This window comes from Nipponia nippon, unplaced genomic scaffold, assembly GCF_047370975.1.
Source record: "Nipponia nippon isolate SJK-2023a ecotype South Korea unplaced genomic scaffold, ASM4737097v1 scaffold_9, whole genome shotgun sequence".
NCBI lineage: Eukaryota > Metazoa > Chordata > Aves > Pelecaniformes > Threskiornithidae > Nipponia > Nipponia nippon.
In genome coordinates, this window is record NW_028262413.1 from 33732392 (window position 1) to 34265883 (window position 533492).

The 533492-nt window shown below is 38.6% G+C and overlaps 7 protein-coding genes and 2 long non-coding RNA genes across 56 annotated transcripts; 4 read left to right on the forward strand and 5 right to left on the reverse strand.

Moving 5' to 3' along the window:
- Positions 1-3089: 3089 nt before the first annotated feature.
- CGNL1 (cingulin like 1) lies at positions 3090-66767 on the reverse strand. 6 transcript variants are annotated; one of them, XM_087745097.1, is made up of 20 exons: positions 66632-66757; positions 52474-52558; positions 48200-49802; positions 47582-47676; positions 46521-46614; positions 45439-45540; positions 44567-44715; positions 43922-44057; positions 41700-41912; positions 26822-27028; positions 26395-26499; positions 19952-20104; positions 19123-19293; positions 16517-16678; positions 15600-15689; positions 9745-9828; positions 7767-7891; positions 7089-7197; positions 6000-6163; positions 3090-5361 (listed from the first exon to the last, which is right to left on the reverse strand). In XM_087745097.1, exons 3-20 carry the CDS (start codon positions 49781-49783, stop codon positions 5223-5225), a joined length of 3882 nt encoding a protein of 1293 aa, XP_087601223.1. In that variant the 5' UTR covers positions 49784-49802; positions 52474-52558; positions 66632-66757; the 3' UTR covers positions 3090-5222. The 6 variants fall into 6 exon arrangements, with proteins under 6 accessions (XP_087601223.1, XP_087601224.1, XP_087601226.1 ...); XM_087745098.1 differs by lacking the exon at positions 66632-66757 and adding an exon at positions 65458-65765; XM_087745100.1 differs by lacking the exon at positions 52474-52558 and having other exon boundaries at positions 3090-5358; positions 66632-66767.
- On the forward strand, positions 66698-114547 carry LOC148050262 (uncharacterized). 6 transcript variants are annotated; one of them, XR_015701604.1, is made up of 7 exons: positions 67141-67237; positions 69208-69331; positions 79397-79516; positions 92342-92451; positions 96572-97394; positions 100453-100585; positions 114039-114547. It is a non-coding gene; the product is annotated as an uncharacterized LOC148050262 (long non-coding RNA). The 6 variants fall into 6 exon arrangements; XR_015701603.1 differs by lacking the exon at positions 114039-114547 and adding an exon at positions 109272-109562; XR_015701606.1 differs by lacking the exon at positions 114039-114547 and having other exon boundaries at positions 96572-96722; positions 97243-97394; positions 100453-105474.
- TCF12 (transcription factor 12) lies at positions 105625-285524 on the reverse strand. Of its 18 annotated transcripts, none has more exons than XM_087745125.1 (22): positions 282342-282356; positions 279618-279717; positions 278704-278776; positions 233298-233371; positions 229473-229541; positions 218098-218200; positions 180678-180742; positions 162043-162178; positions 158901-158953; positions 136996-137101; positions 135718-135857; positions 135250-135394; positions 133673-133737; positions 129386-129464; positions 124633-124706; positions 123633-123704; positions 122703-122909; positions 115559-115673; positions 114554-114725; positions 113023-113255; positions 109577-109730; positions 105625-107901 (listed from the first exon to the last, which is right to left on the reverse strand). In XM_087745125.1, exons 2-21 carry the CDS (start codon positions 279690-279692, stop codon positions 109588-109590), a joined length of 2199 nt encoding a protein of 732 aa, XP_087601251.1. In that variant the 5' UTR covers positions 279693-279717; positions 282342-282356; the 3' UTR covers positions 105625-107901; positions 109577-109587. The 18 variants fall into 18 exon arrangements, with proteins under 18 accessions (XP_087601251.1, XP_087601253.1, XP_087601250.1 ...); XM_087745127.1 differs by lacking the exon at positions 282342-282356 and adding an exon at positions 280888-281485 and having other exon boundaries at positions 113023-113252; XM_087745124.1 differs by lacking the exon at positions 282342-282356 and adding an exon at positions 280888-281474 and having other exon boundaries at positions 279618-279714.
- A 123-nt stretch (positions 285525-285647) lies between these two features.
- On the forward strand, positions 285648-373670 carry ZNF280D (zinc finger protein 280D). 16 transcript variants are annotated; one of them, XM_087745104.1, is made up of 22 exons: positions 286908-287041; positions 287428-287663; positions 287867-288042; positions 326118-326263; positions 330097-330162; positions 330270-330640; positions 336605-336722; positions 341249-341416; positions 343793-343902; positions 345453-345682; positions 348156-348313; positions 348740-348840; positions 348937-349083; positions 349688-349822; positions 351316-351560; positions 352763-352903; positions 354596-354658; positions 355218-355336; positions 355526-355562; positions 363831-363876; positions 366504-366559; positions 371834-373670. In XM_087745104.1, the coding sequence occupies exons 3-22, from the start codon at positions 287939-287941 to the stop codon at positions 372468-372470; spliced, it is 3198 nt and encodes a 1065-aa protein (XP_087601230.1). In that variant the 5' UTR covers positions 286908-287041; positions 287428-287663; positions 287867-287938; the 3' UTR covers positions 372471-373670. The 16 variants fall into 16 exon arrangements, 15 of the variants coding, with proteins under 15 accessions (XP_087601228.1, XP_087601244.1, XP_087601239.1 ...); XR_015701600.1 differs by lacking the exons at positions 286908-287041; positions 287428-287663; positions 287867-288042 and adding exons at positions 285648-285910; positions 367871-368167 and having other exon boundaries at positions 371834-371927; XM_087745106.1 differs by lacking the exon at positions 286908-287041 and adding an exon at positions 285711-285896 and having other exon boundaries at positions 287428-288042.
- A 34887-nt stretch (positions 373671-408557) lies between these two features.
- Positions 408558-410013, reverse strand: LOC148050263 (uncharacterized). The gene is made up of 2 exons (XR_015701607.1): positions 409600-410013; positions 408558-409273 (listed from the first exon to the last, which is right to left on the reverse strand). It is a non-coding gene; the product is annotated as an uncharacterized LOC148050263 (long non-coding RNA).
- Positions 409156-423285, forward strand: MNS1 (meiosis specific nuclear structural 1). 2 transcript variants are annotated; one of them, XM_087745139.1, is made up of 11 exons: positions 409156-409280; positions 410020-410142; positions 410344-410471; positions 411373-411475; positions 412332-412561; positions 413309-413525; positions 413604-413711; positions 415222-415479; positions 416416-416541; positions 418193-418265; positions 420563-423285. In XM_087745139.1, the coding sequence occupies exons 1-10, from the start codon at positions 409197-409199 to the stop codon at positions 418262-418264; spliced, it is 1449 nt and encodes a 482-aa protein (XP_087601265.1). In that variant the 5' UTR covers positions 409156-409196; the 3' UTR covers position 418265; positions 420563-423285. The 2 variants fall into 2 exon arrangements, with proteins under 2 accessions (XP_087601265.1, XP_087601266.1); XM_087745140.1 differs by lacking the exon at positions 420563-423285 and adding an exon at positions 418824-419575.
- Positions 419720-445069, reverse strand: TEX9 (testis expressed 9). Of its 5 annotated transcripts, none has more exons than XM_087745146.1 (12): positions 444700-445069; positions 444500-444591; positions 443466-443529; positions 441821-441887; positions 438031-438075; positions 436883-436970; positions 435197-435363; positions 431235-431317; positions 428651-428824; positions 424207-424341; positions 423598-423732; positions 419720-419895 (listed from the first exon to the last, which is right to left on the reverse strand). In XM_087745146.1, the coding sequence occupies exons 1-12, from the start codon at positions 444748-444750 to the stop codon at positions 419818-419820; spliced, it is 1179 nt and encodes a 392-aa protein (XP_087601272.1). In that variant the 5' UTR covers positions 444751-445069; the 3' UTR covers positions 419720-419817. The 5 variants fall into 5 exon arrangements, with proteins under 5 accessions (XP_087601272.1, XP_087601268.1, XP_087601271.1 ...); XM_087745142.1 differs by having other exon boundaries at positions 436883-436968; positions 438027-438075; positions 441821-441891; XM_087745145.1 differs by having other exon boundaries at positions 436883-436968; positions 438027-438075; positions 441821-441891; positions 444371-444591; positions 444700-444753.
- A 20015-nt stretch (positions 445070-465084) lies between these two features.
- On the reverse strand, positions 465085-471471 carry LOC148050264 (uncharacterized). Its single transcript, XM_087745147.1, has 4 exons — positions 471315-471471; positions 468620-468663; positions 468347-468507; positions 465085-465791 (listed from the first exon to the last, which is right to left on the reverse strand). The coding sequence occupies exons 3-4, from the start codon at positions 468446-468448 to the stop codon at positions 465510-465512; spliced, it is 384 nt and encodes a 127-aa protein (XP_087601273.1). The 5' UTR covers positions 468449-468507; positions 468620-468663; positions 471315-471471; the 3' UTR covers positions 465085-465509.
- A 126-nt stretch (positions 471472-471597) lies between these two features.
- Positions 471598-525941, forward strand: RFX7 (regulatory factor X7). The gene is made up of 9 exons (XM_087744170.1): positions 471598-472034; positions 495100-495133; positions 503460-503542; positions 504375-504497; positions 510994-511120; positions 513819-513893; positions 514574-514781; positions 517364-517659; positions 518609-525941. Exons 1-9 carry the CDS (start codon positions 471889-471891, stop codon positions 521918-521920), a joined length of 4404 nt encoding a protein of 1467 aa, XP_087600296.1. The 5' UTR covers positions 471598-471888; the 3' UTR covers positions 521921-525941.
- Positions 525942-533492: the final 7551 nt, after the last annotated feature.

A 533492-nucleotide genomic window follows, 5' to 3' on the forward strand; every position in this document is an offset into this window, starting at 1 on the left:
ATCTTTCTGCAAATGCATACAGGAAATAGACATTTCCTAGCACTACTTCAATGGGCTCCCTACCATCCTGATCTTGAACCTTTACAGTCTTTCCCTGGAAATAAAATCTTATATCCATCCCAGCCCAAGTTAGGTATCTGTAGGTTTAAGATGGCTTAAGCAACATTCAGTGCCAGGCTCCTTAAGAGGAGTGAAAGGAAGGTCAAAATCAAATTAATCAGAACTGGATCCTGTGTTGATCTTTCTTACTGTCTATATTTTCTCCCTTACGTCACATTATGCCGTTGGTAGGTTTCATCCTAGCCAGACTGCATGCAACCAAAGTAAAAGGACTGCTGGAAACCAGTGAAAATAGCTTTATAACATAATATATAAAGCGTTGTTCAGAAAGCCCATTCTGCTGAAGAAGCAGAAGTACACAGAAAGCATAGAAAAAACTCAAGTTACCTGTAATGATTCCCTTCTCTGCACTCACATAGAAGTGTTCCTACAGTTTTCCTATTGGCAACTTGGAGAGCTTAAACTTTCATCATCCACCTATGCTCAGAATTTAAGTGAAATTTTTTGATTGCCTGTTCTTCTGCTAATGGCATGAAGCTTCAGGATCTGAATAAAACAGCAAATTGTTATTAGAAGTGGAGAAAAGATCAACTGTTCCCTCTTCCATAAACCATACAGTCTCTGCTGACCTCTTCCATAAACCATACAGTCTCTGCTGACCTCACATGAGGTTCACTGGTACTAATCATTAAAGGGCTGTCACACTTCTACTGAGGCAGGTGAGCCCAGTTCACTACTGCACTTGACCTCGTCTGTTGAACTTTACTCCCCTTCTTCAAGTCTTTCCTTTCTTATGTGTTAAAAGAAAAACCTATAATACAAAAAAACCTTTTTATTCATTTCTATACCTTTTTCTCAATAGTCCAGTGCTCACGAATAAATTTTGAAATAACAATGAAATTTTCCCCACTATAACATAGTAGGGTCAGAGGTTAAGCATGTGATCTAATCAGCACCTTATGCAAAAAAGAACAAATTAAATGTGTTTTAAACCCTGGCAATCTCTAAAGAATGTTGCTCTTTCAGCAAAGTCTGAACATTTTGCAATGTTACTTGGTAACTGCAGTTGGTAGAAATTAAGCAGCTGAAATGTGTAGCTCTACTCATAGGATAGGAAGCTCCAGTAAGCTAAAAGCATCAACATCTAATTACTGAAATATGCTGTGTGATCCAGAAAAGGCCTAAAAGCTGAAGCTATTGCATTGTGTGGCTCATCAGCAAAGCACACAGCTGGTCTGTAAAAAATGAGGAATGCACATGGCTTCTGGAATAGTTTAGAAAATCAGCTATAAATCAGAACAGATTATTTAATCAGGAAAAAGGAAAGAATTAAGTTGAGAATGAGTATAAATCAGAGGGATATGCAGATTAATCAACAAGTTATAGTCTCATCACCAAGAGACTACATTGTGAGGGGGAAACCTGCCTCGTGATTGAACAATAAAAAGCAACTAACAATGCTGAATTAAGAAAGTATTTGCACAGCATAGGGTTTTCCTTAAATGAAGTGCAGCGCAAGGAAGCAGGTACAAGGGACGGCAAGACGACAACAACTTTTCCTTTTTTTTTCTCCATGTACTAAAAAGAGATATGATGCCTGAAAGACCTTAATGCTTTTATGAAAAGAGATGCCTTCCAAACTCAAGGGCATTAAAATCCGTTATATGTGATTAATATCCTTAATTTTATTACTTGGACAGTGAGTGAGGAGTCTATGGAGAACAGGAGGATTTTGCTTGCTTGCTTGTTTTACATTTACATATTTTGCATTGTATAGCAATTGCCATTGAAAGATCTTGGAGCACTTGACAAATGTTAGTGACTTAAAACATCAAAACACTCTTGTAGAAGTTAACTTGTGTTCTCCAATCTACAAAAGTAGGCTCAGAAAACCAAGAGGATCTGCCAGAGTGTAACAGATCAGTGAAAACACTCAAAATAGAACTTGGATTTGATTCTCAAAACCAGGAATTATAAATCACCATGTAAGTTGTCTTAAGGCACAAGTTGTCAGGAATTGAAGATGGCCATATTAATCTTACACAGCTGTTTGAAGACATGTATATTTAGGCAGAATAGAATTTTAATGGGAAGAATTTATTTTTTTTTTTACAGAAAATCTCTTACCACATAAAAATGGTCAAAATCTCAGTGGGATATGAAAGGCCATTAATCCCAGAGAAGACAAAAAGTTCATTGTTCATCATAAGATTACTTACACTGAAAGAGAAGCCTCCACTATATAAATCATCAGGTTAGGCTTATATCAAAAGTGATTTAGCTTGGGTCTGTTTGTTTATGAGATATTATGGTATCATCAAAGAAAACTGAAATGTCTCTACAGCTCAGAATTCAAGGCATGTCTCTAATACACCAGAAACTCTGATGTTTGTACAAACTTCTAGGGACTGAATGTCTCACAACCATGTTTCTTCACATATTCTCCCTCTTGCTTCCCTTTACAGGTCAAGAGCTTCTTCTGAAATTCATTTATAAACAGATTACATGGAAATATCAGGAAAATTTTTCTAAACTAAACCTTGACTTAAGATGAATTTTGATCAAAAACTGCCATGAGACGGAGTGAACAAATCAGATGTCCTTAAACTATTATCAGTGTTCTTTTGTGGCAATCAAGACCTAGACCCCACCCTCACCATAGCTAGCATGTATTAAGAAACAGAGCTACCAACTGTTTTGTGAATGACTTGAAATACCCTTTTCAACATCTTTAGATTTTCTTCGATTTTAGCCATATCATTTGAGAATTCTAAAGAGGAAATGTCCACAACAATGCGTCTCCGTCCTTCTAACTTATTGTAAGTTCAAATGAGAAAGGAATCTTCTAGCTATTACACCTGCCACCTGCTTTGCAAGTTACAAAGAAAGTAGCTATCCAAAAAGAAGAAAATGCAAAAACTTGTTTACAGCATCAGTATTTCCCAGATAATTATTTTCTTGTTATATTTTAAACACGTGTCTTCCATATGGAATTCAATTGCCATATCAAGCTATGTGCACATACAAAGTAGAACTGAAAGAGCTGACTGACTGTTTATTTTAAGTGAATTTTTCTTTTACAGTTTAGTGTAACTGGAGGTAGATGCAATATTAAGTGATTTTCTTCCAGTGTTTTGAAATAATAGCCATCTATGAACATTAGGACAGAGTACTGGAGATTGGAATCAGTTCTTTAAAGTTAAGCCAACATAAACATGTAAATGAAACAACAAAAAATAAATCATAGCAGGTTATATGATGATTGTCAGTACAGTATAGTGCAGATCTTCTTGGAGGAAAGGCTGTTTCTGTGTTGTCAAAATAGTAAAGCTAGTACTGCAAAAAAAATTATATGATGTATGCTGCTTGAAAAGATACACAAGATTCAGAGACAGAGTATTACAACTATGCTGTTAATATTATTTCTCATGTATCTCAAACCATCAAAATCAAGTTGAAGGGAATTACATGTCAAAAGAGTCAGTAATCTGCTATGCATTAATATATTTCTGATCCTGCAGGCAGGAGTTTCATTTCATATAATCATATGAAAATGGATACTGCCATTGTCAGGAGTTTTGCCTTAACCAAGTCTATTGGCCCCACTTTCAGAGCTGTTAAATTTGTCCTCTTCAGTAGATGCCTTTGTGGGATTAATGGAAGCTCCCAGCAACTTCAGTTTAAAGTATTTTTTATAATTACATTACACTATTATTTGGTCCATTCAATGAAGAAGTGCTCACTAACCTGTAACTGGGGACAAATACTAATAATCAGACAGGACTTAGCTATGGTTTATTAACAAAATTATGTAGCAGTGCCCTTTCCTTAGAATTCTAGATTTGCAAAGGAGCAAAAATGGTCTGGTGTAATATAAATGGCAAAAAAATATTTTTAGCAATAAGTTGGAAAATGGTTTTAAAATAAAATCTGCAATGCTTTTTTTTCTTTTAAATTTCCCACAAATTTTGTTGAACAGATGGATCACCCAAAATGCAGATACTTCTGTAAACCAAAATACTAATATATATCTGCATATATGACCATACACTGCAATATACCACAAAGAGATGTTCAAGAACAGCTTAGAAAGAAAAATCAGATTACATGCTTTGTGTTTCCTTGGTGCAATTTCTTGCCAGGTGCATAAAATTTTGGGATCAATTAACAAACAGATTTAAGCATGTACTTAATTCAAAGACCACAAGGAATTTTACTGGAACAAGTGGGGCTCTCTTGGAGACTTTAAGATAAGCCTGTCCTGATGTCCTCAAATCAGCAGGCCTATAACGTTCTGCCTCTGGCAGTATGGAGTCCATTTCAGGAAATGAAAGATGCCAAGTAATACCTGACCTCATTCTCTCCCTTCCCTACTAAGAACAGAAAGCTTCCCAAATGAAGTTTACAAGAAAGCTGTAAGCAAGGCTCTCTCATCATGCAGACATGATGGTCCTTTTAAAGTCAACAGGCAGGATTAACATTTGATCTCTAATGTACAGAATACATACAATAAAACTTGCGCTGGTTTTAAAATGGGAATGTGCTTTCTCGCTCAGGAACTGTGAGTCTGCTCTGTAATGCACAAAACGTATTGATTTTCATTCGTTTTCTTCTTAGTTAAAACCCAAATATAGCATTCAGTATAAATTTAAGTACTTTACATATGAAACTGATTTATATAATATTTGAAACTTTACAAAATAGTACTAAAGTTAGTCAATAAAAAGATCAGGTTTAAAACATTTACATTTTATACATCATTTCCCCCTACTTACAATTATTAAATAATCTTCTGTGGTTTCCTTAATTTTAGGGAAAAGCTTTTAATAACTACAAACTAATTCTGTATTACTTTCAAATGGCTTTTTACTTAAACAGAATTTTAGCAAAATCACATTTCCAATGTGAAACATTATCCCAATGTTTTCAGTAGCAGTTATCTCTCTCTCTCTCCCCGTGTTTCATAGCTGTTTTATAATGCAATCCTGTTTTCTATAATAAACAGTGGAGATGTAAATAAGAAAATGGCACATTATGGATGGAAACATTATATTCCCAGCTCTTACATGACTTTATATCATTTGGCTTCTAGAATATCCAGTTTCTTAATAATTTATGTTACTCTTCCAGTACTTTCAAGGAATCACAGATTCAATACTTATTTAGATTTTTGTGTCATCATCTTTTGAAAAGTTATTTCCTGAAGATACTTCACAGAGACTATCACCATCCGTGCTGAAATCATCATCGTCATCGTCATCAGAATCAGCCAACACTTTACTTGGTGGCTTCTTCAGTCTACTAAAACAAAAATACACGTCTTTGCTATTAAAACTGCACATGCAGAACACTTAGGCAAAGCTTAAAACACTGATAGATAGGATTTACATTTTTAAAGGATGTCAAAGAAACTTGTGCTCCAATAGGGGTTGTTTATCATAGACTACACCTTACATGAAAGAAACATGCGAGAGAATGAAGACCAATCAATCATATTTTCAAGCAACTCTAACTAAAGTCAGAGAGAGGGGAAACTGTATTTGCACACTGAGATGTTCAAAGATGGCTGAGGAAAACTAACACAGGATAGCTGTACCTCTCGGTCATTAGCAGGAAATTTTTATTACTAGAAATGATAAGAGTGTCGAGCCCCACCAACTTCTTCCGTTTTTTATTCCCTGCCTCCATGACTTTATTCAGCAGGCAGATATTGGAAAGAAGGTTTGGCCACCTAGAGCACCCTGGAAAGAGCTGGAGAACATCTGTAGAGAAAGGAAATGCAGAAGAGTTGCACAGGTCTGTCTCTTAAACTCTGTCTGCTTATGACAAACTTGAAGTTTGTTAGAGGAAGCCCTCAGTTTATGGACTAAAGGGGCAAGAGATCGATCTTGTGAGTGGTGGTGTGATATGTAATTGTAAGGTCTGACAAATCATCCTACCTTAATTCCTTCTTTGCAGCGTTAAGCTGTGTTTGCAATTGTTCATTCACGTCTAGTTGTTCTTCCAGTTCTCTCTGGAGTTTCTTTTTAGCACTTTCCAGTCTGTCTATTTCTTCTTCAGCTTCTTCAACTTGACGTTTCATTGCTTTTAAACGCAAACTCAACTGAAATATTTACATGTCAGCTGATTAGAAGACTATTTTAATAAAGGAATTTTATTCTTCCAGCATCTATGAGAGGGAGAATAAAGACACAACTTTGCCAGTGTAGTGACACTGTAATCCTATGGTTCAGAAATATTCGAAAGTCAGCATTAGACTTTGAGAAAAGTGATGGGATGCAATTTTTTAAGAAGAAACAGCAACAAGCAAACATAGCTTTGGGAGAGTAACACAGTATGATGTGATAGCAAGAGCTAGTTATCAGTAAGGGAAGAGGAGCTATTAGCGTGTCTAAGCTGGGCAACTTTACCACACAGATACTATAAAATAAGTTTTAAAAACCCAGAGGATTTTAAAAGATTGTTCCCTTAACAGACATCTGCAATTTGAAAGATACTGTTCATTCTCTAGGCAGAATATTAACTATTTGACTCACAAATGAAACAAACCATGTTTTAAGCAAGGAGTCAACAAAGACCACAGGAATGGTAGAGCACATTGCTATTAGAATATCAACATATGCTTAATACTTATAGCCTATATTTAACAATAAATAGCTTCTTTCTTTAAACAAAATTTTATGGTGGCAAAACAGAATGTATTATTTGTTGGTGTATGTATTTATAGGATCATATGTTGGTGTATATATTTATAGGATCATGTATTGTCTGTTATTGGCTTTATTTCTTAAAATAATTATAGCATTGCTTCTATAATTGCTTCCTTTTCATAATTTTAGAAATTAATAACAATTTAGTACTAGACAAAAGAACATGATGACAATGGGAACTGTGAATCTCACTAAATGGGAGTTCATAAACAAGAGGGTAATCAGTATCTACCTATATTCTTCTCCTGTCTTTTATACATGATGATTTATGCTAGTAGGATTAATATCAGATATTTGCATATTAATCTTTCCCTCTACCTGGTCCTTTTGATCAGTCAATGAGAGATGTTCATCATCTACTTGCAACATTAACTCCTTCACTTTTCTCTCAAGTCTGCGGTTACTTAGTTGGAAATTCGCTCTATCCCTAGAAAAAACAAAACAAACAAAAGACAGGCTTGTAAAAGAAGGAACTGAAATACTTCCAAACCTGCTGAGATAATTCCTTAGCAATCTTCTAAGAATTAAATAAATACTAACAGCCCCTGCTTTCATTTACTGATTCCATACAACATATTAAGAAATTTGTTCAAAAGCATGAACCACTCACTAAGGGGAATTTCTTCTGTCTCCAGAGCAACATTAAAAAAACCCCAAAACATTCCTCCAAGATTAAACATGAAGTGAACATGAAAATGGAAGTGTTAAAACTACAGTTAATATTTCTAAGCCAGTTACTGATATTAGACATTAATAAAATAATGAGGTATGGAACCATGTTAGCACTGTGCCCAGTTTTAAATTTATAAGGCAACTTCTAGTGTGCTTTCAGTCAAAAAGAAAATTTGCAATACTTGTATGAAACAGTAACCATTTTAATTTGGTGCTTGTGAGGAAAAAAAATCAAGTTAATTGTATTAGGGACTTAACATTAGCAAGAGGCCATATTAACAAACATAAACATGCATGTTTTGATCTTAACATAACTAGTTTCACCTCTCTTCATTTTCAAGTCGTTCTTCTAGCTCTGTGATCCTCGCTTCCATTTGAGCAACAAGTCCCTCTTTACTGGATCGGTAAGAACCCTCCAGGTGAAGGATTCGGCTCTTCAAGTCTTTGTTCTATAGTTGGAACATACTTGATTACTACATACATACTCATATTAACAAATATCACCTTAACACAAAACAAATTTCTCCAGGCAAACATAAGGTCATCAGTATATTTTTAATTTAGCAAATATGGAAAAAGCGAGTCAGTGAGATTTTACTGTTTACTACAAACAAATCTTCTATTATTGTGCTTTATTAAAAAGAATTGTGTTAAGCTTGAGTTAAAGTTTTAGGCTTAAGTGGACCCTTGAACTTCAGATGGTTGCAAGCCCGTTCCAGCAGCATTTTTTAATATGCCAAAATTTTTCAAATAGCATTGGATCTGTCTTATTCTCCACACAATTCTTTTGTCAAATTCTGTATTCTTCCCCTTTAACTCACTGATGCATGGCTAAAACAAGTAGACAAAGAAATTACTTGCATCCAATACTGCTTTATCAAAGCTGTTACTGTGGGATTTTTTCCTCCCTTTCTTAACTATCCAATGCCACTCCTACTACATAAATAGTTTGAAAAATTTTGCAAGCTGCATGATTTGTAAAAGCAGACTTTTTGCTCAGATTTACACTTTAATTTTTATGAGGCTAGGTAATTTAGGTTTTCAATGGGGACCTAATGATAAAGTTGCCAGGAAAAAAATAATTACATGAGGAACAGAAAATAAAGCTCTTTGTTACAGAACTTCAAACCATGATCTCAGATCTCAAACACTAAAAAAGCTATGATAGAAAATTCAGAACTGAAGTATAAGGATGTACATGGGATATACCAGTAGGTGGACTTCTTTTTTCTCAAACAATTAAGGTGGGATTAATGTCACATAATTTAAGGCACTAAATTAGGTGTCTGGTATAAACATGTTCTCTAAATTCCCATTAGAATCTGTTTTATGTTCTTGAGACTATTAATAATACTATGACTTGCTAAGATAGCTTTCCTCTGGATCTCAGCTAGGGGATATGATAGTAATCTTGTTTTCAAAGACCACTGAGCTGCAGAATAAAATGTTGCAAAAAGCTAAAAAGTATTTTTAATGTACTTTCCATCACAGATATTGAAACATAAGTCATATTCCTTTCTAGACAACAGAGAGTAGCAGTTCTTTATCAAATCTGTATCTTTTCTTTCAGACATGTCATTTTTTCACTTGCTTGCTCCTACAGAAGAAAATACTCAACTAAAATCACAATTGCTTGAAATGATGATCTACCTTCAACAGTGTTCCTGAAGTACTGTTAAGACTTTGAAGAACAGCTCCTCCAAAAGTGGTCAAAGGATTTACAGCTAAACTGGGTAACAGCGTCTTTGATATTCTATAGTCTTTTCTGTATATGTCCTTTTTAAAAATTTCTATATCGGTATCTCAGTTTCATTCTAAAACAAGTGTACCATATCAACTGTCACTTTTCTTTTTTTAAATGTCTTTGATCCTCAAATGTATAGACCGAATTTTTGTGGTAGAGAGATGCCTGCACTCACTACAACAAAAATATATTATATAATGTTATATAATTATATATATTATAGAATACTATACAAACAGATGTATGCATAGTATGAGTGTTTAGTATATGAAAGATATGAACTGTGACAAACCTCAAGCTAAAACAGGGGTACAAAAAGAAAAAAATACTAAGAGAAGCCTTAATTCAAGATTATAATATTTCCTTTTGAGTATCAGTATTAAGATACTCATGGGTTTTAATCTATTCTCACTAGCACATACTTCCAGCAGCACACTATGGTGGGATAGTGCCAGCTACCAAATACTGTATTCCTTAAACGCTTATTTGAATTTCCTTATGAAGGCAGATACCCAGCCTGTTATCTTGCTAGTGTGATGATATGCCAGCCATAATTACCTGTCTTTCCAATGAAATTTTGTCACACTCCAAATCTTGCTTTATAGCTCTTTCCTGAAGTAGCTCTGTCCTCATTTGTTCAATCTATTATAGAAAGAAAAGATAGAAATTTTAATAAAATATTTAATTTACATTTATCTATATGATACTGCGTGTATGTATACACACACACACACATACATAAAGTACATATACCTACGCAATGAGAAAAAATTTGCTTTCTTAGAACTCAAGACATATGCATGCTTTTTTCAGATGAAGTTTACAATTACACTCTTGAATACAATTTTCTGCTTCAGGAAGCCCATGTTATTCCCAGTCCTTATTAGATGCATTTGCCAGCCACATTGGCTATTGTTGATGTTCAGCATATATATTCTGTAGCAGGGAACTCAACTCTAAAATGTTGTATGACAGACCTATTCTGGAACATCACATCACATCAGTCTTCAAACACCTTCTACAGTTGTTTTCTTCATACTTAAGTCTGAAGCTCTGAAATTGCTCCTTACCCTTAAGCTGCTGACTAGTCTACTTTAAAGTTTCACTTTATTAAACACAAACTGGTAACTGCAGAGAAGTGCCTAGAACTCAGCGAGACACTCTACAGACAATTCCAGTTTTCTATGTCCGTGAGAACAGTAAAAGCTCTTTTTCAACAGACTCTGATGCATACTGGATATGAACATTGCTCCCCTCCTCCAGTCAATTTTATGTCTGTCATACCAGGAGAGCAGCAACTTCTGGATTTAGGGAGGGGCTGTTTTTTGTTTGTTAAAACACAACTTTTGCTACAGTTTCTGTAAATATTTCAGTTGTATATTCAATAACCAAAAGGAAAGTATATTCTCCGTATGTAAGATGTTAAAAAACTACCTGATCAATACAGAATCAAGACAAGAATACAGGATTAGTTTGTTTTATCTTACTATTGGACTTGACTGGAAAAAAAAAATTCTGAGGATCAAAGAGAAACTTTAAACTGCCTAACACCTGCTACTGAAACTTTGGAGCTAATGGGAAAAGTTTGCAGTGCCCAAATACTTTTCTTGCCTCTCATTCTTGCTGAGACTGCCCTCAAGACTTTACAAACGCTTTTGCAGGTACAGCTAATGTTACCACAGCATTTGTGCCATTGCCTGCACAACGTTTACTATGATGAATATCACCTGGGGAACACAATGAACATCTATGCCAATTACTGTACCTTGCAAAAAAACTGACAACAGGTTTCAGTGGCCACAGCAATTCCTCCCTGCTTTACAACAGTTACATATGAACTTGCATAAACACACCATTACAGTTAAGCAGCTCTGAGTTACAGATTTATCTCACTAAAGGTCTTTCAAAAGCCACTGGGAATTCTTGCATAAAAAAATCCAAAAGCAATGCTAAGAATGTGAAGGTTAAACAAGTACGCACATGAAATTTCACCTCAGGCCTTTTTTTTTTTTTTAACCACATTATAATATTAAAATATATATTTTTAGTTAATCATATGTTTAAAAGAAGTCATTTACACTGTTTCTGTAGCTTTGAAAAGAATATATGAATACAAACAATGGTAACAACGCATGCAGTTGCATATGTTATGTCACAGTATGGTATCAGAACAGTAGAAGGCATTCCGGAAAACTAAGGTCATAACAGTTACTGGACTACAAATGTTAGCACATGGCTGTGTTCTCAACAGCTGGGTAATTTCCTAAAAGCTCTCACTGTTGCATAGAAGCCTAATAATAATATTGTTTTGTACATTATATAGTAAAATATTATCTTATATATTAAAATATTACTTTGTATATAAAAATTAGAATCACTCATGTATACAAGAGCTGCATTTATTCATGAAATACATAAAGAAAGTTATAATGTGATGGATTACATAGAACTTACTCTGCTGTAATTGCTTTAGCTATGAAGACAGACACAGAAAAAATAAAGCAAAATTTGTAGTAAGATGAATGACTAATTAAAAACACAACTGTTAACTGATGAAAGGGTTTTTGTTTTATGTAGGAACTTTCTTAATGGACCACTCTCAAGCTCTACTGTGCTCTTACTGTGCTCAAAGGCTGTGACAAATTTGTGCAACCTTCCCAAGATCTCAAATTAAGGAATTATTTACAGGACAATTACTGTATTTCCAAGATGACTGCTACTGTTGTTGGACACCTCATGGTAAAAGCAACCTCATAGAAAAACAGCGGGAGAGAGAAAAAGTACTACATCTGATTAGGATCAGAAAACTACGTGCAAATATATACAAGTGCTTGTAAAAAGAGAAGGGCAGCAGGAAGCAATTCTTGCTGGGGGAGGTGGAAACTGTTTTCACTTATCTTCTTGCACTTTTCATTAGTAAACACAAAATTAACATGCACAGAGGAAAAAAGCAGTTGTCTGCCAAAACGTGCTCAAACTTTTCACTTATTTCTCAGCAGTTAAGGTTCTGGGTATGTACCATGCAGAGCTTTGTGCTTCACAGTCTACCTTTCCTGTATATAATACATTCTAATTATGTTACAAGAATAAACTGTTTCTGCAGCTTAAGGCAACAGTTATCACAGCTGGATTTGAAGAATGCTAACAACAAAGAATTGCGAAAAGCAATAGTATCAGATTTTACAAAGCTTTATTAGACATAACAGCATTTTGTGCCAGCTTTAGTATTAGAAGCAGCTGTTGAGTTCATTATTAGTGAAAGCAATTTGATTTCTAATAATATTTTAGATGTTATCACCGTTGTTTACCATCTCGCACTAGGTTCGCAGCCTATGTTTCTTGTTAATATCTCAGTAGGGAAAAGTAATATATATATGTGTGTGTGTGTGTGTTTGTTTGTGTATGTGCGCGCGCCTATATATATTGACCTACATACACAATTGTCAAGTATGCGACCAAAAAAACCAATGTTTAACAAACAAACAAGCTAAAGTAAAACAAACCCCTTTGATCCTTCATAACTGAAAAGCAACCTTCATGTCCACATATTCATTTGTTTGCTTCCTACACCTGGTGCCAGCTAAAGAGCAGGTATACAGCTATCCACTGGGAATGCTTTACCAAAAGGAAGTGAATGATGCAGTCAATGCAATTTTATCCTTCTGTATTTATTCTAAAATTGTCACGGAAACTAACTAGTCCATTTTTCACACTTACTGGAAACAACTCTGAAGTCAACAGACTCATGTTTGCATTTTCACAGAATACAAGAATTGATGAGGGTATCTTAGGTATTTTTCAACGATGTTTGCAAAAACAAAATGGCAAGAGGTATTTCATTTCGCTTGTTTGTAGGAAAACCATCATGTACTAAAATGCGCCCTGTCCCTCCTCACTTTAGACTCAAAGGGCAGCTGAGCGCTCTTGCTTCCTATGTGTGCGTGTTTGTTGACCATTTCCAGAGTTGCTAATACCTTATAATTTAAAAACTAATAGGATATGATCCACCTTTCCCCCAAACTTTTTTATTGTTTCCACTTTGTTGTGGCACTTCTCAAGAACAAAGTAGGGAAGATGAGAACAGTGTCTCATACAGCCATTCCCAGATTCAAAAGGTGTTTAAATTAAAAAAGGGTAACGTTTCATGGTAAATGAAATACGAACTATCAGCTTTGCCAATGTTTATTCAAACATTTAGCTTTATGCAAAATTGAACCAGTTGTTTCAATTTGTTTCTACTAGAAATTTGAGTATTATAGTTCATTATCAGTATATTGAAATAGCACATTTATAATAAAAAAAAAATTTTACAGAAATACAGATATTACCAAAACAAATCCATTATAATTTCTCATGTCATTATAAATGCTTAGCAGACCCTGAAATACTCTTTAGTAATTTGACTACTTAGTCATTCTGGCCTAAAATCAAAACAAAGCAACCTTTGTAACTCATGTGTGAAATGAGAAACTCCAGACCTCAAAATAAACACGTCTTTTACCCATTATGTAACATTTTGGTTAGCTATCTGTACTTTAGGTTTCCATTCAGTTAGCAAATTAACTTACTATAGTACCCACTAGCGCAGCTATGACTAAGGTTCTTTTGTCCCAGACCTAAAAGACAGGCATAGACCCTAGTATTAAAGGCTTCCTAATTTAACAATAGCATGACCCCACATTATTATGGGTCCTTTACATTCTATTTCACCCACTGACTCAGAGTCTGTACAATATCAATGGAATAATAGCAAAAAGACTATATTGCAATCAAATAGCATCTCAGTAACCTGAGTCCCAACAAAGTAGTAATGGTGCCTTGGTGTTTCAAGGATGCATGAAAGAAAGCTGAGCTCTAACTCACTTTAGCACTCTCCAGCTGTCTCAGTGGAAAATACAATTTCATTGAAAAGACATAGAAACTAAGATTTTGCTTTCTGTTCTCCCTCTGAAATTAAAGCTATCCAAAAGTATGTCAGCAATTCTTTTTTTCTAGAGAAAGAAAGAGAAATGTAAACAGAACAGACTATTGTGGGTTGTACCTCAATGCAAATTGTCTCCTAGACTTCTAGGAAATTACTAATGAGGTATAGTACTTAATGTAAAGCTACAGTAGTAGAGATGCTGTAATGAGTTATGCATCAATTTCACATCTTTCAGAATGTAAAACTAAGGCAAAGAACATTGTCTAGGCCGTGATATTCCAAGACAGCCACATCACCATATTCCTTTCTGTGGACTAATCAAAAACTTGCATAATACTGACTAGTCGACCATGGATGCTCTGGTTACTTTTTCAGTCATCAGGCCATATTCTCTGCTTTTCCGGTTTATTATAAATCTTTGTTACAGGACCTATATGTCAGTTCTTTCAGAAATCTTGAATAATATTATTAAGGCCTCTTTCTTCAGAGCAATGAAATCCTAATTCTCTTAGACTTGGTGATTTCCAGCTCAATGGTCTCATTTCCATTAGCCCACTCCACTTCCCCTCACCTGCACATTCACTGGCCTTACTGAAGACAGAGGCAAAAGACTCATTGATTTGAGGAGGTATACTTTTTATCTTGATCGATACCTCATCCTACAGTTTCCACAACTTCTTTCTTCTACTTATACAGTCAAGAATCTTTTTGTTACTTGTTTGAATGACTATGATAGGTCTCACTTAGCTTGGCAAATCTCACTTTATCTTTACATTTTCTGCCCCATGAGACACAACCTTGTTAATAAATCCTTCTTCCCCTCTTTCTGGGCTATCTACTCATATAACACTTCTGGAACTAATGACTGATGTTTTTATGTGGAAAACGCCTTCCAGCTGCCTTATCTTTGATACACCTTCATCAGTTTTTACACTTGTAATGAAAATAAAGCTTCCTCTCTGTTGAAACTGGCCAGCATCTTCAGTTCAGCTGACTTCACTAATTAATTCCACAATTTCTTAAGCTCCTCCTTCTTTGAAATCAAGAGTCCATTATGTTGGCCTGCTTTTCACTAAGGTTAAAAAATTGCGATCTTTCAATCTAAGATATGTTCTACAACCAGGCCTTCTCTGATAGCCTCACCACCTACAACTAAGCCTAAGACAGCATCATCTATGCATGCATCACTGATTACTTGATGAAGTTCGCTGCATCAAGAATATCAGAGGATGATGCTGGTCTTCAGTCTTTATATGCAATCTGTGTCAGTTTTCCAGTTAGGAAAACAGGAAAAAATTGGTCTGTGATGACATGGAGGAGCATATTTAATCATGTTTGTGAACCTTGGTTTTTTGGATTTACATACTCTGCTGAAGTATAGTATATAAACCCTACTGCTAATCATTATTTAATCAATCAGTACTGTTTGTGATCCTAATAGCACTTTTTCCTCATCATTATACAACAGTTGGAAAACTTGTTCAAGTACCTGTTCTCTGCATCTACTGATCCTCTCAGACAACAAATCCGAATTAGTCTTTTCTTCATCAAGCTCCAGTTCCAGGTGAGATAACTTGTCCTAAGTGGAACAAAGAAAAGTAATTTCAACATACTTTCCCATCCTCTTCAGATTACTACCAGGGCATTCTTCCTTAAACTTCAAGGACTCAAACTGTCTGAAAGACTAGGCTTGAAAAGTGAAATGCCTCTGAAAACACATACAGAATCTAGAAAAAGATGGCAGGTAGATAAACCTTTAAAGTGAATTTGTTTGTCTGACAGAAGTAAAATAGAAGTTTCATTTCCTTTTTTAATCACTCCCACCAATTTCAAGAAAATAAGAGAAATTATGTAATGTTTCTAGAGACTGTTTTTAGAATGTCTAAGTTACATTATACGTTTGGAAGACAAATTTCTTTTCGTATGAGTACAATGGTATAAAAGTGTTTGTTTATGAAAGTCAAATGACAGCTTGGTTGAACTGAACAGTTATGAAGCTAAGCCTGTAACAACATAGTTAGAATAACAATATTATTTAGGCTCCTGAAATGAACTGGTATTAGATGCTAAATAGACCTTACACTTCTAAATACTTTTGAAGTTCTGAGTGATGGGTCTACGAATGAAAGTAAAACAATTTTGCCTGATAAACTCTAGAGAAATTGATTAAAAAGAAACTTAATTAAAATGGTGGAAGAACAATTGCCATTTAGAACACATCATGCTACAATAGATATGCTAACAGATCACCAATTAGAATATACCAGAATAATTACTGCAGTAGTACTACATGGATTTTCAACAACATCAAGTTATTTTATTTCTTCCCAGGCAGAATCCATGTGAAATGCTAAAATTATTTTCATCAGTTCTAATAAGACACCAACCCTCAAAAATGTCTTTTACCTCCATTAGTTTGATTTGTCTTGCCCGATCGTCTTTTAAGTGGTTTTTGGCTTCCAGTTCATACTCCAAGCCTTTCACAGTCTGTTCTAGCAGCTGAGTTTTTGTTATTGCCTCATCCTGAGCTCTTTGGTGGTCCCTCAAGTTTTCTTCCATAAGACGCATCTGAAACAATAAGATTATGGTAATACACTTTATACTGTACTTTCTACAAATAAGTGATGTCAGTAAAGGGGACTGACTACAAACATAACAGATCTGGAAGTGTGACAGGGATTGCATTGTGTTATATGCTTTTCACAGTAATGATTGTTTTATCCACAAGATGGCACCAAGAAAATAAACTTGGATTAAATATCAGGTCTAAAGAGATGCTTCACACTACAGGTTTTACAGCGACAATTATACTTAGTGGGGTTTTTTACATTTATTTCTTTTTAGCCAGTTACAGCAAGCCAAAATTTTTACAATTTTTTAAACGTTTTATCTTTGGAACTTTTGCAATATTATTCCTTTCCTTTTCAGACTACCAATACTTTAGCTTTTAAATAATTATGTAGTTTATATGTCTGAGGCACGTCGATGACAGCATTTTACCAATGACATAATTGCTAACATATATATATACATGTATATGTATTAGTATAACTTTTAGATATAGTAGGATTATCTGCTGAGGACAAAAGTTACTCAATAAAATTATCTAAAACCTTCACAGTACTTTAAAATAAGTAGTGAGAGGGGTTTTAGGTGAGACTGTGGTCACTCCTTATACTTGTAACTTAACTTGTGACACGTATATAATATATGATGAGAAGTTTTCTTCCTTCACCATACAGTCTTCCATATTCTTCCTGTTTAGTCAAGTGCTTATTTTAGTGATGAAGCTAAAATAATGTATTAGTGGCTGTTTACAGATTTTGCTACCTATTGCTAAGTCCTGACAACAAAACATTGGACATCTGCACGACTTGGTGAACAGCTAGTTAAGTGCAGAGATTTGTGTATTAATAGCATTTCATATGCATTTAACGTTTCAGAAAGACATTGGATTGACGACTTTTATGTATCCACAGAGAACTTAACAAGAGACACAGCAATGAAGAACTCCCACACTGCCTTGCAAGACTGTTTCATAATTTTTCTGGTAGAACAAGGAGATGATACTCGTGTTGCCATGATCATTACAATCCTTGGCTTTTGATGAGACTCTCAAAAAGAATGTTTTGTGCACTATGACACCTACCCAAGAGGATTTTCAGAGACAACAAACTCTTTCATGCTGAATGGAAGGACTAGCTATTTGTACTTCTTGTTAGACACAAAGGTGGAGCAGCTAATAGACTTTGAATTGTCCTGAATATTTAGCCTCTCTGGAAAGTCTGCTGATTAACCTGCCTATCCTATATTTTCAGATTTTGTTTCCTGTTTTGCAGCTAGTTGCCACACTGCATTTTTAAAGCCCTGGGATTTTAAATATCGCCTCATGGAGATGCAGAATTCCAAAACCAGTAATATTTTGTCCTTTATATAGTGTTTGGATTATCTTTTTATCAAATAATGAAGGTTTCTTTTGTTCTGAAATTTTTCTTTGTATTTGTTTTGTAGTAATAGATAACACTAGAAGTGTCTTTCGTAACTATAAACACAGTGTGTATACATATTTACATACCACACACACATACATATCTTTTATTTAAGTTGTCTATTCTCATTTATTCAACTTAAGAGCCACGTTTTCAATATCCCAGTTTTATCTTTCACATTTCATTATGAGTCTTCATCCCTTTACAAAGGCTCTCCATTCCTGAATGGAATAAACATAGAAGGAAGACAGAATAATATATAGGAACTATACTTTCTTCTATTGCTGTTCTTTTAAATTGAATTTAAAACGAGTTTGTTAAGGGGAGAGGGCAACATAAGAGAAGTTCTGAACTGGAAAAATCAAACTATTAAAATATTCTACATACAGAAAACATCTGTGACCAGTGTATTCTCATAACTCTTCCAATTACAGAACAAGAATATGCAGATCTTTAAAAGACTGGATTGCCTTTATGGCAAAATTTACATGCTAAGAAGCAGACACTTCAAGATTGTGGTTGATTCTTGGTTGCACAGACACCTTTGTCATTTAAATCTACAACTTGACTCATAAGAAGGAAGAGGAGAATGTATAACAACTCCTTTAGAGACAGAATTCGGTTTTGTGTTTTTTGGTTTTTTTTTCCTTTCTTTCCCCTAAATAACTGCTGTTTTGGGGTTTTTTTCCCTAATTCAAGAATATTTCCACATTCTCAGTTCCTTCAGTGGCAGGCATTAAAAGAGCAGCAGATCATCAATGTAATCCTTGTCATATCACTTAAGATACATTCATTTGTCAAACACCACATTTATCTGTCATAAACAGGAAACCCCATTTCCCTGGCAGAAGTAACATGCTGATCATCATCACGAAGAATGAAACTCAAAAGCATGCTGATTGAGATCAGTCTCTCATGATGAAGTACATAAGTGTGATAGCAAACATTCATTGTCTTGAAAACCATCTGAGCTGAATTCTAGGTCAAAGGTTAGAATTTGTCACTGAACTTATGAGTCATTACCTCATCTTGCATTCTCATGGTTGTCAGGCGTGATTTTTCTACCTCAAGGTTTTTCTCTTTTAATTGTCTCTGCACATCTGCAAGTTCCCTGCGATTTTTCTCCTTGTATTCATCAAGCTGGTTCTGCAGCTCCAGAGTTGATGTTCTTGAGACCTCCACCATTTCAGACATCTGGGAAAACAGTACATATAAATTTTTCCTAAAATAGTGCTACAAAAGGTTCTATCACGCTTAATATACCAAAAGGTTTTTTTCCTCCAGCTTCAATATTCAGCTCAGTATTTTCAGATGGGAAATTTATCAAACGTTCCCAAACAAATGTATTTCTATGCAGAAGTGTGAAAACACAAAACAGTAACGTTATTTTCTAATAGTACGTGTGGCAATTCTCTTTTTGTCTGTCAGCAGTTCTCCAGCTGACTGACGTTATGAGCTGCACAGTCACACTTCAGTATATCAATATTAAGTTGTATGGTTTACACAGTGATGGCAAAGTAATTCTAATGCAGTAGCGTTTTGAGAATCAGCTGTAAAACACACTGAAATATTGCTGTAGCATTCATTAGAACTGAACTCAAATCTGGGATCTTGTTTAAACAAAACAGAACTGTTTTACAACAGTATTTTGAGATAGCAGTGTTCCAACCGCTGTTCCAGCCCTGAAAGCTTTTATTGATAGCCTCTAGGTTAAAGAGACTAACAGTAAAGTTTGCATTTCACTTTCTTTTACACATTTAAAAAAAAAAAAATTCTTTACAATTTGGCAGCTCATTTGCTTCTGTCTGTTAGATATTCAGATTCCTGCAGCCTCTTTGGAGTGAACTCATACCTCCTCCTGTAACTTTTCAAGAGTCTTGTTCAGTTGCCATTGTTCATTCTCCATTTCATTCTTTATCTGCTTTAACTGTTCCTTCTGGTGAGTTTCATCTTTTAACTGCTGAGTTAAGTGTTGCCGTTCCTGCGAAATACAACGGATGTTCTCCTGTAGTAGATGAAAAAATATATATAATGAAATGTAGACCCTCTTTTCTAATGCCTTAAAGGAATGTTATATAACACTCTCTGTGCAGCAATAATACCACCAGCTGTTGTAACATTAAGACATACTTAAATAAATAAAAAAAAAAGTTTATGGAGTTAGCCATTATAGGACAAACATTATTTTAGCGATGCAGCGCTTTATCCTTCCTATAAATTCCTAAAACACTTGCACCATTCGTAGGACCAAATGATTTTCATGATTCTGTTACGTGCAAAGCGTACATTCCTCTGCAGTTGCACACGTCAGCAAATCCTACCTCCTGCACAAGGTTCAATATCCACTTCAGGATTCACATTTTCCTATATGCTCCCTTTAATGCTCCCTTAAAAGTTTTCCCAACAACAACCTTTTTTCCTAGGTAAAAAAAAAATAAAATAAAATACAAATCTGTTGCTACGATGAGTGAGAAATAACTAGCTGTGACTTTTTTTTCCCCCTGTTGGTGTGCTTCTCTAGCATGACGTCTCATTGTGACAGATGCTGTGCAAACAGAACTTTGCAGCTCCTAGCACAGAAATCTCCTTCCTGAAAGAACTTTCTCCATTCATGTTCAAACCAGCCCTTCATTATTTGAATTAAATTTTGAATGAACTGCAGAGCTACGCTGTATGCTCATCTACCAGGAGCTCCAAATGTGTCTGCTATTACATTCAGGATGTTTAAGAACTTACCACCCTCCAACTTCTAAATAGTGTCCATCAGCAGAATAACTGACTGTCACTAGTCCATTCCAATACAAGAAAAGCAGGTTATCTTCCATCTGCATGTCGGGACTTTCACCTCTTTCTTCTCCCTCCATAATAAAATACCTTAATGGCCCTACTCTAAATAGACACTACAAGACTAGAAAAAGCATTTGTTTTTATGAAGTCTGAGAGGCATCATTAAATTGATTAAAATCAGATTATGGACAGTTTAAATTGTTCCAACAGAAAAATGTAAATAATTAAAATCACCATAAATTGTAAAAAGCATTCCAAAACATTGTTTTAAATTTTAATATTGGGAATATAAAGTTTTGTTGAGTATCTAATACCTATGATGCTTACTTCATTACACTTCAAAAAACTTTAAATGTGAAAACAATAGTATTTCTGTAGGCAATACAGATCAAAATAACAAGAAGTAATTGTTCTGTTATAAAAGAAAAGAAAGAATATCATCAAACGTTAGAAGTTAGAGATTTCTTTAGATTCATTGTCTGTCTTATGTTCCTGTATAACCTGTCAACAAAAGACATCTCTGATACTAACAGGAGTTACGGTGGATGCCTAAGAAGTGCATACATAACCCTAAAACATGCTGGGGGCTAATAGAAGTTGCTGCTGAAGTCTTGGGACCCTGCTAATGTGCCATATTTGAACAGGTTATAAAAACCTCATGTGCGCCCCCCTCCTCCATCAGCCTTTCACAGATCATTTAACTTTACTGTTTGTTTACACATTCTTGAGAAATAAACTGGCAGACAGGGATCAGTGAAATACTTTGTAGCAGATTAATGGTACCAGCAGGATGCTGTTCTGCATTTCCAGTGTGCTGAAAAGGGAAGTAAACATCAGAGCAAATCTGGTCACTCTCTTTACTTCAGAGTTATCATCAACAGCAACAAAAAACAACCAACCAAACAAAAAAAAGCAATCACTAATATGAGAAGAGATTTCAGCTACTAACTAGGGCAATTGCCAAAGGTATGAATAGGTATGAATAATTACAGTGTTTAAGGAAAATAATAAATAGGGGGCTTGATGCAAGCAGTGGATCACCTCAGTTTTCATCAGGTCATGCTAACTTTTGCCTGATTTTCAGATATGTAGCAGACTGAGACACGCAAGATTGAAATTTAGCTTTTCTTCCTTTGAGTTATATTCCGGCATCCTGAAAAGAAAAACCTATACTTTCATGCATTGCATCTCCCCATTTTCATCAACCTATTTTCACTGTTTATTACTAAGAAGGATGATAAAACAAATACTAAGTACATTACTAAAAATTAGAAAGTGTTGTGAAGTTGTAATAATTATTTCAATAGAAAATGCAACTCTTAGATAACTGACCTGTTCCAAGGACAAATTTTGGTTTTGCTGAGTTTTTTTTTAGTTTGTTCAATAATAAACTGACAGGGGCAATGCTGCTTCAGGGTATCACGGGAACTGAAGTTCAGGTGCGTCATGCTCTCATTCCCCCACATCTATTAACATCTCTCCTGCCCGTGTCCCTCTTGTGATGCATCAGTATCTGTTGAGCCATCTGATGTGCCATAAGAATCACAGGACTAAGCATTTCCTGGACCCAGTAAAGATCCTATCGCTTTCCAGCCTGCCTTTCTGGTATATCACATTTATTAGTGACAGGAGAAAGCAAAGGCTTCTCCGCGTACATATGAAGGACAAGACTGAAAAAAAATTTACACCAGTATTGTTTCTTACCAAATCAACAAGTTTTTAATGCACAATCAAATGGTTCACATGCACAACCATTCTCTTTGGACAAGTGTATAAGAGCTGATTGTTCTCTGGGCTTGATGAATTCTACTTGGCTGGAAATTTCCTTAAAACACCATTTTGCATAATTTTCTTTTCAAAAAACTATTTAACAGGTGTCCATATTATGATCTATATTATTCAGCTAGTAACTATGCCATAGAATAATTTATTCTTCAAATAGTGAAATTACCAGTAAAGCATAATAAGGTCTGTGTTGTTTTGCTAAAATGTAGCCAGCAGAAAACTTCATAACATAGGTATAGGGTAAAAATATTCCTCATGAAAACTGAGCATTGCAACAGAAGTCATCCTTGTTTTACGAAAAATCCTGCATTACAACATACACTGCTTCATTCTTGTAATGTTATTCAGGGGAAATAACATGTCATATGTAGTTTCCCATCAACATTCATTTTCCTTGGGCAACGCAAATTAGGATATGGTATTTCCCTTTTCCAGATTAGCTGATAAAAGAGAAAACTACTGAAAAAAATTAGCATGCCTAGTTTAACATTCATATTTGAGATTCATTTATATCGCTTTGCTTAACTCAAGTTTTAAAAAACATGATGCAATCGAAACATTGCAACTGACTATCCAAATGCTGCAGTTTCCTCAGCGTCTAGCCTTTCAATGCACTATACTGCATTTCAATATTTGAAATTTGGGATGCCCTACAGGACAGCTTCAATAGTCAACTCAAGTATAACCTCTAATTTGAGTCCCCTTCACATACAAAAATCCTTGAGTACTTTCCACTGGAATTGGCTGGCCTGGCAGTTACAGTGTAAACACAAGTCAAGTAAACAGTTTGTCAGTTGCCATTTCAAAGCCAATCTGTAGTGGCAATTAATTACTTTGTGAAGAAGCTTAGGTGTTATTTCAGCACAAGTAAGGCTAACTCTGCAGCAGAATTTCTCAATTTCAGGTTGGTGGACAGACGGTTGTCCAGAAGACAGGGAGACATAAAATAACAATAGAACACACTCACATTTCCACATACCCAGAGAAGGAAAGAAAACAAAATGGGGGAAAACAAAAGTAGTAATTTGTTTTCATAGTAACCTATAGATTATTGTGATACTTCCTTATTTTTCTGAACAACATTAGTTGAAGCATCTCTTTACAAAATTAATAATTTCTTTCAACTGATAACTGAAAATTAAGAATGTATTTCAACTTACAGTGCTCTGTAACACTAATTCTATGTGCCTACCATTATTTACCACAATGAAAACTTCTGTTTCATATTCCTCCACCCATGGAAAGGATCCTGTATTCTGATGGTTTAATTTAACAAGCACAGAATACTTGGCAATGCCATTCATAATGTTGGTATAATTGATATTTTTTAATATATTGCAGTACCACATATGCTATGGTTAAGGTGCATAATAATTATACTAAATTATTTCCTTTCCCAAGAGAGTTCTCAAGAAACTTCCAAAAGTCTTATCGATGTTGCAAAAACGTTAATATATATTTCATTTCTTGAAACAGCAGACTACATAGAGGAGGCTACCCTAAAACAGAGGTTATAACACATCATGGGACACTACAAAAAAATACTGCCTGCCTGACTAGCCATAAAGAAAATTTCAATACATACTGAGGTTGATTTTAGACAAAAGCATTAAAACAAATTGTCTATAATAATTAAGTGTATTCCAGCTTTAACTTTTCCAAGTATAAATTTGGGATGGAGGAGGAATAGATTTGGCTATGTTTACAGTAACTGTTATAATTCTCTTCATATTGTCATTGTCTTTCTTATGCTAGTCCACCATTAAAAGTAATTCGTATTATGTAAAAAGCAAGATGGGGCAGTCAGGAATTAAGTTTCCACTGTGATAAGCATTATTACTGTGCCAAAGTTTGTAGTCTAAATTATCAAAGGTAACGGAAGGCCAAATCAGCCTACTGAACATCATGGTTCATTAAAACAAACAAAAATCTAAAGACAGAAATGTTGAATTGTTCTAAACAGAAGAGACCGCTGATTACATCCTGAAGTCCGTTAGTGCTCATATCTAGTGGAAAAGAAGTGTGTAGAATCAGAAAGAGGTTTAAACTTGGCGTGCCAGAAATTAGATATAAGTTGTGAATAAAACGACAAGACAGACTCTTCTATCTGTCACCTTTCCTAGACGAATTTGGAGACCCAGCCTGGAGGCAGCATTACTTGGCATGATGCCCTAAAGGATGTGTAAACAGAAAAGAAAGAACATACTTTGCAGGCATCTTGACCCACAGCTAATCAAGATGTAGGAGATGCATATGGTGCATTGATTCATGTTGTGCAGAAAGGTCAAACCAGACTGTGATAGAAGGGAGTTCTTAGAGAACAGTACTAAATGCAAGCCAACGATGAGCAACAGGCCATCTATCGTGACTGTGCAGACTACCAGCAATACATACAAGCAAATCTGGAGAATCAGTGAGGTAGAACAGAAAAACAGATTTAAAAAGACAAAAAAACAACTGACCAAAAACATCAGATGAAACACTTATTGATGTAGTTACAAGGAACATCAGCTTAAAAACATCATTTTGTAGAAACAAAACTTCTTTATCCGTACTGTTAAAACCTTATATTCTTGAAGCACATTCAATTTTAAAGACACAGTAGTATTTTCTTGTTGTTGTTATTTTCTTCTTTTTACTGTAATTAACTGAACCATGAGAACATGCTGGTTAATGCAATCTTTCCTTGGTTTATAATCCATTTATAGACAAGTTTCATTTTCAGATTTTCAGAACAGTAATGTAAAATTTGTCTTGAAGACAACAAGGGGAAACATCTGTTCAGTTAAAAAAGGATCGCTAGCAACGTACACGTACCTCACTTTTGAGCCTGACTTGTTCAATAGAATCACTTTAAAGCTTTGCTTCTGTAAGCAAAACTAAGAGAATTCTAAACTATGATACTGTAGAAATAAATGCTTCTTTGGTACATATAAGAGGTGAATTACAAACAGGAAAGATTAGGTTTACAACTTTTTCAGATACAGAATATGATGTCAATAAGAAGAGTTTTAAAATTTATACACATTCATCTCCTTACTAAACAGACCTGAATTTTCATTCCATCTGAATAATTCCATCTTTACTCATACACAATATTGCCAACATCCCTCTCCACTGCTCTGAAGTAGATGCATTCTCCACACGATTAATTTCTGGGCTAATCTGGGAGAAAGCATATCCTTTCCTGGATACTGAGTAGAGTAAGGAGCAAGGTGGAAAAAGGACTTCGTACAGAGTTTAAGAGGCTGCAAGTCCTAGTGGTATGTGTTAAATTTCTCTGGTTTTGTGATTAAATATACCAGTCCCATGCAACATTTGCAAATAAGACAGGTTCATAAAAAATAAAAAGAGAAGCCAATTTCCTGACATTTGCCTACTACCAATTTTTTTATTTATATCCAAGTACAGCTTTTTATTCTTTTACATGTAAATACCTACACACAACCAGAGTTGAATGATCATTCAAAATAATAAAACAGATTTATAAAACCTTAGGCAGTTTATTTTGCGATTCATCTCCCTGAAATAAAGACTTTAGCAAGAAAACAATTTTAATTAGATGATGCTACGCTTTCAGGAAACATTTGAACATTGCAGTGAGGTCTGGACTTCAAAACAAAGTCTACTTCAAAAAGAATGCATTTGCAGAAAGCAATGGTGACTCAGGTAAACAAACAGGAAATTTAAAATTTAATTATTCCAAATTGCTCTTGTTCTTACCTGCATATCTTCCAGTTGCCTTTCCAAAGACCTTTTTAACACCATCAATTCTTTTGACTCCTTTTCAGCATGTTTCAAAGCTTCTTCTAAATGTTGCTTCTCTTCCTGCAATGATATGATTTGATACATTTAGAAATAGGGGCAAGGCCTTTAATCTGACAAGTAAACTGAGCTATAAAGTATGTTCACTCTGGCCTATCACTGATCTCCCCAATTCCAAGCTGTGACTTGCTTTTACACTGGTTTTCACTGGGGAAATCTTTCCTATACATGTTAGCAAACTGCATCCTGCTTCTCGAAAACCTGCTGGTTTTGCTTAGCCTTCCCAATGACATTGCCCATCCTCCTCTTTGTCAGTTTTTGTTCTGTAAAGTATCCTTTGCAAAAAGGAAGGAGACTACTTAAGGGGCTTGTTTTCTTAACTTACCTCATAACTCTTTATTTTTTCCTTCACTGCATCTTCTTCTCCTTTCATATTATCAATTTGTTTGTGCAACTCTTCAATTATACTCTCTAGTTCACCAACTGTTCTCTTCAACTGTTCATTTTCCTCAGTCAGCTCTTTGACTTGTTTTTCTATACTATTTCGCACCTCTTGTGCAGCATTTCTTTCACTGGCAAGGACAGCAGCACTCTAGTGAAAACAAATTATATCATGTTTTTAAAAAAAAAAAAGATGCTGTTTTCTGACAGAAGTTTCATATGGCACCACAGCAAACATAGCTAGGATATAACATTAAAATGTCAACAGAATATTTAACTTAGTCTCTATGCCTTACAAACATGTATTTTTATTATTCGTATTACTGTGGGAGAACACACAAGAAGCATTTTTTTTTCTCAGGCATACCTACATGCTAAAGTAACATACAACATCTGAGCAGTCTCATGCCTGCCATGACTTATTTTCACCTTAATATTTTCCTCTTTATTACCCTAAAATATTTTCATTACCAAATCCCATTGTTAGATAATTCCAAGTAATCTAAAAAACTTAACAGACATCAAGTGTCATACAGACCTTTAAGAAAGAGCATATCGATGAAGAGTGTCTTCCACAGGAACATAAAATTTAGGCAGTCTCGCCCCACTGCTTATTCCAAGCACTAACAAACAACACTCTGCATCCATGCAACTACTTGTGGGACTGCAGAGTAAATCAACTTAGGGAACAGGATCAACTGTAATATACACACACACACATAAATATGAAGAGATCTTGACACCAAAAAAAAAAGGGGGGGGGGGAGAAGGTGTTACCAGAAAAAAAGCCCCAATCCATTTCAAAACATGGTCCCACAAAGTGCTGTGTCAGCACAAAAGAGCAGACAGTGAGCAGGCATGAACAAGTAATAGAGACTGGAAGTACCTTACAGTGGTATAATGTATACACTTCGTATTTTTTCAGAAACTGAAATCAATACACAGCACAATGAAAAACTACAATAAACTATTCATCACAATTTATCACATGGTGATAGATTTGTTTGTTTGTTTGTTTTTGGCAGGGTAACTGGCTGCAGCATGTAACTTTTCAGAGCTAATCATCACCTTAGTCTCGCCACTTGCCCTCTCTAAAACACCCTACCATTTATTGTGGAAACCATGAGTGGAAGTATGTGTCTATATTGTTATACTATCTATACTGTTATACTATAACACAGACCAGGTATGTACTTGTAAACATTTAATTCTGTGGAGTAAGGAGCTGGAAGGATTTAATCTTTGCTCTTCATTGACTTGTCAGTCAGAATCCCCTCCAAAGAACATAATCCGAGATATAATTTGTGGTTCTTGCTCTTGGGCATTCAGGGTCTGATACAAAGCAGTACTCTGTACAAAGATCTGGTTCTCACGTATAGGCTCACTGCCTTCTACATCAAGACCTTAAACAACAGTAAGACACCCGAACATACACACGAGTCAACCCAGACCAGTATTCTCTCCAGTGGCCATAGCTGATGTTTATAGACAAAAAGAGGAAGAACAACTACGGGGCGAGCCTTTCCCCATTACACACTCCCAGCTCTCACTGTTTTTCCTCCATGAATATATCATCCATTAATTTCTCTAATCCTTTTTGAATCCATTTATACCTTTGGCCTCTATATTATCTGGTGACAATAGGTAATTACACATTAATTACTGAAGCATAATGTTTTTGCATGTGAGATTGTGTTTATCTGGCTGAAAACAAAAGAAATCCTACAGAGTAGTTTGGTAAGAAACTATTTGGTGAAATATTTCATGAAAGCATGAAAATCACTTTTCAGTTATGCTATTTTTGATTGTAGCTCCCGATTTTCCCCTTCCCACCCCCAAAAGGAATATGCAAAGTTATATAAAAGGGTGTTTACAAAGTGCGCCCTCACTAGATTGTTTTCTAGCAAGCAACAGCTTTAAAATCATGCAAATTAGTTCGATAAAGCAGTAACTCAGAAAACACTCAGACTGTCTACAAGGTCAATGAACTTATTATACAAAAACTGGCAGCATAAGTAGGCTGACAAGTTTCGGTCTTTTGAAAATACTGAAACAACTTGTTCTTCTAAGTACATGACGAGTTAAAAGCTCTGAAATAAATCTCTGTTGATGCTTTACGTTCTCACACACTGAAATTTCAACAGCATTTATATATTCCTTTAATTTTTGCTTTTACCATAGAGCAAAGTTTTACTAATTAGCAGGCACTCCACCAGTGGCTCCTTTTTGTCTCATTTCCCCTTTCTGGAGCTGAGTGAAAGCAGCTGAGGCATGCTGGGGAGTTCAGGGAAAGGAATGTTGATTTGTCTGTTCTTTTTCATCCAACCGCCTACACAGGGCTGCACAGTAAGAGAGGACTGCAGCAGACCCGCACTGTACCTGAAGATCCCACTACCTCATCTACCGTGGTTTGCTCTACTTTCCCCACACAGGAAGCATTATTTACTTAGAAGTACATGCACACACACACAAGCATACAATCAAACAAAACCTCCAGATCTACATAGATAAATACACACACAAATACACACACACATATATATGTATTTAACCTAACAGATTAAAAATTAAGTTCAACCTACACTGATGCAGTCGTATCTACAGATCTGCTCCAGCCTGCCTTTTGCTGTATGTATCTTAGGATACTGTTCCAGCCACTAAAATTAAATTAAACTGGTATTCTCTCTCCTTTTTCACTATGTATTTCAGTAAGTTAACAAGATGCTAGGTGAATATATATAAAAGGTAGAGAAGCATAAAGGGCAAGTTGCAAGTATTATCTTTATTAACCTAATTTAAAATCTTGGAAATAAATTGCATATATAAGTAAAACCTGCCTAAAGTTCCAGCTGCCTGAACGACCAGCACTTAACCAGCAGATTGCCACAGGTCTCTAATGACCTTGGCATCATTACAAGGGTTACACCTTCACATGAACGAACTGTTCCCAAAAAAATTCTCTAACACGTTAAGTACAAAATTCCTTTATTTCACCTGGAAGGGGTATGTCTTAAAAAATACTAACAATAAATATATACACTCACACACACACTTTTTCAAGATGGTAGGAAAACTCTCTTAGTATATATGGGGAGCTTTACTGTATTGGAGAGTATTGGAGAGTGGGCATTTTTCTTACTTATCTTCTGGGGAGAGGAGGAGAAATTTTCTTCACAGTGCACATTTCACTGTATACTATTGTTTCAAAGTCTTTTTAACTTCTTTCATATAAGACTGAAAAGAAACACAGAAGTATCTATCCCATCAGTTCACCTTACACAACTGTACTATACACATAAGGCATGGAAGATCACCTTCAGGATATCATTCAGGATGATATTAGAAAAAATAATACCCAAGTATCTTCAATTTGATAGTGAAATTTAAACAAAGTCAAACCACACAAATACAATTTAGATGTTCTTTGAGTAGAAAATGCACACATAACATCACTTCTCCAAAAGAGTCAAATCACACAGGTGGGTTTAGATAGGAAAAAGCCTATATTCGTTTATCCCCAGTGTAATGAGAATTGCATGCAGAGCTCTTCACTGGCATAAATGAAGCTTCTGGTTTATAACAGCTTTTGGCAATACATGCCATATCCTGTAGCATATTGCCAGAGAAAGTTAAGGTATCAAAAAACTCCACACCTCTTCCCTTCTCCTATTCTCCACTGTTATTCTTATCTGGCACCCCACATCACCTTCTGCCTCCCCTCCAGGTCTTCTCTTGGGAAGACAGATGAACATGATAGAAAAAAGCCTAGGTGTCATTAGAAAGAGTACGCAAAGGAAACAAGCACCGAAAGGTAGTTCTGACAGACCTTGTAGCAACAGCATTAGGAGACAACCCGGTGGAGAGAGATCCCTATCCGTATGTTGAACAGTTACATAAGGCTCAGGCCAGCAGCTATCAAATCATACATCGACACTGCTGAAGCAGAAATAGATTGTTACATCCTTTGACTATGGAACCCTACCACATAGGCAGTGTACTCAACCAGCCCCAAGCAACTAGGAGGCAGTATTACTCACGTAGAGATCGCATGTTAAATTCACCACTCTGTTATTAGAGATGGCCCACTATATTCTGCATAAAATTCCCCTAATAAAACATGCCAATAGAAGATATGAAAACCACTGCACTGAAATTACAGAGAAATTACTATGTACATTGATAAATTCTGAATGCCAATTATTGCACTTCATAGGCTAAAACTGAAAGAGGCAACAGCATAGCCAGTTTAAACTATACAGCAGATGGTATTTGCTAACAGCCAGCGGTATAATCCTATTCTCTTTGGTTCTGTCTACATGAGCAAGAAGGCACAGCTTTCATTTAAAATTTAGTGACTGGCTCACACATTCAAAAAAGGAGTTGAAAGCTGTTGGCAAAAGCATTGAATTAGAGCAGGTTAGAGTAATGAGGATGAAAGCAGAAGGATAACTCAACACTACAGAGCTAGTAAGTACAAATGAGGAAAAAAGCAACACAGGAAGAACTCACATGTACAGATTGTGCTGTGGATCCATATCCTTCAGTCCACACATGATTTATTTGTAATGGTGCTATACATAAACAGTGTGAGTTAACAAAAGGTCCTTAAGGCTTAATGACACATCGATTAACGACTCCTGTTGGTACCCATTCATAAATCCTTTACATTGCTACATTTAATATTTGGGGATGTCGGTAAAGTTTTGGCAATCATTTTAACTAAGTTTATAAAAATTTAACCCATGGTAACAGAACTGGGTAAAGGTCACAAAGTAATGATTTAAGCTGAATATGAAACATTAACAAAGATGTTGTTAACATAACATGATGTTTAGTTCACAGAATTGTGGATCAGCCTCTTCAGAGAGTTGAAATGTTAACACATACAGAGCACATAACACATAAAACTGGTTAAACAAGATTCTTGAAGACAAAAGCTGGAATGAAATACTGTATATTCAGACATATTTGCCATACAAAAAAACCCACCCCCCCCAAAAAAAAAACCAAAAAACCAAACCAACCCAACCAACCAACAAAAAACCCCAACGCCCCCAAAAAGAGGGCAAAAAAATTCTATCAAGCATTGAAGTGGGCTCTTTGGATCTTAAAATTAACATATCTCAATTCCAAGACTGCAGCTTCTTCCCTATGATATATAAAACATGCTTATTTCTTTTTACTTCCACTTGCTAGTTGTGGCAGTATGTTTTAGTAAACCAGCTTTTTACTATATTACATTATGGAATTATATTTATGTAAGGTAAAAACCCTATAGCATTTTCCTTGTGTTTGTTTGCCTGCATTTGCTTCGTCTTTCCTTCTAATCTGTCTGTCTTCACTCTGTTTTCCAGGGCATTCAGTGCCTTCTATTCCCTACATTTAGCCTGTTTCACATTCAGATTTCCATTTCTTCAATCTCCGAAGAAATAATACCTTCCTCTTAGTACCCACATCCTTGCAGACTTCTTAAACACACTCATACCTTCTCCTCATTTATTATTTTTGAATACATGAAATATTTTACTATGCTTTCTCAAATTTTATCATGTTTAAACTCATGATTTAAGACTGAGCAAGCCTTATCAGCAGACTTAAGCTACAGAGATTAGGTAAAAGAAGCTGGAAATGGGTTGCAAATTTCTGGAAAAAGCTGAAAAAAGAAAAAGAAGCCTGTCTAAAAGAAAGAAAACATAGCTGTAATGATTAGGTCCCACAATGCAAAGTCCTCTGTGACTGCTTGAACATAAGCTTCTGCATTCTGACATTGTCATTGTGCCATACTGCACGTGCAGTAGCTTTACTTATTAGCCCAGCAGTGGACTCAAACCACCATGAATAAAACGAGTTATCAAATCCTAAAAGAAAGGTCCACTGCAAAAGATCAGTTTCTGACCACAAAAAAAGATTATACATGGAGGAAAATAATCTATGGCAGTCAATAACCACTGAAATTTTTTAATAGTTCTCATACATTTTAATTCTGAAGCTTAAAGGAGTAGTCAATCAGCTTGAGAACAAGTCAAGAGTTTACAGTGAAAGAGGCTGTTGCTGCAGAAGTAAGGAGTGCTGCAGAAACAAGTGAGGCAGTAAGAGAAAGGACAGTTTCACAGTTAAGGTACCCAAATACAGCCCTAGAGAATCTGGACTCTATTCTTGTCTCTGCCAAGAGCTCCTGAGGCAAGTCACTCAAACAAAACTTTCCAGAGGGGATCAATAACTGCATGCTCCTTAATTTCCTTGGTGCTTGATTTGAGACACTAGGGTTTGGTTTCCAAAGTCCTGAGTGTACAGTTGCAACTGAAGTCAGAAAAATTGTTCTCTGAATATATCAAGGACTATATAATGGTTAACATTATGTTAATCTAGGCACCTCAATTTGAACATGCACAACTAATGGATACTTTTGACAGTAATCTCTCTAGCTCTTACTTTCCTATACTTAAAAGGGGCAATAATGCTACTCATGAGCTTGCAGCTCTGCTGAGAAAAGAAATTAAAGTTTGTGAAATAATCAATACAATTCTTTCTTCAGAAGAAGTGTTTAATAGTATGTACTGAGTGCAGGAACAGACCAAAATCTGACAAACATTGATAACTGAAATATTCTAACATTGTGTTTAAGTGAGTACAAAGCTACTTTGAACTCATAACAGATGGATAAGAAGAAAGTGAGAGAATGCATGCACATATATATGTGTACTATTTGATTTGGTATGTACATCTGATTTATCAAGTTTTACCTAGCACAGGTCTGCTTATCTGAGCCCACATAGTCAGAGCTTCTGGAGTTCATATGCATGGGGCATTTAGTTTTCAGCTTTGGGCCTAAGGAAGTTACTCTCCATAAGGGAACTTCAGCAGTGAAATTCAATTCCCTCACTTGTCATTCTGCTCTTTTCAGGTGTTTTGCCTAATAAGAAATGAATCTAATAAAGTTTGGGTTTGTGTCCAGAAATATTTTAAAATATATTAAAATTAGTCAAGACCAAGTTTAAATAAAACAATAAATATTGTTCCGACTCCTTTGTTGCAGAAATCTTGGTAAAGCAAATATATTTATACACCATTCTACTCTCAATTTTGGTGCAAGCAGTGAACAGATTTAAAGAATCAGAGATGAAGATCAGTTAGTACAAAAGGCATTAAAATCTTTCCCACCACCCATTATTTTGTAAACCCAAAGAAACTAGACAGAACACAGAAACAGGGTCCTCGAGATGCAAATGAAATATTCTATTTCAACCTGAATACAGCAAAAAACCTCTTGGATAGGAATGCAGAAAATGTTCTGTGGCTCCACACCTTTTTTTACCACACCCTCAACACTGGCAAAGACATGAGAGTGGTTGTGTAACTGATCATTAAAAAATGGTTTGGGCTGACTTCAGTGTTTCAGCTGGTGAAATTCCCCTTTGGCAGTGACCGCACAGTACAGGACCTTTAGAGAGTCCTTTTACAAAATACAGGAAGAGCTAAAGTGAGGGGAAGCCAAGTATCTCATTCACAGCTTATTAGAATTGTTAAATTTTGGCTAAATTCAATGTTTATTAGGCACAACTCAGCCAATTTTTCTAAAAACCTTTACATTTCCTTTCAGGATCAAGTTCAACTGAGTAAAACTGAATTCAACCAATTAACTGTTTGTTCTTTAACTGCCACACTTGAAGTACAAATCTAAAGAATAAATCTCCATTCAAAATAAGCTAGAGCACAAACAGAAGTTTTTTTAATGGAAGTAACAGACTTTCAAATATTCTTTCCATATTCATACTTGTGGAATCAAAGCAAATGACACAATAATCTTCCAAAACCTTCTGAAAAAAAGGGAACAGTGTGGCTGCTCACTTCATTCTGTTCCTGATGTGGAAAACTTAAGGTATCAAGGAAGATATTGTCTGCCGAAACCAACTCTAAAGTCTCATGGGACACCTTTTTAGGTTGATGCTGGACTAGTTGTTTAACATCTTGAACTACATGTAAAAAGTTTGACATGGCTTCAGGGATTCAGATCTACCCAGCTCCCTCAGATGATCCTGAGGAGGTAGCAGCGATGGAGATATCAAATCCCTTTCTATTATCTTTTCCTCTCCTTTTTGTATAAAAACAAATCAAGTTTAAATAAAACAACTAGGCACTGATTTCCCTAGGTAACATGCAGATGATTTCCTAAGAAAGAAAAAACCAAAACCAACCTACACCCAAAGAATGACACCCAATGAAAAAAGGCAAACATACTAAGTCTCAACATAGGGACAGCCCTTTAATTGTAATCCTTATTGGCTCTTTACTAAAGAGAGCTTCTAAAATCAGTATTATTCAGGTATAGTCATCTAGTTTTTAAAGCTCATGAATGCAAATAACAGGTTTTTATTTCTGTTTGCAGTTCCGGTGTTTTTCCCCACTGTGTACCTTTAGGCAATTCTTCTAACCTCAGAACTATTTCTTAAAGCAGCTGGAACCCCTGGGATGAATGACACAGTAACATTGGGTAGCACGAATAATAAAATCTCATACCTCTAAAAAAGGAACGTGAAAGCTCCTTAAAAGCAAAATGGAGTGTTAGGCTGCGACACTCCCCCCCATCCTTACCCCCCCCCCCCAAAAAAAAACCCAACAAACAAAAACCCCCAAGCTTCTGGAAAAGAGAATAAATGGCCTAAATGGCTTTACTTACTGCTTTTCTACTTTACATTGATCATATTAATTCTTCCCATCATCTCAAAATTAGGCCTAGCCTACTTTAACACATGGCTATGCCTTTGGAAGTTAACTATCATTAGTCACCTATTAAAAGGGTCAGTGTGTTTTCATCTGTTAGTGAGGTACGCTGCAACCAACCTGAATCCTCAGCTGTACTTCAAGAGATTATTCAGTAAGCAAGTGCACAAATTTACAAGCAAGTCAGACTGTCTTTCCTTCCATTTCGGCTAGAGCCATTCTATTAACTGGTTAAAAATTGTTCACTTGTGACAGTTTAGAGATAAGGCTTGTTTTCTTGCAAGGCCATTTTCACTGATCTAAATGGTATCATATCCTGAATATTATTTCCAAAACTACTTAGGTTTTCATTTATAAGATGTAATGAAAGATTTAAATGCCCACATTTTAAAAATTGAGAATGCACCCCCTTTTTTTTTTTTTTTTTTTTTTTTTACACAGAGTATATTAATCAAAATTTCCCAATATAGGCATGACCTAACATTTACACAGTTATAAAATCCAGCGCCAGGAAAGAATTAACCTCTCAACCAGCAGCTATATCAATGTCACATTATGCTCCTAGCTATGTATCATGACATACTCAGACTGGCTTATACTAACAATTTTTTCAAGGTCAGAAGTTGTTGCAAAGACTAGAGTAAAATATTAACTAGTTCTGTGTTCACATTGTACCCTACTGAATGGACTTCCATAGTCAAACACTTCACACACATACGCAAACATACACTTTCACAGGACAAACCACCTGAACATACATATATTGTGTCTTCTGCTGATAAGGATTAGAGATCCTCCTGCTGGTATTAAAGAAGTGTCTGACTGCACAGGCTCTTGCCAACTTTCAGAAACAAAAAAACCCCACAAACAAACAATCCCCCTTCCCAACCCAGACTAACTGAAATAGTCCTGGCTGAATAAGGTTCACAATGGTGAAATGACTACTACAGATAAAACAGATTTATTTTTTTTTTTTAATGTGGTCCAATCCAACTCAAATAAAACTTTGCAGGACAGTTTTGCTCAGAGGCTTTCTTGACTCTATATACAGTTTAAAAATCACTCAGCTGTAGTTTCATGGTACTGTCTGCATCCAAACAACACATGTTCCCACTAAATAAATGGCAGAGTAAATTGCATGGAGATGAAAGACCAGAGGAGCTGGAACTTAAAAAGCTTGCTTTAGCACCAAAGACAAAGCCACCAAGTTACATCTTCAGTGCGCTTTAGAGGCACATTTATTATTCTTGTTGACAACACAGCTAATATTCCATAACTTGTTTGGTATTTCATTTAATGGGTGCCTAAAAACATACATGATGCTATTACCAAACAACTTCCTTTCCATGCACAGAACAGACACTACAGCAAAACAAATCAAATCTGTCTCCCAGATTTTCCATATACAGTTCTAAAATATGTGTTTCCAATAACGATGCCTATTTTAAGGAAAGCCTGCAGTCTTCCTTCCACCATCAAGCTTCTGTCTGTGCACCCTTCCTCTCTTTCCCCCACTCCATCTGTGTTTGTAGGACCACAATGGAAATCAATCAAAAACATACCAAGCTTTTAGAGGGCTGGTAAAGGAGGGCAGAAAATGAAATGGGGCAGGGGGGACGGGTCATGAAAGAGGAAACATTGACTTGGACCAGTCACCCCACTATTCTTCGACTCTGTATACAGTTTAGATCAGTTACCAATCAGCTTCTACCATCTAAACAAAAAAAAAGTGTTATTTCAACATGGCAAAGGTTGCCTCAGGCAAGCAGAGGAAAGAAAAAACCCACCAGTGACATCTGAAATCCTGGTTCATCATCTCTAAATCTTTTCCAATTATTGTGTATCTCTTTTGAGGTGAACACACTAGATTCAGACACAGCATTCACGATTCAGATGAGTTCTGGATGTATGTATACAAGGGCATAATGATGTTCTTAAGCACAAGTAACTCATCATATAATTTGTTTCTTTTACTGCTATCAAGATTATGTTTTTATAGAGCTATTTATTATAACCCCAAGATTTCACCTTAGAGTGGCTCAAGTTAGTTGGGATCCTATTGTTTTTTTCCATATATATAATTTTACAGTTATATAAATTAAATTTGTCTATCACTTTATGTACCAAAGTGTCTCTGCAATACTCCACAATCAGTTCCGTCTTCACTTTACTCTGACTAACTCTGGTAACCACTGCTTGGTGTTTGTACAGCATTATTCCAAAATAGGTTCTCCGAGTATACGAAATTTAGTTACATTTCATTTTACATTTAAACTATATATGCCAAGCCATTTCTACAAGAAAGGCATACACAATATATATCAGCATCATTTACAATGCTTAAGCTAGTTTTTGTTAAGCTTCTGCTCTATGTGGGAGATTTTTATTAGCTTTGAAGAAGAAACATCATATCATCAGATCAGGTAGAAAAAGATATAATATTCACTTTCATTTCAAAGTTCTTTACAGCTCTGTGCTAGACTCACCTATAAATTCACAATCACTTCATACAGCTGGGGAAAAAACAAAACCAAAGCTTCTTCTCATCTACAGTGCTCAAAATTTTATATTATTTTTTTACGTTAAAGGAGTATACTTTTAGTTCGTAACATGTGCAGAAGGTAAGCACCGTCTTTTGCTGTTCCTACCACTTGATCCGGTAAAATTCCTTCTTCTCTTTTATCATATCACATGTCTTAACACATACATGTCAGTTAAAGCTCCAATGACCACAAGCTTCATTGCATTCTTAAACGTGCTGATAAATGAATGAGCTCCTAAACTCTGAGTGTCTGTTTTATCATTTTGAGGACAAGGTTAGAAGTAGGATGAACCCTGAATAAATTGGTCTAAGTCAGGCTTAGAAAAGTCTCTTCCTAATGTGGTGATTACAGCTTTTTCTGAACAACATAATTTGTGCAGACTGCTTCTCAAAACAGACATAAATTTGACATTGCTGGGCAGTTTGCAACTGCTGAGCTGATACAATTTCAGTGGAATTTGAACAGTACTAGTTGCAATTTGCTACAACCTTTTACCTACAGTATTACATTCCAAAAGCTATTTCCAAATTTTACTGAAACAGTGGCACTTCATCTACAGTGACAGAGCACTCATGGTTAAGTAGTACAATTCTGGCCTGCTGTGTTGTAGGGTCAGCTTAAATAATACAAATTTTTGTACATTAAAACCAGGAGGGGATTCATACTCATTTCTGCTCTAGCACTTGTAGTCATGTAGTAAACCATTTTTAATTAAAGACATTGATTTTTTAATTTATTATTAAATTAAAGGTAATTATTACCCCCCAGGGGTATATTACAGAAGAGTAAAACTTTTACTATTGTTAACTGGAAATAGTCTGGTCTCAGTCTTAATAAACAAGCAATGAAGTTAACAATCACAGCCATCTCAAGACCACCACAAGCAGAAGACATAACACAAAAATGAGTTAAAAAGGTAAACTGTAGCAAAAAAGTTAACATCTTAATATCTGTGACTTTATACAACCTCTATTTAAAAAAAACCACAACAAAAAACCCCCAACCTACCACCACATCAGTGAGCATGAGAACAGAATTGCACATGACAAATAACCCCGCTCTGTTCTCCTATCAGATAACCCTGAGTATGTTTCTAACATGATTTCAAAACAGATGTATGTGGCATTCTAATCACACAGACTAAATGCACTGTACATTACTTGCCAACCTATCTGATGTCTCCAGCAGCTGAAAAATTCTGTTGATTTAACACTGGCACAAAAATTACTTCCTTTCTCCCTGCAAAAAAACTCCTTTTTGGCCTAATACGTATCACAAAACACCTTTATTCAGTGTACCAATCTGGATGATATAGAAGCAACATAAGAACTAACAACTTTGTACATACAAACTCCGATATACCCTGATCTGTCAAACATCAGTATCCATATTTTCTGTATGATAAACCACTCTTACAGCATTTACACACTGGTTTTCCTCATTAAATACAACAGAACGGCCCTTTCCACTAATCTTTGATGTAAATTTCTTGTATCCTACCATCCAATATAAATGTTTCCAGCTTACAACAATGTAAATAAATAATTTAACAGGTCGAGCAGCTTCAATTGTATAAAACATGATTTTCACACATACTGTTGGGTATTCCAGATTAATTATAAGACCAATAATTAACATCATATGTAAGATCACAGCAGATCACTCATCTAACTCCCTGTGCAGAGACTGGTTATACTTTCCTGATAGATGATATATCAAACTCAACAACTAATCTCAGCCAGCAGGCATAGAGATAATGCTGGTCTTCAAAAAAATCATTAAGGGTACTAATACTAGTGAGATTTAAAAAAAAAAAAACAACACCAAACAAAAAAACCCAACCAAAACCAACAACAAAAAAACCACCTTTCAATTAAGCGTGATAAAAGTTTTCCTTAAAATAGAAAAAACAAAAATCACTTGAAGTAAAATTGGAAGAGCAGAACTGGTGCTTAGAGCAACATTAATTAATTAAATTTCACTTTTGAACATCTTATTAAATTTACTATTAGATAGACTGTGTCATGCAAGTAAATAAATGCTATTTATAACTATCTCTAAGCTACAGCAACCCAGTCACAGAGCCATTTCCCAGACTGTGTTATTGTTATGCCAAACAGACTACTCTTTCATTTCTTGTCAGTCGTAATTACAGTTCCATAATTGAAATACAGTAAATTACCATGCAATAACTTTGAAAGATGGTTCACTGAGGTTAAGCTGTCACTACAATTACTGTATAATAAAAAAATGATAATTTAAATGTTCTACTTCTCTCAAAGAAAAAAATTAATTCAGTTCAAGCAGCTCAGATGAGTCAAATATCTTCATGATGATGTAAACATTTAAAAACAATCCTGTAAAAGAATACTCTATCAGAATTCAGTTGTACAATATCTATCCAGCATCTTCCATATGCGTTCCTATTTTGCTCATAAAGCATATAAAGCTTTGGAAACGTCTTTCAAGTTTCAAGCTTAATTTTAATTCAGTTCTACATTATGTTTTCAGCCACGACTAGTAGGACAACTGCAACTCACCTAACATGAATGAAGTGGGGGTAAAAGATATAAATTAGCATGGACATGTCTAGGCATAAAACTGGGCCTACAATTTTGACTTACATTGGTCAAGCACAGCTTGCCTTTAGAAATTTTCTCAAATATTTGACAGAAATAAAATGAGGGAAGGGCATATGGAAAAGACACAAATAACTGTCATTGTAAAATAACACTCAAAATTTTATGAGTACTGTTGCCTTACAAAAAAAATCTTTCAATAGATTCCTAGCTGCTGTCTCTACAAAGATAACTTCACAAAGGACATCTTTCAGAAAACAGTAACAGATATGCACGTATGAAAACTGTTCCTATTCTCCCCCTCACAAAGACTTCCTGCTGATGCTGGAAGAGGCAATTCCTTCAGTTCTGTTTTCCTCCTGTCTGCTTCCAGACACCCACTCCCTGCTGTTTCCCTTGTGCTGGTGCTCATTTGACCATTCAGTAAACAAGATAAGCTCAATAAATGAAAAGGACACAAAATACAACAAAAAAAAACCCTAGTAGTAAGTAGTTCAAGGCATAAGGTGGGACAATGTAACCAGGGAACAGGACATGACACAAGGAGCTGAAGGTAGGAACAGTGGGCTGCAAAGAACTGCTAGAAGCTCCAGAACTGTAACTTCAACAGCATCACTGGCAAAGCACACTGGCACCCTTCAGGGCATCCTAAAAGTTTCAGTGATTCCATTTAACCCCAGACAAGCAAATGGTCCTCTGTACTGTAGTCCCATCTATTCTCTCTCAAAGTTTACACGGAAGCAAACATAGTAAATAACTGCTTGAAGAAAGGGCCACAACTTCAGCTGTGACAAACAATCAAAACATTATATAAGTGTATGAAGTAAAACTTACTATCAGCAGCTAAGAATCTCCTAGCCCAAATCTTTACCTATTTATTTTGCTAAGAAAAAATTAGTATCTGAAAGCATCTAGTATGGGACACCTGTGAGAGGTATGATTTTTCCCTGCAGAGATTAATTGTAATCACTTATTTCACCTCTGTTGCTTTCTCCAGGCTCTGTTGTAGATTGAGCAATTCTTTATTGTGTTGGTCTTTAAGTTTATCCATTTCCATATCATGGCTAGATACTTCTTCTTTCAGTGCTCCTTTTAAAGCTGTAAGCTCTCTCTCTCTCTTTCTCAAAATCTCTTCTTGTTGATCTTTTGCTATTAATACATCTTGCAGATCCTGCTTCATTTGCATCAGCTCCTAAAGAACAAAATTAAACACAATTGCATGACAAATAGCTCCAATGGATGTTCTGTTCGTGTTTCAGAGAAGGAAAGCATCTAAGTATAAGCTCCCCAAGGCCAACTTTGTTTTGTATGACTGATGTATTTTTTTGCAGCTTTTATAGTAAGCTAAAAATTTACTAAACCCTAAGATTATTGGAAGTATAACATACAGCTGATGTTTTATATAATGGTCAACATATCTGATGCTGCAAAACTATGGAAAGATTTTGATGGTGTATGTTATGCTGTCTGTAAATAAAGCACGAGTCAAACTAAGGTTGCAATTTAACAGCTTCCTCAGTCCTACCTTCTGTAGCAAAGAGGTAGATAAGAACAAAGAAAAATCTCTGTTTCCCACACTGCAAGAGAAGTGAACCCAATGATAATTCCTTGTTGTCTTTTCTGCTGGAAAGAATAAAGAAAGTTGCTTCTGCAAGTGCTGAAGACAAAACAAGTGCTTCCCAACTGAGTCCGTGCCTTTACACCCTTCCTCCTCCCACCATGTTCCCCCTAGAAGGCATTTCCCCTCTCCAAACTGCTGGGAAGGAAGTGGGTAGCCAGTGAATCTGAAGAATAAATATGCGCATTCATGTATACAAACATAGAATAAAATAACAGCAACAATCAAAAATGTACAGCTTCAAGAATTACCTAATTCGGTATTTCTCAAGCTGTAAATAATTGCACTTTGAAAAAGAATGTAAACTTCCCCTCCACTGAAGCAGGATCGGTACATCTAAACCATTCCTGACACACATCGTCTATTCTGTCCTTAAAAGCCTACAACGAAAGGGATTCTACTACCATCCCAGATAGCTATATTCCACTGTTTAATTATCCATATTGATAGAAAATGCTTTTCTATACTTACTTACTTTAACTCTCTGCAGCTAAGTCTCTTATTTCTTACTCTATACCCACACAACATAGAAAAATTGATTGCTATCTCCTTTACAGCAACATTACATAAGACGTGCTTTTGACTCTTTCCTCACTCCTCCATTCAGATTGAAGTCCTTCTTCACAGGTAATGCTTTTTAGTACTATCACCATCATTCCAGATACTCCCCTACTTATGTACAACTTTCAATGGCAGTGCCTGAGATTTAAGAGAGTAATTTAAGGGAGTAATCAAATCTCACCTACACAAAACAAAGTAGTTATTCTACTCAGCATGTCTTGCATACAAAGATCTTTAATACTCCTGAGATCTACTGTCTATGCGTTTGGTCCCTATTTTGCATTTTAACATTCAGCTTCCACTTCTTAAGCTAGTTCTTTGCACTCGTATTAAGAGAAGTTAATTATTTTGGTACTACAAAGTATTAAGATAATTCTGAACTCTAACCTTCCTCTTGAACCATTATGCACTGACACTCTTACACACCCTTATCAACAAATTTAATAAGCAGTGTTCTCTATTTCATCATCAGCATATTACTATAGCCAGGGCTACAGCCAATTCCTCTTTCTTCCCAGGGTAACAGAATACCCATAACTCTTTTGTTCCACTTCAGACTCTATCCCTTCTCTTCTCTCCCTGGTCCCATCAATAGGGACTCAACAATTTAGAGACTGCTTTGGTGAGTTCTTTTAATTTTCTTAGTTGAATCTCATCTGGCCTTGCTAGTACGTACACCTTCTTTAAACTAATCTTCCCTGTTCTGACCCAAAATCCTATCTAATTGTTAAAACTGGCTGAAATGATTATCTGGTAATAGTAGATAACTCAGCTGTCTCTCAACCATTACGCTATTTGTTCTCCTATTCTGTAAAACAATGATACTTATACTTCGTATTCCTTTTACTGTTAATGTAGTTATTACAACATGCTGTCTTAGGTTACCTAATAATGGCATATTGTTTTGGATTGATAGAATGGGAAAAGCTAAGGCATCTATTTCTTCTACCTGCATCTTGGTTCCCACTTTTTATGCAATTCTTTTGATTTTTTCATCTTTCTTCTGGTACTTTATAACTAACCTCAATCAGAACCTCTTTCTCCCCTTCATCAGTATGTTTTGCATTATCCAGTTCATCATGCATCTCAGAGAGCTGGTCTTGAAGATCTCTGATCTCAGTCTGGTGTTGCTCCTGCTCCATCTTCACTTGAAAAAGCCTCATCAGGAAAAATCAGACAGGATTTTTTGATTTGTAGAAATACTGATTTGTTCTTTCAAGTCTTAAAAAGATAAAACTATCTATTCCCATGTTCCGCACAAGGGAATGGGATATAATGAGGCAGAAAAATGAAATGTTGGAGGGGTAAAAATGAGAACTCTTAAGTAGATATTTAAGTGAAAAGTTGTATTTTATTTTAAACCCGGTACTATATTCTTGACTAAAGCACTAGAACGTTTCCATATTTTAAAGACTTGAACCATGAAATATTAAAAGCAATTCACACTAAGAGGAAGACTGTAAATTAAGCAATCTTTCTTTTCATTCCAGATGTTCTAAAAACATGCCATTTTTAAACAGTAGACACATTTCCTACAATAACAAACATCACTCTGTCTGATGCTATTAACATATTCTGAAGACACAGGTACTTTTAGTCTAAAAGGTTTAAGAAAAGGTACAAATTATGAGTATGAATGATGAATAACTTTTCTAGAATTAACTCACTCCTCTAGGTTTTGCCTGAGTTCCTTCTCACTTTCTTCAAGCTGCTTTTTTAAGGCTTCTTTTTCACGTATACTTTCATCAAGTTGCAACTGAAGATCTTTCAGGCTTGCTCGTGTAGCATCTCTCTCTTCTTTCGAATTTTGCTGATTCTGAATTTTGTACACCAAAGGTTAAGCAAGATAATAAACTAAGCATAAATAAATAAAAGGCTCTTTTTAATTATACGAAAGACGCTATTTCAAGATGTGATATATTTCACTTGCAGAAGTGCTTATTAATTTATGAATATTGAAAGCTTGGTATGTTTATTAAAACACACGAAGCACTGCTTTTTGATTTTTATTAGAAATGTGAGAAGTGAAGTCTCCTCAGTACTATGTAATCAGTTTCAAGTATATTGATTCTTATCACAGACTCAAAATGCAAACCGAAAGAAGCCAAGCTGTCCTTCTCATGTCTTCAGAGCATGGCTGTACTTAATTACTTTGAATTCAGCAGTGCAAAAATAATACTGTAATTAATAAACAGCAGCTAGTGAGTAATAGTTTGTCTCTCACTCCATGTCTGTCTCACTGCAGTCAACAGATTACCATCTACCTTTGCAGATACCTAAGAAATTTTATGTGCACGTGCCTAACATTTTTCTTCACCGCTCCAAACTCCTGCTCAAATACAAAGAAGAAAAAGATTTCTTAAAAAGGGTAACTATGCTATGAGCAACTACACTTAAAATAGTCTTCTTTAAAAGCACAGGTGTATCTGGATTAAAAAGAATATGAAACAAAAAAAGATTCAGCTGGCTGACAGTTGTCACTTACTAAGAAAAGCATATTTGAAATAGTCAAATGCTTTACAACAACAAAGTGCCGTACCCTAATTTCTAGATCCAGTTTTTTCTCTAATTCTTCCACTTTCTTTTCAAGTTCTGCTTTTTGTTCCACCAATGCTTTTACTTCAGCTGAAGAATCCGAAACCTACAATTAAATAGAGATGTTTACTCCCACAAAGCCAAGATGTTCTTTGACAATCGTTTTTTAAAATCTAAAGTAAAGCTACAAGCAAGGCTAATAACGTGTAGCATCAACTGCCTGAGCTCACCAGGGACTTCTCATATGGGTCAAGCCAAGCTAATATTTTCAAAGGAACCATGATTTGATTTTCATAAAACCTCTTGGTAACTGCTCAAGGCATGTTGCCAACAATACAGAAAATATACAAACCTGAAGAAAAACTCAAATTGGGCAACATGTGAATTAAACCACGAGTAACTGGGGCCAAATTTGACTGAGAGATCACCAGTTACACAAAATGGACATCAAAGGGTTTCATGCTCATATGTCAAGACAGATTTTCAAACATTGGGTTTTGGTAATTTCTTAAGATGTGTTTTATATTTTCATTTTGCCTAATTATAGCCCAGGATAAAATAATCATCAGAAGTAAGCATTTAATCCTTCTTATGCCATCACTGCAACAACTGGGCATTTCTTCACTTTGCTTTAGTGAACAACAAAAACTTTTCTGTAGGCTGACTGACAAATGCTATTATTGTAATATGGCTTTTAAACAATATCCCAGATTACTGTTTTTTTAAATTGCAAATTAAAATACTCTCTTCACTTATGTATCTATTTACGCCACTATAATGAGTGAGAATGCTTTTTCTTCAATCCAACAGCCTTTTGATGTTCACGTTCAGTTTGCATCCCTCTCCTCCTTAAACGTAGAAGCAAAATAGAAGCTCTCATGGTAGACTCCTTTACATTCTTTTTTAATTGTTAACAAAAAAATTTCCCATAAGTCACCTCAGTGCATGATTATAGCAGTAGCTATACTACTGAGGGTCTACAAGAATAGTCTAATTTAAGTCAATGAGGGGATTGAAATTTTAAAGCTCTGTTTGAACACTGTATCACTATGAAAACAAGCCAAAGCAACTTAAAAAATTGTTTACCTGTGTCTTCCCAGCAGCTCTTGACTTTAAAGTCTGAATTTTCTCAAAAACTAAGTTGACTTTCCTCTTTGTTGCATCGTCATTATCAGCACTTCTAAAACACAGATAGTACAAGTAAGCAACGATATGATCAAAGGTACTATTTGTTAACATCAAAACAAATTCAGTGTCCAAACTATTGAAAATCACCACCATAAAAAAAAAAAATCTAATACGAACCAGTCAGAAATTATCTTAACTATGATTTCATTAAACCCTTTAAAGAGAGGTTGTTAAATATTTATATTCCAAATGTTTTCTTAAATAAATAAATAAATAAATAAATAAATAAATAAATAAATAAATAAATAAATAAAATCACTGAACTCTTTAATTGCAACTCTCTTCTATAAGACTATACCTGTGGAAAGACAGGTATTCAGCACGTATATTACTCAAATATGCTGAAATTAGAAGTAATTACTATTAGGTTTTTCAAGTCCTGACTACTGCACCATAAAATAACACTTCAACAGATCCCAGAAGCTGCTACATCAGGAATGCAAAGAAATTTAAGTGCATGATGTGTATTTTAATTCATTTCTCCTTCCTTCAATGTGTTCTCATTAGAAAATACCAAGTAAAAGAATTACAGGTGGACAACGGATTAAATGCACAGCAAAAAGAGAGCTTCTGTCAAACTGTAAGAGATAACACTTTTTTGTTGTCTTTTAAAAAACCCACAAGCCTAAACTCCCATGAGGTATGATTTGAATTCTTCATGAACCTCCACATCACATGACGTTTAACTCCAGAAGTATTTAAAAGATAAAACATATTCTGATTCACAAATGTCAAGTACATTTCATCAAATCCTGTACAGTACCTTATGTAAGTCCTGATTGCCTGGCTATTTTGGGATCCTATAATGCCTTAAAGGACAGCGCTGAGATACAGAATTATGAAACAGATATTTCATTTAGTTATAGCTTTGATTTTACAGTTTCACATTTTAAACAGAATAGAAAATAAACACTGAGAAAATGCAATCTCCTCTCCAAAAGTTAACTACATTTACTAACCCTTCCTTAAGGTAATTGTAAAGTATCTGTTTAGCAGTCTCTTCATTCGTTTGCTGTGCAAGATCTTGCTGCCCTTTTAAGAGATCAGGAGTTGCCTAAAAGGACAAGATAAAGTGTCAAAAAATATAATCCTATGAGGGCTGTAAATACAACCTGTACAATTGAAGTTCTCCATTCTATTCTATTATGAAAACATTTATGTACTGTGGACCTGAAGTTCACAAAGATCCACTGGAGTTTTGGCTTAGTGCAAGAAGAAAGCATACTCCACACCAAAAGAAAGAAAACATAATTTTCAGTTACATATATTTCAGCATTCTACTTTTGTGCATTTGTGCTTAAGGATCATCATAACATCATTTACAATAATCTTCTTTGACCCCACCATCTTCCTTCACCCATACTAGAATAAGCTGGTTTACAAACTATGTTTTCTATACCTTCAACTACAGGAGTAATTTTTATATTTACATTTCTCCAGAACAACTCTGCTATCCCATTTGGAAGTACTGTGCAATGGGAATTTGTTCTAATGAAGACCAGAAAAATATGCATTGTAACAATATGACAGTTTTAGTATGCTAGAGTGCAAAACACAAAGAGTAAATTCAAAATTACCTGTATATTAGGGACGGACGAAAATGTTTTTGCAGAAATCTTCTTGGCTCCCGAATCAGGTGGAATTGTGATTTGGTTTGGCAACGACAAAGTAGAAGTTACTGTTCTAACTTCCTCTCTCTTATTCTGTCCTGGGAGTGTAGACGACCTAAACATCAAGCTCTCGGTATCAGCTCCATTTTGTTTATGGTATTGCAAAGAATTGAAATTGCTCTTCTGTGTGTCTTTATTAGGCATCTGCAGTTTTCCAATACTTCGAGCAGAAATCTTGATCTCTTTGGAAGGTGACTTTTGATCTCTGAATAACTGCTTGTGAAGGCAAACTTTAGATGGTCTCAGCAAGTGCTCAGTTGACTTACCCAAGCTTTTACTGAATTCACCTAAATAATCTGAATTTACATCAAGCCCTAATGACAAGGCACTATCAACACTTCTTGATCTTTTACGATCATCTGGATGAATTCTATTCCTTTTTCCTGACCTACCTCTTCTGGGATGATCAACTTTCTTATCAAATTTTTCAATTAGCTGATCTACTCCTGGAAGTGAACCAGTGTCAATATCACGGCCAGTTCCAGGCAAAAATGGGATATACCTTCTGTTTTCATGCCGATTAACATTGTCTGCATAGATGGCATACTCTTGGTCATCAAGTAAAAATCTGTATAAGGAATTTGCAGAAGTGGGAGTAGCTGATGAGGACGATGATCTTCGTGAGTCATCCAATACTGGCCCAGCTGAATCTTGTCTGCGAAAGGGAAGAACATCTGGTCTAGGTTTTCTTGTCTCCGGATAAGCAGTGGGACTAACACATGGGGATCCTCCTGCAGATGAAAATGATTCTGAAACACACACTTCATTGGGGCTGATTGTGCTACTGGGACAATCCAACAGCTGCTTATTTTGGTCTTCTACTGATCTGTTCAAATGTATCTTTTTTGAATTTGCTTTGGTTGGCTCTGCAAGATATGTATTTGTTTTCTGTAGGGACACTACTTTAGATGAGGAAATCCGAGGCTTTGCTTCAGTTTTATCTTCATCTGCAAAAGATTTAGATTTACTGCACACAGAAGATTGGTAATTACCCAAGTTCAAGTTATTTTTTTCAGGATCATAAGGCTGTAGAAGTTCAGGATGTCTTTGAAAGTTCAACAAATTGGAGGATTTCATTGTTCCATCTTTAAAATCTGATATTCCATTTTCCTTTTCATTCAGATTGGCTATCTTTAGGCTTTTAAGCACAGAAGGTTGCATGTGCTGTGTTCCAGGAAACTCTGTGTGTTCACTGGTTTTGTCCTCCAACTTAAAAGCAGTATTGGAGTCTGTGGCTGGCTTGCTTACAGTCTGAGAAATGACCTGCTGTTCTTTTCTAGAAGGAGCGGGATTTTCTGACAAACATCCTTCTGTATTATTTAGTACTATGTAAGGATGTCCATCGATTCCTTGAACTCTAATACTGACACCATAAGACCCCGTCCTAGAATTTTGTGCATTTCTAGTTTTTTGAGTCTCCTCGCTTGCGAGTTCAAGAGTGACTTCATAGTCCTGCTGCACGTGCTTAAAACCAGCAAAATATGGCTCCATGATTGTCAGAGGATTATAGCTGAATAGAAGAAAAATTACAAAAATGTCATTGTTTTAAATACTTTAGATTATTTCATTGATTACTTTATTCCACCATTCAGTGCAACTATGAAGACTAACAGTAATATGCAGAGAAATCGATATACTAGCTATACAAAGTCCAAAGCGAGTGCATTGTGATACAAAGACAAATGTCTGACTGATTCTGGATCAATGTAACATTTACAGTCATAAAATAACATTAAGAAATAACAACGGTTAAGATTACCTACACAAAGTTGGTGCTTGACTTCAAATATAAGCAACTCTAGCACAATTTTTTGACTCAAAGCAGCTTTTATTTTGGGTATCTCCACTACATTTACTGCAGGACTGTACCCTTCTCAAATCAATGATCATTTTATAGCCAGCAGTTAGTACCAGACATATTAACGTTGAAACATAAGCCCAGGAGAACAAAACACAACCAGACAGTTTTAGGTAACTAAAGCACTGCAAGGAAGGTCAATATCCTCATGCCTTTGAGTTGCGCTTTTATGTACCTGGTTTTCAACATTTGTTTCTAAAGATACCTGAAAATAAACTTTTCATTCATTATCTCATTGTCATCCATAAGAATAAACTTTCCTACAGATTAATTTAACAATCCTCCAATTGTGGGCTTGTTCCAGAAAGCTCCAGTTGCTATTTTAAAACAGATACTTCGCTGAGCAGCAGAAATGGAAAAATACGGGTAGTATTTCCAAGGCTGATAGTACCTTTTTCAGAAGCAATAGGAATGCTAACTCCAGCCTATACGTGCCAAAACTGTTTCAGTTCCAGAAAACAATAAATTAAACCCTACCTGCACTTTTAATGTTAAATGCCATTCTCTCTTTCTGTAAGAGCTGGTTTTGTGGGTAGTTTTACTTAACTATCTGTTGCATAGTATGAGCCAACTGTCTAGTGGCAGAGGCAATGCAGTGACAGTAAGAGCCGTGTCTATAAAAGAATGGAACACAAGACTGTCAGACTGATGCAAAACCTGGAGGGAATAAACTGTTGAAGTGAGCTGGAGAGTTGAGTTATCACTGAAGCCTGACAAAACCAAGATCACTGAATGATGGTGAATAATCAAGAGGAAACAGAAACAACAGGATGTCTCATGGAAAAACAAACCTCTGCAGCCACTTTCACTCTCCTGTTTATCTCAGCATGAATCATCTCCCTCAGATATTCTAATCAGCAGCAGAATTATCATTTTTTCCTGACAGTGAATTAAAAAGCTTGGCTCAATATTCATAGTATGCTAGTTCCCACCCAATTCTGCCTTCTAGCAGGACAGGTCCCCTCAAAAACCTCTTCCGCTCCCTAAAAACCAACTCCAGCTCCTCAACAGTAGGCTTACTTCATCTGAAGGAATCAGCATATCTTTCTCTAAATACAATGCTAGATATCAAGTGATTATTTTAATGAAGAAAAAAAGCAGTCTCACTGTCAAAGTATTCCTTAGATATTAAAAAGATTTGGTGAACTAGTTAAATTCACCAAAATTAATTCAGGGGTTAAATTCACTTAGTAAAGGGAAGTAAATAGATGCTATGAATTTGATCTCCATTTAAGACTTCCTGGAGTAGGAAGAGAAACAGAACAAGCGAAAAGCAAAAATGAGCCAGAGAAGGCTAAGGGAAGCAGAAAAATGAAGGAGCAAGAACAATGGAAGGAAACAGCAAGGACCAATACACTTCGTTATCTTGGGCCTCCATTCTATGTATTTCTCCATAATTTTTTACCTTCTTTTCTTAATACTCATAACATCTCACATTAATTGCACTGTTTCAATGTACAAGCTGAGACAAAAATGACAAAGTAAAAATAGCAGCAGCTGATTCTAATCACCCAGTCAACAAAGAGATCTCCATTGATTCAGTGGGTTTTTGACCACGGCACTGAAATCACCTTCTGAGCTGCACTGATCGTGGCTGAGAAAGCAATGGAGGAAAGAGAGCGAGCACTGTACAGAGTTGTAACTTAGAATCTACACTGTAAAGGAACCAGACCACACTAATCTAATGAATGGTTGCTGGAGGTGGGAAAGAAACCAGGCTCTCCGCTCTGCCCTTTAAACTGTTGAGTGGGTCCAGCTACATTCATCAATGTCTCAAAATTGTTCTTTGTTTGCTCAAGGCAACAAAAAGGAAGTATTTTTAAAAGTTCAAAAGTTGTTTTCAAATAAAGTAAGCGTTTTGAACCTTTTATGCTTTCCATTTTTATATTACTGTTACATTATACAATGTTGATCTGAAGTTAGTACTATGGGTATGTAATGAAATAGTAATTTAAATAATTTCAAGTTTTAGCAAAATAAAAATTATGAAATAAAGTTTCTCAGACTCCTAAATCAAATCTGCATGATTGTCTAGGGAAAAAGTGTTAACAAGACATGATTTTGTAACTGAAAATTACTAACAAAGAGACTTCAAACAGCCCGTGAAAAAAGCAACATAATTCTATATCTTCCAAAGAGCAAGCGTTTAAAGTGTCTCAATTAATGTTTTCAGAAAACACAAATGATTCAGAACTTAACTTTATAAAAAGAAATCTAGTTTGCAGAACACAGTGTGCTGTTACTACTCTGAGTACGTCAAAATCACTCATGGCATATTTGCATGTGACCATGTAAGTGAAAAAAACCCATGATTTATACATACTTGGTAGAATATATCTGCAGCAGATGAATACATGAACATCTTTAAAAAGGCTCTCCGCTTAGCAATTCTAGGAAGATTAGAAATCCTGCCGATAAATTTAGACAAATTACTCAGTATATGAAACTTTACACTGCACTTTAAAGCTGTATGCATTAGCAGACCTATAAAAAGAGTAAAGTTCATCTGAGTTTGCCCATAGTGGTAAAAATTAACAAACACAAGAAAAAAGGGTCAAAAAAAATAAACCTAAAACTTAAAAAAAAAGGATTCAAATCAACCAGCATAAAAAATAGATAAGCAATAAATTACAATATGTCAAATTCAGTGTGACTGCAAAAGCTGCACTTTCAAACATGTTGCAAAGTTGCTAAAAATAGTAAATAATAAATAATCTACCTTAAATTAACCATTAGTGTATTTGATTTGTCTCTAAAACTATAAAGAAATAAGTGTATTTGTCTCCCTCATGTGCATTATACTAATAAAACACTTGATTTTACTATACAGAAGGGTACAACCTTGTAGAAATCAAAGTGCTAAACCAACAATTTTTAAAATAAAACATTTTATCTTTCTGGAACTGTGAAAAAAATTATGTGTATAAATCCCCATTACATCCACAAGAAAATAAGACAGCTGGCCCTACCATTCAAATAGTTGAAGGCTTTACTTAGAGTTTGTACTTTATAGGATGTCAAGCCACAATGGATAATACTCCCATGAACTACATAATATCAAAAAGTCATTTTACAATACATGAAAACACTGGTTTTGTAATATTGTAAACATTTTTAAATTAAAAAAAAGCATTGCTGGTTTTCCTCACACACAACCTTTCTGATGAAAACCTAAAACCTCTAATGATGTTAATTGTTTAATTACAGTTACAGTCATATTTCTACACACATATTGTGCAGTCGGCATCTCAGGGTTTGGCAGGCTTACAGCAATAGATTAAGATGAGAGGACTGAAGCTGTTCCTCTCCCATCTGTCTGCCCCACTCCGCCGATGGACGTCATCATGACAAAAATGAAAACATTTGAACACTCTGATGGCTGAGTATACACCTCTGCCATGAAAATTTGCAGACTGGCACACTCAGGTAAATGCAATCAGCCTTGTGTTCCCTACTATTAACAATTGAAATTCTGACATCCGATACAGTGGAGGAGCTGACAGCTGGGGGCACTGACAACTGTCCAGTTTTAATCTTCTTTAAGTCTTCTGAAGCCCTCAAATGTTACAACAGAACAGTTTGTTTACTCTTAAGCTTATGAAAAGAGGTTAGATATTTTAACAGTAATTAGGAAGAGATTCTCCTTGTTTCTGGGCCTGCTTGTTGTTTCCTTGTAGTTACTTATAAAAAAATAGCAGCTTTTTTTTTTTTTTTTAAATAGAGGGTGATATAAATCTTAATTCCAGGTTTTCTGCCAAACTAATACTTCTAATATTAAATAACCTAGTCTTGCTAGTAATTTTATTTGCTGTCTCAGAGGAGTTTAAAATACAGTTTTCAGAAAACAGAAGCAATGATTCTGCATAAATTCTTTATTAGGCAGAAGACTGTCATTCTATTATCTTATAAAACAATCAGTTCTTATCTCCTATTTGTGAAGCGAATATTATCCCAACAGCATATACAAATTAATCAGGACATAAGAAATAACTACTTCAATGTTATTTTCTTTTGATAATATTCTACTTGCCAAAACAACAGATAATACAGCCAAGGACATAAAACCATCAATATCTTCCACAGATTAAAAGTTCAGCTGCAGTTTAGAACAATGAAAGTATATTGACATCATCTGCTTGGTAACTTCATCTGCTGTTTATACCAAGCCAAATTGTATTGAGCAGCAAAGTTTCACCTGAAAACTTGTGAACCGTCCAGAAAAAAAAATAGGCTGATTTTCTACAGTTACACCATATAAACTTAAACAGCTGGACTTACTGATCAACAAGTTCAGTAAATCCAGTCATCATCTACAGCAAGTCCAAAAGAATACAGAATTAAAGATCCAGGAAACACAGGCAGGCACAAACAAGGCAAAATCACTCCATTAAGTAACACATGATGTTTTACAGGTATCATTGGAGTGTATCCACTGTACGCCCCAGATAAGTTATTTTCTTTGAAATATCAGCGGAAGAGTAATTTTCAATCAAGTATCTCCTTGAAAACTGCCAAGAGCTGAAAGAAACTGACTTAATGACCCTACCATAGATGCAGCCTGAGCCTGCAGGCCTAACCCTTGGCATCTACATAGGCCTTTCCTCACTCTGAAACCCCATGAAAACCACGTGCAGTCCCTGTGTGGTTACATCCAGTTTCATCAGGCTACAGGATCAAGTTCTTTAAAAATTCCTAATTTGTTGGTTTGAAAGATGCTTACTTCACTTCAATGTTGTATGTTACCAACTGACTTAAAAAATGTAGGCCATAACACACTATCTAGCACCCCACACTATCTAGCACCCCATTACCTCAGCTTGTACAATTCTCCCTGCTCCTTTTGTGAGCCAGCAACCACACAGCCACACGGCTTTACTGATCCAGCAAAAAAATGAGCAGTTTTCTATCAGATCAACAAGTAAGGCACCAGGGAATGATGGGATCACCTATTTTGGCAGCAACATGGCCTTGGACTGCTTGAGGCAATCACAAAATTCCAAACTGAATTTGTATTTTAACTCCATTTTCAGGGACAGAAACCTTTAAAAACTTTTGCGAACAAACAAAGAAAATTGGCACAAAAAGCTGTTCAGGCCTTTCACTTTTGGGGTATCTTTTAAAAATAAGCCTTCATAAAGGTGTTTAAACACTCAGATACTGGCCTCCAGTGGGTATGAAAGTCCCATATTTTATCCTTACTCAGAAGTGGTTTCATTTTTCTGAACGACTTCTTTTTGCCAAAAATAGAAACTATAACATTTTTGTTTATAAAGAGAACTTGTCAGCAGAGGTTCTCATGTCTGAAAATCCAATACTCTGCATGTACTTCTGTAGTAGTTTCTTCTTCAGTGGTGATAAGATACTTTACAAAGAACCACAGGAGAGGAATAATGAAGGTTTAACAGCTCAAAAACATTTTTTTTTTTTAAATGCCTCCAAAACAGTTCCTTTCACGGCTATTTTAGAGCTAGCTACCAGGAGCTACTGGTGACCTGCCTTACAAAAAAAGAAAACCCCTGTGATTTGGAACCCCGACTGTTCTCCCTGCCAACATGAGCAGAAAAAGTGTGCGTTTGAGAAACATACTCCTGTGCCAGACATGGCTGTTCCCTTCAGCGGCTCTGCAGCCTGCCTAACATTACAGCATCACAAAGGCATGGAATTGTGTCCACTCATCCATTTCAGTTCTTCTTTAGCCAAACCTACAAGAGAGATTTATAAAAAAAAATGCCTTCCCAACCCCGCCTATGAAGCTTGCTCTTCTGTATCCTGCCCATACACCCTCATTACTAAGCATGCCTCTAACACATCTGCAATAATGCACCTCACACTTTCTGCTTCCAGCACACGAGCCAACTAGCCGCGCTGGACAGACAGGGCTCCTGGGATATGTAACACAGGCATGTGGGGGGGACACACTATCCCACCCCCAGCAGATACACTCCCTGGCCTCCTTAAAGACCCACAGATCCTACACAGGTATTGCCTCACATTACATGTATGCTCCTTTTGCATACATCCAGTGAAGGTATATGGAAGAATAAAAAGGATCTGACTTTTCCACTTTTCCTATGGCACTAGGACTCCTCTCTGGCTCTCTTGATAGAAAAACAGGAACTTCTGCATATCCAATATCATAATCCTGAGACTCCTAAGACTAGATCAGCTGAAGATTTTTCATTAAAGGAAGGTTAGGGCATACCACACTATCTTCTCTTCAGAGGAGTGAACTTCTGGAATTCTGAAAATTTCAAGCTATTAAAGGCTAACTTATGAAATTACATTTGGTTCCATGGAAGTTATTTCCAAATTTTCTTACCACAAGAAAAAAAAAAAAAGTCACTGCCCATATTATTTAATCAGTGTCTTTTTTTTAAAAAGGGGGATGTAACAGTTTATGGATGTTTACTCCGGATTTTTCACACACACACAGCAAAATGCCAGGAAGGAACTATGAAATTTGTCCTCCAGCTTTACATAACACGGAGCTTGCTCTCCAAGCTAAATAATGGATCCTCTGTGCAGCTGACTATTCAGAAAGTACCAGCAATATCACACAAAGACAAAGTGGGTGTTAGGTCAATAATAAATGACCGTGCTACAGAAAAAAGACAGGAAATAACTTTAGGAGAGAAGAGGAAGGAAAACTTACATACTGTGAGGGTAAAGAAAAGGAAGCAGACAGGATAATTCATGGCAAGTCCGAAACTGCAATGTTTTTACACTCAGTGGAACACAATCTCACAAACATGCTTTGCGAGCACAAGGGGAAACTTCCATCACCCTCAATCCTACCTACAATCTGAGGCTTCTGCAAAGGAAAATGTGCCTGGGTCCCTTTTAGTCTATATGGAAGATAGCTCTGGGGTAGCTGAGTTTACTTGATCTACTGCTTACAAGAGAGCAGAAGGGAGGAAAGGGAAATTTTAAAGTTCTAGATATGGGACTGTAAAATGTGACAGTGAAACTCCTTTAAGAGCAAACTGACAATATCCAGGAACAGAAAGACATCTGAAACAACAAGCTTGCCGTCTTTCTAGTAGATTCCTTATCCCCATTTAACATTTTTTTCGCACTTGAGGTATATTTTTTGTCTCTATGAAATTATATTTGTAGCATATCTGGCAGTCACTCCTCACAACTATTAGAAAGAAAATTATGATAGTTACAGAACACAATAAAACTTCCACAGCAATTTCTTCTTGTCCCTGTACTGTCTATAAACTGTCACTCCCTGTCTAGTGGTCAAAATTCAAAACTTTCGAAAGGCCTATGCAGAGGATTTTCTACAATATATCATGTCATAATTCAGTTCATGCAGGCTCTCTGCAGGCAGCAGTGGGGAAAAAAAAAATACCCTGAGAGAGATTTGTTTTATTATTGGTCAGCATTTCTGATGTCAGTATCAAAGACCTACCTAAAATTTCTATAAATGAAGAATTAGAAAACAGACCACTGAGTTTTAAAATATTCATTCACATGAAAAGCAGCCCAAAAGCTTCATGTCCCACCTCTTCTTCTTACCTGTTGGAATGAGAGAAACTGAAAAATTCTGTGCTTGAAAAAAATCATGAGTTGCTGGGAACCTAAGCCATATGGCATGTATTATTCAGAACTTCATATACCAGTGTTACAGCACAAAGACTTATGCTTGGTATCACACAGACACAAGACCAAATCAAGGTATCTCTTCAGTCTCCAAGACAGGGCTGACCTATTATTATAGGCAGAATTAATCTTACATATTTCATAAAAAGTAAGCTAGCAATTTATATTCTTCCAAGAACACTACATATAAATGAACCACACAAGCTATTTCTAAACTTTGTACTAGATCCCATCCACCACCTTAGATACAGTCCCTCCTCATACAGTCCCTGCATGCACCTATACTACTAACTGGTGCAGTGCAAAGAGAAAAGAAACAGGTTTTGACCTGCTGCATTCCATTGTGGCCTCAGGACTGCCTACCCAAAATTGCATTGTTACCTGCAATGAAATTCATACCCATGGCCAGTCCAAGGTGTGCATGGTGCCCACGTAGAGAAGTAAATGCTGGAGGACCACACACCCGCACTGCAAGTGGGTCACTCAAGCCTCCCTTTGAAAGCAATAATTCCAGCCTCCACACCAGAAGCCATATAGGTCTATGCCTTCCATAAATGCAACATGTTTTGTTTTTTTTTTCCTTCAACCAAGCTGTGATTAAATATGGTAGTCATATGGCTTTGGGTGCATAATGAAAAATGAAGTCCAGCCAGGAACACTGACACACAGAGAAGTCTGTGGACAGAAGGAAGCATGCCATCACAATAATACATTTTAGTAGTGAGTATTTCAACATTTCTGAATCAATTACTTTCATTTCTATTCTGTGAAAAATAGCACTCTGTTCTGATTTCAGATGGCAGCCTAGGGATGACAAGTTAGAATTTCCTGCAGGATGAAAATTCCAAAGAACACTTTTCTTCCATAGCTGTTAGTGGAAGGAAACAGCCATGCTTAGGTTAGCATGGATTACACGTATTATTTTATCAATTTCTCCTGAAACACAGTATAGCAAAGTGGATGAGTCTTGGATCTGCTGCCTTAGACATGAGGATTTCAGTTTTGGTTCTGCCCAAGTATTAATCTTATACAGATGCTCAGCCAATAAAACAGAATACTAATAGCCACCCTTTCAAGGACAGGAAGAGAACTGTATTTAATAAAGACTGTCAGTAGAAAGAACTATTAACAGCAGTTAGAGCAAAAGATACTGTTCGCTTGCTTACAGCTTGGTTCATACTCCCTCTGGCTGAAAAACGTTGTGTGTGAGGAAGTCTCAATGTCTCAAATGTAAACATCTTGTTAGTCCTATGAAAGTATGTGACAGATCAGCCAAATGCTTGAGCTGTGTGACAACTAGCAGGTTTTGTTCGTTTATTTTTTGGGGGTTCTTGTTGTTTTTTTTTTAAAGGAGAATCTGCTTCAATGGCTGTAAGTCAACAACAAGCCATTTTGGCAGATCCTCAGGTTCATAAATTGTCAAAGCTTGACTGAAGACAAGGACATAATATATATCCCATTTTCTTAACCTGCTATGTATGAAGTCATCTAGTCATAATTTTACAGGATTTATTCCCAGAGGAAATATGGCATGACCTATTAACCTTGCTTACTGAGTGGAAATTAAAGCCTTAATTTTTGTTAATGATAAAAATATTAAGAAAACCCCAAATTTCTCATGTAATATTCTAAACTATTACCACTGCAATATATATTTTGTATCATTATTAAAAAGCGCTCTTTTTCTTTATTGAAGTAATTAGTTTCCAGATTCTCACAAATTATAAACAAAAGGAAATCAGTGACAAAAAGCACATTACAAGTATACTAAAACAGAAGTCAATCTGTATTTGAAATACAGTTCCAAGAAACTAATTCATGTCATCTGTCTTGACTAGTCCCAGGTGCTCTATACTGTGGTACTAGTTAAGTCACTGGAGGAAGATGGAGAGTTACATCTGTTTATTAATAGTTACATTGGTACAAGCTTTATGTGGCCTCAAGTACTTGCATAAGTGTACTTATACCACTGTACTGTTTCGTCTCCCGCACAGGCTCATATACACCTGTACAAGCTCTTTTTTGCAACTAACACAGCATCCAATCTACTGGGGTTATCTACTTACACTTTAAGTATCCTAGCACCATTGCAGCACAATTAATGTTTATAAACTTCAAATACAAAAAGTAAGCAAACAACAATGAAAGTTATAAATACTTATCTCCGAGTTAATTACAGACATGTGATATGACCACACTCAGTTTTTCCTCATTTTTATGACAAAATTGCAAAGGAGAAGGTTAAAAAAAAAAAGTAATAAAGTCACCAAGAGGAAATTTTATTTTATATACTCTATTCTAGTTTAGCAAATTCTAAATGTTCGTATCTGTTGAAGTATTGACAGAAACAACAGCTGAGTGACACAAGGATACTTACGGATTCTAAAAGCAGTTTGTGATTTCAAATACAATAGCTGGTTTGTATCCAAACATCTGATATGATTACACTCACTCCACAAGAGATTCTATGTTGTTTCACTACATTTTCCTCCAATTGTCAGTGTTAGAAACTTTGTTTTTTGTTCCAAAGGAAATTATCTTAATACATCCCAATGACATCATTGTTGTTTAAATAGAAGAGATTATCCTGTTCATACTTTTAGGGGCTCAGGCAAAAATCAAAAGTTAATAAAGTAAAATAATAAGTATCTTAGAAAGCCCTTCTTCAAGAAATGGAAACAGAGTTAGGGCAACCTTTGTTAAAAAGTTTTGCCAGTGCTTCAAGAACACAAAATTATTTATAATATTATTTAAAATAAACAAATTATTAAAAAAAAGTTCCCCTACTCCAAAAATTATTCCTTGGCTTTAGATGTGACGTATCACTGAACCTTCTTCTCAGTATTCCCACCCAAAAAAATATAATCTTGTCTAGAGAAATTACAGTTACAGCAACACAACAGATGCAACCAGCAAAACTTTGATTATACAAGTATAGCTTATTCCTAAATAAAATTAAGGATGAGCTGAGTACAACTGCATGCAGAGACCAAGGTCTCACCTATATGAAGACACACAGAAAAGGGTTAATCTCTATACAGATGGAAGTATTTAAGCAGAAAAACTACATGTAAAATAGACTTTAGGAGTCATATTTACACAGCCAACATAAGGCCACAGCTTCATGTGTATTCAAGCTGGTTATGGCTCCCATTTTTTCTATTGTTAAACTTTGTCTTAATTGCATTGTATTCTTTAAACACTTGGCTTCACACCCATCTAGTCTCTTTCAACTAACTCAACCATGCATTTTAAAATTCAAATAAGCAGTCAGAACTGCGGGCCCTGAGCCCAGCCACCACAAGACAACAAGATGATATCATCACACTCAATCTAAGAGGCATAAGCTGAGTAGAGAGAGGCTAGATAACTCCACAGAGGAAAGCAGCTTCATGGTGTGCTCGACTTCTCCACCAGGAGATGCATCACTTAAAAGGGCCTACAAAGCCCATGCAGCCAAAGCTTCCTGGTGTGAACCCTGCTTGTACACTGAGCACAGGTTTAACCAGCTCCCACAAGCCACCACTCTTCTTACCTTCACGCTGGAATAGCATAATTACTAGGGGGGAAATGAGGGAGGTAGGGCTGCTTCTTTATGAGGCTTGAAGTATTTGTGGAATTGTAATCTAACATTACATGCCAATTGTTCTTGTAAATAAAGGCCGCTACTGCTGAACGTTTGCTCCCTGCGTATAACAGCTAATGATGTGCAAATGACTGTATGAAGGCATATCCCAACCCATTCCCAGTTTCAACAAGGCCTAACAAAATACTCTGAGCTCGATTCACATAACTGAAAACATTCCCCCATCTCTATATAAAAACTCAAATTTTACCCACCACTTCTGTGTTATGCTGCATGTTGAAATAGATCACAAATCATTACTCACTTTTGAGTGGTTTTGTGTACATAAAATACATCTTCCATTCTAATAAACTTCAACAGCTCTTACAGATACATTTCAACAAAATTTAAAATAGGGTTGAAACATTCCTAATGGCTGGTAATTACTTATAAGGCTTCTGCAAGTGTCTGTGAGAGTTTATGTACAGAGAAATACAGAGAAATACATAGGCACATATGCATATGAACGTATAAGCATGGGCAGCCTAGCCAATAAGTCTCCTTTTCATAGTGTATTTATATAGTTTCCCCATCGACATTTTAGCTACATTAAAATTGTGTGTAATGTACATATAACTAAAGAATTATGAACTTCTGCAAATGCCTGGAGTCAAACTCCTGTGATGCTCGGACTACTGAGAGTCATGCAGCTATTTGAATGGTAATGACTCTTAGCATGCCTGGGGATTCTCACAGAAAGGGGCAGTTGTGGTAATAATTGAGGCATCTTCCAGTCTTACCAATTTCCCTGATTTTTTTTTTTTAAGTCGAAGTGCTTTCTGAGACATTTCTCCAATCACCCTTATTCCTCATTGCTCTCTGTCTTTACCAAAATCAAGTAGAATGTGAAAAGGTTATTTATTATAGAATATTCATTTTAAATCTGATACTGTCAATCTGGTTAATGCATCTCAGAAATACAAAAAATTAATCAATTTAATTTAAAACAGAGTTTATTTGGCTAAAAATTTACAGGCATTGATAGAAAAACTATACTATGTACTTAAAATGTTTGGCTATGGATTTTGTCATCCACTCTATTTCACATAAAACAAAAGGTTATAAGCCTACATTTGGATAAACTCCTTCAAGGAGGCTGCCAGCTCTGTTGGCAGAGATGGTACAAGGTCACAGCAAATACACTGAGCTCTAATCCCAAACAGCGGTGACTCCATGTCTACCACTCCACTAAAGCTTTAGCACATGCATTCCTAACCTGTTAATTTCTCAGGTTTAAACATTAATTTTCATACTTGGCTATACTGAAAAAGTATTACCATTTAGATTTAACTCCAGTCAGAAAGTCAAGGCCAAAGCAGTTTCTGAAATGTGTTAGTGTTTCCAGATAAACACACCTGGAATAAATACTCCATGAACACAATAACCTGGTAACGTAGCATTCTCAGAGAGAGGATTCTCCATTCTTTTGCCAAGTAAGGACAGAAACAATAAAACCAACCTTTCTGGGGTTTTTGAACATCCTACCAACACAGCATTCAAGACATATTAAAAACCCTGTAAACTGCCAAACCTAAGTTGAGGATGCATCAAGTCAGCACCATGTTCCTCAGTATGAAGTTTGTTGAGACGTAGCAACTGTAGAAATTCTAACATCTTCACCTCATCCTGGCCATTCAAAACACAGCTGTTAATCTCTATATTGTAAAGATGTAGTTTTTGTAAAGCCCAGCTCTGAATCATATCACTGAACTGATCAGGCAGAAGATAACCTCCTCCTACCCCTAAAAAGAAAGGAGAAGTGGACCAGACAGAAGAAAGAAGAAATACAAATTTCTTAAGCCTGCTTTATCTGAATACATGGGCAGTAGGGAGCTCCATCGTTTCTGCTGCTGTTCAGAGTTGCATAGAGACGGTGCAGAAGTGGGAGAAATGGCCCATTATTTTAGTATTCCTTGCCATTTCTAAGAAATCTATTAACATCAGTGATCTTGACCAGATTCTTGCTAGTTCCCCTCTATCAACACAGGCAGACACTGCCGTAGGCTGAACATTGTTTTGCATAACCAGGCTCACGTGCTTGATATTAATACACACATTTTCAGGTTATCAACATAGTAGAAAGGCCAGATAATAATGACATCATCATCATCATCTCTGTGACTATGACTTCAAAAAGCAGAAATGGTAAAACAGCAGGCTGCAGAATGAAACTGTGCTGGTCTACTTTTGTTTAATTTCTGACATCAGCAGAACTATTTGGCCTCAAAATACTTAAGTAGCTATTTTTAAATAATGACCTAGCCACCATGGTCCAGGCTGAACAAACTCCTTGCACATACGTTCTTCTCGCATTGCTCCATGACAAAAGACTTAAAAATTCAAGTTTGAGGTCATGCCATTTCACCTACACATTTCAGATGACATTGCAGAGCCTAGACAAACCAGTTTCACCAATACTCCCAGAAAGATCAACTTCCTATTACACAAGATAAACCAGAAGAAGGAACTGTCACTGATTTTCTTTTTCAGCTTTGTCATGCTTTTACTGATGTAATATTCCTTACACAGGATACACCACAGATCATTTTTGCAGTGAATTAAATTCCACATCTCCCATATACCCTGTGAGGGGAACCTAAGTGCATTCTCAGACATTTTACTAGTGACAGTGAGATCTAATAATGCAATTAACAGAAATTAAAATAAGCTGGTTTGCTTGGAGGCAATTCAGGCAGCCTAAGCAGTCTAATCATTTATTAGATTTAAAAGCAAAACACAACTAAGTCAGATACTGAGAACAAAAACAGTTGTGTGATACACCCATGGAGAAGACAAGCTCTTTGGAATATCACTACAAATTGTGTAATCAAAGAAGTTAGCAATGGAACTGTAATCAAAGAAGTTAGCCCTCCCTTTTCATTACTGTCATAACATTACTGACATTTGCTAAAATAATCCTTTCTAATGTGTATTTGCACTGAAGTGGGATTTAGAAACAGTTAATGTCAGTCAAGGTGTATGTAAACCAACTAGGAATTTCTTTTCCAATGATTAATACATTTCAAAAATGCCTCTAAATTGCAAACACATACATGTAAAAATATCAGTCCCTTTATAAGAGACTTCATTTGAAGCACTGCATTTTTTTGTTTAGCTCATATCCATTTTTTAAAAAATATATCTGAATATTGAACTGAAAAAAAATCTACTAATGACAATTACCTTCTCTTATGTGAAGGATTATCTTAATATCCTAAGAGAATTTTTAATAAAAATTAGAAATATTGCTTTCTAATTTTACAGTTTTCTGTTTAAAAAGTATAGCCAACTATCTCAAAAAGAGTATCATACAATAAAAAGCAGTACAATTGCCTTTCATAACATGACAGACTTCATCTCCTTTGTAAAACATGCTGCTTACTACACTACTAATGGTACATTCCAATACTGTATGAAAAGTTTTCATTTCCATTTATAACCTTTTCCTAAAAGAAAAGACCTGACTTCAAACTAACACTCTAATTACTAAAAAAAAAAACAACCCAAACCCAACAACAAACAAACAAAAAAACCCAAAAAACCTTATAGCAACTTGGTATACTTTTATATTTATCAGCAGTAACCACAGCTGGCTTAGTAGACACTGTGAGCATAAGCAAATGTATTCTGGGTCTAACATAAGAGAAAAATTAGACAATTCGATGACAATGAGATTTCCAGAAAATATAATTGCTAGCCAAACAAGTTCTTACAAAGCATCTTAAAAAAGTAATCAGTGGTTTGGTTTTGTCATTTTAATGATATTTTTATAAAAGTTTTAAAGTTATGTTAAAACCAGCTGTATAAAGAGATCCCTAACTATGAGACATGTGACAGTTGTCAGAATAAGCGTCAGACACTGAATCTATCAAATTCACATGGGTATACCACAAATCATTATATCCTAGGGGGTTTCTGATTCATCTACAGGGTTCATTTTATATGAATGCGTGTGAATTAAACACAGTGTAGATGTTCAGATAAATAAACCAGCTTTCAAGGATAGGTTTCCACTATTTCTACTTTGATAATTATTCAGAGTACATTGCAGTGATTTTTTTTAAAAATACTTACATGCTAAAGAGAAAAACAGGAGAAAGACAAAAGCTGTAACAACTATTCTTCTGTCAACTGCAGACGCTAACCCAAACTCACCACAAAAAGTTTTATCGCAGCACTGATCTCCCCATAAAGTTGTCATCGTATGGGAGGGATATAAATTATATCAGATGCAAAGTTAAATGGGAAAAAGAATAAATGGCTGAACTGCCATTCTAAGCTTTTCCCATGAAAAAGAACACACACAATGCGGACACACCCTTTCGCAAAAACACGCTAATTCCTGGAATAAAAGGGAGATGAAGAAGTCAGAATGCCCTCAGCTCAGGAATGCCAGGAATCCCCGCAGGAATGCGTGCGGACAGGCGGCCGCGGCGCCCCCGACGCACGGCGGCCTCGGCGACCCGCGGGGGGCCGCCCGCCGGCCCGCCCAGGGCTCCGGGCCCGCCCGGCCCGCGGGGGGGCGCCGGGCCCGCAGCGGCCAACGGCCCCGCCCGGCCCGGCCCGGCCGCTGCGAGTTCACCTGAAACCAGAGGCCGGCAGCGGCACTGCAATCTCCGCGCCGGGGCAGCCGCGGCCGGGACGCGCACTCGGGGAAGAGCCCCCGCTCTTTACAGCCGCGAGAGAAAACGCAGGAATATTCGGGTCTCATCGGAGTCTGTTTTCCCGGCAACTCCCCTCCGCGGCGCGGCGGCACCGATCCCCTCCCCGCCGTTTAGCACGCCGGCCCCGGGGGCGGCAGAGCCCCCGCTCGCCAGGGCAGCCCCGAGGAGCGCTCGGCGGGGGAGGCCTGCCCCGGCACGGCCGGCGCTCCGCCAGCCTCCCCGCGCGTCACCCGCTGGTCGTGCAGGGAGAGCCGTGTTGTTCTCTCCTCACGGCCGGGAGGACTCGGCGTCCTTGGCCTTTGGAAAGGAGCGTGTTTAACGGAGCGAGATGGAGGAGGAAAGCCAGCGACCCAGGGCGCCTCAGCGCGGGGAGCCACCTCCACAGCCGCGGCGTCCCGCCGCGGGCGGCAGCCCCTGCGGCACCACACGGCGACGTCCTCTCTGCCCACCGCGCTCCGGTCAGGTCGCGCCACAGCCCTGTGCCCGCCCGGCCCCGGCCATCTCGGCAGCGAGCAGGGGGCGACGCGGCGCGCCCCTCGGCTCCCAGACCTCCCGCCGCAACCGGCCGCCGCCGCTCCCCTCACCCGTCCCGAGCCGCCTCGCCCTCTGAGGGGGATCCCCGTCAACTTCGTGCCGCTCTCGCCGCCGCCCCGCCAGCTGCGCTCGCCGCCGGAGCTGAGCGCGGACTGCCCGCCCCCTCCAGCGGGGGAGGGGGTGCCGGAGCCGCCGGGGCCGGGGCCGCGCCCGGGCCCTGCCGGGGAGGAGCCAGGCGGGGGGCGCTCCCTCAGGTGAGCGAGGGGCTTCCTCGCGCGCGCGCGGCCGCTTCCCGCCCCTTGGGCTGCCTGACGGGGGAGCGGGGCGCGCGGGGTCTCCTCAGGCTGGAGCCCCCCGACAGACACCTATAAACCGCAAACAGAGGGGGAAAACACCCGACTCCTCCTGTGTTCGGGCTGCGGCAAGCGGTGCCAGGACGAGAGGGGGTGGCTAGAACAGTCCTCTGAAGAAGAAACCCAGCCCCGGGCCCAGGTACTGTCAGGTCGAGGCCACTTGACAGTCGGGTTTGTTTTCCCTCCCGAGCGCGGCCCGTCGGCGTGCGGAGGCGGCTGGCGAGGCTCCCGCCGCGGCGGGGGAAGAGCTGAGGCAGCAGAAGGACGGGGCAGGGCAGGCGCGGTTTTGAACGTGTGGTAGAGGTAAGAGGGAAGGAGTGAGGAGTCGGGCCGCGGCACGCAGTCTGGAGCAAACAGGGCAGCGTGCCCGTACTGCTCAGAGAACGACGTTACGAGCACCTCTGAGCACACCTAGGCTGTCTTCAGCGTTTTGGATGATTTTCACAACGTCTCCAGCTAGACGTGAAATATCACAACAAGGTGTTTGCAGATTTCCAGAATATTCTATGTATGTAGTGAGAACTGAAGTGCTGCCATACTGCAGCATGTCTCTCTCCCCTGACCCATGTGTGAAGGAAAGCTAGGTGTTAAGGACTTACGGTTTACAAGCATCATGCAAAAAAAATACAGCAACTATATGCATCTCACAAGAATTGGGCCTCGGTTAATTTCTTCCACCCTCAGAAATTTTTTCTCAAGATTTGAACCACCTAAACCAAGCAGCATTGTCAGAAAAAAGTTACAGTGAATGTACAGGGAAAAGAACAAAAAAAATGATAGGTCCACATCTAGAACAGAGAAATGCAGGGCAGTGAACATGAGAAGGAAAAATTCGGTATATAAGCCAAGAAAGCCACTTAGAGTTTTTCTACAGGAGTATGGATAATGACTGACAACAATAGCTTGTGATAACATACCATACTGATAGTTAATCAGAAGAAAGAACTGTAAACTGTGGGAATTGGACAAATTATAAACAGTTCTAAACAGCCAGCTAGTGAGGTGTTTGCAGATATCTAACGATGTTTTCCTTTGCTGAGAGGATGGAAGTATTGGGTGTAACAGGGGCTATAAAGACTTCTCTTGTGGAAAAATGCACCTCTACATAATGTACTAAATTCATTCTCCCTCAAAATGGTTGTTGAGAGGAAAGTCATAGATGTATGAATTTTTCTGCCCTTGGTGTTAAGTTGACTTGTCAGAAAAACGCTCATGGGACAGAACAGCCTGAACTTGTGTTGCCATCTTGATCTGTTACATATTTTGCCATGTAACATTTGCTTTTCATATAAATTTTTTTCACAGAACTAGAGGCCATGACTAATCTTGGAGCTGTTTAAGTAAAAGATTTATATAGTTTGCTTAGCTGCTTTCGCTGTAGTTTTCAGAAAGCACATGAAGTTTACCCTCCACCCCCTCTAACTGGTAAAACTGAGAAACAAGGAATGGAAAAGAAACGAAGTAATTAAACTTTTTTTTCCTCAGAGTTGCATGAGCTATGTGGCAAAGTTTTCAGTTGAACTCACAGACACATGTATATATGGTGGTATTTTATTACAATTAAAGTGTGAAGAAATATGCTGACAGTTTGTTCAGCCTTGTATTGTAGTTTTTGTAACGTGTGAAGGAATTGAACTTAACAGAAAACAAAATGCTTCATTGAAGAGGTGTATACACCTGTAATTTTCAGGTTACTGTTAGAGGTTAATTAAAATAGGTGTTAATCAATTATGTTATACAATAATACATTTCCATTGCATTTAGAAGCAAACCAGAAAAAACCCTAAAAGATTCATTTCTTGCTAAAACAACCAGGCTATGATAACTACTAGTCATTATTATATAGTCTATAATTATTTTTTTTCATGATGTATTATCTATCAGGTAATAGCTCAGGAGACAACTGAATAGCTATCTGGCATGCTCAGCATTAAACTGCTTAGAAAACTGTTCTCTTGTTCTGTATCAAGGTTCAGAAAAATTGTTTCATATGATAATTAGGCCAAGGCATTTTTCTTTCTTTCTTTTTTTTCTTTCTTTTATTTTTTGTATTAAAGGAAAAAAAAAAAAGAAGCGAGAAAAAGGTGGGACCAGCACAATTGCTAAAACTTTTATATTGGCTGTGAGCATCCCAGACTGTAAAGCAAAGCTTTTACTGGATTTTGACTCGAAGCTCTCTATCCTGCATTTTATGAGCCTTTGAGGAAAGTTTAATTCGAACCTTTAAATTTTCATGAAAAACTGTAGTTTAAATCAAACATTTTGTCAAACAGTTTCTTACAGATCTTTGGCATATTCTGAACATGACTTTTAGAAGTACTTGGTATAATAATGCTACAAAGATTAAGACTTTGTTCACTAAGAGCCATTGTCCTGCTGGAATACTGCAAAAATAAGGTAAGAATTTTTTGAAGGATTGTATACAAACACGGCAATAAGCTAAAATTGCACTGAAGAGAGAGTTAGGTCATACACAGAGTATCATCTCAGTGCAGGCTACCATTTCCTTTCCCACCCCTCATCCACCTACTTTTCTCTTCCTCTCCTTTAAATGAAGGCTTTGGTCCTTGTTTACAAAACTGGCTCGACACTATGATTAATGTCTCTCTGTCCAGGCAGCGTATTATCAGGCAGTTGTGAAATACAATACAAAATGGAGTATGCAGCTAAAGCAAAAACAAACAGTAATGCCCTAGCAGCTTGTGCTGTCGATTAATTCCAGCTGCTAGCTGCTCCAGCACACCTCGGGTACTGAATAGCACTCCCTAAATTCAGCTTGGTTTATTAATGCTGTGCTTGGCTCCTAGCAAGATGCATCTCTATCTCTTGGTATTCGACTACACGTTGAACTGAATTTTGACACTTTATTATAGTCTCCTGATTTCCTTGCAGGAAAGGATCTGATCCAATAATCCCAGTGGAAAGGAAAAAAAAGTCTTTCTCACAGCGTATAATTACTTTGAAACACTGCTTCTGACTCATCTTTTACAATATATATTGCAAATTTTCTCAAATTATTATAAAAGACTAGATGTCTGTTGCTTAAGAAATCACAAAATTATCCTTGTTATTACTGTATTTACTAAGGTACTGAATAGATGTTTTTATTTCTTATTTCAAGAAACAGTCTTCAAAATTCAGGTCTTCTTTCTAGTCTTTACCATTATTTTCACTGACTTATTTGTTTTCTCAAAACATTTTACCTTGAGCAGAATGTTTCCAGAGTTGATTCTAAAATAATATCTCTAAAATTGTACCTGTATCTCAACCATTTTAACAAACTTAACAAAGCACTTTTAAGTTATATGAGCATGAGAAAGTACCCTTTTATAAAAATCAGACCACTTTGCCTATCATAGAACACCAAGGAACAGTTCTATTTTAAATATTAAATTTACTGTGGTGTAAATTTACTTTCAGAGGAGGATTTGGGTTATTTGAAGAAATTTAATTTTACACTCTTACTAGATGCTTTTTAATGTATGACCTCTGTTTTTTCCTCAAAAGACAGCTAAGCAGAAAGGGAGGCCCTTCATTTTCTACCTTTCTTATTTTTTTCCCCTCTTTTCACAGTGGCTTTTCTTTCTTTCTTTTTCCCTCTCTCTCTCTCCTTTTTCTTTTTCGGGGTAGCCCCTGTCTTTTACATTTGTCATCTCTTGTTCTCCCATTTCTCTATTCTCCCATATACAGCTGTCAGACACACAGGGTACTGCTGATAAAACCTCGAGCACTGGGTTCCCTCTATCTCTAACCCAAGCACGCAATGTGGAGAGGTGTGTAACAATATTCTAAAAAAACCCTGAATAATCCCAGCCATTAGGGTAGCTATTCAAGAACATATTTACATTGCAGGAGAATAAGATGTGGTAAATCTATAAAAAGACAGATGAAATTGTAGAACAAGAGATTAATATTTTCAGATTAAGGTCTTCAACAGGGGAAAATACCTGGTTTTATTTTATGTTAGCTAATCCATGGTAAGGAAAAAGTTAGGAGATGAAGATTTAAACTGTAACTTGTCTTCTATAGAATTTAATTTCATTTTAGTTAGCTCAAGTTTACCAACACTCTTCCTACTGAATATAAGACTCTACAATTATTAATCTCGCTTATGTACATAGAAATCAAGAGTGAGATACAATATTCAAAGGTGCAAGGTGAGATGAAGAGAAGAATCCATTGACTTTAAAAGCTGTCGAGGGGAAAATACAACACGAAGTTTTATCACACATAATAGGATAGTTTCAATATTCATTTAAGAAATAATATATAGTCTAGTAATTAATTGAATAATTAGTACCGATATGAACTTCAGTTGAAGATTTTGGACAATGTTCTATATCTAGCCACCACAAGACGAGACTTTCTGACCTCCCATTCTTCTCCTTGGACAAGTTTTGGCTATATCTGCATTTCTTCCTTCACTTTAAGGACACAGTCTTGCTCCCACTAGCCTTATTCAAGTAATCCTAGCAATGACAAAAGAAGTTTTTCCAAGAAAAGCCTGCAGAAATCCGAGGTACTACCAAGTGCATCGACATTAAAGTTCCAGAAACTATTGTAACTGTTACCTGTTCTGCTGTGGTCTGTGTAGCTCCTCTTGGTCAAGTCCAGCGTGCTAGGATTTGCCTGTGCCCATGCTGCAGGAACAAACCGTTTTTTTGGGAGTAGCATAGGCTGAGTCTCTATTTTGCACAAATATGTAAAAGTTAGTAATTTGTCTGCATTGTCAATGTATTTATTTGAAGCAAGCCTAAAGGGTGCATTGTTTCAGTCATTGCACACATAAACATTGATTAATTTATTACAGAAATAGTAATGTAGTAAATTAAATGGCTCCTATGCTCTTTATGCATGTAGCTCTTAAGAACTATTGCTCTTATCTATTTTATAATAATGCCCTCAGTATTAGGATATCGTACTAGGCATTGTAGAGCTCCTTGCAGATATAGATCCATACCAAAAAATGCTTTACAATCTAAGCAGACAAAAGATTTAATCACAAAAAAAAAATACAGAATGTGCTACGCTGAAACCAAAAACATCTATCGTGGCAAGACAATGCAGAGACTTTGAGTAAGTTAGGAATTCTGTCTGTCATCCTGAAATAACATGCATATGTGTAATGTTAAGCAAATGTAAGCATTTTTGATGTATTTAACGTTTAACTTAATGCATAAATATTTGCAAAATTAAGATCTAAATTCTTAAGATTGGCATTCTAAGATTACATCCTGGAGACAGAATATATTCTGTCTCTCTAAGAAATATTAATTTCAAATCTTGTTTTACCTTTATTTAAGGAGCTCTCTTTTGTTTACAATGTATATCAAAGATTATCTTGGTTTAGGGTATGCAGGCAATTTAACACATATCTAGTGTATAAAGGAAGACAGCATATAAGAACAAAATCAATATTTTTGTGTTTTAAAATGTACTATTGATTAAAAATATAGCAGGACAAAGTTTTATTTAGTTTAATGTATCTATTAATAAATCCTTTTAGTCACATGAGGATTTGCAGGCATTGCATCTTATATTCAGTTTTCTTAAAAATGTGCGTGTGTCTTTGATGAGAACTAAGGCCAACACCCAGTAAAGAATTTAGGCTCCTAATTCCCACTGAAATAAAATTATTTCAGTAGAGAAGTGAAATGTTAAATATATTCTTGTGTTTAGACACAGATAGCTTTTGGAACAGATAAAATCTTCACTATCCCATGTAAAAAATAACTTCTTTTTCTTATAGGCATGCATGGATATCTTAATTATTGCCTTTTTTTTCTTTTCCTACTTTTGGGCAAAGATACAGAAACATTTCCAAGCCTATGGGAGTCTAAAGCAGTATCTGATCCAAAACCTTTCTCTGAACTGAATTTTGGTATGCTGGCTAGTACAGTTTTATGATGTTGTGTAATAGCACCACCCGGTGGCTACAATCATTTTAACCTTTCTGATCCTTCGACAAACATACATCTGAGTAGCTTGAAAATAAAGACCAGGAAAAAAGAATTATCTTTAATATTCTTAAGATTGTTTTTATCTCTAGCCACTTTTCTTTATCAGGTGAGGTAATGTGATTTAAATAGTTTTGTGAAGCAAGATTTTGGAAGAGAGATAAACGTTTCAGTAGTGTCCCATACAAGAAATTTTAGGGATCGACTTACAAAGATATTGATCCGTCTGCTTTAAAGGTAAAGCATCACTCCTGATTCACCTGTAGTATCTTAGCTACTGATGCACTGAAGACTTAAGAAAATATCTATATCTTTGCAAATCTAGGCAAGACCGAGAAAGACAGGTTTTAAGAGGACTGGAATTTCAAACCTTTATAGGTTTGTTTTGCCAGGAGTGATGCATAAAAGTGCTTAAGCATGTGCTTAACTTAAAATGCCTTCGTCTATCCTACTCATTTCAATATGACATAAACAGTTATTCAAAATTAAACATGGAAAAATATTTATATATTTATATATATTCTCTCCTTGGAGACCGAAGGAGGAAAAAGGGAGGGAAAATGAATGAGCGATCTGGAAATCCTTTGCTTTTTCTTTTTCAAGGGAAAAAAAAAAAAGGTAGCCAACAGACAGGCAACTTTTTTTACTCATTTGGAAGGGTGGAAACCATAGCAGAATAAAGTCAACTCTCTCCTAACTGAACAAATACATCCAACATGTATTTAAAAAAATAAATGAGCAGCAGAAGAAAGACTTTTAACCTATATATAAAAAAAAAAAGTTACATTGCAATAACAATAAACTATACTACCATAGCGTCAGATTCACCATGTCAGGAGCCGGTAGAAGGGTCTGTTTGAAATTAAGAGGCTGCTGAAAAGAAGTAGTATATGAAGATCTCAGAGGCACACTACCCTGCCTCTCCTCACTTAGAAGCTCCAGGAAGGAACTGTTGTGTGCTTTATGGGAACTGCTAACCAAAACCCCAAATCAAGAAAGACATAAGTGTTTGCACAGTAGAATGTACATGCATATAATAAGCATTTAATGGAGAATTAATTTTTTATTTTATTTTTCAGTTCCACTTATGAAATAAGTACTTGTTTTGCACAACTCTCTTAAAAAATATTCTGAGAACTAAACCCAAGAACAAACAGACAAATGAAATGAACTCAGGGAAATTAGTTCATCCAGGCCTTTACCATGGTTTATTCCTTGCTTTCTTTTGAAAATAACAAACACTGTCTTGGCCTGGGTTTCCATTTCAGATCCCACAACCATCCACTGTCTTAAGAGAAGCGTACAGCCTAATTATGAGTGAGGCCAGAATACTTAAGGTATTTTAAATCTTCAAATATGGAGGCTTCAGTGAAGAAATAGGTTGAATAGGTCTTTGGCACTCATGCAAAGTCTGCTCATCTTTACTGGGGCTTAAAGCACTCACAAAGATATGTTCATAGAGATCTGACACTATACTGGTACTCCAGTTTTCAGTTAATACTGTTTTCTTTAGGTAGAAGAGCTTTTCCTGGTTAGATAATGTTTTGTGACTGTAGAGGGTGCTCTTAAAGTACTGGTGATAGTAGTAATATACAGCAATCAGTTTCTCTTTCTGTAAAGCTTATCAATGTTAGGATGTTTATATTTAGCAAAGAAAGTTGTACAGCTAGTGTGTTTTATTTTGGATATGGGCAGGAGTCACTATCCACATTTGTATCCAAATACATCCCTGGAAACTTTTCTGGATTTAGTTTATGTTTGCAAGTATATTTCTGCCAAACAGTGATGGTATCTTCTGAGAAAACTATTAATGCTGTCTAAAACAAGTTGAAAGAAATACTAAATAGAGTGTATTTTTAGCTGCAAGGCCGTTCAGAGTTGGATAAGAGTTTATTGTTCCAAAGAAGTAATTTAAATATTCACAAAAATTCTTTAGTTACATGAAGTTGATGCTCCCACATTGTGCTATCTGGAATTCTCTTGGGAAGGATTTAACTTTATTTTACTTTGGTTTGTCTGTAGTTTGGTCAATTGCTTCGCGATACTTCCAAGCTATCTGGTTTTTATACTTATCTGATTTAGCAGGGGGAGAAAAATTCTAGATACAATAGACTAAATCAAACTTTATCCTGCTATATTTTTCCCTCGACCATAAAATATATATTTTTTTTTAATATAAAATTATGTGTTCCCCTCAGTACAGCCAAGAAATTATTAAGTTAATTCTGTACGCTTGAGAAATGTTACCTCTTTCCAGAGAGGGCTGAGTCTATAAACCTGAGAAAGATAAGAATTTTATTTTAATAATCAGAACTGCAGTAAGCCTGTTTTAGAGCAGTATGTGGAGAGTTAACATTCCTGAGGTCAGGACCTTTCCTGTGACACAACGACTAGGCTATGGGCTTCTGCCAGCACTGCTCTGTCAGTCCTAGATGTGATGAAGTGTGATCTTTGACTGACATGACTGTGTCAAAAAAAGCCTATACCATAACATACACTTAACAACAGCAAAACTACACTTTCTCTTGAATAGTTTGTTATGCTGGGAGGAGATGAAACATAGGCTGCAGAAGCACAGTTTTCCCAATCTAGACTTCTCCTAACAACAATTACTCTGCTTCTTATACTGGATTTGTATACTTATCTTGAGAAGGTACTCTTAGACATGAACTCAGATAATAAGACTTTCACCAGTGGTCACTCATTTGAGATCCAGACATCATATAAGATTAACCCTATTTCAGACCAGGTCTACAGAAGATATTTATTATATATTAGAGTGTCACAAAGGCTGTGACTCCTCGTTGCACTTTTGTAACAGCTCTACTGTAGGCCCAGTTTAGAGCATAGAAGTCAGTGCAGCTTGTTTTGTCTGGGGAAGTCCTCTGAGCTTTTTTGGCTAACTTCAGCAGCATCTATTCTAGGGAGACTTTGCCAAGATCACTACATTAGGAAAGCTTTTAAGCGTAGACCAAGCTTAACAGATGTTTGCTGGCTTCTAATGAGATGAACTTGGCCTGTTCCAATCTCCAGTTTCCACATCAAATTCATCACTCTATGAAGTTGCAGGTTAGAGCATGTCCCTTAACATGTTTGTACACTATATCATACAAGGAGGACTTTATGTTACCTAGGACTGTGACTGCAAGCTTGTCATGTGAATAGTCAAATGAAATTCTGTCTTCGTGAGAGCTGGCAAAATTAACTAACCCCATGCATCAGGCAAGTATCTTCAACAGAAGAAATGATACTGCCTGAAGTCCGATGATGGAAAATATTTCTGATGCGAGTCATGTAACAGGGGAACACAATGATAGGCCAAAAGCAAGGAGTTTGTCTCATAGGGCTTTCCTTCCTCAGGATTTAGTATTAAGTAGTAATTTGACCAAACAGAAATCTAGGCCTCCCCCAACCTTGTTGAGTACACTAACTGTTAAGATAAATAGTCATGCTTAATTCTTTTTCTATCACAGTATTTCTGGTGGGCAGAGTTTTCACTTCCATAGGAAAAACTAGAAATGTCTCACCTAAACATCCCTTATACTGAAGTTCTTAAAATGGGAAGTTAGAAATGCAGATCTAATATCATCAGTAAGAGTAAAGACTTGAACACAGAATTCCTCTGATCACTAATCCTCTATTCACTGAGCTATTAGATAAAACAGATAATACTTTCCCACCCCTGTTCTGTAAAAAAAGGTTGGCATAAATTTCTAACTCCAGGAGAGAGTTCAGAAATGTATTTGGGAGATTTTCGCATCTCTACAGTTCACATTAAAGGACCAGAACATCAGAAACAGATGGAACTCAAGACCCATCACCCTTTCTTCAGTCTTTAATAATGGCCAATCTGGGCGTAACCTATCAACTTTGGACATTTCTGTGGTGAACCCTCTTTCCCCCAAGTGTGGAAAGAGGCAATGCACTTCATTCTGGGTTGGAGATTCCACTACGCAGCAACACATCACAGTACCAAAGCCTGTAACCTATAGTCACTTACAAAAATTACCCAACACATTCTAAACTGAATCTGCCTTTACTGGTTCACTTTTTAAAAGCACACTCTACAATTCTAGAAAATCTTAAAAGTTCAGGAAAAACAAATTTTGCATTGTACAATACTTGCATGTTTCAAGCAGTGAAAGCTGTAAATGATGCACATGTTGGAATGACAGTAAGACAAATGGAAGCTTTCATTGGGAAAATGCAAACCAGAAGACAGATAGCTTGTTTTGCTTTAGGCAAAGCATGAATGCAAACATTTAAACTGGAGAAATTCCGCTTTCCTTCTGTGGCCCCTCTGAGCCATTACATTAATTACTTGGAACTATTTACCTACTTCCCTTCATTTAGGCCCCAGGTGCAGACACTCTGGATACTGAAAATTATTTTCATTCTTTTCACTAGAGTGAAAAAACAATATATGGGAACACTCATCTTTTCCTTTCTGAAATCCAGGAATGCGAGGAGAGATGGCATCCTAATATATATTTTGTGCTTGCCTGTTTTTTAACACCCCATAACAAAACATGAGAGTGGTAGAGGGGTCAGTGATGTTTCTTTTTCAGAGTACAATGAAAATATTTGTTTAGTTTTGTTGCAATAGCAAGGGCAGCTAGCAGTGTTTGCATTTACATGTCTTCTAGCACTTCACTGAAGAGATACCCCTAATCTTTGAAGAAAGACAAATATCTCATTTTGCAAATGTGCTGACCTGTGCTTATGCAGTGGCTCTGACAGCCTTTTGTGATCAGAATGTTAGCCTGTCTTTGAAACGTCCTTAAAGTATGACCAGCTAGATCCAGGCATGCACTTTTCCATATGTGAAGCTAGAGAATTAATGAAAGCATTAAATGTTTAGAAAATAAACAATCAATTACATTAGAAAACTAAAAAACCAAAACAAAAACCACAGCAGAGGCTCAAAACCTAAATTTCTAAATTGGCAGCAAAGAGGATCAGTCCCAATATCTACGATTCTTTTTGGCAAGATAACCACATCTCAAAGCTCTTGCTTAGAGTTTCATTTCCAACTTCCCTCTGGGGGAAAATTGAATTAAACCTGTTCTTGTGCTCTTACTGAGAGGTTCTTCTGCTCTTGATTATTTTGGAATACAAATAACAGACTGTGGGACACTGACTGCATAGATATCTTTAATGATTAACAAAATCTATGGCTATTTGCACAGTGTGTTCAACTTCTCCCTTCCCAGTAAAGAATATCAGTCAATCCCAAGGTAGCCCAGGTCATTAAGGAGTGGCTACTGAGTCTGGCTCCCCCTGTCACAGCTGCCTGGCAGTGGGCCCACCCTCAGGAACAGCCAGCTGGCTCTGCTGTGCATTTCGGCTTCCTCCAAGTTTGCATGTGGACCTGTGAAGCAGCTGAGTTTATTTTGCTTGATCGGCTTATTTGTTGTCAATCCAGAGAGTTTTCCCATTGCCATGACTGCTGATGATGCAGTCAGTTTACACTTGGAGTTTTCAGTGTGGCCTCTTTTCTCTGTCATTTCTGCTGGTCTGCACTGGCTCTTCAAAAGATCAGATCTGTTTCACAGATCTTGTTAGTTTTCAAGTCAGTTCAGCACTTCTCTGTTCTGATCCTATTGCTTGTCCAGATGCATGAGTTTCTTTTCTCAATCTGCTAGCTTCTGGCCCCTAGCAGACTCAGACTGTGAGGAAGGCAAATCCTTCCTCTACTTTCTCTTATATTCCAACTGCATACCTGTGAAACTATAGAAGCTACTATGGTGACCCTTCATTTAGAAGATCTTGTTAGAGCATAGACACCTATTTGCATCATTAATGATATATATCAAACTTTAGTCAGAAATGGAACTCCCTCATAGAACTGTGACCAATAACGATGCAAACAAACCCGACCCGTTCTATGTTCATATTCTGATATCAAAAGAATGGTATAAGTAACATCTGCCATAAAAACAAAACTTTGAATTCTAGGGCGTAAATCCATGCATTCAAGGATTTTCAGAGGCAATCTTAGGAGTAATTCACTGTTAAAAGTAGGAGAGTACCCTCAGAATAAAAAGATTATTTCCCAGGGTATTTGTCTTTCTTTAAATTAAAAATATGATGCATGCCCAAAGTATGCAGAAACTTTCTTTCTATTCCAAACCAATAATCAGGTATTTTTCTGGAAAAGAATGTTATTTGCCCTAGTGAATATAATATTCATTTAACGATTTAGTCATATTTTTAATCTCATTAGATTAATTAATATCCTGTTGCATTTAGTTACTTAGATAAGGGAAAGAGATATTTTGTAAACCCCTATTTTATTATCTGATCGTTTTTATTGTATGCTTTTTATTTAATAGGACAGCACTAAAAACATTTGTAATGATATTCATTGCTTTACATAACCTCATGATCTTAGTTATTTACAGTCTCAGCTCAGCAGCATGAGTTTTCACAAATCTGTCACATGAAAGTCTCTCCAAATTGTTTTTAATCACTCTGAACTTCTGGACTTTTTCTGTGATTGCAGTATCCTTACTGGGATTTGAATTTGAATGAGGAAAAATGGCCCATTCCCAAACTTCCATATCCAGGGGAGATGAATTTAAGACCTTATCGTGAGTGGTGGCGTCTCTAACCTGGGTTACGGGTAAGTGCAAGAAAGATTGTTACTCCAGCTTCAGCCACTCCTCTCAGATTTAAACAATAGTATTCACAGGCATAGGAAGGGACGTTCAGCTGTTTGAATAGCTGTTTCTGTTCACTTCTGAAGACTGTCAAATCAGGTGCAGTCATGCCTACTGGCTAGGTGGTATAACAACCACACAAGCCATGGCCATCATCACATCTTCACATTGCATACTTCCTTGTAAAGGCACTAACAAATTTCATTCCAATGCTCTTCCAAACCACACTATTAAAGAGAGTCTTCTTATTCAGTGTGAATTATTTTGTATTCAGCTGGACTCAAATTCCTCTGCTTCAATAGGTTCTTCATGACCTTCCCAAATCTCGTTGCAGCTTGTCAGGAACTTCTTCCATGAGCGTAGTCCCTGTCAGCAATTAGCACACTAAAATTTGCTGGCAGGTAAATTTATTATGACTGAAGCCTAGTCAGGATGGCGTCTGAGCTTGTGTCCAACTTAGGTGGGCAGAATTACTCAGATACTTGAAGCTACTGATACTGGTCCTGCATAGGTATCTTCTTGATCTATTACATTCTCCACTCAATGTCTAATACTCAACTAATTCTACCTATACTGCATTCACGTGTTCTGATTCTAATTCCTGTTAAATATGGTGTCTAAAAACTCGGTCAGGATTAGTATGGAAGTATATAAAGTAAATATATCTGGGAAAGAGAATTAATTTTAAATTGTAATGTTGTGCTGGAGAGTTAGTGATTACATTAAGCATGAAATCTGTGCGATTCATGATTATTCCTGCTATTTCTGATTTTTGCTTCAAATGGAATTGGGCTGATTGTGGAGAATGTTACTGAATTCTTCTGTTTGTTTAAAAAGGAAGTTGGAATTTTTGAGGGATGTATAGTGTTATCACTGTCATAGTATTTGAGGGCAGGGAGCTAAAGAGCCTGAGAGATGCTTTCCCAGTGTTCTCTAGGCACAAAGACTTCAGAAGGAAACAATTCCTTCTAATTAGGAAAGTAATTTTAAGCAGAAAAAGATGTAAAAGCTTAAGGACTGTTCTTGTCAGAGAGAGATGTTTCTGAGAAGAATTAGGGCAATAGAGGATTATTGTTTTGTTAAGCCTTTGATTGAGATCTCAGACTCATCAGTTCTGTAGCAATGCAAGCAAGAAATCTAAGGCTCAAACACATCTCCAGAAAAGAGATCTTGGAGAAATAAAATAAAATAAAAAAAACCAACTCAGACTGGGATTTAGATTTTGGGTATTTATAACTCCCAGTTGAGAGCCAAAGGGAAGTTTTTCTGTCATCACCCTGTTACTTTTAAAAACAGAGGGGAAAAAAATTTTGCTGTTGATTTCTCAAAAAATAGCGTTAGTTATTTGAAAAATTCCAGACCAGAACATGAAAGATCCTTTAGAGGAAAACTCCAGAGTTGTTGTTTAGAGGCTGCCCTGAGTATAATCAAGATTAAAGCCTTTAATGAAGGCAAAGCTTACTTATCTGATCAGATCCTAGCATAATGGTCTAGCATGTGATATTATTCTGTATAAGTTACATAACTTTTTGCTTAAGAGCATACTTCACCTTCAGCAGCACAAACAACATTGTTAACCTGTTCAGATCCTTGAGAAATGCAAACAGACTTGAAGAAAAAAATTGAATATTTGTTAACAAAAGAAAATCAAACCTTTCTGTGACTTGGTTAAGATGAAAGCAAGACAGGAAACTAATAAAGAGGATCAGAGAACCTGGAAATAAATGTTGACAGGCTTGTGCGCTGGCAGTTTAAAATCACATACTATTAAGCATTAGCTTTCTGCTTAAGTGTTTGCCCACAAGATTGCCTTTCCCTAGTAAAGGCTAAAGATTACGCACAACTCATTTGTGTTTGCAGGTTTTCTGTGAGTATGTGTGGGTATATCCTACCATTTGTCAGTCACAATGCGCTAAGGTCACAAGTCCCCTGCCTCATTAAAAGACAGTGAGCCAATTGAAAAACAACTCCCTTCTCCCTTGGCGCATAGGAACATATGGTGCAGGAGTAGTATACTTAATTTTGAAACGGTCAGATCTGGGAAGAAGCTAAGCAGTTAGGCAGAAAGTAGGTAATAATACTTTGGATATACAGAGTCATATAGTTTTCCTGTTTTGACAACAGAATTGGTGGACTACAGCTTCAAGCTTTTTAGGGTTTCTCACACACAGAGAAATAAAGATTAAAAGCTTTAGTGGAACAATAAAAAACAGAAGCATGACCCTACTCCAATGTGGAAATGTCTCAGAGCTTCACAAAATCATCAACTGAATATAGAGTGTTGGTGTACTCAGCATACTATGATGTAGGGGCATTGTATCATCAGGGTGTTTGTTACTGTTAGAAAACATAATGACAGAAGAAAAGGTGGTTGCTTGACTCCTTATATGTCTAATATTATGTGATCTAATATGTCATATTAAACAATTGTTTATAAGTTCCACAACACAGGCTTGTAACATTTGCCATTCCACAGCTTACAGATGTAGTCTCACTAGGGGTGGTGCTGGTTGGTGTCATGCCATCAGTCTCACTTTTTGCATTGACATGAAAACATGGTGCCAATTCCTGCAGTTCAGACTGCTTTTTGCTAAGATTTTTTTTTTTTTTAATATTTACATGCAAGAGTTAAACTTCTCAGTAATCTGTTCATCCTTTTGCACAGGGAAGCTGCTACTGTATCTTGAGAAAAATATGATTCTGTACAGCCTTTTCCAGGCTAACGAACTGCTATACTTTCATTCAGCTTTAAAAAGAAAATAGTCACTAAAACTTTTATACTTGAATGCAGACCTTAAGAGTTTTGTTCAAAATGGTCCTCCAGAGAACACAATGAAAACAGTATCTCTTAGGACAGCAATGGAGAAGATTTCATCAGCATCGAGAATGCAAATATTCATTGCTTCTGCAGCCAAGTAAATTCTCACTATTTTGTGGCACCATATAGTCAATCAAAATAAAATTACTTTTGGTTTTCTTTATTCCCCCCCCCCCCCCCCCCCCAAATGTCACATTCCCTGCTGAATATTAAATTGATTCTGGTTAACTGGAAAACAGTAAAGTTAGCAAACATGGAATGCAACTTTATTGGCAAATAAAAGGACACTGTTCCACTGCATCATGACATGGTCTCATACTGATGTAAATAACGTAGTAGAATGGATGACAGCACTTTTCTGTCTGCTTAATGCTACGAGTTCAAACTTTTGCATGAGGAAAAGGCCAAAAGAGAATGTTTAAACAATAAACTAACTGTCCTTTCTGTGTCAGATATATAAGCTAATTACTTTTTTGTTATATTCTTAACTAACAAGCTGGAATGAGGCTTCGGAAAGCTCTTCCTACCATATTTGTACAATGAAAGCATAATACCCAACAAGGAAGTGTTTCTGCAGCTGGAAGAAGGGAGGGAATAAAAAAAAAGAAAAAAGACAACATTGAGGTAGAATAAATGGAACAGATCTTTTTCTCCCTCTTCACCAGCTGTACAGAGTGCTGGCATGGAAAGAGAGTGCCACATTCAGTTACTTCCTTCCACAACGCACCAAGAAGCAGAGTGTCCAATTTTGTTGTCCAGCTCCAGAAACAGATGTGATTTGAATGTCTATGCACATGGGCATGAGAGCATATGCAGACGTAGGCATATGTGTGTGTACCCTGCTTATTTCCACATGCTCATACTTGATTGAGAAGGCCAACCTGTAACATTTTCAATCACCCCCAGCCTGTAAGCAGTTCAAGCACAGCTCCAGAGCCAGGGTTATGCTTTGTCACCAGGAGCAGGGCTGTGATAATGCATGATTAATCCAAATCCCTAAGAAGCAAGACAGCTGGGACTACTAAGCCTGGCATCACTGGATTGTAGTGATCAAGTTGTGCACTGGAGTAGGGAGACACCTGGAAGCCATTTCCTGCTTGTGAACTGATCTCCGCCCTTCCCCCCCCCCCCCTTCCTCTCAAAGATAAGTATATGCAATGTGGCTTTTGGCCACAGTGAGGTTTTTGGATTTGTAATGTCAGGAAGATTTGCTTTAAAGGCACAAATCCAGGTCTTTCCTTACATATAAAACTTCAAAAGGCCAAGTTTTTCCCTCTGATGCTTCCCCTCCCCCCCAATCTCTTCTGACTTCAAATTTTTCCAACTCTGAAAAAGTCTTTGCAACTTCACCTTGAAACTGGCAAATTAACTTTAACAGACTAGAGACTGCTTAGGTACTGGCCTGAGCTTTCACACTGCCAGTGCCAAAGCCACTGATTGTTGCTTTCTAGCCATACCTCACTAACATACAACAGGTTAAGATTTCCGCACGCCCCCACTCTTAAATACTTGACATTTCCTTGGCTGTGCAAAGTAAGCGCATATTTTGTCTATGAGAATGCCTTTGAGCAGTATCTCTTTTGTCAGTTAGGTTTCTCTTGTGCATTGTAATTCTTGCCAGGAGACATCTCCTGACTGTTTTTTTGTTTCTGGAAACATTTCATTTGGCAGAATGGTCTCTCTGTTTTAGCTATTGGGTAAGGTGTTGGTCCCCTAGAAATCAATAGGAGCCACCAAATTCTAAGATGCCAGAATTTTTCACCTCCTGTCTTTAAAACCACTTAAGACTAGAAGCATGCAATGCTTTGTCAGTTTGAAAATGCTCCAGCCTTTTCTTGATATTTTTCTATGAAACTGTTGGTCTTAGAAAAACTAATAGCAGAGGTGGAACATTCCCGTATTTCTGACACAAGTTTATAAACAACCGCCAAATAATTAATTTTCTTTTTGCTAAAAAAAAAAAAAAAAATCCGACAACTCAGTTTTCATAACTGAAGTCTAGAAATTTTTTAAAACAAATTAAAAAGAAGAGATAGCCAAATGTTAGGAGGTCAATAAAAATGTTTTTGTGAAGTCTCATACAAAATGTCACTCATAAATATTCTTCAAGGTTTTGAGAAAATTACTTTTTACCTAAAGACATTTGTTTTAATTTACAATTCATTAGTATTATGCTATCATTCTGTTGCAGTAGCTGTAAGATTCTAATAATTGATTTTAATCTCTTAACCAGCGATCTATAACTGCGAAGTCTGAATGCAGGCTTAGCCTCCAAGTCTTGCTGGGGAAGATAGGACTTTATAGGAAAGTCACACTCTCACTCTTCAGAAATATAAATGGTAACATAAAGCATAAGTGGTCGGAACGCAGCAAGGGCTCGCCTCTGCCAAAGGAGCCAAACATGGTACTACAGCCAGCGTGGCAGAGGCCTCACCAGCCAGGGCCCTGTCCCACAACACCAGAGCAAGAGAGCAGGGAAGGCTCAGGGCAGGCAGCAGGGGTTAAGCAAAAATCCAAATACCAGGCAAGTTTGCAGTGGCAAGGCAGGCCCAACATCAAGGCAGGCAGGCAGTCTGCAGGTCATAGTCAGCCCAGGACTCCATCAGGCAGGACCATAGCAACAGGCACAGCGGAGATAAAGCTGAGAAGTCAGCCCAGCTCATGATCTGATCAGCAGGGTCTGTGGCCAAGCCCAGGCACACCTAAAACATAGTTCAGGCAGGGACTGATCTTAAATGAAGCCCATGGGCAGGGGTGTGGATGGAGGCCCCAGGTGAGGCTAGTCAGGGCCATTAAATTCTATTGGTGCACGCAGACCCCCGACATAAGTCAGCAGAACATCCAATCTCATATTTTCATGCATAAGCAAGAAAAGGCAAGAGTTATGATTGTGGTTTGACCTGTGCTGCATTTTCTGACCCCTGAGTGCCTGATTTCTCAACCATGATATTACAGTAATGCTATGTCTACTCATAGTTTATATAAACACAGAGTATGTTAAACAACTGACTTATGATGTGATACTTTTGTTTCCCCTGAATTCTAGACCATCTGTGTACTAAAAAATTTCTAGACTTGGAAAGAAGATCAGATCTATTCAGTTCCTTCACTAAGTAGTTACAGATACTCATGGAGTATTCTTCTGTATGTAGTCTGACATTTGTATTTCATTCCTTTTTTATTGCAATTAAGCATCTGTTGGATCCCAAGGCTTGGTTGATACTCCTGTACTTTTGACATGTCTTCTTTACTCATGTTAAACCTTTAAAATTATCTGGCTTTGTGCTGTTCAAATTATGAAAATCAATGCAAGCTTTTTTGCCAAGACTTAGAGTTGCTATAGCAGAGTTTCAGGTCACCTGATTTCTAAGAAACAGTTTGGTCCACGTCTATTGACAAACAATGTTTTCTTTTTTGTCTTTCCTAGCTGAGGTAATACATACTGCTATCTCATATTCTGGGGCACAGAGCAGGATGTCAACAGCATCATTGCAAGATACAATTATAACAGGCACTCTGTGCTTCTTGGAATAACTCCTGATCAGCATGTGAAGTGTCCAGTTGGATAACTGTATCCCCCACTCTATAATTAACAAAATGCGTGAGTCTCCTGTTGGCAGGGAGAAGATTCAAAGCATACCAACTTCTACCAAGTTCTCACTGGGGAAGTTCAGGCAGAAAGGATCCATTTCAGTGCCTCACATCAAGGGATTTGATCCCAGCAGGTTATTTCAGTAGTTAACTGCAGCACAGTCATTTGCTTCCCTAGTTCTGGCTGGCCAGGACTAGGAGCAAAAGAGAAACAACAGGTTTTGTTCCAGGTGAAAAGAGTGAATATGTAAAAAGTTAAGAGCACCTGTGCTGGGTCAAACCGAGAGCCTATCCAGCTGAGTGTCCTATTCTGAACAGTGGTCAAGGGTGGGTGCCTTGCAAGAGGAAAATGCTTTTCAACTTTTCCTTGCAAAAATTATTTCCTTCACGCCTCTCTTCAGAGAATCACAGTGGGCAGGACAACTGCATAAAAGCTAGTAATTCATGTTTTATGCAAGACAAAAGGGATCCAGATCTTGCTGATATAAACAAACAGCATTGTTGGCTTCAGTGCCAGTTATCTCTGCTGAGGGTATTACCTAAAAATTTTACCCAGAAAGAACAGTCTAAATTTAGACCTTACTCCAGTAGCCACATCAGACTTCATAATCTGTCTACTTTTCATGTCTTCTAGCAGATCATAGCACTGCTCTGTTTCTAGTCTGACACTTTGTTTTGATTTTAATAACCTAACATGAATTAAAATAGCAGGTGCATAGCAACACCTTTTTAGAATGAGGAGTGTTTGATGCTAATAAGCATGTTTAGTCAAGACTTTGCTGAGCCATGGCTTTCATCTCAGCCAGTACAATACACATATGATAAAAAACAGTTAACCCCTTAGCTTCTGGCTAAAGGATTGTGAAAAGCATATATAAAATACCACCACAAAAAACTGTAAGTCAGTGAAGTTATGGGACATCATTAGGAAAAGAGGAAAGATTCAGTGCAGTCACTTGAATAATATTACTGTACTCTGTATTTTTAATAATAATGCTATCAACATTGGAAAAGCTGGACATGGTCTGATAATAGACTGATGCATCTAAAAGGAAGCAAACACTACAGAGAAGGATTCCTGCCCAACATAAAAATGAAAGAAAAATGTGAGCACGGACACAAGCAAACTGCAGTTGGCATCTAGTGGAAAACTGAGGGCTCATTGAATGAAAGGGTTAATGAAGGGATTACAAGAATGAACTCCAGGCAGCCAGTGGATTCAATTCCCCTAGATTGTTGGGAAAGCTGCATATCTTTGTCTCTTGTAATTGCTTTGTCATTACCCTCCTAAATCCCCAAAACAAACAACAAACAAGCCAAGCCTTCCTGTCACACAGACATAGTCTTGCTATTACAAAGGTTCCACTTGTAAAAAACACTCTTGTCTGTTTCTTTTTAACGTTTTGTACTCTTACCAGGTTGAAGGTCAACAGAACTCACAAAGAAAATATTTTAATTTGTTTCACTAGCAAACTAGTACTTTACTGAAGACACATATTGTATCAGACTGTGATAGTGCAGGCTTCATATTTAACCTACATCCAGTTTAGAATTCTGAAAAGACAGCTCGGTTGGACTCGATGATCTTAAGGGTCTTTTCCAACCTAAATGATTCTATGATTATGTTACGGGTTTCTGCTGCAACAGGTTCAATGTATCATTTAGTTTCTCTTCCAGCTGCTGGGGAAAACCCTATACACTCCGAATTTCTCTCACATGTTATCAAATAGTGCAAATCTTTTTGCATTCCTCTCCAGAAGTTCAGCAGTGCTTTTGCTTCCCCCAGGCCTGCTCTGTAACTTATTTCCCTATTCCAAAGCCAGTCATTCATCAGTCTGCATCCTCATCAAGCTGCAGCTTCAGCTGAGGGAAAGACAATAGGCTGGGTGTCATCTGAGGCCTGGTAAGCTGCCTCTCAACCCCACCTTTTCATCATTCTACTCTTTTTTTGTATGGTGTCCGAAAAGCAGCCACCCACCAGTACCAGCTATTTCAGAGATGAGTAGTCAAGTTCCTAATTTGTTCTTCAGTTTGTTCCCTTCTGCAGCCCTAAGGATCCTCCCACAGAACTATTACATTTAGACAAGCAAAGCAGACTGATGATCAGGACATGAAGTGGAGCACAAGGAAAAATGTGCTGTGTAGATTGGGTCCAGCAGTGCAGAAATGTTGCATATAGTGCCAAGACTGCAAATGGCAACTTGTCGAACTACTGCCTCAAGAGAAGTGTCCCAGGTCCTTTATGATGGAGAAATTTTCCAGAGATTAGTCAGATGTCTGTTAATTTTCATACCTCTCAGAAAACCAGATCAATAAAGGAAGGAGTGATTTAATGTCTAGGAATGGAGCAGGAAAGAGCGCTAATTATACTTGATAAAGTGTAATTCTACCACAGGAAGAATATATAGAAGTATTTTTGTTATTATCTTAAATTAACCAACACATAACATAAATTCCCTGCATCTCTGAAGTTTCTAATCGCTCCATGGCTTCAGTACTTGAACATTTCGTGTCTCTCATTCTGAATCATCAGACTCTGCACTTTCTGATAGGAAACACCAGCAAAATGGCAGAGCTTAAAGAGAAATCCAACCTACATGACAGAAAGAGAGGGATTTCTGGAAGCTGCTTATTAAATTCTATTTTTTAAAAATATTGTTGGTGTCGGATATGACTTTGTATTAGAGGTATAATTGCATTCATTCTCAGCAAGGAAACAGAATTGCTTAAGTGAACACTTCCCCCAGAGTTTTCTTCTTTGGCAATAAGATGTCTTGATTTAGTTTCAGTTTCAGGACGAAGCTGTTAATTGGCTGCATTCTGCAGAAGTATCTATTAATCTAGTAAATTCAGATACACTTCATACATATTTTACATGGGTAAACCTATGTATTTGAAGTCAGCGAGCTTGAACTGTGCAGCATAATTAGAGGAATAAACCTCAGGTTGCTTTGTGAAAACATTCTTTAATTGCTGGATTTTAGGATTATTGGATTAGAAGATTAGATGGGATGCCTGGAAATCTTAATTTGGAGCATCTAGTAAAGTAAGGCTTCTCATGAATCAGAGTTACAATGTATCTGTAAACCTCACAGTTTCTATAAGTTGCTGTAGTAAGTGTTCAAAGATATTTTCATGCTAGGACAATAGGATACTATGTTTTCTCTGACCTCCCTTCTTTTCTAACACATTTTTTAATTTTAAGGAACTTATTAACTTTCTCCATGAGATTCAGTTGCCAGCTTTCATGTAGCCATAGGTGCTATAGTCACTCTGAGCATAGTCTGTGAATCACTAAGCTTCCTTGCTCATATGTTACTGAAGGAATCCTGATACTGACCAGACATTGCATGGCATTCACCTTGCAGTGTAAGTTTATTACTTAATTACATTATGATCAGTAAGCACAGCTACATTTTTTGTGGCATTCTTACATTTACAAGGCATACACTGTTGTCAATGCATGCTGCTTTGGTTAAACAGTGTCTCTTGAGTCCCAAAGAACATAGTGGACTACAGGCTCTCCTCTTTTTTTCTCAGTGCAATAGTAGATTCACTAGCAAGTGCAGATTCTTTACACATGGCACACAGGAAGTTGTTCTGTCATTCTAGCTTATCTCACTTCCAGGGGAGACTTAGTACTTCACTCCTAAAAGTTTCTGTGATAAACATTTCTCCAGCTGCTGGTGCTTTCCCTATTTGGTCCAACATGTCACATACCGCACATATAGCTATGAAAACCACAAGAAAGACTGTCTATATACTGTATATATGCATGTGTATGAGTAGACAAGTAATGGCACAATGATAAACAGATTACCGAATAGGGAGGGAAACTTTGGGCTTTGGTTCAAATCCCTCTTAAGAAAAATGCTATGAAGTTGGTCATGTCAATATTCAGCAGAAATGTCTGGTAAATTCTGGGGGTTCTGAACCTATAGGTTTAGAGTCCAGATGTTTCAAATGGGACAGTTAACGTAATAGTACTATGTTGCTCTTTTCTGAGATGTTTTTGTAAGTATTAGGAAGATTACTTTTAATTAGTATATTAAAGAGTTTCAGAAGTTATTACTAATACTCTGTCATCAAGTTTGGCGAAGCAAACAGAAGAGGAATTCTGTTCACAAGCAATATGGACACAGCTGTGCTAGCCATATTCCCAAGCCGTTAACAGAATAGTCATCAGCACTTCAAAGCACCATATTCCCATATCACTTAGTATTTGCACTGCTAAAATGGCAGCATCCAAAATAAAAGCCAAAACACTCCAGTGTCCTGGTATTATGAAGATCACGACTGTCTAAACAGAAGGATCAATATGGGAAACTATAAATCATATTCTTATTTTCTGAGGTAAAAAAAAAAAAAACCAAACAACACTTTGGCACAATTTTGGCATCTTTTAAAATCAACTGGTGTTTTTGTCACTGATTTCCACAAGGCCAGAACTGTGCTTTTTGGGTCTGACAATCTTGTCAGGATTTAACATACCTGAATTAGTAGAATTACATGTAGTGATAGCTTTCATATTTTCAAATTGAAACTGTAGGAATAGAAAAACATAACAGTTTATCACTTCCTTCTTTGGTGACAGAACTCTATCAAAAATAAATGTTTTCACTAAATTCCCACTATTTCAAAAATTTCTGTCTGAGATAGCACAGAACTCTCCAACTTCCTTTAAAATAGTGATCTGTGTTTCTGTTTAATCCAGGGACTGATACAAAATGGTTATACTATCGGGTAGCATAAAATAAGGAAATAAATACCTTAACAGATGTTCAGTGGGATACATTTTTTTCTCTGTTGTGAGTGCCTGCTCACTACTGTTGAACTGAAAAGAAAGTACCTGCAAAAGCCCCTTGCATGCTTAAACTGAAAAGGCAGTCTGACTAAGTCTCGTCTAAGAGTCAGAAGCAGGGAAGTCTTGATCACGGACAAGAAAGGGAGCTTTAATGTCAGGCAGGCCTTTTGCCAGCATGGCCTTTCAACCTGCTAGCAGGGATTGCAATCTTCAGGTTGTATTTTCCCACATTTTACGCCAGTGTAACTATAGTAACTATACTATCTTCAAAGAATATTCCCCACATGGACCAATTTAAGTCTGATCAGCCTTTCTTGAACTACACATCGTCCTGAAGCACTTATTTCTGTGAGACATTGCAGCAAAACTCATATGCAAAAAAGCTAGAACACATAGCCGGTAAATAGGGACAGAAGTGGATATGAATCACTTCCCACCCCCATGCCCACCCTGTGCCCTTAAGTATTAGTATAAACTGGAGGCCTTGAAATCTGGAGAAATCTCTGGCCTGTTCTGAATTGCTCTCACAGGTAACATTATCCCCAAAGAGCATGATACCAACCACACTTGATTTGGGGGTCAGTAGAACCACTGCTAACTTTATGTCAATCAGTCCTTTTTGTGTGCCACTGGCTCTAAAAAGCCAGTTGGCTTTTTTGGCTTCTTTGCCTCTTAAAAGATATACAAGATATAGTTCTAAAGGTTTTTCTATTCTCAGAGATTTACAGAAAGAGAGAAAAGTGTAGAAGGTCATAGTAATTGTGTGAATCCTGCCATTTAGATTATAGAAAGATTTTTGTAATCAAAAATATCCTTGCCAGAAACAAGTTTCAGGTTTCTTTGGTATTTAGAAATCCTTTGCTAAACAAAGTAAAAATGAATGATAAACAAAATCAATTTTCCTTTGAGCCTGATGTTCTTGCAGCTGCACTCCACTTTTAAGAGTAACCCATTAGCAATTAATTTAGAATGACACTGGCAAGCAGTCCCCAGACTTTAATTAATATCTCTTTGACAAGCTCATAATCTTTCTAGTTAATAAAGTCTCCCTTAAATTAGTTTAACTCTGATTTCACTTACCGTTGTAAGCAATCGGCATCAAATCTAGGGTACTTTACAGTACTTTCTCATTTAAAATGCTTTTAGAAAGAGTATTTACAGTTACATTTTACAGAGTAGAAACAGCATTTGATGAAGGTCACCCTCAATCCAGTGGCAGAGCTGGAAAGAAAATCTAGGTTCCTGAATGCCCTTCTGTTGTTCAATTGATTAAGCAATGGTGCTGTCTCCTGTCTCAGTATCTTGCAAGGAAAGGATTAAATTCTGATTCCGAGTTACATAATTGATTCTTTTCCTTTATGCCAATATCAAGATCTTAGAAAGTTATAGTACAATATTGTAACTATAATCTAGTTAATTATGGTCTGTAAAAGTTACTTAAATAATAAGTATGGGTATAGGACAACTCGGGGGTCAACTTTTCATTTACATGTGTGTTCTTAATATATGTGTCTACTTTAGAAAACTTTGCCCTTAAAATTCTGTGTCAGTTTTACCCATATGTCTCGAATACAGAACCAATCTACGTGAGGACGTTATGCAGCCACATTATTGTGTCCTGTGGAATCGGAGATAATATTGTGAGTTGGAAAAGATGCTGAGATAAAATCTTCTTTGATGTCTTGGTAAGTCAACAACTTTTATATAAATGTTCTGAAACATGCTATATGTGTGCCTGTTGCATATGTGTATTATGAGGAAAAAAAAATATTCATTACTCACCTGAACCCATTTTGTTATGTTGATGCTGTAATGAGGTAATTTTTTATGTGTAAGATCACCTCAACCTTTCTTTCTACTTTGCCTGCAAAATAAACTAAAAGATGCACAAGTTACTGTCAGGCTTTGAGTCTGATAAGTTTTTTCAGAACTTAGAAAACTCCAACTACCAGAGTGTAAAGTCTTAAACTGATTGCACCTACAGAGAAAGGAGATCTTTTCATTTTAAAGCTCATCAGTGTTTTGTATCTAACAGACAACTGTCAGAAATATCTAAGTATTGGATGACTCTACTGTAACTTACTGCCAGGGGAGATTGAAGTAGGATCATTTTTGAAGGTAATTTTTGCCAAGTGAGGATATAACAGTTTTAATTTGGTGATTCACAGGGATGGCTTGTTTTAATTTTTACTTTTCATGTAAGATGAAGAATGAGGTGAAAATGGGGTGTGAAAAAACAAGATTTGTGTATTAGTCTCCTCCATCTTAAATAAATGTAAAAGCCTAATTTAAAAATCTGTCTCATTAACAAAAACTAAGATAATCAAGATGACTGAGAAAGGTCAGTGATGCTATACAACTTAATTGGGATCCCGAGACCAGAAGACATCCCACCATCCCCAGAAGTCATGAGCAGTCTGTCTGTGCACTCCAGAAGTATTTGTCTAGGACATGTAAAATGGAAAATAACATATCCCAAACACCCTGTAGAACAGTTTTAGTAGCAAGAGGCATCAGCTTGTACCATGACCTTAGAATACTAACTTTGCACAAAGGAGTTATTTTAGGTTTCTTCTTTGTTCTTGTTTTTTCCTCTTTTTAAGTCAACACTGGGCAAAAAAAAGACACGAGAGATATTAGCTAGTGGGGAAAAGTGAAAAAAATGTTTTCAACCAGTAGGATATTCCTCAGCTGAATTTCTACAATTTTTCCTTAAGCGCTTGCTGACTATGTCAGTATCAGCATGCTGAACTAGAGGCCTTATTGCTATGACAATTCCTGTGTTTCTGTGGCAATGCTAATTCCATTCCAGAAGCCACAAATTAGAAAATGGTTTCTTACAACGAAACACCAAATGAAACACAACACGATCTTCCTCCTTTCTCATGCGTGTTAACTGTAAAAAGTTTCTTTGTCCGGAATGTGGCTCTGATTACATTTCTCTATCCAAAAATAAACATGGTGCAAAAGAAAAGGATATCGGGAGGGGGGAAAGCCTGTCAATGGGCCACCCTCAGGAAAACCTCACAAGATCTACTGTCTGTCTGTGCAAGCCACGGAAGAGCTAAGGAAGTGATCCCAGCTTGGTGGTCTTATTTTTAATTAAAACAAATGAGGCTCACTCAGCTGCTGCAGATAAATATTTGATGAAAAGAGACAGGGACAGATGTCAAAAAACTGTAGTAAATAAAGAATAAGACCAGAAGAGCAAATGTTACAACAACATTTTATATACAAGAAAAAAAAATCACTTTACAGATTTCTGTCAAATGTCTACTTTTACTAAGATCATTCCAAAAGTGGGAAGACTAATTCTTCATATTCGTTTTGACAAAATAGAATGAAAATACAAATGCGTATAGGTAAAGAAAAAATTTTAAGTCAATTTGTTGCACATTATGTGCTTAAACAAAAGGGTTAGTTCTTGGGCCATTGATGAGACAGAAGACTTCAAAGTCATTTGTATACTTCCATGAGAGTTTATGTTGATTTTAGATTGACTAATAGAGTTTTGCTCCAAAATATACGTTAAGGATGCACAGTGAGAAGGTGCCTAGCAAAATGTAATAGCAACATCCCTATTGCAATAATCTGTCATAACATTCGTAAGGCATGTCCTTTATGAATGGTTAATTTTAAAAGGTGAATATGGTACCATTCAACCTCTTCCTGTAGCCACAGTTGTATTCATCAGTACACTTGGATCTAACTTCAAGCTTGACCTTACTCTGAGTGGGGATTTATATAAGATGACCTCCAAAGGTCCCTTCCCACTTCAATTACTCCATGACTTGATAGCATTGGGTCCAGATTTAGTTTACCTTTTAGCAAAATCATTTATACCATTCTACGAAAAAAATGGTCTAATGGAATTAACTTAAAAATAGGCCACAAAAGAAAGCCGAGTCATGAAATAGAGAAAAATGTCAATAATTGGCTCTTTCAAGATCAGTGTCTTCATTGTTAGCATTATATTGGCATTGCCTGCTAGTTTAAGGTCTGATCTTGCCATTCCTGGATAAAATGGATATATCTGAGTGTGAAAGAACTGATTTTGTAAGTAGGCCTTACGAAACTGTGGAGTGAGTGTGAACCACAGGAGTTTCAATGGAAATATTTAATGTGACACCAGCATTTAAAAATAGCATGGTGATTCAGGTCACCAGAAGCTGGATCAATAACCCAAATTCTGAAAATATAAATACTAGAGTTATGAATGAATGGAGTTCTGAAACATATACCTGGCTCTGAAGATGGTTAAGAAGAAAAAGTGAAGAGTTGATTGACTGCAGTGCGTAAGGGTCTACACAGGGATATTATAGAGCTATAGAGTCCAACAACAGGCACGGGTGAAAGCAGAGCAACATCTGGTGACATAAAACAAAAGTTAAACAAGTTCAGATGAGAGATGAGGAATGAATTTTAAACACTGAGGAAAAGTAACCTTAGATTGCAGTGAACTTTCCATAATTGAAGGTAATTAAATCAACCTAGAATTCTAATGACAATGTATTGGTTAAATTGAGAGGTATGGACCTCGATAAAAACTACAGGAGGTAACTTCGTAGCTTGCAGAAGGTCAAAATAAATGATCATAATTGTCTCTTCTGGCCACAGCACCTGCGACTTTGTAGTGTTCAGCATAACGTTGTATCCCAGGCCTCTTGAGGTTTTCTAACACTGACACAAAACTGCTAAACCGTGGGTCGTGCAAAATACCTGCCCTTTCCGTTGTTGCAAATTTCAAACAAAAACAAAGAGTGATAGTCTCAAGTGCAAAACAATCAGACAGGTAAATTTTAATTTGAGGATCAAACATAAAGAACTCAATAGCAACCTTGCTTGGCACAAATTTATTTGTGATCTGATGGAACCAATGTGAACCCAACAAGCTCCCAGAGATAACAGTTTGTCAATTTCCCATTTCAAAGGCAGCATGATAATTGAAAGCTTCCAGATATATCCCATGGAAATCAAACTTGCAGTAAACAGCAAACTTTCTGATAAAAGCCTAAGCCTAAGCCTAATTCCATTGAAGTCAATGGCAAACCCCAGCAGCTTTCAGTAGAAGTTGAGTGAGGCTCAAGGTGAAACACAACTCTGAGAACAGTTATTATCAACTCAATCCCCAGTTAGGACAGAAAAAATGTGAGAAGATTCTTTTTGACTAGTGCCTGGGTTGAGAATTCACGAAGAGTGGGTTGCAAGGATCTCTGACACTAAGCACTTTAAGGGACCCTTGCGGGGTAGCAGATATCATTTGGCAAGGTCAGCACGTCCCCAGTTAGCAGGGCATTACCATGCCCAGCTGAGAACTTACATGGAACCTGACAGCAGTTACCCTCTTTATTTAGCCTCAAGCTATCAATGGGCTGTCAACACAAGCTGCAGCCAAACTGTTGTACTGGAGTGTAAAAACACAAAGCATGGCTGATGAAGCAATAAATGAAATGAGTAGGCAGAGGCAGGGGCAACAACTTTGCCTCTGTCTTCTAAACAAGTGTAAGGACTACAAAATGTACAATGCCCAATCTATGGCATGTCCAGTGCAAGACATGACAGAGGCAGGGAACTGATATATATGCTGCCCCTGCATGTGTCTCAAGCTGGCTGCAGCTCAAATGTGATTCAGCCTCAGATCAACAAAGAGCAACTGTACTGGATTCACATGCACCATTTGCAGATAAACACTCAAAATACCTGTACACTGGTTCAATGCTACTAGAGCTATGTCCAAGCAGTATTGTCATTTACACAGGCAGAACGTGAGCAACAATTCTAAGGAACTTCCTTTCTGTTTTTCAGAGTCCGACGGAAGTGGATGGGAGACATGATTGGTGTTCCTAATCATCAGTGATGTGTTTTATAGAGATCCACTTCTATAAAGGCTTCTCTGCTGGGTGAAATACAAGCAAAGAGGAAAAAACAAATTTTCTCCAATTCCTTGTTAAAAAAGGCAAGGAGGAGGCCCCAGAATAATAATCTCTCCTTTACAGCTGAGGTTAAGGCAGACAGAAATGAAAGGACTCACCAAGGTTACGCCACACAGTCAGGATTTAAACTCAGAACTTCTGAATCCAACCCCAGTGCCTGAACCACACATTCATTTTCTTCTCTGTATTCCCCCACAGTCTTAGGCCATGTGGCCACTATTGGTGAAATGAAAAACAGGTGCAGATCCATGAACAGATGGGAGACCAGCCCTGGCTGATCTCTGGAGGATAATACAGGGTTGTTTTCCAGCAAAGAGGATTCCAAAGAACCACAGAGGCAGCACCCCTGCCCTAAAACTGAAGTTGCTCTGCCTCACACTAAATGTTATCTCCACCAGCCCAGCAAGTGGGAGTTTTGAGGCATGGTCTGTCAGCAAAGGACACTGCCTTACTGACCTCTCAGACTTGCAATATTGACGTCTTTGTTTTTCAGGCATGCCTATAAAGATCGTAGAAGACTAATTGCAATTCCATTCTTTGCAGTAACTGCAGCCAGGGTTTCTAAGTTGCTGAAACGTGAAATTTCTTCCCTTGAGTAGACAACTCTGGAATTTCTAACCCTCAAAAAATGCCATTAGTCATATGCAGAAGCTTTCTCTGGGAAAATCACTAGTGATATGGGAGAAATCAGCCAGGTAAGATGGATAATATATTTGTTCTGGGTCCGTAAGGGTAGATCTGCTTTTGATTTCCAGTTCATAGGGAGCTGATGGCTTACTCCACAATACGTGGTTAAACAAAGAACTTGGACTGCTTTTTCAGTGGTAGAGTGATAGTAGATAACTATCAGGGCAATTGCCTGGTCCTAAGCACAGGATGGAGTGCTAGGATGCAAAGTACTTCCCTGCCTTGTGTGACCCACAGATACAGTCACTGCATGGCACAAGAGGCATTTGCCCTGTGAGCGTCACCTGACACATCAGCCAAAGTATTAGAGAAGGCATGGCAGTCCTCAGTTTCCACAGAGCACATATCAAACCCAAGAGGATAGCACATGCAAGAGGTCAGGGTATGCTTCATCTTAGATACTACTGGTTCCAGCCTTCTCATAGGTTTCTTTTGCTTCTTCCAAAAACACTCTTTTAGTGCTGTGTCTGAGAGAGATTCGTTGTCCTTCCTAAAGCTGCTTTTACAGCAAAAATGTATGTCCGCTTGTGCCAAGAAATAAGACCTGACTGTCCTTAGACTCTATTTAAATTGGGTGCACAAAACCTGATTTGCAACAGTAGGCCAAAAACACACTGCTAACACGCATGTATTCTGCTTATGCTAAACTGTAAATCAAATCGGTTGGGAAAATCTATCTTATCCCAGTTTTAGTCAGATTTTGAAGGAAAACATTCTCCACAGATGACACTAATAGAATTTAACAGCAAAGACCACCCAGGACACTGGGAATCTCAAAGTGCTTGGCCTGAGGTTCTCTGATTTGTTCTTCTCAGCTTCATGCATGTTCTCTGAGAGACAAAAAAGAGCATTTCCTTCATTTTGAACTTGGATTTATCTTCCAACCGAACATTCACGAAAGCAGCTGGCCCCAGAGGTGGAATGTTCCAAAACTCCATTTGGAGCCAAGTACGCACGTTATGGAGTCAGTCGTGACACCACTTTATAGAGAACAGACAATGAGTTTTGGATCTCCTCAGTACCTTTCCTCCCTGCAAATAAGTACCCTTCCCCCATTCTTTTGGAAACATCTCAGTCTGTATTGGAAACAGAGGATGTAATTTATTTTTATCGCCTTCCCTGTCAAACTGGCCAACTGCCACAGGGTTCTGCTTTCAGATGTAGCAAGAGGCAGGAGAATCACAATGAAGAACCATTCATTTCAGTGGCTCCTCCTCTGTTTCCTTATCTTATTTTGAGGCTACCTACTGTGCTATCTTATCACTCTTTCTAATCCTCCAAAACTTCTCTGCAACCTGACCCCTCTGCAGAAACAGCTGACCTGCTTAGAACTCCCTGCTTCTCTACTCCTGCTCCCTCCCTCGCAGAGCAAGTTGCTCCTTCCTTTGTTACTTTAGGACTCCTTTTTCACTGTCTATCCTACCCCCTCACTCCTCCTTTTCCTAGCTCATTACATTGCATTACATTTCCTGCTGAATGTACATTCAGCTGTGTGGCCTCCTTGGGGTATGCTTAATTTCTCACTGTCCAGCCTGCCCTTTGATGTCTGCTGAAGGAAGATACATCTTCTTCTCCATCTCTTCACATGTGCCTATTAATTACGCTCTTCAGAGAGACTGTTTACTGACTATCACTGTTTACAGTTGAATACAGCTAAACATTTGGTCTTCACGGTTCCCCCTCTTCTACACCACCCACCCAGTTTCTTCCCAATTGTTGCAAAATAGATGTCTCCAAATCACTTTATAAAGTCACAGATGGAACATGCTTACGTTTCCACACCCAGCCTCCTGCTCTCAAACACTGTTTTTGCTTCACTTACAGAGAAATAAAGAAAGACTTTGTATTGGTATTTTTGTCTCCAGTTCTCTAAAAAAAAAGAAGCAGTGAGGCTTAACAATTTGACCTTTCTGTTGCACATATTCCTACCTTGGGTATTGTAGAAAACCCAGCAAGATCTGTAAGCATCAGACTTATGACCTGTGAAGAAATAATACCAACTCAGTATGAAGTATAGAAGTATGCCCACTGAAATGAGAAGGGCTATCCTACGCGTAAACTGTGCATATGTCTTCATGGGATCAAGGGCCCTTGGGCAGAGGGAATTTTAGTAGGCGGGGGGGGGGGGGGAATAAAAATTACTGTAGTAAATGTGTAGAAGAGAAGAATTATATGGTTATAATGCAGCAATTCAGATCTAAGATGAAAATTCCTTCAGATGTCCTTCTCATTCCATATGGAGCTTAAAATATTACAAAATAATATGAAATAAATTTAAAACAAATGTGGGCTAAATTATGTTTTTTCCAAAGAACAGATTACTGTCAATCTTTTGCCTTAGAACAGTATTTGGGAAAAGGAAGGAAGCAGATACCTCAAAGAGTTTAGGAATGGATTTCTGACAAGGTGTATGAAGCTCACTGAGTGCGAGCATGAGCAGGAAAGAGTGAGAGGAAGGCTGTCAGTAAGAGGGTCATGCACTTGCACAGTTCAACAGTGGAACAACCCAACTACCCCAAACCATATCATTTGTGTTTTGGCATGGCATCCTTTTCTGCACTGTTAGAGATGGTTACCTTTCCGAAGGGTGAGGTTGCCTGCTACTTTCCAGTTTCAGCTCCTGTTTTTAGTGCCTGTTACTTTACAGGTTTTAACCATGGGAACAAGTTTTCCATCCTGAGAATTCAGGCTGAAATCTTTTAAGATTTTCAGCAAAAATAATCCAGCCTTTCCAATAATTTGTTTCAGAAGAACTGCTGGTTTGTGCATATTCCTTTTTTGTTACTGTTACTGAAGAATTTTACTGCCCATAAATTTACTGCTCACGAATTAGAATGACAACAGAATCTGATCTGTGTTTGTAGGTCCTTGTATCGGGAATGTTCCTTTTCATTGAAAATTGCCTAAAAAAGCTACTGGTTTAATAAGCATGTGTTCAGTATAGGCTTATTAGATTTGAGCTGACTAAGACTTCCCATGCAATTACTCCTTCCAGCCCTCAAGGTGAGGGTCATGCTGCATGCCAGAACTGAGAAGAAGGACTCGCTCTCTGTTCTCCCATCCCAGGTGTTCTCTTCTGCATGCTGAGGAGGAAGAATCAGCTGCTGCTGTACCTAAAGGAGGCAGCCCCAACACTGGGCCTGGAAGGAACAGAAGCCAGCATGCATCTGGCTGGAAGGGAAGGACCAGACCTAGAGCTGTAAGCCTGAAGGGACAAATCCTCAAGGATGGGCAAGGGGCTGGGGAAGAAGTGGCACGGGTAAGGGAGGCAAAAGTGTGACACTCCGACACTAACCTGTGGATGCTGGAAGGGACCTAGCGTTGCTGAATCTTAACAGTGCTCTTCATGCTGGAGCAGTGAGCCTGCACCATACTAATCATTCCATTAGTTAATTAGCAGAGGCATGTACCTGGAAGTTTTAAGCTTGCTTATGACTGATACAATTTGGAGACGATATCTCATGCAACAGAAACTAGGGGTGGGGTGGGGCAGGGCATCGACAAGGGAGGAAGGAGGTCCAGGAAGACCTGTGGAAGCAGGTACAGACAGCTCAGTTTACCTAGCCTTCCAGTTGAAGAGTCAACAGTTACAGAAACAGTAGAATTAACCAGTGTGTGGCTGTGGTTATTTTTCATCAGCTATCCTGCGTATGCAAAATAGCCACACCAGAAAAACAGACAGCGAAGTTTAACAGACACATGTCATTTTTTGTTTCATTCACGCTCTTTTCCCTGATACCCCTGATACTCCTGTAAATGCAGAACCTGTTTTTATATCCAAAAAAACTTTATGAGAGCTATATTGACACATTTGTTATACTTTTATGTAACAGGATAATGATGACCAGCTGGCTACAGATAATGAAAGGCACTAATTTATATTGGGTTACTACCTTCCTATTCTGTAGGCTGTCACTTTTTTTTTTTTCATTTTTAGCATTCTTGCCCTCTTGTACTTGCATTCTATGATGCTCACGTTTACTATTCTTGCATGCTAGGAAAGGAATGAGCATTTAAAAAGCTTTGTTTAATTACACTTTCTGCTATTAATTAGTCATGTAAACAAATTAAATGGACATTTAATTAAATGTTACCCTTTTGAAAGGGTGAACTGGAAGCAGAGCCCATCGACTTAAAACTGATATTGCGTGCATTTATCTTAATTAGTCAGGTAGTGTTAGGGATTAACGTACTTTAGCTGTTATATTCATAATCAGATACACTAGCATTTATGCCTTTGTAGCATACAGAAGATCAGTTAAGATGTGAGCTCTCTTCTGCTAGGTACTGTACAAATAGAACTTGAAGTGTATCTGCAAGACTTACTTCCATTCTTTGTCACCTTTAAAAGAAAATCTTGTGATCCCCTCTTCAGCTTTTGCAGGTGTAAACTGACCATGCTGATGACAATTCAAAACATGACCCAAAAATTTCCCCTACCTCATCATTTTATATTTGTACATCGGAGATTTCTCTCTTATAGAGCGAGTTTTCAGTATTTTGAGATGGGGACTTTTCGTTCTAGCACATCGAGGTTGTAGTCTGAGTGAATGAGGCTGATACAGTAAATATCAAGCCCACAAATGCCCCGAAGAACTCATTTGATTTTGAAAGCAGTTATTTTGGTGGTCAGAGAAAACCATTTGGGAGTAGTCTGGAGCACCTAATCTGGTTGTGCAGCAACTAATTGGCTATTTGGTGTCTTTCCAACAAACACACAAACGAGGGCTAGTGATTAATTCTACTTCTGTGATGCTTCTGATGCTGTTCATCTCTGCTCATTTATGGGTGCTGGGGAGTAAAATGTGGAGCAATACTCTACTCCTCAGACATCTCATTCTACAGATGAGTTTATAGCCTCACGTTTGGAGAACTTATTTTTATAATGATTGCTACGGACTCATTCATGTTCATCAAATTTCTTCAGTTGTATTTGAATATAAAAGACAAACCTTCTACAACTCCACCGCAAGTATTTCTTTTTCCGTTTTGCATCCTGGATAGAGATGATGTGCATTTAATGCAACATTGTGTGTCAGAACTTCTGTGAGTGTAAGGAACCACTTAATTTACTTGTCGATAAACAAGTACTCTAGCAAACTAGTAAATCAGTATGTTCTGGCATTTCCAGGAGTCTTCCTTAGCCATTAAAATACAGTGAAGGGGGACAGAAAAAGCCTCAGCACAAAAATAAGAAAGTAGGGCCAAAAATCCACATTACCAAGTTAGCAAGACACTGTTGTGTTCATTTTGTACAAGAGTTTAATGTCCTGTCCATTTACTTTGAATGATTTCCTCCTGGATTTTTTTTTCAAAGAGCTGAATTGTTGAGTTTTCCAAAACAAATATAACAGTGTGGTATTCAGAGCTTTGATGGAAAGAGATAGCTCCAGCTATAGGATCTGCATGGCCTTCTCATGCTTTTTTGAAGTCCAGGACTAGCAGGGGTCTACGTCTAACATAGACTGAATTTTGAGTTATATTGTCAATTATTTTCTCATCTGTTCAATCACATTTGGCAGCAGTTACTGTTCTGACTGATATAATTTATATTTAATTCCTTTTGTCTATGTACATTTAGGTGACACTGTTAAAATTACAGTGAATCTCTCCTGAAAATGGTATTCTTGTTTGTCTAGTTTACCTGAAGTAACCAGAATTCCAAATATTTAGCTCAGCCACTGACTTTCTAACAGATCTGCCCTCCGGGATCAGTTATGAACATTTTGAGAGAGATTTTTATCTCACTTAGTATTTGCTATAATTTTTGTTAACACTTTTTTTTTTTTTTAAATCAGTTTTTATTTAACAGATGTTGTTAATTGCATCAAAACATTTGAAAAGTCAGGATGAGGAGAGAATTGAACGGGATTCTGTTTACACCCAGACGGTTTGCAGTTTCAGAGCCTAAGGCCTGATCTGTGCCGTTTATGACCAATACAAACAATCCCAGGTGACTGCAGCCAAACAGCTACACCAGCTGAAGTCATACTGAACATGCACATGCAGTTGCTTGCGGTATCAGTTGAACAATATATTCGTATCCTAACCAGGGAATAAACTCACAGTATTTTGCAGTGGCATCCAGGTTGACAGCGGGATTAACTTCAGTAAAACAAACTATGTTTAAACGGTACAAAACACCCGCTGCAAATGGCACCTGACTTATCTGCTCTTTGACAGCAGAGCCCTGAAGGGAAGAGAAGAAAGGATTGTAGCAGTCTCCTGTTAGCACCATTTTCCCACTTTCTGGGAAACTTTCCCTTGCTGCACTGGGCAGGCGAGCAGCAGGAAGGCAGGAGCTGGGGCTGTGCCTCTCCCCAGGGATGCGCTGGGCTGCGGCCCTCCATCCCTGGGTTAGCCATGCCCTGTCACTGAGGCAGCTGCCTTGTAGCTCTCAGCTCTGGCCACTTCTTGCCTGCGCAGAGGCAGGAAGGTGTCAGCTTGCTTATTCATTCCCGTGGGGCCTTCTTGAACCCCACTCTTGAAATGCTGCCAGGCTTTAAAACTGGGACAAATGATTTCTTCCTTTTACAGGACATTTTAGTAGCCACAGGTTAGGTATATTAGAAAGCATACGGTATTAGTGTTACAAACAAAAAGCAAAGTTTGCCATCCGGTATCTAGGTTGTCTTTTACAGACTGTTGGATTTTTTGTTCTGCCATGATTTCCAGATGCTAATGGGGAAAATGTTGATGTTGATTAATTATTGGGAAAAAACTGTTAACTTTTATATAAAGAATCCAGAATCTTCTTTTTAACAGCATCAACTTAGTGCTGGAGGAAAAAAGATGGAGTCCATTTTAAGCTCTTCCCAATGCTTACAGGACTTACAGGAAAGCTTTCCCACAGTATTTCAGATGCTCATTCTAGCAGATTGTATTTAGCAAAGGTATCCCAACATGCACCTCTTCCATACATAAAAAAAAAAAAAGGCAAATGGAAAAAAAAGGAAATGTAAAAAAATAAGAAGTTGTTGAAGGACTTGTGATGACAAAGTACATGCAAAGAGGATAGCAGAAGTGTGGTAAAGATGAAGAAGGGGAAAACGTCATTTTTACTCTCTCTGAAGGAAGTGACAAACTTGTAGTAGGTCTCATTCAGAAAAGGGGAGAGAAGCGATGATGGAAGCTCAAAGGCTTGATTTAGTATTATTATTGGAGTAAATTAAGTTGCAATTGAGAATGTGTGCTGGGGAAGGCACCAGAGCACCTCTTCCACGGCTGCTACTAGAGACATCCTAAAAGACATACTTACATGGCTGAGTCTCGCCTCCCGTATTTGGCCAGACCACATTAGAGATTTGCTGGGGGTAAGAGCGCTGGCATATTAGAAAAACTTGCCTGCATATGCACATTGACAAGTCTTTTACAATGCCAACTACATCTCAACATAATCATTAGATTTTCTAAGGTTACAAAGGACAGTATCAAGAGTTGGAAACCATGCAGTACGCACCAGCCATACTGACTGACATACACCACATTCAGTTAAACAGCCTAACTTTATATACATATATGGTATCTCTATTTGCTTTTGTCTTGGATGTGCTTTTCCTGGGGATATTTGTTTAGAGAGGAGTTGAAAAAACCTCAAAATTCTACAAAGTCTGCTTGTGACTTGAGGTTTTTGGCTTAAACCGTTGTGGACTAGGAATTGCATGAAGATCTCACCACTGTCTGCATATGCCTTGGGCAAGTGTACACTTCCATTTTCTTTTGTTTGCACTCGCAAAGAAAAATCATAGAAAACGTGAAAATTTTCATTTCAAGCTTAAGCTACAGAATTCCCCCCCCCCCCTTTCTTCATAAAACCTATGTAGATGCATCAATGAATTCAGAAGTGACTCAGCACTGAACTTCAATGCACAAAAGGGGCTTAGATCTTAGCAACCTATCTTAAGGACAGGCAAAGTAAAGGAAGAAGATGTAGCAGGGGGCACATGCCTACAGGATCAGCTTCTGCTCCCAGTTTGCTATTTGCCTGTGCAATCCCCTTTCTGCGCAGCAGCAAACGCAGGTTAAGTACTGTTCCTCCTCAGCTCGCTGGGGATTTCTGTCTTGGCTTCACAGGGAGCAGCCACACCACTTCTTGTGCCTGCAGCCTATGCTGCGTACCTTGAGAATGCGCGTTAGCTTTTATTCAGATAAAGGCAGAAGCTGGTTTTGCTGGTGTTTTTCAAGGAACTCATAACCTATGAGGAGAGAGAAATTTAAAAAACTCACTGATTTACCATGTTAAAAAAAGATGGCACATTTATTGCTACATAAATGTTATATACATAGTGTTTTCTGTTACATTGACAGAAATTTTTTTGAACTTCTTGCTGCTGGTTGGAAAGGTTTATCAGCAATACCTTGAAATTTGACACAGGGTACAAATCTGCAATAAACCAACAATGGAAACTGGAGAACAAGATGAGAAGCAATTCATCTCGGACAATTAGCTCTTACAATACTCCATAGGTACTACACGGTATGCTAGAACCCTACTATGGTCTTACAATGCTATTGTAAATTTCTGATATTAATGAACAGGTTATGGTAAATAACCCTACATTTTTACTACCTAATATAGTAAAATAAAGTAAGAAACTTTTTACTGAAAACTTTTTCGATTTCAAAAATCTAGAAAGAGTAATATTTAGAATTCAAGAAATTTTCTTACAAGATTATTGTATAAAAGACTAGCTACAGTGAAAAATAAGCCAAATGTTTTTTTCTTTCTATTTTATGAAGGAAAGCTTCTGGGCATACTGCAAAGTCTAATATAGCCAAAAAGACAACAAGCTTAGAAGGAAAAAGGCCAGGCAGTGGCACGTGATCACTTTCACACGTCATAAGCAACAAATTCGTTTAGCTGATAAACACTGAAATGAAGAACAAGGCCACAGATATAATCAGGTGTTATCTGATGATATATGCAAATTAAAGTAATAGAAATGAGTCCACTAATTCCACAAACTGTTTTGTTAGGAACCATCCAAAACGTGAGCTTCAATTCATTAGTTTATTTTAACAATCCATCTTTTGTTCTTTCAAATCAAATGACTTCATAAAAATTTTTGCTTTGTTCCTGTTTTGTGTGCGAACCAATTGCCAGTGATGAGAGATGCACTGTATAAACAACAGCTCAGACAACCTTGGCTGAGGGAATTTCCTCCCATGGTCATTGCAGTGGAAGACAGTTTCCATGGGAGTTCAAAGGGATTTTAACCATTTCAACACATCTGTGACGAAGGAATACTTATGGACACTGTTCTGGTGGAGAAACATTTAAAGGTTTAATGCTGATATGGCTTGGGAGGGGGTCGCATTTGATTCACACTATTTTTTTTCTCCACTGACAAGCCATACAAAAATGACAATTAATGTATACAGTAAGGAAAAACTGCTGACCATTGCTCTTATATTCCATTACGTAAGTAAGCCCACCTTACTGGCGGTTATATCATCACACTACCTGCCACGGTGAATTTCGGATTTTACTATTCACCACAATTACAGCCTGAAAAAAATCTCCTTTGTATTTTAATGCATTTTGTGCTTACGTACAGCTAACACTTTACATGTACTATATGTAGTACTTACTGCTCGGAAAACAAAGCAACTCTAACAAAGTAGATTCTCCCCACCCAATTTACACTTCACGTTACAAGCTTTACTATGAAGCCTAGAAGCCTAAAAAGGTTTTGTTTATAATTAGAAAAAAAAAAATGTTTGAGGAAAGTCTGAGGGAAAATAAAAATCACTTTTTAAATCCAAGAAACGTTATGGTCACAGCATCGCTCCTGCCTGCAGCCTTCAGGAGGCCTCTTACTGGCTTGAAGCACGGAGCTCGGTATGGAAGGGTGACTGTGACCATAACTGTTCAGATTACCAGAGACCAAAAATAACATAAAAAAGCTATACCAAGGAATAGTTTCCTATTGCATGGAAAACACTAGTCATATGGCAAAAGGAGAGGAAAGGACGACAAAAGACTTTTCCCTTCCTTTTTTAAGACACTAATAGGTACGCTGGGAATGCTACGGGTCGACGGTTGTCACTGCTTTGTTCTCTGAATGTGAACAGCTTTAGTAAATGCTGGCATCCAGCTGAAATTTTATCAGCTTTTAACATGTTAACTTTTCCCTTTATATGTAGACCTTTACAGTTCCATAACAATAAATAAAATTTGTAGTTACAATGCATTTGTCAATTCAGTTTAGGCACAAGGCAACTTCCACAATGAGTGGAGAGATCACAACAGTCTCTGATTGTGCAGAAGCGACACACTGCTTGCAACAGAATGATATGTTCAGAGTATTTCATGGGCTGAAGTTCTATCTGAAGATCTTGTATCTTCGATCCTGATGCAGGTGTTGACCAGTAGCTTTGATCATAAGATTGCATTTGGGTTTCTTGCTTCAAGTGTTTCCTCCTGTCAGGTTTGTGTCTTCATATAATGTTAGTTGTCTGTGTCCTTGTGAAGAAAGGTCACCTTCTGTGTATCCTACCAATAATTCTGCAATTCTAGAGAGGAAGTTGGGAGAAGACAGGGGTATTAGGAAAAGAACCCACGAGAAGCAGAATACCAACACTAGAGAACTAATTTAAACTCTATCTTAGAGCATTTTCAGTCAGTGAAGCGCAAAAGAAAATCACATGGAGAGGCCCTGAAACCCTTCTACCCAGAGATGTCCATATTGAATAGGATGTATTGAACAGTTCCCTCTCGGGAACTTCTGCTGGAACTCTCTGGAGATGGGAGAAAGAATACTCTGCAAACCTCAGACCTTTGGCTTGTGTTTGACTTTGTTGCTTAAAATAAGCAGGAGACAGTACCTAATTTAGTCGCTACTGTTGAAGGTAGGCATTGCTGTATATCTAATGAGCCGCACAGCCCTTTCATGTCAACGTCACGCTTTAGTCATCTGACAGAGTTATTGCTATTACAAAAGCAAAGATAACAGCAAACTTTTGAAAGTGTTGAAAGTTGCATTAATACGGCAAGAACAGACTATCAGTTCTGCTGTAAATCAAGAATTATCTGATGATTTAGAAGTAGCCTATTGCTCTGGTATGAAATAAAACAAACTAAAGAAATTCAAAGCACCTTGTTTTCCTAAGAAGAAAGCCCATTTTGTTTATGAAGAAAGAAGCTGCCTGTAAGGGATGGGGGGAAAGCACTGACTCAAATAAGGCTTGGTTTCAATGCCATTTTGCTGCTTTCTAAGGAACACTAGGGAATAATAAACTTCCATGGGATACATTCTGGCAAGATGCACACCGTTACCTGAAGCTAAAATGGAAGCAAAAGTCTTTATACACAGCAACAAAAAACCTTCCAAAACATAAAATTTAGTAAAGGTGCGGATTAAAATAAGGGCACTGAACCCCATCTCTTACTCTTTTTGAAAGTGGCAACAGTTCTACTGTTTTAAAAGACATGGAATACTCAATTTTTTTCTTCTCAAAATCAAGTTTTTCCCAACGATTTAAAAAAACCCAAGTAACCAACAACATGTCATAAAGCCAAAGACTCACCCTCCTGTAAGGCCTCCCCATCAGCATGTTTGAAATGAACTACTGCGTATCGGGCTACATGGGGCTTTTGGAAACACCGCTTTATCTTGCAAAGCTGGAAACATTACTTTTTAAATCTTGACTGTCTTCACTAGTACAGACTGTGAATTAAGATAGTTAGCAATTTCTGCTGGGCAAATGGTACGAGTTAGAATGACTGGCCTTAAGCCAGACAGCAAGTCGCTCTGAGATGAGAAGTCTCTCTAACTGTTTCTATCAGCACTGGGAAACAATACACGGATTTTTAAATGAACTAATGTGATATTTAGACCATTTAAAGATGTATAATTCATCTCTATTATGCTTGGCTTATCTAGCAAGCTGTTAACTATTCCTCTGATGTCATGCCAAGACGGCCACCTGAGCCAAGAGATGTAGCCATTGGCAACAGCGCATGGAAATGAAGAGACTTTAATGACAATTTCTTGGGGGTTTGTTTTGGTATAAAACTAAACAAATCTGCATGCCTTTGCTTATGCTCAGAGATACGAAAGTACTTCGCAGCGTAAAGAAGTTTGGTGCTAGCGGCAGCTCGGTAACTAAGAATAAACATATCCAGATCTCCCAAATTTTAGCCAACAAAAAACAACAAGAGCCATTCCCCTCTGGAGAAGAGACGTACCTGGCTGGTGTTCACATATGACCCATAGGGTTGGTAGTTTCACTCAGGCCAGGGTGGCTTCCTGGGTGCGGTGTTGGCGGCTCTGCCGATACGGCAGAAACTTTTTCTTCTTCCCTTCTCTTAAGGCAGGCTGCTTTAGGGTTTAGGTTTCGTTCTGTAACAGAAAAATGGTTCTTAACATCCTACACCCGGATACCAAGGGGAAGATCGATACAGTAACAACCACAGTAAAAAGAGCTACGCAGCTTCCCTCTTCCAACTCCTTACGTCCTTATGTTAAAATGCAGGTGTCTAAAGCTGCAGACAAGCACTACGCAGAATCCTACCAGGCATCTCCTAAACTGGTACTTTTTTTAAAAAAACAAAACCAAAAAAGCCCCAAGCTTTACTAGCTGCCTACATACACCTTCACAAAACCTTTCAAAAGTACCTCCCTTGTCACCAGAAGTTGCTAAAGTGCAAAATGAGACCTGGCTGTAATTTGCAATGTAATAAAAACAGAGATTTCTGTGCTTTGTTGGTACGTTGAAGTCATACCAACCTACTGACATCACACTACTACAACTATGTTACAACTATGTTACAACTACTACAACTAATGTTACTGCTGCTTTCTTCACCTTAAGCATTAGCCTGCTGTTAGAACAGGGGAGGTAGAACGTCCTAAGTCGATAGCTCTCTTCGTACCCTCAAGTCTGTGCCATCATCTCGTGCCCATCGTGCTTAAATCGAAAGAATATGACGACGCTCGCACAGAAGGATTATTTTTTTTAAACCATATTTCCTCTCACATTAAAGCCAGTGCTTTATAATGGCCAGTTGTGGACCAGCTATCAAGGTCTTTCCATCAGTATGTTTCCACTTCCCCAATCAGCTTAAACAGATGTAGATTTGGATTAGTTTTCAAATAATGACAGTTCTAAAAGTCAACTGTTTCTGTTCTTCAAAATGGCTTTTCATGAATCAAAATATAAAAGATGTAAATCGCAATGGCCAGAACGACACACAAAAAGCATGCAATATATTCTACCAGCGCACGTCGAATTTAATCAACGTTTCGAGGTATTTTTCCAGCTGTCAGTGAATTCTGTGTTGCGGTTTAAGATTGCCGATACAATTTTAACTGTCGGGAGACTGCCAAAACTGAACAGACAGCACAAGCCCTTCTCTGGCTCTGCACAGGCGCCCCTCTAGTAACTGCAGTTTGCTGACCCCTCTGCGTTTTCCACGGGGTAGAATCTAGCTAATCTGCCAGCGGCGCTTTTGGACGGACTTGCTAATTCTGCTTTCACCCAAGGCATCAACAACAGCCTCCTACTGCATTTCCTAAGGATAAGCGCTCCCAAAGAGTCTACTGGGAAAAAAAAAAAACCAACCTGCTAACTTTCCTTAATCACAGTTTTCTTTGTTTAAATGTGGCTTGCCTTCAAGTTTTAAAGGAGATTTAATTATGTGGGAACTTTGAAAGGAAGTTAATTTACAGTGATTTAGGAAACAGAGATAAAAACGCTAGCCTACAGTTAGAGCTTAAGATCTGATACGTTTCATTTTGAATAGCACCAATCACAAACTGAGAAGCTTCATCGCCAGCAGAGTGAGGAAATTGCGTATGCAATTCTGTTGCGCACCGGTGAAAGCTCCTGTGGGCGCCCACAAAGCTCGGGTCGCTCACGTTGAGGAACAGGTGCAAAGAAAGACGGGCGAGAGACGACGGGGAACACGGCCTCTCTCACAAGAGGCGCGGCGTGCTTGCGATGGGCCTCCTCAAACGCACCGAGAGTAGAAGGCGAGATGTAAAGGTGAGGAAGGAAGAGCTCTCTGTTTACCCTGCCTGTCGAATAGGCCCAATTTAACTCTAAGTACATTCAGAAAGACTTCTACCAGAGACGTAAGGTTCAGAAGCAATCTCTGACCAAGGCAGAAGCGATGTTACTAATTTTCACACAGAGCTTTCTGTGGGTTACACAATCTGTAAGAGCAGGGAGATGGACTTGATGGTTTTTAAACAGTAAAATACATGCTTGATTAACGTTATTCTGACTTCTTCATAATATTCAACCTTCCAGATAACGGCAAACGTTTTCGACCAAAACAATTCCCAAGATCAAAGTCTCAGAGATGCTAAAATAGGGCTCTACCATGGCACTAGCTGGTGTCTCGTCTGCAGAGTACCGAGGTGCTCTGCGTGCCTTGGAAGAACTCTGACTGGAGACAGCGCCTTTCTTTATTAAAACCTGGGTCAGTACAACTCCGCCAGAAAACACAGCATCTCATCCTTACTGCAAAGTACCTCAGCTTGCATTAAGTGATTCACTTCGTCACTTCCAATAAACTTTTAAAAATCGCTTTGATCTCCTGTGCAAAATGCAAGCAACAAATTAGGAAGTGGAAGTAAAAACAAGGTACACAAAAATAAAACATTGACATCATTCAGTGACATCAGTGATTCAAAAATGTAGCACATTAAGCAAATACGACCACTGACATCATCCACATCTGAAAGACTTTGCCAGTCACTTGATGCACTTCCACCAGTGAGACACCACGGAAGATGGTTCTTCACTAGGCCAAACCAGCAAAACCTGAGGACGCTCACCCGTTGAAGTGCCAGCTACGCAGAACAGAGTCCCTCAGCTGGAAGGGACGCGCAGCGAGCACCCAGTCCAACTGCCTGACCAGTTCAGGGCTCACCAAAAGTTACGGCAAGGTGCCCCAGAACTTCAACGTGTCTTTGACACAAGTTCCAAGGGAGACTAAAAGTCAACTGTAGCTTCACCACCACACGAGCATGGAACAGCTGAAGAACTAAGCATGGTTCCTAGAACTACCTTTCCTTAAGAGAGTGAAGTGCACGAAGAATTCTTCCTTCTGCACCCACCAATAGGCCTATTCTTTCTCTCCTGAGAAGATTTAAAGGAATCAGGGAAAGAAGACACATGCAAACCCAGCCCTGATTCAATTAAAGTAGAAGTAGGTTTCCTTCCTCCTCCCCGGTATATGTGTAATGCAAAAACCTAAGTAAGTGCAGTTAAATTCGCTGCATTTTAATATTTCAATTACGTGGGGTTCATCTTAAAGTAGATCTCTTATGTTTGCTAAAGCTTCTGTACTACTAAATAAGTGCTTGTTACAATTTAAAGCAAGATGTGTCAATATTTTAATTAATCAAGTTACCTTAAAAACATAGGTGAAGAGATGGCTAATTGCACAGGAAAAAACCCAGAAAGATCAAAGTATAAACCTAATTACCCTCCTCCCCCCACTCCTTTTTTTTTTTTTTTTAAAGTAATTCTTTGCTTTTCCTAAAGACCTTCAACATCGTTACAGAACAGCAGAGACACTGTTAGTGACTTGTGCTTCCAGTTGTGCAGATTTCAAGAGGCCGACGCTGTTCCGCGACCAAAGCTACCACGCACGCTGGCACAGCATGATGGCGGGCTACTGACCTCTCACTTGCTGCTCGAGACTGAGGATGACTGCCACAGCCTGGTGAAGAATAAGCAGTTTCGTCTGTGGTTTTTCACTCTTCAGATGAAGCTGACACATACGGCCAAGTTCTTTAAATGCCTCATTAATATCTCGTACACGCAAACGTTCTCTAGCATTATTTGCCATTCTCCTCTCCTTTTCTCTTTCTATCTTCTGCTCTGGGTTTAAATCCTCATCTTCATTAGTACTGCTGCAAGAAAGCATAAATAAAAGTATATTGAAGTATCATTGGTATTTCAAACAAGTGATCCTGCTGCTGGTTCAAAATTTTCAGTTGATGAAATTAAACTTCTTCCCACTTAATCTATTTCATATTGAAGTGTATTTGGATAACGAAGAAAGCGTTAGATATCAGTGCTTAAGTATTCAAGGTAATTCTTGCTGTTCCTGGCTTTTCCTGAAAATAAACGTTAAATGGTTTCTGCCTGAAGAATACCCCCAGAATACGGTCTACAGACGGCAAACACCTCTAGGAAGAGTAGTGGCAACGCGCTGCCCCTTGAAGCAAAAGATGTACCCAAACTACCACTTCACTCGGTTACTGATGAATGTTCAAATGCTTAAGGGAGAACTCGGTCATCTTGTCAGGTGAAGAATCAATAATTTTCAACAAATAGTTTTTGCTCATTTCCAATATATTAGCTTATATAAAAAGGCCTTCAAGTAATTTTCAATTTAATGTACTTATTACAAATTTTTAGTTTAAGACCTTCCTGGCCAATTTTAGAACCGTTTTTTCTTCTAACACCCAGTGCAGAGCTGAACAGTTACATTTAGAATTCTTGTATCCCTTCAAATGATCATATTAAGTTGCACAGACTTTTTTTTTAATATAGGACTGTCCAATTAAGTCTAAAACTGTGCAAAACCTCTGCTCTACTAAAATTAATACGCTAAATGCCATTAGACACGTGATAGTATAGACTCTGGTGCCTGCGAAATTCTGATTGTTTTCTGTTCTCTCAAATTTCAGCGCTTGTGTCAGGCCTATCAGGCAGATCCAGAAGCATTTTACCTGGTGTCAACGCCAGGTTTTTTGTCCGTGGCTGGGAGGGGAGGAAGCGTTTAAAAAGGATCTTGACCTACCGCATCCACCCAGCCTCCGGCTCATCGGACTGCCGCTCTCCATCACTACTGGCTCACAGAAGCGCAGCCCTGGCCCAGGTACAAAGTATCACAAATTTCCAGCTCTCTCCCATCCCCTGTGCTGGGCAGGGCCCTCTGAATCTTTTACTACTTATCTGTACAGGCAGGTATTAGGCAAGGCACTAACCTAAGGGAATGCGTAATTTTCAGGTGATTTTCCCAGAAAATCCTCTCATATTTAATTAGATACAAATACCGTAAACTATTTGTCTATTTCAGCTGCCTATTAATATACACACCGAGGTAACGCCAAAGCCTTGAAATAAATTTATCAAACTTAAGCACAACACGCTACAGAGCATTAGCAAAGCACAGATTCTCTAGGCCGTGTCAGCAACCCACCTTGTTCTGCCTCTAGATGAGACCTTGATATCCTTCTGGGAGGACTCATCATCTGATTTCATGTCATCCGATGAGGGGGGTTCATGTATATTTTCATCCTTCTCCTTATGCTCAGATTTGATTTCTGTTGGACCTATAGCCACAGACTGGCTCTGTAGGCCACCTGACAACGCTGCAAGCAACCAGAGATCAGTATGAGTATCACAGGAGCGAAACATTCCCGAGAATCTCAAGCAGATCTTGTCGATGGGAGGCCAGAGCCGAGCAGAAGTCTGGGGAGACAACAGGAGGAACTACGCTCTGGCAAGAGAAATCCTGGTAACGCTGCTGTACTTGGACATGTGTCACGGGTTGCGAAGGGACCATAATTCGTAGAGCAGCTTGATCAGTAACAGCTTAAGCTAAGAAAGACGTCGTTGAAGACCAAGGGACATTTAGCGAAGTAAGGAAATTTGCACCTCGTGTCTGGGCTGCAAATCTACGGGCAGAGCTGCACTGACATCGAGGCTTGGGCTTAGGCCACATGTGCAACACACACATCCCTAAATGGTGCAAGCTGCTAACGAATAAGCTGACTTCTGTTTTCTATAGCTTACTTCTTTAGGCTAAAAATGGAGAGAACTGTAAACACTTGTGTGGAACGACTTCCTTTTATTGGCTAGACTGAAATCTGGCCTCAGCTCAGGCTGCAGCCCTCCTGGCTGATTCGGAAACGGCTGCAGCACTGCAAACGGCTTTATGGCTCCTTAAGCTGGAAGAATGCAGCTGTAGTGCAGGGTCTTTTGCTGAAGCTATACTGGGACAAGTCTGACACAGGGATGCCCTCAAAACTGTTGCAGGAATCCCTAACAGTGGTGCTTTATAGGATTTATAATGAATTTTTATTTCTCAACACGATCTATGTCCCTATCCCCTGTGTTGATGCAAGTTTACCAAGACCTACAGCCTCATTGGCTCTGGATTATTGCAGACCCTGTTCAGCATTTAATACTGCTGGAAAGTTACCTCTGTAGCTTTCTTGTGTTTTATGATTTAGTTCTGTGCTCTGAGCAGAAACTGTACTGGGAAGAACCGAATGGTTGCTGTTGAGGCTGACACTTTCTTCCCGATGAGTCCCAACCTAAAGCAAAGCAAAGCAAACATTTCTATTAAAGATGGGATTCAAAGAAATAGTCCAAAAACAGAAGTTTAAAAGACTTAAAGTATTTGCTGGATTAGAGACGCGAGTTAAAGTTCTAGCTCAGTAAAGGGAAGATTTAGTTGAAAGATGCTGCTGCGCTAAACCACTTGATTACACCATACAGGATTAAGCTGTGTTTCAAGCAGTGACCAACACCTGTTTGCAGTAACGCAGCAACCCAGCACAAATTTTTTTCAATGTTTTCCCACAGAACGCTACAGAGTTTTCTCCTTGATTTATACCTGAAGGGGCCAAGATGTAATTAACCTTCAATTGCTTTAAACTGATACAACTATCAACTCTAGTACTTATAACGCTTTGATCCTTAAAAGAAAATCATGGGGAGTAACGGACTTCACCCCACGTGAAAGGTGTGTATACTGCCCTACACTCAGGTATGCAGATACGTACACACAGACGTTTATAAAACATACAAATACCATCTCCTTGCTTCTTGTTGGCTGAAAGAGGGTTAAGAAAGAACTGGATCGAATATCAAAATATTATTCACTTTCATCTCTCATTTTCCTCCTTTCTCAGCTAAATACATTTAGTTTAGTCCCATTACAGAATCTTATCATATGAAAATAATCCAGGCACCTAACTATTCTTACCACCTCTCTCAGTATTTTCTGATCTGCTCCTTCATAATACATCACGATTAACTTTCTAAGCAGCAAGCATTGAGACGAAGAGTCTTTAAAAAATTCTAATTTTGCATTAACTTGAATTAATGATACTTATGTAAGATAGCTACGAGTGCGCATACCTAGCTTTAAGAGGCAAATTTGTTAAAAAACTGCTGCTCGGCACAGAACACAGTTATCAATGCAAACCTCTATAAAAAAAGAATATTCTTTTGTTTGAAAAAGGAAGAGGTGAAGACGCACCGCCTGTATTTAAATCATTTGGAACGCGGACCATTTAAAGCCTTTGATTCCTAAAGACACAGAAGTCCTTTAAATATTTATAATATAACCAACGTAATACAATTAAACAGTTAAAAAACTGAACAAAGATGAGGGATTCTACTATTATTTGTATAGTTACAAAAATTGGCTACAGATGAAGCTTTTTATTGGAACAGTAGCAAACATGTCAACTAGAAGATTAAGCCTTTAATTAAATAGGTTTACTGCCTGGAGTTACACATGAGAACCACTGTTTTTCAATAAATCCTTCAATCCTAGTAAACTGCTGAGCTTTGAATCCCTCTTGAGTAATTAATGCAGCTTTTACCTTTCATGTCTTAGTACGGGTTTTACCCAGAGAGAGATAAATACCCTTATGCAAGTTTATCCTTTGTTTAATACACACTCGTTCCTGTAAGCTAAGGCACAGGCACAAGAAAGGGAAGGGGGAAACCCCCTCGACAACCCACAGCCAGTATCAGGTCACTCCGGGCTGCTGTTTGCCTCTATTGTTCTGCAGAAAATCTCCTCCTGTACGCTGCGGAATATCTGCTGCGATTTAAAGTGTATTTTATCTTCCTTTGGGTGTAACAGGCTTTGTTTGTGAGAAGTTCTACTATGGGTACAGTCATCTCGGCTCTTGCGAGCGTCGTGAATTCACTGGGAGCACGGAGCGGAGCCCGGGCCCTTCAGCCTTCGAGACAAAACTCCTCACAGCGGGAACGCGAAACTCATTCTCCACACCGAACTTCCAAAAACGAGGCTTTCCCGAATTCTGCCCCGCAGGTGGTGTGTTTTATTTTATTCTTCTGGTCATGCTTAGTCCTAACACATGAGGGTGCTTTTATTCAAGCTACGGACTATTAATCACTTCAGGGCCAGGTTTGTTCCAAAATCTACTTCTTAAAAAAGGCAAAAATGTCTTAAAGCTGGGTACAAACGTAGCAGCTGCCACAGCCCTGGCAACTTTCAAATCTCGAGCTAATCTAAAAGTGACAGATTAGCAAATCAGTTCTGATAAAGGCAGAAAATAGATTAGAAATAAAAACCGAATTTGAGTCCACGTTTTCCACTCCTTTGAAAAAGGCTTACAAATTCAAAGCATACAATTTAGATTAACAAGATTTATGCAGAACTCTTAAGAGCTGAAGTGTTACCAAACTGAGCACAACGTGAATTTTTACCTCTGATCTATGATGTACTAGAAAATCCAAACAGGCAAACAAAAAAACAAAAACCCCAAACCAAAAGACTTGCTGAAAGTCACTGTGTCCCACGCGAAGGCCAAGAGCTCCGTTTCCTATAAACACAACTTATCAGCGGCGGCTCCAAGGCACCAAATTGGATCGTTAGCAACTTCAACATCGCGTTTGGCACATTTAGTTTGCTTTTCTTTCCCTCGACTGCCCCTTCACAGAAAGGGGCTCTCCCCATCTGCATTTCAATGGAGCGCAACCTCGCGCTTCCTTTAAGCCTGCTGAAAGGCATTTGGTACCATCAGCTCCGAGGCCCTCAGAACAAACAGCCCGCGACGTGCTTTATGACTGCACGGATTCTCAGCCGGACGAGCTCCTAGCACCCGGGGCCGGGGCCTCCTGGCGGCTCCCCCCTCCCCCGGGGCTCCCCCTCGGGCGCCGGGCGCTCCTCGCCCCGCCGCTGCCGGGATCTCACCCCCGGGACACGGGCACGGGCACGGGCACGGGGGCGGCCGCAGCGCCCGCACAACGCCTGCAGCGCAGCAGCGGGGCGCGAGGCGCCCGCGCGCCGCCCGGCCCGGGCGGCTTCAGCGCAGTGACGTCAGCAGAGCGCCTCCGTAACCCGCTACCGCCCACAGCCGTCCCTCTCGCGTTTGCGGGCGAATCCCGCTCCCCCCGGGCAGCCGCCGGGGCGCGCCAGCTGCGCGCGGCGGGGCGGGGCGGGGCCGCATTAGCATACAGCTGGGCGCCCCGGCCCCGCCCCCTCGCCCGCCGCTCCCGCCTTGTCCCCAGTAAGGCCAGCACCCCGCCGGCAACGGCTGGCAGGGTTCGGCGTGGGAAGCACACGCACTGGGAGTTCCTTCTCTCTTCCAGGAGCTAACGGAGCCTTACTTGCATGGTCCCTCTTCAGCAAACGCCAACCGCTCCTGCGGCACGCAAAATGGGAGACAAACGGAAAGGCTGGACTCACACGCAGCGTAAACCCGAAGTTTTCAGTTGCAAAGGCAAAATATTTTAGAAAAGACATCTGAGAAGCAATCGCGTTTGTTACGGACGTGTCTAAGTCACCCACCTTTGCCTATGTTCTCTTTACAATGCCAACCTAATGCACGTTTAGGATTCTCAGCAAATCAAAGAAGCTACAGCTCAGTACAATCACACCTTGAGAAAAACAGTCGTCCTGTACTGTAACTTGTCGTAACTTACCAGGTGAACCGTATTTATTTTCATGCATTTCAAGAAAGACTTGCACGTAGGACAACCTGCAGCTACACTCCGACTCGTAAGTTTTAAAAAAATGAGCGCAGAACATATTTCAGTTGACTTAAGTGCTAACATTTGGGATCTGAAACTGGAAAACCAGTTAAGTATTTTTGGCAACGAAATAAAAACTAGAGGGAACACGGCAGCTGACGACACGCTCCCGCCCGGAGCAGACCGGAGCGCGGCACGTGGGGAGAGGACCACCTCTGTCCCGGTAACGCCGGCTCTCCATCGCACGCTTCGCTTTGATCACGGATTTTGAACGCTTAGCGATAAAAGCTTTTCAGAACTGGAAAAAAACAATACCAGTCTTTGCCCATATTTGCTTTAGGACTTGCCTAAGCGTAGTTAAAAATGCATGCACTTTTCAAGCCATACTAGCCGGTCGATTTGGCCATGGTCATTAACATCATTTTAACCAAGGTGAACATAATTAGGGCCACGGAAAGGGCTTTGGAGTCAAGGTTTTTACACTTCAGAGAGCTCCCAGTTGTTCAGCGGGAGCGCAGTCTCTGCGGAGGAACACCAACGCTGGAAGGGCTCCGGGCAAGAGCGACGGCTGGTGTCGGCAGAGCAGCCTCAGCTGCCCTCCCCTGCTGGTACGCTGCCCCGCACCCAGGGCAGAGAGAGGGAGAGCACCCATGTCCTTAGATTCCTGTTATACCTGGAAAAAACCCTGTGACTTAAGGATTGAGTTTCATCCTTAACTGAGTTTCCAGGCCTTTTATTTATTTATTTTTAATCAATTCAGGCTGTTCTTTTTCCATTGTATTACAATGACAAATAAAAAGCAGCTTGAATAAGAACAAAAAGAGTATTACTTCTTAACTTTTCAATAATACATGAAATAAAATACAAATCAACTTCAAAGGCCACTTAGCAAATATTTGATGAGTTTGAGATATTAAAAATCTATTTGAATAAGTCTAATGGCCAGCCCAGCTAAAAAGAAAACAAGACCATTCAGAGCCAGCAGGAAATGAAGTCAACTAGAGTTTTAAAATAAATCTGGCTCAAAAATTAAGCAAATGTTAAAATAAAACCATGTCTGCTTGCACTAATTACATAAAAAGGAGTTAAATTACTCATTTCCTAGCTCCTTCTGCCAAGATCATCTTCTTCAAGGGAAATTCAATTTAATTTTTTTCTATTTTTTTCCTAAAGGACAAAAATGTTCTGTACAAAGATCCGCCCCCCCTCGGCAAGGAAGTTTCATTTAGTGCTGAATCCCAATGAACATTTCTTGACCAAAAAACCCTCCGAGCACATCAAACAAAAATAGGCAAACACCCTTATCAATGTTGACATTTCTCACTATGTTAGCCGGTACTCATTATTTTCTTAAAATTTGTCAGAGGTCCTCTGAAGTAAAGTAGTATTTAACTCCTGAACAAAGTCTAGATCTTATAGTTCAGGTTGTCTCTCCAATTCTCTGCTCTCCTACATTTGCTATTTCAAGAAACACAAATAGTAAATAAGTACAGTTTGAAATGAATTGATTTTTGAATACCTTAAGAATTACACCTCATACCTGGGGGCATGACTGAAATGCAGCCATCACTATTAAACCACACGGCTTCCACTACAGCCAGATGTGCCAACCTCTGCTCTGTACATTTTTCAGGACTCCATCCTAAGTCACGCTGAGTTCCCGCAATTGCAAACGATGTCAGAGGGCACTCTCTGGGGACTGGGCAAGGCCACCGCAGGATGCCTTCTGTTGGAGCCAATTATTCCGATGTAACAAAACTACGGCTAATCCAAGAAAGTCTTTAGCTGACTCACTTTTCAAGCCCAAACTGATCTGCAAGCTTGTTTCACCCAGAGAGGATGAAATATAAAAGCAATTTTTTTTTTTCATTTTCCTAATCTAAGTTTATTTCTAACAGACAGCAAGCATCCTTCAATCAAAAGTGCAGGTCTATCATTCCATGATAAATCAAGTCTATATTACACTGAAGTGACACAACTACATTGAACTACAGCAGACCAAGGAACCTTTATTCATTTTGGAGCGTCATTTTCCACTCTCACCTATTTTAATCAAAACTCACTTGATAAAGTATTTATCATAGCTTAGTTTAAAAGAGAAACGGAGATTTTTACGTGCATTTCGGCACTGCTGCATTTGACTGTATCTGGCTTAGCAGCATCGGAAGGGTCCACAAGTCAGATAGAGAACAGCTTTGTTACTGCGATTTCAGTCACTCTCTTTGCCCCACATCATTAAGGCCTAGGAAAAAAAGTTTTCTTTTGTATGACTGAATTTCAGTCTACCCCAGAACACTGTAAAACTTTAACAGTGTTCTTTAACTATTAAATATGAGGCAGTATTAAAAAACATTCTCAAGTATTTCTGCATCACTTCCTTCATTACTAAAAGTAACTGCGAACTCGTATAGAAACCTAAAGTTGGATATGCGTTTGGAAAGTACCCCCCCTCCCCAAAAGGCCCCAGACACACGCAGCTTATAGAAAGTAACCAGTTCTTTTTGATGTTTACTGCAGTGGTTCTGAAATTAATATAAATGGATGTCTGACGTGCGAATGGGAGAGCCTGGAACTAATTCTGTTTTATAGAATACAAACCCTTCAGCAATTGGGGTACCTAATTATTTTGATGATAGGTGAAATTTTGCCTTGATCACACAGTACCCAGCTGTGAATCTGTTTTATAACAGAAAATTTCACAGCATGTAACTGGTCCTTAAAATTACGCTGTAAACATGCAAACACATGGCACCACTAAAATAAGCATGTTTTAAAAAGCCCTTTTTCCTTTCAGCATTTTTGAGAAGGGAGGAAGAAAAGGGAAGTGAGCAATGCTACAAATAGATTTCGTTTACTGTATAATGCTTTTAACATATTTCTGATCTATGAAAAGCTCAACTACATTTTTTCAGAACAGTTCACATTTTTCAAGAGACTAAAAGAGATGGATTGCATTATTTCACTCTTCTTGGGGATTAATCTAAAAGTTGTTTCCTCTTCATTGTTACTTACACTACAGCTGTGCTCAAACTCCTTTTCATTTAGAAAAAAGTTTAAATTTTGAGCCTGCGCACACTATGGTTCCACATTCCAACAGCTTCCTCCCAGTCCTCTGCCAGCATCTGCTATTGAAGACTAGTTCCAATTTACAATAAACAGCTTTTCCAGACCAGAACACTTGAAATTCAGTCCTTCTCGACTGCTTTTCCCATTCAGTCTCCCTATTCACCATTTCAAGGAGAAAACTGTTCTGCCAATTATTACACATCTGGAAAAAATGCATGTATAAGCTGAAATGCTCTCAGCAGAAAGTTTCAACTTTCTGCATATGGTCACAGCAGGATTTTATGGGCCACTGACCAGGCCAAAGTCTAAGTTTTCCCATCTTTCTCCCCCCCCTCATTTCTGCCCACCCCAGCCCTCTAACTGGAAACCCATAGCAGGTGCAAGCTGTCTGCCATCTTTTCCTCCACAAGAATCTCGAGTAGTTTCTTCTTGATAAATATTCACCTTACAGTCCAGTTTTAACTCACTAGCTCTATGATAATTTAAATGCATCAGCTGTAATTGCTTTGCATAAATATATACATGGTTAAAAATATCATTACCATTGATGCTTGTCTGTTGGTTGTTACAAGGCTAGCTGCTCCGTAATTTGAGTTCAGGCTTCCAATTGGCCCGTTGTGGGATGGTCCCAATAAACTGTGTATGTCTCCATGGCCACCTGACAGGCTTGTTGAAGGCCCCACAGCATGATTTCGTAGCACGTGAATGGCATCATCGAGTCTGTCCAAGCGATCCTCCATTCGAGACTGCTGTTGGGATTCAAGAGGGACAGTAACAGCCATTACTGGATAGATCTGCAGACTCATTACACCGTAACAGTTTCTACCTCGGAGATATTAAAGATAGAAGATGAAATGCAGTATCAAAAGACTCTGAAAGCACCTACCAGCACTACAAACAAACAGGAAAAAGAAAGATATCTGCAGATTTTGCTTGAGATAGCATTCGTTCCACAAATAGGTGGCAGCTTTTGAAGTGAAGCTTATTATAAGGTCAATGTTACTCAGCTTCTATTACGTGGCATGAACAAGAAAAAAGGAAGTGCTACAAAATAAGCTATCTAATACAGGACGAGAAAGAACGATCATAAAATCAGCCTCACCACGTTGGTAACAATTAAGAGAGGCAGTGGCTTTTTGAGAACCTGTATTACAAAAAAAAACTGGACAAAACTTTAAGTTATCATTTTCTAAAATGGATCTTTAAACAGATTAGATATTTCAGAAATAAAAGCGACTTCTGTATGTTACTGCAGAAAAGGCTGTCTTAAAGTTACTTGCCTTTAAAAAAAGACAAAAGAAAAAACCCAAAGCAAAACCAACTCTGACATTGCAGCTGTCTAGAAACTGAAATAGCGGAATGCTGGAGTCAAAAGATGGGTCATATGCTACACTAATTTAAGTTTTTAATGGGGAATCCGAAGGAAGCATTAATTGAAACACAAAAAGGCACCATCTAAAGTGAAATAGTACCTCACAGACATCCTTTAAGAAGGACATTGCATCTTGCAAATGCTCGTGAAGTTGCTGTTCAACTCGATTTTTCTGGCAAAGTCAAGACAGAACAGGAAGCAAAGCACAGGTTAAGATTAATTCAAAAAAGAGGTGAGGAAACAGCTGATGTGCACGTCAGCAATAAATTGTTAGTCAAGTTAATGCAACAGAGATCCGATTGTATTAAGATAAGAAAAGGCTAATATTTAACACTGCAGTTATGTTAGGATTCCAAGATGTACATATCAATTATATTTAATCGCAAAAATATTGAAGAAAAGAAAACTGATTTAGCTTAAATTTATTCTTGTTAGACAGAAAAAAAAGAAATTACATCTGTGGAAACTAGAAATATTAACAGGTTATCAGAACCTTCCCTCAAATTTTTCCCCTTTCCTTCCCAATGCTGTATCAGAAATTTAAGAAAGAAGTCAGTAACTTAAATCCTCTCCTGAATCTTCAAAAGAAGAAAATTTACAATGCTGTAGAGTATTTCTTGTGTGGTTTTCTGTAAAATGTTTCATTAATTAATAAATGAACATTCTCCAATAACAAATAATAATTACAAATAAAATACATTCATACTTTAATGACAGTGAAATGAAAGCAAGCCCAAGAGACTACCATTTCAGGGAGAGAGGGGGAAAGACAAGTAAATGCAAAGGCATGAAGTCTTTATCTTTTCTCCAGACTGAACTTTAGGTAAGAATTAGCTATGGATTTGTGAAAAGGTACCAGAATCTCATAAGAGTGCTTTAGCACCAGCTGTCCTCAGCACAGAAGCCTGATGCCCAGGGAACAGATGGTGAAAGACACACCCTGCACGTCTTATATTGTTCAACTGAACAGGCCATTTGTTAGCAAAGAATTCATTTGTAATGCTATCCTACTGTGTCCTTTAATGATATGCAGGATTTATACAAAACCAAGCCTTCAACTCTTAAGTAAAAAGTACTACGTTGCTTTCGACAATGCTTACCAAGGAGTGTAGAGAGTTTTCATAGTTTGGAGATGAGGGGGCTTGTCCTCCGCTCCTAGACCACTGACTGGCACCTGTCAAAATTGTCTAGGTTAACGCACAGATTTATGCGGCATAAGTGGGAAGCAGAGATGCAATATTTCTCAACGTAATTAAAACCAACATATTCTGCATAAAGGTAAGCTACCATATGGGTATACTAAGGAGGTCAAATTCCTTCATTCGGCATTATTGAGGGATAATTTTTATACCCTGGTATCTGTAGAGTTAGACACGTTATCGATGACAAAGCAGTGGCATCTTCAAAGTACTTCAACATTAAAAAAGTGAACTAAACACACACACACACACTCTCTGTATCTGAAATACCTGCTTTCTGCCAGTGTCACCATAAAAAGATTGCTGAATTCTTTCTTCTTCAGATTATGTTCAGTATATGTAGGCATATCTTTAATAGTGTTAAAATATACAACAAAAATATTTAAAGAAATAAAATAGACGCTGAATTAAGGATACCTGGAAAACCATTTTTATGACACCTCTCTGCTAAATAAGAAAACTTAAAACTAGATCTAAAAGCTTTCTCTACCTTGTCTAGTTCTACACTATACCATTTTAGATTATAATGCATTCCAAGATTAGAAGAGTAAAAATGCACCTAAGTTATTCCCATTTGTTATTTCAGATATATTTAAGGTAAATTGGCAGCTAAAGAATCATTGACGGCACAACAAATCGACAATTGTATCTGTATTACCTCTACACTGCAAATTCAAATACATATCCGTTCTAATCTGACAAAAATATACCTGATTACCATGTAAAATGTAGAAATAATTGGATGTGAAATGCAGTAACTAATAAAGCGGTACTCTTAAAACAAAGCCTGAAGTAGTACAACATGTATTTTTCTCACCAAGTAATAATGCATCTTTTATAAAGATACTACATGAAATTCTATGTCCATTAGAGACAGCTTCCTTTCAGCCATACAAATGTAATAATAAAGCCATTACATTAATAAATTATGGACATACAATCCAAAGCAGCTCATTAAAGGAAGAGCCTGTGGGCTTGTTCTTTCAATAACAGCCAGAGCTGTACGTCTGGAAAACTGGGAAAAGCTTTAATAACATTACTGTTCCTTTGTTCAGAGAGCTGCAAGTAGTTACCTTTTAAAGAAAGGGTTTTATTTAACAAAAAGAGTACAGCTTGCATACCTATTAAAATACCTAAATATTTCCTTTCTAATTAAAAAAAAATAAACCACCTTCAATTTCATAAAAGCCCAGAGCTGCCATAACTGTGCTGGAATTCTCTTTTAAAATATAACAGCATCAGTAAGTTTATAATTACCAATTTTCACTTCACACAGCTACTCTGGGTCTGGATCTGTAGTCTCCCTCTGCATTACTGTCATTCCTGAACTTGGGAATAATGCTTGGAGTCCCACTTATTTTTGCAAAGCATTAATGAAACAACTTTAGAATATTTTGGCTCAGTGTAACCTTCAAATTTTTATCCGGTCAAAACTCCGTTTTTAGGGACAAGACCATAGTCAAGGCTTTAATGAGTGCTCACCACTAACAGGACCGAGTGTACTGCTTCCTACAATAAAGCATCAGCTGAAAATTAAGCGGAAACGCAATCAGTTAAAAAAAGAAAGTGGACAGACTCAATGCCTGTGAATCTAGTCTGGGTTTGGGTTTTTTTTAAATGGAAAAAGGTACTATTTTCCTTAACGTAAGCCCAGAACAAAACTCTGAGTGGGACTTCTCACAAAGGAAACAAAAAGAAAAGGGGGGAGGAAATACTCAACTCCTCCTCTCAAACGAACCACCCAACTGCAACCTGCAGTTTTTAGTCACACCTCTAGTAACGCTGGTGCTCTTTCTGAGCGGTGGCATACTCCCTCTCCATGCCTGCGCAGGTTGCCAGATGGCACTGATTTCCTGCTTTCCTCATTCCACTCCCCCCCTTAGAAGTTTGTGCATGAAATCCACCAATTATGTTAAAAAGCATCCTGGCACCACAAGCCCTGCAATTAACAACTGCAGCTTTTAGCGCAGCACCAACGTAGCAGCATGGAAAAACAAATAAGCCAGGCAAGCGTTGGGATTTACAGGGGTCATCGATAGTAATCACTGTAGTATTGTTCTTCCTCCCAGAATCTCCCCAGCACTAATCCCCTGGCTCCCCTCTCAAACACAGGCTGGCATCGGAGCCGGCAGAGGGCTGGGTTTGCACCCTCAGAACCGAACCGACCCGACCCTTCTGACTGCCTCTGATCCTGGGAGAAGGAGTCTTAAAATACCAAGGCTCCCGCCATTCGGATCTGTAGATAAACTTCACATACATATACAGAGTCACTGAAACTATGCAAGAAGCTAAGCTCTGGGCACGTTTATGTAAAATTAGAAATTAAACGTGGGCAGGGAAGATGAGACGCGCGCTATTGTCTCCTAATACTTGGGGGTTTTCATCACGTTGTTCTCAAAGCTTTTACTTAAATTAATTAAAAAAAAAGTCGTTAGTCCTTATTCGGTAACATAACAGCCACACAGTCAAACATGAGCTTATATACTTAAGCGCCTCATGAAGTTACTCTCAATGCTTTAAATGGCAAATAGAGCGCTCCTACTGTAATTTACAATTAAAGGATAGGTAAATTATGACTTAGTCAAAACTATAATAATAAGAATGCTAAATAAACAAAGAACTAACTGCAAAAGAGGAAAATCATGATGAAGGCTAAAATGCTCCAAAAATATATTATTTTAGTATACATAAAACATTTGTTTTATCTGCAATAACTTTTTGGGTCAGGACAGAAAATGGCTACCAGGAGTATAAATAGCAATAAATATAGTAGTAATTACTTTACATTGTGCTTCACTGTGTTCTTAGAGACTCATCTGGGAATAAAGATAAAAGTCCAGATTCATAAATGAAGGTAATTAACTACTGGAGCAATTTACCAAAGGCTTGATAAATTCTGTATCACTGGAATTAAAGGGGGTGGGGTGGGAGGGTGTAATTGTAAAGCAGATGCTAAGTTTGCGCCTGAGAAGGATTTCAATATTATTTGCTTATATCTACTACTGTCTTAGCCATCAGAATGCAGAATAAGGAACACAAACCAAAGCGCAAATTTTGGAGTTTTACATTTGGTACAGGTTCCAACAGACAAAGGTGTCAACAGCGAAGGGAAACCCCAAATTTTAGGGACCTCAAATTTATCTTCCAAAACCAGAAATTAGCTAGCGTTTTCATGCTTACAAAATCAGTTGTGGTATCTAATCAGGGAGCTCCAATTGGGATCTTTAAAATTTTAAATACTTTGAAACGTGAGAACTTCTTTCTTCCGGCCACAGAGCTCTTTTCAATATTTCCTTTGATGTTACAAAGAAAAGAATAATAATTTTCTGGTCTGATCTGCCTTTTCAGTACAACAAGGATACAGAAAACATTTTTTGTCAACTACAATCACTAAATCAAAAAATCTCATTAATCCCATTGTTACTCAATTCAATGTTTTTTTCAGTTATAGAAACAAAATGCCCAAAGCAGCTGCTCAGGTATGCCATGTCAGATATTCGTTAATCCATTAAGCCCACAGAAAACCAGAAGAGTGTCCATTAAACATGCGTGAAGTATGAATGATGAAAGTTTTCTGAGTGACACTGCATATACAGATATCCATATTCACATACATATGTATATGACTGCATTTTACATGCAATAACTACTCATTTATTCATCTAGATTACAAAAGTGTTCAGCTGAGCTCATTCTGTACACCTTTCACTGTAAGTTAATTTTCTTTTTTTTACAAAAAGCAAAATGCTCTTGCCAAAGAGTGACCAATGGCCAGGAGTCTGCAGGGATATATTAAACAACAGAGAATGGGAAAACAGACTGTTGTATAAACGTTAAATAATTTAACAAATTGCACTATAGGAAAGAACAGGGTTAAAGTTACATCATCTTGCTTGTAATTCTAGTTCTTTGTTAAACAACAAATTTAAGTCAATGGAGCTTTCACAGTCCTCTCTATATGGAGAACAGCTGTTCAACTTTTACTAGACAGCTGAGGCCACAGTGTCTGTGAAAGCTGCACTACCCACTAATAGCTGTAGGCAGCTGCCCACAGTTCATCTCCACACTGGAATGCTTCTTCCCACATTCACACTACAAACACACAAAGCACAGGTGACAGAGGTGGCTGCAATACAGAGCATTTATTTCAAAAAATACCAGAAATTCTTCTCCCATAGAATGAAAGCATTCATGAAAGACATGAATGAAAAGCTATCCTGTGTAAAAATTGGATAGCCTCATAGCCTACTATATTTTCATTAGAGGGAACACACATCTGCTGTGTTTGTCACTGAAAGCTGCCGCAGAGTTTTAACATACAGCTTTAAATAAAAAACCAACCAAATCACTCTTATTTCTCTCCAATGGTACAGATCTGTACAGATATCTTTAGAGCTGTGACAGTATATGGTCATTCAATATTTTCAAAGATCATTTTTATAAGCTAATTTGCAAAGCCAGTTGCCAGGATTTAAGTGAATGCTCATAACAAAATATTTAAGAATCTGGATTTATAAATCTGGGTTTAGTACAATGGAAAAATAAGAAAATGTAGAAGCAATTATGCAAGGAAGCTACTGCTGATTTCGCTGTGATTCCAAACAGGGTGTTTTCACAACAACAAACAAGTTATTGACAAACGGCTAGTCTCTACCTGTAAGAGGTGATGGTGATCCAACTGGTGTTGATGGATTCGATGGAAAACTACTGCTGGTATGATCAGGAGAATAAATCTAACAACAGACGAAAGAGATCGTGTATCAGTACAAGTCATAATACACAGTAAAAAAAATAGCTATTAGGATTCCTTTTCATGCTTTTAATTGTCACTCGATGCTGGACTGATTAAAAAAAACCAATCTGATCCTTCAATCACAGCTCTGCTTTATTACACTCAAGGCTCTAAAAATGTCCAGAGAACTTCCATTTTCAAGCAGCTGTCAAAATAAGCACAGCCGATGTTTGACAGTGACACAAGTATAACTGATCTTCCTTCTACTTCAACAGCAGCAGAAATTACAGCCTTTTTATCACTGAAGGGGAACAGGAACGATATACGTGAGAGTTAACAGTACACAGATAATTATAACAAACAACACTTCAGGAAAATGCAGAGGAATTATGACTTCCCAAACTTTAGAGAGAAAACACGTTTTAGCAGTCAACACATGTTATCTTCTAAAAATTAACCCTTCACAAGAGAAAACACCAAGAAAGCATTAAGGTCCAGTTACTATTGGTACCTACCAAACGAAAACCATCTGAAATTTTGTTGCTCTTGCTATGTATTGCAGCACATACAATTTTTCTCTCTTATTTCTATATCGACTGCACCCTTAAGATACTAAGCCTCAACTTGCAGCAATTCATTCCTCGCTATTAATGTAATTAAAAATTCTTGATAAAAACAGGAGACAATGCTTAAACCTTTAATTAAGACTTAAAATGTCAAGATTCTTGGAAAATTCATTTTGTGAAGGGAACTGAATAGGTTTAGAGGCTGACTATGAACTTTAGAACATATTTTTATAAATCACCAGTTCAAACGTGTTCTACTTGAGCAGAGACCAGGATTTGTTAGTCATCAGATGGCAGTTAAAAAAATCTTCACTGGCACTGCGGTTGATGTCTCTTCACACAGAAAATATGACATTTCAGCATTTAGCTGACAATAAACTGGGACTTGGTTAGGTTGCATATTGTACTTTTTGAACTGACAAAACCAGGACCCGACAGACCACATGCTCCTTCCTGGTCTATCATACTTCTTCATTAGAAAAGACCATCAGTTCCCTAATGGAAACACCTCCTCCTTCTCATACATGCTAGAAAGGAAATATATTTAGAAGAACAAACTACCTCAGACCATTGTAGGAAATTCATGCATTGTACATCAGTATAAAAATAAATCTTGGGTGTCAGTATGGGAACTGTAGAGAGTTCCAGACAGATAAGATACAGAAAATTAAAATTATGTCAGAACAAAGGCCATGAAGTTGACTTTGAAACTGGTTTTCCACCGCTCTACCTGCCAACTTTATTTTGCTATATTTTATAAGAGGGAAACCCTACATTATACCAAAGCCACAACTGAAACACGAGGTCAGAATTCGTTCTGCATGCAGTCCCTGGCCGATGTGCTGTTAAATGACCAATGATGAACAACCCTGACACCTTCTGCCAGGCTTAAACGGTAACATGACTCATTTTACTGCAACAAATGAGACTCCTCCTCCTATCAGTCATGGTCCATTCCAGCCAGCGGGGTGCCAATATGCCAGGGTCTAATGAAAAGGCTCTTAGACAAAAGCAGCACAATTGAGAGCCTGCGGAGCCAAACCTCGGAGCTGTTAGTCCAATTTTTTAAACACTACAGTGTACATTTCAGTTAGGCTTTGTTATGTTAATGTTATTGAGTCTAAAGCAACAAAGAAACTTAATTCATGAATTACTTTTAGAAGTCAACTTCCCTACATTTTCTTTTCTTTTGTGAGGGGACCAGTGGCTATTTAACTACAGAGACCGTACAAAGGCCTTTACCCTAGTTCTGAGGTAGGAATCAAAACATAAGTTATCACAAAGAGGTCTGATATAATCAACAAAGTTAAACAGTCCTCCTGTTTGATCTCCTCTAAATTAAAGACCAAGTGTTTTGATTTGGCATTAGGCAATGAAATAAACCAGATGTTTCTCCTGCCATATAACCCTCCATGGGCACAATCTTAAAGGGTTATTGTTTGGCAAATGTTCAGGGAAACACATTAGAAATGGCACGAATACCCAGATTTTCTTTTCTTTCTATCTATACTAGTTCATTATCCAAACTAATGCATAATCCACAGGGCTTTGGGAACTTTGTGTAAATACTTTCATGTACAATTCTCTTTCTTGCCTACCCTGAGATTAAGACCACAATTATCCAGGCTTAAACCTAAAATAAAAGAACCTTTGCAAATGTATTATCTGGCCTTACATGTTTAATCACATACTATTCTGTATGGTCTTTAATACCTAAACTGAAGAACAAATGTCGTATCCTCTGATGTTTCGCACATGAAAGGGCTATTGTGAGATGTACATCAACAGAATTTTAGAACTAGAAATTCCTCTCAACAGTTGCAGCAGTAGTGTTTAAAATCCTAACAGAAAGGCATATAGCGTCATCTTAGGGGGAAAAAAAAAAGTCAGGACAATCATGGTATTCAAATAAAACTTTGTTCAAACAGAAAAATACTCTTGGTTTACTAGCCATCAAAATTCATGTGCGCTAGCTTCACCTGCAGGAGAGACCGCCTCCCTCCTCTCCACAACCGTGAGCGGTGCTCCTTGCCGAACAAGCACAAGAAGCGTGCTGGGTGCGTGCGTGTTGCGGGGTGCGGGGGAAGCAGATGGATGAGGCGAGGGATTTGAAGTGTGCAGACTATGGCATGCACTGATAGAGCAGATGGAATGCATCACCATCAGCTATGACAGAAATGATTTATGGAATGACCTGGCTGCTCCTGCCAAGCAACAACACGGGATGACAGAAACAAGTTTCTATGACAACCAGAGCCCACCCACCAGTTAGATTAAACATTTCTGCCCTGACTTCCACTTGCAATATATTTAGAGTTTTTCCTCAAAACATCAGCCTGGTTTTCTCAGCTAGTGACTTGGGCAAAAATACCTGAAAGGACGAGAAAATAATTTTAAGAAAAGGAGAGCAGTGGAAAAATGTCACAAAGTCCCACAGGTCTAACTGGCCAGCGTGTCAGACTTAACAATAGAAATTTTGGTCAGGCTGCAGAACAGCAGACATCCTAATACATTTGCAGAGTAATGAACAGCCTGAAGTATGTAAGCATTGCTATTTCTAGGAGTCGAAATGATCCCAGTTCTTTTCTGACAGGTCTCAAACAGACAAAAGGAGAGTGTTAACTGCCCTCTGGACTCTGAATTGTTATCTACTTGCTGAATCCCCAAAAGCAACAGGGACAACATTTTTCTCCTCAAAGCCAGTAGGTCAGAGTTCTCCTACCCAATATGGACATTACAGACATTATCAGATCTGGTAATCTTTTAACATACGACCCTCTGGGGGTTGCAAGGGTAACAGGATCTGCACGAATATGCACATTTGCATTCACTGGTATGAGGTGAGGGATGCAGAATCCAACCCAGGAATGGTCTTTTGTGGCTGCAAAGTAGTCATTTCTATCTTTTAAATCAGACTTAGTCTCCCTATTTGCTACGTACAAGAAATACAAAGTGCTCCCCCAGCCACCACTCCTAAGTCTGAAATTTCTGCTATACTGTATCAATTACTGTTTTATAAAAAGTACATCTGATGGTCTCAATGAAAAAATAATTGCTGTATGCATGCATATGTAAACAAAGCTTTTAACAGACTGAAGATACTTGCAACGTCTCACATTATCTACATTATTCCAACAAGAGTTAAAGAGTTTAAACTTTATGCATGTACAGCATTTTCAAGGCTGTTCCATAAATTATAGCTACACAACACGGCATTCAAAACCTCTTGGTTTTATAAGGCCACTGAGAAAACATTTTAAACCTTGAGGCATTACTCTAAGAGCAATGTTAAAAATATTTTACTTTAACTAGAACACTATAGGAAAAAAATAAAAATCAAACCCTGAACTTTTTATTATTATCTTTTACTTTGTCTAAACTACTTTCTAAGCTATATCTGCCCTAAATTTTTCCATCACCTGAAAAAAAAGGAAGCCAGAATGAGTCTTCTACAAATAAAAGCATTTTCCACTTGCTTTTTTATAGACATATGTCTAGTATGTAACATTGTATCATAGTACATTATTTTAACTTCATACATGAAAACTCCTGATTTGATATTATAAAATGAATGAACACATAAATAATGGATGCAATGATCAAAATAAGTCTTTCAGATCTGAATATTCTAACCGCTACTTACAGATGCCAATGCCTTTCCAAGTGCATCACCTGTCTGTGAGCTTCCAGCACCATTTCCTCTGTTTCCTGTAATGTGGAGAGCACACCCAACACTTATTTTTAAAGCTGAAATTTTATTTGCTCTTATTATTTTATTCATCACGTACAGTTGAGCAGCCATTTTTTAAATGGATATTCTGAGGAAGTCAGTGTCAACAGAATCAGTTCTCATTATACTTAAAAATTTAATTAAACCAATTAGATTTAAATTTAGATGCTCTTCTCTCTAAAGTCAAACACAGTATCACCATGATAGCTTAAGGACCAACAAGTGAAAGCAGTTAGAAAAAAAGACTGAAATTATTTTCTAGGATCATAGGCTAATTTTAATGAAATGCGAAAAGAAGTTCAAAATCGGAAAATTATATTATTGCAGCTTATTTCTAAACTGTTATCACTAAAGTGCTGCACGTTTCATTAATTCTTAAAGAGCCAAATTCACTGAATAGCTCCTTGTGCGTCTCCTTGCTCCCCCTGCTCTAATTCCCCGTGTTGTACTCTCATCTTTATTTTAGAAAATCCCTGAAAAGCTCTTATCCACCAAGCTTTGTCACCCCTGCTCTTAGTTGCATGTCAGCAGCTTTGTGTGCCCTTTTGCTCCACACACCGTCAAGCCAAGAGGAGGTCTGAACCCCTGCCAATTGGAAACACAGAAAGGACCTGAATCCTTTGAAATATCTGCTTTACTGTAGAAAACAGACCCTTTAAAAGTGAACCTCCTTTCTCCAATTATCAACTTCTAATGCCAAAAAAATGCATTTAATGCAAATGAAGCCATTCATATCAGAAATCCAAATCATGAAACACTTGCTGTTTCAAGTTTGTGACAAACATGAGTTTTCCAGCCTGAATTTCCCGTGCAGATCCATTAACTGGGTTCTGTTTAAAGATCTGAGTGTAAAACATGTTCCCAAATCAAAGCCAATATAGTCACTCTAACTAAATTCCACTTACCTAAAATGAAGCTAAGTGCAAATCATATTGAACTGACAAGGGGCATCTACAAGCATTTAACTTCTACAGCTGTATCTTAAGATGTGCAAAAACGTGCAAGGAACAGATGATCATCCTATGCTTCATGCTTTCTAGGTAAGCACGGAAGAGACTAAACCAGCCACCATATTGGCTACTCAGTAATCTTTAAATCAGTTAAGAGAGGAATTTACGATGCAGTTTATCAAGCTCCCCAAGGAGACAGTCTTCCTGCCTTTCTCCCGCACAGTACCTTAGCGATACAGCAGCTCTGAAAACCGCAACACCAGAACTACCTATATGAACATGTACATACACTAAACTATGGAAGGATAATTGCCGTTAAGTTAGATGGATACAATCACCTGAGCATAGGCTTGGCTGTGAAAGCAACTGACTGCAAAACAGTTTGCCTCATCTCAGCCATGCTGAGGACAGAAATGTCACAGCAGTGCGGTATCCCTGATCTACAAGCATCCCATAAATTCAATCTTACTAATTTTGTGCGTCATGCCCTAAATTTCATTTTCTTCTAAAATTAAAAAAAAGGCAGGAAGAACTTTTTACCCAGAATATTATCTGATCCATTGACAGGTGGAGTGTGTGAGGCAGCTACATAAGGTGAACTGCTGGTACTGCCACGATGGAAGCTAGACATTGGAGGAAGACTGGCATTTATATCTGTAGGTGAAACTGAATGCGGGGGATAGCTCTAGAGAGAAGAGAAACAGACACAAGACATTAAGTACTCTTTAAATAAATGTCGATATTTTAAAGATACCAAATATACAACACCCAGCTCTTCAATAAAGAAAGGGACTCATCCATCCTCTGGAACAGTCCACTATACAGCCACAGATTTTTATTTATACAACAGACATAAATAAAAGGACATAAATCTAATACAGTAAGTTTGTGATTTCTGACAACTGGGTTTTTAACTGACATACATGAGCAGCAAACAAGAAATGAATTCCTGTAAGTCAGATCTCCATATACAAGTACAAATACATCAATTTGTGCTGCGTATCTTACCAAACGGTCATGTGTGTGCAGGCTGCCGTAACTGCCGGACTGGGACATGTGGGAAGAGGAGCCTCCCAGCATCCCCCCGTAGCCAGGCTGGCTCATGCCATTGGATGAACTCCAGAGGTCAGAAGAATTGTGGGTCCCATCTTTTTTTTTTTATTATTTTTTAATAAAAAAGAAAACAAGAAAAAATACGTTTAATGAAGAAGTGTACTGAGCTCTACTTTCTTTTACAAAATTAGTTTAAAAGAATACAGAATTCAGCTACTCAGACTAACATGAGCAGGGAAACGGTGACCAGGTTATACTGCGTCTTCTATTTTCATGCCACCAGACTGTTGCTATATTTATAAAAAACCCAAAAAACCAACAGAGGCTTTATAGCTGAAATACAATCCAACCACAGCTGAGAAAATACCACGTACTTCTGCTAATTACACAGACCTTCAGTAAGGCCAGATTTATATCAAGAGGGTTGATAAAAATTCCAGACTGAAAGAAATAATAAAAAGGGGGTGGAGAAGAGGGAAGTTTGACTAAGCAGAGCTCATCATAAACATACAGTGCAAAACATCTACTAACCTAAAATAAGCAATTTATAGTCTAAAATACCTTAGTACCATAAAAATATAAAAACATTTCATAATAGCAGATTTAAGTAACTGAAATGACTACATTACATAAGCCTTAAACCCATGCGTCAATGCAGTTTTCCTTCTGTAGCGCAAACTGAAGTACTCTAAATTCCTGTACTGAGAGACTAGGCTTTCAATATGCTGCAAAACCTCATCAGACTACAGTACGAGCTAATTGTATGACGTGAGACCGAGGAAATGAATTCTGCTCTCGTTTTGTTCAATGCAAAACCCCTTTTTTATTGGCATACTGGATATACAAGCATTTGAGAACTTAAGACTGTTAGCTGATATTGTACAGTCAAATTCCAGAACAGTCAAGAAGCCCTCACCTCATTTTTCTCTATCACTCCAGTGTGCTGCTCTGAAGCCCCTACAAATCAAAGGATGGGGGATTCTGTCCATCTGGCCTGGTGTATAATCCCCTTAAATTTCAGTCAGCAATTAACGTCATGAGAAAAACTTTAAATCAACAGACAGCTCCCTTCATCTAACTGTTTTAAAAGTATATAAAACATAATCATAGGCCCTAGCACAATACGTTACCTTTATGCTTGCTCATTCATTCAAGTGCAACAGTGGCTGACTGCGGATTTCTGCCTAAAGGACAAGCGACACCTACCCATATATTTAAAGCCATTTTACCCACCTTGCATAAAGAAAGTGCTAGCAAACATACTGCTTGGTGGCTTAGGAGACGGGTAACTTGGAGATTCTCTGTTGAAATCATCAGAACTCGGGGATGGTGCATACACCTAGATATTGGAGAGCAATAAAAGCAGGTTAGTAATGTTTGGGTGTCCCGCATTAAAAACCCATAACAGCATACAGACACAGATAGAAAGCACAAGTAAAAAAAGAACAGTGTAGCAAGCTGCAGCATTTGTTGCCCTTGTTTTATTTGCTTTTTAGCAAGTTGCCACAGTACAGAGGAACTACAGTAGAATGATCCTAACAACACACTTTCTGGTGTGCCAACTCAGCCAGGTGGCCTGATAAAAGCTTGAATGCTGATTTTGCTTTCTAAGTGCATGACTTGCACAGACTTGTTGCTCAAGATAAAAAAAGCAAGATAAAACAACTGGGCCCCAAACAAATTTTATTTTAAACAACTGTATGCCTGTTTGAATATTTAATTAGCTGGCATCCCAACAATCAAAAAGAAAAAGAACATCCAGTGACAAATGGAAAGATTTTAAGGCAACCATTGTATCATCCATTCAGAAACTTGCACGCCTTTGTATAGTCATCAAAAATATATGTAATGCAAGTCCTGTAATCTTAAACCTGCAACATCAAGCAAATTATTTTCACACTGGCCTAGCATTAAAGAAAACCAGCGTCATTCTGTTTTCAGTGTAACACCACATTCTCTACTTGCAAACAACGGATTTTCTTAACAAGTTAAAAATTGTAAGGTGCCAAATAAACACAATGATTAGAAGTCTTCCACTGCAGTAACTCTAGGAAGAAATATACAGCATATTCAGGAACAAAAATGTCAAATCAACAAAGCCAGTATTCACAGACTCAGGGACTCTACCCATAACATTAGTTGTTCTAAGCGATGCTATTTCTTCATAACAGTATTTTGGTCAATATGCTGAATATTGCAATATGGCTAGTGCATGTTAAAAGACAAATCTTTAAAAAAAGGCAAATTAACAAATATGGCAGCAAAGAATATCAAAACGTAACACTGAAACCAGAGCATCTTTTTGCTACAAAGTAAAAAACGCGGTATTTTTATTTTTTGATCATTCACCTTACTTGTAAATACATCAGGCTTCATAAACACATGAATTAAATAATGATCTTAAAACTTTAAAGCTTACATAATGCAACTCACAAAGTGCACTACGCCCTAAAATTCAAAAGTTAATATCTTTATCCCTTCCTATGCAAACACAAGCACACGCATTTATCTCCAACATTCACATCCCTCCCTTGTCCTTCTAGGATGTTGTTTACCAAGCAAGAGAAGGGCCAGGAAAACCAAGCCGGCCAGCAAAAAGCGTAAGTTCCCTAAAAGAGAACCATTGTTCTCCCGGAGGGTGATTGTTCCGCTACGGATATTGAGAAAGTGAAGTGGGCAAGTCCCGCTTTCATTTGCATACCAATACCCCTCCTCCCCACTCCCAAATGCTTTCCTAGCCTGCTGTTGTCAGACCAAATGGCTGGGCATGTGCCTGCAGACAGCACTCTTTTATAAAAATCAGAGGGACTGACTTACCACTCTCTTAGACTCCTTTTACATCAACAGAATTTCAATAAAATCTATCAAACTACAGTATGATGGCATCAGGACAAGGGCAGGAGGAACGAAGCCAGGGCATAGCTGTCGATATGAGCCATGTAATGAAAACGGCAGCAGGTAAAAGCACACCTGATAAAAAGGAGTCAAGTGGAAAACTTACCACTTTTAGTTGTGTGCTTGTTTTAACTTTTTTTTTTTATCAAAATAAAGGAAAAAAAATTTAGGAAAGAAAGCTTTTTGGAGAGCTTTGTTCAATATTTTACTCACAGATTTTCAATTTGTGGAATAAATGTAAAATAGAGATGCTTACCAAACCTGAGTGACAGAATGACAATACGTTATAAGCGATGTTAACAGTACATATGTATTTACTATATATGATGAATGCATGTATATTCCACGCCTCAGACATATTTTAACAGAAATGTCACTCTGTCAAATTGTAAATACTCGCACTCATAAGACTGCAAACATATTAGGCAAAACTGGGCTTAATTTACAAGTTCTCTGTTGTGCAGAATAACGCAGCATGTGCTATAGCTGATGGATAATCTATCACTGTCACAGGACAGCAGCGGAAACAAAGCTTTATGACATTTAGCACTGCCACGGAGATGTACGCTGATTAATGCGAAATCACCTACGACGACGAATTATACTTCTTGAAAACTGTAACGTTATCACTGAGATTTGTAAATACAAGCTTCAGGCTGAAACTTCAACGTTTTACATAATTGGGTGATTTATAAAAACTGATTAAACACTATCTCAAAAGGGAAATTAAACTGAAAAACTCCTACAAACGTATCATTTACAGATACATATGTACAAGCCATTAACATAATAAAAATGTTATGAATTATATTAACGTAAAAAAGGCCCTTCCAAACAGCTACATGAAAGTCCAAGCACAGACACATAACTTTATATAGTTTCTGCTTGTTTTGGTACCTTAACTATAGCTTGCAAAAACATAGCTGCGATGTTATGAAGCTGCACTTGTGCCAGTCTAGATTTTTCAGATCAAAGGGTTCTTGCGGCAAAACACAACTGATGTGGTCTCAAAGACTTCATTAACTCCAGATGTGGGGAAACAGCCAGCCAATTCCACCAAAGGAGCGAGTCTCTTTTAGTTACAATCAGAACTACCCACAAATTAAAACCAGGCCTCTGATGTCATCTGATCACCTGCAGATGAGCGCCAGGTTTTTTGCTGGTTAATGACCTAATCATAATTTTTATGTTGTGTTACTACAAACAAAATTTAAAAGCAAAAGAGAAAATTTACTAAGATTAACCTGAAGTCCATGAGATGTGAAATACAAAGGTCTTAAATAAAAAAGTTGATAAAGATGACATTTTACTTTTAAGTCAGGAAGCGATGTATCAGGGCAACTAGTTTCTTCACTCCGAAAGCCCTGCGTGCACTAGGACGCCTATCCAGCAAAACGTAGCCTCTGTGGCTGCTGGCCCGCCGGAGGCTTGCGTGGCTGCGCAGCAGCTCCCCAGTCTGTGCCCTAGTTAAAGGGCTCTCTCTTCTGCAACAGCTGAGGAAGGCAGTTATAAATATGACGTGGCTGCTCAAGACAGCCTCTTTTAGCTATTAAACTGATAACAGTGACATCCAGGAGGCATCAAACCAGTTTTTCCTGGCTGACATTCCCACTAAGACAAGGAATACTGTTAAAAGGTCAGCCTGTCTGCAGAGTCTCCTTGAAGAGGGTTGTCTCCAGCAGGTAGAAGAGGAGCCCATCTTCTAATCCCCTTAAACGCACTGTGCCTGAAGGCATCGGATGTGTCTCCATGCTGACAAGAAAAACACCCTCCGATTATGAATGGGAAATTCCCTTCTGATAAACGCACGCCAAAACCAGGTTTTTTACATGACTTATCAAGTGGAGGACTTGACTTTTTTGGAGCTGTGCTACAATATGCATCAATCCTAACGCTGCAGTGCTTCTGAAGGGTAGACAGCCTCCGCAGAGGGAAGCGGGACAAATGAGTTGCAAAGGACATCAAGTCAGAGACCCACATAGGTCTCTTCTGCACCCTGACCTGGTTTATGTTTCTCCAGTGGGAAAGGCAGGATGACAACGAAGATATTTTTTTTGAGGGGTAGCGGTGGGAGCTGACTTCAGAACAGAGCTGAGAAGACATTATCTGTACTACATCAGGTTTAAGCAGAACAAATGCATCATCCAGTTCTGAAATCTGCCCTGGTGATTAACATATATAACAAATACTATCATGAAAGTTACACGGACCTGATATATCTAACACATATCAAAGGATTACACAGCGTGCTTCTGTTTACTAATACAAGTGCAAATAACATGAACAGAAATTTGGAGATCTGGGTTTACCAAATTTTATGCTAAGTAAAACTTGCAAGTCTCATTCTAGAAATGCATTTAATAAATATAACACTTAAGAGTCCTCCTGTTGGCATACTTCCTCTCAGGCAATTTTCCCATAATCTGTTTCAAATTCTTAAATATTTATCAACATTTAATATTAATGTTAAAAGCAGATTAAAAAATAGAAATGAAGCAACCAAGCCTTCCTTCTGATGAGCTCATGCTATCTCAAGACCAAGGCTCCCATCACGCATACTGTTTATGGAATTATGAATGTTACTCATTTAAGCCGTTATTAACAATTCTTGGAAGTTCAGGGAAATATTTATCAAGCTGTTGGAGACAGAATTTTTTGAAACCAGTAGAGATGGATAACCTATTCTGTAGCTTGTAAACTCTGCTAAGTAGCCTATCTACATTCCATCAGCATCAGTCATGCACTAAGCAAGTGTGCACTGATGAATGATTTGTACATGTGGCAAAATTTTACAGTGTATTATCTGCAGGTTTTGTGGCAAAAGCTAATTCTGCTGAAAGGCAGCTCTGGGAAAAGGAAACTTGTTTTCACGTTTATTGTATTTCTGACAAAATCATGTACTAAAACTTCAGGAATGTAGCCATGCTCCTCTTTACAGCAAGACAGAAGCTGCCAAAAAGAAAGGAAAAAAAAAAACACAAAAAAACAAACAAACAAACAAACAACCACCCTAAATTCTTGTTTAGTTGACATTTAAGCAAGATGATAAAATGAAGAGCCCTAGCATACAAGATCAGTATACCATATCCTCGATCATGCTTTTTGTTTCCAATACCAGGTGTAAAGGTTCATACATTTTAAAAACTCTTCTCACCACCCAGAATGAAAATAAAACACTCCTTTAAGAGAACAGAGCATCAGTCTTGCCTGCAAATCCAACCATAATTTTTAAGGATGGTATAAAATTCAAAGTCCTTGAAGTAGCTAAACTGAATTCCATCTTGAATAAACATTTATGCAGTTTAGGCATGCTACACATGCCTATTTGGGTATTTGTGAAATGCAGAATCCCACTGCAACAATACACAGCACAAATACTTCCTAGCTTCTTCCTCAGTAAATGACAATTTTGAAGTCATGTTAAAAAGTGACAGGTAAACTTACCAAAAATCCCAAATTCAGTATATGGAAACCTTTTGGTCTGTTCTTTTGATTTTATTTTTTAAATTGCAGTGTGAGGCAGAGAGGGGAGGAAAAACAAGGGAAGGCAGCAGGAACACCACCAGAAATAAATATACGTAATAGAGTGCTTGAAGATTCTTTTAATGTTTTATTTGCTAGGCAAAACCTCTTCCCCACACTCTTAAAACTACGCTGTCACTAAAGGATGCATACAACTAAGTCTTGAAGAATTCCTGATTAAATTCAGATTTTAAGGAAACAACAAATGGAAAAGTTGAAACTAATCAGCCTGTTTCTTAACCTGTTCCCTGTATTTCAGAAGGCTATTCTAGCTGTGGCAGGAATCCACATCACCAGCACTGACCGCAGGAAGATGCAGTAGTAGATGTAATGCTATCTTTTGCATTCGTTTCTCTCTTCTCTGAACTCACTCATACTTTCAGTTTCTGTACCTCCAACACAGACTATTATATTTCTACAAACAGACTTCAACATGCACATGATTATGAAAGCAAACGCACTGAGCAAACAGGGGTGTGCTACCCTTTGGTGCTCACATTTTGAGAAATATAGATCTATCCAATACAGCACCTGATCCCATCCCTAGCTGCTTTCATTTGCCCAAGGAAATGGACATAACCTTCACTTTAAAGCATCAATAAAGCTTGTTGCAGACAAGACACCCTTCTGGCAGGGGACCACTGCTCAGTAGATTGGCAGTTCAACCCAATGGAGTGAAGCATGGAAAACTCTCTTGGGCTGATGCATTGTAACTCATTGCTTTTTAGTGGGATGGGGAGGGGAAAGAGAAGGGCGAGGAAGAGGGGGAAAAAAAAAAAAAAAATCCAGCTGACCAGTGTTTACTATCTCTCTTTATTCAATGTCCACAGCCGTGTACCCCTAGAGATTTTCCAGATGATCTTATATTTGTCCTGACTTACAAATGTTAGCTTTGACCTTGTCTAAGTTGCTGTGGGCAGCATATGGTACAGAACAGCTTTAATTGTACTTTTCTCCCTGTATACTAACTGGCCCAATACTAATAAAAGCAGAATTGAACCGTTCTTTTTAGCACCTGGTTGCTCCAAAATTCACAAACTGAAAACATTTTACATTGATGTTAAAAGACTTAGTACATTATTTATTGCGTAACAGCTACAGAAAGGCGTGCTGTCGTGTCATTTAAGCATCGTGCAATATTATTAGTATGTTTCTGCTATAACTCGAGAGAGATGGCTGCAAGACAGGCATTTTCTCCACTAAAAAATACCCAAATATACACATATATATACTCATACCTATGTGTATTTATTCGTCTATACACACATGGCCCTACATATGTATATATGTATGCACACACAGGGACACGTTTATAAATAGCCTTTTACACTCTCAAAATTCCCAAGAACAAAACATTTTCTCAAAAAAATCCCAATATAAGCTAGTTTACAAAAAAAAAATCCCGAAGCATTACATATATGCAAAATATATATCTCTGCTGATTTTTTCTCCCTTTTTAAATAGGCATTGTAGAAATCTATTGTGAAAGTACAGTGACTCCACCTTGGAAAAGGGCTCAATGAAATCTCAGCCTATGCTGAGAAAACCAAATATTTATTTAATAACAAAAAATACTCATACATAGACTGGTCTATCAAATTAACCCATACAATGCACAGAATACAACGATAATGTGTAATATATTCACAAATTTATTCTCATATAAAATAGTCATAGGTGATATAAAATAAAATATAATCAATATTGTTCCTTAAAATGATTTATTTTGGTGATAACTGACACATTACTCTATTGCTATCTATATAAAAATAATTCTACAGTACATTTAGAAAATAACCAACTTATTTCTAAACTTGTAGGTGAACTGAAAAAAGTAGAAATCTGTCAAGTCTATATTTTATTCTTTATGCAAAGAAGATATAAAACTTCTATTACTTAAATATCATTTTGGTGCTATTGCATTTTATAAAATTTAAATGAAAAAGCCCTAGTGAATGAAGAGGTTTGCTTAATTATTTATTAGTTTAAAAACAAAGTTTAAAAAGTATAATTTAAATTTGTGCTATTATTTCTACCTAAACATTTTTGTAGCTTTTTTTTTTTTTTTAATGGGGGTTAGGTGTTTTGGGTTTTTTGGGTCTGTAGCATAGCTTTCGAATGAAAGAGAAGAAAAGGTAAAACTTTAAAGATAGATGCCATTTTTTAATTTAATTGTCATGTAATAGATAGATTAGATAGATGCCATTAGAATAGATGCCATTTTTAAATTTAATTGCCATGTAATTTAAATTTTTTTCCAAAAAGCTCTATATTAAAATTTTGTAAGCCTTCCATAAACTTGAGGATATTTTCTATACATCAACAGGTGAAGGACACAAAAAAAAAAAAGCTAAATCTTCTAGTTCACTGCAAGTGCTTTATTTTCTTTACAAAACAGATTAAGATCTTTTTTCTTTTTAATTTGGTGAGGATTATTGAAATATATATTTTTTTATAATATCTATTACATGTAATGGTAAAATTTTATTCCTTAGCAGGGGATTTGTATTAAAACACTACTTTTCATTTCATGTGACCCTCCTAAAACATACGGAAATAACAAAAATTGAACCTTTTCTAATAGTAAAAACCCTGACTTAATTTTTAAACTTTTAATTTACATGCCAGTGCACACATGACCATCTATTGGGGTGCTCAGATACTTGTTTTTTTAGCTTAATACTAAGCTTTCTTCTGGTTTACAAATTTAAGAAGTTGAAAAGAACAAAACATATTTAATAATAAGTTTAACACACACATTTTCTACATGTCATTTCTCATTTGCTTTGTGTGTAAATAAATCAGATTTTATATACATCAGCAGGTATCAAGGAATGTCAATATCCAAATTCTAATACAATAATTGAAATGAAAATCTCGAACTTAAACAATGAGGTACATACTATCGACTACTAATTGATAAAAAAATACAAATAGAAGTGGTAAGACATCAAAATTCACGTATGAACTGTTCTCTCATTACGGAAAGGTTCATACAAAGATTTGGCATACACACCAAGATGTGTGCTTCAGAAACTGCAACACAAAAACCAACCTCCCCAACTTCACATATCCTTCCGTATATTTAAATTAGTAATTTAGTCCAACTTGCAGAATTCCTAGGAGAGAAAATGCTAAAAGCTAGTGAGATGTTAAAAAAAATTAAGTAAAACCTTGGGCAACATGATATAGGATCATCATATGATTTGTCATCTATTTACTAACTCTTCAAGCTCATAAAGGTCACCTCTGACCCATAACAGGCACATGCTATCAATTTTCAAGCCATGCTCTCCTACAGTACCAGCACTTCCATCCACTATATGCCTGGAAATACTTAATAAGATCAAAGCCTTTTTTCCTGCTACAAGAACAAAGAGAAACGTTGTAATAGAGTGATCTGTGCTCTAGAAAGAATAAAATCAAAACTCCGTGCAAGTTATATTCCCTTTGCTTCAGGGGTATTGTATAGTTAATTTTACTTAAGTCTTATATATATCTTCACATAAAACTTCAAACAGATTGTTTTAGCCTAGGAGCAGACATGAAAGAAAAATAATTTCATATTTGAAAGACAGCTGGCATTTATACCAAAGGAAATGAAATAGAGACCAAGCAATGTTACTCATTCCCCTAACCTCTCCTCCAGCATCTTTTCTGTTATTCAAGAAGCTCATACACAGTATCTTTAATGAATAGAAAGATCCACAGTTGAATTATCATTGAACAAAAATCTTGGCAAAAAGTTTATTAATGAAAGCAAAGCTCACATAGGTCCATGAGAAGAGAAACAGCAGTGGAAAAAAAAAAAAAAAAGGCAACTAAACTCAAAACAGATCAATATCAGCATCTCCCTTTTTCCTATTTAATGTTATTTTCATAAGAGAAGAAAGCCAAAACCACATACAACATAAACAGACTGGAAAAAACATATTGTGTTAAATTTACCACTATATACTAATTTTTATACACAAAAATCGGAACTGTTGTCTTACGAACTTATAAATTTTAAGTATCAACCACGAAACAGAAATATCCCTTCAATTTCCAGAAAGTTAAAATACAGAGGAGATTTAATTTTTTCAGAATCTCCGCCCCCCCCCCCCAGTGGTTGTAGCAATATTTTGATTATTTCAAAATCATACAAACGAAACGACCAGCTCCGGGCAAGGCAAGGCTGAGGGCTGGCTAGCGGGTGCCGGGCCACTCCGCCCGCACAGCGCCCGGCAGCGCGGCGCTGCCCAGGGCTCGGGACCTGGCCAGCAGCCAGCCGGAGCGGCAGCCACCACTGCTCTGCAGCGCTCTGGGAGAGGAGAGGTTAAACAAAAAAAAAACAAAAAAAAAGAAGAAAAAGAAAAGAAAAGACACAACAAACCCCAAGGAAAAGCCGCAGGCGCGCAGGAGCCCAAACTTCACCGCGCTCTGCGGTGAGCGCCGCGCTGCCAGCGCCTCAGCGCGCAGCCGGCCCGAGCGGGACGGGTCCGGAGCGGGCAGCGGCGGGCGGGCGGGCGGCCCCGGCCCCGGGAGCGCCGCCTGGCTGCGGGCTGCTGCCCCCCGCACTCCCGCGGCGCCGGACTGCGTGTTTCCGCACGCAAGTGCGGAGACTTCCATCTCCCCGCGCCGCACGAGGCAGCCCGCAGCCCCGGCGCAGCCTCTCCTCGGGACCCCTCGCCCCCGCTTGCTCCGGCGCGGCGGCAGGGGAAGCGCCGCCGCCCGCAGAGCAGCCCCGCGCCGTGAACTTGCGTTTGCCCGCCGACCGGCCGCCGGCCCGGCGCTCGGCAGCTCCCGAACAAAGGCGGCCGCCCTTACCGTCTTCCCGTTGTAGTAGTACATGAGGGAGTTGCTGCCCACCCCGGGGACGGGGTACGCGCAGTACATGGCGCGGCTGGCGGCGGGCCGGGCTGAAGTGCACCGCCTCTCGCCACGACATCCACCCGCCCGGCCGCGCGCCCGCCCGCACCCAGCGCCTCAGCGGCGACTTATGCAAAGCAGGACTGAACCATCTCCGGGCGGGCGCGGGGGCCGGGCCGGGCGCGGGGCCCCGCCGCGGCCCGGGGAGGGGGCAGGCCGCCGGGGCCGCCTCCGGCCAGAGCGCCGCGTGCGCGCCGCGCGAGTCGCCAGCCGCACGGGAGCGGCGAGCGGGCACGTCCTGAGCGAGTCAATCGCACGCTTTTCGCTTTAATTAAATTAGAGCCCTTGCGGCAGCGGAGAGGCTGCGCGGTGCGGCTCCAGCCACGCGGCCATATGGCTCTGCCTGAAGTTGCTTCCAACTTGGGCGGAGGCGGCCCGCCGGCGCGGGGAGCTGCCGGCAGCCGGGCCCGCGGGAAGGCGGGGGGGCGCCGCCGGCCCCAGCCCGCCCCGGCGCCTCCACCGGGCCGCCGGCCGCCTTCCCCGCGGGGGAGCCTGTGTGATGACAGGGCCCTAACACAAAGGCAACACGCACATAAGATGCTGGGCTTGGGGGGGGGGGGGAAATATCACGTAAATATTTTCATTTTATGGAACCATCCAAAATCCACCTTTAGGATACAGTGTACAAAGTACAATGGTTCTTTGGAAACAGGAGCCCAGGCTCCCTTTCTATTGTATAATACACTGTTGTATGAGAAAAGCAACTCTGTGCCCATATAAGAAAGGGAAGAAAAGAGAAAGGGGGGGGGGGGGACAACGACCCCCAACAACTTTGGCACATGACAAAAATGGGAATTACACAATACGGCAAACAGACTGCAACTTCCAGCACAAAAATGCCTCAATATTTGCACGTTATCTATGCCTGGTAAGTCCTTCTGTGTTCTTCACTGAACAATGGCATCAACTAACATTAACTCTTAATGAGGTACACTTTTTTTTTTTATTTTCTACATAGGAATGCAGCTGGTTATTAACTTAGCTCCTGATAAGTCAGATACGGATTTCAATCCAGGAAAAAAAAGGTTAAAGCAAAACCCCATTTCTCCACCTCTAACTGTGTCAACTGCCAATGCTGTGAATTCTCCCTGCCTCCCTCCTGACAAAAGCAGGAAAATACTTCAGGATAAGGAAAAAAGAATGAGCAAAGTTCAGTCCAGCAATTTAGAGGGAAAGAAAGCAAGTTGCAGAAATTTGGTTCATTCTCCCAAGCACCTTGTGCGTCAGGGAAAACTTCTGAACTAAAAAGATGTGCAAGGGCGACAAATTGACCACACTAGAATAGTATGTTCAGATAAAAATCTTAGTGGGTCTTCTGTATCATGTCCATTATCTTGGGACCTAACTACTGTCGTGTCTAAATGTACAGAATATACACACACCGGCGAAAAAATATTCACACCTCCAGCTTCAAGCGCTTTTTCAGCAAACTCTTCCAAATCAATTAGGAGACTACCGTGCTCAGAGTATGTTGACAAATACATCCTGAAGTTTACATCAGCTGAGGAACACTTGCATTTTTACTGCAAGTCAAACTACATATCCAGAACTATTTAACTATGGAGTAAAGCTAACGATATCTGAACTGAACTCTTCTTTAATACAAAAGGCATAGCAGCAGCAGCTGCAAAAAAGAACATCACTATACTTCAGACTATTAAATCGCCAGGCCTGCAGAGTGACTTGCGGCTTCCTTCTTCCCCTAGGGACCACAAAGACCCATTTCAGTCCCCAGAGAGTCCCTAAGAAGCTTTGATATGCAGCTAACAATGCCATTCCTTAAAGCTTCTCGCTAATGTTCAGGACCCTACAGATGAGATATGCTAAAAGATCTTCAGATCTTTGCATGTGCTACTTCTCATAGCACACTAGATTAAAATCACTAATTCAGACTAACATACAACTTCGAAAACAGCCTAAACACTGGAAAAGGCACTTCTTCAACTCTTGCAAGCTGAAAGCAAGAGAAGCCTTTTTTTCCTGAAATAATTCAAGCACACAAACTTTCAAATCATTAAAAATACTTGCAGGATAACAGGAGTCGCTGCTTTGAAGTAAAGACTATCATCAACATACTTCTAATTGCTACTGCGCCTCCATGCACACATGCTCAATTTTCAAAATAGTTGTATTTGAGATGAAGAGCATGATCAAGCCCCTTCTCAAATCGTAAGCATTATCCACCCGTATTACAAGCAATTGGAAAAATGTTAAAACATAGAGCAGAAAAACCTAACTTTATCAAGTAGCATTGGGAGGGGGGCTTTACCCTCCACATTACAACTGCCCTGTACTTGTACGGAGCAATTGTAACTAAAAATATACAGGTAGTATTAGCTGGTAATATTTACCAACACAATTAACATTTATCAGTACAAGGAAATAATTGACGCTGTTCACCATCACATGGGTAAGACAACAGCAACAATATCATCTATAAAACTGACTAATGCCCCTGCAAATGCTGTCTGTTTGTAGACAAACTAGTTTAAAGACTGATACCTCCATAATGAGTCAATAAATGAATTTGCTCCTGAGTTACTTCCCCACAAATCAAAAGGATAACAATTTCATTTTACCGAAAAGGGAACTAGTTGTCCTACCCTCAAGTTACATCGGTGGGAATACAATCTTAGCCTACGATACTTGAAATTTATCACTGTATCTGCTCTACATTCACTGTACAAAAACATTGTTTCTCACAGGACATTTTCTACATCGATTCACCTTATAGGATCAAACCATAATTCCATCGAGCGTATCAGGCTTTAACCCACAGAAGTTTACTTTCACCAGAATAGATGAAAAACAAACCTAAAATGGAAGAATTTGAAAGACTGCACAAGAAATTGCAATGTTGCTACCAATAACTCTGTATTTGCAGGAACTACTACCAGATAACTATTCCAAAAGCTCCTGAAGTCCAAAGTAAGTTTTTGTTTTGTGGTTGCAATTTTTATAATCCCCATTTAAGCCAAGCAACAGCTGCTCTGAAATTTGTTTTCTTAAGAGAATCATGTTACAGTGAAATGAATCATAGCTGGATCAGTGATACTGTATGGGTACAGTTGTTTACTCCATTTTTCCTTGGTGACAAGTCAAGGGTTAATCTTATGACTCAGCCTGACAAAACAAGTCAGCTGGAGACAGGGCCAATTTTTTAAACTTGATTTCAGACAGACATGCCGTCAGCAGAGGAGCACTGAACTGACATGCACTTTGTAGCCCGAATTGTTTCCACTCATGACCCTGTACTGTGTGTCAAAAACAATAAACTGCCTGTTTCTAAAGTATGTAAAGAGATTATGAAGGCTGATGCAGAGTGAAATACTGACCTAATAATAAGCCAAGCTACCTGTAGGAGAATATTTTCAAAGATCATTTTAACACTGAGCGATTTTGTGAATGAACTACATGTTCTCCCTGAAAGCAAACTTTTATGTGAAATATATTTTTGCCCAACTTGTCAGAGCCACAAAGCAAATACACAGTAAGAGTATGTAGCCCATCATTTGAATTTATAGAAAATAAACATTATTTCTCCAGATCACTAAAAATTACACCATATGAAAGATAATTATGTAACTGTCTCAATGGATGAGAGCCGTCCTCTGGTCAAACATATTCCGCAACAAGACTGAAATATCAAAATACTTTAAAAAAGTTATTGCTTTTTATCACAGTTTTATTATTTTAAATGGGTCTACTCAAACACAACAAGTAGCAAAAACTTGTACAATGAATTACGTGCAACTAGAAATTAAGGTTCCTTTTTCACCAACAAAAGCAACTGTGATGTGTAAACCCAAGTATCATGAGTTTCCTTGTGGAGAGGTGGCTTCAAAAATGGTAACGTGCTAAGAGCCCAAACCTGCTTTTGATGGGGATACCAGTTCTATTATTCTTACTACTTTCCATTTAATTTCTTAGGAGCGAGGTTAACCTGCTATCTTTGGAAATCAGGCAAAGGCAACTGCCCTACAAGCCTCTCCTCCCCACTCTGTCCAAGGCTGGAACTTATTATCAATTTCAACCACATTCAACAGAGGAACAGAAGTTTCACAAGTGATTAAGTTCTTACCAGTTCTAAGAAAACTGGAACCTGAATAGGAGAGACAGACCCCAACTGATGCCCCATTGAAATAAAGGCAAGGGGGTAAAACACAAATTCATAGAAAATTAGTCCGGTACTGAACAATTTGTTGCTAATTAAAATATACATAGTAGCTTCAAGCTGCTTCTCTTGTAACAATTCAGAAAAAAAATTCTAGGCATCTTAGAACTCCCAATGTAACTTTAAAACCAAACATTTATGATGATTAACTATAGCAAGGCCAGAGTTAGGATCATCGATAAAGGATGCACTGAACACCATGCATAATGTAGCTGTTAGAATAGACAAGATTTCAAGGCTTAAGACACAAACCTGGCTGTTTCAAGGGGAAAACACATTGCTTATTATACAGTCCTCTATTTAATTCATCAGTTAGGTAAGCGTTAATTTATTTTAAAATCCTAGAAGTATAGCCTTCTGTTGTTAACCAACCACCAAGTATCCTGCTCAGCAGAGAGACAGCAGAGTAACTGTACAGGAGACAACGTGAAATAACCCAGTGGACCAAATTTGATAGGCAAAACCCCCGCAATATCCAAAGAAAGATGTTTTAAGCAAATTAGTTTACTCATCTATGCAAGAGCTAAAATAGTTTGGTGGTTTTCCTGTTCAAAAGGGTTGTCTTTAACTTCACATTTAACATTTATGTTACTATAACCAGGGAACAGGGGACAGTTTGAAGGGATAGAGAACAGACAACAAATACTAATGAAATTGATATTAATTGCTATCTATTACTTTTACCTAGCAACATTACAAGGTTTTGGGAGGGTTGGGGGTAGTTATTGCATTTTTTTGTTGTTGCTTGGGGGTTTTTTTTGTTGTTGTTTGTTTGCAAAACACTCCAGTTACCTATGACGGATATGGGTAAAGATTTTTTTTATTTTTTTTAATTGGAAACTACAGCTAGGAAGTTTCTCTTTCAGTAGTTTTCCAAATAATATTGAATTTCAGATGTTTAAGTTTTTAATAAAATAGTAAAATAAATATTTTCCTGGAATGGAAAGAATGAGGAAAGAAGTGCTGTATATCACATTCTTCAGAATCAAACACAAACCAGTGTATTTGAGGAGGTTTTAAAACTTGTTTCAAAATCTTTCAAATACAACTTTGATAGGATATTGCTCAAATTCAGAAAGGTTTATTATTTTGCTGAAAAAAATCAAGCACTTAAGGTTTGAAAGCCTCTATATGAAGGTCTTAACTACCCATATCTGCATTAAAAAGTAAACAAGCATGTTTATTATCCTGAGGCAATAAATTATCCCATCAGAAGCCAGATAATCATCAACCCAAAATGTGCTAAAAACCTACCCAATCTAAAAGTGTGTATAGACCTTAAAGGAATTTTAAAATCTGAAATAAATTCGCAAGGCTGTGTTACTGAAACTTGCAGAAGACTACCTGAATTACAGATCTTTTCACATCAACTCCATATGGCCAAGGACTTTTATTTGAAAAATTAAAAAGTGATTAAGGGGTCCCTCTGCTGGTCCAACCTTAGTATCATTTAACTTTTGTTTCATTACTGAAGTACAGTGCATTTTTCACTTTCTCCCCTCACCAAAACCATGCGGCTACACCTGCACTTGTGTGATCTCCCTGTAGGTGGCTCCATAGTCAAAACCTGAGCCCAGCCCAATATATCAATGCACAAACACTTTTTTGAATTTATTAAATAATTCAGTGTCAGAAAAGCTTTCGAAGATTGCATGTCAAAATGCAGAGAGCTAATTGTGCCTCAGCATATATTTCCTTGCATCTCTTCCCTTCTTCTGTACTCCAACTTGCTGCTTGGAAAAATTGTTTTGCAAATAAAGCCAAGTGAGCTATCAAAAGCCAAACGAGCAATCCTTCTGTCATCCACAGCTAGGAATCTGCCTACTACTTCCCTACAGAAAGAGAAAATGCTAACAACTAATCCTAGCTATCAGTGCAAACGGTATGAAATCCCATAACTAAATCTCCAAGACTGTACAACTCGCTTTCTTTGTAAGTCTTGACATCACAAGAAACTCTGTGGCACTACAACAAGAGGCAATTTAATTCAATTTCTTCGCTTCAGTGTGTAAATACACATCTTCATCTGAATTTTCATTTAAAGATTGTGCTGTGCTTTAATTTCAGCACCATTCTTTTGAAAAAACAATCATTTTTGTATTGCCCATTTCTGACAAATGGCACGGTCACAGGCAAAGCAACCTGCCCAGCATTCGGGCTGAGCAAGCAACCGAAAGGAAACATCTTGTTTCAACAGCAGGCAAAAGTCTAGCAACACAACGTTGCTCACTACTTTCCCAGCTGACTTCAGGGATTATAAAAGCCTTCCCACCAAAACCACAAGTATTATCAAGCAAAAGATATTAAGAAATAGTCTTCAAAAAAGCTTTTATCCTTATCTATTGTTATAAAACACCACACTAATTTATGGTAATGGACACATTAATCTTTGAGGTAAAGCAGAAGTTGCAGCAATTCCATATAACTTCTCCCTAAATTACAGAAGCTGCAATTCAGTCATGTTATTTTTTTCAGATAACAGTTTTGGAACTATGCACAGATTTAAGGTTCTTTCATGTAGATATACACTCTAATTTAAGAGCATCTAATATGCTCGTTCTGACACGTTGTGAAAACTTCAAAAATAAAGTATCTCCAGTAAATCCAAACACAGAGAAATAATTTGACATCATTATATATCACTCATATACGTACATGCAGGATTTTCACAGAGAAGATCTTTCAATTAAGCAACCTCATAATAGTTCACCACAGTTGGATGACAGGATAGTTAAGTTTGGAAAAACGATCTGATTGCAGTTTAAAAAAATACTATTAAGAGAGGGTTACTTAAGCACCTTCACTCTAATTCAGTGAGAACTCGATCTGAACTCTCACAGCAGGACTTTGCAATGGACTGCTTAGTTGTTTAATGACAGCTAAATGTTCTCGTATAGCAAAGAGCAGGTGGGATGCTATAACCTGAGGTTACTGCTGTTTTCAGATAGATTTAAAATAAAGGCCATGTTGAAAAAAAACTACAATAATCTAAGCAGAAAACCAAGTCTTTCTTAATAAACATAAAACCTCAAAGAAACACTTTTACTTGGTTTGTAACGTAACTTAGGGGATGGATATTTTATATATTTGCTTTTTGTTCAAGCTCACAGATGAACATGGTGCTTAAGAAAGAGTATAGAGCAAGTCCCTAAAAACTTTATCCCTTGAACCAGGTGACCAACGAAGGAGCATAAACCAGAAGGGAAGATGCAAGACCGAGTCACAAGGAAGAAATCGCAAGTTCTGTGTTGCATTATCCGTAAGAATTTCTTTGCTCAGTTTTGTTATTTAAAATTGCCTTCTAAAACACAGCACAGCATCAGAGGCAAGGGTCTGGTGAGTTACTGCTGTCTTTGCGAGTGTTAGGTACTAAAGACAAGTGACAGCTGAATGTATCACTTGACTGCGCAAGGCAATTCGGAGCAGCTCTGAACAAAATAAATGCTGCTTTTTACATTTTGACACCATTTCTGGCCAGTGGGAACAAATCTTACCAAAAAAAAGTTCCACTAGAAAGTTGCTTAAACACAACGTCACAGTCAGTTAACATCACACAAAGTATCTACCCAGGATGCTCCAAAGTTTTTATTTATAACCACAGACTTCATAAAAGCATTCCAAGGATGTTGCTTTACGCCAGCCTACTTCAATACCCATTGAACTTGCTAATATTGAGGATAATTCTCTAAAGAAAGTCCACTCAGTATGGTGAATGTTCTATTATTTTTAATACCATCTAAACATTAAAGTCTCAAAAACTGTGTTTCAGATAAACATTCAGAGGACTAGATCCTTTCCACTCCACCATTTCAAATTATCTCCTTTTACCCTTTGGGAGGGGTGGAGGAAGGAGGGAGCACTGAAGGGAGAAAGATCTACTATTTTTCTTCTGGTACCATTGGTATCTTTATGAGACATCTCTTGAAATATATTTCTCAAGCTCAGTCTTAAGAGACTAGCGTGATACCAAAAAGAAAAGTGCCTTAAATGTTTGGGAGGTAGTTCTAGGCATGCAAACCAAGTTTTCCCTAGCTTTGCTTCATAAAGAATTCTTGCAATAAATTAGCACCCATTGACCATATGCATACTACAGAGGGTGATATATGAGGGACCCCTATAATTAAGCTATAAATTGTCTTAGATGTATTGAAAAACATCACGAGTCTGAATTTAGAAAGAAATCTCTGGTATTAGAAAATACTCATTTGACAATCTCTTATTAAATAAGTGGCAATCTAAAGTTTAATATTAACTGATAGTCTCAGATACTGTGGAAAGGCTAAAATACTCAAAATAGTTATTAGAAATGGCACTGCACAGAAAACAATCAGATATTTGTGCCTGTGTGTCACAGCTGATTTTCCATAACAAAAATCAACAGACATGATGTATTTCATGTTATTTCTCTGATAGGAGACCAATTAAATGGCAAAAGAATGATGAATATTCACACTATTTTTCTTAGAATTATGACCTCATGATAGCTACTGATTATGGTACTAATCATAAATTTTAGTTTGAAATATTTTCTGACTATACATGTAAATAGTATGTTTCTGCTCATAGCCCATCCATGATTAGATGGCAATCTCCCTGTGCATTTCCAAGGCAGCCTTACTTTTCTTTCTTCTCCCTCTGCGGACTGAAGAGCTCTTTGAAAACCCTGACACTCTGCTCTTCCTAACTCAGCCCCGGCGATTAGTTACAACTGGTTTCAAGTCACATGATGTTATTAGTTTCTTGGCTTAGTTAAGGTAACTCCTACAATCGGAAAAATTCTCAGAAATACAACAGTTTTGAATCTCTGAGGATAATGTAAGTCACTGAACAGTACTCCCCCCCCCCATATAAACGGCACATCATAATCTTCCTGTTCACTCAAGCCTGGCTTGAGCTAACAATGAGAAAAAAATAAACCACTGATCTTTTTACTTTCTATCCTCTGCACAAGGCTTTAAATTTAGTAGTTGTAGTTCAACATAAATGCTTGCATGTCAACATTCAAAATGTTTTGGGCAATGACTCACCACTTAGCAACTTATGACAGGAAAACTTAAAAATGCATTTGCCTGATGCATTTAATTTTTACAGTAAAATGACAAATTCAGATTGAATTGCATTCCAGAAAGTAACTAAACAATTCATTAGCACTTTTCTAACTATTTTTACTTTAGGCCCTGATAAGAACACATGAAGAAAGATAAACCTCAAAGCAAGTAATTTCAGAAAATACCATACAAATCCAAGAGAAAAACAAACAAACTAGAGGACGATTTAAAAAAAAAAAAAATCATTATTTCTTAAAAGACTTATTACCTTACAGTTATCTAGGAAATTAAATTACTGTTGAGTATCTGTTGACATGGTAGCCCTATACTAACACAACAACATTGCAGAAAACAAATCTTTCAGAAACTGAAAAATTAAAAAATACAGATTTGTATAATAATATCATTTCTTGTGACTTTCTATTATAATTAAACTTCTCTGCACTACCTATTAGCAAAATCAATTTTTATCTTTCACCCAAAACATTCTGACTTCTGACCAAGGTATAGTTAAAATAAAGACAACACTTACATAGTTATCTACTCAATTTAAATTTCCTATGATGCTCAGTGAAATTTAGTTTTGTGTCATCTTCCAACCACATAATATCTCATATCACTTTTTCTTTTTAATGTCATTTTACTTCAAGGCTCTATTCAGCACTGAAATCATTGAAACACAGAGAAACAGTACTTAAAAACTGCAGCGTCGCAATCATTGATTATTCACAGTAACTGCACCTTATTGCGCAGATTGGTACAATGTTAATGCAAACAAAATTTATCAGCATTTTGTTGTCTCCACTCTTCTCACAGAAGAAGAATTACATGGAAACCATTTGAAAAATACTGCTTCTTAAAATTAAAGCCTGGTAAGAGAAATGAGAGAAATTTTTCACTTGGTAAAATGATCTCTTTACCTGGCTGACGCTACTAAATATTAAATATGTAATGTAAGCTTTATTACTCGCCTAGAATTACAGTAATAAATGACATGAAAATTGCACTGCTATGTGTTTTAGCTTCTCTGACATTTTAAATATATTTTTGTTAATCTAGCAGAAATCAGCTGCTAGACTGTAAAGCCACCCTACATAACACGCAACTGTTAAAATGTAAATTGCCAAACTATTTTTAGCTGCTGCTGAAGGGGGGAAAAAAAAAAGGGGGGGGGGAGAAGAAGAATATTCCTGGCCTCGGGAATAATGATTTGAGGCATTGTGTTCATTTTGTTTATCAAGCAGCTATTCAGCCTCTAGTGGGGCCCAAGTGCTTATGCAAGCAAAAGCTTTTAAGAGTGCCTGCAGCTGCAATCCTGGCTCCCAGGTAGGCTGCAGGTTCAGAGCACAGCTGCCCCAGGCTATCTACACTATCTCAGCTCCATCTGGAAGTGGGGTTAAAATAGGATTTCAGATCCCGGTTTCTGTATGTATCACCGCGAGCAGGGGGAGGGAGGAGGGAAAGAGAGGGAGGAGAGAGCAGGGGAGATACAAGGACCAGAAGACACCATCCGTACTTCAGACTCAATACCAAATAAAAAGATCAGACCCATTTTGCTCCCGCTCTATTGCGGTTGCCTGTGCAGTGTGTCCTATTCAGCCTATCCGGCTTTGAGTTATGACTCATCCAAGTGCACCTGCGCCCATGTGTTAAGTGCTGCCAAATAAAAGCCCAACAGCCATTTACACAACAAAGAGATGTACCCCGCAAGGCAGCCCAGCTTCCCCCTCCCCTCCGGTTTGCTCTGAGCAGGGGAAAAAATAATTCTGTCCTTCACTTCGCTGGGGATTTTTCACTTCACGTGGATTTTTAAATGCAGATTCATTTATAAACAATTTTCTTCCTTTTAAGAATAAAGCATATTTAATACCACAAAACACCCCTATAGCATTAGATTATCACAGCCATTAATGATTTTTCCACCAAAACCCTTCCAACCTTTTTCATCAAAGCCCTTTATTCTCGAAGGATAAATTTTCAAGCAAAGAGGGATCAACAAACTAGTTGCTTGAAAGCTTTCCTGATGCTAGGCTGAAGTTAGGAAAGGCTTAATGAAGGCTTTAAAATCCACCAGGGCTTCACAATGAACATCTGACTCGGTGATTTATGCATATTAATAACCTCAGTCCTACTGAGGCAAGCTGAGCTGTACATGTCCTCCGAATCTTAATGTCTTCAGCTCCACTGGGATTATTACAAATGTAAATTTCTAAGATTCTCAGCTATTAATCTCTGTCTGTCCTCCTGTTCAGCAACATAATGACTAATTAAACATCAAAAGACCTGTACAGGAGATCTTCTTTGACAGCTCCTGGCCCAGCTCTCTTCCCAAGAGAGGAATTCAAATGACAGGGACAAGTGGGTAGGAGCATATGAGCAAGCTACAAATCACTGCTACAAAACCTAAAAATTCCACATCAAATGTGTATTTAGTTCTCCAGAACCACTCCCAGTTACCTAGTCTGGCTGTTCATGTCCAGCGGATAGCCTTCCTAATGCTATAGTTAAGTAATTTGTATCTATGTCAGGTGAAGAGAGCACAATTTGAGCCCTATTTGTTTACTACAAATAAAAAATGTAGTACTTACGGAAGAAGGCAAACCAGGGGGCACCTTTCTTACTTTCTTTGTTTGTAGAGGATCTGTACACAGAAAAACAAGGTTTCATCAAGTATCTACATTACAGATGAGAAAGAATAAATAGCTGTACTATAGTTTTTTCTTTCAATGATGAATTTTTTTACTCATTTCATGCATTTTTTTCTGTGCCAATGAAATTTGTCTTTCACATCAATACAAGAATGTGCCTAAATATATAACATACCGACGTTCTCTAAAATAAAGCTTTGCTAAATAATTACTTTCGATTCTTTCCATAAGGAAAGCAGTTATTGCTGAGAACACGAACACTGAAGGGTACACTGATGCCTTTACACACTTGCTAAGAAACAAAGTAAGATTTTGAGATATATAAGGAGGAAAATGGGACTGATTAGCAGGAGAAATGCTTTCCCTTTCTGCACTTCAGAATAAAGACAGAACTATTAAAAAGGAATTTATGACATGTTAAAGTACGATTTATACTCTAAAATACTAACATGATGTAAATTTCTATCACTTTTAGACTATACCAAGGTTGTAAATAAACAGCAAATCTAATGACCTAATTACTTTTCTTAAGTAATAAAGGCAATACAACTCAAATTTGCACGTAATAGTAAAGTTGGAAGTACGGTACCTGCTTCCTTCTACCAATAATTATTGTAACATCACAAAAGTACACAGCAATTTCACTACCTAAATAAAGAATCTGAACCAGTTTAGTCAGCTGCTAATAAAATTAATCCGAACAGTATGTATGCAAATTAGAAGTTAGCTGATGTTCTGAAGATGAGTATCTGGCAGGATTACCAGTTCTGCAGTTGACCAATTGAGTCTTCAATTAAAATACAAAATGCCTATTTTTCTATTTTCATTCAGAACATTTGATCACAATTTTATTATACAATATGACAAGATAAAGGTGAGAATATCTGCTGGATATCTTTACTCTGATCATTTCCCATAGGGCGTGTTCAAAAAGAAAATAAAAGGACTTCTAGAAGAGATACTTACACTGCACTCAAAGCGTCACCTGGAACGGAACACTAGTTTGTTTCAATGAACTTTAGCAGCAAATTTAAAGAGAGTTTGTTAAAATCCTGGTCAGGCAATTCCTTCTCAGGCAAAAAATGGCCACAATTTGACTTTGCTTTAAATTCTCAGGCAGCAATTTTGTAACATTTAACTAGTCCATTTAAAAAAAAAAAAAAAAATTCAGGCGTACTTTCTCACGCCATTGGAAACAAGACTCGAGATAAAAGTGCACTTACTTTTCCTGGCATTTCTGGAAAACCATTTCCAGAAATTTGTAACTACCACCTGCCATATCCTGGGTTGTAGTCCCCCAGATTCAGCCATGATGGAAAGAGGAATATCACGCTGTTACCAGTTTGAACAGGTTTATACCCCTTGAGCTTCTCTTTCAAAGAAAAGAATAAATAGGAGTACTACTCTGAAAGCATCTAGCTTCATTTTGTTTAATTTAATAATATCTGGAACTTACCAAACTCATAGTTTGCAGAAGAAACTAACTTAATCACATATGCAAGTATATAACAGAAATCAGACGATCCTGCTTAGGACTGTCCCTCAATGACTGCTTCATACCATCACCTTTCTGCCCATGTCAGTATCACTCTCTGTCCAGCACCCAAAGTCATGTTCTAACAGCGCCCCTGTTACTCAAAACCATAGCAGGTTACTATTGTAGTAACTTCTCACTAAAAACTGATTCAATGGGGGCTAAAGCTAATAATAATAAACCCAACTTTTTTCTATTAAAGTTCAAACACCCTCCAAGCAGCAAACAGTTTCACTGAACTTTCCTCAGACCGTTCCTCTTCTGAAACAGAGCTGAAGAACTGCTATGTTTGGTTCTCATATTCTGAGGAACATGAATACTTACAAGAATATTTGTAAAGACAGACAATCCCAGATTAAACGGCAGTTATCTTGACAACAGGTTAAAAAGTTACTAAAAAATGGATTTTTAAAACACCTACATACATATATACACACACACATATACATAGGTAAAGTTCAAAAGTCATATTTTTATAATTAAAGATTTAAAAAACAATTTCAAGCATGTTCAGACTATTTTAATGCCCAAAGAGTTTGCAGTTCTCATAACTAAAGTTACTTCAAGAAACAGTTTGCATTTGATGAAATCTTATTTTGGGTAAAGTATGGTTTAAGTTATATGATTCCAACAAACAAGATTTTATTACGGAATAGAAGTGCTATATAGAATGTGGGGCATTAAAAAACCAAACATATAACTAGAGTAACCCTAATGATATAACATGCTAACATTGAAATATGGTAGCTTTTAAACTAGAATATTAGGTTACAGTCTCTCTTCTCATACCAAAAAGAATTTTTTAAAACTTGCACACCGAGTTATTCACAATAGTCTTATAGCAGAAATGATAGAACAGCTGGCTCATTCTTGATGCCCTAATTCAACAGAAAGTCTTCAGAGCTATGAAATATTACCACTAACTACGACTGAGTAGGAAAATTCCATTTATCTCTAAGTATCTCCAGAATAAAATATTAATACTGTCATAGGATTATAACAATTTTAAGCAAGTTCCCGCCTGCATATTTTGCAAGGTAGTCTGATTTTAGGATAAACTACTAGTCTCCAATTGCTAAAGAACTTTAAAGGCATGTTGAACCAATTACAATGAACTATATATTGCCCTGAATAAAGTTACTTTTAGCATATAAAAGGATAATTGTTTCCCCTTTGTGTCTTTCCCCTACTAAATAATGGTAATGACCTCAGGGTCAGGCATTTCCAGGAGTTAATGATGGCATGGGTTAAGGGCACTCAGCTGGTCATCAGCTCCTATCCATCTGTCATTATTGGTTTTGCAATTAAGGGTTTTATTGGAGCTTCTTGTTTGTTTTATAAGCAATACTGACCAGTGTTGAATCCAAACTAGCGTCTCAAAGAAAATGTTAATAATCTGGTTTATCTCTTATATAGCAGTTTGCTCTGTACTGAGCAATTCAGATTACAGCAATCTCCAGTATATAAAATGTACTGTCAAAGAAAATAATAGTCTGCAGAAATGCATCATGAACAAAAAAAGTTTAAAAACTTGTCTATATTACTCACCAAGAGCTGGTGAGTCATGAAGTGGTCTTCGGCGTTGATTTGTGCCAGAAAACGGGTAGTAGGGTGTTCCAGGTTTTCCCGAGGATGACAGCTGACCTGGACTTCCAAGCCCCATATCTGACCGAAGCAGACTAGACTGCAAAATATACAAAGAAAAGTAAAATTAAGCTGTATAATAACTCAGCTATTAATATACCAGACTAACAAACTATTAACCACACATACCGCTCTTGGCATTTATAGGAATTTACTGGGCTTTCAGTGAAGGTCTTAGAGTTAAAAAAAAAAAAAAAATGTTGATTTTTTTAAAATCAGTATTCAGAGAATATACTATAGCATAATTCAGAAAGGCAGAGCAAGTTTGGCTGTGAGCCTCCAAAAAGCCATAACTATTTTAGTTTAAAACATCTGAAAGAATCAATTCATACTTAAATTCTAAACAAAAATCATAATACTTTGTTTAGTTTGCAATGTAACACCTCTTCTGTTACACAATATAAACATAATTGATAAAAACTGCTAAGAGTTTATAGTGTGACATTAGGTTTTAGCACATACTTAGAAATCCAGACTTATATTACATTCATAAAAACATGGAATAATTGTCAAAAAAATCAAACGCAAAAGAGATCAGATTAGATTAATGCACAGAACATAAAAAATTATGACATTTTAAAAACTTCAACCGACAACGTAGTTGAACCCTACCCTTTTTGTTCCTTTTTCACGCAGTAAATACAAAAGCATTCTAAACACTTAACAAGTGCATAATATATTGTTTGGCCTCACGTTATTTGGATTTCTTCTGTGAAACCGAAATGAATGTTGGGGATTTATGAGAAGATAGTTTTTCCATGGTTGATACTATGCTTAGCCTTGTTGTAGTCTGAAAATCCCCAGACTTGGGAGTGAAACCCACAGAACTGTTTGTACAGAAAACATAATGCTACCAGGCAGTAAAAATGCATTCGCCGCCGCTTCACTCCTGGCTGTTGCATACAGCTTTCCTCATAGAGAAGCACCCATTCTGTGTTGCACATAGCTAAAGACACATTGCTTTTAATATTTGCAAAATCAGACAGTGTTTTAAGGTCACCATGGAACCAGCAGCCTTCAGAAACAAGTGATTCAATTTCTTCATACTTGGTCATTATGTAGTGCAGTCTTCCCGTTATAAAGGGGGTAAAGCACAGCTGTTGGATAGCAGGACAACAGTGATGTTTTGCCTACATTCAAACTGTGCTAGCATTTCAATTGTCAGATGACACCAAGACAGAAACTGCTGACTGGATTAACTTTTATACCGAAACAAACTTGAGGTGGCACCTAGTTAAAATTTCTCCTTCAGCCCCACCGCTCCCAGGCCAGCTTTCCTCCTCCTCTCTAACCTCTGTCAACGACTGAGTCCACGCGCACCCGCAGGTTCCAGAGGCTGTCAAACAAGCGCGCTTGCAGACTGGATCGTGGCAGGAACTGCTCTAGTGCTGTTGCCTTCTAGGGCTACAGCAGCCCACCAAAATACGTGCAGAGGCCATTGCCCCTGGTTCTCCTCACCTTTCCTTCTAAGGCCTTGTCATGGTTTTACCCCAGCTGGCAACTAAGCACCACACAGCCGCTCGCTCCTCCCCCCACAGTGGGTTGAGGGAGAGAATCGGAAGGGTAAAAGTGAGAAAACTCATGGGTTGAGATAAAGACAGTTTAACAGGTGAAAGCAAAAGCCACACATGCAAGCAAAGCAAAACAAGGAATTCATCCACTACTTCCCACCGGCAGGCAGGCGTTCAGCCACCTCCAGGAAAGCAGGGCTCCATCACACGTAACAGTTACTTGAGAGGACAAACACCATCGCTCCAAATGTCCCCCCCTTCCTTCTTTTTCCCCCAGCTTTATATGCTGAGCATGACGTCATATGGTGTGGAATAGCCCTTTGGTCAGCTGGGGTCAGCTGTCCCGGCTGCGTCCCCTCCCAACTCCTTGTGCACCCCCAGCCCACTCCCTGGTGGGGTGGGGTGAGAAGCAGAAAAGGGCTTGACCCTGTGTAAGCACTGCTCAGCAGTAACTAAAGCATCCTTGTGCTATCAACACTGTTTCCAGCACAAATCCAAAACACAGCCCCATGCTAGCTACTGTGAAGAAAATGAACTCTACCCCCGCCAAAACCAGCACAGGCCTGAATACCCTCATTCATAAACAAATGCGTTTTTTTGATTACATTATATCATTTGAGCTGTTTCTTTCAGTGTGATTACTTGTGAAAGGTGAGGCTAACTCACACGGCTCTCAGTAAGGTACTAAATCCCTTCTAACTTGCAATGCACTGGGATTAGCAGAAAATCCAGAGTTCATATAAAATTACAGACTATATATAAAAAAAAGCAATAACTTCAAGTGTCTTTTTCCAGATAAATGGTTTTGCATCATATCACTACTGAAATTTGTGTCTTTTACTTGTCTGATGACTAATTTGAGGATGAAAATCTTATATTTTAACTGAAAAGAGTGGGATGTGAAAGAGTCACCCCATTACAAACTACAGGAGGGCCTTTAGTGTTAACTATTCTTACAAATCTATCACACAGTTTGAAGAACAAAGTTAATAACGATTAAAAATGTTAAGGCATAAAAATAATGTTTCCCCTCAACTCAATTTCTTCATTCTTATTCTTACAATAAAATAGTCTTTAAATCAGAATTATAAATATATTGAAATGAGATACCCTTGTAAGGAGTGAGGTGATCTTAAAGTATACAGAAAATACGGGGCGGGGGGGGAATCTGCTTGTAGACTGTTTCAAGATTTGCTAATTTTGCCTTTGACAAACAGTTAAGAGTTTATTGTTTTGCAGAAAACGCTATGATTTTCAGAATATCTGGCTTACATAGTGTAAGTCTGAATTTAGCAAAGATGCTATTCTAAACATTTATTAGCGTTTTAGCAATGAACACTGTGCAGGAAACCTGGGCAATGTTTTGTGAAAAGCAGTTCCTCCAAACCAAGGCTGTCCAAAAGAAGAAATGAAACCAGTTCTGCACTTAGCCCAAGGCTTGACCTTCAGCCCAAGAATACCCAGGACTGAAGGAAAACTTCTTTACATAGCCCATGGGGAAGGGGAGGAAGTATTGCAAGAGTTGTCATTTCAAGTAGCTGAAGCAAGGTCCCACTCACAGAATCCCAGAACTGCGGAGGCTGGCAGGGACTTCTGGAGGTCATCTGGTCCAGCCCCTGCTCACTCAGTCCAGCTGTCAAACACAATTAGGAACTACGTCCCATTCACGTTAAAGACAACCTTCCCCACTCCCCACCAGCATCTCCTTCCGATCATTGGCAGTGATTTTGGAAGTGCAACAGGATCCATACAGACGCCTCCAAAAAAAGTGGGTGGGAGTGTTCTTAGTTCCTCTGTTCCTCTATCCATTAAAAAAAACAAACAACAAAAACCACCACCCAACAACAACAACAAAAAAAAAAATCAGTAAAAACTCTTAAATTCACTTCTACAAAGCCATTCCAAAAGGCATGTGTCTATATCTTTTCCAGACCTAACCTCCAACCTTTACCTCATGACATTTGCCACCCTTGCTTTTGTCCTAAGCATTCCAGTTCTTGACATTTTCATCGGACCCTGAATTTCAAAGCAGCATGGCTACTACAACAACATAAAGTAAGTGTGTAAGTAATATAATACATACCCAGTAAATCTCAAGCTATGCAACACACTCTAAAGAGGTTTTCTGATCTATATTGTGTTTCAGTAAGAATTTTTTATTAAGGGGGGGGGGGGGGCAGCGCAGGGAGAGACACACACCCCCAAAACACAACCCTCTTCTACCATTCCCACAATCAAATGAAGCATTTGTTTAAAATTTTATAATTGTTCCTCAGTCTTCCAAAATAAAATAAAAATAGATGTCATTAGTTCAGCTTATTGATTTTTCTGCCTGTCTGAACCAATTGAGAAGCAATATTGATTAGGACTGATCCTTTCCTAAGGGCATCTGATAAAGAAAGGAATACAAAAATACCACTGAGGATAGCAAAAAAGCTTTGTATTATCAGCACCAAGCTTCTCCTCACTAAGTGCCTGAGGTCCCTGCACAGAGGCGGATCGCTTACATACGTAGTTTGCAGCATTCTCCACAGAGAACATTCACGCTCCGTCCAAACCTCATCTGCCAAGCATGGATCCAATTACTAAAGAATAATCAATGACTGGTTATTCTCCTGAACGCTGCTGAGTCCTGTCTGCATTACCATTATAAATAAACAGACATCACCCTTAAAAATTTGCCTTTTTGGATTTTATAAGGCATATTTCCAGCTTCAAAATAAACAAGAACTATTTAAAGCAATATTTTACGTAAGGAATGTGTGTTCAATAACCAACCTAAAAAAAAAAAAAAAGAAAGAAAAGAAAACAAAATAAAAAGGGCTTTTATTACAATCAACTAAGAACATAGCAAGCCTGATTCCAAAGAGAACAGAGAAAAAGAGGTAAACATGACTGCTTTACTTTTCAAATTTATCCCTTTCAGCAAAACCAAGAAACAGTTTTGACGGCCTCAGGGGAAATGGCATGGCCTGACCCAAAAAACAAAGGCTTTTACAAGGGCCACTATGTAGACAAATGCTTTAAAGGGGTCCTTTTCCTAAAAAGTATTCTCATAAAAATGAAATGCAGGGGAGTCATCTATTCAACCATTGCAAGGGTGAGGTGAGGGGAAAAGAATCATAGCTACATGGGGGGGTGTGTGTGTGTGTATTTATGCACCTTTGTCACAGAAAACAAGTAACTTTGTACTGCAGTTGCACTTACATGCACACAAAGTTAGCTTCCATTCAAACTAACAAGCTAATCAACCATATGCTTATATCAAAATGGTATGCCCGAGACAAAAAAAGCTCATTACTCAACATATTTTAAAATGGTTTTTAAATCGACTCTTTCAAAGAATTTGAGCATAAAAGGAAGAAAGAATTTGACTACTTTGGAAGTTTTCTTGTCGCCAGCCCAACTCTATGAGTCTTTAGAATCCCGAAGATATAATTTGATGCCAAAATACTGCTCTGCCTTCAATGAACTTCTAGGACACCGGCCAGCAGAATTCTAACATGTTGGTAAGCACTTCTTTGATTTTCTTACTTTGATATAAAAAAAGAAATGTGGACAAGTAAAGGCCTACAGATGTCCTTATGTAATATTCCTTGCAGCTCTCAAACATTTAGGCTATATGCAGATAGGAAAGCCAAGGTATCCTGCAAAACACACAAACATTTTTAACAAACACACTCCGCACACTCCACTATCATATATAAGGTTTTACCTTTTCAAAAATGTATGTTATAGACAGTTAGCCTTGTGCTTCTTGGTCTAAATCTCATTCATGTTCATTTTTTAAATGCAAAAGTATTAGCAAACACTTTAAGAACTCAGATTTTCCTAGTGTAGCCATAGCCAAACTACGCAATAGTTCCATCCAAATACAACTGTGTGCCTTTACATTATTCATTATTTTCTGTCGAAAGAATAATATGGTTGAGAATAAAAGCATTAGCCCATTATATGCAACTGATTATGACGGGCCATTGTGCTGGCATAACAAGGCAGGCTGCTTTGGCAGCGAAATGAGAGCTGCAACTTACCAACTGCAAACTTAGATCTTGAGCCGCCCTCCCCAGCTAGTCAACTAGATTTTATTTTTCCTAGTTTTTTTGCATTAGCCTCCTTTTCAAAAAGCTTATGCTTTGAGTCCCAGTAGTCAGGCTGTCCCTATTTAAGGCAGGAAAAGTGTCTCAAGTTTGGTTTGGCTTTTTTTTTTTTTTTAAAAAAGTACTGAAGTGTTTAGTTAAAAATTGGGAGCTTAAATAAATTATTTTGTAAAAGTAAAGTAACGCAACAGCACTCATCTCAATCAAATCCCTCCATTATCCCACGACACAGCTGTAGACAAACTCACTTGGCATTTCTCTATTTCTCAGAATTACGTAGGGCAGATCCTAAGTGCATTCCTTGCCTTACTATAAACTTGAAATGCTGCACTGGGTAGAGCAAAAGTTTCACGTACATGTCCTTTTATTCAGTGAGCCATTTGCATGACTTAAAGCATGTATATAATGTGCCTTAATATTTCATGTCTTGCCTTATAGATAAACCTGACAATTTACATGAGCTAGTTTAAAAGAACGTAACAAAATGGAAAAGTCAAACTCTGCTAAACTTGCAAAACCCCCCAGCTAACTTGTGTATGTTGTTCCTGTGATTCCAAAGGAAAACCTAGCACAAAATTAAAACATTAACAAATAATCGCTCTGTGAGATACTAGTACAGTACAGAGGTTTGGGCTGCAAAAAGACCATTCACTCGAGTTTCACGTCATGCAGTTTAAGCCAAAAATATAACCAAGATATAAAGTGTTGAATTTCACTTTACTCGAGTCTCCAATCTTTGGAAAGCGTAATGAATATGCACTCCAAAATAGGAGCTGAATTTGGAAAAACACTGACATATGATGTAAATTCATTTTAAATTTAAATTCTAGAGATATGTTTGCAATTATCAGCATGTTGTTAAAGAATCTCATCCTGAGAATATCATCAAATAGTAATGTGAAATACAGTGTTACCATTTTGAGAACAAAGGGACCCTGAATGAGTAATCAATAGCAACTGGCAGAAAATGAGGCATTAATTATGATCCTCTCTAGTGTTTTGTCTCAAACAAGGTTTCATTAAATATATTGTGCTAACCTGTACATCTTCAAGCCATTACCAATAGATTTGATCAGATACATTTTTGGTCTGTTTCAGGAAGAGGAACATATCAGAATTAAAAAACCAAAACAACATCTAAAGTGTTATATGATAACTTGAGCATTTCTTCTTGATCAATTTAAAGGAAATCAGGGGTTGCTAATAAAACATCTCAGGAGAGGATCCTCTAACAACATGCTGATAATTGCAAACATATTCCTCATTTTAAAAAAATACTCGGATCTTATAATCTCAATGTAGTCTCTTGAAAATTTAATTATCATCTCCTATACCTAAAGTATCATGCAGGTTTGAGAAGATAATGACAGTCATCCATCAACTGCATCCTGCCAGTGTAATCAGGCTAATCTAGCTCACTGGAGTAAAAAACAGCTACCTAGGGTACTAAATACTGAAGTGATGCAACATCATAAACAAAATAACAGACACTTACTTTTACTGTCTTCCCAATTAATGTTAGCACTGAAAAATACCAAGGTATCGATATATTCTCTTTTTACACCAAAGCTTTTCTGGATCACCATGAGCTAAGCTGCTTATTCAATGTGTATACCTAAGCAGAATCTGCTACTATGGATAATTCTGTTTGTGTGTAAATATACTGAGACTGAGCACAGGGACAGAGGAGGGAGAAGAAAGAAGTCTATTCAGAATTCCCGATATGTTCTTTTAAGCAGTGGGAGGAGTAAAGATTAAACGCAAAGGGAAGGAAACATTTTGCATCCCTTCTGCATCTAAACAGCTTTAAAGCACCCGATTAATACAAATATTTTGAACGAGTCCTTTCCTTCGCTTTTGCAACAGTGGCTTCCCTGCACTGATACCGCATATTGGCAAGACTACAAATTCTGTCTTACACTTCTAAAAGCGGCACCCTGCTGATGATGGTGTCCAATCCCCGAGGTTATGCTGGCTCAGCTTGTCTTTGCTCATCGCCCCGGGCAAGGTATTTTTGCGTTGCTGACTGAATTCTAGGAAGGCATTACTAAGCATTGTGATTACAGGTCAGGCTCCTCTCCCTTTGCCTTTGAATCTTTTTGCTACATTATGAAAACAGTAATTTGAACAGCTTCCTTACTGTGATTATACAAAAGCGGAAGGTTTGTGGAGAACTGCAAAATGTCAGAAGAGAAGCAGCTGAGGGGCTATTCATCTAGTTTTTAATTTCTTGGTACCAGCCTTCCTGCTTTTCTGTATGATTACAAGATACGAGCATGATAAGTCAACATTATAATAAAAGATTTTATGCTGAATCTTATTTACAGAAGTCAGACTATAAAGGATATTATAAAGCTCAAACTATCCTTGCATCCGTTTCTCCCTCTGCATCTTCAGCAAAATGATTCCAAAAGATTTCAGACCATTAGTAGAATGTTTCATGTATATGGTATGGAAGCTGTCCACCTCCTCTCCCACACAACCAAGAGAAAAATCTCACTCACTCTAAGCATCAAGTCAGAAAATGCGTAACATAATGAGGGTTCAAAAACTATCATTAAATATAGCAACCAGATAATTGTTAGGACTTCACACGGAGGACTCGGATGTTTTCACACACGATCAAGTGAAAGCTAAGTCCAATACTAGGGTGCTAGTAAATGGATAGACAAGCCCAGTAAATATCTTAGGCTACAATCCTCTCCCCTTAATAAATGTCATCCTTCTCTCCCTGCTCTTTAGAAACCTGGGCCATCAGGAGCACTACCATCTTGAAAAGCACTCCACAACACAACTGAAACCAGTGCAAGCTGGATGGCTTATTCCCACTGAAGAGGAATCAAAATTGCAAATCTGACTTGTGCTTCTTTCCATTCACTGACTATCTGCTCAAGCCACAGTGTCTCCTAGCTCATCCCAGGCAGCAAATGCTAAGTAACAGGTTGATTACACCACTCTTATCTCCCCCTTCCCAATTCTACTCAGGGCCTGTATTCATCTTGAGAGCAGCAATCTGCGCAGATGCAAAGTTTGGGAAGGGACTTTATCTCCCTGTGGAGTAAGAAAGGAAGGTAAATGGGGGCTCAACATAATAGAGCAGTTATAGACAAAAGCAATAAACACTTCAAGAAAATCCAAAGGGCAATCCAGCTCATTCAAACAGACAAGTATGGCTGGGAAAAGATAACTGAGCTAATCTTTTCCCCATCCTCCAATAATACCATAAATTTGTAATTGAGAAGCACCCAACTCTAAGGCAGCAAGATTAGCTGGAGACAAATAGTAATTGGCCAAAGAAACTGTATCTGCGCTCCATGGTGTAACATGCTTTTTACTTCCTTACGCAGCAATGTGTAAGATACTATATGTATATTGATTTACAGGATATTCATTACCTTAAATACAATAAAATACAGTCAAATATTAAAAGGAGGCAAGAAAATTTGCCAACCCTAAATAGTGTGAGAAAGAGAAGGGCAAAGACAAGTAACAGTTTGTCTGCTCAAGACATTCAAAATGATTCCTTGCAGAACTGCTCCCCTTTTATAAATAGCATCCCGCCCCCAACTATAACTAATTCCTAACACCTGCTACCCACTGCATTCCAGGGGGGATGTCTTCCCTGATTAACCTCAGGTGGTCACCTCCAGCTCTGGAAAAAGAAAGCTAGCCTGTGCCCAGTACATTTTTACTTTCTAAAAAGATTCTGCAGGCTCCTTATCTGCTGAGAGACAGGACATATTTTCCCAATAGCACAATAAGTAATTCACTTCTAATAAATCATAATCAAGAGAAAGTTAATATTGCTTGATTTTACTTGAGAAATAAAATGAAGCAAAATAAACTCAAGTTTGGACATTCTATCTGCCCTTAAACTATATATGCCTCTCCCCATCCCAGCCTTTTAAGACAGTATCAGCTGGCAGAATCCAGAGTCGCTGCTTCAGTTAACATTGTGTCAGCCTTTCCTTCAAAAGCCACATTTCTTAGAGATTGATAGCTCAGCTGTAAAAATCTGCTTTGGGGAGACACCTGATATCAAAGGTGTCAGAAAAGAGAAGATTAAAAAGAGAAAATTTACAAAACAAAATGAGTTTGTCAGTTTTAAAATTATATTGGTATTGAAAAACCCCATACATGTACAAGCCTTAACATTTTTTATAATTCCATAACTCAGTATTACTTGGATTTAAATAGAATTATTTTCTCTATACTGTTTCTAAAACTATGTGAGGAAGGAAGAAAAGCAACTGGTGCCACTGCTTGTAGTCTTTCTAAGGCCCCACAGATAAGAAAGGTCCAAATATCATGTACTTTTCTGCCTCATTGGAAAGATCCATCTAAAGCATCTTCAAACACTGCCAGCAGCGAGCAGGAAGAGCTTTCTTCTTTTTGTTTAAAAGATACATTAGTTTAAAAAACAAACAAACAAACAAACAAACAAGACCCCAATCATTGGGGGTTGGGACTATGGGACTTGTGGGTCCATAGCTGATGCAATCTGATAGCTTTTATTAGCACCAAAGTAAATTCTAACTTTTTTTTTTTTTAAACTACAGAATGGTTGTCCCTCTATAGCACCTATGCTTTTTTATAATTAGCATGCTTAAAGTATGCATATTTTTTCCTTATTGTGCACAATTACATTGAAGTGTATATTCTATATATATGTATTTTTTATTATTGTTGTCCAAAAGATCTGATTTCAAAACCTGGAAGTTTTTGGTTTTTTTTTTTTTTTTAAAAAAAAAAAAAAAAGAGGCAGCAGCCTGGAGGGATCCGAGATGCACTAGCTACAAGGTTTAGCCTAACATTCTCCGGAGAGAATTATCCACACTCTAGCATCCCTTTTGCTACTATATTACTTCCTCTGCTGTCTACCATCTAGGTGGGGTCCAAATATGCCAGTTTCTGAGACAAGCTATTTACATTTTCCTATTAATTTAAACCCCTTCGTTAATTCTCCTCTTCTTTTTTTTTTTTTAATCTTTTCAATAACACTACAATATCACAGGAGCAGATGGCACGTCCTCAACACAGAATAACAGTCTAATTATTTCTCTCAAGGAAGCCAAGTAGGGATAGAAGTCTTAGAGACAAGCAATAAAAACAGTTTCAGGAGATTTCAGAATTCAACAGAATCCCTACAGGAAGAAATGAAAACTGCAGAACTCTTGAATGTGTGCGAGAGGGCTTGCATATGCAAGCTTCAGACATACATCAGGTTACCCAGGAAGAAACTACGAAGTACTCACTGGCCCTGCAAAGAGACACCCAATATATTTGTTCTACATAGCTGTCCATTACTTCTTTCATCTTCCAGCAAGACATCTAGTGCTCACTATTCTTTGACATATAATGCCACAGTAAAGCATGTTAGTAGTGGTCTAGTACAGTGGCCCTTGTATTAAAGCAATGAATTGTTAAAAACTTAGCAAACATCCTAGGAGCAACCGCAGAGACATGCTGCTGTTTGGGGGCTACACCTGCAGATCGAGAAAGACTTGTCTGGAAGCTTTCATACACATTTAATGAACAACGACGTTTTAAAATGCGATGTGCTACAAATATCTTTTTCTTCTTTGACTCACACATTTTAAGTAACATCTCAGCTGTCAGATACCACTAAAACACTACTCCATCCCACTATTCACACTCACTCATTTTTCTCCCTCTTGCCACTTCCAAGTTTTTTGTTCTAACAAAACATGTATTTCAAATTACATTTTTCATACTGCTCTTTGCTTTTCCATTTTTGTCAGTAAATCTCATTTCTGCCTCCCACATACATTTATACACTCTTACCTCCTAACATTCACATTTTTGTCTGTATGCTTCTTCTTCCAGCTGTTTAATGTTACCTGATGCTTTACTAAAAAAATAAAATCAGTTAATCTTCTCCATTATACTATACACACATCTTACAATTATACAGTTTATGGACATACTAAAAATACTTTTAAGTTGGTGCTATTCGGTTCTATTAATTTTCCTCTACGCAGCAAGCTGGTAGCTACATCCTACTATGGATACCTGTTTTCACTCTTGCTTGCATATTCCTCGCCACCTCACCAGCAACACAAAAATGTTGCCATTTTTGCCTATGCCCAATATGAGCTATCTTTTATGTTCTCCCTAAACAACTCCAAGTGAGATAGCTGTTAGAGAGGGTGTGCTCCGAGATACTTTCCTCAGCATAGCAGGATTGTTCTTTAGATTTGCACACTGCTCAAACTGCTTTAAAGTCTTTTTAAATTTGAAAGCAACAAGTTACTGAGTATGCAAAGGCGAAGTAACGTACACTTGCAAACATTTCTTTTGCCAAAGTGATCATCTGCTAAATTGCCCCAAAAAATCAGCGCTAAAGGCATTTTTGGGGGTTATTTCAAAGTTCTTATAGTGTGTTTGTTAAGAAGTGACTTAGGGTTTTTTTTGCACAAAAATGAAACAAACGTTTTAGTCTGCGAAGGATGTAACAGCTAATAAATACAGTTTTTCATGCTTTTAAATGTATTCTTTAATACATTGCTAAACTTCCAGACAACAAGATGCAAACCTTTGAAGTTCCACATTAAATTGTGAAGAAAGTTGTTCTTAAGTCAATAAACAAAGAAAGGCCACAAATTTTTTCTAAAAAGCCAACAGTATGAATTCCAGTTGTTCAATACCTATACCGTATTAAATTCTGTAATATTTTTCAGCAGAAGTGAATCAGGCGTATACAAATCTAGCTTTCTCTGACTGGCACCCAGATGAGGAGAATGTTTCTATGTTGAATCATAGCCAAGGTGGAAGATGGAGAAGTTTTTTCCAACTTACTTTAACAATCAGTGAGAAGTCAGCTGATTTTTTTATCCAAGGTACTACCCAAGTAACAGCATACATTTAAAGTAATTTAAGAAACACAAAACATGCTCTGAAGATGCACAAAGGCCACTACATCTATTTTAATACTCCAGTGAAGCATATTTTTTTTTCCTGATAAAGAAGAAATTGGTAAATCCTGAAAAGTTGTCTGAAATTATGTCTTAATATGTTTACTTGGAAGTATATTCCCATAAGGAGCACTAAGTATGGTACTAATGTACATAAAACGTTACTGTCATACTGCAAAATTCAGGGTAATTTAATAATGCCTGATGTGCCTTACATCATGTTGCAATGATGCAGTAATATGCTGCTAAATGAGTCACCTCACATTAGCTTCACAGCAATAGCAGAGCTGATGGCTATTGAAGGGAAAATGGTGTAGCAATATTACTGGAAACATTGATGGACCAGCTTTCTATTGCATTATTTTTTTCTTCACCCAAAAAGTAAAGATTCTGAAGCAGCCTTATTTATTACCAATACGCACAAAACTTGTATAATAGTAGCAGCAGAAATGAGTTAAAAATCCATCTGCCACTACTAAATAAAATACATACAGTATACACAGTATTACATAAATTCTTCATACGCTCTCTATGTCATACTGCATGAAATATATAATAGCGTGTATATATATCATGTACTACATAGAGTAGTATACATTATGCAGTATTAGATATATAATTTTTACATAGACTTATACTGGATTTAGTAAATATAATCCACAGCTCCTTCCAGCATTCATCTATTTATCTGACTGATTTATCATCAATTAAACTTCTTTCTAAATGGTTTTTGTAACATTTGAAGTGTCCTGTCATCATATAGAACATATAGATTAGAGATTTAGAAAAATAAATTAAGATACATCTCTTTCTACAAAGCTTACACTTTAAACAAAAAACGGTGAATGCCTCTTCAGTTCTTGCCTAACATCCATTACATTTAGCACTCAATTTTGTCTTCTTTCTTGCACATGGGATAGTATGCGGACTTGAAAGTATTATGAAGGGAGGGTAAATGTGTTGTCTCCACGTGTCAAAAAATCAATAATGTCTATTTTTCATGCATGATTGTTTAGAATTGAAACAGAACGTTAAGGGGATAGTCACAAATAATTTACTATCTTCGGCATAGTGATGCCAGTGGGGAGAAACAGACTTTACCAGGCACATGAGAACAGGCACTGTTAGGCTAAAGGAGCAGCCCCCCCCCCCCCCCGCCAATTAGCTGGGGCACTTGCAGGCTCATGGGGATGAAGTTAGCTTCTGTGAAGACCCACAGAAACAATTAGAAGAATTAGTCTAACAGCTACACATGTATTGCACATTTATCTCAATTTCACTTTGAAAACAGTGCCGATTCCTGGCTTTCTTAGAGCTCAGACCTGTCAAAGCAATGTGCAGTGACAGCTGGGTACCTTTCTGATGATATTGGAAATGGGAGTCATACATTCAATATCTGAAGTCTAATCTCGTTTCTTTTACATAAGCTACAGTTTTCAGCATTAAATTACACAAATGTAAAGAAAACCCTTTTTATTATAAGAAGCTTTCTGAAAACTTAATCTGTATCTGGTAAGATTTGTGAAAAGATGCCCTTCCCAAATCTCCAATTACACAGCGAACAGAAATGGTGGAATCCCACACACACACAAAAAAAATAAAAATCACAAACACCCCTACCCCAATTCAAAGACACAAATAGAGACATTGTGTCAAGCCACGTTGCACTGCATTTCATTCTGATAGCAAAATACAGTTTTTACATTTCTCCTAAAAGCTGTCAATTCTTTGTCCAGGAAAAAGTTTTTGACGTTCATCTAAACCAGCTCTGCATAAGGCTCGATTTGTCATCTTACCCATCCACTTAGAGTCTATATACTCTATGAAACATTGGAGAGAAAAAAAAGGCTGTTAGAGTTGGAAAGGTGCAGAATATAGCAAAGACCTGTCAGACGAAGAAAGAGTATGCAGTAAAATATAAAGTCAAAAAAGGAAGAGGATTCAGAACTTGATTGCAACGCACTAGACAAGCACGGGTTTTAATGTAGCACACAAACATACACCATTAACCTTATTAACACTGAACCACATAAAAAGCACAGCTTAAGACAAATGCGACTGCCTTATTCAACACTGTTTTTTGCATGAACGGGCCCAGTGAGAAGTGCTATACTTTAGGCTGCTCCTTTTTGGCTTGCTTAAAACACCTGATGGAAATAAAAGCTGAAAGTACGCACTTCGTTTGGTAAAATATTTGTAAATTAGCCATATTTACATTCTTGTGACTGTTATACCTGAATCACATTATTTTACTTAAGTTGTTTAGATTTTTAAGCTACATTGAAAATCAATCACACTTAAACTCCTACAGCCTAAATATAAAGCCTGTAGGTAGCTAACAGTCCATACAAATCACTGCTTAGATCCTTTTCAGTAAAGGGTAAGAAGCGACAGTAAGTTTTAAGCATTTCAGTTTACAGTGGTCTTGAAAATTTTAATTCCAGCCCTCTGTAAATGTAATAGGAAGTAAAAATTAAAACTCATCACACATTCACACCAGGTTATTAATACCATTTACACCAATGACACACGGAAAGAACTTTGGTAAGAGAAGAACAGGTTAGAGAGTATTTGGAGAAGTTAGGTATTTTCAATTCATCTGTACCCAGCAAGATACTCAGACGACTGGCTCTTGCCATTCTTGCAATTTCAGAAACCTTAGCCACTGTCTTTGAAAACTCATGGTTGAGAGAGAGAGCACAGAGATTTAAAAAAAAAAAAAAAATGGGGTTGGTTGGTTTGTTTCATGGAGGAACAAAAGCAGTGGCTTGTAATTCCTCAACAATATAAATTTCAATTTTTGGAGGAATACTGGATGAATTAGACCACAAATGCCAGAAGATGACAAAGAAGTGATATGGATTCAGCTGAAATAAACTATGTAAAACCAATCTCACTTCCTTCTCAGATAGCATAAGAGGTGTTTTAATAAGGCTTTTACTACTTCCACGTTTCACAGGTGAACTAAGGAATCCAGGACAACTAAAACTACTGCTGAATACAGAGCGTAGCTTTTTGAAAACAGTAGCTGGGAGTTCACGATCAGCACTGGGTGAATGCATTAACTGAGACTTTGCAGGCATCTGTTTTGGGCATCAGTCCACCTCTGAATTAGTGACTTGGATGAAAAATGAAGACCACATTTACTAAATTCACAGAGCAAATAACCCTGAAGGATCTACAAAGGCAGTGCAAGCCTGGAATTCAAAACTGCACTGACAAATTTAGAGAAGGTAGAAGCATGTGTTAAGAAGTAAATAAATTTTTACATATGGAACCTGTAAACTGAAAAATATAGGCTGAGGAATAACAAGCTGGCCAGCATTACCATAAGAAGGTATTGGGAAATTTTAGACCATCACCAGTCAAACAAGTATCAAAGACTGGATATTTGTTATGAAAAAAGCAGATACCACATGGCAAAAAATTAACAGTATTGTCAGAAAGATCCAGGAAATTTCTTTTTGCCATAATGGTAAGGCCTTAGATGAGATACTTTACGTAGTTTAAAACACTGGAATTCCCTAGGGTTGTGAACCTACTGGAAAACATCTAGAACAGAGCATAAGCTTTTCTACCAATATTTCAATCTGAGATAGACCCTCTTACATATCCGCTATTAAAAATATACCTGCACTCTATTCTGCACTATACACACCAATGTAAAAATTAACTCCGTTTAGGTCTTATCTTTTCTAAGGACTCCTTATCATCTTAATCATCTACTGTATTTACAGCCTCTACAGACTTAAGAAAGAGTATAGATTCTTCTCCATGTCCACTATCCATAAGACAAGAGTTAGATGCTTTAACTACAATATTTACATAAGTCATATGGGAAACTTTTTAAGAGTAAGTACATTTAAGTAATGGAAAACAAAACCCAGCATGGTCATGCAGTCTCCTCCATCTCTAGAAATTTTTAAGAACCGACTATATGAGCATCTGTCAGGGACAACACAGCTGATTCTTCATTCGGATTGTCAAAATGACCTCTCAGGATTGCTTTCGACCTTCTTCTCTATGACTGCTTTCAAAATTGTAGCTACAACGAGAGCTGTGTTTCAGGCACTGCCATGGATTTATGAAAAATAGAAAAAACCCAAGAAGATTCAGAAATCCCTCCACATTCCAAGATAGTAAATGATTTCAAACACTGTCAGATTTAACTGATAAGACCAAATTAAAGTACAAACTGTACCTTATCATATAAATTTAAATTGAATTAAAATTTAATTGAAAGTTAACTCTATGATCATTTTCTATTATGCTGAACATAAAAACAAAACAGATTTACCTACAGTAACATTTTTTTACATATACTAAAAATGTTTAAGAAAGAAGAAACTGTGGGAGAGGAAATAGTAGGAAGCATATCAAAGGAATAAACAGAATTAGAAGTTATGTTAATAGAAACAAATATGTATAAGATTTTGGCTTTAAAACAGCTACATGTAAAAAATTAATATTAAATGGTACTAGATATAAACAATTAGGAGATATAAAAGCGTTTTCCTCAGTGAGAAGCCAAACAACAGAAATTGCACTCATTACCACAAAGCGAAACAGAATTTTATGCAAAGTTAACATAAACCCATTTTCCAATACAGAACATTAACTTAATGAAAGAGTAACGTAGAAATTAATTTGCTTCCAAACTAATGTCAAATTTAAGTTATTATATTTAAATACAGTACATACAGAGTTATTTGAACAACAGTAATAACACTAATACAATGTTTTACTGTCTAGACTGGCAATAATGTGAAGCCCATAACTTGAACTTAAAGAGGTATACTGCTTTTTCTGAGAATGTTACCGAAAGGTCACCCATACAGTTACAAATGGGTCTTTGTTCGTCACATCTGTGTTGCAGAGAAGTAGTAAAGGCTGTGAGAACGATCCTTTCTTAATAGGGGAAGGGATGTTAGGACTGCATTGCCACATGGTGCTGCCCATTCACACTTCCCAAACTACTAGTTAAGAGACTCAAAACCAAGATGTCAAACTCGTATGCTAAGTTTTATCCTCCAGAAGAAAGACGTTCCTGAAAGCATCAGTTCAAAGCAAATAATCTACTTACAGTAAAATTAAAAAAGATTCCTCTTTGAGAAAACAAGCCTAACTAATTAATTTCTTAGAATTAAAAACATAATATATTAGTTATTTAAATCTTTGTCAACAAATACTGAGTGCAATCAAATGCTAATTATACTTTTTAAACATTCAAACTTCCTGTACGTTCAAAACAGACTTTTAAACAATGATCAGAGTATTCTTAATGTGGCTCATTAGAAATAACATGGAAGAAATCTTCATTCTAAAATGAAGATTTAGAGACATAAAAAGAAAGTTTTCTCAATTAAAAAACACATCATCAAAACCACAAAACAATACAGTACTACATTGGATAACCTAATTGTTAAAAATTGAAAGCCTAGTAACACTCTTTTCCTTAAAATTGCACATGATCTCCACTAGGAGTAACAGTTATCTAATGAACAATATTCAGCAATTACTGGGAGGGGTTTGACAAACTATACGCGAAAAATCCAAGTATTACAGACTCATCATGATGTGCAATCAGCACTGGTCTGCAATTCTGTTTGCAGACTTAGAGAGGAACAAATAACTGCAGAGGGTAAGAAAACTCATTTTGCAATGATCTGTAGGAAAGACGTGATACACACAGCTGAAGCACATTGCTCAGTATGATCAGACTAGTAACAATCTCCCTTTTACTAAAAACATAGGACTTCATTCTCATGAACTACAGAACTAGTTCCACTTGCACATAGCAAAAGTATCTATCTCCTCTAAGTGGATGTATGTAAGTACAAGGCAATATGACCACACAGAACCCAGAAAATTTATTCTTCAAATTGTGGAACACATTCTTGTTTATTATGTTTGGTAGACTGACACATTCAAGTAACTTAAACTGAATTTTAATTCAGATTATTCCATCTGCTTACAATCATCACTATACTTACTTGACAGGCTGGTAACCCCGTATCTCTACCGTACAATGGAAATGGACCTCTATCTGAGGTTTTTCCTATAAAAGAAAGACATTTGAAATTAGGTTATTTTTAAAATCTGCTAGGTATCTGCATCAGTTGCCTTTATATATGCAATTCAGAAAATCTGTTAGCATCATAGCAAATTTACAAAAATTAAGCTGCATGAATAAAAGTAGGCTTTTATACATCTGCATTTAACACACTGAAACACTACTGTAATAGATGACATACTTACCTAATTCCATTTCTTATGTACCCGATCAGTAAAAAAGAACTACTGCAATTTTTTATTGTTATAAAATATCCCTATCAGCATGTTTAAATAAATGGGGCAAAGGCCCAGCTTCACTTCCATTACCAATGAGCAAAGGTAGAGACACTTTTAGACATTTCTCCTTCCTACATGATACTAACACATAGCTGGTATCATCTGAGGTGATGAATGTACTAAGCAGTAAAATAAAACCAACAAAACCACATGAAAAGTGAACAAAAACTGCAATTCAGAACAACAAGAAAACCCACACCAAACTTAAACCATGGCTGAATCATTCAGCTCTTGACACTCATCCCTTAAATCCTTAAAAATCCTTTCATTTCACGTACATTCCAGTCGGGTACAAAACCCAAGCAATACAACTGGTCAAGACAGCAAAACAGACTCGACTCTTCTGCCATATACACAATATTTGCCTGTAGGCAGCACCTACTGAACATAGTGCCTTGTGCAGAGCGGCTGCCCTCTGATGTTGCTATCTGAGGTCGCAAGACATCACCAATATATTTGTTAATTCCAAAAAAACTGCTTCCTACTGTATTTGTTGGTTATGCCACGAAACTGGCGTGCTTGTGTATCAAAACTGAGTGTGAAAGTTCTCCAGTAGGGCTCAGAAGTTTATCCAGCAACGCTTTTTAAAAAAATCTTGAAGTCTCTGCTGAACAACGTCAAGAATCAGTCGTCAACTACGCGTGTAACAGAAAACACCAAGTGCACATGCCTGCCCTAATTATGACACAGAACCAAGAAACACCCCATAACACCACGCAGAGTCTTATCCAAAGGTAAGCATTAATAAACCATGATACCTATCCATTTGAAAATGAAAGTCATCTTACCCAACTAGGCATTCCCTTTTCTAAACAATGCGTGTGTCATCCAGTCCTCCTAAGAAGAAAAAGCAGCCTTTCTTACACAATCCCATTTCAGTGATAAATAGCTCCATGCTATTGCAATTGCACTGCTAGAACAGGACTTCCCTTGCTTTTTCTGATTTTCTCTCTTACTACCAAAAATCCCTAAATGTTGTTTCATAAGAGGAAAAACTAAAGTATGCTTATTGTTCATTTTAAAAGTGCATCTTGTGTAAGCAGAGAGGAAGTTTGAATGTCTTGGAACAACATCTTTGCAAGACTATCGTCTTGATAACTACAGGTAGTCTGGTCAACAATAGTTTGCTTGAAAAATGGCAGCTCTGCTGTAACAAAGGGAGGAAAAAAGTTAACATTTTTCTGCAGAAGCAATTTGCCTCTAACAACTATCAGACACCAAGCAAATAAAATACCTAGCATGCAAAATTATATGAAGTAGGATGAATCATACTGTTCATATTAAACCAGACTCAGCATTTTCTTTCCAGAAAATGAGGATCTTATACCACATGATAAACAACTTCGACTGAAGTATGCAGTATTCCAGGCAGGCTTTAAAACAAATATTTGTACAAGAGTCAATTACAGAGGCTAGAAAAATTATTATTTAAATTATGGTTTGTGTAGCGAGCAAGAAATTGTTAGATAAGAATACATAAAACCATGTTGTTTAAATGCTATCCCTTAAAAAGTTTGTCAGGTTCATACTAAAGGAAAAAAAGCTGACTAGTATAGCCCAATCTATACTAAATTTGGTTCTATGAAATGATAGAGAAAAGTCAAGACTGCCTGATGCTGCACTGCCTAAGTATTTATAAAAAATTAGAGCTGGAGCAAATTAACATTTAACCTGCGTTCAAATGGCTAAGCTTTGGAAAGCGACCTAGGATCAAGTACAAGATGGTGCCTTTTTTAGAGAGAGTCTCCCAAAGACATTCCCCGTGCAAGCACTTAGATACAACTCTCAAACCTGCAACAGTGTCACAATGTTAAAGGTATACATTTTTAAGCCACAACAAAGATCAACAGGCACACTCTACAGAAACGCATGTCGAGCCCACACTCAAGTCCTGTCACTGGCTCTCTCTTGTACTGTGGAACCGCGCCCTATGGCCCCTTCTGCAGGACTGGAGCACGGTGCTAGCGGCACAATCTTCACATTCGCATAGCAGAAGGACGGGAGGGAGAAGGTGAGCTGTCCCAGGCACCGCTACAGCACATCTGTTGCACTGTTCATGAGAGAAGAGGAAGGACTCCATCAACAGCCCCCGAAGCTTCACTGATACTACATCGAAAAGGTTTCCCAGCATCGTGCTGTCTGGCAGCATCACAGGATGGTTCCACTATCAACACTATGGAAAAGTGAAGGAGCATTGACTACAAATTGCTTGTTGTCCTTTCAACACACTTCAGCTGCTCTAGTCTAGGCACAACGCTATTCTCACTATTTAAAGCCCTGTAAGCAAACGTCACAGGTATTGTTTACTGATCAATAGAAAGAGAAAATACTTAGCAGCTACTCCACGTAGTGAGTCAGTCAAGTACTTAAACGGTGGGTAATGTCAAGTTTGAGAAGATGACGCTTCCTCATTGGTTTGACAAACAGGTAGGTCCCATACATAATGTCTGATCAACGCATGGGCAGTCTCTGGCATCCAATTAAGTTCAAACACATAGCCAAATATATGAAAGCAGAATCCCTTTTGGTGGTTTTTAGCTTATCAAATACCTTTTGTAATTATTCAGATTCTCTACAGATTGACAGAAGAGCCTAAAAATGTAGAGGTTACCGTAAAAACCAAACTTACTGGAGTACCAGTGTTCATAAGCATGCAAACTTTAAAAATACAGCGACACTGAAAGCCAAAGCAGGTCCTGAAATATCTTGCAGGTGTACCCCACGAGATTCACTGTTGAGTATGTTATACCCTCTGGCAGATCGTATCATCTCCACCCTCTCTCAAGAGGGTCTTGCCTCAGTCAGTGCTCACTACAAAGATGACAACAGTATCTTTTTTATTATAGCTGGAAATTCAGAAACATTAATGCTCAGCATTAAGGGGACATGAGGAAACTCACTACAGCACATGACGTTAATTGGAAGAAGGAGAGGAATATGTAAAAACACTATTAAATGACAAAATCCTCATTGAATGTTTTCATTTGCACGGGTTTGTGTAAGCATGGCTGTAAGGTAGCGTGCCGACATACCAGCTGGGAAGGTAAAGCAATGCCCAAATGAAATTTATTTCCTCTTCAGATCCCATTTTATTTTCACAAAATATTCATGAGATGTAAAGCAACTTTGGCCAGTTTTCTCAACCCCAACACTTGCCATCAGACCTGTGCAGTAGGGCTTCCTACGCAAGGTTATTCTAAATCATCAGCTCCTTGATCACCTTTATCACTTACCTCCTAACTCACACGTTTCAAAAGTTATGTGCTGTTATTTTTGAGGCAAAAAATCTATGCCTTGCTTACAAAGTAGCATTGTGGTAAACTTTTCTTCAGGTTACATATCGGTGGCTCTATATCCCAGAGTTTTGTCTTCCAACCAGATTCAAACTAAAGCAGCAGACATTTAAAAAATCATTGAGTTAGTTATATACAGAAATTTTAAATCTGCACAGATCAACTCACAAGGCATTTGAATTTTTTAATAACTTGGAATGAGTTTGATTTTTGTTTGGGATTTTTTTGTCATTGTTTTTTTTTTTTAAGTAAGTTTCATGTGTTTTCATCAACAAAAACTTCAATGGCCTAATCACTACCTAACAGGCTTAAAGCCCAAGGACTATGGAGTTAAAAGAAACCCAACCAAGAAAATCCCACTAAGCATTTTGAACCACAAGTATTTCCTAACTTCGTGAACTTAAAACCTTGACAAATTCTGTACCAATTCAAACATTAATAGGCATTTAGTAAATAATTATTTTTCTCTTGCAATCGCTTGTCTAAATATGATATGCTCACAACTTAATATAGCTTTTGAATACCGCACAAGGAATTGTATTCCATAATAAATCTATCTGTATAACAGCTGTGCAGCCTAAATACTCTTAACACAGAATGAACTGAAACAGCAAGATGCAAAGTGATAGTGAGCTGAAAACAGCACTACATTAACTCAGTGGAGGACTACTTCAGTGAATGTGCTATAAATGCCTGCCAGTAGTAAAACAGCCTTTTCCCACTGCTTCTAGATAATGCTTGGTTTATGAGAGAATGACAGAACATAACTCTGCAAAAAATTACTTCAATTCCCATGGAATTAACCCTTTACAGACTAAAGATTTTCCTATGCGTTGCTACGAATTTATTTGGTTGGCAATATGGAAAGCACCAACATTTTTTAATGAAGCAATGTTTATCATCCGGTATGAATACCAAAGTGACCACAGCTGGCAGCTGCTCTGTTTGTCAGACATGAAGTATGTCTGCCCTACTTGTACAGAGAATCATCTTTCAGTGAATCTTGAAGCATGTTTTTACAGTTCCTAATCATAATTTCATCACTGATAACACTGCTAACCAGTCACAACAGATAGCCTACCCAAAAGTCAGTTTATAACAAAACATTGTTGATACCCTTGAGGATTTTTTTTTTTTTAAAGTTATTAAACAGTGTTGGTAGATTTGGCTAGAAATCAATTTTCATACTGCTTTCTCCCCCTCCACATCTAGTAACAAAGCATCCAGCAACAAAGTACGTGTCTGTTACCCACAGAATCAATACATTAAAATAACTTCATATGCAGATCCAATATAACAAGGAATGAGCTGCAAAAGCTCTACTGACAGGTGCATAGGGATGATGCAAGAAAAATACTCAACAAAGCAAACATTTTTCTACAATTCTTAATATCACTTTCCAGCTTATCACAAAGTAGAAAGAAAGTGTGCAAAGTTTATAGAATAACATCCTTGCCGCCTCCAGTACAGGTCCCTTCTTTATTTTTTTAAATTTTGTTGGTGTTAAAAATTATTTTTCAGCAATTATTCAGTATGGTGAAAAAAATTTACGTTTGATTAAAACACAAAACCAGTCCTGCTCCTAGGATTTGGTCTGCTGCCTTCTTCTTAGGGGCAAGACCGAATGACACATGCAGCCATAAAAGTTTTAATACACATCTAGACATTTCCCACAGCACCGGCGGAATCATTTCTTCCTCTTCTACTGCTATATAGGCCTACTCATTGATAGAGGCTATCACAGTTTTAATATCTGTCTTATACCTACAATCTTACCTCTAATATTTTAAAGGTACATAATACATGTGTGTATAATTGTGAAGGCATATAAAAATATTACACACATTTTTCCTTGTAATACTTGTGACCAAAACTCATGGAAATGAAACAGAGATCTGAAGCAGCACAATTTGAAGAAAGTGCTTAAAACAAATGACCTCCTATTCTCTTCACAACAATTTGTTTAAGTGTTATTGGCTAACGTGTGCCAAGCACGCTGCTGGCTACACTGAGGATGTTTAACAAGCCAGTGCCAACAAGTGCAGCTGCTGGACTTGCAGCACCCTCCTCCTCTTCATCCCAAGCCAAATTACTCACTCGGCTATGAACAATGAGGCAGCAACACAGGAAAATGCCACGTGCAAGTGAGATTAGTGATAAACTACAGGATCCCTACAGAGGTCAGTGATTAGCAGGTCCCCAGTCGTAATCACTTTCCTAACCTAGCCTTTATCTCATCAGACGCTCCATCTTAGCTCAGTCTTCTACTGCCTGCAAGCAACTTCCCAATCAATAACGCCTGAAGTCTTGCAAACTCACCCACACTGTCTTACCCTTTTCATAAAGCAGTCAAACCTACATAATATGAATTGTCTGCAAACTCCTAATAAAAATTTTGAACCTTAAGATTAGTAATTCATACATAACAAAATCACATTACCGGAAAATTTTGTAATAAAGTAACAGAATAGAAATAAAAACATAAACATATTTAAGCAGGAACACCATGCCCAAGTGATGATCAGCAATGCAGTCCATACAGGTAATCATAAGAATGTTAGCCTATGTGTTCCTAAAGAATGGATAAGGAAATGGTATGTACAGACTGTGACTAGTGAAAAAAAAAAAGACATTATTTTAGATTCCTCCCCCCCCATACTGTGACATCTTCTAAAACAAATTTTTCCAGATGGGAGAAGAAAAGTTTTAGCAAAGCTTGGTTTTAATACTACAGATTTGTCCCCTACTCCTTTCTTTGGTCAAAATTTTGAAAGACCATGATCCTACAGAACAACTCTAATAATCTGCAAGAAGTAAACAATTATGATTTTGAATGAGATTTATGGGATTTAACTATCCAGTCTCAGGTCTGCCAGAAATCTCCTAGGATTCCTCATGCCATAAATTCTCATTTTTAAGATAGCATTATACTTCTGCTATCCAGTTCTATTACTTATTTATCTTATCTGGAGCAAGAACTGGTTTTCATATCTAAATGATTCAAAATGTGGAAATTCTGAAGCTGGAATTACCTGGAATCAATTTCCCATTATAACTGTTGCAATTTAGGAACAATGCTTTAGACAGCAAATACTAAATTATTGCTTTTGTTGACATTTGGACAAGATCACCTGGAAAAAAAAATTTTTTCATTGTGCTTTCCAAAGATTGGAAAAGCTCAGAAGTTCTTTTCTATACTTATAGTTGTGTGGGCATTTGCAGATGTCTTTTGCTATAAGAATTCTACTGATTGAACTGACCAGGCAATAAATCTCAGAATACACTCAAGGCGTTAAACACAGAAGTCAGTGGATTTCTCACAACCACAATATTTTAAAAAGAAATAACGTCAGTGTGTGAAGTGGTATTAAAGAACCTGCTTCCCAAAGACATGCCTTTGACGCTTTCATCCCATTGATTTGTAAGCACTACTAAGAAAAGATGGAATATTTTGTCAGTTTGCAGAGCGCTGCACAGATCTTGTGCTATAAAAACAATTTATTAATGCTCTTGTGTACTTTAGATACACAGGAGGTAAGGGTGGACTAAATTCCACATTATATTTGGATTGACCCTATGAACTTGTAATTTATATGCTCGTGTCAAACTGAGAACATTTCTATTCCATCAGTGGCTGATCCATGAAGGCTCCTTCCTCAGTACTATTCCTGTCCCTCCACTTACCAGGCTTATACTGTGCTAAGTAACAAATCAGATGTTTGCAGGGCTAAAAGGGACTGAAGTCTCTGGCAGGAAGATGCACATGAGTAACTGAAGGCAAGCGGAAAAGAGGGAGTACAAACCTCTTAAATGAAGAAAGAACTTTCTTCTCCTCCCCCAAGCATACGCGGGAAGTATCCGCAAACCAAATAATTCTTGAATAGCTGTTTAGTGTATTTAGTTTCAATTCTCCACTACTATGTCTACCCTCGGCTAACCTTACCATAAATAATGTTACCCCTCTATTAACCCATTAATGTGCCCTACGCATAGCCAGAACATCCAGTGGGAGAAACACACTAAAAATTACTACACTAAAAATATACTAAAAATGAGGAAAATCGGGGATGTACAATATCCAGAAGACAATCATCAAATTGAGTATGCATATGAATATACACACACTCCACACTGGTGTCAAGAAGGCATTTTATCACAGGCACTTACCCACCTCACCTATCTACCCCACTTATTTCTAGAGTATCCAAGTGTCTTCAAAATATTTCTCCCTTTGCCATCTTCTTCATCTCATCCCCAAGGGATTTAGTTAACATTTTCAAGCAACTAACAAAGTTGCTACTTACAACTAACTTGAAAAGCATCCCTTGCTCTCCTGGTGTGGAATCTGTCCCAGATCTAAGGACAAAAATTACTCAGCTTTTATCAGGGACTTTGAACATCAAGTACATTCTTAAGTCTAAAGTCAAGAGGATTTTATAATTGGAAATGAACAGAGAATCCACACTTTACAACAAAATGCTACACCTGTTTCCGATTAAAAGATTATCTTGGTGACACTACTGACTACAAATTGCTAAGTTAGACATATATATATAAAATTATATAAAAATTTAAAAATAGTTACTTCTGTAGATATCTACAGCTCCTCTCACCATCCAAGATCTATTAATTCTCATTAAACTTGAAAAGCCAGCTTTGTCAACGTTTCCCCTCTTGCCCATTCTCTGTATAAACACAGGTGCAAACATGACAAGCATTTATAACCATCTTCCATAAGGCAACTGGCAAATGCATACAATAGTACTCTGTTGTACAAAAGTTTTGACAGTTCTTATTTGGATGACTTGCATAACTTATTCAAGCTTCACCCTTCACAGGCAATACAGCCATGCCAATCGCACAGAGATAGAAGTTTGTAAATCAGGTATTCCCAAACTGTGGTCTCCAGACCAGCAGTAGCTGTTTGACTGGGGGGAAAACAAAAACAAAACCAAAACAACAGAAAAAAACCAACAGAAAACCCACCCACACACAAAAAAAACCAACAAACACCACCACCACAAACAAACACCAAAAACCTAAAACACCCACACCAAAATAAAGAAAATCAAACTCAAAACACCCATCAGATGCTAAAAGGGATTTCAGAAGAAAACAAAACAACATGTTAAGTGTTTTCCCAGTATTACTGCTTCAAAGGAACAATTTCTGCAGGGACCACAGAGTAACCAAATTATCTGTTAAAACAGGAGGGGAAATCCTCACAAGACAGTGCCTGAAAGGAGCCATCTCCTGCTTGGGGGCTGAAAACTCCTAACTGTTCACATGCACTATATGCAAGCACACTGAGACAAAAGAAGGTGAAACAAAAAACCCATAAAGAATAGTTAGATAGTCTAAATTAATACAAAGCACCTAAAATGATAAGAGCTTAAAATACGTGCTCTTATTTCAGTACAAAACCAGTATTTACAGTAAGGGACTTTGTCCAGAAATTGAAAGCAATCCTACCAAGCCCCAAAACATTGAAGATAACTGCACAAGAGAACATCACTGCGTTGCAGAAAGGCAAACTGGTATTGGAGCTACACAAGGAATGAACTTTTAACTATCTACTAAAAAACATCCAAAAAATATAGATCTCTCTAAACCATCCCCTCATCTGTAGGCACCCCATGTCTCCATATATTTATGAAAATCCTGATACCTTACTGCCAAGGCACCTGAAGGATGAATACTGTTTAAGTCATATCCAAAAAAAAACCCCAAACAAACAAAAAAAAAACCAAACAAAAAACCCAAACCCAGTTACAAAGGAAAACGTGTTCACTGTTTATTTTGGGAGGTGAGAGAAGTGACATTCTTGATACAGAAAGGAAAAAAAAGACTGCGTAAGAGATTGTAATAGTCATGGGAACGTGACTGAAGAAATATTAATAATAATATCCCAGGTCCAGACATAGTCAAGGTGAACATAAGTCTCGAATTTAAGAACACCAAGGAGCATGGTGTGCTGTTCAATGAGCTAAAGAATAAAACTTCATATATCAATAAATACTACCTATCTGCTTGGCTACCCACGCTTTCCAGATGTATCACCATGCTGCTTTAAATGACCTAAAGTAGATAAGGAAAACGCTTTTCCTCAGCATGTTAAGAACAAAAGGAATACTCATGGCAATATTGGTAATTATTTTATAGAAATGATAACGTGAATAAGAATGATGAAATATTTTCTATTTCAGCAGTGAGGAAGATGTAGAAGCAATTGCTAACATTCTGTGCTTTTATATCAGCAGGTCTAGATAACCTGACTCCAAAAGGATTTTAAAAAAAAAAATTTTAATATATATAAACGAAGGAGTTCTCTCAAATATTAACACTGGTTTTTACTTAGTCTTACAATACTTAGGAAGTGCAAGATCTCTGGAAGAAAGTTCATTTTGTACAATATTTAAAATAAGCAAATAGGATTACCCAAATAATTTATTCATCTGATAGCGAATCATAAATAATGAAATCACCAAAATAGAATTTTATCAATAAAGGATTAGGTGGGTTAATGATAATGCTAGTCAACCTCAATTTGTGGGAAAGGTGTCTTTTTATACTGTAAGTTGGCAGAGTACACTGTCAATGTAGCTGATTTTTGTAAGCTAGATGCCTTGATACGATAAAATATTTTGACAAAAAAACTGGATGACTTTTAAAAGAATAATTTAAAGGAATAATCTAATTACTCTTTTAAAATAATAATGCATTAAGGGAGTAAAAGCCAGGCAGCAGACAAAGTTTTAAAATGCAACTGTAAACAGAGGATCATCACTGCATATTTTTCAGTCACATCAACGTGACTCAAACCTTGCCCCTAGATTTAGTCTTTTTTTTTTTTTTTTTTTTCCTTTTAAATCATCAATTGACAATCTAAATGTGTTACTGGAAATTCAGAGCTTGTTGACAGATTGAAACAACTGAAGATGGGTCACTGATCTGGAGCACTCTGAACTACACGTAAGGAAGCAAGCAGCCTTTTTATTCAGCCAAGTGCAAAAAGATGCCTGCAGGATTGAGACAAGGCCCCGCAGCCTCCTGTTCTTTAACTAGATTTATCCTGAGGAACAGGGTGGCGGCTATGGAAACTTTCCGTGGTCCACCATCATCCTAACCTTTCCTGTTGGCCAGCCTCAGCAGCTCTGCAAGAGGTGCACTGACCTTTGCAAATCCCACAGGGAATCTCCCCAGGCGTTGAATAGGAAAGCCCAAATGTCTACCCTGGGGTTAAGAATATGTGGTTATGGTACCTGAAAGTGCTGCAAAGTGAAAATCTTCCTTCTAAGCCTAAATGATATTAAAGAGTGAAAGTAAAAACCACGTGGGTTTTGTATCTTTTTATCTATTTAGTAGATAATATCTATATACCTATGTTTTTTATCTGCTTGTGTTTCAATTCCCTGCACTACAGAATGGGAACTGTGGAGTTTGCACGTTATTATAGAAGCCTTTTACACACAAACTAGGATTAATTTCAAAGACAATTTCCCATTTCGTATCTAGCCCTTATCTCTGCTGTAAGCTCTCAACTACACATTACTCCTTGATATTAAAGTCATTAACACTTATAAAAAAAGGCTTTTCTTGATCCTGCTCTCTTGAGTTACTCATCTAAGTCTCAGCATCTCAAGCACCTCTTTTACTTCTCATGCAGTTGCTTTTCAACCTAAATTTATGTTTTTATCAATCTCCCTGCATCTATAATTTTGTCATTACCAACTATACAGTGTATATGGAACCTCTCCTGCTTTATCAGTAGCCTGGAGGAGAAGACAGGGCGCACCCTAAAAAAGTTTGCAAAAGACACCAATTTGGGAAATGCAGTTAGTACGCTTGGAGGCAGGAACACCATTCAGAGGAATGTAGACAATCTAGAGGATGGGGCCAACAGGACCTTCATAAAATTCAATCATAACAAATGTAAAGTCCTGCACCTGGGATAGACTAAACCCTTGCAGCAGCTGCAGGTTGGGGACCAGGTCTGCGGAGAAGGTCTTGAAAGGCAAGCTGCATAGGAGACAGCAGGTAGAGGGGAGTGATAATCCACCTCTACCCAGCACTCGCTACACCGTATCTAAAATAACGCATCCAATTTTGGATTCCCCAATTAAAATAAACAAACAAACAAACAGCCACAAACAAACAAAACCCAACCAACACTAAGCTAGAGAGCAATACAATCAACAGGAAGATTCTGACTGCTTTCACTGGACACTGAAGGAGGCCTCACAACAATGCATCCCTTCTTTTAATTGGTATGACATCCATTCCAGAATCCTGGATTCCGAAATCCCGCAACTGGCAATTTTCCCTCCAACTTCCTATCACTCAGGTCAAATCACTTCTGCTCCTCCAATTTCTTTTCTCAGCTTCCTTTTTTTCCACAGCAGGGCAATGCCTTTATATATCTATTTCTGTAGTGGTTTCCCTTTACCTCTTCCACTCAGATCTCATTTTTTCCCCCAACACCAAAATTTAAGCAAAACAAACAAATTTAAGCTTTCCAATTCAACTGAATTAACTCCCTTAATTAATTATTCTTTACATACTGATTCTGCAAAAATATTCACGCATTTAAAAAAAAACCCCACACGCTACTTATTCCATACCGTCTTTCCTTCTCTTCCTGTGAGAGCACTCTCTTGGATACCTGGTCTCTGCAGTTAAGTTTTATGATTTTCGCTATGCTGTATGAAACAGTAAATGATACTGAATGATGACCAAAACTATTCTGCTTTGAGTAAACCATTTGAAGAAAGGTAATCAAAAGGATTAAGTGAGCTATTGAAATGTCTGGACCTCTCCATTTTTAGATTAAAAATTGCACAGTAAAGTAAAACATCGAATCATTGTAGGAGTTCCATGCTACAGTTGTATCTTAAAACTCCCACTACTTCTATGTTAATTTAATTCACACATATATTCTAACAGAAAAACAAAGTAGTACTGAGGTGATTTAAATTGTTGCACTTTTACTTTTAGGGTTATATTCACAAAGTCTATTTTAAGAACGGCTTTGGAAGCAACTGATGTTTTATGCAGTGAACTACTATTTTCCCAGATGAATAGAATATCCATTCTTTGGCTCACAGTTTCCATGACACTAAAAACAAAACATTCATCCGCACCAACTCGGTGTTTGATGGTAAATGCAGCTGCAGCTCACAACAGCTCGCAGTGTACCTCAGCCTGCCTCAGTTGAACAGAGGCACTGTATTTCCCCAACGCAATTTCATTGTTTTACAGACAAGCCCTTTCTTGCCAAACTCAAACATTTCAAACCCTGCTGGTGTTCTGTCTCGAAATGAAAAGTTATTCAATTCTGCAAGTAACGATACTAATGCAAAGTCTTCCAAATTACTGCATAAAACAAGACTTCAGTAACAGTAGCATTTGCTCCCACAGTTGTGAAGAAATTTTTGGCCAAAGGATTTCAAACTTTGCTCCTTGTTACAATTCCAACTCACGTGCTTCAAGTGAGTTGCTGAAGAAAAATATTATGGGGACCATTTTAAAACTGGTAAATGGGGAAAGTCACACGGCAATTCAGAGACAAGGAACAGCACTCAGCTTTCAGTGCTGCTTCTCTCCCCAAAAGGGGCATTAAAGCACACACCTCTCTTTAGAACGAAAGGTATCACGAGAAACAGTCTTCTGCTTCAGGGGAAGATACAAGACTTCTATTAGCTAATAATTTAATCCTGCCCCATATTAGCTAGCTTTTCATCTGTTTGAGATTCAGTTTAAGTACATGGTCAGTCACCTTTTCACACTGGTCAGCACCCCGCTGTTACACCTTGACTTAATCACATTGGTCTGATTCCAAAAGCCACATTGAAAACAGGACCTAAACAGTACTCCGCATTTATTAGAAGCATTTTTAGGCACCAATTCAGTAAAGCAACTAAGCACATATGTACTTACAAGTATATGAATGAACTAAATTCAGCAGGGACTGCTCATATAATTCAAACTATACACTTACGAGAATACTGGTGGACTACAGACTGATTACAGAGAAATCTGACAAAGAAGGATGTGTCATCTCAGTCTACTCAATGTAGTTTTTAAGAAATTCAGTCAAAATTTCTGAAAATATTGAAAATGTAACATGTCAATAATAACAAATTTGCAACTTAAAGGAAGTGCTATTTTAAGCTGGAAACTAATTTCTTCAAATTATACAGACTGAAATCCATTTTTGTTTTTGCCATAGAATACAGTAACAATACACCCTGGCTTACAGCACGCACCTGTTTAAGGACAAGAAAGGAGACGCAAACATCCACATTTAACTACTGAAATATTATGAAAGTAACTTTCCAGGAAGAGTCTGAAATGGAGGGGAGTTGGTGGCACATGTTCAGCTCTCTCAGGGTGCTGCTCTCACTCTGCAGCTATTGCAGCCTCTCCTGCCTCTGCTGTTACGGCGCACCGCGCTGCTCCCCACTCTGCCCAGCTGCTGCTGTGCTGAGAGCTCCCCCTCCTGTTTTGATGTACTCTAATCACGCTGAAGATTGAGCTACCCACATGTATAGCAATCCAACGTATCTGTGGTGTTGTACGAAACGTCTACATCGTTACAAAAATAATCAGATTGGAAATATAACCTAAAGGCATTTCCTTACACCGAAATGGAACAAGACTCCCCTTCCAGCCAAGTTCCTTTAAAATACAGCTCAATAAAGAAAAACAGTAATCCAAAGACTACAGCAATATTTATTAATACATCATTTGCAAAACAAAAATAAAAAATTCATTGCTTTTTACACCCAAACCACTGACTTCAATTTGAGATTCAGCAGACCCTTCGGATCAAAGAGTGTTACAGCAGCTTACTCTCAGAGGCCAGTGGAATTCGCTTTCAAGCATTACTCTTAATAAATTTCTATTGATGGCCTTTCTACTGACAACCTACTGGACTTTTATAACATCCTTACACTAAGCCATTAACAAGACTGGATCATCAGTGCGTTCCCCACAGGCCACTACAGATTACAAGATCAGAAAAAAGTGAAGCCTGCTTTTGTAGCTTTTCTAGGAGCTGAATAAAACCCACACACGCACACAAAAAGAAGCTTTCTTATTGCCAACGCAGCATTTACACATTCACAGAACGCTATAAACTGGAGGGTAATCTGTGTTGCAGGTCGTCATCGCTGTAACCTAGGGAGAACATTCATGTTATTTTGCAAATACAGTCCTGCAGAAGTTCCTTGGCGGGTCAGTAAATGCTGATACAGGACACAAATGCTACCTTCAAAATTTAATTTTTTTAAGCGTTTGCTGAGGTTTTGACTCTTATTTTCCTTCTGAAGCCAAAAGGAGACAAGAAGTCCAGAAGCTGGTAGAAATAGTCAACTCCCCTTACAGTTCCTGGAAAGAATTTTCTTATCTACAGATTTAAATTCTTCAAGTTTATTGCAACACTGGTGGACACTTCCCTATCCTAGTATTTCCCAAACAGTGGATAATAAATTAGAGAGATCCACCAGCTGACTGGCATACTAGATATGATGTTGTTCTTCCCCTACTTCAAATACAGAGCAGGTTTTACTAGAAACATTAAAGATACATCATGTGTTTTCCTGAGACTGTCTTTTTGCAACTGCAGTGGCAGTAGCAACTAGGGGACTTCATAGCAGGAACACAAGCAATAACGTCCTTCAGTCCATAGTAAATTCCCGCCTGGCTGTGATTATCACACATACAGCCTGGTATGCAGGGGGAAGATGAATGAACCCAGAGAAGCTTTTTAAAGTATAATTTGCAGCATGAAAACATGAAAGAAACCCCATATCTTAAGCTAACGCAGATTCTTCATAGGGCAATAGTTAGTGATCCTTTTTACTGCCCCCTTCTCAAAAGCAGATTCTTTCTAGCTGTTTACTTTCTGAAACTTTGGACAATGATTAGAGATGCTAAATTGGGATGTCAACCCATGAAGTCAGCAATGAGGGAGGGAGACTGGACAGACAAACAGTATCTATTATAATCACAACCAGTATCCCTCTTCCCCAACCATGAACCATATCTTCTCCATCTGCTCAGGTACTTACTTCAAGAGCTAATTAAAAAAATTAACAAAATTCATATCCATGTGATAACGGTTCAAAGAAAAAAAAAATTACGGCAGCTATTTTGGCTAAGGAAGGTCAAGATTTCCAGAGTCTCAAAAAACTAGTGTTTTAAAAGAATCTCCAAAACTGATATCTAAAAGATGTCCGCTTTTCAGATAAGCACCCAATTTTATTTGGAATATAACTCAATCACAAGTGCACAGGAATGCTGAAGCCATCTCACGTAGCTCTATTTGAAATCCTAAATATGGATTTATGGCCCTGATCCTTCAAACAGCTACATATGTGCTTAACGGGATTACGCGTGCTTAAAGTCTCTTAGATGTAGAAGTATTTGTAAAATTAGGACTTACCTTGGGCACGCAGATCATTCAGTAGGACGCATTAGATTTATACTAACTTTTGTTACACTCTAAGACATTTGGACACCTCCCATTATATCAGACAACCACTGAAGTAAACATATTAAACTATTTCAGCAGTATTTTACTTCCTTACCTTACAAAAAGCTTACATGGACTACTTTTTTCCCCAGAAGAAAACAGGGTACCATCAGAGCATTACCAAAGTATCAGAATGCTAATTAAGTGGTCATTTTGCTTATGATTAAAAAAAGTCATTATAATTAAGTAAAAATCAGAGACTTGTTTCAAATAGCTTTTTCCACACTATCCTAGAACATTATGTATTTCTAGAACTGGAGCTATACTGAAATATGTTGAAAAGTAAAACCACTTGAGACACTATTTGAAAAATCTTCCATGTGTGTGTATGCGTATAAGTAACAACGCTTCACCTATATTTCCATGTATCCAAAACAGTTCAGCCACATATATACACAGTTTCACTGAGATTTTTCTTCTTTGAATAAGACCCATTCTTTGTTTACTACTTTTTAATTCTTTTTTTAAGTCTTTTTTTTTTTTTCCAATTACAGGCAGGAAATAAAAAGAAATGCAACTCTTTTATGTAAAGTAAATCCATCTGGATGTTTGCTGCATCCTATATTATAAACTTGTGATCCCCAACCAGAATGAGTTATAGTGAAGCTGCAGGCAAAATTGTCTCCATATACCACAATCCATTATCCCTGTCAAGTTAATGTTCCATGTTGAGCCATATGGCGTGGGTACACACTCAACAAAGGAAATTCCTTAAACTTGTTATAATCAGCACTTACAGTCATCCAAAAAAAACTGACATAAACAGCTTTATTGTGTTTTGTGCATTTCAGTTCATATCCATGACAAAAAGAGGAAGGGGGGGGGGGGGAAGAGGGAGGGGGGAGTAAAGTTGCAATAATAAAAAGGGAGGGGGGGAGACAGAGAGAGAGACTGTACATTTCATAATTACACAACATTTTCCTTAGCAAGTGATTTTCAATTACAATAAGGCTCAAGCCTCCTGACACTGATATACTGTGCCAGATTAACAAGAAACAAAAAAAACCCACCAAAAACCCCTACATCAATACCTCATTTTCAATGCAAATAAGAAATCCTATAGTTTCAAAGTGCCTGACTCATGTAGAAGATTCTCAATTAAAAAAAGAAAAAAAAATTGAATCATTTTTAGTTTTCCTGACTTTGGAGAGAAGGTTTGCCTTCAGTTGTTGTATAATTACCAAGAATTTAACAGTCCTTCATTAACAATATGGTAATTTAAGTAAAATATCTTTCTATGCATTAAGTGTAGGTCACAGATGAATTAAGGACTCCCAGAAGCCTCTGCTACCTGGCACAACCCATCACATCAAGCCTAAGTCAAGGTACAAGTAGAGCAGAACTTCATTCCAGCCCCCGCAGTGACAACAATAAAACGCTGAGAAAACACACTATCAAATACTGAACTCAGCATCAATTTCTGTTAATTACAGCCTTGTCAGCAACGTGATTATTCAAACAGCTCATGCAAATGTTAATGAGTCCTTATTTGCATATTTATTTTTTCCTTTGTTGAAATGTCATTGATTATTACATTCTACAATGATGAATGCTGCTGATGATGTGCTCTGATATGTAATTAGTCATTAAGTGGAATGAATAGATCAATTATGAAAAAGGAGTGAGATTAAGAAATATCAAACAAGACCGCCCAATGTAACTATAGAATTTTTTTAAAAGGAACTAAAATAATTTCTTGGCATTTAAAGTGCAACATCAGTAGTTTTCAATAAATAAACTACTACTTTTCTGAGGTTAAATAAGATCTTCCACATGCACTGCTACTTGGGTAATCTAATTACAATAGCGGAGCGCTTTTGTAAAAACAGTAAGAAATCTGCAGAGTAACACGTAGGTTTTGGGGTTTGGTTGTCGTATCCCGTCCCTTCCCCAGTTTTTTCAAAAAATTATAGATGTCCCAAAGCTGCTCATGAGCACACCGCAGACTATCTGATCTTTTAGCAGAAATGAAAACAGCGCTTGCTGCACTTGCAGCAGCCCCACTTTGTTCTCCAGGCAAAGACTCGCGCTGCCTTTTGCAACTGCCTGCTCTAACTACCCAGCCAGCGCTCTCTCTATTTGCAGATGAAGGGGAAACGGGAGAGAAGAGGAAGGAAGGAAAAAAAAAACCCAGCAAAAAAAAAAAAAAAAAAAAACACATTACTGCAGACCAGATGGGAACATTCCACATGACCAAACCAATCAATCACCTCGGTGGGGCGCAGGTGCAACACAGCCGTGTAGCAACACACCATTTCACAGTCTATCGGGCACAAACACATGGTCACCAATCAATGGCACCCCCAGGACCTGGGGGGGAGGCTCTCTCGAGCCTTACTGGTCCATGCCTGATGACTTCATAATCACACATCATTTCATTCACTGGAGGATACAAACCAGCATTCTAATAACCTTCCCCCGAAACCGGTCATGTTGTGCATATTAATAGAGTGCCGGGTAGAGCTGAACCACCGGCTCCACGCTGCAATCTGAGCAGAGCCTGCAAGAAGGAAACAACCTGAAGCTAAGAACTTTGGCCCCAGGAAGGACAGTCGGCTCAGACCCAGATCAATGGCAACATTATTCATTTTGCCAAAATAAACTGTGCACGACGCTCGCACCTTTCACAAAGCAACCCTTGAACAATAGCAAGCAAGCAGAGATAAAGGACAAAGCGGGATGAAAATCAATGGAAGAATGTACTTCTGTACTCAGTGATATATTAGACAAAATTCCGAAACAAACAGGACCACCGGTAACAAAAAAACCCCAAAAGTTAAAACTATAAAAAAATTATCTACATGCTTGCCAATGGTCTCTGTGAAATTATTTTATTTCTTTTAAAGCAAGTATCACAGATTAGTTTTAAAACAAGCAGATAAAAAAATTACACAATGTGACGTGATCACACCACAGCAAGACTTGAATCAGAGCCCTAGCTGCTTTTGACTACAGTTTGCAAAAAAGGCCAATTACGGCTGTTAATTTATGTTTGTGTTATTGACAACTTAGGGTAATAATAAACATTACGGACATAAGGATATGGCGACATTTTGGCCAGAGCTTATCACACTATACTGTTAAGTATTTGCACGGTTAAGAAGATACTCAGGAAACAAATGTGACAAGGAGTGCATCTTCTCTTGAAATTATATTATGCCTTGGGGCTAGAAGTCAAATGAGTTGCAATTGAAACATAAAAGACTAAACAAACTATTAATACGCACTTTTCACATTTAGAATGCTGGAAGTGCCCAGGTAGGTAGGACTCTACCATTTGGTACCTAAGCAGAGAGCTTCGTTTTACTTTTGTTTTTCTTAAATTGATTATACGAAGAGCAGACACCTCTGAATTATACAGTTAAATCAGGCAAGTCTAGCATCTACTGAACCACCTCAGCTTTGCTTTCGGACATAAATTGCTGAGAACTACTTGGAGAAATAAGTATAGTAGGCATGATAAGAATAAAGTTGTTAGGTTGCCCTCTACAGCACTACGTGTTGCTTTAGGTCAATGGCAATTCCTCCTTCCCCATCCAGGGGGCTACACAACGGGACTACAGCATACTTTAAATCATTAACACAAAGAGGGGAAAAAAAAATCATGTCAGAAGCAGAAGGCACATTTTTTTATAGTTAGAATCCAGATCATTTGGTGATTTGTATTGCTGCAGGCCCTTTTATCTTCTTTGCTTGGCCTCCTCCCTTCCCTATCTCAAAGATCGCAGAGAAATGCACAAAAGCATTTGCATTTTGCTCTCAGTTGAGTGTCTTGGTAGGATTCGCCTTTTCACAGGGCCAAATCCGAGTCCTGAATCCAAAAACTCCACACCGTAGAAAGGTGGCAGAGTTGGTGGTGTTAGACAGAGCAGCACAGAAGGGTTAAAGAACAAACGTGAGTAATATCAAAGGAATATTCACATCCTTTTGCAGAATTATGTTGACCAGCAGCAGATGAGGAAGTGTTCTCCCTCACTAGAATACAAAAAACATTAATCAATAAATCATTAAATTAAGGGCCTGACGACCAGTTCTATTCTGGACACTTGCAGAATGCTAATTACTGAGTATCTGGGGAACCTACAGTGTTAAAAATCAGACTATCTTCTTTATTAAGATCAGGTTTTTAGATTAAATTCAGCTTCTTTCATTTTGAAAGCTCTTGAAAAGAAATGAAAAATGTCATATAATGAATTAAGTACTAATATTAGTCACACTTCATATGCAACACAGGGCAAGCTGATGGCTACGCTACAGCCTTGACATCCCTTAAGAGGCAAAAAACTAACAGCTGGCGACATTCACAATGAAAGGGCTGGAAGGAGTTTGACAAAGAATCTCATTCAAAATGAGAAAGCCTCAGTAAAGCTTACCCTCACCTGGAAACATTAAGCAAGAGGGAGAACAAGGGGACAGTTAGCACAAGTGTCCAGGCCAGTCTGAGCACCTCACCTGCCTTCCCTGTGCTAAAAGGCTACACGCATGAAGCTAAGGACACACGTGTCTCTGGTGGGAGGCATGCCCCAGACACTAAACCTCGTCTGGTCCTCAGACAAAACTGAGCCTCTCTCCTCATTGACTAAGGTGGGAAAGGAGTGGGGTTTTGCTTGCTTGTGACATACCTAATAAAAAGACGACATAGAAAGTGAGGGTCCAGCTCAACACATGGAAACTAGAGCACAAAAGGATAAGATTTATCAGAGAAACTTCAAAGGAAAGAGTATTCCAAGATGGCAAAAGGTGGTTACTGCTTGTGAGCAAGGGAATTTCTACAGACAGCATGAAATGCACCAGAGCCAAATTTTAGTGAACTTCTGAAAACAATTTTTAAAAAGTAGGTATAGGCTTAGGTATCAGGGATCCATTTGTTATATAAATTATACAGGCTATAAGGACATCAAGAGAACAGTAACAGATTTTAATCAGTTTGTTCAAATCAGTGAAGGAGTAATGAAAACAGTAACATGAATTTTAATCCATAAACAAAACAACACATAACTCCTGAGACATTCCCTATAGCAAAGAACTCCAGTGAGGAGTTGCTTACACTATGATTCTTACCCCTAAAATATACAGAAGCAAAGTTATCAATAAAACATCATATATAATTCACAAGTACATAGTGTATAAATTCGTAAAATTTATCTCGTAAGAAGTAGCTTTGATTTATTCATTCACTAAAAATTAGACAAGCACCACTGTTTGGAAAGAGGGAGCTAGAAGTTAATGAACAAAACCGTTATAAAAAAACAAAACTCATCTTGTCAGCGCAATGGTAACGGGTTATAAGGTTAACCTGAAATGGAGTTCTGCAAGAAGTACTCACACTATCACAAATACAGCAAAATTAGTATTTACAATAAACAGAGGTAAAAATGTGTCGGAACTTATGACAGTTGATAGCTAAGACTGAAGGGGTGATTTCTTGAGTAAAAATGGTTAAATGAGACGCAGTCAATGCAAATGTTACCCTAACAAGCAAGAGACATGCATTTGCTCAATTTTTTAAAAAGTTTTACAGAATTCATTCAACAAATAAAACTGCAAACTGAAAACATAACTAAAATTAGATATATACTTCCCTTAGTAAATGCAATTCTTTTAAGCATTCAAATCCAAAGAACCTCTGTAATACTACTACGAATGTTCTTTAACTACTATAGAAACTTACAAACCCAGCTAAATTGAATGCTTTGAAATTTAGATACAAGCTACTGCTTAACTGGTGCCTTTTATCTAATCATCTAAACTACTGTTACTCAGCTTTATCCAGGGTCAACAAAAACTCTTCGTTTTACCTTTTGCCTAACTGGATTCCTTATGATCAGCTGTTAGCATCAAGCCATCTGATTTCCATTCAGGCTTCACAGCTAGATTCATTATAAAAAAGGAATATTAAACCTTGGGCAGGCATAACTGGCTTTGACTTCAAAATAAGCATTTCTATAACTAATCATGCTATACTTTCAAGCATTAAATAAAATTTTCATTCCAATACAATTTTTTCAACGTGACACAAACCGCATGTATTTAAGAATTTCCAGTAGCTGTCAAAGTTGCAAATGCAAAAAAGCTAACAAAACCAAAAATTTTAATGAGAAATAAATAAAAAATTTAAAAAAAAATTCAGGAAAAGGACCAAGAATTTATCTTCTATCAGTAAGTCTCATTGCAAAGAAGAGTTGGAATTACACGGAGGCTGAGGGGTTTTTGTTATTTTTTAAAAAGCTATGAGGCATGTTTTGGGTTTTGTTTTTACCGAGTTGGTTCTTAAGGAGTTGATAACTTTTACATTCTCAACAAAAAGAAGGATTTTTAAGTTATGACAGAGAAAATGCCTACACTACTTAGAGCTATTTTATATTTTAAGGCTGTTCTTGATAATGAAAATATTTTGTGCAAGATGGATAGTTATTCTAAAAAAAGAAAAAAGAAAATCAATATCCTTGGGGGAAAAAGGGAAGTCTGTGGAAAATTTTTTATTTAGATTTGTCTTCCAAAACAGAAAATAGATGAGCAGGTCTCCCAACAATGCTTATTTAAGCAAATATTTGAAAAGGGTCAACAGGACAGAAAGGAGAAAGGCATCATAAGTTAGAAAAGGTGGTTCTGTGCACAAATGCAAAAGATTAATTATGACTATCTAGTAATCCGCAGTTATATTTCCACCCTCTTTTTAAATCACTGCAATAAGTCTGCTCGTGAAGAACAGGTGGATTTTCTCAGGAGGAGGCAGTAGAGAAGGTGAAGGGCCACCTCCTCCTCCTCACCACAACAGACCTTGAACAGGCTACAAAGGGAGTTAGGGACTCCACTGATCACACAGGAATACATAATTGTCAAAAAGACAGTCAAAAGCAAAAAGGCAGAAAGGGTAAGAATATAAATAATAAAGAAGGGGGGAAAAAAAAAAAAGAAAGCTCAAAATGACATTTACTCGCTGTAGTTTGTCACTTTGTATGTCTCATTGTTGACATACTGCTTCTATAAGTTTGCAAAAATGGGAAAGATGCATCTTGCCACAACAAAATGGTCAATGCATATCGTTTTAGACTACTGAATTTGAACCACCGGATATGAATTTAAGTTTACCTGTTACAAATTTTGAACTATTTAAAAAGCATTAATTGCATTAAATCCTAAAAACATTAAGATACATTTTTAAAATGTTCTTCATAAGGTGGTCCCCCAGGCTCCCCATAGCAAATTTACGGACCCCTGAAAAGAGACAGCTGACCAGATATCTATTCAGTATATTGAAACTTCAGGTTTTATTACCAGCTGCCACTAATCCTCTCTTACAGGCCAATACAACCGAAGAATGTATCCAAAGAGAGAGACAATCAGGAAAGCTATGAAACTCATTACACACATTGGTTTACTAGCAATAAAGAAAAAAAAATAAGGAAAAAACAAAACAGGAAAACACATTTTGGACAGTATCCTGCAGTGACAATCACTTGACATGATTCTCGTAACAAATTAAATTAAAAAAAAAAAAACAAAACAACAAACTTCAAACAAAAGAAGTTTAAAGTGATGATGTCTTTTTAAAGCCCAACTAGTTCTTTTGGTGCCTTATTTCAGATTTTGGTCAGCAGTGTCCTCTGCATATGTATTTAAACAATATGACCCCTGTTGTTATTTGCAAGCAGAAATGAAATATGAAGAAGTTTGGATTTAGTACTTTCTAAACTGGTCACAGCAGAGTAAGCTCAGATGGCTAGTCGAACAGAACATCCTTAGGGAGACAGAGCCACCCCAGAGGCTTTGTGGGCAGAAAATCTTTAGGCAAAGTGATTCATCATGTGTAGCAAGATGACTGTGACATCTAAAGATTCTTGCCTTGAGCAGCATGGTACATGCTACAAGGGATCAAGCGTTCTGAAAAGCATCCACACACATCTCAGAAGCTTCAGTAAAAAGGACATGTTTTAAATAACAAAATACCGGACACTAAAAATGTGTATGTGAATTTGCTTTTTGCAGTGGAAAACTACAAAGTTCCCCTTCAGCATGTCTGAACCCATGCTGTTGACCTAACAGAGAAATAAGCAAATTTTTACTAATTTTGCATTTGAACTCACTCTTTCAGAGTCTAACTGAAGGATGTTTTAACATCTGGCTCATATTCCTTCCTCCAGTGTAACTAAGCCATAGCCTTGCAGGTTTATTTTAGAAGTTGGCCATCAATAAATGATTATTTTTCCACTTTAAAACATATTTTCCTATAGTGGCTTTTATTACCCTCTTGTCCATTCACCACAGCTTCTAGCTCTTCTAACAGAGGATCAGAGAATGCATTACTACACCTCCACTGCAATATGAGAACAAACAGTTTTGATCTTCCAAATCCAGCGCACAGTAATCTGTCCTGTGAAAGAATACTTACTGCACTACACAGCACCCCTGTTCAGAATCTGCACTTAAAGACCACTTAGAAGATACCAGTTTTGGATGTACAAATGTCTCACAAACAAGCAAAAAGACCCACAGTGGAACAGAAGAAAGGCTCCTCTACCATGATATCCCACCGATAGCACCGGCCAGTAACGGGTGCACAGAGGAAGAACCACAAACAACCAGAGCAAACATGAAGAATGACATGCTCTAAATTTCAGCAGTCAGGTGTTATAGCCAAGTAAGTACCATGCTGTAAGTAACAACAGAGCATAATCAGATTTAAAACTGCAGTTCCTTTATATTTAAGATGAAGGAAACAAAAGAAAATATATTTACAAAGATTAACACATCTGCACAAAACCACAAAAAATGGCCTTTCTTAAAACAGTCAAAAAAGTCAACAGACCGAGGAAGACAGACAAGCCAGGTAAAGACAGGAAAAATCCCAGAGTGCAGCTGAGTGTGAGCCTGATGGAAGTGCTCAGGTGGAACAGTGTACTGATCCAGATGGGTGCATTCAAGGGACAAAAATACTGGTTTAACCGCACAGTAAAACTACAGTAAAGTTATACTCTATAGATTTGAGGACAGGTGATTCTGTTGATGATTTCAGTGCAAATTAAAGTTTACATTATTTTTGAACTCCGATGTTTTGGCATTTTTTGAAGGAAATAAAGTGGACCAATGACACATAATCGTGTTGCATTAACAAACAAGAAAGCAACATAAAATACCATCAAGAAAACGGGAGAGATCAGATAGAAGGGCAGCGGCAACTTTAAAAACATAGCTTTCAGTTCAATAGCGGCGCTGAAATTGATTATCAAGGGAATAATGATGCTTTAGAGCACAGGTTAAATGAAGGAAAAAAGTTATGGGGGCCCGGATAACATTTCCTCCTGATGAATCACTGCCTTTCAATTTGGTGTTTTATTTCACTTTGGTTTACTGGCATTTGCACTATGTCTCTATCATGAGACTAAGCTGTGTCTGTGCCGGGGGAAGAGGGGGAGGCACACAAAACAGAAACTCGAAGGAGTACAATCAACAGGGAAGCTTGCCTCCTTCATATTGCAGAATGTCAACCAAGCACTGAAGAGCAAGCTAAAGCCAGTATCTTGAGTTCAAGACATTTGTGCTCCAAATTTTCTTCTATGTAGGTAAAATGAGATAAATCAATACAGAAAATCCTCTATACTTTAAAAAAAAAAAAAAATCATTCTTTACCTTTACTCTACTCTAAATATATTGCCGAAAGCCCACTGGTTATTGTGCATACGTAAGCAAACTACCCTACATAAAATGGTTACCAACTGGAGAAACACAGGGGCTTTTTCCTTCTGCCAACAAACCATATTCCTTTTCATAGTTTGCAACCATGCCCCTGAACCAATGAAAACCAGCAGTATTTCTCTTCTGGCCCCTCTCCCTTTACCCTCTGCTCCAAAATACTGAAAGAACAGGTTTATATTCAATTCATTTAACAGCTTTACAAAGTTCTTGGGTTTTTTTACCATGTACCTTTTGAACTACATTTCTAAGAAGATACATTCCTAATATAATAGCAAAAATATAAATGAAATGAAGAATATACACATATACTGGACAAAAATATTCATTACAATTGCGCACAGGGCTTAGTGCCAGATAGCTGTCTGGCTATATAAGGAACAAAATCATACAGTTGTTTGGCACTCAAGGCTGAAATCATTGTGAAACATGCACTGTTTATAAATTGTCATTGATGACTAAAAGCAGTGAACAAAAAAATTAAAGGAAATGCAGCCAAGCACCAGAAAGACAAGCCAATCATCGCTCCTCCTCCCACCACTGTCGGTAATCAAACAAAACAAAATAACCCCCAAGCCCCCAGTATGCTGGGCAAGAACAACAGAGCGGCACAAGGTAAACTGAGCACTGCATGAACGAGTGGCTTCAGATTGTGCTCTCGTAGCTCAACCCAAAGTACCCAGAAAAGTGACAGATTCAGACACCTGAGAAAATATGGCATGTGGATTTCTCAGCTTTGTTATTTATAAAGTAATGTTTTAAACACTAGTAATACTAGTTACATTTATCTTAAGCTTCAAAATATCAATCCCAGAAGATATTAAAAAAAAAAAATTGTTTTGGTGATGGTAAAATATATTAGCAGATCTTTTGCCACAGAACATAGCACTGCTGAAAAAAAATATCACCTCACCTATCATTGAGAAGAAAGATTTAATTCACGTCAGGTGAAAGGATGACATTTCTCTAAGTACAAAGTAAGACAGAATTGTATCCTGGAAAATAAGCAAGAGCTCAGTTTCTGATCTTGCATATCTATAGCAATTTCCATATCTTTCAAACTTGAAGCTGTATAATAATGCAACACATCTATATGGAAACAAAACGTCCTCTGAAATTAAAGAAAAAAGAACTTATAAATACGCTAAAAAAATCTCATTTTTTGAGTGACAGGTAGACCACTAAGGTGTGCTAAATGCTTTCTATAGTATAACACACAGAAGAGCGTCTGCAAACTCCTTTGAAGTTAGGGTGACGTGATCAGAAGATTCTCTACAATATTTCCTAACGCAATGCAACTTTTAAGATAGGTAAGGAATATTTAAGAAATATGGTTCTGTAAGGAATTTATTTTTGTAAATCTCTATTCAAGCATGTCAATCAGCCTGTAGTTTAAGTTGGAAAATACCTCAAGACTCCAAATAAATACATACATAAATTAAATCTGAGGTGACAGCTTGTAATGGGCTAGCAATATGTTAAACAAATACGTGATATCATAGGAAAGAAATTAATCCAGTCAGAAACAGAAGTGTTATTTATCACAGCAAAATAGTAAGGCAAACTTCGCTTTGCTCCTATGATGCAGAAAACGTACTTAAAACTGCAGTACCCTGATAAAGAGTGTATAAGTACACTCTTCTGAATCTCTGTAGAACTTTTTTTAAACATGATACGAATTTATTTATGATACAGTCATGCATTCAGGTATTCAATGCGGACCCCAGGGATCAGCCTTGAAGCTTACAAGACTGCTAACAAGTCACACATTACTCTCAAGACTTCTGCTTTCTATGTCCCACTGTATGAGAGGAAGAAATTGCAAGATGCCTTATTTGTATTGCATTTGTGCCTGAAGTGCCAGGGTTATTTTAGAAGTCCCTATTACACTGGGAATTAAACTAAAATTTTGTTAAGAGTTATTGTGACAATAGTACTGGTTTTGCACGGTCTCTACAATCCCAATTTGAATTTACACATTTTACATTTACACACTACATATTTTAGTGTGCTTGGTTCCCAACTACCTTTAAGGTTCATGGCCAGACCTCAGCAGTTTTAGGAAAAACTAAAATCAGTCTCAGCTTATTTCAATCGTAATTGCTGTGTCTCTTCCCCATTCCCATTTCAATGAACCTTTTTTATTTCATCACTGAACGTAAGGCTACTGCTTTATTTAAGGGAATCAGTAGCAGTAATCCCAAATACTGTCAGTTTCTTTAATCCTGTATATAACACACCACCACATAAAATGATGTATCAACTCTCTATCCTATTTCATCTTCAGATGGGGGACTCGTGTGAGCGTCTTCCAAATAAACCCCCAACGAAACAGCACCCTCCCTCCACCAAATGCCATCCTGGTGAAGCTTCCACACATAAGGATAACAAGGTTCCTATTTCTCAAAGTGACCCTCCATCTGGATGCCTAAGAAATAACTCCACAGAATTTTCAGCTGACTTCCCAATATACATATATGCGTTAGAGTGACAGAAGCTGAACACCCATCTAAAAGCCACAGTGCTGTTAGCCTTCAGAAAAGCATAAGAGACAGCAACCAAGAAAGCCTCCCAAATAAAGCAAGATATTACCATCACTTAACAGAATGAGTTGCAGTTTCTCTGGTCTTCTGCACATTTTGTTACATGAAAAATCTTTCACCCACTTTTCAGAAGCAAAACTTTGGTGCAACATTGGACTGAAGTGAAAGTGTCCAGACATTCTTTCCAAAATCAAATTAAGAAATTTTGTTTTCTTTTGATGATACTTGTTCCATTAATCCACTACATAGCTGAAGCACTGCACACCTACAGCAGCTTACAACTCTAAGGAAAATGCATTGGCCACTCAGGCAACTCACAAAACCAACAGTATTAGCAGTCCAACATCTTCATGCACCTAAAAAATAAAATTACATCATTTATCGGCTTGCTCATTCAATTTCATCTGTTTTGCTTTCACCTCTGAGGTGTCTGTGTATCTAAACAAAGTCAGGTTTCCAGCAGCAACAAACATTTGACCCACTAAAATCCAGCCTCTGAAGAAAACTATTAACAACTTCAAATCATATTAATGCAAATACTATAATGCCCCAAATCACAAAAGCCACTTGTTTTGGCACGAGCAGCCTAGTTACAACATTTTGGTTGATCAGTTCGGAATTTAATCACTGGATACAGGCTGCTGCATTTATTAAAAACTGGACTGCTAGCAACTGACAGGCTGCAGCTACATGCACGCAAGAATGAAAAAAAATTAATGGAATGAAATAGAGATTAAGTAAATGATTTTTATGCACCTGGTGATAAGCAAACATCTTTATTGCAAAACAAAGACAAGCCATGAAAAATTACAAAATTATCTTTTAATCACCAGTGAGCTTTCTACAGACTCCTATTTGAACAGGATAATAGTTATTATGTAGATCCCTAAGCAACTGCCTCATGGGGAAGTTACATCACCAGTATGGGAAAGAATCACCCCCCTCCTCCCTTCTCCCTGGAAAGGGGCTTGGCGCCTTCAGACAGACTGAAATTTAAAATCCTACAGCTTCACCCAGCTGATCCCATCCACTGGAACACATCTAGAAGTGCCCAGGGATGGCAGGAACCACAGGAGAGAAATATGCCCTTTCAGCATTTCATGCACTGATGAGCCTTGTAACAGATAAACATACCCTACAGCAGCTAAACTGACATGTTATAACAAAGAGGAAATGCAAGACTTAAAAATTACATCAGATTACTATTTACTCCCCTTTTCAGAGGCAGAGTACACTGCGAATAAATCAACACTCAAATGTATCAGACTGCATTAACTGAAAACCAAGCTTTGCAGAACAAGTTTTACCAGAACTAAAATATTTCACAATTTAAAAGCCATAGACTCGCATGTTTAAATTCCCAGACTGGTAATTCAGAAGTACTCAGTATGACAAAAATTTGGGGTTTAAGTGTGAGACCTTTTTGAAGAAGGCAATATTTCATCTTCAACACAATTAGCGCTAGTTCCCATTTTTTCCTCCTGTTAGCGCACAGTGCAAGCAACACTACTGCCCACAGGCCACCAGAACTGCAAGTTCTGCTCGTGGGACACGCTGTGGATTAGCAGAGACTCCTATATAGGAGTCCTGCAAAGGTACCTGTGGCACCAGTAGTGTCCAGTGAAAAGGTATCAGCAGCTCTTCCTAGGACAATGTTAAATCCTACAGTTTGATGGATTTTCAAGGACAGATTTATTCACTTTCTTATTTGCCAGAAGGAAAAAAAAAAAAAAAACACCTTTCTGTTTTTTTCGTTGAACCACAGCACTGCAGACCAAGTCTGAAAACAACTCCAACACTGATTTGGAGATTATAAAAATCTTCTAAACTTGCACAATCCTCCCGGTACTCGCTAGGGATAAACTGCCTCAACGCTCCGGCACAGTCAGGTAGCGAGCAGCTCCGTGACGGGGAGGGGGGAAGGCCGACCACCGTGCACCTGCTCTCCCCGCTCCTCACCTTCCTGCGCTGGGAGCCGCCGCAGGCAGGGAGCCGCCGCAGGCACCAGGCCTCCTGCCAGCAGCGGCAGCGAGGGGAGGCGGAGGAGCGGGCAGGGAGGCAGCTGCGGCCACGCACCTACCTGGCAGACCCACACCTGAGCACCACCTGAGGAGGGTTGTTAGGGCCCCTGTGCCACAGCTGCTAACGAGGAAGAAGATGAGAGTCTCAAGGGGGAGAGAGCACAAGCGGACACCTGCTACAGCATAACATTACAAAGGAGACGAGCTCCCCGCTACATCTCTAGAAAGCCTTGAGGTATTACTGTATTTAAAGAAATGTTAGGAAAGCTATTTGATTGAAACATTACTGTAAACATAAGGAAAAACCAAGCTTAACACACACTCTTGTGAGCAAAAACCCAAGGGTAGAAATGCCCTGCACTTAGCACTGTCACTAAATGACTGTGTAATTTAATTTCCCAGAAACCCATTAGCTTTCACAAAAGGAAAATGAAGAGCAGATGAGAGCAATTCTTCGGTGTGAGTGGAATTTATTTAATGTAATACCTGGGGGAAAAAAAAAAAAGTTAAATCTGAACCTGTACCAACAGATACAAAACATCGCAACCCTAGAAAGCTTCAGCCTGCAGATCAGCGGCTCTGTGCCGGCAGTAACCGGCGTGTCAGGTCCGAGGTTTTACAGGTACAACTGACAAGAGCCTGCCTCTGCCCAACACACCACGCCAGAGCTGGGACACAGCCAGATGCAGAAGCACCCCAGAACAAACGAACGCACGCATTGCTAGCATTTAAAAAAATTGGGGGGGGGGAATGATACCCCTCAATTTATTATGGAGATTTTACATATTTATATATGAAGCAAATGATACATATAATTATATGGAAGACAGGAAGAAATCATTGAAATTTAACTTAAAACATTACTCCAAGTTTGAAATTTTCTTTATAAACAACGAAATACTACAAAATTCACATTAGGCTTTTAGCCAATCTATAATATCATATAAAAACCTGTGCCAATCAAGCAATTAAGCACAGTGACATGCCCCAAAAGGAGAACAAACATTCTTAGAAGGAAATTTCAATGTAAAATTTCCATTTGCCAGATTCATTATATGCAATGATTTGGAAAAAACTGATTTTTTTACAAAACATAAGCCTATCTGAAGCAAAAAAACATGAAGCTTTACTGGGGTGAAGCAATGGCAATGCTGACTTTGAGAAAAGTAGCCATGCTGTATTACATATAGATGAGTCGGCACCTTGATATTTTTAGCTCCAATGATCACAACAATAAGTGACTTGATAAAAAGTACACATAATGCTGTGAAACTGTATGATGCCAGTTACTGTAAAGTACATTTCAAGGAACTTTTCCAGCATGGGAAGTTTACAATCTGTGGCTTGTGGTGGACCCGTGTCTTAGAGCAGGAGACTTGTACCCCTAAGTATTGTAACTGTGGATGATCTTACACTTGCGTCTTTTTTACTAAGAAAAGTTTTTCTGAACTCTTAGCCTACAATAATATTTGACAGATAATTATGCACTATGTGAAGCTTATTAGCTCTCTTTTTACAGTTTTCTTTCAACTTACTGCCCTACTCCTGTAAAATGAGATGAACTGAAGCACTTGTCATAATCTTTATTGTGCCCCTATTTTGTCATTTTCTTCTTTTCACATTTTCCTTTTTCTTCCTAATGAATTCTCTGAGGGATTCAAAATATTCTGTCCCCACCATTCTCCAAGTTAATACTGATGTAACCGTGTATAAATTATTTCAGATCAATCTTGCCATTACTCATGTCTCCGGAGATCATTTCCCTTGTGATGCCTACTTTATTCCATGTGTTAAATTAGTAATGACTACAGAAGGCAATTCAAGGAAATTTAACTATTATTTTGGACAAATACAAGGTCTGCCAACTCACTACTTGCATCTGCCCTCTCCCTTCCTAAAAGGTAATTAAAGCAAGAGTCCTAGAAAAAAATAATGGCATCATTCTTAACATTTGCCATTTTAATAACTATTTACCCTAGCTTGCTTCCTACTATTGCCTTCACCATCAAATCATTTGATAACTAAGCTCTATCTCTTTGATTTCAAAATTCTTTTACTGAAGTGCTACTGAGGAAGAAAACTAGCAGTTTTCCTGAAGATTAGTTAGATTCTTAACTGACAAAGAATTCAGATGCGTGCCTTCTTTTAATTGTATTTTAAAGTTCAAAAGCCTCTCCTTTTACTGAGAATAACCTTTCCCAAATTAAGGTTTAAAAGGCTTATATCACCTGTTCAAGAACAATATCAATACTGGGAAGCTTAGAGGCTTCAACTGTTTACCACATTGCTTCAAAAAATGCCCCTAATGTTCATCTTTAAAAATACTTACCACTCTATCCAAGCCAACTGGAGTGCTTAACTTACAAGTCAAACAATAGATTTTACAATGAAAATTAGACATAGTAATTTCACTAGTTTGAAAGACGCACTGGCAGAAGCACAGCCATTCTTACAAACCTACACAATCAGGCAATCAAGTCAATTAAGTGAATAGTAACTCTAAAATCAGAAGGCATCCCAATCCAGGTATTGATCACTCATTTGTATGATTTATGCAGAAAATGAGTCTTTAGTTTCACAGTAACTCAAGACTACCTTTGAAAATTCATGGAATTCGGCCTCAACGCATCAAGCACCTCTCCACTCCTGCTGCCCTTAGCTCCGCACGGCAGCTTCTACCCAGCATACACCTATTAACCACCTGCTACATTGGTACAAGACAGTTAAACACTAGTAGAGGGTAAAATAAGTGGGGGGGTGGGTGTCTCTCTCTCTCTTTCTCTCTCTCTCTCTCTCAAATTTACAAACCACCCAAGTAATTCAAGCGCATCAAGTACAACCAACACTAAAGGAAGTCTCACTGCAAAAAAACCAAAATGTATCATTCTGCTTCCATTACAGAGTACTATGTTTGGTTCTTTCACCTACATGTTTCAATCAGGGCAAGAAGCAGGCTTACCCGTTATATTTACAGTATAAATAGCTACAATATAAGAAACTGTATTTTGATTAACAATCTGAATCATTTTTAGTTCTAATTACTGTAACAAGCTTCTACTCCCTCCCATGTAAATACTGCCTGATCTGTCTTGACTTCCCTGCATTGTCAGGTCCTCCATACTCTTAATGCTGGCCATACGGAAATATCATGGCCATACCTGGCATAAAGCAGAAGTTAGTTTGCAAGGAGAAGGAGCACAGTCACCACCTCACTAAGATACTAACAGAGGTGAGCGTTACAACATCAACAGATGCTATGAAATAAACTAGTAACTACAACCCCGCAGCTGGTCTACTGGAGTCAGTGAGTAGGTGAGGTCGGGAAGATGCAAATGATCTGAAATCCTCCGTTCCCACACATGCAGAGTTTCTGATTATGACAGTTTCCAGTTGTCTTGGTTGACAGGTCTTCAAACCCTGTGGCTAGCCCAGGAACACCCAGAGCTCTAAAATTTAACCCAATTAAACTCTAAACCAACTAGTTAAAGAAATAATGAGAAAACAAGGAAGTATACTTGAAAGAAAACTTGGAAGAATGATCTCTTTCTACTTTAAGGAACCGATTTCAACATGGCAAGCTTATACTTAACCACCACCTTTTCACTCACTATTGACTGAATTTTTTAATGACTTTTTATCAAGTACAAGCTTGTGGAACTGTAGTACACAGACTACGAACACGGAGCACAAGAGTTTTGTCTTCATCCTTTCTACGTCTTGTGGAAAGACAGACACATAAAAGAAATGCAGTTGCTTCAAATTTTCAGGAAGGACCAACAAAAACCCCTTTAACCTATAGGCAAGAATAATCTGCTTGCTTTCTAAGCAGCAGTAGAAAAGCTCAGTAGAATAAAGTCCAGGGAGCAGTACAACAGAAGATACAATACCACATGCTTAAAGGGTCCTAGCAAAAACTGACCTCTACTTGCAAGTGTAAAGTACTAAAAGGCAGCATAATTACAGAGAAAAGAATCTTGTATCCTTGTGAATAGTTTTCTAGAATGTAATTAAAACAGAAAGTGTTGAATAAGCAAGATTATCAAGTCCAAATGGAGCTACAATACCACCAATATATCTTAGCCTGATTTTCTACATATCTCTATGGATACTAACAGACTATGCTGGTGCCAAAAGGATTCGGTGGTTTTACTTAAAATACAAGCAACGGCCCTTCTTTTTTTATACTAACAAATCAACAGGATAATTCTGGAATTCATTAGTGAAGAACACTAACCAATCCAACATAATAGCTTTACTTCCTCTGCAAAACACTTCAAAAAATATCTAAATGAATATGGAAATGCATCTTTCTGTGGCAAATTGTTCATTATTGAATCATTATCAACTCTTGTTAGACAAAATTTCTCTCTTTTGCAATGTACAAGATCATTAAAATGTTTGAGAGCTCCATCATGAAAGACAGGGGCACTTTATAATCCGCTATCTCTTCAGGCAAATATGCTTACGGCTGAACATAATACACAAAATAACAACATCCCCTTGACACACAATTCTTTCTTTTAATGGTGCTCTTAAGTGTTGACAGCAATGGTGAAATATGTTGTTGCTCTATTTTTTTTTTTTAAATAGTTTTTAACTATTTCAAAGATGTATTTCAGTCATGATAAAACGTTGGGAAGGGATTGTTTCTTAGATCTTCAGTGCGGAACCCCAGACACTCCATCACTCCTCTAAGCCCAGTGAGATACTTCCTATAAGCCTCTGAAGATCACAGAATAATCAACTGATGCGTTAAATATCATCTACAGTAACTAATAAAATGGATGTTTTAATTCTGTTTATGGGAACGTGCCCACGATTTGATACTAACAAACTAAGAATAAATCTCCTTTTTCTTGTCAATAATAGAAAAAAAAAAAACAAACAAAACAAACACAGATAGTGGTACTACACAGAAAACTACTACTCAATGTTTTTATGTAGCTTTTATCATTCCACTCTCCAAACTTTCAGCATCAACTTAAGATATGCTGCAAAAATTCATGATGTGAAAGTATGATCTACAAAGCTGCATCCTGTACTGTAACATAAGTAAAATGAATATAATTTTTTGTTATGACAAGCCAAAAACCACAGGTTGAACACTTTTAAAAGCATACTTTTAGAGTTTTGAGGTGTACATTTCTTAAAGATATATGTGGAAAGCTTTCTGTAATTCTTTGCTGCATATAGAAGGAAATGAAGTACTATTGCTCCAACAAAATAAAATCCATAAGAACTGTTAGGCATAACACATTACAAAACTATTTCAGTTCACAGCTGCTTTGGGTAACTGACTGACACATACGCATCTTGCAGTTCATTAATTCTCTACAAAATAATCTCAATGCAGGAGTCTTCTCAAATCTGTATTAATGATATAATTCTATTATGTCTAATGGAATCACCTAGCCATCTCTTCAATAAAACTGAAAAACTAAGAAGATATGGTTGCACCAATTATTTTCTTCATATATTTAAAGGCATATATTGTTCAGAAATTGGATGGCTCAAAAGCATGAGCTAATAGTTTGCCTTTGGTAATAAAAATTAAAAGAAAAAAAAAATCAAAACTTTGCTATGTATTTTTGTAAAATAAAATCAGTATCAGCTACAAAACCTAGAGTCATTCCATACATCCTACTGACCAAAATACTGGAGAAGCAATTGAAGTAACTTGTCTTTTTAGTCTCCTGTATTTAAAAAAAGACAATGTATTTGAAACAGTACTGGGGGGAAGCTCTACTCTGCTTTATCAAAATAACTAAGGGAAACTACATTTTAGCTTTACTGTCTTCAGATATAAGTATCATTGACCAATCGACATGTATTCTCTCTAAACAAAGACTACAGAGACAGTCATTTTAAAATTACATATTTCCAGGTTCACACATGAAGGTTTAAACAAAATTCTGTTTTCAGCAATAGCTGTGCTTTGTTTGACAATTACAGTAAACAAAGACTGAGCAAAGTAGAAAGATTTCCAAAAGAAATTGCAGACCATCAGGATTTAGATTTAGGTAATCCACTTAGATTACCATGGCTGTGTCTTAAAAGGACAATACTGAGATCACAAAATAGGTCATGTCTACAAGACACAGAATATGTAAGTGAAACAATATCAGATGTACAAATTCAGAACAAACATTCAGAGTCAACCCTAAGTTTAAGATACAAGAAAAAAATATGTCCCAAGACCATGCATTGCCAAACAATAAATACTTTGAAATCAACATTTTTATGCTCCAAACTGGAATAGGGAGAAGAAGAGTTTCAAACAATGCCATCAATACATTAACATGTTTCAGGTAACACAAAAGCACAGGCAATGAAGAAAAAGCTTTCAGTACCTAAGCTCACGATATAATACACATCTTGCTTGCTTGTTTTTCCAGTTGCAAAAGCAGAAAACGTTGGACACCCACAGGCCTGGAAGCATTAACAACATTTGCCTAGCAAAATAGGAGTTTACATCTATTTCTTAGAAGTGACAACATTTCTAATATAAAAGAAATTAGAAAATTAAAAGTAAGAGTCAAGCCCTCAAATTATTAACTGAAATAAATTGGTAAGTAGTTAAGGAATCAGTAGTGTTAGAAAAATAATACTTTTAAAAAAAAAAAAACACACAAATTAAAAATTGCTATAGATGTCTTCTCAGCCAAAGTTAAGAAAAATTCAGCTTTAAAATAATTTAAAATTTACACAAGAAATGTAAAAGTCAAAATCAAAATATATCAGCTTTCTAGATCAACTTGAGAAAATCTAGGTGGTTCCTCCTTCTAAAAAGTCCTGGACAATGGCCTTTATGAGGAATTTGCCCAACAAAAAGATTTCAATAGGAAAGTCAGCGTTGCTATGAGAAACAGAGCAACTTCCAGATGCTTGACATGTCAGGCCTAGACAAGGGAATGAAAAATGTCTCTTTCTGACCAAAGAGGCTTTGAGGGGATACTCGTAAAGAATTACCTACTTACCCATCAGATTTGAGTTCATGAAAGGTGTCGGGGACAATCCTTCATGGGGCCCTAATCGACTGTCATTCAAGTGATCACTGTAATGAGGACTGTCTGCAAAACCCTAGAGAAAAAAAGACCAGAGTATTAAACAGATTATTTGGCAGCCCTGCTAATTGAGTGTAATGACACTTTCCTAATTAAATGTGCAGAGTCACAATTGGTCATTAATCACAAAAGTTGGCTTTCGGGTCTGTCTCTCACAGAAATTACTCCCTGCCCACATTTTACTTTCTCTCCCTCTTTTCTTTCTCCCCCATCGAAAGGAAACCACATAATTTCTTAATAAGCTATGTCCTCGTGGACAATATTTCTAAAAACTGAATAATACTGAGATATTTTGATATCCGAATCCTCTTAGTGTTAAGTCGCTAACCACTGAAAGAGTAAAATTAGTCTGAAGAAGTTTTTTGCCTAAGGTTTCTGTTTGCATTAATAAAACAACACAGTAAAAAGGTCAGGAAGAGTCACTGACATTAGGAAAAAATGTTAGTGCAAATGAGAAGAAGAAATTCCATTTCCCCTTGCAGCCTGCTATTAATGTTACAGATTAATAGGCATTTTGACACTATCACATTACTGAACAGCATAGCTCACTGACAAAAGGTTTACTTCCAAATAGCAATTAAATAAACAACTTTGTCACCTGACTTGCAAACAAGCACTCAAACTGAAATACTGCTTTGTGCTTTTCTAGCATTAGTATAGCCAACTTCGCGGGCTTGGAGTGACCCTTATGCAGTCAGGAAACACTGGCTTATTGAAAGCTGGCGCCAAAGGTATAGAGACAGAAAACACAGAAGCCCTAGGATGCACATATTATTTAATCAACCCAATTACTTAAAATTCTCTTTTGTACATTTCAAAATGCTTTCAGCTTTTCCATATAAAGGTATGAATATGGTATTTGCCTTTCAGATTGATCAGATGTGCACTGAATCACTTATTCTGTACCAAAACACAACAGACCTGGCACTCAAAATTGCACCTCCTTTGTAGCCAAATATTTGAAAAACATTGTGTAAACGTTATCTTACAATTCCCACTTACTCACTTCTCCAAGTCTGGTAGAGAGAAACCTAAGCTCAGGTCTAATTAACGGAGATGGGAAAATTGTTCACAGCTACCAGAAACCATCCTAAGTGCCCTGGGACTATAAAATCATCAATCACTGAACATTTATCATTTTTTCAGACTGCAGGCTCACATTCAAGACAACATTAATGGGGCTGAAACAGGCCTCACTATCTTTGCAGGCATGCTGTCAGTTCTACCAAAGGGCTAGTAACTGAGGGCTAAATAACTGTCAAATCACTGCCGCTGCTTATGGATGCATGTCACAACTCTTGCTGCTGTTCGGCTTTAAAAGTAATCTTCTGGGAGTCCCAACTCCCAAATGAATCTTTGGCTGACTTTATCTACTTCAGAATCAGCGATACACATGTGATAGGCATTCAGAAACAATCTTAGTGACATTTACAACTTGGTTATGACCACAAGGGTGTCCTCTGGTAAGCATGACCTAGCCCTGTCTGTCAGACAAGCAGCATGTAGCAGCAGCTGCCGAGGAAATGGAGTGGCTCCTAGCTAAGGTCACCACATGTGGTTTATTTTTATGCTGAAATGAAACAAAAAAGAAATTAAATCTGCTGAATAAAGAAACAAAAATTTGCAAATAGAGCACCAAAAAAAATAAAGCTCCTAAGTAGGTAGCTTCCTATTTGGCACTCTGCTTGTACTTGTTATTGTGGGGTTTTTTAAAAACCTTTATCCCTAAGACAATATTTCAACTATATTTTATTTTTAAAAGAAAGTAGGAAGGACACTAGCAGGGATAAAAGAGAATCCGTATCTCAGACATTCAGAAAGCGGTGCCTAGATGAACCCCAGAAACTGAAATCTTTAAGAGATCTTTATTTACAAAATAAAACTACTGAAAATATAACAGGAGTAAGACTCACTTCATACACGGTTACACATCATGTAACACAATCTACCTAATGCACAGGATTAATAATGCTCCTCCCCAAGTTAATATTGTCCCAAAATAGAGGAATTGGAGAACTGGGGGGGTAGTTTACACAGAAAGGAATGTTCTCCCTTCTTCCGTCAGAATTCCTTCAAGTAATCCTTTACATCACGTTCTTTTCATTTCAAGTTTCCCAGAGCGCACTTGCACCCAATTACCATAGCATCAAAGTTATATTTCTACCCCACTAGACAAATCAACTACTTTATCTACCTGGAAAATGCTCCAAGAAGTCCTTCACAACACTAAAGCCATAGAAAACAGAACATTTACTATACGAGGGGAAAACGTACTAAGGCATATGCAAGCACTTTAAGTAGAGTTGTTTTTTCTGTACTTGAATTCAATTCCTAACTAAAATTAATTGTGTCAGGCATTTCATTCTTTGCCAAGCATTACAGAATTTACACTTGTGCGAAGTGTAACCTCTCTCAGCCTTCATCTACAGCAGACCTATGTAAAGAGGTCTTAACTCAGCCACCATCCTTGACACCAGTTATTCAGAGTCTTAGTAATGAGTTATGGATTATCAGCTCAAGCAGCAGAGTTTTGTTTGGGATTAGAAACCCTGGGCTGATTCCCACATATAACTCACCCACACTAAATGAATACAAAATAACCACAAACGCATGCAGTTTTGATTTAACTTCTTTTGCACTTCACAAAAGCAAATTAAGCAAAATCAGAAGAGCTCTAAGGACAATGATTTAAATTACACAGAGTTATTTCAGAGCATTCTTCACATTTAAGCTGTACTTCAAATAAAATTGCATTCCTGATACCGTTCCTTGCTTTTACATCTGTATTGTTCACTTACGTAATAAACAGCATAAAGGTCTACTGGGAAAAGCTGTAATCAATCATAGATGGAAACTTTAGAAGCTTCCAATAGCTTCTGAAAAGCTACCGGAAGCTTCTAGTTGTACAATCAAGGCGTAAAAAAATGTGTTTAACAAATATGATAGTGCAAATTGACAACATATGTTTACTGCTTAAAGAAGAATGCAGTCGAGAGCCTTAAAAAGTCTGTCTGCAACACCAGTAAAGGATAGTGGTTTATTAAAAGGAACATCCCACCTCTGTGACTGAGTAACAAAGAGAAAACACCGTCAGCTGGCATCTGAACTCATCCCTCATGGCAAAAGCAACACAAGGTGGGGGGATATATATAAATTTCTATCAGAGCCCCTTGTTCAAATCTATGTTTTAAAGAAGACTCAATAATATATACTGCCAAATTTCTTTCATGCTTTCTGAGAAAGGAAGGGAATTTCAGTTCACGGCAATTTTGAGGACTACTCTCTGGAAGGGGACTCACTTGACAGTAGCTAGATTGATGCAGGCTCCAAGCAGAAACAGGAGCTAATTAGTTATGCCAAAAGCTATTCTCCCTCTTGGGAAGAACTATTCAATGATACGTACTCTGACCTGACTCTACTGGAACAGGCTGGTGATAGCATTCTTTGGACCACAGGTGGGCTTCCAAAGCCCTTTGGAGGATTGCTACCTACTGTTACCTACAAGGCAGGTTTGACATAGAAAGGCTGGAAGGAGACACGCCATGCTGGAGTACACATCCCCCTTTCTGCCACCTTTGCTCCCGAGCAAACATACCAGTGGATTAGCATGCATCCGAGTGCACATTTTGAGTATTTAGCAAATAACTGGCAAAAAAAAGTCTGCAAAACAGGAGTTACTGGACAAATCTATTTTCTGTTCTGAGCACCCTATTCTGAAGGGACTGCAGATCGCTCAGGGCATTTTTCTGTTTACAGAAAGAAAACTGTTTTTGAGTATGATTAGATGCCGTAGCTGTAAACTCAAAACCATCTTGTTTGTTCCAGCGTCTTACATAGCTACTACAAAAGCAAGCTTTAACCTTCCCAAAGGAAGACAAAACTTTTCTTTCTGTATTGTTATAGCCCAATAAGGTCTAATGGGGGCTAACTGTTCCCTTACAGCATTTTGTAATGTTGTCACTGTTCATTTTGCAATGGGGCTCTCCCTGGATTTCAGTCTCACTGCATGTTTGTGATCAGGAAGACAAAGTCAGATAGTCTACAAATAAAAGCAACAAGTATTGTCTACTAATAACACCTGTCATGAAATGCAGCTGGAAGACTACTGCTAATTAGCACTGCAATTTAACTGAGTAGCAAAGGCACTCTCAACATCGAATGCTCTGACATTTTATTCATATTTCAGGTATTTCATTGGATTAGAGTGATGATCCCTACTCATTCCAATAAATTAAGTCCATCCATTAAAACAATCAACAGTTGCAACAGTCTTCATTCCCACCTCTTCTGGGCAAGATGCCCCAAGTGTCCAAGTGATTTAGGCTTTGTCTGTATCAGGAGGATTTTCCATGCACAGGTATGCTAACACAGCCAAACCAATTAAAAATCTGAGACTATTTACAAAATCATAAATAGTAGTATAGAGGACACCTGAAAATTATCTTACAGAATGTATTGTTCAAGAAGACCTAGAAGAGGAAATGGAAAAAAATCAGAGAAAACACACTCCTTACTAGGCACATTTATCGTACTAAACCATAAAGGAAGATCTGACACAATAAGTCTATGCCCCATTTTTACAAAATGAAATGGTAATTAACCTCCTAAAACTCAATGTCATTCAACGACCATTGAAGTTCTGACAATTTGGTTTAAGTCAATCACAGAACTCGCCTAAGAACAAGCCAAAGAGAGCCTCCCTGGCTCACTGTTCCTACCCCTTTTCATTGCACTGGTTCCAGGGCTTCCGTAGGATTCACCCTCTCCCTTTTGCTTGCACTCCAAAAACATAAAACTGTTGTCCCTTAGTAATTATTTTCTGAAGTCACACCAGGATTTGTCCACGCATAAGCAAAACTATACTCCTGACCCTAACTCAAGTTGTGGGTTGTTTGGTTTTGTTTTTAAATAAGCACAACATCCTATTTCTACTTCAGGGTAAAATTTGACAAATGAAGGAGACACTAACTACACGGCACACGATTTTCCCATGCATTTATTGACTTAATGAAATAACTTCTTCCTGTACTGTTAACTACTCCACAGCATTTTATTTGCTCAAGTCCACTAAACTAGAGAAAACAGACTTTTTTTCTTTGTTTGTCCTCCCTTATCCCCAAGCCCTCTCCTACACAAGTCCCTGGGAAGAGACCAAAATCAGACCCAGTTGTGGCTCATAACCAAGCTGCCAGATCAATAAGTGGGTATTTGCATTTTAGCAACTTACAGTATAGCTCATCGCCTTTAAACTTAAGACATTAAAACTCCACTAAAATGAATGGTTGACTTTGCAGTTTGATGTGGCTACTGACCAAAAGATTAAGTTTAATATATGCTGCTTTCAATTCCTTGAGTTTTAATAGTTTGGCTGACCTTAACTAAGAAATACTAATTGTTTAAAACTCAGGAATAATGAGGTCCCTTCCAAGCTAAACTTGGCTATGATCATATGAATCAGGCAACAGTCATCTAAATGACTAATGTGTAAATGAACGACAGTGAATCTGCTGCTGAAATCCACTTTATTTTGGATTATCTGCCTCTCCAAACTAATCTGAGAGTTCTAAAGACAAACAAGATGGAAAAAACACAAGGAGGGAGAAGTGGGGAGAGAAAGCAAGATGCAGAGACAGTGAGACAGACAAATCGGCTGACCGACCCAGAGAGACTCACTACACCCAGGAACATTATGGTGAGTCACTGACTGAAGATTAGACAAGAGGCTCTGGACAATAGCCATACCAAGGTGTCCTAGCTAATTTAGAAGATTATGGATTATGTGATCATGTATGTTTCCAGAAATAAACAACCATTTTGGTTTGGAAAGAGTATTTTCAGACATTGCATCTACATATTTGTCAATGGCTCCTAGAGGAAAGACTACAAAGCCAAAACCTGGCTGGGTCTATTGAGCACACAGATCAGGAAGAACCTTGCAAAAATGAAGGTAAGCTAAAAATAAATCCAGACAAGGGTACTCTTCCTTTTTGCCTTGAGGATCACCTGCACTATATTCATTTATCTTAACTGAACACCAAGAAACATCACATTGTCACAGGTCATAGTACAACTCCATTTAAATCACTGTCTTGCAGCAAACTATTAATTGGGAACAATGTTGTTTCGAAACCACGACCAAAATGATTTTACAAAGTATTCACCTGAGAAGAACAGGGAAAGGCACAGCAAGAGAGCAAAAAGTATACGTTCCCAAGTACACTTCTGAAAGAAAAGTACTAAAGAAGCAAAGAGATCCACACGGCTGTATTTTATAATTCAGTCTATCATTTTTAAATAAAGTACTTCATACGATTTGAATAATTTTAAGTCTGAAAATACAGAACTTCCCATCAACTCTACAAGAACAAAACAAGTTAAGTCTGAAAACTTATTTTCAGGTTATTTATACATAGACTATTAGCTCAGATGTTGCAATTGCAACTATACTTGAGCATATTTTGTAGTTCTATGGACCAGAGGAATGTGCATAGAAACTTTTCTGTGAGGGAATGGAGAATTACATGATAAGTCAGTTTGTGGCTGAACATAATTAATCAACAATGTATAAACCTCCTATGTAACCAAAAAAAAAAAAAACCAACCAACCAACTGGCATTATGATTAAAAACTAAAATGAAAAACAGTTTCTTCAATAACCAACTATTTTCTAACACAACCAACAACAAATGCACCAGCAACCTGCTTTTCTCTGGTGCAACAGTACCAACATCCTCCATAAGGACAGCATGCAGATCTGTCAGAGGTCAAACAGAAAATTACCTTAACTTTCTAAACAAGGAAAAATGCCAGAGAAGGGGGGAGCGGAGCAGACGGACGATGACGGGAGACTCCCCACACTCCTTCGACCACCTTATCCGTACTCCTGTCAGTTGCCTGCTACAATCCAAATGCTAAGAGACCAAGCTGAAGACCCGTCTGATATGCCAGGAAACAAATACCTCTCCCCTCCGCAGGGTCCGTGCGTGCCATCTCCCAGCCCACTGAGAACAGGCAGTACTTCAACCCCATCTTGCTTTATTGTGCAAGAAACTTGTATCATACTTATTAAACAGAGGAATGAACGCAGTTAGCTGATTGAGATCACCCAACTGCACCAGAAACAAGGAGCTGTACACTTTCTAGTTTCAATTCTGATTCCCTTTCACTATCAGCAAGTTTTAACCTTCCACTACAATATCCTGAAGACAGAAATGTAGCTTTATACACAGGGGGGAAAAAAACAGATATCACTACCCCAGATTTCAGGTATTATTGGGAGAAGTCAAGAGAGCTTTCACAGGTACCCTCCAAGTGTCACTGTAAGTTACATGTTTTGTAACAGAGCTCTACAAATATTCTTTAGCTTATTTCCACATATCAAGTTGAAATAGATGAAAGCTACGTGTGCAGGAATGGAATAGGAGTACAACTGAAAACATGGTTTGTTTATATTTAACCTGGTAGAGCTTTGGAAGGGGAAGGGGGACATAACACATTGAACAAGGAATCTATTTTGAAATAATCACCATTTTCTCCAGTTCTCAATCCATTTCAAGGAAGTTAACTTAGTGAACGATGAATCTGATTTTAAACAGCTAAACCCAATGGCCAATTACACCTCTCTAAACTCCTGAGACACAAATATCAACATGATATGTAATGGGACAATTCCTTGGCCACATGGAAAACTGTTGTGAACGGATATAACTCATATGAATGAAACGATGTGTTTCTAGCTCTTATCTAAGCTATAAACCAGGAAATAAAATACAAGTATAGCCCACATACTAACAATAAATGCTTAAAGACAATACTTAAAAAACCTAACTAAAGCATTCAGAACTTAAATATCAGAACTTGCTTTGAAAAGTGCTGCCCATAAATCAAATTATAAAACTTTCGCAAATGCAGCTTACGTGTCCTGTGCACTGAATATGGGATATTTAATTTTGGCTTTGATTTCACACTGAATCAATCATCTGCTTACTTATAGAATACATCAGGAAAAGCAAATAACCAGCAGCAGAACCACCAAACAACCTCCCTCCCCCGCAAAAAAAAACAACAGAGGACAAAAAGGACACAAATACAACAGACTTGATAACACTTACTGTATTTCTGTGTCCCTCTTGTCTTGTTTTGCTATTTAACAGCTTCCTTTCTTGTTATGTACCTGAGATTAAGAGGTATAAAATACTATTTCAAAACCTGCTATCTCAGTACTATTTTTTGATGACTTTGCAAATTAAAAGTACTACTGGTGGTAGGGGGGGAAGGAATAGTTTGGGCATACAGTATTTCAGGTTCCAGTTCGTGTCTGAGTATTTTACATACAATAGAGGGCATAACCTGTTGACAACCTGTTGACTGATGCTACAAAACCATCTAAATCTAGCAGTGGTATTTTGATCCATTCAACTCTGGCTTCAAGTAGATACATAGCAGAGTTATGTAAATGAAAAAGGATGATAAACTGCATACTCAGTACTGAAGCTAAATTTATGTTGAATCTGGTCAAAATGTACACTCGCAGCTTTTAATGCAACATACATGCTGGAAGATACTTGAAATACCCACAGTTCAGATCTTGGAAGAAAAATACCTCAGGTAATTTATGCTAAATTTTTAACAGTTAAAATTATGTGTGTATACATAAAAAGGCTATCCAGCAAGGAAACGTCTTATGAAAAATATTTTTAGATTTGCTTGATTTGGAGACAGCAATCTAAACAGATGAAAAACTAACTTGCTCCTTTTATTGCAAAGGTACATTACAACAAAATCAAAACAGTGAAAGAAAACCTCACGGAGCATTATTCTTCACAAAATAAGAGCAACCATTACCCACACCGCAATAAAAAACTATGGTAGAAAAATGTTTAATTAAAAGACAATGTTTATCCCAAAAAAGTGATTATACCAAGTTGTTGCTAGGTTATGAGCATAAATTACAACTCCGAAATAAAACGGGAAAGCTAAAAAGTTCAGAAGTATCTCACAACAGAAGACAAAACTTTCAAGTGCTATAGGGCAATATATTGTGCAGCAAACATGCTACTTGGTTCAAGTACCTCAGAACTTGCTTCAAAGAGCTCAGTAGAGCAAGGCTTTCAAAAAGCAGCTTTACAGTCCTCTGCAACATACACTAAGAGCCAGCTACCCTTCTACTGCAAGGGATTATGAACATATGCAAAAATATCTCTAGCTCTGTATCACTCAGACAAGGGAGGGACTTGCATGCATTAACAAGAAGATATTCACTGAAAAACCACCACTGTTGCACATATAGAAGTAAAAGCAAGATTGGAGAGTTGGAAGAAAAACAAGCATCACCAGAGACAGAAAATTTTGACACAGTATTGCATATGGACTTCAGTATAACCACTCAAGAATAAGGGAGACCACCAGCACTTCATAGAATTCCACTGACTTGCTAATTACCATTCCTGGATTATTCCTCTAAAAAATAAAGCTTTCCTATTTGTTTCTCCCCTCCCCCCCCCCCGATATATTTTCAAATTATTCATTTTTCTAACAAAACATTTGGTCTATGCAAAAGACATTTTCCACACAGAAGTCACTAATGTCTCCATTTGTACCTTTTCACAAATTTAAGATCATGACAGTCAATTCGAATACAAATACCCACTGCTCTTTCAGTGTCAGAACACTATTTAACATTATTAGGTAATGAAAAAAAAAGGCTCATACATAAGGTTTTCTCAAGCCTGCAGTGATTCTCAGCCTTCAATGTTAGATCAAAACACTATTAAAATAAGAATATTCCAGCTTTTAATAAGGTATTACCAGAGACTCTTAAAATAAATTGAACTGCTATGGGGTATGAGAGAAGGATCTTTTGTGAATTAATTATTGATCAAAAGATTAAAATACATAAACAAACACCCTGCCCCAAGCACAGGAATATACGTCCAGTTTTCACAGTGAAAACAAGTTACCAATGCCTTTTCCCCACTCCCCCAAAAAACAGTACTCAGACCAAAATTCTTCAAGAATTCCATGAATAAATCAAAAATAGTGGGTGAACAAAGACACAGTAAAATTTGCTGATAACAAAAAACATTTTAAAATAATCCTAACTAAATGTTAGTGCAGAGTTGCAAAGAAAGTCCTCCATGAAATTGGCAATAAAACAGCAGATAAAATTTGGTGTAAATAAATACAAAAGAAACGTGGAAAAAATAACTCGATGTCATAACAATGTGGTAACTACTGTACAATGTAAGAAAAAATATCTTATTTTTCTGCATAGTTTTTGAAGCAATATCACTTCAGAGCTCAGTGACAGTCAAAAAATGCAAGACTTAGTAATAAGTAAGAAAGGAACAGAGAATGAAAGTATCATTATGTCATGCAGAAATTGATGGTATACTCTCATCTTGACTAGTGCATGCAGCCATAATCACCCTAACTCTTAACTTATACAGAAGAAGCAGAAAGATTCAGAGAATGGCACCAAGAACTAACCACAGGTTAGAAGTTACTATACAAGCAGAGATCAATAGATTATGATTCTTCAATTTGGTTGAGGAGAGACATATAAGTGGCATGTAAAATAAAGATGGGGGGGGGGGGAGAATTAAACAGCACATCAGTAACAACCAATCATTACTATTCAGAACACAGGAACACGGTGGAAATCAGTTAAATGACTGGTCAGCACACTTAAGACAAAAACATCAATATTTTTGCCACAAAACACTTGTAACTGTTGCCAAAACTGTAATCAACGTCAGAAAAATTCACAACTCGCAGAGAACGAGTCCACCAATAGCTATTAAGAACAACGTCCAGAAGGTCAGCTCTGTTCAGGAAATCTCCTAAGGCCATAACTGCTCAGCTTTGCCAGAACAGTATGACAGTGAAGGTGGCAAAATATTTGCCCTATACTTACACTCCTTCCTTAAGCATCATTGCTGGACACAATCAGACCATCTATACTGACCTGAACAGACCTTCGGCAGGAGTTGGGAAAGGAAAGGACAGGAAAGGAAGATCTCCTTTAGCCAGTCTTCCACCGTCTTATTTAATTAGCCTTTAACAGGTATGTACTTAACTATCACCAAATTCCAATTCTAATTGAAAATTGCTTATCTTTATGTACCTTTGGAAATTCCAGCCAATTCTGGGCCAACAATTTAAATTCTTAAATAATTTGGTCACTGTATTGTGACTTTTAAAGGAACACGCCGGTAGCAGGCTGCACGCAGATTTAAAAAGAAAAATTAAAAAGAAATCACACGCAAGATAAAAAGAATAAGTGGTACCTCTTGAGGTTTCAACTTTTCTATGTCCGTGGAGAGGTCTGAGCTTTTTCCATGAAGACTGCCATTTTCCTGTAAACAGGCAAGTAGTAAGAACAATTGGTACAAGAATAACATTCTATATTGAAATTATGGGAAAAAGCACTGGACTTTGAAGTTAAAGTTGAACGTGTAAGACAATTATAACTTATTTAAACTCTGTATGTTAATCAACACAAGGAATAACCTAGGAATGTGAAAGACTAAGTGTATCATTTGCCCTGCCTCCTGAGAAACTCTGATCTCTGTTCTTACAGTACAGACCCACACGCTCATTTTACCTCTTCCTCAGAGTCATCTGATCTGGCAGCATACGAAGTAGTAGTCAGAACTTATCTTTATTCAAAATTCTGAACCAGTAGTGTAATGTGTCTCGTTAGTTGAAAGAAAACCAAAAAATAAAGACCATACATCTTACCCCAAATTTATGCATGCAAACTTGATTTAGACTGGTAAATGAAGTCCAGTGCTTTTTCAGTGATTTCGATGCAGAAGAGAACTTCCTTTGTTCTACTTTTTTGCAGAAGAACATGGCCATGGATGAATTAATTTGTGCCTCTTAACCATTACCAATTCTATATACAGACAGTATATATTTCTAGTGTTCATCACTTTTTTCAGGAAAACACAGGAATGGAGTTTTCCTGTAAAAGGAATTCAGTTTTCTTTAAAAGAAAATTGTTGTCATTTAAATGACATCCCAGATAACCATTCTTTATTGCTTCATGCAGGGCCTCTACAGAAAGTTGGTTTTTTTCCCCTCCCACTATAAAATTTTTAGGTGTATTGAAGGCCTGGGCAAAGATCTATATTCGTCAGCCAAACCCTCTGAATTCCTTTGGATAGCCACTTCACATTGATTCAGCATAGTATCTATCCTGACCCTGTGGGACAGGCCTTCCTTATTCCTCAGTGCATTAAGATGATATACTACAAAAAAACCAAGGAGATGCACATGTTTTGTAATCTATCAAAGCCTAGCACCAGAGGCTGATGTGTCCTGTGACAACCCAACCCCACCAGGCTCTCAGGAAAATCTAAACCTACCAGCATCCACTACCTGGTCAGCGATCCCATCAGGAACTGCTGCTGTACCAATGCTTCAGGACTGCGTAGCCATCAGCTCACATCTAAGCTGACCCCATGGAGAAATTTTATGGACAGTCTAATGTCACATTCTACGCTAATATGAGACTTGCTCTTAAATCTATATAATTCAGCAGGTTTTCCAAAAAGAAAGTTAGTACAGGAAGACATTTGTAAAAATATTCAACTTACAATAATCTTTCACTAGAATTTAGGACCATTGGAGTTCCCCCCTACAATGATTTCTGCTGCCTTTAGACAAAAAAAATCCCCTATCGAAGTAAAAACTTTACCACCTCAACACTACAGGAACAAATGATTGTGTTTTTTTTTAAAAGAGAAGGCAAAACATACAAAACATTGTTTTGGGATACAGAGGGAAGAGGTGAACCTAATTGTTTCATTTTTAGTCTGTAAATCAAAAAGGGTTGTATGCAAGTATTCAGTCTTCTCCTGTTCTAAATTTTATACTGATGTATACAAAGCCATACTATAAAATCATTAAATTCGGCCACAAATACAAGAAGGGAAATAAATATATATGTCAGTATTTTCAAAGTCTGTAACTTTCAAAAAAAAAAATAAAAATCAGACAGTATAAACTGCCAATTCTCTAAAATTAAACATACTTTATAATGTATTTAGCTTGAATTAAGAAAGGCCTATTAAAACAGTATGCTCCAGTTTAAAAAAAAAGTGAACATATTTTCTTTAAAAAAAAAAAAAAAAAAACCAAACCCAAAAAAACCCCAAAACACCAAAAACCAAACCATCACAAGCTGTAAATAACCGGGGCTTCAGAATGAACTCTCAGTATCATCTCAAATTACTAGCATGCAAGAGAAAAATCCTCTGCACTTAGCCAGCAGAGGAAGAAATACTTCAATAACATTCTGGGGATAGATTCCATCAACTCTTAACAATATATTCAGTTTGGCTGGAGTCCAACTGGCTTTAGCTGAAACTGTCCTAACATAAATTATGATTCAGCAAGAACTGTTTGCTGGGAGGATAAATTTCTTTTTTTTTGGTCTTGCTCTTTTTTTTTTTCTTTTTTTTTTTTTTTTTAAATAGAAACTATTTTAAGTCCGAGTTACAATTGCTGGGGAGAGAAGGACACCTGACATGTATAAGAATTTAACATCTCTCTTAGTCCTGAAGCCTTCCATAGGGCTCAAGACAAACCTACATTTACACTTGCTTTTCTTAATGATACAACCAAATAGCACCAACCTCTTCCTATCATCCTAACGTCTGGTGTACCTCTGTTAGAGCACGAACATCTGCCTTTATTACCAGCTTCAGGGTATAATGGTATAATTTGTGGAGGGTTTGGTTCTTGACCAGTGTCATGATCTTCCATTATAGTAAAAAACCAAACAAAACAACAACAACAAAGCACATCAAAAAACCACACAACAAACAAACAAAAAAGACCAACACACCAGGCACCCTAACTTTACATTATTGGAATGTTAGCTGGCTGATCCCCTAACATAAAAAAAATATGTGATTAATATAGCCACACAGCTGATGAATCACAAGCTCAAATTCCAGTTAGATCAGCTTAACTCATGATTGATTAAAATTGATCAGCAACATCATAAAGGAATGTCAAACCACTAAACACTTACAGTAAGAATACGAGTTACTTAAAGCTGCGTAATAAGATTTCATTTCAAATGTAGAAAAGGCATCTAAAGGCTGGGCTTCATGCCTCAAATTATGCAGGATATTTTAAAAAGAATGCCTGATTTCCAGGTTGCACAGAAATACTTCCACAACCCATAAAGTTCTTTTATCTTTTTATTATAGTTTATTTACCAAAGATCAATGGAAAAATTAGGACTTCATGATAAATCTTTCTAATGCTCTCTTCCAAAGTCAGACATAGGTTTTAACAATATCCAGTGAGCTGGACAACATCCTTGCAGCCTACCCACTTCATTCCACAGCAAGAGAAAGCTGCAAAGGTGCAAGAGCTAACACAGCTCGCTGGCTCAAGGGGACTGAAATCAGAACAGATTATTCAGACTAGGCCCATCAGTTATGCTGCATATTTCTAATAATTAATTCATTAGGTACTTAGCTCATTGGCTTTTTAAGGCATAGATAGTCATAAAAAGAAAATTGAGTAGATGAAAGGGAATGTGATTTACTAAGGGGAAAGCTTGCTTTTGACCATTGAGTTGGGTTTTAAAAAGGCAATGTTATTTTAGGATATTAGATATTATGAAAAACCTTTAGCTCAATAAGCAGGATGGATGAAGCTGCAATGGGAACAGGAGGAAGGTATTTAAAAAGAGAAGCCTCTCTCCAACATCATGACACAGCACATACTATAGCTGGCTAATGTTAATGGAGAGGCAAGCGTTCCCTATACTTTGCCAATAAATCTGTTCCTGAATAAGTAACATGACTTCTATTTTCATTTGCTGACCATAAGGTAAATAAAACACATGCTCATCATTCAAGTATATAGTTATGTACAGTTTATTTCCATAAATTCTTAATCTATATATTTTTTTAGCCTTAGAAATCTGAATCACTCTTGCAGCATATCAAAGTCATTAAATTATCTAAAAGATGCTAATCTTTGTATTTAAAGGAGCTTACCCTTCAAAAACGTTGCCAAATCATCTGCTGATTTTCATTATACATTCCCATAAACTTTCACTGTGAATTATTATGTAGAAACCTTACCCTTGAAGGTTCATATGAAGGACTTGGCTGACCGCTTGTTCCCCAGGATGTGGCACCTGTTCGCTCATCCATACCTAGCAATAAGCAGAAAAATACAGACCTATAAGAAAAGATAGCAAAAGCGTAATGTTCTCTGAAGCAACCTGAAAGCACATTGATCTGCTTCCATAAACTTAAAGCAAATTCATCTGCTTCTGTACACTTAAAGCAGTATTTCTAAAAACAAAACTTAAGATGAACAGTTTCCTTGTTAATGAAGCTGGGTACAAAGCAACCTACTCATTTGGACACCTGCAGCTGCTGAAAACAGGAGCATAAAAAGTCAAGAAGATGTGCCAATCTGCAGTGTCTGCCCTACCCAATCCACAAGAAATTAGCATGAGTAACAAAACAAGCACAACGATGTTAGCCTGGCTTTTTGCACAGCCTGATTTATCCTGCATCTTAAGCACTGAATATTGCAGCACATACTGTGAAACGTATACTTGTTATCTACTCTTTGCTCTCATGTCTTGCTTAAGTATTGTAAAATGTGCGAAATTATTTCCCCTGCTTGGTCTTTACATGACATGCAAGATATTTTAGCATAAGGGGGGAAAAAGGCAAGACAGACTGGTTATATTTCAATGGCTTAAAAAAAAAAAAAGAAAAAAGAAAAAACCACCACCAAACCAACACAGAGACTCATGGTGTCTGCCCTATTAAAACAGGAATCTAACTCTAACGGTTCTTCTAGAATCAGTTCCCTTTATGCAAATCCAGGTTACAGCTCAAAAGAGAAAGGGGAAGGAAAAATAGGGAGATCTTTAAACTCAGTATCAGAATACATATCCCATGTATTATCTAGCCAACAATTAAGAAATACTGTTGCCAACACTTTCTCCAATTACTTTCTATTCAAAGTTAATTGGTCAAACCATCTTTAAACCACATTCCAAAACAACTAATTGCAAAGGTACCTGAATTCCTATAGCCAATTCATTCATATAGGATAAGGTTACTATTCTAGTAATTAGGTTCCTGGTTATCTGTATCACAAGATTTTAAAAAAAAAAAAAAAAAAACAAACAGGTGGAACACTTCCATCCTAAATTGCAGACTTCCACACACTTTGGCCTACAGATTACAACTCATTAGTTCTCAGTCACCCAAACTTCTCTCATAAAGAGTTTTGATGTAGAGCATAAATTCTTTATGTGATGTATAATATAAACTATTTATGAAGCTTTACAATGTCATAATTTATAAATAAGAATTAAGTGTCACAATTTATAAATAAGAGCTGAGTGCAAGTTACTTCATACAATCATCCCTAAACCCTAACTTTATATTGCAACTATAAAATTTTCATGCATGTATCTCGGACAGGCCACACTACAAAATAAAATGCAAGGAAATACTGCAAATAACTACCTCTGGAGTAACAGTATTCTCATCATCATTTCCTTAAGAAATGTGTTTTATGACGCTACAAAATACTGTTTTGACAAAGAGAGCCTGCAGAAGGCATGTTAAACAGAAAGTACAGTACAATCACCCATATAAAAACTATAGACACCTTTTGTGTACTGCAGGAAAGATGCTCAAGGCTGAAGAACGCTCTTTGAAAATGCAAAACCACCACTATATTGAGCCAGCAGTTTGTGGAAGTTTGGTGCATTTTGCAGCTGACAGTGTTGTTGTTGTTTCATTGTAACTGGTCCAGGAGCTGAGTAAAAAGTCGTGGCTGGCACTGACAAAGGCAAAAGTAATCTTTTGGCACAACTGACTCTTTTCTGCCAGAAACAACAGCACTAGTAATTCAGTGATTATCATAACAAGTCTTCCATTGCTTTAGTTTCAAAAGAGACATATAGTAGGCAAGGGGAGGGAGGGGGAAAAAAGAAAAATATCTTATTGCAAGACAAAATCTTCGGGAAAGTCTAAGACACAGTACATTGTATCAACTCATTTAAGAAATATGTCAGTAGATAATGGTTATGCATAGAGTGTTTAGATGTGTGACCCCTAATCAGTAAAACATGTTACTCATTTAAAAATTTGAGTCAGTGGGACATAAGGACTTATGTTAAGGTTCTGCTAAATCAGCACATGTATAGCTACAAATTCTCGTATTTTAATTCCACCATTTGAATTATGCAAATAAATTGTTTACAGAAACTGCTCTAAAACAGAATGTAACAGCTTAAGATGGGGAGGAAAAGTAATTTCTAAGTAGTTCCCAGAATCCTTTCTTCTAAAAAAGCCCAGTATGGTTAGCTAGAGTAGTCAGGAGTATCAACATGCTTCCTTTTTTCTGCCAGGTGTCTTTTTCCTACTTTTCATGCAGCATTTTTTCTTTTCTTACAAGCCCAAAACAGGCTTGCATCTAGACCTACCCTTTAATCAGAATTTGCACACGAGGCACATGCATTCGCACTTTAGAAGCTCCTTGAAGGCTACGAAGAAGAATTTCATACACTGCATACAGAACACCGGCACTCTGACTTATTGCCGCCTGACATCTAGATTTGACTTGGAACAACAGCCCTGTTGCCCTCAGTCCCCATCAACAGAGCACATGCCAAACGAGCAGAGAACCAGCTAGCCAACAACGCTCAACCAGCAAATCAGATACACGTCCACGATGGTGCTCAAGGAATCTGTTCTGGTTTGTACACTCATGTTTTTTCCACCAATGACATTAAAAAAAACCCAAATGCTGCAAGAGACAACAACCCAGACAAACTCTAGCAGGCTAGGCACAAACAACCAACTCATACTTTAATACAGCCAAAGGTAGTTCTACGTGAATGAGCCAGGCGCATAAGATACACCTTCCAGATGGGAGGAAAGCCTGAAGTGGGGAAGACATAGTAAGAAAGAACACAGGAGTCATCTATGGTAATAAATTCAATAAGTCTCAAAGCAATAGTATCATCAAAAGGGTTCAAGCGTTTTCCTGGGAAACGCGAAACAGAATGGAGGAACTAGGGGGATCATCATCTTCGTATAATCCCTTCCACAAGGAAACGCAGTGTCCAATTCCAGTATCCACTAATTCATCACGAATGTTAAAGGGCACAGGAAAGCTGTGACAGTAACAGAGCACTGAAAAACATGCTGCACAGGGAAAGGCTGCAGTATCTCAATCTGTTCAGGCAATACGAAAAAGGGGGAAATTCAACAACGGCGTGTTATAAAGGTCTAGTAACACACATATATGCAGTCAGGCAGACAGAAGTATAATGAGGTTCTACCCCCACTTCCTTTTTTTAGTAAGCATTGAGGATGGAAAGTAATTGAAATGACTCATGAGTTGATTTCATAGTTCTCAATCAAAATCAGCTACTTCTATAGCAGACACAGTGTAGTTTAACTAGGGAGTAATTGAGTAAGTTTGATCTTCATTCGAGTGGATTCAGCTGGCAGTCTGTGGCTGGTTCTGGCTCACATGGCACTTCCACTGCACTCACTACCACTGGCCCAGGGAGGACCAGCAGGACATCACCCCTGCCCTTGGCCAGCCACGTAGATAGAGCACAGCCCAAATCCGAGACCCCGGTCAGGCTGCAGGAAAGGCTGAGTGTTCCTCACTCACCTCGGGAAGACTGGACCAAGCAATCACGAGGATGTTTTCTGGCTTTATGCATTGAATTCTAAAAAGGCCTTGCTAAATGTCACTTTTAGGAAGGTGCTGTGAGCATTTCAAGCTGTTCTAGAAGAAAAGCTGAAGAAACCTGTTGCCTCATTACTTCAACATATGTATCCATTCTGAAGAAACAGGTCCAAACAGTCATCTAATAAAAAAAAATTGGATTTTACAATCAAAGTGAAATGAAAGTTGTTGTTCTTGCTGCTATCTGACAAAGACGACCTTATTTAAATCTTATTTCAAGAGACACAGGCTCTAATGGTCATGTAAACAAGATAATATACTTTATAGGGTTACCATCTGCTATGATGTTGATCAAATAAATGATCTGACAAAAAAAAAAAATCACATTGTAGATTGTTATACTAGGTACTCAAGGTATGAGTTTCTGTCTTTTATAGCTTCTTTATCCAATTTTGTTTCAGAGTAATAATATTCCTTCAGATACGATTCAACAACTTAAATCAATTGTAAAAAAACCTAGAACACAAATCATAACAGCATTGATTGTATTTTGCATCTTAGACACTCTAACAAAGCAATCTACCATTAGACCCTATATTGCAAAGGTCTGTTCTAAAGTATGATACAAATTATTACCTAAAATTATATTTTAGGTCTAGACCTTACTAGTAAAAGGATGCAAAGAGAAATATTATTTAACAGAGAAATACTGTCTCAATTAAAAATTTTAAATTTCAATAGGTTAAGACTAGTTCTCAGCCTCTTCTTGTTGATTCCAAATAGGAAATATTTCTCATTTTATAGTAGACAATGTTTTTAATAACATCATAAAATAATTTATATTCTCACAAAGTACCTGAAATTTGCAAGTCAGATAAACAAGTAAAGACAAGCTATAGTTCCACACATTTATTACCGGGGGTGGGGGAAACACTCTAAACCAAAAGCAGCTTTGACAATAGATGTCACATGGTGGGCTTAAAATGTACAAAGCTAAGGGCATTAATCAAATTGAGAAGAGAAATGAAACCCAGGCAACCTATCAACAGTCTAACCACTTAAGTGCCATTGGGATATATTCAGATGCAACATTATAATTAGGTAGAAGACAAACCACTTTCATTTCAAACTATATAAATAGAGGGCTTTCTCTCCACCCACCCCCAAAGGAAAGGCAAGGGGAAGTACTTCAAGCATGGGGGGCAGGGGGGAATCATTAGAAACTTCAAATCTCAATCCATACTGTTTCTTGGAGAATGTACCAATTGCCTTAAAGCATATGGATATGAAGTTACCCCCATCCCTCCGGATCAAAAAGGAAAGTTCCTCCCCAGTAACAGAATTGCTTATTAGAGGCACTAGTGGAAGTAGCAGATCAGTATCCCTTTTTGTACCTTTTGCTCCAGAGAAGATTAATGCAAGTGCTATGGATATGTCACAGAAACACTATCTTGAGTCAGAGTTGTCTGGTACAAACTCTGGACTCCACAACTCCTTCAGGAAACTTCCCAAGATAATTTTATTAAATTGCACGATGCTGCACACTCTCCTCCCTGCATTGAACCATGTCACAGATGGAACACTCAATCCATCGTGTGGTCTAAAAGTGAAATTTCTCCTGGGCTTAACTTTTAGTTTCAATATCCTTCCCCACCTGCCCAGTCAGATTTATAACCATGAGAGTAGAGGTTGTTAACTACCAGCCTCCAATGGCAGACATTTAAAAGTGCAAGGAAGCGCTACCAGGACTGAAGCCACCCTGAGGAGGCATCGGTTATCTCGATTATTACCCATAAAACACTAGTTTCAATTTGAGTATTTTTCTTTGCAAAGATCAGTTTATAAGATCTGTTTGAAATACCAACACTCATTATTATTAGTAGTAAATAAATTCATTTGCATTTTTGAAACATTGTTTATCCTGGAGAATCCTGGAGCACAATTATCTGACATAGCAAAGAATAAACACCCTCTATGCCAATTATTATGGAAATTATTTTAAGAATAGGCAATAAGGTATTCTATACAAAGTTAATTTCTATCCCCAGAATAAGCAATCACAATTAAAAGCTCAGTAGAACAAAATTATTCAAATGGGAGGAATGTACAGCAAGTACACAACTTGCCTGGGCAATAACCAAAACTTAGACCAAAATTAGCATTGACAGGTGTTAAAAATTAGTTGTAACCTAAAACATATCAGCAAATTGAATTCTCTCTTTATGGAAATGTCTTTAAAACCTATCCTTTCCTACAGAAAATGATTTGCAAGAACAGTATTTTCTCAGGTCAGGGTATACACTTCTCAACTTCAGGGTATACATTTGAACTTTTTCTAATACAACAAAATACGTTGTATAAAGTCAGAAGAAAATATGAAAAAAAAAATCATGCTGGTTCAGGAAAATTGATGAAAACCTTTAACTTGTTTTAACAGTGTCTATTAACATCAAAAGTCAGTACCGGTAATACAGTTCCTATATAACTATCAAGTAGTTTTAGATTTGTTTCCACTCATTACCTAAATACAATTTGCTATAAAAAAAAAGGCAATTGTTACTTTTAACTTCATTTCACAAACAATCCTATTCATTTCTTGTAATAAGGCCCATGTGTTCCCTAAGAACAACATTGGGTTATTAATTCCTGTAATAGCAGCACTCTTACAGAAATGTCAGAAGTTACCTGCTTCTCCTTCCTCATATTCTCTGCTTCCTAGACTCTAAATCACGTCACCAAACACACCAAGTGACCTGGCATGACCTGGACACTTTAAATACAATACAACCTGCTCAAAATAAAATTGGAACTGGCCTTTCCCACCCAAACTGTACTAACCCAGAAAACTGCACATTGCTACACCCATCTTGCCAGAAAAAAATATATCAGGTACAGTTCAAAGAGGGAAGCATATTTACAGTACCGTATCTAATATGCTGTATGCAATACATTTGTTATTGGTGTATGTTTATTCAGACAGTTCAAGCATAAGCTAATGATGAAAACTATATAAATCAGCATTTAAACTAGTTTAAAAAAAAAAAAAAAATGTCCTTACAAGTCCACAGAGGTGCTCAGAGCACTACACAGTGAAGCTATTCTTTGCCTCTGAAAAGAATATTTCCCTTTATTAATACAAGCATTAATATTATTCTTCCATCCAATTTAAGGTTAAAATTCTAAAAAACTAAAATGCTAATCTTCATGGATTATATCCTGTATGTAAATAATATTTACACATGTGCGCACACAGAGTATATTTTGAAACCTCCCTGGTTACAAATGTGAATAAAGCAAACCAGCGTAGAGATCAAGCCTTCAGCAGGGATACAACCCAGAGCTTTTATTCACATGCAAACACACACACAGTTAAACTGCTATTAAATTGCATCATGCTGCTTATTCTCCTCTCTGTATTGAACCATGAAGTATCAGACTGAACAGCTTAACAAGCAAGTCCCAGCCCTATGATATTAGCTATGATAATAATCCATTCTACTGGCAAATTTTCCTGTGGTTACTTCAGTTATGACTCAACAGCTTTATATAACCGCATACTTTAAAATATATATATATTTATATATACACCAAATTAAGGCCAGTGTCACAAGACTGCACACACCAGGCCAAAAATATTCAAATATAGCCTCACAGTCAACAGCTACTGTTACCAACTCTATTACAACAGTACAGAAAACTGTCAATTCAGTCACCAGAACACAATACAATCTGAGTTACAGTGTGTGACTGAGGCGCTAACTCTCATGAGCAAAGAAAACACTGCAAGTATGACAGCTTTTCTAACCATGTGTCCAAAAATGTTTAAAAAAAGTGCTTTCACTCATTTACTGTATCACAAGGTGTACAGCAAACTTCGACCCTCTTGAAAACAAACTCCAAGATCAACCTGAGGTCAGTATCCTTTCATGGTGTTGACCATTGTCACGCATCTTTATACACGTACGATTAAAATTATCCAATTACAACAAATTAAAAGTACTTTGCTGATATTTAGAAGATTATTAATGCATTAATTAACACTCAAACCTTTTAAGGAAAAAGAGACCCTCTGACATACCAAGCAGTTTAAAAGCAGAGAAAAAAAAGAGCTGAAACAGTATTTGTGAGAAACATCATATATTTTGAATTTCTGAGTTCATGTAGGTGAACCAGAGGAGAAATAAAGTATCATAGAAAAAACCTTGCATCTTAGTGAGCCAGGATTTTGAGCTTTAAGTAAAATGGCAAGTATAGTATACAGTATAGCCAAGGAAACGCCAATGGAATTCCATGTTTACACTTGTATGACTGGAAACAAAAAGATATTTACAGACAGGCAGTCAAGATCACAGAAGTCTGAGTCTGATCTTCAGAAGATCTAGACCAAGCTGTTTCCTAAAAACATATCTGAAGAAAACCTGTACTTTGCTAAGGTACATACTGTCTCTGTATCAGATTTTTGGCTACCCTACACTACTGAAATCTAAAGTCTATCTATTAACAGCAGCATGGCATCTCACATTAAAACAACAATACACTAACATCTTACATTTTTCGTAAAACAAAGCATGTAGAACACAGAGAAGTTTGAAAGGTTTTCAGGTTTACCTCTAGACAGGCATATCTTTAAAAAGAAGATTTCTTACGATTTCTTGTTCTAAAGAGCACATCTAACAGACTCACCCACAGCATTGAACTCTCATTACTGAACAAAGCAGAATTACACATCAGGGGTTGTGGGAACATAAGTTCTTCATAACAGAATTCTGGCTCTTTCAATTCAGCTGGGGAAAGGTGTCTATTATGTCAGCATTAAACATCATCTAACTCTAAAAACAAAGTTTATCCGTTCAGTATTTAAACAGGGAAGAATGCTTAATGGATAAATGCAAGCACTGCACATCTGTTCATCTAAGCCAGAGATGTGGTAAGCTAGCTCTAAGTTACATGTGAAAAAACAATAGAATAAATATAGCAAATGTTGACTTAAGTAATTATTACAACCTGGCTCACTTATCTCTCTCCTCTTTTGAAAAAATCAAGAAGAAACCCTCCATACTACTTCATTTTCATCCAAGAAAGAAGCTTTTGCAAGGTTAGGGCTTCATCATTTGCCCTGCGGCACAATGAAGTGCCCCACTCGTTTGTCCAAGGGAAAGACAGCACCTATTCCCCCAGTAAAAAAGCTGCCTAGAGCAATATGTGTTTTCTTCTATTATTTTAGGCATGGAGAAAAGAAAAGGTTTAAAGTAAACTAAACTATTAAAAACTTTCAAGAAGCATCTCCACCTGCATTTATACAGTTGAGAATTTGAGCTGATGGAAGTTAGCATTAGCCTGCAGTATCACAGATTACTTTTTCCAGTAAGCATTTTGTACTAACTAGTGCTTCCCCCACCATAAGCTAGCTGGAACATAGTAAAGCTCTTGCCAGATGTTCGCCTTTTGTGGAGGCCCAAAACCAACAGTTCTCAATAATTCCATTACTTCCAAAAGTCATAGCCAGAATCCAGTCTGAACTAAGGATGGAGATCTGGCACAGCCTGTGCTGCCAGCAGGGCCCTCAGGCACCTTAAAAAAAAAAAAAAAAACAACAAAAACAACAACAAACCCAAACAAACACACACCCCCAAAAAAACCTTTCTTTCCTCAACATCGAGACATTTCTTCCAACCACTTCTTTGACAGAGAGTTTATTGGTATTTTTGAGCTTCATTCTCAAAGTAAGAAAACATGACATTCTCTGTCAAAGGAGAGAAATCTGTCTTTAAATTTCCCAGATATCCTTATATCTGCCCAAATATTTGCTGAATCTAGCTCCTTGCTGCTGGGGCTGTTAGCTGCCTGCTGAGTCAGGCAGGCAGGCTTTGCGTTGACAGCTCCCTTAGTGTGAGTGGCAGTAAATGATGGTGTGCCCACAATGCTGGAAAGCTGATATGATACAGGTCAGTCTCTTACATCAACAAACGAGGTGGAAGGAAGATCGCTGCCTGATGTTAATGGGCCTTGCGCTAATACATAGCAGTACTGCAGCAACTGAGATGTCTAGGGGAGCCTCGTTTACCTTCAATCCCCAAAAACATTTGGTTCTGCTCATCAGGTGTTCCCACTCTTTCCCTTTATTTAAAAGAAAGGGTGTTCCTCCCATTGAACCAAGGTGTCTCACCACAGCTCACTGAAGTAATAAGTTGCCCGATGCCTGTATCCCCTAGTTTCTTCCTTCATAAGCAAGAGGTATTATCTGACCTACTAATTTCTGCTGCACTTCAGGATCATCCACATTTTAACACTCTTTTGCTAGTATATCCATGTTGTTACGGCTTTAAATCTGGAAAGATTACCTTCCAGCAACAAATTATGCCTTTAGAGGATCAGTAACACAGAACTAGCAACTATAGAGCAGTCAAGACTCCTGTTCACCACTATGGTATTTAAATGCTGAAGAATAATTACAACAGTTTAACACCGCTAATTTAGCAGAAACATCCAACTATTTTGAAAAGAATTTAAAGCAGTGTCACACTAACTAGAGGAAAAAAAAAAAAAAGCCAAACCAAAACCAACAACAACAAAACCCAAACCAACAAACTTATTTTTCTATTCCAGAAAATAACTACTACATCTGGCAGGATCTGGGTCTGGTGGAAATGAGTGCAGAAATACCTACGTTGGCTAGTGGAGATGTCAAGATTTCTCCAACTTTACTTAACCAAAAGACAGACTTTTTTTTTCCTGTTTGAAGACTTCACTGCTCTTCCTTCTATTTCTTCTGCTAGCTTTTCATTTAATACTCCATGGACTGGTTGGACTGTGTAACATTTCTCGTTGGCTTAAATCCTAAATATCACACTTTTTATAGAAATGTGAGTTTTCAATGCTTTTCTTGTAACAAGTGTTACATGAGCTAAAACACTCTTAATAAAATGCACTTAGAAACCATACACACTTCAGAAGCAGAACTTTGATGGAAAAGTTAGAACTGGAATTTATATTCAAGTAACCCCATTTTAAATTGCCTTCATTCTCTAACAACATTACAGCCGGAACTGACATACCTGTTGCTGTTAAATTGCACTCATGCCCTTTTTATTTTTCTTTTTTAAATGAGGACAAGTTGCACCTTGAATAAACAAAAAAATCTGCTGCTGCTTCTCAAAGTATGCTGTTACAGCAGTTCTGTAGGTTATAGCTAGAAAATGCTGAAAGCCAATAAAATGCGGTAGACAGTCTGTGTGGTGAAAAGCACCCTTACCTGGTAACTATCCTTCCTACAGTAATAATACAGTATTGAACACTTCCAAACATTAACTTGAACAGTCTATAGTCAAAAAGCAAGTAGCAATCAATAACCAATTATTTTTTTTAAATTCCTCCTCCCAGGACGTTTTAAGTCTCTCCTAGAAAAGCATCAAATAGTCTCACAACTTCCTTCTTATAAAACTTACACCTTAAAATTAAGGACAGATTTCTAAGGATATGTCATGAGAACACAGAAGCTAATGATTTTACATTAAAATTAGGACAAATACTGTAAGTTTAATATTACAGGTGAGTAAGAATAAGAAGTGGAAGGATACCAAAAACCTTCAATTCCCTAGCAGCACAGAGAGCCGGTCACCGCCAGCACTGCCAGCGCAGCTTCCAGCAGACCCATTAGCCAACAGGCAAGCTACATCAGTATAAAATCTCCTCATGCAAAGTAAGCCTTCAAACAAGCAAGCAACATTTACCAACTCCTCACATGGGATTTTGATGCAGGAACCATTGCCAGACAACAGCTTATGAGTCAAGTTTTATGTATGCAAACACGAGACTATCTTACTAACAACTACAGGCTGGCTGCCACCCAAAGGAGGCCATCCTCCTTCCCTTAATACTTTGCTGTCCCCACTGCCCGTAGCCCAGCTTTTATGTCTTCCTCCCTCATATTAGCACCAGTGTCTTTTAGGGTCCTGCAATAAACCAGTTCAGGAAGAAACTAGTAGAAAACGGAACCATAAAAAAAACCCTTGTTGGTTTCTGGCCAGATTAGCTCACAGAAGTATTTCACTACCAGGCCAGAACACCACCAGTGTCGGCAGAAAGGAAGGGGAGAGCACAAGAATCAGACGAGCCCAAAGTCAAGGTTGCGTGAACGGTCAGGGAAGCCAGCCCATCACTTTTCAAGCATTCGCTAGCTCTGAAACTGGCTATATTTTAAAAACATAGTGATTTCTTCAGGGAGAAAAAAAGAAAAAAGAAAAAAAAAAAGACATCACTGTGTAGTAATGCATAAAATCCTGCAGTATACTTTGGGACTACTGGCTTTATTGGACCGTTGATACTATGCCAGTGTGTGAGAAAAATATCTGAATAAATGCATGTTTGAATTACATCAAACACCAATAACCTTCATAAAAATCTTAAAAATACCAAATCTGCTCAGTGTTAGGGTAGAAACAGGTTACCAGGAAGTTCAACACTGCCAGAACACTCAGACACATACTCTATCATCCACTTGCTAGAATTTTCAGCCAAAATGTAGAGGAAGAGTAAATTACTTCAAAGTAAATGGCAACTAAACCCATCAATTTTCCTTCCCTCTGTTTCTTCTGTAATAAAAAAGACAAAAAGTAAGAATCTTTATTTTAAAAATTGTAAATACACTTTGAATTTTAGCCAAAACAAGTCTTGGGTTCCATGTGCCAAATAATTTTCTTCTACAAATTACTATAGCCCATTTTCTCTTTTGTATTTTAGAATCTTAAGCACTGCCAAAACAAGCCATTTTAAATATATCACCTCTGGGTGGTGACTTTAATTTTAAATTTTGTTGGCCTTAAATCCTGTGTTCGGTTCTCTTTATGTTACTGCTTTTAGCTCTGGCAACAGCTTTCAGACTTTGCTTCACCTTCTACTTTACTTTTTCATACTCCAAAACTCCAACACGATGAAATTTTAGAAGTGCCTACCTTTGCTCAAGCCACTAAAAATAAAATGTTACTGTTTATAAGGATTATCAAATAATTTTAAGAGAAGACAGACTCTTCACATTCTGTTAAATACGTAAAGTGACAAAAATGAAAAAACAGCTTCTGTCTTTTTGAAAGAGACAACCATGACTCAGTATTTGTGAAAGAATTTCATATTTTCCAATCACAAAGAATCTTATTACCCTTCAACGTACTATCACTTAAGCGTTTTGCAAATCACACTTTATGAAAGGGTAATAAGGCATCAAATGTCTCCTCACATCCCAGTTTATATGTGAAGGATTACTGACATAAGTTCAGAAGAAAAACATCGACCTTCCCTCCCAGATGTAAGAGAGCATTCTGAAGATTCACACGTGTAATAGGGAAATTCAGAATAAACATCACATATAGCTCCAAGACACATGTTCGCGTGGACCAAAAATGCAGAGCGTATTCCTTTAGAAAAGGCTGGCCCACATACTTTTAAGAAAACTAAGAAATACTTGTAAATTGAAGTGAATTCATAACTAAACACTCTTCACCTGAATTCAAATAAACGTGATATGCTCACATAACTGGAGGGCTATACTAGACGACATTCGTGTCCTTTTGTGCCCACGCCACAGACACACGTGGGATTTCCCTGACAGCTAAACCAACACAAGTACTTTATTGAATTTTCACAAGTGATATGAAAGCCCAGTGAATTAAGCAAATACACATTAAGGCACCTGGCAGGATGCATGCGAAACAAACGTAAAAATTCAAGTACAAAGAGCTCCAGTAGCAATTCTGTTCTACTTCGTTGCACATAACTTAAAATGTAAAGCTTATATTTAAAAGGTCACACAAAGGAAGTAAACATGCACATCACTCAGGTATATATATGCAGTTTCGACTTTAAAAAAATTCTCTCTACATCACCAATTACAGTATCAACTTTACATTAGAGAATATGGATTGTCATTAGGATTTTATTCCTTGCTTGGCTTTTCTTTTAAAAAAGCAAGAAATAAATCTGAAGCCACTTCCTTCTACATTTTCAAGTTCACTGTTGAATTTTTAAACATCAGGGGCATAACTTGCCTTGAGTATGATATATATTCTTAACCAATTATGAAGAAACTGTAACATTGTATAGGCTTCAGCCCCTAAGATCTCTTTAGCCTAGTTTTCATTTTCCTAAAGGACTCAGAGTATATCATTATCTTAATGGTGAATCTATTATGGCAGAAACAAGAGAAAACTAAAAAAAAAAAAAAAAATACTATGAAATATTACACTAAAAAGAAGACAATAACAGACAAAAAAAGGCATGGAGAAACAATCTATACCTGCTTTTATTAAAAAAGGTTCAAAGTGACTAAAAAACTTCACACGTGGTGGGACCTCTTAAGATCTGTGAAGCCTCTAAGGTATCTGAGGTCTAACTAGGTTTTTAAGAAGTCAAAAATCTAATACACCCTATTCGTACAGAATTTCAATTGAATATAGGTTCTTAACGCCTTCATTGTAAAACCGGAGCTTAGTGGTTTACAAAAGATTCTAAAAATACAGATGAAGCTAAACCATTTCATCTTATTTTCCATTAAGAATGAAGTGCATTTGAAGCCAAAATTCTATACTTGCTGCACACGATTAAGTCCAGAGTAATGCCATCTATAATGCTAGTTACAGACAAGTAATAGAAGAATCTGATGTGGTGCCTGTATTGATCTAGTGTTGTACTTAACCCTTTTTCTGTTGAGAGTCATTTACATCTCCTTCACACCCACATCCCTCATTATAACACAAGGTTTACAGGATTTTGTTACATCATAATGATAAATTTTCTGCTGAACAGAAAATACAAAAATTACAGAAGGGAACATCTGTATTTCAAACAGGTCTACCAGACTCGACATTTGGCCTAAGAAAAACACCGACTACAATTACAACAGTATCATTATTATGTGCATGCCATCTTTTACCCATGAAAATCTACTCAAAGCCATTTTTTAAAACAGCTCCAAAATTAGAAGTCTCTAACTGCAGCAATCTTAAGGCTGTTAAGCTTCCAGACCACAGCCAGTTCATAGCAGGGCTGATTAGCTCAATCACAGCACCTTGTTAACAGCAGCTGAGAGCTCCAAACTGAATCTAAATCACATCAAGCAACTCAAAGCACAGGCAAAAGTACTTTATCCTCAAAGCATCAAGGATACTAAAATAAAAAAGGATGGATAATCTACAGAAGTTCGTGAGTTAACTAAAACCCTATGACACATAACGTTTCCACAGACAGCACATATTTCAACAACAACAAAAAAAAAAAGGTATTTAGAACAAGTCTAGAAATCAACTTCATGAATGCTCTTAAATCATGGAATGCTTTTAAGTTTAATGTTCTGTCTGAACTTAGTGATTGCAGATATGGTTATAGCACAAAAAAAAGTTAGGGGAGTGGGAGGCAATATGCTGTTGATGAGAGAGAGGGGGAATGAAGAGCTAACTGCTCCAGCTAGATTTTTACTAGCTTTTTCCTTGTCCCTTAATGTTGTCAGCCTCATTGGAAAGGAAATACACCTCTGTAGGATTCACTTTGTTTACTTTTCAAATGCTATAGAAGTAACTCAAGGCCACCAGCAGTCTAAAGAGGAAGAATGAACCACCTGTAGAGGTCAGTATTCTAAAAGCATATCAGTAAAAATGAAGCAAAATACGTCAAATTCTCTGTTTAGAAGAAACATTACACTATATGTGTTGATTAATGATAATCTAAAGCATCTATACACATACACGTATTCTTCTCTGTCCTTCTGACAAATAGCACAGGAATAATTTTGGTTTGATTAATACAAGGTGGAGGCAGATGAAAACAAACAACATTCCTAAACTGGTTCATCGCAGGAGTAATGCTTGAATAAAACCAGTTTCCTATGGCAGAAAAGAGCCACCACTGTGATTAACTGTTTAATGAATTTAATGTCAAGAATTTCTATAAAGAATTGCTTAGGAAAACAAATACATAGATGGCACAGTCTACTTTCAAATTGACATACAAAGTTTTCCATATTAAGTCAAATGGTAAAATTACTTTTCAGACCAGGGAGTTCTGCTCAACTCATATCACGAAATGCATATGCTATAGTAAAAGGTCTTTCTGGAAGACTGAGAAATACATGCTCAAACACAGTTCAAGAATTTAAAATACATACTGTACAACAATTAAAACCTCTTTTACTAGATCATGAAAATGAGTCAGAGAGAAAAGAATACATGTATTATTAATATGCTATAAGGGAAAAAGGATCATGAGAATTCCGATCATTCCATCTTTTCTCTGAAAGTCTATGAGACACACACCAGGCAAGATATCAGGTTTAATAAAACCTTTCTATTGATTTCAGCAGGAAACTAGCACAGAAAACACCTGCTACATAAAATCTGTGATTTGTTTCTTTTGCTTACATGTAATTCTTCTATGTTGACCCAGGGAGTTTAGATGCAGTTGCTCCTTGCATGAAGAAGAGAGAAGCAACCTGATTTTAAGTTATGAAACTGAAAAGGAAAGGCTCAGTTATTATAGTCTTTTCCACAAAAAAAGTTAGTTGCAAAAAAATAAAAATAAATTTTAAAAAAATCCTCCAGCAATACTATTAATGCCTAATTCATCCTCAAAACTTTGGTTTGGAATTCTAAAGCGTTTTCAAAAAATAGTCAGTTAGGCATCAACACTATGAGGCAGGAGAAAGGCACTATCTACTTAGCCAGTAGGACACCAAAACCATACTTTTGCTCTGAAACGGGTCAATATGAACAGAGTAGATTTAAACAACATTGGGTTTCACCCTGGAGTGCTAACTCACTGTTTTTTAAATACTTTACCCTCATTCTTTTATGTTTGTTTACCATTGTATTTGGTCTTCAGGACATGCTACAGATGATTATTTATTTCCTGATCGCCAATCCTTCCCTTTGGGAAATAGTTTTTCTCCAAGGTTCTCCAAGTTTCCATCCTCTTCAATACACATCCAGTTACTGCATTTGGATCTGGCTGGCAGTTACGCAAACAATTCAGTCTCCAGACAATCGCTTATGGAACAGAGGCTAGCAGCAATGGGCAACGGGCTGATCTGACAAAGCATTTGTTTAGGAACCTGCTTCTGCCAAGTCATAGTCTCGGCTGTTTCAAAGTTTTTGCATTAAAAACAAGGAATCCATCTACTAATCCAGAACACTCATGTTATCCAACTATGCAGAGAAAGCAAGCAAAAAGTTCTCTGAATAACACGACCTTTGAGAAATCCTATCAGCAGAACTCCCTGCATCAAGGAGCTCTGCACTCTTCAGCCTATTTAAGCAGCCAGAGTGTGAAGGAATTACTTGAGTGCGTGATCAGAATATTAAATATCTCACACTGTCCAGATTCACAGTGAAGCTATCAAATAACAGAGTAACTACTTCAGAGCAAAACTTTTTTGCTGACTACCACCATCAGTAGTACCAATAACAGCAGCATCCTCGGTTTTGTGACAGGCTACACACTACTCTGAATTGTCTACCACAGTTCGGAAAAAACACCGTTATAGCTGGCAAACATGACCTTTCACTGTCACTGCCAGAACCACTGTATGCGGTGACAGAGACTGACTGTCTCCCTACAACTTCAGTATCACCTAATTTTAGGGAGCACTGAAGTACTCTGCCATTTCTGAGAGCCTTAAGTGGATTAGCATTTATTAAAAAACTTACTTGAAATCCTATCTCATAAAGGATGCCTTCTGTAAGTCTTCAACTGAAAAATACTTGCAGTCACTGTGCTAGAAACACCGCAAACCTCAGACAGAAGGTGCAATTTCCTTGTCAACAGATTTCCACTGCATACCCACATCTGTAATATGTGGTAGCAAAAGTAGACAAGAAAAAACATTGAAAGAATATATAAAAGTCTGAAATGGTTCCACAGTCCAGAAAATAAATAAATAAATATAAATATATGTGTTATTAAAATATATATATAAAAGCTATCATCCAAATAAATCACTACTTCCTTTAGTCATTCCAGTTCAAGAATCCAGGTTAAAGCCAGAAAGAAAGAAAAAAAAAAAAAAAATCCCTGAAATTCACAAGTCATTTTAAAACTGCAGAAGGTATTTTTCTATTGCAATTACACAGTAAAAATATTTTAAAAAAATATGAACCAAACAGAGAGAGTTTCAGCAAATTTTATGTCCCTGGTGACAAACTAGCAGAGTTAACCATGGGGGTTCATCTTAAAGTCACTCATTTCTTTGAGAATACTGTGGATTCCAACAGAACGCCAACAGGAAACTTCCAATGCTATGTCTGTTTGAGCACTTCAAGAGTGAACCTCACCAAGCAGCTTCTTTAGAGAAGTTAAGCAGCTATATATTGATATAAAAAGGTAAATTTTCCAGAAACCTCTCTGAATTGATGGCGTATCCTTTTCTAGAAAAGACTCTAGAAAAAGTCACTCTCTTCCCAATAAAGTAAAATTTCCTATTAGGCTGTTTTCCCTCAAGTTCCCAAATGCAGATGAAGAATTCAACAAAAGCTTTTCTGATTCAGTTGTAAAGAAAAACCATCTGAAAGGAATTAAGAGTGAAACCAATTTGATCTAGAGCTGGAGAAAATTCACTAGTCATAAAGACGATCCAGAATCTTTGAAATGGTTTCAAATGGTTGAGCTATAATACAGAAGTATCCTTCGTCTTTCTTGTAAGACTGCACCACGCCACTTAAGCAAAGTTTCTTAAGATGCAGGCCAAAGCTGAACCTGAAAAAAATTAAAACAAACTAACAAAAAAATACCCACACCTCAAAGTACCTGCAGAATTTTTTAATCGGACATTATTATCTGGTACACTTCCAAAAACCTCACTGGAGAAATCAATAGCTGCATCACTGCAAACAGCATTTCTTCTGACTTCTTAGTAAAAGTCAGTTTCAGAAGCAGCAATTTAACCACAGCAGAAGTCAGAAACTAACTCTGTCACCAAAAGTTAGAAGATTTTAGCAGACTTTTAAAAAAAAGGGAGACACTTTAACAAAATCAAAAGAACAGAAGAAGAAGAACCGTGCAACAGGACTGCTCTTTTCTAATGAGTCATTTGAGAATGCAAGAGGCAGACATTAATTCCAGAAAAGAGCAATATTTCTTCAGAATTATTCTCTCCATGTGTTAGCATATGGGCAACAGAATCAGCAAAGTAAGTGTTCATAAAATGATTGTCCAGATAAATAAAGCTATCCGTAATTTAGGAATCCAAAACAGAATTGTAAATTTTCATGATCTACTACAGCAGTGTATTAGTGTTTAATTAAGCACAATATTGCAAATGTTCTACCAGATTATTTATTTTTATATATATAACTACAGTAGAATGTTGAAGAGGTGTAAGAATAAGGGAGATAAAACAGAAGAGAGGTATTCATCCAACATTAGATGCCAGACACCAACATCCAAACTTTTAAAAGGAGCCACAGGGAACGTACAACTTTGTTTCTACTTCAAGTTTGACCTACTTGTGCCTGTGATGATTCATACATACAGGAATTTGAAATTTATTCCAGAAATTGTTTAATTTAAAACAATGGTACTACTTAAGAGTCAGCCGAAGATGCAAACTCATTAATTCTCCATGCCGAACACTACACTTACTTCATTATCACAGGTAAGTGCCTTCGGTTACAGTTGTTCCCCAAGCCTAAACATTTTCTCAAGCACTGTATTTGATATTGTCTACTGTCTGTATCAGAAAGGAAAACTAAAAAGAAAATTAAAATCAAATGGATATGAGGACAGCCACTTTGCCTGGAAGTGGTCTCTTGGAAGGCATTCACTGTCATCATTCATGAGGAGGTTTTCAATTTGGGTTCGTTCCCCCCCTCCCCCAGCTTACTGATGCACCCAGCTTTGGGTTGGATCAATCCAGTGTTTCACTGCCACTAATCTCTTCACCCCTGATCAACAGTATAAACTACTGTATGTCTGGCAACCACAGTGAAATTCAAGTTTAGCCAGGTAGATATGAGTTCAGTTTAGGTATTTGACATGTATATTTAAGGCACCCTGAACAAAATTCTGGCCAGAATTTCAATTAAGATTTAAGAAAGAATCATTAGATAATAGAAAGGTTTTACATTTCTTTTAATTAAACATATGAAGTTCAACTGCTTTCATATGCAATAGCCTGATATCACACCATCTGATTTCATTCTCTCTTATCTGGTAAACTATTAACATGAACTGCAGTTTCATTCATGTGCACTAAGCCATGGCTACCCTATCTATTCAGAGGGAAAGCAAATTTGATGGAGATTCCTATCTTCACTTAAAAGTTACAAAGTCTGTAAAAAAACAGGACTGTTTTTAATATGTAGTCTTCCATTTTATTTAATTAATTATTCTACTTTATTTAATCGAGGACCAATTACTTTCCATTTACTCTTGTGCCCTTTTTTTTTTTTTTTTAACGCCTCTGCTCTCTTCACTTTGCAGTTTTCTATGGCACTAGCACATACACAACCAGTTGCCACAATGGTAACACTACCAGCAGCAGCTTGGCTTTTACTCTCTGCTTTTCCCGTGTGACAATTCAGGAAGTCTAAACATTCACCTTTTCTTTTTTATTATTAAATTTCAGATCAGTATAATCTCTTCTAGTAGTCCTAGTAAAATGTAGTTTTTCTTACTTTAACACTCCAAAGCAGCCTTTAGGGGAAGAAATAAATCAGCAAAACATGGTCAGTTCCACACCCCACTTCAAAACAACCTGAAATCTAGGGGAGAGATTGACAGCTTTCAGTGCACACCAAGATGACTACGTAGTACTACAGAACTCTACAGACAGATCTCCGTGCCCCAAACCACTACACACTGTGCACTCCAAAAGGTAAAGAAGCTGTAATGTGTTCCACAAGTCTACATTCAAGTCAAAGCCCAGACTTTGCTTCTTAAAGGCAACCATCTCACTCAACTGCCTGAAAAACCCAAACTGCAAGCACTATTTAATAGCAAAGAATTATCATCTTCCACAAAATAATACCTACAACAGCAAACAAACAGCCCTTACGGTTCCTTTATGAAGATGGGTACCTCTCTACACTAGCAAATGACAGCCAGTCCGAGACAAGAACACTCCTAACCAGTTATAGCCCAGTCTGAAAAAGACACTTAAGACCTGTTCCCTTTGACTGAGACAGACAGACATGCTAGCAGATCCCCACACAAAGCTTTTTTTTTTTTTTTAAAGGACTAAGCCATTACATGCCTATATATGGATTTTTTTACACGGACTTGTTAGTGTGAATGGATGCATACACCAATTGATGCTATAATAATTGCTTTTTATACGATATTCACTGTAGCGTATGTATTGGAAAAGATGTACTTGATAAAATATGTAAAACCACAGTCAGTAAAGATCAGTCTTGGCTATACCGATGGATATAAGTTTACCTGCAAACTAGGAACTATCTGTGCCATATCTGTATCGTTGTAGTACAATCTTAAATATTACATGCAGCATTTGCATGGAAAACCTTTTCAATCGATCTATATTAAGTTTATAGTTCTCTTTTACATCTACTACATCTGTCTTTGGAAGCAAAGATGGGAAAAGGTAATTCCTTCACTAGATGTTTTTTCATATTAAAAAAGGTCCCAAATAGGTTCAGAGAAAACAGCAGTTTTTATTAATGACTGCTGGAATAAAAATGAGAATAAAAGGAGGCAGAAAAAAAGCAATGGCTGCAAAACAAGCAAGAGGAGTTCCAGGGACTCAGGGAATGGGATGGGTTGGGAAGGACAGTAAACGAGTAAAGGACAAGGGAAAATAAGAGACAGATATAAACAAAGTGAAAACATTTGAAAAGCACCAAAGAAAATATTTTCTAATAATCAGCATATGTGCACACACATGCACACACAGCTCCCTGCCCTTTCCTCCTCCTCCTCCTGATCACTTCAGTAAGCACTCCATGGTAACCTCTCCGATGAACACCCCTGCCTTTGAGCGTGCAGGCATGTGGCCCACAAACAACTTCCAATAGGCAGGGCTCCCTGCACGCTCCGAGCCTTCAGCTATGCCACCAGGTGAGAGCCGCTGCATCGATGCTGGGCCCCCTCCTAGCTGGAGTCAGGGAAAGTTAGCCTCTTTTTGTTCTTACTGAAGCAAGACTCGACTTTTTTTAGATGGCAAACACAGAAGGTGGTCTACATTACTACCTTGAATAGATTTCGCTTTAAAAACAAAACAAAAACCAGAACAACAACCCAAAACCCACACACCACCTCTGCCTACACTTTAATCAAGAGCAGAAAGAAAAGAAAATTAAAGCAGACATTACTTGGATAGATCTAAATAAAAAGGACAATTCTTTGCAATAGCAGGCTCCATTCTATCATCCAGGTGCCACAATAATATCCATTTTCCAACTTAAAAAGAGTTGATTGTGTTACAAAAGATCAGATAACAGTAACAGGCATCATCTGACTATGAATGCCGCTACCTCACAGAACAGAGAGAAGTATTTAAGCATGATATTGACTTTGTAAGATTTAAGATTCCTGCACACATGCAACAGCCCATCCTTTAAGATATTACCATATTGATATTAAATGGCTGGATTAATGGATTATAAAGGAGCAATACCATAAATTAATTCTGATACATCTCAGCAAAGTTGCTGAAAAAGAAAAGAGAAAGAAAAAAAGAAGAGATCAGCATTCTAGAAGTATCCCTGGGGGAAAGCAGCAGCCGATCACGGCACACACTACCTCTGCCCCTTGTTCATCCATCTGCTGCACCCCAAGGAATGCCACAAGGGAAGCAAACATGTGGAGCACAGCTAATAACAGCAATTCTGTCCATATTAGAAACTAATTATCACCCTTTCCTATCAGGATCAGTGCTTCCAGAATTATAAGCAATTTACCCTACTAAATGCAGTCTAGAATTTAACACTCAATAACTCAATAGCTTATTTTAAAAAAATGCTGATTTGGACCTCTCTATAATACAAATTATATTGCCTGTCCTTTCTGTACAACCTGCTCCACTGCATCTGAAGATTTAAATTTTTATTTTTTTTAGTGAAGGGATGAAGAGAAAGGAACTCTGCTTAAACACAATCCTGGGCATTTTAACTCTCGGTTCAAAACTGCACAATAGCTGTGATTAAGCTTATGTAAATCTAACAAAAAAGACAAAACATTAGTTTTGTATTGTATTAGCAATCTTCTGGAAATAACAGCATGAAATCTCATTGCTCCCTACCAAATATATTACTTTTCATTAGATACGCAGACCATAAAACTACAAAATGAGATAAAAAGCTGTGAATAGCATTTTATATACTGACCTTGCAAATAGAAATCAGAGTTTTTCCTTGGTCTATTTTCATTCTACCAAACTAAAATTAACAACTTAGAGAATTGCTGAGATCCCTCTGCATTAGGCAGCTTTATAAGAAAGTAATTATTTACTTCAAAATAATCAAGTTAACATTGTTTTGCTTTAATTAACATCACCTATTTGAGGCACTACTTCTGCACACAAGTGGTCCAAATGTTCTGCAGCACAACCTAAAGAAACGAGAAACAGGGAACACCAAGGAAAATTATACTATGAGTGCCAAGACCTGAACAAAGAGCATCAGGTATGGATCAAAACAGTGCTTCTCTCCCAATGATCTTAATTTCTATTTGTTTTCTATCCATCCACTCCTTGAGCCAAGTACTTCTTTAGCCCTCACAACCCCAAGTTTCATATCACAGCCTACCAAGACCAAAACACCCTCCTTCCAAATTCTCTCAAAGCCCCTCCTGGTTAGCCAGCAGGTGCCACTTTTTTAAGAAAGACAAGGTCAACATTTCCCTAAGGATTTGAGCAAAATGCCTCCTCGAGCAAGCAGTCTGAGATTTGAACTCAGGTCTGCTCGCTTGAGACTGCACATGCTGGCTCAACGCCTTGAGGTAGCAATGTCAAGAACTGTTAAAGAAGGATTTACAGAAAAGTCTCAAGGATGTAAGTGAAAAGCATTCTAATGAAAATCACCAAACTACTTTGTACCTTTCAAGAACAGACATTGGTCTTGCAGTATAAAACATTTTTAGATGGAAATGAAACATTCCCCAATATAATTAATTCAAAAGTAAATAGAACTTAGAGTCAGATGCTGAAGAAATGTAAATACATAGCAGAGCACTACTTTTTGTACACAGCCAAATGTAATACCAGTATATATTCAAAGTACTTCTAAAGCTTTTTTTTTTTTTTTAAATCAATAGTCAAGACTGTGTTTATGATCAACTACACCCTTCAGCATGAAGGGATACAAAGAACAAACCTAAGGCAAAACACCAGCAAATTGGCTTAATAAGATTACAGTACATTAAAAGGTGCTCATAAGCATTTTCTATAAATGAAATTTAAAGCCTGATGACTACATACAATCCGGAAGACCAACCTAAGCTCATAATGAATGTATTGTGACAAAGCTTAGTACCTAACACACCAACAGAAAGGTGTACTTTTGATCTAGGTGAAAATTTTACACCGATTATAAAACAGCCATGTTCAAGGGACTAGTTTTAGGGAAGTAGTGTTCTAGTTCCTATGATCCATGTAATAGCTACAAGGCAGATAATACTGAGTTTATCTAGTAAATATTATTATTCCTTCCTGCAAATCTCACTTCGCAAAAACAACAGCATTTTTACAGTGTAATAGCACATGGCTGGAAAATTTAAGCCACATGTCAAGTACCCTTAAAGAAATCAGTAATATCATCTGCATATTTAACTCAGTACAAAACAGTTTATTTTTCTCAAATGCAATGAAAAAAAAGATATTATGATCTTCTATGGGAAAAGCAAACCTGCAGACTAAATAAATATCAAGAACTTTATCCATTAATTCATTAAGTAACGGCAGTAAAAAGAGGGGGAAAACCAAAACCCAACACCCTTCCGCTCCAATCACACATGCCCTCTACCAGTACACAGCAGTAAGTACTGTAGTGAATCAGTAACTATCAGGAGAGTTTGGTTTTGTTTCCTCACCTTTGCAATTTTGCGCAGGTTTAACTCCACGCCCACCACATACATACACAGCTATTCTTATATCATCATCTGCATCCCTCCAGAAAAGAAATCAAACCTACAGAGGATAATCTAGACTAGTAATGACACCAATTTTCCAAAACAGATTTGTCAGCAGCAACAAGAAACAGCATATAGACTGTTCTACCGACATCCTACTTACTTATCTTATTACTCTTAGCTAGATTCAGTAACTGAATTTCCATTAAAATAATTGTACAGCTGTACTTCAGCATACAATTAATACTGTGTTCCTTAATATCTCAGCATGAATCATCCCCAGGCTTAGGGGGGGAAAAAATTTTTTTAAAAACAAAGCATGAAAGTCAACATCATTTGACTTCACACCCGGTTATCTGTCCAACCAAAACATCAATTAAGTCAACACCAGTTGAGGTCTTTATTTCTCTAAATGACATCTCGAACTACAGATACACAGACAAATTCCATTTTGTTTAGAAGAGTTACCAGGAGGTCATTGTGCACACGCAATGCGTATAGCGTGCTGAGGAGGAAGAACTAAAATAAGCATACTCTTACACAAGCTAGTCACCCATTCTTGCCACCATCTACAAAGAAAAAACTAAAAAAAAAAAAAATTCCCTTCTATAAACTGAAGTACCTAAAAGGTTTTTTTCTGTTTGTTCAATTAAAAGGAAAACTCAATTCTGGGGAAAAAAAAAATTAATTCTTTTAATTTGAATTCAAAAGACATGCAGGCCTTTCAGTAGATTATACACCTACAGCCAGGTGTCCATTTCTTATAATTCTCATAATAAAAGCAGAGTTTTAAGTACAGCTCCCACTAGCAACTTGTCACAGGCCACAATATAAAACAAAAGGGCAAACTTCTTAATCAACTTGTCACTCCTAAAAGTGCAGGCATCCAGATAGATACAGCCGAATCAGAAGCTGCATAAGGAAAAAGGGGGTTTTTTGTTGTTGTTTTTTAATAACATGCAGCAACTTACTACATGTAAGTACCTTCACAGTCAGCACTAGCAACACAGAAAGGAAGTCACATTCACAGAAACGTAGGCACATTCACAAGCTTCTACTTAGCAATATCTACACTTACCAAGACACTTCCTTCGCTGCAGTGCACCCTGTGTTACCATGACATTTAAAGTTTTCCATTCCCAGCTCCAGCCACATTTTACAGAAAATATTTTTTTTAATGGACATGCAATATTATTAAATTTTATTTGAAACCAATGAGCACAAAAGCCTTCCTAGGACTACTTTCACTAACTCTAATGCTACAGAGCACTAGAGGGAAGTACCAACAGAAGTCATCAAAATGCCCAAACAGAAAGTCAAAATAGAAAGGCCAAAGACAAAAAGGCCAAAATGTGTTATAACCAGCACAGGAACACTTGAACACTGATATTAAAACACACCTCCAACTTGAAGTAGTACATTAGAGGCATATTGAGAAGAGCGTGCTTTAAGAACAGAGTCAGCTCTCTCCTCACACGCTATTGCGCACACAGGCATCTGCAAGGCACTTCCAGTATCAGGCCACATGCATGTCCAAAAAGCAACAGAGAACCTTTTACAGGCCATGAAAGCACGTCCCTCTTGGACTTCTATTTCCCTACAAATAATCTTGTAAAAGAGTGAATGACTACTGAACAAACACAAAAGGTGAGAGGCAACAACTTCCAAATAACTGGCACTGCCCCAAGCCATTAGAATGGAGTTATGGATAGGCAGATGACAAAATTTCTGAACCTAAATTTCCACACCCCAAAAAACCTTAGCATCCTGGTTGAGCTCTTTCCCTCCAAACAGCCAAACCCTAACAGCCTTTTTGCGCTATCAAAAGCAGGCCGGCGGTAAGAGCAGAATGAATTTGTTCACTGCAGAAAGTAAAACACAACCAAGCTCCACCACGGGTGCAGCGCTAGCTGTACAAGCAAACGGCTTTCAGCCAGCCTGACTCCTATCAGTCGCAGGCAAGAAGAAAACCAGACAGGCCACTTAAGCAAAGGCTTGTTCACGGTGCGACAGCAATGGAAGATTTGCACAATTGGAGCCATTATGCCAATAACTTCTGTTCACTGACACCCTTTACAGAAATCCACACGGTTACCTTCCCTCAAAGGAAAATGTTACAGCACAGGGACAATTAGAGTACACAGCATTAGTCCCAAAATGGCTGAGATCATGTGAATTTAGATACAAGTGTGTGAAGAGAAGAGTAAAAACTGCCAGCGTGCAGGTGTCTTCAATACAGATGTAGTATGGGATTGTTAATCCAGCATCTAAACCAAATTCCAACAGTAATATCCTGTACTATAAAGGTAATGCACCACTTTAAGCGTATTATATTAGGTATAAAATTCTTAGTCTTGTAGGAACTTTACAATATCAATACTTCTTTAGCAGTCTATACATGATTCAGATGAAACCCCCCAACTAAACTGGATATATAAGTGCTTGACTTTTAACCATACAGATAATATCACTGACATGTTCACTGGTCTAAAGGTACATCTTTTACTGAACTGAGATAAATTTAAATTAATCTACAGTCTGGGAAAGCAAACAAAGGAAATACTAACTGGACATACTCTATCAATTCATTTAAGGTCAGGAAAAAAAATGATCAAGAGTAAAGAATTCAAAAAGTGCTGAAGAATAATGTCAGAAGACTACCAAAGTAAAAATGACCAGCAAGAAAAAAAGCAAGCTTCTAAACTGATTAGAAAGATCAGGTATTCTAAGAAGCTGTGATAAATTGGAATAAATTCATGTAGAAACAGAAATACTAAAACTAGATTACCTGGCAGAACTTAAAAGAAGATAAAAAGCCCCAAAAATTATACAAGTGGAAAGTGACAAAGTTGACAAAAATTAACAAATTTCACTAAATTAGCAAATGCTCACTGAAATTCCACGTGTTTAGAGATAACAATCAAAACACAAAGACTAAAAATGTTTTGGATACAGGAAAAGGAGCAATTCCTTTCCCTGAGAAATGAGATTATACCAGAATTAAAGATTCAGCAACCTGCATCACAGCTTCAGCCCATTTGTGTACCATGATAGAGCAGGATCAAGGAGGAAAGGCGGCCAGTATTTCAGTGCTGACAGAAGCAGGACACCAGATACCTCTGGTGCTTTTTCACTTCCAGTTTGTTCATTGCTACTACTATTACAGAACACAACACGGTACTTCACAAGTGTAAGCATGCTTTACATTTTAACCTTTTTTTTTTTTTAAAAAGGAAAACAAAAAAGGTACAGTCCTCACACAACAGATACAGATACCAAATTTGCATTTCATCATAAAGGTGCCCAGGATTGTCAAAGAAAAGGTATCAGACTTCAGAGAAATGAACCCATTCCCTACCTTGTTAAATTTTATCTGAATAAATTGAACAAACTTCCTAAGAAGAAATAATAATATCATTCTCAATAGTATAATTCCGAATCCATGCCAATTAGTTCTATATATTGTGTGTATAATTTCAAAGATCATTTCCAAGAGGGCTGGAAACAAATGCTTATCTTTTTTTAAAATCTGTCTGCATTTAAAGTCAGTCAGTCATGAGGCTTCAGAGGAAAAAGCAGGCTAAGAACATATTTAAAAGCCTATTCCTAGTCCCATGAGAATGCAAAGTCTCAAAACACTAAATCTGTCACGAGTTCAGGGGTAACTGCAGACACTTCTGTGCCTCCCAATTACATTTTCAGTTGTACATTTCCAGAAATACACATGTGCGAAGAAACTTTAAGACAAGTGATTTTTAAATGGAAAAAGATTTGAAGCTGCTCAAAGGTGGTTATGACAATCTTCATTTGAGGCATTCTGGAAGAATACACCTACAGTAAAAGGGAATCAAAATGTATTTCAGAACACAGTCACTATTCTAAATATTTATGTCCACACCGCTCCATGTATCATGTATTCTTTTCTTGTACACACACAAAAAATATCACTTCTGCAAGACACCACTGTATCAAAAAAAATCACAGCACCAGGAACAGCAATGAAAGAGAAAGTTACTGAATCGTCCCTGGGCATTTTGTCTATCAAGACATGTTAGAAAGATTAACTGAAAGTGAAAAACACGACACAGAATACAGCATTCAGGACTTGGCATTCATTTGGTTCATATTGTACAAATGCCTGGAGGAATCACATGCTCCTAGAAGCAGTTAACTATATTAACGACATGGATGAAAACAAGTCTAGGACAATGCAGATGACCAAATAAAATTAAAAAAATCATTAAACATCAGCTCAACATCCAGACAAATTCAGATCTACCCTGTACAAAAGAAGTTCACTTTACTGTTTTCCTTGCTACCCAACAGCAATTCTATTAGGAAAGTTTTAATTATGACATTAATACTTACTATTAGAAGCAGCACCACTAACAAACCATTACAAAAAACAATCATTCTTTAACAGTTCATCTTTATTTTTCCTTGGAATTGAGAACTAAGTTCATAGTAAAAAGAATTAATTCAGAAATTGAGAAGTACTCCACATCAAGGCCAGAACAAAGACATCCCCAACTACCAAACCCAGTAACAGAAACCTGGCAGTGGACAGTAGTAAGCACATGGGAATGGACGTGGCCATCTGCATGAAGAACATCAAGGGCAGAATAGTACAGTTCTTTATTTCCCAGCTTCAAAGTTGAACACTACTCTTGACAAATGTTGATGCTCTTAAGCTTTGTTCTGAGTTTTTGGATAACACAATCCTGCCAAAATAAATATTAAAGTTGCTTTCATATTCTGTGTCATTACCACTTAACTCAGACAAAAATTCTTCAACAAAAAGTTGGAGAAGACATCTATCTACAATAGCAAAACAGTGAAAGATCAAACGTATACTTTACACACTAACAACAAACAAAGTGGTAAGAATCCCTAAAGTTTCTTGCACATCAGGCATGTGGAAAAGCAAATAACCTTCACACACTAACAGTTTCAACCAGATCAATCTCCTGGGCTCCCCGGGGACATACTTCTACCTCCCGATTTCCCCAGCTTTCTGTTTCTCCCCAAATACTAGCTTAAGTGCAAACATCCTACTTCTCATAAAAGCTACTGCGAAGTTTAAAAATAAGTACCTCGAATCACTTGAACTACAAAAAGATGAGAAAGTAAACATTAAGGAAAAAAAAAAAAAAAGAGCCTCACAGCAAGTATCACATTCAGAAGTCGTTGAAATGTAACCTATAAATTGGGGTGAACAGTTAATTCACCCTCCTAAAGGAACGTTTAATTCCTCACGTTGGTTCACACTCTCTTCCCCCTTCAGTGTTTTCTAAAACGTTGTTCCTGCTAGCTGTATCAGAAATTCTATTTAAAGAAGAGAAAACGAAGTTTCAATTTTCAGAACACTCGTTTTTATCCTAACCTGGTTGATTTTACTGAGGTTTATAGAATGCAAAGCAGCTTCTTTCCCCAAAAGCTAGATCAAAATATAAAACAACAGTCATAACATGCTAGTTTGGCAAAATACACTAGCTTAATTTTGCGTTACAAAGGATTGTTTGAGGGCCAAGGCATTGTTTTTCTCTTAAAGGATATTTACATAAATGACATTGAGACCAAAGCACACTGTTAGCATGTAATAAAGTATTTGCTTTCAAAATATCTGTAGTGCTTGAAGTCTTCCTCTTTGACATGTATTTACTCATCAGTACTTCTTAAACTTCCCTTCGCATACCAGAATTATGACAAAAGAATCGTGTAATTCACAAAAGGCTCTATTTAATGGTATACAACTATTTTTATGACAGAAGAAACAAACACGTTAAAAAGCACTTCAGGGGAAGGAAAAATTAACGTTTTGAAACTAAGTTCTTCATGATCACCAGGTTAGATCAAATTTGTTCCATAACTTTAAACACACATTGTTGTAGCACAATTAGCTTTCCATCTCTGTTAAAGCATAGGTTCTGTCTACGACATCCCAAAGGGTATTTATTAAGTATTCAGAATACAGGCACAGTAGCAAATGCGGTCACATTTAACACAGCCTCATTTCTTGTTTCAGTCAGAGTAGGTTTTGTCAAAAAAAACACTTGATTACTGAATCTTTTTAGACGACTTGTTACCATATCCATGATTATTAGATCATGGCCATGGGCTAGACACTGGTACATATATCCAACTGTCAAAGTGAATTTAATCCATTAAATACAAAGGATAGCTATGGACAGGGCTGTTTTTTGTTTATGTATCAGGAAACCTTTTTAGACTAGCAATTTTCTTCCTTGAAGAAATTTAGGCAAATATATTTATCTGCGCTTTCTTATTTGGATTAAATTCAAATAAAAATGAGAAGCATATGTAATCTGTGAAGGTGTGCTGAAACAGTTTCTAGAACATTGCTGTGAGTCCTAGACTGAAATTTGCATTTCCACATTTTTAAATAGCAGAACTTACATTTAAAAAGCTGTATAGTAGATACAGTAAGAACAGAATTGAAAAAGAAAAACCCAAAAACTTTATCAACATAAGTGAAAGACTGAATTAAACAAGCAGACACATAGAAATTACATACAAAAGGAGGGAGTGGATATTAACACTAAAAATATGTGCTAGCTAATTTAACTCTGCTTAGGTCATATGAAGTCATTCCTATTAACCCATTCCAAGTCCACCATTTACCTGAATGAGAAGTTAAAAAACTACTTACTGTCTCTTCTACAGTGTGAACACTAGCCCTCATTTTACAGCTGAGGAAGCCAGAAAATAGAAAAGAAAAAAAAAAAAGCAGTTCCTCAAAGGGACATAGGAACTATGCAGCAAGATATGAACAGAAATTTTGCCTCTTAGCTATGTCCTTTAAAAATCAAGATTATCTCCTCTTCAATATGCAATAATACAATCTTGGCACATTTTTTTTGATGGAGATATTAATGGCTGCTTTAGCTTATTTAAATTACAAAAATAACAGCACTAAGCATCAAGTGAGTAATAATACGTCCTAGGAATTTGCTATTCCTAGTGAATTTCTAGATATGAATTTTCACAAAAAAGGTCATTAAGACAAAAAAATTTCACATTTTGAGAATTTCATATTTGTTCATAATTCCATATTCTATATCCCTATAATTTAACGGATCTGATAAAACAGTAGCATAGATGGAAACAAGACCAGAGGATATTGAAAAGTACTGAATATCTCAAGACGGAAGCTCATTACATGAATTACATGAGCTGCTCATTTCATTTTAGAATCAGTCATCCAAGTATAAAATTCTTTCAGAATTAGAATTTCAAAAGATAAATACTTAACTTCTCATATTAAACTCATTTGAAATGTTATCTTTGCTAAGCCTGACGAAATCAGGCCAGTATTAATACATACGTACATATTCAGAACACAATGAGCTTATCTCAAAGTATTTCAGTGAACCTATTGCCACAATCCCAAAAACAGTGCCTATTCAATCAGCATTAATGGACTCAAAGGCTAAAAGGACATATAAATGGAACTCTTGTTGGAGCCGTGAAAGACCTTTTTTCCCCAAATGTGACTTGAGACCAACTGGCAAAACAGTTAGAGGAAACTTGGGTTATTAATGTTGTGTTCATTCCCAAGAATAGCAACAGAGCTTCAGTACACACGTCTGCTCAGGCAGCATTAAATTTGCTTAAAAAGGGAAAACAACAACAAGCAGATACCTTGCAGAGTCTAATTCCCTTGGTTCACACTCTCCACGTAATCAATGCTGACCTCTCCTTGGTACAGGATCTGGTCACCATGCCAAGGTCACTTACACCACGACTTGTCTATCCAGGTTAGACCAACACATGTGGAAACTGTAAGTAACAAGTCCTGTCTAAACTGCTTAGAGCAGCCGCTCAGTAACGCTTCCCAAGGCCAAGCCAACCTGAAGCTATGCTTCTTTCCTACTCTGAGAAAGGGGCAAGAGAGGGCAGGATTCAAAAACAAAACCCAAGCGAAAGATCACTAGTATGGCACATGCACACAACTGCTACAGCAGGCAGAAAGTTATTTTCAAGTACAAATAAAGTATTAATTATTTCATTCTTCCTTAACTTCACTTGGAAGGAGAAAAAAAGAACGAAGTGTTTGTTTAATTCTCATCTACATCTACTATTTCAGAGAAGGTGATAAACCTAAAGACTACGTTACATAAAAAGCTGCAAAGGATGGGGCAAGCTATATGGGTAACTTCAAAATTCTTCTCTTCTAGAGGCTCTTTCAGTAACAAAGGAGCTCTTAAACAGGGAAATCCCAGTCCACATGAAAGAATATGCTGTACAGTGTTAACCACAGTAATTGTCTCCTGGAGACTTACAAAAGTTTTCACTTTTTCTTTATATCCCTCACTTTTAAAATTGTTTGATCTTTTTAAATACGGAAAAAATTAATCAACTCCATCCTCACAGCACATGTAGAAATGGATGTTACTGCTGTCTAATCTACAGTGCCTGCACTATACAAGTCGCCTCTGAACTCCTGCACTTCATCTTGGGGAAGAAAACCTCACTTATAAAAAAAAAAAAAAAATTATATACCTGATGCAACACAAGAAATTCACAGCCTTTTCTTAATTTGATAACAAAACCACACTCAGAGGAGGAGATATTTATACACAAAGATCTATCCGCATCTGCTGAAAAAGGGATTCTGCATAAGGTATATTTTCCAAATTAATACAGAACTAGACATCTCCACAAGTGATTCTCCCCGATTAGTGTCACATTTAGGGTTCTGCGATACAAATAATATGGGAGCAAGGCAACCATTTCACTCAGAAAAAAGGAAAACATCAAGCTGAAAAGCGTTACGAATAAAGCAGCGTATTTTCACAACTGTTTTGCAGTAACCAAAATCACGGAGGAAACTCTCTAAAAAATATATTTTCAAAGTACTAGAAGGGACCAGTACTGTAGGAAACTATGAAAGTCATACAGTGATACTTTTCCAATAAACACTAGTTAGCTGTTACGACAGCTCAATCTATATATGCATTCCAGCTAAGTATGTTAAATATAAGAATTGTTCACAGCGTAAGATTTTAAAAAGCTGTAGCTTCATGAACAGGGGGTTCAAACAACAGTTAGCTGTGAAAAAGAAAATCACATATTTTAAACATACCTATACTTCCCGCTCTTTTCACTACAGCTATGTGCTAATACTGACAAGGTGCTTTCAGACCAATGCACCAAGCACTTTAGGAGATGCAACAGCTCTGCCAAGAATTCTGCCTTCAAAAGGACTTTCATTGCTATGGCAACAGCATGTTCTCCAGTATCCAATTCAGAGACAACCTATGACACATACATGAGAGATGGCCAAACTCTGACTCGATTCCTCACTGCAGCACAAGTCACATTGTCATACACATAGCAGTTTTCACTTGCAGAATTATAAGGTACAAAACAGGTTTTTTTGATGATAGTTCACAGGGCACTTAGGTTACCTACAAATAAACAGCTGCATCTAGGAGAAAAAAATGCCATTCACTTTATAAAACAAATATAGGCTATTCAAAGGCCAAAAGGAATATAACCATTAGCATAGAATATAAATTGCTCTACACAGCATCTCCCATATGGAGGCATTTCCCTCTTCTCTGATCCCAATTTCCCTTAACAGGATTGGGGAAAAGGAAAAAGGAAATGTTAGTACATAGTAAGTAAGGAAACGATTGAAGCCATTATTCAGTTCTTAACAAGTATCTTGAAAATAAAGTGGGTTTAATGACTATAACAGACATGTATAAATATAAACTCTGGTTTTACTGCATCACTCAAAAAAAAAAGAAATGCAATCTCTTATAACGCTTCACCTTCTTCCCAGAAGTGCATTCACAAATGCACAGCCTTGACACGTTTTGAAATTTATTCACCTAACATGCAGAGTTTTAAGCATCCATGCCATACATACCACTCTTACACTTGTAAGAGATTGTATACTACTACATAGGGACTAGCCAGTAATTCAAGCCATTAAAAAGTGCAAGAAGGAAATTTAAGTTACATATCCATTTCTGCACTGTTATTACAGGGAAGTTTTCAAAAAGTAGACAAAAAACAGCCTGTTGTTGCTCACCTCGGTTCATTCACCCCAGATGGTCAGATATATCTTTCCTGTAACACAATGAGAAACGTAGCAACATGGTTGCATTCTTTACGTTCCTGGCAACCCTAAAATAGTTTGGCAACCTTTAAGATTACTTCTGGTTGTACAATACAGTGCTCATATACTGAAGACTAACATACAAGTAGAAACTTTTAGTAAAGAATCACAAACTTCTTTACAATCGTGGTGGAAGAAAAAAGATTAAATTAACTTCTATAGAAGTTGACTACTTCCCACTTTAAAGGGGTTGACTTACAAAGAGGGAAAAATAAAAGGCCCTTGCGCTGCTTCATGAAGGCCTGAAAGACTGTTGGGAGAGTGTTCTGGAGAGGATATGGTCTCCCATCCTTTAAAGCCTCTCTCTGCTTCCTTTTGAAGTTATCTTGCATTATCTAGCTTGCTTTGCAAGTAGTCATACTACAGATTATTAAAAAAAATATTCCAAATAAACCAATGAAATGAACAACTGAAAGGGAAAAAAGATGGGGGGGTTGGTTTGTTTGGGTTTTTATTGGGGTTTGGGGTTTTGGAAGGTTTGGGGGGGGGAGTTGTTTGGGTTTTTTTGTTGTTTTGTTGTTTGGTTTTTTTAGTTGAGGAGGAGCTTTTTAAATTCAGCATCTTACAAGTACTTGCAAGAAAAATATCTAATTCAGATGTTCCTGCCGTAAGTAATATTGACAAAGTTCATGCTTCATTTTTTTGTGTGCTTATTACTGTCCTCTGGCAAGGGAATATGATATCAGAGATATTTTCAAGGTTACCAAAATAAAAGCATTACACAGAGCAGAGAACACATGTCAGCCATTACATGCATTTATACACATAAAGTGGCAGAGATGTGCATTTCTTTTATAAAACCAAACGAAGGGAAAAATGTCTGATTTACCACACCATTCAATCACCTTGCATCTTGCAAAGACATACTACAAAATACAGCCCTTTGAACTCTGCAGTAGTAAGCACCACGCATCATTTTAGAAACATACAAAAGCTTTTCATTACTCCAAAACTCGGTCATCTTCATTAAATCACCATCTCTTCACAAAAGCCTTGGCTTCATTTAGCGTTCAGGAAGATGAAAGAGCAGCTACCCTCCTTATGGATTACTTCTCTATTACAAGAAAATGTTTTGCACGTCAAAAGCAAACATTAAAGGATTAAATGATATTGTCATTTCTGCTCTTGTTTATTTGCAGTGGGCAGTGAATAGAATTGCAAAGAAACAATCAGTGATTATTTTAAGCTGTGTTCTTTTGCAAGGATTATGACTCATGAAGTTGCTGCATAAAGAAACTGGAACGGGATAGGTGTCGCATTGAAAATCATCGAAACATCACAATATAAAAAAATGTTTGTCCTACAAGCGAAGCTGTCTGGTTTTATCATTTCACAGAGTAGCCGCAATAGCTCTTGGGATAACAGCAAGACAATTGTATCTTGCATTGAAATAAACAAAAAATAAAAATATCAACAGCGATTTCCATTCTCCTACAGAAGACTAAAAATACTTCAGGATTTTCTGAAGTATATTTATCTCCACAGAATCCTACTAACACTAATGCAACACAGTAGAAAATTCAAGAGATTTGGTTACAAGACATCCCTGCAGCATGCAAAATGTGAAATTTAATGACTTTGTAACAGATTTATCTAAATCTTTTAGGCTTTAAATGTGTTTTCCAACAGAACTAGAGAAACCAAGTTTGCAAAGCAATGTTATTTTAAATTAGACTCTACATTTTTCTCACACATTATATGCTAATAGGTATGAATCACACTCAGTAAGTTTTATGTTTTGCTAAATCTTCTGTCTGGTTCCCTTCTTATTGCCTCATTCAAGTAGAAAAAAAAAACCACAAAGTTTATTTTGAACTTTTAGATAGATGATAAAAATGCAAATAGTACATACAAAACCACCGATGTGCATTCAGTTTTTATTTTAGGTAAGACTTGGAACCATTCAATACACGAAAGATTTTGTCTGTAAAACCTGAACACGGAAGAAGACGGGAGGACTATAAATCAATTCACTCTCCAAAGACAATGATATACATAGTAAAATTAGCAATATATTTTGGTTATACTCTAAACAGAATAAATACAGACACTAGCAAATGCTACAGACCAAGTTCTTTCTTATATTGAATTAAGGGTAAACTTTGGTTTAAACTCAATTGCATTTAACACACAGAACATGCACATTCATGGTCTGATATTCATTGGGATTTTACCCACAAAATGTACAACAAAACTAGAAATGACCAAATTTGGATTTTGTTTTACTAGGTATGTTTTTCTAACAATTAGTTCTGCCTATTCATCTTTGTGTTTAAAAAGGGGAAAACCTACACCATCTAAAATGTAATTTTCACAACTCAAGGCTCAGAATACACTTCTTTATAAAACTCCAACCCAGACTAACTTAAGTTTCTCTGTGTTACCACTGCTTCAACTTCAGCAGCAGCAAAGGCACAAACAAAATGTTTCCTGCAGTTTTGTTCATGCAAAGGAAAGTAGAACAGCGAAAGCAAGTGGTTCAGCTTATTACCAGAACTCCATGTAACTAATAACCTGATAAAGACACGAAGATACCACTGTTCCTGCAGCTACAACTGGTACAGAAAAAAATGAGTCTGCAATACCAAAAAAAGACTTGAAAATCATAACGAATATCTCGCATGCTTACAAAAACCAATATAGGCAATCTCTGTAGAACTTTAGGAGCAAGGAATCAGGTCCACTGCAATAAACAAGATTTACTTCAGAAAAAAAATGTATTAAATTCAAAACTGTCAGCTATATGTAAAAAATATTTATCTATTTTCCACTTACCAATAAAGAGGAAATTGTGTGTAATACCAGAAACGTACACTTTTTGCCTTCTTTTTTAAACACAATTCTATAGCATGAGCAGTTTTTGAAGTTTTCCATAGCACTAATATGGAAGCGTATAACTTCCTTGTCCAAGACAAACCTTACTTAGTTTTATGCTAAGGTTTTACTAGCATTCCTAGAGAGCATTACCCTACCAACAGGGCTGTAAAGTAAACCCTTTTTATCAAGTCTCTTCCTCTTCCACCCTCCATTCCAAGTACTTCTTTAAAACACCAGCAACAATTATTTTGATGTGATCAAGAAAGATTTTTCTGCATTACATCAGTAAGAACATGAAGTTTATTTAATTTAAAGCAATTTCAGCTCCTTCTTTCAAAAAAAAAATCACATCCCCAGCATACAAGAAGAATCTAACAAAGTCCTAAAGATTGATTGGGTACATTTTAGCCTGATTATCCTCTGAAGACAGTGAGATATTATTAAATATAACAAAAGCTGCTCTTTCAGATCATTCTTGGTATTCAGTTAACATCTTCACCAAAAAAGTATGTCCTTTATGTTTTTGAATGTTGTGTTTACAAGCACAGCTTTGTTTTACAAATGGAAAAAAAAAAAACAAGGCATTCATTCAAGACATTAAAAAAATTATCATTATCTCATCTTAGACTCATAATAGGAAAAAACCCTTGCCCCTACAACCACTAGTAAATAATGGATTATAGTATTTAAGAAGGCCACAAGTACTTCCAAATCATCAGGTTGAGGTATACAATAGAACCGGGGACTTCTAGAGTTTCATATTAATAAAAAACCCAAAAAATTGAAGGAGTGGCCATCACTACTTAAGATAGAAAAAAAACAGAGACTAAAAATGCATTTCCTGTTCTTAGAATAATAGTTATGCACTGAAATAATACTTTTCCCCCTTTTCTTACAATGTTTCATAACCAAAAAAAGTGATTAAGGTATACACACAATTTAAAACCAGTTACAAGTGTTCAGTAACAATCTCCATCAAATAACTCGCATGCAAAAGAAAATAGTGCCTTTTCTTATTTCTTTATTTACTATTTAAACTTAGTGACTTCCTTACAGGAGAACATACAAAACTAATCAAGTTTTGCTATGTACTTCTGAAGAAGTGCTAACACTTAAATTAGACAATGCCTCTAAAGAAAGCTTTTTAGAGAACATACTTTATTCCGTGAAGTCATTTATTGAAACTGAATTTTCAAATATGATAAACTAATACTTATTTTGAAGGAAATTTAAGATAGAAGACTTATTTATTATACCACATAGATCACATCTGGCTCTAAAAGTAATATAAGACATTTTATAAAACTTCTAAAAATGCTCAATGCTATTCCCCTAAAACATAATCCTTCAATATTAGAGTACCAAAAAAAAAAAGTTTATAGTTTAGTATATAGTAGATTAACAGAAATCATATAACAGTATCTATAGGCTCAACTATGGATAAAGTAGAATTATCTGAGACAAACAGCTGTCATACCAACTCGATGGCAAAATGACTAAGGGGTTAAGTCCTCTTTGTGTGACAGCTGGAAAGAAGTGGGGGGAAGGGGGAACTTTGGCATGTAGGTAGGAATTACAAGCTTTTAACATAAAATTCCCTTGCCAAAGACCAAAAAAAGACCACAAACAAATAAAACAAAAACCCCTAAACCTTAGCAAAAGCTACAGACATAATAAAAGTTCTACAGTAATTAAGGGACTAAGTACAAGTTCAGCTGCCATTAAAGGACACACAAATAGGTACCTAAGAATCTCATTTATACTTCTCTTTAAAGAAAAGGAATTCCTCAGATAACATGCAATTTCTCCTCAGTTTCTTTTCAGGACTCTTCCTCCACTTCACCCAAACCTTTAGTCCTTGTGTTTACATTCATATCAACACTGCTCTCTGGGTAAATCCAAAAATACAGCAACAGGCAATTTCAAATCATATTCCTTCCCACATGCCATTAAGACCACTCTCCAAAGCATCTGAATAGTCTTCATCACTTACAGTAGATCAGAAAAAATTTGGCAGATCAAAGAGCTACTGGCTGGGGTGAAGGGTGATGGTGGGAGGTGCCCCATCTGCATCAGGAAAGGACAAGGCACTACTGCGACCCCAGACCTTCTGAAGCGACCCAGAAATAACACTGCAAAGACTTTCCTTGCCTTGTGAGACAGTAACATTTATATAGGGATTGGAGGTTAGATGCTGTGCTTGTAAACACAGTGATCACATTGCTGCTCTCGCCCAGGGAAAACTAATCGCTGGAAATACAAGATTAACTTTTAGAACTAATGCTTTCTACATGCCAATACGGCAGAAGTTACAGTTTCCCTTATTAACAGCATCAAGTGTATCTCTAAACAGAAGACAGGCCAAACGTTACTAAAAATCCTAAAATTAGCCATTTGAAAGACAGGAAGGAATTTCTGACCAACTGACATGAGGTTCCTATCATCACGTGAAGCGATAACTGCCATTTCAAAACCATAGCCAATGGCAATAAATGATGGACAAACACCTATGCATCTCCTCACCAAGCTAGATTCAGAACCCCTAGCTGTTCCAGTAACTTTTCCTTTTTTCCTCTCTTTTTTTTTTTTTTTAAATCACAAAAAACCTCAATATCCACACAACCACAAACACCTTGCAAGATACTGGCTGCTTTAAAGTTGGGTTACCAGTTCCCTCCATTCATCCAACATTTTTTTTTCTTCTCCTCATTCTTAAACAGGAATATGGAAGCAGTTACTTAGCCCTTTTATATGCTGTACTTTTCAAGACTGTTCATGGAGTAAGTGTCCAACAATTTATCTTTCCAAATGCAAGGGAAGGGGAGAAGGAAAAGAGACAGCAATAGTGAGACAGGCTGTCAACAGGCAAGCTGCAGAGTCACATATTTACTAGCACTGTATCACCCTTTTATGTTTCTAAATGCAACAGGTGAGGGATGGAGACCGAAATCTTCATCTCACTTGTGTTTGGCCCATTTGAAGGGTAATCCATGGGTCTCCCCTATAAACTAGAGGGGAAGAAGCTAACCTTTCTGCTTTCAAGCACAGGGCTTCTAAAACTCTTCCCAGGCTCTTCAGAAGAGGACAGAATTTAGCACCCCTCAAACCAAAGATGAAATACCAGGTTACCAGGTCTGGTTCACTTTTAATGGAGCTAGAGGACAAACTAGATATTAAAAATAATAAAAAATCCACATAGCTTCATGACCTAATGTTTATTTTAACAGGCCACCCTAGATTTCTGGCATTTAACATACAATAAGCTTATCTTCTTTTGAACAGCAAACAAAAACACACAGGACCATAACATAATTCAGATGACAAAACCAGAAACACAGATCAAATTCCTGAAATATAGGCTTTCCACTTTTTTTTTTTTTCTTTTTACTTTAAAAGAGTCCTAACCTAACACACTGTAGGACAAGACTATGTGTCTACATGAGACCTCTTATCAACTCCTTAATTCAGGGATTAGGAGCAGGCAGTAGGAATTTCCTATACCTCAATGGGAGACTGCACCAGAAACACACATACAATGATATCAGAGAATTTATTCTTCTTAGGCATCACAGTTTTGATAAAAAGAAGGAAAAAAAAAATGTATTTTGAAAGGTTAGGAGCACTAATTTGCATACATAAAAAGTTTGATCTTTCTGCAGTTTTCTCCAAGGCTGTGATTTGGCTGTCAGAGTTAAGAGTGTCTTTTCTCTTCAACACTTGCTGCAGATTAATGAACACAGCATTTTAAACATTGTGCATCCAGGTAACTCTCCCAAGTTCTTTCTTTTTTGTTGGAGTTTGTTTGTTTGTTTGTTTTACAAGGAACTGCTGATGCAAAACTAAAAAGGAAATAAGAGTTTACGGGACTGACAAACAGTAATGAAGTCAGGTTTTGCTCATTTTGGAAACACTGTTTGGTAACTTAATAGACCTGCTAAAGAATTGCCATTGTGTCCAGTCTCTAGACACATGGCCCTAATTTAGGGACACTCCAGTTAATGGCAGGCTATCAACTTAAAATGGTCTTTGCATCAAGCTACTAATTAGTGGCCTATCCCAATCCATTCCTTACAAACTCAGTACACTAGTAGACAGAAGTAGAAAGGGCAGCCTCATGAATTTGCATAAAAGGGGACTAAACTGATACAAACATATCTAAACAGATACATTCAGAAGGTTTTTTTGTATGTAGGTCTAGTATGAGGAATGTCTGGGTACACACCAGGTTTGTGCCCAACACTGTCCACACACAAATACGTGTACTCACTTTTCATAAGCTTCAGAAGAATCTTACAGGCAAGAGACGTGTCGTATTTGGACGACTCAGCTCTTGAACTGTACCTCTTTAAACTCTTACCGCTTTGTTTTGTTAGACATCCACATTATCTTACTTCAGCTTTTTGACTGATACCTTGCACATGCACAGCCACATGCAAAAATAATGCTATTGATACAATGAGGAGGCTACAAAAATTGAAGATAGTAGGCCACGTAGGAAAATATTGTCTCAGATATAATCTTCATTAACATCTAAGAAGTTCTTTGCAAAAGAAAAAAAAAAGGGGGGGGGGGGGGGGGTAATTTACAGTACCACACCTGAAATTTAAAAATTTCCATCACAGGAAAAATTGAAATTGAGATCAAACCTACTGGAAACCACAGGAAAACTGCATTGTTATTGCCTATGGCAAGCACCTGAATATTGTGACTGGATTTTAATGGAGTTACTGTAATAAATAAAGGGCACTGGGCAAAATGGACAACCATCCAGATTTGTATTGGCATACCTTTTGTGGTTTTGACAAAAGCAAAACAAAGAAAAATTTCACTGTAAATCATAAACACTGCTATTAACCATAGTAGAGACACAGAAAATTTTAATTTTAAATAAAATCTGCAAAAAAGCCTGATTAAAAATTCCGATAGGGCATCTCTCTGACCTTGGCCTCCTCCTTCTACGATTTCTAAGACAGAAATGGCTTTATCTTCACGAGTTGATTTTGGAGGAGAAAAGAATGGGAAGTTCTGTTTTAAACAGGAGGTACTTACAACAGGTATGACAAGGAATATTCTGTGGCTTAACTCATTGACTTACATATCAGGTTACTTTTCCAATATGTTTATTTTCACTAGCAGTCCGACCAAGTTATTTGACTTTATCAGCAGCTTACACAACTTACTGTCATAAGTTACTATGATATATCAGATGAGTTATTTCATCTGCGGCTTTCATTCATAAATGATTGACCTGTAAAAAGCAAGCCTGCCCCAACACCAGACTTCAGCTATCTTTTAACCAAACACAATGTTCATATATTAATCCATGACAGTATTTTCTTACAAATTATAGGTATCAGTCATATTAGGTGTTTTATTTATGCAACTCAGTTACACATGTATTTTTACAGCACAATCAACAGAACTATTGTAGAATTATACCAGATCAAGCTTGTTCCATCAGAATTAATAACATATACCCTAGCATTTCCAACATTTCTAACACTTCACAAAGCCACACCTGAAAAACAAACAGAGCTTAACCATCCTTGAACAGCAACTAATTTGTCCTTTTAAACTGAGGGCCTGGGGGTGGCAAGGAAAACATCATGAGCATTCCTTCCTTCTAAACCAGATTTCCCGGAAATATACAGTCTAAAGAGCCTCGCAGACAAGCCATTGATTTTCACCTACTTAATGGGGGCCATTAGGCTGCATCTCCAATCACTGACAGGTTGAGGGGGGCAGGGAAGGTGTTTTCAGATTTGTTTGTTTATTTTAAGTTTAAATGAGAAAAAGGGGGCTCTATAATAACAAACAATAAACACATTTTTATTCCAACTAAGAAAAACACTTTAGTATGCTTGTAAAGACATCAGAAAAAATACAACAACTGAGTTTAATGGGAAAGATACCGAAGCAAGCTTCACTTCTGTAACCGCCACCAAAATCACAGAAAGCCTCTGTAAGAGGTAGCATCATTCTGTATTCAAAGAAAAAATTAAAAAGTTCTCTTTAGGAATTTGTGCATAGTGTGCTTTTCAGTACTAGATAGCTCAAAGGAGTCAATACCTCCTCCTTTCATGTTTCTCTTTAAAAAGTGGCCTCTAGCCATTAAAAAAAAAAAAAAGTTTTCAAACACTGTTTGTCCTAGAAGTTACAGAACACTTGAAAGTAAAGCAAGATCACAAGTAAATCAGAGCGCTAGCAATTAAATGTCTATACTTCATCAATGATCTTAACATAGTCTTTCTACAACACTTAACACTGCTTCAGAACACAATTAATATAGAAGTTTGTCACCTCTCACTCCTGCAGAGTAATCCCCCTAGGTCAAGTCTTAGGTCGCAACATTACAAGAATTAGGGCATATAATCCCACTAACCAGTAGATCTCTACAACTAGAAATGTTTTGAATTAAAACCCACAGCTCTATAGCGTTATCTTTTCCAAGGGGAATTCAGTTGAGGTTGTAGCTTGTTTGACAGCTGCAGTGTATTGCTCATAATTGGTATGTATGTGATGATACACCATATTGGTAAAGAAACTCAAGTAGTCAATAACAATGTTTCTCCCCAAAAGCTAAGTATTCTGGCATTCTCCCTTTTTCTGAGCCAGCCAAGGAAAGAAGGGGAAACATTACCTACAAATAGGGCAAGCCGCATTACCTAAGACTGATCTAAGAGCTAAACTAAAAATGAAAGCTTTATTATTCAACAGAAAATTATTCTACTTCCTCAGGAAAAGCAAGGGGAAAGGGGAACGAGATGCTCAGGTTGTGCTCCCCACAGTAAGTTTTAGCTGCCTGAATGTCTTAAAACAAGCTTTTGAGAAACAATTGTCTTGAATATTTGTATTAAAAAAAAAAATTAACTACATTGTATAGGGATTTGCAGTCTTACTACTGCCAATAATTTAAACTTGACGTACTTTCAAAAAGCAAGACAAAACCACTTATATATTTCAGGAGAGAAAAAATATCATTTCACTGTATTTACGGAAAACATGCATACATAAAACAGAACAAAACACATTATTAAAAAGTTACTTAGTATCTCTGTTGTAAGTAGTAACAAACATACTCTGTTCCATTCTTGTAAAGGCTATCTGTTAAAAAATTGTACTTATTTCCTATAACAGGCTTGGCTTAAACGTCTCTGAAAACAGCCATTTGGTGGACATCAATGAAAAGACACTGAAGCCACAAAGTACATGCAACATGTAAATACAGTTACTTGTTTTCCAGATGCACTGATAAAGGTTCAACGTGAGAGAATTCTACTCAAGACTTTGAGAAGTCTACAGTACTAGAAAACCATATTAGCCTTACATTTTCCTTAAGAACTACATTTTCAAATATATCCTTGAGTCAGCAGCATTTCATTATTTGGCATTTCACTTAAGTGTTTTCCCCTTTCATACAGGGGCTAGGAAATGCTTCAATTGAACAGGTAAGTTTGATTTTATCAAACAAACAAAAACAAAGAAGCCACTCATTTTTAACATAACAGATGAACAGATAACTTGCATGTCAGTATGACTAGAGATACTTAACACTTCACTGTACTGGGACAAGTAGTCTAAGGCATAAAAGGAAAACTGTGGTTAAAGTTAACAAAATGTGTTATAAAGTCAGATCAAAACAGCATATCTCTAATTAATCTGAATGTCTTAGGAGAATACGTACAAATGAAAGATTACCATACTTCGAGCACATGAAGATTAAGCTAAAACATCAAGACCCAGTTACATGAACTCCATGTATCTCGCATGCATCCTACCTGATCCACTGAACTGGCTGCTTCCTAGAGTAGTTGGTCTGGTTTTCCCACTATTAACAGGTGGGGAAAACATCTGCAAAACAAGAAAAAAAAGATGTGTTTAAATTGGCTTTGAAACTCTGTGCTAAGTTATTAATGTAAACTTTAAAAAAAGTTAATAGGAAACAATTATTTGATTAATTTTTCTGCTAGAAAATAAACAGAATGCAAGATGCATGTTTAGACTCATAAAGCCAACAAGCCAAAGTACTCCTTGCAATTTATTAATACCACTAAAACCTCTTTTCTACATGAACACAATCAACTTAAAAAAAATAAAATTAAAAGGAGACCTACTATTATTATGGCAGTTTAAAATAGTTATATATCTTAAATTTTGCTACTTAAAATATATTTCTTATTGATGTCTGAGTTTAAAGTCACTGGATAAAGACAGCTTTTGAGAGGCAGCAGTTTTCTATTATGTTTATAAATCAAGCACCTTTTTGAAACCTGTTAGAAGTAACACACAGAAAATACCTACAATTTTCTAAGCCAAAATCACTGTACAAACTATCAATGAATAACCTCTGCCATTTACAGGCATTAAGTTTTTTTGTTTTTTTTTTTGTTTTTTTTTTTTTACCAAACCAAAAGAAAAAGGAAAAAAAGCCAAAGTACCATTGCCACACGCCAGCTTAACAAACGTTAATTATTAGATTATGCCAGCACTGGGTCAGCCTGATTTTAACCAGTTAAACCAATTGACCCAGCTGGTATTACAGTATTAAATCTGGAAGTCTAGACATTACATCAAAGTTCAGGTGTCCAACTTGGCTGAGACGGACCCAGCCAAGCCCTGCACGCTGCTGCCCCTACGCCCCAGCTCGCTTTACCACGCAGAAGCCATGAGAAGACCTCGGAGAATATCCTACCGCGCTGAAGTCCAGCAAGTCGCTCAGTTCCTTGTCAGTTCCTATCGCGGCCATCCTCTGCTGCTGGGAATTCATCTTCCTCCGCTCCTCCGATCACCTTCTGGGGCACAGGGAGAACTTCAGCACGGGGCTGCTGCCGACCCCCGACGCTGGGGAACCGGCCCCCGGCGAAGAAGGGCCTCCGGTACCCGCAGCCCTGCCGCGGGGCAGGGGAAGCCCAGGGGAGCCCCTCTTTACCGGGCGGGCTGACGAGATGAGCCGCAGCTTCCCCAAACTAACCAACTCTCCCTAAGTTTCCTCAGGCTCCCTTTTCTCCCTCCTTCCACTCCTCCCCCAGCTCGAGCGAGGCGCAGTCACGCCGCAGCGGGGCCCCGCCGCCAGGAGCGAGGGTCCCCCCCGGCAAGCGAGCGCGAAGACCCAGCCGCGGCCCAGCGAAGTCCGGGGAAGGAGCCAGGGATTAAGTGACTCGCTGCCTCTGCAACAATGGGGCTGACAAGCGGGGCGGGATGTGCCTCAGCACGGCCATCTCTGCCCCGGCATTATCCCCGCCGCCGGCTCTCGCCGCCCGCCGCCGCCGCTCCGCGCTCGGGACCGCGGCGGGGCGGGAGCCGCCCCCGCGCACCGCACGCGCACACGCGGCGCGGGGCCGGCCGGGCACGCGCGCCGCCGCCGGCCGGGCGGAGGGGGGGGGTTGCGGGGTGGAATGCGCGTGCGGCGGGGGGCGTGCGCGCGCGCGCGCGGCAGGGGGGCGGGGGAGGAGGGAGGAGGGGCGGCGGGGTCCGCGCCTTCCCTTGTGCCCGGCGGGCGCCGCGGGGGAGCGGCGGGGGCGCTGCCCGGCCCCGCTCCCCTCCAAGTTTCGGAGCCGCCCGGCGCGGCGGGGCCGGGCTGCGGCCGCCGCGATCCTTTATGAGCGCCGGGAGCCGCGCGGCGGGTAACGCGCGCCCCGAACGCCGCGCGCAGAGAGTCGCTGCTGCCCGCGGCCGGGCGCCGCAGCCCACCCGGGGTCCGCGGCCCGCCCCGCCGCCGCCGGAGACCCCGGCGCGCCGCACGCCGCCCGGGCTGCCGCCCCTCGGGCTCCCCAGCGGCGCCTCCTCCTCCTCCGCGGCCTTCCCCGGCGCCCCCGCGGCGGCCCCCGGGCAGCCCCGCTCCCGCCCGGCCGCGGCCCCCTGCCCCTCGCCGCCGCCTCTGCCCCCGCGAGCACCCGGCGGCCGCTTCCCTCCCCCCACCGCTCTCTCCCAACTTCTCCCGGCCCCTCGCCGCCCGCACTTACCTGCTGCCCCCCGTACGCTCCGGTGACCAGGGCCGGGCCGGCGGCGGCGGGCGGGCCGCGGGCTGGGTGGGAGGCGACGAGGCGAGCGCTCCCCCCCCGCTGGAAGGAACTTGTGGGTTTCCCTCAGGCAGACATTTTTTTGCTTACAGAGCCTCAGCACCACGTTCACGGCTCCGGCTCCGTATCCCTCCGCGCCGAGCGCCGCCGCGGCCTTAACCCTTGCCGCGCCACGCCGCTACCGGCCGGGGGCGGGCGGGAGGCGCCGCCGCGCTGTCGGCGGCCCCACGGGCACCCCCCTTGGAGCCGCCCCGGCACCCGCCTCGCCCCCGGGCGCCCCGGCAGCGGGGGGATGGCGGCGGGGCCCGGCCTGGGCCCGGGGGCCGCCCGCAGGAGCCCGGCGGGCGGATGGCGGCGGCGCGGGGAGGAGCGGGACCCATCGGCCCCCGGCCCGCCGAGGGATACCGCAACGGGCAGCCGCAAAGACGCGCACGGCACGGGCAGGGCCCCCCACTCGTCCGAACCGCCCGAACTGCCACTCGGCAGGTGGCAACGCACGTGCCCCCAAATACCCAAAATACATCGTGACACTCACCCTGAATTCACGTACCCTAAAATACACCTAAATACTTTTAATATATCAGTATGCAGTCTTACTTTGCAACATGAAGTTGCATATGAATTACCTCAAGCTTTAAACGTTCATTAGCAGCTGCACCTTCAATACACAGAATTAAACCCGTAAGCTGTCAAAGCACAAGGACGGCGTGCGAGCGCCAGAACACGCGTCCGGATGAGCCCCGCCGCCCTCCCGAACGGGCGGCGCCAGAGGTGAATCCGCCCAGCGGCTCCCGCGCGGGAGCGGGATCCAGCGCGCCAACAGCCCGCGCCCGGCCCCGCGGGCGAGCGCTCGCCCCTGCGCCCCACGCCCAGCCCGGGAGCCTCCGGCCACGCTGGCAGCGGCTCGGGCCCCCCGGCACACACCGGCTGTCCCGGCGGCCCGCAGCGCGGTGCGGGGGCACGGCCCGGTGCTCAGCCGCACACCCGTCTCCCAAGCCTGCAGAGCCCCCAGGTGGCACCTACTTGCCACCACCTGGGTCCCGGCCTGCTCTTTTCCGACCCTAGCTACCGAGGGCTACCTGCCCTTCCTTCCGAGAGTGAGAATTAAAAAATAATGATCTCTGCGGCTACTGGCATATTATCCTTTGGAGCAAGGGGACTTAGGAAACCCAAGGACAATGAAAAAGGATACTTAAACTCCTGGAGAAGCTAAAAGGCTCCAGGGAGCTAGCAACCGCGGCGGGGAGCGGCAGGCTGTGTGGAGGAGCGCCCCGGGTTTGGCAGGCGGAGGGCTGCACGGAGGGCGCCCGGCCCGGCCCGGCCCGGCCAAGCCTTCCCACCCCCGGCGCCCGGCTGCGACACCGTCCGGACGAAGGGGAGGCTGGTACCACACTCACCGCCCCCAGGCAAAGACCAGCTGGAGGTTCTGGAGCCTTGAGACGTTCTCCTCTCTTTTTCTCCCGTATATGCCATGTACTGGATTATCATCTGGCCTTGTGAATCTATGAATATTCATATCTTTGCCACTTAGAAACGCAGGAAGCACTTTGTATTAAAATATCAACACAATGACTTCCATTCTCTGAGCCCCTGAGGGACACAAATATGTACTTTTTCCCTTTGATGTATAAATAATAACCTCACTTTAGAGGAAAGCACCCAGTGACAGAGATCATGATATATTTCATGACGAATGGTCTTCAACACATTTTAGTTACAAGGAAGATCTCCTGTTTACATACTGTGAAAATATTGTTGTTTCTCTTGAATACTTTTTAACCACTATTGGTACTCAGTACCAGTTAGTACAGGTGCAACACTGATAAGCATTGATTAGAAAACTGACTAAATCTAAAGAAGGTGGAAGCAATAATGCTAACAATTATTTGTACTGATGTGCAATTGTATTAAAATTAAAACTTAATTTTAAATACAATACTTTTTATTTGCCTTCTGACCTAAGGTTTTAAGGTTCACATTCATAGGCTTTCATTTGCAGCTAGAAACTTTGAGCGGAAGATGATATATCCACATAATCCATGACACAGAGTTTAAAGATACACAAAATACCGTAAGATATTCCGTTTGGTCCACAATGACACGTCACTTTCTCATGCAGATGCTGGCAGTAAGCACGCTCATTACCAGAAGTCACATCATAGCAGCCGTTCTTCTGCATCCCACCTCTACGGGTTGACTGTCCTCTTTGAAAAACTTCATTTCCAGGCACCTGTAGAAAAATGACCAGAACATAAATGAAGTTTCCAGAAATTATGCCAGACAACTTAGTAAGTACTCAAGGCCTCAGGGAATGTACGCTTTGGCCGAAAATATACCGTGACTCTGATGAAAGGAGATTGCTCTGGGGAGCCGAAATTGTAATGAGTTGGCCAATTCAGAAATTTCAAAAGACACTCATGCAGGTAGCTTGACTAAAACTGTTGTGAAAGAGATCAGTGACTATCACATCCTGCATTACAATAAAATTCTAAAGAGAGATTTAACCTAATGTATCCCGGATACATCATCCGCCACATTGGTCAGATTTGGAATCTTTAACCTATTCAGTTTTTAACACCTCTTCATTTAACACTGATCAGAATTATCATGTACACTCGAAACACCGAGGCACAATATTTTATGTCCATGTAATATTGTCTTTCACCTGTTCTCAGAATCTCCAAACCCTTTCTGAAGCTGCTACTCACTTACTGTCCTTTCATCTCTGCCACTCCCTATAAATTCTTCCTGTTCACTGCAAAGACAGGCGTTTAAAAAAAAATGCATTGCATATCCTTATCCTGTCACAGTCATACACAGAAAATGAAAGAGAAAACAATGTGGTCAACATAAAAAAACCAAAACAAAAACCAAACAAACTCTCTGCTTTTATTTAGAGATCTTTATGAGAAAATATGACTAAGTAAGACTTTATAAACATCTTAAAACATTTGAAGAAATAGGTTATCTGAAACTTCGTTCAGACAATTACAACAGTTTTCTGTTTGCAGCAAAGAAAATACTTTCAGTTTCATTCCTGCTTCAATCCCTAGCTACGGTTCTTTCCTTACAAATATGCAAATGCAGCAAACATACTACACAAATCATAGAGAGATGAAAAACTTCCAGCTTTGCTGTGACACAACGGTACCTTCCTTGTACATTACATAGAAGGCTGAAAAGCAAGGTCTTCTGCAACTGTTACACCCTTTTATTCTTTCACTTCCTTAAAAATAAAAGGTCTTGACTACCTAGGGAGCAACGGATCAGACGGATAGCGCAGAAATATAGGAGCAATCATAAACACCAATCATTTTGCTAGTGATTTCGTGAGCAAGGACTCCAGCAATCGGGGCTGAAGTCCTGAAGATGCTTTCCCAATCATATTATCATCAGCAAATTTTCCATCCAGATAAATGAATTTATTAGTCTTGTGGACAAATACCCTTACCTTAGAGAAGTCCTAGGTCTGTCATGGAGTAGTGCAAGTAATAGGCAGGTAAACCCATGCACACGGAGTCATCAGTGAACTCCAGACTCCGACAGAGCATACAACACAACTGTAAATCTTTATGGTAACAGCCCTGACAGCTGATCTACCAACATCAATATGGTCAGCTACCAACCAGAGCAATCAGGGAATTGCTAGTTGCCAGATGGCAATGGCAACATTCTTCCACGTGCTCCAACATGGCCATGAAAATGAAGAATTACATACAGCACATAAAAAAATTAAGAGGAATATAAAAAACAAATCACTTGAGCACAAACCCTGAAAATAATCACACTCATACGCTGTTTCCACAGCCTTCATGAATTGCTTTCCACCCACTCCTTAAAGGAAAAAAATTTGATACAGCAGACAGCTGTTGTGCATTCAGGGATGTGAGAAAACGTATTCCGTTTTACTATTTAATGTATCATGCCTGTGTGAATAAAATCATTAAGCTTGCATGTCTCCTTTTGGTTTATTTATTCTTAAATTTACACAGACTGAATTAATTCCCCACCACCCCCCAAACTGTACGAGCTCCTAGGGTGTTCCCCGACAGAGCGTTTGACCCAGGATGGAGTTTTCACTGGAATGGCTCCTTTAAATCAGCACGTATGCACTCAGCCTGCATCCACAGCCACCAGTTTATCCATGATAAATGCTGTTGCTCAGCAATCCACAGCCCTGGAGAGAAGTCAGCAAACCTCCTTTCCTGCTCCAGTTTTGGTTTGGTTGTTTTTGGGTTTTTTTTGCTTTGGTTTGGCTTGGTCTTTTTACAACAAATTCCCACCCTCACCTAAACCACTCAATCCTTTCTACTGCTTGCAGTAGACTTCGCGGTACAGACAGCAATACTCATTCGGAGTCAGCAACAAGGAGAACACAGCCTTGTTTCCTGCAACGAACACGGACAAAGCAATTCCATTTTCTCACTCATTTGTTCCCGGGCTCACCTGGAATCTGTCTCAAGCCAATAAAAATTAATTAAAAGGTTTTTGTTGTCATGCTTGAAACTTTTGGATGAAGCTCTTGGGGAGGCACTGTGTTCTTCCTAAAGCTCTTCCTTTCAAAGCAGACTTTGGAAAAGTATCCTACAAATGAGCTTACAGCTATATTCCTATGGCCAAGCCTCATGATTGCGCAGTGCTTGCTGTTATCAGTACAGCCCATCTTAGAGATAACTGAATTTGCTGCCTCGCTTGCTGCCTGCTCTGTTTACCTCGCGGCAATTAAAATTATATAACATATGTATTATATAACATATTCTACAATAGGCAATGTTTAGAACAGTTGCAGGAGGTTAGCATGGTGAAACCTCTCACCAAACGGTATTACTTATGAGGGGACCAGAGAAAGCATGCAGGCTGGCTACTGGAAGTCAAAGCCTGTTTCTGTGGGAGCACTGACAGCTACACTCCTTACTGCTGCTGACAAAATGTTCACCGACAAGTCCTTCTGGGTAAGCGGGAACAGGTAAAGGCTTTAGCTCGCCGTAAGGGACGATCTCCACAGGAGGAATTCTTACAAAAGTAGAAGGTTGACGGAGGGGAAGAGCGGGGTGGAAAAGCGATTAAAAGGAGAAATCGCGGCGGGCAGGCCCCACGGGAGGTGGCCTCTCCGTCCCCGCTCACGCAGCAGGGCCAGGCCCTGCACAGCGGAGCCTCCCGCCGGCCCTGGCCGCGGCCGGAGACCCCGGCGCCGGTAACGCCGCTCGGCGGGCTGGCGGGGCCGGCGCCGGCCGCGCAGGGCCATGCGGGCGGCGGGGCGGGGGCCGCCGAGAGGCGCGGGAAGTTGCGGCCGGTCCCCCGGCCGGAGCCGCCCCAGCGCCACGGGGCTCCGCTAACCCCGCGCCGCCCCGGCCCGGCCCCGCGGCGGTGCCTCCGGGCGCGCAGAGCGCGGCCCGCCCCCTGCGCCGCCCCGGACACGCCGAGCCTCGCTTCCCCCGGGCCGGCCGCCGCCGGGAGGGCGAGGCAGGGCACCGAAGTTGGCCGTGCCCGCTCCCCGGCCCGGCTCCGCCGCCCCTCAAGCGGGGCCGGCGGCGGGGCGGCGCCCTCCACGCGTCGGCCGAGGGCGGCCCCCTCCCGACCGCGGCGGCCGAAAGTTGTGCGGGGCCGAACAATGCGGCGAGGACTATTTGTCCTTCCGCCGGCCGGCTGCGACGGGAGGGGGTGGTGCGGCCCGCCGCCAGCGGCGGGAGGGGCCGGGGGCCGCTGCTGGCCGCAGGCTGCCGGGGCGGGGCGGGGCGCTGACCCCTCCCCGCGGCCGGCTGGGGAAGGAGGGAGCCCGGCCCGCGGCGCGCCGAGGGCCCTGGCGGGGACCGAGTCCTGTCCCGGCACCGCCGCCAAATGGCTCGTCCCCGCCCGGGGCGGGGGTGAAGCCGCCTCGCGTCCCGTATTGCCTGCTGCCGTCCCGCCGCCGCCTCCAGAAGCGAGCCCTGCTCCCCGCCCCGGAGCCCCGGGCTCCCCGTCCCGGAGCCCTGCTCTCTGCCGGGAGCGAAACGCGAGCGCAGGGTCCGCACGGCTCGCGGGCCGCCTGCGCCCTGCAACGTTTCTCATCTTCCTCCTTGCAGTTCCAGAAATGAACCTCAACATCGTCAGCGGCAAAGTAAACAGTTTTAAGTCAAAACGAGACTTTAGATTCACACGGGGGGGTGGTTTGGGTACTTACTTTGTTTAAGCCAAGCTTTTTTAAGTTAACTAAAAACAATGAACAAGTTTAAGCTAAAAGCAACATAATGTTTTCTCGCTTTTACAGTACCTTGCTACTTAAAGAGAAATAAGCAGTCACGGGAGATTTACATTAGCTTAATAAAATTGATCTAAAATTGTACTGTCTTCAGAGGTGAATTTAAAAAAATCAGTATGATATAAAGCTAATTTAAATACAGACCTAAACATATTCCCAAGTAAAGCAATCATTAAATCAAAAGCAGATGATATCCCTGGAGAAAAAACTTCCTCTTTTCAGCATATCTCAACCTTTCTGTTCAGGAGCCCTCAGCATGCCCATACCAATTCTTTCTATGAGGCGAGTAACACCACAGCGATGAAGTACGGGAGAGAGCTGGTGCTGCCGAGCAGGCCGGCTGCGGGGCGCAGCACGGCTCCTGGAGGGACGGAGACTGCTGGCAGACGCTGCGCTGCTGCACCACTTTCAAGTACTTTGTATCAGGAATAGTGTGGCCAGCAGGACCAGGGAGGTGATGGTGCCCCTGTACTCGGCACTGGTGAGGCCGCACCTCGAGTACTGTGTTCAGTTTTGGGCCCCTCACTCCAAGAAGGACATGGAGGTGCTGGAGCGTGTCCAGAGAAGGGCAATGAAGCTGGTGAAGGGTCTAGAGCACAAGTCTTATGAGGAGCGGCTGAGGGAGCTGGGGTTGTTTAGTTTGGAGAAGAGGAGGCTGAGGGGAGACCTTATTGCTCTCTACAGCTACCTGAAAGGAAACCTCCAAGGTGGGAGTCGATCTCTTCGCCCAAGTAACAAGCGACAGGATGAGAGGAAATGGCCTCAAGTTGCACCAGGAGAGGAAAAACTTCTTCACTGAAAGGGCAGTCAGACACTGGAACAGGCTGCCCAGGGAAGCGGTTGAGTCCCCATCCCTGGAGGTACTTAAAAGATGGGTGGATGTGGTACTTAGGGACATGGTTTAGTGGTGGACTTGGCAGTACCAGGTTAACGATTGGACTCGATGATCTTAAGGATCTTTTCCAACCTAAATGATTCTATGGTTCTACTTCATTTTAAGAAAACTCATTTACAAACTCAGAAGACACAGATTACAACAAAGAATCACGTAACTGAGATTACAAAACGGAGTTATTTTCAGTGAGGAAATTAACGCAAAGTTTTAAGTTTCCTATGTAAACTACATGCCCTTCACTACAAATTTTTATGATTGATTGCATCACGCAGTTCAACGTGAGCAGTTTTGAAATATCCTAGAATAAGCATTACTGCTGAAAGCAATTGGGGCAAAGCATCTTTCACCGAAAAGGCCTCTCACACTGAAAGACTTTGGCTAGATAGTCAGAACGGAGTTAATTTGCAGAGAGGATAAAGCAGGAGTATCACCATTTGTAGCCTGGTTTCCTAGGGAAATCGCTTGCAGACAACTACACTGTGTTCATGTGGATGGATGCATTTCCTTAATAAATCACAAACTTATTTGCTAATTTCAACCAAGGAAAATGAGGAGCTCCCATTCACACACATTTCATGGAAACAGGGATTAAAGCAGAAAAAAAGGAGACTGTGTTGGTGCACCTAGTTGAGGTCGATTCTTGTCAGCGACCAAAGAACCCAGACACCGGATGCAAAGCCAGGGGAAGGTAACTTTTAGGTAGTTTCCCTTCTGGCAGAACAATTTCTGGTATTCTGCCTGTCACTGGGAGCTGGAACCAGCAATCTCTTTTACACAGACCTTTTTGAACATTTCCCCATCTCCAAAGTTTCACAGGAGCCAGGAAATAATGGCTTTAATGTAATCAAAAGCCATATAACCCACAGATAATGTTTTCCATTCTAAAATTGCTTGAAAGAATGTAGCTGAAGTCTGACTGCAGTCATTCATCAGCCAGTCCCAGATGGGCCTCTCATGCTTGAGATTCCCACTGAACGCTAATTCCCTCCTTGGCACCGAAGGGAACAGGTTTTCTCCCTCACATAACTAATGGACCGTCAGATTATGCATTCTGGGGAACTAAAGGATGACAGAGAAGACCAAATTTACAGAGGAAAAGCACAGCTTTGAAGAACACTAGGAACTCTTTATATCAAGCACATATAGAACTACACTTTAGATTACACTGAAGAAATTTTCATTTCTTAAATCAGTGAATAGTACATTGGGGTTAGTATTGTTTCCTGTCATTGGTTTGGGGTCTTCTTAAGGTTTTAGGAAGAAAAAAAAAATCTTCAAGTTCTATTTTGAAGACTGCTGCAGCCTCATCTTAGGTGGACTCTCGTATGAAGAAAATTGTGAATATTCACGTATTTCCCTCCTCATATGTTATCGTGATTATTTTGTCCAACAACATTATCTGCAGAACACATCAGATTAATTTGATTTGGGAATACAACTGTGGGTAGTCTCCTTGTCGTATGTATTTATAGTTTCATTCTAATTAATATAAGTATTTCTGTTAGAAATAAGGGACAGTCTTGCAAGTCCATAGAACTATTGACTGACTACACTTAATATTCTTTTTACATGCATCATTTAGGATTGAGCTCCACAAAATACACCTCACCCCCCATAATTTGCTCTTATGTGGCTCTTAACGTAGTAAAATCTAGAGGAGTTGACTCAATTATTGAAGATATTTGATTATCTAAGATCCAGAAAATCCTGGTTATCTGTCTCAGAGTGGGGAAAAAAAAAAAACCCAAAACCAAACCACAATTTCAGAAAAAATAATGTGATAGGATTACTGTGTGTAGCACATCACTATTTTGACCCGAAAGTGTTTCCATGACAGACATGCAAATATTCAAGGCCAGATGACTTCAACAATGGTACCCATGCTTTTGATGAACTAGTTTGCATTATCTCATCTGATCCTCTCTTTTATCATATGTAGATGAGACATCTTATGCATTCACATGGTTTTAACATTGTCACATGCAGATACTTATTGCGACTATATAGTTTCCAGATGCTACGGAATCGTACAGCATCCTATTCAAGAATGTGTCCAACAGGAATTTTATGAGTCTGCACTCAAACTAAAAACTAACATAGAAAATTATGCATGCTATACTATGTAGTAGGTAGTTCCATACAGGTCTCAAGTCTAGAGCTAAGTACACTGCAAAGAAAGTGAATTTTTCAGGTTTTAGTTTTACCTTTCTTTTTTGCAAAGGGGTTTACTTCCTAAACAGCATATTTATGCTTTCAGTTCTTCTGTGCCTATACAGCACTAGTTATAACTTCCAGAGCCATCATAACTCACAGGTAATCCTACCCTAGCTGCAAGTCCTGAAGAGCTGGCGTACGTCAAACAGAGGCTTCTGAATGAAATATGACCTTTAATCAAGTTTCAAAAGCTTATAAGAACAGAGAACCTAAGAAAGGCCATGCTGCTCAGGCCAAAGGTCCACCTAGCCCAGTAGCCTATCTCCAAAATAACAACCCAGTATAGTGTCTATTCTTTTCAGTTTAATCTCTCATATGTTCTCAGTGTAGTGACTATTCAGTGGGATTCGGGAGAGTGGAGATGGGTTTGGCCCTGTCCTGTTCCTGGTATTGCGTTTTTTTGCAGAGTAATGAGAAAGAACAATCCGTAGCCAGTATGGGACGCTCAGGGAAGTACGTAAGAGCCAGGCATGAGCAGAATCACCCTGTATCTGGCATATTTCCCCTTCCGCCAATAAGAAATTTAAGAATTTCTCAAGCAAGAGGTTGCATTTGATTATTGTTCTTAATGGCTATTGAGGGCTTATCCTTTATGAATTTCTTTGGTTCATATTGAACTGTTTTAACTACTCAACAGTTGTGCATGTAGAGATCATGAAAAAAGAGTTAGCAAGTAATCAAACTTTTTAATACTGTGAATGGCGCAAACATATTCCATGAGGGCAACCCTTTGAAAGTCAGTAAAGGAGATCCAAGTCTTGAGGGGAAAGACTGGTATCTGTTCTCCATCAAATACAGGATAAATAGATTGCCATTGAAAGCTCTGAGGGCCAAGTTTGATTTCTGATAAAAATCTGAGATTTTAGTCAGTCATTTTACATTCCCTACATCACCTTATCTCTATTTGTAAAATTAAGGTTTTACAACATGGAACATACTGTGATTAGCCCAGAGTTTCACGGTTAGTTGGCTACTATATGCAAACTGTTGCCTCTTGGCTGTTGGGCAGACCAAGCAGAATGGTTACAGGTCAGTGTAGCTCTTCATTTGCCTTAGTAGGACTCAGAGTCTTCTACCCAGATTCTTATATTCATGAAACTTCTGGGGATTTAGTATCTTTGAGTCAAGCACCCTCTGTTAAATTGGATTAAAATTGGAAAACACATTTAAAAGTTATTGGAAAGACAGACAAACAGATGAACTGGTAGTGCAACCACATAAACACATCTTCCATAAAGAAAAAACAGAATAAAAGCAGTTATAAAAGGTACTTGCCATAATACTGTTCTGATTGAAGTTGATGGATATGAAGCTATTGGCTTCAAAGAAGGACCAACGTATAGACTGTCTAGTGTCCCTTCGGTAATATTTCCAGCACAAACATCACAGCCTGTCAAAATAATTCATATTACATGTGGAAATTTTTCATTAAGTTCCGTAAGAAAAATTGTTATTTCAAAGTCGAGAGATTTTTCTTTCTAACGTTGTTTTGTATTAATCCCCTCTTTTTCAAATGGCACAAAAATTCAAATTAGTTGTATAGCTCAAGGCAATTCCAAAGTTTACATTCATTGTTGATGGTGATTGAAGTGATGGTTATTACAGACCTGAGCAGCTGCATTGCCATCAGGGTCCTGGCTCAGAACTGAAAATTGAGGGGTTGCTGAGCCCAAGCTGAAGTTCAGAACATACTTTTATCTCTGGGAGGCAAGAATTATGGTACAGTTTGCAAAGTTTTTTCAATGTCAGACTCGTTTAAGGTTTTTGAAAGGCTACTGTTGCATAAATAAGTTTGAATGCTGCCTTCCGCTTCATAGCTTTAAATATTACAATCCCTGTTCTTATTTTTAATGTTAAGGAAAATATTTCAGCAGCACAAATAGAAGACTTGCAGCAGAATCGTGCCCTCCTGAACCATCTCAGAGTTTTAGGTTTCTCTTCAGTGGAGCTATGGTTTTCTTTCTGGGTTTTCAACTCTGCCAATAATCAAGTAACTTTGTATATATCAGTTTAATGTTCTTTATCTCAGTTGCCTCACATGTAAAATGAGAGTAGACAATAACCTCCCTTAAAGGGTTGCCAAGAGGAACTAAACTATAAGATCTTCAAATGAAACACATAGTAAAAAAAGATTTTAACTAATTTAACATTTAAAACTAGAAGTGGGTAATATTCTGCATACCTATATGACTGTATTTTAATTTTGGATTTATAGGATAGATGTACACAGGAAAAATCTTAGGTAATTTATACAAGTTACCACTTAGGGTTATGCTACCATCATTTAAAAAAGCTAATAATGTTCATCTAAAAACCCCTCATTATTGCTATTTCATACACAAAGATTTAAAGATACACTGTCCTATAACTTCTTTAAATATCTTTTCAAGCTTTATGAGAAATGTATTTAAAAATTACTGCCTGTGGAAGTATTACTAGAATGTATAAATATGACCTGCATTTCCTAACAGCTGTACAATACCTAAAAAATATCTTAAGATTCCATTACCTGTGAAAGCAAGGATTTTCTAAATAAGTTTTGTATGCAGAGACCATATATTTAACTTTCTATGTAAAATTCCACTCACCCAATTTCTCTGTTTCTCTCATCATGTTTTAAAATATGTATTAATTTCAATAGGAAACAGTTTCTATGGTTACACCTTCTACCTGATATTATAAAAACACTGTGAAACATATGTTGCAACTCAGTATCAATATAGCCTTTAAACTCTCCTTAAATCAAATAATGAAACAGGAACTATTAGAATATCAGTTAAGTGAGACCTGCTTGTTGGGGGGAGGTGTTGTTTGTTGGGTATTTTTGGCTTTATGCTGCAGCTGTGTATTTGTATATTGCATTTATGGTGGTTAAGCTGGAATGGTAAAATAGCACGAGGTATGTATAATTAAAAATAACAATGTTTTACTACTTAGTCTGCGAGACAAGGCTATTTCTTGGACAACTCCAAACAAGCAGGAAAATTTCTTCGTAGTAAATTTTTCAGCTATTTGGGCATTTGCAACTTATAAATAAAATAAAACATTATGGATGCTTACTATGAGTTATTACTTATTTGCACTTCACATTTTCAGAACGTATTTTTCACCTCTCCATTATAGGATACACAATACCCAAACAGGATGGTAGAGGGTTAAGAGGTCCAGAACTGTAATATCTAGCGTAGATGCAGGTCTGGGAAGAAGGCCATAGAATAGGTAAAGCTTAACTTTGAAAAACAGGTCTCCAACCTTTATTTTGAATAGGAGAGGCTTTACTTTGATTGATAAGAAAACAGTTTTTAAAAGCCTGTAAGAGCTTTCTTGAGACAAGAAAAGTTTCCTGTGGGATTGCTTTCCAGACTACCAGTTAATCATAAACAGCAAGAGTTTGGTATGTAAGCAACTAACTGCCATGATACAAGAGAATACCAGAACCGTCACCTTTATATCATGATATTCATGATACTGGTCTCGTGACCTGCTCAGTGCCACTTTCTTGGTCTGACTTAGCTTTGCTGTACCTAGGATAGCTGGTCATCCCCATATATCATTTGATTTGTTGACCTTCTGTGGTACCTTCCCACATGAACTATGCCATGATCTTGTGATCCTATGATTCTTCATATTAGTTGGTTTAACATTTCTTTTAAGCCTTCACACCAGCAGAGAAATTGCACATGAAAAACTGCTATAGGTACATAGAACTTTCTCACAGAGGACGGAATGATGATGCCTCTGACCTACCGTCAGCCTTTAGAAGAGTTAGCAATGAAATATCAGATAGTCTCTCAAATGTAGGAAAAAATCAAAACAATTTGTTTAGCATGATGTAAAGGCAAAATAAAACTAGGACAGAAAGCTTTTGGGGGAATAGACACATGGTAAATAAAAGTCGCTGCTGCCACTGCCACCCTGCAGGGCCTTACAAGATATCATGGAATGTGTCAATGTGATTTATTTTTATGAATTATTCCTATGGGCGTTATGTATGTATTCCATGAAGATTAAAAGGAGTGGTTTCTTTAGAGATACTACATTAAGAATCACCATAGTGTTATAGATTAATTTCATAAAATAAAAGATCCCACTCACTGAAAATAAATCAGTGTAATAAATATTATATACAAATTCCATCACAGAACAATTCACAAGACTGAATATATTTTTAAAAGCCAAGTAAGTTAGAAATGAAAGAGATGAGGCAACGAGCAAAAATATTTTCCAGTTTTGAAGCAATATACTCAGAGACATATTTCCTGTATTGTAGGATTTAATTTTCTTAGTTATATCTGTTAGCCCTTCAAGAACTTATGAAGTGGTCCCCACTGTTGCCCACTTTTTTTTTTTTAAAAGAGGTTACCAGTCTGCCAAGTCTGTCAATTGCCTGTAGAGGCACCAGTTTCAGAAGAAACTGTAATTTCAACCCACATTGAGCAAGACTATGATTATCCCCAAAATACTGTTTCTAGTGAGTTTTGTGGCTTTCTAACAATCCATACTGAAGGTCACACTACCCTTGATACAGGACTACTAGCTATATAAGTTTCTATAATAATTAATCACAATAGAATAGAATATTTTTCTGTGCAGTGCAGTACAGAAGCTTCAAGAAGTGCACAGCCTATTTGTTTCAGCATCAGAAAGCATTTAATGAATGGCCTCTAGAGCCTGCACCGATTACCTTCTTGGTTCTGACTGTAGTTACAAAGTTTCCACTGGAGTACATGTATGTCTAACCGGTGCTGATTTTGATGTAGACAGTACTCCCTATACTTCTAGTCATTGCTGTCTGGGTAAACAATCACTGTGTGCAAAAAGACGATCAGAATTCTTTTTTGCTAAAACCTTCTAGGACTAGACTTGGCTGTTGACTATGGCTGATACCCATGCTGAAGAGCTCAACTCTGAACTGTGCTCACTTTGTCAGATACAGCCTGAATATGTTTAAAGCTTTAAGCAATATAGAAGGTTTCACTCCTGTGTATGAGAGCACATGAAAATAATCCATGTTTCCACTTTATACATAAAGCAAATATCTACTTCTAAATAAAAAAAAATATCATTAATTTTGAAGATTATTAGTTCATTTAATTTTATATGTATGTAGATAACTCTTGTCACCTTTTCATACTTCTATATTCCCTTTTCTTTCTTTCTTTCCTGTCTCAGTGTGTTGTGATTAGGGTAGACTCTTAGTTCTTAGAATCGTTTTGTCTTCATCACTAAATGCAAGTTTTTGTGGCAGACCACTTACGCATGAGGATGTAACTGCACTTGTGCATTAGTTATATATATATACACATACTTATTTATACATATATACTAACTATAGCACAAGGTACTTGAAAAGACATATTATAAAATAATTGTTAAAAACATTATTTACAAAATCAAAAATTGTTTTTAACAGGTGGGCCAGGTACTTACTTCAGTACAGAATCTCCTTAATACAGATTTAGTTCTAGTTAAATAAGCTTCCTAAAAACACGCACGGATACAAAAGCAAGAGAAATCAGGAAAATTGATTCTGTCACATTCTGGAGATAGTTATAAGGCAATTTATCACTTATGAAGAGACTTCAAAAGCTCATGAGCATTTAGGGCACCACGTATCAGAAAGGAAGTCAAGTTCATCAATGACTCACCAAATGTTACAGGAGGAGGATCCTGGGTATCTTAGAGAATGGTGATATATGTCCAAAGGCTGTTCCAGAGTAATAAGGAATCTGGGGAATAGAAAGCATATATAAATGTTCTCATTTTCTCTACATGTGTATTCTTTTTATGTTGCTAATGATAAAAAGACACTAGCTTAGAAATCATATCACAAAATCCACATGTCCTGTGTCAGGGCCCCGAGTGCAGTAATAAGCTCTCTCAGTAATTGCTCTGACCAGCCTCACCTGAGGTCTCCTCACACCTTTGACCAGGGACTCCATTTAAGCTCAGGTTGGGCCTTTTGGTCCCTTTCTAAGTTATGTCCTAGGTGTGCCTGCTGCTGACCCTGTTCCTGAAGTGCTTGGACCTTGGACCCTGTATTGCCTGATGATCACTGGACCACTGATAGGACCTGTTGCTGTTGCCATCCTGCTCTCCTTGCCTGTCTCCAGTGCTCTGGGACTGCGTGTTGATGGTGAGGTCCTTGCCTAGTCCGCACTGTGGCCAGCCCTTAGCTGCCAGCTCAACTTCCCTTAGGGAGCAACCTGCTCTTGCTGTTCCCTGACATTGTGCTTAAACTGCATTCCTAAAGAGAGACACTCCAAAGAGGACTCTTGTAGTGTTAGAAATGTGGAAAGCTTGTAATTAAGTAACTGAAGTCTTCACTCATCTTATGATGGAAGGGTAGGCTGCAGCTGGACTGATGGGCCCTTTCTCGGCTTGCCGTTCGTACCCAGTTCCTCAGGAACTCAGAAAGCTTTGGAGTCTATACAAACCAGAGCAAAAGTATGCAGTATGTGATACCACCCAGGTAGTTACTGTTGTAATAAATAGTGAGATATGACTCACTATCATATGATATATGATTTTATATGAGACATCTGTTATCATAAACACACGTCTGTTTTATAATGTATTAGAATATAAGCAATGGGACAATTACTGGAAAACAATTATTGCAAGCAATGTATTTCATGACTGAGGTCCATCTTGGCCATTAACTAAGTCTTTTTACATTCCCATTTTGTTGTGAGAGAACAGAGGTTTTTTATAAAACACGAAGCTCTCTGTACTACCTTTCAGAGATTTTTAAGCAGGGTGCCAGCTTACCTTGTCCATCTATTGCTCAATTTCAACTTCTAGAACATGTTTTAAAGAGTTAAGTACTAATCAAAATTTTTGCATCCATACAAAGTCAGTCTTACCGAGTCACTTATCAGTGAAGTGTTATAATTTTATGAGGTGACATTTTTCTATAGTATATTAAATGCAAGAGCATGTCAAACACATTGCCACTAAGGTTTATTGTTAAGTCTGCCAAAAGCATTTTGTTCAAAACAGTGTTTGCTGTATCTCATATAGCTTGAAGTCTAAATTAAATTAGCTCCTTTGCTGCAGTCAACAGGAAAAAAGAATTCTTCCCCTGCCTCAACTCTCTGCCACGAGCAGCAATGGTGTCAGCATTCAGCTATGCTACAAACATTAGCAGTGCTAATTTGCAACTATGCCTCGAGCAACTGTGGAGCTTCTTTGCCACTATACCTTTATCCCTAATGCAAAATCGATGAATGACAGTGCTACATAGTTGGCCTTTCTCTAGTGGCCCCAATCTGTCTCTCATTTACTGTGCATTAAAGTGACTGCATTCTCTTCTACCGGCTAAAAGGTTTAGATGTCTACCTGAATTTGTAGCCTATTCCAGGTACAGATGCTTTGCATTAGGCAAGTGAGTGCCGTATCTCACATATGCATGGTTGTGTATAGAATCAGTCACTTAGTGAACACTTACTGGGGAAAAAAAATTACAGCAGCTAACATGGACATGAAAATATGACTAATCTGTGTTGGCTTTCAGTTACTTTAGTCCAGAAGGCTGTGTGTATCATTAAGATCCTACTGTATAATCCAAACTCTTTCATCTAGAGAATAGCCTAAATAAGCAGTATAAGAACACAAGGAGCCTCTAATTTATGTAAGTGGTGATAATACTATAAGGCATTCCTTTAGTTTTGACCTTCATGCTCTGAAGTATGCAGGGTTCATAAAAGTGGTGATATAACCATTGCTTTTTCAGGGTTAATTTGAAAGTACACACTACCCAGGTCACATTGAAAGATCATGAAAGTCTGTATGTGAATATTATTGACAACTGAAAACCAACTACAGTCTTTTCAGGCACCCTTCTGCAGCCCACCCCAGTTGTGATTCATGAGAATCAATATAAGTTCTGCTTTCTAGAAAAGAGGACTTGAGGACTTGATTCTAAAAGTGGTGTATATTTGTCTAAGCCATAAAAACACTATGGAAGGGGAGGCCCAAGGGTAAAATAGCAAGTGTTTTTCAAGCTAGAATTGAAATCAATTGGTGGCACTGCATGGGGGAAGCTTGCGTCCTGAACTCTGTTTGATTTAAGCAAGTGTTGGCAATCCTTATTTTCATGAAATTAAGATTATCTATCAATTTTTTTCAATAAATTAGAAAAAAAAATCACTTCTAATCAGGCCTTTTCATGTTAAAAAAAATTGCTGGGCTTCCTGACAGTTAGAATTTCTAATAATTTGGATACAAACAAGAGAATATAAAATTGCAGATCTTTTCTAAGTGTTTTGACAGCAAGCATAAAATGAGTGAAATGGGGTGCAACAGCTTACCACCAATAGCTGCCAGTCTTAATGGAGGAGGTGGCTACAGCACCCTAGGATAGGGTGGTGAGGGTGACCCTTGTCCTCTGGGTCACTGTGAAGTAGGAAGGATTAGAGCATTCCTGAGGTTGCTGGCATCTGTTATAGCCAAAGCATAACTACAACAGCAGATAGTTTGTAGTACTCTTCCAATTCCTCTTGCCTCCCTACCTAGCAGAAACTTGCTGCAGCAAAGAATAATGTACCCATTTTAACAAGATTGCTTGCAGTTCTTGCACTAAGCAGTGCCTTTGTCCTGGCCACAAGGAAGGTTACTGTCGAGGCTGATTGCTCTCTTTCATGCTACTCTTCATCAGCTGTTGATTTACTATAGGCACTGCTAAGCAGTGCTCAGGATGGTCAGCACGAAGATTCTTCCTGTAATCATGACTGAAGGTTTACCCCATCATTTCTTTCCTATGTTTATGTCATTCTGATGGTAGACTGTATTTCCAGGTGCTATTAAACAATTACATTTCAAAAGGATCAGGAATATATCTTCCCTTTTTTTACGCAGAGCATGGCCAGACTCTGCTCAGTGGTGCTCAGTGACAGAACAATAGGCAACGCGCATAAACTGAAACGCATTAAATTCTATCTAAATGTAAGAAAACACTTTACTGTGAGGGTGACTGAATGCTGGAATAGGTTGTTGAGTCTCCATTCTTGGAGACACGGCCCTGGGCAACCTGCTCTAGCTGACACTGCTTGAGCAGGGACGTTGGACTATGTGCAACTGGTGTCTTCTAACCTCAACTATTCTGTGATTCTGTAATTAGACCACCTTCGTTAATGCAGCCATCATATGATTTATGCCTTTTACTTTGAGATTGGATAACTGTAATTGATTCAACAGGGCAAGGTCTCATTACCACTGAGTATGAAGCTGTTAGAGATTCATAGCCTAATGGAGAAATTGAGATACCTAAAATCGAACAAATCACATTAGTGTTTCATGTCTATCCTGACTTGTGTGTGTTTGAGGAGCAATCGCAAAGAGTCGAGCTGACTACATGTTACCATCCTGGAATTGCCCTAAATGAGAGATCACATCTCTCCCTCTCTGGCCCACAGCAAGGAGCAGAGGTGACTGAGCTAGCTGCCGTGCCACTGGCAGAACTGTCTGTCAGCACCTCTCCCCACTGCCACATCTTCCCCTTTGGTCTTGAATAGGCAGGTGCTGTTAACTCAAGCTAGTCTATGAAGCTGCAGGAGGCTCACAGGAGAGAGATGTTGCTGAGAAGATTCTCTTTGGAATTAGCAGGGTGGGTTTACTCTTTCAAACGTTCTGAGGACAAGCGCTATCTGCTGCTTCCTGCACAGTGTTTGTAGGCATTACTGGTTTACAAAAGTGTAATTTTAAAGAATGAGAAAGATGATGAGTATTCTGGTTGAAAACATTCTTTGTCCTTGTACATTCCAAATAAACACAGTTTAAAATTCAGCTTCCTTAGACTCTGTTTTCTCCCCCTAAATGTTAGAGATTGTCATTCAGATGTGTTGGAATATTTCCCCCCTTTTCAAAAGCTACCCATACAGAAATGTTTGGCTTCCCTTCAAATGGAACAGTATAAAAAGAAGACAGAACTGCTGAGCACACAGGTTAGCAACAGTTGCACTTTAAAAATGATTTATACTTTAAAATGGCTACGGGACTGAGTTTATACTTGTGAAAATGGAACAACAGGTACAGCAGAGAAGCCATGAAAATCAGGTTCATACTATGACTGGCTGGACTCATGAAATGTGATTAGGTTATTAGCAATAAAACTTGCACAGATCATGGAGCTGAACATATTTGTACAGAGAGGCCCCAGCTGTACTGGCTTGGAGAAGTGTACTTGTTTAACAAAGAATTTGCAAACAAAATAGCTCACTTAAAAAGGTAGATGCAGAAAACCAGAGATTTTGACATTATGCTTCCAAATGTGAGCAGAATGTCATTTTTTTTTTAACTTTTAAATACGCTTTTCAAATTCCATTCAGTGGATAGCAGTTCTAAGGAAAAAAACAACAACAACAAACAAAAAAACCAATTTTTAAGGAAGTAATTGATCAGTAATTTTTAATGTTATTCCTACGACATTGGAACTAATTGTATGTATTACCTATTTCAAATGTTAGAGCCTTAATAATAACTGAGTATGTATTTAGCCAGCCCTATCAGTATAAAGTTACATGAGGCAACAATATACCAAGACCCCCCCTTCCCTATACCACCAGAAAAATGATCCCCTTTCTTATCTTTTTCAGTATAGCAAGCTCTTTTATATATTTCTTTTACAAGCTGCTGTTGCCACTATTCCCCTTCACGAGTCTTGACAGCTCACTCAAGCTGATGGCCACACTTCCGCTGACAGCTGTAGAGTAACTGCCAAACCTGTTTCATACTGTAAGACTGGTGCTATCCATAGCTCCCCATTTCTGAATTTGCTCCTAATATGTGTATCATTTCATTATGCATATATTATTGTGGAAATGATACATGTGTAAAGTGTAGAGAGAAAAAAAAAAAGCTTGCTTTTTTTTTTCTCTTTTGCTCAAATAGTCAAATGTTTAGGAGTTAATGCACAGCAGAACTTTCCACAGCATGGCTAAAACAGGTGAAAAGCACTATGTTTTAAAAGTAAACTTTTCTACTACAAAAAAGGAGGAAAAAATGAGTTGAGGATGCTAATCAAACAGTAGAAAAAGTCCTTAAGGAAGTATGATGGTGTTGAATGTGTGATACAGGCCTGGTTTTGACTGAGGAAAGAACAGTCGTGTTAGTTAAAACACACAAGGTGTGGGCCCAGAAGCAGAGATTATTGGCAATAGTTATTGTGTTTTGCAGACAATAGGAAGCAGGGTTTTGACTGGCCATCTGGTCTGCACTCTATAGCTACAGCTGTGTTAGCTAGCTTAGAGGAGGAGCTGCAGCTGTGTAATGAATACATACAGCGTAGGAGGGTGTGATATTTATGGCAAAGATAAGAATTGATTAAAAAGTAGGACTGGACATGATTTAGGTTTAAAATGTCATTTCAAATGCTGTTGTCTATGATTCAATGCTGGACATTTCCTTAAAATACTCAGAGACCTGAAATAAGAGGTCTGATTCATAACTTCACTGTAGTGTGCATAAATACAAATGTTAGGAATTAGTATACAGTTGCCCAGGTCCAGTTGTTCTAAACATAGTTATACAAGCACAGAATTTTTCTGCCAAGCAGAATGATCAGATGGTTTTGGTTTGATAGCTTAGTATCTAAGAATTAGGAATTTCTGTTAGATAGCTCAGAACTCTAAACACCTTGAGCACAATTCATTTTATATTATTCATGGCAATGAATCCGACTCAGAATTAGAGATGGTTTGGGTAGAACAAAAAATTGTCATCACAAGACATCTTCACTGATGTAACTTGTTGGTGTTTATACTTCAGTGGAAAAAAATACGATTTTTTAAATGCGACTTTTTTACATTTACATAAATATATGCACAGCAGATGTTAAACACATTCTACCTACTGTCCCTGCTACAGCGATGGTGAATAAATAATTTGAATATAACTGTCTAAAGATACACCTTTCCCTAGAGGACATTACTTAGCTGCCACAGGTAAAGCTATTTGCGATGGCTCATATACTGGTAAAGAAGTACTAACCTGCCCACCAGTTACTAGCAGACAGGAGCTAACATGCAGTTGCCGCAGTACACAGTGCCAGCAAAAAGTTAGCCTGTAACTGGGTGGAAAAAGAATTGCTAGCAAGATTTTCTCATTTTTGCCTTATAGAAGAAATGTATGTTGGATAGTAGGTACTGCCTTATAAAAAATATTCAGCTAGAAGCCCTTGAATAGGGAATTAGTCACATTCCTGGTTGCTTTTCCTGTGCCCAGGAGAGTTTGTGACAAGCACAGACAAGTGTGAAAAGCTTTGATAATAAATCCGGAGATAACATTCATCTGAAGAATTGGTGCCCCTGGAGCATGAAGGGGAAGTGTTATTCCCTACAATTCCTTAAAACACTCAAAGGAAATGGGTATTATTCTGCCTATGAAGACCTTCTCGGAAATCTAAATCTATTAAGTGCTACTGCCTTAAGAGGTACTATAGGAGAGTTAACACCCTACGCCTTCAAGAAAAAAATGGGCCACAGTAAATCCTTGTATCTAAGGGTGGATGTAAGTAGCTGGCATTTGTTTCTAATTTGCGTTTATCTTATTTCATTGCAAATTTTAATTTATCTCTTCCAAATGAATATGGAACATTTCATTTGCTGATCTTTTGCATTAATGTGGTCAATATAATTGGAGCTGAAGTGAGCTGTTTGCCAGACTTTCTAACTGCTGCCAAGAAAATCTTGGGTGTCATTTTAGAAAAATCCATGGGTGGAGGAGGAGGACATCATGACCATCTGTCTATGCATCAAAGGCTAAATCATTATAGGGGAAAAATAACTTCTCTGTTGCGTTTGCCAGCCATGTTCCCCTTTAAAGTAAGTTCAGTTAGTAACTTTTGAAGATAAACATTTTCAAAATTGTCCTGTGGGCTCAAACATTTCTTGGAAGGAAGTCGGGGAAAAATTTAAAGGACAAAACTGCACAATTTGGAAGTGAATGAGATAGCAGGAGGATAACATTAGAGGAAATAGATACAGTCTCCTTGGAATCTTCCCAAACACTTTCTGTTACATCCCTTTCAGTTCCAGCATCTAACAAGTATAGAGAAAAGGAAGCACATAGTCTCTTACTTGTCCTGCAGACAAATTACACACATTTCACGCCACATAGCATTTACAGACTTCTTGACTTAACGTTTAACAAAGGGACAATAGACTAACAGCGTTTGAGAGACATGACAGTAAATACACACCTAGACCTACTTGAGCCTTAGAACTTCCGTTGTCAGTCAGGATAATAGTCTGAAAGTTAAACATTCTGAAAAAAAAATGCTTAGAGAAGAGGCGTGTTGTCTGTAGCATAGCTAATACTTTGCTCTTTTTATTTGGTTGTTTTTTTATTTAATGAACTTCAAAATTAAAATTTTGGCATCGTGCTGAAATCCATCATAAGGAGCTAAACTATGAATGTCTCTGAAAAGCCCTCAGTCCTTCAAACCAGGAGTCACTATGGCAGGAGTGCTGAGGGCTCCTTTATCAGTAGTCACTGTGACATAAAGGTCTCTATGATGAGAGTGAAATGACAACAAATTGAAAATGCCAGTAACCATGGGAATTCTGTTTAGACTGCCACTTCCAGCATTGCTACTGTTCTAGTTGAGTCTGCTATAGTAACCGCTTTAGTTCCCGTAAGTTCCAGCTTCTAGTGCACTCTCTCATCAAAATACTTGCATTTTGTTGGGTATGACATCTAAGTCCAGACATTGTTACTTAAAAATATTGCTCTGGCTTCTCTGAGCAGGAATCCTTCCTAGTGTCAGTCTTCAAAGGAAAGATTTACAGTTCTTATCAGGAGTATGAGGTTTTTCTTTCTATTGAGATTCTGAATTCTCTCCTTCTTTGAAGATAAGAAACCCCTCCTATCACAGACTTTATCTGAATACGCATGAGTCCCTGGATTTGATAAACTGTTTGGGACTAGTAGGATCAAATCCTAAATATGTGCACATTGAGAGTTCAAAAGGTGAATTAATTTCACCTTTGTATGCTTGCTGTTCTTGATTCCTATCTTTCCTGATAGTGAGTAGTAAAATTTAAAAAGGTAATTTAAAGAAATTATGGCTTTTTGAAGTTACACCTCGTATTCTGCTCCAACATTTTAAAAATATTTTACAGGCAGATCAGGGTGTGACTTTTGGAAAAATAATCTATTGCTCATTTTTAATAAATGCAAAACCAAGCACAAGTGAATTTTTTATATGCCACCAAACATCAATAGCACGTTTCACGTACTTGAAATGGAACAAACACAATTTTACTTTGCAGTACATTCTGAACAGAGAGCCACAGCATTCCACCACAGCTGGAATCTTTGAAGAGATATATATATTACAAGTTTCTTTCTAACAGTAACTACAAAGTATTACCTCAGCCTCAGGTAAGAAAATGCCAGGATGAAGATAAATGGAAAAATATAACTGTCTAACTAAGATTTTTAAGAGGTATTGACAATTGAGACAAATTATCCTTTTACACTATCAAAGTTGAATGATATCTTGAAAAAGAACTCAAAATCTGCAAGTTCTCTATAAAATCAAAATTACTTCACTGCAATGATATGGCTGAGTTTGCTAAAATGTTTGTTTGCATCAGGCTTCTTGCTTGAATTGTATGTTAATCATCTTTTTAAGCCTTTAGTCTTTAAGTTAACAGTGCAACAGGATTTGTGTATTTAAAAAAAAAAACCAAAGGTTAAAAGAGTAAAACCTAGTGATTAAGCACTCCTGTAACACTTGCAGAAACCCGATGGTAAAGAATGAATTTGTTTCATTATAATGAAAAGTATATATGAAGTGTATATATACTGTTTCAGAACATTCTCCTAAGGTTAAAAAAAAAAAACAATAGATACCTTTCTGCCCCACCACTGTGTCACAGTCCACGTGGTGAACAAATAGTTGACCATGAACAGTAAAATCTACTGTCTGAGCTGAATAATAGGATATCCTGTAAAGCAGGAGTGTTAGAAATCTGCATGGAGGATTGAACTGGAAAATTGCCAGAAGTTCAAGGGCCACATCTATTTTGCATAAAATGGAGCAGATGGTAGCTGACTTCATCTTTGATACCGTGGTATGGTCCACAGAGATTATAAATCCCAGCATGAAACACTCCATTTCTTTCTTGCATTGAGCAGGTGATAAAGGAAGATACAACATATCTTGCAGATATTTTCAAACACCTACTTCAAAAATAGGCTCTATGCTGCATTATTGTTTCTCATCTAGATTTTTCTAGCAAGAGTTCTGTTTTTAGCACTTACAACTAATAGCATACAGTTGATTAGTAACTACAACTAATTGGCAGTTTCTTGGCCATATTATTGGAGCTTTGCCTATGCTGGCCCAGAGATCTACCCTGTTTCTTAGGAAGTCTTTTTGCTGTGTTACACAAGCATTTATAAATCTTCCATCATTATATTTGATCTATCTGATGCCATTCACAGGCATAATCAGATGAACTAATAGATCAAATGCTGAGAGTCAGTATTTGAAATTCTTACACTACTAAAAAAGCTTGTGGGACATTAACATATTGCTAAGGAGAGGATGTCTTAGATTGTCCCTGAGGACCATCATCTAATAGCTATTTAACATGCCATGAGTGTCTACGACTATCAGCTTTTTTAGTTGAGAGCGTAACAGAGATTTAGAGCCTAATTCAGCAAATCTTAAATATAAAAATAGTTCCTCTCATATTATTTCCTTCAAAAAAAGGAAAATGGGCAATGTTTGTCATCCAAAGTTATAACCAGTATTATTCAACACTTGTGAAGCCCAGCCTTAGCCTGTCTGCTTTGCTCTGATCTGACTGCACAGAGCAAACAGAAATCTGGGTGGCTTAAATGGTGGAGATTTCACTGGCATTTCCACACGTCTTTCAGATCCTGCTCCCCTTCTCCCATGTAGGTGCTGCCAAACAGCAGACATAGCTTTGTAACTCTGTATTGCTTGTCAGGATCGCTGGCTAAACCTTTAAAAACTGAGAGCTGAGGGAAGCTCAAATACATTCTTCATTGGAGCCTACTGGGGCTGTAGCTCTCACTGTTAGTACTATCCAATTTGTCATGAATAGTTCCAATCTCATGATGTGGTAACAGCTACAGAGCCAAAGAGTTGTACCCATTGCTTCAACTGGAAAAGCATTAGAGTTGCTATTATTTGTGTCAGGGTCTGACTCAGTGCAAAACCTAAGGGGCATCACTGCAAACTAAGGGGTAGTACTAAGGTTTACCACTTCTGATGAGAACTGCCCTGAGCCTATATAAGCAGTAATATTTCAATTTTATAGATGAGAGAACATGAGGGAGATCAAATTATTTCTTTCAATATTACAGCCAGTTTAGTATTCAGGAATTTCTGGTCTTGTCCTAATACTGCAATAAGAAAACAAAAAATCAAGGGGGAAAAACATTTAGAAATTATTGCAATTGCATCTTTTCTTTCCCTTTGAGGATTTTGTTTTCAAGCAATGGCTTCCTCTCACAGCTTTTAATACTTAATTAGTCATTTTCATCAGCATGGAGTTGTTCTGATTTGTTACTTCTATGTTCCGATTATGAAATATGACAGAATTCCAAATATTTAATGGGAATGGGATTATTAGCAATGTGCCCTTGTTGCATGCTGCATTGTTATCCTCTTTAGTATCATAAAATATATAATGTACCTGTAGCAAAGAGACCTTAGTAGAGCATACAGATGGAACTGAATTCCTAAAGCAGTCACAGGTCTGCAACTGTTATTCTCAAGATCTCAGTACAGTCTTTTTAGATTATTATACATGAACATCAGTGAAAAAAGTCTTTCTCCATCTTCTTAATACAGTTAGTCCACGTATTATTCAAAGATATACTGGTACAAAATGATCAGTTTGATTACACCCTAAAATTAAACAGACCATTTAGGTTTTGGTTGGTGTTAATCAACAGAAAGTAAGTTTATGATTTAATATTTTACTGTATGGGATATTTTTCTTGCAGATTATAACACCTCTCAGAGTATTCTGGGTTCTTTGCTCACCATTTTAAACCAATCTTTCTAATATTCTTAGAGAAAGGTCAGATTCTGCCGAAGGTATATAGAGAAATATTCTAATTTGAAATGGAATAGTACAAAACGTTATGGTTTAAGACTTTGAGAATCATGTAGTGAGATCTTTTGTTCATGTGTTAAGACACTGAATGAAGATTATAATAATATCTGGTAGTCAGTGCAAGAACACAGGGGTGGAAAGCCTCCTAGATTATTTACTTGGCACTGGTGGCTTTGAAAAGAGATATCCATGCTGTAAGCAAAACAGAGTTTTTGTTTACAGGGTGATGGAAGGAAAGAAGGACAAATACTTTATGGCTCCTAAGGTAAGCTTTTCCCACTGAAAGAGCTAATTCTAGGTTGGCGGTATATTTGCAATGGTTGAAACTAAAATTTTATTGGCCACTTCAAAAAGGTAGCAAATCAGTATGGGATTTTGATATAAGCAAGACATGAAAATAGAAGAGCAGCCCAAAACATTCACTGCTCCTAGGCAGATATGCAGAGAAAAGTCTGCAACGTACTTAGGGCTGTATTACTGATCAAGCTCTACCAATGTTAAAGCAGCTGTGGGAAGGGGAAGACCATGACAAAGCCAGATTTTCTTTAGAGAACACCTGGTGAGACCAACAAAGTTAGTCATATGACAGAGAAATAAATTAGCAGCAACCACAGAGGTAGGCTGCATTAAGTAGAATTTATCATATAGTGGTCAAAAAGAACATGAAATGAAGTTATTTGTGAGTTGCTGGAGTGAAGTTAAATACATGGTTCATATCGTGTAGTAAAAGCAAGAGCAGTGCCTAATCAGCAATAAACTACCCACCTTTTTTTCTGCTGCCAGTTGTTCCCAGCTCCACCAGAGACAAAGATCAGGTCAGTGGCAGGGTGTCAGTCACTGGTTCCTACAGTCTTGATTGCTCTGTAAATCACAAGAGTCCACCTGGGACTGCTGCTGCAGAAGCTGATCTTCATCTCACATGTATCTCCTCTCACCTCTGTTAAGCTCTGTCACAGACCAGCTATCTGCTATGCTCTGGCTTTCCTTTAGCCATCTCTTATTCTTCTGTATCTTGACCGCTGCAGATATAAAGCATATCAAGGGCATTTTTAAAGCTTTTCTCCTCATTAACTGAGGCCCTTCTTCCTCACTGTGTTCTTCAGCCTCATTTTGAGGTTATATCTAGCTGACAGCTATGCAGCCACCATAGCATCCAATCCTGGCAGTGGATCCACATGGAAGCAATTCTTGTCCAACACACATTCTTTTCTGTAATTCAATTTATTTATAGAAAATACATTTCTGACATCTAAGGCATCAAGTTTCTGCTTTTTCTGTAATATTGTTCAGTAAGTTTAGCTGTCTTCTGATTTACTATGCTATTCAAGGTTTTGCAATAATCTTAGCCATCTATGTTCAGTGTTACCACTTTTAAAGTAAAATTCTTGAGTAGAAATGCAACCAAAACAGTAAATACCTGGGAAAAGACACTGCAGAAACCTTTCTAACTTAAATACATTTTATTTTAATATGCAACTGTAGAAATTAGTAAAATTAAATATTTTGAAAATTCAATTAGCACAATATTGGATTTATATATGGTGAGGAAGCTATGTTCTGTTAATGGACACAAGAATATCTGGTTTGGAGTCTGGAAGTATATTGCTTTAAATATTTATGTTTAAAAGGATAAGTTTATCAGGTGGATACATTTTATTCCTCTCCAAAATAATACCAAATTGAAAATACTCTAAATTAATTAGATGATTATATGATTCCATGGGAGCAGGATGTCTTCCCCTATTATAGATCATTAAGTGGTTAACAATGTGAATGGACGTGGCTGCTTCTGTAAGTTGTTTTCCATTAGCTGTTGAAATAGAAAACTCATCTGAGAAACTGCTCTAAAATTATATTGCAAGTTTCCCAAGTGAGTACTTTGCTATTGAACTAAAAGAGCAGTCCTGTAGCTTAGGCCACTAGAGGCTGTTCACAATTAATGTCTAATTTTTCACAGGTGCTTTTTTATATATATTTTGTCAGGGTATTGGCATTTTATAGCTAACTCAGATTTTGTCAAACTGAAAGTTGCAGTTTTAATCCACACAGCATATATTGATAGAAGCAAGGTGTGTTGTTAATAACTTTTTGTCAAGTAACCTAAGTTGCAGCACTATGTGAAAGTCTTCTCTAGAATAATAATTCTGAACAGAAGACTCTCTTTAAGTATCACTGCTCCATATATACCACTGCTTCCTGATATTTCATCCTTATCTTTCCTGAAAAGTAAAATATTAGCCTGTCTCGAACCTTCAAAGGGATGAGCTGGTTTTTACTGACTTGTACATGGCCTTTTAAAAAAGTAATTTTGGGGATTGGCAGATCTGGTGAGTAATCCTGGCTTGTAGTAAAGGATATGCACAGTTTTCACATTAGCTTAGAAAACATGAAAAAATAACATTTTTAAAATTCTGTCAAATTCAGACAGGCATCTGTTTATTGTAGAAGTTCAATATCTGTACTCCACCTGTCTAAATAAAAGCAGAGCAGTAGACTGATTCATTGTTAATGCTTCCCGGTGAAACCATATACTAGAAGTGGGACACCAGGGAAAACTACTAGTCTGACATCTTTTGTTTGTGACAATGAAATTAAATACAAACCACACGTTGTTTAGGGCTTCAGTGTTTTGCTAGATATTTAAGGTCTAGAAAAATTATTTTTTACTGCACAGAGATTTGTACTAATATATTAGCACAATTAAGGAAATCACCCTGCAAACGTCTGCTGCAGGCACATAAAAAAACCTTGTTAAAGAAATCTGTGGGCTGCAGAATGTTATGATCAAGATCCCTTAAAGAATTCTGTGCAGCCTCTGCTTACCTGTATTGTTTGTCAGGATGGATTTTATTGCCATAGCATTGTTATTTGTGATTTAATACTGCTTGTTCATATAATTCAAAGTTGTTTTTTAGCAGTTGTGACACCAGAATGGCATTTCTATTGCCCTAGGCCACAAGAATTTTCAGCTGGTACCAATGCAATACTTTTAATTGCAATGTCATGAAAATTCCAATTTCTCTCTGTAAATCATCACTCAAAGATCAAAAAAGCATCCATCAAACTTCACTCTCCTATAACTTTCTCTGTTGTTTAAGGTTTAGCTCTACAGTCCTTCATTGCTACAGGCTCTGATGCTGCATTGGTCTCCATTGCTACCAGCCCATTATGTGGGTCTACAACACAGGACTATCATCTTTACTGTAGCTGGCATGAAAAGTAACACTGGCCAGACACAGAATTTGGAGAGAGAAATTAAAGGATATTTTCACTAGTTTTATGCACTTATGCAACACTGGAAGCTGGGATAATAATAGGACATATTGAGAGGAAATGGAGCACTATGGGGCGTTGAGAAAAAGGAAAGAGAACAAAGATAATCAACTTGAAGTGAGGTTAGCACGGAAATGGTATCTTCCCTCCCTCTTCCATACGCTGTGTAATGCAAAAAAAGCTGTAAGTTCTAGTTTGAGACTTAAGTAAGACTATTATTATATGAAGAATACTTGTAGTAACACACAAGTCAGCAGAATAATTCTGTTTGTGATAATCAGCTAATAAATGTTAAAGATGTGACAGAATGACACAGACTGCCACTTGGCCTCTAGCTGTGCTTTGGGAGCCAACTCAGGCTCCAATTGCTCATGTGCCATCCTTGCCCTCAGAGTTCAGGAGTTACTGGGATAATGATGGTGCTTTCCTTTTGTTAGCCCAGGTCTGTGAGAATCAGAACAAATGAAACCTGGCTCTTGCTTGCAAACTGATGGAAGCCACAGTTGTGGCATTTCTCAGATCTCCCTCCTGGACAGAATGAGTGTCTCTTCACTCTAACTCTCAGTATGGGTACTGTCTACCCAGCAGTTATTTTTACAAAAATTTGAAGCTCTTAATTACTTTAAAGGTGTATCTACCCTTTTATCAAATTTGCCTCAAATCAGCCTATGTGCTCAAAACCTATTAATGGGGCACACATGTGCTATGATTGCACAAATCTCCTTTCCTTAGTAAACTAGGCTAAATACCTCTAAGAAGCCAAATGAAAGTTTAATCTTTAAGAAATGACATTTTTAAAAAAATCCATTTCTTATAGATGTTCCTACCAAATTTAATGTCATGTTAATACTACTATTCAAATGTACAGGAATAAATAAGAAATTTTTTGATCCCTCCTCCACATTTCCACATTAAAAATACGATTTTTCAGTCAAGCTGTTTAGAACACCTGAGATGTTGCACAGCAAATGACTGCCTTGTCTGCTTCAGAGCTAAGTCAATATTAACACCAATGAAGTATGCATCACCATGGTATTCAGATGGACTTTGCATTTTGATTGAAGTACAAACACATCCAGCTGCCAGACACAGGTAGTCCAGGTAGGAAGCATGTATTCTGTTTTGTAATTTGGCAAGGAAACTACAAACTGCCTAAATTTTAGTCAAGGACCAAATATTCAAGAATCTGGAGATGATGGAGAGCCTTGACAGTATTAACTCTGTTTTAGAGTTGCTGCTCAAAACTTACTTTGTTTCTTAAGTTTTCTTCAAGGAATACAATAATTCCTGCTAAGAACACTATATGCCCAACATGAGGGACCCTGAAGGAAAGATAAACAAGTTGACTCTGCTAAATATTGAGGCAAAAAGGAAATAGCTGTGTAGATACAAGGGCTTTTGGACAGTTTCAGACTTTATAAATAGCAGTCAGTGGATTAGAAAACTTATGACAAAAAAACCCCAGCACAATCATTTTTTTAAACAACGTTTTTAAAAATATGTAATTCTACCATTTTAAGGTTATAATTCATAAGCTACGGAGGAACTTTCTAAAACTGAAGAGAAAATGTTCATCTTCTAGAGACTGTTCTCAACAGAACCTGGCAAAAAATGCAGTTTAAGGGAAGGCACTGATAGAGTGTTCACATTAAATAAACAGAATGTTTTAGAGAAGCCAACACTTTCTTTTGATGGTTCCTAAACTTCATAAAGCAGTCTGAGTGCAAAACCCTAGGACATGACTGGCTAGATTCATAAGCAAGAAAAGGAAGGTGGAAGTGATGCTGCCTTTCATCCAAAAGCCCAGGCACTTGTGCATTCATCTGGGAGAATGCACTAGGCAGGGAAGACCTCTGCCGAGTTCCTTCTCCTGTTTGAGCAGAACCTCCTTGGTTTTTTTTCAGGTAAATGTTCACTGAGTCAGAATGACTCAAGCCTGATGTGTAAACCAGGAACTGGGGACGTGGGGCACCCTTGGCTTTTAATCCCTGTTCAGATAGACATTTAACATTCTTAAAGTGGAACAGCTAAATCAGAGAGGAGCACCCCAAAAACCCTGCAAAACTCTGATTAGATCAAACCCATGAGAAGTGTTGATTCTAGGACTAATAAGGGGTCTCCCCTTACAGACTGTAAACCAATTGGCTGGTGGATAAGACAGCAAACCCCATTGTTTTCTGTTTTGTTATCCTAATTCTTTCTTTCAGTTTGGCAGCCAATCTGATAAATAAAAATCAGTTACTGGCACAGACTTTCTCAGAATTCCTAGACACACTTTACAGATGTGATGATAATGCCAAGAAATCAGTTTCAGTTCTAGTTTTATGAACAGAAACTGCTAGGCAAATATATGATTACTTGTAAAGAATATAAAGAAATCTAACAATCCAGAAGTGTGCTACTTTCTCCTTACAGAGATTTGCCCAGAGTTGCTGATAACTCAGCAGAAATTCTGAATAATATTCTACTAAAGGAATATTACATTTAACAGATTTTCTTTCTTTATTTCTGTATTATTAGTTCCTTTCTTTTGGATTATGAGAAAATACTTATTGCTTAGGAGCTGATATGTTTCTATGTTTATTCTTCAGGTATTTTTAAAATCTTCCTAATAGCAACTCATTGTGACGCAACATAAGTTATTTTATGATTTTCAAAGCAGACGCATCATTTATCACTTCCAGTACTATCTGCAATAGTTTAAAAGCCGCATTGGAGCATTGTACTTCTACAAGTTTTAACTCACTTTTTTGGCCTTTCCTTTTTTGGAAGGAATTATCCTCTTTTTGTCTGCCCAACACAATGTGGTTTGCTTGTGGGATCCTATATGAAGAATGGCTAATATTTTGCATAAATTGAGTTAATCAATTTTTACAAATCACAACAAAAGGAAGCATCATAGGAGAAATTTTCGCTTCCTGTTAAGAAGGGCACATGCTGCTGAATATCTGTTCACAATATTCTAATGAACTAGAGTATCTTGGCATGGCAAAATAATGTACAACACCCTTTCTTTCTCTGGCGAGGCTTGTGAGAGAGAGAAACCAATGTAGCAGTAGGATTCTTGCAGTATAGCAGTTTTTGTCAGTATGACCTGGCAATTGCTGTCAGTTAGAATAAGACAACTTCTCCAATAAATATACTTTACTCCTTTTTTTTAAAAGCAGAAAATATGACTGTAAACTTTACCCAGTAGTGTCATTTTTCAACAAGAGTCTCTGGGGCATATGTTGATTTGGTATTATGTCACTTTTCATGCTATTTAAGGCTTCTGCCAAGTAGTGTAACAATGTCTGGCATCAACCCAGTGGAACAATGTTCTTTACTACTAAATTACTTAATTGAGCAGAAGTGGATGCAAAGGCTAAACCAAGTAGTCATTCGCTTGGATTTTCTTTGCTGTGTGGAGTACACACAGCAGTAGACATCTAGGATTGAATTTGTTCTAATGTGAATGATAAAAATGAATCCAATAGACAAGGTGCATGCCCTGTGTCTCTGATCTGAGACCTGGACGAGCCATTGCAATAGGTAAGTGGATGTACATAGTATCATTTTTCTAAAATCAATTTCTTAAATGAAAAATAAATTCTTTCAAGGCTTTTTTTCTTAATGTTAATCTACTAACTTTATTTTAACCTAAAGTAATGACGAAAAGCTTCTGGAAACAATTTTTTTTAAGAAATATTTTTTCTTTCACATCCAAATAAACAAACTGGATTTGTAATAGCAATGGCTCTGTTTGTAGACATTTTCACTCTGATAGAGCTCATCCAATTCAAACACTTCCTGTAACTTCAAGCAGTTTAGAATGTGTTCTCATCTGATGAGTTTGAGTAATGTTGACAGGAGAAATACATGCACAATGAAGAGACACTGACTCTCCTAGATGTTAATTTTTTATTATTATTATTATTATGCATGATGGTATGTGGGAAGTGCTTAAAAAGACAATTTATGGTTTGGGTTGGGTTTTTTTTCGTAATTTACAGAAGCATACTTCTAAAGGTTAAAAGACTGGAAGCTTACACTTTCTTCAGGGTTGAATGTTAGACTTTTCAAAAAGGAAAGTATATGCCTAGCAAACATTATAAAATAATGTTATAAACAGATTAGATCACCCCTTACTATTTATACTTGTGCCAAATTCCTGAAGGTATGATATCGTAACAACAAACCACAGCAGACTAAATGCAATCAATTTTACAAGCATACCTTATGGAATACTTGAATACTCGAGTAAACCATACATGTGTTGAATAGTGTTTGTTTTGCAGATGTTCATTTAGTATCTGTTTGTGCATTCATAGTTACAGGCTTCCCATCTGAACATATCCATTCTAATAAAATTTTGGCAGCAGCTCCAATTGCAATGTCATGCGGGTTGGTACTTGCTTTATGTCTGTAGTGTCTCTAAGAATAACAAATAATATTAAACAAACCCATAACTTCAATGCTAATGAGCAAGACTTCCTCACTCTGCTGTAGGTTTTTTACTGACATACAAAGTCAGAACTAGACAATTGCACTCTGATTTCCAGATTACATTCAAATAGTGACCAGACACAACATGGAGTCCTCATTCAGTAAGGTTTTAAAAAAAAAAAATCATTATTAGGTATATTTGTCACAGTTGTTGAGTAGCGCTTCCCCCAGTAGCTTAGTAGCACTAAATGTACCGAGTCTGCTTCTGACATGTTTTAACTTACTCTAGAAATCTTCAGTAATGGGGACTTCACAGTCTCCCTAGGTAAATCAGACAAAGTGAACTTTGATGTTAATAATAAGGCAGCATTATGTTAAACTCAAGCCACATATAAAATTTGTTTTTCAGGATTCTGGTCAAGAACATACTATAAACCACTTTACTCTTCAACCACTCTCACCAAATATTAATTTTGCTTACTAAATCAATAGTGAAGAAAATATTCAAAGTTCATTTCTAAATATCAACCTGAAAATGACATAAGAGGTATTTTAGTATCAGCAGAGCCGAAGGGGATGTCTGATGAAATGTACTGTAAAGTTTTTATCTGTGAAAGTTCTGTTTTCGTAAAAGGTTTGATAACTTTATGTTCTCCTAGTACTCTGCTTGTATTTCTGTGTAGGTAAATTCATGATCCCTATTTAAATTCCCTGTCACTTTCTTTGTATATGGCACTTTCCTTCAACTGGAACACTGCTGGCACTGTTACATTGACCTCCAAGTTCTATGACAGATGTATCTGCGTGCTGGTGGTAGCTTAATTGTTCCCCATGTTTATGTAATCTATAAACCTATAAACTTGTAAGAGGCTTGCACAAATACTTTATGGTGACATCTGCCGCTGCTTCAGTTAAGAAATGTGAATTCCCTTTTTCTGGATACTGTCTCCCATTTGCCTCCGTTGTTTGTGGAGAGAGTTGGGGAAGTGAAGACTCTCTCAATCTATCTAGTGACACTGGTTAGGTCATAATAGTAACAAAATGGATTTCCTAAGATGAATGTCAATAGCAATAGTTCTAAGAATTTCTTTATAAATTCTTAATCCAAAGATAATGTAATTTGTAATGTATATCTGATTTTGTGTATCTTTAATGGCAAAGTTAAAGGTTTTCCAAATTAGCCTGTAACTACAGATGAATAAAACATTAGCTTGTTTTATGATTTCATGGTAAGAGGTAAGGTGGTTTATACGCTTTAAGCACTCATTTTGCTGTTCTTGCATAGCAAGGTTTCTGAAGTATCAACTACACTTCCTGGTTTCCCACTATCTAGCTCTTTGGTCTTCATCTGGAAATATAAAGCAGTTCAACCAAACTATTTGTGTTGCTAAAAACCTTGACGGAATGTTTGCCTTTTAGCTACATATGGGTGGGATGGCTGTGGTTAAAAATCAAAAGGATCAACAAGTTGAAAAATATGGTGCCAGGGTGAAAAGTAATCATCCAGCTTTTGCAGACATTGATGCATTGTTTAAAGATCTGCTAATTGATATAAAGAGTATGAGGATCTTTTTTTCCCGGTCCCAAGCTTTTTTCCCCATAAGAGAAAAATGGATTACCATCTTGAGAATTATTATACTGGGCCTTTTGGTTACAGAAATCAATAACAGATAGACATTTGCTTGCCTAATTCTTTTCTAGTCTCTATGAATCAATATGAGGATTTTTTTTTGTTCACATTTGAGCTGAAGCAATCGAGAGCAACTGCTGTCTTGCAACTTGCTTGTCTCTAGTTATTAATTACTACTTGAGAAGACATGCTTTGGTTTCCAATTTGCCTCCCCTTTGCCTATCTCAACTGCAAAATCCTCATGCTTAGCTGACTGACACTCTTGCCTCAAAATGCCTGAACATAAGTAAAATAAGAACAATATGAACAACTGCTGGTTGATATGCAGAATAAAGCTGATAGTTGTATTCATAATTTCTCACTTATTGCACTTGTCCCTCTACTAGCATAAAGTCAGAGGAGTCAAGACAGGAAGTAAGTTATACCCCCCGATGCTGTGAGCAAAACAGCTACCAGTTTCTGCCACTTCTTAACAAACTTCTGTATGCCTTGTCAAAATGAGACTGTTCAGGGGTTGATACAGGGTGATGTGGGGGAACAGACCGCTGGGATAGAACAAATGATAGTTTTGTGGGCAATTTACAACCGAGAAACAGCAGTAAAAGACCTACAGAGCACAAGGGGCAGATCACAGTAACAATATAGCAAATCTACACTTAGAATGAATCTATGAATCTATCACTGCAATTTTTTTGCTGAGGGGAAAGAAAAAGAATGGCAGTGGAAAAACAAAATCCAAACAGCTAAGAGACTTTGTTTTTTTGATTGGACTGGCAGGTCTTACAGCTGCCAGAGTTGACAGTATCAATGTAGTCTAGTTGCCTCCATCCATGAGCCCATGTTAGCAAGTGTCTTCAGTTTACAAATGCAACTCACTTTTATTTGTGGTTGTTTTGTTGTTTTTTTTTTTTAACCTGCAGCAAGCAATAGAGATATTTTGGACCGCTGAGGGATATTGTAATCAATTGATTTCTCTGGCACAGACAATGCTTTTGAGACAAAAAATAGAAACTGATGAGAGATTACTGTCAATAACTCTCAGAAGGGAAAGGAATGCCTCTTTAGTAATTAAGTTACAGGCCAGTAGATCTAAGACAAAGTAATTCAGACATGCTAGATTTCAAGCTCAGCTTTACTACTGTAGCCAACAGCGCATGCATGCTGCCCAACTGCATGAAATACAATTGTTCTCTGTAATCAGCTTCTGCTAAGTTTCTCTTTCAGGGTATATCGTATGTTTAGAGTTTTCTCTGTAAGTTTTCAGGCATGGTCCTCGTAAAACCTCTTGTTAGCTTATCAGTACCTCCTTTGACACATAACGCAGCCTTCCTTCATGGTACTTAATTCTGGCTGGCATCTCCAGAACTTGCACTTTTTTAGACTGCATTTTAAAGTACAGCATGTCTTCCGCTATACTGGCTTCTCCTATAGGAGATACAAATCTTCCTGTGTGGTACAGCTGCCTATGCCTTTCTTATTGCAAGGACACCATGGAGGAGCATGTTCTTTAATCGCCTGGATCTGCTGGCTCACTGCAATGATAACTGCCAAAGACTATTACTAAGTGTGGAGAGTAGAATCATAGAATCGTTAAGGTTGGAAAGACCCTTAAGATCATCGAGTCCAACCGAAATAGGTAGGAATCCCTGTTTTTATTTCCCCCTACCCCAGCAACTCCTATGTCATTTCCGTGGCTGATGAGGAACATTAGAAGGGCACCTTCATTGTTGATGCAGTCTATGAAGTCCCACATCTTAACGTCAAGGAGACACAGCTCACCTATATCACAGTACACTGAGTTTTCAGTATCTTCTTTATAAGGAGCTTTTTTAGATCTCATTAAACTTTCTAATTTTTTCTTTATTCACCAATTATTCGTTGCAACACAAAGTTTTACAGCTTTCTCATTAACTATCTACTAAGCTTAGCCAAGATGCTCATCTATAAAGTGAGGGAGCCCTGGAAATAACTACTGTTTTTGTCATTATGGGGGCTATTTACTATCCTTCATTCATTTGTGAGTTTCAAAGTTGTGAACTTATTAATTCTCACTTGATAAACTTGTTTTGCTCCTATGGCTTTGTAGGATAATGTAAAAACATGATATTCAAATAAGTTTGTCCAAGGACTTAGGCAGGGGTCTTGCAGAACAAACTATGCAATTGTGCACCTTCAGAATACACAAATTTAATAACTTAAATATGCAAAGTTGATCTTAATTCTGTTATTTCACACTTTTTCAATGTTTTACTTTATAATCTTAATATTCTCTTTATATTTATCTTGCTTTAGAAAGAACATAAACACCCACAACGATTTCTCAGTAGGTAAATGAGTAGTTGAAAATACATGTTTCAAACAACTGGACTATACCTCTCTCTTCCCAGCCACTTCTGTCTAAAGTAAGTTCCCCTCTCTAGTTCCCATTCTTTTTCTCCATTTTCTGCCAAATATCAAGAATATTTCTTTCTCTCTTTCTTTTTTCCTCCTATTTTGGCAGGATGGCATAGTTTAATAATTGTTTAATTACTGAACTGTAATAACCAAATGATTTAATGGCATAATCACGAGGCAGCAATTATTTAATTACTCATGTTGTTTAATTTTTTTCTTCACTTCTCTGAGGTTCCAAAGTACTTTGGAAGCATCTCAAGGCTAAAGATAAAAGTGAAAACGAACAGATTATTTTCCAGGCTAAACATAGTAGTCAAATCTTTAGAGCTTAAGTTCACAAAGAGAAGGACACCTCACTTATTCTTCTGAAAAATACCTATATTTCAGAGAGAGTTTACACTAAATAAATTGAGGATGTCTGAAGGCAGCTATGGCAGATGTCACCAACAATAAGTTGTGAGAAGTATGGGCTGAAAAAGTTGAGAGGTACAGATTACATTTGGTTAAGTTTTTTCCCATTATGTATCTTCAAAATTCACCAGAAATATTTTCATATTTTATTAAAGGAAGAATCACAGTTTCTTTTTGATTAGGGTAGAATGGACAGCAAAACTGAGAAAAAAAGAAAATCTAAACTTGGGAGCATTCTTAAGACAGATGTTGCCCAGGGTGAGAGAGCACTATAGACAAAAAGGCAGGAGAAAAATGAATTTCTTAGTCACCTTTCGGTTCAGAGATTTTCATATGCAAATTTTGAGGTGCGTGAAAACAGCTCTTTGCGGTACTGTGCTCCAGGACTGTTTTCCCTAGAGACCATGGCTCCACTGCCCAGTTAAGGCCTTGCCTAGCAGTTTTGCCATGTCCCACTGAAAGTAACGGGAATGTTTTGTTCAGTAAAGGTTTGGAACAGTTGATCATACGTTCAATTATGTTATTTAATCTGCTGGGTAAATGGCTATTAAAAAACACAATGAAAACACAGCTGCACAACGAACCTGCAGTCTGAAGAGCATTCAGTTTAGTATCTTATGTTTCACTGACTCCAGTGACATACCCCGCATTATATTGTCAGTTGTTCGTATGTAATGTTAACTTTGGGTAGAGCTTTCCCTAGCTTTTGTTTGGCCGTACGGCTGTGTGGAGTTACTGGTGTTTGTGATCGACTGTACCGCAAGGGAAAGGCCTAGCCGCCTGTCACGGCCTACCAAGGGCCGCGCCCGCCGTCCCTGCACGCAGAACTGACAGCGAGTGGGGCCTACTTACGGGGCACCGTGGAGGTGAAGGCTGCTGGCGGGGCCCGCCGTGGATCTGGCGGGGTGGCGGCTGGCCCTGTCAGCGCTCGCCAAGGCGGCGGAGGGCAGGCGGGGCCGTGCCCGGCGACGGCAGCGGCTGAGGGGGCGCGAGGCGGGCGGCGCGCGCCATGCCGCTGCCGGCCGCGGGGTGTGAGGCCCGGCACATGGCGCGTGGCACCGCCCCCGCGCGGCCCCGGCCCGGCCCCGCCCCGCGGCTGCCGGAAAGCGGGCGCCGCTGTGGGGCTGACCCGCGCTCTACCCGTCAGGCAGCGCGCCGGGCGCCGCGCGGCCACCCCCGCCTCCTTCCCTCCCTCCCCCCTCGCCCGCCCTCCCTCCCCCGGCGGCGGCGGCGGCGGCGGCTGAGGTGGGGCGCCGCGGTTCGGCGATGTGAGGCGCCTCCGCCAGCGCAGCTGCCTCCCATCCCCCCGCCAGCCCGGGAGGAAGGGAGCGGGGCGGCCTGCCGCGGCCTCTCCGGACACGCAGCACGGTAAGCCAGCCCGCTGCTTCCCCCCGGCCCTCCCTGCCGGCGCGGCCTGCCGCCTCCCCGGGAGGAGGGAGCCGCCGCTCGGCGACGGGCGGGCCGCGGGGGGATTGTCGCCTGCGAGACCGACGCCATCTTAGGTCGGAGCGCGGCCTTGCCCCCCCCCCCCCCCCCCGCGTCTGTAGAGCGGGCACCGCGGGCCGTGAGGGCCTTCTCGGGCCGCCCGTGGGGCCCCGCTGGGAACCGGGGGGTCTCCCCGCAGGGGCGTCCCGGGCAGGGCTCGCTCCGCCCTGCCTCCGCCGTCCAGGGGCCGGCCGCGGCAAGGGCCCCCGGCAATTGGCAGCGGATGCCGGGCTTGCCGCCGGGCCTCCTCCCCTCCCGCCGCGGCTGTGGTATGCGGGCCTCGTCCAAACGCGAACCTGCGGCCTCAGTCGAGTCCTTGCGGTCACCCGGCGCGGGGGAGGCGGGACGCCGGGCGGTCAGGCTGCGGCAGAGCCGGCGGCGCCAGGGGCGCTGCGGGCGGAGCGGCAGCTGCTCGGCTGCCCGCGGGGACTTGGCTTCCTCCCGCGGCCTCGCACCCATGGCAGCTCGGGGGTGTGAACTTCTGACTGGTTTGCGAAGGCAATATTGGCCTTCCCGAGGCGGAGCTTATACCATCTCAGGGCAGAGAGGGTAGTGTTGGCTGGTTTACTTTGGTTTTGAAGGAAGTTGGTTTATACTTTGGCTTTTTAAAACTTTCAGGTTCAGTTTCAGCTTGGTTATCGTTTCTTCACTGCTGAAACAAATGCAGCACTCAATAAAAATGTAGTTGCTCACAGTCCTGATGAAGCTGTGGGTTGCACGCTCTTCTACAGCTACCATGAGGCAAAGTTATGTACATGTATGGGAAGTCATCTGAAAAATACAATGTGGGTGCTCACCGTGTGGTCTGTGTTGTAAATAATATAATTTCCTTGTTCATTTCAAGTGCAGCTATTAAAGTGGAGAAAATAATGTTTGAATAATTCACTGATAATACTGTTATTGGAAAGATGACAAACAAGGCTAGTCTGAGAACTTTCTGGTTAATGTAGATGTCTTCACTCTTTACGCTCACTACCAATTTCATACTAGTGATTTGATTTCAGTTATTTTAAGCCAATCCAAAGTAGTATTGAGTATTGGAAAGCTCACTTGACTTTGAGTGGAACAGGTGAATTGCATCTAAAGTAATAAATGGGTTTTCAGTAACTCTAAATCTTACTGCAGCTACATTTGCCATGATTTTCTATAGTATTGATTTCTGTCTTTAAGATGCGCTTCTACAGATCACTTTCTGCTGTTTTCACTACAGCTGTTACATTCTTGTTACGTTTACTAATGTTTGTATCATTTTTGTTCATGTGAGTGCTTTTAAATGCTAACAGTATAAAAACAGGTTATAAATACAAGTGGCTTTTAATAATCTTTAAACGTAATTGTCACGATAAATAAAGATGTCCAAACTAGTGCTTTTAAAACCCTTATTTCATCAGAAGCTTATTGCTCTTTTGTGCAATGAGTTAAATTTTTTCTGTCTTTTATCAGGTTTTTAGTTCGTTGCTTGTCTAGTAACTATAATAGTGTTCCATGGACTTGTGTCTTTGCAGGTTGTTGATTATCTGTGCCTGCCTAATGGACTTTCATGACTAGCCTTAGCTTTTGCTGGGTAGTTGCCTTTTAAAGTGATATCCTGATATAGTCTAATGATATTTTTTGAAAGTTTTTAAGAACTTGTTCAGAATTTTGACGCTTTTTAGCCTAGAACAATGGTTTAAACACTTTCTTTGATTATATGCATATAACATTTTATTGGAGTTTTGGACCTCTCAGATGCATGGACTCCCTTTAAGGAGATGTGCGTATGAATGTGTATATATGTTTATATGTATTAAAAAATTAGGAAAATAAAGTCTATTGTCAATAGGTTTACCTTTCTTATACTGGCATCTGCACCTCAACTGGGGAATATTTGGTGAGAGTGGGGGAAGGATTCGCTGTTGGTTTTGGCTTTGAGAGCAACCACCAGCGGATTCCTGGAATGCATTTTCTGCGTTAATGTAGTTAAAAAAGCTGAAAACTTGGAAACTAGTTGTACTCTAAAAATGGATTTAGATGTTTCCTTTGGCAGTGGAGACCATTTGAGCAGTTCCTGCACACCTCCTGTAATCAAATCCATTCCCCCTTACTGCAACTTTGATTGTCCAGGCCACAGATTTTTTGACCTCTCAGTAGTGCCGGTAAAACTGTTAGTGGGCCAGGTTATTTTTAACCTGCCCTGGTTCATGTCATAGTTCCATGAAAAGTTGTACTAGCACAGCCGAGGGAGCAGTGCAGGAGCGGGGCGGGAACTCATTAGGCTGGCTTTGTTGCCAGGAAATAAGTCGGTGAAAGCTTGGCTTCAAATCATGGCACTGAAATACAAAAAAATAGATTAAAAGATTTTAAATAATCTTGATACTTGCCTTTTAAAAGCTGCCATATGTTTTGAGTCCCCTTTTGAGAATACCTTAGTATGTACCTCCTGATTCATAAAATGAAACGTCCATAAAAGGTGCCACCAGTTGGTGTAACTTTCTAAAAGTTGTTATCAAATTACTTTTAACTGTATAAAAAAAAAATCAGCTGCATTATAGTGTAGCTGAGGTTATCACATGTATTTTATTTAGAATTCTGCTAACATATAGATTGCTTGTGTCTATTTTGTGTTTTTAATCAGTTACACGTGCTCTCATTTGCATTCTCTGAGCACATTTTATAATTGATTTACTTTTTTCCCTGAGGTCAAATAAAACTTTTTTTTTTTAATTAAAGAAAAACAACTCATATTTATGTTGTCAGTTTAATGAAGAAAAGTCTCTGACAGTAGTCTTTCATTTTGCCTTGAAGTCTAATAAACTTTGCCTCTGTGTTAGTAAAGAAAAGGCATTCTAGAGAATGTCCTTCTACAGAGAGTCAGGCTTCTATTTCCAAGACCTGGCACATGGCCCTTGTTGTCTGTCAAATGGAAATTGGCTTCATATTCTTCCTCTTTTCCCACAATGAGAATCTAGTTTAGTGTCTTATTCGCTTCTTTCCTAGCACCATGTTTAACTTCAGCACCCTAAGCTGAGGGAGGGAGGAAGGAAGGAAGGAGTATGGCTTTGCTACTTTATATTATCCCCAAGGCTTAGCATGTAACACCAGCAGCCCCATCCTCATACACTTTAATGAAGGTAGGGGCACAATTCTGTCTGCTCCCCTGTGATAAGCTATTACAGACTAATTACTTCTACAGTCCATCACCAAATCTAGCAGCTCATTACTCCTGTCCTGAAATTGTCTTCTCTTATTAGATATTGGAGAGTTTCTCACTATGTCTGTGCTGAAGACTTCCATTTCAAACACTGTTGATGGATAATGAGGGGGGTATTCTTAGTTTTGCATAATTATACTTTCAAAAAAGCAACTTGACCCAATATTTAATACATATGTTGCTCTCGAAATATTTTTGGAAAGGAGAAAATCATGGGAAATTGTACAGAAATATGTGTTGAATAAACACCTTCTTCATCTTACAAGATAAATAATTTAGTTTAAGAAATATCAGTTTATCATTATGAATGTAATCGTGGTTTTGTCACCTTGTGTATAAGGCATGATAGTGTTTAATGACATAATCGTATACCTTAGTGCTTGTGTGTTGCCCTGGCTATTAGGTTTAGGGAGTTAAACTGTCAAAGAACTATCACTGCATAATAGTGGGAAGTCAAGCTTCCTGAACTAGTTTGCTTTGTCAGGCAAGTGTTGCATCAGCACAAGAATAAGAGAAGTATTGGTAATGTTTTTTGTTGGCAGTGGCCTGGTAATAAGACTACAAATATTCTTAGGTGGATTGTGGCCTTCATGAAAGAAACTTGCTCAGATATCCTTCACTTTTTGTCAAAGCAGTCCAGTGATAAATTGAATTTCATGTGCTTAACTGCTATGAATTTCAAGGAATTCCTGTATTGGCTGGAGCTACTATTGGGTTCCTCATCCAAAACTGTATTGTTTCCCCTCTGATTTAGCAAAAAATGGAGACATTAGATTTTGTGAAGCTCTGTGTCTTAGGCAAAGCACACACTGTTGTATTGGGATCCTGATCCTGGTTATTGCTGAGACAGCCCTGTGGTTTTATGAAATTACTGGTCTTAGTACAAATTAGATTACTGGTAATGTGTGTAAAGAAATATAAAAGTTTCTTATTTCCTGTGTTGTTCAGAAATACTTTCAAGATTATGTTACAAGATGTGAAAAGAAGGAGGAAAACTTCATTGGCCATCACCATTTATTTAAAAAACAAATAAAACTGGTTGTGATTAGAGATGCTGATTGTAATTTGGTTAATTCCAAAAGCTACATATTTTCATTACTATTTTCATACATGACTTTTTTTTTTCCGTACTGCAAGAGCAAGTCTCCAAGCATGAGGGACATCTATGCAAAAATTTTATCAAGTCCTAACTGATAATGAAAACACCATGCAATGTGTTGTGGGTATGGTTTTGGGTTGTTGTTGTGAGGTGTTTTGTTTGAGTGTTTTTTGTTGGTGGTTAGTTTTTTTGTTGTGTGGGTATTGGGGAATTTTTGTTTTGTTTTGTTTTTGTTGGATTTTAAAGAGAATGTGACTATGTGGGAAGCCCTGGCAAAATCTTACAAAAATGTGTGGGGCTGTGGTAGGTTGTGGGTTTGGGTGGGGTTTTATTTGGTTTGGGATTTTTTAGATGGAAAGAGAATAAAGCTGTAACTAGTGTTTCAGTAACTCAGTTGTGCCAGGTATATTACACACTTCATAGTAGGGTCTTCCCATTTCTTGTGAATCACTTACCTGGAATAGGAGTATTTTTTAAAAGGTATCTTCCACTGTCGTGTCAGAGGCTTCCTCTGATAGTTACTGGCGGATTATACAAAAATAGTTTAAATTATGTGGAGGATATCTTTGGTCTTTTATCATCTTTAATAGCAAAGATGAGAATTCAAATAATTATCAGAAAGATGATGTGGTGTCGATTTATGAAGATCTATATCAGATCAGGTTCAACCTGTATAGAACATGGCAGGGGAGGGCAGGGAAGGAATACTGTTCTATGGGAATTATCATCAAGTGCAGTAATCTTTACTGAATGGTGAAACATTTTTTTTCATTAAAGTATTGAATGTTTTGGTATGTGTGTTTTGTTTTTTATTGTCTAGTCTCAAGATGGCAGAATTATTTATGGAATGTGAAGAAGAGGAGCTAGAACCATGGCAAAAGAGGGTGAAAGAAGTGGAAGAGGATGATGATGATGATGAGCCAATCTTTGTTGGAGAAATATCAAGCTCAAAGCCAGCTAGTACATGTAAGATAACATTTTCCGTAATTTAAAACAGGTATTTCAAGGTGTAAAGCTTTAAACTTGCTTTAAACTTACTTTGAAAATATAGAATTTTTAACAGTAAGACTTAAGAAATTCTGCATCTTAAAGCTGTTCTGTACTTTGCTGTCATACTGAAAATGGGAATTATTAAGAAATTCTGTCCTGAAACCCAGGTTATGCACAGCTGTGTCTACCTCTAACATTAAATCTCTGAAGTCAAAACGACGACGTTTGAAGGTTTTAGCATGAACAATACGGTTAAAAAGCCAATATATACAGTGCTGAAACCATGCATGCAGTTGCTCATAATATAGTTGATATTTAGTTAGATGCTTGAAGTGTCTCCCCACTGAAGTAATGTGCATGAATTTAAGTCTTCATGTTACAGTCCCTCTTTTTTCTCCACCCCACATTTCGTGTGTTGGTGGACAGTCTGAATGGGTGGACATCATTCTGACAAAACCAAGGTAACTGTCTTAAGTGTCTATAATAAAAACACAATCAGGAAAAGTGATTAATGTAGAAGCCTCTCTGTTAAGTAAGAGATTTCTATTAATAAATTCACTCATCCCCTGTAAAATAAAGAGTTTTTTTCATCAAGTTCTGTAGTTTTCTCCTAATGCAGGCAGTGCAGGGAGTGAGGTTAGGTGGTTGTGATGACAGCAGATGTGTCAGGATTCCATGTTTGTCCTGTGCTTGGGATTTGGCAGGTGAGTAAAGGAGAACATCATTTTTGTTACTTAATTTTAGTAATGAAACTTCTTGATTTCTGTATGCGGCCATCTTGTCGATTGTTAAGAGGTACGGCCTAAGGTTTCTCTAGCTATCAAATACACAAGACTTTGCCTGGTGAGGTTTACTGCTTTCAGTTTCTGCCTCATCTCTGCTATGCTTGTACCCAAGATTTCCATAGTCATTTTCTGAAGGTGTATAGTTTGCAGTGAAGAATCTCAAGACAAAATGTTAAACTAGGCTCTCTGTCACGCTCTGCTGCATGGACTTTGGAGCTATTATTAGCTGTTCAGTCATTTTAGTTCACAATACTTTCATCTTGCATCTGAACTCTATTTTATTTTGTTACTCACTGGGATAGTAAGTCTAATACTTCTTACTAACTTAAAAAAGTGGAAAATTATGTTTTAAATATTGAAGAAATACTGAAGCTGATGTTAAAATTCTCTCACCTGAAAATAGTTCTTAAGGGTTAATCTTTTTTAATATTTTTAAAATATTCTAGAGCCTCTTGAAAATTTGAAGAATATTTTAAAATTACTCTAAGAAGTTTTCTGCAGTTACAAACTTCTAGAAGGACTGAAAAATACCCCTACTGTCTTCTGGAAGGTCCAGAGACCACTGGATTGCTCTTGGTCTTTGGCAGTAGGTCATGGCGTAGAACAACTATTAAGGCACTAGGCATGTGTTGAAACAACAAATATGCCAAGTTTCATTGCAGTAGTTGTAGTCTCAAGATTTTTTTGTAGTCATAAAGGATAGAAATAGTTCAGGTGAAAACTATAATTTTGGTATGATTCAGCAACTTCAAGAAGTTTGTTAAAAGATAGGGACTTGCAATGTATGCATCTTACTCTAGTGCTGTCCATACTCGGTCCTGACACAAGTAAAATCACCTATGGTATAACTTTTTACTTTATCTCTTTTCCTTCCCTTTCCTCAACTTTTCTCTTTGTAATCTTCTACTTCACTATCAAAAACAGCTATGGAAGAATGACCTCAGTTCTTCTCTGGCTTGTAAGTAGTACTACCTGGCAGTAGTCAGGCTTCAGTTTGTTATTGGTGATAGGCAAGACACAGTGAATTCAACTTTGCTTATCACTGTTGTTTAGTTTTTACCTGAGAAAATTCCTGTCTGATCAGATGAAAAATTAGATGACAAATGGAGACTCGCATGTAGTTCTTAATTTTTCTGAGAGGTGTATTTTCTGCAATACATAGCAATTTTTTTAACCTTTTTCTGGCAATGCAATTATTAGTTTTTATACAGACTGGTGTGGAAAACTTGAAGGAAATAGTTAAAAACCCAACTTTGACCTGCTGGCACAGTGTCATGCACAATAAAGTGCCTCTTCTGATGTACTGGAGGATTAATTTGACTGGGATGAAAAGTAATTCACACTTTGTTCCCTTTACCATTTCCTGCAACTGCTCATTTTTTGTACAGTTACTGCTCATTTTTCTTGCTTCCTTTTTCATGATACAAACCTGTAATTTGTTACTACTTTAAAATGTTGTTCTGCATGTTAGCTTTCTTATACTTCAGTGCTGTTTTACCTAAACAGGACAAATAACACTTTGATGGGGGAGGGGAAAGGGCACATCAAGTCTATGATGGATCAGCTGAGTCATGTAAATCTAGTTTATAATTTCAAATCACTGTCTTCTTGAAATGTTCTTTTTAAAAAAAGTAAAATCTACCTTTGTATTTTAGGATGTGAATTGTGTGCGCATCAGACTGTCTGAAGCTGAATGTGCTTTGTGAGACGTAACTTTTAGGATAGCTTTTTTTTTTTGTAGGTAAATGAAGGCTTTAGTTCCATTTCACTCTGAAATTCAAATGTGAGGTCTAGATTTACTAACAAACACGAAGTATGTGTTCAGCATAATCCTGAACTAAGTTAATCCTTGCTCTTAGTGTTGTGTTCAAGTAAAAATAGTATTTCTATTACAGGACAAATTTTCATCATATCTGAAAAAATGCAAACCTGTTTGAATCTGTTGGTTGCAGCTGCTTTTTTATTAGTATGATCTAAATGCAGGTGACAAGTTGAAAGCTGTGATCTTCTGAGCTCTACTGCTATTAGATTTATTTATCAACCTAAGTAGTGTATACTAACGAGCCATTGCTGGTGGAAACAGCCTTAAGGTTGTTAAACACAATGTGTAGATACTCTAAGCTCTATTGTTTGAGATCCTGATGTAATTTGACCCTGGTTTGAGAAGGTACTTTAAATCTTGTTGGTTAGATATTGGAGGATCTATCTGATTTCATATGCATATTTTCCTATGTCAGAGCAAGAAACTTGACAGCAACGTTAACAGAATTGAGAATCTGGTGGTAGAAAAATATTTTGATTTGATGAATATTTTTGTAAGATTCTGTAATGATCAGAAACTCCAGACTAAGACACAAAAAGTCAGGGAATGTCGGTGGCATTGGTTAGAGAGGAAACATAAAATCTGAGAAATTCCATGTATTTCTGATGAGCTAGAACTCTGGTCATAGACTACCACATAGGATATGTAAGAAAATCAGTCCTCTTGTAATGCAATTCCAACACAACTCCTTTGATTGCTGGTCTGTTGATTTTTCTTTCACATTGGAAAATGGAGTTCATGAAGTCTAAAAACAAGGTTGTAAGTGCTGTGTTTTCCTGTAATACAGAAGCAAATCGCATAGTTACTGGTTTAGAGAAAATGCTTCCTTTAGTGTGGAGCAGTTCTAGTATTTGGGGAACTTATTATGTATATGAGAAACAAGTGAATAAATGCATTATAATCAGCAAAGCTGAATATTTATGAAATGTTCTTTTTTTGTTTGCACTCTTATTTGTGTGGTAATCTATTTCCAAGAAAATAAAAACTGAGATTCTTAGGTGAGCTTGCTTAACCTAAGAGGAGAGGAGTAGAACATATCTTAATTTGCTTTGTTTTGCCAGGTATTTATTTTAGAAATAATATTCTAATTTGTAAGTCAAATCCTAGTTGGCTTAATTAGTGGATATGAATGCTACTTTTAATTTGAAAAGCAATTAAACTATTAATTTAACTGCAATTAAGATAAATGTAACTTTTGACAGATATATTGAACAGAGTCAACCTCAGCTCATCACGAAGGGGGATACAGAATGGTGCACCCAGTAGAGGTACTTTATTGTCCTAATATGGTAATTAAAAACAAAAAATCCACAACACTTATGAAACATCTGACTGCAAAATTATATAAAGGTAACTTTGGAATCCTTTGCAACAGGTACAGTTACTGCATTCAAGCCTGACAGTCACCATTATGCGACACCTGCCTCCAGCCCCGGTGCCATGCCTGTGTCGTCAGTCTTTCAGTCTGTATCCAGACCTACAACTAGCTCTGTAGCAGTTCAGCCATTGTCTATACCAGTGAATGTTTCAGGAACTTCACAAACACTGCAGAGACCAGTTGCTGGATGTTTATCAACACAGCAGATGCCGGGGTCAAGTTCTGGAATATCACAGCCTGTTAGCAGACCTGTAACCATTCCAGTGACGACACAGCCAGTATCAAGAAATACCACGGTTCCTGTAGTGGCTCAACCTGTATCCAGGCCAGTGACTACTGTAACAGCACAGCCTGTAATGCTCGATCAGGTAAATTTTTATTCCCTTAAACTGTAAAATACTCAGGTGCAATTACTTTTGAATAAATTAACAAGGAACATACTGACTCAGTCTAGTAATTTGAAGACCTGGACTAGATTATAGACTAACATTATATAAGCTGTAAAGATTCTAGGACCATAATGTTGCACTGGTGAATTAAGATATATATTTAAAAATAGTGATTTGGAAGAGTCAAAGATGATAGCTTTAGTAACATTGGAATTACATTAAATGAAAATCTTAGGCATAAGAGAAATCAGTACTGTTTAGGTTGTGTGGAGAAATGATGGAAATTCTCATTCTCTAAATTTTGCAGATTTCTCTGCTCAGAGACAGATCCTCTGTAATGATAAATTAATTGAATTTTTAAATAGCTTGCATTTGGTGTTTAAAGTAACTTTGTGGTTTTCCCACCTGATTTTTTACAGTGCCTCTCTTGGGATTTTCACTTCTTAAGAGAATGCTGTAGTGGTAGCTCCTTAGGTGTTTTTGCTTTTTGGTTCATGTGTCAGTTGTAGTGAAACAATAGTATGGTAAGGAGGACTTAAGGAACCAAAATTGCAGGGTCAGTAGATGAAACAATTCGGCAACATACTTGTTTTGCTTGAAAAGCCCAAGGGAATTCTGCACGTAGATCATATATCATAGATCTTCCTGGATTGCCACAGAACCTCAGAATGATAACTTTAGGGAGTCAAGTTAGATCCTGGTTTTATTGCCTTAGCTGTTGGACATTTGTGAGAGAGAAAGAATTAAGATTAAAATTTCATATTTGTATGAGGTAAACTATGATGTGATACCTTTATTGAAAATAACTTAAGCTGGAACTGTTTAGACAATGTGCCTATAATGTTAGCTACTCCTCTCAGGTTAAAATGAAGCCTAAGAGTAGGCACCATCTCCACCATCCATGCAAATATACACACCTGCAGTTGTCCCAGCTGTCAGTCTTCTGGTATAAATAAAAATCTCGCAGCCTAATGTATTCTGCATTTGCTGAACAGGGGTGTTAGTCTGAATCAACATAGTTAATAAGGCCATTAAAACATGAGAATTAGGTGTTCTTGTTAAGACTTTTGGCTAAATCATTGCGGATGGAGGGTTGTATTTTAAGAAAAACAATGCAATGGAATCATTGCCTATCAACTGGGTAGCTGAATCTGGCAGATTCATTAGGAAAGTACTCATACTTTCCAGTTTTGAGTCTTCAGCAGTTGATAGTTTGCAGAGAGAAATTGTGGGCATGTCTGGTGAAGCAGGTTAGCTAAATCAGTCTGTCACTGTATCTAAGGCGGCCTAAAAAATGATACAATCAAAAGTCCAGATATCGGTAGGATATCTAGATTGCCTCTGGAGTTCTCTTAAATCTGTCTTTATACGGCAGGACAGTTTAATACAGAAACGTCTACTCCTGCACATAATGTATACACATATTTCAAGTCTGTGAATTTTATTTTTATAAATGTTTACTTATGACATAGTATGCTTTATTAAATCCTTCAAAGGAGTCCTAGGATGTCTTGCAGAATCTTTACTGCAAAAGAAAGTCCCCTCCTTTACTTCCCTTGCCCATACATATTTTTGTTCTAATAGGCAAAGCTGCTAGTGGTCTGTACGTTGTTTTTATTAGAAAATCTTAGAGTAAAACACCTAGGAAAGCAGAACTTCTCCAAAAGGTATGTGTAAGCTGGACATAACTCATCAAGACAGTGATCTCCTTTAAAGACACTATACACACAGCACTTCTTTTTGTGAGAGTTCTTTTTCATTCATTGAGTTTACTTTCAACAGGAATGTCACAGATGAGACTTAAAGTTTTATAGTCTTATGTAGCCAAAACCTGCAAGTTGTTGTTCTTCTCTGGCAGAGTAGAGAAACACCTATTTGAAGAAGTTGCAGCCTGAAATATGACTTTCAAGGTACACGGTATGGAAAGGATCTCTAACCATGCATTAGTCACTTCTGTCTGTTCCAAGTTAGGCTGACATGCTTTAGAAAGTAATGCATTCTTTTCTGGGATATCCAGTGCATAGATACTCCACTGTTGAAATTATCATATATTATATGGTTGCTTTACAGTGTTGACATTTTGATCATGGCTTTCATGAGCTCTTAATTTTTTAAGCTATCCTAAATGTAACATCCTATTCTTTGCATGTTAAGATCTTGAGTACCTTTAGGAAGGTTTTTCTGTTGGCTTTTTTTTTTTTCCTTGCTTAAAACATGCTGCAAGTGAATTGTCCCTCTCTTCAACTTAACTTTTCTAGATTCAGAATTGTATTTTGAATTTTAGCCTTATCTATAATAATTTGTTTTCTTGTTTTTGTATTGTTCCTGTCACTTTATTATGTTATTTTTTTATGGGGAAAGAGGCTTGTTTGGTGTGCTTTTTTTCAGTGAGGTACTATAGTTCAGCTTCTTGGGCAAAGTTCTGTGACTTTTTTAAAATCACTCCTGCCACATTATGTCATTTGCTGTTCTTAGTGTCATATGTATACTACCTGTATTTTGGTTCATGTCCTTGGTTTGAATTGTCTTCATTCAAGAAGAGCTCCTTAGTTTTTTTGTACTTATTTTTCCCCCCTTTATCTAGTCTTTATTTCACTTGAGACCACTGTTTTATATTGATGATTTTCTGCCTTGGGCTTTCTGTGACATTTTCATTCACACATTATTTGTTTCGTCCCAACTTGATTTTCTTATGTGGCAAGGGCTTCAAATAAGTTTTTCTGGGAAATGCTTGATGTTTGGATTTTCAGCTTCCAGATGTTGAAACTTGCCTTTGAAATTAAAATATTGTGATGTGAAGATGACTGTGAGGTATGACTGGACACTGTGGCAGGACCCCTCTTTAGCTGAACATCCTTCAGAGAGCCTTTGCATTCCTAATATGGTGCAGTATTTTTTAATCTCAGGATGTCAAAGTTTTTCTGTGGGAACTGATTGCTTTTGACCACCAACTGGGTTGAAACACACACTTCCTCAATTTCATAACATGTAGGTCTATAGTTTACCTTTTGTCAATGTTTGGTATTCCAGTTTTATCATTGAAATACCCCTTTCCAATCACAGGCTTGATTCACTGACTTCCTGTAAAAGTCTAGCTTTTGTGTTCTTTTTACACTACATTAACGCAGTTCCAAAAACTCTGGGTTGAACTTGGCTTAAGTCGTACTGTTTACAGCAATTCTAATTCAGTCAGAGCTACTGCTGTTGTGTATGATAGCATAGGGCTATTTGCTTCTTTATGAAAGATTTGTTCTTAGCGGTTAAGTTCTTCTATAGTTCAGTGCTCAGAATGCTCTCCAATAAGCCCCAGCCAATTTTGTCCATATCTTTCCCCTACTTAATGGGCACTTTCCTCAGTCTGAGTGTGATTCAGGTTCCAGTTCCTACTTAATTTTGGGAGAGCAAAGGTCTGATACCATGCATTGTATTTCCTTTGTGTGGATTTGGTTACCAATTATCACGTTGGTTTCCACAGTTAGGAAATCTAGGATGGATAGTATGAACCAGTATTTTCATTAGTTTCCTGGAAAACTAAAAGTGGTGGTGGTTTTTTTGGGTTTTTGTTTGTTTGTTTGTTTGTTTTTCACTTGAGCCCTAGGAACTTCATTTATAAAGGTGTTGGGTTTTGCCTTTCTGCATGTGAGAGCACCTGTACATGTTAGTTTGGTATTTTTTTTCATTGATGTGGTAAAGCTGGTTTTTTTTCTTTAAAACGTTTTTGCTTTCTAAAGCATAGGAAGATACTGGGTTTTTTTCTGTGTGTAAAATGGCAGAGCCAAACTGTATGAAAGGAGTAATTGTAAACAGAAAAGGATACTTTGGAAATTATGAGGCTTTGAATTTCCAGGATGTCTGTTTTTACTAGCTTACTTGCCAGATATGTTTAGTGTATATACTAGGGAGATGTACATATGCCATCAAAATACCCAGGCTATTATTTTGAAGAAAGTTAAAATATTAGCAGCAGTTAAAAACAGGCCAACCACAGAGTAGTAAGAGAAGCAGATTTTATGTGCAGCTGTTTTATTGGTCGTATTTCAAATGTAGGTGGTATGTGTAGTCCTTCACAGTAAGAGCCTACCACAGGCTTACCACCTGAGCATTAGTTGTGCTTGACATGGGGTTTGTAGGCTAAGCTGCTTTGCTACTAATTTCACTGGCTAGTCTGAAACGATTGTGGCTACAGCAACATCTGCTCTGTTGTGACTGTAGCTCATGTGGCTGTTATGAGTAACACACAGAGCAGAGAAATTTAGTAACTATTTCTGCAACTACTCTTGAACATTTATGTTTAATTTGGTTAGATTGGATTGGGTCACTCACCAGAAGAAAGAACGGCTCTTCATTATCATTAAGGTCCTGTAGGACCTTCATTTAAGAGATGTACAACAAAAAGGCAGGATGGGGAGAAGCATCTTCCTTTGTGTTCAAATCTTTTCTGATACTTAGGAGTCCTGAAATAGATTATCATACCTGTGCTCTTCTTTGGACTTCTTACCATCACGTTGACTAAACTTGATGGAGGTTAAAAATGCAGTGACTTCCACAGGGATGTTTTCCAGTAAGCACCACAATTGTGAATGGGAGCCGTTTTGTGAGACTGATCTTTACAGTAAGAAGTGTTTTGGCCTTTGTCTCATGGATACACTGATGACGAAGCCTGTATGTGTGTATTGGATGATTTATTTTCTTTTTTTTTTTAGGAAAATGAAGCTACTTTTGTCAAGTTTGTTTTTTTTTTTTCACAATACAGCTTGATGAAGTGTAACTAATTGAATTATTTCAGAGTAGAAAGATCAAGTGCCAATATTTTGCTGTTCATACCTTAATGTTGAAATTAAACCTAACTCTATTATAAGTTTTTTCTTAACTCCTTATTGCTATTGCTGAAAATATTTCATGTTCCAGATTGTGTTAGGATGAATGGCCTATTAAAATGTGAGCAGTATTGATGAGTCTTGGAACGTGTGTTTCTCCTACCTCACCCCCAAACTTTGAATATCTGTAAAGAGAATTAAATTTCATGTTTCTTTTCCCTCCAAATTTTACCTGTTGAGTGATCAGTGATGGTGTTTAGTTTTAACAGTTTTCAGTGTTGGAGCCAAGAAATGTGGACTATTTAATTTTTTTAGGTTATATGTAGTACTAAAGGGCAAACCTTTTAAACTGAAGGGTAAGAGAATACCTGTACTTGGAGGCGCTCAAAACTTAATGTAACAAGACACTGAGAAACATGAACCAACTTTCAGGTTAGCTGTGCTTTGAAAAGAGGGTTTGACTATACTATTTCTGGAAGTCCTTATGAAATTACTCTGCATGAAAGAAAAAAAAAAACCTTCAGTGATATAATGAACTTGAGTGCCATTCCCAGTCAACAAGCTATAGATACTTTTTTCATTAAAGCTTGACCACTTAGTAGAATTTGATTGATTTAATATCATCTTGCTTTGAGAAGGCTTCTGCTTGCTGCAAGTTTGTGCTACTTTTGACTTCTGTTTTCTGATCAGCAGAATGCAGCTAGCTGTTACGCAAGAGTAACAAGCAAATGCCTGAGTTTGAGTTGAAGGAAGAAAGCATTAGTTTTTTGAAAAAACAATTCAAGTGTTTGAAACGTCATCAGACTTTTGAACAAAAGCAGTTATAATTAGCAATTCAAACAGGTTTAGTAATATTTCATAAAATGGACTTTCCCAGGTCTTACCGTTGTTTTTACTATTCTGATACGCAGCTATGAATAACTTAACCACCACTGATAAAAGTTGCAAACTTATCAAAATGTCAAAAGAAACTATTTTGGGGAGATTGTAATTAACTTGATTTACAGCTGAGTACTTATTAGTACTTTTAAGCAATCATATGTTTTTAAAATAAACCCTTTGAAGCCTGCAAGTAAAAAAATGTTAAACCTCAAATTTCTTTTCCCTCTTGAAAATATCTTATTAGGATTATATTATGGATTCTCCACCAGCTGCACCAGATAATACATCTGGTATACTGTTTGGTGTGAGACAGAACTCGGGAGTTCCACAGTACCAGACTGGGCCAGCAGTGAATGTAACAGGTGGGTATAACTGTAGTAGTTGATAAGAGAAAGAAACAGCCTAATGTCATTTAACTGTAGTGCAGATCTTTGGGTTATAACTTTAAATAGGCTTTCTAGAACATAGCATAGCTACTTTTTTCTTCCCCCTGTACATAACGCTGTATAATGTTGAGTGAAATAAACTTTGGAGCCTTTTGTTGTGAGACTTTGCTTTTCAGCACATTAGACTGACTGTAATATCAACTGATGTCTTCTTATGATGCTCATTTAGATGGAAAAAAATATTGCCAGATCCACTGTAATTTTTTTGACCGATAAAGGCTCATTTTCAGTATATCCAGCACTCATTGACTAGCATGAACAGGAATGGCCGTTAGCAAGAGAGGGGCTGTGAACAGTACCAGAAGTACTTCCCGAGTCTGCTGAGTTGATTCCCTGTGATGATGATCCTGGTTTCCTGACTGCTATATATATAGGAGTTGGAGTAGATGGGATCAAAAGGATTCTGTCTGAAAAGGAGGGGAAGAGAAAGAATATGTAGTTTGACAAGTAAAATATTTTTTAAACTAGGTAAATTGTGTTTCAGCAGAAACTATTTAACCTACTTAAAAACAAACAAAAAAGTGCTTTTTTTGTGTCACAAAAATGTGATGAAGTAGATCTGAAGCATGCAGTGCATTCAGTCTTAAAGAGGCTATAGCGTGGGACTTCCCTTCTCTTTTGTGAAGGATTACACTTTTGTAATAACTGACCAGAATCCTGTCCTTCAGTCTGTAACTTACAGATGACAATCACTTCTGATTCTTCCATGAGATAACAGGATATGTACAATGAATGGCCTAGCCAGTCATACTAACTAGTTACGTGGAACAGAGTGATTGCTAGTTTAAGTTTACTCTGCTTGATGTGATGATTTTGCATCTCTAAGCATTCACTCCAGATACTTATCAGTGAAGGGTTGGTAGTGTATTTCCTTGCATGTGTCCGACTATTCTGTGATCTCATTCTTGTCTTATCGGGTTAAAAAACTTCTTGTAAAGTAAGCAAAGCTTTTATTTCTTGCAAATGGTTCAGTATTCCAGCCCTTGTTCTCCAAAGAACAGGTATTAAAGTTTAATTGTTTGTGGGTTTTGTTTTTGTTTTTAATTTAGGAGACCTGCTTGCATATTTAAAAATTACTTGTATTAGTCTCTTATCCAGAAAAATGAAATAATTAGAAGCATCAAGGATTGTAATTCAAAGTGTCTTAAATTTACCGTACTTAGTCTATGTTTATTGATGTAAGATGGCAATAGGGTTTAGATATTAGAAGGTTTATAATTGTGGGTTGAAACACAAGTATCTCTATGATACAGAAGGCAAATTTAAGATACATTTAACTTCACAAAAGGAAGTGTCTGCGTATTTTGTGGTTTGGCTTGCATGGTGAGGTCACATAATGTGCTTATGTTCATGTTGTTCCTATGTGCCAATACCTGCTTGCCTGTGTTGGTGCTATGCTTCCTCTAATTCGTGTGCAGCACTGGGCACAAGACATTCCAGAATATGGTATTTAAAAGCAGAATCCTTTTGGGAACTGACCTGTGATACTCTGCAGGACAACTTAACTTCTGTACATGGATCATTAAAGACGTTTTTAGCTCAATATAGCATAAGTATTTATTTTTGAGGTCGAAGCAGGGAAATGACAAACTTTTAATGGACACTAACAAACCATTTTGTTAGGTTGCTAAATAGGTAGTGGTGTTAAGTTAAACACCATTGATAACTCTTACCTGCAGGTTGGATGGGCACTGGGGATGTATGTAAAACTGTAGTTTGCTTTCTGAGACTATTTTGGATTCATTCTCCCACAAACTTTACCCACTTGGAGGAACCAGAAAATGTCATAACCAATAGAAGAACTGTTCTGTGGTATTTAGGAGTTGACTGGACTGTATACGTGCATTCATAGCACTAGATTAACAGGAGATCTTGGTGAGGGACAATGCACTAGAGGCCTGAAATAAATTGGCTTTCATGTCCCTGTTCTGGTAATTTGATCTGGCTGTTACCACAGTGCATTTGATGCTTTTATTCTAGGTTACCATTTCTAATGTCTCTTGCCATCATTCATAAAATCAGGCCCAGAAAGCACAAATGCACGTAAGTGTTAAGGATTTTATAGTAGCATTGTAGTGTATGTTTAGAAAGCTGTTGGCAAGGTGGTACTGCATCCAGTATACTTTGCTCCTTCTTGCAATCATTTTAGATATTGTACACAATAATACTGTGTGTATGAGTATAGCCAACTCTTTCGTAACAGCTACACAATATTTACAAAAGTATTCACTAATAGCATGAAGTGAAAGTAATAGACTCCTGAGCAGCCTGAAAACCAAACAAGAATTGTTTGGCTGCTGCTTTTCTCTGCTCTGTTGAGTACGTGGAGTCCCTGACAGTTTTGGCGGTGTGATCTGCTGGGTAGAGGATTGGACAAACTAGTCTAGAACATGGGCAATCCAAGGAATCCTCGTGTCCATGTACCAGTTGAGAGGGGCTCTTTGAAGAAAAGAGGAGTCAATCTAATTTATACCAGCTAAATATTAAATAATACTTGGAATTGGTTTGATTATTTTTTCAAAATAGCCTTTATGTTTTTTTTTTTAAATGAACAAAAACCAGAATTCCAATGCAAACCTATGTATATTCTCCTAGTATTATTATAATTCTGAAAGATGAAATTTATTATATCAGAGTTGTATGAATTGAGTTAAGAATTCTCACCTTTATAAATGTATAAAATAGTCTTCCAATTTTTTGTCACAGATGTGTCAGGCTTTTTTAATTGAAATTATTACCAGTTTTGTTAACACGTAAGTCCTTTTTTCCAAAACAGGTTTTCTACAGTAAAATAAAATACTGAAGATTCTTGTAAAATCAGTCAGACCTTCTGTCTTTTCCCTGGCCCTCATTACACAACTACACATAATTAAATATATAGCAGCAGTTCCTGCTGTAGGTTGATGGCCTGATGCTCGAATAGCCTCAGTGATACAGAAGAATGCTAAAGTCATACCAGCTCTAGAAAAGCCTTTGCTGATCAAGACACGTGTCAATATAAGCAGCTCATATACCTAACAGTGCAAGTATAACTAAATTAAAAAACCCTAGGAATTGGTAGTATCCAATGAATAACCTGTTTATTTTGTGAATGTGTTCATTACCTTAGGCAAACAATGCATAGAGTGAGACATTTGAGCTTAATATGTTCATTTATCTCAGAAAGAAGGAAAGGTGTGCTACAAAGGAGAACATTAGGATGATTAACTACATATATAACAAGTGAATTATGTTTTCCTGTATATGAGGCATAGTGTGCTAAATTCTCCAAGATGCTCAAATGCCAGCATTCCCTCCTGGGATTCTGTACCTCTGTGGATTGAATGGGGAGACTATCCAGACTGTTTGCTAGGTGTAGATAGTTATCACTAAATAAACACAACTTGGGTGTGGGAGGGAGTTGCTTTGTTTCTTCTCAGAAGTTTGGATAATTTTACATGACATGAGTTATCTCTGCTTGTTGAGAAGACTTTTGAAGATATTAATTCAGTTTCTTATTACACCCGAAGAAATCATTGGAGCAGCTAGACCGTTGGGAGGGGAATATACAAGAATGTCCTTAGTTCAGATCATTGTGTCTGGAACTAAAGTCCAGTCCTTGTCATAGTTTATCATAGTCTTACAGCTATTTGCAGTCTGTGATTGTGAGAGATTTACAAGGCCTGTGCTGGCACTTCAGACTTCTTGGTATGTAGCTGTGCTCTTTCAGCTCTACTTGAGGATTGATCTCTGTATTGAGATTACATCGTCAAGGGTAATCTTACAGTGAGAGAGACATGGGTTTCAGGACAAGATGGAGCCAGGTATTGATGGGCATGTTAATCAGGCACCAAACCTCTGAATTTCCTAGTTATTTTTTAGTGATTTTTTTTTTAGAAGGAATATTGCAAACAATAAGTGAATCAACTGTTCTTTCAGAAGAGAGCAAGTAGGTGTGCTGTGATTGGTCATTAGAAGTTACAACACTTTTCATTTTGCCTACAAACTAAAGTCTCAAATGTTTTACAGAATGAAATAACAAACTAAACCAGCATTAACATAGGACCAAAACAAAGAAGAGATGTTTTTCAGCTGAAGGGCAGAGGTTGTTCCAAATAGTGGGTGTTGCAGAAACCAGCTGCTTAGCTTAACTTTATTACTGTGAACTTACCTTGTCGCAGATGTGAAAAGTAGGCCAAATAAATTCACGTGGTCATCGTATGATTTACTGGCATTCAGGGATGGGGCTGTATCTCTTTGCATTTACCTTTTCCTTCTCCACTGGCCTTAGAGTATTCAGTCTGAGTTGAATATTGTTTTCTTAACTTTTGTATGGCTTATTATTTTAGGGAAATTTTAACTGCTTTATGTAGACTTGTCCATCTGTTGAATATAGGCATCAGTAATGTGTTCATAATATACTATGGAAAAAACCTGAGGTTCTTTAATTTAAACCACTGTAGGTCGGAATGAGAGTGGTTTTGTATCTAAGCGTCCTGCTACTTCTGAAGGCAACAGTGTAACTCCAAAAAAGGCCAAGCCTAATGAGGTTGGTGCTGGAAGCAATTCAGCTGTTTCACCTACAGTTAACTCTCCAACAGTAACACCATCACAAAATGTATCTTCAAAAGGTAGGGTAGATCAAATGGTCTAGCTGTCAATCCATGCATCTGTTTCATGGAAAAAGCTAGCACTCCTGTAATGTTTAAGTTGATCGGTATTATTAATGCTATTAAGGCAATGTAAGTACGTAAACTCTGTTTTTATGCCTTAAAATAAGAAAAAACTTTCTATGCAAGGATTTGTATACCTTTACAAATTAATACATCCTAGGTTATTACCTATTCAAATTTTAGACTTTTACTGTTTGGTAGGTATGTTTGAATTCTGTAAAGCAATGATTAGTTAAGTCATTTAGTGGCTGTGAAGACAGATGGTCAAAATAAATACCCCTGACCTCATACTCTTAGTTCAGATTTTCTATGTCAAAGAACTGAATAGAGAGTTGAAACTTTAAAGAACAGCCAACCAGAAAATCAAGATTGAAAGAATTCTGTGACTGCTGAATTTATCAACTAATTCTGATTAGATAAAAGGAAGAAAAAAAAAATCATTGTAGGAATGTCAGGCAAGGCAGCAAGGACTCAGATTGTAGAATCTCCATCCTTGGAGATATTCAGAAGTTGACTGGACACAGAGCTCTGAGCATCCTGATAAGGTTGGGCTTGCTTTGAGTGGGAGGTTGGACAAAAACACCTCCACAGGTCCAACTTAATTATTCCGTGATTCTGTACTTCGACTAACTATTGCAAAGTGTGTTTTGCATTTTCCCCCTTTCTTTTGTAGCAGTGTTTTTGATACAGTTTTAAATAGTAGTGGTAAAGGAGGAGGAGGATCTAAGTTTCAAAGAGAGGATGTTCTTTGAAAGACCTTTCCTTCTATACAAGAAGAGAGGTAGTCTAGCTGATTCAGCGTATTAATAATTAGGTGCATTTTCCTCCTGAGCCAAAAGGTGCTTTCTAGCTGATGGTAATAGATGAGGATTTATTCTTGACTCTGAGATATTTCCAACCACATACTCTCTCCTATAATGGTAAAATGAGGAGCTACCTACAGTGTGATTCTGTGTTTAGAATAATTTCATATTTGGGTTTTTTTCATGTCTTGTTTGCAGCTGGTTTGCTATCAGACTCTTCCTCAGCAACCAGAAGGAAGCGGCTATAACATGAAACATTGCAGAAAAATTTTCCTCCACCCTGTGTTGGGTAAAACAGACACTGTGCTGCAGCCTATAACATATAAAAGATAACTGGAGGATCTTACTAAATGCAGTAACAAAGGAGTAGATCATATTCACTGAGAACCATATTTTTATGAGTTTGTCTCTAAGCCATCCCGTGCTAGCATAGAGGTTTCTGATCTGTCACAGAATCCAGCACTGAAGCACTGCAGAACACTAGGTCTTGCTGCAGAACCTGTTTTCTTCCAACTCAGCTTGCACTTTGCTGTGACGTGTCAAAATGTCTTACAAACTGTAATGGGGAAGACTTGCAGCACTGTTTTGCAGTACGTCTCTTGCATGGCCATCCACTCATGTGAAGGACTTTCTGCTTAATTATGGTTCTTAGCAATACTGTTATCGTCAGGGAAAAATACTGTTTGATCCATGTCTACCTCATGGACTATGCAAGACTATTTCTGTGAAAAAATGTATAAAGCTATTGCATGGTCATCTCTTAACTCATATACTTACTCATTCCCTTGTAATAAGGTGGATGCATTTGTGTGTTTATTACATTTTTTTCTTAGCCCTGGCAGGGTACAGTTGACTCTACAGTTGAGATGTTACTTAAAACTCTTCCTGTGTTTAACCGCTTCTTCTAAACTAATTACTTAGCATGGAGTCCTCCAGATCTGTGAATGACTTGAGAATGCAAGAGAACATCTGGAAAAGTAGCTCTCGCTCTGGTGTTTTTTTGGCAGTTTTGAGAAAACTGGAAGCCTGGGTTTATTCATTAAAGTTTAAGCTAATGCAAAGCGGTTTTGGTTTTGCTCAAAAGGTATTAATCATCCTATGTTGATAAGAGAAATACTATTTCCTTTCATTACTGGGAGTAATTATTTAGAGGATTTATTCTCCAGGTTCTCCAAAGACACCTTTGCTCAACAGGAATGATGCATCTGAATAGGCCTAGGTTCCAGCTGTCCAGAGAGAAATATTCTCATCATTGAGAACCAGATGGTGAAATTTCTTTCCAAAACCAGTTATCTGAACCTTATTGTGATGATGATCAGGTCATGGCATAAAACAAGTTTTACATGTTCATTTGAGAATTAAAGTTCTTAAAACAAAAACATCAAAAATCCATCCTCCCGGGGGGTGGGGGTGGTGCACAGAATTAATGTTTTGTATTATAATAAAATAATAATAAATTCAGAATAATAAATAATAAATTCAGAATTCACAAACAGAATACTCAATCTTAAACATGTTTTAAATTTTACAGGTACAAATGCTGCATCAAGCACCATTAAAAATGGAGGACCTTTTCCACGAGCTTGCCCGAAGTGCAATATTCATTTCAATCTTATGGATCCTCTAAAAAATCATATGAAGGTAAAGTATTTTGGGGTGGTAAACATTATAAAGTTATGTGGGCTTCTGTTTGGTTGTGAGAGTGCCATGTTTTGATATGAAGGTAGTCTGGCTTCTGGCTGTGATCAACCAGACCCCAAATGCTCGATGTCTTGCAGTCATGGAGAGGAAGAACGGAGCAGGGGAGCTCTAAATATTGCCACTTTTTGCCTTATTTTTCCAATGAATTGAGGCATCTTTGCTGTCTCTATATGATTTCTCTCTGCCACAGATTCAGGTGAATTTGATGAAGGTAAGTGCCTATGATAATAGGCAGCTAGTTGACCCACATCTGTTAGATCGCTACTGAGACAAAGATGACAATGTAAACTTACCTTTTTATCTTGATATATCATTTGGTAGCTAAAAAAGTTGTTAAGCTGCGGGGAAAAATTTAATTTGTAGTTCACACTCAAACACTGTGAGAAACAAAGCTTTCAGAAACTAAGCATCACTTAGTCTGCTTATGAAACTACTTGTTATTGTTTCTGGAAACACTGTTTCCTGCAAAACATTTATTATTATTTGGCAAAGATTCGTGCAATTCTCAGGCATATGTATTCCACTTCAGGGGGTGGAGAAATGGCTTTACACTCTATATACGATGTGAATAACCCATGCAAAAAGGAGTATGAACTACTGTGTAATAGAAGTCTGTGAGGCTCTGAGTTACTGTTAACACAGATCACTCTGATTTACTGCGCTAAAGATAACCTAAATGGTAGCTACTGTCCTCTTCAGTGTCAAAACACAATTAAGAAACATACATAACAGTGGAAAAAAAACAAAGGTGTTATCTTTCTCTAATCATTATTTGTAGAGAATAGCTTTTGCACCGAGTACATCAACCGAATGAAAGAACCATTGAAGAAATGGGTTTACTTAGTATTCTTTAATTAAATTTTTAGTTAAACTACATGGGATAAATATACGGAGTTACACTTCCACAGTAGGAAATGAACTCCTTACTGGTAGGCTTATAGAAAGCAGTCCTGCACAATAAGAACATTATTCAGCACTAGAAAGATCTGTCCTCTGGAACATGCTAATTTTGTTCACTGTTGGAAACTTCATGGCATCTTCTGTATGAAGTGCTTAATACTTTTTAGGCGCTAAGTTTCATATTATAGCTATTGGGTTAAGCATTTGTTATGTACACTTTGATATAAAGAAGCTTGAATAATGTGTGTTGTGTGACTTAAAATTTCTGAATTTTTCTAATGAGTAAGGCAACACTGGTATTCTGATTTCTAGCTTAAATTTATCTTGCGTGAACCTGTGAGAATAATCCCTTTTCAGCTTTTATAATAGATAGCGTTTTATTAGCTAAACACTACCTAAAGATCAGTTACTGTTCAAAATCCATATGTGAATATGAATGAAGTCAGTGTGTCAGAGAACTGAGCTTTGCATCTAACTCTAGTTAGTGAGTGGCTTCAGTTTTTAAAATGCTGTTGTCATTGATGCGGTTTGGTAAGAGAGACTGATACCTTTGTCTCTGTCTGTCTCATCTCCTCCCCCTTTCCATCCAGTATTGTTGTCCAGATATGGTAAATAACTTTTTCCTGGGAATGACCAAAACAGAATGTTTGAGCACAGCAAGCAAGACTGCTGAATCTGAGAAAGGAAAGTTGATTATGTTAGTTAACGACTTTTATTATGGGAAACATGAAGGTGACACCCAGCAGGTACAACAGGAGCAGAAGACTCATACGACATTTAAGTGCTTCAGTTGTCTGAAAGTTCTTAAAAATAACATAAGGTATTTGAACTCACTTCCTTAACTGTTTGTTAATTACTTACAGCCCATAGCACTGTCTCATGCATTAAGAATTTGTCTCTCTGGAATAGAATTTTTTTTCTTATTGAAAACTGATAATATTGGGTGACTGAACAGAAATTGGGTTAATTTTTACTACGCATGTATGGCCGTAACTTAAACTTCTTACAGATTAGAGTACAAATTTTAATGATGTAGAGTTTTAATGAGAGCAGTTGTAGGACTTTGGGGTTAGGAAGGGCAACAGAAACTGTTTTACAATTTGCCATCTGGATTGATGGTGGTATCAGTAGATGCGAGTGTTAATTCCCTTTAGGGACGCACAATGACTAATAGTTGGTGCTTTACTTATGTAACATCTGTTATTTTGATGCAATAATTTTACTTCCAAATGCTGCAAAAAAACTTCAGTAAGCTGTTTTAATAGGTAGACGAGTTCATGTCATTGTTCCTTTGGAAGTTAAGGTCATTGAACTCTTTCACATGCATTCTTCAAGAGAAGCTGAAGTAGCAGAATGTAAAACTGAAAAATGAACTATTCCTTCAAAGGGCACAGTCTGCAAATTAAAATGCACAGGTTTATGCTAACATTAGACCCATATTATTGAACAAAATAAAAGTTTCATGTAATTACAGACATTAAATTTGCTATTAATCATTAAGTATGTGTAAATCCTAAGTAAAAGTGCTGGTAATTTATCTTGTGTGTTGTTAGACTTTAAAAGAGTTTACTCTCATGATTTTATAGTTCCTGTGAATTACAGCATTTCAGAGTGTTAAAAAGTTAAACCTTTTTAACACTGAAACCTTTTTAACACATTGCACTCTTTAAGAGCAATAAACAATGTTTGATATGGGCCGAGAGGTTTTTCTTCTGGTTTTGTATGCATAATACTTTTCAAATAAGCCTTTTTTGCAGTATCATGAAAAGTAGTCCACAGAAAGAATACTTTATTAAGATACTGGGTTCATTTTAAAAAGTATTTTCCAGGTGCTATTTTCTACTCAGCGTGATATTGTAAGCTATTGGTGCTATGGTCCTCATGTGTTCCACAGCAAGTCATTAAAAATGAACACTTAATTTTTTTCTTTTAATTTCTCTAGAGTCAACTTTCAGCCATATTAATTTTTTCTGTAACTTTGTAGCTGTATTCCATAGTTCTGTAACTTCGGAATTGTTATTCCAAGGTATATTTCACACCTTTAACCATTTATAGTGGACAAAATAAATCCATAGTACCTCTCTACTTGTAGTGGAAGTTTTCTGGACCATGATTCAGAAAAGCGCAAAGTGATTCATCAGGGTAACCCCCTGCTTCCTTTAAAAGATCTGTGGTTGAACACACCATTGAAATAATGTTCTGTTAAGGTAATATGCAGTAGTAGTGTCAAGTCCTTTCTTCTGCTTAGCTACCTGGATATCTTCATTTAGGGCGCTTTTTTTTTTCTATTTCTTTTTTTAAGCAACTGCATGATATTAGAAGCTTGAGTTCAAGACACTATTCTCCTTGCTCATTTGTTTTTTCCAATTCCAAGGTCACCACTTTGAGAACCACATTCCTTTTGCGAGTGTGACCTACATTTAATAGTTCCGCTGGCTGTACTGAAATGAAGCACATTTGAAACAGAACAGTTTTTGAAGTTTAACAGTAGTGGGTTGTGCAACTAACCTGTCCTTGTGCTGCTCCACCAGTAACCGTGGCCCGCCAACGTTGTCATGGGTGCCTAGACTTCTCAGCCAGAATAGGTTCCTACTACAGATAGGTGGACATATTAATGAGAAAAAGGTGGTACCTTGAAGTAGTAGCATACCGCCAAGTTTCTCATACTCTTTTGATTGTCAGCTGCACAGTGGCATTCTTTGATAACTGTCCTTCATAATTCAACTTCGGTCCTAAATGTTTTATACAAAGAAAGCTCCTGGAACCTTGCCAGTTTTGAATGGAGGTGGTTTCAGAAAAAGCTGTAATTTCCTAATTGCAGATGTGTTCTTGCTACTTAATAGTTTTCAGCACAGCTAAAGTTATATTTGCTTCAGAACGTGGCTTTGAGACTCTAGGGGTGGTGGTGAAGTGTGAACAACTGACATGTTTCGTTGTTGTTGCCTTTGCTAATTTCCCTTTATTTCAAGGCAAGATTTTTGTCTAAGCAAAAATGAAAAATGCAGTAGATTGCTTAGTCCTAGAACACATTTCGGATATGTTGCACGGTCCTTATAATAGTAAAGATTTCTTTTTAAGCTTTGAAAGATGATTTCTGGCGTAGTCAGCTTGCTTAACTTTGTTGCCTTTTGGGGTTTTTTTTAGTGAACACTTATTCCTTAGATTTTTTTTTTAAATTGAGAAGTCCTTACAGAGTAAAGTTTGTAAAGAATCCTGTACGTCTTGCATGTGCTGTGTCATGTACAGTGAATGTTAAAATGTAGGGTTTTGCACCTGTTCATTGTCATTTAAAGGTTTATGAACCACATGAAACATCACTTGGAGCTTGAGAAGCAGAGCAGTGAAAGCTGGGAAAGCCACACCACCTGCCAGCACTGTTACCGTCAGTTTCCCACCCCATTCCAGCTGCAGTGCCACATTGAAAGCACACACACGCCCTACGAGTCATCTAGTAAGTTGGATTGTATCACGTTGAATCTTTGTGACCTAAAATTTTTAGATATTTTCTGACTTGTACTTTGCTGGTTTGTAACTTCAGAATAAAGCTATTGTACTTTAAGAGCAATAATATTGAGATTTAATATAGAAGCTGAGCACTCATTCAATTTATATTAGAGCAATGTGTGTAGACAAAAATATTTTAAAAAGCTTTTTTTTTTTAATTGAAGGCTTGATTGCAAGAATTCATGTTGTTTAAGGGCCTTGCACTGCTGGCTTCCTGAAATTGTACAGGGAATTTCTTCTGAAGAGTAGAATAATGGTTAGATTGCTTTACCTTTGTAGATTTATACAGTTCACATATACATACTTCTTATAATTTATCTACTTATGACCCCAAATGAATTTTTACTTTCTTCTTGTTTTTCACTTTTCCTAGCAATTTGCAAAATCTGTGAATTATCCTTTGAAACAGAGCAAGTTCTTTTGCAACATATGAAGGACAATCATAAGCCAGGTGAAATGCCGTATGTTTGCCAGGTATCTCAGAGTGACTGTTTTGTATTTAGATTACACCACCCCTCTGTCTTTACTGTCAATAAACTTTTAACAAGAAAGTCAACCTTTTTGTTTTAGGTATGCAACTACAGATCCTCAGCTTTTTCAGATGTAGAAACACATTTTAGAACAGTTCATGAAAATACAAAACACTTGCTATGCCCATTTTGCCTCAAAGTAATTAAAATTGGAGCACCGTATATGCATCATTACATGAGGCATCAGGTAAGCAGGTATTTCCAATCCTTAATGCTAGAAAAATGCTAAATATATGTCCTGAATCTATCTTTGGAAAAAAAAAAAGTGTAACTGATTTGTATGGTTGTTACTGAATAAGAATCGTTAATAAAATATGGTAGAAGAATGATGACTGGCTCTTTTGAAGAGTCTTTAAGCGAATTGTTAGAATTTGTCATGTTTTTGTGTGACAGCAGCTCCCTGTTTAAAAAAAAATCTCTGAATATCCTTGAAAGAATATCTCTGCTATTTGGTTTCGTCATTAAGTTGTAGTGATGTGTTCTGCTTTTCTTGAGGTTACTAGCAAACCTTTCACTAGTTCAAGCAGAGAAAAAGATTATGAAGTACCGTGTCGTTTTGTAACTGGTAACCTGATCCCTCCTCCTCTTAGTAATGATACTGCCTTGCATTTTCAAGTATTTAAATATTCTGCCTTTAATTCCTACACAGTATCTTGGCTTTGTACAATATCAGGAGTTTGTCCGGTTGATGTTTTAGAAACTGAATGACCATTGCTTGAGACAAGCTAGGGTTGGAGTTCTGTTTATCATGACATTCATGCTTACTATAGATTGTCTTCCATTTTTAAAAGAAAAAAGGAATATACCGTTGTACTAAGTGTAGACTGCAATTTTTGACGTGCAAAGAAAAAATGGATCACAAGACTCAGCATCACCGAACATTTAGGAAACCCAAACAGTTAGAAGGATTGCCTCCTGGAACAAAGGTAAATGTTCATATGGGAAAATTAGAGGGGACAAAGGAAAAAAGGTAAAAAGGTATTGGTAGAGAAAGGGGTGGAATAGAAAGAACTGCTTTTCTCTTTTTCCAAAGCAAAGTTTTTTGGGGGGTTGGTTTTGGTTTGGGGTTTGTTGTTGTTTTTTTTTGCTGCCTCTAAAACTAAAACTCTAAAAAATACTCCTGTTGCAAGAATTGCCAGGCACAGTTTATGGTTTCTTCCTGGTGATCTGTGGTGGTGCTCTCTGTCCCATTCTTCCATACAGGTATATGTCCAGTCAGTGCTGCTGCTTTCTTGAGCTGTTAGTTAATATAGAGTGCGAGACCTACTCCTCCATAGACAATATGTGCCTAAAACTGAGTTCACCAGGTCTTTTTTAGCTCCAGCATTTGAAGGGGAACAAACTCCCACAATTTTCTGTGAAGTGTTTTATGAAGTAAACTTGGGTCCCCTCAGAACACTTAGGCTATCTTTAAATCATTCTTCCATTTCTCGAGAAGGAACCACTTAAGACTAGGATTTTCCTGTAGATTTCAGGACTTTTTCCTACAGTTTTTTAATGAAGTGTGAAGGTATATGTCCTTCCAGTTGAAAGGAAGAAGAAAATTAACATTTTGATCAGCTCTTCACAGTTCATCTGCTGTAGAATCAGGAAAGGAAAATGACTGAAGTTGATGTTGACTGTGTTGCTTGGCAGAATGTAAAGCACTGATTCTCTATTCTGTGACAATACCTCAGTTTTGTAAAGATTTCAAGGTCTTCATGATCTAATAAAAGCTTAGATTATGTTAAAATGTTGGTGTTAGTAGACCTTGACAGGATGTAGATTATGCGACTGAAGAGCTTGGAACCAGGTTTAGAAGGTTATGTGCTTCTAAACTATGAGTATGGGCAAGAAGTATAATTAGGGGTCATGCTGCAAGTGAAAACTGGAGAACCAAATTTAAGGGCAAGACAAGGGAGCGTGATAATGCTAGATGAGATGTCAGAAGTCGGAATTAGTCCTTGGGGGTCTAGGATGAGGAGCAAAAATATCTGAAGGAAGTAGATTGGCTAATCATGAGGCAACAAGACACAGGGCTTTTGTTAAATCCATGCACTGATGAGATTGTTTGATATTCTTCCTAGTGGGGCTAATTGGCCTGACCTTTCTGTTTCTTTTCCACAGCTACATTTTTGTTTGTTTGTTTTTGTTTTAAGAAAGCAGGATGTAGCCAGTTGCAGGTCTGAAAAGAGAGCAGTGTGTTTTGTCATGGCTAACTATTTCCACCAAAACGAGAGCTTTTTAAGCATCCAATAGACTACTGAGGCTAGGTTTACTCTAGTCAACATCATTATTTCATATTTTTCAAAGCAGTTTTTACTGAGAAGTGTTTCTCATGCTATGATTTTTGTCCTAAAGTGGCTTAAACTTTGAGACAAATAGAAATGGGAACTTAGCTTAAATCTAAATAGAAAAATTTTTAATTTCATACTTGTAGGTGACTATTCGAGCATCTGTTGGATCTCTTCAATCAGGATCATCAGCTACATCTTCTGTTAGTACAAGCACTTCCACGTTTCAGTTATCACCTAAAGCTAAAAATACAACCACTAAAAATCATAACAGATCTAATACAAGTAAGTCAAAAGCAAAGTCAAAACCAACTACATCGAAGAAGCAAAATGCGTGGACCAACAGCAAAAAAAAAAAAGAAGTTACAAATACAGCATTGCATAATCTAAGGTAAAATATTAGCATTAAAAATATTTTTAAGTATACTTTGAATATGAATAACAGATCATTTAATTATCTTTTGATAACTTCTAATAGGGCAGTAGAGAAGATTTAACGCTTCAGCTTTGCAGAAAAAGCAGGCACATAAACTTTCCACAGACTGGTACTGTGATTATAATTCTGAATCTTCACTCACCAGTTTTGTTGGTGGTAGACTACTTTATGATGGAAGAACGGATGTTCTGGAAACTTTTCTCTTCTAAATTTAGAATTTGTCTCTGCACAGAGCCACAGACTCTTGAAATACTGACTCATTAGGCAGATTTATGTTTAAAAGTGACCTGTGGAGGGGAATACATCTGCCTGGGTGTTCTTCACAAGTTTTCTTATAGAGGGAAAAGTATTTTCCTCCTTCAGTTTTTTAAGGGCTTTATTTGAACCCATTATTTAAAAGGTTAAGTCTTGTCTGCCCTAGGAGATACCTTAATTTGGGGAGCTATTGGAAAAAAAAATCAAGAAAGTAAAAGCAAGCTGTTGGGAGAATGCTCTCCTTATATTTACAATTAACTGGGTTTTGCTATCCTTATATTAATAATTTAGTGGGTGTTTTATGGACTAGAATATAATTTCATTGGCTAAGATGAGTTAGCAGTTTTCTTTGTCAAAGATTGTAGATGTCTCCCTTCTGATAAGGTGCTAACACCCACAGTGTGTAGCTCTCCAAGACATCCAAAACCAGCCAGCAAAACTGGGGAAGAGCAGGATTACATTCTTGCTTTGTAGATATTTTGGAGCTCGTGGAGGATATCAGGGGTGTCAGGAAGACCAAAGGGTTTTTCTGTGCATCGTGGTCAATGAAGCATTTCTTTGAAATGCTTCTCAAATACATAGAGACAACAGCAGCAGCTGAAGTTGGAGGATCTCATCTACTGCAGTATCTTGTTTCCAGGAGTGGCCAATAACAGATGCTTACATTAACTTTCACTTTTTTATTAAGGTCATAATGACAGTATAATTCAAGAAAAAAACCAAAGTTGTCTTCATGTGTGCTAACATAACCTATAATAAGTATTTAACTGATACATTTTTAAGTTCCTCATTTTTTCCTTAATGTAGGCAAGCTTGCTACTGACTTAAAGCAAAAAGTTTGAAATAGTCATCTCATCTTAAAGTGTTGATGTTACCTATTAATTTTTTCATATTACTGTTAGGTATCGTTTGGGAGCTCACAAATGCATTGAGTGTTACTCGGAAATAAAAGATTTTGCAAGCCATTTTCCTGCTTATGTGCACTGTAGCTTATGCAGATACAACACTAGCTGTAGCAAAGCCTATGTGAATCACATGATGAGGTAAGAACGCTTAAAAAATTTTATTGCGTTATCAAATATTTCCTAAATTTATATAAGGTGTGTTAAGTGTTTCTGTTAGCTGAATTTTGAACTGGGTTGTAGGACTGGCAGGGAAATGTGTAAGGTTGGATTTTTACTTTGTAATGAGGGCCTAAACTCCATGTTCTTGTTTTGCCTTAAAAATCCAGTGGTTCAGGCAGTGTTCTGTCTTTGTTTCAGAGTTGCTATGGGATCTTTCCTAATAATTTCAGCCAGACTTAACAAATAATGATCAAGTTGCATGTTCTCTGGGTTTCAGATTTGAATACCTCATCTGATTTTCCAATTGCTGAATGCATACAGCCACAGCTATTGCTAGCGAAACTTGTTCTCGGAATACCATGTAAAGAATATCCCAAATGGCATGCTCAAGTGGCTACTTTTTCTTATGCTACTTCTGGTCATCCATAAAAATAACATCTCATTTTGCAGGAGGTTTGCCGCTGATTGTGAGGCAGTGTAGGGTATTAATGATGACAGCTGTAAAAAAAAAAAAAAAAAAAAAAAAAAACAAAAAAAAAACCTGTTAAGAAAACAAATGCATTACTTTCCAGAGCAATAGAATTATACTATGCAATAATTAGACAGAGATCACGAAGCAGTGATGGTAAAACAAAATTAAGGGTAATCCTGTGCCCTGAATAAGCCAAATGTATTGCGGAAAAATACAGAAAGCAGTTTTCTTTTTAAATACATGTATGCATAAAATGCCTTGGCATTTTTGAATGCTAGAATTCTTGAATTTATGACCCAAGTCTTTAAAAGTTTTTGTATATATTTTATATGTTGGCCTATTCATATTAATTTCAATGTTCAGGTAAGTCCTAGGCTGAAATAGTTTACATGCTTTTATGCATATCATCTATTGGCTGCATGCTTAAAAAAATAATAAAAATTAATATGCTTGACTCTCATTGTACAAGAGAAAGTTTACTCCAGAAGGGGAGAGGGGAATCTAAGGTAAACTGTTCCTACTGTTGCCCATGTTCTGGGTGTTGTCAAATTTACCAATGCAGTAAAATAGCCAGTCTTTTGTTCCTTGTCTCCTTGATGCACTAATGCTCCCCCTACTTTGACCCCTTGCAGCACCTATCATCGCCTTTCTTGGTGAGCGTAAGGAACAAGGGATGGTGAGGAGGGAGGGTGTTTCTGCAGTAGCAGCCCCTGTACTCAGCTGCTCGCTTTTTGTTTCATATGGGAGTACAGTGTTGGCACATACTTAACCTGCATATAAGATAACTTACAGGTTGTCTGAAAATGTGATTTATCTCATTTAAAGCCATCTCTGTAGGAAGCATGAGTTCAGCAAAGCTTCACTTCTTTTGTGGAGTGCTGTATAGCCACAACCATGGAGCTAAACTGCTCTTGAAGCAGTGTAACTATGTTCTTGCAGTACTGTGCTGACAAAGTTAAGCCTTGCCTCTCCCAAACTCACTACTTACAAGAGAGCCAGTATTTTAAACTACAGCTGAGATTCACAAGCCTGTAAGCTTTCAGCAATTTAATGTTTTAGAATAATACCAGTCAGTAATTGAGCCTTCTATTTTCATGCCTTGTCATAAGCAAATTGCAGTACTATGTACAGTGTAGGGAATATGTGGAGTAATGTACTCAAGAAAACCAGTCTAAGTGGTAATGTTTTCTTATATTTAGTTTTCACAGTGCTCGTCCCAGTAGAAGATTTTGGATCTATAAGAAGCATTCGGAAGAGCTGCGGTAATTCAGCTTTTTTCAGTTACAGATCATTATGTTTTCACTTTCTGATAGTGAACTGATTAGTGAAATGAGATTAGGGCCTCTTAAATTTCCAGGCTTCCGCAATTTAGAAAGAGCAGGGAATTAAAAACATTAGCTCTTCCACTAGCAGTGTTCTGTTCGGTGACAAATATTTGTTATTTGTCCACATTTATTAACTTTGTTCTTAATCCTGAGCAGTTTTTAAAAACATTTGTGTCTTTATTTTCCAGTTATTCATAATGTGCAAAATGGAGGGCAGGGAGAGAAACAAAACAAACAAAACTGAGAAACTCGCGCTTTACAGCTAAATTTCTGTCTAAAGTGGTATTCTTTGTACTACATCCAGCATGGAGATGCCCTGCCATTGATTGGGATTTCCAGGTGCTAGCTGCAGTATAAAAAGTAACAATGTGGTTTTGTGAGTCATCTAAAGTTGAAGGAAACTTTTTTTTATAATCTGTCCAGTTGCTGTAAGTTAAGAAAACTGTTTTCACAACCATGTTGTATTTATACTTCCCTTTTACTTTCTCTTCTCTAGAGGTGTGACTGTAGTATGTCTTAACTGTGATTTCCTGACTGATGTTTCTGGCTTAGATAGCATGGCCACACATCTGAGTGAAAGCCACACTCATACTTGTCAAGTTATTATAGAGAAAGGTGAGTACATAGTGTCTTTTTCACATAGTATGCATACATAAATACTTACATGTGGATGTCTCTGTGTTATTGCAGTCCTTTTTTCAGTTGTATTATCGTTATTTCTGTGTATTTGGATTTGAAAGTGAGTACTTATGTATTTCCGCGTTTTAAAATATTTTTAATTAAATCCTTTATTTTTATTTTCAGTTTCTGTAGATATCCCAACTGCTGAACAAGTATCTGAGTAAGTTTTGTTTTACTGCTCAATGTTTATTTCTATTAATTTAGTGACAGATGGCCAACATTTGCACTTTGAACTTGGGTTTCTTTTGAATCTCATAGAATTTGAAATGTATGGATGAACACAGACCCTGACTTTCCTAGTGCTTTTTGCTCTTACCATGTCCACAATTACAAGAATGGGGAGATAAAATAATTACCTACTGCAGCCCAAATCAAAACTAAGTTTTTGTTCAGTTTGGCTAAAGAGACATAAATAATTCTTGCAGTATTAGAACTTCTCAATCCTGATATCTAAGTCTAGACATAGTGAGACTGTTACTTCAACTTGCTTTTCATACTAGCTTTATTAAATGAGTGTTTTATGTTCTTTACATAATATTAATATGAATTTTTAAAAGTTACCTTTATTGAAGTAGGACAAATTCAGTCTTAATCTTTTATAAATATTTACAAATTAATCTTCAAAATGATGCTATTTATATGACAAAGGTATACTGTTTTGTATTGACTTTTTAATTCTGACTTTTAAAGAAAAATTAATATGAGGATTTGGGCTTTTAATTTTTTTAAGGATTTGAAAAAGAACCTGAAGTATTGTGGAGATTGTGTTGCAGGGTTTGCTTGGCGTTGTTTTTTAACCTTAGAAGAATCAGGCATGCCAAGCTATCCCCAGTTATCCTGGAATAGTACCTGAGGTTTTACAGTGTAGCTTGTGAGCCTACTTATGCCTTAATTGAAGGTTCAGAGGCGTGTCAGTTGAATCAGACATTTGAGTTCTCTCTAAACCGTTTCAGAACACAGGAAGAAAAATGTCAATTAGACTGCAAAGAAAGGTATTTTAGAAGATGGAAGAAAATAGTTTAGTTTAACAACAAAGTATCACTGAGTCCATCTAGCCGATATCAGGATTCTAAAAGAGATTACATATTCTCATGCATGATGAGAACTCTTCCAACAGAGCAAGAAGTTCTTAGGCCTTTAAGCCTCAATCAGCCTTCACTAAGTGTTGGAAATATCCCCAATAGGTTATTTCATAACTATTAAGTATTTTTTTTCTTAGTTTCCATAAAGTGACCAGTAAGAGGGGATACTGGAATAATCTGTCATCTGATCCAAACATGGAAATATGTATCTTTGGCTATGAGTAATAGTTGAGCAAAATATATGCTATAAACTTCAAACCTCTACTAGTAACTGCTTAGCATGTGATGCAGTTGAATAAAACTGGTGGTCTGATGGGATGACTAATAGGCATTATTAAAAAGAATTGAAGATATTCTGGCAGGAATGAACAGGGGAAGGAAGTTAATTTGGGAAGGCATTCCAAAAAGCCATTTGAAAAATGAAATTCTGGTTTTGGAGCGCAGAATATTGAAATTGGGCAAAACACTGGAAAGAGTCATCTAGGAGGGTGAGCTATACTCCCTTCATTATTCCAGGGTAGCTTGTGTCCTTTAATAGTTTAGATTTCAGTGAAACTCAAACAATGATAAAATGAAGTGTTGAGCTGTGATACAACCTTAGCTTTTCTACTTGGACCTGGCATTAGGTGTTGGGAATTAATACTTGCTGAACGATATATAAGGAAAGGTTATAGATGTATTGAATGGTGGCGAAAGAGGTACAGTTGTGGCCGGCTCTTGTCAGTACTGCACAAGGATCCTGCTGTCTTGAATATATTACAGAGATGTCATAAAAATATTTAAGAATGTTGGATATACCAAGTATGTATTAGTCGGAAACAGAGGGGTGGGCACTGAAAAGATTTGAAGTAGAGTCAAGAATATGTGCAGGTTTGTTTCTGTAAGCTGTTAGGACAGATGCAGATAGCCATTTTTTGAGAGTTCTGATGTTGGCATAAGATTATTTATTGGTACTACATAAGGTGATATAATCTGTGATGGTGCTTTTTGAACCTGTCATGCTCATAGACTTCATTAATTTCAGTAAATCTTGTCCTGTTCCATATACTAATTCTCTGATACTTTGGACAAGAATATATCATTGTTAAACCTAAGAGCATGAATATACCCGTGTAGTAGATTTTAAAATTCATTATTTCCAGTACAGAGTACACACAAAAATGTTCATCTTTTTGCGGGATGGTTCTTCACGGTACTCTGTGGTTTGCTTTGGAAGAAAAGGAACTGGCAGACAATATTCATAACTTTTGCTGTGTAGTTTCTCAATGATCTGTGAATGTTTCTTCCCATTCTTTGACCGATAATTCAATGAGGTATGACTTATTTATGGGGCTCTTCAGAATCACTTCATCGTCAGAAACAATGACTCACAGTTACAATCTTCAACACTTTTGGATCTTCTCTTGCATCCCTCAGATGGTATCTTTTGGTATCTTTTATTATGTATCAGACTGTCTGTATGTGTTGTACAACTCATCTTTATTGCTAATGACCAGACGTGTTCTATGAGCTCTGTGTAGTGTTGCTGAGACTGTCTTTGGACCAGAATCCTGCCATTAGTAATACAGATAACCTAGCTGGAGATGTTCCAGCAGGAACTGCTTTTTAAATTGTTACTCTACGTAAAGTTGCCTTGTTTTAGTGATCCACCTTGTGCTGAGGGAATAAGGCTTAATAATTATGTCAGTACTCTTCTAATGCTCAACTCTCTGCTTTGCGCAACAATTAATATATTTTTAAATGAACTGACAGCAGACATTTTTGTTGCAGGGGAGTTGAAAGTGAGCAGGTATCCTATACTGCCTTGGCTCACTGATACATCATTGTGGACCAGAAAATTGAACCCAGTCCAGCTTGGGATTATTTTGGTATGTAAGCAAACAAGGATCTGACCAGACCTTTTCCTTTTTCTTCATACATTGAAGCTGTGGTATTCTCTTCTTGCATCTTTTAGGCAGCAGGTCTGGTCTTTTCTCCCAATATTGTAGTCTGGCAAAGGCCCTTCTGTGATAATGTTCTCTGCTTTGCAGCATTGACTTGCAGCTTTTTGGGGGCTATACTCCTTTGAAGAGAGGCTTACCAGGAGTTTCACTTATGTGATGCAGTGTTTCTTTGCTGATCATTTGCAGTGTTTCTTTTGCTGCTCAAGTCTCTCAATATCATCCCAAGCTAGAGTAGCGTATAAATGATGATGTACGTGTGTTGACATCAAAGCCCGTTTTGTTCTGAACTTGATCCTAGCTTCTGAAACTAAAGGGCTTTGTCATTCTCTTTGGGTGTTCACTAAAACATACAAGTCCTGATCTATTTAATATTCAAGTAAGTTGCATTTTTGTCTGCCAATGACTTTACAGTATATAGTGGCAAAATATGCTTTGAATGACTTCTGTCGCATGTAACTGCATAAACTGAATCTTGGCCAAAGGAATTTATTAGCTGCTTTGCTCTGGTAGCTAAGCTTCTTTTTGTTCCTAAATACTGTAGGAGGAAAGCACGTGATGGAAGCAGATACATTTATTGAGCCTTGATTATGAGGGTGGAGCAGCCACAGTTCATTCACACCTTGTTCTTTTGGTATCATCTCTCATCTTCAAGGATGCTCTACTCAAGCTGCTGAGACATCTGCTGCTTTTGATTTCACTGCTTCTGACTTCATCTTTAGTTCTAGATTGTCTATGGCAAGTTTATCCATCAACAGGTTGTCTGGATATATGATGGGCTTTCCTTTTGTCGTGGTGACCATCTAGTGTTCCTCCAAACTCAGCCTCCTGCTTACAGTGGAAATGTGTCTTAGGTGAATCTCTAATTTACTCACTTCCAAGCAACCTAATAGATAGAGCTAATCTTACTCTGAGATCAGTCACTGTTATAACCTCCTAGTTATAAGAGATTATTTCTAATGAATGCAAGCTGTTCTTGATTTGCAGCACTTTCTTTTTCTGCATAATCAAATTCTCTGAGATTAATCCATTTTTACCAGTATTTTGTCCTCTTCACTGTTAGTATTCAAACAGTAGCAGTTTTGGTGATAGTGAGCTTCTACAGCCACTGGGGTATTGCTAATAATAGCAAGGATCCTGTCATCCATTGTCTCTTATGCATATTTTGTGATTGAGCATCTGCACGCTTACTCAGTACTCTAAAGTCTCGTTGTTCTTTGCTACTTTTTTTTCTTCTGACAGAAGCTATGTTCCATCTTGAATGCTGCTGTTCAACTTCAAACATCAGTTACCTACTACAGGTTTTTCTTGCAGGACTTATTTCTGTTTTGACACAGCAGCATTCAAAAAAGCATAGTGGGTTTGTGTTTTCATTGTGCACATGCTGTTGCATTTCAGAGGAAGTTGAATCTGTGATATTTCACTTTCATTCAGGTTTCCGGCAACGACAAAACTGGAATATGATTGCAGGTTTTTGTGACTTTCAGAAATGTTCTCTAAGAATTTCCCAAAAATTACACTAGATTGACACTTCAATTTGAAGTTATGTGAATTGTACCTCATTTGAATGCTCATTTGGAATATTATAATTTCGTTCTTTTACAGCTTTGCTATGGAAATTTTTTTAAGTTTCAGGCTTGTGGTTAAAACATTTGAAAGCTACATTCAGATTTGCCAGCTTTGTGTAAATAGTTCTCGTAGAAACAACTGGCATCGTGGCATCCTGTTTCCATTTGTGTGAGGATCTCAGAAAAGTTTCTTATGTGGAAAACTCGTAACATAAAAACAGTACTAAACCATGCAAGTAAACCTGCCTGACTTGATATTAAATACACCTGATGGTCCCAACAGCTACCAAGTTACATGAATAATGCAACATATTGGACCACATCTGCGAGGACAGAGCATGAATATGCGTGGTATAACCAGATTAGCTTATGGTCAAAGAACTACGATTTCATTTGTATGTACCTTAACCCATCTCTTTTTTGTTATTTTTAGGATGTTGAGTGTCACTGCATTATGGGCTCTTAAAAGATGTGTAGTTGCAGGGCGACCTTGCTTGATTAGCAAATTCTGTATTACCTTTGTTTTGAAAGTCTTTCTGACAAGAAAGTAAACGTTTGTTTCTGTTATACTGTTAAATGTAACCGCAGCTTTATGCGTAATAACAATTACTCATGATAATAGTTATTATGTAGCTGTCTTCATTGCTAACCCCATCTTACAGGTGAGAAACTGGAGACAGTGTCAAGTAACATGAATGTCACCATCTTTCCTTTCCCATTCAGTCATTAACAGTGTAAAACACCATAGCGTAGAAGCTTTTTCTTCTCTCTAACTGTGTATTCACATGTACATTCCCAGTAAATGCTCATACTATCAGATATTTGGGGTACAATTGTGCTTTATGAATCATTTGCTCTACTTAGAGTTATAATTTTCAAAATGGGGAATTTCTGCTAAAAGCTGGAGTTTTTTAAAAAAAAAAAAAGACCTTTCCATTCTTTTGGTTGTAAAATAGATTTATATTTATAATGCTGAGTATGGTTCAGCTGAGTGGGTGGAAGGTACCTTGAGCCACTTAAATAACATAAAGTTGTTTTCTAGAATTTCTTGAAGCTACAGTCGTCCTAGAAAAGGTTACTTTTGGTAAGGGATGTTTGGCAAAAGATTCTAGCTGAGTTTCTGCTTGCCCAAAGAAGCTGTGGGAGTAACTCTTTGGTTGTAAGAAAACATGACAAATTGCTGGACAGACAGTTGCTCATGATTTCAGCTCTGTGTGTGTGTGCAAATATACATAATTTTATAAGTAAGAGCAGGGGAAGCAATGAGACTGTATGAATTTCAGAAATGAGAATACTTCCATCTGTGCTTGGACCGTGCATTTTAGAGTCTACTTGTTTCACTGATTCCAAATCTCTTCCATTAGTCCTGGGTGACTCCTCATGTATCAAATAAAGTTTTAGATCAACCTGAATTTAGACTTTAAGGTGTCTAAATTAATGTTCTTACTTACCTGGCTTTTATTCTGAGTCTCTTTGGTTTTATGGCCAGTCCATTCTATTGAGTATCTCAGTCAAGCTGAAATTTTGTGCTCAGCTGCTACATTTTGGGGCCTTTTTTTTTTTTTAAGGGATTGACAATTAAGGGGCATTTTTTCATTGTTGTTAACTAGAAGTTTATTTTTATGTAGAATAAAGAATCTTTGGAGAGTTCTAGAGATATTTCAAAATTGCTCGAAATTGTGGACCAATAGGCTGCACTTACGATCTTTGTTTTATTGTCATAATGTACTTTCCAGAAGCACTGTAGCTCAACAGATGTAAGAAAGTGCATTGCCTTTGTTGCTGTTTGACAACTATGGGATTTAAGATATCTTAGATCATAAAAGTGTTGGGAACATCACAAGGTGATACCCGTCTGTGGTTTCATATCCATTTATGAAACTTCTGCTAATTACAAATTAGAAGGAACTACTTCGTAAAACCTATTCCTAAACTGAATTAAGATTGAGAATATATGTCAGGAATCCAAGGTAAACCATATTAACAAAGATGTGGTTATCGCAAAATATTATAAACCCTGTTCAGTTCCAAAACAGCATAAATTAGCCAGTTTGAATCTGTTGTATACACTATAAAACATGGCCACAGAAATCTATTAGAATTTGATGATGTAAAATAACGTTTATACTGTATTTAAAACAATACATAGATATTGGATACAATTCATACCCATTTATTTTGATGGCAAAACTTACATTTATTCAGACAAGAAGAACTATGTTTTGTCCTTGGATATACAATATCTGATTTATTTGTGTCTAAATTGTTCTGCTCTTTCAAGAGTGACTGTTTTTAGACAAATTACTATTTCCAACATATTTAAGTTCTTGCATAGAAATCATTAAAGCAGTGAAGCTAAGCTAAATATTTGGTGTTGCATCATCTTTTACTGGTGTTGCTACTCATGATTAAATACTTCAGAGTATTTCAAGTCCCTGACCCAAAAAATGTGTTGTCATTTGATTTACCCTGATAATTTTTCTTTGTTAATTAGATCAGCATTGTTACAGTGCTATCATAGCAATGTTATTTTAAAACAATCCTTTTTTTGAGGTTATTTTTGCCATCTTTTATTGCAAATTAAGATATAATAATTAAAATAGTTATAAATGATTGCTTATACTACAGTCCAAGCTGTTGGTTACCTGCTACAACATTAGTGTTAGAAGGTGTTTATGGTGTATTGAAAGTATGTGCTAAAATGATTTAAAAGGTCTGGTTTTAGCACTGCTTTCTTGGATTAAATTAGGAAAATACATGTGGTAGATACCAATCTAATATTAGTATACATTTTTCATAAAATTTAAGTTGATAAAGCTGTTTCTTTTGTCAAGTATTTTGCACCTTGTAGACATCCATTAAGACTCGCTGAGGTCGTGAATCATTTAATTTATGATTAATAACATTATTTAAATATAACAGAGGCAGCACCATACTTCAGCAGATTAAATTTGCCTTTAATGCAGCATCAACAAAGAAGATACAGGCATAAGCAATTTTGAAGGTTTTGTTCAGTTTTTCTTTTTTTAATAGGAAACCTTTGGAAGGTTAGACTTTGTATTAGAACTGATGACTTTAAGGTTTTGTAGAAGACATACTTCTTGCTATCTCTGTGATAGCATTTTCTTATATAAACACAGAAAATCAATTTTAGTGATGTTGTGATAAGCTGTTTAATTAATGTGGTTTTAAAAGTCAATAAATTTAAATAATTTATAGCTCATCTAATGTATGGACTGTGCCTGTGAAGGTATTTTGAGGGAAGTATCTCCTCCAAATAGTAGTTGGAGGTCAGCTGTAATGTTTTACAGTTGCCCTAAAGTAAACTACAGCTGTGTTCTGGGTATTTGGGTTATGGTAGACAATTAAAAGAAAACTGAGGGTTTTTTGCAGAATGTTTTTGTTGGGTCGTAATGTAGCTTTAGGCACTTTTAAAAAGTGTGTTTCAGCAAATTTATTTCAGTTCTTAAATACTTCAGTCATGGTTTAAAAGGTCTTTACGATGAGGAGGTTATTTCTCATGTAGAATTGCAATAAGCGCTAGAACAAAAGTATTGCTAGCTTAAAACTGTTGCTTCCTGATTTTCATAAGGTGAGATAACTGGAATGGGTTACATGAAACAAGTTTATCTTATTTCTGTATACCCAATAAAACATTTTAAAATCCTGAAATGGTCTTCTGGAATTCTGAAGTATGTTTAAGCTCAAATTAAGTATCAACTTTAAAAATGGATTTCGGATTACCAAACTGCTTTCTTACTGTAAGTATCTTCATCCTTATCTCTATTTTAACCATACAGTATTTTAAAACATTGAATCTTAATTCATTATCCACTAGGTTAAAGACCGAAATCTCCATTAGAGAGAGAGAAGCTAAGTTGGAGGTAATGTCTTTTCTTTTCTCCACACAGTCTAACAATATCTCTGAACTTCATAACTAGTTTGAAGATCGAAGACAATTCTTTTTTAACTACATGTGTACTACTGGGTCATGGTGTTCAGAAGATATGCATAATGCAAAAATCTAGCTTTCTGTGTTTTACTACAAAAAGATATGGCAGTGTTGGAGGGACACCTTTAGTATGTCTACCACACCCAAAAATTTCCAGTCTGTAGTCAGTCCATTCTGGTTGGTTTGTATGCCAGGCTCCAGGGAAGGAATGGTTTAGTTGCCTTATGTATCTTCATCTTCAGGGAACCTGTAAATTGACCTGGAATATAACCTGACATCTGGCTAAATATTGACTCTGAACTGTAACTTTTTTAGGTTTTTTTTATTTATTTATTTTTACCTCTTTAAAGAGGAAAATCTTTGAAAATGCCTCTTCAGGCCTGACTTTTTTTTTTTTTCTAGGCACATGTACAAATTTTCCCCTGCTTTCTGCCTGTCAGGAAGATAAATAATCTCACAGTACATCTTCTTAACTTTTTTCAAAAATATAATCTTCGGATTCTGATTTTACAGAATTTTCTTCTGTAAGAAGTTGTCTTTCTGTTGCCCTTCAAAAAGGGCAATCTGTTACAGAAATCCCAGCCGGTAAGAGAATGGGAGAAGTCCTCAGACCTAGTAAAGGTTTTTTTGTAACACTGCCTATTTTCCAAAACACAAAGGGGTTAGTGAGTTTTTTTAACAGAAGCAATGATTTTGTAGAAATGTGAGAGGACTGTTCAACTTCATTCAGTAGCATTAAGCAAGATTCTCAAACATACACAGTAACACCTTTTCATAGACTCCATTACCACTTGAGGCGTGTTTTCTCTTAGTTTTTAATTTCTTTTTCATGCCATATTGTGTTTCAGCATTATAGAAGATGTCGAATTTGCATTTTTTGCTCCACAAAGTTGTGTTCTGTAATATTTGCTTTCATTTAAAAATAAAACAAAAAAATGCAACATTTCCCCCCCCCCACCCAAATAAAAACAAAACAAAAAAGCAACCCACACACCCTAGTCCTTACGGTTGGAAAAGGTGGAGAATACAGACAGAATAGGCTACTTTGGTGTTAGCTGTCTGAGCTTACAGGACATCTGAACCAAGACCTTTCAGAACAGTCAGCTGCCGTTCAGCATGGTCTGGGCCATGTGGAACTTCTGGTTGTTTTTTCCAAGGTGCCATGGAATGCCTGTTATTTCGCTGCAGCCAGATGCTTGACATTTTGGCTGTTTGTTGAAATACACAGCAGGAGGTCAAAGGACAGACCCGTAGGGTGCTGAAGAACCAAAAATATGAATCAGGTTGTTTATGATATGTATTTATTCATAACATTTAAAACTTGGAGAGATAAGTCAGGATGTCTTCCTTTCCTGAGGATTCCCAGAGGAGAATATGGTCAGCCAGGGCAGAGGAGGATGGTGGATAGGGAAGGAGGTTCTGTAGTAGGAAGTAAAGTGCAGTAATTTTAAGTCAGAAAGTGTTTCTTAGCATGGGTCATATGTGTATGGGTTTTGTATGACAGAAAAATAACAGTGTGATTGAAGTATAGCAAAGGGTATTTTAGAAGATAGAATAAGCTTAACTTTACCACACAGTTTTAAAATACTTACTGCGTGATTTGTCCTCATTGAAACAAAATATACCACCTCTGGGGGGAAAAAAATACTATGCTAAGAGTATGTAACATTGTTTACGCCATTTTAAATATTAAAGAGGTGGTGATACAAATAATCATTTAAAATGTTCATCTTTATGTGCAGTGATCAAAATTAACTTACAGTTGTGTTCAGACAGAAAAAAAGTTTAATTTCTTAATTTTGTCACGTAGGCACTTAAAATTTCCTAAACGAGAGTAAGATTATATGGGCAAGATGCCCTGTAGCATAGGAGATGCGTTTAGAAGATGGGTGTGGTTGTTTCCAAATGGCAGTTTTCAGTCACTTGCTTTTCTACTGTTCTAAAAACGGGGGGTGGGGGGGGGGTGGGGGGCAGGAATTGCCTTTCTTCATGTTGTTTAGAGTTAAAAAGTTATTTCATTGGGTAAGTTTTAATAGACTCAAGAGTTTCTTCTGTAGCAAGCATTTTTTTAAGAATCTTCCTTATGCTTACACTTAATGTAATTGCATCTGTAGGGCTAAAGCATTGTGTAATGCTTAAAAAATATATTCACCTCAACTTTCTTTCTTACCTTTGCTTTGCTTTTTTTTTGCCCTTTTTTTTTTTGCTAGCAAAACACTAGTTCAGATTTTTTTCCCCTCCAAATAAAAAGCTGTCCAGACTTTGCATCCTATTCAATAAGGCATAATTGAATTATATATATGAAAAAGTCTACAAGAGTTGCTTTAAAGTTTTGCTTTGTTTCTGGGTTTGTTTTGTTTTGTTTTTTTGTTTTTTTTTGTTTTTTTTTTGTTTTTTAAACTTGGAAGGCTATTTGCAAATGTCAGTACTAAGATCCATGTTCAATCTCTGCTACATGGCGGATTTATGGGAATGTCAGTGTGAAATTATTTCTACAACTTTATATTGTATCAGTTGCTCATGAATGTAAAATAAAAGAAATATCATTAATTATTACAGAAAATTTCCAGACCTAGTATATCTGAAGGAAAAACAGAAACACCAACTTTTGAAAGGTAAATACAATGATCAGCAGCATCTTGAAATCAGGTACATAAAATAACACATGCTGTGTTATTTCTCAGGTAATTGGGCAAAAGTATTTAATTAGTATTTTCATAAAGTGTACTTTCTATGATAGAAAATTTTGAATGGCGGTTGTAATGTACTTACTCAACAAGACATGTAGAATTTAGGCTCCAAGTGTCAAAACACATTCTTAGTAATGCTTAAACTGCAAATTAGTCAAGATTCATAAGACATTAAAGAAATTGTACAGATTGTTAAAAGAAGCATTTATTATAATATTGCGTATGAGTTAACAGTATTACTGGCACAATTGGGAGACAGTTTTAAAATACAGTATAAAATGTTAATTCTTGGATATTCATTTAGATTTTTAAAACCCTGTCATTTGTGGAAAGCATATTCAACCAAATTCTTAGCAAAGCAAATATGTGAAATTGTTGGGTAACTAACAATTGCAGCCCTACACTTAAAAAAAAAATAAAAATGCAAAATTGTGGAATTTTTTATGTTAGTCCGGGGAAATAATTGAAATCTTACACACTTTGTTTGACGCATATTGTGGGCAGACTTATACTTCACATAGTTCATCTAAATAATTACTCCAGATCCCACAGCCTGAAGTGTCTTATTCCAGTTAGTGATCTTTCACAATGGTTGGTGTAAATTTAACCTTTCAAAGCTTAGTCAAAACACAATTGTAGTTATTTGTTATATATGCATTTATAGTGCCAAAAAAAAAAAAGCAAACTGCTTTCAGAGTCTCTTTGTAGGTTATTTTTCTTCTTAGAAATGGTTCTGCTTTCTCTCTTTATTCTAGTCATATGCAGTGTGGGCCAAATAATTTGAAATTTTACTTTCACTTAAAATGCTTGCTTAAGAATTGAGACTAAATGGTTCAGGTATTAGATGCTAACTCTGTCTTTAAGCTGCGGATTAGTGAACAGTCACTGTCATTCCGGTTGATGAATATGCTGTACTACTTTCTCCTATCCTTGTGTTTAAGTAGACAAAAATAATTTTAATATATAAATCTGTTCTGTGTTTTCTGTTAAAACTTTGATAGTACTTTATGGGCTTTAAGACAGACGTGCAGTATCATAGCTCTAGCACCAGAGATTCTCAGTCCTCAAACACTTTTCTCTGTTATTAAGCCAAGGTGGTTATTTTGATATTGGCAAATAATCAGTGCTGCAGGAGCAGATCAGTAGATGAAAGCAGTTGATTCTGAGAATCCTGCATGTTCACTGCACTGTGGTTCGGAGATGTTCTTTTAGACCAGACTTGTGTTCCCTGGACAGAATGCCCATCCTGTGCACATATTGAGAGCTGTGTGGAACATCCGTTGTTGGCTTGACTCTTGAGAACCCATCTCCGCTAGGAGCTGGAGCACTTGTGGATCAGAGCTTCCAGTTCTTTCTCCTCAAAAAGAAATCTAGTTTGCATACCCCAGGGCTGCTCTGTAAACCAAACCAGTATGTGGGAACAATCAAGGAATGTGCCTCAAAACCATGGTGGTGTTTCACACCAAACTGTTAATGTAAATGCAGCTGCAATACAAGTTTTGTTACCTGGAAATACTTCTCCACAGACTGAAGGTGTGTTTGCACATACTTTGCAACTACTCTGTATGCAGATGTGTAAATGTCACTTGTTTACAGTTCTGTTCTGAAGTTGTATGATTTTTTTCCTTATTGCTGAAGAATTTTTCCCTGAATGATTTTTAAAATCTTAATATAAAATACCAATATAAAATAATAAAATACTCTAAATAAAGTGAGTATGTATAGCAAAGAGCAGCAAAAAAACTTGACATAGTAGGATTATAAAACAACAAATATTCAGAGCCTAGCATCCCTCAGCCTTACTTGGCACCCAAATCTTACTTTTTCTATACAATGAGAAAAAGCGGAAAAATCCCTTTAATTTCTAGGCTTCTGTAGTTTGGGATGGGTGTATGTTTGCACCTGGTAGACTCATCTCTTGGATTCAAAATTGTGTCTTATGCTACTCCCGTGAAGTAGTCTTATTCTAGAAGCTGTCTTCATATAGACAATATGGCAGCTAGTTCATTAGTACAGCCTATATCTGACAGTCTAACCACGGTTTGTATCATGCTTTAGAAGATGGGTTCATTGTTTTTATTAAACAGAAGTCAGATTTTACATTCCAACTGTTCACTGAAATCCTCCTTTCTATATAAGTTATTATCATTCTTGCATTTTCCAGTCTTTTTGATGCCCGAATTTTTAGTTTTCTTACACTGTAACCAGTATTGTTTGCACATAGAGTAGTAAGAGTACGTTTCATTCCTAATATTGGATGGAAGGCTATTCTTTTTCAGCTACTGACTTTACTAACAGAATGATATCTTTAAATCCTATATAATTTTTCTTTTTATTGTGGGATTTTAGTGCTTCACAGTTGCTAGGTTTTGTTTATTCATCTGCAGCTCTCAGCAGAGGTAAATTATTTCATTGGAGAACTGTTCTATCTAAATGAACTTACTGTTGTGCTTAGTGATCTAAAAGGTCACTGCTCTGTGGATAATTGTTTTTGTGATGGTGATTGTTGTGCAAAAACTTGTTCAATTTTATTTTTATACTGTTTTATTGGTATAAATGACTTATGGGAAGGTATGCTGATGAGAGACAGAATGTTTCTGCATGAGAAATATATATTTTTTTTTCTTTTCTTACTCCCCACTTCCCTCCCTTCCTGTGTTTTGCAAAAAATGAGTGAGAATGAGAGGCTGGGTTTGGATGAAGCTAGGATTTTGGTTACTAGAAGGTGAGGGAGATTGTAATGGATTCCTTATATATATTAAGGGCAGATTTGTCCTTTGAAGAGTTTCTCGGTATGAATCTTGTGTGTGTGTATGTACATATATCTAATCCATTTGGGATTTCTAGTGTGGAAACACTGTTCTGTGTGTGCTAATGAGGCATTAGTCATCCCTTTATTTAACCCCCTTTTTTTTTTTGCATATCTGTGTTCAAAACTTCCGACATAAAGCATAATACTGTGCTTGTTAACTCTGCAACTACACCTCACCCTTAAGCTGCTTGTTGAAAAGTAGGTGCTGAAGGTTATGTATATGCACTGTTTCATAGAGTTGACTGGATTTTCATATGAAAACAATCCTAAATGTTTACTAGCATTTATATGGCTCTGCATAGCTTAAGTGTTTCTCTGGAATAGATGAGGCAATTAGGAACAGTTATGGCAGGAGCAGTTATGTCAGCCACAGCTGATGGATGGTTGTGAGTGTTGGCTTTTGTGCTGGAACTTAGTCTTGAGTCTTCCCTCAAATGTTACCCTTTTTCCCCTTTTTTCTACAAGTTTGAGAAAAAGGAGAACTTGGATAGAAAATTGGTTTGTATGAGTGTCATTTACTGGTTTAGATAGTCCAATAAATAAAAAGAAACTTTGTTTGACACAAGTGGCAAATACAGGTTGTAATTTCGTAAAGAGGTTGGCCTATCTTTTAATTCCTTATTATGAATGAAAAATTGGTGTAACAGGTTGAAAAGATTCTTATGACTACCTCAGTGACTGGTAAGATTTCACCACTCAAGGATATCTCAGCAGTCTCTTACCCTACTCAAATATTCCTCTGACTTAAATTTGAAGTAGGAAAGGGAATATTCTTGGATTAGTTTATTTAAGTGAAAGTAAAACTTGAAAACAGATTTCTGAATGTTTGTAGTATGTAGCACCTCTTCCAGAATAACCATTTTCTGTAGAACTCAATATCATCTAGTATATAAGCGAATCACATGAATTGTTTTAAATTAGTGGATCAGTAGAGCTACGTGTCTAGACTTTCAGCTTGAAAATACATCATAAAGGTATAGTAGTAGGAAATCAGTTATTCCTTTTAAGAGTCCTGTAACTATCTGTTGCTTGGGTAATGTTAAAAGTGGTTTTAGCCAAAAATTATTTCAAACCATTTTTAAAACTATGTGAAGAAATAAAGTACAAATGCATTTTGATTAATAAGATATTTGGTGATACTATATCTGTCACAATTTTGTCTGCTTGTCACTGTTCAGACACTATTTTCAATTTAAGTTTTAAATTTTAGAAGTTAATTTGGGAGACTTATTTGCTCCTAATTTCACTTCATATATAGAATTTATATCTGAAATCAGACCAACTGTTGTTCCTCCATCTTCCCCCCCTGCTTTATTTTGTCTGTCACCATCATCATTTTAGGTAATTTGAGCTACTTCTCACTCTGAAAAATTTTGAATGGGTTAGAAGTTATATTAAACTTTTACTAAATTTAAATCTTTACAGTAAAAATTGAGTTCCATCATTGAAAGGATGGAAGAAGCTGGTGTTCCTATAACAAACTAAGAGAAATATTAGAAACTAGTATTTAGAATTTGATTGTTGGAATACGAACATATGAGCAAATTGCATCTACCAGTATGACCAGACTATTTTGTATTTTTGTGGGTACAGATGGCATTTGAAGTATACAGTTCCGTCTTTCTGATTTTTTTTTTTTTCTTTCCCCAGTTACCCTAAAGTACTGCATGTATGTGGCTTTATTGAAATAATACAAGGTTTAAACAATCAGTTTGTCTACAAAGTTTGTATGCTGTGTTTTAGATTATACAGTAAAATTCTCATTTTTACTTGCATAATTAAGTACTGATCTGTATTTTCTTTTTATAAACATAGTTTTACTCTGAAAAGTGACTGAAAATGCTACTTCACAGGTTAATTTTTTCAGTGAATCCAAATTTGTAGTTGCTCAACTAAACCTTAGATTTAAGTTAATTTAGGTTTCCAACGGTTAGCTTTTTTTCTCGCTTTACTCTCATTAGTATTGTAGAGTCAATTTGACAGTATAAAGGTACAAACCGGCTTCTTTTTTCTTGCACATCATCAACAAAAGTTTCCAAGTTGTTGTATCTGCATCTGTGTTGAAGAGGCTGTGCAGGTAGTGGAACTTAACATTGTATTTTGGAAAATTCCATGTGTCACACAAAGGGGATGACTTAACCTTCCTTTCTGGAGATGAAATGCAAGAACTAGAGTACTAATTGACTACTAAATATAAAGCTGAGTTTGTAAATACGTAAGAAAAATGCAGCCATTAATTAAATTCAGCCCATCTTGCTATGAAAATTTGGGAGAAATACCAAATAGGAAATCTACAATACCACTTTCTCAGTGTCACTTTGCAGAGTACGGCCATGTGTTGCTTTATTTCATTTTTTATAAAAATAACTTGTTTTGGTTTTTTTCAGCAAACAAGAGCGTGACTCTTCAGACGAAACAAAAGAATGCAATAGAAATCAAACTAAAAAAGTTGCATCAGTTGAAAAGAATGAAGAAAACTCATCATTCTCAAATACAGAAAATGTTCCTAGTTTGGAACTCCCTGACAACAGCTCAAAGAATTCTTTGCATGAGAAAGGAGCGTGTTGTGATTCAGATAATAACAAACAATTAGTGGATGAGAAACAAAAATGTATTCATGATGAAAGTGAATTGAAAACTTGCCAAAGTTCAGATAATGTTATCTTGAATGAGCAGACTAAAGTACGTAGCTTGGATGAAACTACACTTTCAGCAATGAACGCAAGGGACTTAAAACTAACATTGGGTGAAGATGTTAGTTTTGAGCAGTTCTTGAGAAAAAGAGATGAACCTGAATCCGTTAGTTCAGACATTAGTGAACAAGGCAGTATTCATTTGGAGCCTTTGACTCCATCAGAGGTACTAGAGCATGAAGCTACTGAAATTCTTCAAAAAGGTAACGTTGCACCTTCATCAAAGAAAGCTGGACAACTCTCTGAACAAACAGATGAGACTTCTAAAGAAAGCAGTCCCAACAGAATGGAAACAACTGTAAACAAGACAGATGAAAATGAAGCAAGCTGAAATTATGTTAATTTTATTGTTTGTTATAAACAATGGTAAGAACACCATGGACCATTCCTGATGAGTGTGCTCATTGATGCTAATTATTAAAAATAAAAAAGGGGGAGCAGAGAGGGAGGAGAGAAGAGACACTAAATGGAAGTTTTGCATATGAAGATAGCATGTATGTGTATGTACAACTAAATTTATGAAAGGTAACGCTTTCAAATATATCTTCCTGTCTCTTGGATGTGATGTACCTTATTAGATTGACATTTGAAAGGAGGAATAAATTCTAATTTTTATAGTTAACTAGCCCTGGATAAGATGATTTGTTTGCCAAGAAAATATTTTTCTAAATCCTTCAGTGTGAATATCATTAAAGAGTGGAGTTTAGTATGAATTCACTTCTGATGCTGAAATGGAGCACACTTGTAATGATGGTTATTGGTCTGCTGATAATTTGGGTAAACATAACCCTTTGGACTTGGTGTCACATTCCTGTCTGTAAAAGCATGTAAACAGAATTATATGAATCTATGCACCTCTGTACAGGTGTAATCCTGCCAGGCTGTAAGCTTACCTTAATAAACTTTCAGTGAAAGTGGAATTATTACAATAAAAATATATATTTGTGGGGTTTTCAGTGTGCAGGCTGTGCAGAAATACCGAACATAATTGTACAAAGTAGAACATACTGCTGAAAGTACTGTAGCTGTTAGGCTTTTACCATTGTTTTAATTATTCTTAGCTGTAGACCCATAGGAATGGTCTGTAAGTCACACCAAAGTATGGTTTAATGTAAAAACTGTTTTAAGCAAAAAGAAGGAAAACCCCAAACTGGAAACACCGACTGGCATGCATTCTGCCATTTTGCAGCTGCTACTGGCTAACTGTTACAAAAAGGACACAAGGGCATATAAAGTAGAATTGTAAAGTTCAATTTCAGGACTTTTTGTAGTCTAAATTGTGTACAGAAAGATGGCTGCTGGCTTTGGTTTGGTTTTTTTTTGTTTGGTTTTTTTTTGGTCTTCTAGTTAGCAGCTAGATGTAGGAATGCATATGATTAATGGTAGCTTGCTCTTATGAACTCATTGCTCCAAAACATTCAGAATGTGCTTTTGACTTACAGTTTTGTTTCTAATGAATGTTAAATGTTTTGAACAGCTGTTAAAGCACTGCTGTAAATTATTACTTTTTGAGTAAATATTTGCAACAAAATTTTGTCTTTGTGCATAATTTTATGCTCAGCTTGAAACTTTGGGCATAGTCTTTTCACATTTATTTTAAAAGATTTAGTGACAGTTCCCCAAAACTATTTCATTTTAAAATTGGGAGTTTGAGACTTATGTGGGGAGTTTTGTTTGGTTGGGGTTGGGGTTTTTTTGTTGTTTTGTTTTGGGTTTTCTTTTTTAGAATTAAATGAGCAAGTGCCTATGCATAAACATATTTTTGTAGCTGTGTATTGTGGTAAGATGTGCTAACTTTTCCAGATTATATAGAGATATTTTTCTGGGCCATCAGCATGCAACTGAAGTCTACTCTGTCCTCCTAGGTTAACTGGGCTCAGCTGCTAAATGAATCTAATCAGCAACAGTATTAAAATTTAGAGATCATCCAGCTTATTGCTGGAGCCTCTTAAGAAACCACATCAATCTCAATGTCTCAAAAATTGCTTCAAACTCCAAAGAGTTATATGACTTAAATTTTGAATTGCATCTTAATTTTCATCTATGCAGGTTTAGAAGACTTTTAAATGAAAAGTGGAACAGTTTACATAATCACAGCTCTTCAAGATCTGCCACTTTAAGAACTTCAAATAACAAGACACATGAAAAAGCTGAGAGCAATAAGTTGCAGTATTCTTTTGTTCTTTAAAGGTTTTAGTGAAATCGTTAACTCAAGGTATGATTAACCAGTCTGATGTCTTCATGCATGCACATGTGGAAGATTATAAAATACAGCATCACACTGAGGACAGTTTAAAGGACTTAATCAGCTATGGAATTTGATGTGTATGTTACTGAAGGAGTTCCTGAATGCATCTGCGTTTAAACCCAGAGAAACCTCTACAGTATTTTTAATCTGACTGATGATCTTCCATGCAAATGATATATTTTTAATAATGCTCTGGTATGTGGTGTTGGACAAGATAAAGTTCAACTGGAAACAGTTGTATGATACTTGCTTGTAAATTCCTTACATTTGTCTTTTATTATGCAATTAAATTTTTAAAACATTTACCATTTTAATAATAAGAATTTGGAAGAATTTGGCCACATACTGTTGAGAAAAGTTGGAAAATAAAACTTGGATTGAAAAAATGTGTATTTGGCAGATGTGTATATATATATATATATATAGTCTCAGATACTTAATATGTAAAGCATTGTTTGTTTCAAACCATGTAGAGAATGCTTACACAAAAAGGTAATGTTAGGTATAAAACACCCAAATATCTAGTAGCCCTTCCAAAGGAAGAGGTGAGAGAGGACTAGATTGTTCTAGCAAGACCATCAGATAGATTTAAATAGGTAAGTAAGGTGTATCATGAAAACAGTGGCATAGTATTTTTGTGAAGGAGAAAAACTAAAAGTTATTACAATTTTTCCTACATGAAGGAATTCAGTTGCTGGCTAAACACTGTAGGAAATGGCATAATTATGAAGATTACTCTCTCATGTTATTTGGGAGGTTTCCTAGAGATAAGTTAGATTGCTACTTTTGGCTCCAGAAGATCAAGTTATATTGAACGCATTTTGAGTTATTTGAACATAACTGCACACAATTCAGTGTTTTCTTTGAGTCATTTAAAAGTTGTTTGGGTTTTTTTTCCATCCAGCTGTCAGTAGTTTTTATTCTGTGCCACCTCTCTTTTTGTACTTAGGAAGACATTTTACCTCCAGTTTTCATTGCCTTACCAAAAAAACAGTAACTTAAAGTTAATTCTTGTTACCCATACTAGAATCGCAATTTCCCCTCATCTCAAGAGATTTACCATATTTACTTGAATAATCATTTCAGTTTGTTTATATAATGTTTATTTTTAAGGAAATCACATGATGTGTATGCTATCTTCCTTATTTGCATTCAATGGAAAACTGTTGTCATTATTAGCTTACGGTCAGTGAGTGTTCAGTCACTTGAGCTTCCTCAAGTGCTGCCAATGTCTCAGTTTGCCTTGTGCAGTTTGGGAAAGAATTTTGGCTTACTTGCTGTTCAGTTTTTCTTTAACAGACTAGATGAGTAAACCCAGGAAAAAAAGATCAGATCAAATTATAGCACATACTGAGTTCTAAGTATTGGGTGATGTATTTTAAACAAGAAAATTTTTATAACAAAACCATGTACACTTTTCTTTTTCTGGAAATGGGGAGAGAGAAGAACCCTGGGCAATAGGTGTTAAATCATGTTCTTTGGTGCTTTACTGCCAGAAGGCATTAGAAACTGAAGGTCAGGGTAAAGAATCTTGAGTAACACTTGGTATTCTGCAAAACCTTAAATAAAAGATCTCAAAGCTTTTCTGCAGGCATTAAGCATTGTTATTTATATGCTGGCATGTAGAAAGCAGTTATTTAGGAAATTAGTTATTAGGAAAAACTTCTTCACCGAAAGGGCAGTCAGGCATTGGAACAGGCTGCCCAGGGAAGTGGTTGAGTCTCCACCCCTGGAGGTATTTAAAAGACAGGTAGACGTGGTGCTTGAGGACATGGTTTAGTGGTGGACTTGGCAGTGATAGGTTAACGGTTGGGCTCGATGATCTTAAGGGTCTTTTCCAACCTTAACGATTCTATGATTCTGTGAATTGTTTTATGCTGTAGGGTATACTAATATTCCACCAAAGACTGTGGCCATAAGCTGTCCCAGTAGAGTTTTGTTAGGGACTGTTTAGAAATTTTTGTGTAGGGCAAATTTTATACCTGATTGTTCTCTTTTTGTTTTCATTAGTGTTTGATTTTTGAGGCTTGTGAGCTTATTTTGTCTAGTTGCATCCTGTATTTTTTTGATGTATGCTTAATATGCCTCTAATAAAAAAAAAAAACAAACAAACAAACTTGGTAAGTATGTTTTATGATTACTTGAATGATTTTTGCTTTTAATAAAATCTTTATTCCAGTTTTAATGTAGCTCAAAAGGACAGTTCTTAGATGAAGCCTGGCATGTTATCTCCTTTGAACACTACATTTTTATGCATAATTTTGACTCTAATTTTTCCCCATTAATTCAGTGCTAAAAGGGAAAGCATGTTGGCTGGTATTTCATATTCGTTTACGGACACTATGCAGAAAGTTCTTTGCTATGTTCTTTTGAGTTTTGGATCACTGTTCTAGCTCCAACACACTTAATTAAAATTTTGTATTCAGTCATTTCATTGACCCAAAGTAACAATGTTAAGTTGATGTTTCCTGTATTGCACCAGATTTAAAAAAAAAAAGTGGAAAATGTTTAGCTGTGAAATACTTCATTTTGAGGGAGATTAATGTAGCTGTTATGCCTGCAAGGTGCTATAAAGCTAATGTGTTTATTGATGTAAAAATGTGCTGGTTTTGTTGAGGTTTTCTTACTGTTCAGACCGTTATTTCAGAGAGGCTGAGGTTTTCGTGACAACCACAAGGATAACTGTGATGTTATATGTATATCTGCATTTGAATTTGGGCAAACTTAGCTTCATATTAAGAAAATTAAATGCTCAAATTACATGTATGGGCTGTATCAAGACAATTTAAGATTAATTCCATGAGCAAAAAGTGTTAGCTTGTCAGCAACCAATTCTCCATTCTTTAGGCATTTTCCAAGTAGCATTGCTAAACAAATCCATTATGCTATGAATTTAATGTAAATAAACTTCGTTTTGTATTTTAATTTACTAAGTTCGCAATGTTAGGCACTTAATTCAAAAGAGCTGTTTTCACCAAAAATTTTGGTGAATGGGGTAACATATAGCGGTATCTTTATAAAGTAAGTTGTCTCATACTGATAATGTGGTAGCCTTGAAAATGTAACCTTCATATGTTTTGCTCATAAATAGTATAATTAAGAATTAATCCTTTTGACTAAAAGAAAGTAACCTGCCGATCTGTTTCTTACAGCCTCTTGTGACTTTTTCATTCTGCTCCTGTCATGATACCGTAGCAACAAATTGAAGTCCATCCTTTCCTCTCTTTTAAGGCTGTAGAAAAAGTGGAACATGAATGCTTAATAGTTTTTTAAATTGTATATATTTGAATTACTTGCGTGTTTGCTGCCTGAAATGAGGATTGAATTTTGTGTACCAGTTTCTCAGGTTTTCAGCTGAATTCAGCTGAAATTTGTATCTTTCCACTTAATCTTCCTGGAAAGACTTCACTTCCTCTTTGAGCTAGGTATTGATGGCACATGGTGTAATTTTCTCAGGATAGTTAGTGAAATGCAGTGTATTTGTTAGATACCATTTAAATGGCTTCTTTTTTCCTGTCACAATCCTTTGTATCTTAGAATGTCTCCTTCACTTGGCGGTTGGTGTATAATCAACTGTTAAGTTGTTGGCTGGTGATGGAAAGCAAAAGGCGCTTCTACAGAGGAGAAGCAAAAGTAAGTTCAGAATTCTAATCATGAATAGTAGTGTGCAACATGCAGGATAGGTTGGTAATCTGCTTTATCTGATAAAGTGAAGTGCTTTTACTGATTCCTAAAATTGCAACTTCAGGAACCAGAGCAGTTGGGCACATCCAACTTTTAAGATAGCAAAAAGTTTTATATATCCTATCAGATCAGGATTACTAAAAGGAGTGTAAGGCAGCGCGTTCATGCTAGGAAAGCTTTTCTTCTATTTGTATGACTTTCCACTCTTTTCTTTCCCAGATAACATATGAGTGCCCTCTTGAGACCATAGAAAGACCAGTTATCCTAGAGGAGACGAGTGCTTGTATGATCTTCCTTGATGGAACCAAGAAGCAGATCTTAACATGTGGCATGTATGCTGTTTTATATTAATATAGTAAGATATGACTTCGTGTTGAATAGTTGTATTTTATTAATCTTTGCTAAATATTGAAGTTCTGTCAGTTCTTCTGAAGAGTCTCTTAACAGTACTGTTTAAAATAAACATCCTTTTAAACTATGGCTTGTCACTTTTCAGTGACCTTTGTCTGAGACAGCAGGCTAGTAAGTATCACAGCAGAAACGTATCCAGGCGGCCTGTGTGCCTGTGTCATCCTCTGTTTTAAGGCTGATAATGACTTAGCCTTTCTTGAGGATAACCTATGAAGTTTCTTTGAGTTTGTTATAAGAGAAACTTCAATCCACAGAACTTCTATTCTTTATAGACCTGCTTGGAACTTAATATTGATCCAATTTAAATTAGTAAGACAAACTTATTAAAGCAGAACATACTTTTTAATATCCTAAAAAGTATTTCTATTTGATAAAAGAAATCTGTTGTCCTCTGGGTTCCTCAGAAGGCAGTCTTGATGATGTAAAAGGAAATGAAAGTACAACCTGTATTTAAAACACAGTAAACATACCGAAGTTTTTCCTAGCAAAAGTAATGCAAGTTACTTGTGGATGGGAATGTATAATAATCCGCTCCGTCCAGAACTCTTCTTCTCAGTTTTATTCAGTGGAGTGAAAGATAAAGCTTCTTCCCTTCCCTTTGCAGTTGTTGCCCTTAGCATATTCAAAATGCTAGTGAGGGTGTAGTGCCAATATCAAATCAGATGTTACATTTGTATGGTCTTTAAATATCAGAAGCAATGTTATCATGAAAGATGTTTGAAAGATGAGCCTGCGAGCTAAAATTCAAAGCTTTCATGGATATTAAAAGTAACGAACTGAGTATAGCATAAAACTAAAATATACTGCAGTTAGAATTTTGGCATCATTCTTCCAGTTGAGCCCCAGCTGTTTCGTAGTGATTTCTTTGTCCATCCTGCAGAGTTTTAAAGCCCTCCTAGTTTTTCCACTAATAGTCTTGTGCTCTTCACTTGTTTAATCTGCCTTTTCTCTCAAATTGGTGAATTAACAAACATAACAGATTTCAAAATAATTATTCCCAGCTTGTACTTTGCTGCAGTTTGTTGCTTCAGTTTCACAACCCCAGGAAGGGCTGTCTGTGTACCTGAAAGTTTATCTTTCTATTATAGCCACAGATACAGTTGAGGGGGAAAAAAAGATGATTCTCTTCCCTTGTAAACTGGCATCACCAACACCCTTTGGACTATCATGCCACACCACCACAAATAGAGTTAAGTGAATTTTGCTTTATAAATAATTTCTTTTACTTAGCCATTACAGGGTTTTTTTTTGATGAAAGTAGCTGAGTTTTACAAGAGGAGACCAAGTTTAATCTAAGAAATTTGCTAAACCAAGGCTTGTAAGGCTTTGACTCTGTAAGAACGTTTTCAGTGACTGAAGCAGCCTTTTTCCCCTGTAGCTGCTAAGTCGCACTTCAACCAATTTTTGCGGATACATGCTGAGCTAAATCATGGAGCTGATCAGGCTGAAAAAACACCTCTGGCAGCAGCAACAAGCAGCAGCAGAGAACAGCATGGCCAGTTTAGGCCATTCAGTTGCTGCTGAATGGGAAACCACAGCCTAAGAAATACAGCTTTTGGAGTAGTCTGTAGGGAATTGTAGACAAATTCCTACTTTGTCAAGGGGAAAGCATTTCCATAAGAGGAATAAACACAGTGAGCTTTCAGTATACCAAACAGCTGCAAGCAATGAAGCTATTGGATCAGTTCCTTTGGAAACTGTCTGCTTATTATGGCTGGATCTCCAGAGATGTTATTAGTTGTGTATATTTCAATTAACTGCTGCCACTGACAGTAGAAACTTTTTTTTTTGAGTATGACCTATACATCCTTCAGTGTAAAGACTTAAAGGTTATAATACAACTTTTATAATTTGCATACATGTGATGTATGGTTTTATATCTATGCAAATTCAACGTATTTGGTTCATCAAAGCAAGCACATTGCAATAGGGGCACCCTATTGCAGTTACAGAAGACTCATTTTCAATATAAATTCTGAAAATTCAAATGTTATTGTGTAGGATTTTAGAAAGTAGAATACTATTCTGTTACCCAGGAAGAGGTTCAGTACTCATGCTTTAAATTTTAATTATTTATATATGAAATCTTAGTAATAAGTAAACCTGGGACAGAATGGAGGGACTCAAAATGAATCCCAGTACTGTGAGTAATTAGGAAGAATTCAGGCTGAAAGGAAACATTTAGAAAAAACTGAACTTGATAGAGGGTAAGTGGTGGCAGTATAGGAAGCCAGGTGTAGTCTTAACTACATTGCACTGTTATTGCATTCCCATTATTTTTTCTTGTACACACACACGCACGCTTGTTTATGTGCAACTATAATGAAAGCATAACTTGTTTTTATTTTCCCTGATGTAGATGAACAGAGTAATAAAGAACAAAAGAGGTGTTATTTTTTATCACATTAGAAAGAGGGTAGAGTTCAGCAACAATCCTTATGCTCTCTTGAGCACAAAGTTGTCTAAACAGGTTGTTGTAAAACTGCCATTATACTTGAATTCGAGCATCTTGCTAATCCAAGCATGCTTCTGACTAGGTGAGCTACTCAATGAAGGGAAATGGGATTTCATGTCCACTCTCCATAAAAATAGGCGAGATGTGCATTCAGTCAGCCTGTGCTAAGGAAGCAGGGCTCCCTGAGGGCTCTGGGAAGCATTGTTCCTGTCCAGGACAGCTGTGCCTCTCAAACTGTTGCTAGGCTTGTGCATTTCCACCAGGCTAAAGCTGGCCCTTCCTACTACAGTTGATCCATAGACACTATTATATATGGGAAAGTTTATTCATTGTTGAAATGAAACAAACCAACCAACAAACAAACAAAAGAATTCTGCATGAAAGTGGACTTCTTTTCTTGACTGTGAGCTTTCACAGAGTGATTTAACTGCACTAGGGAACTGTTGTTTAGCAGTGGCATCTTGGAAGCTTTTAACATGCTGTAACCTCTTATTGCCATTTGTATTTTAGCAGTAAGAAAAATATATCTGTTGTCTTCTTGCATCATAAGTGATTTATATTAATGCATTCTTTATTTGATGTGTTTACACAGTCCTTACAAATACATTGGTTCTTTTCATCAAAATAAAATGTATTGTTTGAGAGAGCTTACAATCCACTTGCACTTTTATGAAAATTCCTTGATCACGTCTCTCTTATATCATTTTGTGTGTGACCCTGCATAAAATAAATTGGGGGGAGCAGGGGTAGGGAACTATGAAAAAATGTTTTAAAGGTCAGTCTCTTGCTTATCCCTAATTAGAGTGGGTAAAATATATCTACCCTGAAATTCTCACTCCCTGCAATAACAGCCATATTCTCTTCCTTTATAGGTGATGCTAAAGCTGTTAGGAATTCTGCTGAACAGAATCTCCAGAGAAAATACAAAGCAGCAAATGAAGAGTGCCATTGGATTGTCAAGATGCCTCATTGCAATAAAAAAATCAATAAGAAGCAGCAGCAAATGGGAACTTTACTGTGAGTTGAATATAGAACATGTACAGGCAAAATGCTTCTGCTTTTAGTCTTTTAGTTAATCAGAGTTGAGGTCTCTATCAAGAAACATGAGATTATGTGCAGTGTCTGACCAAACTGTCTGTTATCAGTCGCTTCACAGCACAAAGACATTTGACCTGACTGTAAACTGATATTCTTGAGTATAATGTACACCAATTAGATGAAGGTCAATAATTGACAAAATTCACTCAGTCCAAGCTCAGGTAATAATTTCTATCTGTCAAGCTAAATACATTTCACTGCCATATCTGGTTTGGGGGGTGGTGGGGGGGTGAAGAGCACTTTCTGCACCTCACACCCTATTATCCACTAGGGTCTCTTTTATTTAATCTGCTGAAAAGAACACACACAGACTAGGAGACCTGTATGCTTGCTGGAGACCGTATTAAGTCGGTACTTTTTTTATTTGTGCAACACCTCGCATTTTGGGGATGCTGTAAAAACAGTTTCAGTTTAACTATCCTTATGTTCTTTCTCCTAGCACAGGAAATGGACTTCCTCTCCTGCGTTTTTTTACACAAACATATCTTTACTGCTCTGCAATCAGTTTGACAGTGTATATTTTACTTGTGCATAGTAAAGTTAGTAATGCTGAGATATAAAAATCAAAGTGTTTAGAAAGAAGAAAGTTCTATGCATTTATAGATCTAATATTCACCAATTTCATGGTGCCTCTCTAATACCCTAAACTTTTGAATACTATGCTAGATCAGTTCTAAGATCAGGAACATAAAGAACCTCACTGGAGAGCAAAATAATTTTTTTTTTTGTGATAACTGGAAATCCAGAGAAAAACCAACAAAGATGTAGATACAAAAAAAAAAAAAGTTCATCCTCCCCACTGTGACAGCAGGGAGAACACTGTGATTGTAGAGGTCATGTCACAGAGCCACTGATCAGGTTTTTCCACACAGTGCCCAGTGGATGCTCTAGAGGAAGTTACTGAAGCTGAAAACAGCTAAAAGAAAAGCAGATTCATCCGGTTAGGTTTTACAAGAGTGTCCTTTAAAATTCCAGTGAGTTCTGCGTCAGATGTTTGTATTTTTATCATTCCCATCATCAGCAAGTTCTGTGTTACAGATTGTGCATGACTAGAAAAGTTAAAAGGTAAAAATTGGTCAAAGTAAGTTAAAAAAAGAACTATTTTGTTCTGCACAGAGTTGTGCAAACAAACTTAATTGACTGGGAACATGCATATCTAAGGAAAGGTTCTCAATGCATGTGCTGAGCTTGAACAAAGAATTTAGCAGCCCTTCTGCTGATTGTGGAAAGGCTCTGTCTGTGCATGCTGTTAAGGTGAAGCAGACAGGCCATTACTGTGTTTGTAGATGGATAGCTGCAGTAGTTGCCTATGAAACCATAGCTCATTAATCTTTCTACCCTTTTATGGACTGTTAGGGTATGTGGTGGGGTAAATGAATTGCAAGGTTAACCAGCTGCAGTTGTGAAATGGAGATGTGCTTAACTAGATATGATTTGAGATATTAGAACTAGAGTCTCTACAGGCAATCCAAGCAATGATTTCTCCTATTACTACAGAAGCAAGAGGGTAATTTTTTTTTTAACAATACAATATATTTTTCAAAGTATACGTGAAAATCTGGCTAAAACTCTCTGAGGTTCAACTAATTCAGTAACGAGCTAAGACAGCTTGGCATGCAGTAGCTGTATTGATGATTGAGTCTGTAACCACTACAAGAAGATATTAGAAAAATTTAAAATAGGAGTAATTGGAGCACCTTCAGACTTTAAAAAACTCTTTGCAAAAGAGCAGAGACAGCAACTGTAAAATATTCTGGTCTTCCTAAAATGGAATTCAAGAGTCTTCTGGTCAATGAAACATGATAGGTTTATTAAATACGCAGTAGAATATTGTATGAGAAAGTTGGTTTTATCTACTACAGTTTTTCTCCTTAATTTCAGCTGTATGTACGCTACTGCAGCTTCAAAACATCTGGGTACAGCAATTTTTTTCTTTTCTGCACCTGCAAGTGTAAGTACACACATAAACAAAAAAGAAATTAAATCTTTCACAGAGCCAAAGAGAAAGAAAAAAACCAACCAGCCATGAAGCTCAGGGGAGCAGTATGACAAGTGCCGAGCTGTAAACAAGCTTGAGAGGGATTTAATTCTTATGACAAGCGCCAGTGGTAGCGTCTCACATGGACTCAGCATATGCACACATTTCAGAGGAGGAATCACAGAGGACTAAATGCAAATATAAAAAAGCTCAGAGCACATCAGCCTATACTGTTCTAAAAATAGCCTCACAAATCAGGATGAGCTAGGGTTGTAATTATCTTGATTTTTCAGAATTTTGCCACTTGTAAGAGAGTTTCTGGTTTACGTTCACACTATAATTAGACTTTATAACATATAAACTGCAAACTGTTTGGGGCAGGGGTTGTGTCATGTATTTGTAGGGCAAGTACAACAAGACCTCGTTGGGTGGTGTTTTCAGGGTGATAGCACAATATAAAGGCTGAGTAATAGCTGCTGTACTCAGTTTTAAAGAAGCTTATTTTAGGTCAGAAGCTTTTCTGTTGTTGTTTGTTAAGAAAAGAGAACTGAAATGTAATTTGGTATCCAAATTAAATTTTAAAAGCCTCTAATGCACACTTATTCCTTAATTACAGTCAGGTCCTTTCTCTTTCAAGTATGCTCATAACTGCCTCATTTCTCTAGCAGCATTCTAAGAAGCACATACTGCAAACCATACCCTGCAGTGTGTACTTAAGCAGATTTCCCCATGGCAGTTGATGAGTTAGTGCTGCAAGACGTAGCCAGTTTTCATATAACCTTCAGGCAGCTTTGAGATGAATAGTGTGCTCCCTGTGCTCCAGCCACTACACAGGTTTGACTCGTTTAAGAAACCAGAGCAGTGCTCTATGCACCTTAGATCTTCAATCTAGCTGCTTTCTTTTCTGCTCTCCTCAGTCTGCAATAAATTAATTTAAAGGTTAAATTTACTAGCAAAGGGTTAATAATCCCTAAAGGTATGGGTTTGGATTGTCTGCAGGCTCAGCCAAATGCTATTGTGTTGGGTTGTAGTTAGCTAAAAAACTGTTTTTAACCATAGTTTAGATTTTGTTGCAAAAGGAGGCAGTCTCTAGGAAGAGTGTCTCTTGGACCCAGTCTTTCTTGCTCACTTAAATGACTGACAGTTGGAAGGACATGTTATTTTACCAAAGTTATAGTATGTTTTAAACATACTGAATTTTAAACACAGTTTTACAATACTGATATTTCTGGATTTAAATATGAGATTTTTTTTTTGTGTGTGTGTGTAAATTACCCTTCATTTGTATGATGTAAATACTCAGTTTCTTAACCTGTTTCTGGATGTGTGTTTTGGACATCTTGTGTACTGCAAATGATTGAAAACGGCCTTGCATTTGCAGTTGGTATGAATAACCTTCAAAATAACAATTAACAGGCTTGACTTTGAGTGGAGTAGTTTCCCACCTTTGGCATGGCAAGCTAAAGCTGCTCTTTCCCTCTCTCACAAACACAGTAACATCTTCTGTTTTAAAATGATTTTTTAATTCTGATTTTTATTTCCATATTTTTTCTTTTAAGGACAAGTAAAAGGAGCTAATTTTGTTTTGAAGTTAGTATTCTAATGGATTGCAAAACTGTAAATAAGAATTATGTCTCCTAGGAACCTGTAATTATTTGCTTTACTGATTTAAAATTACCTGGATACATCAATGTATGAGAGAAGAGCAGAATATCAAAATCCTTTTTTACCAGGTAACTAGAAAGAAATTTTTTTTAACTAATTCTTTGTTACCAGAGCAGATGGAAACTCCCAGTCTGAACTGTCCATTATTTGTAGAAGTTTGGGGAATCATGTCTAAAGGATTCAATTACTGAAGTAAGTTCAACAAGCATTAAAATTCAACCATCTCTGAGTCTTGAAAGCCAAATCCCAATGTAGTTTGGATCCTGTAATATTTGTTTTCTTTTTAAATGTTGAGCATAGTGCTGCATATTGCAGAAAGCCACATAGTTATTTGCCAAAAATTCTGAGACTTTAAAGAGCTCTTGTGTGAAGGTAAGACAACATGATTCCCTCTCAAAATAATCTTTTATACAGATCAAAGGCTAGTATCTGGTTTAACAAAACAAGTTGTAGTGACTCCATTTACACCGCAGTCCTTTGAAAGAAGCATTGTACCCCTGTCAGCAACTTGTTCTTTATTTGTGGCAAGATATAATAAATTTGACTTTTCTGAAGAGCTTCTAGAAAAAATGCTACATAATATGTTTGGACCTAAAGGGTCTTGCATTAAAGTAGGCTGAACTGTTACTTTGCATACTTTATGGATTCCTAATTTTTCAAATGTCATTAATCTTCCCCATGAAGATAAGGTCTGCATTATGCTAAATATCTCATAGTAATTTTTAGAATTATAATGGATTCTCATGTTCTACTTGTCTTGCACAAGTAGGTTGAAAATAGAGGAGGGTTGTTTTGTTGATTATGGGGTGATAAGCCTCAATGTCTTCTAACTTGACACAAGTAATCCATGTAACGGTGTTGTTTACAGACCACTGGGTAAGCATCTCTGGCCATCATTGGTTTTCCGTGTTACTGCTGTTTGTAGGGAACGTGCTAAATAACCTACATCTCTCTTGCAGACTTCTTTTGCTTATTTTATTTTTAATATCCTATGTTTTGTTATTTTTCTCTTTGTGCAATAGCAGTTGGAAGGGTGGTCCTGGGAGGACATCGCATACTGTGGGTGGCAGTAGAACTGCTCATTTTTATTGTCCTGGGATTATGATCTGTTGAAGAGTAAGAATGAATATAGATAATAGACAAGGCTGTGGTAGGCTGCTGTGCCTGTGGGGTTTCTATTAATTTTGATATCTTTATATAGGTAGTGATGCCTAGGTATACACTTTATGATTCTTTGTCAACCTTGCCCTTCTTGTTGGGGAGGGCAAGAAAGTCCCTGCTCACCCTAAGCTCTGAGTAAAGACTAGTTATGTGAACACAGATATGTAATAACTAAGCCCTTAGGCCAATCAAAAGGCAACTATATACTACACTATATTATTCTTATAATGTCCCTATAATATAGGAACAGGCTATGACAGATAACGTATGTATATATGGCTGGTGTTTTGTAAGCTTTCTATGCAGAATGTTTTGCTTAATTTTATAACTTCAGTGAACCAAAGTTGTGTGTCTCTTTGAAAGGCAGAAGACCGGATTTAGAAGATGGGTTACTGATGTAAGAGATAGTTAACTGTTATTCTAGGCTTCCTTGCGCCTGAGTGCTTTGTAGCTGGAGCAGCGTGTGCCTGCCAGGCTCCCTCTTGCACCCCTCCACTAGGAGTGACTTCGAGCCCATCCTACTGCAGATGTCGTGTTCTAATAATTGTGGCAAAAAGGCTACTGCTTTCATAGTAGTGGGGAGAATTTCTACAAACAAGGCAAATATCTGTTTCTTAAGGGGGGGGTCTACATTTTTTTGTAATTAACAGAAATTAAGTTGATTGAACTTTGTCATATGCTCTATTATTGAACCTAGTTCACCCTTCTAGTGCTGTAACTAAAAGCAAGTGAAGAGCAAGCTGACAGTTTATATAGCTTCGTCAAATAGCTTACAATTTAAATCTTGCTTGTGATACATTTAAGAGTGAGATGGTGCTTTTAGTCCTCTGGTTGCATATATTGATCTGAACATTCAGAAGGTTAAAAATACTACATTTACTAGATTTCTCTTAGTAAAAGACAGAAATTCATTCTGCATGATGAAGACGACATTCACCAGAACACAAAATTATCCTAAACACATTGGCTAAATTTAAACCTTGCTCCATTAATTTCAAGCCTCTGTGGATGCACAGGCCAAACATCAGTAACCTGCAAGATTTGTTAAAGGCTTTACTCTTCTAATTCCCACTGGAGTATTTTAATGTTGACAGCTGTTAAAATTCTCAAACTGGAGCTTCACATCCATATTCTCTTCCTCACAGACACCTGTAATGGGATTCATCCGTTTTCTTTGTTATTCCCTCTGCTCATTTAAATGTAATGTGCATTTCTCATCACACCACTGGATTAATTTTTATATAAATTACTAAAATGCACGCACGCGCACACACACATTTGTCCCACAAGAACAGAGCATGGGATTTTGGTTTTGAATATAAAGCTGACCAAAGATAAATACAGTGCTATAATCCTCATGCCTTTCTTTAAAACAAAAGACAAATTTTATTGTGTGGCCTTTTGAAGCTTCTCTGGAGATTTTCATCTTCCCTATCCCCTCATCATTGAGCAGTGTTCCAGGAGTGGAGGAACTCATTCCAATTACACTTCTGGTGTTTTACTACCAGCCACAGGCTCCCTCCCTGCCCCTCCAGTCCATCTCTTCTGATTTATATTAGCTGGAATTATGGCTTTGCTAATTTTTTTCCTGGGAGGGGTTAGCCAGATATCGGGTGGGTATTGTATTGCTTCAGGGATTATTCATTTCCAGGGCCTTTGTGCTGCAAATGATGTGTTAATGGGATGTGTTAATGGGTGTTTTAACCTGATGTCTGATTGAGATTCCTATTGAACCAGTCTTGTCACCTTGGTTCATCTACAGTGCAGGCAATTCAGGATGCCAGCCCTGTACTTGAGTTAACTCTAAAATAGCTTGGGTACAGTTGTTGGTAAAGCTGCAGGAGGGTGGCTGAACAGTCTGAGACAGAGCTGTTAAGTCATACAAAGTTTGGTGCTGCCACAACTATGCTCCTTGGGACACCTTACTCGGCCCATTTAAAGTCTTATTAGTGAGTCTCCACTGTAGTGTGGTCCCAATAGGGATCATCACAGAATAGATCTAGCATACGAATTAAAAGTATGAGATTAGTTGAGATGTAGTCATTAAGAATCTAATCTGCAGAAGATGCATGCTGCAATGCTGGTCAAATTAAATTCTAGTAGGAAGTCAGGCTTGTATGTATCTTATTTAATTCCCTTCCTCAATGAGCAGGGAGCAAAAGAATAACTTAATCTAGATGAGTCAGTGTTATCTACCTCTCTGCAAATACTCTTCCCGTACCAGCAGTGTTGCCCATTTGCTGGAAGAAAGGCCTGCTGGCATGATGGCTCTGGGTATCATATGTCTTTTACACCCTGTATATGAGGCTGGCGGTCTGTTCGCTCATCAGTTAGGGGTAGCTTTTTGGGATAAAGTGACACTTAAGCACTTAGATGAAGCTGTGGTCTTTGTACCTGTTGACGAGGATGGGGGTTAGACTTTGGTAATTTAGTAATTGGTTCAATGGTCTTGTGAGGAAAAACAGTAATGTAAAGAAAAGATGTAAAATACTTCATTTGAACAAAATCAGTTCTAGTCTGCCCTGACTTGTGATTTTAGCTGCTTAGGGAAACAATATGCTGCTATTTTAACTGTGCAACTTCGGCCTTTTAACTCCAACCCATATGGTAATTTTTCACTTCTACTACAGCTGCATGCAGAAGCCCAATCCAGACTTCTAGTTTTGGTATATATGGTAAAAATATGGTATATTTTTTTGTTACCTAGTTAACAAAAAATCCTGTAAAAAGTTTGCAGTGGGAGGTTGGAGAAAGGAAGGATTTTAATGAATCAAAGCCAGAAATACGGAGAATAAGCAACTTTCTAAAATTAGCCCTCAATGAAAATCAGATTAAGCAGAGCGTATATAGTACTTTTAGCAGAGCTAGAAAGAAAGTATTTCCTTAATTTCTATTCCCGTGTTTTCATTTACAAGGCCTTTCCAGAGCAAGCAACCAAGGTGTAATACTCAAAATACACAGGGAGAAGCATCAATCAGATAGAACAGAAGATTTATTTTGGAACAGTACAGATAACTTCAGTGTTACGAAAGGAAAAAAAAAGAAATTCCTACAACATACTTTGTATGAAGAATGAAGGTATGTTTTGAATCTTGGTTTTATTTTCAATGGTGTAAAACTCAATCATATTTGCATATTTGAATAGGAAGATTTTGGCGTCTCATATAAAGCGTTTTCCTGTCGTACCTTAAAAGCAAAGAGAGTGTACAATTTCTAATAATAAAAATCTTTGCTCTTTTTTTAACAGACACATACTAGTATAAAGATGTTACCTGTGCATCAACCATAAAGAATAATGTTGTCAAAATATCCTTTAATGAGGAAAGGTATATAAAATGTACAAAGCAGGGTAAAACAGCTACTAATACCTTCATTACTGTCTGTCAAAAAATGGCAGTTCTATCAGTAAATGAGTGAGCTAGAAGGAGTAAATGGACAGCTGATAGAAATTGCTTTCACAGTGATCTCTGAAGACAGAAGATGCAGTTTTAAGCCTTCAAATTTCAATGCAGTCACTTTAGCAATAGCAACATGAATGTGTTAGGTGTCAAAAATGTTTTACTCTTTATATTCCGTAGTTAGGCTTTGGAGTATTTTTTAGTTTTAAATACCTCTTGTGAAATATTAGTGCGTTCTACCCTTTAAAAATTGTTTAGCCACAAGCATTATTCTGGACTGTAGAATTCAACCTACTAATTACACTTCTAACAAGTATAGTTGTTGGGGTTTTGGCCTTTCAGAATTAAAGGACCTCTTTGTCTTGCTTGAGGCATATCAAAGCATAATACCATGAACAAAATGCTGACCTAACCGTTGGTTCCAGTACATGATGTTGGGCCATAATATTTTTGAGGCTCGTTCCAATAATAAATTACAATTTTAATTATGGTTCTGCTAACATATGGCAAATAGAAAACACTTTTCATAGATTAGGCAACATAGCTTCCATTAAACCTCTGCAAGGACTAAAGACCAGTAAATTGTTGACCACCTAAGTGTTCATTTGTTGTACCTTCTGTTGAATTATTTAACACTGTCCTCCCTCCTGCTTTAAGGTATTATCTGCATTAGAAATACTATTACTAATCAGGTTACCAAATCTTAAATCATGTATGCTGCTCCTGCTATTTTAAATCTGGACATGATGTTTACCTGAGAAGCAGTGAAAGGAGACTATATTTCTCATAAATTAATTGATGAATATTTATATACCAGATGGTTTTCCAAGTGCTAGCCAAAACTGATGGTGTTTAAACCAGAGCAATTGACAAAGATTGAAATAAGAGACTCATGAAAATATCTATGGAGGGGTAGTACATTTGTGGCTACTAACAGCCAAATTATTTATGGATTTGGAAGTACAGCTTGCCTACTGCTGATATGTTCTTGAGCTTCACATTCCTGATTGTGCATCTGATCCTGTAGTTAGCCTGTGCTTTTAAGAGAATGCTTACTGCTGTACGTAGCACAAGATTAGCAAAAGCTGAAAGTATGATGACTCCAGTAACATGAATATCTATACACGGTATCTCTCAGAAGTAAGAATCTGACTCAGTGTCTCATTTTGCTGTGCACACTTTGAAAGGCAAAATCTTTGTTTACTGGTTAAGGATTGAAGTCTGAGACATGGGGGGAAGAGGGAGCAGGGGAAAGGTGATGGTTTATTTTAAAAGGCGCATTCCGGCCTTTACTTAGTTTATGTCTATTTTATACAGTTTAAATTAGCTAAATTTCAGTACATTTGTTTTAATGTGTTTGTCCAAGCAATCTGTCTGTTATCTAGTAGCGTTTGCTTACAGGTTGAATTTTGGTGCCATCATCTGTTGCCAGTGTATAATTGCAACATGGGCAGACTGGGATCCTAAAACATCTAAAATTACAGGTTTTGTATTGCTTGTTTCACATAACTTCAATTCTTGTACTCACAGAAAGACCTTATATATGCTGCTTTAAAGAAAAAAAAAAACCACAAAAGTCTATACAGTGGAGCAGCTGTTGTCTGTTGGGTTGGTTGGATGTCATATGTGAATACTAGTGCATACAAAGCAGAAATTTTACAGGGAAATAAACTAGACGGTATGAACTCTAGAACAGCATCTATAAAGCTGATTTTATGTAGCCACTTTATGTCAAAAACTACAGGTGCTCCTGAGATTTTGCAGCAAGAGTGTGTGTGCGTTGCAGTTGTTATTCTGTTTGGAAACTTCTGCTCTCTTTTTTTTTTTTTTTTTTTGTAAAGAGGTTTGTTTGACCTGCATGAACAAAACTATTTGAAAGTAGTTCGCACTGATTTAATTCTGCTGCTCTAGAAACTAGAGCTAAAACTCTCATTCACTTTTCTGGAAATAAAGTATCCTGCCACTATTCTGTATTCTCTTCAATACTAGCATCTGCAGAAAGAATAATGATTGGTTTCTTTGGTTTACCAAAATGGTGTATTTAAAATGCAGTAGATCATCCAGAGACAAGAAGATTTAACATGAGTCTTACTTGCTCATAGTAGATGCCTACACTGTAATCAGGCTTTTCTAGCTGTAAGGTGGTGTAGTAGTAAGGTTCCTTTCCACATTTGTAGCTCATTATCTCTGGGTGAAAAACTTCTCTCCATTCATAGCCTCACTCTCAACCTCCATTTATCAATTTCTATTAGAGTCCAGCAAAAGAAATAAGTATGAAAATGCTGGAGAGATGTCTGGAGTAAAAGTCACACTTGTCAGAATGAAGAATGAGACTTGGCTACACCTCAAGGCTACATGCCTGATGTTTGTGGGTAAAAGTCAATGTCCAAACTTGTCTGTGTCTGAGTTGATCTTTTTCCATTAGCAGCCAGTGGAGAGAGATGCTGACATGATCTCACCCTGAGGTAGATGTTTATAATTGGCAGGCATACCTGCTTCTATCCATTGGCAGTCACAGGACCTCAGACTCACCTGGAGATGCTACAGTCTGAACTTTGCTAAGATGGATCCCATACAATATACCCACACTGTCACCAGAGTTCTGTTGCAGAGAAAGAAACTCCGTGATGAATATCTACAAAAGGTTGTCATCTGAAAAGGAATTATTTAGAAAATCCCAGAGCCCTGAAACCCAGAGCAACACGCTGGAAACTGGCCCAGCTCTGAGCAAGGGGTTGGACCAGACAACCACCAGAACTCCGTCCACCTACAACTTGTAAGTGTTTTTGGGTTTCAAGCAGGTACCCTCTCTCAAGGGTGAGAATCAAAGGGAAAGCTTTCTCTTGTAATGTGTGCAGGATTTTTCTGTGTAATAGGTGATCCTTAGCAACCAAACAGATATATAACATTTATAACTCAATGACACATCTGTGCTGCACAGTAAGCTGCCCAGGTGAACTCAAAACTTGTCACTGATTTTTGCACTCTCTTAATCTTCCTGTTTATTCTGTGCTTCATTAAAGTCAATCTCTGCTGGACAGACTGTCACTCAGGCTAGGCCTGTCCTGCTGTCTGCGCTCTCTGGGGAGCACCCTTCATCCTGATAAATGGTCTATTAGGAGAGCACGTGTCAGAGAGAAACCCTCCGTGAAGCTAAATAGATTAGAGTCTCTTCCCTCTGAACAGTCTCAGTGGAATGGGGTAGGCATGATCGTTAAAGCGGATTTAGAATTAGAAGACACTTTTTCCTCAGGACAGGAAATTGCTCTGAGTTTAGAAAGGTACAGATTAGTTCTAGTAAATGTATAAAGGGAAAACTCCCAGCATTAGCACTTGCCACCAGAACAGACGTGGTGTTGATGGTCTGGAAGTTGCTGAACTTTCTCATGGTGCCCGCTTGGGAGTCTGTGGAGGTTTTGTAATGCCTTTCTGTAACTACAGCAATTGCTAGCATGGAAGAGCAGTACTAAAAAAGCATTTAATATTTTTGCAGTGCAGTTTAGCAGCTGCAGCGATGTTAGTGAGACCAGCATAATGACCAGCAAACCTCCAGCAAAGGGAGGGAATTCCCTCTTACAGATGTTCTGTCCCCCTAGCTGTGGCATTGTAAGCCATTGCTGTGCTGTCCTTTACCCTCTAAACACATCAGGGTAACAGCAAGGCCAAAAATCCCTTCCAAATGGAAAACCTGCCCTTGAAACCATCTGTTTACAAGTGTAACTTAGTATAAGGTATCACACACCCAAATGCTGCTGGTTCATCATCTGTTGCTGTCCTTTCCCTGGTGCAGGTTTCCGCAGACACGACATGGTGAGGGGAGAGAGGAGCTTGGGTTGCTCCTGTTTGCTTCTTCAAGGAGTTCTGGAAATGCTAGGGAGAGGAGGACGAGCTCAGTTGTTTCTGAGGTTAGTGGACATTTAGCAGAGGTTGGCTCTGTTCTCCTGCAGACCCTCAGAAGCAGCTTTGATCTTCTGAGGCTGCTACTGCTGCTTTTATTTAAAAAAAAAAAAAATTTTTTCCTTCAATGTATTTACATCTTCCCTTTCTCTGTATTAGTGAGTGGGAATGAAGGGAAAACTGATTCAGAGCTTTTCCCCACAACTATTTGTGTCCTGAGCAGCCATTTCCATTAGCAACAAAAGTCTCCATTTCTCTGGTCTTGAGCTTATTCAGTGCCCTGTGGATGTTTGAGGTGTCGCAGGGGTGCCTGTGGGAAAGGGAAGGCCTATGCAAAGGGTAGGCAGACGAGATCTTGGTGCTTCTTTTTTGTTGCCTACAGGAACTAACATGCAAAAGCTCTGATTTTCACCCTTGTTGGAGCCAGTCCAACAGAAACATCTCAGTTCTGTTGGCACCAAAGAGGGTGGCAGGTCCGCATTGGTGGCGTTTGTACCAAAATGGGGAGGGAATGCTGCCAGAAGACGCCCTTGTGTGAAGAGTGGCTACGGCCCAGGGAGAGGATAGAAAAACATTATGCTGAGGGAAGCTAATTTTAAATGAATTAAAGGAAGATAAATTCACATTTTCTGGTAGAGCAGGAAAAGAAGTCAAATAAAATAACATATAATATATATATTAAATGGCAAATTCAACATTGGTTTTAATGAAGGACTAAGCAAATATTGTAGATTTTTTAAGAATAGTAATAAGAAGTACAAGTATCATAATGATATGCATGTTGTAAACTCATGTAATCGCATGCAGTTATAGTTCTTAAACCGCATCTTGTTTTTTGCAGTAGTAGTATATTCTCTGTCTGCCTGGGAAGATTTGGTAGACAATGACTGCAGTGATGGTACAAAAGTTGAAAGAGGTAACGTGGGGGAAAGGGAGTTCTGGAAGACTCTTTTCAGCTCTTTCTTTTGTTGTTATTTATTTAAATGCAAATCTTTCAGAAAAAAAAAAATGTCCAAAATCTGATAAATATTCAGTAGCCTTGGTGGATTCATGAATGTAAGGCTGAAGTTACAGAAATGGTGAGTCATACAGAAACTTGTTCAAGGAAACAAGGCACTTCTGATATTTTGAAGTTAAAGGAAGAGCAGGCTACAGCAAACTCTTAAAATAAGCCAAGGCCTATAGTGTATTTTAGTGTCTTCTAACAGTGTACTTCAAAAGTCATCTTTTAAAAATAAACGATGTAGGAAAATATTCACTTTGGTCATCTTCAGGCAGACCTAAGCAGCACTGAATTCAGACAGCTATCATCAGTGCAGCCTTCTGCTTTCAGATCTGTAAATGACAAGTGCGTGTAAAGGCATGACATGTTATCGTTAGAGAAGCAGGTTGTTACAAAGTCTGGGACCAGGTCATCATGCACAATTGTAGTTGCGAGCATGGTACCTAGAAATGTCGTTCTGCTGTGAATGCACTACTTCGAGTTCTGGTTTGTATCAGTGGAAGTAGCCCTCCCTGGGCTGAGAACCTCTCCCAGGGCTGGTCATGGTCTGATGCAAATGGGTGACAAAGCTCCTTTTCCCTTTCTGTCCCTTGGTAAATCAGTGTTTATACAGTGCGGTTTTCACTCCCTGAGCAAAGGGCAGAAAAATGTGGAGGCTCCACATGACTCCTGTGAGAGTGGTACTAAACCTTTCTGCAGCACTGAGGGGCCTGGGGATACCCCTTCCCCCCCCCCCTTTCCTCTGTCAGTCCTGAAGAGGGTATGAGAGTCAGCTCGTCCACCTGAACAACATTATGGCATGCTATAAATATGTTAATTCTTTAATTTATTAAGGTTAAAACTTACTTGACCTATTTAAAAAATGTCACTGTTTCCAGAGTATCAACAATAAAAATAATACCTGAAAGAGACGTACAGAAAAGCTTGGATGCATGTCATGAATGTCATGTTATTTCATGGCTTTATGTTTAAGCATCTTAGTTACTGTATCTACTTATATTTAGAAGATTACCAACTGGAACGGGTTCAAAACTTTGTTTAAATGAAACCTACATAGCATAAACAAAATTCACAGTAAACATCTTTGGGATGTAGGTAGAAATGACAAAAATGTGTGGTTCAGTATTTGTTGTGTACTGGTATTGTTATTCTTGTCTTATTTTGATGTTTCTACCATACCTCATTATGAGTTCATTACAAGGGCTTTGCCTTTAGAGTATAACATGAGTAAGCTTATATTTAGCATCATCATTATTATTATTATTCAATTCTTTATTACAATTGCTTGTAAGCTCTGCCTATTTTATTGCTGAATTATAAATTTCTAGCAATATTATTTAGAAAATAAATGTCAACAAATGTCTAGGATTTTTTCTGGTTTTACTCAGATCGGTTTAAATTAAACTGTTCAAATCTGAGATAAAATACAGCTTAGTAGAGTCTATGTATAACCTTAACAGTCATTTAGCACTGACTAGGGCTGGCCAGAAAATTAATATTTAGGGAGGGCTTCATACATTTTGGATTAAAAAATCTCAGGTTTTTTTCACTGCTTCTTGAGGAAAAAGAGACAAATTTTCTATCTGATGTAGCTGAGGGCATGCAAGATGGATCTTGTACATCTAAGACTACTGGGTATTTAGTATTATATATTATTTAAGATACATCTCACTATATAGTCTCAACTGCCACATTCCTCTTTGAAAGCACATTTGGAATATTGGTGCTTGTTTGTTTTCTTGCTTTCAGTTGGGGACAAGGTGCTACAAGGACTTAAGCTTATGTCCTCAAGCTCAAGGTGTCCAGAGAAGGACTTGTGCAGGGGGACTCCATTCTACACCTTAGGTCTGGACTGGTTGGGCGCCATTCTCATCCCCCAGGCTGTATGCAGAGTAACAGGATCCTTTCCCGTGACTTGCTAATCCAGCTTGGGAGCCAAGCAAGGTGGGTGTTTGCCGACAAGCTGCCTGGAAGGCAAAGAGAATCAGTTTTTGAAATACTGACATTCATGAGAAGAAAAGGCTTGCCTCTTTCCACCCCACCCCAGTTAGTTAGATATGAAATTAAAATTTATAGTCCTTCAGGAAACTGGCATATTACATAACAAGTAGGTAAGAATGAATTGTTCCTTTCAAGTCAGTTTTTAAAAGAGGAAAATATTTAGAAAGTGAATCTTGCAGTCTAGGTAACAGTAATTTTGTTTTATGCAGCTACCAGTGAAGAGTCTGGTGTCAAAATGCAGTGGTACTTGTAAGTAGTAATCAATAGACATGAATTATTTAGGGGAGACAAGATAAAAATGGGCGAATATTAAAATACAATCAATCCACTGTATAAGTACTAAGGAATGTGTATGAATTCCTAGCAAATTGATAGTGACATCCATTTGGAATCTCAGTTTACATGCATAAAAAAGAAGTGGAAGTGAATATTTCATTATCTACATGTAAATAAATTATATATAAATTTTAACTAAGCTGCATGACCTAACTGTTAAGGATCAAGTATCTTAAGTTAGGACATCTACAGTATATAAAAGCAGACATGTCTGGCCAGATGGTGTGAGAATAAGAAGTGACTGCATTTCAAATAAATAACAAGCACCTAGAAATCATGTGAGGTCAGTCAGGGAGCAGAGGGATTCAACTGACCACCGCATTTTAAAACAACCCAGAAAGAAGAGATGAGACAGTTTAGGAGTGACTGCTTTCCCTGTGCGACTGGCAGAGAGAAGGTTTTAACACCATTCCAAGGTGGAGGAAAAAAAAATCTATAGTAGAAATGGCAACACACAAGAGACAGACTGATTCAGGCAATTTACTCTCCTAGACATCAAATGCTTTTTTGAGGCTGTAAGTGATAATTCAGAAAATGATCTTGGATCAAGCACCCATGGCCAAACAAAACCAAGCAGAGAGGAAGTCTCTATGTTGGAGGGGCAATTGGAAAGTCTCATATAACACAGACACTGTGTTACTCACATTTTTTGCTTATTCTGTCTGCAGACGTAAGGTCCCAACAGAGCTCTTGGATCCTGGAGAAGCCCAATGAGAGATGTCGTTCCAAACCCACCGACAGAGAAGGCATCTCGCAGAGAGGAAGAGGAGTAATAGTCCTCACATGTAAATGAAGTGAGGCAAGGCCTGAAAAATGCTTCACAACAAGAGAAAAATTGAGGCCAGGAACTAAGAGTGCCTGAAAAAGCACTTTGGAGAGCAAGTGCCTGTGGGATGGTAAGAAAATGCCAAACAGGTAACAGAGACAAGACAGAAGGTAGAGACAATCCCTCTGAAAATACTAAAATGAGCTTCTTAACCTACAGTTGTATCTCTGTAGTACATGTCTGAAGAGATATGGGGACAGGAAATGGTTATTTATAAGCTAAAGCAAGAAGTAATATGGGGAGGTAATTTTTTTTTAAAGCAACGTGACATGCATAAAACAGGGAGTGAAATCATGACCTTGTTTAAACCAGTGGCAAAATCCCTTTGACTTCAAGTCACAATCAAAGCTTTTTATTGAGTTCCTGGTCACCCCTCACCCTGTCACATTAGTACTACTTCAGTGTTAGAAGTCAATACTGCGCCTTCAGTTGTGTGCAAAGTTACACACACGTATGCAAGTGCTGTATGTTTTGTACACTGAAGTGTGCATGGCTGACCCCCATTTTGTTGTTAGAAAAACAGAGGCACAGAGAGCCAGAGACAGGACTAAGTCTCCTGACTTGCACACAGCACTTTGTGGCTGAGAGCATGGTGCTTCCCTCTTTTCTGGGTGTCCCTGAGAGCCCAAACTGCCCTAGCGACCTCCTGGGAAGATGGGCCATCACTTGTTCCTGGAAAGCTTGTATCAGTCAGAGCATGAGACACATACTGCTTTACAATTTGCAATGAGCAGAGAGGCTGATGAGAATGGCAATCATTCATCTGGGAAAGTGCGAGCCCTGATAGCGCAGTGATAGCCTTTAATAGGCAGTCATGTACGCATTCAGATGCAGTACAGGTATAAAAATACTAATCCGTATGATGCTTCTCCTCTGTAAGTATGACAAGCATTGTTGCAGGCGTGCAGAAAGGCAGTAAGATAAAATAGTTTTCTCAGTGCTATGCAGCAAATTACAGACAAAGCCAGAATTCAGGCACACCTAATCCTCAGTCTGTGTCCAATCCTACTAATTGCTCAAAGTCTCTTTGCTGTTGTCACATACAAAAGGTAATTACATATTTGAAAATATTCCCCCGCTAGTTGCTTGGAGAGCTGTTATGTGAGGATGCAAGGGATGAACAGAACAAGACTGTAAGTTTTTTATTGTTTAACACAAATGCAGGACTGGTAAACTCCCCCGTCACATGCAGGATTGGTGCTCTGAATCACAGAAGAAAGACTTTCGTAGCAGTGTTTAAAGTGGAATTGACAAATCTGAGGATTATCAGTCCACAGACTGTAAGAAAATTAATCTGAATATTGCAGCCCTTCCGTGTTTGGAACTTCCATTGCTTTCAGGGTCTGCAAGACTAGCCCCTAGTTTGCAAAGGAAAAGCCTTACCTGACAGGCTTTTGAGGAATGTTTCTCTTTGAAGAAATAATTCAAACCACCAGTTCCTTCTAGAGCATTATTAGAGACCTTCATCCCTGTGCTGCAGTTACTGGTTTCCTTGTGCATGGAGTGAATTAGTGCCATGTTTCAGCTGGATTTCATGATGGTATTATCCAGTCAGTAGTAAAATCCATTCATGTCAACTCTTTGAAAAACCAGCCTGTTGTGGATGCAATGTCAAGTTTCATGGGAGCTGGTTACATTATGAGAGAAAGAAAATGTTTGCATAGAAGGCTATTTAGCTCTTCTTTGAAACTGAACTTTTGGACAAGCAGGAGGAGGTAAAAAGGGAAAAAAAAGCCTGAAAAATGTCTGGATGGGTGGAAGTTTCAGGAAATTACTGATTACGTAACCATATTCTTTGGCTCAAAGGCAAAAATATCCTGTGCCTTCATTCTGCTGTTATCCTGCTGGAGTCAATCAATTTAACAAAGTTGTTCAAGCAAAGAATTAAGCCTACCTGTACGACTCTCACCACTGGCCACTGAGTTTTGCAAAGGCAGAGAAAGCACGTTTCTGCTTCCCCCACCTGCCTGATTCTAACCCTGACCCACCAGCACCTTGCACTTGTATGTGTGTGTTTCCCTGAATGGGCAAAGCATGTGCTTATTCTCTTCTTCAAGTTTATGAATTTAAACTTTAGTGGAGCTAGAAGTTCCTTCTCCTGTTATTTCCTTTGCTTCCTCTCCTGTGACACTTTTAAAATAAGTCCTGCCCTATAATCAGGAGTAAAAGAAGCACATTGATATTGCTTTCAAATGTATGTATTATCTATAAGGTAAGCCCACGTAAAATGTTTTCCCAATGAACTTGGTTAAAATTTCAAAAGTATAGATGGATGGAGAGTGGGAATGTCCAGCATATCCAACAGCAGAAGAAAAGTAGAAACTGCTTATCTTAATATATCCTATAAAATTCTGTAGGTCACTAGCTTCAGGTGATATGCCCTTATTAAAGCACAAAAAATGTTTCCAGACTCATTGCAATGAAAGCAAAGTTGTTCGACAGCGGTGTTCATTTATTAGGACAGCAAAATTATCACTCTTACATGAGTAACAGAAAGGTTACGTTAAAGATCTTCAAAAGGAGGACTTTTTTAGCCACAAGGGACAAAAAGAGGGGGGGAAAAGGACTGAGGAAAGTTGTATACAAAGAAGCCATTTAATGCAGATTTGCCATAAGGCAAGATAATAATGCTTGAACACTATGAACTGCAGAAACTCCATGAACACATTATATTTTAAACACTTAATCTGTTCTACAAACTATGTACATTCTTCTGCTAAATAAGATGAATTGGGATTCAAGAAGCAGCACATCCTGACAAATCTCCTCCTAAAGGCATCCATTAATATAAATCAACAGTAGCAATTTTGTTTGATCATTTATTTGCAAGAATCATTAAGGTTTATTAGCATAATTATTCCCTGTGGGACTTCATGTCACATAAATGAAAAATGGCATTATCAATATTTAAAAGATAAGTGCGTAACGTTCAGAGTACTTAAACAGTACTCTGCAGGTGGTGTCCAGCTGTAGCAAATTAGATTAGGTTTGATTTCTAAATTGTAGAAATATAATTTCAGTGCAACTGTTTATTTCAAAACTGTATTTGCTTATTGTGCAAGGCATAAACACACAACCAAACTCTATAGTTACTTGTTACAGTAATGTGTGTACATTGTTTTCTGATTTCAAGTAAGCAACTTGTCTGAAGATATCAAATGGGAAGTCAATTTTGCTTACTAGTGGAAGTCCTTTTATAATCTTGTCTTTTTTACTTTTTACAGTTCTATATGATGGCCTGAAATTTTCTCAGTGAAACGAGAGGACTCTCTCCCTCATCCTCCTATCTTCTTCCAAGCAAAATAGTAGTTAGGGTGTCATTAGATCGCCTTCTCTACAGAGATACAGAGAAGGGCCCTGCTTTCCCGCAGTAGCTCCGAGACCAAAATCAGCTGGTGCCTCAGTACCAACTCTGTGGTCATCTCAGTACTAAGAATGAGCTTGGCTTACATGAGCACTTTTTGAAGGAGACACAGGGACTGATGCATAGCAAAGCCATTTGGGTAAGAGCACACCGGTCCTGGCACGGAGCGGGCAGCTGCCTGCAGTGTGGCAGGGGCCCCACACTCACAGCTTGCAGGGCAGGCACTTTCAGGTTTCTGAAGGATGCCGAGGAGGTCAGAGTTAAGAGGAGAATATATGGGAATATAATTATGACAATTTGAGGGAGGTCAGATGAGTGAACTGCCTGCTTGTCATCTGCTTAGGGGAAACACTGTGCATCTTTGGTTCCCCTTGCTGCTGCTGAGCAAGTGCTGAGCAGCAGGCGTGAGCAAGAGCACACGCTGCTTTGGGGAAAAGTTGCCAAAGGTTCCTGCACAGATGAGCTACCATCTGGGCGCTGCTCAGAGTGAAAGCCTCTGATTGAGGGAAGGGACTAGTGAGAGTCCAGCTGTGGGGTGGCAGAGTAAACACAGCTTTCAAGGCTGGGTGAGCCCCAGTTTTGGGTAGTGGATCCACGGTGTGCAGGGCAGCATGGCGCGAGGCAGGGAGCATGGGCACTGAACTGCAGCCACCCAAGAAGGCCTCTCGAGAGCCCTCTCAGCAGCTGCTGGTAGTGCTGTGATCCCCCCAGCTGTGCAGTGCCCCACATCAGTGTGGCCTTTCAACAGACCTGGCATGTGGGGTCCCAGCAAACGAATCATGCTGAGAGGTAAGAGACTGGGAATGCCTCAGACAGAAATCTGTGGGCTTTGTCTGGTCCATAGCAACACAGAGGCCATTCACCACTTCCCTGGTGAATTTTTTTTTTTGGAGCACAAAATTGCTGTTTTATCAGCAGTGAAATGTATCATTAACCACTGTGTGCTCTTCTCCTGTCTAAAGGCTCTTGAATAAAACATCAGGGATTTTACTAAAAATGCCCCAGGACTCCTGCAGACACGTCCCCGTGTGGGGCAGGGAAGCAGAGCCTTTGCCAGCCCGGGGCTCATCACGGGGCTCTGCCGAGGCTGATGGGCAGGATGAAGTGCCGGTGTAAGAGATGGACAAAGGCAGCGGCATTACTTTCACATTGCCCTCAGCCCTTTCTGGGACTGATGTTTGTTTTCTGTTATTGCCTTTCAGTTGCCCTTTCCGTTGGTTGGCTTAAGGTTATGGTTACGGATTAGTTTGTTAAATACTCTGTTGTTTGCAAATGGCATCTATCTTCTTAGTTTTCCACTCTTTGCTAAGCTCCCTTTGGAGCTCCTCAGTTTTTAAATTATTCACAAATGTTAAACTGAACTCTTTGGAATTAATTGTGTTTGGTGGTACCTTGCAGGAATGAAAGCAGTCTGCTTTCTTCTAAACATGTTTCTCGGTGCTCTCTTCTGCGCTCAAGTTGAAATTATATACTAACACCTGGACTTGGTGCTTCTAAGGGAGTGGGCAGTCCAGGAAGCATATGCCATCTCACCCTTTTACTGGGTGTATACTTTTCTGTGGGTGCTGCTATAGGGAGAAAACAAATAAAGCTTAGTACTTAACAGGTTTTTTTCAATATCTCATTTGGCCTTGGAAATTATGAATCTTCCTTCCAGAGGTGTACATTCTGATGGCATTGCATACAAAGCACTGCAAAGGAAACTATGACCTGGTCAAGTGCTTAAATGATGGCCAAAATCAGCTGAGGTGGTGATGATCACTGGATTGGGGGTAACAAGCGGTTTCCCTCTGAGACACTCCCTTTAAAAGCCCCATTCAGTTGGGCGTTTTGGCAGATGAGCTCGTTGCAGGTTGGCTACTCAAATGCCTCCTCTAAACCCCACACAGGAAAGACAAGGATAGGATAGAGCAGGAAAAAAAATGTAGGTCTGGTATTTAATCTTTCTCCTTCCAAATTAAAAGCTGCAAATGGAGCTTGTTATCTTGAGGGGCACTTTTTGACAAATAATTAAATCAGAGCTCACATGTAAAAATCTGATTAAACTAGATATAATTTTTTGAAAAGCTTTTACAAACACAACTTCCATACCCATAAACATTTAGATTCTCAACTAAAAATCATCACTGTTCATTTTCTTAAGAAAGAACTGAGTCCTTTTGCTTGAACTTATGATCTCTGTTCTTCTTCATGGGGGACAGGAGTTTATGACAGGTAAGTGGAGAAAGCTCTTGCTGCACAAACCAGAAGTGTTGTAATAGCAGTGGTTTTACAACATTCTTCACACAGAAGAACTCTGCCTAGAACATTTGCTTAAAAAATGATTACAGGTGAAGCAAAAAGCCTGGTAATTGCAGCTTGCATTCTCCCCAGTGTTTGCTAGTTGGATTAAAAAGAGCATGGTGGACATGGCTCTCTAATTGTTTTTTAATCACTGAATGCTAGCAAAGTTGTGCCAAATGCATAGGAGAAATGCCCTGTTCCATAACCCAAACAGATCTACTAGCCAGGCAGCCAGTTGGCAAGAAAGTTCAAACTTTCCAGTGTGCTATAAAAGCTCATTTCCCAGCTGGCTGAATGGGTGTTGGGTGTTGTACGAAACCTGGCTGATGTTGATGGTGTAATTGCTGCCTTTTTTCAGGTTACCTGTAAGAAGCAATTGAACTGCAATATAGATTAAAGAGGGAAATACTAAGAAACTATAGAATATGTAGGACACTTACAAACTATGAAACAATGTAAATAATGTTGATCGATGGGAGAGATGCAGAAAGCCACAAACTTGGTATTGGTTGGAGTAATAGGAACGGAAGAGAAACTGCAGAGAAACAGAAGCACACAAAGAAAATATGAAAGAAACAGTCAGAGAGCCTAAGGCAGGCTTCCCATCTTGACCCTGAACAAATCCTGAAAGGCTGAGTTGCTGGCTGGAGAGAGACTTGAAAATGAGTGATGAAATAGCGTCCTAATTCCCTACTTTTGTTTTACAGCGTCAAATGAGTTTGGGCTGCATGTTTCAAGAAGAACTTATGTTTTCTGGCATTGCTAATGTGGAAACAAAGAAATGACAAGGATTGTGTGGAGGTAAGAGATTGTGGGATGAAAAATGATTTTGTCAACACATAAGCCTGGAAGGGACTGCCTAATCCTTCTGCCTGCACGAAAGCAGAATCTAGTGTAGTTGCACTACACGACAATTTTTATTTTTAAAGATCCTATCTACAAACTAGGAGTCTGTTTTGGTGTCACCCTGCCTTTTTAACTAGAATAACAATTATTTCATGTCCAACCAGCAAAAATACCCTCTGTAAGACACATTGGAGTGTAATGTCACTGTGGAGTAAAATTCATCTGTGGTCACAGACACAAAACAGTGTGTCTCCTCAAAAGAGTAGGTGGGTGTTTTATAAACCTGAATAAATCAGTAATAAATATTAATAGGAAATGCTAGGAACTCTGAGGTTACCCAGAAATACATGCCATACGATGCTGCGGATTTAAACTCATTCTAATAGTTTTAGTCACGTCAGCCTTTCGATGCACAGCTCACAGGTTTTACTCTTGACCAGTAGGACTGAGCAGAGGTGGAAGCCCAAAACCAAAGCAAAGAACACGGTGCCCCTAAGAGACTAATTTCTGTTCACGTCAATTACACAAACATCCTTTCTGGCCTGAGACACTCCATTTATTCTGTTTATTCTTTGAAAACTCAATACTGTGGCTAAGTATTTATTAAAACCACATTTTGCTTATCAGGAACAGCTGCATTTTTGTTGAACACATTTGAAGCACTGAGTGTTTTTGTTCCTTGTAATATTTTTGTTTACGGTCCACAATGTCGTAAGTAAAAGATCACTTCTACCTACCGCTGCCATGGGACATATTTTCTCTACTACTGCAGGATAATTTAAAAAAAAAAAAAATAGTGCGAAGATTTTCTTGACAGTGATAGCCCCTTAGCTGCTAAATCTGCTATCCCATCCATCACTAATCTCAAGCAAAGCAAGCATTAGTTTCTCTGTGACTTATCGAGGTCTTTAGTAGATCGATAGCACAGCTCAGATGTTTCAGACTCTTCCCTGTTAATTCACATTTATCTTTTCATCCAAAGAGGTAAATTACCTCACAGAGAAGCTGTGTTCTCCCCAACAGCGGTTTATAATGTTGCAAAGTCAGCATGACCCACATATCTTATCTCAGCTGGAACGCATTCGTCGCTGTCTCATGTTATGATCATCTGGTAAAATGCACTAGAAAAGAGGTAAACCTGCAAAATGGCTTCACCATTTGCATTTAATGACCTTTTCTGCTGGGTGCTCCTGCATCACCTTCAATTTAAACTGCTAAAATAAAGGGAACTTTCTTTTTCCCTTTAATGCTCCATTTCATCATTTTTTATCATTAGCAAAATTTTCATTCCTTGGCAGTCTTCATTTCTGCCGTCATGAGTTGATCAGTAGGTGGTGACATTGAGACTGAGAATTGAATCATTTATTACTGCACTGTGTTAACCCTGAGAAAGGACTGCTGAGTTTAACTCTACATTTGTACGGGGGGCTGCTGGTTACCTGAAGCTTTCCGGGCCCTAGGAGTGTTTGATGCTGTTAGGAAAAAGGAATGAGCAGCAGGTCACTGACCAGTCAGCTGTAACCAGGCTGCTGCAAGAAGTGCTGTATGAAACAAGAGTTTGATAGCAATTACGCAGCTGGGACTTATTCCTTTCCAAACTACAGTAAAGTAGATATTTCATTATCTGTTATTCTAAAAATCTTATCAATTATATTATGGAAAGAAAACTTAAATAGAAACACACTCAACTTTTAAGGTGTCTGACCCAGCTGGTTGCAAAAAGAGTACCTTTTTATTCTGTTCCTTCGTAAGAGCTGAGCAACTCTGCCTGGACTGAGTTCTGTTCTGCAAGTGTTAAATTCTTAGGTCTTTAACTGAGAAATTAGTTGGTGCCATCAAGGAGATCTGCTTTTTGACATGAGGAAAAGGTAGGTCTGTTTTCAACACAGTGCTGGATGTCTTCCCAAATAAGAACGTATGAGGGAGGCCCCTACGTGGAGCAGCGCCTTGCTGTGACCGTGCAGCTGGGAGGAGCAGCAAAAGCAGATGCTTCCCCCGCAGGTGGAGGTGGATCGTCCAGCGAAGATGACCTTGGTGAGGAGAACAGGGCGTGCTAGGAGGGCACAGGGCAGAAACGCTTGCCCAGGTGCAGGTGCGCTCCCCGTGTGCCTGCACCCCCAGCAAGTCTGCGGGCGATCCAAACGGGGAGGTGCAGTCAGGGCCCCGGGGACCGAACAGCAGCCCCCGGTTGCTGCGGGGAGGGCACAGAGAGGACTAAGCCGGGCTCTTTGCCGAGAAGCACAGTCGGAGTCTGAGAGGCCAACGGTCGCAAACTGGCAAAGGGGAAGTTCTGGCTGGATGTAAGGGGCGGGAGGGGAGTTAAGATGACCAAGCTTTAGGACAGGAGCCTGCAGTTCTTGGGGGAGCTCTCAAGAAGAGATGAGACCAGCAGTTGTATTTGAATTGGGGGAGATGATTGTTTTCCGTCTCTAAGTATTCAATTTAACGAAAGGAGCAGGGCAAGGGTGTATTGGGTGTTTCTGTGGAGTTGCTGGAGTATTTTCTCCTCCCTGTTCTCTACATGGAGTGACTGCACATGTGAAAGGTTACTTATCTTTCTTTGGAAATCTGCACGCAGTATGTTTACTGAACTGTCCCTGTGGCTTAATGTATGCTGGGGAAAACCATCAGGGCATTAAACGTAAGGGTTTCTGAGCACAAACGGCCATAAGTTATCGAGGATAAAAGAATTCTCTGGTTGCATTTTTTCTTCTTTGCATTTTAAACACGCTGTAGCAAATCTGAAATGTACGGGAAATAAAAGAACAATGAGGCACCGAGGACTGGAAACCTCAAAATATTTTCCCTTTGGGATCTTACTGGATGTCAGTGCTGTGTTCTGTCCCTTCTGTGAAAGATGCACTGCTCACAAACACTGTTTACATGCAATTACAAGCCACCTCTTAATTTTAAAAAGAACTTTGTGAACTGACTTGTTGGCCTCTGATATATGTGTGTGTTTTCAAGCATTTTTACTCCCACTTTTCTGTCTGAATGCCTTGCTGTCCTGGAGGCTGAATCAAGGTATACTTATGTTCTCATTTTAGAGTGTTGCTCTTCCAAATTAAGGACATCACGTGAGCAAAGGTGAAATTTTACATCTGAAGGTTATATGCTGTTATTTCCAGAAGTGAGGTGCGGGGACCTGATTTTCTTATTCCGTTTGGTAAGAAAGAAAATTCCATTTATTTCCAGTGAGGCATATAGTTGTTTACTGAGGAGAAGGGACAGCAAAAGTATCTTTTGCGCCTTCATCCCCTCACCCCCCACCACCTCCAAGCCTTGAGCACTGAAAGTCAGTGCCGTGCCAGTGTAGTTAAAAGCTTCCTTCTTTCCAAGGCAACCCCTTGGAATCAGTGGGGGATAGGTTTTTTGACATTTACTTGTTTCCTTGCCTACTGTTGAAGAAACTGCCTTTTTTTTGAGAGAGTGGGCGAGCTGTAGCGGTAACACCACTTGGAAAGAAGTAGGGGAAGTTTATTATCTTTTTCTGTCTCATCTCTCTCTGCTCGTATCAATTCGGTTAAAGACACGGTCTCCTATAGCTGACTTCCCCCGCCTCCCCCAGGCACTGTGGGAAAACATTTTTCTCATGAAAAGGGCAAAGAATAACCAAAGCTTCAGAAAGAATTCCACTAATTTGGGAGATTTTGTGAAAGATTGGGAACTGATTTAAAATAATGAGTGTTCTCATCCCATAAATATATAGATATAGGTATATCTAGCACAGAATCGGTAGAAACATGCAGACTTCTTTTTACCTAATTGAGAGGTGTTCCTCTCAAGCTTTATTCATTTTAATTAATTTTATCCAATAAGTGACATTCATGCATTTTAAATACTGCTTTAAATAAGCTTAAATGTCTTTAGTTTCACAGAACTATGTAGAAAGGAAAATAAAGGTGAGAAAAGTGGTGAAAGCGAGTGGGTGAAGTTGGGGGAATCAGGTGCCACGGTGTCGATTTCCTTCCTGGGGTGAAGCCCGTCTGGAGAAACTCTGAGTGAAGAGCTGTGCTCCGTGCAAGATCTGTCTCTCTGGAAAAATTAAGGGCTGGGTTTTCCTTTTGCCTCTCGGGTTTAAATGGGAGGCACACTATATACCAGAATCATGTAGAATTGTATATTTTGATGATGTTCGTGGCTAATGTTCTGGCTGTTGATGTCTCCCCCGTCACTGCATCCCCCGTACTTGTTTGGGATCCATCATAACAGCCGTGGAGGAGAGAAATTCTTAATTAAATGCTGCCACCTGGGTTTTGTGATTATAGATGCATTAACTTAAAATAATAATTCAAGAAATGCTATTGAATAGATTTTTTTTTTTTTAAAGATAGTTGGGCGATTCTGTTTCTTCCAACGCCCTGTGCTCAACTTTTCCCGGTTCCTGCTTCTCCAGAGGGAGGATGACCGCGTGTGCCGGTGACCTGCCACGGGCTGCTCCTCGGGCTCTTCTCTTCCGGAAAACTGCGCTTACCCCCACCTGTAACGTATGTGAGTGCATGAAAATGGGCAGCACCTCCTGTTCATTTATGCCCGCGTTCAAAAGAGGCCGAACAAACCACACTCCGGGCGCGGCTCTGGCCACGGTGTGAGGGGGCCTCAACCCCCGGCGCGCAGCCCGGCCGAGGGGGGGCTCCGGCCTGGGGCCGCCCCTGCTCTTCCCCGCGGAGCTGCACCGAGACGCTGGGCTCCGGAGGCGCCCGCCCTGCCCGCGGGAGGCGCTCAGCCGGGCCAGGCAGGGCAGCGCTGAGCCTGCCGCAGGCTGCATTCCCCCCCGCCCCGGCCCCGCCTCTCTCTCCCGCCGACCTCTGTCTCTCCCGGCCCGATCCCCCTCGCCTCGCCCCTCGGGCTCCCGGGACGACGCCGCCCGCTCTGGGCAGCAACCGGCGCTACCGAGAGCGGGTGGCGGTGCCCGTGCCGGGGGCCCGGGCCCGGGCCCGGCCCCGCCGCTGCGGCCGCTCGCCGCCGGCTGCTCGCCGAGGCCGCGTTGCGCCCGCCCCGAGTCACGTGCGGGGGTCGCGGCGCCCCTCGGCCACTCAGCGCGGCGCGTTCCCCCGGAAGTTACAGCCGTTCCCCGCCCGGCCGCCCCCCTCGTTGCCATGGCAGCGCGGCGCGGCGGCGCCGGGGCGGGCGGGCGAGATGGTGAGCGGGCGGCGGGGAGCGGGGCCCGGGCCCGCGGGCGGCGGCTGCCCCGCGGGGGCACTGCCGCTCTCCTCTCGCCCGCAGGCGTCCGTGCAGCGGGGCGCGGGGCTGGCGGCGGAGGCGGAGGAGCGCGGCGGGCGGAGGCGGGCCGCCAGGCTGCGGGCCGCGCTGGAGGGCGAGCGGCGGCTGGAGGAGGCCGTGCTGCGGGTAAGGGCCGCGGGGCGGCGGGAGCCTGCGTGGGTGTGGGAGCGGTGCCCTGCCGGGGGCTCTGCCCGGCTTTACCTTCCAGAAGCTTTCTCCCTGCAAAGTCCTTCACTGGCTGGGCGGCCCGGCAGTTTGCCCGCTTCCAAATGGCCGCGCAGGTGCGTGGAGGAGAGCTGTCGTGGGAACGGTCTGCTCTGGTACTAGGCAGAAGAGGACAAGAAACTGCGGGCGCTGGAGCTGGAGCAAGAAGAAAGGCTGGCGGCCGAGCTGGCGAGGCTGAGCCGCGAGAAACTGAAAGATGAAAAGATGAGGCAGCAAGTAAGGGAGAACAGGTAACGCTCCAAAAATCTCACTACTTTATTTAACTGTTTTTACTGTTACCGTCAGTCAGTCCCAACTCCGAAAAGTGTATTTATGGAGGTATTCAGTCAGTTGTGCACCTCCTGCTCGTTTTTTATTTTTCTCAATCACGTTTTGGACGGAAGCTTACATGCGGTAAGATTCTAGCATGAGATGTTTTCAAGCAATAGAGAGGAAGTTTTAGGATGCTAAAATCAGATACCTAACTTATTTTTTAGAATAGGCTTTAACTTTTTGAATTTGTGGGGCAGGGAAGATCATGACTGGAAAAAGCACAGGCAGCCTGAGGAGTGCTTAGGAGAGGGCTGCGATCCGAGAGGTTACTCAGCTGGCGGCACAGGGTGTCAGAACGGGGCCCGGGAGGTGATGTCCCGGCAGCCCGAGGTGACGTCCCGGCAGCCCGAGGTGACCTCCCGGCAGCCCGAGGTGACGGCGGTCTAGCGGAGACAAGGCAGGCTGCGGGAAAGGTGTAGCAGCAGCGGAAAGGAGCCTGTCCTGCAAGGAAAACTTACTTAAGATCAAGATATGATAAAAAATTACTTTTAAGCAAATTTTGTCAATAAAACTTTCTGATCCACAAAACTTTCATTTTGAGCATATGCTTATATATATATATGCATTTATATAGTTAGATGGAAAGTATGCAAAACTATTGACAGCATGTGTGCAAACATAGATAGTTCTTGGTTTGAGACAGGTTTTGTTTTCTTTTTCTGCTCTTTTACTAGAGCAGTATTTTTCATCTGAACTTGAGCTTTTCCCTTCAGTTGTGTTTAAATAGTGATGGAAACTTCATTTTTTTTTTTCCCCATAGGTACTGACCTCCTTGTAATAGTATGAATTTCTTTCTTCCTTTCTTTTTTTTCTCCCCAGTCTTGAACTTCGAGAGTTAGAAAAAAAGCTGAAATCCGCTTACATGAATAAAGAGCGAGCCGCACAGATCACTGAAAAAGAAGCTATACAGTACGAGAAAATGGTAATTGGCTTCACAGCGTCCCCCAGCACCTGAGTGCTGTAACTCTTTGTACGGATTGCGCTGACAATTTTTCTGTCGAAGCTGGCCTTTTTATCTAAAATTGTTAGGTTTAGGCATTCAGTGTTTATTGGAAGTGTGCTTTATGTTACGAAGGGCTAATTAGCCGGTAATGACTAGCAATACCAAAAAGCAATACTTTGTCATTGCAATCAAAGTAGTAGTGAATTAAGCTGCATGAATGGATATAGTTTTTATTTTACTGGTTTGGTAATATTTATCTAAGTTAAAACTATGATACGCTTTGTACGGCAAGTGCTTATTGTGGTGAATCCTTACCTCAGAAGCAGATTGCTGAAAATGTTGTTGCTGCTATTAAACATATATCTGAATAACTTCAGAAAGAATTGTGAACTTTTATTTATGTATAGGAGAATACCGGTGATCAGGCAGACGATTCTGATTACGTTTTACGCAAAATTCAGCTTACGCAAATTGCTGTAAAGACAACAGGTTTATTGAGGATGTTCTACGTAGTTAAACCACGTTCCAGTCATTACGCCGACGTGAGCTGCTGTCACTCATGCTGAATGCGCCACTGCGTCTTCGTTTAATACGTGGCTTCCTTTAAGTATTGTTGGTTCTCCTCAAGTTGTTTAGATATTGAGGGCTCTCTTGAAGGGTTCTACTTACTGAATTAAGCTATTAAGCATGTTAAGGCACTATATTTATAGACTGAGGTGGAAAACATTCAATTTTTGTAATGAAGTACAATTCCTTTTTATACTGTGTATTTTTTCGCTACGAGTTGTATTAGTGGGAGTAAAAAGGAATCTTGCATTGCTTTTTCCCCCTATAGAAATGTGAGGCTGAAATAGCCCAAAAGATGAAGGAAGAGTACGAAAGGGTAATAAAAGAAGAAAGTTCTGCAGAACTGAAGCGAAACAAGGAGAAAATAATGTATCAGCAAGAGCTGGAGAAGCAGCTTGAGGAACAAGAGAGGAAGAAGCAGGATGCTTATGAAGAGTTTCTGAGAGAGAAACTCATGATTGATGAAATTGTAAGAAAGATCTACGAGGAAGACCAAATGTTAGTTACTTTGAATTTTTATTATTTATTCACTTAAAGTAAACTGATAGAATCCTGCAGAGAACACTCATTTGTATACGTTTATTTCACAGACTAAGGCCCGTGTTAGTTTTCCTTGGTCACTTTTTACTAACAGAGACTGACGTGCGTGGATTTTGCTGTTTAAACATCAGAATGTTCTCATCCCAGTCAGTCTCGCGTCCTTGTTCCCCAAACGTGAAAGCCAGCTTATTTCAAGGAGTGCTCCCATTGGGCCCGTCATGCTGGAAGCGACGGCGTTTCTGCCTCACCTCGTGTCCCTGCCTCTTCGTGAGAGGTGGTGTGTGCCTGTCCTATGGACAGGGAGAGGAGAGGAGGCTTCTGAGGGCGGCGGGGTGGTAGTGGGCGGGGGCGGGGGGAGGCGGTTTAGTATAAAAAACTAAAAAGTTTAGGAGGTTCTGGTGCACTGGGCTCTTGGGCTTCCTTCTCTTTCTGTTTTGATGGAGCGTGTATAAAATGGAGTAGTCAGTACCTACGTCTGCAGCCTGTTCTCCTGAAGAAAGGTGTTAGACGTGAGATTCCCTTTTTGGGGCAATTCATTAATAAGTATTTTCAGTTTAGGCATCTAGTTTCCAGCTGAATGGGTAAGGAGAGTCATTTAAGTCTTCGTCTCTGGAATTTATTGTTAATGATGAGCGTGTGGTCTGTTTAATGTTACTCTGCAGTATGTTAAATAACTATTTAATCATTTTTTTCCATCTTCTACAGGGAAAAACAACTGAAGTTAGATAAAATGAGAGCAACTCAGACATATATTGAAGAATTCAAAAAAGAACAAGCTGTCTGGAGGAGAAGGAAACAGGAAGAGATGGAAGAAGAAAACAGGAAAATTATGGAGTTTGCCAACATTCAGCGCCAAAGAGAAGAAAATCGGATGGCTAAAGTTCGAGACGCTGAGGAGAAAAAACAAAGGCTTCAAAGCATGGTATCAAAAATTGAAATTGTACAAGAAGCTATTGTACGTTCTTGTCTTTCGTTTAGAAATCCTTCCTTCTTGTAATAGATTGCCCAAAATCTGGAAAGAGAACAACAGAAGCGTGAAGAACTGGAACAGATCCGCCAAGAGCTCTATCTGGAAGAACAAGCAGAGACAGAAAGGAAGAAGGAGCTGGTAAGCGCTGACAGGTAGTTGTGGTAGTACCTATGTATTGGGGGGGAATATTTCACTTTCCCTGGACTTCTCCTGCAGATGCATACGTGGATATTTTGGTACTTGTCAGATACCAGTTTTTTCATGCGTCGTCCGTACGTTATACGTACCTGTGCATCAGCTGTTAAGGGAGAACGCAAGTGGAGAGGACTATTGCAACTTCGCCATAGTTCCCGCAGAACATTCAGGATAGCAGAACTGGTCTGGATGAAACTTCTATAAAATAAAAATAGTAGCGTATATGCAGGAAAACATAATTTATGGAACACTTGTAGCTATGGGTAAGCTAATCTAATGTAAACAGACCAGATATTAAAATTTAAAGAGAAAATAAAACCATTATCAGTCACTGATCTAGAAAAATAAGTAATAAAGTGAACACAGGGGACAGTATTTTACGTGCTCTTCCTCTGTCCCTTCACTTCTGATGTCTTTGTGATGGAGCAGCGCTCTTTCTTTGGGAGTTGTCAGGGGAGCTGCGGTGCTTAGAGAAGACTTAGTGAGAGTACATCCCACGTGCAGTTCCTTCGGCATCTGAGGGTGCTCCTCAGGGGCCAAGTAACGGCCGTTTGCCCAGCTTTTCCTCTAACAGTGCTGGCAGGGTTGTTCGGGGACTGGCTTGGGTTGGGGTTTCTTTCACACTTTGGATTTGCTAAGTCTGCGGTGTTATTTGTAACTGGGGGATGTTTTTGTGGGACTTCCCTCAGCCCGTTTTGGTCTGTGAGCTGTCTCAAAGCAAAAAGCTTAACTCTGACATGGGTTTAGGGGTATTAAACGAAATTTGAATTGTTTTAAATTCTGTTTTGGCACAAAGTGTCTATTTCCAACACTATTTCTTAGATGTTCTTAGTCAGACGAGCAGTTTGTATATTAACTTAGGTTTTGGAGGGAGAATTCTGTCCTTTGAGTTTCCTTTGCCACCCCTAATGTGTTTATGTTTTTATTTCAACCAGGAAGATAACTGAAGGTTTTGAATACCCTTATTGTCCCCTTTATATATTTATTTCTCTCGTGAAGGAGAATGCCAGTAACTTTCAAGTTCAGGTTTAAGCGAAGCAGGTTAATTAACTGCTTGCTTTTTGCATGTCCGTTTGCTTTTTCCTGTGGGCCCACCCACGCACTCTTGTCTTGCTATGGGTGACAAACGAAACGTAACACAGGCTGAGAGACGCAATACCGTTATTTTTAGAGAGCTGTTCAGGATGACTGTCCTGTTGATTCACTTTGTGCTAGTGGGAAAAATAATCTCCTTTTGTTTTGGACTTAATTTTGAGGATCTGGAGACATTTGCCAAACTGGTTAATACTGGAGAGCACTGTCAGATATGGAGTGTTTGCTCCAGTTATTTATGCTAGAAGGCAACACCTACAGTAAATTTATTCCAAGAGAAGTCACGTAGATTGGCTGATGAAGATCAAAATTTTCCAAAGTATGTTCGGTAATACAGCATTTCATTACATTTCCTTTACAGGCAGAAATTGAAAAGAGAATAAGGCAACGCCTAGACTTAAGGCAAACGTATGAAGAGCACTTTGCCTTAAAGAAGGCAGCGCGACAAGCTATGCAAGAAGAGGAAGAAGCCTTCAGACAACAGATGTTGGCCAAGTTTGCAGAGGATGATCGCATTGAACAGATGAATGCTGACAAACGAAGGATGAAACAGCTTGAACACCGAAGGGCTGTGGAAAAACTTCTTGAAGACCGTCGCAAACAGTGTATCGCAGATAAAGTGAGAGTTTTCACTTTTGCCTTTGGTTTAGCCAGAACGTTTCAAGACGAGAATACTTTTGCTATCCTAAGTGACGAGGCTATTGTTACTAGGGAAAGGTGACAGGGGAATTGCAGAGAAACGTGCAGGGTGGGCAGCAGGCCTTTCTTTTGGTTTGCTAACAGGGAAAAAGTCTTTTTAGAGCTAACTTTTTTTGTAGCTCAAGAGGTTAGAGTCAGCAAGATCCCTAGACCCCCGTATACCTGCCGCGCTCTGCAAATATCTCTTCACAAGCTGTGGGATCAGCGACGCAGCTTTTGACAGTTCAGCGTCCCTGACCAGCAGCGCTGATGGTGATGTGTGAGAAGGGGAAGTCCCAGCCTTGATTTTGGGTTAAGTCTCTCAAATTATCATCTGAGGAAGAAAAGGCGTAAACTGAAAACAAGTCATGGAATCCTACATTGCAGTTTTTGGACCTGTTTTATAGAGTATAAATCACACGTGTAAGGTGAACTGCAATTCCTAGTCAGCAGCATGAGAGTACGTGCCTATTTCTCCTTTTCCTGGATGAGAACAGTTAGACAGGAACAGACTAACTCATCTGAGAGTCGAGCAGGAACCAGAACCTAACACTTAACTATCTTTAAAAGGGCTTAGTGTATGAGACCAAACACTTACACAGCAGATTAGCCCCGTGTCTTGCCATTCAGGCCTCTTTTGTCTGAGTTTTTTTTCTAGTTACCAAACATGTATTGTTTAAACAGTGCTTTGTCGTTTTTTACATACACTTTTCCATCCTTTTCAAATTAATTCCCTCTGACCAGGAGTTAATAAGTAGAAATTCAAAATTCACTCTGCTAAAAAAATTTTCTCTTTATACTATGGTGGATGTTGGTGGAACCAGGTGTTCAGAGAGCTGACACTGAACAGGTACAAAAATGTGCTTGTTTACTGTAGGAGCGTGAATTTGAAGAAAGACAGCTAGAGGAGAGAAGACAAGAAAACATCCGTGCGATTGTTGAAGAAGAGAGACAGAAACTCTTGAAAGAGCATGCGTCTAAATTATTGGGTTATCTTCCTCGAGTAAGTGAATTGTATGTTAAATGCTTTCAATGTTTGTCCTGTAAATCAGCATTTTCTTCGATAGTTTAAGGCGAAGTTGCAGACCTGTGTAAGTTCCTGGAGTCAGTGGGTGTCACTGTGTCAGCTCTCCTGTGCTCTCCTTTTCCTTTTTTCTTTTTTTTTTCTTTTTTTTTTTTTCCTTTTTCTTTTTTTGAGTTGGGAAGCAATTTACAAAAATATTCTTTCTCCGTGAGGGGCTTTGGGCTCTACTGCAATATTGATGCCTTGTCCAGAACTTGCCGACAGCTCCCGCAGCACTTCGCACATCCAGTTTTTGGGATATGGAACCTAAGTTCAAAAGCAGGGCTTTTCTAGCTAGAAAAGGGGTCCTCCGTATGTTAAACCCCATTTCCAGCCGATTTCTGAGTTGGGGTTTTGGGAGCAATTTCTTACAGTGTTGGCTGTCTTCGGAGTCTGCTGTTACCATGGAGACAAGGCCTCCTCGCTGTTGCATTTCAAAGCTCACTCTGTTCATCCTTGTGTTTTTAAAAGTTAAAACGATGGAAGCGCTTATTGGAAAAGGAATGAGCTACAATTTAGTTTGTCTTATACTTCATATTTGGAAAGATCACCTGACGGTATGCCAATGAACAGAGAGCTGCTTTAGGGATGTAAAAATGTGTTTACAGTTGGGAGGGAATTATCCAACTATTTAAAGAAATGCTTTGCTGCTATACTGGAAAATATTGTAAATATAGCAGCGTAGGATTTTTATTCAAATATTAATATGCTAATTTGGTACGCGAATTTGTAAAATTTGGAGTGAGTTATTTTCTAATGCAGATTTAATTAAAGGATAACTCAAATTGGCAATATTTTGACAGAGTTTTCTGGTTTGAATTTACTGCTGTAGGAAGTCTTGGCTACTTCAGAGTGTCCACAGCTCACACCTCTTCCATGGTATTGATGTTCTTGTCTCTGCTTCGAGGCTGTGCCCGAATCGTGTGGTCACGCATCATGTTACCTCACTCCAAATAGTTAAATAGAACAGTGCTACCTAATTCTAAAGTCTCCAGTGTAAACGCACTTTGTAATTTATTTTTTTTTCCAAATGCTGCAAGGTATGTTCTGTGGGTCACACACATTTTTAGCCCTAAAATGAATTTAGATTTAGTTAGAGATTTAGATTTCTGGGTTGCCCTGCTTCCCTTCCCCAAAACATAGTTTCTGATTGAGTTGTTCAGTATCGGCCGATTTCCAGAATAATTTCTTTGCATGGGCTCCTTTCAACACAACTAAAGGGGGAGGCAGAGCCCCACCCCAGCCAGTGCCTCTCGTGCTAAACCTGCCCCTGTGCTGCGCTGACGAGAATCACTTTCATTAGAAAGGGAATGCAGCTAAATGTTGCCTTTCGTATAGTGCTCACGTTGGAGTCTTTGCGGGGTTCTTGCCTGAAGAACAAAAGGGGCAGTTCTAGGTCAGCAGCAGGTACACCGATGGGAAACTCGCCTGTTGAAGTCCTGTGATGGTTTTCAGGGCTGTTTGTTGTAAAGGTAACACCGGTGCCACGGATACAAGCTATTACATCCACTTCCATTGAAAATTTCAGGGATCCACAATAATCTCTCTACTTTGTTTTACCTCCTGACGTGTTTCTTTCTCCTTATTGCAGGGAATACTCAAAGACGAAGATGACGTTAACATGCTTGGGGAGGAATTTAGATTGGCTTATCAGAAGAGATGAGGTAATGCATTTTCAGGAGAGAGCTGAAATTTCCCCCATCTCACCTCCTGGTTTGCCACTAGGTGTCATCTCATTTCTAATGAAAATTTCCACTTGCTGTTAACAGTGAGGAACTCCTTTTCAATATCATTAAAAGTCTCCATTTTAACACTGGAGTTCTAAACTGATGAGCAGCTAGTGTTATTTAAGCATACGTTGTACTTGCATTTTTCATCAATAAACTGCAATGGATTTCTAAATTATTCTCAGTGATGTAGCAATGTTAAAAATGTTTTCTCCAGCAACTCTGCAGAAACCTAAGCTAGTGTAAATTCACATGCGTATTTCAGTATGGACTACAAAATTCTCTTAATGCACTATTTCTGGTTGTAATTTAAAGATTTATCCACATTGGCATTACACTATTAAAATACTAATCGAAACCTAGTTTGTCTCATCTCAAAGGGGTAGGTCCGAGTTCCTTGTTTCACTGTTAGTTCATGTTAGTTTGCTAATAGGATCTAAGCAGAGACATGTTTCCATTTTGCGGTCAGAATCACCGTTTGTACCTTTGTTTCAGTGCATAAACTTCCTACTTGTGTGCCCTGTTCCTGTGCAATTGCTCTGAGGGAGGGATCCATTGGAACAGCTGAGGTTTGACAGAGGTTCATGCGAGCAGCACGGGCTTCCTTTGCTCCTGTTCATTCATGTACATGTACATTCATGTACATGCTCAGCTCATCTGCACTCCAACTTTTGTCTCATTCTTGATGGTAATGATGACATAATTAAATCTTTAAGGATGTAATGCTTGTAGAGCACCTGTGAATATGGAGCCATCGCTCCTGACTGCAGCAGCTGATGGCCAGGGAAAGATGTGGTATTTTCACCTTGACACAAGTAGCCATTTTAAACAAGACAACTGTATCAGACTGTGGAGTCTCTCTGGACAGTGAGGGGCAAGTCTCCTCTATGTTTTTGCCAGCCAGGGGTGTAAGATGTAGTACTAAAACAAGTTATGATCATTTCTACAAAAGAGCTGTTGGTGCTTAAATTAGACGCCAGGCCAACTAGCTTTGAGGGGATATCTGTTACAGAGAACAGACAAGGCCAATTTTCCAACCACGTGTTTTAAAAAGGACATGACATTTTCTTCTCAACTGGATCACTGGTTAATTTATTTCTGTTGCAACAAGGCATTTTCTGAGACTAAACCCTGACTTCTTTGGACTGAATATTACCTTAGATAAGGTATAGTTTGAAATGCTAAAACAGAGCAAATGGATAACAAAGTTCACTTGTTGGAACATTTCTTGCACGGTCTGTGCTTCTCCGCTCATTACAGAATGGCCAGTTTGGCCTGAAACTTCAGTCGAAATGTGTATTTCATATGGTATTACAACACAAGCTATCAGGCTTATAAAAGTTAAATGATCTAAACATAAGCAAACTCAACAAAATCAATTCACTGGGATATACAGGTATTAACTATTATTAACAAGCATTCACATACAGTGCCAAAGTAATGTACCATCTGACATGTATTTCAAACAGAAGTTGTTTTTTTTATGGAATCAATAATTTCCCCATTCAAGAGCTTTCATGAATTCCTCTTCAGTAAAAGAAAGCATCTTAGCAGCTTCAATGTGCATCTTAAAAAGAAAAAAAAAAAAAAGAACAAAAATTAGGAGCAGAAGTTAAAATAATGTGAACGACCAATACAAAATCCTGTATAATTGGGAGAGCTGAAAGGGGCTTCAAAGCTGTCATTCTGGGTTTTTGTACTATGGTTTCGATGGATGTTCACCTGTTTAAGCTAAACATTGCAACTTCATCTCTAGTAAAACAGGACCAATAGCTTTTCTTATTTCCTTATATTGCTTTAAAAATACCTCAGGCTAGCGCCTCTAATATGCGTGATTTAATGTTAAATGAGGATTTTAACAAAATAATGTAACACCATTCAAAATTAACCATCAGCATAAAACAAACAGTAACTGTACTACACCTTAACAAGAAATACCTGGAGCTGACCACGGGTAGCTGTGTTGCTGTGTATCACACCATACATCTACGGCCCATTGTGGCACATACACCCCCCCACATGGGTACATATGTATATGTTGAAAAATCATTCAGTATTCTGAATTTGTATTTCCACTACATAGGATATGGCACATTACTTTAAAGGGAACACTGAAAGGAACAAACTTTTTAACTTATAACAAGTGTATTTTCTGTTCAAATAATGCAATTGCTTGGAAAAACGTCATCGGCGTTGGATGAGAAAACAAGCACTAAATGTCTGTGTATTTGCAGAGAACTACCCATCAAAGAGGGACAGCAGCGGGAAAGCCCGGAAAGCTTGCTGGGTTCCAGCTGATGGCACAGCAGAGATCACAGCTGTGCCACCCGTCCTCATCCCCACACCAGAGTGTAATCTCTTTACCTATTATCATCACTCAAAGTGGAAAGGAAAGTATCCCAGCAAAATACTTTTTACTGCAAATTTTAATAAAATGGCTATGTTTTGAAGAACAGGAAAAAATTCATGTCTACAAGGAGTCTGTTGTGGATTTTTTTTATCTATAGATATATTGCCAGTTCAAAACAACAACAGTGTGTTGCAGTTCCCACAGGCAGTGTAACACCCTCCAGCTCTGTAAAGCTCAGAGTAACTTCCCTTAATCCCTTTTAAAACTAAGATTTTTCTGTTAAATGTTCTCTCTCAGGGCAAGTAGAGAATGGGCTGAAGAGACCAGCTGGAACACCAGAAACTACTTGCTGCCAGCTGCAACTCATCCTGCTACTGGTATTTAATACCTTTGGGGGATTTTTTTCCTCTATCACTCTGCATGCGGTAGCATATTCTCCCCTTCAGGCTAGCTGTACCTGCTATGTGCATCTGAATTTGCCACACAAATACTACACAAATGGCCCAAATGAGGTTTTCCTCATTCATTCAACAAAAGGCTTGTGTGAAGCAGACTTGAAGTTCTTCGGGTGATTACGTATATTGAGCACATGCGAGCTTTAGTGGCCCTTCCCCTCTGCCAGAAGCTATAAAAGGCAGAGTCAGCGCCCTTCTCTTTCAGGTTCTTCCAATCATGGTCTGTTCTGAAAGGAGAATTAACAGCACCTTCCTTCTGTCAGTAAAAAACGTTTTAATAAGAAAAGGTAAGTGGCTTCCTCTACTATCTGAAGTCTGATACAGTATTCATAGTTCTTTAAAAATATGTTTAATGAAGTTTTGTGAAGTTTATCTGAGAATATGCTTTTGGTTCACAAACAGAAATACTGCTCTTTGACACCCATTTCAGTGAATTCATGTTCCAGAGGACAATGTATAGAGTATATTTTGAGTAAATGCTGTATTCTTTTCATTCTCAAAATAAACTTGAAGAGCTAGAAGGGCCAGCCGAAGGCTAAGCTAGCACTGTTCCCGTTAGATGAGTCCCCAAGACCTCCTCTGCAGCCTGTTACTGCCAGAAAAATTCCCTTCCACTGGAAATACAGGAGCAGCCCCAGTTCCTCTTATTCCAGTTACCTACCCTCCTTTGCCCTGTGCTGGAGAGGCATTCTAGATTGAAGGTGTATTTCTGTATTGCAGTTCCTAAATCTTACGATAAGTATGTGTATTTTGTTACATGAAGTTGCCACTTCATACAGAACCATTCTTTCTGTAGGGGGGCTCAACAGCTTCAAGAGTGTTTACAAAATGTCTGGTGATGGCTGCAGTGCTCAAAGGGTAAATCAAACGTTCTGTTTTCTTATCTCAAAGGCTGGCCCTTCCAAGGTGCTTCTGCTCAACAAGTCACCATACGTTGCTCGCTTTAGCTCTCTTACAGCTTTGGTTTGAGAGCGCAAAAAGCAGTGCATTAACTCCATCCCGAAATGAATCGCATTAGATTCAGCAGAGTAAGCAATCAGAGGTGAACCACTCTGTGATGTTAAGATCCTATCTAGGCAATTGTGAAGCCCATAGCTCTGCACGTCTGCTGCAGCCGCAGAAGGAAAACTGATACAAATGATAGCGCTTAATCCCAAGTATTTAGTAAGCGAAAGATGTGATGGAACTGTAAGACCTAAATGCATCAGTAAGTGGGAAATTGTTTGATTTGGGCAACATCTCTTAGTATACACTCCTCTCGCTTTGATTTCCTTTCATGTAAACTCACAGGTTCTTTCAATTTGTACCATCAAAGCTCATTTGACAGGTCTATGCTGAAAATGTATTTTGAGAAATATATTTACCCACTCTGCATTGTCCAAGGTTTCTCTTTCCAAGTAAAACACCCCTGCTTTTTGGGACATCAGTACAGCTTTATCAAATAAGATAGCTGAATACATTTTTAGCTACATTCTATCTGAAGTATTAATCCACTTTTCGCTACAACACCGTTCTGTGAAAGCTGTATCACTCATTGTTCAGCATGAATTGTCAGCAAGTATTCTACTACCCATCCTCTTCCATTTCCACTTCAGCTGCTAAAGAAACTAAAAGGCAGCAGCCCCTGCCCTCCCTTTTATGCCCTGAGGGGGATATGAAATGAACGTAGAATCAAACAGCTTTCAAAATAAGGCTAGCTGCAAGTGCAGTGTGGATGGGAACACCCATGCAGCCATGCAGATGTTACTACATTGTGTGTGATTCAAAGTATGCTGATATTCCAGGAATTATGAAAGGAAGGAGATCAACTCCCTTCCTTCAATCTAGTAAATTCACAGCTAGGATAAGCACTCGCTCTCTTCTTTTTTTTTCTTTTTTTTTGTCTGACACACACAGAGATCTGCACCTGGGCAGAATTGTACATATATAGAACACCTCAGAATACAAATAAAAAGAAACACTGTTAATGCAGAAGAACACACGTTGAGAACCCAGGAAGACTGTAGGTCTGAAATGTAATGGCTCACTCCTGAGAGGGCAGGCTGTTGCGGCTGCCGATACGACAAGTAATAGGCTGCGGGGAAAAAAACTAAAAAAAAAAACCACTCACATGCTAAAATGGATTCTACTGACACAGCACCAAAGGGAGCTGCTGTTATTACCTGAACAGTAACAGTAATTGTTCTTGAACAAATAAATACTCTTGGTCCTAAAGCTTGTCAGTAGTAAACCTTCACCACGACAGGATGTGTTCCAAGTTAGGAATGGGGTCAATTCAGAAGGAGATCAGCCTTTGCTGCAAAGCAAGATGTTAGCAATATGGGCTAATAAAAGTGAGGCTGCTGCTTCCTTGCATTGAAACTTCCCAGTCTTGGGGCTCTAGTTCACATGATTACCTTACGTGACAACAGACACATTTAGCTAGAGGTTGTTAACTGTAATGTAACAGTACTCTGGTCCTTACCTTTTGTCGCTTTAAAATATCAATTAACTTTAACTGCTTTTTAAAACCTGTCATTAGCTCTCCTTTTTGTTTCTGCAGTTTCTTGTTTTCTGTTTTTAATTCTTCAATTGTTTTGAGTTCTTGGTTAGCTACATCCTACCATGGGAAGAAAAGGAGAAACGTATTGTTTATGAAAGTGGTGCTTTAACCAACGAAACTTGGCATTACATAACAAAATGACAAACAGTTGCCACACATGACATATCTGAAAAGAAACGGGATTAATCAAGATATTCCCACATCAAAACTTAAAAAAAGAAAACTCTCAAAGATAACACCCATGGTTTGCCTGTGTATATGTACTTCTCCCTTTTTCTAAACACATCTAATTTTCACACAAATGGGGAAAATCAGAAAGGCTATACTTTATTCTGTATATCTCTTTCTCCTGCATAGGCTGCAGTAGTGTTGTCTGAGATAACTTACCAAGCCCTTTGGTGATTTGCCCTAAGTTAATTTTGGGACTGTCTGTAAGAGACACAATACTTCCAAAGCTGATCAAGCCTTTTGTCTCATTCTAGCATTACTGAGTGATTACAGGTTGGAACTTGTTTTCTGAAGCTACTGTACCTTGTTACTTTGCTTCAGTTTATTCAGCTCCACTTTATACCTTTCTGCTTCTTCCAGAGCCCTGTTTAAGCGAACCTCTGTTGCACTCTGACTGCTTGCAGCCTGCTTTTGTACACGCTTTAGATTCTCCAATTCCTATTTAAGAAGCAAAGGATAAAAACAAACGTTATGACTCGTGGTATTTTAATCAATCCCATATAGACAATACATTTACAGCAAGGTGCACCCTTGAAAACTTAAAAGGCTGTGGACTTCTTTGGACTGCAGATAGAATCTTAAATTCATTTAAGCTTAAATGGTCTCAAAGACCATTAATTCCACCGTTAAAACACCCCCTTCTCCTTTGAAATCTTGGAAAGGGATCTTTCTCTTCTTTGATTTAAACTTTTCTTAGAGTAACTGTGGAGCTGATCATGTAAGACCACAGGACTGACTGAAAAACCTTGTATGCTCAGTCAGAAAAAGAGAAAAACATGTCAGTATGTCCACTCTATGGCAGATTTTGGAATGGTGGCTAATATTCCCAGCTGCTTCTTCCCACCTGTTTCTTCTACCTCTTTTCCCCAGAGATTACTACATGCCATTACCAACAAAAAGTTAAAACAGCCTCCTGAAGATGGCTGAGGGTATTTCATCTAGCAGAAAATAGTTCATCAAGTGTTTATGGCAACAATCAAAACAGCTCCCTCTTGTCTCTGATGGTAGCATTTCATAGTGCTGTAAGTGGTGAAATGAGAAAAAGACACCAAGTTGAGGAACAGAATAATGAGATTAAAGATCAGGGAATATAGATAAAAGACAAAGTAGAAGAAATAAACAATTCTGGCAGAAAGAGCACATCTTGTCATTTGTGAAAAAGAAATAGTTTTGTTTTGTTTTTTTAAAGACTATCAGATTTTTAGTCATGGGCACAAAAAGATTCTTTTAACCAAATCAGGATAGAGAGGGGCTTGTTGTTAACCTTTTACCCTCAGACTACATAATTTCATAATTTCTGAGTAATTGTTCTATTTTCTCAATTCCGCTTCTAATTTCTATATCACTTATCCAAGAAATACATACTAATTGACAAGTATATGCAGCAAAGATGCTATGGTAAAGTTATGACTGGAACAGGTATTTCTGGGAAGCTTTGAATCTTCTCCAACATGGATGAAGAAAACAGGAGAGGAAGATGCATCTCACTAATCCTCCAGAATGTGTCTCCTCTGTTCACAAAAACAGATGCTGCTTCAACGTTTTTATTTTGTTGCTAACCCATCCACCTGATTGATTAAAAAAAGATGGGTGAAAGCCTGGCTAGTAGGGCAGCGGAGCCCCTCCCTGGAACGCATGCACGTGCATCACCAGGGAACGCAAATTTGTTTGCTGGAAACTCACTCCCATGTTTCCACAGAAAACAAGCTGCACAGCATGCAAACCTCTTTGTCTTGTATCAAGATGATGGAGGTATGGATAGGGTCAACTAAATCTTTTGTGCTATGTATTTTATTCTGCATTAATATGAAAAGTTCTGGAATATAGCCTTTCAAGCATTTAATGACCAAAAAAATAGTCTGCATGCAATGCAAGCTACGTATCAGCTAAACATATCATTTAATGGAAGAATTCTAATAATTCTTTTAGAGCTTTTTGACATTTAGTGTCATACGTAATACCTTATGAAGGATTTTTTGCAAGTCATCCAGTGAGGATATATTGTTAAATATATTCAACTCCAAGTTTTTCATCTTAAAAATGCCCAAAATAAGTATTTTATTTTGTAAGTAGGCAAGGTTTCTGCCAATTCTTCAACACTTTAACAAAAAGCTGGATTAATTTTCTCATATAATGTTTCTCTAAGAGGCGAAAAAACTACTATGTTCTAAAACTGCATCCCATTTCAATCTCTGGATTTCCTCCACTGTTCTGGAGTGGCTGAGGCACTTGAACAGCAGCAGGGGGTGTGATACCAGAGACCTGGTGTATGAGTAACCTTCCCAGCAGGCTTTCTTTCCTCCCAGTAGAAAGCATACACAGCACTTCTATCTTTAGAAAGCTCAGCAACACCTGTCCACCCCCAAAAACATTTGAGAGATAATGTTTGTGTAACATCAAGCCCTCCTTCAAGGCACATTATAAAATCCCTGCACGTAGCCTTAAAAGGAGTAAGAGCACAACTTTGGTGTTTCCCTGACCTTTATCCAACATTATAGCTAGATTGAATTAACAAGTGAGAGAGAACACAGAGGAAGGAATGTTCTTATAGACAGGTGACAAAAAAAAGACAGGAGAGGTGGCATAATTTATTAGATTAACTAGATGGGAAAAAAAGCAGAATGCTGGAAAGAAGAGGATGGAAGTTTCAGGGAGCATCAGAATTCAGCTGCTGCCTGAGGTGGGTGCTCCAGCAGAAATGTTTACAGAGACCAAACGCCGAAAGAATGAGATGTAAAAATAACAAATTACCATGTTTCAGGTAAATTGTGAAAACTAGGTGAGAATCTTTGCCTAGGCACATACAAAAAACGTAGCTGGGGGATTAATGAAATTGCATGAATTGTTGATAATCTAAGGAAGCTTGGGAAAGCATGTATCACAACTTAAGTCTTCTATTATTTATGTTACAACAGAAATCACGACAAAAGCAGTAAAAGCCCAAAAATCAGAGGTTACATTTGTGCTATCTCAACTATACAGAAAACTTTCTCTAGACTGAATGAGTCTGAGAGTTTAGTGACCCAGCAGTACAAATTCAGGCCTGTGTTCACAGCAAATTTTTTTTAAACATTTCTAGAATTAAGCTACAGCTACATTCTTTATATAGCGTTGAATAATACTTCATACCTAAAGAATAAAACAGTTTTCAGATTGCTCAGTCCATAGGAGATTGAAGCAGTTACTGCAAAATGATCTTTAAATGCACGGTTTTGGCAGTTAGACAATTTTTTATATCAGAAATATATGTAAAATAACTTCTGAATTAGCAGAAAACCATTCATTACATACACCTGCCTTTTTTGCCTTCTCAGTATTTTAAAGAGCTACCACTGTTTGTCATGACCATGTCTGATCAGTAACCTTGAGAAATTCTAGACAACACCACCTATTGGGAATAATTGAAGCAACTGAGGATGGTAAATCCAGAGCAAAGACAAGTGAGGAAAGCGACCATATTTTGGATGTGGTAGCTGTACAGCAGAAGCGAATAAACTTTTCATCACAACAGACATCTCCTAAATACTGGGATAAACTTTCTAACTGTGACGGTATACAAGAACCAGCATAGACTGTCTAAGGAAATTATGGAAATTGCCATCACAGAAGGCTTTAAGTACAGGTTAAACAAACTTCTGTCCATGATGGTTTGGATATGATCTATCCTGTCTTGGTTTAACAGAATGGACTAAATGACTTTGTAAGTCTCTTAGCCCTATTTACTGTGAGCCGATGAGTAGTATGAGTACTACTATTGAATATTTTTCCTGACAGAATCAACAATCAGGGTACTTAATTAAGGGAACTTAAAACCTCCAAGTACCTGCACAAAAAGAACACACAAACTTAGAACATTTTAGTTTTAGAATGCCAGAACTACATAGTGTTAAGATGAAAGCATGCCTATACAAATGCATAGCATGATTTAATGGAAGTATAATGAGACTTTGTTAGGCTGAGTTGTGTCTGTTTTCCCCAAATTTTTAAGTGAAACATTCTCCTGATTGTATTAATGTACTACACAATACTGTATGTATTACATGATTTTGAAGTCAACCTCTCTAGCTCTGAGTAATTAAAGAAAAACACATGCTGCTCTTAGATTAAGTTCCAAACAAACAAAGCTGTGTATGCAGGCCATCTGCTACAACTAGGCACATATACAATTTTGCATATGTGGCCTACAGCAGGAGCCAGGTTAATTTTGATTCATCCAAATTGGAGCGGCTGATTTTCAAACAGTCCATTTTCAAGAACAAAGACTCATCCTTTCCTCTACCTGCAGAAGATACTAATATAAGCTGCAGGTGGTTGTTTTTTTTTTCAAAATGCTCACCAGGTTCTACAGTTTACAATAAAACTCTTATTACCAGAAGTAATTTTTAACAATTATAATTAAAACCAGAAAAATAAAATGTCTCTGTATTTTTCAAGATTCCTTTGTGAACCTGGCAGCAGTTTCTGAAAAGGTTGTTTTGTCTCTTGCGGGTCTTTTATACAAGAATTTAATTTTGAAATACAGAAATATATGATTGTAGAAGCAGAAGAAAAGCAATTAGAAAAATATATTATTTCTTCCTTTAGAAAAGTGATTAGACCATTTAAAAATACAATTTCTAAAACTATTATCAGAGATTGAAATGCTATTGGGATCATTGGATATTACTCTATCAAACGAGGGTACAGAGGGTGATTTGATGCGGTTTTTTCCTTTTCATTAAATCAATGAGACTCATATCTGCAATACCTTTTCTAGCGCAATGACCTCTTGCTGTAACCCTTCACTTTTTTTGTTTGCTTCTTGTGACAACGTTTTGTACTTTTCAGTCTGGGAATGTTGCATACTGATTGTTCGTTGCAGTCTGGTGTTTTCTTCTTCAGCATCTTTAAGCCGAGATTTTAAATTCTGATTTTCATCATCCTGTTTGACAGTAATTAGCAAAAAACCCAACTAAATTATTGCAAGGAAGCAGTAAGATAATGCAATAGTAATGTTTTGTAAATAAAAGGCAGTAAAAATATACATATTGTAGACATGGAGATAATGATTTTAAAAAATTATGTTACTTTTAAATGTTTAGATCCTTCATGATGGATTTTACAACAATTTTAAGAAAGGAAACAACTAAGACGAACTAAGAAAACAGAACACCGGTTTACCAGGACAATACTTCAAAAAACAGTAACACTTTTCTCATTTAATTTTCTGCAGTCTTTTACTCGGAACTGCCTTGTGGTGGTATGTAAAACATTTAATTTCTCATAGTTCAAAGGTTTTGAGAACTAACTATCAAAATGTTATAGAATGATATGAGTAACAGTGGCACATAAGACATTTTGTGACATTTTTGTGAGAATAGCTAAATGCACACATTAGGAAAAATTCTGGGGAAAAAGAGAATATAATTACTGATAAATCAGTCCATTATGTTTTAGGAGATTATCTGGTTTTGACTTAAAAGCAAGCTAATGATCCAGGATACATCAAGTATTCAAATTCAAGATTCTCTTAACATCAAGTGAATCCTGTATTAGCTTCATGACCTACTGGCAATTACATCCCACATTAAGCATTATAATTTCAAGGCATTTTTCTTTTATAACCTTTTAAACATTATAAGTGAATACTAATGTAGGTTATTTCAGAGATACATTATGCTCTTCATTTCTTTAAGGAAAAGAAATCAAGGCACATACAGAAATGGAGTTTCTATGAAAATAAGTCTTTCTCTCCTGTCCTCTCAGCCCCTAGGAATACAGGCTTCTCACCTGGGAAATAAACGTGCTTAACCCTAAGTTTCATGTGACCGCATGCGCCTCAGAAACTCCCACTTCTTTATATTTAAAACAGATTTACTGCTTCCTTATAATAATTGGACTGTGAATTGGAACAAAACCCTGACTCTATCTCACGGCTTTGCCAATATGAAATTTTTGTGACCTTCTGAACGTAATAAAGTTATTTTCACATTAGAGAAACTAGTACCCAAAACAATACATTTGCATACAGAGTGCTGTGGGAGCAGGACAAGAATAGGTACAAGGTTGTTTTCTGTCATCTGCTATAGTAACTGAATTCTGTAGTATTTTTGGCATGGAATGATGAAGTTCAATAGCTACTGACAAAATTGTATTTGATTTGAAAATGAAAATGTCTTTAAAATCTAATGTAACAACTTCTGATCACAGCATAAAAGTATTAAAATGCAGAACCAACTGTACTGATAAAAATGAAATACAGATATAAAATATCAAAATCTAATTCCTTCTAAAGATTTTCTCCAGGTACCTATCTCAAAACCTTATTTAATATCACCCTGCTCCTTAACTCTAAATTAAAAGCTTGAGAGAATACATATAGGTGGTTTGCCATATGTTCTGAATGTCATCATCACATTTGAGCCTGGGGAATAGGTGGAAAAATGCATTCTGAAGTTGAGACCACAACTAAGAATAATCTAATTGTATAAAATGGAAAGTTACTTCAAAAGCCTTGCTTGATTACAAATGCATGAAAAAGAGGTGATCCCTCTGGCAGACAGACACAAACTATTTCAGGTTTTACAGTTCAAGAGATGTTTAAGCATCACCTGAAAACACATTGCCAGACAGTGCAGATCATAAAGCTCACTTGTAGTACACTCTAACGGTAAAGTATCAGTGTCAGTGTAGCTTCACACTGCCTTAACTTCAGTCTGATCTGCCCAAACATGTAATTTGAAATACAGTCTTTCGCACCAAGTGTAATCTTGAGAACGGAGAAAGCCTGATTCCTGTTTTGATTACAATATTCCACTTAAAGTGGATCACAGATCATTGGTTTCCACACTTTTTTCCGCCAAGGACACCCAAAGCACCTGATTAAATTTCTCTAGCTTTTTTCTTTCTCATTCTGCCCTAAACATCCCTCTCCTCCCATCACCCAGCTCTGGGCACCACTCGTCTTCATTCTGTATACCAAAATCTGTATTTGACTGCTACTGTATTCTCCTCCTTTTTCTCAGGCTCTGGAAATGCTCTCCTTCCCAGCAGTGGTGGCTAGGGCACTCTGCAGCAGCGTAACGTCCCTACAGCTGGAGCACGTCTTCGTTCCTAGTGGTTCTTTCCTGCCCCAAATTATTTTTAATTAAGTATATTTATTTCACGAGCTTTTAGCCCAAGATAACATTTATAAAGAAATTACTATTCTTGACTCTAAATTCTTAGGAAATTTTAAAAAGTAGAACCTTAGTTCTTAATACTTGCAAAGGAAAGATGAGGGAATTCTGTCGTGATTATTTGTGAAAGGGGAACCTACTCCGTTTCTACAGATACGAAAACTCGGCTCTTACCTTGTTCCTGCATTCGCACACTACACTATCCAGCTCTTCCTGCGTAACACGTAACTTTGCCTTAAGAAATCTGATTTGAGCTTCTGTGAACATAAAAGGTTACATTCAATATACACAAGTACTCATTATTCAATGCAGAAAAGAAGCAAGACTGATATAAGAACTCACTTTCATCTTCGTGTTTTTAAAAACACAGTGTTGTTTATAATTATTAAAGAGAAATAGGCAAATAAAAACTCAGATTTCTAAATAAATGTTGCAAGTTTCTCATTCTTAGGCAAAGCTTTGTATACATTTTTCCTTTTAATGACTGAACTTTAAAATGTAAAAGATTCATAATTCTCAAAATTGAAACTTATTAGAAACTTTAATCATACTATGCTATACACTACAGCATTCCTTGAGATTGAAGTCAAGAAAACTATATTGTAGGGTATGTCTACATTGCAGTCATTCTGTAGCTGCAATTCGTGTAGTTATACCCAAAGTAGTTTTAAACTGCTCACAAGTAATTAAATGTAGACTGCAAAACCCTCCTAATAGGTAAATACCCCTCCCACACAGTAGTCTATGCTTTTTTAAAGTACACTGCTAACATTATTCAGTTAATAGTTTAAAATTAAACCAATTTAATCAGATGTTTTTTTCCAAACAAAGTACATTCTTGCTTTTGGACAGCTAAGAAACATACTACTGTCACGACAAAACAAGCTGTGTGTGAACAGTATGTTCTTTTACTCCCTATTCCCCACCCTTTCCCCAGATCATTCACAAGGAACTCCCCCTGAACTTCCACAGGCACAAAGCATGGAAACAGCATGAGGATCAAGTTAACACAGGAATAACCATTATTCACAGTAGGTACAAAGGGAAAAGAATAAAGTGGAGGAGGAGTATCTGGAGCGGAACGTGAAGCGATGGATGGGTACATGTGTTCATTTGCTGTAATAGGAAATCTTTTTATTTCACCCACCCTCCTGTATCAACTGTCAGTTGCAGCTTAAGTCGTAACTCTGCAGAGGCCAATAGTAAGTAGGATTTAGGAAAACACCATGAAAAAATAAGATACAGACTGACTTTTTTCCTCCTGTTACATCCTTGCTAGCTTCTGGTAACTAGTGGCTATCCTAAGATGGAGACCCTATTGAAGCCATCAAGTTTCATGCTCTTTCATGTACTTCTATATTATTAAGTTGTTTGATTTTCTTCATAAAACATATGGTAGTTTGGCATTCCCAGTATCCTGTGGCAATGAGTTGGCTAATTTAATCATGCATTATGTGAAAGAAAAATTTTGTATTGCTTGCTTTAGATCCAATTTAATGTGGCATTTACTAGTGTCTGCATTACAAAAAGACAGCTTTCCCTTCACCATCACTGTTTTCATTACAAAATCTTTCACATTGCCCTCAATTGTTTTGTTTTCAGATTGAAGATTCAAATTCGAGTTGCTCCACGCTTCTAATTGCTACTATATACTCTTTCCTGTATGTTTCCTAGTTCTACATCCTGGTTTTGAGATGGGGTGTGCAGAACTGTGTGTCATACTCAAGATGGGGTAGCATTAATTATGTAATAGCATAATGATAACGGTAAAATATTTTGTTTTCTGTTATCTTCTGAAGGATTTCTAACAATCAATTTGCTTTTTCCACTGTGAACAAGCAATAAGTTTATGCTTTTGGAGACACCGTAATTAGTAATAACTAAACAGAGTCCAACTTAGAAGTAGGTGTAATTGGAGTTGTTTTTTCTATCAGCATTATTTTGCACTCTTTAATGCTGACTATAAACCTCCATTGTATCACCTCACGCAGTACTATCAGATTCTTCTACAACACTTCAATGTCAATTGTAACTATCCTAAAATCATTGTTTCATATACAAATTTCTTTACCAGCTATCATTCCTTTTTTTCCAGAGTAGTTTTCTGTGTATTGAACAATGTAAGCTCCGCAACAGATCACTCTAGGACTATACCACTACCTGCAAAAACTGGTTTTTTTCTTTTTGACATTTCGTTTCCTCTTTTACTCAGCTATTAGTCCACAGCCAACTTCTCTTCTGTCTTAGATGGCTCTGTGTCATTAAGAGCACTTAGTAGTAAACGTTGTTGAAAATCCAAGAGCAAAACTAGAACCAGAACAGCCTTGGGAGGTGGCTATGATCCAAAATGAGTTTGAATGCTCACAAGAGGTAAAGATAACAAAACAATTAGCTTCCTAATTGGTCAATTTTAATCACTTGATGCGTCTGATAAGGGGGAGGTGCATCACTTAATAGGATGGTCTTAGGCTATAAAGTAACTAACAGTTTAGGGAATGGTAAACAAGAAAAGGACATCTGGGAGACTCTGATACCCTACAAGAAAGAATAGGTGTCTTGAACTCCTGAGATAATCTGAAGATGAACATGAAGTGTGACAATACATTCAGGTATTTTGTTCATATGTATGAGGGGTATATTAGATAAAAATAGAGCTTCATCTTCAGCCTTCTACATGTCTGTGTGCTTCTATCCTTACTTGTTACTGCAGAGTTGAGTTATAACCCACAAAAACAGCCCCTAAGAAAAATAATACGTAAGCTACTGTGTTGGCAGAAAAATGGCTGCACTGTGATAACCTGTGATCATAAAATAAAGATACGGAACCTAAATCCAGGAAGAGCACTGCAAGAAGCTCAGGGAAAGGACAATGCTATGGAACCTTATCAGCATGTTGGCCTAAAAAGTCTAGCACAGGCACATAAGCCTAAGGAATCCCTTACTAGGAGATTCCCACTAAGGGATCAGCCCACTCTGTAACAGGGCCTATTTAGTATCTACATCTACTTCCTTGTGAAAACTGTAACTGTTCTGAGAGTTTGACACTGCTAGCATGCTCTGCAATAACTTATCTAGCATAATAGGGAGGCATTCAGAGTGTTCTAAATAGTCAATATCAAATTTAAAAAGCAAAAATCAATCCAGAGTATTTTTATTTCATCATTGAAGTTATAGAAACAATTCTCAATACTCAAACACATGCCCTTGGTCCACAAGACCTGATTACTAGACATCAGTAATAATTCTTCTGGAGTTACCTTGAATTTATGTGGTCTAAGCTTCCAATGCAATCCAAAGCAATTTCTTTTTTAGTTCAGGAACAAGAACTATAAAAAAGGTATCTGAAGATCTGTTTTGGGAGGCTTACTAACAGAAGACTTCCACAGAATTACATGAGGTTAGAAATCAAGCTATTGCTGTGTTGGCATGCTTGTTGACATCACGCTGTTAGATTAAAAGAGGGTTTTGGCATTTTGTGCTACTGCAGTGAATCTCTGACTTCATGCTTGCTTTAGCATTGTAACAAACTACATAAACCCACTTTTATCACACCAGAGCCAAGAAGACAGATGTGAATCATGCCTTTAGCTTCACTGGCAAATGCTGCAATCCCCTTTCCCACTCTATTTCTAGGACAAACATAAAACACACCATTTGGAGTGGGAAAGTATCTGCAGGATTCTCTTTCAAGCACTGTAGCCGAAACATTACTTCATTTAAGCCACGTACTAAGATCCACAGCATTGATCTGAGGAAAGGCTTTTTCCTCTAAAGGCAGAATCTGTGCAAAGGACTGAAGCTCATCTTTTTGGAAACACAAGCTTAGCATTGTGTATTTCTGTTTCCCCAATGAAATGAATCAAATGTCATACACATATTCAACATATGTAACCACCCAAATATCTTCCTACAAAGATGGAAATCAAGATAAAAACTCGCTTTTTCCTATGATTATTCATATGTGACCTGATCTTCCTCTAGGACTATATAAAGAAAAAAACCCCTTCTTTAACTTAAGGGCTTTAGAACTTTCCCTGTAATTTCTACAGAAACTCTTCCTTTTTTTCCCCAGGAGAACCCATTTCTAACAGTCAGGAAGTAAGAATAAAAGTACTTAACCATGGGAGGAAACCTACCCGCTCCAATTTCATTTCCAACGCTTGGAATAATATCATCATCTAGACAATCTGGTAAGCCTCCTCTCTCTAGTTTTTCTTCAATTTTGCTTATTGTTTTTGCTAAAGAAAAATCTATACAATCAACATCATCTGTGCCTTGTACTTCCAGGTTTCTTATTTTTGGACTGAAAAAGAGCAAACCCAAGATTTTAAATTTATAATACAAAGAAAAATTTACAAAAATACAGCATATTTGCTATTTTTAAGAGTATACAGTTATTTACATAATGCAACTTCGTTGCTCGCATTCGTATGAAAGATGCATTGATGACAATTTCTCATTTTCTTTATGTAAGATACCTTTAATGTATTCCACAGAAACAATTACAGAATTTTACGTATTATAATGTAGGAGGCAGAGAAACAGTACCATTTTCTATTGAGAAGATTTTAGCATGGTCGTCTTATCCAACAACTTCATAACTAAATCAGAGTAAAAGAAAGAAACAGAGGAATGTTCTCTTGGCTTTAGCTACTATCCTCTGCCTTAAATTCTGCTATTTCCCCCCCCCCGCACATTAACTTTTCTACAACTCTGTCCTCTCTGGCTATACTCCTGCCTTGCTACCATAATTTCTGTATCATTATGCCTGGCCTAGGAAACTTCATTGATGCTAGAAGTTGCATACTAAAGTTTTCATAAAACCAAAGGACAAGGTATGTGACACATCTGCTACATAGGGTATCTTCTCAGCTTTCTTTTATAAAAAGATGACATTAGTTCCCACAGGATCTGAAGCTCCTAAGTTCTTATTCCAATATATCCTCATCTCAATGCAACCTCCAAACATTCTCCTAGCTGCTAACTTTCTCCCACAGCTTTGGGTTCACCCTGCAGGTCCTGTATCTGCACTTCTAAATCTCATGATATGGTGCCAGCATGACAGCCTTCCCTGAACTGCCCAAGGGAGGTCCAAAGGGTCTACAAGTGACTCCCAAGTCCTGAAAGACAACCTCGGCCTGTGTCAATTCCATGTTCTGCCACCTTGCAGACAATTTTCATCCTATTTTGGTATTTGTCCATATCTTGTGGAAGTTTAAAGTTGCTCCCATGATTTTATGCATTTCTCTACTCTTTTCTTTTGTTCAGATATTCATTTCTTGCTTTCATAACCTTGAATTTGCTATCTACAGAGCTGAAGCTTTTCAGCTTGAAACCCCTGAATGCCATGGTACAATTACTGATTCTCTCTTGTCCGTGAGCCCAAGATTCAGCAAAATAGGGGAGACCCTGGAGAGCCTCATGTTTCCCATCACAAGTCTGATCACAAATCAGTCTGCACCACCTAAGTGTGCACTCTCATGTTGCCTCAGGTGATGTATTTCCCACATGTGTGCTCATCAGGCATCCTTTTACTGAAGGAGTTAACAGAGTTTAACTGTCAGCCTTGACAAGTGCTTGAGCAGAAAGCGACAGTTTCACTGTTGTAATATTAATCACCTATGTTCACTAATACTTTTTGGTGCTCTATGCAAGTGAACAGAGATAGCTACATGGTGGAGCTGACTGAGAAGGACCAAAAGTTTGATACATTTATTTATATAAATAAATCTAAATGTAGAAGCATACATGAATAAAAATAACCTGATAGACAAAAATAGCAATAAAATATTTCATTACAAAGAGAGATGTGTATAATATACCTTGAAGTCGTTCTTTTTCCCTTACTTCCAGAGTACGGTCTGTTCTGAGCCTTGGGCATGGAAGCACATTTCTTCTTGTTTGCTAGCTACAAATTTTTTTCAGAAAGTAGTGATTTCGGTTTTTTAATTAGTTAGGAATTACTTTTTTCTAGTCTTTTTTGTGTTGTGTTTTTTTCTTTTTCTTTTTCATATATTCAGACTCAAGGATACTTTTCACAGTATGCTTTTCAAACTCTCAAAACCACAATTTTCCAGTTTTATTTGCACTCATCTTTATCTTGCAGCTTTCATGTCCAAAAATTATAATACATCCCAATGTATGCCCAAATTATAATACATCCAATACTCATTTGCCTGTGGGACTTTTTGCACACATAACATTCATGCATAAGCAAGGCTCTCAGCTATTATCAAGATATTAACTACTGGACTGTCAACAGTGCATTTCTTTGAAAAATGCTTATCATACCTTCAAAAACATGCTATTTTTACGCATTATTTTAACCTTATAAATTCCCTATAGAAGGAAGATCAACAATATTTTTGTTACTTTCACTCAAATAAATATTCTTCAAAAAGTAGGCTTTTTTTTACTGTATTCTGACAAATAACTGGAGACAGTATTTTGGAAGCTTCAGCTCACACCTCCTAAAAGATTCAATGTAATTGTAATTACAGACTATTGAGTTTGGTCCTAATCTCAATCTTCTTTCTCCACTATATTTCCCTTCCTGTATTCAGTTATTTTGACTACTTGTTTATTATTACATCTAGAAGACAGTAGCACTGTCTTTAGCATTATACTGGTGGGGGACGGAAGGGGTGAAAGGAAGAAATGAACTATGTTCTAATGTTTTGCACTTGGCATTCTTAATTTGATGTTCAAAACTCTGAACAATTCTGTCAATGCTTTACAGACTAGGAAACTTAGAACACAAAAATTAAATGTGATGTAACTCCATTTAACCACCAGTGGCACTGAGAAACCCTGGTAACACTGTTGCTGTAGCACTCCTTTAAACATAATTTCCTTTTGGCTTCCCAACCATGGAAGTCCCCAGTGTAGCACAGCCTCAAAACCAGAAGTAATATGTGGAAATTATACTAGAAGAGAAATTAACCAGGATAGTTTTGACTTTGATACCTTGGCATGTGACTGTGTAAGAGAGGAAACTTCAGGACAGAGTGGACCTCTGCAGAAAAAAAAAAAAAAAATCACTGAACATGTATAACAAAATAAACATTTTACAATAAAAATGCAACACACAGCCCCCCCATCAGAATCAGGAGAATAACATTTTATATGTCTAGAATAAACAATATAGCTAAGGTGAGAACATATACTAACTTCAATCATAAATTCAGTCTCATTCTCTGTCTTTCCATTCTACCTCATTTGCTATCTAAATCCCCTGGTGAGTCTAGGGTATCTAATACAATAGTTTACTTATGTACCAGAACCTGAATCTCATCTCTTGCAATTCAGGCAATTGCTGCAACTAGTGGCTTATTAGATCAATGATTCCCTGTACCAGGGAGTACTTAGCCAGTATGCAGAGTGTTATTGGCTTCAACGAGAGAGACTGACAAACCATGACCAAAGATCACCAACAGCTCTGTGGTTAATACACCTACCTGACATACAAATCCTTGAATTAGTACAAAGGAAACAAAGATATAAACCAGTATCCTCTACATCCTAGGAGGGAATGCAATTGTATGTTCAGATTGACTGTTGTCAAGTCAGTTGACAGGGACTATCAACTGAATATGAGGTGGTAGCAATTTATAAATTAAGCCTCACAGAATTTTCTCTGAAATACATATTACAAATATTGTATCCATTTTACAGATGAAAAATCAGGAATAAAAAACCAGCTTTTTTTATCTGCTTATTAGTAACTGAACTTCAGGTTAAATGATTATTTTCAAAATCTGCTGGAAACAAGCAGAAAGTTTTAGCATGTTGTGTACTATTCAGGTCAAGTTTCTTGTCATATATATATATATATATATATATATATATATATATAACTTTTGATTTCAGAATGAGTTATGTGAATCTGTGTTATTGCACTGAAAGGCTACTTTTTTCACTACTTTCTATAATTTTTTACTTCAATTAAAATGCTGGCTTATAAAATATTTAGAATAAAATTTAAATTTCAGGCATATCAAATCACCTCTATTTTTTTTGCCCAGCTGATTTGAGCAAATGTTTAGATCTTGCCTTTAAAAATTTCACAGACGTCCATTCATCAACAAGAATTATCTGCACAAAGCTCCAGATTTTATTAATCCAAAAAAAACCTGGAGAAATCGTCTGTGTGTGGTTGGCAACAGACTTCAAGAACAGGATGATTAGTTTTTGTCTATTTACCCTATTTTCCTCATGCTTCCTTCCTATTGGCTAGCTTTAGGAGCATGCAGAAGGTGAGGAGTTGCTGCCACAGAAATAGCAGTTATATGTTATTCTGAAAAACATGAGAATACAACACTTTCTATACCCAAGAAAACAATAATGTTCTTTCCATCAATGGACTAACTTGTTCCTACTATATCTGTTGTCTCACAGCCTTCTTTTTAAAAAACCAAACAAACAAAGCAAAAAAAAAAAAACAAAACCAACACCCTCATTGTTCACTAAATTCCTCAAACTTGTTTAACCTTAATGGTTTCTTTCCTCTTCCCCATACATGACAACCCGTTTTCCAAACCTCATAATGCAGTTCTATAGTTGTTTGGTAAGTGAAATTAATGTGTAAATCCTGAAAAGGTATACAAATAAGTAGCTAGAGGATCGTGGCAAGACTGAAACAGAAGCTAACGTTTAACAATTCCATCTCTGCATGTAAACACGAGATGCATGCGCATGAGCAAACCCTTTGTGTTTGCTAATCCTATTCAAAGCCTATAGCATGCTTGCCCATGCGCGTACAGTTCCCATCGCCATGAGCCTGGCAATGCTCTAAAGAGTGAAAGTGTAAACAAAAGCTGATTTCAGTGCGGTGTCACTGGAGCTGCTTTGTCTCTACGTAATTCAAGCTTCTCTGCAAAACTTGTGCTATAAAAACTCCAGAACAACTTATTTTAAAATATACACTGACTTGGAGAGTGATTTAAATATTTGTTGCCTTTTTTTTTTTTATTACTTTGCTTACTCTTTTTTTTTCCTTTTAACCTGTCTTTTTTTTTTCTCCCTGATACTACCTCTTTCTTTGCTTCAATTTCTCCCCTTCTTTCCAGTTGCTTTAGTGTTCATTCTCCTTAAAGGAATCAATGGAAATTTCAAATGGATATTTCAAAAATGTCTCAAGTGCTTCCTTTAGATTTATGGCCTATCTGCTTGCACAACTTTGAAAGAAAAAAAAATTTAATTAAATATTAAATACTTGGAACTAATCTAATTGAATGGCCTCAATGTTCACTCATGGATAATCAGTGTGCTTTATTCCTAGCACACATTTCTAATTTTTTTCACTACAGCATGGGATTTCAATTCTTCTCTCACATGAATGTTTACCAGAACACAGACTGTGCTTGTTTTAAGGTGTCTTAATTTATGTAGGTAATTGGTAGATCAACTGCTACTCTGACATGCTAATTGCCCATATTTTTTTTTAATTCTTCCAGCACTCCCATTTATTTCAAATGTATACCATCAAAGCTGTTAACTCCCTTTGTGGGGCTGAATCCTCCAACCACATTACTTCATAAAACAGCCCTATAAATCAACTCCAGTTTGAAGCTCTTAAAAATCTTCTGTCTACTGTTCAAAATCCATCTAACAGAACATAAAACTAGAGCCAGATCCAGAATTTGTTTGCAAAGCATGACTACACTGATAACACATGGAGTTTCTTTTTTTTTCCCCTCTACAACTGACAGATATGGTTTTAAAATAGCTCAGGAATAATTTTAACTATAATAGCAAACTTTTGCTTGTATAGCCAGGCTTCTATCGCGGATTTCCTGTCACACCTTTTTGTGTACTGAAAAATCCTTTTACGTTCATAAAAACCTCACTTTTTGTTCTCACTTTTACTCTGCACAGAAGTAATTATTTGATCATCTCTAGCAGACTTTCATATATACTATTTCAAAACATTTTCCCAACTGCAGTGTAACATTTGAAGCACCTTGTAGTCTGTCCCTGTATCTTTGTTATCCAGATTAGTGGCATCATAAATTTAGGAACCCACCAGATCAGTTCCTTGATAAACTGTGTATTAGTCTATCTTAAATTCACCCACTTCCTGTACTATCAATATACAAACCCTTGAACAACTCAGTAAATAATAATGCCTTTGAACAACTAAGTAAATACAGCTATATATCCGCTCTAGAGCTAATGGGTTTGAACATACAGGCCAAAACCCACAGTTGTACGTATGTTCATACAGGGCAAAGGTATGATGGCCTCAGAAGTGTAGTGACATCCAGGTTCCAGAGGGTGGCAGCTGAATGTTTGTCTGTCTTAGGTTTTTCTGTTTGGTGGTTGTTTTGTTTTGTTTTGTTTTGTTTTTATCAAGCACTTCCTGTCCCAGGAACATTTAGGCCAAGTTAAATGTGAACCAACCAGTATCTATTTATTTGCTTTGTCAGCTGAACTGGTTAAAAACCATCTACTTCTGAGTGTCTACTGTTTTGTACTGCAAAGAAACCTGTTACCTTACCTTGCTTTTTTACAGATGTCAGCACTACTTAGCATCCTAGATAGAACATTACAGCAAAATTAAGACTTCCATGAACTAACAAGAAACAACAGTTACTTAGCATCAATTTTTTCAAATAACAGGAAAAGAAATTAGACTCCACCAATCTAGTATGCTGCAAAGATAGATAAAACAGGAACATGACTAGGATGCAAGTCAGGGTGTGCAGGATCAGCGTGAAAGATTGCCCACGAATTATATGCAGCAGTTGTAAAGCACGTACCTCTGTCTGTTGTCTTCACGTGACTTAGTCTGTACTGAAACTGGCCTAGATAGTATCTCCTGTTGGCCTTTCTTTATTAAAAAAAAAAAAAAGTAGTCAATTTTGGGGGAATATAATCCATTAAAGATTAATTACATGTTGTGATCTGTGATTTATGAATAACTATAGTCTACTATGGAAAAGAATGGAAAATGTAGTCTACCGTGGAAAAGAACTTCTCAAACACAGGAAAAGATGGCTAAAAATTAAAATGCCATTGCTATCCCCCAACATTTATTTCTGCTCCACAACATGTAATTGCCTTTTGCCTGTAAAACTTTTGTCCAGCTTAACATCATCTGAGATGCTGTTACCCCCCTCCTTTTTCTCTGAAATATAAGAATAGCAAATCCATAGCAGGTGGAACAAGTTTTCCATTTTCCATAGTGCACAATAAGCCTTAAAAATAAATCCTTATTCATGCAATATGACCATAATCGGACACTGATATGTCGTACGTACTTTAGAGAACAAGTCAGTCTGGATGTTCAGATAGCTTCTATGTTGCTAAGTTACAGTTAGAAAGCATAATCCAGAACAAAATGCAGTTGCCCTGTTTGGTGTTTTTGGTTTGCTTTTTGTTGTTTGGTTTTTTGGTTTTTGTTTTTTTAAACGTAAACTGTTTTTCTTTTGTTGTTAAATGTATATCTGTGCAATCTGGCAGTGCCATGCGGTATATTAAGTGTCCTAAGAATATTTGATCTTCTGCTGTATTTAGAGAAGGAAAAAAAAAGTGGTTTTGTTGTTGCTGTTTTTTAAAGTAAAGAGACTAGATGCTATTTTGGATGCTTCATCTGCTTCTGTTCAAATGCCAAGCAGTTAGCCTCAGCTTACCATAGCTCAAGAGAAGAATATGTTTTCACAGGACATAAAAATGAAGCTTCTGCATGTAAGTATAGCTTTCCAGAAGACTTAGTAATTTGCTTTTTAAGCCTTATTTATTTGAATGAGTGCACTTTCAATGAACGCATCTAATATGCAGAACACCACCTCTAAACTGTTTTGGGTATAAACCATACCTCCCCCGTTCCCTTTTTTTAATTTGTCCAATTTTCCTATAAAAATTTGACTCTATCTGGTACACAGCCACACCAATGTTAAAACATAATACTGAAAATAATCAGGAAACTTTTCTGTTATAAGAAAGTTTCCTTCTTACTAACTCCATATTTTCTATTTATGTTGTTTGTTCTTTGTATTTCTTTCAGCTTAAACAGTGTAGATCCTATTTCACTAGGATGTTACTGCAATATTATCTGGTTTTCAAATACTAATTTTTTTTTTATTTAAGACATAAAACCACCTACACATACTTTTCTTAAACATCATAAACAAGTTTTTAATGTGGTTTCTTGTATATATCTGCGCGAATGCTCTACGCATCTATGTGAACATATACCTACCTGATGAAATTTTATAAAAACTACTTTTGGATGTGTTTTTAGTAGAAATTTACAAATTTGAAAAAAATAAATTAAAAGCTTAGATTGCATTTGAACCCAAAATACTTTTAGTTGTCATGGTCTAAATAATTTCTTTTGAAACTTGACCCTGTGTGCATGTCAACCAAGGCTAAGTTATGTAACAGTCTGCATAACCTACTCACCATTACTTCTTCAGCCTGACGCACCAGTTTTTCTGTTTTTGCTTCTAATTCTGCATTCAGTCGCCTAAAAGAGTAAGAATGCTTGTCACTCAGTTTTTGAAAGATTTAAAAGAAATAAATGTAAGCATGACAGTATCTCTGCTTGAACTAAGTGAAATTTTAATAAATCCTACAAAGGAACACTGAAATATACTTCAGGGTATTATCGAAGTTACATTTCAACCATTTCCTGGGTTTCTGTCAAATCAATAGTAATAAAACACCTATACCCATTAAACAGTAAGGTTTAGACTATAATTCACCAAGGATGTCCTTGGTTTTGGCCATGTCATTGCTTAATACACATTTTACGTCTTTATTTCCTCAATGCTTTCTGTTTTTAACACAGTCCTCACCTTCAGTATACTTAGCAGCAGGGGTTGGGGAAGGAGTCTTGTACGATTACACTATTTGATCACATAATTAAAATGTGTCGCTACATATATATGTACAGGTTAAAATAAGCTTGTGTTCCTGCATGCTTCACTTTATAGCTTTTCATGCAGCGTGACTAAGTGAGTTTCTGAGACATGGCTCCTTGTACATCCTCGCCATTCACAGGGGCTGAGAACTGACAGGTAACAGAGCGAGTGCTTTTAAATGTGCTTTCACTGCATTTGTCGCAAGCTTTAGAGCTTTTAAACTTTTTTTTTTGACAGGCTTAAGCACTTACATATTCATAATTTAAAAGTAACGTCAGAGTTTTAAATGCAGAAAAATCTCATGTCTAATGCCGCAGGGCCGAAGCGAGGCCCAGGGCAGCGCACCGCACCGCCTGCCCCGCGGCGCCTGTGTGGAACGGCGGCAGGAAGCTGCACCGTGCCGGAAGAAAGTTAAAACGTTGCTTTTGGTGCTCCCATCTGTACCCTGTGGGCGATCGAGCCGAGGGACTCAGACGCAGGGGATTAACTGTAAACTCCGTTATGGCAGCCAGCAGCGAGCGGGGTACGGCTGAGGTGACAGGGCCTGGCCGCCGCCCCCGGCCGCCTCCTTACTTGTACTCCTCCTCCTTGGCCAGCAAGTCGCCGCTCACCACGCCAGTCCCCGCGGCGGCGGGCGGCAGGGGGCCGCCGGGCGGTCTCCGCACCTGCAGCGAGGACGAGTTAGTGTGCGGGGCGGGCACGGCACCGCCGTCCTGCCCCGCGCCCCTTCCCGTGCCCCCGCTCGCCTCCCCGTGCCCGAGCCGCCGCCTTACCCCGGGCAGGCCCCCGGAACGCCGGACCCCGCTGCCGCCGCCCGCCGCCATTTTGTTCGTGCGGAGGCTGCTGCGTGGCGTCGCCTTCGCCAGGGCAACCGGCTGCCGCCGCGGGGGTGGCGGCTCTGCCTCCCTCCCCTGCTCCGCCGTGGGGCCGAGGGAGGGCCGCCCTCGTGGCTCGCTTTGCTCCCCACCGCGGCCCGTTGCCCTGGCCAAGCCTCCTGGCACTGCCGGCGATGGAAGGCAGGGGCAGCCACGTTTCAGCCCGTGCTGCCAGGGGGTGGGAGGCTGAAACGCTTCGTCCGCCTTCCCCTCGCACAGTCTGGTGCCAGGGTGGCGCCATGTCAGGACCCCTGTGACAGCGATTGCAGTCCGGGGACGTGGGGACAGGACCCCTCACCAGAGGCTGGGGATCAGCTGGCTCCTGGCATGGCGCCGGGCCGCCATGGGTGCGGGTGAGGGGGAAGTGATAAGGTCTGAGGTGGCATTACACTTACTGTTGTAATAAATATTTATTACAACCCTTCTGTTTGAGCCTTTTGGCCTTGCTACATGTTGTCCTGCCACCATCCCTTCATTTCAGTATATTAAACTTAACGTGTTTGCAGCATTATGGCAACTGTTCCACCCTATTTGCTGCTCTTTTGTGCCATTGTCTCTCTGCATTTTCTGTTGCCAGTTTTCCGTGATTGTTGTCTGTTTTTAGCCTTGTCCTCTGCCATGCGTTTGAATCTCTCCATTATTTTTGTCCCTCACCCCCGCACTGTTTGATTTTGCTGCGTTTCTCTTTCCCAGTCACCCACGAGCCCGTTCCCTCTCTCATCCCTCACTCTCCCACTCACCTGCTCATTCACTCCAGTTTCCTTTCCCAAATTTCTAACCGATGCTGCCCCTCCATGCAACAACAGCCCTGCCATCCTGCACCCATATAGGTATCTGGGTAGCTATTTAGCAAGAATAATATAGTTCTATACCCTGAGCTACATGGACTGTATATGATTTTAATGAAGAGATTTGCACAGGGGAAATCAGAAGGGCTTAGCTGACTGGAAGGAGAAGGTCTGTGCGGACTTGAAGGATTTCTGCAGAAGTATTAGTTGCAAAACAGAAGAAATACTTGGCGGAGATTAACTTTGAGCACTGAGACATGCAGTGTAATGGGATAAATGGAGGTGAAATGAAAGACAGGACAAATGTGATTAGTGGAAGGCAAAAAATAGAAATATCAATATAGAAAATGAAAGTGCTTAACAGTAGTGTTGATACAAAGGTATTGACACAAAGAGGGAAAAGAGCAAGCCTATGAAAAAAGTTATGGAGATTTTGAAAAAATTGTCAGCCAAGAAGTCAGTCCTTTACAATATTTTTTAAATATTTTTACTAATAAGAATGGCAAGAGGTTAATGGTTAATCTTTTTCAAAAAAAGATATGCAGAATTTACATCAGTTATGCTTTTGATTTGGAGAAACAAGAAAGGACGAGGTCAATAGTAGAAACCAAAATCCACAGGGGGGAAAGACAGATTTTGTTAAGAAATAAGTTGTAGATTCCATGAGAGATTAAAGCATCATAGCCAAAGCAAGGTTTTAGAAACCTCTCTAGTGAGGTTTAGTGAGGTTCTGGGGGATTTTAAGAGAAACAGAGGAGCTAGAGAAGGGAAACAAGGTTGGCAGGATGAAAGCCACAAGGAGAAACATGCTCTTTCCAAACAGCAACAAATATTTTTTTTCAAAATTACTATTTCTTTTTGCAGAACTAAAACATCATCTTAGTAATATTCATACTGATTTTAAAGTTCTCATCCAATGTAGCTATAAGATCATAACACCTTAAAAATGCTATAAGTATTCGCTAGAGGATCTCTGCTAGTTACATACTGAGGCAACAAAATCACTGGTTGAGATTAGAGAGATTAGAGCCACTGGTTTTCTAGCCAGCTTTTAGCTAAGTCTTAATTAACAAAAGAGGGGTAATTGATTATATCATAAATGATTAAATATGTTAACAAACACAGTAACGCAAGGGGTTTTTTGTTTAGAGCCCTCTGGGAATAATAACATACATGTATATTAGTGAGGCGTATATATTGGGTGGAGAGGCACTGGAACAGGTTGCCCAGGGAAGCTGTGGATACCCCATCCCTGGAAGTGTTCAAGGCCAGGCTGGATGGGGCTTTGAGCAACCTGGTCTAGTGGAAGGTGTCTCTGCCCATGGCAGGGGGGTTGGAACTAGGTGATCTGTAAGGTCCCTTCCAACCCAAACCATTCCATGATTCTATGATTAGGACTGCAGATTTGCACAATTTTTCTAAGATCCACAACATGATTTATTTAATGTGATTTATTTTATTGAAATACTGTATTAACTGGATTTAGAATTCAACTACCTATATTTGAAATCATATGAAAAGATTAGTATGTTTAGGTAAGTATTTCTTAGTGAACTTTAAAGTATTTCTCCAGAGATGTAGAAAACAGAAATAAGAGATTTTGTTACATTCTTGATCCCTTACTCCATTACGGTTTTATCACTTTAAAGTTGACCTGATGTGACCTTAACAGTTGTGGTTAATTCTCTTATACACAGTTGGTAACTGGGTAGAGAATAGGCTTATATTACAGATGACAACCAATAGCAAGATACTTAAGGAGCTAGGAAAATTTATCTCAGTGTTTATCTGAAAAAAAAAAAGCATTTGAAAGCATAGCATCGGTATGGTATAAGATTTAGCCAACATTATTTGTTAGCAGATTCCCATTTTCCATTTAATCATTCCATTTTAAATTTGACTCAAACATCATGCCTGTAAAATCAAAATGTTTTTGTCATTTTGAAATGAAGCATACATCAGATTACATGCAGATTTCAAACAGATCAATGTTTGTGATCATGATGGGCTGTACTTAGGACCTGTTGCTTGAGACCTCCATGATCAGAGTAGTACATCATCATTCTGTATTTTCCACGTGTTTCATTTTTTTTTCTTTTTTTTTTTTTTTGAGAATTATAAGATCCCAGAATTAAATGGCTGTAACAGAAACGTTAGATTCCAAATTAAGTGGTTCACTGTGTTGCCATTGTTGCTCTTGCAGCAAAGGAGGAGGTAGATCACAGAACAAAAGAGCTCAATCAATATAGCTGGTAAGAGTGGTCCAGGACAGAAAGGTGTGCATAGGTGGTATGATGTTAGAATAGTTTATTGCAGAAGACCACTGAGGATCAATATACAGTGCTTACCTTTGATTAGACCAAAGAACATGCATTATTTAATTGTTACCTATGGCCCTCTTCCTTCTGCAGGCATACATTTTGTGATCTCCCTTTCCTCCCCCAATAAAAATATAAAAGCATGAGATTTTTATATTATGCTATTATCTTTACACTTTTAGACACATTTTTTGCTCTTAATATCTTCTTATTGGCTTAAAGATTCATTACACAGAATTTTCCATGCTTCTCATAAAAGTTGTGACATTTAGTAGAGACCTAGAATACAACATTGTAGGAAGGGACAGGATTTCACTCTATATCACATTACTTGTCAGAAACAGAGGAACAATAGGGGTTTAGGACAACATTTTCTTCCATAAAAATCAAATCATTGCAAATGTATCAGGCCAAACAGACAACAGCTGATACACTTGCTCAAGTTTTTGTTCTTACTTTTTTTTTTTTTTGATAAGGCCCATGCTAAACAAATAAATATGATTATATATATGCAAAAATGCTTACCATTTTTTAGACCAAGAATCATATTAAGAGTTATATATCCTCTTTGGTATGTGGTAGAGCTAAATTCAATTAAACTTCTATATGTGAGAGAGGTCTGTAGTAAAGTATTGCCTCTGTTGGTTCCACCTCTAGAAGGAAAAGTCTTTTGTAGGACTTGCTGCTGCCTGCTGTACCCTCCATCCTAGGAAAGAGGGATGCTTCACTGAGACAGTATAACACAAAGTGTGTCATCCTTCCTTGTACGCTAGTTTATTTGACCAGGACAGTCTATACTGTTTAGATTACCCTGCTTCAGGTTAAGCGGTTGTGGAGAGACTGTTTATGCACCGCATTTAGACTCTTAGGTCTGAACGCTGGTACTTTTCTCAGTCAACACCCATGTTTTTAGGCCCGAGAATCCAAAGCAATCCAATCCACACTCAAAGATCTGTGTTACCACCAGGGCTGCCTCCGTTGCAGCAGTGTGCCACACAGCGCTGCCATATCTCGTGGTCCACGTGACATCGGCTGCCGTTCACACCATGCCTCTTATCGGTGTGCTTCACAAGCAGGGCATGCACAGGGAGCCTCACGCAGAACAAAAACCACAGCCTGTGCAGGCTGAACCCAGTCATAAGGAAGTCAACCAGAGGCAGGCTGACTGCAGTACCCGCAGATAAAGGCAAAGAATTTAAAGCTAGCAGGCAGTTGTTTGTTTGTTTACTTATTTATTCTAAATGTACCAGAGAGGATGTCAAACTTACATCCAAAGCGTACCACCATAACCTAAGCAACTGTAACAATTACAGCCCCTTCACACTTGAATAGTTTCCCTGCCTTAAATTTCTGCTTCGTTTTTCTAGTTCCAGTTTCCTGGAGGGGAGAGAGGGAAAAGCAGAATTTTGGAATGAATTGTAGGTGAAATTTAATACTTAGCAGCTTTCTGAAAACTTAGGTTTTTTGTTTGTTTTTTTTTAGCTCTAAATACTTATCTTAGTTTTTACTTAAAAAGATACAATTGCTATTTCATATTCCTATTGTCTGGAGTGGAAGTAACAGCTAAGCTTGAATTCACCTAAAAATCAGACTAAAATACATAATTTTTGTGCAATGATAGGAAAAAAAAAATGTAAACTCATGTACAGCATTTTCAAACATTAGTGGAGTGCTGGGATCTAGACAATGTGTAGCTATTAAATCAATAATCCAGAAATTGAGGGAATTCCCTAGACAGCTGTTGGATTTTTTCCTCCTAATCAGTAATAATAATCCAGTGGTGTTTGAAATGGCATGATTGTATATCGGAACGTCTTTTTGTGCTGATATTTTCTGATGTGTCTCTAATGGCTCCCTAAAATACAAAGAGACCAAGTATTATTACTAGTCATGTATTTCTTACAAAAAAGCTGCTAGCTGTTTGGATATATAAAGTCTGCAAAAAATCTTTATACCTTACTGACAAATATCCTAAGCTGGTTTACCATCAGTATAGCCTGATATCTTTTGTTTTCTAGCAGAATGACCCCGATGGATGTTAGTTGCTTGTGTCAAGTTTTGTGTGGCAGAAGTCAGGGAGGTGTGTGGGAACCGAGCATTGCAGATTTTGAGGGACAACTGGGCAAGCTGACCTAATAAGTTTCTTCCATCTCCAGTGTCTCCAGTTTTGCTTTCACATAGATTTCAGTGCAAGGGAAACATTTATTCTGGTTCTAGTAGCTGTGTAGACATATACCATACCTAGTTTCTAGGCTAGTCTAAATTATTTTTTTATAGAGCTATAACCAGCATACTTAGGCTATCCAGATTGCTATTTAAAAATACAAACATTTTTCTTTGTTCTTCTCTGCTTCGCTGCACTATTGGGGCTTACTTATTTGAGTGTCATCCTCCCCAACCTAATCCAAACAATAACCTTGGCTCAACAATTTAAACATATTGAATCCCCAACCAGAGTAGTTTTCCCTAGTAATACTCTGATTACAGCAGCTTTTATGTCTGAACAGGAAAGGACCTTAAACACTAAATCTCATCAGCACTGTAAAAAATAAGTGGTAAGCATCAGTCACATTTTCTTGAAATACCACAAGTCTTTCTTGAGGCCTAATCCTTTAATCTCTGGATTTTGGGCACTTCTGTTCTGATTACTAGGGATCAAAAGGTTTGGCAAATACTCTTCAGACCACTCTTCAAAGTGGCCACTGTAATATTACCAGGTTGTTATGATAATTGTATGATTTTTCATTGTAGTAGTAGCTGGTATTTTTGGAAAAAAAAACAGAGAAGTTATTTTATCAATGCAACAGTCTGCCATATTGAAAATTAATAAAAAAGCACATGGTCCTCCAGTACAGTGGTTCAGAGGATTTCAGAACATGGCAATGTCAAAGTAAAAGGGAAATATCCTTCACTGATGATGGAAATCCCTCCTACTGTGCAAGACACAACATTTTGTAATGGAGGGTACCTTTAAAGGGCTGCTGCAACATATACAAATGCCATTGTCCTAGCTTGTTCCCAAAGCTACAAAGTAATAATTCATTTTACTAAAACTAGAAATCTTATACCATTTCCTACCTGAAATACTGTCATGTGTGAAGTTACATTAGAAAAAAAGAATTTTGCATGTCATCCATAGCCAGTCCCTCAGACATCCATCAGTCCCTTAGACCCTGCTACCAGATAGTCTTGTCAAATGTTCATTGCTCTGTTCTGGAAGTATACAGTTTTTTCCTAAATGAGATGATTTCCTCATCCTATTTCAAACAAAGGCTACATAAGTTGAAACAAATCAATGCCTCCTCCTCTCCAAGTTTCATTTTACTTATTGCAAACTAGAAATAAAATTGGGCTAAATATTTTCCCCTATATTTGATCACTGGGACTCCTAAAGACTGTCACTTTACATGTTAGATCTCTGTCTAAAGAAAAGCCCCATCTCACTTAAATTTAACAAGCTGCTTTTAAGAAGAAATCACTCACTTTTCAAGAGAGAGGCATGCTACTGACAGGGCAGATTTTGAAAAAGAAACAATCTTGTCACCTAGATGCAGAGCCCTGCAGTTATAACAGGAGCAAGTGCACATCTATCCATGCCATTCCTGTTCATCACAGCCTTCATTACTGGCCTGTGCTTATTGTCCCTGTCCATGCGGTTGTCACTAAGAAATCCAATCGTGTATTTAGTACCAAAAACCCTGGAGCCTGAAAGAGCCAAATACTCTTCTGCTCTTTTAATGAATATTTTATTTGCATAGGTGTGTCATCACTTGTGTCCAATTGCTTTTCACTTGGAAAATTATGTTCTGCTACACAGCATAACATTAATTTAGAAAACACTTTTTTACACTGTTGCTTTCATGGGGCTTGCCACATTGTATATTTGAGCATGCATATCAAGGGTGAATGCAGATGAGGTCTTTCAAAATTACTTTGCTATGTTGACAACACCACAACAGATATGGCCTTTACTATCAACTTGCATATTTTTATTAATTTTTCATTCAGTGCAGAATAAAACATAATGGTTCTAAAATATGCAGTGAATATAGTGTGGCATCACCAAGCAAATTAATATTATGTAACAAGTACAAACAAGTTCTAACATTTTAAATGTGTCAACGTTAGCATTCAATGTTAGCCTTAAACTAGAATAACACATGTTTTGGCATTTGCTCATTCTATGTTGCTTGATAAAAGAAATGCTAATTCAGTCTATATTGTCAGTTCAGCCCTTGGCTTCCCTGCTAATGCCTACTCTCTGTTAGAAAACTTGTTCTGGCACAATAAAATGGATTAAAAGTCAACCTACATGGCCCCGTGTAAACTGCCAGTATGAACGCACTTGACTTGTCGGTGCTTTAAACTGCATTGGAAAATTATTTCAGCTTAGGGGAGGTACAGACTTTTTCGCTAACTGTAGTAAAAGATGTGTAGCTCAGTGTCGGCTGGGGGAAGAAGGTTAGTTTGTTAGCTTTTGCCTGTTTTCATAAACAAATGCTGACAGCAATTCTTGTTATTGCAGAGCCAGCAGAAATTCATAGGGGTTTTCTTTTTGTTGTTTTGCCACACAAAAAAGAGATGTTATTTTAACAACAGAATGTTTGATAGCTTTTAAAAATACAAGGCCTAATTTTTAGGCATGCTCAGCCCCCACAATTGCCACTGAAGTCGGCTCTTACTGCAGATGCCCCACTAAGGAGTCCCTCAGATTCGAGATCCCAGTACAACATTAGGGAACATCTCTGATGTGAGGATAGCCACCAGGAAAAGCACAGGGACTTTTGTTTTCTATACATGAACTCAAATTGGACTGAGTCTTTTGAAAGGTACATATATTGAGTGTGTTCATAAACTTTGGCAAGGTATCATCACAGCAATCAGCCTTAGTAGTAATGTGCAAGATAGCTTAAATGAAAGCAGGGCTTCTCTAATGGGAATTGCTTTGTGGGAAGGAATGCAGAGCTAAGATTTGGACATAACTACTGTGGGACAATCAGGCACAGTGAAACATCTGTCTTTTGAAGAAACTACCTATGGCAAAAATAACTCTGGACTGAATACTGAACTAAATTCCGAGGCTAGGTCCATCTGACAGAGATCTAAAGGTTTTTGTTCTGTGGTCACAACATTTTTTTTCCCTTGGAGCAGCTAAGGTTTTCCCAGGATTCATGCCTCAGCAGGTAACGGTTAGCAGATAACTGAGAAGGCCTTCTGAAAAAAAAAAACAACAAACCAACCAACACATAAGATTTCAAATCCCTGACAAAAACAAATACATAAATACAAAATGTATTTGTTGCATATGCAAAGTGGAAAAATGCCTCTGTTTCTGTCCCATCACTCCTTACTGTCCTCTTTCCCAAACAAAGTTGAATCCCTGCTTTAATTTAGGTGTTGTATATTCATTGAGTGTTATAGGACAGATGTACAAGCGATGCAGTGGCAGGTAAAAGGCTGTGCGCTCCTTTAAAATTTATTGTCAACTGATTTTATTAGTATTATTAAATGAATGTCTGTCTTCAAATGCTCTGAACCTTTGGTTAAAAAGGTAGGAGAGAAGAAAAACTGGCTGATGTTAATTTTGAATGAGTCAGCTTTTATGCCTTTGGCTGTCCTGAGTAAAAAGAACACTCCAAAGGCGTTTAAGTTCAAAGACTAGGTTGTGGGTTCTTTTCCCTAAAACCTGATCAAAAGAAAAAAATCCATTGGAACAGCTATTTTGTTTACTTGGATTTGGATGTTCTTCTCCCGTGTTGGCAACTCAGATTTTGCAAGATCGTGCCACTGCATAAGAAGCAGAAAGTGGAATGTAGAGATGAAAGCAAATGTTTGCTATCAAAGAAAAGTTGAATTCTCACTGTAAACAGATAGCTTGAATAGTGAAAATATTAATTGTAAGATTATTGCTGGTATCAGTAAATTAAAAAATTTGCACTTAAGCATTAAGTGTAAAGTTACATTTAATCATCTTTTAAATGCGAAAATCAGCATATTAAACAGCTCTGGTTAGAAACATGATTCTGTAGTGCTTCTTTTCATTGTATAGTGGGTCTTAAAAGGTACTTAGGTAGAATTTAAACTTAAAATAATAAAATTCTAGTCTGAGATTGTCATAAACATATGTCAGACCTCCAGAAGGGTGACTTCACTTCTGTGAGGATCACTTGCCTATCATTTCTTAACCAGGCTGAACTAACAGCTATATTGTAGATGATAGTCTTAGTGCAAACTTAAAGTCCAAAAGGGCACTAAAAAACCCACACAACTGATACTGTGCAACATGAAAAGCTGCTGTACTCACTGTAAAAGCATTATTTACAGAGGAAGTCATTATCTCTGACATGAATTTTAATGCATTCAGTGACAACAAACATATTGAATATCTTTTCTTAGGGACTGTCTTGTTAAAAGTAATGTGTGATGCTGGTCATGTAAAGTTGCTGAAGTCTATTAATTAATCTTTCTTCTTATTTTAAATATTAGAAGATGAATTAGTTCAATTAGAAGAGGAATAGTTTCAGTTTGAAATCACATTAAGGAGATACTGAATACAACAAAATCATCTTAATATTTTCTAATAAGCTAACTCTCAGCAGAGGACTATGGGTTTCTGAGACAGTATCAAATTCTCAGGGGTTTGCTCACAGCATTCCTGTTTTCTATTCTCTTGCTGTGTAACAACTTTGCTGTAGGCCTGACTAACTCACGTGTGTTCTGCACCAGTCACTGGCCTGAAGCACAGTAAACTAGTGTCTGTCCCATGTGCAGAGGAAATCAGAGAAGGAACTTTCTCTGGCTGATTTGGGAGATGATGCTAGAGATCACACGAACTGAGGAAAAGGAAAACAAAACAAATCTCCAGAAAGAGTGGTCAGAGCTCATTGAGCCTTGATGAATGATCTAAAGAAAGGGTCTCCAAAGTCAAACTGGGACAGCAAAGAGAGAGCTGTTGAGAGGCTAGCACATCAGTTGTGAAAGAGCAATGAGCAGAGTTAGTGGAGGTTTGTCTGATGACTGTCTTTCAAATCAAGCACATGGAAAGACGAAGAGAAGAAATCACTTAACCAGCACACAATGGGAAATTAAGGACTGGAAAAATCTTTGTAACGTATTGCTTGTGAAAGAAGAAAAAGGCAGGTAATGGCAGTGAAAAATAAGTTCCTTTTTCCTTTTCATCTTTGAAGTCAGTACAGCATGAACAGCAATCATGCATCCTGTCCCTGTGCTACTCTGGCACCATGACTAAGTGCTGGCCTGTAGTAGAGAAACCACCTCCACCAAGGTTGTGGTTTATTTTCCATGCAGCTTTTCCAACTGTGTTGACATTAACTATAAAGCTGCACATAATGTTATTCCATGCCATGTATAATTGTGTTTTTCCTTATGCGGTCAGCTGTCCAATAGGAAATGAAAATAAACTGCCTCTTTTCTGGGCCACGTTGAACAACCATTAGATAAGTGCCGAGCATTCAGTGTTTTATAAAGCAGCATCCAGGTTTGCGTCAGTGGAGTTTTACAAAGCTACCTATGTGACAATAGTAGTTGTTGATCTGAGGGGGCTACACTGAAGAAAGCACTACTTGTGTAAAACTGAAAACATGTTTTTCCCAATTTGCATAATATTTTTGCAGATCTCGTCTGACAAAGATTTGAGTTTTGTTAGAGATTTATTCTAATGTTGGAACTCTGTTTCAGGAAAGTGGTTAAGCTCATATATAGTGCTAAACATGTGAGCTGTTATCTAACTACATTGCTGAATCAGGTTTCTAAATTTGTTTCATCTCCTTTTGAATGGGAATTGATCCATCTTCTGAAATACTGCTCATGCTAATCAAAACATATTTATTTTTCCAGAAAGACATGCTAGTTGAGTTAATATTTGCCTTTAAAGTTTGGTTTCTCCTGGCAGAGGGAACAGTTTAAATTATGTCTGGGCTACAGTAGAACAAATTTCATAATGAATATATAAGAGATGGGAGAAGCATATCTAGCATTCCTGCAAGTAATATGAAGCGCCCTATTTTATTGTTTTATCTATGGCTATGCTGTACTGTCTGAGATTAATAAGATTTCTTCTTTTGCTTTAAATCTTTTCCTAATGTTTCAATCCCCCAAAGTATTTATCCTTTAAATTAGCAACATGGTATGAAACCGTACTGTCTCTTTCCAAGTTCTTTTTGAATTTACTTTTATACATGAGTTTAGCTCGATTTAAAAAAAAAAAAGTGTTCATGTTAGCCCTTTCCAGCCTGTACTCCTTCACTTGCCTTACCTATTTTTCAAGTTTTTCTAGTCTGCATATTACTTTTACGGCAGAGACCATGATGCAGAGACCACCTTTGGGACTGATGCTGTGTGGTCTAGAGTCTTTGCAACATGTATTGCAGTCATTGACACAGGGTAGACCTGAGCTTTCCACTCATGCTGTGATATTTGTGTCTAGGTGGCTTTAACCTTTTACTCTTAAAATATCCCCTTGCTACCGCCTCTGGTTCAGCTCCGTGAGAGTGCTAGTCTACAGACAGTTCATGCAACAACCAAGCTTTTGTGTTCTAGGTCAACTAGTATTCAGACCTTCATCACAAAAGCAGACAAAATAGTGGCAGAAATGGTGAGAAATTACTCCTTTGGTTGAGGGAGAAAAACTGAGGAATGGAACCCACGTTTCATTATCTCAAACACCAGAGAGTGCCGACACTGTGAATCTGTTAGCACATAGGCACAGTTTGAGAATAACAGCTATCATGCCCAAATTTCCATGGCATCTCTTTATAGTAGTCCCTCTTTCTCAGTAAAAAAGCAAGGTTTTAGTGCCTTTTCTGAATTTGTGTTCTGCTGAAAACTATGTATTTTAAAATCTGGATGCAGCTGAACTCTCTGGCTAAGGCTGATTCTTTTGTTTGTTTGTACTTTGACCAAAGGATTACATTGACAGTTTCCCAGGATCCAAAATTTTATTTAATATGTTTACAGGGCTACATACATACATTATTTGAATGAGAAAGAAGGAAATGAAAGTGGCCGTATCTACATCAGCTGGTAGCTGCTCACAGGAAGCAGCAATTACTGTCTAGCCTTCTTCCCTGGGAAAGCCCTCCCGATGGCTTCACGTACCACGTAACCGTGCGGCGCATGGACATGCAGCGTTGCCACCCAAAATATCAAAAAAAGCATCAGAAAGCAATAAAAACTAATACACGAGTAAAATAATAGGAATTAGAATAATTCCCGCATGAACATAACTGAAGGTAATTTCACTTGCAGTCGTCAAACTGAGCTAAACTGGCAACTGAAGCAATGTGTATTTGTAATCAGTAGCTGTGCACTTGCATCGAAGGAGAGACTCAGGCATGGCACGCTCGGACAGTATCACCTCCTTGAAATTCACTCAGCCTGTACAGTACCCTGCATGTTTCCTCTTTGCTTTTTTTGGTCACAGCTCACACATCCGTGAATCATTCAAGGGGAAAGTTTGAGAGATGCTATGTGTCAGGTCAATCCAGGTTCATTCACTGTATGTCCTTAGAAAGCCAGAAACACTGGTGTGTAAACAACGGGGGAGGGGAAGGGAAGGCTTAACAAGACAACCAGCGTTAATATTTTCTTCCAATATTGCATATAATTTGGTTTTCTGATTACACACTAAACTACAGTTGTATTTTCTTTAATTTAGTTATACAAACACAGCAGACAAGTAATATTCCTTCACTCTGTGTGTTGTGAAGGATGCACAGAGAAAACCTTTGTTATTTTTCTGGTGCTAAAGGAGCTGTTCAAGTTAAATCAGCTCTACACAGCAAGAGTGAAGTAAATGACAGCATTCATTCAATCCAGAATGCTTGATAAATTGAGAGGGGTTGTTTACCTACAGTATGAAAATGTCTCTTGGGGATGGGTTTTATTGCGATCTGCATAGTCATCCATCTTCCTATACTGTCTGTGCTCATGTTTGTGAGTAAAATATATACAGTAATTTAGCATTCAGATAATCCCACAGCTATAATCCAGACAGATTTAGCTCAAATTTCTCCAGGATTTCTATTATCTAGATTTAGCAGCGTGGTGTTGACTGGGTATTTTAAATTGCTGCAAATGCTTTTTTCTGCAATAAACAACATATTTTGATGTTCTCGTAATTGAAGCTGTGTATTCTTCCTGGCATTAACCACATGTAAAAATGTGTCTTTGTGAGGATAGTGATTGCACAGCTGGAGCATGGTTTTAATGGATTCCAGCTATTTGACTACATACCACATAAGATCATACAATGTTTATATGAAAATCAATGTAACATATATGAAAGTACTCATGAGGATAATCTGAAGAATGTTCATCTCCACACATCATCTATTTGAAAATGAACTCAACTGCTTCAATTTTAATGATGTTTTACTACAGTATATTAGACAATATAATAATATAGAGCCTGGCTCTCTCACAGCACTTTTCCTAAGTAGATCAGAGCTTTTATTGTTTTCGGTTTCCTCAGACAGAACTTCTAGTCTTCGTCGCTCAGCACTTTTGAGGAAAAGAGGGAGTCCAGCGGGAGAGAGCGCATCATTATCCGCATGAAATGAGGGGATATTAAGTCCAAGTGCACTGGGTACCTTTCACAGCAGACCACCCTTTGTCATATGTTCCTCTGATTAATTGCAAATGTATTCAAGGGAGCAGAGCAGACACTGTAGAGAGAGTCCAAATATTCTTGTACCAAAAGTGCCAGCCCTCCCACACTTGCTAGCATTGGTGGAGCTGCATGAGTAAGAATGCTTATGTGGGAGATTTTTAGGAGGGAAATGTACTGTGGGGAAAATTGTAAAGCTGCTTCTTTTACCAAAGTAGCTTGAGTGAGAGTGTCTGAATTGAGGCAAACTGCACAGCAGGGCAGTGCATGCACTGTGCTCTGCCTAGTAATTGTGTTGCAAATGCACAAAGTACATTATTCACCCCCAGGTCAGATCTTCTGGGAAGAGCCTTGTGCACACTTGGCAATAATTTGATGCTAAGATTATGTTGTCCATAAGTGTCTGAGAAATTCAAAGTAAGCAAATCACTTGGAAAGGTTTGGAAAACAAACTATTTGGAACAATTTGTGGGATTTGGGATGCCTTGTGCCATATTTTTGCTCCCTGAACTGGAGGATTCAGACGCCAGTTCACTAGGTGAATTCAGGTATGCTGCCCCTGAAAGCACCTCCATCGTGTTGTGTTCCAGATACCTTCTCTGACTGTGCAATATCGCCAGCCCCAATAACAGTAAAAATCTTAAGAAATATTTTCAACGTGAAGAAAGAGAGAGAATGGTCATTTAACCAGTTGTAATAAAGCTGTTCCAGTTCTCAAATTTATTTACTTAGTCCCCAAACTGCAGGTTTGCCAGAACAACGGGGGGGGGGGGGGGGGGAGCATGAACGAGAGAGACTTTTATAGCTAACAATCACGCTTCTGGGTAGAAACCTTCTGAAAGAAATATGCTGCATCTATGTGGCAGTACTTTTGGTTTCATACTCGCTCCGAGTTATTCTTTGCAATACTATAGCAACTGGGTTTCAGAAGCGGCAGTGCTTACACACTTGCAACGAAAAAGAAACAGAGTCAGAGCATTCACTCGCCTCGCTCCGATGGCCCTGCTAAAGCAGTGGGCCTGCTCCTATCACACTAAAAGCCCCCACTTCTGGTTTGAGAAATTATATATATGCTGAAATATCTATCAATATCCAAGTTTGATCCCCAGTAAGTCAGAACTATGAGGCTGTAATGCCAGTGAGATGGAAAAGCAATCTGATCGCTCTTAAACTGCTCCTTCTTCCAGACGGTGCCTGGGGCATCAGCTGTTGTAGCTGAGAGTTTTCAAGCCCCAATCCTCTTCTTTCTCAAAAGGATTTCCTTAGACCCCTAAAAAGTGGTATCAAAATACCACAGATGAGCAGAAGATTTTAAAATGGACCTGACATAACTATGTCTTAGCTTCATCTTTATTTGAACAGAAGTATAAATCAATTTAAAGTTTCACAGTCAGTGTCTGAGGAAGTTGCAAATGCACCCATAGGCCTTCTCATTGCTGCACATAGCTGCTCAACTCACTAGCTGGAGTCTGGTTGCCTGCTTTTTTTTTTCTTTGTTTTTTTTTTTCTCATCCTATTATATCCTGACCTCTCATTCAGCAATTATTTTGAATCATGCTGAGGACACTTTTCCTCACTCCCTTTGGATTTTCACTTGCTAATGCAAATGCATCTCAAAATATCATCTTCCCAAGTTATTAGATCCAGGGATTGATGATGCATACTGGGCTTAGTTGAAGTATCAAACCAGCAAAGAAAGACCAAGAAACGAAAGAGCACCGTGTAAATATTGACAGATTGTTTTTATGACTAAGCTATGATTATTCTTCATTAATTTGTCTGTGCTTTCAGAAAGGAAGGGAGGAAATTTGAAAAGCAGAGTAGTATTTTTTTATAACAGGCAACTGTGTGCTGTGATTGTAGAATTTTCTATTCAAGAAACCCCTCAAAATGAAAAAAATTCAGAACAAAACCCCCTAAAATATCTTACAGTGAGGCAAGTCTGGTATGTTTAAAAGTAACATCAGTGTGTTCTATGTCTGCATCTGTAATTTGAGATTAAATACACTGTGGATAAGGTTAAAACCATAATCTTTTCTAACCACCTATCAGGCATTTATGCAGTATATTGTTTCCTTTTTGACAGTTAAATTACTAGTAATAAAGCTCTGTATCTCTGCCATGACAGTGTTTGTCCTGTAACATGGTTGTGCAACTGCATCATCTGCTATAAGCTGCACCAGTACAACGAGGGCAGAATCTGGGCCCGTTAAGCAGTTAGTTAATCATTCTGCGTGCCACTAGCAGAGCTGATACCTTTCTGCCCCCTCCCCTGCCTCAGTGCTGGAGGAATAAAGCAACTCAAACTAGTCAGTTGCTGCAATTCTGAAAACAGACTTTCTGTGCAAGAGGTTGCCATCTGCACAATCATCCTTTTCCTCTTCGAGTAGCAAAGAGCCAGAAGGTACCGAGCCCCCTCTGTGCATTGCAGAGGGAAGAATCTCAGACATGGCTTTGGTAGCTGTGCCCTGCTGTTTTTTTAACCCATTGAGGTATTTTCTAAAGATGCTCTTATTTCCATGTGCTTGGCTGGTGTTATGGTGACCATGAGTGAGTATATCAAGTTACTGGTATGGGAGTAGCCCTGCCAGGAAGCCAGAGGGCATGTTCAGTGCGAACTGTTTTTAGAAGCCTAAATAGGCACAGCTCTAAGTTGGGTGCCTGCTATGTTAATAAAAGGACTAAACATTACTTCTCCTACCTCCTGAACATCGACAGAACACAGCCTGTATCTGAGAAAAGGCTTACTCCTGGGCTGATGTCACACTTGGCTAATTGTCCTTTACAGCATTGTGTAAATAGCAATATTCTTACACTGGGGTTAGACAGTCGGATTTTTGAGCTTGGGATCTGCTAGAATTCGGCGGAGGACTTTTTAAAACTGGAAAGTGGAGAAATTAAGAAAAGAAGCAAACAAACAAACAAATGCCCCATCCCCTCCAACATGGGCAATTGTAATGAACAAAATGTATCAACTCATTCTAGGGGTTAAAGTGAAAATGAAGAGCAGAGGGAACCCTGCCCCTATGTCCTTTCTTCCTGATGTTGAAAGAGATCTGTTCCTTGCTTTGTGAAGGAAAGAAAATTATCTGCCTCAGGAAAATCAAGTTAAGAAGGTGACCTACTGATTTATTCATTTTACTCTTCTCATGGTGATAGATCCAGCTGCTCCACTAGAGGTTATTCAGATTAAAACTCTGAGCACCATCCCAAACAGCAAAGTCCAGGATTTTATCAATTATAGTCCCTATGCTTTTTCCCTATCCCCAGATGATATCCGTCATAAAATGGAAGCTTTTATCTAAATTTCCATAATTTCACACATAATATTTATTTAAAAGCTATTTAAGTACATTAATCATCCCTTAGGTTCACTTAAAAATAGCAGAGGACATGAAGTGAGCTCTTGTACTGAAGTTTATACTTTAGTCTGTTTTTCTTTTGAATTGTTAGAGAAATGATAGAAGCCTGATAGTATGGGAATGGCTGTGTCTTGGCTGTATGTGGTATTGAATTGTAAGACCAGTGATATTGTAACTGTTCAACTAATCAAGACATTGATAAAGCATCTTGATAAAGGATGCCGTTCTTCTCCTATCTAAATTGATTTGCTATTGGGTTTTTTGCTAGGTTGAGCATCCAACCCAAACACGTTGGTTAAGACCGCAAAGATCCCTGTGGGTACTGAGAAGACTATAGCCACCACTGCTGACTCATTCACTGCCACACTCATCTGACATGGGAACCGCTACCCAGCCTTTCCCTCCCACCCCCGTTCACATGTTGTTATCTGCCCATGGACCGGGTTCCCTCAACAGTTCTCTGGCTTCATCCCCATCTCAGTGGTACCTTTCTTGATAGCCTCATTTTGGCTCTGAGCTAGATCCACTGCCTAGACAGGATAAGATTTCAGCCAGATGGATTATGAACATTTTCTTTTCGATGTTCTTGGCTCCAACCCTGCAGAAGACTGCTTCAACCCAACAAAATAAAATCCTGTCCTTCAGGCAGCTGAGCCAGTTGCCTTACTTTAGTATGCAATGTAGTTATCCTGTATGTTCCATATAACAGGTATTCCACTCGGAGTTGCTGTTTTGCATCTGAAATCTGGATGTGCTGCTGACTTCAGGACCACACAGTTCCTTATGAAGGCAGATGAAGGCACTAAGAATCTGGACCTATGTATAGTACCATAAATAAACAATCTTTCATTTCTTACATTTCACCCTGATAAGAAAAAATAACGTCCATTCTCCACTGAGCTCTGTGCTGGTGAGGAAAACTCCCTGTGAAGCTTATAAATTTATTCAATGCAAACAAATAATATGACTTTTTTTCCCAACTTGATTCAGATTATAAATGAATGAGATTTAGTCAACCAGTCCCTACTGAGTAATTCTGCAATCACATATTCATGCTGAGGAAGACCTTTCAGTGGGATTCTTTGCAGGATAAGTCTTTGCCAGCTATTGGAAGTGGGATCATTGCAGAGATACTAACATTTTCTTGCTACTTATCAAATGCAGCACAAATCTGCCTGGCATCTTTGTTAATTATTTAGAGTGTAGCAGACAAAGACAATATTTTTAGAATTATTATTGGAAGAATTTATGATCTATTATGAAGTGAAAGTGATTTTGATATATGAGCAGTATTGGGAGGAACTGCCAGTGTGAAAACTCAAACCGGATCTGTGTGCATAATATTCTCGTCTCTCAGGAAGTAGTGGGAGTAATATGTGAAAAAGAGTTGTTCAGAAATCAGTATCCTTGGGAGCTCTCTAGCTGACTTTTCCTGCACTTTGTGATATTCTGCAAAAAGAAAGATCCTCTTTCCCCTTCTTGAGCCTTTTTATGTCACAAACTGTGCACACAAAGCCACGTGTGTAACAGCTCACAATGGTTCTTCAGCAAAGGATGCAGAGTAGGATCAGGTACAAAACAAAGGTTCCAGTCCATGATGGTGGTTACAACTACAAATCTCAGTGCAAAATAATGTTAATCATTGAAAAAAAGGTATTCTTAAAACTGTCTCCATTATTAAAGGCTGATTTATCTTTCCACATTATAGTGGGATGAATACCAGGCAAACCTTTGCATTGCCTTCACTAACAGCTTAACTGAAATCACGAACAGTTTTCATAACGAAGTCCACAGCCTGCAAAAGATTTGTATTCCAAGTGTATGCGTAGACCCCGTTGTTCCAGATTGTACTTCTTTCCCAAAGCATGCACTGACAAGCTCTTCAGTATGTTTATTGCTGTACAACAGTGTGAGCCAACTGATGTTTATTACTGGTTGCGCATTAGGTCAATCCAGAGTTTCACGACAACAAGGTACGTTTTAAATGGGTTGTGCCTGAAGGGCACTATCCCTTATGGATCAGCTTAGTGGGGAGAAGAACCTGCATCTTAATAATGATGTGCTGAGCTCCCACCTTAGCCTCCAGGGAGAGTAGGTAGAGTGACAAGTCCTGTCCTTGTAGTCGCCAAGTACAACCACTCTTGATTTGTACCTGACCTTTTTCCAGGGCTCTGGGATGAAGGAAATCCTTCTCATGTTCTGCCTCGCTCCATATAGCTGCACTAAGGCCAACCGCAATTACTGGTATGTGTATTATGTTGAATAATTAAGTCTATGTAACATCATAAATACATGTGTATTATACCTAAGTTATGCTCATAGAGCAAAGATGCATCCATAAATATATGTACCAGACTGCTCTGTACATAGAAGACAGATGGTATTTATTCTATATTAATTAATATTGCATGCAGAATTTCCTCCCTCTTTAAATATCTTGAACATCCTTTTTTAGAATCTAAATGTACACATACAGATTCTTTTTGCTATGACAGCTGACCGTTGTATTTTATCTCCATTCAACATAGGTGGCCTTGGTTTTTTCTTATAAGTACTATCTTGTGTATCTTCAATCTAAATGTCATTATTGTAATTCTACTTTCTACTTAAATCAAGTTAATCAACTGATTTAATCAATCTAAAGATGGAACGCAAACAATGGTGCTAACTCACCTGAAATTTGGAGAGTTATTAGGTGAAGTTTGACAGGGTTTGGGTCTACAGGTATTGGCTTCACTGGCCATCACCTTTTTTTATCGTTTGTTTTGCTTAGTCACTTGTTTCAGAATAACATTACACATAAGGATGAAATGCGGCCACTGCTGAGATTTTACTGTTCAGTGTAACTTGTTCAGAAGTACTGCTTGAGACACGTGGTCTTTGCCATTGTAGTCTTACACTGGGACATTTCTGCCTTACAACTACAGCCACACATAGATATGGCTAAAAACAAAAAAGCAATGGCACTATCATGGATATTCAAACCCCATTGCTTTAAGGGACACTAAAGGAAACTAGGCCAAAAACCTGACCTATTTTAAAAGACATGGCAATCTGTTCTTTTAAAAAATCATTCACACTTCATTGAGTCCTTCTCTCTCTCCTATAACATGAAAAATATCGTACAGTAGCAAGATTCAGAATTCTTCTGTGTACAGTTTCCCATATAAATATTGCAAGCCAAAGACTCCTGTTTGACAATTTAATTTTTCTCCATCACTGATCTTGAGAAAAAAAATCATCTTAAAAATTAGCAAATGTGTAAATTGAACTAATTAGGTGTAGCTAACTAAAATTGCTACATCACTGTGCTTTTTCCCTAGCGTTAGCTGCAATTGACCCATTTGGCAACCAAAAGGTCTTAGGATCCATACAGGATTTTTGCTTCTAGGAACTTCCATGTTTTGAATTTGAAAACCAGGAGCAGTGAGCCATATTTCTCAGTTATTTTGTTGTTTGAAATCTGGCTGTGAAACTCTATTTACTTTGTGTTGGACTCCCGCCAGAGGAGGCCTGGTTTTAGCAGATGGTCGTGGAGCGGAGGCCAGACGTTTCCTGCTGCGTCCTGACGAGGCACTGATAGCACCGCTCCCAGGCACAGGCAGCGCTGCCTTCAGCAGCCACCGACGCTGGAGGTGCAGTGACTGCTGGCGGAAAGGTTGTGAAGAGTCCATGAAGCAACCCTTGGGCCAAAAGCCTTCGTGGACAAGAGGGTCCTGACGTGGTGCTCAGAGGTGGTGGAGCTGCCGGTGAGAAGATGAGCAAGGGGGAGGGCTGGAGTTTTGACCAAGAAGAACTGAAGTCTTAAAACCAGATGGATATAAACCAGTAGCGATGAGATGTGATTGCTTTGACCTTTGACAGGACACATCACTGTCTTGTCAGGGATAGAGAGCTGAAAGAAGAAAGACAAAATAGGAGGCTATGGTATTGTACTGTTGTGTGGGTTTGCCTGTCTGCTCTACAGGCACAATGTGTAGGTAGCATTTTCCTTTCCCACCATTTCTGGAGGGCAACTTCTCTGAGAACAAAAATCCTTAATGTGTCCTCAGACGGGTGTTTGATCTTTCAAGACACTGCCTGCTCGCAAGATGGAGAATCAAAAGGCAATGCCATAATCGCAGGCACTTGTGTATCGCTGGATCACTGCCTTGCCAATTTGCATACAGGAGAAAATGCAAACAAATTTCTCAGGAGGCCGTAGGACTTGGAAATCCTCCAGGATTCCTTCAGGCAGCAGTAAGATTAAGGACATCTATAGTTTATCTGGGGATCCAGAGCTTGGAGCAACGTAGCTGAAATTCATGGTTCCTGTGCCATGTGGCTCTGCATTTGGGGATTTGGTGCTCTCCCATCCTCTACTATCAGATACGTGGAGCCATTGCATTACTGTGTGAGGCTTATTTGGGTCATGATTTTGTGTAGGTGGCAAGGCCCCTGCGAACTGCAGCTGGCCCCTCCTTGCACTCAAGCCGTTCTGCAGGTAGGCAACGTTTAGTTTTGAATGCTTGTGCCTTTCCAGTTTACTACTGGATCTCAAAAGGAAAAAAATCAAGGAAAGACTGAAGTGTTGATTGCTTTGTTACGTGAAACTTGCATATATTTCTCACTACTTGGCCTTGATTTTTGTCAGAATCTCCCTAAAACTGAGCCTCTGGGTCAGCACAAGAGACAACTGACAAGATCAGGCATCTGCGTAGGGGTCTGACTGAAAATATTTTTCCCCTAACTTCTACCTGCAGGAGCATCAAATATTCAACAACACTGAAAATGGAAGGATGTCTCTGTTTAAAACCTCATTCAGTCAAGTATCAAACTTTGGTATTTCTTTCAGTGACAGCCCTTCCTTTCCTATTCATCAGCCTTGTACGGGACAGTCTGAATCACCGCTTTCATGACCCACTGTCCCCTTCCAAGCAGTTTTCTTAGGCTGTGGTAGTTGGTGCCTTTTTCTTCCTTATTGACTTCTTCCAGCTTGAAGACAAGCATGCAGTATATAGGAACACCATACTCAACTTTTTCAGGCTCAGCAGCTGAGCCCATTTGACATTACATTGAGACAAAGATTTATTTTACTGTACAGAGGAGGCAGTCTACAGAAATGAAAAGTTTCAAACTATCTGTGTCATCAAAGAACCTGGATGGACCTTGGGAATTTAATCTGGTTATCATGACTTACAGGATGCAAATCCCACCAAAACGCCATACCCCTCATCTGACCAACCATGGCAAGCTACACCCAGGCTTGTGTGAGCCTGGGCAATCGCTGTCTTGCACCTGATGATCATCCACATTTGCACAGAGCAAAGGCTGCATACCCATTTCATTAGTGCCTTAAAACTGCCTTGCAGAGATATAAATGACTAAATGGATGGCAAAGCAGAGAACTGGAGCTGTGGTTGCCAAGAAAACTGTTTCCATAACTAGTCAGAGTGGTAGCTAATACTCTTTCTTTGCTGGAGAAGGACTCATGATCATGGGGATTACCTCAGGCTTCCCTAGTATTTTTTTTAATGTTTCCCATTATTTGCCAAGTTGTGATACTGCCCACCACACAACACTTGCACCCGCTCCAAACAGGTGTTGCAAGACCCAGCAAAGCTTGGCAAACTTCTGGTCAAGCAGGCTTTCATTATAACTAAAATAGCCCCCTTTTCCCTGTCAGGTTTGAACATGGCCCCGTTTCTCCTATCAGTTGGTACGATATGAGTTTGAAGGTTTGCTAGGTAAACTGGCTATTTTTTTTTAAATAATTGAAACCATAAAAGCTGAAATATTCATTAAAATTGGTTAGGTGAATTACTAGTTATTGCACTTTGATTTTACAGGTGCTACACATGAACAGAGATAACACAACAAAGAGAACCAGAGGGAGATGTCTTGGGCATAGCCCAGGATACACGGAGACAGACATCCCTAGGGAAGGAGAGTTGCAAAAAGGCATCAAAATGGAGTTCACTGAACCAGCGTTGAAAGCTTTTGGAAAGTGTCTTTTTCTAGCAAGCCTTTAAAGTCAATTATCCTCACAGAATATGTTTTATGTTTGTCTTGAGGATAAAGATAGCGAGATTTCATTATTTATCTGCCTCATACCTCAGGTCAGACTCTGAGCGCGCAGGTCTCCGGCCCTGTGCTAGACAAGAGGTGGCAGATCCCTCTCTATTGACAGGAGAGCGGGAAAAGTGCCTTCCCCTCAGTGCGGGCTGCTAGCTGGAGAAAGGGCAACGAGGCATTCCTCCTAGAACACGAGACGCTATATTCCCCGACTGTCAGAGACAATTCGTAACAGGGGAGAAAAAACAAAACAAAGCCACACTAAAGTACAGTCGAGAAAATCCTGGAAAATAGGTTAGACAGTATTTAAGCACAACTTTTCCCCACAGAGAGGGCTTGCATTAGATCCTAAGCTCCAGAAATGGAGGAAAAATAAACACAGCTTTTGGAATTAACCTGGCAAAATGGAGTTAGCTCCTGCCTGTCACAGGACCGCACGGTGGAGATTGTCTTCAGGCAGACAGCCGGCTCTTTCTTTCCCCAAAATGGCTCTTTCATTCTCTGTTGAAGATCATCCTCTAATGAATATATCTGTCCAGCACAGCAGGCTTCAAGTGCTTTTGAGGTAGAAAAGACAGGAATTTTAGCACTAATACAGCAACATCAGTTTCTGGATGAGCAAAATCTGTCTGCAGAAAGGGAGAGGAGGACAGGAAGCCCCCAGCCTACCTGCTCTGAGCTCAGCTGCTGCGCTCTTCAATAAAAACAGACATCTGGAAAATGGGAAAGAACAAGTAAGATCCCAGTCCTGCAAACACTGGTCAGGTTTCTGACATGCTTAAACTTTCACACATGCCTTTGTTCACAGCAATGGGACTTAAAATTAACTCCTTTGTATTACTTTTTGTGTGTTTTTTGTACAGTGCTGACCAGGAGCTCAATCTCTGCATCAAACGAAGGTGTTCAGAGCCATTAGGTACAAGAACTCAGGCAGATGGTTGTAGTGTTCCTCAGTGGATATTCCCTGGAGGTCTCCAGTCAGTCCATCTGAGTTCAGGTTCGTCTCTTAGCTGTTAAATAGTTCCCCTCAGTGTCTTCAAGTTAATTCTGTCAGCACAAGCTCTTTGTTTACACAATTATTCTGGATCTATTTGTTCTTTTCTTTAGTTGTGTGTAATCATGTAAACTGCATATAAGATGCCGCCATTTTTCTTTCACCCATTTTGCACAGGTGCAGAGACCATATGAAACACAAGGCAAGTTCAGCTGGTTGTGTAGGAGTCAGCTAAAATGGCCTCCATTTATGGGCCTACCTACCCCACAAAGGAAAAAATTCCTCACTCGGTGTTAAAGCAGGCGTGTAACGAACCTGCACCAAACCCCGCACTCAGTCGCACTGAGGGAACGCGAGGAAAGCGCCGAGGGGGAACTACTCCTAATATGAAAAAGGCTCTTGGAGAGCAGAGTGTGGACCTCTCTGCTGTAGCTATGCACAACGCAGCCCCATTTCTTTCAAGTATCATGCTGGGAAAAAATGTCAAATTCTTCTTTACTGCTAGGCCTGAGGAGGAAATCTCTTCTTGATACAAAATGGGACTTCAATCTCATTTTGGGCCTCTGTGCAATCTCATTTTGGGCCTACTACTCAAACCCAGCAATAGAAACTGGCTTACAGTTGAAAGGCTTCACACCAAAAAAGCACAGGAAAAAAAAAGGTTTTTTTTTTAATAAAAGGTGAATTGATGGTGAGATATGGGAGTACAGACATAGCTTTTGAGGCCCACTGACCATTTCTACCACAAAAATGCAACCTGGGAGTCTGGCCCACTTATTTAATCTCTGTGCCAATTTAATCACATTCTGCCCTAAAACACCTGGTGTGATTACAGGGTGGCAGTGGCAGTCCTGGGGTGCCAGCCTGTGCCCGGCACGGCAGATTTCATGGAAGAGATGTGACTAATTTATTTTTTTGGTCATATGATGCCCATAGAGCTGTACATAAGTGTGATTACAATTTGACATGGCTGGGAACTAAATTAAGGAGGAACTAAATGATAAATTTGTCTTCCAACTGCTGGTTTAGACTGAAAGCAACACTGAAATGATGTATATTTTTCCAGTTTATTGTAATAGTCTACGATCCTGCAAAGATGATGCACATCTGTTGAACTTTATTCTGATGTGTAGGCCCATCGATTTCAATCTGGGACTGATAGACGTGTATTGGCCAGAACATTTTTACGGCTGGGATCCCTGTGGGTTAAGCTCTGGACAGGCAGATGTCACACGGTCCAAAAAAGATCTCAACAGAAGCAACCCTGGCTGTGTTGATACAATTGGTATTAAGTGGAAAGCGCCACAAAACTAGAAAATATCACCAAGGACATTCACCTTTGACTTCCTGTGCCAGATTACATGCATTTTGGTGTAGTTTTCCTGCAAAAAGCATAGCGGCTAGGGATTTTAAATTGATTACTTTTCTGTTTACTTCTGATTACAATTTTTACTTGTAATTTTCTCTTCTTTTTTTGGATGCCCTTCAGAAATTTCCAATTAAAGTTAAAAAAACTGCTTTTAATAAGAGGCAGGAACAAGAGAGCTTAGTTTTTGTGGTTCTGATGAGAGGTTTTATAAGGAAAAGAAAATCACCATTATTGTCATAGCCATTAATGTTCTGATTTTGGAGCAGTGGAAACGTAAGCGAAGATTTATTTTTGAAAAGTCTCGCTTTGGTTGGTGACATAGTAATTTATGAATACTCATCTCCTAAATTTAGCAATGCCATGTCTCCATGTGTGTATTTACATTATTAGTCGTCTTTAGGCCCACATTTTCTGTGATCAGCATAGGCTAGGAAGTCACTCCTTTATCCTTGCGTACCACCGTTAGAAAGGGTACCTGCGCATCCGTCCCCCTGCCAAGCGCTGCCCCGGCGGGCCGAGCGTGAAAATTGTGAATTCCTGTCAGAACGCTAGCACAATCGGAGTGGTTGGGAAAAGAGGGGCAACAGAGCGGCAGCCTGAGCCCTCTTTGCTGTTCACAGAAAGCTGGGGGTGAAGACCCCGCTTATGCCCAGGGGACACGCGAGAAGGCTGAGGGCGAGGGACGGCCCGGCCTGCCACCGCCCCGCGTCGATGGCTGGCTTCCACGGGGACGTGTGAGCAGCGAGGAATTTTGTTGGTTCTTTTTTTAGCAAACGAGCGTTTCAGGAGCGCTGCCGGCGCGGGAAGGTGCGGGGCGCAGCCCGGGGAGCCGGGCGGCTGCGGTGCAGCCAGCTGATGTAATGCTGCCGCCGCCGCAGGAGCGGGCTTCACGTGTCTCCAGTGCGGAGCTATGCGCTCGGTGCACCCTATATAAATCAAGCACATCTACGTGTATTATATATATCTCTCTCTGTCTATAAAAAACACGCACACACACTTACGTGTTATTTTCGCCGCCGGCGCGCAGTGGGGGCCGCCCCCGCAGAGCCGGGCCGCTCCGGGAGGAGCCCACCACCCCGCGGCGGGGACCCGCAGGCCCCGGCCCGGGGCTACCGGAGGGGCCGCCCCGCCGCCCCCCCGCCCCGGCCCCGGCTCCGGCTCCGGCTCGCCGCCGCCGGCCGCGCCCCCGGCCCCGGCCCCCCTCCCCGGCGGCGGCGGCGGCGGCGGCGCGGGGCGGCCCGTCTGCTCGGGCAGCGCCGAGCCTGCGCACTCGGCGCCCGGGCGGGCACGGCGGCCGCGGGGCGAGGAGCGGCGGCGGCGGCGCGGGGCGGGCCGGGCCAGGTGCTGCGAGGCGGGGGAGCGCCGAGCGACCCTGCGCGGGGGTGGCGGCGGAGGCCGGGCCGCCATGCGCCGTGCCGCGGGCCGGGCTCGCCATCCTGCGGCGTAGCGGCGGGACGCGGCTCGGCTTTCCGCCCGTGATGTCCCCCGGGCAACAGGGGAAGGCAACTCACTCGAGGGCTGCGGCAGAGGCCTAGTGCGGCCAGCGCCGCTCCGCGTCCCCGCCGCCGCGCCCCCATGGCCGAGGAGCAGCAACCGGAGGGGCAGCCGCCGCGGCGGCTCGCCGGCACCCCCGCGCCCGGCGGGGCCCTGCCGGCCCTGGTCCCGGGGCTGCAGGGCGGCGAGGCCAGCGCGCTGCAGCACAAGATCCGCAGCTCCATCTGGTAAGGGCCGGGCCCCGCCGCCGTCACACCGCGCCGCCCGGGCCGGGCCGGCTGCGCCCCGGGCCGCCGCTCGGGTCCGCGGGGGGAGCGGGGTGGGGGAGCGCGGCGCGGCGCGGGGGGGGCGCGGCCCCTTTGTGCCGGGGAGCGCGGAGCCGCCGGCCCCCCTCCCCTCCGCGGGGCTGCGCCCCCGGGCGCGCAGGGCGGGCGGCCGCGCGGAAAACACGCGCGTTCGTGGGCAGGTGTGCCCGTTAGGCGGCCGGGAGGCTCGCGGCCGTTGCCGTGCCCGGTACTTGTTATTTTCCAGGAACGAGGCAGCCTCCCGTGCGCCGGGGTGGGTTAGCGGGGCTGCCTGCCTGGCGCAGCGGTCAGGGTAGCTACGGAGCGGCTCTGTCCAGACGGATGGGTACAATCCCACCTGCTGAAGGCATTTTAATTAGTCGGCATCTTATACGGCCCTCTGTTTTTACGTCTGGCTTTTTTTTTTTTTTTTTTTTAACGTTCACATGAGACCCCCAGCACAGCGGGGTTGATGCAGCAGGGAATGCAGAGCGTTGCAGTAAGGGTGCATTTTTCCATCCTCCCTGTAAACCTCTGTTCTTCTGAGTTTCCAGTCTGGCAATTCAAGTGCAATTTTGGCTGAAACTTGTGATGATGGTTTGCAAGTTCCTGCACAGGAATCCAGGGTTTTTTTTCCTAAAAATAAAAACAAAATTCATAGTAGACCAGCATTTTACTTAAGAATATTTATTTTGTGTGCGTTTCGGGGAAAGAGATAAATTGAGTTTTGCTTGCCCTGCAAATAGAATATTCTGCTTTAAAAAAAAAAAAACAACTGCAAGAGGCTGTCAGTTGCAGCATTTATATTTTGTGTATGTTTTTGAAAGCTGCTTTTGGCTGAGGGGGCTGATAAAGTGTCGTGAAAGTTGGGAGCTGTAAATATAGGTTACTCATATATACTGTTTTTCTTTACATACGCACCATATATATATACTTACATACATGTACTCATCCTAATAAAAACATACTGGTCTAGCTTGCATATTACTTCATATTGTATTTAGATTTTATGGTTTGAATTGATGTAGCTGGAAAAGAGAATCTAAATATAATTTTTCCTTCAGGTTTTTATTGTATGGCATACTGAAATTGCATTTATTGTTTGGTTTAAACAGTAAATAATAATTCATTGTCCTTAATCCACACTTGCTACCTTTTGTTTTGGTTTTCTCTGCAATGTGACCTAGAGAAGGAATACAAACTGCAGAATTTCCTGTCTGTTTAGATCACAAAATCTTCACACCCTTCTAATTTATTATGGTATTTAGTGATGGCCTTTTTATATTTTCTTCTCTTCCCATAAACGTGCTGTTTGGAAATGAGCCTCAGAGAGCATGTTTACATTGCATTCAGATTAGGTATCATGTCCAAGTTGAAGACAAAATGGCTACTAAGTAAAACCTCTGCTTTTATTATGGGTTTTCTTTTCAAGGAAAAAGAGCGCATATGTTGGCCTTTTAAATGAAAGCTGCTTATTTGATTCAGGTAAACTTGATGAATAGCCTGAGCCCACGTTTGGTACAAAGGAATGCAGTGTTTTGCCCAGTGTAAGTGGCTCGCCTGGTGCCAAGTGCCAGTGACCAGCAGAGGTTTTGCCAGGACCTCGCAGCCCTGTCTCCTGGTGCTTTCACAGACGTTCCTCACCTCCACGCAAGCGTTCCGCCCTGGCTACCTGCTTCCTGCACCGGGCTGGGACTTCCCTGCTGCTTTCAGGCAGTATCCATTCCCTGCAGGTTCTACGGTTGAAATGCAGTGTTTGAAGATAAGGTTATTTTTTTATAATAAAACCTTTTCTTTGATATCTTCAAATCTTGTTGTCTGGGACTATTAGGAATTCTGTGTTTCTGTATTGCCATCAAGCAGTCTTCATTTGAGGCAGGAATTTGATGTTAATTTGCATCTTCATGTAGATGCGGTGGTTGTTTTTGAGCAGCAAGGATGAGGAGCATTGCCAGGGAAGTTGTGCACACCGCACTCGGAGTAAACAGTAGGAAGTCTCCTTCTGTAGTTGCAGACTCGGATCTGCTGTTCTGTTCAGTGGGTGCTGCATGCTCGTGATGGATAAACAGTGGGAGATGTTGTAGAAGGCTGCTTGTGAAAATGGCAGTGCTCTGTTGTAAACAGGACTAGGTGTAACGTGCAGAAGAGAGCTTCCTCTTTTCTGCCTTCCCTCCTCTTCCTCCCCTCTTCCTCTGCTGTGCCAGTTGTGTGTGCTGGCAGGTTGGCATGTTCAATTCCTCCTTTGCTTCCCAAAGGGTTTAGCACATCTAGATTAGTACTCTTCTGTTTTGTTCCCCCCCCCGCCCCCCCCACCTCTTCTCCTACACGTTTGTGCATAGTGGATGTTTTTAGTTGGCTGGTGGTTGTTGTTGTGTTTTTGGTTTTTTGTTTTTTTTTTTTTTTTAAAGGGTTTCAGTCTTCAAGTTGTATTGTCAATGAAAATAGTAGTCTAGTAAAATATAGCAGCTACTGAAATACTGGACTTGAGGATCACAAACAAGTCTGTGCTTGTCCTTCCACTGTACAGACAAATATAAATATAGTGTGTGATGTAGGCCTCGAGCCGGACAATGAGTTATTCATTATTTCAACTCATACTTAATTTATTCTGTTTATTAAATTAAGATATAGTTCAACAAAAGTAGCTCAAGTAATTGTGAACACGTGGAGTCCCTTAAAAGGAAACAATAGGTTAAGTCCTGCTGATTAAAATTGTAGACATGGTCAACGTATGTACTGAAGACTTAAAAATGTACTTGCTAGGAGTGCAGTCTGTTGTTTTTTGGGGTTTTTTTTGTTTTTTTTTTTTTTTTGCATATAAAGTGATCACTAGTTTGGACTGAGGAGGGGAAGATAAGAGTTCCTTAGCTGTGCTTAAAAACAAATCAGGAAGTATTTATTTGCATTACAACATCACATACAGGTATTTAACAGGTTACAATAATTAAAGTTCATCACTGTCTTAACTGTATTTTTTTCCTGTCTGCCCCACTTGAACACATCCAGCAAAGTGGTGTCTGTTTTTGTTTCGTGTTGTGTATGTGAGTTGCTGAGGCAGTCGGATGTGTTCTTATGGTGTCGCTGAAACGGGCAGAAATAATATTAGATGTCTTTTCCCACTGACGGATTAGAAGTCTAGACAGGGAGAACACGTCTTTGGGAGCCCAGCCTGGCTGATTAGTGTCAGGTTGGGTGGGTTTGTAAATTGCCCTGGTCTTCGCTGGATACTGGGCCTTAATCTGCCTGTTTTTATTTCCCTTTAGATTCATTAAATCTTTCATATTTATTAATAGCTTTTTGTCCAGACGTTAGAGCCCGAGGCGGGAAAACCTCCCTAGTCAGCTGTCTGAGCATATAGACTAATGGGGTTTCAATTATTTTCTTTGGGTGAGGGTACTGTATTACCAAATGTGTGTTATTTGTATATGATGTTTCTGTACCCAAACATATGGTGGTGAAGACAGAGTCTACTCAATCTTACCTTAAGCTGCCAAAGAATATCCTATAGCTGAAGACAGCCAGCGATGTACGTATGTAAAAGCAGTGTGGCACAAGGATTGAGATGCGGAGATGACCAAGGGAGGGGGGTGTCAGCTTAGGGTCTGCTCTCACTAGCGTGAAAGAAAGAGACCAACAGTTTTAGGCAATTTAATCCCTCCGCTCACTGTATTAATCTAAAATCTACTCCGTAGCTGCGAACATTGAAAGAAGGGACGGGTTTGTTTTCTTGTTCACTGTTGTGAATAACTGGTGATGATTCTTCAATGAGTACTTGTTTACTGTTGTAAATAGTAATCTGGTGCTTGCATCTGTGCATGGGTTGGCCCCAGCTTCTTTACCTTGCCTACATCTCGGCTCTTTTTGTCCTAAAGGCATCTGTTAGGATTTGAATATAATAATTCTGCTTGAGAGATTAGTTTCTCTCCTCCCCCTCCCCAACATCTCATGTGTAAATGGAGCTGAGGACAAGGCAGCGTGGAATGGCAAACACAAAGCATTGCTTTTGCAGCCATTTCAGTTGGACGTGGGTGTGGGTTTCAGATCCATAATTTTTGTCCTCAAATCACTCTTCTAGCTAGAAGTTGTATTGGAAAACCACATGAGCTAGGGCGGGCAGTGCCAAAATTATATGTCCTAAGGCCCAGTTTGTCTCATGTTGAAGGGGGAGTAGGAGGTGAATTGTGCCCTTGTTAGTTTTGGGCTCTTAGTATCGTGCTAGAAAATCAGATTAGCTGATTGTAACACCAGTATTTTCTAATCTTTGGAAGGCTCCATTCTTTCTTATGACTTACATCATTCCTGCTCCCTCCTGCAATTGCATCCATCACTCCTCATTAGGCATTGTCAGCAAGTGTGAATCGTCACTTAGCTGTTGGCAGAGCAAATGTTCTGCAATTTGGGAAATACCATTGAGATTTTTCATAATAGGAATTGCTACTTATTTGTATGGTTAGGTCAGCAGAAAAAATGATTGACAGTCTTGATATTTTTAATAAAATATCTGGCAATGAAGAGGGAAGCTCAAGGGGTATGCGTTTCAGGCTCTTTGCAAATGCAGGTGCAAACACCTTTTTGGCAGTTTTCTTCTGCAGTTGAAATTCCTGTAACACCCTTTATGTATTTTTTTTTTAAACATTTATTGAGCCAGTTTGGATTAATCGGTAGACCAATCCATCTGCATTTACTCTTTTTCAATTTTCTGTAGCTCAGGAGAGGGAGGCACAGAATAAGGTGGGGGGGAACAACCCCCTATGTTTTGTTAAATGATCTGTCAAAATTGAGTGGAGAACTTAAAATTTTCTGTAACTGGTTACAGAGTCTTTGTGGTTATTCTGTGCCCCCAGCCCAAAATGCACCAGCCACCGTTCCCTCCTTCGTCCTGGTTAATTCATTGTTGGAGGTGGGAAACACAACTTATAATTCTTTAATAAAAGATTAATGACTATTGTGAGGAAGAGCTAATAATTATCATTGATAGGCATACAGGCTGCACTCATTTCACTAAATCTATGTAACATCAGAAGTGTGTTTACCTCCTTTGAAAAAGTACTTTGAGCCCCTTGGCTAAGAGACGCTGTGTAAAACTGCAAAAATTCCTTGTCGCTAACCCAGTTTTCCCTGGCTTTATGGTTCCATTGTTCACAGGTGGTGGTGAGACTTGCCTGTCCTGAATGTATTTCCTGATACGGTGTATAAATAGTCAGATACCTAGATGAAAATTGAGCTGTGGACCATATTTTAGAGTAGTTCTTGATGATTTCAGGGAAGGTCAGCCTTCCTTGGGCAAAGCATTTAGCAGCATGTCATTTTCCTTCACACTCTGCTTCCCCAAATGGGTAGGAACAGAAAGTGGAATTCGTTTAATTTGACTCCCATCTGTTTCTGTACGAGTTGGTCAAGGTAGCTGTACCTTTGTAGCTGTTGTGGAGAAGAATGCACTTCTGAGGTGTGGGCCATCTCCTAGGGAAGATGTTTCCATAAAACAATCCATCTGATCACGGCATGTGCCCATTTCTCTTCGACTGTAAACAAATTTTAAACTCTGTGCCAGAGTGTAACCGTCTGTGGTGCAGATCTCTTGAATTGGGCGAAATAAATCCCACACCATTTGTCACTTTCTCAACTCTACTTCTTTTCCTGGAGGATGGCTGCTCCATCCCCTCCGTGGGTTGTTTTGGAGATCTTCGATTCCCTTGAACAAGGTCCAGGTACACCCTTTATCTATTACTACACATACCTGTATGGAGGAAACTCTCCTTTTGGGGGGAAGCCCCCTTGGAAGAATTCCTTCTCACCAAAGTGGCTTAAAAAAGCATTTACTATTCTCTGCTGAAATGCATCCCCTTGCTATTGGGAAAGCCTTCCTACATGGCGCTGGGAGCGGGCAGGTCAGCAGCGCGCAGCAGTCAGTGCCAGATTGGCGTGGGAGGAGAAGCAGCTTTCCAAAACGGGGCACGGCCACCATGGTGGTGGAGTTTCTAGGTCAGCAGGTGTGGAAGCCAATTTGGTCTGCAGGCATTTTTACAAGGTTAGAAAATAAACCTGAATAAAATGAATGCTGACCTTTATGTAACCTTTTGAGAATGGAGTTGAGGTTTTATTGAATATCCTGGCTCCAAGTTGGATGGAATAGCTTTGCAGAAAGAAGATCTTTGTAAATCTGCTTTTAGGAAGGGTGGATTTTTCACTCTTGCTCGTGGGTTTTGTTTGTCTTTGTTTCTTGAAACAATAGGATCTAATAAAGTATATGGGGGAAAACAATATTCAAGTAATAAAAGATTTGGCTAAGTTTTACTGCTGTTTAAAATGCATAGGAGTGCATTAAATTGTTGACTTCACAGCATCAAACATATGCAATTTGTTGTTTCATAAACATTTTACTTTCCACCACAGGAGTTCTCTTCGTTGAAGCAAGTCAGATGGTGTGACATTGTGATTCAGAGCAGCATTTCTAATGAGTTCTTAATAAGCACAGAATTGCGGGATTGTCATCCCAGGCCTCTGTAGCTGGGTTGCTTGCCATTTGGGGCAGTTCTGTTTGATTTGCATGTGTCTGCATGCCATTGGTGAGTAGGAATCCAAATCTCTATCTGAAAAGAACACTTAGGACCCCCCCCCAATTTTCTGGATGCTGTATAAATTAATCAGAAAAAATACTGTAACTGGGTGAGATGACAGTACTGCTCAGGTTTGGGTGATCAGATTTATACTGAAGCACTGATTAATCTTTTAATTAATTGGGGCTTGGGGTGGTTTTGTTAGTCTTTTTGTGTGTATGTCTGTGTAGTTTTGAGAGCAGGGGTTGAGCTCAATGTTTTTATACAGATCCCATAACTTATGTATGTTGCCTTCTCTTGTTACTCCACTCTGCCGCTTGCCAAACAGAAGTATTTGGAGAAGGGCCAGAGCTGCAAAATTCAGATCAGGATCCAAATTTGGATTTTTGGTTCAAGCCTTTCTAATACCTAATATTACAAAGCCTCATATATAAATAAGGAACTCCTTATTTTTAAACTGGGAAGATGAGGAGATGGAGGTAGCTTTCTAGTTTGCCTCTGGAGCAGTCCAGGTAGAATGCTGCACTGTATGTTTGAAAAGTTTTCAGCAGGTGATTCAAAAGGTAAATTGAATAGATGAAAATGCAGTACTCCCATCACCCAGAAAGAGCCCAACCAGAAGGCCTGCACAAATTGATACTTTCAAGCCAGTGAGAAGAATCCCCTAAATACATCTAAAAATTCTGAAAGTGTTGGGGTGTTCCGTTGTGTTCCCTCAGATCTTCGGGAATTTTGAGGGTTTGTTTTGTTTTGTTCTAAATGGAGTTAGCCAATATCTCAATTTTAATGCTTTCTTGATTTAATGGAAAAAGGATTATCTGTCATCAAGTAGGATGCTCGTTATCGGCTGCTGTGCCATCAACAGGCTTTCAGTAAGCTGCCAAGTGTTTTCTGTTGTTGAATGTTTAATCATTAAGACAGTGGAAAAAACATTCAAAACTTCCCGAATATTTTCCCTGTTGCTTGTTTTTAATGGTTTGTGATTGCTGCAGTGACATTGTACCAGTCAAAGGGTGGGGAGGCTGGGTGTTGCTGCAGGCGGGACTGGGGATGGGGATGGTCTCTGTGGGTGGGACCTGCACCCTGGGAGTCTTGGCGGAGGGGCCTCCCGTGGGTGGCAGACCTGCCAGGCTCTCCTTTTGGACTTGCTCTGTACCGCACCCAGTGAGTGGTCTAGTCTTTATTGCTCAGGCTATGTGAGCTGCTGTTTTTTTCTAACTATAAAACCTATAAACACACCGCGTGGTGTTTCAGAGGCAGGGGATGTGCCTACAGACATGGGTTTCTTGGGGCGTACCTGGGCTCCTCCAGAGCGATGGGTCCTGTTTAGCTTTTCCCTGGAGCTCGTTGGAGATGGTACCGCTTACCGATTGTCAGGTACTTCAAGTTTGGGAAGAAAATCTTGTTCCTGGGAAGAACTTGTTTATTAAATGAAGCATATTTGTATCTCCCCCTGAGAGGAAATTGGTGGTTAAATGTCACGGTCTGTGATTTATGGCTGTCCTTTTTGATGGATGGTCTCACAGGCATGGAGGCAATCCGTATTTCTTAGTCAAAGATTCCTAAGTGCCATTATAAGGTTGTTGGGACTCCTGCCAGTGAAAAAGTTGGATTGCACCGGACAGTGGGAATTACAGTTCGTTACTTTGGTTGCCTATAAAGCAGTGAATTAAATTATTTTTAAAGCTGTCAGCAATACAAGCAGACTGTTGGAACTTTTTCTTAGTATGAGGTTACCTGAAGTGTCTGCCTCAAGCATCCCTTGGACAAACAAGAATTAGCTTGTGAGTAAAGTGTGCTGGATAGTAGGATGGGAAATCTGTTCTGCTGCATTTGCCTCACCACCTTCTTGTCCTTGTTCAGAAATCACCTGAAAATACTTATAAGAGTCTTTGTGACTTAAGTGAAAATACCCCTGTGTACTTTTTCCCTTCCTCTTCAGAACCGTTGCCATATTAAAATACAGACCTAAAGGACAGTTACTCAGTACCACAAGTGGTAACTGTTTGAAGGCCTGTAAACTGAAAAGTTTTAATATTTATTTAATAATTTTTGTGGATGGAATTTTAAGTCCTTTTTTAATCTGCTTTGAAAAATAGTGACAACTCCTTCCTCTGGAACCATGTGCTAGTTTTATTGCTAATTCAGTGGAGAAAAGTACTCAAGAGGCTTGGATGCTTATTAAGCCGGGGGAAGAACTGGGCAAGGTGGTTCCGAATGCTGTGTGAGTGCTGTGCCCGGAGGCAGTCTGAAATTGGGACTTGAGGCTTCTACTCTGGGGCTGGACATCCTCTGGCAGGACCAGTTTGTTGTCCGTGCTGGTGCTGTGCAGGCAGTAGTTTCTCTGGAAGAGCAGGCTGGTGGCAGATGCCTGTTGGTGTCCCTGCTGCTCCCTTGAGGGAGGCTCCCTTGCAGGATGGGTACCCTGCCGAAGCAAGCTGTGCTTGTTGGTACTTACACAGCATCGTCCACCACCGTGATCCTTGTGCTGATTATATGAAGGTTGGTAGCTGTGGGTGAGGCACCTGTGAGGCCGGCCAGCTGGTGCTCAGCTCTTGCATGAAAGCTGCAGCTCTTTCTGCTGTGATGGGACTGTCTGAAGCAAAGGCCAAAAATTGTTTTGAAATGATCTTGCAGGAGTCAGAGGCTGTGCCACAGGAACCTTTTATCCAAGCTCTGATAAAGTATGTTGTTTCTTTCATTAAAGGTACATAAAAAGTTTGCCTATTTTTTCTTTACAGTTTGATTTTATTTTTTTTTTATTAAGCCTGTTAGCATTATAAATGATGAGGTGTGTTAGGGCCTACAGTTGCTATTAGTGGTCATGTAAACTAAATACGTTAGTTGATATTTAAAAGACAGTCAAATTACTCACTAGCAGTAATCACAAGCTGCACATGTGGAACAACAGTGTGCTGAAGAACTAAGCCAGCTTTTGGCTCCAGGAGCCTGCTCTGCAGAATTACCTTCATTATGCTTGATTCCAGTGGTATAGTTCAATGATTAACTCATAAAAAGTTGAGAAATGAATTGGCAGCTGAGAAGAAAGTGTAGCCTCTTCCATTCAACAAGTGAATGAAGTGGGATTGACAGATCTAGTTTTAAAAATATGGAAAGGGATATTTTGAACAGAAACCATCAGTTGTATTTAACAATTAGAGATAGCTTACTGAGTCAAATAAAAAAAATCCCACATAATCAACAAATGTGCTGAAGACATTAGAAAAAGCACTTTTTTTTTCTTTTTACGGTAGTTTGGAAATGCTGGTGTGTTTAATTACGTCAGGAAAAAGTTTGTCTAAATGCAGTTTATAGTGAAATTTCAGTTAAAAATTAATCTTACAAATTATCATTTTTTCCATGGAAAAAAATGCTAAAATGCTGACCCTGAAGATTTGGTAACATATAATTAAATCCCTGGTCGATGAAGATATTCAGACAACTATCTCTCACTGATTACTTCCGAGTAGAAGCTAGGTGTCTGATTACCCTGTAGGTATATGCCTGAATGTACACTATGAGTAGTCAGTTTTCCTGCTTAATAATGGCTAAAAAAATGGTAATACTCTTGATCTCTCAGGCTGAGAATAAAAATGAAAAACAAGAATTTTTTTGTTTTGCTTAGTGCCAATAAGTTTGAGCAGTCCCTATTAAGTTTTCATTGCATATATCCCCATGGACTGCATCTTTTTCTTGCTAGAAGCTTACTTCTCTTGGAGGGATTAAGAATGTGAGGTTCATGTACCATCATGGTTTGTACATTCAAGACGGTGAAATTTGTAGCTTAATTGAAAAACAAAATTTAGATTGCGTGTACGGTAGTTCAGTGTGTGGAAGCCCTCTCTCTGTGAACGCTTAGACACACATGTATGTACTGGGATGTTGTCAATCAGTAGCTCCAGATGTTCAGCGTGAAAATATTTATAATGGGTAAGTGTTCGCAGTGCAGAACCTAATAATTGTTATTTGTCACTTCACAGTGATTCTCATCACTTCAGTAAAGTTCTTAGTTACCACTGAATACTTTAAATACCAGTAGCTTTGTGGCAAATTGGGCCCAATGCAGGATCAGGAGATAGCTCAAGTACGTTGTATTCCTCTGGAAGAGACGATCCTTCCTAAACTCATCAGACTTGGAAAGGTGAGCCACAGTTCTGGCTTGATTAGTTCAGCTGCTCAGTAAGGGAGTGGCAAAGCAGCATTATAGTTCACCTTGAAAATGGAAATCAAACTGCGCTAATAATCAGGAAAAGATTTTTTCATTCCCTTAATGCAGCCATCTGCTCTCCCACTGGCATGTTTACACATGGTGTGGTTCACAGGAATGAAAATCCAGACGGATCAATTCTGTAGTGCTCTTAGACAATGTCTCCTTTTGGAAGGACCCATCAGACAAGTAATTGTGGGTAACATTAGTGTGAGACTTTATACAAGCATAGTTCAGTAAATTGTTAGATGGTGAAAGATGTTAGCCAGTTACGTGCTGCAGCCTACAGGTGAATTTCAACAGTGCAGTTATCTTGGTGAATATTGCTTTGTAGCTTTCTGTCTACATCCATCTTAAATACAATTCTCTGGTGCTTTGATTTTTGGAAAGTCAGAAGTTTAATGCAGCTTTTCTGAAATCTGTTCTAGATTTAATCAAGGACAGCCTTTTCTGTTTCTGACTATTTTACTAAGTAAGTTGTGATGTAACTTTGCAGTTCCCTGGGACGTTTGAAATGGACATATTATGAATAATGAGTCCATGCAGGTGTTCTAAATTGTCTTAATAGGGTGCTAAACTCAGTGACCTGCATGGCTGTGGCTTCAGTACTTTGTACTAGGACAGGCCATATGCCCTCTGCTATGTTTTTAAAAGAAAACCATGGTGATATGAAAACTTTTGAAATAGATATCGGAATGCTTATGGACAATGCCATGCCTGCAAAGCAGGTGTGTTACTTGAGAAGAAAATGGCTAAGTTCTCACTTTTTTGGGTCCCATCCCTGCCCAATTGCCTGCAGAAGTAGGATGGGGTGGCAGAGCCAGGCATAGCACAGTCTGCCTGCAACGAACTGGCTGCATACATCGTCCCCTGTTCCGAGGAGATGGAGTACTGAACCCTAAAGTTGTGGGGTGTTAAGTACTGGTCAGATGCCTGCTGTTCATAATTTCCATTCATAAATTAGGTTTTAGAGGAAAGAAATAATCTGATAGACTTGCTTGTTCATTCATCATGGCTGCAGAGGCAGCTTAGCAGTGAAAGAGGCAGTGGGTGGAGTGAAGGTGAGTGAGTGAATGATGCTTGTCTGCCCTACGCTTGTAGTTTATGCAACACTGGCAGTGGAATTGTCTGTTCTGGGTGCTGTGAAGCTGTACAGGCCTGATGGATGCCTCAGCCCGAGAGCTGGTAAACGTAATCTTGGGTTGGAGCAACCGGTCCTGCAGTGCAGGCTCGTGTAAGATGCTCGTTTGGCACAGTTAAGCTACCACCTAGCAGCGAGTGCAGTTATGTTCAAACCCAGCTTTGTAGGTGCAAACTGAAATAGATGCATGCAGGTATGAACTTACATGGCTTTAACTTAATTAAATTTTTTTGCAGCTTTAATTTTAAGCAAGTGTAGCTTACAGGTTTAGACAAGCTCTTGATTTTGCAAGTAAACTAAAGTTCATCTGGGTTGCAGGATAGGGGAACTCAAACCTTCCAAACTAAATCCTTGAGAACTGGAGTAGCACGTGTTTGTAACTTTTCTGAAAATCCTAGTTTAGGGATTAAAACCATTTTAAAAGATGCCATTAGGGTTATTTTTTTTATCCCCAGAAACAGTAGAAAACTGATGGGTTATGCTGCTTTAGTATTCAGTGAACTGACCTTTGAGGTAGGCAAGAGACTTCTGGCTACTTGCAGCTTTTTATTTGCAGAGACCAGAGAGTTTCTGTGCCTGCAGTGGGTTGAAGCCGGTAAGCAGAACTGAGTGAGAAATGGCCCAGGGTGCAGGTGCAAGGCTGAAGGATGGAGGCCTGAAAGAACCTGTGGCAGCTGAACAAGAAGGATGAATTTTTTGAGATGGGAGGTTGTATGGCTGTCACCATCAGGCAGCAGTGTCGTGTTCATCCTGCATACATTCAGCTTCTAAATTTTCACCTCTACAAAAAAGTCAAGGACGGGAGTAGGGTTATAGGATATGCTAGTGAGCAGTGTGGCACAGGTCAGGGAGAGAAGTTGCCTTTCCTGTGGCAGTGAAGCCATGCCCATCTAGCATGAAAGAAGTGACCCTCTTAGTAGGCAGATGCTTGGAGAGTGCTTGTAGATACTCAGGACATTACTCAGCACAGGGAAACCTAAGAGATTGCAAGGATTGCATTCTCTGAGAGTTACCAAGGTCAGCACTTGGGTACAGGTTCCTCAAGTGGAAAAAAGGGTGCAGAGGAGCTGTGTGGTGGACAGCCATGAGAGGAAAGGGAGCGAGGAGGAGGAATGCCGACATCCAGAGATTGGGGCAGAAGCAGAGGTAATAGGATATTGCAAGCAGCATCGGGAGGAGGGGGCTGGATTTGTTTGCAGAAAGACAGGCTGATGCCTATGGGTGAGCTGTTCAAGGCAGAGGGGAGAGAGATGGATGTCTGTGGCATGGAGGAGGGACAAAGCGTGTGTCAGGGAAGCCCCGTGGGTTAAGCTGAACCTCCCCGGTGCAGTGTCTGCAAAGGACTAACCAGCCCCACTGCAGCCCTCAGAATGCTTCTCTGCTTCCTTGCGTGTGTCAGGTCCCAGGTAGCACTGAGATGGTAGCATGGTGTGAAGGCTGGGGTTCCTTTCCAGGCTGACAACGGGACACCTGCAGCTGTTGACCCTGCAGGGTTTGGAGAGGGGACGGCTGCGTGGGATGTCTGAGTGCTGGCTTGGCTTGGTGGGGCTTGACCAGTGTGTGGGGCTCAGTGCTGGGCTTGGCAGCGCAGGAGGGTCTGGTCTGCTCCACAGCCTGGCGTTCACTCAGGGTAAAGCCACAAAAGAGCTTGGATAGGACTGGGTTATGGCACTGCTAACCAGATGATACCTCCCTGGGTACCAAAAGAATAGGGTAACAAAGAGGTACAACCAGTAGCAAACCTGTTTGTTAACAGAGAGTAACTAGGATAGATGTGAGTCATGGAAATGTTGAAGGAAATAACGAGAAGTAAAGAAAAAGAAACACGCCTTTTATCAGCAGGCTTAAATCTGCCATCCGGGCACCTGCACCAGTGTTGGGAAATGCGTATGGCAGGAAAGCATTGCTGTAGAGCTGCTAACACTGGAAGCTTTTATACTGGATTCAGCCGAGCTTTGTGTAACTATGTACAATAAACATAGCCCTATGCATATTTGTACATTTATGGGTGTGTATTAAACGTAAGCAGAGTGTAAAATCATTCCTATTTTCTCGTGAGTATGAGTATTGTTTCACTTTGCTGTCAGCCGTCTGTACCCACTGTTTCTCAAGGGAAAGGCAGTGGAGGACCAGGTCTGTGCCCTGTGGCAGGCTGCGATGCACAGCAAGGCGCTGCCTTCCTCCTCCTCGTCTTGTTGGCACTGCAGGCATGGAATTGAAACGATTCTGTGCACGTGTGTTTTGTAGGTCTGCTTTTTTTTTCCTGTTTTTTTCTTTGTGTGGTTTTTGTTTTTTTTTTTAAGTGCTGCTGAGAAGTGTCACCCCTTTAGTTTCACTAGGTGTCCTTTCTTAGAGCCATGTGGGACAAAGGCTTGAGAAAAATTTCATTGTGCTTTATAGCATCTCCAGTTCAGACCCCTTAGAAACAGTAGCCTTAAGTAATAATGTGATTAGGCTTCTGCTGACCATGGCTGAAAATACCACAGCAGATCTCTTACCTATCTACAAAATGCAGAAGCAACCAAAGATTGATTTGTTTTTTCATAATTAGTTTTAAAACTAGAAGTTTTCATTGTGAAATACATGAGCCGTTGCGATGGATGATTTGCCGTTTAGCCACAAACCTGCCTATCTGGTGACTGTATCCATTCTTTCTGCTTTTAGTGGGGCATACTTTAGATTGAGTTCCTACTTGAGCAGTCTTTTTTTCATGTCGCTTTATTGAGATCACCCTGTGCTTTTTGTATTTAGCCTTTCTAGGCAATTGATCTTTGCAGACTGATCTCAGAACAACGCCCTGCAGTGCCCCGTGTAGATTGTTAGTAATAAATATAGGATGCAGCTCCTCTGAAGTCATATTATCTTCCCACGTAATGTACAGAGGGCATTGCATCCTTGGAATAGAGAGTCCTCCCTGAGTGTGACAATATGCACTGATTTTATTTCAGGGCAATGCTGAAAGAACCAGGGTGAGAGCTGTGTAAAAGCATTTTCTTTGTTTATTCTAAGAGTTCATTAAAGTAACTTGTGGCAAAATACTGTATTTAAATAAATGTAAAAAAGCCCCAGGAACTTAAATGACTGTCTTGTTGCTGGAATAGAGCACCTGGCAGCGTGTGGTTGTCGCAAGTTCTTCCCAGTTATTTTAAGAATTGTGGAACAAACCTTTAGCATTGAATATAGCTAGATTTCTTCAGAGAGCTAAAGGAGACGTTTATAGACCTAAATTTCAGGCGTAGGTATTCTGATGTCTGCTGGCTCATTATTTCTTGGTAATTCATTACAATGGGCTGCATTTGAGACTTGGGTGTTCCATTAGCAGCCTTATCTTCCTTCTTTGTTCAGCTGTTTGTATAGTTGGCATTATTTAATACTCATAAAATCATCATAGTGTCAGAAATGGTGAAGGGATTAAATTTTTATCCTATATGAAATATTTTAATTGCTTTTATTTTAGTAACAAGTGTTGAAGTCATGCGTTTGACCAATTTTAACCTGTGCTAACTTAAAATGTTGTGGCATGCTGAACTACTACCTTTTTCAGCACTGTGATGCAGCATTGCTCCTTCTTGTGTCTGATGGAAAACTGGTCTGGCTTATTCTCTTCAGCGAGTGGAAGGAGGTAGCTTAGGTTACAGGGAAGATGAAATGGTTGCAGCTCGCCCTTGTTGCAGTTTTATCAGCTTGCTGTGCTTGTTGCTTCCTTATTTTGCTGAGAAGAGTGGTTTGACTTGGATTGAGGGGGAGTCTGCCGTCAAGCTGAAAGAGCCAATATTTACAAACTGGTGAATGCTTGCTTTGTTTGCTCTTTGAGGCCTGAGAGTTGGACACTTTTCTGCATTTCCAGTGGACACAACTTTGTGGCTATTTTTATGCTGTAGGGAAATAATACTTCATGTGCTTCCAAGATGGAGTTATGGTCCCTGTAGCTTTTATCTGGAGTAAGAATATATCTGCATTTGAATACTGGAAGATTTAATTTGTCTCATATGAAATGTTTTGCTTGTGTTTGTGCTAGGTTCAAGTGCCTTGTCTCTAAGGCATGACATTGAATTATCCCCAGGGCAGAGAGAAGTGCAGGCAGGGAGAGAGCCCCTAGGTGGCATCAGAAGCCACCTGATTTTTGGCTCCGGCATGCCAGAGGGTGAGAGGTGCGGATGGGAGGGGAGTCCTGCGCTCTGGGGTGCCAGGGTTGGCTTGCGGACGTGCCCGGCTTGGGTGTGCTTTCCTTTCTCGGAAACCTGTGCTAGCAAAAGCTCTTACTCCATTAGCTGAGCAGTATATATCGTCGTCATTATTTCACTAATTCAAACGTATTTCAACCTTTTGCAGCTCTGCTTTCTAAATATTTAATTGAAATGCTTTTACAGCCATTTTACTTCTTTATCAACGTGAGCCAAGCCAGACAATGTAACATGGCATATGTTAAGATGTTAATTGAGTAGCAGCACACATAGGCGGCTGTTTCATAATTTTCTCCTTAGATGATCCTTGGCTCCAGTTTAACATTTCTTTGTGCTTCTGAATGGAAGGTTATATAAAGATATATTTAGAGCTGTTAGTCTAAGAAAGAGAAGCATTAATTCAGTAAGATTAAGAATTAAGGACTGAATCGTGCAGGCACCGCTGGGACACAGTGCTTGTCGTGGTAAGGATGTGATAATAGTACCTTTCTGATAGTACCACTTACTGTAATAGGGTTGGTAATCCTTTTATTGAGTGGTTCCTCACAGCATGCAGAGTAAATAGATATTTTTTTTTTTCAATGTCGCCTGATGTTGACAGGGTTGGGGAAGAGATATCGAATCTTTCCAAAAGGATCTGTGGTCAGTTTAATAATGACCCTCTCTATTTTAACATGGCTTTTAGAAAGATGACTTTGCCAAAACTGTCGCTGTTGGTATTTGGTAGTGGAGCCTAACTTGCTTTCCTCAGGAGCTAACTGTGGTTTTGCACGAGGCAGAGAGGCAGCAGGACACTGCGCAGGAAAAAGAGCTCCTGGGTGCTATCAGCACCCAAATACCTCCTGTGCCTGGGAGACGCAGGCCTGGCAAATGCTGCTCGCGTGGTATTGCTCCCCATAGAAGCAGCCTTTCAAGACTACCCATAGACCCTGTTGTTACAGTTTGACAAACAACCTTCCGAGATTGTATGGGGGAATGACTGATGCAGTGGGAAATGGAGGCTTTTCAGAGCTGAGTAATTTTTAAAAGGCCATGTGTCCAAAATAATTCTTCCTTGGCAGACAGCTCTAACTACTGCCTTGGGTATCCTTCTCCTACGGAAGGCTTGTTTTCGGGTATCTGAGTAAAAATATTGAGGCAGCAGTGTGTCACCATGCAGCGTTAGGGTCGTGCACATGGGCTAGGAGCGAGCAGGTGGGAGGGTTTCCCGTGGCCCTGAACAGCCCCTGCTCCTGTTCCTCTGCCGGAGCTGTGCCGAGTTGTTGCTGGTCTTGGGCTGAACTGTCAGAAGAAAAAACTTAGGGTTTTTTTTTTTTGTTGGTGGTTTTGTTTTTTCCCCTTCTCCAAAGACAGCTTATTTTAGAACTTTATAAACCTCCTCTGTCTCTGTTAATTGTCTGAGAGGGTAGGTGGTTTACTGTCGGAGATGGTAACTAGTTACCAGTGCTGATGATAAGTAACTATGCACTGGGGTTTTCCTTTCTAGTTGCAACTTTTCTTACTGCGTCCTGTGTGTTGGGTAATAATGTAGCATAATGCACGAGTACTGGAAACTGGGAGCCCTGTGGTGGGGAGCGCTTGCTGTCCGGTCAGGAGTCATACCCTGTCGTCGTGATGTATGGCACAGCTATTAGCAGTGATAGAAAGTGGTTCCTTTTCATAAATTGCATTAGGGTTTGGCAGAAATAATGTTTTCCTTAGGCTGTCCAAAAGGTACCAAGAACACGAAACACAGCTACAGAGGCGGTTTTTGGGAGGGTGTTCCAGTTTATGCAAATATTTAGTCTTGGGCCGAAGGGGATACAGAGTAGCTGTGGCAACTTCACTGATGGTATGAAACTTCTAGTGAAAAAAAAAAAAAATCACTCCGGGCTTCCTGGGTTTGGCCACCTAGTCAAACTATTACAATATTTTGCACAATAAATTGTGGCTCCAGTTGTCCCCCGGATTTTGCTGAACTGGACTGGTTGCTGTTATTGACATCTTCCTCCATTTGAGGATTGAATCCACTGCTAGTGCCGGAATGACGAGAGCCGTGTCCCATGTGACTTTTGGGGCTGGGAGGTCCCCTGCCTGAGCAGAAGTGCAGTGTCCTGGAGGTGCTGCTGTCCCAGTCCTGCTGGGGACACAACCGGGAGCCCCTTCGCCAGCATCCTCCTTTGCACAGCGTGTCCCAGGACAGGAGTTGTGCTTCAGTGGATGGGTGTTCATACAGTGTGTTTGCTGTGCAGGTGCTCCCCCGGTATTTGTTACGCTGCTAGCATTCATAGGGAGTGAATGATCTGTAGTTGGAAAGCTGATAAGGGTTAGTTTCAGTGGCTGTAGAGGCTTTGAGAAGGCTTAGAGTTAACTAGGCAGTAGCTAATAAGTTCTGGGGCTTTCTTTTACCCCTCCTCAACCACCTTCCTCTTTCTGGTCTCACAGGCATAAGGCTTCTCATATCCCTTGTGGTTGTATGGCTTCTACTATTTGCAGCATTAAGGAAATACTCTGTGTGCTCAGAGCAACTGAATTCTGTCACCTCTTGTAATATGATAGTCCCATGTTGCTCAGCGTAGTTCAGCTACCTATTCCTGAAAGTAAAGTATTGCTTAATTAGAGGAAGGTTGGCAGCATCTGGTTTTATGCCACTTGGAAAAAAATTACATCTCCTTGCCTTTTCCCCCTGCTTTTTTGTCTCCATCTCTCCTTCAGTGCAAAGCAAACCCAGTTGCACACCTGGGGAGAGAACACACTCCTCATTCTGCCCATGCCAAGTCAGGGCTCTTAAAATGGGGCTGGTTTGAGTAGAAATACATAAATAGGTCAGGGAAAGCAGACATGCATACTTTGGCATAAGATAGAAGAGCAGCTTGAGGAAATGCTTTAGTCTGACTTCCCCCCCTTCCCGTCCTCCCCAAGACACTTTCAGGAGTTTGTCAACGTGGCTTCAGCATTTAGGAGCTTAAATTACTGCAGCCTTCGAAAGTTAGCTTCAAGATTCTCTCAAAGGTCTTGGGCCTCAAGGCTGAGTCAAAAGCTGAGGCTGTTAAGATGGACTGGAGGCTTTTCAGTAAGATTTTCTGATGCAGACCCAAAGCAGCCAACGCGTGTTCCCTGGGAGGATATAGGACTGGGGGTCTCCATGAAGCACAGCAGCTTTTGCAAGGAGCCACCCTGCTACGCTTCTCTAAACCACAGTCTAAGAAACACCCTTTTCTCTGCTGTTTTATTAACTAGTAGAAGCTGGGCTCTTGTTTTTGAGTGGCTGATGGTAGTTCTTCAGAGGCGAGCAGGTTGATCCAGACTGGTGGTGTTTGGGGCAGAGTTGCCGTTTTTGAGGAGCATTGCTGTAGACAGTAGAACAGGACTACGTCCCTTGTGAGTCACTCAGTGTGCCTTAACTTTCAAACAGTCTGCAGGGTGATACCCACCCAGCAAAAGTTTCATTGTTGGTTATGATAGTGTCATTGATTGGGGGGGGGGGGGGGGGGGCAAAGTTTTGATATATCGTTTTATGCTCCCAGGTTCTTGCAGTGGGTCAGTATCTGGTGCAAGCTGGTGAATCCAAGGCAGCTGTAAAAGCAGCCACCTTTGTTACCACTCGTAAGAGACAGCTACCCCCAGAATCAGGAAAGGCACCTTCTTGTCCTGGGTGAAACTGCTTGAAGTAGCAGAATCAAGTTTTAGATCAAATAAGTGAACTAGTTTAACTTCAGGGACACTGTCAGCATGAAGAGCTATGAAAGAGAGTAACGTCAGCTGTGCTTCTAGGTGGGGGTGAGTCGCAGCAGCCCCCAGGAGCAGCTCTCCAGGAGGAGCAACGCTGGTTGTTGGCTTATGGTACGGTTTCTAAGTTTAGTTTTCCAATGGGCTCAGGTCCCTAATAGATTCAAACAGTTCTTTTCATTAGCGAGAACATCTATCACTCCCGCTGCTCTCCTGCAGCTGTTCTAGACGTGTAGCAAAGCATGTGGGTAGCAGCCTCCAAACGTTAGAAACGGCTGGGTGTAGGGCCTGATTCAGCCTTGCTCTTGGGATTGCTGGTTGCAGTTACTGTAATTACAGTAGTAATTAGGTAAGGGATGCATTTGACAGAGACAGAAGCGGACTTATTTATTTGTACACCAAATTTCAGCTTTCAAAACACATCTCTCCTGTTAGTGAAGGAAGAAGTGGGGTGAAATAAACAAAAACGGCAAATACATTGTACCCGAGATGGCCGTTCCTTTCCCACCTTTGTCACTTGTCCTTTTGTCTCCTGATTCGATGGAGATGGGTCCTGCAGTGTCGCCAGATGGAGATTTTCTGTGCGGTGCTCAGGACCAGGAGAAGGTCACTGTCCCAGCACCTTCCCAGTCAAAGGGCTGGTTCCTCAGGGTTGCCGTTGCTTGGCTTTGACATGGATCAGCTCCACTGCAAGGTAAATAAGAAGCATTTATGTCATTAGGCACAGGCTTTATAGAATCAGGCCACGTTAGCCTGTGCTCTGGTTAGGATGAAAGAAGCCTTACATTACCACTAACAGATTTTAGTGATGCCCTCCCAGTATACTAGGGAGCATGGAGCAGGAGATGAAAAAAATTGCTGTTAAAATAGACATCACGCTTATCCCTGCTGAAGCCGTAGAACCTTTGCCTTTTAAAACGTCACAAAATCTGCTTGCAGATTGGAGGACATGAACTTGACTATCCTTTTTGTGCCACCAGTTGATGAAAAGGAAACATAGAGAAAGTGTATTTGTTGGCCTTATTATTGCTCTTCTGCTGCAGCTTCTTGACACTGTTGATCGGTGCTGTGGGAGCAGAGGTCACAACTAGAAAAGCCTGAACTAAATTAGAGAGTTTACATTTACTGTCTCAGACTGATATTTGGAGATAAAAGGACAGCTCTAGGGATCTCCTGCCCAGCTGCCTCCTGGCAACTTGCCTCTTTTTCTTTGCAAGAAAAAAATATTAATGTAAGCGGGCGTGCTTATGCACAGTTTGGCAGAACGTAGCAGGACGGGAAACCGTGCTGGCTGAAGCACGTTCTTCTGAAAAGCCTAGCACACGATGTCGTCTGCAAGTCTGTAGAGTAGAGGCTGTATTTGGACTAAGTTTGATCTGCCCGTACCCTGTATCCCCTTATCCTCCATGCTCTTTTTCTGCATTAAGCTATTATGTGAAGCCATAGAAAAGGTTTAGGTACAAAAATGGGCATATATGCCTGAGCCCTGTTGCCCGCTGCCATGAGCGGGGCTTTGCAGGAGAGGCTGTGGATCTGTAGCAGCACAGGGATTGTGGGACCCTGCTAGGGGCAGGAGGCAGTGGGGCGAGGTGGAGTCCAGGGTGAAAGAAGTGCTGCTGGAGCAGCTGTCTTGTTTCAGCATGACTTTGGTCAGCTTTGGGTCAGACGCGATGATAACTCTTAGCAGCAGCAGCAGGTTTCCATGCTTGGTGTCCTTTGACTTTTCTAGTAAGACGGTGGTTTTTTGAAGAGTGAGATGACATTTGAGTTCCCTTCTGAAGTTGCTACGGTAGATGCGAGTGTCTTCCCTAAGGCAAGGAAAAGCTGCCATTTTACCATCCTTAGCATTCCCTGTTCTCACAAATCCCCAACGGCTCTGCTTTACTCCCACCTTGGTGTTCCCGAGTGTCCACCCATCTGATTGTCGTCTTCTACACAAAGTCAGCTGAAGTGGATGTCTGCTGATGTATCTATTTCAGTGGACTTGTCATATATTTTTACCTGTTGAAATTTTTTATTGTATTCTGTCACTATAGTGTATGCAGTTCTTGTATGGGAAGGGGCATCAGTATTAGCAGCTCCTGCAGAACAGATTTTTAGACCGTCTGGTTTCAAAACGAGGTGTTGTAACGTTACAAGATGCTCTTTGAGGATCTGATGCAACAGTAGATGCTTGTTCAGTAGCTTTGGTTCCTATCACCACCAGACACTAGAGCCGTTTGTTTTGCTTGTTTCTTACTTATCATTTTAGTATATCCATCAGATACCTTACTTGGTTTTTCTTTGTATGTGGTAGCACCTGTACAAAAGTAAAATAACTGGAAACGAGATGTTTTGTTGTGTTAACAGGAGACTGAATTATGTTTTATTCTACTAGGAAAAGAATAGCTCCCTGAACTCCGAAAACGGTTGTTCAGTGGTTGTTCAGTAGGTGTCCAGCAGTAAAGACTATTGGTTTTTGCATGTTAAAACTCCTGCTCCTCTTCAGAGTAATGATAAAATGCCTTCAACTACTGCAGTCACACCAAGCATGCGAAATACAGCACCCTTAAGAAACACAAAAGCTGCTTATGGGTGTGTTTATATGAAGTATAATAAGTTCCATACTGTTTGCACTCCTTGGCACATGTACTGAGGTCATTTACAGCATACTTTAATTCAGTCCCCACCCAATGTCGTCTTAATAAGCCAACTGGGAGGTAGCGAGACTAACATGGAAAACTCCTCAGTTGCCAGTGGGGTGCCAATTGTCTGCTTCGTAGCAGCTCTTTGGAAACCTAGAAATAAACGCCTTGAAGTAGTGGGATTTCCTGAAGCGTGGGGAGAGGGGAGTGTTAATTGTGTTTACAGATGAACAAGTAAAATGCATCTGAATTGTGGAAGAGCTTACAATAAAAGTAGTGACATCCGTCCTGGCTATTTTGCAACTTGGGGTAATAGCTCCCAGTTGCAATGATATTTCATTAAAAAAAAAAATACAGTTTTTATATAAAAGAGCAAAACTGCAAGAATTCTAACAAACAGTTAAATTTGGGGTGACTTTCTACAAAAAAATAGCTGGATGAGTATTCTTCCATAGAGTAGCAGGATATTTCATAGCAGGAGATTAAGCCTGTAGTACAGTGATAGAAATTTTAATATGTAATATTTTTGTCATTGCTATTTAGATTAATTCAAGGTTTCTATTCTCTCTTTCTTCCCTCACGTCTAGCAAAACTGTACAATCTAAAGTGGACTGCATTTTGGTAAGTACAACTCCAGAATGCTTTTTAATATTTAATAAACTGCAAGACCGAAATAGATGGCTCTGGAGACTGACAGCTATTATGACGCCTTTCCTTAGCAGTGCTTTAAGGTACTACCACTAAACGTGATCAAAATTAGTTCTCATTGCCAAAAAAATACATGATGTGGGTTTAGCGTTTGTTTTCCGCGGAAGTATTGACCTCTCATTGCCAGCAGCAAGTGGCTATGATTGCCAGTTGTAGAACTGTCAGTATAGATACAGCACAGAAAGGTGACTTACTGCTTTTGTAAACATGATTTTATTAAATGCAAGGTTATGTATGGCACAGACCAGAGTATGCAAGAAGCTAACTGTGCCTTCAAATTCCATTGCTCTTTAGGCCTTTAATGACAATGATTATTGCTTTTGTTGTTGTTTCCTTGAAACAGTTAATTTGTGGGTGGTACTACATTTTAAGGAGGAACTTGATTGAACTGCATGTTTGCATAAAACATGGCAGACTAATGTTCTGGTCTGAAAATCTTGCAGGTGTCATAATTATTAGATTTTTTTGGTTTGTTTTATTAAATCTTGCTAACTTTAGAAGTTGCACACCATCTTAGATACCTTCCCAGAAATGTGCAACGCTACAGGTCCTGTTAGCTCCGCTGTACTACTTAGGACAGAGAGATAATGTCATTTTTTGAAGAAGGAAAGCCCTTGAAATGCATAAACGTCATCTTCCTTTGTGCATTAAAATAACAGGATCTAGACAGTGATACGAGATTATTTCTGGGAAGCAAATACGTAGCACTAACTCAGAAAGAGGTTTTATTTGTTTGTTTTTAATAGCGAGCAGGTTGCAAGTTTCTTTAAATCAGAGTCTGAGTTCATAAATCTTAGGACTGGAAGGGACTGCTTATTCTGACTTTCTACCCTCAGCATTTCATCCAGAAGTACCAGGGGGTAAGATAAAAAGATGACATAGACAACCATCTGGATACTATCAAATAGAATCTGTTCAGCTGTATGGCTGAGCTAAATAAGAATACTCCTTAAAGTCAAATTATCAAAGGCTAATTCAGATGGCACTGAAATATCTTTCCTTAAAATGTTGTCTAAATTTATTGTGGTAAGAGGTTTAAAGTAAGCTGTATTGTTGTATTGCAAACAAACTTTGGACCCAATTTTGCCTATGCTTAAAAATTCTTGGATGCATCCAACTTAAATAGCGATGCAAAGTGTCATTTTTGTCCACTTTATTCCTAGTTGATATTTGTGGACACAAAGCAGGTGTCTTAAGATCTTAATTTTTTTGTATGTGAGTCTTCAGTGGCAAAAGGGCAAAATTGCACTTGTAAAACTTTTAACACCAGACATTTCTGTGGTGAAAAATGGGAAGTGGGTTAAGTGTTTCTAAGTAGCATCGGGGAGGGAGTAAATAAGTAGGAGGTTAACCAGTTGTCTGCTTCTTGGAAATCCATTTTAAGAAAATAGAATTACACTAGGACTATTCTTGCATTAAATTCTGCAGGTTTGTGGACCTAGGGTACTGAGGTAGGGATTGTCAGTTTGTATGAGCCCATTCATTTGTGTAGGTCTCATCCATTGGATGGACAAGCTATTTTTCTGAACAGTGCTCTTGGATGCAAAGCAGTCTCCATAGCTTGACTTGGAACAGAGCAGCAGTGTCCTGATAGTCTAATTTTCTGTTCCAGATGCCTCCTTGTCTGTCCTGCTGATGAGTTCAGAGGAGTCCTGTCAACAGTGGAAAGGCCACTCTAGGTTAGCAAAGGTAGATCTAATGGTGTTCAGGTAGTTTAAAAAAGAAAAATCCAAGATAAAAATAGTTTCAGGAAATAAAAGTTAAGCAAAATGTTTTCTGCATTTTTACATGCTTTTGGAAAGCTGTGAGCTGCAAGACGGTATGTTACACTAAAAGGCCGTGACTATATAGCTCTAAATAACTTGTTTGGAGCTTCCTTGCAGGCCTGTCCAGTTTTCTCCTGCAGAAGGCAGATGAGCAGGTTGCCTCTTTGGTGGAATGTGTATGGATGGGTTTGTCAGAGCGGTCCTGTGACTGGGGTATTAGCTGCCTGCAGAGAGTCTGACTCTAAGCTTATGGGCAGGTCAGAACATTTCCTTTAAGTGCATGTTCTTACATGTTTGGTTCAGAGAGAAACCTTTTCAGGCCCTTTGAATCAGTCGCATGAAGCATAAAGGGACAGTGTCTGTCCCTTGTCTCCTTTCTTACTGTAAGGAGGAGATTCGCGACTAGCTTTCAGTTATATTGGGAGGTGCTGATGATACCTTAAAGCATTTAAACTTGATCAGTTTGCTAGCAATCTTAAAAGAAAAAACACCAGTAGAGAAAAATCAGGCTATGCCTGTTGCCATTTGTGTTTGGTAGCACCAGTCACAGCCGCAGTGCGCAGAGCCACACACAAATGCTCTTTAGCAATTAGACTGCCTCGTTCAACACAGGCTAGCAAGAAAGAGGGAAATAGGAAGAAGAAACAGAGGTGATGGCAATGGTCTTTGTTGTGGAGGTAGCTAGCAGCAGAGGACTACAGAAAACGGCTAGTATAAGGGCACTAGGACTGCAATTACTCGTACAAGAGACCAAAGTTATCTGCCTTTTACTTGTTATATCGCACCACTTATATTCTGACATACTGTCAGTTTCTGGAAGATCATAAGAAAATCATTGTATGCTGTGCAATCCAAAAAAGATAATTAGCAAGAATTGTGTTGTAAACATCCATTAAAAATTCATTATAACATCTTTTTAACTGTAGTAAACATGTCTAGCAGTAGATTCTCTTATGACTTCACTTGTTATATTTTTGCCACGTACTAAGTGAACTCTTGAACCTGATGTTTAAAATGGTATGCTCCATATAATCGCTCAGCAAGAAGGTAAAGGTTTCTTTCCTTAGTCCTCTGAGAAGAGGTCAGTGCTGGTGAGAGAGTGCTGGATCGATGGCCATGAAAACCAAAGCTGCTGAGGGCTGGAGCAGTTACAGTGTGGGCAGCAGCTGTGTGTAAGATCCGTGGAAGCGATGTGTCTCGGTCCTGCTGTGGAGAAGGTGGTAGCTTGTCACTTTTTGGCCCTACAGGAGACAGGCAGAAGCTCTATGAAGCTTTGGCAGCTGTGCTTGGACACTGTCAGTACAATGCTGCCGTGTGTTTTTAGGGCTTGTTTGGAATATTTAGCACCTGAAATATGCTTCTGTTCAGATAAAGCATATCAAATGTATTTATTAGCAGCTTTTTAGAATAATAGGTTCTGTTTCAAGTATTAGCTATTTTCTGTCTTGATTGTATTTCCAACAGACCATCTGACCTTGAGCAAATTATTTAACCTTTGCTTCTTGTTTCTCTATTCACAAAGTGGGGAGATGATTGCTTGACTACTTTGCTATTCTTAGTCTGGTTGTTAAATAATAGATGTTTGTTCTGCTGAAGTATGACAAGTTTTAGAACCAGTCTGCCAGTAGGTGCAAGTTAACATTGCCACTGGCATAGCCTTTTTTACTTCAATTAGAGTATAGTTATCTATAAATACTCAAAATGTGGAAAGAAATATTAAGATCCATCCGTGCTCTCTAAAATAGTAGTCTTGCAAAAAGCTTGCAGCAATGCCCCTGGCCTTCAGCTCCTCTTCACCAGAACTCGAGGACAGAAATAACCTGTAATTCTGCCTTCATTGTGGAAATAGGAAATAGTTTGAATTTTAATGCCGTTTTTCACTGTGTTCATTAGAGAAGATGTAACTCTGCTAATTGTTCCTTAGTATAGTCTTCCTCTGCCTTATTTAAAGTTTGGCCTGACTAAATATTTTCTTCTTCAAAACAATCCAGAAAAAGCACGTTTCCTGAAGTTTTTCCCTGGTAACCCCTTTTGACAACTTTTGGATGGAACTTCACTAACATTTGTGGTCTGACAGTAGATCAGCAGTCAGAGAAAACCAGATAGAGAGAATCAATCCACCAAGGTCAGGAAACCTTAAATGATATTCTGTGATTCTGGAGACTCGTGTTCAAATCTCTAGGCTCTCTGGTTCAAGCAGGACCATGAATAAACTCATGTTTCTTGTAACACAGATTAAGTCCTTAACCACATTCTGTGTTGAACTGATCTTTGTCTCTTGTGCTGTGAAAAGTTTCAGTGTCTAGCTAGTGTCTCTCAGAATGGAACCAGATGCCAAAACCTGCTATTTTCATTTAAAAAAACCAAACCAAAACAAAAAAACCCAACCAAACGAAACATTTTGGCCATCCTGGTTTATTTCACAGCTGTTTATTTGCTCAATCAAAATGCCTGTTAGAATGAAAAAGGAAGTTGCTTCTCTTCCTAAGAGATCCTTGTTCTGTGTCTGTCTTAGGCAGCAAAAGGACAGATTCATTTGGAGCAGATCTATGTGGCCACTGATGATGCAAATATAAATGGATCTCTGGTTTAATTTGTTTGCTACATGTTTTGTGCATTTCTTTAGTGAACTATCTATATTTGGTAACTGTCAAAACAAAAATATGAGAGATTTCTACTCCTTTTTGTTACTAAAAGTCTTTGCTTAGCTGTGACTGGAGGTTTCTAATTCTTTGTCCTTAGTTCTTCTGTCTCAGAATACAAGTTCACTCAGATATTTTGAGTAGTTGAAGCCATGTTGTGAAAATAAGTATGAACACTGCTTGCTCCCCATCTTCACTGAATCTTTCTTTATTTAATGTGGTTCTAATTACAGGAGATAAATATAGTGTGTGAAAACCAAGAGTAACAGAGGTGGTGCTTTGTGATGGTTTTACACCTCAGTCCTGCAAGCATGCTTATGCGTTTTTTTCTAATAGAGCTTCAAGAAATATGGCTTATAAATAGCCTTCAGAGAATCAGACAGTCTTCATCTGATTTGGTAGAACCCATCAATCAAGGTCAGGAAACTTCAAGCAAAATTTTTACTTGGAACCTTTTAAGTAGCAGAAAAGGATTGCCCAGACATTTTACATTCTGTATGGGTTTTAAAACTGCTGTAGCATAAGCTTTAACGGGCTATGCAAAGGGGAATTTGTCCAAGATGATGCCAGCATCGCAGTCTTCCTTTTGATGCTGTGACTCTTTTCCACTCTATTGACCTATTTTTTTTCCACACTATTGACCTATTTGGGGGGTGGTGGTGGAGAAAATTTATAGTATATTTTGTGTTCTTGTTTATTTTTACTCATTTCCATACGCATCCAACTTAGCACAAAGAAAAACTTGGTATAAATGCATCTTTTTCTTCTTGGTCAGTAGTCAGTAGGCCAGCTGAAATGTTCCTCCGCTTCCCCAAATTTTCTGATTGCATTAAGAAATCTGAAAGTTTTGATACTTGGAACAGTTGCAGTAACAGAGTTATTACTGAATTCACCAGACCTTTAGCTCTGAGAACTGGTGGATGTCAGCTGAGGTGGAAGAAGAGATTGTACTTACCGTGGTTGTAAACAAAGGTTTGAGAGTTTTAGAAATGTTTAGAGAAAACACCCTAAACAAAACATAAAGTTCAACAAATTTTTAAACTAAACAAAACACGATGTTTCCTGAATCTTCTTGCACTGACTGCCACACTCCATCCCTTTCCTGCCACTTCTTCAGTTTTAAGATGATTTTCTCTAAATAGATTCAGTCTCATCTAATAAGCTTGGGTTTATCTAATTGTCATCCAGGTAGGATTACCTCTGTGAACTGCCTGGGACTCCTGGCTGCCTGTTAACTTTCCTGTTTGGAAGAGGTCCTGCCTGCCCAGGGCTTCCCCGCAGCCATCGCTGGAAGCTGGAGGAGTTGTGCAGAAAGTGCTGCCTGGGGCCAGGCATGGAGAGGAGTGGGGTTTGGGTGAAAACAGGGAGATAACATCACTGTCCGGCTGCTTCTGCTGAGGATGTGAGAAAGCTATAATCCTCAGCTGCCTCAGCTCTAGGGATGCAGGCTTGCTGACGAGAGAGTCTCTAGTTTGCTTGCATCCTTTGGAAAAGGCTCTGCTAACATAATCCCAGTCAAATTTTTTCTCTACACATGTATCGTTGGGGTTGGGTTTTGGGTTTTTTTGTTGTTGTTTTCTTGTTTTTTAATTAAGGGGCTTGACGGATGGGGCCTGTGTAGCAGAGCCTCCACGGCTCAGGCAGGGCCCTTCCACACAGCCCCTTCCTTCTGCCAGGACACAGCAGAAGTTGCTTCAACTGCAGCGGGCACTGAGACTACTTCAGTACTTTTTGATGAAGGTTTACTGTTTCTTCTAAAACCCTGCCTTTTATGTTGCACCCTGGCACATTAGATTTGGAAGTGAAAGGTTGTCTTCCACCTCAGTGTTAGAGTCATTGGGAGTTTTTTTGTTTTGTTTTGCCTGGGATGCTTTTGTCACATGGCTTAGTGTCTACCATGCAAGGTAATCTCACCCGAACCGTGTCCTTCAGTGTGCTGCTTTGGCATTTGCTGTTTAAAACAAAAAGCAGCTAAGTTCCTTGAAGAAAAGGAAGTCTAATAAACAAGTGCAAATTTTCTTGCTGTTGTTAAATTTCTATCTTTTCATAAATGAATGATTAATTTTCTGTAAACTCTTTCTTGGAAGAATGTTGATCTTTTCAATAATGGGTTTGTTAAAGGAAAACCCACCAGTCCACATGGTGTGATTTATGCAGGAAAGGAAGAACAGAGAATTTGACAAAATGCACCCATTAAGAAATACCTCTCTGGATATTTGGTGGTCTGAGCACCACTGCTGTGTAAGCTGCTGTAGAGCCACACAGAAATTGGTGTCAGCAAATTTCAGGAGTTTGTCAGAGGAAAAAAAAAACCAAAAACAAACCAAATGTTGTGGTTTGCTGCAGCTTATAAAAGCAACAAATCCAGTGTCTGTTACCTGGCTGCTGCTGGAAGTGTTTCTCTTGGCTCTGAGAGCATCTGTCGCATCACTGGAGGCCCAGTTCTGCGGAGCAGTTTTGCGGTGGGTTTAGACAGCGGGGATTAGCGAGCTCCCGTGCTCTCCCAGCGCCCTTCCCCGGGCAGCGTGTCCCACCGGTCCTCGCCCAGCGCCTGGGCTCAGGGACGGGACCTGGGCGTTGGGCGCAAAGCCAGCGGAGGGGAAGTGGGAGCTCACCTCTCTCAAGTACTGCTGTTAATTTGGTGCCAGCTGAAGCGAGGTGGATCTGGACATGACTGGGGCGGGTAGGGAGCCCCGATTTGAAGTGAAGTTTAGGTTTTTAGTTTCCCCGCTCTCTATTCTGCTCATTGCTGAAGTAAACAGCCAGGTCTCACTACCTGTCGGTCCCGCTCTCTTTTCTCTTCCTTTTGGAAAAGGTTACATTGGCAGTAAGACACCAGTAAAGGAACAGAGAATTAACTGTAATCCAAAAGCTGTATTCTGACTTAAAAAGGGATCATGGGAGTCTTTGACTCTGTACTGATGGTGCACCACCTCATGCATTGCTTCTGCAGCACCTTCCGGAAGGAGAACCCATTTGCTCATTGTTGCATGGCTTTACTCCCACTGCTGCCGAGCAGGCCTGAGCACATTACCACAACTGATTTTCCTAGTGTTTCTAAGTCCGTGTAGCTGGTTTCAGGTGACCAAAACAGTTGGACTTGATGATCTTAGAGGTTTTTTCCAACCTAAACGATTCTATGATTCTAAAAGCTAGCAATGTAGCAATCACTGTTTACATACATCAGGTAAAACTCCTCCGTGTATCTGATCCTCAGCTGGTATCCTCTGGAGGAGGAGTCCGGCATCACTGAGATTCATGTTAACTGAATCACTTGTCTTCAGTACCTGTTCAATAACTCTCATTTCCAAAGGAAACAAAAAAATACATATGTATATAGATAGATTTTAAAATGTCTTCATTGAAGTCTGTGATGCTTAACTGTTAATATATAGTGGATCACAGGATCAGGTCTGGCATCCTGCATTGTTACAGCATAGCTATTTGTTAATGCTGCGTTTTCAGAGGTGCTTCATGTGTGCTCTGAGAAGATAAAGTTTTCATGTTGCACGTCTGGTTACAGAAGCGGTCTGTTATTCACATTTTTCTAGATTCTGCTTTTGTTGCATGTGAATTTTGTAATGGTGACCAGCGCTTTCTAATGTGTGATGGTGTGCAAATAAAATAGAAAATCACGTTTCTAGTCCCAGAGAGCTCACGGTCACATTCTTTCACATAAGTAAATATTGTCTTGTTTAAAATTGTATTATTTAGGAATACACTGTCAGATGACAGTTTGTAGCTGTCAAGCTCAACTCTTATTGTTTCCCTTTTCTCCCGCTGCCTCTCCCCACCCTTTTTATTTTTAACCAAAACACTTTTGTTATCTAGCAAGAAGTTGAGAAGTTTACAGACCTAGAGAAACTCTACCTCTACCTTCAGCTGCCTTCGGGTCCCAACAACGGAGACAAAAGGTATGTGTGTTGAGCGTGTAAATGTGAGCAGCTAGTCCTGAAAAGTTACTTTACTTCCTGTGGCACTTACCTCCTGAGGAGCCACTCGCATGACGTGTTTGGTAGCAGAGGCAGCCTTTATTAAACGTTAAGGACTCTTCTTTTACTGAAGTTTGTTTTTTTTTTTAACTTCTGAATCGTTAGTGCATGAATAGCTTGTAAATATAAACCTCCTAAAATGCAAGAGTCATCAGAGAAAGTGTTTTGCAGCTTACGTGTGATCGTTCCTTTGCTTTTTATGTAGGAAGTGATAATACAGCAACATAAATGTGATGGTGGGGGAAAGAAGGAAGTACTGGTATTTCTGGTAACATTTGTTTGACTAAAGGAAGGTCTAGAAAACCAACTGGCAGATCACAACATCACAAAATTAGTCTATGTTCCCAGTAGGATGATTATAGGCAGACAGGTGCCTACGGGAAGCACTCTGAGCAACTGCTGGGAGAGTTGGGTGTTTCCAAAGGGCAGCTGGCAAACTGAGTGGGCAAAACCTTAGAGGTGGTCAGTAAGGAACAATAAACTTAAGAGGGGAAGTAGGTGAGCTCTCACCCATCGCTGTCTACTCGCAGCTGTATATCAGTTAAGAACTGGAGTGTGGAGTCTCTGTTAAATTGTAGATGAAAGAGGGAGATAACTGCTGGTCACGCCTTAAGGAATAGCTAAATGTGTGAGGTACTGGCCCTCGTTGTCTCTGGTGTCTCTCCACCTGTGTAGGCAGAGAATTATTAAGTCTTGTAACTGAGGAGGAGCTATGGAGCGAAGTCTTCATCGGCACTGCTTCTTCTTTCACTAGCGATCAGATCTCCATGTCGTCCAGCCGTGCCCAGCAGATGCACGCCTTCTCATGGATACGGAACACCTTGGAAGAGCACCCTGAGACATCCCTTCCCAAGCAGGAGGTTTATGATGAATACAAGTGAGTGCTCCCAAACTGGATCCATACATATGGCTTTAGTGAGCGTAGATAGTTCTGTGACACTGGCTTCTACAGGTACTCCACTGATGTACATGTACAAGGGCATATAGCAGAACAAGGCCTTATGTACTGAAGTACCTGAGAACGTACTAGCTACAGTAAGGCAAACTGTATTCATTATTTCTGCCACTAAAGATAAGACTGTGATGTTTAAATTGCACATTACATATGCTGAAGGAAAGGTACAAGTATTTCTTAACAAGTAAATATCTGTATGAATATTGGTTTTGTTTTGTGGACAGAGCGGCACAGGTAAAAAGCACCAGTTACTATCTTACAGTACGTTTTGGTCTGCTTGTATATACATACATATATGACTGCCTTAACAAGGATGTTCCTCCTGGAAATGCAGCTATTTTGCACCTAAGATCTAGCCCATCATACCTTTCTTTCCAGAATAATGCATAAATATTGGACCTTCCTGCAGCAAACCTGATTTCTAGAGAGGCACAATATATTTGAATATGTATGAAACCAGTAACCAAGGCCACTGTGAGTCTGGGTTGTCAAGTCTCAAAGCTACCATGTAACGAGAAAGTGATTAGAAGCGAGGGAGAGGGAGCTGTCTGACGGAAGTTGGATTTGAATTCATTTACAGAACATTCCCCACGGGGCTGGGGGGGCGGGGAGGAGAAATCATCCTCAGCCCAGTTGCCTGAAGATGAGTAACAGATTTATGATCTAGTATGAATATTTCCATAATCTGAACGATTACAGTAATTTGCAGCGAGCTGAGTCCCTTCACCTCCTAAGTGCCTACAGGATTCAGCCCTTAGTAATTGTTATTGCAGGGTTGCCTTCTACGAATACCTCCTTTTACTTAGCTCTGGTCAAGTTTTTTACTCTGACTGAGCTGAAACATGATGGCATTCGCTTGCCTGGGGTTGATAAACATGCACACACCTATTTCTGAAATCTCGCTATTGACTGGAGTGGTGACGCAGCCTGGAAATATAGCCAATGGCACAGACGTGCCGGGGTGGCCAATCCCCGAGCAGCAGCCGCTCGCGCAGACACAGCAACAGCGGCAGCTGCTGTGCGGGAGAGAGATGGAAGCGTTATTCTTAAATATATTTCTTATTAAATAATTTATGGCCTGCTTCAGCAACAAATCTGCTTGGCTTCCATGCTGTGCCAAGCTGCAGATGCCCAGAAAAATCATCATCTACAGATTGTGGAGTGTGAAATTTGGATGGCTTTTGTATGTAGCTGCATCAAGTATTTGTGTATTGTATTTTTTTTCCTAACAAAATAAGGGTGGTAAGCAAATATTCAGGAAAATATCAAATGTTTGGAATCTGTTCTCCTTTGAAAGCATCTGTTCTGTTTTTAAAACATTCAGTTTCTTTGAATATTTTCATGAGTTATTCTTGCACACCAAAGAGTAGTCTTGGAGTGGGAGGTGGGGAACAAGCATATAAATAGATAAGAGAGTTTTGATAAGTCATTTTTCTTTACCTAGGGGTGTTAAGACCTCTCAAAACTCACTTCTGCCATATTAACAAGTTACCATGTCTTTCCTCTATGTGCAAAGATGATGTTGCATGAGCTCGCAGTGAGCAAGCTTATGCACTCTGCACGTATAAATCAAAGTTATAAGGCTTCAGAAGAGTGCTGCATCGTGCCAGCATCTCAATTCCTGCTGTAAATTTTGGTCAAAATAAATCTTGCAAAACTACTGGGCTTCTGCATCACCTTTCATGTGTTTGGTTTTGTTTTTTTTCTATGAAGAGGAAAAGATGGAAGCTTGCACTCCACACAAGTCCACCATTGGCAAGCGTTGATAGTGTTTCCAGCTCCTCCATGTTTCAGTAGCCTTCTTGCTGAGCTTGTTCAACATAGTGACTCTTCTTTCTGTTTTCTTACTCTTCTATTTAATTGTGAATTCATGTCTCTAACTGGATAAAAGTGAATGGATTCATCTCCCTTTTGAAAGGAATAAAATACATGAAAAATGCGCCATAATATAAGGCAGCAGCACTTGGGAAGGTTGAGAGCTTGCAGCTGAATTTCAGAAAGGAGGTAGATGGGAGATAGTTCACCTCTCTTGTTGATGCTGTGATGCCACTTGCACTGACAGAATACATTGGGCTGTAAGAAGCTGTGTTTCTGTTGGGCACACGGTTCTTCCGCCAGCTTCCTCTGGGAGTTATGGGGGAATACGGTCTGGAAAATATGAGGACTCATGGGGAGCTGCCTAACACGTTATCTAGCCTGCAGAGAATAGATGCTGCTTCCCATCAAAGCCTTTCTGTGTTTTCTTGTAAGTCAGTTTTACTTGGCTATCTTCTCCCTATTAGTAAACGCCCTTCTGGAGGCAGCCAGGTGTAGATTTGGCTGAGTTTAGAGAATTATGATTTCGAGTCTTAAGTGCAGTCCTGCGGTACTTATGCAGACAAAATCCCTATTTGCCCATGAAATGATTTGTTGAGCCTTCAGTAAACACTTGAGTCCTCTTATCTTGCTTCTACTACAGTGATGCAAGGAAAGTAAGTCATTCATATTTAAGCTTGGTGCCCTGAAGATTCACTTGATATGCTTAATATAGGTCAGGAGGTCTTTTGAGTCAGCCCGTATCTCTTCCCTTTAGTCTGTAAATCATTAATCTTTGTTTTACTGGCTGCTGGGCCACTTGATGCCACCCGATGCATAGATTACGTGCGCTAAGTGTTAAGGATGTTAACCAACACGTTAGAAGAATAATATTCAGAAGCTAGCACAGAAGAGGGCAGTAGGTCTAGGAATACCATGTCTGTTAAAAGACACAAGATACATGCTAATCGTGTTTGATATCACTTTTATATAAAACTCCCTGATAGGAACAGGATGGGGCCTGTTTTGTTGTAAAGTCCAGTCCTCTATCATAAGCAACTACCTCTATATTCCTTTTAAAAGCCGATCAAACTCCATCTAAAGCAGTTGTTTCCCGCCTCTGCTGCTACTCTTAGGAGTCTGACCTGCAATTTCATTTCTCTGATGGTTTTCAGACATCTGCTTTCCATCCTACCTGATTTTTAGGACTCATTTCTGTGCCAGCATTGTTCATCAACTTAATGAGAGCCTACGTCTTCCTAAGGTTCTTCACTCTAACCCATTTTTAGAGACCAGTTGTTTTGCTGGATTGGATAAGCCAAGATCTTTGAGATCTTTGTGTCATTTCATGCAATAGATTCTTTATCATTTGCCCTTCAGAATGGTTTTTCTGCCCAGGAAGCTATGTAAGCTGGGCTGCATAGCCTGACTGTCTTCATTGGCTTTTTGGTTAATCTTTTCTGTGGTTTAATTCAGGTGCAGTCCCAGTGTATTTTATGTCTTGAGTACATTGAATTCGAAGATCTTAAAAAAAAAAAAAAAAAAAAAAAAAAGCCTTTTCTCCTTATCATGTAGGGGAGCTCTGTACAAAGGAACATAAGCAACTGCGTGTCCATTGTCATTCCTGTGTCCGCATAGACCTTCCCTCCCCCCATCTGTTTCCCACCCACCCTTCAAATAAGCAAAACAGCTCCTGGGCTCAGCAATGTGCCAAGAGTGCAAGTAGCAGAGAGAGGAGCTTCAGGGAAGAGACTCCTGGTATGTGTTGTCAACTCAATGAGAGACCACAGATGGACATGGAGGCTTCTCGGCCGAGCCAGGAGGAGGAGGGGCCATATGGGAAGATCTGTCTGAAAACTGAAATTATGTGATAATAATAATAGCTCAGAAATAACAAGCTTGCAGGAGGTGCCAGTGTGGATACAAGGGGACCGTGTAACTGTATGTTTTGTTGCTAGCAAGTAATTGTCTTGAAACAGATGTGCTAGACTTGAACTGATATTTTTTTTTCCTTTTTTGTTTGTTTATTTTCTCCTAGAGAGGGAATAAATTTAACTTTAAAGTTGATTGATTGGTAGGTCCCTAATCCTGTTGTTTTGCTGGATGATTTTATTTATTTTCTTTTGCTGACATTGTTGAGTTTCAGTCAAAGACACTGCTGACTGTGGCAGAGAAATTGAGAGCGCCCTCCTTTGCATGCTAATTGAGACTTGAAGTCCCATAATCGGCATCAGTAAGCGACAAAGACCCACCTTTCAGAAATTTTCAGAGTAAAGTTAAAATCCATTGGAGCCTGACAAGATTCAAGGGAAGAAAAAGGCACACAGAGATCTATCTACTACACGTAAAGCAATGTCTAATTCCTAAGAGGGTGCAGCGAGGCAGGAGAAGTATTCCTTTGTATTAACTTCAAAGGCACATATCCAGAATCCAGATTCTGTGACTGACATGCATTGAAATAAAATATGTTGGTATATAAATTGGATAAAAACCTTCTTGATGTCCCATACAGAAACTAGACTAATGGCTAACTGTATACCAGGTTGTAGGCAACATCTCCTGGCTTGGACAGAGGGGCCTGGTAGCTGGGGGAAGCGGGTGCACACAAGCTCTGCAGGGAAATGTCAGAACCAAATAGCATAAAACTTGCTGCTTATGATCGTCAAAATCATTACATTTGTGGTGGTGCTTTCGAAGTGGAGGATACCTACATACAGCCAAGGTTAAAGCAGCAGATACTTGCTCTGTAATAACTAGTATTTTTACAGAGAAAATAAATGCAGTGGAAGTATCTCAAGAAATATATACTGCTTTCTATAGAGCTACAGTCTTCAGAGAGGACATTTTGACTGGCCTACTTGGATGCAAATGCCATTGCTAATTGTTACTGGTTTTACTAGATGATGCTGGGAATGAAATATCTGTTTCAGGAGTGCTGCTTTCTCTTTCTTTCTGTTAAGCCTGGAGAAGAGAAGGCTGCAGGGAGACCTTATTGCAGCCTTTCAATACTTAAAGGGAGCTTATAAGATGGGGACAGACTTTTTAGCAGGGTCAATAGCGATAGGACAAGGGGGAATGGTTTTAAACTAAAAGAGGGGAGATTCCGACTAGATATAAGGAAGCAATTTTTTACAATGAGGGTGGTGAAACACTGGAAGGGGTTGCCCAGAGAGGTGGTAGATGCCCCATCCTTGGAAACATTCAAGGCCAGGCTGGATGGGGCTCTGAGCAACCTGATCTGGTTGTAGGTGTCCCTGCCCATTGCAGGGAGGATGGTCTGGATGACCTTTAAAGGTCCCGTCCATCCCAAAGCATTCTACGATTCTGTCTTTCTTAGCAGAGACTTGTTTATATGTATGTACCTGACTAGAGTAGCAGGCAATGTGATGTATGAAGTTACTGTTTTTCTGCTCTCCTGTTGATGCCCACGCAGGACCGTGTACAGTCACCTCTTCTTTTCAGAGCCAGGTTGTGTTTGTGTATTGCTGGTAGGACTTCTCATGGGTGCTGGCTCTGCGACTGTAGGAGATCTGCATGAGCATGCTTTAACGGTATGTTTGGGGCCTTAGCACATTATCATCTGTGAAATACCACAAGACTCTTGAACAAAAGGCAATATGGCATTCATATCTTTTGGGCAGCCTTAAGCACTTGCTGTGTAGGTAGACCTTCCAGAGCAGTTCCCGATTTTCTCCTCTGCTTTCACATGCTTGTGATTTTCCAGAACATTCACCTTTTGCAGCGAAATCAAAGATTCTTGGTCTCTGCCTCAAGGAGATATAACATCTGAATAGATGTTGAAACACAATTCCTTCTGCTGTTTTTGAGAACTGGAGACAGATGACAGCGTCCATTTTACTAGAATAAGTAAACTTAGCAAAATAATTACCTTTTGTTGCGTTATTCCCCTATATCATCAGGTTGTATACTCAGTTGCATGAAGATCTACATTTGCAGAGGCAGTTGAAATCTGTTAATTTAGGACTGTTAATGAATTATGTCTATAATTAAGCAGCTCTCAGTTCAGTAGTGGTACAGTGGTAAGAGGAATAGGTCCTCAGTACGTGTTTATGTTACACCTATAAAGGTGAAGCTGGTTCCCTGGGAAGGTATGTTTTATTAAATTCAGTTCTGTTAAGCTCTGTTAAATTGAGGTTGTGTAGGCAGAATCTTTCTCTGGACACTGACAAATCTCTTACCTACTGCTTTTCAAATATTCCTGCGGGACTTCAGGCCTTATCACACTCAAGCTATACTTCTGGCTAGAACAATGTCTCTGCCTTTCTTATGTTCTAAAATAAGTGAATTGAAACATATGCTTCAAACTTTGTTGTGGAGTAAATCTTAACTGTGCTCTAGATAATGCCACTACTTGTTATGTCTCCACATGACTTGTCTTTGAACTCGGTAGAGAACAAGGCAAAAACTATGGTATTAATAGCTCTGTTTATACATTTTTAATGTATTCAATTCGTTGTGGATAGCTTCATTAATGTTAAATGTGGTTCTAAATATGGATGGGTATAAGTGTGTTCTTTTGAAAACCTTTGATGGAGTCTAGCATGCAGGCTGGCCTCTCGTGTTCACTTTGATTCCATTCACGGTTTCTTTCTCTTTGTTGCAGGAGCTATTGTGACAATCTTGGCTACCACCCATTAAGTGCTGCTGACTTTGGAAAGATCATGAAAAATGTCTTTCCAAATATGAAGGCCCGTCGTCTAGGCACAAGAGGCAAATCAAAATATCCTTTGCTAGAACGCTTCTCAGTAACTTCTTCTGCACTTGCCTGGAGAACATCTGTTATTATGGCTTAACTACCTGCTAAATGTAGAAGTAATGTTAAATAAAAAAATGCAGACACTTTCCCAACGTTCTTTAAAAATTATTAATTGCGGTAGTGTTAGGTTGCAAGATACAACTTCAGAAACAAGTACTTAAATTTGGGTTCTGACACTTTGTTGTCACAGCAGTGAGGAATCAAAGAAGCCTTATCATTTAGTGCAAAGGGAGATATTGGAATAAAGGAACTTACCTTATATATGTGCAGTAACTAATATTTTATTGGTAGTACAGCTCAGAATTACCAGAACATTTCTTGCTTTTATATTATACTCGTGCACACCAGTAATTTAAAAGTTAGTTGTAAAGCCAAAGATCTGTAAGCTGTGCTACAGATATTTCATAAAACTGCCTCTCCTCAACCCTTAGTATTGCTTGAAAGAGAAGAGGGAACTGGGAAGTCATCACAAAAGCTGACTTCAGACTTGGAAGGCATGATCCGAGGCTCGTCAGAGGCGGGAGACTGCTTCCTTCACTGCATGGTGCAGACCTCCTGAGATAGGAAAGACAATTCGGAGGAAGAGCTTCTAGGATGGGGAACACTGTCTCTCTCTCTTGACTGCAGTCTTGTTCCTTGTGCCCGAAGTTGGAATCTGCTTCCTTCCCTCCTTCCCTGCGTTAGAGAAACAGTCCATCCCAGAGGGCGTGCAAAAACACTACCCCATTTAATTGTAACTTAATACAAACCTTAAAGTGCTTAAAAAACTGATTTGTCATAGTGTAACTAGACATAATTGTTACAGGCAGAACTATACGCAGTTAGATCTTGGGACGGATTAGTTTATCAGTTAATAGGCAGCCACTGTGAAGAATTCGGCGCAAATGCTGTGCAAAAGAATCTGCTTGTACCGCTGGTGGTTCTGCTGCTTCAGTGTAGGAGTAAGAAGCTCTACTAGGAAAGAAATGCAGTAATCGAGTCTAAAAGCTACAAGGATGTGAATTTTTCTCAGGCTGAGCTGTAGTTTGTCTGTAGTCTTTAGCATGCTGAGGTGTTCCATTAAAAAAAAATTCTTGCTGATGAAAACTGTTAGTGATTTTCAAAGTCAGTAGTTTTTTCATCAGCAAGAATTTTGTCTTTTCCAAGTTGAGAATTACACCTTGCCTTGAGAATCCTTATAAACCATCCTGAAGTGATGTAATGCCTGCTGCATGCCCCAAGGTCGTCCCTTGCTCTGACGTGCTGGGTAGGCTAAACCACTGCAGTAAGCAAGGGAGGGAGAGCATTAAAAGGCCAAAAGGCATCAAGGTACTGGTAGGCTCTAATTAAAAACCACTGAAAAGAACTATCAGTAATGACACGGACTCACTGTAATACTGGCCTTTGCCAAGGTCTCACTTGAAGCATGCGCTTACAGAGGGAATTAAATGCTAGCGGGCAGCCCAGAATTATTTGTCTTCCATAGAGGGGAAAAACCTTCCGTGTAGTACTAAATGGAGAAGTTATGTGTCAGTTAAATTGTTTCATAAAATACAGTGTTGGATTATCTAGCAGTAGAGTCCAAAACTTAATAGTGATGTTCTGGATAGAGCTAGAGTAGAGAAGTTTTAAGGAAGAAATCATATGATGTAATTGTAGGTTGACCCAGGGGATCTTTTTCACTTCTGTTTCCTAAGTTTCTAATTCAGAATGATTAAAATGTGACCTTATCTCACCCCTACCTTAATACCTAGCCTCCTTATGTTTATGTTACTGTAATTATGCTCCATCCAGGTTAATGCAAGCAAATGCAAACTCCATGGTCTAGGAAAGAGACATACAGAGAGATTTACAGAATGTGAAAAATTAGTGATCCTGAAAAGGATTTGTGTGTCACAGAGAAGAGACACTGTATGTGAACTCCCAGAGTAATGCTGTGGAGAGGAAAAAAGGCTGATTTGATTTTTAGACCTATAAACAAGTGAGTAAGAGTAATGGAAGGTGTATATTTTTGTGCACTGATTTGATAAGATCAATGTAAGAACAAATCTGGGTATTTGTGTCCGTATTTTTACAGAAGAATTATCATGGGTGGGGAGAGAGCCACAAAACTTGTGTGAAATCTTAGGAAGAAATGTCCTAATCAGTCACTTTATCTTGTCATGGGGGACTTCTTCAGTTTGTGGAAGTCCCTTAGGAGAAGGAAATGTCAAGAAATTTAGCAAAAAGAGGCAAAAAAGAAGAACTCAAAATAAAACCAAAATTTGGGAACACATTTTTTAATAGTGATTAACTTTTGAAAATGCATTCCCTATCTCGTTTTAGGCCTGGTTTAGGAAGGGAGTTTAGTCCAAATTTATGTTAATGATTTAAATACTCAGTAGCTAATGGAAACTACTTGGCGTGGTTTAGTGGTTCTTCTAAGTCATCAAATTAAATTCATCACGCCCAGCATCCCTTGCTCCTTTGCGTGGATGGAGAAGCCCAACGACGTGCCCAAAACACAGCCATTTATAGGCTCTTGATTCTGGCTGGCTATGGGACTGTGTTAAGGACAGCGATTCTGAGATCTGTTGTTGAGTTTGCTTATAAAGCTTATGAGGAGTATCAGAGGAATTACTGCCCTTCCCTCCTATCCCCCAACTAACAAGCAGAGATGATTTAGACCTTAATTCTTGTTCACATATTGCTACAGTGGACTGAGGAAGAAGGCTTTTGTGCATATGCCAACACTGCCCAACCTTGACTTTCATAAAACTGGAGATGGGGTATGATATATACTTGCTTATTTATATATATTTCTGCAAATTAACATTTATTATGTTGTTTTTCTGTGTGAAGTTTTCAAAACAAAGTGAAGAGCTGTGTAGTTTTAAAGATTTTTTTCTTTATGATACTTGTATTCTGAATCGTTTGATGTTTTTCTGTAAAGCTCAGAATGAATTGCAGTGCTAGTAAAAAAACTAATTTAGGAGGTGAAGCAGACTTTTACAGTGTTGCCACCCACAAGCTATATCTTTTCAACTCTGATTCTGTTTTGCTTCTACTGTATATATTTTTTTTAAAAAAGGGCAATGCTAGGGAAGAGGAAGCCCAGTGAAAGAAGCAGATCCTGGGTAACTGAGTTGACAGGACTCTGGATGCAGGGAGCATCAGTTGTTGGTCATCCAGATATTAGGATTCTCTCTGCGATTTTCTTCCAGAAATGTCAGCTCCATATATATATATAATGCCTTTGGAAACAACCAGTAGATTAATTTTAAGACCTTTCGTTTTGAATGATACTGATGTTGTGATCTCATTCTCCCAGTTTCAAGAAAAGCTGTGAATATACTTACTCAACTTTTTTGTGTGTTTCTGATCATCATTTGCCCTCTATTTTTGTTTTCCTGCCTTAATGACCCTTAATAATTAAAGTAACCTTTCCTCCTTTGTTTGTTTGTTTTAGTTGGACGGGGCAGAGCCGGCTGGGCAGCTGCAAAGTGCTGATGAGGAAGTTGTCTCTGCGGCCTGCCGCCTTGTTTGTGAATGGGCCCAGAAAGTGCTGAGCCAGCCTTTTGATACAGTCTTGGAATTGGCTCGTTTCCTTGTAAAAAGTCACTATATCGGTACCAAGTCAATGGCAGCTTTAACAGTAATGGCGGGGGCACCAGCAGGTAATGAGATAACTTAATGCTGAATGGATGAAATAGGGGATCTTTTTTTAAAGAGTAATAACATCTTGGTCTGAGGAAGCACTTCTCTTCAGGGCAAGCTTTAAACGCTGACTCTGAGTGTTGAGCATGCATTTACGTGATTTTAGTCCACATTGCTGCAAATTACTTTTCTTGCTGGCAGTCTGGGTAAAGAGGTCTGAAAATAAGCAGTGGTCTCGGGTTTAGTTTGTGATTCTCCCATTCCTCTGATGATGACCCTGGTCTTTTAAAACACTTCAGGGCATGTGAGTAATTGTGCTGAATTTATGTACTTTGCTAGATCAGGGGTTTGATGCCGGTACAGTGCTGGTTTGTAGACAAACTGCTGGAGTAGCTGTGTTTCTGTCTGATAACTTGCCCTAATTTGGAAACAATTGTCTGTCTTAATTTTATCTCAAGAGCAGATTTTCTTACAGGCATTTCTGATGTCAGATGCAAATTTTCCTGAGATGTTTGATCAGTGTCAGGTAGTACAGGCACGTCAGCTGCTGTTGTTATTGATCACATTAGAAATAAGGGCTTGAGGGGCATTGGGAGGGACAGGAGAGCCTTCTCTGGGGGCAGCTGTGTGACTGAGATTCCAGCACTTGATTTCAAATCTTCATTAAGGATCAAGGTAAAGAGACGAGTTATTTTGTATTTTGCTACATCAGATGAATTCCTGTTCTATTCAGTCTGTGGGAAAGCTTACATACGATGTGGTTGGTTGTACATCTACTTTTGTGTTCTTTGTTTCCCTTTTCATGCTCAAAATCAGTCACTTAATCATTTAAAGTGGGTTGGTTTTTTTTTTGTGGCTGTGGATGAAGTAAATTACAAAAATGAAGGATGAGGAGGGAAGTGCAGGTGCACAACATTTCCCCCAGACTTCCCTCTGGGAAGTTCTGCCCAGGCCTGTCAAGCAAAATGTGTTTGGATCAAGGCAGGTCTCTTGAGACAGGCAATTTCAAATGGAAACTGGTGGCCAGGGCTATAGGTTGGGGCGATCCCCTTCTGGATCACATTCTTTCTCCTTCCAGCTCTCTTTCCTGTATTGTAACTTGGAACTGATGGGTGGCAGTGGCAGGTTTTGCTGCCTGTATGCTCCTTTTTTACCTGTCGTTGCTTGGCTTCATTGGTTCTGCTTGATGTGCTGCTGGAAGGAACGCTAGGAATAGGTACAGCTCTTCAACTCATGTAGCTTCCCCCCCTTACTTCCTTCAGGAGAAGGTGGTTTCCTTCAAGGAAAAGGGCAGTTATTTCCAGTGCATGCCTCTGTGGCTTGGATAGTCATTTCAGGAGAGGTTCTTTCTAGAACGGCAAATAAAATATACCCATTCCTCTCTGTCGCAAGGAACTAGTGTCCCTGTGCATTAACTGAGGAAAAAGCAAACTTTTACCCTCAAAGAAAAAGTTGTTGAGTTTGTTTCTTATAAATGTTACTTGCCTTCAGTATTCAGCCCACACAGATGACTTGTTTTCCAGTAATTGCAATATATTTGGGCATTTCACTGCTCTGTGAAGAAGGAATTGTGAAAGTGGAGACAAGCTGTGGTGTTCAAGCTCTCTGCTGAGAGGGTGGGCTCCCAGACCACAGTTCCTAAGCATGTACTGGGTATCTAAAACCAAATACTTGCCCTAAAATGGTGTTGATTAATTTATAATTGTTATTTTTAAAACTGTGAAACGTGCAAAGTGTAAATAAAATGGTGTTAAAGCCTTTTTAGAGGGGCAGTTCAACAGGGTTAGTTGGTCACTGTTAATAAACAAAAGGTCATAAATGGGATGTGATTTTTCTGAGGGAAATTGGTGCCAGCTGCACAGATGAGACTAACTCCCTGTTGTTCTCCCTGGAATCACCACTTGCTTGCTTGTGATCAGCAGAGACATTGTCTCCAGAAAAAATGTTCTCCCATTCTAATTTCCATAGTTTTTTCACCTTTTCTTCTTCTTTCTTTCTTTTTTCCCTGGACACTTTTCTTCTGGCCCTTCTTTCACCATTATCCCTGATCACACACAGGTTGTGATCCATTCTGATATTGTATGCATTGTGTTTAATGCCTTGGCCATTAGATAGTATAATCTGCTCAGAGTTGCTCCTCTGTGACACAGACCCACAGCTTTCTGGAAAGATTTTTCATTTTTAAAGCTGCCTTAGACATTGATAACAAAACAAAAACACAGCAGATGATCAATTGTAAAGGTTCATCTAAAACATACCCACTGCCCTCTACTGTCAGTTAAATGAAATGCATTGTTTTTTAGATTTTGCTGCCACAGAAGTTGCAATTTGGGATTACTAGAAACAAGATGCCAGTACATAGTATTTTAGCAGCTAATGCCCAGCTTGTCTAACAGATAGAGGTTTTGCCACAAATGTGGAAATAAGCTGAAACACTGAATAGATTTGAGCATGAAGTGGATGGGAGCACCTCATGGAAGAGGTGTTCCCAGAATGGTTGTGGACATGCCTGCCATGCGTTCTGCGTGGTTAGATGCAGAAGTGGCACTACAGCTGACAGAGCATGTGTGGTTATAATTAATTCTTCTTCTTTTGTGTTCAGGAATAAAAGGGATCCCCCAGCCCTCAGCTTTTATACCTACTGCTGAAAGTAATTCCTTTCAACCGCAAGTGAAAACTCTGCCATCTCCTGTTGATGCCAAGCAGCAGCTGCAGCGTAAGATCCAGAAGAAGCAGCAAGAACAGAAACTGCAGTCTCCTTTGCCAGGAGAGTCTCCAGCAAAGAAAACGGAAGGCACTGCAACCAACGGCGTGACCAGTATATCTAATGGAAGTCCTGCAATTCTGTCTCCTCCACCTATTGGCATTGTTGTGGCAGCTGTCCCCAGCCCGATACCGGTAATGTTCTCCAGCAATTCTCTAGAGAAACCGCCTTATGAAAGGGTTGTACATTGCCAGTAACTAAGCAGTGGTGTCAGTGGGATAGAAAAACGGTTTCAGTTCAAAGGCTTGGGTCCCGTGATGCTTTTCTGTCCCAGTGACTGTGTTATACCGCATGAGTTATGGGATCGGTACAGAGGCAGCAGAATTCTGATCGCATAGCATAGGCCCAGTTCATCTTTGAAGTCATTGACAGTGGGATTTCAGCTAGCAATAATGAAGGTTATATGTGGGAATAATTGCCCTTGAGATGAAGATTAACCAGATGAGAGAGCTGACACCAGTTGTGTGTGTTGCTGAGCCCCTAATACGGAATCTAAATTGCCTTTCATTGGCCCGACGCGTTTAGTGACAGCAACAATTTTATTTTTGCATAAATGTAGTATGGAACATCTTTGTCTTTCAGCCATACAGAACTGGGCGGGGCAGGGGGAAGGTTATTTGTTTTTAAAATGTTAGCTGTGTTGTCATTTTCAATAGGTAAGCCGATTTTTCTGCTTGATAGTGGGTTTGTATTTAACCCGCTTTTGAAACCTTAACAATGAGCAGTGTTTTGAACACATCCTCTCCTCTTTAACCTTTGTATGTCTGTCTTTTTGTTCCATGTGGTGAAGGATTGTATGAGAATGACCCTTTCATTGGCAGAAGAGCAGACTAGTGTGTAGACCAGTGCCTCATGCCTTAAAAATTGAGGCCACGTATCTGTGTACCAATCCTTAGGCAGACAAATAGAAATTGTCTTGTATATAGTCGAATAGCTTGTTTTGTTTCAAATTGACATTCACTAGCTTTGGTGTATTGAGCTGTGTTGTCCTTTACCTTTGAAATGCTTGCGGATGAGGTGGTCTGTGGGTGTTGGAGACTTCCTTGCTGCATCGCCGCACCTTTTCTTTTTCTTTCTCTCCAGGTGCCAAGGACCAGGCAGTTGGTGACGTCTCCAAGTCCTATGGGATCGTCTGATAGCAAGGTCCTGCCACTCAACGTTCAGGTGGTCACTCAGCACATGCAATCAGTCAAGCAGTCACCAAAGACTCCCCAGAACGTTCCCGCCAGCCCAGTTGGTGACCGCTCTGCCCGGCATCGCTACCCGCAGATCTTACCGAAGCCAGCAAATACCAGTGCTCTCACCATCCGCTCTCCCACGACGGTGCTCTTTACCAGTAGCCCAATCAAGACTGTTGTGCCAGCTCCACATGTGAATTCCTTAAACGTGGTAAAAATGACAGCAATATCTCTTGCCCCGAGCAGCAGTAGTGTGCCCGTCAAACAGACGCCTGCAGCTGGCGGAGGAGCAGCGGAAGAAGGGAGGACTGGACCACAGATCAAAAATGGATCTGTTGTTTCACTTCAGTCTCCAGGATCCAAGCCTAGCACTGTTGTAGCTGCGCCTGCAGTCAAGATCAAAATGGAACCAGAAGCATTGCTGGATGAGAACTCAGTACAGGGCCAAGAGAGCTCTGACGTGTCTAAATCCATAAAGGCAACCCCTGACCTGCCTCCTGCTCAACTAATTAATTTTGAGGTTGCAACCCTGAAGGTTTCGGCTGATGATGTTGTGGAGGCAAAACCGGTTAAGGGCTGTGATCAGGGAGCTGAAGAAGCAGGGACCAAATATAAAACCCAGTCTAATGAGATCACACCAGTTTCTTCAGCAGGCAATAATCAAAGCACTCAAAAGCTCTCGGTTGCCAGTCAAAATTTGTCCAGCACCAGCATCGGTTCACCTCCTACTGGTGAGTCTACGATGAAAGACAAAACATGCACTAAAAGTCCAAGAAAGCGACAACCTTCTACACTTCAGGATTCCCAGGTACCACCTGTAAAGAAACCACTGGTGGAGCAGCTTTCAGCTGGTAATGCTGTGGAGAGTCAAAAAGGAAACAGTGTTAAGAAGTCTCCAAAGGTTGGATCGCTAGCTAACAGTGACAATACAGCAACGCTTGTTCAAGTTCCCAGCAAGGTACCTGTGAAAGTACCCGTACCTTCTGCAGCTGCAGCAAACTTAGGAACAGACCTTTCTGTGAGCACCAGTTTAAATACCAGTGATTCTACTTTAGGACAGCAGCTTGCATCATCAGCATCATCTCCAGATATAAAAGTGAAATTGGAAGGAAACATGTTTATTATAGAAAATGATTCAAAATCTGATGGCAGCTTTAACCCAAATACATGGCACCATATCACCAAAACCTCTGACTTTGCATCTGTGAATTGTGAACAGCAGCAAGATATCAGTGTTATGACTATTGCAGGGCACTCTGGCTCTGGTGACTTACAGGAGTCGGCATGGGAGCCGGTGCACTGCGAAGGTATACAGCAGGACGCATACAACCAGCAGTTACAGAGCCAGATTCAGGACTCCTCCTTGGGTCAAATACAAGCACAGTCTTCAAATCAGTTACCTCTGCAGTCTGAGCTGAAAGAGTTTGAACATACAGTCCCTCAGTCAAACGAAAACTTCTTTTCATTCGATGACGACCTTACCCAGGACAGCATTGTGGAGGAGCTGGTGCTCATGGAGGAGCAAATGTCTATGAATAATTCTCATCCTTACGGTGGTTGTCTAGGAATGGCACTTCAGAGTCAGACCGCAGCTCAAGGAGCTCCCGTGTCATCTCATCCAAGCAGCGCGCACTTTTACCATTCGATCCATAACAACAGCACTCCGATTCACACTCCCACTCCCACCCCCACCCCGACGCCCACCCCCACCCCGACTCCAACACCCACCTCCGAAATGATTGCTGGATCTCAGAACATGTCCCGAGAGAGCCCTTGTTCAAGGCTGGCTCAGACGACTCCCGTAGACAGTGCTCTAGGAAGCAGCCGGCATACGCCCATCGGCACACCGCATTCGAACTGCAGCAGCAGTGTCCCTCCAAGTCCTGTGGAATGCCGAAACCCGTTTGCATTTACTCCCATCAGCTCCAGTATGGCTTACCACGATGCCAGCATTATATCAAGTAGCCCCGTGAAGCCAATGCAGCGGCCTATGGCTACCCATCCCGACAAAACCAAGCTTGAGTGGATGAATAACGGCTATGGTGGTGTTAGCAATTCCTCGGTTGCAAACCATGGCATCCTTACGAGCTACCAGGAGCTGGTGGAAGACCGCTTCAGGAAACCCCACGCTTTTGCAGTTCCTGGCCAGTCATACCAGTCTCAGCCGCGTCACCATGATACTCACTTCGGTCGCGTGACTCCCGTTTCGCCTGTGCAGCACCAGGCAGCCCCTGTCAGTAGCACCACCAAGCAAGAGGGCTTTGCTGTTCCCGCTCCTTTGGACAACAAAGGAACCGGTTCCTCTCTCAACAACAGTCTGAGATGCCGGAGCGTGAGCCCTGCTGTCCATCGCCAGCGTAATCTCAGTGGAAGCACTGTTTACCCTGTTTCAAATATACCACGCTCTAACCTGACACCTTTTGGAAGTCCAGTGACCCCTGAAGTTCACAATGTATTTGCTAATATCCATGCAGACACCAGTGCCAATAACATAGCGCAAAGAAGCCAGTCAGTCCCGTTGACTGTGATGATGCAGACGGCCTTCCCATCTCTTCAGAAACAAACAAACACTAAAAAAATAACCAATGTGTTGTTAAACAAACTTGATTCCGATAGCGATGATGCAGTGAGAGGTTTGGGAGTGAACAACATGCCCTCAAATTACACAGCCAGGATGAATCTCACTCAGATTTTAGAGACATCTGCCGCTTTTCCTAGTGCCAACCCACAAAATATGATCAATTCCAGCACTTCAGTTTATGAATTCCAAACACCAAATTACCTCACAAAAAACAGCAGCACCGATCAGATCAGTTTTTCTTCTGGAGATAACCAAGCACAATCAGACATCGGAGAGCAGCAATTAGATTTTAGCAGCACTGTAAAAGACCTTTTAGGGGAGGACAGTCTGCCAACAAACCAGCAGCTGGTGAATCAGGTGGCATCAGATCTCAATAACGTTGCATCTGTCTTTTCCAGCGACATCAGGTTGTCTTCCGAGCTCTCAGGCAGCATTAACGATCTGAACACTTTAGACACAAATCTACTGTTTGATCCAGGTCGTCAGCAGGGACAAGACGATGATGCTACACTGGAGGAGTTAAAAAATGACCCCTTGTTTCAACAAATCTGCAATGAATCCATTAACTCAATAACTGCATCAGGTTTTGAGTGGATGGAGAGTAAGGATCATTCTGCTGTTGAAATGTTGGGTTAATCTTGTTTTATAATATGTATGTAGCACACTGTATCTAAAAGACAGACGTATTGTATTTGTCTTAATGGAAGTGCCTCCCGCAGCAGAAACACCTGCTATGTATTGTGGCATTTTTAACAAAGTTTGCTGTACCCGTTGCTCATTCTTCAGCAGGGAAAAGGCAGTCTTACCAATTTTAAACCAATCTCTGAAGGTGATGGGCTATCGAAGAGCCAGTATTAAAATTTGAATTTTATAGTGTTTCCCATTTAGCATTTCTTATTGTAGCAAATAAAGAAGTGGTTAATAGCCAGCCAGCAGTGACAACTATGGTTGAGGCTTTGGGAAGGTTTTAAGTCGAGCTCGTTAGTGGGCTTTCCATACTTTGTATTGCTTGTTACTTCTTAGTAGATGATCCTTACTGACCTTTGTTGTTCAGGTCTGAAATGCAGGGTGCCTGCAGGTAGGTAGGTGGTGGGGAGTGGGTCCAAGCGAAGCAGGTGACACGCAGGTGCCTGATCATTGTGTAGCTGTCTTGAGCACTGCTCAGTGGTGAACTGTGGGAAACTCTGCAGCGCTGGTGCCATTGACATCTCTAGTAAAACGCAGAGATAGGAAAAACTAACAGGAATGATCAAGGAAAAAGAAAGATGCACTAAATTGTTTATTTAAGAGAAATAAAGCTATGTAGTTATTTTATCCATTAATATTCGTGACATACTTGATATTTTAGTTCTCACTTCAGTGTTTTTACAGTAGGTAAAATTCATGCAAAAAGATTTTGAGCACTGAGATTTAATCTAGGCATAACACCCTATTTTAAAGTGAGAGGTACTGTTTAATTATTTATCAACGCTAGAGAAGGAACACGATATTTCCCCTCTTTTTTTTTTAAATAAAAGAGCTGCTGGAGCTTATTAAAGTACTATTTTTTAAAGATTCATTTTTTTAAGTTTGCTCTTTCCTAACCTAGTGGAGGGTGTAGGAAGATGTTATTTTCTCTATATTTCAGTAGGTTGAGCCTTTCTGTCTTTCTCACTCGGTCTCTTTCTCTCAAGCAAAAGATGATTAAAATATTAGAAAATGTGGCTGATCTAAAAATATTTCATATAGAGCCATAATACTGCCAGGCACTTTACAGATACACAGTAAGACGTGATCTTTCTTTTGGTAAAACTTCTTTTAAAAGTACTTACTGTTTTAGAAGCCTGAATTCCATTTTCATAAGTGATTGACAGGACTGGTGAATCTAATTTTTTTTTAGAAGTCCTTAGCTGCCCCTCTGGAAAATGAGATTTAGATTTCTGCCTCACTCGTTCACTTGAACCAAAAAAGACCTTTTGTTTTATCAGCATGGCATGGATCTCTCTAATGGTGAAAAGAGAGAGGTACTTAACCGGGCATGGCCCTGATGCTAGAAAGAGGATTTGCAGAGGCAAGCTTTTACAGAAGTGGTGCGCTGAGGATGCTACAATACCATCCCTTAAGCTTAGCATAAAATTGATTATTTCTCCCGTGAACTGACACTTACAAAACAGAAAACGGAGCACAAAACATTTTCCTCTCTTGCATTACTTCTTTGAATGAGCGGTCGTGAATTTATGAAGGGGGAGGCACAATAAGCCCCCCTGGATTTACTTAAGGGGAGGATGCTCAGATTTTTCGAGCTATTAGTGGTTTTTTGTTTAAGTGTCTTGGTGGTCTTCTGTTTCTTCAGATTTTGCTAATGACTTGAGATCCCAGTACTGGCCAATTTTTTTGGCAGTGCTGAATCACCTTGTGCTGCTGCATTGCCACTTGAGGTGCTGGTGTACCACGGCTTCTCTTGCTCTTGCCCCAGTTCATCACCAGTCTGTGGCCTCTTCTGCAGGGACAAACACTCGTGCCAAGCTATAGCACCTTATGGGGGCCTGACTTCACTGTGCTTGCATCGGAAGTTTTGCTGCTTTGTCAGGAACAAACTGGGAGAGTTCAGTTCCCTCCTTGAAGCACGTGGATGTGCGATGGTGTGGTTTGCTTCGTTTAAGACCAAGTGACCCTTTTAAGTTTTCTTAAGGAAATGGGGAGGAGACTAAAAACTGCATGGTAGCCTTCTGCTTGTTGTCTTGCCAGGTGTCTGTCAGTAAGGCTTGAACCATTTTTCTTGTAGACTGAAGTTGCTGAAGGCAGGGCTTGAGTTCTGTACCTGCCTGTGGCCTTTTGCCAGAGATCTGCTGAACATCCTCTTACCTTGTTGACTTCACTGGGTCTGAGAGACACTCGGCACCTCTTTTTTTTCTCCCGACCCTGCGTGAAGCGCCAGCACTACTGTGAATAGGTGAAACCTACCTTCCGATGGAGAGTGATGGGGGAGGACGCGAGCGCCGGCGCTGCGAGGAGAAAGCCGCACACATGCTGCAGCAGCCCGTGCGTTTGCATGACGTGCTGGCCTCACCTCCAGGTCGCTAACACCAAGACTGACGTGGGCTTGGGGGAAATAAGTTTTTGCCTAACTCCACTAGTTTTTTAAGAACATTTCTCAGAAAAGCAAGAACAGATTTAAAGCTGATGCGTTCTAAATTATGCAGCCGTCACCAAAGGTTTTTAAAAGTGCGTTTAAAATTATTTTTAAATACAAGCATTACATTGGGCCTAACATGTGACTTAATTAGCAGAAATGCTCTATAATCAGTGGATTTAAAGCAAAAATATGTTTAAGAAGTGTTAAATTTGATAAAGATTGTTTCAAGTAAAATCCAAGGCACAGGCACAGCTTTGTACATTGGTATGTATTATTTTAGAGGTGTTTGTGTGTTGGTGTCATAATTAATAATGTTAGGTCCCTGTACTTAGTGCTAGTTAGTTCTTTACTATACATTGAGACAGAGCACTACTGCACACCAAAGTATGCAATACCCAAAGGAAAATTCTGTGATTCTAACAAATGGAAGCCTGTCTGTGTCAGATACTCCAAAACTAAGAATTTGAGACAGTTCTGACCCCTTGTTTACATTATTGGCTTCCTACTAATATGAGAAATGAATTATTTTGATAGCAGTTTTTGCTAAAGTATACAAACTAGTGAATTTGTACCCTGTGTACAGTATTGCAGCAAACACTTTAAATTTGGTTGGTTAGTCCAGCAAACTTTCTGGGTTCATATATTGCACTAAAATTCTGTTGAACCTGTGGCAGGCACATTCCTTAGGATAAATGCAACAAATACGGCCCACAGATGAAAAAAAAAAAAAAGGCAAAACAACACAAAAAAGAAACTTTTTAATGTGTTTCATTATTAAAAGGCAAAATGTCATTAAAAGTGACAGGTGAAATTGTCTTATGTAGCAATGTGCATTGATCTCAATGAGATATTTCTATTTCTTATTCTCTTACATGAGAATATTACAGCAGGAAAAATTAAGTTTAGTTTGCTTCACCATGTTAATACATGATCACAAAACGTGCATGAGTGTTAATGACTTAATCTTGTACAGTACTAGATATATTCCTGTAACCACTTTTATTTTTTTTATTCTTTTGCTGTATTGAAACTGGTTCCGTGTTAACCAGGTGAGCATAGTTATTCACAAGTTATTTACTTTTTTATGTTAACTAATTCAGCTTAGTTATTGTTGAATATATTCTTTTCTTGGATTATTTTTTATTGTTCTGGTGTTGAAAAACATTTTTGCATCGTTTTATCATGATAAGAATTCATGAAGTAAATAATTTGCAAATAATTGCAATAAGCACTGACTTCTGAACTGAAAAGAAGGAAAGCGTTTCTTGTGCAGTGCATCTGAGTTTCATATAATAGTCTTGTACTATACTGTGCTTTACTTACTGCACCATAAGGAAAGAAAAATCCCTGTTCCACGTTTTCATTTAGTGCAGGAAATCCAGTTTCTCCCCTCTTCCCCAGTGTTTTGTTGTCTGTTGTACTGCTGAAACTACAGTAGTTGAATATTGCAGTAGCATTTCAGTTATTTTTTTTATTGAAAGTGCTCAAGAATTGTTTTTTAAATGTTTTCAAAAACAATAAAAACATTTTATATTAAAATGACTTCGGGAGTTTTTTCTTTATATGGAAAGTCTGCGTTAAGGTTGGCCTAAAATACAGAGCTTTCTAGTTTGCGTGAAGACTGATCATAGCTGCCCGGCCGTACCGACTTGCTGCCATTGCTGAGCCCAGTCATGCACTTAAAGCTGAGCATGAAGGTGAATCTTCCTAGCTGGGATGCCCTGATCAGTCTGTGCTCTCAGAGTAATCTCTTGAGAGAAGCTGGTGGTAATGGGGTTCTGACCATTCGCTTTATATTCCATTTCTGTAGGCATCCCTTTTAAGTGGAAAGTACCTGTGTGGTGATACTGTTACATTTGGGGGATAAAAACATCTGCAGCTTACAGTTGAACCTGACAGTTCAAATTTACCATCAAACATTAAAATAATACTTTGGCCGCAGCTTGTACTTCAGAACATGGTGGTGATATTTGTGCTGGTTGGAGTTGTCTTCATGTGCAGCTCCTCTGTGCTGCATTCATTGCGGTGTGGGTGCTGGTCAAAGTGTTGGGTTTGTGTCTGGGTGGTGGCTCTTGGTGTGGTGGCATACACCAGCCCATTGCTGCTACAGCCATCCACGGTGGCAGTGCTTGGCTGGTTTTGCTTTTCGACACCAGTAAAGCACTCTCAGAAGACAGTGTTATGGTGCAGGTTGGCTTGCTGCCATAAAGAGGGAAAATACACTGTTTTCATCTATGGAGTCCTTTACTTGGGTTGTAAAATTGTATGTCAACCCAGCAGTGTTCCCAGCACAGTCTGTGTGAACACGATGGAAAAGTATGGCTACAGAGCAGAAACTGGCTATGAGAAAATGAGGGTGAGGACAAACATTCAGATTTTCATGCCAAAAAGGTAGCACTGGTTAACGATTAGACTCCATCCCAGGCTACAGAGGTGCTGAGACGAGCTGGCAGGTGGCAGATTTCATGGTGGCACAAAATCACCTTAGGTTTGTCAACAAAGAAAAAGAATCATCAGGGAGACATAAATGAGGCAGTGTGAATGAAAGAGCATCAGAAAGATTAATTTTAACATGACATTGGAGGGTGTGCTATTAATATATCTCACTGGATTCTAACTTAACCTGCTCTAAACAGAGTTCTCGATAAACAATTCACAGACACGCTTTCTCCATGTTCCACAGTCATAAAAAATGCAAATTAAAAATTCTCAAGGAATGAGATGGACTATAATGTAGGAGATACAAAAGGCTATTTTAGAAATTGATAGTTCATCTGAAGTAATAATGGGTTTTAATCGGAACCTCTCAGCTGTAGACTGGAAAGAATCAGCCTTAATGGTTAATAAAAAGGGTCATAAGAGCAAACAAATCTGTGACTGTGAATGGAAATGGAATGGAAATGGCCTAACAGGAAAGACTTAAGAAGGCAGAAACGTCAAACTAAATGCATGATCAAAATAACTACCTCAAAATGTTGAAGTCATGAGCTTTGTAGGTTTCAAAAAGACTTGACATTTATATGTTTAATAAAGACATCCAGAGTAAATTCTAAACAACTGCTTAGAAATATTTTTACATTTCCAGAAACGTAAATCTGCATGTATGAATGCCGCTGGTATTCTGGTAAAGAGAATTCCCCCTCTAGGGTCATAAGGATTGCCATGTTGAATTAGCCAGTGGTTCATGTAGTCTGTACAGTGTCTCTGGCAATTGATACCACCATCTTCTCCAGAGAAAGAAGCCCTGCATTGTTAGGTGGTCGCAGAATAAATTGCCTCCGCGAAAGCTGCTTTCCTATACCCAAGCAAGCAGCTCAATCTGAACCCAGTGCATTGGACTGGGGGCGGGGGGGCGGAGTGGACTAGGTGACCTCCGCAGCTTCCTTCCAAGCTCACTGTGTCAGCATGTGCATCAAGGCTGGAGGGCTGAGTAAACCTAACTGGATCTGATTGTGTAGCCTGGCCGCTCTCACTCAGGTAAAGTTTAAGCATAATATTTGATGATCATCAAATTCATTTGACAGCAAACTTTTAATTATCTAAGCCTCCTCTGATGCGTAAGTCAGAGATAACCAATACTTGGATCTTGCTGCCTTCCTCCCCCTCTTACAAATAGCAGGAGTTAAGCTTGGATAAGGAGAGGAAATACAAGAAAACTGTACAGTGAGGCTTGCAAATTGTGGAATAACTCTGGAAAGCAATTCCAAACTTAAGAAATGAGCAGTGACCTGACTGTATGCTTAAGATGAATAATGCTTATAAGGGAGTGCAATAAAACTTGCACACTTTGTGGTTCATGTAAAATTTTTAATCTGCATAGTGTTTCTAATAGTCACCTGTAATCATCCAGACCAGAAGACGGTTACACATCAAGCAGTTAGTGATCCACATAACAGTTAACAAATAACCTGAATATGCCCAGGCCTGTGCTGCGCTGTGCAGCTCCTGTGTTGTGCCGTGCTTATCCCCTGGATGCAGGGTAAACTTGGCCACGTAACCATAACGGAGGAGCCTGCAGGCAGCTCCCACTCGGTGCCGGCGATTACGCCACCTCTGTGTCCTTGCCTTTATCTAAAATGCAGCAAGACGTTCTCATGTGAACATCCTTTCTGCTTGGCAGTAGAAATGATGAACGGAGTTGTTTTCTTGTAAGAAAATGAGCGAAATGGGGTGACCCTTCCATGGGCAGGATCGACATGTGGCTCGGAGGCCACATGGGATGCAAGACTCTCTCTACCGTCCTCTCTTTCTTCATAGTGCTAGCTCTAGCAAATGGCATTTTAAGCAATGCTTCACAGAATATGAGTGCCTTTTTTTACTGCTATCATAATAAACCAGCACTTCCTAGTGCATAATTAACATCACCTTATGAAATTGCAAATCATAGAATCATAGAATGGTTTAGGTTGGAAGGGACTTTAAAGATCATCTATTTCCAGTCTTCTAGTCTCTTTTGCTTTTCCTGCTCAACTTGTTAAAAAAAAGAAAAAAGGGTAAAATATAAACTAAGCAAGGCCAGATCAGTTAAGTCAAAAGTAAACTGAGGACATGGAGAAATTTGCTTAGAAAACATAGAGTGCTAAAAAGATGGCAGTTTCATTCTACAGATTGCAGTGTTTGAACACCCAAAATAGAAGACCACCTTGATATAATGCAGAATATATAACCAAGTGATTTTAGTTCCTGATAGATCATAACGTTTCTGCTATGTGCTTTGAATATGTAGGAGATGATACCCTACTAGTGATGTAAATACTCGAGATGTGTTGCCTTGGAACATTTGCATAGCTATTCTCCAATGCCTTTGTCGTGGGTCCTCCCGAGTCTGTTCTTCCTGGGCCTGCCTACCCATTTCCTCTATCTGGTAATGCTCAGCTCTGCGATCCTTAAAAAGGTCCATTTTTGTCCTTGTGGCCCATCTTTCCTCTGTTGTCAGCTTCCTTTTAATAAACTGGGTACGGATAACATATGAATTATGATAAGTTATGTATCATTGGAACTTTGCCTATCCACGCTACCTAATTAGATGATGTCCATTAGGATCAAATTTTCAGTAGATCTCAAGCTGCTGTTTCAAATAATGTTGGCAGTATGCTACTGATCTGGAGCATACTCTGTTGCATACGTGGGGTTTTTTTGACACGAACGTTAAAATTGTACTTGAAAAACTGGTCCAAGGATGGAAATGAGTCTCAGGAGCTTGTGAGAAGGTTCCATTTTAACCTACCTATGCATACGAGTATCCACTTTTGGTAGAAATACTTTCAGAGTAGTATAGAAATGATACCAAATAATCTAATCTTCTTTTTAAAGCCTTCATGTATCTTAAAGGTAGGAAAAAGGAGATGCATAGGAAGCTGAAAATACATCTCCTTTTATTCAGGAGTTGATAGCCTGATGTCCTGTTATTTACTTGGTGCTAGTGGATTTTTCTGAAGACTAAACTGAACCTGGCTGCTGCTGGGCCTGAGTCCATATGCAGCCTCAGGTTTTCTGAGCACCGTGTGGAGGACGGTGGCTAGTAGGAATCAAGAGAAGTAACCGTCCCTGCAGCCTTCCTCGGGTGGCTGACCTACCCATTGCTACAAATCTGTGCTTCTCAACACTCTTACTTTACAGAGCTACTGGGCTCCCTCTTCTCAAATACCCTTCTTTGTTTTTTAGGATGGATGGGAAAACACAGCTGTATAACTGTATTGCATTATAAACTAACTGATTAGGACTCACTCATCTCCTTTCTCTATCAAAAATACCCTTGAGTGTTCAATTTGCCTGCTCTGTATCAGTACTTCAACAGGACACTTGTTCCAAAGGCTGTGATAATCAGTTCCCGGAGAGATCAAGCCCAAGACCTCCTTGCTCTGAGACAAGAAGAGGCATTTTGAAATGTGCTGTTTAAAAAGCTGTGTATTAGCAATGGTTATTTCTGACGGGAACAAAATGCTACTTGATTCTATTTCAAACTGCTTTGAAAATCCGAACAATTTCTCATGGCTACATATGTACAGATGAGAGGGGAGATGAAGTGCCCGTGTCCAAGAGGCCCTGCTCAGAGGTTCTTGTGCCAGTGGCATAACTAAAATCTACTCTGACAAGGATTACTTGTGGAAAGCAAAACTAATGCTGGGGCTTAAAATGGCTGTCTCTGCAAGAGCAGAATAGGAGACCTCAGTGCTTACTAATAAGGAATTGCTGAAGATCTGTTATGCTGCACATAATTTTAGAATTATTTTGCTGCTTTAGGAATTACCTTAAATTGTATTTTTTTACAAATAACACTTACAAAAGGTAGCTATGTAATACAGGAGGATATTTGCATTTCCCTTTGTTTGGCAGAGGTAATGTAGTCTTCTCACTAATAGGTATCCTTTTACGGCATGCACAAAGCCCTACATCCTTGTCAGACATCATCCTGTTTTTTAGGAGTACTTTCTTGTGGGATTACTTTCTACGCCAGCCAGACCCGCAGATGTGTGGACACTTCTTGGACGGTGTGCTATTACACCTAGTTTGGCCTTATCGGTAATTAATTCCCTGTGGCAATGCTTTCAAGTTCATTGGAAGCCAATCAGTGGACCAAGGACAGCCCATTGAAAACCCGTGTACTCAAAAGTAATTGAACACTAAAAAAACCTTGGAACTAATTAAAACCAACTGAAAATGGCAATTACTTACTATTCCCATTTTCCTAATGGAATAAGGGAGAAATACTATGAGAAGGAGCATCTCATGTGAAAATGAGACAGGGGTAAAGACAGGCTTGCATGAGTGCTGCTCGGTCATGCACCCAGTCAGAACAGTAGCTTCCTCTGATCTTAGCTATGTTTTAGGCACTGGCAAAGAGCATATAGCACGTACTACTTCATACACATGTGGAGAATGATAACCTCAAGGTATTTAAAGAAAAAAAGCCCAAATACATCATCCCTGGAAAGATCTTACTTCTGTAACATTGCGATGGGTTGAGCTGTTAGCAGAAATAACCACAATAACTGCGTTAACCATGGGATCACTGGTGGTGAATTAAGCTGGGAACAGCGTGACAGCAGTTGACTGGAGCTCAGCACCTCCGGATTTCTGTTCTGGCAGCTCTCCTCCCCCTCAAGCTGAAAATAGGGAGGGAAAGATGACATCTGAGTGGTGGTGATTCAGACAAGTGTTTACCACTTCATTCAAATGCATATGCACAAAATGAGTGTGACTTTCCACCTCCACCACAGTTGCTCTTCTTACTGTGCAGGTTTGCTCATCAAGCCAGAGAGATTTCCAAAAGAAATTGCTTTTAAACTGTTATACTAGTCACAGAAATTAGGAAAAACATTTCTTGTGTCTTTCCCTTCTCACAGCCCCTCCCTGTGAGAGCTGGAGATCTCAGCAGCTTTCCTGGGGCACAAGGATCTCTGCGGTGGGGAACAGAGGGAGCTGGCCCAAGGCAGGTGTTAGTGCCTTGGGAACACAGGCCCACGCTTCGAGAGCAGTGTTAAATTTTGCCTGCAGGCTGCCCTGAAAAGGAGCTGCTTGAGTGGAGAATTTCTGGTTCACATCTGGTCTCTCCCTGGGTGACAGTCACGCCTTGCTGTCATCCTGCAGGGACAAGTAGGGCTGCAGGGTTTGAGACAGCTGGAGGCAGCGGCTTGGCAGCAGGCAATGCATAAGGCAGCACGTGTCCAAACAGAAGATGTGTTGCTTTTAAGGGAAAGAAGAAAAGTTGAGGAAAACAGAATCAGTGACTTTGGAGAACTGAGAATGAAAAGGAGCAGCAAGAGGCTGGTGAAAACCTGAGCATGAGTTAACGGCAGTGAAGTTGCAACGCAGAGACAACAGTCTGTCTGGGGTGACTTTTACCAGACTGAAGGTCTTGCTTACAATATTTAAGCTTTCATCTTTGTATCAGTTTTGCATCTTGTTATCACGGTGTTTGAAATCTAGTATTAAGTGCCAGGATCTAGCACATATTTGCACGTAACTGTAGAGCCAAGAAGAGCGTTGAGTGTTGAGTCTTGGGCTCTTAAGTGTATCTCTGGCATTAGTCTCATTAGGGAGTCATTGCCATGGTATTAGAGAAATTGAGATTACTAGGCTATCAATAGGTATTTACTTCTCTTAGTCATAGCAATGACTCACTAGCCATATAAATGTTTTCTATTCATTCCCTCTCATATGTAGTTTTCCATTTACCTGCCACTGTGACGTTGTGAGTGGTTCATCATAACATTTTCTATTGCATGACTCAGTAGAACAAAAGACAATAGGACAAAAATCTGTATGTGTCATTTGCATCCCGATTTTTTGTTTAATTGCAGTTAAAATGACTTCTGATTTCTTTAGCTTAAAGGAAGAGCAGTGAAGATAATTTATCCAATTTGATTTAAAATCCTCTGTAGCAAAAGTGTATCCTATATTTAATAAGATAAAACATACTTTGATGTCACTTGATGTCCTAGCTTTTGTAACTTAACCATGACTATAGTTAATATATATTCTTAAGCTAAAGATTATTTTGTTATGATAACCCTTTGGAATTCTGAAACAAATCTCCTTTTCCCACATTATTTCCTCCTTTAAGAACAAACAAAGCTTTCTTTTTTTCAAAGCAGTTCCATATTAGAGTGTATGGATTCTCTTCAGCTTATAAAAACATTTATGATAAAGAAAGAGGCAAACCAAATATTGTAAATGTATATAAAATTCAAACCACAAATTGGGTCTATCAGGCTGAACGCCATCATCTAAGAGATGGAAACTATTTTTAAAGTTTGTAATTTTTTGATCTTTCATGGGACTGAAGGTTAATTTTGATGGCAAGAGAAGTCAAACTTCTTTGTTACCAGATGAGAACTCACTATTGGGATGGAGTAATGAGATAAAATATTAATATGTTTTTAATGGTCTTGATATACAGTTAAAGAGTTCCATTGCCCTCAGATGATCCAAATGCAGGTTATTCTCTGCAACTGAAAATTGATTATTTGCAGAAAGAGGAAGAGCTCTCAGATGAGCACTCTTCCACTATTAGTCTGTAATTGCGTAAGACCATAAAATATTAAATGCTGGAGATGATACATATCTTACATAAGAACTGAGTGTTTGTTA

What these genes read in the sequence shown, in the direction of transcription:
- CGNL1 (XM_087745096.1), bottom strand. Translation starts at nt 49,783, where the DNA reads ATGGAGCCATATTTTGCTGGTTTTAAGCACGTGCAGCAGGACTATGAA. An exon ending in CGTCCGTCCCTAATATACAG is followed by an intron (nt 47,677 to 48,199) that starts GTAATTTTGAAT and finishes TTGTCCTTTTAG; the next exon opens with GCAACTCCTGATCTCTTAAA. An exon ending in GACAAATCAAACTAATGGAG is followed by an intron (nt 15,690 to 16,516) that starts GTAAAAGACATT and finishes TGTTCCACTTAG; the next exon opens with GACAAGTTATCTCACCTGGA.
- TCF12 (XM_087745125.1), bottom strand. Translation starts at nt 279,692, where the DNA reads ATGAATTCCCAGCAGCAGAGGATGGCCGCGATAGGAACTGACAAGGAA. An exon ending in TCATCTAGAGGCAGAACAAG is followed by an intron (nt 113,256 to 114,553) that starts GTGGGTTGCTGA and finishes GCTTTCTTGCAG; the next exon opens with CAGTACTAATGAAGATGAGG. An exon ending in TCTCGAGCAGCAAGTGAGAG is followed by an intron (nt 109,731 to 113,022) that starts GTCAGTAGCCCG and finishes TTTCTGTTACAG; the next exon opens with AACGAAACCTAAACCCTAAA.
- ZNF280D (XM_087745102.1), top strand. Translation starts at nt 285,795, where the DNA reads ATGCAGGCTGGCTACTGGAAGTCAAAGCCTGTTTCTGTGGGAGCACTG. An exon ending in CTCTAAAAAATCATATGAAG is followed by an intron (nt 343,903 to 345,452) that starts GTAAAGTATTTT and finishes CTTTCCATCCAG; the next exon opens with TATTGTTGTCCAGATATGGT. An exon ending in AAATGCCGTATGTTTGCCAG is followed by an intron (nt 348,841 to 348,936) that starts GTATCTCAGAGT and finishes TTTTTGTTTTAG; the next exon opens with GTATGCAACTACAGATCCTC.
- MNS1 (XM_087745139.1), top strand. Translation starts at nt 409,197, where the DNA reads ATGACCGCGTGTGCCGGTGACCTGCCACGGGCTGCTCCTCGGGCTCTT. An exon ending in CAGCAAGTAAGGGAGAACAG is followed by an intron (nt 410,472 to 411,372) that starts GTAACGCTCCAA and finishes TTTTCTCCCCAG; the next exon opens with TCTTGAACTTCGAGAGTTAG. An exon ending in TATTGGGTTATCTTCCTCGA is followed by an intron (nt 416,542 to 418,192) that starts GTAAGTGAATTG and finishes TCCTTATTGCAG; the next exon opens with GGAATACTCAAAGACGAAGA.
- TEX9 (XM_087745142.1), bottom strand. Translation starts at nt 444,750, where the DNA reads ATGGCGGCGGGCGGCGGCAGCGGGGTCCGGCGTTCCGGGGGCCTGCCC. An exon ending in GGAAAAAGAACGACTTCAAG is followed by an intron (nt 435,364 to 436,882) that starts GTATATTATACA and finishes GCTCTTTTTCAG; the next exon opens with TCCAAAAATAAGAAACCTGG. An exon ending in AACTGAAGCAAAGTAACAAG is followed by an intron (nt 423,733 to 424,206) that starts GTACAGTAGCTT and finishes TTCCCATGGTAG; the next exon opens with GATGTAGCTAACCAAGAACT.
- LOC148050264 (XM_087745147.1), bottom strand. Translation starts at nt 468,448, where the DNA reads ATGAAAGAGCCATTTTGGGGAAAGAAAGAGCCGGCTGTCTGCCTGAAG. An exon ending in AGCTAACTCCATTTTGCCAG is followed by an intron (nt 465,792 to 468,346) that starts GTTAATTCCAAA and finishes TTCTTCTTTCAG; the next exon opens with CTCTCTATCCCTGACAAGAC.
- RFX7 (XM_087744170.1), top strand. Translation starts at nt 471,889, where the DNA reads ATGGCCGAGGAGCAGCAACCGGAGGGGCAGCCGCCGCGGCGGCTCGCC. An exon ending in AAGATCCGCAGCTCCATCTG is followed by an intron (nt 472,035 to 495,099) that starts GTAAGGGCCGGG and finishes CCTCACGTCTAG; the next exon opens with CAAAACTGTACAATCTAAAG. An exon ending in CCCAACAACGGAGACAAAAG is followed by an intron (nt 503,543 to 504,374) that starts GTATGTGTGTTG and finishes TTCTTTCACTAG; the next exon opens with CGATCAGATCTCCATGTCGT.